General features: G+C 45.2%; 9 protein-coding genes across 16 annotated transcripts; 6 read left to right on the plus strand and 3 right to left on the minus strand.

Annotated features, from left to right (window-relative positions):
- Positions 1-24,293: 24,293 nt before the first annotated feature.
- LOC137428144 (uncharacterized) lies at positions 24,294-46,642 on the plus strand. Its single transcript, XM_078777461.1, has 8 exons — positions 24,294-24,342; positions 25,019-25,149; positions 25,283-25,480; positions 33,661-33,855; positions 34,086-35,710; positions 39,141-39,564; positions 43,858-43,995; positions 44,171-46,642. The coding sequence occupies exons 1-8, from the start codon at positions 24,294-24,296 to the stop codon at positions 44,192-44,194; spliced, it is 2,784 nt and encodes a 927-aa protein (XP_078633587.1). The 3' UTR covers positions 44,195-46,642.
- Positions 46,643-61,146: 14,504 nt separating this feature from the next.
- On the minus strand, positions 61,147-117,805 carry GNPNAT1 (glucosamine-phosphate N-acetyltransferase 1). Of its 2 annotated transcripts, none has more exons than XM_068115017.2 (6): positions 117,583-117,805; positions 92,660-92,810; positions 91,848-91,910; positions 61,872-61,999; positions 61,584-61,645; positions 61,147-61,457 (listed from the first exon to the last, which is right to left on the minus strand). In XM_068115017.2, exons 2-6 carry the CDS (start codon positions 92,790-92,792, stop codon positions 61,310-61,312), a joined length of 534 nt encoding a protein of 177 aa, XP_067971118.2. In that variant the 5' UTR covers positions 92,793-92,810; positions 117,583-117,805; the 3' UTR covers positions 61,147-61,309. The 2 variants fall into 2 exon arrangements, with proteins under 2 accessions (XP_067971118.2, XP_078635529.1); XM_078779403.1 differs by having other exon boundaries at positions 61,859-61,999; positions 117,583-117,783.
- Positions 117,806-187,162: 69,357 nt separating this feature from the next.
- On the plus strand, positions 187,163-263,522 carry LOC137426462 (protein phosphatase 1B). Its single transcript, XM_078779404.1, has 8 exons — positions 187,163-187,372; positions 205,355-205,486; positions 216,371-216,799; positions 223,158-223,295; positions 228,745-228,951; positions 241,779-241,887; positions 259,904-259,956; positions 263,231-263,522. The coding sequence occupies exons 2-7, from the start codon at positions 205,397-205,399 to the stop codon at positions 259,915-259,917; spliced, it is 987 nt and encodes a 328-aa protein (XP_078635530.1). The 5' UTR covers positions 187,163-187,372; positions 205,355-205,396; the 3' UTR covers positions 259,918-259,956; positions 263,231-263,522.
- Positions 263,523-267,385: 3,863 nt separating this feature from the next.
- Positions 267,386-283,010, plus strand: SLC3A2 (solute carrier family 3 member 2). The gene is made up of 9 exons (XM_068115013.2): positions 267,386-268,353; positions 276,004-276,177; positions 277,663-277,754; positions 277,873-277,950; positions 278,091-278,158; positions 281,454-281,643; positions 281,751-281,888; positions 281,992-282,111; positions 282,260-283,010. The coding sequence occupies exons 1-9, from the start codon at positions 267,930-267,932 to the stop codon at positions 282,605-282,607; spliced, it is 1,632 nt and encodes a 543-aa protein (XP_067971114.2). The 5' UTR covers positions 267,386-267,929; the 3' UTR covers positions 282,608-283,010.
- Positions 281,335-323,154, minus strand: PREPL (prolyl endopeptidase like). 5 transcript variants are annotated; one of them, XR_013623688.1, is made up of 16 exons: positions 322,973-323,121; positions 322,375-322,554; positions 315,283-315,414; positions 312,730-312,793; positions 310,501-310,743; positions 310,149-310,284; positions 309,818-310,040; positions 301,720-301,929; positions 301,281-301,511; positions 300,793-300,971; positions 300,489-300,705; positions 299,801-299,947; positions 289,627-289,753; positions 287,050-287,213; positions 283,269-283,354; positions 281,335-283,152 (listed from the first exon to the last, which is right to left on the minus strand). XR_013623688.1 is itself a non-coding variant. In XM_078779405.1 (15 exons), the coding sequence occupies exons 2-15, from the start codon at positions 322,495-322,497 to the stop codon at positions 283,105-283,107; spliced, it is 2,166 nt and encodes a 721-aa protein (XP_078635531.1). In that variant the 5' UTR covers positions 322,498-322,554; positions 322,985-323,154; the 3' UTR covers positions 281,335-283,104. The 5 variants fall into 5 exon arrangements, 2 of the variants coding, with proteins under 2 accessions (XP_078635531.1, XP_067971112.2); XR_013623687.1 differs by having other exon boundaries at positions 322,985-323,067; XM_078779405.1 differs by lacking the exon at positions 287,050-287,213 and having other exon boundaries at positions 322,985-323,154.
- Positions 323,155-323,643: 489 nt separating this feature from the next.
- Positions 323,644-395,057, plus strand: ABCC10 (ATP binding cassette subfamily C member 10). 2 transcript variants are annotated; one of them, XM_078779406.1, is made up of 23 exons: positions 323,644-323,671; positions 323,934-324,078; positions 326,086-326,252; positions 330,574-331,954; positions 335,312-335,539; positions 340,097-340,253; positions 343,931-344,076; positions 344,581-344,660; positions 349,954-350,125; positions 350,405-350,503; positions 351,255-351,444; positions 358,515-358,580; positions 359,082-359,519; positions 359,619-359,736; positions 381,223-381,376; positions 384,647-384,990; positions 385,284-385,453; positions 386,276-386,436; positions 387,180-387,433; positions 389,923-390,068; positions 391,809-391,906; positions 393,406-393,518; positions 394,294-395,057. In XM_078779406.1, the coding sequence occupies exons 3-23, from the start codon at positions 326,092-326,094 to the stop codon at positions 394,424-394,426; spliced, it is 4,809 nt and encodes a 1,602-aa protein (XP_078635532.1). In that variant the 5' UTR covers positions 323,644-323,671; positions 323,934-324,078; positions 326,086-326,091; the 3' UTR covers positions 394,427-395,057. The 2 variants fall into 2 exon arrangements, with proteins under 2 accessions (XP_078635532.1, XP_067971107.2); XM_068115006.2 differs by having other exon boundaries at positions 323,646-323,793.
- NVL (nuclear VCP like) lies at positions 394,075-448,339 on the minus strand. 2 transcript variants are annotated; one of them, XM_068115007.2, is made up of 23 exons: positions 448,160-448,339; positions 444,069-444,139; positions 432,906-432,958; positions 431,584-431,674; positions 420,177-420,252; positions 416,889-417,065; positions 414,728-414,848; positions 414,545-414,618; positions 414,299-414,433; positions 412,630-412,731; positions 410,615-410,732; positions 410,247-410,391; positions 409,999-410,167; positions 405,410-405,631; positions 402,444-402,548; positions 401,785-401,847; positions 400,166-400,285; positions 397,893-397,992; positions 397,508-397,614; positions 397,248-397,324; positions 395,264-395,340; positions 394,804-394,892; positions 394,075-394,623 (listed from the first exon to the last, which is right to left on the minus strand). In XM_068115007.2, exons 1-23 carry the CDS (start codon positions 448,328-448,330, stop codon positions 394,579-394,581), a joined length of 2,508 nt encoding a protein of 835 aa, XP_067971108.2. In that variant the 5' UTR covers positions 448,331-448,339; the 3' UTR covers positions 394,075-394,578. The 2 variants fall into 2 exon arrangements, with proteins under 2 accessions (XP_067971108.2, XP_067971109.2); XM_068115008.2 differs by lacking the exon at positions 400,166-400,285.
- A 160-nt stretch (positions 448,340-448,499) lies between these two features.
- Positions 448,500-487,315, plus strand: VPS51 (VPS51 subunit of GARP complex). Its single transcript, XM_068115004.2, has 10 exons — positions 448,500-449,037; positions 452,550-452,679; positions 455,150-455,296; positions 458,839-459,058; positions 462,572-463,307; positions 465,106-465,318; positions 465,421-465,639; positions 469,916-470,037; positions 485,963-486,050; positions 486,687-487,315. The coding sequence occupies exons 1-10, from the start codon at positions 448,888-448,890 to the stop codon at positions 486,945-486,947; spliced, it is 2,286 nt and encodes a 761-aa protein (XP_067971105.1). The 5' UTR covers positions 448,500-448,887; the 3' UTR covers positions 486,948-487,315.
- Positions 487,316-492,035: 4,720 nt separating this feature from the next.
- On the plus strand, positions 492,036-527,636 carry C5H6orf120 (chromosome 5 C6orf120 homolog). The gene is made up of 5 exons (XM_068118074.1): positions 492,036-492,042; positions 497,914-498,026; positions 513,495-513,555; positions 513,874-513,929; positions 526,279-527,636. Exons 1-5 carry the CDS (start codon positions 492,036-492,038, stop codon positions 526,723-526,725), a joined length of 684 nt encoding a protein of 227 aa, XP_067974175.1. The 3' UTR covers positions 526,726-527,636.
- Positions 527,637-555,121: the final 27,485 nt, after the last annotated feature.

Here is a 555,121-nt window from a genome sequence, read left to right on the forward strand (position 1 = left end):
ATATATATATAATATATATATATATATATTTATATATATTTAATTTTAAAGCAAAAACTATAGCACTTAGATGGAATTTGTTTCGAAAGCCATTAACTAGACCTATTGGCCGATGTATATTCCAAGTTTCAGCTAGTTTCAATGTATAGCCCTTGAGATATGAGCGCCAACACATTTTGGGTGGACAGACGGACGTACGGACAGACACCAACGTGATTTCGAGGGTGTTTCTAAATAAAACTCAAGAATGCATAAACGGACTTTGCTGAAATTTGGAACATATTACGTCAACATACCAAGCGTTTACTTCTGAAATTTGCAGCTGATTTCATCCAGTAGAAGCAGACAAACGTATTTTCAGTGCCCATGTAAAAGCTGAATACAGAGAAAAGATCCCTTATATAAATGGAGGGTGCTTTGCGCCTCCCTTTGATTATGAATAACAAAGGCACAAAGACGCTACCTTGTAGAACCCCAGACGAAAAGGAAAGTTCATGGTAAAGGACACCATCAAGGGCCACCCACTCTTACTGCTCATACAGAAAATTAGACAACCAAAAGAAAAGAAGGCCCTGAGTGCCAAAGGCAATGCAGAAATCAAGGTTGGATGCCAGACAGTATCAACGGCTCAATAGATATCCAGTGAAATGGCCCTCATCTCTTTCTTGTGGTTCAAGGTATCCATCCACTGATGTGCCTGAAAGAATATCGTATCCAAGGTGGAATGGCCAGGTCAGAATCTAAACTAGATGACAAAGTCTCCCCAGATTCGTAAGAGTTGAACAGAGAGCAAAGTATCAATGTTTGTGGAGAGAGCCTCTTATATGGAGTTCTCAGAGGTAGGGGACGGTAAACCACAAAAATAAATAATACATTATTACAGTAAGGTGCATAAAGCCAAATGAACTCCATAAGGTTGGGGACCAGCAGTGAAGGGCAGGTTTTGTGGGGAAGGGAGGAATAAACATACAAAGCAATACCATCACCAATGCAGAAGAGACAATAACCTGGGAGACAGGCAAAAGGGTCTGGGACATCCTGTTACTAAAATAGTGTTTTCCGTAAGACATGCAATAACTGGGTTAGCTGGAGCCTGGATGGGATAGATCTGTGAAGTTCAAGAGCAGACCCTGATAGTGAAGAAGAGGGTGAGAAAGGAGGAAGTGACCAGCAGGGACGGAGTGTTTTTGGACGCAAGGTGGCACTCACTACTGGTCTAATCATATACGTACACCCAGTTCAAGTTGTTGCAGAGTGTAGCATCTCGTCTGCGAACAACGATTTATTGAATGTGTGGAGTTAGCGAGGACGACATGTGCAGGTTGGGAGACGCGATTGAGTTGGGAGCAGAGAGGGAAAGTGTTGGAGAAGGTGAAATGGAAAGAGGACATGACAAAGAATTGTGTGATAAGACCATATTGAGGAGGTTGGATAGAAGGAGAGGAGTTACGGAATGAGTCTGCACAAGAAGGTAGTACAGAAGAACAGCATAAGTTTGCTTTTTACCCCCGCCACCAAAGGTGGATGTAGGTTATGTTTTCACCCCTGTCTGTCTGTTTGCGAACAAAACATCTCAAAAAGTTGTGGACGGATTCGGACGAAATTTGGCAGAGAGGTAGCGTATGTGACAAGGACGAAATGATTCGATTTTTGGTGAAGATCCAGATTCGGATCCGGCTACTAGAATTTTTTACGTGATTCTTCACCATTGGGGTGAAGTTATAGACGGATTTGGATGAAACGTTGTGGACAGGTTGTGTGTGGGACAATGAAGAATTGAATTGATTTTTGTGAAGATCTGATTATGGATTCGGATATGAGAATTATTTAATTTTTTCAGTGCTTCTTCACCATTGAGTGATATTGCTAAAATCAACATATAGCAGGATATCTCAAAAAGTTATGGATGGATTTAGACGAAACTTGGTGGACCGGTTGTGTGTGTGACAAGGAAGAATCGATTCAATTTCGGTGAAGATTCGGATCCGGCTAGTAGAATTTTTAAGTGATTCTTCACCATTGGGAGGTAGGGCCAAAAACGATAAATAGCAGGATATCTCAAAAAGGTATGGACGGATGATTTTGATTAAATGTGATTGTGTATTGTGATTTTCTGGTCTACTCTGGAATACAAAACGTAAACTGTTCACCTGGCGAGGTATGTTCTCTACTGAGTGCCGGCCTAGTTTTGTCTTTGTTCTTAAAGAGAGATAGATGCATGGAATTGTTGATTTGATGTTTGATGAATTGTTGATGAACGAATGGACAAGACAATTCCAAACAGTTTCCTTATCTTTGGGAGTCGTTGATGTGCACAGCAATATTCCCCGACGTAGGACCAGAACCGGAAGTGTTCTAAACGTCATTCGCCATTGCTTTCGATAAGAATGCTAAACAGACTAAATGAAAGAAAATATACGGTAAATCACGGTTAAATATGCGTCGTAGAATTAACTCGTGGTCTTACTTAGCAGCTTTTGTCCTGGAGGCTTCAAGAGTTCTTGGCCTGGCTGGATATTGCACAAACCTGGGCGAGATCGGCTCACTGCCCAGCAACACCAGAACCCCATTTCAAGAAGGTGAGATGGTGTTCATTTTGTCACCATGATGTGTCTTGTGTTTCACACACAACGGTTGTGTTAAGGTCATGAACTCAATTCATGATGATAAACCTTGTGTATTGCTTTGATCGCAGTATTGGGTGTGCCAATGTGACAACATCTTTCCTGGAGATCCGCAGGGCATGATGAACGATTGAGTTCTTAAATCTGCGCTCAAAGTTCCGCCATAGTGCTGTGCAGGAAAGAGGTTGTGCCGGATATTTCATCTCATCCATCTACTTGTTAAGTCGGATATCTCATCTACTTGCATTATATTTTGAGCGAAAAATGCCTCTTAGTACCTACCCATGCGGAGACGTTTAGCGGTTGCCGAAGACGATAAGAAGAGGCCATTTCGTTGGGTACAAAAGGTTGTTTATTGTACAGAAATCTCCAGCAACTGCTCGCGAACGGAAGTCGTAACGGCTTATATAAAAGCAAGAACCCGCTTCGGAGGGCGTGGCTCCAACAGCCGCGCGTGCGTCACGACGACACAACCAAAAGCCCGTGTGCGTGGGTTAGAACAAACCCATCGTAATGGTAACCGTCACATGCGGATAAGTTAACCGCGACAAGTGAATAAGGTAACCGCGACATGTGAATAAGGTAACCACTACATGCGCCCCCCCCAGAAGGCACGCCACGGGCGTGTACGTAGTTCGCGGGTGGAACAGAGCCGGGCCGCGGGTGGAACAGAGCCGGGCCGCGGGTGGAACAGAGCCGGGCCGCGGGTGGAACAGAGCCGGGCCGCGGGTGCTGAGCAGCGGTAGCCGTTGTAGTTGCAGCAGTAGGAATTGCAGGAGCGGCGAGCAGCAGTGCGCGCGAAGACAACGAGGTGCCAGTGCGCGCGAAGGTAACGAAGCTGCCGTGCGTGCGCAAGAGATGAGCAGCGGTAGCCGTTGTAGTTGCTGGAGCATCAGCCTCGGGATCCGCCGTAGGAGCAGTAGTAGGAGTGGCGAGCAGCAGCGCGTGCGAAGGTAACGAAGCAGCCGTGCGCAAGAGATGAGCAGCGGTAGTAGCTGTAGTTACAGGAGCATCAGCCTCGGGATCCGCCGTAGGAGCAGTAGTAGGAGTGGCGAGCAGCAGTACTCGGCCTGTGTGCGCGGAGGCGATGAAGTAGCCGTGCCCGGCCTGTGTGCGCGGAGGCGACGAGCAGCAGTACTCGGCCTGTGTGCGCGAAGGCGACGAAGTAGCCGTGCCGCCAACGCCCCGTAACGGCGTTCCTTCGGAGTGTCCCGGAGCTGGTTCGCCCCTCTAGTCGTAGAGGAGGAACCGAGCACGATGCGCGAACCACATGGCCGCTCGACGTTGCTAAAACTCCGGCAGTTCGAGTTTAGGTCTTGTGGAAGAAATTGCGGTCGCAATCCTGCCGTGTTCATTCGGCCCCCGAATACGTTCGGGGACAACGGGGTCACCAGTTTAGCGGTTGCCGAAGACGATAAGAAGAGGCCATTTCGTTGGGTACAAAAGGTTGTTTATTGTACAGAAATCTCCAGCAACTGCTCGCGAACGGAAGTCGTAACGGCTTATATAAAAGCAAGAACCCTCTTCGGAGGGCGTGGCTCCAACAGCCGCGCGTGCGTCATGACGACACAACCAAAAGCCCGTGTGCGTGGGTTAGAACAAACCCATCGTAATGGTAACCGTCACATGCGGATAAGTTAACCGCGACAAGTGAATAAGGTAACCGCGACATGTGAATAAGGTAACCACTACAACAACATCTTTCCTGGAGATCCACAGGGCATGATGAACGATTGAGTTCTAAAATCTGCGCTCAAAGTTCCGCCATAGTGCTGTGCAGGAAAGAGGTTGTGCCGGATATTTCATCTCATCCATCTACTTGTTAAGTCGGATATCTCATCTACTTGCATTATATTTTGAGCGAAAAATGCCTCTTAGTACCTACCCATGCGGAGACAAAGTTCCATACACAGAGGGTCGGTACAGAGGATCAAAACGTTTCTCTTCCAATCATGAACCACGGGTTTTGCATCAGCGAACCTCGGCCCAGATAGTCCTTTTCTGTGTACTTTCTAGCCAATGTCTCACATTATTTCCAGCAATGGCGGTGGGTGTGCCGATGTGTTGTTGGAAAACAAGTTGCGTCTTTGGTTCCAAAACTTTTTGAAAATGGGAAAAACCTTTTGGCTCTCCCTCGTAATTTCACAGAGATGGAGCGATTTATGGATGCCTGGGAAATACTGTACTCGTCGTCACGACATTTAATCACTGATAAATCCATTGGGAGAGCTGCGACATTAAGTCAATCGAACTATTCATTTGCAATTAGTCACTGACTTTAACACCAATACAATTTTTTTTGTAAACGTAGTCAAGCCTCGTGTAAGAGCTAACACCTAAAACATATTACAAAAGGAGCGGGGTACAAGAGGGGAGAGAGAGGGAAGCGCAAGGGCAGTAGGGAACAGGGACATTAGGAAATCTGTGGAAGAGAGATGGCTGGGCAGGGTACACGAGATAAACAAGATGTACACTACTAGGACTTTCAGGAAAGAACACATGGAATTTGAAGGAGGTAGATTTGGGGTGTATTAACGGGGATAGAAAAGATCAAGGTTTTGGATGGGGGAAAATAAGAGATGGTGGTGAACAAAGGTTTTGGATGGGAGAAGATAAGAAATGGTGGTGAACAGCTGCTTTAAAGACGTGGAGGGAGGAGTGGGATTGAAGAGAGTGAGGGAGTTTTTGCAGAGGTGGGAGAAAAGAGGAATGAATGAGTGAAGGTGAGCAGAGAGTTTTGATTTTGCAGGAATATTTGGAGGACAGAGCACAGACAGAGCAGGGGGAGCTAAGCCGGAGAGGAGCCGGTAGAAGACAGAAAGACCACCAACCTGCCTGCGGTGAGTGAGTGAAAGGCCATTGGAGTTAGCGTCATCGCGGGAGATTCCAATGATTCTGAACGCTTTGGTTTCAACAGCGTGAAGGCTGGCTAGGTGTGAGGCAGGAGCACCGGCCCAGAGGGGAGAGCAGTATTCCATTGAGCTGCGGATGAAAGCCTTGTATGTGGTGAGGAGCTCAGGTGTGCCAAGGAAGGACTTCGCACGACGGAGGATGCACAGTCGGCGACTAACTTTGGAGGCCAGCTTGGAAATGTGGTTTTCCCAGGAAAGATCATGGCACATAGTGAAACCCAAAAGTTTGAGTGACAGAACTTCTTGGAGAGGATTGTTGAGAAAGTAGATGGGAGGGTTTTCCAGACGGTCTTTTCGGAGAGACAAAGTGAGAGTGTGAGATTTGTCAGGATTGAAAGACATGTTCCACTTGTTTTCCCAGTCTGTGATTTTGTCCAGGTCTGCAGAGAGTGAAGAGGCTGCAGACTGCCGATCTGAGGGATGAGGAATCGAGCGGCAGAGAGTAGAGTCATCAGAAAAGAGATAGAGAGGTGTTTCCAGAGAGTCGGAGAGATCATTGATGAAGACCAGAAAAAGCACAGGACCCAGAACACTGCCTTGGGGAACTCCAGCCTGAACAGGAAGGGGAGATGAGGGAATTCCATTTAGAGCCACACGTTAACTACGACAGGAGAGGAAGTCTGTGATCCATGCGTGGAGATTTCCATAGATACCATACGAGTAGAGTTTGGTGAGCATGGCGGAGTGTCAGACCGTATCGAAGGCAAGAGGTATGTCAAGGGAATATGCCAATATTTTGTCAGAGACCCTGTAAGGGATCGAAAAGCGATATATATCGAACAAACCGTTTCAAATTGAGTACCTCGCCACCATTAGAGCATTTTAATTGCATCAGATGTGGCAATAAATGCGAATTGTTGCTCCCAGCTTGCCCGAACACCCCTATGAGGGTGCAAAAACGTTTTAGAGCTTGCATTTTATTCTGGGGAAAATACTGATTTTATAATCTGGATTTATTGAAATATTTTGCATTTCACTTCATAATAAGCCTTCATTCAAAACTGCCCCAAAACTTTACTGGTTGAGGACAAACGGAGCCCCAGCTTTGAAACTCACAAACACCACTTGTTTAATAAGAAGGACGAATAATGACTGAGGACATTTACATACATGGTTGTCAACTTTAACACTCCTCATTATCCGCAGAGTTTCAGAGATACGGTGGCAGGCCGGGAACTCCTTAAGGAACTACTCACTGAGGAAGGACAAAAGCTCATTGTGCTTCCTACCAAAAAGAACACTGGCAAGTGTTGTCTTTGCATATTGTTATTATCCGTATACCTTCACCTCCCTCACCCCCTTGACTGTGTGTGTGTGTGTGTGTGTGGGTTATAAAATCGTTATAAATGACAGTTTGAACATTCGAAGTGCAGTTTGATCGAAAGGTAGGTGGTGTGGTCATGTTGTTTGGTCGATTGATGTGTTTCAGGGTAAGATGTGAATGATTTAATGATATTATCATATTATAGAGTGTGTAAGCAAAGTTATAAATATATGATAACACATTAAATCCTATTGCAAGTAAAGTTGGGATAAGTGATGTTGCATTGATGGGTTGACTGACTGCCTGGACGCAACTGAGGTTGTGGATCTACTGATGTACCATCTATCGATGTGGATCCATGATCGAGGTTGTGGATCCGCCGTTTGGAGAGCTCCTGGGCTGAAAGGATCGAAACCTCGAGGAGGAACGGTGCCCAGCTGATGATCCATGCAGTCGGGAAACTAGTCAATTGCTTACGGGTTAACGTTCTTGCTTTAGGTGGAGAAACTATGTTTGAGGTTTACAATTTAAATAAAGTTGAATATGGGATGTTGTGAAATTAACATCATTTACAACAATCCTTTAAATTATTTAAGTTTAGGAACAACCGATACCGTACAATTGATTGTGTGTGTGTGTGTGTGTGTGTGTGTGTGTGTGTGTGTGTGTGTGTGTGTGTGTGTGTGTGTGTGTGTGTGTGTGTGTGTGTAAATGAATGAAAGAGAGGGATGGAATTGTAAGGAACAGAAATGAAAAAACGAGATGTGTGTGTGTGTGTGTGTGTGTGCGCGTGCATTGCGTGTGTGCGGTGTGTGTGTGTGTGTGTGTGTGTGTGCGCGCGCGTGCGTTGCGTGTGTGCGGTGTGTGTGTGTGTGTGTGTGTGTGTGTGTGTGTGTGTGTGTGTGTGTGTGTGTAAGATATATACAGTGGAACCTTGACTTACGAGTTTAATTCGTTCTGTGACCGAGCTCGTAACTCAAATTGCTCGTTTCTCAAATCAAATTTCCCCATTGAAATGCATTGAAATGCTATTAATCCGTTCCAGCCCGCCAAAAACCACACCAATTTTTTTAAAAATATACAGTATATATAAAAATATCTCGCGCTTTATATTTCACCTGTATGCAGCATACAAGTTGGCAGGATGGCCTGGACTGGAGGTACGCACACTTGACTCTAAAGTCTAAACTGTCCAGCCTGGGTTTGAATCCCGACCCAGCTATAACCTGTCATGTCGGTGTTTCACAGGCAGGGTGATTCATCAATGTGTGTACCGCTAAACTGGGCGCCCCGTTTGCGTCCCATTAGTTGTTGGATGTTAAGGATCTCACCGTGTTTTCCACAAAGAGAAGGCGAGCTATCGCCGGCACTCTGAACAAGTTGTGGCCTGGCATGCTCTTCTCCTCTGCCGTTATATACGTCCTCCTCGGCACCTCGCTCATGTTTTTCGACGATTGCGTGTTTTATATCCAAGCACAAGTTTTATATAAAACACGACGATTGCGTGTTTTATATCCACAAGTTGTGGCCTGGCATGCTCTTCTCCTCTGCCGTTATATACGTCCTCCTCGACACCTCGCTCATGTTTTTCGACGATTGCGTGTTTTATATCCAAGCACATCATCCTCTTCTTCTTCTCAGTACCGTGTTTTCCACAAAGAGAAGGCGAGCGATCGCCGGCACTCTGAACAAGTTGACGGCAGAGATACTGTACTTGCACGGCAAGATAACCACGTGACCGGAACCCACCTGGTGGCGTAAACTCAAAATAACCAACATGCGAAAACAAAAATGCAGCGCTATACGGCAGAGATACTGTACTTGCACGGCAAGATAACCACGTGACCGGGTGGCGAAAGCTCGTAACTCAGATCTCGGCTCGCATCTCAAAGCAATAAACCGCCCGAGCGACGGCTCGTATCTCGAAAAACTCGTAAGTTGGGGCACTCGTAAGTCAAGGTTCCACTGTACATATAATTTGGAAATGGGCCACTGGTTCCCGAGTGTGTTGACGTCGCACACCAAAAGCCCACCTGCAGACCCACAATTGCACGAGGCGCGCACTATTTAAAAAATAGAAGGGGGAAGAGAGGAAGTGAAAGTACATGCAATCCAACTATATAAAATATAGCAATTCTCTGTACCGGTACCTCTGATAATTATAGAATCTCTCCCCCTTTCCCTGGCGAGAATGGGGAGGCCACTTGGGGTTTTTGTCTGCACACGGAGATTCATGCAAGTGGTTTAACCACTGAACCCTGCTGGATGGAGTGGGTATTGACACCTTTTTCACTCCCGGAGGGAAATGGTTAACCATTACTAAAAGGAGACTCGTCCATCCATCAGTAAAGTGAAGAAGAAGCAGGACCTGAAGCTTTAATATAATGGTTCCTCCTGTCGTACCATAAAAAATGTACCATTGGAAAGCTAATAATCGATTTACTTGCAACAAAAACTTGTATCCCTTGAATCATAAAGATGCCTCTTTTAAAAGCCCATCTTTTGATGATTGAAGAAGAAGAAGCAGTATTCCAGCTAAATATGTACTGCGCTTCCAACAGCAGCATTGATTACTCTGCAACAGCAGGAATCCTTTAGAACGACATGGAAGGATCACACAAACAACAACCACAGTCACAACGACAGCATCAACAACAATAATTACGTGTTATAAAACAAGACCGAAAGTCTAACAGCAGCGTAGCCGGGCTTGTAAAATATTATACACCACAAACACACATGATTCGCTTTATTAACAGTAGCTAATGCTGTTCATAACATTAAACAAATAAATTTGGAGGAATCCAGACATCCATGGGGTAAGTTTTACTTTCAGAACTGAGGGAAGATCTACTGTAATCTATATTATACCCCACAAGGGGTGGGTACGTACCGTTTTGTTGGAAGAGCCGTAACGCCGATGTTTTCGATATTTGATGGTCATTTTAACAATCGGTTTGTTTGTGTTTCACACTGAATGGAAAACGTAAAGATAGAGAATGGTGATTGTGATATCTGACAGGTTCGATGATATGTTCGGCATGAACGGCATGTAAATCAAAATGGCCGTGTGTGGAGAGTCAGCCGCCATACCGCCGTAATGGCATCAGACGTAATCACATCACCCTGTCATGTGACCAGATCCTCAGCTCTGATTGGTATACGTTTGAGGGGACATACATACATACATACATACATACATACAGACGGACAAACACTGTTCCAAACGGCTTTGCCCGATTGGCTACGCTGTAAAAATCATTTTTATATGTATTTCACTTCATGTATGTATGTATGTACAGTCGTGGCCAAAAATATTGGCACCCTCGCACTTTTTTCAAATAACACACAATTTTCTCCAAAAATAAGTTGAAATTGACAAAAGTATTTCGTCTCCACAATTCTTTATTTCACTGTTGATATTACAGAACCTTTGTTTTTGATTCAGAACTTAATAAATCCTTTTAAATCAGAAAATAAAAAGAGATGGCATTTACAAAATTATTGACACCTTCGACTTAATATTTTGTAGCACGGTATTTGGACAAAATAACTGCAGTAAAGCACTTCCTATAGCCATGAATGAGCTTCCTACACATCTCTACTGGCAGTTTGGCCCACTCCTCTTGTGCAAACTGCTCCAGTTCTCCCAGATTTGAAGGGTGCCTTCTCCCAACTGCTGTTTTCAGATCTCCCCACAGGTGTTCAATGGGATTTAGATCTGGACTCATTGCTGCCACTTCAGAACAGTCCAGCGTTTTGTCTTGAACCATTACTGAGTGCTTTTTGAAGTGTGTTTTGGGTCATTCTCCTGCTGCGAGACCCATGACCTTCGAAGGAGACCCAGCTTTCTGACACTGGGTTGAACATTGCGTCCAAAATGCCTTGATAATCTCCTGATTTCATGATTCCATGCACACATTCAAGGCACCCAGTGCCAGAGGCAGCACAGCAACCCGAAAACATCACTGAACCTCCTCCATGTTTGACTGTAGGGAAGGTGTTCTTTTCTTTGAAGGCTTCATTTTGTTTTCTCTAAACATAGAGATGATGTGCTTTACCAAAACGCTCTAATTGCTCTCATCTGTCCACAGGACATTCTCCCAGAAGGATTTTGGCTTGTTCAGATGCGTTTTGGAAAACTCCAGTTGCGCGTTCTTAGCAGTGGGTTCCTCTTGGGTCTTGTACCATAGAATCCCCTTTCATTGAGTTTACGACAGATGGTGTGAGTTGAAACTGTCGTACCTTGTGTCTGAAGGTCAGCTTGAATCTGTTTGGCAGTTGATCGACGTGCTTTCTCCACCATTCAAACAATCCTTCGCTGCAATTTTCGAGTTTTCTCTTGCGGCCACGTCCAGGGAGGTTGGCTACAGTGCCATGGGCCTTAAACTTCCTGATAACATTGCGTACGGTGGACACAGGGACATCAAGGTCTCTGGAGATGGACTTGAGATTGTCCATGCTTGCCTACAATCTTGTGTATGACCTCCTCAAGATAATTCCCTGGTTTTCTTTTTTTTCTCCATGCTCATTGCGGTACACACAGTGACACAAAACAGCAGAATGACTCCTTTTCTCGATTCAAACTGGTTTAATGAGTGATTTTCATATTGCAGGCACCTGCAACACACCACAGGGGAGTTCAATTCCAAAGTAAAGGAGAATCACTTTCTTGAAATCTAATGATTTCTAACAACGTCTGAAAGGTACTGTGGAAGAATTTTGTGTATGACTCACAGGACTCCAATGACCGGACACAGGTTACAAAAGGTCTAGTTTATTAAACTGTATTCACTTCATCCAATTACCAAAATGATACCGCATAATATAATGGATCAGGTTAACTCTTTTCGCTGGTCCTTCTCGTTCATCCGACACTCCCGTTCGGTCAGCGCTTCACGTAGCAAGTACTCGTTCATTCCATCGTTCCGTCGGGCAGGGCTTCTGAGGACAAGTCTACTTTACTCAACGTTTGCTCTCGTTATATCGCCAAACTGGACTTAATCTCCTCTCCGCTAATGTCCCGAGGTCATGCATCGCACCGAGTCCTGGCATCAGCTCGCTCCCCTCCTGCTGTGATTTCCATTTACACAGCAGGGGGGGGTGCTCTAGCCTGGGGCCTTGACCAGGTGTTTCCAAAGGATTATCATGTTCATGCACATTCTGCTTCGTTACCAGATTTAATCAATGAGTTACCAGGGCCAATCAATACGTTACACTGAGTTACACTTCCACAATTGCCTCATCTTTTTGTTTTTGTTTATATTAACCATTAATCTAAACATCAATATAAGTAAACAATCAATCACTACTAGTAAACATCATTACAAGTATAAGTAAATAATCAATCACTTTGGTAATCAAATTCCCTTAGGCATACACCGTCATCCTGCAAGAATCACAAAACATTTCGTTGGTCATTGACTCCTTCCATATTGTTCAATCTATTGCATTTGCATCACAAATATATTTTCAAAACAACACTTCACCATCACCAAGATACAACAATTTCACTTCATTTTCAAGTTTTGTAAAGCATCTGCACCATCTGGCAAAAACGTTTGCCTCCACACAAATGTTAACTTTGTTTGAAAGGAAGGGCTGATCACTTGTGTTTGAATCCAGGTATGAAACATTTTCTCCTAATGTCTTCATAGCTCCTGCACTACTTCGTGTAGGATTTCGCTGTTGTGGTAACACTGCGGAGTCATAGACTGACCCTTCTCTCCATGTAGCATTCTTGCCACTTTTTTTTTGCTGTGAACCATAATGATTCCTTGAACAAGGCCTTCACCCAGTTGTAGTCGACTTGCCTCTTCCCTCATTGTGAGTGGGCAGCAAGTATTGGTGTGACGTTGATTGGCCAGCAAGATGTGGAACAGGGATGCCGGATGCATCCACACTGATGTTGGGACCATGGTGTTCAGGTCATTCATGGTCCTTACCAGGAGCAACCAGCAGAATCGTGCACAGCTGTTGTGACAAGGGCACAGCCGTTTTTTTGCAGCTCCATGCTGGTTCCCCGGACGTTGGTGAAGTAATAACATATGTCCCCGCATTTCACAGAGGTTGCAGGTAAAATGTCGTTGTCCTGCAACTTCTGATGTGGTGAATGTTCGAAGTCTTCGAACAAGAGTAAGTGATCGCCTTTCTTTCATATGTTGCAGTGTGATCCAGGCAAATGGTCACATAAATTTCCTTGGTGAAGGTAAGCATTCATCTCCAAGTTACACGGGAGAATGTCTTCATCATTCTTTGAGAAAGAGGGTGTATGCCACGATTAACTTCATTTTTTAGCCACAAATTTTCTTTCTTTCTTCTTCCCAATTCCGTTAGCAATCCCTCCAAAATGTGATCTCGTCTTATCCTTATGCTCAGTCATATCTGAATCTGCTTTCCGCACACACTGAATCAGATAGGGTACATCTTACCATGAAATCAGCATAATCATGTATATCTTCCGACAGTTTCACATTCAACAATTTGTTGTTTTTCCTTAACACAAAAAGTTATATTCATTTATATGCGTCACACAAATAATATTCAATCAGGTATGTATTTTATTACTAAACTAAGAATAGCATTGTATATGATTACAATCACAAACGGGAATACCTAATTCCCAACAACAATTTTCCCAAACCAACAAATTAAGCATAATGTATTATTACCATAATTCCTCTCCACTTTTTCTTTTCCCTCTTTTTTTTTTTTTTTTTTTCTAACAGTGTGTCACTCGTGGTGATATGAGTTCATTGATATTGTAATTGACACAACTCATAACATTGTCGTTATGCCATTATCTTAATTCTACTGTTTATGTCGCCATAAAAGTCTTCCTTTTCTGGTTCCACATTTCTTTCCTCATTTGTCACTTCATGTGTTATCATCGTGTTGTTGGTTACCTTATTCAAACACACCGTCACTAAGGCTTTCAAGCAAGCCACCACTAAAACAATTGCCAATATAACTACTAAACCAACAAACAAGTCTGCTACTCCTTGTATATATTCATATCTATGACATAGTTATATGTCGATGACATTTAACATTATATACCAAACTAACAAGCTTCCTAAAAGGTAAATAAAGAAAATCCCTTAATATGTAACATAATCAGATTATTTGTCTTACCCTGATCCCCCTATCTCCCGGGGTTGAACTCAATCCCCTGATCATGAGTGTAGTTGTGATACATTTTTTCACTCATGCTGTATTAATATCAGCAGGTAATTGTATGTCATGTAGGCAAATAAATGTCACTATTCCAAGTAGGAATATCACATGTTGAAAATGTAATGTTTATCAATGCAAGGGGTGTTAAAATGTAATTCAAATGACTGTAAATCATGACTATCATTTTTCTACCACTGAATGTTCTGCTGGGCTGCTAGGTGCAGCCTCATTTTCTGTGGGATCGTCCACCTTAGCCCCATGTGCTTGCTTGCAATGAGAGGCATGAATCCAACTTTCTATTTTGGGTCCATATTTGTTTCTATTCTTATCAATCTCCTATGGTTTATCAATTCGTTCCAAGATACCGCAACCAAAGGTTTTAACCAAAGCTCTACCAAACTATTTCCAATTTGAACAAAAATGCCAGTGAAACAATGATTCGAAGGATTAACTTCAAGGGGTCAATAAATTTATTCTATAGCCAGATCTAATTTTCCCATCCAATAGTTTGCCTTGCCACATGTCATATTATAACACCTTAATAAACCTTCGAAAAAATGTTTCCCATCTCAACAAATTTCCTTTTTTACAAATAGCCATGTGTAACTTACGTATTTAACTACAATTTCCTCTCAATTTGTTTGGCCTAACTGGCCGCAAAAGTGGCTGCCAGCATGCAGTACCGTTTTTATCTACCAAGGAAGTGTTCCACACAAGACCTCTACCAAAATGTTGTTTGTAAAAACAAATCTGGGATTTCTGATTACATGGATGCACACTCTCAGGACATTTTCAGGCTGCTGTTAACAATCCACTACGATGACTTAATTCCTTTACCCACAATCAAATAATTAGTACAAATTGAGGATATTATCCCTATCACATTCTTTTATACATTCATTATGTTGGATCTAATTTTTTCCAATAATTTTCCACTGCTGTAAGGCGGAACAATAGCTCTCATAAGTCTTAGTAATATCGTACTTAATTTGCCCAGCAGAGAATAATTTATTTACTATCCTTTCTCATCTGTTAACCAGTGACTTTGTTTAAACTCCAGAACTGAAAAACCCACAATAGTTCAAACCAGCAAAATTTTCTTTACTCTTTTCCCATATCATCTATGCCTAAAACACATCCATACATACAGCACAATTTATATGCTGATAAAATTCAAGTTTATATATATAAAATCCATGAGCAGAGTATTCTGGGAAGTCAGTGTAAGACCTCTCCCAAATTTGGATGATTTTGTACTTCCTCATTTCCTTTTATGAAGCTCATATCCATAAATAGATGTTATTCTCATATACATTCTATCAAAAATGGAATCCCAAAATTACTCACAATTTTACTATTAATTAATGGCTGCTCATAACCCAGCACATCAAATTTTTTTATATTCCATTTCCCTTGACAAAAGAGATAATGTTCATAATCAAATTATATTTCTATTTTATTTTACGGATTCTCTGGATATTCAATCCCATCCACATATCCCAATCCCATCCACATATAACTATCCATTTCCAGACAGGCACACTGTCGGTGTCAACAATCTTGTAAGATTGATACACAAAAACACACACACACATGCATTATGCATATTTGTTTGCGTTGGAACCATTATTTACAGATCAGATGGGTGTCAATTTTATTTCAATTTCATAAAATTTGTCAATCAAATTCAAAATGCTTATAGACAAATAAACCAAAAGTCCATTCTTAGAAAACCCTTATGATGTCACATTGAAATTACCCTTTCTGCCTTCACAATAATCTATCCAAATTTTGACTACACACCCATTTGCATGTCAGTCGACCATTGACCTATCAATCGTGCGGAACAATAGTCCGAAATTCCCACCTGATCATCATGTGACTCTTGTTACTTGGTTTGCCAACAATTGCAACGCAATTGTTCCAAACTTTGTAAATTTCAAATTGCTGTGCCCAAAATAGAAGATCCAATTTTGGCATTTGATCAATTAATTATTAATTTGTTAACAAGCAAAAAGAAAAATGAATCATTCTTGCTCTGAAAACTTTTCAGACACAAGAATCATTGACAGTTGTTCATGTTTGTCCAGTAATCGAATCTGTTGAGGCCAATCATCATTTGGGATTTGCAGCAATGAAGGCCTAATCATTGTCTGAGGTACCGGTAAGCACTGGTACCCTTGATCTTGGTTTGCCCCATGACCTTGTCTTCCTGTTGACATACGGACATCTTCTTCTCCAATGTCCCATCTTTCCACACTCGAAACACCGGTTTCTGTCGTTGTCTGATCTGTGCGCCTGTGCACTTGTATTGCTGGGCTGCATCTCTACATCCCTGAGTTGCCACTGCAATCTCTCGTTATCTCCTGAAACACGAAAAAATTCTCTGTACCGTCCTTTTTGGGGAGACAACTGGAAATCAGATGGGACAACTGTGACTTTCATTCCTAATTTCGAGGGCAGTTGTGCATTTGTCTCCTCCACTGTATCCTGTATCCTTTTTATTTTAAGTTCTAGTTCCGTTATCCGTTCTTGCTGTTCCCGTTGTCTGGATTCACCATCCCAAAGATGGAATGCAAGCCAGTCTACCGTTAGATTCTGTCTCTTCCTGGCTTTCAATCTTTGTTCCAATCTTTCCAATCGACTTCGCTCAAATGTACCATCTCTTGGAAACTCCTCATCATGTCCCTTTGTCCACAAATACCAATTCTCGACCTGCCTTATAGCTTCGGCACCATAACGGTCGTACATATGATGTGTACAAGTACCTTTTTGTGGAATCTCTGGTTGTCCTTGTGTGTTCTTGCAGGCTCCATTTCCCATTCTGCCTTTTATCAAAGTAGCGTTGGATGTGTTGTAGCTTGTTCCAGGTTCCTCTAAAGCTTCACTCGTACCTCCAGGAAGGATCTCTCCACCTGTTCGCACGGTGATTTCCAGAGAATCTCCCTCAGCTGTGGCTTTTGCACAATCCAATCTCACAGATCAGTATTTGCAGATGAGCCGGAGGGTCAGTATGAAGTGGGTGAATCCTCAGGTGTCCGCTCTGTTTGACGGGGAAATCACACAATGGTAACCGCACATATATATCTGTATATAAACTCACCACCTTGCTCAATTTTCCCAGGTTGTCTCCACATTGATAATATCTCGCAAAGATATCAAAGCTTCTTTCTTGAGACCGCATTTTCATCAATCAAACAATCAATATATTCAATTCAATTTATTCAGTTCAATTTATGCAATTAAATTCAATCAATTAGATTCAATCAATTAACAATTCAATCAATTATTCAATTTCAATTAATTCATCAATATTCATCAATAAATCAAATTAATCATTTTGAATGACTCCTTGCATAAGCCCTTTCCCCAATGATGTCAGGACAGGTCCATCCATTGACTGAGATCGACTCATCGGTCGTCACCTCTGGTTCGTACCTCATGTCAATTGATGAATCACCGTCCTGTCCTAGGGTCATATCTGACATATTTCCCCATTTTGCCTGGTCTCCACAAATTTTCTTTGCAACCACTAAAGGCAACTCATCCTTCATTCGTGAGACAGCCAAAATGGATGGCAGATATTAAAGTTCATTGGGAAAAATATCTCATCATTTTTCTTTTAATAGTATCCAAAATCTCTTGGCAATATAAATTTCGTAAAACTCCTGAAATAAGACTGTAAAATTTCTTCAATCATGCTAAATTTTGAAACTCCATCGCTTGTAATACCCAATTTATCCCATAGGGCTTGAAAGTTCTTTCCCAAGTTCATGCAGCATTCTGCATTTGAACCCTATGATATCATTCATAATAATCATCATGATTTTATAGTCATGGTCCTTTCATAATCATCTATTTAAAACGAACATTTCCTTTATCACCACAGCTATGTGGTATAATCAACAATAGAATAAAACTGTACATAGCAACAGGCTACCTCATGGCCACTTAGTATACCTATTGACAATAAGTCATAACAATATCGAATAATCCCTGAACAATTCAAAAATCGCTTCCCCTGCTCCAGCCGCAGCATCCGTGATATTTGTTTGCTCATTCACTATTCCTGATTCGTCATCAAGGATCTCCATCATCACACAGCGTACTTAATTCCGCATTCTAATGAGAATTCAACAGGATTTTACGACTCAAAGGAAAAGAACGAGCAGACCTTTTGCAGGATGATCGTTACAAAAATCGTTACATATATTAAAGTATTTATGATGTCGACAAATCATATCTTAATTCTTACAAGATTTTGGTTCTTTGAATAAATCACAGCACCGGGAGAACCAGCTCCAAAAATGGATCTTTGTGTTTATTCAGCACCCTAGTAATTGGTTCTTTGTGTACTAATTACACAGCACCCAGGCCCCGCTCATATGGATCTTTGTGCAGCGCTACACAGCACCTGAGCAAAAGGGGTTTCATCTACATTTTCCCTATCTGGTGTACCATCCGTGATATTTGTCTGCTCATTCACTATTCCTGATTCGTCATCAAGGATCTCCATCATCACACAGCGTACTTAATTCCGCTTTTTAATGAGAATTCAACAGGAATTTACGACTCAAAGGAAAAGAACGAGCAGACCTTTTGCAGGACGATAACTGGAATTAGTCGTGAAAATATATCCAAAATACTCAAAAATAGACACCCACAAAAATAAACAACAAACCCAAACAAACCCAAGGTCGACCATATTACACAATAAATTACATCATTTCAGCATCGTATTGATTGCTGAAATATTCCAGGGTTTATACACACCTCAAAAGAGGTATGCGTGGTGTTGCCCCCTCCCACGTTTATTCCAGGGTTTATACACACCTTAAAAGAGGTATGCGTGGTGTTGCCCCCTCCCACTTTTAATTCCTCATTAAATCGTTTCCATTTAAAAAACATCGCCTTTACTGCTCCAGTCGCAGCATTTGTCACTTTGTTTGCTCATCCGCATGACCAAAACGAAATAAAGGGAGCTCAACCATTACACAGCGCTTTTAATGGCGCATGCCATAGAAACTCAACGCAATTTCGACTCGGCCAGCAAACGAGCAAATTGTGCAGGATGTTAACTGGAATTAGTCGTGAAAAATATATCCAAATACACAAAAATACACACCCACACAAATAAACAACATTTATTCCGTTTAACAGAACAAACATTTCCTCTATCATGACATGCATGTCTTCAAAATTATATGCCCAAGAGAAAAAGTAAAATTAATTAAAACTGCGGGCAGTGATGATCCGGGGACCATACCGCTCCATCCTGATTGGACGAGTGCGTGCTAGAGTCGTTAACAACGACAGTCCAGATCCGATTGTTCAAAATTTCAACTCAATCGATCGAAAAATGAACGCAGGGATGCATTTTAAAGGTGCAGTGGCACTAACTGAGTTGCCACGAATATGGCCATGAAATTGCCAATATGGCCATCACAAAATATTTTCTTTAATCAATTGGCTCATAGCATAACCAATCTGCAAGTATTTCATCCGAAGATGTGTCTCTGAGGACTTTTAATTAAATAAGTCATTTATAAATCAACGAGTTAATTTATTAAATGATTAATCAATAAATCAAATTTTTCCTTGACAGCCATATCACTCGGTCAGTGTCATGTCCAAATATCAGCTTCCTTACTCAAAAGGTGCCTGAGTTAATGTAATGTAATTACTGTAATAAGATTACTGCAATTACTGTAATGATTACTGTAATTACTGTAATTACCGGAACTGTAATTACTGTAATTACCTCAGGTAATTACTGTAATGTAATTACTGTAATGTAATAAGAAATGTAATTAATTAAATAAGTACTTCATTAATCGTTAATAATGAAATAATTCCTGAATTCTCATTCGATTCACTTGACATTCGAATGTCCCCAAAACGTTGGAGCAAAACGTTGCAACAACGAAAGTGAAACGTTGTAGCGATGTTGTGGAAACGTCAGCAAAACCCAACATTTAAATGTTCACAAAACGTTGGAGCAAAACGTTGCAACAACGAAAGTGAAACGTTGTGGCGACGTTGTGGAAACGTTAGCAAAACCCAACATTTGAATGTTCCCAGAACATTCCAACAACAAGTTCCAACAACAAGTTCCAACAGCAAGTTCCAACAACAAGTTCCAACAACAAGTTCCAACAACAAGTTCCAACAAGTTCCAACAACAAGTTCCAACAGCAAGTTCCAACAACAAGTTCCAACAACAAGTTCCAACAACAAGTTCCAACAAGTTCCAACAGCAAGTTCCAACAACAAGTTCCAACAAGTTCCAACAACAAGTTCCAACAGCAAGTTCCAACAACAAGTTCCAACAACAAGTTCCAACAACAAGTTCCAACAACAAGTTCCAACAAGTTCCAACAACAAGTTCCAACAGCAAGTTCCAACAACAAGTTCCAACAACAAGTTCCAACAACAAGTTCCAACAAGTTCCAACAGCAAGTTCCAACAGCAAGTTCCAACAACAAGTTCCAACAACAAGTTCCAACAACAAGTTCCAACAGCAAGTTCCAACAACAAGTTCCAACAGCAAGTTCCAACAGCAAGTTCCAACAACAAGTTCCAACAACAAGTTCCAACAGCAAGTTCCAACAACAAGTTCCAACAGCAAGTTCCAACAGCAAGTTCCAACAACAAGTTCCAACAGCAAGTTCCAACAACAAGTTCCAACAGCAAGTTCCAACAACAAGTTCCAACAACAAGTTCCAACAACAAGTTCCAACAGCAAGTTCCAACAACAAGTTCCAACAACAAGTTCCAACAACAAGTTCCAACAACAAGTTCCAACAGCAAGTTCCAACAACAAGTTCCAACAACAAGTTCCAACAACAAGTTCCAACAAGTTCCAACAACAAGTTCCAACAGCAAGTTCCAACAACAAGTTCCAACAACAAGTTCCAACAACAAGTTCCAACAACAAGTTCCAACAGCAAGTTCCAACAACAAGTTCCAACAACAAGTTCCAACAACAAGTTCCAACAACAAGTTCCAACAGCAAGTTCCAACAACAAGTTCCAACAACAAGTTCCAACAACAAGTTCCAACAAGTTCCAACAACAAGTTCCAACAGCAAGTTCCAACAACAAGTTCCAACAACAAGTTCCAACAACAAGTTCCAACAAGTTCCAACAGCAAGTTCCAACAGCAAGTTCCAACAACAAGTTCCAACAACAAGTTCCAACAACAAGTTCCAACAGCAAGTTCCAACAACAAGTTCCAACAACAAGTTCCAACAGCAAGTTCCAACAGCAAGTTCCAACAACAAGTTCCAACAGCAAGTTCCAACAACAAGTTCCAACAGCAAGTTCCAACAACAAGTTCCAACAACAAGTTCCAACAACAAGTTCCAACAACAAGTTCCAACAACAAGTTCCAACAACAAGTTCCAACAACAAGTTCCAACAACAAGTTCCAACAACAAGTTCCAACAGCAAGTTCCAACAACAAGTTCCAACAGCAAATTGTCACAAGTCATTATCACATTGCAATGACCTCTAAACATTCCTAAACCAATATCCCATTAAAAAAATCCCATTAAAATCCCATATTTTGTCACCCTTTGCATTGTTGAAAGCAATTAATTCCATAACTTAATATTACCTCAATTTATATATACTAGCGCGTGCCCGCACGTACGTGCTCGCCCGTACGTGCTTGCAAAAAAACATGCGTGCAAACAACAACAACAAAACTTTGAAACCACGTGGCAGTAACGACCACAGAACCCCCCCTTCTATTTACATGCAATGGTTTGGTCCATTCGCAAAGCCAAAGCGAACGACCACAGAACCCCCCTTCTATTTACATGCAATGGTTCGGTCCATCCGCAGAGCCAAAGCGAACGGCTTGCGAGTACGGTGACCATACCTTGGGACCCCCTTGTCCGATTAATTTCAAACCTTGACAAATTTTCCATTCCTTCCCTTCCTGATCTTTCGATGTAGGGCTGGGTTCTTTTTTTAGGATCATGTTGCATCGAGCATTATTTTCCAAAACAGTGTGAACATTAACCCACACCAAAACCTCTGACATCCCACCATTAACACCTATTGTAAGCGTGCCGAATCAGTAAGCATCACCCCTTCTATGAGCCTCGACCAGAGGGTGGTTGTCACCCACAAACACTCGTCGCGAGCTGTTCCATTGTCTGTTGATTCCCATTCTGCTGTTTTTTGTCTCATAATCAAGATAAATTTGGAACAGCCCTTAAACTAACACCAAGCAGATCAATTTTTATATTTAAATATAAAATCATTTCCTCATTAATTCATAATCATAAAATCATTTAATCCGTGTCACCCATGCTATTTATCTAGCAAATTTCGTCAAAAAAAAACAGCACTGGTTCCGTGGAAGCGTCCTACAAAACGCTTTGCTTCTCGCAAAACGTCCGCCAACGGGAAGTAAAGGGAGGGAAAAAGAGCGGGAGGAAGAGACAGGGTGCCGGAATGGACATGAGGGACAATGAGGGACAGTGAGGGAGTGTTGGTATGCAATTTTTTTTCCCAATCGCCATCTTTCACAGTAATTCTGGACCGGCATGAGGTGGGATTGTCTGTCATGAATTTATTTGTTGGTCGAACGAGTTTTAGTTATGGCGGGAAAACTGAAAAAAAAATTCTCTATTTAAAACGGGTGTACACGATTGTACACGTGTACGGACCTTACCGAACCGGCAAACAAGTCGCTTCATGCACATCAGTGGTGCGTTTCTTCGTGGCGCGTGTCAGAAGAATTACACAGCGCAGGAAAAATACGTATTTACAGAAATCGTTAAAAAAAAACTCGGATAATCGCTAAAATCGTTGTGGCCGGTGTACCATATTGGAAATATATATATATATAAATATAATTCCGTTTCCCGGTTCCCTGTCGCTCGCCGAGCGCCGAGCAAGTCAAGTGCTTCGAACAAGTGCAAAAAAAAAAGTAGTACTTTATCCGTGTGCGGGTGGGTAAACGAGTGTACCGGCCTTACACGTCCTGGAAGCAAGCGGTCGCAAGGTGCACACTTGCTCCGTTTGCTTCCAGGTCACAGCAAGGCCCTTTAATAACCAGCGCAAAAATACGTATTTACAGAAATCATTTAGAAAAAAAAACGAATAAATTGCTACAGTCGTTTATCGAAATCCCATTCGTGATGGCTCACGCCACCTATATCGCGGCATCGGTGCGCAAAGAAGCCCCAGACCACCTGCTCCCCCATGTATGTACACATAACTTCCAAGTTCGTAAATCATATTGGACTAAACAAGACACACTCACCTTTTACTTGCTTGTACAATTGATTTCAGCGGTGCCTCCATATTGTGGAAGAATTTTGTGTATGACTCACAGGACTCCAATGACCGGACACAGGTTACAAAAGGTCTAGTTTATTAAACTGTATTCACTTCATCCAATTACCAAAATGATACCGCATAATATAATGGATCAGGTTAACTCTTTTCGCTGGTCCTTCTCGTTCATCCGACACTCCCGTTCGGTCAGCGCTTCACGTAGCAAGTACTCGTTCATTCCATCGTTCCGTCGGGCAGGGCTTCTGAGGACAAGTCTACTTTACTCAACGTTTGCTCTCGTTATATCGCCAAACTGGACTTAATCTCCTCTCCGCTAATGTCCCGAGGTCATGCATCGCACCGAGTCCTGGCATCAGCTCGCTCCCCTCCTGCTGTGATTTCCATTTACACAGCAGGGGGGGGTGCTCTAGCCTGGGGCCTTGACCAGGTGTTTCCAAAGGATTATCATGTTCATGCACATTCTGCTTCGTTACCAGATTTAATCAATGAGTTACCAGGGCCAATCAATACGTTACACTGAGTTACACTTCCACAGTACCAATAATATTGTCTGGGCCATTTTAGGATTTCTGTGTGGAATAAGCTAAGATTTAGTCATTTTTTCATCTTTTTTTGTTGCTGTTTTTCCACTGCAAACCAAAGAAATACAAATGTGGATCCTAAAATATTTTTTAATTTCAAGAATTTTCTGGAAGAAATGGTGCATTATTTGAAAAAAGTGAATGGTTGCCAATATTTTTGGCCATAACTGTAGGTATGTATGTATGTATGTATTATGTATGTCCGAATCTTTTTGAATCGAAAAAGACTTGGCCGATCTACATGGAATATTTCATACATTCTTGCGGTACCCAGGGTCAGGTCATGGGCACAAAATACCAACCCCTCAATCTCTCTCCCCATGAGGATGGGGAGACGACTTGCAATTTTCACCTGTACATGTGGAAACGTGCAAGTGGTTTAACCACTGATCCCTGCCTTAGGGAGGGGGTATTGACATGAAATGTCGCTCCTGGAGGGAGTGGCAATTACTAGTCGATGTAAATACGGAGGTATGGCTGGAAGACGAGGAACGACTAGACGATGGATCCCGGCAGCTCTTATTAGGGTAATTACGGGACGACTATTCAAGCATAGATTAGGAATCGAATTAATCCCTTTACCCTCTGTGGAATTTTTCTCTCAACATCTTGTCTTAACGACCACAATTATTCCCACGTTTTTGTGTGGTTGGCCGGGGGAAGCTTGGTCCAAGTCTTTCACAAACTGGCTGGCGAAGCCTGACCTTCGTTTAAGGTTAGGGCAGGAATTTATGAATTGTTCAGGGTGCCAGAGATAGACAGCCTACTCTTCACGAAGGACACCATGGGATCTTTAACATCCACCAATAAATGCCAGCGGATGGGATGCCCAGTTTAACATCTATCTGAGGGACGCCATACACATGGATGAATCACCCTGCTTGCCTGTGAAACACCAGGATGACAGTTTATAGCTCGGACAAGATTCAAACCCAGGCTAGACAGCCTAGAGGTGAGTGTGCATACCTCTGGGAGTCTAGGCCATCCTGAAAGTGGTTTCTCAGTGGAATTTCATAGCCTCAGTCCAACAACGCGTTCTTTGCCGATTTCTCATTCTTAACCATATTGATTTGATCCAAACATTTTGGCAGCATGAAGCAACTTTTATTTTATAACTGGAATGTTCATGACGATTGTTTGTGTGCAGAACTTCAAGAGGCCTTGTGTAACGTCAAAGATCAATGGGAAAGTCTGCGGCAGCTGATGAACAGCAGCGTCGCCGCAGACGCTGCGGAGCAGATCGAAATGTCTCCTTCACGGGTTGTGTTCCCCAAAGAGGTAAAATCAATGCTTTTGCACCTCTCTTCAACGGTTTGCTAAAACAAGGATGATGATATCCACAAAGGGAGCTCTGCAAATTGAATATCGCGTTATATTTCATTGTGTGGCACTTGCACCTACTCTGGCGCAGGCCCCAGCATCGGAAGTGACCGTCCAGGTGGCTGTAGACCAGGAATCGTTAACACTTCCCACATCTGAAAGTCTGTCGCGAAAGGTGGGCAAACTGCGTACCTGGCTGCGAGATGCAGACCTACTTTCTCTGAGAGCCTGCTTGGCAGACCATTCTGAGCTCGAGCAAGACCTTAAAGCACAGATCTCAAAACTAGAGGTGAGACTGTTGGTGACTTGAAACGTATTCATTGGAGACTGCAAATAGCTCGTGACTTTAACCTTAACTCAATTCTTAAAACCATGACTTGAACAATCCACTTCCAAGTCACGATATTTAACTTTGGAGTAAAAATAATTAAAATCTCCCTTTTCCCCTATCCCACGTACACCTCCATCATTATTATTATTTTGTATACAGAATCGAGGCTCATGTAAGAGTTAACACATTGAACATGAAAACATGCACAGACACATAAAACATACAATGAAGGGAGCGGGAGACAAGAGGGGGAGAGAGGAAAGCACACAAGCACAACAACAGAAGAGAACAGGGACATTGGTAGATCTGTGGAAGGGGGAGGGCTGTGGAGAGGGAGGAGGGGTACACGGTATAAAGCAAATAAACACTACTAGGAATTTCACTACTAGGAATTTCAGGAAAGAAGTTGGGGATTGAAAGAGGCGGATTTGGGGTGTTTTAACGGGGGTAGAAAAGATCAAGGTTTTGGATGGGGGAAGATGAGAGATGGTGGTGAACAGCTGTTTTGAAGACCTGGAGGGAGGAGAGAGATTGAAGAGAGTGTGGGAGTTTGTTCCAGAGGCGGGAGAAAAGCGGAATAAAAGAGTGAAGGTGAGCAGAGAGTCTTGATTTTGGCAGTTTCACCAGAAGAGGGTTGCTGGCAGATCTTGTGCATCCTGCAGGAATATTTGGGGGACATCCTAAGTTGGAGAGGAGTTGATAGAAGACGGAAAGACCACCAACCTGCCTGCGGTGAGAGAGAGAGAAAGGCCCTCGGAGTTAGCTTCATCGCGGGAGATTCCAATGATTCTGAAAGCTTTGGTTTCAACAGCGTGAAGACGAGCTAGTTGTGAGGCAGGAGCACCAGCCCGGAGGGGAGAGCAGTATTCCATTGAGCTGCGGATGAAAGCCTTGTATGTGGTGAGGAGCTCAGAGGTGCCCAGAAAGGACTTCACATGACGGAGGATGCCCTGTCCCTTCCTTCTTTGTGTTCCCCAAACTGGTACTTCTCTTTCCTCTCGACCTTCTTTACCTTTTCTTCCCATTCCTATCACACTCTCATATCCTGGGGGGGTTTTTTTCCATACCCTCCATTCCTTTCTTCCAAATGTATTTTTGTACCCTGCCCTCCGACAAGGTTGGAGACGACAGACAATAAAATGAGCTCCGACCAACCGATGATCTGTCCATTTCTTTTATGTACACAATATTTCAAAAACCGTTGAACATTTAGCTTCTATATTCCTCATGGCATTATCTCAACCTGATTACATCGCGGCGGTGATTGGCTGATTATGTTTCCATGGCAACCATCTCAGTAACTTGGCTTGTGTATGGATATTTCAAAAACCGTTCAACATTTAGCTTTCATATTGCAGATAACCATTCCTCATGACTTTATCTCAACCTGATTATATTGTGGTGGTGATTGGCTTATCCATGTTGCCATAGCAACCATCTCAGTAACTTGGCGTGTGTACGCGATATTTTAAAAAACCGTTGAATATTTAGCTTTCATATTACACAGATCTATTCCTCATACCATCCAAAAGGTGTGGGGCCTCGAGTATCAGGTCATTGCTCTCAATTAAATTCCCCTTTTGTAAATGTATTAGTTGTCCTTCAGATTCAAAGATGTTTTGCAGCTATTAATTGATATATGTTTAATTAAGAGTTCATTACACATGTATCACTTTAATTATGAGCTATCTGATTAATGAGGCAATATTTGCTCAGAATCTCCACTTACACTCTGGACACGTGTGCTTCGCGGGTGTCTCTGAGATAATGCTGCGCTGTGTGGCCTTCCTAGCCTGGTGTTGGCTTAGCAGTTAGGGTGCTGGCTTGGGATCCTAGGATCCTGAGTTCTGAATCCCAGTTGATCGTTGAATTAACGCCAGGGGGCCTGTCATCCTTCTGAGTTCGGCAAATTGAGTACCAGCTTGCTGGGATGAATGTGCCGGTGTATGCCCCGGCTTAGAATAGGTACACTGTATACCTGCATGTCGTAAGAGGCGACTAAAGGGTTGGCGTCAGGAAGGGCATCCGGCCATAAAAACATTTCCTCAAAAAGGGAACCATAATGATTGTCATGGGGCCCGCAAGGCCAACCCCCACTCTAGCAGGGAAAATGGCCTTAAAATGACTGTTTTTGTTTGTTTTGTATATATATACTAGTGAGGTCACCCGTGGGAATCCCACGGGCATGGACGTGTGTGACATTTGGGCGTCTTGATTTAGATGCTGCACATTAAATTTTACAAAATGGTTACTGGTAATTCATCAGATCCAGAAATGGTGTAATGAACACAATTTATTTATTTCACATAATATGTGACCCCTCACTCCTCTCCACCTGACACTCACCTCTCTCCACCCTCACGCCTCTCCAATCCCACTCCTCCGCACACTCCCCTCCAATACCTCCTCACACTCCTCTCCAATACCTCCTCACACTCCTCTCCAATACTTCCTCACACTCCTCTCCAATCCCTCACACTCCTCTCCAATCCCTCACACTCCTCTCCAATCCCTCACACTCCTCTCCAATCCCTCACACTCCTCTCCAATACCTCACACTCCCCTCCAATCGCTCCTCACTCTCCTCTCCAATCGCTCCTCACTCTCCGCTCCAATCGGCCCTCACTCTCCGCTCCAATCGGCCCTCACTATCCAACTCCTTGCTCTTCACTCTCCAACCCCTCGCTCCTCACTCTCCAACCCCTCACTCCTCACTCTCCAACCCCTCGCTCCTCACTCTCCAACCCCTCACTCCTCACTCTCCAACTCCTCGCTCCTCACTCTCCAACCCCTCGCGCCTCACTCTCCAACCCCTCGCTCCTCACTCTCCAACACCTAGCTCCTCGCTCTCCAACCCCTAGCTCTCCAACCCCTCGCTCCTCGCTCTCCAACCCCTCGCTCCTCACCCCTCGCTCCTCGCTCTTCACCCCTCGCTCCTCGCTCTTCACCCCTGCGCTCCTCGCTCTCCACCCCCTCGCTCCTCGCTCTCCAACCCCTAGCTCCTCGCTCTCCAACCCCTCGCTCCTCGCTCGCCAACGCCTAGCTCCTCGCTCTCCAACCCCTAGCTCCTCGCTCTCCAACCCCTAGCTCCTCGCTCTCCAACCCCTAGCTCCTCGCTCTCCAACCCATCGCCCCTCGCCCCTCGCTCTACAACCCTTCGCCCCTCGCTCTACAACCCCTCGATCCTCACTCTCCAACCCCTCTCCCCTCACTCTCCAACCCCTTGCCCCTCACTCTCCAACCCCTCATCCCTCACTCTCCAACCCCTCGCCCCTCACTCTCCAACCCCTCACCTCTCACTCTCCAACTCCTCGCTCCTCACTCTCCAACACCTCTCTCCTCACTCTCCAACACCTCTCTCCTCACTCTCCAACCCCTCGCTCCTCACTCTCCAACTCCTCGCTCCTCACTCTCCAACCCCTCGCTCCTCTCCAATTTCTCGCTCCTCTCCAACCCCTAGCTCATCACTCTCCAACCCCTGGCTCCTCACTCTCCAACCCCTAGCTCCTCACTCTCCAACCCCTAGCCCCTCACTCTCCAACCCCTAGCCCCTCACTCTCCAACCCCTAGCCCCTCACTCTCCAACCCCTAGCTCCTCACTCTCCAACCCCTAGCTCCTCACTCTCCAACTCCTCGCTCTCCAACCCCTCACTCCTCACTCTCCAACCCCTAACTCCTCTCCAATTTCTCGCTCCTCCCCAACCCCTAGCTCCTCACTCTCCAACCCCTAGCCCCTCACTCTCCAACCCCTAGCCCCTCACTCTCCAACCCCTAGCCCCTCACTCTCCAACCCCTAGCTCCTCACTCTCCAACCCCTAGCCCCTCACTCTCCAACCCCTAGACCCTCACTCTCCAACCCCTAGCCCCTCACTCTCCAACCCCTAGCTCCTCACTCTCCAACCCCTAGCTCCTCACTCTCCAACCCCTAGCTCCTCACTCTCCAACTCCTCGCTCTCCAACCCCTCACTCCTCACTCTCCAACCCCTCACTCCTCTCCAATTTCTCGCTCCTCCCCAACCCCTAGCTCCTCACTCTCCAACCCCTAGCCCCTCACTCTCCAACCCCTAGCCCCTCACTCTCCAACCCCTAGCCCCTCACTCTCCAACCCCTAGCCCCTCACTCTCCAACCCCTAGCCCCTCACTCTCCAACCTCTAGCTACTCACTCTCCAACCCCTAGCTCCTCACTCTCCAACCCCTAGCTCCTCACTCTCCAACTCCTCGCTCTCCAACCCCTCACTCCTCACTCTCCAACCCCTCACTCCTCACTCTCCAACCCCTCACTCCTCTCCAATTTCTCGCTCCTCTCCAACCCCTAGCTCATCACTCTCCAACCCCTAGCTCCTCACTCTCCAACCCCTAGCCCCTCACTCTCCAACCCCTAGCCCCTCACTCTCCAACCCCTAGCCCCTCACTCTCCAACCCCTAGCTCCTCACTCTCCAACTCCTCGCTCTCCAACCCCTAGCTCCTCACTCTCCAACCCCTAGCTCCTCACTCTCCAACTCCAACACTCCAACACATTTCATTCCAAACAGCACAACTCCTCTCCAACCCCTCACTCCTCAGTCCTCTCCAACCCTCCGCATCGTTGTTGCAGCAGCATCCTGTGCGGTTCTCCCGTCTCGTTCTTTTTCTCGCTGCATGATGTTCACGTTTGCATTGACGTTCGTCGACGGACTCGTTCGCCCGTCTCATTCGTTTTCTTGCTGCATCCTGTTCAAGTCTGCGTTCTTCATCGACCGTCTCATTCATTTTGGAAATGGAAATTTCCACGCAGCGCATGAATTGTCACGATCCTCAAGAGGAAGTGTCTCGTAATCATCAAATGATAAATGGAAAGTAAATTATTGTGAAAATTAAAGATTTCAAATAAACCTATTTAAAGTGTATGCGCACATAACTAATAAAAAAAAAACGAAGAAATATCTCTCGGTAATTTCCTGAAACATATTTTACTTCCGGATAATAATGTTGAATGAAATAAGAACGAAGAAATATATGTCGTTTTTGTGACGACTGTCATCAAAAGTAAAAGTAATATATCTTAATGGAAAAGAAAAAGCGAAGTTTTAATATATGTCAACATTTTCCCCGAATGTTATTTTAGGCGGTGTATTTTCGAGTATCATCATGGGGTCATGGCGCGATTTTTATAAATATATATATCTCTGTATTTTCCCGTGTGTGCGTGAATGCTCAATTATTTCTGACACCGAGTCGAAAACCATCGATAAAAATTAAATCAGATGGTGAATTCGAGATAAAATCGTGAGGGTGACTCAATGAATGTGCGTTATGTTACAGGCCTTTGAGAAATCATTTCGTTCTATAAACGGAAACTTTCATGGGATTCTCTTCCCGTTTTTTTTCAACCGAGTCTGAAACTATGTTAGCGACTGTTAAAAATGAAATGATATATCGAATTAGAATTGAAATAAACCTGTGTGAGAGAGAAAGACAGCACGGGCCTAACAAAACAGGCCTCAAAGCTATTCGAGGTAATAAAATGGTGGATATTTGTTTACATGAAGCCTCTCCAAGAATTGGTGGAGCTACTCTGTAAACGGAGTAAGACACACCCCCGGACAGACAGACAGACAGACAGAATCACCGTAGCCTATTATAATATAGATATATATACTAGCGAGGTACCCTTGTTACGCATGGGTGGGGAGCCGACAGCAAACAAGCAATGCTGAAATTGCAATTTTGTGAATGCTAAACCATTGAACAAATAAATTCTACATTCCTGTGCCGCCTCCAGTCATACATTAGACATGGACAGATGGTTCGTGAAAGACTTAGGTAAAAAAACGGCGAATGGGAAACCATGAACCAATAAATTCCCCAATCCTGTGCCACCTATAGTCGAACATCAAGCATGGAGAGCAGGTTCGTGAAGGATTTGTACGAAAAACGTACCCGTTTGAATGGTTCTATCCCCAGTCAATGGGGAATCTACATATGACGATCTGCGAATGTCATGGTTAAAAGTAGAAACCCTCACATCATTTCCTCATTCACTTGAACTCAATATTTCCATTTTCATTCCAAACAGCATAACTCTAATAATCACAAAGTAAATATCATTAATATAAACTAGGACGGCACTCTTCGACGTCACGATGTACATATACATATCTGTACCAAGTTTGAATTAGATCACTTCAGCCGTTCTCAAGTTACAGACCTATTACAGATTTGACCTTTGACCTTTGACCCCAAAATATAATCACTTCATCTTTACAATGTTATACAGCCTGTACCAAGTTTGAATTAAATCACTTCAGCCGTTCTCAAGTTATAGACCTATTACAGACTTTGACCTTTAACCTTTGACCTCTTGAACCCAAAATCTAATCACTTAATCTTTACAATATTATACATACCTGTAGCAAGTTTGAATTAGATCACTTCAGCCGTTCTCAAATTATAGACCTATTACAGATTTGACCTTTGACCTTTGACCCCAAAATCTAATCACTTCATCTTTACAATATTATACAACCTGTACCAAGTTTGAATTAGATCACTTCAGGCGTTCTCAAGTTATAGATATAATACAGATTTGACCTTTGACCCCAAAATCTAATCACTTAATCTTTACCTCATTATACATGCCTGTACTCTGTTTGAATTAGATCACTTCAGCCGTTCTCAAGTTATAGACCTATTACAGACTTTGACCTTTGACCTCTTGACTCCAAAATCTAATCAGTTCATCTTTACATCATTCTACATAATTGTACCAAATTTTGTCAGAATCCCATTACTGGTTCACAATTTATCAGGATAACAGCATTTTTTTTTTGTTGTTTTTTTGTTTTTTTGTATACAAGATCGAGGCTCGTGAAAGAGCGAACATTAATCATTTTAAGTAAGTATTTTTAACTAACATGACCTCTGACCTTTGCCCTTTGCCCTTGTGCCCCCAAAATCTAAACAGTTCATCTTTACCTCCTTATACATACCTGTGCCAAGTTTGACGAAGATCTCTTCAGCCGTTCTCAAGTTATTGCAAGTAACGAAAACCTATCACAGATGGACGGACGGACAGCCGGACGGAACAACCTGGAAACATAATGCCTCCGTTGACTTCATCTTCGTCGCCAGAGGCATAAAAATTAACTTTTACCAACATTTAAATCCGTGCTGATGTTACATCCGAATATGGAGCAGTTCCGTATGGTTGGAAATTCAAAATCATAATTGTATTCACTCAATTCCAAACATCCTCATTCCAATCATAAATTGATACTTTAACAAAATAATGTTAAATGATGATTGTATTGAGATATTCTATCAAACCAGCTCATTGTCGTCATGTGTTCACTTCTGGATTTGGAGCAGGTCCGTATGGAGTCAATTTCAAAATCATCATTTTAATGAGGAATTTTTGAAACCTCCTAACTACCTTACAACATCCGCTGGGACCCCAAAACGTTCCACAGGAGGTTTGGCGGGGTAGCCCTAAAACTGAGGGAGTAGTTTGGGGACGGACGGACAGACAGACAGACTGTTTTACAATATAGATATAGACTTGGTCGGTCTCAGAAAGGGGCGATGCAAGACCGAAGATGAACTACCAAGGAGGTGTTTCGTCCACACGACTGGTTCGTTATGTGGTGTGGGATTAATTAGTCTATCCGCATGGTAGTCTCAAAGACTGCAGAGATGCCACTGGTGCTTGGCAGCAGGTTTCAGATCCCTTTTCACCTTGCAGACCCTTCTCCACCTGTCCGGCGTGCCAGGTGTCTCTCTCCTTCTGCTGCATCTCTTCACCGCATCATCTCTCTGGTTCTCTGGTTCATGTGCTCACTGTGGCATCTCTCTGCGTCTCATGCGCGCGAGCATCACTGCCGTTTATAGCCAGACTCCTCGTGATGGCACACTATTTGCCTTGTTCCTACTATAAAGTTACCTTTCCTATATTCCCCAATGGAAGTTCAGCCCAAGCAGATGATTTTAAGTATTATGCTGTAGTGATGAGCTCAAATAAGGGCAAAACAAGTCTGTAGCTATGCTATTGTGGCTCTGCTTGTGGCTTTTGGAACCATTGTATATAAGGCCCGATGGATGAAACTCGTACCTTTTGATTTTGAAGTGCCTATTTTTTTGCCTATTTTTCTTGCCAACCAGGTCCTGCGTACAGAAATAAGCCGACGGCGAAGGGGCGTAGCTGCTTTGCTCCGGCTTATTGGGCATCTCCACGGTGCCCCAGGCCTGCTGGGCCTAGCTGAGAGGGCCTCGCAAAGTTTGCAGCGATCTTGGGAGGCTGTTGTGCTTCAAGCAGCCTTTTGGGAGCATCAGCTACGTCGCTGGCAAGCCTACAGGGCAAGTGCATTTGATTGTTAACTGAACATTCATATCATTGCATAACTTGGCCTTCATTCTCAATTGTACCCTCCTTCTGCAGTACTATTATTACCAAAGCTACTTTAACCACACAAAAATGTCCTATAATTTAATGAGACGGTATTCCCAGATAGATGAGCCTGGAATTCACACTGACCCCCATGGATACTTTGCAACACTCTTTGTTTCTCTCTCTCTCTCTCCACCAGAATGGAGCTGTATATTCATTGAAAATACAGACTTTGACTGACGAATATCTCGAGTGGGATGAGACCGACTTTGGTCAGGCTTTTGAAATGACTTTTCGAGATAAAAGCAAAATGCCTGATGAGGATGCACTTTCTTCAGCATCTGATTTGGACATTCCATCACCATCTGCAGGTCGGGAACTTTGTGCCATCCTCCAGTTAAGCACTCCTCTGTCAACGCCACTTCCTGGGCTGTGGCTCGTGGAAGAAGAAAACTTGGTGAAAGACACGAGTCATTCAGAAGGACTACCTCTGCACTTGAAAAAGTTTGAAGACGAAATGATGCATGAAGACGCATGCTGCAACAGTAACAACGACATGTTTTCGAAACCAGAGGGGGATCTACAAATTGAGGATTCTGGTGCAATGTCACCAATAAGTGAATGTACAGCTGGTCGGTCTACGTGCTCCTCGTCCGAAATAGCTTTCATGGAAGATGAGGCTCATTGCTTGTCGCCATCTCAATCAGCAATAGCTAGCCAAAGAGTTGATAGTGGGGTGGCTCAGGATCGCTGCCATGGTGACTTGAGCCAAGCAACACTGCAGCTTATACGACGGCTGGAACAAGCTTCAGATGGTGAAAGAGGATGTAATGATGAGAAAGATGAGGTTGATGCTCAGAATTCACTGTCAGGTGACTCCTCCTGGTACGATGATATTAAATGTAACGGAGGAGAAGAATTGGCTTGTAGCATTGCAGCAAGAGCGCCAAAAAAAGGAGGTCTTCCAACATCCTGCTCACTTGCCGATGATGTGAGCATCAGCATGATTGTCAATACTTCAGCTGCGTCCATCCTCTCCGAAGACGATGAGGAGGGTGGAGAAAGGCCGAGAGAGAGAACGGCGGCAATGGCGGCTTTGGAGGAGGATGCCACCGACGTTGACACGGGTTCAGATTCACTCAGCATTGATGACCCTGATTTAGATGGCAGCATCAGCTCGGAATCAGAAAGCTGGGATGATGATTATGATGACGAAGAGGAAGAGAGTGGTGGCTCTGGTTTTGAACTCCACACGGGCCATCGCTGGGATCATCAATGCCAGGGGAATCTTTTGACGAGTCAAGCTGCTCGAGGAACTCCATGTGTAACGTGCTCTCCTGCAAGGACTAGCTGGGCCGACGACATGGAAAATGGAAATGTTATAGATACAACAGATTCTGAGATAACGCAAAAATGTGAACGTTCAGAGAGGGAGCCACAAATTGTTTTGAAACGTGACGGACCTCAAACTTACATCGATGAGTACAGCAGCAGCAATGTTGGAGGAGATTCTGCTCTAATGCAGCAACATGATGACATTCATGCATCTCAAGTCCTCCAAAGTCTCTACAGCAATGTTGGCAACCATTCTTCCTCAAATGAACCCAAATTTAACCCAAAAAGTAATTCAGGATGTAAAATAAACTTGGCTGCGTGTGGTGAATCTGCAACTTCAAAGACCGTCAACAGCCAAAGAACGGTTGGGTATTTTGGAGAATTGGGGGTGAGCACACTGGGACTCTATTGCGCACTGTCATCGGGAGATGGCAGCAGCTGTGACGACCTGAGCACCACTCCGCTGCTTGGGTGGGAGGAAGAGGGCAGGTAAGATGAAGTTTGCATGGAGGCAAATTAGTAATTAACTTCATACATTTCTTTAAGAACATTATCGAGTTTCTTATTTACTATGAATAAAGGGCTACCTAAAGTTCCACAGATTCAGATTGGATGAAGACCAGCTCCTTTTGTTCAGTGCGAGCATGGAGGAGCGGCAATGATAAGATTTAGTTATGAATTACGTAACAATCACGAGCTAAAACTTGTTTTTCTATACGTTAAAATTTGAAAAACAAACAAACAAAAAAAAAACATCAGATTTGTTAACTCTTAGATGCAGGCGTCAAAAATCCTACATAAACGCAGCCATTGGGCCTCGGAGACTCAACGCGGATGTATTCGTGTAATGCTTTTTTTTTTCTTTTTTTAAAATCGATTGTTTTTCTTTCATATCCTTTTTCAATCCAAGTCGATGCTCATGGATGTGTATTTGCTCAGAAAATGTGAATCATTGATCCTATTAGTTGGAAGAATCCCATACAAGTAATGAATGTTTTATTTCATTACTTGTATGGGATTGTATTGGTTTTTCAACTTTTTTTTCTCTAAAATGTTGAGGCTCATGGAGAAGTATTTGCTCCAAAAATATGATTCACTAATCCTTTTATTTAGAATGTATATTTCCACAACTGTCAAAAATCCTACACCTATGCAGCCATTGGGCCTCGGAGGCCCCACGAATGTATTCGTGTAAAGTTTTTAAATTTTCATATTTTTGTCACTGAATTATTTGTAACCAAGTTATAGGAGCATATAATGAGGCTCATATCAAGAAAATAATGATATAACATTTATTTTATTTTATTTTATTTATGGTACAACAACATTTATGCGGGACCTCGAAGGCCCCAGGCCTGCATTCGTGTCAGATTTTCGGGTTATAAGTGAAGAATGAAGATTTTCCCACGAGCCTGAATGAAATTTTATTTTTTTATGTCACTGAATTTTGTGTAACAACATGAAAGTTGGTGAAAATTAGGCTCATTCCAAAAAAAAATTGTACAGCACAGTTTTTGCAACAAAACAACCTTGTGGGCCTCTGAGGCCCAATCACTGCATCCAAGGGTTAAATTCGATCCAGTGTGGAACTCCATAAATAATTCCTCCGATTTTGTATATATCACTGCAGTAATAGATGCTTGGCCTTCGAGAGAACAGCAACGTCAGGATTGACGAAGGTCTGGAAAGACAAGCTTTCTGACGTGCGTTCTGACCTACCATGCATTATCACGGACTTAATAAAATCTTACTATTATCCGACATATGATTAGCTTTTTCAGGGTCCTTCATCCTGAGTAACACTCGACCCAAACAAAGTCAATGGAAATCTGAAGTGCAACAAACCCGGGCAGTGTATAATCAGCAGAGGCCTACAGGTTAGGCCCACGAGAAAAACAAGATGGCGGCCATATAATTTCGTCTCCTGCCATGGTGGGTGGAGTCGAGCAACAGATGTGGGTGTGGTCCGGTAACTGTCCAACCAATGAGTGCACATTTCAAAAATCGACCCTCAACAAGAACCCCAACAACAACAGCAACGCAAAGCTCTTGTAGATCTACCTGTGTGTCTGTAACATGTCACAGGGAAAAAAGCTGGACTTGCTATTCGGTAAAGCCGATGTTTCAGCGAGTGTCCACTCGCCTTGGTCACGGCAGCTCTCAACCTTCTTCTTCACTTAAACATCTCCCATGACCAATGCGAGTGAATACGCGCCAAAGCGTCAGCTTTTCCGACGAGAAGTCGAGCTTTTTTCAATTATAAACTTTTAGTGCATCTTCTTGTGTGTTTCCTTGAAATCTCTGTTTCTCCAAATTCAATAGAACATATCATTGTGTCTGATGAAGTGTTCTTCAGCATGTTTGTGAAGAGATAGCGATCATAGATAGATAGCCATCGAAGCGGATTTCTCTCATCGCCTCTTCCTGTTCAGGCTGGAGTTCCCCAAGGCAGTGTTCTGGGCCCAGTGCTTTTTCTGGTCTTCATCAATGATCTCTCCGACTCTCTGGAAAATCCTCTCTATCTCTTTGCTGATGACTCCACTCTCTGGCGCTCCAATTCCTCATCCCTCAGATCGGCAGTCTGCAGCCTCCTCACTCTCTGCAGACCTGGACAAAATCACAGACTTGTCAAACAAGTGGAACATGTCTTTCAATCCTGACAAATCTCACACTCTTACGATGTCTCTCCGAAAAGCCCGACTGGAAAACCCTCCCATCTACTTTCTCAACAATCCTCTCCAAGAAGTTCTGTCGCTCAAGCTTTTGGGTCTCACTATCTGCCATGATATTTCCTGGGAAAACCACATTTCCAAGCTGGCCTCCAAAGCCAGTCGCCGACTGGGCATCCTCCGTCGTGCGAAGTCCTTCCTTGGCACACCTGAGCTCCTCACCACATACAAGGCTTTCATCCGCAGCTCAATGGAATACTGTTCCCCACTCTGGGCCGGTGCTGCTGCCTCACACCTAGCTCGGCTTTACGCTGTTGAAACCAAAGCTTTCAGAATCATTGGAATCTCCCGCGATGAAGCTGATTCTGAGGGCCTTTCACTCATTCACCACAGGCAGGTTGGTGGTCTTTCTGTCTTCTACCGACTCCTCTCCGACCTTGCTGCCCTTGCTCTGTACATCCCCTGATCTATCTCGTCTCACCTCCCCAAATATTCCTACAGGACACACAAGATCTGCCAGCAACCCTCTTCTGGTAAAACTTCCAAAATCAAGACTCTACTCACCTTCACTCTTTCTTTCCTCTTTTTGTCCCACCTCTGGAACAAACTCCCACACTCTTTTCGCAAGACTTCACACTCCTCCCTCCAGGTCTTCAAAACAGCTGTTCACCACCATCTCATGTCTTCCTCCATCCAAAACCTTGATCTTTTCTACCCTCGTTAATCCATCCCAAACCCACCTCTTTCAAATACCCTGTTTTCTTTCCCGAAAGCCCTTGTGGTGTCCATCTTGTTTATCCTGTGCTTCTCTATCTTGCCCTCTCTCGTCTCCCGCTCCCATTATTGTATGTTCGATGTGTTCGCTCTTATATGAGCCTCGACTAAGTATACAAAATATATAAAAATAATTAAAAAGAAGAGATAATTTTGCAGTGTGCTGTGTTGCACTCAGTCCCTTTCTGGTGTTACGGGGTCCCCCCCCCCCCCCCCCCGCCTTACCCCTGGTCTCGGTGGACCTCCGGACCCCGAGAGGGTCCCCGGCAGAAAGATGTTTTTATCCCTCACTGGAACCACAACAAGCATCATCTGGAATCAACCATCAACAAGAACCACCATAATTAGGGCCGGTATCCGTAACACTGGCAAGCAAATGCGAAGTAAAATTAACTTTAAATCCATATGGGAAATTATTTTGCTTTTGTAAACTCTCAGCTTTGTGTGCATATAATTCATATGTGTTTGTTTTACAGATGTGAGGAACTATCTACTTCAGCACCATGCGGTCAGCCAACAGGGATCATGGAAAATGACAAAGAAAAAGACCTCGATGACACCTCAAGATCATCAATAACTATATGCCACTTGGTAGTGAGAGAGGGTGGGACAGCATCAAAAACTGGACTCTCTCATCGAAAACCACCACCACCACCCCACCCCCGACTGCCTCCTCCCACCCCGCCAAGACCAAACATGACCGGCATTCCGGAAAGACACGCAAAACGAAGGGAGGTGTCCCTTGCCAAGGAAATTCTCCGGCCTATAGACCACAGGCCTCAGCCAAGCCGGGCAACATCAACACCCGAGGTGTTCAGTGGCAGCAAGACAGGACGCAGCTATTTGCCGCGTCCGCTGAACACGTCTCGTCTCACTTCACGCCCAACCATGGACATTGAGGTAACGTAGGAAGGATTAATGAAGGATTTGGACATTTTCTCTTGGTCATGGAGTGGTGGGATATTTCGATTAAAAATCGCTTATTAAACTGTGGTGATTAATTTTCAAGCTGCCATTCTCTAAAATAGCAGATTCCTTATGTACATGTTGAAGTTAAGATGGTGCTATGAGCATGGTGTGTTCCACTAGCAAGCAGCTTGCTATCGCTTGCCAAGCCAGCCGTTCCGCACCAACCGCTTGGCAAGCGATAGCAAGCTGCTTGCTAATGGAACACACCCCATGGTGTGATCCTTGTTCAGCATATAATATTACAACAACCCAATGTGTCTCCTTTTCAGCACCTTTCCAACTTACTCGTGCATTTTTTTCTTTTTGTTTTGTTTCTATTGTCTAAAGCTCATGTTCAAGCCATTTACCAGTCAGTGTCCCCTATTACCAGTCATATGGTACTCATTTTTGCCGACCTCGGAAGGATAACAGGCCGAGTGAACCCACCTGGTGTTCAAACTCAGGACCCTAAGATCTCAAGTCAGCCACCTTAACCGCTAAACCAATACCAGGGCTGTGCTCACTTACCACATTTCTGTCGAGCACTCGCCAAATGGCTTTGGCACTCGAGCAAGGACTCCATTCAAAACTGCTGATAATGAATGTCTGGCTTGAGAAGCGCTAGCGAGCTGCTGGTAACTAAACACACCCCCAACCTATGCCATGCAGTGTTCCAGTATAATACTGTTGCGGATCTCAGGTTATGGTGCTCCCCTTACCGAAGGGGGGTTAATCCCCTCGTCTATTAAGCTGGCCGTCCGAGTCCTTAGAAGATATCGCGCTCCTTCCGTTCGGAAGCAGGGCGATACTCCTGCCCGAGCCACGGACAAGATGGAATATTGCCGAGCGGTTTAGCAATCCGAAGCTCGAGCCGTTAGCGGCAGTCTAAACCCGATTCGAAGCGGTTCCTATATCGTGCCACAGGTATTCAATTGGGGACAGGACGGAAGCGATCGGATGAGAAGAAATCAGGTAAAGAAAGAACATAGGATTTATTATACAATAATGAAGAGGAAACAAAAGGGGCAAGAATATACAAAAGAAGGAAATAAAAGGACATAGGGCAAGCTTAGACACTCTTAAATATCACACCCAGGACAGAACAAACACACTTACATGAAAAGGTGGTGGTGGTGGGAAGGAAGAGAAGGGTCCAGGCAGCTGGTAGGCATCGAGGTCCGGCTCCGACCTCGTGCTCCGGTCCACGCTCCGGGTTCGAGGCGAAACCCGGCAAACAGCTCCGCATATCGTTGAACGCGACCGGACAATTATATCGCGGGGGGGGGGGCGGTGGGGGGGGGGGGGGGGGGGGAGACTGGGATGCTGCGTACGTAATAGATTGACTCCTTTGCCTTCAACCAGTGTGCACGCCTCCAACAGTTCGTGAAAACGGCAAGCAAGGACTCCTTCACCACTTTCTGTCGCACGACTCGTCTCTCATCTGCTGAAGTCGTTCTCCCGGGCACATCTCTTGATGTTCAACTCCTTCTCTCTCCCTGGCTCATCCGGGCACATCTCCTCAAGTAGTCCCACGTGGCCGCTTATATTGGCCAATCGCGTATTAAGCCGCTTGCCTTTTTGGATATGCCCATCGGTGAGCTGCCTCGGCCCTGATTGGTCGTGAGGGCTCACCGGTCTGCCCCTTGATGGTGCGTTGAGGGGCCACGCCTTCGTTCCTGGTGCTCCTCCCCCTTCTCCTCCAACTTGGTCGCGTGGCTTATGGCGGCTGGCAGCGAACAACCAAAAGGCAGCGAACGCTGAGGCGGCTGCGGCTGGCAGAGGCGCGTAATACAATTTGGAGAGGGTAAAGCCGCAAAATGAATAGGATGGGAATTTGAGAAGGGACCTAGGTTATTTGATTAATGCAACGCAGAGTCAAACTATTGGGAACAGATCCTTACCTGAAACACATACTAATGAAATAACTAAAGAAGTTTCTATGGTGTTCTACGTGTTGCAATATGACCTAACTAGGGTGCGACATTTGACCTTTACACAAAAGTGGGAATATTTACAGGGGATTATTTATAAGGGATTATTACAAATATTTACAGAGTGGAGGGTTCTAAAAACCACAACAATACTGTACTTCAATTTTAATGAATGAATGATAATTTTAAGGCCATTTTCCCTGCTACAGCAGGGGTTAGCCAAGCAGGCCCCATGACCTCATGGTTCCCTTTTTGAGGCAATGTTTTTATGGCCAGATGCCCTTCCTGACGTCAACCCTTAGTCGCCTCTTAAGATGCAAAGTACACACCAGGATCATTCATCCCAGCAAGCTGGTACTCAATTTGCCGACTTCAGAAGGATGACAGGCTGAGTCAACCCCCTTGGCGTTAATTCAGCGATCGACCAGGATTCAAACTCAGGATCCTAGGATCCCAAGCCAGCACCCTAACCACTAAGCCAACACCACGCTATAATACTTCAATTTTAATAAAATAATAATTTTAAAGATCGTTTTTTAAAATCCGGAAATTTCTAATTTATTTATTTATCACTATCGAACACAGCGTCAATCAACATCTTCTTCACGCCGACCCTCTCACATGTCATGCCCTCTTGATATATTGCATGATTTGTTGAAGTATTGAAGTGTTGAAGTATTATGACTGCGATTTGTGTTCTACAATCTACAGTATTCAAGTATATAATTCAATTTAAATAGAGGTTTAAAGGTGTATAAATAAATTCATTCCGAGTCTTACCACCGTTTTACCCAATATATATTACACCACCCTATCTGATACGTTACATTAGTTATTCGTACCTGGTGTTTGTGTCCCTTTATTACATCCCTAAAAACAGTAAATCTCCTGTTTGGAATGAATTTTAATTGTATGATTGCCAGGCAGGCTGAGTAAAAATATTGTCAAGTCCGTGGCCGATGAACACCAGCCTTGGACAAATAGCCAGACGGTCTTTAATTCTGAGGCGATCTCTGAATAATGGCGGTTGTTCCGTCGCGCGTGGGTGAAGGAACAAAGTGCTTACCTCAGTCGGCCACCACACGGGTTTATTCTCAAAACCACAAAACATGCAAACACGACCAAGAAATTCAACAATACAACAAATAAAATGCCACAATAATGAATTTAATGAAATAAAGCATGGCGATTAAATGAATGTTGAGGTAAAATTAAATCCTAATTTGAGACGTCTCCATTCAGTCACAAATACAACACACGGGGGAAAGATAGTAAAAAATAAAAGGTTTTCTTTTATTCGGCCAGTACTCAGATCAGGTTCAAAATGCGCCTGGGGCCTTGATGGTCACGGCAGTCCGTGCAGCCACCCGTGCGGGAAACGCTCCAACAATGGTGCCGAAACTACGTGTCGAAAACACCCAGGCACGAAGCAAGCAGCCAATACGGCCACCTTTCGTTCTCCACTGTCACGTGCCATGCAGACCCCAGCTCCTTGATGAGCCCACAGTCCAACAATACCTCCTCCTTCAACGTGGCAAAGGCTCCACAAAGCTCCGAAAAGTTCTCTTCCAGGCACACACGGGGCAAAGTGACCGCCCGAGCCGAAAGCCAAACCGAGAGAGAGAGAGTGAGCGATTCCTCTTCTTCTCCTGCTCGAACCTTCCCTGTGACGTCACCCCGACCAATTGCCGAGTTCCACTGAATCGTCCCATGGTCGGGCTTGACCAATGACGAACCTTGGGGCGTGGCCTTTTTCCTTACTCGGTTGGTGGGCGGGGTTTAGCCATCGATTGAGAATGTTCGGTGTATGTGGGCAATTCTGACGGTTTTGCATGGCCGGCCTTGTAAATGTAAAAAAAAAACGTACGGAAAAGCCACAGGAAGCAATCAGAAACTGGGGCAAAACTAACTTAACCCCTATCTAGTTAACTTAGCTCCACCTCCCATGTGAAGACACATAGACAATCCTGAGCTCCAGTTTCCATACTTAATACATCGAGATGTCTCCTATGCGTCCAGGGTCCATGTTACATTATACAATCCTACCTGTACTATGGCATTTCATCCTCTACCCCCACAAACGTAACAATATTATCTCACTCCTTTCTGCGCACGTGCGATCGGGATGAATTCAGAGACAAAATATGGTAAAATGGCAAACTTGGCTTCCTATTCATGTTCCGATTCGTGTTCAAAATACAACATTCAATTTAAATAAACTATTCCTCAATCATAAACTGATAAGACGGACAGATAGACGGATGAACATGAACCAATTGCTTAGCCACACAGCTGATGATGTCTTCTTCTCCAGGTCTGCTCAGCTTTGCTCAGCTCCAGGCCTTCTCAGTCCTTGGCTGAAAGGCCTCAGCTTCACCAAACACGGAATCAGAATGCTCTACCTTGCCCTGCGCCTCGACAACAATCACTTATGCGTAAGCCAACAACAAAGGTACGTACAGGTCATATGTCCCCCGATTTACGTACAAGATTCGGTTCTAAAACTAACATTTTCCCAACCGATCGAGCATTACATTTGTTCTCCAAAAAAATGACTAGAAAAAAATGCAACTTGTCAGTTGTCAAAAGAGAGATATTTGTATAATAACGTTAACATTTTGTTGCAGAAACCCTCATTTCTTCCTGCTTGAACTACGACTCTTTCTGACCTTTGGGTGTCTGGCGGAGGTGAAGCCAATCGGCTTTGGCCATTTATAACCAGGAAATGGAAAGTTCCATCTCAGGCCATGAGCTGTGCAGGCGTAAGCTAGCACTTAATTGGTCAAACAGCTATCTTCTGTGCCTTCTCCTGTTTCTGCTGTCGTTATTCAGTAGTATCGCACGCTCCGTCCGTCGACCATCGTCTACAACGGGAAATGTACATTTTCTTTCTTGGTTAATTTTATAATTCATCAATCGCTTTCGAAATAATTCACGCACTGCTTTCTCCAACACAGTTTCTTTTGGTACTCAGGAGTTTTTGCGACCAGGTTATTTACGTTTACCTTATTCATGTTATATGCAAGTGTAAATTTGGAGTGCAGCGTATAATTTGTACAGAATGTCTATGAACATGTGCAGGTGATGAATATTTCAGTGTCCGGGGATTCATGATGGGACAATGGTAAAAGGAAGTAATTTTAGCAAACAAGTGGAGAAACTAGAACATGCTTTGAAACCCATATAGCAGATCCGTTAGAACTGAAATAAACCAATTGGAGCACATCGCTGGAAAGCAATCAGAAAAACTTAAGCGTATGTTCATTTTTCTATCCTCAATAACAATATTATTATAATTAATAATAATAGCAAAAGTAAAGAAACTTAGGGCAACGAATTCGGTTTAACATATCGAGATGGTTTTGACAAAGGTTTTACAATGATTTTTACCTCCACCACCTTCGCCACTGTCTGTCCGTTTGTCTTTTTCTATTTGACTGTGAACAGGATGCCTCAAAAAGTTGGGGACAGATTCGGACAAAATTTGGTAGATAGATTGGGTGTGTGACAAGGACGGAATGATTCGATTTTGGTGAAGATCCTATAATTTTTAAGCGATTCTTCACCATTGAGTGATAGGGAGCGGCTAAAAACGATATATAGCATGGTATTTCAAAAAGATTTGGACAGATTCGGACAAAATTTGGTAGATAGATTGGGTGTGTGACAAGGACGGAATGATTCGATTTTGGTGAAGATCCAGATCCTATAATTTTTAAGCGATTCTTCACCATTGAGTGACAGGGAGGGGCTAAAAACGATATATAGCATGGTATTTCAAAAAGATTTGGACAGATTCGGACAAAACCTGGTGGACAGGTTGGGTGTGTGACAAGGACGGAATGATTCGATTTTGGTGAAGATCCAGATCCGATAATTTTAAAGTGATTCTTCACCATTGAGTGATCGGGGCTAAAAGCAATCAATATACAGCAGGATATCTCAAAGAGTTGTGGATGATTTATGACAAAACTTGGTGGACGAGTTGGTCAGGCGACAAGATACAAGCCGATTCGATTTTGGTTCAGGTTCGAATCCAGACCCGGTCTATCAGTGGGACACAAAACGTAAATTGTTCTGTCTGGTGGAGGTATGTTAGTCCCTGCCTTGTCTCTATCACCTTCCAAGTAATTAATTTTAATTATAACTATTTATTTAATTGTTATCCAAAAGAATATTGCTCATGGAGAAACAGACGAGGTTTCATGTTTCTCATTCTTTTCTCATTCTCACGTGTGATCATCAACATTTCCAAACTTGACAGACGGCCATTCTCTCGAAGCAGTTTCTTGGCAAGGCTTGTCCTGGGTGGTTTGCCATTGACTTCCGAGCAGGTGAATCAAGGCAGGGATGTGCAATTTGTTCAGGGTACCGGCGATAAATCGCATCTTCTTCGCAGAAGACACTGGGAGATCTTTAACATCCATCCGACAGGATGTCCGGCTTAACGTCCGATAAAGAGCCACGTCAATGCCTCGTCCTGCCTGCGAAACACAAGGATGAGTTTATAGTCATATGGAGATTCAAACCAAGGCCTGAGAGCTCACAGGTGAGCATGCGTACCCACAATAGCTTGATTTTTGGGTTTTGTGGACAAGAGCAAATTGCAGTTATATTCTTTGCTTTTATCCAAGAACCAAGATCCGAGCCGTTTAACTCGAGGTGAGCGAAGGTTGTGCAATGAATTTTCTGATTCGACAGGGTTTTCAGAATTAACTTTTTTGTTCTCGCACAAGATGTTTTTGACCAAGAACATATTCTTATAGTCTTAACAAATCACAATTACCCAATGCGTTGCTGCCGCAGCAATTTGTCTTGACTTTGATGAAATGTGCGCTTTACATGAAATGTGCACTTTACATGAAATGTGCGCTTTACATGAAATGTGCGAAAAATTCTCAATTATCACTACAAGGCAACCACGAGTCGGATTGTTTTTCCAGCTTCATCTAACATACAAGTCTGTCTATCTGTGTGCATTGTGACCGACTGTTTGACATCATTGGTTCAATTATGGTCGACTAAGTGCCAAGGTTTCAACAAGTTAAATAAAAGGTGAAATTTCAAAAATAAAGGAGATTACCGGAATCGGTCTTCCCATTCAGTTTCATTTGACATTGATGGAATAATTCCATATGCGTCGGCCATCCAAGTAACTTGCACGTTTTGAATCGTATTGCACAAAGAGAAACCAATTTGAAATGTGCGATTGATGCAAGAGTTGCAAAACATTCCTTATTACCCAGAAAAACGACAATGCTTGATGAAGCTACTTGATGCGTTTTTTCTTTAAATATACTGGCATAACCATGCTAACGGGCTGGCAGGATGGCCCACAGGTACGCACACTCTTACTTGGAGGTCTAAGCTATCTTAGAGGACTTGGAGGTCTAAGCACAGACTTAGAGGTCTAAGCTGTCTAGCTTAGAGGTCTAAGCTGTCTTAGAGGACTTGGAGGTCTAAGCTGTCTAGCTTAGAGGTCTAAGCTGTCTTAGAGGACTTGGAGGTCTAAGCACAGACTTAGAGGTCTAAGCTGTCTACCTTAGAGGTCCAAGCTGTCTTAGAGAACTTGGAGGTCTAAGCACAGACTTAGAGGTCGAAGCTGTCTTAGAGGACTTAGAGGTCTAAGCACAGACTTAGAGGTCGAAGCTGTCTTAGAGGACTTAGAGGTCTAAGCACAGACTTGGAGGTCTAAGCTGTCTTAGAGGACTTGGAGGTCTAAGCTGTCTTAGAGGACTTGGAGGTCTAAGCTGTCTTAGAGGACTTGGAGGTCTAAGCTGTCTTAGAGGACTTGGAGGTCGAAGCTGTCTTAGAGGACTTGGAGGTCTAAGCTGTCTTAGAGGACTTGGAGGTCTAAGCTGTCTTAGAGGACTTGGAGGTCTAAGCTGTCTTAGAGGACTTGGAGGTCGAAGCTGTCTTAGAGGACTTAGAGGTCTAAACTGTCTTAGAGGACTTGGAGGTCTAAACTGTCTTAGAGGACTTGGAGGTCGAAGCTGTCTTAGAGGACTTAGAGGTCGAAGCTGTCTTAGAGGACTTGGAGGTCTAAGCTGTCTTAGAGGACTTGGAGGTCTAAGCTGTCTAGCTTAGAGGTCGAAGCTGTCTTAGAGGACTTGGAGGTCCAAGCACAGACTTAGAGGTCGAAGCTGTCTTAGAGGACTTGGAGGTCTAAGCACAGACTTAGAGGTCGAAGCTGTCTTAGAGGACTTAGAGGTCTAAGCACAGACTTGGAGGTCTAAGCTGTCCAGCCTGGGTTCACATCCCGACCGAGCTAGAAACTGTCATTATAGTGTTTCACAGGCAAGGTGATTCATCATCGTGTGCGTGTCGTCCCTCAGATGGACGTTAAACAGGCATTCCTTGTGCTGGCATTAGTCAGTCGACATTAAATATCCCACAGTGTCCTTCACGAAGAGTAGGCGAGCCATCGCCGGCACCATGAGCAAGTTACAAAATTCCTGCCCGAACCAGCAGAGGGCGCTGCATCAGCGACACAGCCCTCAGCCAATGATGCTACCCCGCAGCCTTGTGCTGCATATTAACGATAACGAAGAATCATGCTAACATGTAGACAAAGGTCCACCAGGTAAGTGCTGTTTGAACCCGACTGCTGTGTCTGCAACATTCGCTGTCTTGTGCAAAAGTAATCTATATATTATGTAAAAGGAGCCGAGTCGACCACTTCCATCATGCTTCATTGTAAAGGGATCCTGCTGTCTTGCTTTAATTTTAAAAAATGGCACCGTTTGTGGGAATAAATCATCCATTTACTTGCTTGGAATAGTTGCAAACCTGAAAATCGATTTACTAGGAATTTTTTTCCCTTCGTTCCTGTGTGTTTCGTTCGCTACATAACGAAAAAGAAGAAAACTAGATGGTATTCATAGAATACTTACCCTGCGTAGTCAACTTGGTGTGAGCCAACTCTTCTGTTTTTGAACGTTTCTTTTTTTTTTATCCAATATGGCTGCCATACCACGTGAGCGATGACATCATAAATTTATATTCTCTAAATAATTGTTGCATAGATCACGCTCAATACATTTCAAACTGATCAGACTGTGTTATCCCTGTCGAATTATGACGTTATAATTATGTCACCAATGACGTCATCGTTAACAGCACCTATTCCCCATATGGAGTTATTTACAATGAGCCACGTTTAAAGTTTTAAAATGCTGACATGACACACACTTTACTTTACTGAAATGCAGACACAAATGTTATATTTTCGTCAAAAATCGTCGGAATTTCGCCAAATCTGTTTTGGTCGTGTGTTAATATTCCTCAGCGATTAACAAATCTGAAATCAGAATTTTATTTGAGGTCAAAATGACCCCGTGAGGTCGCTCCATACTTTGCCTGCTCATCATGTGCAGTGTGATAATTAATTCCATGCCCACGCTAGAAGACTCTTCTTCTTCATGCAATAACAACTTCTAGCTTCCAGACCGTACATCCAATCATCTTGAAATTTTGCACATATGTTACACTTCATTACATCTACTATAATATAAAGTTTCACATCGATCAATGAAGCGGTTCAAGAGTTATAATTTTTAAAATATTTTCGTTTAATTATTTTTTATCTACCAAACCACGTGACCTATCGCAAATTCCAAAAGGTGATTTTAGTAGACTGATAATATGCTGAACACATCTGTGAAGTTTCCCCTCGATAGGATCACAAATGAGGGAGGAGCTTGGTTTAAAAACTTTATGCTTAAAAACGTCATAACTCCAAAACCATGTGATGCATGACGTCATTCTCGCTGACTTTTTTTGTTCGTCATGGGTATGCGATTCTGCCTGCAAAGTTTGGCCTCGATCTGTTCAGTCGTTTAGGAGAAAATTGGATTTTAGTGGTTTTTCACTCAAAACAATATGGCGTCCGAACCACGTGACCTACGATGTCATTATAATTTTATTTCTGCATCAATTTATAAGAGATGCTCAAGAAATTTCATCCTGATGGGATAAAGTTTTTTACTTGTCGAATTATGACGGCGGCACCTATGACGTCATCATTCACATAGGTTATTCCGCATGGAGAGTACTTTGCAATGAGACCTGTCTCAATTATTTCTGTGCAGCGGTTTTTGAGATATAGAGGTGCAAAGTTTTTTGGTTTTTCCAAGATGGCGCCCATACCACGTGACCTGTGACGTCATAATCACTAAAATATTCTACAGGAGGAGTCCCTCCTATGGTGAAAATTTCATGTCAATCGGACCAACGGTTGCTGAGAATATGAATTTTTAAAATGCAGACACGCACGTACGTACGGACGGGCTCGAATGCTTAACCCTGCCTTTCGCTTCGTGAGCGCAGGGTAACAAGAAGCACATATAGCTATAGCCAATCTCATCAGCAGCTGAGTTTCTCTGTATAGCTATGCGGCTAACGCAAAAAAAACGTTTAAGCATGAAACTTGGCAGGGATGTTCTTATATGGATACTCTACGTGCAATTGATTATCCAACTCAAAATTAAACATGGCGGCCATCTTTTTCAAAATGGCTGCCAAAATTGCTAAAATGTGCCATAAACTTTTTCATATTGAATTTAGGACGTACGAGTGTCATTGCAAAAATCACAAGTTATTATCTATAAAAGTTTGTGAAAACTTTTCAATTTATCTTGGTAAAAGGAACATTTTAACTACCTCTTATAGATATGTTGTTCTATGATTTGTATTGATACTCCATATAAGAACATCACTACCAAATGTCATGCTTGTATCACAATATGAATGATTTGCCCTAATAATGGGTGTTAGCCGTCTAGCTAGTAATGCTTTGGGTTTGAAGAAGATCTGGGCGGGGTATTTCACCAAACAACCACAGGGAATAATAAAATGTTCGCTTCTTTTGATGTTTTGCCAAACTTATCAGTAGTAACAACCGGGAAGAAGGACCTTGTTCAGGAAGGTGACCACGAACCCAATAACCACTCTGACAGAACTACAGAGTTCCTGAGAAACTCCTCACTCCTGAGAAAGACGCACATGATAGCACGCATGGAGTTTTCAAAAAGGCACGTGAAAGATTCAGAGCATGAGGCAAAATATTCTGTGCTCTGATGAGACAAACATTGTACTGTTTGGCCTGAATGCAAAGTGCAACGTCTAGCGGAAACCGATTACAGCTCATCACCCGTCTAACAACATCCCTACTGTGGAGCATGGTTGTGGCAGCATCATGCTATGGGGATGATTTTCAGCAGCAGGGACTGGGAGACTTGTAAGGATAGAGGGAACAATGAATGGATCCATATACAGGCAAATCCTTGAGGAGAACCTAATTCAGACTGCAAAGGACTTTAGACTGCAGCGAAGATTTGCATTCCAACAGGCTAATGACCCCAAGCATACAGCCAAAGCAAAACTGGAATGGCTTCAGACCAAGAACGTGAAGGTCCTTGAGTGGCCCAGGCAAAACCCAGACTTCAATCCCATTGAGAATCTGTGGAAACACTTGAAGATTGACGTTCACAGACACTCCACATCCAACTTGATAGTGCATTTTTTTTTTTTTTTTTTTATACAAGATCGAGGCTCGTGAAAGAGCGAACATTAATCACACAGAAAGACAAACCGACACATAAAACATATAACATAGGGAGCGGTAGACAAGATGGGGAGAGAGGGGGAAGGACACAAACACAACATTTGAGAGCAGGGACCGAGAGACATGGAGACATCGAGAGATCTGAGAGAGGGCGAGGGCTTTGGTGGGGGGGGGGGGGGCATGGGAAGGGGGTGGTGGGAGAGGTATAAAACATATGGACACTGCCAGGACTTCCAGGAAAGAAGTTGGAATTTCAAACAAGGTGGATCTGGGGTGAATTAGCGGGGGTAGAAAAGATCAAGGTTTTGGATGGGGGAAGATAAGAGATGGTGGTGAACAGCTGTTTTAAAGACCTGGAGGGAGGAGTGGGATTGAAGGGAGTGAGGGAGTTTGTTCCAGAGGCGGGAGAAAAGAGGAATGAAAGAGTGAAGGTGAGCAGAGAGCCGAGATTTCGGCAGTTTAACCATCAGAGGGTTGCTGGCAGATCTTGTGCGACCTGTAGGAATATTTGGGGGACAGAGCACAGAGAGAGCTGGGGGTGCAAGGCCGGAGAGGAGTCGGTAGAAGACAGAAAGACCACCTACCTGCCTGCGGTGAGTGAGTGAAAGGCCCTCAGAGATAGCTTCATCGCGGGAGATTCCAATAATTCTGAAAGCTTTGGTTTCAACAGCGTGAAGCCGAGCTAGGTGTGAGGCAGGAGCACCGGCCCATAGGGGAGAACAGTATTCCATTGAGCTGCGGATGAAAGCCTTGTATGTGGTGAGGAGCTCAGGTGTGCCGAGGAAGGACTTCGCACGACGGAGGATGCCCAGTCGGCGACTGGCTTTGGAGGCCAGCTTGGAAATGTGGTTTTCCCAAGAAAGATCATGGCAGATAGTGAGACCCAAAATCTTGAGCGACAGAACTTCTTGGAGAGGATTGTTGAGAAAGTAGATGGGAGGGTTGTCCAGTCGATCTTTTCGGAGAGACATAGTAAGAGTGTGAGATTTGTCAGGATTGAAAGACATGTTCCACTTGTTTGACCAGTCTGTGATTTTGTCCAGGTCTTCAGAGAGTGAGGAGGCAGCAGACTGCCGATCTGAGGGAAGAGGAATGGAGCGGCAGAGAGTGGAGTCATCAGCAAAGAGATAGAGAGGATTTTCGAGAGAGTCAGCGAGATCATTGATGAAGACCAGAAAAAGCACGGGGCCCAGAACACTGCCTTGGGGAACTCCAGCCTGAACAGGAAGAGGAGATGAGAGAAACCCATTCAGGGCCACACGTTGACGACGACTAGAGAGGAAGTCCGCCAGCCATGCGTGGAGATTTCCATGGATACCAAAGGAGGAGAGTTTGGTGAGCAGAGCGGGGTGCCAGACCGTGTCGAAGGCACGTGATATGTCGAGGGAGACAGCTCTAATTTCCTGTTTGGCATTGAGGACCTCCATCCATTGTTGAGACAGCAGAAGCAGCATGTCCAGAGTAGAGTGACCTGGTCTGAAACCAAATTGATGATCAGAGATCAAGCCATTGGAGAAGAGGAAAGATTTCATATCCGAAGCAATGATGGATTCCATGACTTTGCTGATAATTGGGAGAAGGCTGATTGGTCTGTAGTTGCTAGGATCTGTTTTTGCACCTTTTTTGTGCAAAGCGGTGATGTTGGCTGATTTCCAAGCAGATGGCAGTTGACCTTGAGCAAAAGAGAGGGTGAAGAGAACAGCGAGAGGGTGAGATAGAGCAGCAGAGCAGGATTTTAGGACCCGTGGGCTGATGCCGTCGGGTCCAGTTGCAGAATCAGAGTCGAGGGTTGACAGAAACTTTTCCACCTTGTCAGGAGGAAAGGACACGGAGTCCAGGAGCAGCAGGGTACGACTGGGTATGGTGGGTACAGAGAGGGATGGGTTTGGGACACAAGATTTAGAGGCAAACACAGAGTTGAGGCATTCAGCTTTTTCACGTGCGGAGTCAGCTGTGTAGCCGTTTGAGGTAAGGGAGGGGATGGAGGGGGAACAAACACCAGAAACGGATTTGACCAGTCGCCACCAGGATTTGGAAGAGGGAGACAGATAAGAGAGTTCGGTCTTGAGAACAGAGAGATATTGTTTCCTGGCTCTCCTGAGGGTGGACACACACTTGTTTCGGGCTTTGTGAAAGGAAATGAGATTTCCTTCCGTTGGATTTGCTTTCCAGGAGACGAAGGCAAGTTGTTTCTGGGCAACAGCCTCACCACAAGATTCCGTGTACCATGGACGGGAGGAAGGGTATGACAACTGAAGACGAGATGGGATAAATCTGTGCATGAGAGAGAGCAATTTACTTTGGAAGAATTCCCAGGATGAGTTGATGTCAGAGGTGGTAGAGATGGGAGACCAGTCCAGATGATTGATGGCTGCTTGAAGACCGTGCCAGTTGGCCTGAGTGAAATGCCAGACTCGTCGACGCTGAGCAGGCTCCCTGAGGATGGTCAGAGAGATGTCCACTTTAACAAGGACATGATCAGATGATCCGATCGGAGCAGAAGAAGAGCAGCAGACATTTTCAGGGAAGTTAGTCATAACCAAGTCCAGAAGAGAAGATGTTCCGTTGACTGAGATCCGGGTCGGGAAATTGACAGATTGTGTCAGTCCCAGTGAGTCGCAGAAGTCTTTTGCTGAGGAGCCATGGCTGGTGAGAGAGGTACCCACACCCAGCCAACTGGCATGATGACAGTTGAAATCACCACATATGAGGAAGAGAGAGTTGGGATGAGTAGATAGAAGTTGGTCCATATCATCAGACAGCGAGATGTAGATGGAGTCATCACTGTTTGGTGGACGGTACAACACACATATGAACAAGAGGTGGGAGCGAAGGGGAAGCCGTAGCCAGAGGTATTCCTGGGGGTGAGGTGGAGAGAGTGCAGTGCAGGGCGAGTGAGGAAGAGAGTTTTTGATAAAGATAGCAACCCCGCCTCCAGGACGAGGCTCAAGTCTATCATACCGGAGGAGGGAGTAGCCCGGGAGAGATACTATGGAATCAGAGACATCATAAAGGAGGAAAGTTTCTGTTAAGCAGATCACGTCTGGTTTGACAGAAGCAACCTGTATGGAGAGATCAGTTAAGTTTGAACGAAGGCCCCGGATGTTTGAGGTCCATACCGTTAATGAAGAGGCAGGGGGAGCATCAGATACAGAACAGGGGGGAGGAGGGGTAGGGTAAGATGTGGAGGAGGTGGAAGAGGTAGGGAGAGCTGTTGAAGGTGTGTCAGAGATTTCAGAATAGCTCGGAGAAAGGGAAGGATGGGGCGGACAAAAGGTTTGATGGTGATTGGGTGAGCCACAATGAGGTGTTATTTGAGGAGGGGGAAGAGCGAGGCAGAAGGTTGGGGGAGATGGAGGTGAGAGTTTGAAGGGGGAAGAAGCGGGGAGGACGCTTTGAGGAGGGGGAGTGAGGGGGGAAATTGAGAAGCAATGAGGGTGGGGAGATTTGAAGGGGAGGGGGGAGTTTGGGAGGGAAGGGACAAGGGGAGGGATTTGAAAGGGATGGGATATGGGGGAGATTTGGAGGGGAGGGGTGAGGCAGGAGTCTGGGAGGGCGAGGGGGCGTCTTGGCGGGGAGGGGTGAGGGGGTAGTTTAGGAGGGAGGGGGCAAGGGGGGAGATTTGAAAGGGATGGGTGATGGGGAAGATTTGGAGGGGAGGGGTGATGGGGAAGATTTGGAGGGGAGGGGTTATGGGGAAGATTTGGAGGGGAGGGGTGAGATTGGATTTTTGAAAGTGTACGATTTATGGGAAACGAACATTTATTGCAAAATGAGTTTCTTGTGACCTTCGAGTTAAAAATACGTTTAAGGACGCTGGATGGAGGATGGAGTGCAGGAGAGTTTAGGGAATGTAGAAAAAAGGCACTATAGGAGATGGATATTTTTTTTGGGATGAATTGATTTGGTGAGCAAGTCGAAAGCAGCCTTTTAAAGAAGAAGAAGAAAAAGGTGTTATAAAATATGACGGAATACATAACTTGAGGGGAAAGTGTAAACATTGATGGTTAATGAGTGAAAACTATCTGGGGAAATGGGGGAGAAACACGTGGTCGAAGAACGAACGAACGAATAAGAATGAATAAACGAATGAGAACAGAGAAGGAAATGTTTTTTTTGTTTGTTTTGTTTTTTTTTGAGTTGAGATTTACACAAGGAAGTAGGCTATGGGTGAAAAGCCTGGGAATACAGAGAACGAAAGTTATTGGATCACAAACGACGGACCGCTGAGAAAAACAAAGCCTCAAGGTTGTACAGTGCACACTGTACAAGGCCTCAAGACACGACACGAATTAACACGATTTTCAATACAGGTATGAAAGATTTGCACCGAAAAATCTTCGTCGGGACACAATATACGTACAACACCATAAATAAATACAGTTTTAACGAAAATACAAATGGGAACAATCACTTAACTTCGATTTCAAATCGTTCGCGACGCGGCAAAGGCCTTGCTCGCGACAGGGCAAACAGACGATCAATTTATGAAAGATAAACACCGAGAAACAACCAAAGTTGCACACAATAACTTCACACACCGAAAGATAAATACAGTTTCGACAAAATACAATTGTGAACAGACTTAACTTCGAAAAACGTGGAGACCGTGTGGAGCTTCGAAAATCCCTGCCGCCGTCTCCAAGATCTCGCGAGATCGCATTAGCAAATCTTCAAGGAAGAATGGGAGAAGCTCCCCTAATCAAGATGTGCAAAGCTGATGCAGACACACCCAGGAAGACTCAAAGCTGTAATTGCTGCCAAAGGCACTTCTACAAAGTATTGACTCAGGGGGTTGAATACTTACGTAAGTTAGATATTTCTTTATTTCATTGTGAATTATTTTGTAAACATTCCTAAAAAAAAATTCCACTTTGACTTTATGGGGTATTATGTGTAGATTAGTGAAAGAAATCTCAATTTAATCCATTTCATATTCAGGCTGGAACACAACAAAATGTGAAAAAGTCAAGGGGTGTGATTACTTTCTGAAGGCACAGCACATGTGGGGTGTGAATACTTTCTGAAGGCACTGCACATGTAACCCCTGGTCATCGTGACATTGGGAACGCAGTTTCAAATCCCATACACCATGTGTTTGTCCATTGTATACCAATGTTCTTGTACTCGTAATTGATGTTAAAGTAAAGGTTGGCAACATATCTTACAGTTGTCTAACCTGGGTTTGAATCTCGATCCAACTGTAAACTATCATCTTGGTGTTTCACATGCAGGGCGATTCAATGTAAAGTTTGCCTGCAATGGATGTTGGTCCAAGTTAAAGATCCCACGGTGACTTTCTTGAAGAGTATGTGGGTCATCGCCGGAACTCTGAATAAATTAAAAATTCCTGCCAGGCAAATATCAGGCGTGACCAGTGGGTTCATGAAAGATTAGGGCAAAAAGCATTAACCAGCCAATCCACGAGGTTGGGAATAGTTGGAGCCATTAAAGAATAGTACTTTGTGTTAATGTCCACCAACTAATGCTTTTTACCTGTGATGTGTGTCTACAAGAGCTCCGTGTGGTTGTTGTGGTTCTTGTTGGGGCTCGATTTTTGAAATGTGCACCCATTGGTCTGACAACTGCCGGACCCCACCGACATTTGTCGCTTGACTCCACCCACCATGGCACCCAGAAGAAATAATATGGCTACCATCTTGGTTTTCTGGCCGGCCTAAGGCATCAGGCCCAAAGGCCTCTGCTGATTATACACAGACCGGGTTTGTTGCATTAGACGTCTTCAGGTGTTACGTAATATCTTCGAGGTGTGTGATCTTGCATTATAGGGGCTTTGCTACCTTCCAGAAGACCCAGTTGGGTCCAGATGGACGGATACAGGCCTGACAGAGGAGGGAATTTTTTTTTTTTGTGCTGTAGGTTGTGACCACACTCTGGTCATTCTTGTTTTTTAATGTCCATAAACTTTAAAAAAACAAAATTTTTATACTAAAAGCAACTGTATCAATTTCCTGGGGAGTATGTTTGAAACAAACTGCTATGTAGCAAATGCAAGTTCCTGACGACAGTTACTGCTGCTCTGAAAGGTTATCTCTACCTGCTTGGTCTCATCCAAGGCAAAAGGTGTTTGCTTTTGCTTAGATCTACAGAGATCACGGCTCAATTCATGTCGATATGAAACTCCCAAAAATCCAAGCTCACTGCTCCTCTCCGCTCTGACTCCCCTTGCATTTACAGAACCTCCTTCCTCCGTCTGTTCAATTCCACTCTTCCCAATTCCAACTGCCTTCCTGTTGGTAGTACACCACCATCTAGGTCATCCATACCTGTTCAAGGCCTACATACACTACTGGTCAAATGTTTTAGAACACCTCAATTTTTCCAGTTTTTATTGAAATTTAAGCAATTCAAGCAATTCAAGTCCAGTGAATAACCTGAAATGGTACACAGGTAAGCAGTAAACTGCTCGAGGTTTAAAAAAAGTTTAGGTTAGCAAAAACAGGAAAATAATGTAAATTGCAGTTATATTGTAAAAAAAAAAGGCCTTCTTCAAGGAACAAGTAATGGGTTAACAACTTACAGCTGTTCTGCAGCAATGTAAGTAAATTAAGCCTTGAAAGTTGATGCAAACAATTCCTACAGGTGTCCCAACCTCTGCTGATTACTTGATTACAAACCCCCTGTCTGTATAAAAGCAGTATTGGAACAGACTGTTATTACACCCTCTGAAGCATTATTTGGACAATATTGCACTGCAGGAAGTAGTATATTGGAAACTGGAGGAAACTCTGACAGGAAGACATCTGGCAGACCCAAAGCCACAACAGAATCTGAAGACAAGTTTCTGAGAGTCAACAGCTTGCGTGATAGGCGGCTCACAGGAAAACAGCTTCAAGCACAGCTTAACACTGGTCGAAGTAAGCAAGTTGCAGTTTCAACTGTGAAGAGAAGACTTCGTGCTGCAGGTTTGACAGGTCGAGTGGCAGTAAGAAAGCCATTACGAAGATGGCAAAATAAGAAAAAGAGGCTTGCTTGGGTCATGGAGCACCGCCAGTGGACTACTGAAGACTGGAAGAAGGTCTTATGGACCGATGAATCAAAATTTGAAATCTTTGGTTCATCACGCGGGGTTTTTGTACACCGTCGAGTAGGCGAAAGGATGGTTCCTCAGTGTGTGACACCAACTGTCAAACATGGAGGAGGAAGCGTGATGGTCTGGGGCTCTTTTGCTGCATCCAGAGTCGGCGACTTGCACAGAGTGACTGGCACCCTGAACCAGAAGGGCTACCACAGCATTTTGCAGCGCCATGCAATACCCTCTGGTATACGCCTAGTTGGTCACGGGTTCATCCTACAGCAAGATAATGACCCTAAACACACCTCCAGGCTATGTGAAAACTACCTTTTAGAACAAGACGGTAGGCTTCAAATCATGGAATGGCCAGCACAGTCTCCAGACTTAAACCCCATCGAGCTGGTTTGGGATGAATTGGACAGAAGGGTGAAAGCAAAGCAACCTACAAGTGCAACACATTTGTGGGAACTTCTGCAACAGTGTTGGGCAGGGGAGGGGAGGAGTAGGGTAAGATGAAGGATGAGAGGGGGAGGTAGGGAGAGCAGTTGTTAGTGTGTCAGCGATTGCAGAAGAGTTCCAAGAAAGGGAAGGATGAGGAGGATGAAAGGTTTGAAGGTGAAGGGATGAGGCACAGTGAGGGGTTGTTTGAGGGGGGCAGAGGAAAGAAGAAGGTTGGGGGGGGGTGGAGGTATGAGATAGAAGGGAGACGAAGTGGGGAGGAGGCAGCTTTGAGGAGGAGGGGGGAGGAGGGAGAATTGGAGAGGAATGGTATGGGGGGAGATTTGAATGGGAGGGGTTGGGGGGGAGTTTTGAAGGGGAGGAGTGAGGGGGGAGTTTAGGAGGGGAAGGGCAAGGGGGGAGTTCAGGAGTGGAAGGGCAAGGGGGGAGTTCAGGAGTGGAGGGGCAGGGGGGGAGTTTAAGAGTGGCGGGGCAAGGGGGGAGTTTAGGAGCGTAGGTGCAAGGGGAGGGATTTGGATGGGAGGGGCAAGAGGGGAGTTTAGAAAGTGGATGATTAATGAAAGACGAACATTGAAAACAAATTGGGTTTGTTGTGATTTTCAAGTTAGCAATCCGGTTCAGAATGATGGAGGAGGGATGGAATGAATGTGAATTTAGACCATGTAGTGAGGGAGACGTATAAGATATTGAATTTCTTTTTTTTGAGGTGGAATGAGTTGGAGAGGAAATTGAGAAAAGCCTTTTAAATAGGAAGAAAAACAGCGTGTTGTAAAATACCACTGAGTAAAACACTGAAGGGGAAAGGTTATACATATTTAAATAATATTTAAACAGAACCGTGAACAATCTTATGTGCACAAAAATACCAACGGGGGGAGAGCCGAGAGGGACCACCACGAGTCACGTGAAGGGCAAACGGTGGATGGCAAGGAGTTAATGGGGGCGGGGCGAACAGCACACCTGGACAGAAAATACAGGATGAGTCAACAGTACACGTGGAGAAAGGAAAATAAATGTTTTTGGTTTTTTTTTTTTTGTGTGGTTTTTGGGGGTGGGGGGGGGGAGGTGGGGATTTAGAACGTTAGACAGAGTATTATGTTCGGGGTAGAAGGGAAAAACTAAGAGCCAAGCAAAACACGATTAAGATAACAAACACCGACGGGGGTACAACTACAAGGCCGCACACGAGGAGCAGAACACGATTAAATAATTACAAGTTACAGGAAATTCAAACCAAAAGTAACTATAATCAAAACAATAACGCATGGATGATAAAATAACGAGTTGAAATTTGACAATCTATCTGGGGAAATGGGGGAGAAACACGTGGTCGAAGAACGAACGAACGAACGAATAAGAATGAATAAACGAATGAGAACAGAGAAGGAAATGTTTTTTTTTTGGATTTTTTTGAGTTGTGATTTACACAAGGAAGAGGGCTATGGGGTGAAAAGATTGGGAAAACAGAGAACGAAAGTTATTGGATCACAAAAACACGGACCGCTGAGAGAAAAACAAAGCCTCAAGGTTGTACAGTACTGTACAACTACAAGGCCTCAAAACACGACCCGAATTAACACGATTTTCAATACAGGTATGAAAGATTTGCACCGAAAATCTTCGTCGGGAGACAATATATACACCATAAAATAAATAGTTATAACGAAAATACAAATGGGAACAATTACTTAACTTCGATTTCGATGGATAGCATGGAGAGCTGAGAATAAACGAACCCTCGCCAGCAAGACCGGAAACGGAAGCTCTGGAAGAGGATTATTTTTTACCTGCTATTACATTTTACCTGCTGTAAATCTCTTACATTTGCAAGTTTGAGGTAGATTTTAAAAATAAATCTTACGGTTCATTCAAAAAGCGAATTCAAATAATATTCCATGGACGTCCACAAGGTTATTCAAGTTGTGCTCCTGCTCCACTGCACAGAGTCGGTAAGAATACAATTAAGAGCTAGTGTTGCTGGTGAAGGTTAGTGTCGACCTGCGTCGGATCGATGGACGAAATCAACAGGACGTTGCCATCCGCCGTGGGAAGCGAGGAGAAGCTGATGTTGAAGGTTTTCGCTCCGATGAAGCGTTAACGCCCGAAACGTCAACTTCTTGCTTCCCACGGCGGTTGGCCTACCTCGATCAACGTCCTGTCCATTTAATCCTCGGTAAGAATGGTTTAGTCTTGGTCTACATCCAAAAGTGCTGCTCACACATGTCGTTGGCATTGTCGGTATCAGAATACAGCATCCTTACAACTGGGATGCAGAACCGACTCAGCCATTTTGCTTCCCAGAATCCCCGATGCACATTCCCTCTTCCGCTCCGCCACCATTTACTCGATTGCTATTTGTTAAGCTACGGGTGTGCTTTAAAAGCAACAGCCGCATCAGAACTGAAACTTAGATATTTGGGAAAAAGGAAAAACAGAAAATAAAATCCCCCAAAAAACCAGACAATGTCCCAAAAATGAAATCCGGCTGTAGGATTTTACATCTAAAGCAACAACCGAGCCCCTTGCTCTTGCTTTGAAGACCATTTTGAGAGCACACAGTTTAATTCGCCCCACAATCCCCATTATAATCTCATTCATGAGATTTCCTTCAAAGCAACCGAGATACTAAAAACAGAAACTGGTGGCTTTTGCTTCGAGGAAACAGAAACGACAGATAAAGGGGGCAGAGAGGTGCCGCCATGGACGTCAATGGCCGAATCTACGCTGCATGTACAATTCCTCGGATACGGTGTAGCCCAACCTCTCGTAGAAAGACGAGATCGCAGGTTTGCATTCGAGGGTAACTTTGTAACATCCCAGTCTCTCTGCTAGGAGGGTGAGCGTTGAGACAAGCCTGAAAAAGAAGAGAACAGGAAGGAGAGTGGAAAACCTGGCCTGGTCTAGCACCGGCATCCTTTGCTCTTTCAAAGCAAGGTGTGTGCAGATTTACCAGCCAAATCCTAAGGTATCGGAAACTTACAATTTGCCCAGTCCCTTGCCACGTACTGAGCTGCACACCACCACGTCCTCGACTCGACCACGCTGGGCAAAGCATGCACGCACACCGAGTCAGATGATAGTTCAAAATAGTCTATGGACAATTATTGCCAACACACACAGGAGGTATGGACATGCAGGAGTTGGAAATGCAAGGATTCACCCCCAACGTTTATAAGTAGCGAATCATGAGCTTGGTACAGAATGTCTATGAAAAAAACTCATATTATTCCCCCAAAAGAACAAGGATCCCCGTACCGGATATTCTCACCGTTGTGCAGGCGTGAATAAACTTCCGCTCAAGTATCAGCAATGCAGTGGCCACCACACTCCCATTATCCGTGTCTTCTACAACAACCACGTAGTGGTTCCCCAACCGTTTCATTTCCTCAAACCTGTCTGCAATCATTCAAAATAGATTCTTCTGAACTTGAGTAAGAAAAGGAAACAAACAAACAAACAACAACTGCATGAGGAACGACTACAGGACAAACGAACAATTCAAACTGAAAGGGAGAAAGTTAAAAACAAAGGGCAAATCCCGATTTCACAAAGTCATATGTTTTCACCCGTGTCCGTCTGTCTGTCTGTCTGTCTGTCTGTCTGCGAGCAGGATGTCGCGAAAAGTTGTAGACGGATTCAGCCAAAATTTGGTGGACATTTTGGGTGTGTGATAAGGACGAATTGATTAGATTTTAGTGAAGATCTGGATCCGGATACTAGAATTTATAAATTGGTTCTTCAACAATGAGAGTTCGGGCCAAAAACGACATACAGCAGGATATCTGAAATAGAAATCGCACCAGTGTCCGAAGTAAGTGGAGCAATTTGGCAGTGCGTGTGCAATCCATGCAAGTTACAAGACATCTAGATGTTTACAACTTTAGAACCCTTTAGAAATTACCCTTTAGAACCCAATACCATTTACCCATTAGAACCCTTTAGAATTACCCTTTAGAATCACCCTTTAGAACCCATTACCATTTACGCATTAGAACCCTTTAGAATTACCCTTTAGAACCCATTACCATTTACTCATTAGAACCCTTTCAAATTACCCTTTAGAACCTATTACCATTTATCCATTAGAACCCTTTAGAATAATCCTTTAGAACCTATTACCATTTACCCATTATAACCCTTTAGAATTATCCTTTCGAACCCATTACCATTTACCCATAAGAACCCTTTAGAATTATCCTTTAGAACCCATTAGAACTACCCTTTAGAACCCTCTAGAATTACACTTTAGAACCCTTTAGATTGAAACACGGTGGGTTAGAAAGGTTCTTCTTCTTCATTATTGTCAGACGGATGGAAGGACATAGCGAAATAGTGAAGCGGCTTCACAGCTTAAAAAATATGGGCAGATTCGGACGAAACCTGGTGGACAGGTCTGCTATGTGACGAGGACGAATATGATTCGATGTTGGTGGTGAAGATCCAGATCCGGATGGCATTTCCTAACAAGGAATTTCCACCCTCCCCTTTTACTCAATGTTGAAGAATCACGAAAAAATTCTCTGATCCAGATCCGGATTCATATCTTCAGCAAAACGGAATCAGTTCTTCCTTGTCACACACCAAACCTGTCCACCAATTTCTGTCCAAATTCAGACAACTTTTTGAGATATCGTGCTATATATCGTTTCTTTTTATCTCTCAATGGTGAAGAATCATTTAAATTCTCACATTCAGACCCGGATCCGGATCTTCACCGAAATCGAATCAATTCGTCCTCGTCGCACACCCAACCTCCACACCAAATTTTGTCCGAATCCGTCCACAATTTTTTGTTAGATATCCTGTTCACAAAAAAAAAGACAGACAGGGGTGAAAACACAACCTCCATCTACCTTCGGTGGTGGAGGTAAACAAACCATTATTGTGAAAATAAGGAGAACACAAATAAATAAATAAATAAATAATTTTTAGCTGTTTTTATTTATTTATTTTTTGTAAAGTTTAGTTTGCAAAGCGGATACGTACACGCATTGCATTTTGGGAAGCTTTCTAGTTATCTATTGTTATATAATCGATTTCAAAGGATTCCTACATGTTGCGTTGCTCAATTCTGCGAAAACAGCAACTTCATGGGGAACATATTGTTACAGATCGCGGTTAGATGTTATTTCGACCGAGCGGTGGTGTATTACCGCGACCTAACAGTTATTCCCCGACTAGACCCCGATTCCACCCAGACGTTGACCAAATCGCGCTATGCTAAATCAATGATGGAAAGGACACAACGACTGGGATAGATGAAACGACGCAAGGGGTACAGTTCTCAAGACCTCCGGAGGAGGATATAATTACAGTGGTGGAGAAAAGGGGTAGCTTACAAGGTAGTGAGGTAAAGGCACAGAAGAGATAGGCACTTAAATACAATCTTATCTTAGCCCAGACAGACCACAGACAAACGGAACAAGGCTGACTTACACAGGGATTGATGGCAGGGAAGGACAGGTAGTTCGATAGCACAAGGTGCACCTTGGCTCGGGGACAGGATCAAGCACGGTCCAAGAGATGCAGGGAGGCCTCACAGCGCTCGGAGGTGGCGTCTTTCTTTCTCCAAGCTCAGCGCGCATCTGACGTCACCTCCCTCTTCCTGCGCATGCTCAGCGGGGAGTGACACACCCTCGGCTGGTTGGCTCCGCCCCAGATGGGACCGGTCCGCCGCTTCCATTGGGTGCGGGGGTTACCGGGCTCCGCCCTTGACGAGGAGCTGACAGGGAGCCCCTATTTGGTAACCCCGTCGAGCACATGTTCGATGGCGGCTCGCTGGGAAGGCCTCATGCCCTCCCAACACCCCCTACCAACCAAGCCGGAGTGAGGACGCGCACTCCCTGTGCACGCCGCCGCCGTTGCTGTTGTAGTTGTTGCTGAACCGTGAGGAAGAGCTGCGGGGAGGTATTGGGAGGTCCTAAACTTCCTAACGGTGCCATACAATCACATTCTGGTGCAACGAAGGGTCAGAATTAATGGAAACGAGTCCTTAACTGACATAGACTAAGAATAACTAGCAAGATGTCCTATAGTTGTCTTACATGAGATGCGGTGAACCTGGGCACGACATTTAATGGGGGAAATAGGGGGAGGTCGGGTCTACAGAGTGTTGTTTACAGAAAATGGGACTAGGGAATGGGGGATTGGGGATAGTTGGGAAGTATTGAGGAAATAGGTGAATATTTACAAGCGGATATGGATGGATGCAAATCCCATATCCGCAACATTGCACCCTTCTCTACCTCGGGGCGTCCCGACCCGATAAATTTTTACCTACTTTAGTGTGGCACTCAGATGTAGTTCCCTCTACTATTAACTCAACCCTGAGTGCGACAGTTTTACAGATGTTCACAAATGAGTAAATATGTCCCCCTGCGACGTTGCACCCTTCTCCTAACAGAAACACACCCACAGGATAACCGAATCGCGGAAAGCATCCTCCAACTAAACATACAGCCGGTAGGGAGCATCATTTATACAAGACTGATATTTACACTACGATCCAGGACCTGTTCTTTGAGGAACACATGCAGATGTTATGCATAGAGAGAGCACGCATGCCAGCATCGATACACCAACCCACAAGTGCCCTGTGGCCCTACGGCCTTTAATAATGTGCAGAGCACCCCGTCCAAGCACCAAAAGCACCACCCCATTATGCACAGTCAGCACCATCCGGTGCACCAATAAAGTGTTCAATAATAAATGCACAATCAAGTGTCCATGGTCACCGGTGGTGTCGCAGCCGGCCGATGTTCTGCTGCTGGTCTTGCCTTCATGGAGTGCACTTGGCCTTCTGGCTTCTTTAGAAATAAAGAAAGGCGCCAACCGCGTCCATTTCTAAATTGTGGCCGTCAGGGGGGCCAACTAAAAGTGGTTCACCTGTATGGCATAGGTGCCACGTTGACCCAGGTCCATCAACGGGTGGTGCTTGCCCGCAAAAGAACTGCGGTCCATATGGTGTATCGATCCAGGCAGCAAGCAGCGGAAGTACAGGCCCACAACTGCAGAGCCAGCACCTCTCTCTCCTCTCTCTCTGCCCCAAAGCCAGATCCTTGGAGGTGGGAGACAAAAGAAGACAAGTGAGTAAGGTGGTAAGGGCGCAAAAGTGCACGCAATACTAGGTAATGCACACTGGGGGCACATGGGAACCAGGTGAGACAGGTACGTTCCTACCGTACGCCCCCCCCCCCCCACCAGGTAACCTACATTGCCCCTCCCTTACCCCTTACTGTATCCACAAAACACAACACTACCCATAAACATCTACTTTACACATCAACAAACGTCCCTACTGTCTTCCCCGTTCCTCCCATAAACCAAATTCGTCTTCTCTCCCTCCTAACCAATCAAATTTGCCATTTCCAACTCTCATCAAAATTTGCCATCTCCAACTCAACATCAAAATTTGCCATCACCAATTCATCATCAGTCCCTCCCAAGGAGGGAGAGATGGAATCACCCCAATGTCTCATCCACGTCGTGATGCGTCTCACAAATCCACACAGCAATTCTCCCTTCCTGCAACACAGAACAAAGGAACACAGGTGTGGAGACATCATCATCTCAGGTAAGTGGCTGCGTATGGTGCGACAGGTTCATCAATCCTAACTATTTCCTAAATGACTTTAACAACTTTACATTACCCGGGGTCTTTCCCTGCCAATCCATTGGCCAACTTACACTATGGGTTCTAAAAACCAATTCCCATTGACCAAACTGTGGTGCTTCTCAAGTTGGGGTCTCACTCCCCCGATTCATCACTCGGTGCCCCCGCACAATTTCGGTGGCTGGGTCGTGTGACGCTCCCAGCTGGTCCGCCCACCTGCACACCTCCACCACTGTTGTTGCCTACCGAGCTCACCTGCTCCTCACCCTAACCTAACTAACTGGGGAAGGCCCTCTCGCACTCTCACCCCCTCAGTGCCCTCTCTGGCACGGGCTGCCCGATCCACACCCGGGATCCTCAGGCACCCACTGACACTAACGGCTCCCAGAGCCCACCTGCGGCCTCACCTGGCCGACATCTAACAGTGGCGGAGTGCCAAACCATTCACACTCATACTAACAGGCCACACGACCAGCCAATTTCACCACACCAATGCACCCATCCACAATACCATCCTGCAACCGCACCACAAATGCCAATATCCAACCACAATTTACCTATACCTTCCAACTATTCTTTAAACTACCCTCCCCGGGTACTCGTGAAAAGGGGTCCACTCTTCCCCCATCCACACCTTCGCACCATGCACACCACTCCGTACCACTTACTCCAACTCTCTCCACACCACTCATTCTCTGCTCCATATATTCCACACACCTGCACTTGCACACCTGTGCTCTCATACTTGGTGCCGCCTGCACCCTTCTCTCCCCCAAGCGCATTCGCGCTGATCCACAACACTCACTACTCATACACTGCTCCACACACCTGTCCAGTTCTCACACAGCATCATCTCATCTAACTACTCCCCTCTGAAACTTGCGCTTCCCAGTCGTCCCTTTAAGCTATTGCGCTCCCTCGTCATTATCATCCACTCTAATCTACCTGCGTCCCCTCTACAGGTATCCTTGTCACTAACTAACCTTAACGTTACCTAATGTCATCTTCGCTAGATCCCTACACACAATATCCTAACCCACCCGGGCTAGTTTTCACTGCCATACACCCCATAATCTATAGCGCATTTGCCCCCATATCATGGGAAGGGTGGCAGGGATGCCACCCTTACCCACCGTCATACGGCGCGAGTGGGACCTTGTGGGACCACCTCGTATGTGAGTCGTTGCCCGCCTGCCGGACCCCGTGCGTCGCCCCTTGCGGGGTCAGCGCGGGGCCGAACCGGCCGGGCCCCCACAGTACATTACCCCCAAGGGGCTCCCGTGCCTCCCCTGTCCCTCTAAAAACTACCCCTGTTGGTGTCGATGCATGGGTCACACTTCCGCAACCCGCTACCCATTCCATACCACCACAACCTTGCTCACTCACACCTCGCACCTCTCCCATCACCGGACCCTCTCGCTAGCACCCTCGTTCCATACCCTCCGGACCAGCCATACACCTCACTCTTGGCCTCTCACGAACATCCGGGTCCATCTCGACCCCCAAGCTTATTAAATCACCTGGCGCATCATACGCACGACCATATTGGTCACCACTTACACCGGGTCCTCTTTCTCTTCGCTTCTCCTCCATCACCTGCGAATCCCTCATCCGGTTAATGAGCACATCATCACGATCCGAACACAGACTTTGGACCAATTCTTTTACTTCCTCCTTTATCTCTTTCTTATCCTCTCTCCGTCGCTTCTTAATTTCGCTCACCCCTTCTTCCACTTCTTCTAATTTCTGCTTCACCTCCTTCATCTCCTCGTGCGCCCCCTTAAGTTCTTCCTCTAACTCCACCTTATTTTTTTCTATGTGCTCCCGCACCTCCCGCTCTTTAACCTCCATCACCTCTACCACCTTGTTCATTTTCCTCGTCAGGTCCTCATGTACCGTCTGACACTCTTTTTTAATTACCCCTACGTCCTTTTTCATCTCCTTCTGTGTCGATTTTAAACCCTCTATTACCGCTGTGTTCTTCTTTACCTGGTCCCCCAACTCCTTTTGTCCCACTGTCAGTTGTTCTACTCCCAGCGTCAACTCCTCTATACCACCTTGCAATTTTACAGTCCCCTTTCTCACCTCCTTCTCCATGCGCTCCTTACAGTGCCTCACCTCCTCGTGCACTCCTCCGACCTCCTCACTCACACCTCTTCTGATCTCCTCTCCCATCACTTGCATCTCCTGCCCAGATGCCACCCTCATCTGCTCCATTTCCTCCCTGTGAGCATCCAATTTAGTTTCTACCCCCATTCTGACCCCCTCTATCTGCTGCCCCATTTTTTTAACTTCCCTTTCCGCTTGGTCCCTCAATTTGCCTTCCATACTGTTTTCTAACCCCTCTAACCCATTTTTCACTCCCTCTATCTGATTCTCCTGGGCAGCCATTCTATTTTCCACCCCCGTTAACCCATGTTTCATCCCTTCTATCCCATTGTCTAATCCCTCAAATTTATTTCCCATATTGTTTAACCCGTCTCTTAATTGCTCACTCTGAGCATCCATCTGGTTCCCCAATTGCTGACTATTAGCCCTCATCTCGTCCTTCTGCAGGTTGAGGGACGCCTGCATTTGTACCATAAATTGCTCCATGAGGGCCTGCATTTGGGCCATCCCTCCCACTTGTGCAGCGGGTGCGGCCGCCGTAGCCATGTGCGAGGCGCCATTTTGCGCGCCCGCAACCTCGTGCGCGAGAGCGCCATCTTGCGAACCTGCTGCCCTCACTGCTTCGCTCTCCTCATGTCCCTCAATTTGGTCCTGGATCGACCCTGCCTCACTCTCCTCTACCGGAACCCAGCCGTCTTGATCTGCCATAGCGCGACTTTCAAAATTCGGTTTTTTTGTAAAACAAAATCAAATTTCGGTGTCTTTATAATTTTGACCAAATTTTTTCCTAGATGTTTTTTAAAAAAATTTGGTTCGGGCCTCGAATCTCACTCCTCGACACCAATTGTTACAGATCGCGGTTAGATGTTATTTCGACCGAGCGGTGGTGTATTACCGCGACCTAACAGTTATTCCCCGACTAGACCCCGATTCCACCCAGACGTTGACCAAATCGCGCTATGCTAAATCAATGATGGAAAGGACACAACGACTGGGATAGATGAAACGACGCAAGGGGTACAGTTCTCAAGACCTCCGGAGGAGGATATAATTACAGTGGTGGAGAAAAGGGGTAGCTTACAAGGTAGTGAGGTAAAGGCACAGAAGAGATAGGCACTTAAATACAATCTTATCTTATCCCAGACAGACCACAGACAAACGGAACAAGGCTGACTTACACAGGGATTGATGGCAGGGAAGGACAGGTAGTTCGATAGCACAAGGTGCACCTTGGCTCGGGGACAGGATCAAGCACGGTCCTAGAGATGCAGGGAGGCCTCACAGCGCTCGGAGGTGGCGTCTTTCTTTCTCCAAGCTCAGCGCGCATCTGACGTCACCTCCCTCTTCCTGCGCATGCTCAGCGGGGAGTGACACGCCCTCGGCTGGTTGGCTCCGCCCCAGATGGGACCGGTCCGCCGCTTCCATTGGGTGCGGGGGTTACCGGGCTCCGCCCTTGACGAGGAGCTGACAGGGAGCCCCTATTTGGTAACCCCGTCGAGCACATGTTCGATGGCGGCTCGCTGGGAAGGCCTCATGCCCTCCCAACACCCCCTACCAACCAAGCCGGAGTGAGGACGCGCACTCCCTGTGCACGCCGCCGCCGTTGCTGTTGTTGTTGTTGTTGTTGTTGCTGAACCGTGAGGAAGAGCTGCGGGGAGGTATTGGGAGGTCCTAAACTTCCTAACGGTGCCATACAATCACATTCTGGTGCAACGAAGGGTCAGAATTAATGGAAACGAGTCCTTAACTGACATAGACTAAGAATAACTAGCAAGATGTCCTATAGTTGTCTTACATGAGATGCGGTGAACCTGGGCACGACATTTAATGGGGGAAATAGGGGGAGGTCGGGTCTACAGAGTGTTGTTTACAGAAAATGGGACTAGGGAATGGGGGATAGTTGGGAAGTATTGAGGAAATAGGTGAATATTTACAAGCGGATATGGATGGATGCAAATCCCATATCCGCAACATTGCACCCTTCTCTACCTCGGGGCGGCCCGACCCGATAAATTTTTACCTACTTTAGTGTGGCACTCAGATGTAGTTCCCTCTACTATTAACTCAACCCTGAGTGCGACAGTTTTACAGATGTTCACAAATGAGTAAATATGTCCCCCTGCGACGTTGCACCCTTCTCCTAACAGAAACACACCCACAGGATAACCGAATCGCGGAAAGCATCCTCCAACTAAACATACAGCCGGTAGGGAGCATCATTTATACAAGACTGATATTTACACTACGATCCAGGACCTGTTCTTTGAGGAACACATGCAGATGTTATGCATAGAGAGAGCACACATGCCAGCATCGATACACCAACCCACGAGTGCCCTGTGGCCCTACGGCCTTTAATAATGTGCAGAGCACCCCGTCCAAGCACCAAAAGCACCACCCCATTATGCACAGTCAGCACCATCCGGTGCACCAATAAAGTGTTCAATAATAAATGCACAATCAAGTGTCCATGGTCACCGGTGGTGTCGCAGCCGGCCGATGTTCTGCTGCTGGTCTTGCCTTCATGGAGTGCACTTGGCCTTCTGGCTTCTTTAGAAATAAAGAAAGGCGCCAACCGCGTCCATTTCTAAATTGTGGCCGTCAGGGGGGCCAACTAAAAGTGGTTCACCTGTATGGCATAGGTGCCACGTTGACCCAGGTCCATCAACGGGTGGTGCTTGCCCGCAAAAGAACTGCGGTCCATTGTGGGCGGCCACCAAAATTGCGGTCCATATGGTGTATCGATCCAGGCAGCAAGCAGCGGAAGTACAGGCCCACAACTGCAGAGCCAGCACCTCTCTCTCCTCTCTCTCTGCCCCAAAGCCAGATCCTTGGAGGTGGGAGACAAAAGAAGACAAGTGAGTAAGGTGGTAAGGGCGCAAAAGTGCACGCAATACTAGGTAATGCACACTGGGGGCACATGGGAACCAGGTGAGACAGGTATGTTCCTACCGTACGCCCCCCCCCCCCCCCACCAGGTAACCTACATTGCCCCTCCCTTACCCCTTACTGTATCCACAAAACACAACACTACCCATAAACATCTACTTTACACATCAACAAACGTCCCTACTGTCTTCCCCGTTCCTCCCATAAACCAAATTCGTCTTCTCTCCCTCCTAACCAATCAAATTTGCCATTTCCAACTCTCATCAAAATTTGCCATCTCCAACTCAACATCAAAATTTGCCATCACCAATTCATCATCAGTCCCTCCCAAGGAGGGAGAGATGGAATCACCCCAATGTCTCATCCACGTCGTGATGCGTCTCACAAATCCACACAGCAATTCTCCCTTCCTGCAACACAGAACAAAGGAACACAGGTGTGGAGACATCATCATCTCAGGTAAGTGGCTGCGTATGGTGCGACAGGTTCATCAATCCTAACTATTTCCTAAATGACTTTAACAACTTTACATTACCCGGGGTCTTTCCCTGCCAATCCATTGGCCAACTTACACTATGGGTTCTAAAAACCAATTCCCATTGACCAAACTGTGGTGCTTCTCAAGTTGGGGTCTCACTCCCCCGATTCATCACTCGGTGCCCCCGCACAATTTCGGTGGCTGGGTCGTGTGACGCTCCCAGCTGGTCCGCCCACCTGCACACCTCCACCACTGTTGTTGCCTACCGAGCTCACCTGCTCCTCACCCTAACCTAACTAACTGGGGAAGGCCCTCTCGCACTCTCACCCCCTCAGTGCCCTCTCTGGCACGGGCTGCCCGATCCACACCCGGGATCCTCAGGCACCCACTGACACTAACGGCTCCCAGAGCCCACCTGCGGCCTCGCCTGGCCGACATCTAACAGTGGCGGAGTGCCAAACCATTCACACTCATACTAACAGGCCACACGACCAGCCAATTTCACCACACCAATGCACCCATCCACAATACCATCCTGCAACCGCACCACAAATGCCAATATCCAACCACAATTTACCTATACCTTCCAACTATTCTTTAAACTACCCTCCCCGGGTACTCGTGAAAAGGGGTCCACTCTTCCCCCATCCACACCTTCGCACCATGCACACCACTCCGTACCACTTACTCCAACTCTCTCCACACCACTCATTCTCTGCTCCATATATTCCACACACCTGCACTTGCACACCTGTGCTCTCATACTTGGTGCCGCCTGCACCCTTCTCTCCCCCAAGCGCATTCGCGCTGATCCACAACACTCACTACTCATACACTGCTCCACACACCTGTCCAGTTCTCACACAGCATCATCTCATCTAACTACTCCCCTCTGAAACTTGCGCTTCCCAGTCGTCCCTTTAAGCTATTGCGCTCCCTCGTCATTATCATCCACTCTAATCTACCTGCGTCCCCTCTACAGGTATCCTTGTCACTAACTAACCTTAACGTTACCTAATGTCATCTTCGCTAGATCCCTACACACAATATCCTAACCCACCCGGGCTAGTTTTCACTGCCATACACCCCATAATCTATAGCGCATTTGCCCCCATATCATGGGAAGGGTGGCAGGGATGCCACCCTTACCCACCGTCATACGGCGCGAGTGGGACCTTGTGGGACCACCTCGTATGTGAGTCGTTGCCCGCCTGCCGGACCCCGTGCGTCGCCCCTTGCGGGGTCAGCGCGGGGCCAAACCGGCCGGGCCCCCACAGTACATTACCCCCAAGGGGCTCCCGTGCCTCCACTGTCCCTCTAAAAACTACCCCTGTTGGTGTCGATGCATGGGTCACACTTCCGCAACCCGCTACCCATTCCATACCACCACAACCTTGCTCACTCACACCTCGCACCTCTCCCATCACCGGACCCTCTCGCTAGCACCCTCGTTCCATACCCTCCGGACCAGCCATACACCTCACTCTTGGCCTCTCACGAACATCCGGGTCCATCTCGACCCCCAAGCTTATTAAATCACCTGGCGCATCATACGCACGACCATATTGGTCACCACTTACACCGGGTCCTCTTTCTCTTCGCTTCTCCTCCATCACCTGCGAATCCCTCATCCGGTTAATGAGCACATCATCACGATCCGAACACAGACTTTGGACCAATTCTTTTACTTCCTCCTTTATCTCTTTCTTATCCTCTCTCCGTCGCTTCTTAATTTCGCTCACCCCTTCTTCCACTTCTTCTAATTTCTGCTTCACCTCCTTCATCTCCTCGTGCGCCCCCTTAAGTTCTTCCTCTAACTCCACCTTATTTTTTTCTATGTGCTCCCGCACCTCCCGCTCTTTAACCTCCATCACCTCTACCACCTTGTTCATTTTCCTCGTCAGGTCCTCATGTACCGTCTGACACTCTTTTTTAATTACCCCTACGTCCTTTTTCATCTCCTTCTGTGTCGATTTTAAACCCTCTATTACCGCTGTGTTCTTCTTTACCTGGTCCCCCAACTCCTTTTGTCCCACTGTCAGTTGTTCTACTCCCAGCGTCAACTCCTCTATACCACCTTGCAATTTTACAGTCCCCTTTCTCACCTCCTTCTCCATGCGCTCCTTACAGTGCCTCACCTCCTCGCGCACTCCTCCGACCTCCTCACTCACACCTCTTCTGATCTCCTCTCCCATCACTTGCATCTCCTGCCCAGATGCCACCCTCATCTGCTCCATTTCCTCCCTGTGAGCATCCAATTTAGTTTCTACCCCCATTCTGACCCCCTCTATCTGCTGCCCCATTTTTTTAACTTCCCTTTCCGCTTGGTCCCTCATGTCCCTCAATTTGCCTTCCATACTGTTTTCTAACCCCTCTAACCCATTTTTCACTCCCTCTATCTGATTCTCCTGGGCAGCCATTCTATTTTCCACCCCCGTTAACCCATGTTTCATCCCTTCTATCCCATTGTCTAATCCCTCAAATTTATTTCCCATATTGTTTAACCCGTCTCTTAATTGCTCACTCTGAGCATCCATCTGGTTCCCTAATTGCTGACTATTAGCCCTCATCTCGTCCTTCTGCAGGTTGAGGGACGCCTGCATTTGTACCATAAATTGCTCCATGAGGGCCTGCATTTGGGCCATCCCTCCCACTTGTGCAGCGGGTGCGGCCGCCGTAGCCATGTGCGAGGCGCCATTTTGCGCGCCCGCAACCTCGTGCGCGAGAGCGCCATCTTGCGAACCTGCCGCCCTCACTGCTTCGCTCTCCTCATGTCCCTCAATTTGGTCCTGGATCGACCCTGCCTCACTCTCCTCTACCGGAACCCAGCCGTCTTGATCTGCCATAGCGCGACTTTCAAAATTCGGGTTTTTTGTAAAACAAAATCAAATTTCGGTGTCTTTATAATTTTGACCAAATTTTTTCCTAGATGTTTTAAAAAAAAATTTGGTTCGGGCCTCGAATCTCACTCCTCGACACCAATTGTTACAGATCGCGGTTAGATGTTATTTCGACCGAGCGGTGGTGTATTACCGCGACCTAACAGTTATTCCCCGACTAGACCCCGATTCCACCCAGACGTTGACCAAATCGCGCTATGCTAAATCAATGATGGAAAGGACACAACGACTGGGATAGATGAAACGACGCAAGGGGTACAGTTCTCAAGACCTCCGGAGGAGGATATAATTACAGTGGTGGAGAAAAGGGGTAGCTTACAAGGTAGTGAGGTAAAGGCACAGAAGAGCTGGCACTTAAATACAATCTTATCTTATCCCAGACAGACCACAGACAAACGGAACAAGGCTGACTTACACAGGGATTGATGGCAGGGAAGGACAGGTAGTTCGATAGCACAAGGTGCACCTTGGCTCGGGGACAGGATCAAGCACGGTCCAAGAGATGCAGGGAGGCCTCACAGCGCTCGGAGGTGGCGTCTTTCTTTCTCCAAGCTCAGCGCGCATCTGACGTCACCTCCCTCTTCCTGCGCATGCTCAGCGGGGAGTGACACGCCCTCGGCTGGTTGGCTCCGCCCCAGATGGGACCGGTCCGCCGCTTCCATTGGGTGCGGGGGTTACCGGGCTCCGCCCTTGACGAGGAGCTGACAGGGAGCCCCTATTTGGTAACCCCGTCGAGCACATGTTCGATGGCGGCTCGCTGGGAAGGCCTCATGCCCTCCCAACACCCCCTACCAACCAAGCCGGAGTGAGGACGCGCACTCCCTGTGCACGCCGCCGCCGTTGCTGTTGTTGTTGTTGTTGTTGCTGAACCGTGAGGAAGAGCTGCGGGGAGGTATTGGGAGGTCCTAAACTTCCTAACGGTGCCATACAATCACATTCTGGTGCAACGAAGGGTCAGAATTAATGGAAACGAGTCCTTAACTGACATAGACTAAGAATAACTAGCAAGATGTCCTATCGTTGTCTTACATGAGATGCGGTGAACCTGGGCACGACATTTAATGGGGGAAATAGGGGGAGGTCGGGTCTACAGAGTGTTGTTTACAGAAAATGGGACTAGGGAATGGGGGATTGGGGATAGTTGGGAAGTATTGAGGAAATAGGGGAATATTTACAAGCGGATATGGATGGATGCAAATCCCATATCCGCAACAATGTCAATAACAAACAGACGGCAGCAGACATTTAAGCACAGGTGGTTGCCGATCCCACTCGTACAGTACTTGGTTACGTGAAAGACGACACTGTCTCGTAGGTGTGTTGCTTGGAGGTTGTCTCCATAACAAAGAAACAGACTCTCGGCAGGTAATCTACCTACACCTGTGGTGTCAAAGCGATAAGGGATTTGTGAGCGGCGGGATGGAAATTGTGTGGCTTTCATAATTACACAGGAAATGGGGTCACTTGTCGCAATAAAAGAAACAATTGTGCAGTAGTGTGCAGCCAATTCAACATTGTACAGTAGTGTGCAGCCAATTCAACATTGTGCAGTAGTGTGCAGCCAATTCAGCATTGTGCAGTTGTGTGCAGCCAATTCAACATTGTGCAGTAGTGTGTAGCCAATTCGACATTGTGCAGTAGTATGCAGCCAATTCAACTTTGTGCAGTAGTGTGCAGCCAATTCAACTTTGTGCAGTAGTGTGCAGCCAATTCAACATGTGCCGTGGTGTGCAGCCAATTCAGCATGTGTAGTAGTGTGCAGCCAATTCAGCATTGTGCAGTAGTGTGAAGCCAATTCAGCATTGTGCAGTTATGTGCAGCCAATTCAACATTGTGCAGTAGTGTGCAGCCAATTCAACATTGTACAGTAGTGTGCAGCCAATTCAACATGTGTAGTAGTGTGCAGCCAATTCAACATTGTACAGTAGTGTACAGCCAATTCAACATGTGTAGTAGTGTGTAGCCAATTCAACATTGTGCAGTAGTGTGCATCCAATTCAACAATGTGCAGTAGTGTGCATCCAATTCAAAATTGTGCAGTAGTGTGCATCCAATTCAACATTGTGCAGTAGTGTGCAGCCAATTCAACATTGTGCAGTAGTGTGCAGCCCGTTCAACATTGTACAGTAATGTGCAGCCAATTCAACATTGTGCAGTAGTGTGCAGCCAATTCAACATTGTACAGTAGTGTGCAGCCAATTCAGCATTGTGCAGTAGTGTGCAGCCAATTCAGCATTGCGCCGTAGTGTGCAGCCAATTCAGCATTGTGCAGTAGTGTGCAGCCAATTCAGCATTGTGCAGTAGTGTGTAGCCAATTCAGTATTGTGCAGTAGTGTGCAGCCAATTCAGCATTTTGCAGTAGTGTGTAGCCAATTCAACATTGTGCAGTAGTGTGCAGCCAATTCAACATGTGCAGTAGTGTGCAGCCAATTCAGCATTGTGCAGTAGTGTGCAGCCAATTCAGCATTGTGCAGTTGTGTGCAGCCAATTCAGCATTGTGCAGTAGTGTGTAGCCAATTCAACATTGTGCAGTAGTGTGCAGCCAATTCAACATTGTACAGTAGTGTGCAGCCAATTCAACATGTGTAGTAGTGTGCAGCCAATTCAACATTGTACAGTAGTGTGCAGCCAATTCAACATGTGTAGTAGTGTGTAGCCAATTCAGCATTGTGCAGTAGTGTGTAGCCAATTCAACATTGTGCAGTAGTGTGCAGCCAATTCAACATTGTACAGTAGTGTGCAGCCAATTCAACATGTGTAGTAGTGTGCAGCCAATTCAACATTGTACAGTAGTGTGCAGCCAATTCAACTCTGTGCAGTAGTGTGCAGCCAATTCAACATTGTGCAGTAGTGTGCAGCCCGTTCAACATTGTACAGTATTGTGCAGCCAAGTCAACATTGTGCAGTAGTGTGCAGCCCGTTCAACATTGTACAGTAGTGTGCAGCCAATTCAACACTGTACAGTAGTGTGCAGCCAATTCAACATTGTGCAGTAGTGTGCAGCCCATTCAACATTGTACAGTAGTGTGCAGCCAATTCAACATTGTGCAGTAGTGTGCAGCCCGTTCAACATTGTGCAGTAGTGTGCAGCCAATTCAAACATGGTTGGGATAATCTTTGCAAGGTACCAAAAATAACAGGTAAATAGAGGCCTGCTATTCTACAACTGGATGATTTTACAATCACTAAATTCACTCCATCATTGCCAGTGACTGCAATAACATGCAGTTTATGAAAGTTAGTTAAAGGTGTCCACACAGGTTGTTTTTCTTTTTTTGTATACAAGATCGAGGCTCGTGTAAGAGCTAAACGCTCTTTGACCCCGATAACCCCCACCCCCCCCCCCCCCTTAGACCCTGATTTTTTTTAAATGTCCTGAACAAACTTTAGTCACAACTGTAGGGGAAGTGGTGGGGTGAGACTCAAGACGCCAATGGCCGGAAACAGGTTTTACAAAAGGTCATGACTTTATTATTAACTGGTTATTCACTTCATTCCATTACCAAATAATATCGTTTAACTCAATGGACCAGGTTAACTCTATCCGCATAGTCCTTCTTGTTCGGCTGCAGCGCCGAACTCGTGGTACGCGTTCATTCCGTCGTGCAGGGCTTCTGAGGATGAGTGCTCTCTCTCAGCGCTGTTCACAGGGTTCCGTTCCGTTCCGTAGGTCAGAGCTTCTGGTGACAAGTCCCTTGACTCATAGTTTGCTCTGGTTTTTATGGGCCTTGTCGCGCTAATCCCTTCTCCGCTAATGCCCCGAGGTCATGCATGCACCGAGTCCTGGCACCAGCTCGCTCCACTCCTGCTGCGAGTTCCATTTACGAAACGATAGGGGGGTGCTCCAGCCTGGGGCTGTGACCAGGTGGACAAGAGATTACCATGTTCGTGCACATTCTTGGCATTCATTTACGAAATCGTCTATCTGCTTCGTTACCAGTCTTAATCAATGAGTTACCAGTGCCAATCAATAAGTTACACTGAGTTACACTTCCACAATTCCCTCATCTTTTTGTTTTTGTTTATATTAACCATTAATCTAAACATCAATATAAGTAAACAATCAATCACTACAAGTAAACATCATTACAAGTATAAGTAAATAATCAATCACTGCAAGTAAACATCATTACAAGTATAAGTAAATAATCAATCACTACAAGTAAACATCATTACAAGTATAAGTAAATAATCAATCACTGCAAGTAAACATCATTACAAGTATAAGTAAATAATCATAACTTTGGTAATCAAATTCCCTTAGGCATACACCGTCATCCTGCAAGAATCACAAAACATTTCGTTGGTCATTGACTCCTTCCATATTGTTCAATCTATTGCATTTGCATCACAAATATATTTTCAAAACAACACTTCACCATCACCAAGATACAACAATTTCACTTCATTTTCAAGTTTTGTAAAGCATCTGCACCATCTGGCAAAAACGTTTGCCTCCACACAAATGTTGACTTTGTTTGAAAGGAAGGGCTGATCACTTGTGTTTGAATCCAGGTATGAAACATTTTCTCCTAATGTCTTCATAGCTCCTGCACTACTTCGTGTAGGATTTCGCTGTTGTGGTAACATTGCGGAGTCATAGACTGACCCTCCTCTCCTTGTAGCATTCTTGCCACTTTTTGCTGTAAACCATAGTAATTCCTGAACAAGGCCTTCACCCAGTTGTAGTCGACTTGCCTCCTCCCTCATTGTGAGTGGGCAGCAAGTATTGGTGTGACGTTGATTGGCCAGCAAGATGTGGAACAGGGATGCCGGATGCATCCACAATGATGTTGGGACCATGGTGTTCAGGTCATCCATGGTCCATACCAGGAGTGGCCCGCAGAATCGCGCACAGCTGTTGTGAAAAGGCACAGCCATTGGTTTGCAGCTCCATGCTGGCTCCCCGGAAGTTGGTGAAGTAATAACATATGTCCCCGCATTTCACAGAGGTTGCGGGTAAAATGTCGTTGTCCTGCAACTTCTGATGTGATGAATGTTCGAAGCCTTCGAACAAGAGTAAGTGATCGCCTTTCTTTCATATGTTGCAGTGTGATCCAGGCAAATGGTCACATAAATTTCCTTGGTGAAGGTAAGCATCCATCTCCAAGTTACACGGGAGAATGTCTTCATCATTCTTTGAGAAAGAGGGTGTATGCCACGTTTAACTTCATTTTTTAGCCACAAATTTTCTTTCTCGAACTTCTTCCCAATTCCGTTAGCACCCCCTTCAAATGTGATCTCGTCTTATCCTTATGCTCAGTCACATCTGAATCTGCTTTCCACACACACTGAATCAGATAGGGTACATCTTACCATGAAATCAGCATAATCATGTATATCTTCCGACAGTTTCACATTCAACAATTTGTTGTTTTCCCTTACAACATTCAAAAAGTTATATTCATTTATATGCGTCACACAAATAATATTCAATCAGGTATGTATTTCACTACTAAACTAAGAATAGCATCCACAATTGCTTTCAGGTTAATATAGTTCAAAAATTAACTCATGCAGGTATTTTAGCACTACTCTAAGAAAATTAATTGTATACTAGAACGGGCACTCGGTAGAGCGCATACCTTCGCCGCAGCTACTGTTCTGTACTTGGCATGGGAGTGTAGGGAACAGAACAGTGAACAGTTTGGTGCTGATTTCATGCAAATCGGATAAGAATTGACCAAGTTATGACAAAAAACGCACATTTTGCAAGGTCGTGACCCCCCTGACCTTTGACCCCCAACCGCTAACAAGGGTAATGTCTTCACTGGGTCATGTCGTATATCACAAGATCGGGCATTGAATTCTGAACATTTTGGCATTAGTTGCATGCCAATTGGATAAAAATTGACCGCGCTATGGTAAAAATACGATTTTGACCTTTTCGTGACCTTGACCTTGACCTTTGACCCGATTGCTCCCAAAATCTAATCAAATGTGTCCCGTATAATAACCAATCATCCCACCAAATTTCATGCAATTCGGTTGAATACTTTTTAAGTTATGCGAATAACATACACACACACACACACACAGACATACAAATAAATACACAGCGATCAAAACATAACCTTCCGCTTTTGCGAAGGTAATGATTACAATCACAAACGGGAATATCTAATTCCCAACAACAATTTTCCCAAACCAACAAATTAAGCATAATGTATTATTACCATAATTCCTCTCCACTTTTTCTTTTCCCTCCTTTTTTTTTTTTTTTCTAACAGTGTGTCACTCGTGGTGATATGAGTTCACTGATATTGTAATTTACACAACTCATAACATTGTCGTTATGCCATTATCTTAATTCTACTGTATTCATTTGCAACATCACTTGATTTAATCTTTTAATCTCAGTAATTATGTCGCCATAAAAGTCTTCCTTTTCTGGTTCCACATTTCTTTCCTCATTTGTCACTTCATGCGTTATCATCGTGTTGTTGGTTACCTTATTCAAACACACCGTCGCTAAGGCTTTCAAGCAAGCCACCACTAAAACAATTGCCAATATAACTACTAACCCAACAAACAAGTTTGCTACTCCTTGTATATATTCATACCTATGACATAATTATATGTCGATGACATTCAACATTATATACCAAACTAACAAGCTTCCTAAAAGGTAAATAAAGAAAATCCCTTAATATGTAACATAAATCAGATTATTTGTCTTACCCTTATCCCCCTATCTCCCGGGGTTGAACTCAATCCCCTGATCATGAGTGTAGTTGTGATACATTTTTCACTCATGTTGTATTAATATCAGCAGGTAATTGTATGTCATGTAGGCAAATAAATGTCACTATCCCAAGTAGGAATATCACATGTTGAAAATGTAATGTTTATCAATGCAAGGGGTGTTAAAATGTAATTCAAATGACTGTAAATCACGACTATCATTTATCTGCCACTGAATGTTCTGCTGGGCTGCTAGGTGTAGCCTCATTTTCTGTGGGATCGTCCACCTTAGCCCCATGTATTTGCTTGCAATGAGAGGCATGAATCCAACTTTCTATTTTGGGTCCATATTTGTTTCTATTCTTATCAATCTCCTATGGTTTATCATTTCGTTCCAAGATACCGCAACCAAAGGTTTTAACCAAAGCTCTACCAAACTATTTCCAATTTGAACAAAAAATGCCAGTGAAACAATGATTTGAAGAATTAACTTCAAGGGGTCAATAAATTTATTCTATAGCCAGATCTAATTTTCCCATCCAATAGTTTGCCTTGCCACATGTCATATTATAACACTTTAATAAACCTTCGAAAAATGTTTCCCATCTCAACAAATTTCCTTTTTACAAATAGCCATGTGTAACTTACGTATTTAACTACAATTTCCTCTCAATTTGTTTGGCCTAGCTGGCCGCAAAAGTGGCTGCCAGCATGCAGTACCGTTCTTTATCTACCAAGGAAGTGCTCGTCCACACAAGACCTCTACCAAAATGTTGTTTGTAAAAACAAATCTGGGATTTCTGATTACATGGATGCACACTCTCAGGACATTTTCAGGCTGCTGTTAACAATCCACTACGATAAATTAATTCCTTTACCCACAATCAAATAATTAGTACAAATTGAGGATATTATCCCTATCACATTCTTTTATAGATTCATTATGTTGGATCTAATTTTTTCCAATAATTTTCCACTGCTGTAAGGAAGAACAATAGCTCTCATAAGTCTTAGTAATATCGTACTTAATTTGCCCAGCATCGAATAATTTAATTACTATCCTTTCTCATCTGTTAACCAGTGACTTTGTTTGAACTCCAGAACTGAAAACCCACAATAGTTCAAACCAGCAAAATTTTCTTTACTATTTTCCCATATCATCTATGCCTAAACCACATCCATACATACAGCACAATTTATATGCTGATAAAATTCAAGTTTATATATATAAAAATCCATGAGCAGAGTACTCTGGGAAGTCAGTGTAAGACCTCTCCAAAATGTGGCTAATTTTGTACTCCCACATTTTTATGAAGCTCATATCCATAAATAGCTTTGATTCTCATATAAATTCGATCACAATGGAATCCCAAGATTACTTCCAATTTTTTTACTATTAATGAATAGCTGCTCATAACTCAGCAAATCAAATCTTTATTCTCCATCTCCCTTGACAAAAGTGATAATTTTCATAATCAAATTATATTTCTATTTTTTATTTTTATTTTTATGAATTCTCTCGATATGCGATCCCTTCCCCATGGAACTATCTATTTTTTTTTTTTTCAGACAAGGCACACTGTCGGTGTCAACAATCTTGTAAGATCGATACACAAAAACAAAAACAACAAACACAAACATTGATACACAAAACACACACACACGCATGCATTATGCATATTTGTTTGCGTTGGAACCATTATTTACAGATCAGGTTGGGTGTCAGTTTTATTTCATTTTCATAAAATTTGTCCTTCAATTTTATAAATGCTAATACGCAAATGGACCAAAAAGTTTATTTTTTAGAAAACCCCTATGATGTCACATTGAAATTACCCTTTCAGTTCCCACCATAATTTATCCAAATTTGACTACACACCCATTTGCATGTCAGTCGACCACTGACCTATCAATCATGCGGAACACTAGTCCGAAATTCCCACCTGATCATCATGTGACTCTTGTCACTTGGTTTCAAAAATTTGCAAAGCAATTGTTCCAACTTTGTAAATTTAAAATTTTGTGCCCAACATAAAAGATCCAATTTCGGCATTTGATCAATTAATTACTAATTTGCTTACAAGCAAAAGAAAAAATGAATAATTCTTGCTCCGAAAACCTTTTCAGACACAAGAATCATCGACAGTTATTCATGTTTGTCCAGTAATCTAATCTGTTGAGGTCAATCGTCATTTGGGACCTGCCGCAATGAAGGCCTAATCATTGTCTGAGGTATCGGTCAGCACTGGTACCCTTGATCTTAGTTTACCCTATGAACTTGTCTTCCTTTTGGTATACGGACATCCTCTTTTCCAATGTCCCATCCGTCCACACTTGAAACACCGGTTTCTGTCGTTGCCTGGTCTGTGCACCTGTGCACTTGTATTGCTGGGCTGCATCTCTACATCCCTGAGTTGCCACTGCAATCTCTCGTTATCTCCCGAAACACGAAAAAATTCTCTGTACCGTCCTTTTTGGGGAGACAACTGGAAATCAGATGGGACAACTGTCCCTTTCATTCCTAATTTCGAGGGCAGTTGTGCATTTGTCTCCTCCACTGTATCCTGTATCCTTTTTATTTTAAGTTCTAGATCCGTTATCCGTTCTTGCTGTTCCCGTTGTCTGGATTCACCGTCCCAAAGATGGAATGCAAGCCAGTCTACCGTTAGATTCTGTCTCTTCCTGGCTTTCAATCTTTGTTCCAATCTTTCCAATCGACTTCGCTCAAATGTACCATCTCTTGGAAACTCCTCATCATGTCCCTTTGTCCACAAATACCAATTCTCGACCTGCCTTATAGCTTCGGCACCATAACGGTCGTACATATGATGTGTACAAGTACCTTTTTGTGGAATATCTGGTTGTCCTTGTGTATTCTTGCAGGCTCCATTTCCCATTCTGCCTTTTATCAAAGTAGCGTTGGATGTGTTGTAGTTTGTTCCTCTAAAGCTTCACTCGTACCTCCAGGAAGGATCTCTCCACCTGTTCAAACGGTGATTTCCAGAGAATCTCTCTCACCTGTGGCTTTTGCACAATCCAATCTCATAGATCAGTATTTGCAGATGAGCCAGAGGGTCAGTATGAAATGGGTGAATCCTCAGGTGTCCGCTCTGTTGAAGGGGAAATCACACAATGGTAACCGCACATATATATCTATATATATAAACTCACCACCTTGCTCAATTTTCCAAGGTTGTCTTCACATTGATAATATCTCACAAAGATATCAAAGCTTCTTTCTTGAGACCGCATTTTCATCAATCAAACAATCAATATATTCAATTCAATTTATTCAGTTCAATTTATTCAGTTAAATTTATTCAATTAAATTTATTCAATTAGATTCAATCAATCAACAATTCAATCAATTATTCAATTTCAATTAATTCATCAATATTTATAAATAAATCAAATTAATCATTTTGGATGACTCCTTGCATAAGCCCTTTCCCCAATGATGTCAGGACAGGTCCATCCATTGACTGAGATCGAATCTCATCGGTCGTCACCTCTGGTTCATACCTCATGTCAATTGATGAATCACCGTCCTGTCCTAGGGTCATATCTGACATATTTCCCCATTTTGCCTGGTCTCCACAAATTTTCTTTGCAACCACTAAAGGCAACTCATCCTTCATTCGTGAGACAGCCAAAATGGATGGCAGATATTAAAGTTCATTGGGAAAAATATCTCATCATTTTTCTTTTAATAGTACCCAAAATCTCTTGGCAATATAAATTTCGTAAAACTCCTGAAATAAGACTGTAAAATTCCTTCAATCATGCTAAATTTTGAAACTCCATCGCTTGTAACACCCAATTTATCCCATAGGGCTTGAAAGTTCTTTCCCAAGTTCATGCAATCATTCTGCATTTGAACCCTATGATATCATTCATAATAATCATCATGATTTTATAGTCATGGTCCTATCATAATCATCTATTTAAAACGAACATTTCCTTTATCACCACAGCTATGTGGTATAATCAACAATAGAATAAAACTGTACATAGCAACAGGCTACCTCATGGCCACTTAGTATACCTATTGACAATAAGTCATAACAATATCGAATAATCATTGAACAATTATAAAATCGCTTCCACTGCTCCAGCCGCAGCATTCGTCATTTTGTCTGCTCATCCGCGTGACCAAAACGAAATAAAGGGAGCTCAACCATTACACAGCGCTTTTAATGGCGCATGCCATAGGAACTCAACGCAATTTCGACTCGGCCAGAAAACGAGCAAATTTTGCAGGATGTTAACTGGAATTAGTCGTGAAAATATATCCAAAATACACAAAAATACACACCCACAAAAATAAACAACAAAACCCAAACAAACCCAAGGTCGACCATCTTACACAGTAAATTACATCATTTCAGCATCGTATCGATTGCTGAAATATTCCAGGGTTTATACACACCTTAAAAGAGGTATGCGTGGTGTTGCCCCCTCCCACGTTTATTCCAGGGTTTATACACACCTTAAAAGAGGTATGCGTGGTGTTGCCCCCTCCCACTTTTAATTCCTCATTAAATTCCTCATTAGATTACTCATTAAATTACTCATTAAATTACTCATTAAATTACTCATTAAATTACTCATTAAATTACTTATTAAATTACTCATTAAATTACTCATTAAATTACTCATTAAATTACTCATTAAATTACTCATTAAATTACTCATTAAATTACTCATTAAATTACTTATTAAATTACTCATTAAATTACTCATTAAATTACTCATTAAATTACTCATTAAATTACTCATTAAATTACTCATTAAATTACTCATTAAATTACTTATTAAATTACTCATTAAATTACTCATTAAATTACTTATTAAATTACTCATTAAATTACTCATTAAATTACTCATTAAATTACTCATTATCTTAACTTACATAGTTTCAGCATTGTATTGATTGCTGAAATATTCCAGGGTTTATACACACCTTAAAAGAGGTATGCGTGGTGTTGCCCCCTCCCACGTTTATTCCTCATTAAATTCCTCATTAGATTACTCATTAAATTACTCATTAAATTACTCATTAAATTACTCATTAAATTACTCATTATCTTAACTTACATAGTTTCAGCATTGTATTGATTGCTGAAATATTCCAGGGTTTATACACACCTTAAAAGAGGTATGCATGGTGTTGCCCCCTCCCACGTTTATTCCAGGGTTTATACACACCTTAAAAGAGGTATGCGTGGTGTTGCCCCCTCCCACTTTTAATTACTCATTACATCGTTTCAATTAAAAACATCGCTTCTACTGCTCCAGCCGCAGCATTCGTCACTTTGTCTGCTCATCCGCATGACCAAAACGAAATAAAGGGAGCTCAACCATTACACAGCGCTTTTAATGGCGCATGCCATAGGAACTCAACGCAATTTCGACTCGGCCAGCAAACGAGCAAATTTTGCAGGATGTTAACTGGAATTAGTCGTGAAAATATATCCAAAATACACAAAAAATACACACCCACACAAATAAACAACATTTATTCCGTTCAACAGAACAAACATTTCCTATATCATGACATGCATGTCTTCAAAATTATATGACCAAGAGAAAAAGTAAAACTAATTAAAACTGCGGGCAGTGATAATCCGGGGACCATACCGCTCCATCCTGATTGGACGGGTGCGTGCTAGAGTCGTTAATAACGACAGTCCAGATCCGATTGTTCAAAATTTCAACTCAATCGATCGAAAAATGAACGCAGGGATGCATTTTAAAGGTGCAGTGGCACTAACTGAGTTGCCACGAATATGGCCACGAAATTGCCAATATGGCCATCACAAAATATTTTCCTTAATCAATTGGCTCATAGCATAACCAATCTGCAAGTATTTCATCCGAAGATGTATCTCTGAGGACTTTTAATTAAATAAGTCATTTATAAATCAACGAGTTAATTTATTAAATGATTAATCAATAAATCAAAATTTTCCTTGACAGCCACATCACTTGGTCAGTGTCATGTCCAAATATCAGCTTCCTTACTCAAAAGGTGCCTGAGTTAATGTAATGTAATTACTGTAATAAGATTACTGCAATTACTGTAATGATTACTGTAATTACTGTAATTACCAGAACTGTAATTACTGTAATTACCTCAGGTAATTACTGTAATGTAATTACTGTAATTTAATAAGAAATGTAATTAATTAAATAAGTACTTCATTAATCGCTAATAATTAAATAACTCGTGAATTCTTATCCGATTTACTTAACATTTGAGTGTCCCCAAAACGTTGGAGCAAAACGTTGCAACAACGAAAGTGAAACGTTGTAGCGACGTTGTGGAAACGCCAGCAAAACACAACATTTGAATGTTCCCAAAACGTTGGAGCAAAACGTTGCAACAACGAAAGTGAAACGTTGTAGTGACGTTGTGGAAACGTTAGCAAAACCCAACATTTGAATGTTCCCAAAACGTTGGAGCACAACGTTGCAACAACGAAAGTGAAACGTTGTAGTGACGTTGTGGAAACGTTAGCAAAACCCAACATTTGAATGTTCCCAAAACATTGGAGCACAACGTTGCAACAACGAACAAAAATCCTTAATTTTCATTCGATTTACTTGAAATTTGAAATTGGATTTACATATCAGTCAATTAGTTCAATTGAATTCCCAATGATCATGTCCGGCCTTGTACATTCCACGAATCCCGCACCAAATTTTCTCATACTCACTCAAATTACATCCATTTCACATATCTGTTCATGAAATTTCACAAATGATCACAAGTAATTATCACATTGCAATGACCTCTAAACATTCCTAAACCAATAAGCTAGTCTGGCGATGCCAAATACCTCACACGTCTGTCATCTTAGAAGTCGCTGTTTGCTTTAGACAAATACTTATCAAAGCCTTCAGACAAACTATTAGCAATATTATTCCTAGGATTAAAATTATTAGGATTATTATCAAATATTTATCAAAATATTAGGATTATCATCAAACCAATGAATGACTCAATTTTTTAATGACTACATCCAAACCTAGATATTTTGAGTTCCGTAACTTTAATACTTCAAATTTTCCATTCCTTCCCTTCCTGATCCTTAGATGTAGGGATGGGTTCTTTTTAGGATCATGTTGCATCGAGCATTATTTTCCAAAACAGTGTGAACATTAAACTACACCATTACCTCTGACATCCCACAATTAACATTAGCTTTCCCATGTCGTCGCGATATGACCTTATAATCCCATAAAACTCTTCGTTGCTTTAACATCCAATATGAAAATTCTCATTTAATAGCAATTCTAATAATTCCGACCATAATTGAAATAAACAACGTCAGAACATCAACAAAGATATGCAACATCTTGGTTGGTCAACGTCTTTATACTCATTTTGCTTGTCTGTCTACTTTTGTTTCCTGGTAACACCTGAATACTTTTGTTTCCTAGTAACACCTAGTTTCCTTGTTACCTCTACCTATGATTTAATAACACTTTCCACAGTTAGACCCATCAAAATTTTTCTAATAATCCTAAATTATTCACCTTCATCCGTTTTTCAACAAAACTACATGTGAAAAATGGAGATTTCATCAGTACTTGAAGGTGTAAAAATTTGACTTTGAAATTTTAAATCAACAAGCATTCTGATATGTGCCTAAACTATCAACAACTATTCTGCCATATTTTGCCTAAATTATGTCCGTAAGTCTTCAGATATATTTTTCTAGGTAATTAGTATCACACCAACACCGAAAATATAATTTCATCTCATAGCAATTTTATATTAAAATAAATAGTATGTCATTTCTCTTGAAACAATCCAGCCATAAATATTATTTGGAAGTCTTCTGCTGTCAGAACACAATTTCTCTGCCGTCAAAGGTTAAAGTTTGGCCTCGGTGACTCCTCAGCTAATTGTCACTTTTTCTTGACAAAAACAAATATCTTTTATATTTATCCCATTAAAATCCCATTACAATCCCATATCTTGTCACCCTTTGCATTGTTGAAAGCAATTAATTCCATAACTCAATTTTACCTTACATCCTTACATTACATTACACCCTTACATCCTTACACCCACTTTTGTCCAAAATTTTTTTATTAGAAGTGAAACAAAATTTGTCTGTACTTTGTCTCATAGAATCCACAGTACCAGCATCGCAACCTCCCATCTGTCTACACCTTGTCACAACTCCAATTCATTCTTCAAGGCACAACCCAGAGTGATTTGAGAACTATACCCAGAGTTCTATACAATACCCAGTTTCAGAGAGTAAACAATTATATACTTTTTCATTATTTTTTTTAAAATCCCATTAAACCTGTTCAAAGAACGTTCATTTCGCAAAATCGAACCAACCACAACCTTCGCCATTAATATCTATTGTAAGCGTGCCGAATCAATAAGTATCACTTTTCCTATGAGCCTCGACCAGAGGGTGGTTGTTACTCACAAACACTCGTCGCTAGCTGTTCCATTGTCTGTTGATTTTCATTCTGCTGCCGATTTCCATTGAGCCATCAGAGTGGAATTTGGAAGTATTATTTCTCTGAGCTCATGAAAGTGGTGACATTGGGTGGTCTGCCATTGCTTTTCCACAAAAGCACTTAATTATTGTCTTTCATTCAACCGTGAAGCATGTCTCAAAGGCTTAGTGATGGACCTGTAAAAATTTGATGCAATTTTCATCCAATCGCCATCTTTCATAATAATTCTGGGCCGGTATGAGATGGGGTTGTCTGTCATGAATTTATTTGTTGATCGAACGAGTTTTAGACATGGCGGGAAAACTGAAAAAAATTATTTATTTAAAACGGGTGTACACGATTGTACACGTGTACGGACCTTACCGAACCTTACCGAACCGGCAAACAAATCGCCTCATGGTGCACTTCATGAGCCGATTTGCCTGCAGACCAGAGTAAGGCTTTTAATACCCAGCGTATAATGTACATATCCTCGCAAGCTCACGAATAATTGAATCATTTAAAACGTTCCATCCTTGGATTACCTATGGACAATCACAAGTCCCACACACCAAATCCTCCATGTATATACACATAACTATTCCCAAGTTCGTAAATCATACTGGACAAAAACAAGACACACTCACCTTTAAAGGTCTTGTATGTGTCCAATTGATCTCAGCGGTGCCTCCATATTGTAGGGGAAGTGGTGGGGTGAGACTCAAGACGCCAATGGTCGGAAACAGGTTTTACAAAAGGTCATGACTTTATTATTAACTGGTTATTCACTTCATTCCATTACCAAATAATATCGTTTAACTCAATGGACCAGGTTAACTCTATCCGCATAGTCCTTCTTGTTCGGCTGCAGCGCCGAACTCGTGGTACGCGTTCATTCCGTCGTGCAGGGCTTCTGAGGATGAGTGCTCTCTCTCAGCGCTGTTCACAGGGTTCCGTTCCGTTCCGTAGGTCAGAGCTTCTGGTGACAAGTCCCTTGACTCATAGTTTGCTCTGGTTTTTATGGGCCTTGTCGCGCTAATCCCTTCTCCGCTAATGCCCCGAGGTCATGCATGCACCGAGTCCTGGCACCAGCTCGCTCCCCTCCTGCTGCGAGTTCCATTTACCAAACGATAGGGGGGTGCTCCAGCCTGGGGCTGTGACCAGGTGGACAAGAGATTACCATGTTCGTGCACATTCTTGGCATTCATTTACGAAATCGTCTATCTGCTTCGTTACCAGTCTTAATCAATGAGTTACCAGTGCCAATCAATAAGTTACACTGAGTTACACTTCCACACAACACAACAATGATCATTTGTGCCAAATTTGGTCGCAATCACATCAGCGGTTTCGGAGAAGTTGCAAGTGTTTACAGACTGAGGGACGGACGATGCGCCATCGCTTAAGTTCACCTGAACTTCATTCCAGGTGAGCTAAAAAGGAGTCGATGTTCATCTTCTTCCTTTAATGTCCAACTTTGTGACCCATACATCAAGATTGTGAGAACCAGGACTCTGTACGGTTCAGCTTTGGTGTCAATTTATGAAAACAAATGTAAAATTCCTTGTCGAGGTTTAGTTTTTATTACCTCACCTGGAACAAAGTTCAGGTGAGCTTATGCGATGGCGCATCGTCCGTCCGTCAGCTCGTCTGTCCGTCCGTCCGTAAACACTTGAAACTTCTTCTCCGAAACCGCTGATGGGATTGCGACCAAATTTGGCACAAATGATCATTGTTGTGTTTCGACTAAAGTTTGTTCAGGACATTAAAAAAAATTGGGGTCTAAGGGGGTTTACCGGGGTCAAAGTGGGTCCAGGTTTGACCCCCCCAAAATAGGAATTTGCTTTTTCCTCAGAAACTACACACACTATTTCGATGAAACTTGACCACAACCTTCACCACCCTTGAGGTACCAAAGTTCGTTCACGGCATTAAAAGAAATTTGCCCCTTTGGGGGTATATGTGTGGGCGGTGCGGGGGGAAGGCCGGGGGGTTGGGAGCGTGGAGGCCGCTACGTCAGGGTTATTGCCCCTACGTTTTGTACTCATAGCTTTCAAATGCAACAAATGTACCAACGCACCAATCGCAAGACCGGGGACTTACCAATGAACGTTTCAGGCGACACGTCCCCAACATCGGTCAGCTGAGCCAAGGTTTTCATGAATCCTGTTGGGACGGAACACGGTTTTATAAGAAAAATGAGAACATCGGCCCTGAGCCTTTGCTCTCGTCAAAGACCCAGTTGGTTATGGTTTTCAGACGTTTTTTTTTACTTCATACAATCTAAAGAGGCTGGCAGGACAGCACTGACCAATGAGCACTGGCTATTCGAGCCAATGAGCACTGGAAAATCAGTGCACCGGCCATGGAGCTGTCTAGCCTGGGATTGAATCTCGACCCAGCTAAAAACTGCCATCCTGGCGTTTCACGTTCAGGGTGATGCACCGATGTGGGTGCCGTCCATTGGCAGGACGACGAGCCGGAGGACCGATCCGTTAGCAAAGACCATTGGTGGACGTGAAAGATCCTACGGTGAATCCCAGGGCGAGTCATCGCCGGCACCCTGGAACAAATTACAAATTCCCGCCACACTCATTCAGAAGTAAAGCCAGACCGGCCGGTTCGTGAAACACTTGGACCAAAACGAGGTGGGCCCTCAAGAAGCTGGGATTTATTTGGGCCGTCAAATACTCGTACGTACTTCATACCATTTAGAGGTAACTGAACACAATCCAAAAGCAAGATATTTTGTTATTACGAGATTAATGTAAACAAATCAGCAACAATTCATTAGATTGTAATCAGAGATAAATAAAAATCAACAACAAACAAGGCATAGGTTTTCAATACAGCATTCTGTGTGTTCCGTCGGTCAGACATAAGTCTTTGTCTGGGTGGATAAAATCAAAGAGCACCTCTGTCGAAGTCTCGAGTGCAGAGTGGCCGCAGACGTAGGCCGTCCATGTTTGGCTCACTGATAACCTGGTTGTCCACGGGCAGGTTCCGGAGCAGCACCTCGTCGAAGAGGGGAATGTCGTTCAGCGCCATGTTGCCTTGAGAATAAAACTAGGTACAAGGGTGAGAATAGCCAGGCTCAGGTGCAATCGTGGTAATGGAATGACAGCAAATAAAAAACTAATGAGAATAATAAAATAACACATTCGCCATAAAACCACGAACATCACCTTTCTTCCACATTCCACATTTATTAATAATCTATATAATAACACGCTTGTTCGTCCCTCCGTGTGCATGTCACGCTCCTTTCCAGCCATTGGCTGGACAGCTGGCCTAACCCACCCGCAAATGTACCCGGAAAAATCATACGGCCTCCATTTTGGTGCTGTGTGAGGCCAAAGACATCTTCAGAGCTGTCATATTCACAATCACCAGGCCCTCCCTATGGTTTTACCCTTCAGTGTAAAACGACCACAGTGACAGTTAAAAGGATCATCTAATATCGAAAGGTTGGAACTGATAGGTGTCACGGACCTTGTTTAGGCAACAGCAGTTATAGGCCTCAGCCTTCAGTACTTAAACTTCAGGCCTCTGGGCCAGTGCAATTGAATCTGTCTTAGCTATATAACCACGATATATTCACACTAGCTGAAGTCGGCCATCTTGGATCTGATCTCGAAACAAAATGTCACACATGTGTAAACCATCATTCTTTATATGTGTGCCAAGTTTGAACAAAATCGGACCATACATGTTCAATAAATGCTTGGGGACACGTTTATATAACAAAATGGCTGCCGGTCGGCCATCTTTGATCGCACCGTGAAACGAAATGATGTGCATATGTACACCATCGTGCATTGTCTATGTCCCAAGAATGAAGAAAATCGGTCCCATCGGTCCATCCCCGAGCACATACATGTCCAAGATACGATTGCGAACGGACGCATGCATGGACGGATGGACAGACGTAGGGGCAGATGGACGAGACACAATCAATAAGCCCCCGTTTCGGACTAAGTCCAATGGGGGCTAATAATTATTTTAGTTACGGGTGGTGGGGAGAGCAAGGGGGATCTCAGTTGTGTGGCTCGATGGTCCCAGTTGAGTGGTTCACTCTCTGGAGACCCGAGCTGTAATTTACCGATGGCTGACACTGGGCTGTGCACGAGATGGCGGCGTCCGGTCTCTTGGGCGGTGTCCGGTCTCTTGGGCGGTGTCCGGTCTCTTGGGCGGTGTCCGGTCTCTTGGGCGGTGTCCGGTCTCTTGGGCGGTGTCCGCTCTCTTGGGGTCCTGGGCTGTGAGGGACGGATAGGCACCATCATTGCCGTGTTATCTAGGCAGCCCTCTGGCCTCCTGCTGCACGGGTTGCACATGCGCTCTCAAGTGCGAGGTAGCACATGGGGCTACACCATGTTTGTAAGACCAATGTTCAAGTCTTCACTTAGCACAAGTGTGCCCTCAATGTCGCGGTGCAATGGAAGGAGAACATGGCTGATTAAAGATGCGAGTGGATCGGAGATGGGGAAAGAGAGACACAAGGCCGAGAGTGACAAGGAATCTAACTAGGCATCCGATTCTGGTTAATAATAAATTATTGGGGTTTACAAACACTTATACTGACACTCATTAAGATATAACTACTGAATAATTAACTCCTCGTTAATCCCCAAGTCATTTTCATAACAATTCCACATCCTTCCCCACAGACTCGTATCGAGACTCAACCGCAGATAGACCAGGACAGGACAGAAATGACAATGCAACAACAATTCTGTCCTATTCCAATACCAAAAGCATTCAAAGTACTGTGTAGTGAACGCGTTCGTGTTCCTAGTCTGTCGGCCAGAATCCTTTGCCGTCAGATGCATCCATCCCCAAGCTCTTACATTATCATTTCTAAATGGAATTTCAATATCCATTAAAAAGTAAACGTCGCTCTGAGAATGAGCATTTCCTTAAAGTGTTGCATAGCAACCAATAAACGATTGTTTTCAAAGTTAATGGAAGAGTGAGGCAACAGTTCCTGGCAGCTGTGCATTGGCCATGGTGCAGCGTGTATAAGGTCAGAGACCAGGCAATGTTTATTTTTGAAATGACAGCAGGCCGGTCTTGGAGCTTGGCAGAGACGCTTGGCAGCGGGCAAGCAGTTTGACGTTATTGACCGGCTGGAGATGCTGGCGGGAGGTCTGGCCAACTCTAACCCAATTTATTATGTCCTTTGGGGAGGAACCCAATGTCTAACCCAATTTATTATGTCCTTTGGGGAGGAATCCCTGGTGTTGGGCTAGCGGCTAGGGTGCCGGCTTAGGATCCTAGGATCCTGGGTTCGAATCTCGGTCGATCGCCGAATTAATGCCAGGGGGGTTGACTCAGCCTGTCATCCTTCCGAGGTCGGCTAATTGAGTACCAGTTCACTGGTAATTCCCTGTTTGTCGTTGAAGGCGGCAAAAAGGGTTGGCGTCAGGAAGGGCATCCGGCCGTAAAACATTGCTTCAAAAAGGGGACCGAAAAACAACAACTACCACGGTCCCCGAAAAGGCCAACCCCCGCTTTGCGGGGAAAAATGGCCTCTAAACGGTGGTTGGTTGGTTGGTTGGTTTGGGGAGGAAACTTTGGATGGTGCGGAGGAGAGAATCGAATCTAAACCCGAGTGCATATAACTACAATAAGGCAATTCTGTGTGGGGGCATCTGATAATTATAGAATTGAAAACGGCTGGGCAAATCCCCACCACCAAATTTTGCATATGGGGCACCCAAGGTCAGATCATGGGCACAGAATAATTCTCACCGCTTCTCCCCGGGGGAATGTGGGGAGACGACTTGCGATTTTCATCTGTACACGGAGAATAGTGCAAGTAGCTTAACTACTCAGCCATATCAGAGGGAGCCGGTATTGACACAACAACCCCCACCCCGCCTTCCGCACCACCACCACCTAAACAAGACCCGATCGCAAAATTCCCTAAAATGCCAATTGGTCCCATGCAATTTGGACGTTAAATTTCGTTTGGTCCTGTGCCCCCTCTGCTCTCTTAGACCTGTCAATCTGTTGCTGCTACTACCAATGTCAACTGCTTGGGATCAATAGCCCTGATCCTTCTGGTACTCCTGCTGCTCCCCGCTGATCTGAACTGGACTCCGTGTGAGGGCACCCGAATTGGCCTCCATGTGATGGCACCTGGCCTCCTTGGTGTCTGTGCCGGCCTCCTTGGTGTCTGTGCTGGCCTCCTTCCCAGCCACCATTCTGTTTATCTCCACATTCAAGTCCTCCATGGCCATTATTTGTCTTATCTCGTGTGCCTTAAGAGACACCATCTCACTCCTGCATGAAGCTGAGCTGCTGGGTGGCATCTTCACTGCACACCTTACCAGCCACTCTATCTCGATCGATGTCACTCTGACAAATAAATGCCCGTCCTCTTTTGGGCTAAATTCGACCTCCACATCGTTTTATTTTATTTTGAAAAAGAACACAATTAACCCCTAAAGTCCAAAATGTAAAACGAATTTCCCGACACCAACAAATTGACATTTTAGTGAGGGTAACGATCCCACTCGCTGACGATCAATTTGTAATGGGCTAGCTAGATCAATTTGACGATCAATTTCTCTAGCAAGTCACGTTAGACCACTGTAAAACTAACTAAAAAGATGTGGAGCGGAGGCAAAACAGCGCATATTCCACCAAAATCCGGTTGCATTTCATTCAGTTGTACCACATAGATGTTTCAGCACGTGTGGAAGGATTTACTTACGCCGAAGGACAAAATCGCACATCAAAATGCACAGAACTTTGTCATTAAAGTAACAGGTTTAACTAGGACGGCACTCCCTAGAGCGCATACCTCCGGCAGGCTGAACAGTTTATGTTTTCTATCCCACTGTTAGGCCGGATCTGGATTCGGAGCTGAACCAAAATATAATCGGCTTGTTCTCGTCACCAAACCAATTCATCCACCAAGTTTTTTCCTAATCCGTCCACACTTTTCTAAAATCCCACCAAGTTTTTTCCGAATCCGTCCACACATTTCTGAAATCCCACCAAGTTTTTTCCGAATCCGTCCACACTTTTTTGAAATCCCACCAAGTTTTTTCCGAATCCGTCTGCACTTTTCTGAAATCCCACCAAGTTTTTTACGAATCCGTCCACTTTATTGAAATCCCACCAAGTTTTTTCCGAATCCGTCCGCACTTTTCTGAAATCCCACCAGGTTTTTTCCGAATCCGTCCACACATTTCTGAAATCCCACCAAGTTTTTTCCGAATCCGTCCACACTTTTTTGAAATCCCACCAAGTTTTTTCCGAATCCGTCCACACTTTTCTGAAATCCCACCAAGTTTTTTCCGAATCCGTCCACACTTTTCTGAAATCCCACCAAGTTTTTTCCAAATCCGTCCACACTTTTTTGAAATCCCACCAAGTTTTTCCGAATCGGTCCACACTTTTTTGAAATCCCACCAAGTTTTTTTCCGAATGTCATCATTTGGTCCTTGTCGCACATCCAAACTCTCCATCAAATTTCATGTCCCCCCCTCACTCACTACTGTTCCTTTTGTCTCACTACTGTTGCGTCCTGATCTGTTCAGTGTGCTAGCTCTTCCATGAGCCTCAACTCTGTATACACAAAAACTACTGAATAATTAACCCTTTATTAACCCCCAAGTCATTTTCATAATAATATGTTCAAATAACTCTCGCATCAGTGGTACGACCCGGAATTATTTGGCTTGAAAATAAACAAAAGGCTCGGTGTTTGTAAGGCCTGGCACGATGTCCCAAAGGTATGTGCACTTAACTTTGAGATGTCTAGCCTGGGATTGATCCTCGACGTAGCTAAAAGCTGCCATCGCGATGTTTTGTACGCAGGGCCTTCCCTCGGATGAAAGTGAAAGGTGCGAGGAGAGCTCGGCGGGTGAAGTACCAACCGAGAATGAAGGTGTGGAGGTTGAAAGAGGTGACAGTAAGGGAGGCATTAAAAGAGAGGCTGAGTAGGGTCGAGGATGATGTGGTTGAGCTTAAAAGTGGTTGGATGTCAATGAAAGCTAGTCTGTTGGGAGCCGTTGGTGAGGTATGTGCATGGACAAAAGGACCACCGAGGCACTCGGAAACATTGTGGTGGGATGATGAAGTTGGAAAGAGGATTGACGAGAAGAGGAAGAAGTTCAAGGAGTGGCAGAAGGCGAAGGGTCCGGGAGCAGAAACAGCAGAGCATGAAAGTTATAAGGCATCCAGGAAGGCTGCAAAGAAAGAGGTAGCAAAGGCGCAGGAGGCATGAAGGAAAATGTTTGGAGAACGCTTGGATTCCGAAGAGGGTCAGAGAGCGGTATTCAGGATTGCAAAGCAGATAGCGAAAGAGAGGTGTGATGTGATGGGGGTGAGTTGCTTGAAGGATGAAGTGGGACAAATCGTTGTCGACCAGATGGAATTAAAGGAAGATGGAAAAGATATATGGAAATGCTGTTGAATACAGAGAATGAATGGGACGGCAACATCGAGAGTAACCCAGTTTTAGGACCGGCAGAGAAGATAACTGAGAAGGAAGTTGAGGAAGCGATAAAAGCAATGAAAGGTAGAAAAGCGGGAGGGCCGACGGGAGTTGTGGGAGATATGTTGAAGGCAGCAGGAAGTTGGGGTGTGAAGAGAATGACAGAGATCTGTAATCTGGGGGTGAAAGAAGGCCGCATTCCAGTGGATTGGGAACTGAGTACCCTCGTCCCTCTATACAAGGGGAAAGGTGACCCTCTGGAGTGTGGCTCGTACCGAGCGATAAAGTTATTGGAGCATGGAATGAAGGTATTGGAAAGGGTGTTGGAGAGGAGGATAAGGAAGAAAGTGAAGATCGACGAAATGCAGTTTGGATTTATGCCAGGAAGAGGAACGACAGACGCGCTTTTCATTGTGAGGCAGTTGCAGGAGAAGTACATGGAGAAGAGGAAGAAGTTGTTTCTTGGGTTTGTTGATCTGGAGAAAACATTCGATCGGGTTCCACGCAAAGTATTGACATGGGCAATGAGGAAGTTAGGAGTAGAGGAATGGTTGATCAGAGTAGTGATGGCAATGTACAAAAGAGCGCGCACAGCTGTAAGGACGGGAACAGTGGTGAGTTTGAGGTGAAGGTGGAAGTGCATCAGGGGTCGGTACTAAGTCCACTACTATTTGTAGCTGTGATGGAGGTGCTGGCTCAGAACGTAAAGGAGGGTTTACCGTGGGAGTTGTTGTATGCAGATGATCTGGTGTTGATTGCGGAAAGTATGGATGGACTGAAGGAAAAGATGAACAAGTGGAAGGAATGTATGGAGACAAAAGGTCTGAAGGTGAATATCGGAAAGGCGAAGGTGATGGCAAGTGGTGAAGCATGTGGTGAGGTGGAAAGAACTGGGAAGTGGCCGTGTGCTGTGTGTAGGAAGGGTGTCGGAGTGAACTCCATTCAATGTACAATGTACGCTGAGTGGGTTCATCAAAAATGTAGTGGTCTGAGAGGGTCATTAACCAGTGTGGCAGCTACATTCAAATGCAAGGTGTGCACAGAGGGAGCTGCAGATGGAGGAAATGATGAGTTGGATCTTGGAGACGGCGTGAAGCTGGAAGGTGTGAAAACATTTTGCTACCTCGGAGACATGCTGAATGGAGAAGGTGGATCAGACTCGGCAACGGTTGCTCGAGTGAGATGTGCATGGAAGAAGTTTCGGGAACTGAGTGGCATGCTGACGAGGAGGGGAGTGTCGTTGAAGCTGAAGGGAAAGGTGTATGCTGCATGTGTGAGAAGTGTTATGATTTATGGGAGCGAGACATGGGTAATGAACGTAGAGCAGCAACGAAGATTGGAAAGGGTGGAAATGCAAATGGTTCGACGGATGTGCAGAGTATCTTTGAGAGAGAGGAAGACAAATGATGAATTGCGAAAGATGATGGGAATAGAGCCTGTGATTGATGCTGTGAAGAGGAACAGGTTGAGATGGTTTGGTCATGTGTTGAGGAAGTATGAAAGTGACTGGTTGAGAAGAGTGATGGAAATGAATGTGGAAGGAAGTAGAGGACGGGGAAGACCGAGAAAGACTTGGCTAAAGATGGTGGAAGAAGAAATGCGGGCAAGGGGGTTAACAAGGAGAGATGCAGAAAATAGGGCAAAATGGAGAAGATTGTCATGGGGACCGCAAGGCTAACCCCCGCTCTAGCAGGGAAAATGGCCTTAAAATGCATGTTGTTGTTGTTGTTGTTGGCCTTCCCTCGGATGGACGTTAAACCGGAGGAGGTGTGCACCGGTTGTTGATGGATGTTAAAATCCTTTCGTGAAAAGGAGGCAGGCGAGTTATCTCCAATATCCTGAAAAAATACGACAAATTCCTGCCCTGACTGAACGACTGCCGACAAGGTAATGGCAAACCACCTAGCACACCTGTGTACCAAACGACGTACCCAAACCACCGATTACTGTTCCTGGGAGGACAAAAAGGTGATCTGTATCAAAACGAGACAATTAAAAGAAATCTCAAATTAAAGATCAACAGGTTGAGGATAAATATATCAGAGATCTTGAGACAATTATAAAAGGAGACGATTTGAAGAGAAAAATATTTGCGATTTTATTGCTTCACAAAAGTTATAGCAACGTCTTCAATCGAAGGAGTCAAAACGAAGGTTGAACGGTTAACGTATCCGACAGTTTGCTGGGTTTGTTTTGAGGGAACGTTGGGCGAGGAATGCAGCAATTGTAATGCTCTTCAATGATGCCAAACACCTGAATCAGAAAGTGACGTTCGATATGACAGCTCAGGTTGGTATGACGTACGTGGCACGGTCGGCCAGGAAACTACCTCGTTTCTGTACTATTACATACAGGTCCATTAAAGAGCAGAGCAAAGCAGGGGTACAGCACCAGCGGTTAAGGGTGCTCGATATGAAGGGGGGAGGGGGGAGGGGGGGGGAGGGGTGAGGCCCGATGGAGTCAGGGGAAAATTTCCCCTAAAAATTTGTGCGGGGTTTTCCCCACACCCCAAAAGAGCGAGGGGAATGAATGGGCAGAAGAGGAATGAATGGTGAGGAGAGGAATGAATGGCGAGAAGAGGAATGAATGGGGAGAAGCGGATGGATGGGGAGAGGCGGAATGAATGGGGAGAAGAGGAATGAATGGGGAGAAGAGGAATGAATGGGGAGAAGAGGAATGAATGGGGAGAAGAGGAATGAATGGGGAGAAGTGGAATGAATGGGGAGAAGAGGCATGAATGGGGAGAAGAGGATTGAATCAGAGAGGAATGAATGGGGAGAAGCGGAATGAATGGGGAGAAGAGGAATGAATGGGGAGAAGAGGAATGAATGGGGAGAAGAGGCATGAATGGGGAGAAGAGGATTGAATCAGAGAGGAATGAATGGGAGAAGAGGAATGAATGGGGAGAAGAGGATTGAATGGGGAAAAGAGGATTGAATGGGGAGAAGAGGATTGAATGGGGAAAAGAGGATTGAATGGGGAAAAGAGGATTGAATGGGGAGAAGAGGATTGAATGGGGAGAAGAGGATTGAATGGGGAGAAGAGGATTGAATGGGGAGTAGAGGATTGAATGGGGAGTAGAGGATTGAATGGGGAGAAGAGGATTGAATGGGGAGAAGAGGAATGAATGGGGAGAAGAGGATTGAATGGGGAGAAGAGGCTTGAATGGGGAGAAGAGGATTGAATGGGGAGAAGAGGATTGAATGGGGAGAAGAGGATTGAATGGGGAGAAGAGGCTTGAATGGGGAGAAGAGGATTGAATGGGGAGCAGAGGATTGAATCAGAGAGGAATTAATGGGGAGAAGAGGCTTGAATGGGGAGAAGAGGATTGAATGGGGAGTAGAGAATTGAATGGGGAGAAGAGAATTGAATGGGGAGAAGAGAATTGAATGGGGAGAAGAGGATTGAATGGGGAAAAGAGGATTGAATGGGGAAAAGAGGATTGAATGGGGAGTAGAGAATTGAATGGGGAGAAGAGAATTGAATGGGGAGAAGAGAATTGAATGGGGAGAAGAGGATTGAATGGGGAGAAGAGGATTGAATGGGGAAAAGAGGATTGAATGGGGAGTAGAGAATTGAATGGGGAGAAGAGAATTGAATGGGGAGAAGAGAATTGAATGGGGAGAAGAGGATTGAATGGGGAAAAGAGGATTGAATGGGGAGAAGAGAATTGAATGGGGAAAAGAGGATTGAATGGGGAGTAGAGGATTGAATGGGGAGAAGAGGAATGAATGGGGAGAAGAGGATTGAATGGGGAGAAGAGGATTGAATGGGGAGAAGAGGATTGAATGGGGAAAAGAGGATTGAATGGGGAGTAGAGGATTGAATGGGGAGAAGAGGAATGAATGGGGAGAAGAGGATTGAATGGGGAGAAGAGGATTGAATGGGGAGTAGTGGATTGAATGGGGAGAAGAGGAATGAATGGGGAGAAGAGGAATGAATGGGGAGAAGAGGAATGAATGGGGAAAAGAGGATTGAATGGGGAGAAGAGGAATGAATGGGGAGAAGAGGATTGAATGGGGAGAAGAGGATTGAATGGGGAGTAGTGGATTGAATGGGGAGAAGAGGAATGAATGGGGAGAAGAGGATTGAATGGGGAGAAGAGGATTGAATGGGGAGAAGAGGATTGAATGGGGTAAAGAGGATTGAATGGGGAGTAGAGGATTGAATGGGGAGAAGAGGATTGAATGGGGAGTAGAGGATTGAATGGGGAAAAGAGGATTGAATGGGGAGTAGAGGATTGAATGGGGAGAAGAGGATTGAATGGGGAGTAGAGGATTGAATGGGGAGAAGAGGATTGAATGGGGAAAAGAGGATTGAATGGGGAAAAGAGGATTGAATGGGGAGTAGAGAATTGAATGGGGAGAAGAGGAATGAATGGGGAGAAGAGGATTGAATCAGAGAGGAAGTAATGGGAGAAGAGGATTGAATGGGGAGTAGAGGAATGAATGGGGAGTAGAGGATTGAATGGGGAGAAGAGGAATGAATGGGGAGAAGAGGATTGAATCAGAGAGGAAGTAATGGGAGAAGAGGATTGAATGGGGAGAAGAGGATTGAATGTGGAAAAGAGGATTGAATGGGGAAAAGAGGATTGAATGGGGAGAAGAGAATTGAATGGGGAAAAGAGGATTGAATGGGGAAAAGAGGATTGAATGGGGAGAAGAGGATTGAATGGGGAAAAGAGGATTGAATGGGGAAAAGAGGATTGAATGGGGAGAAGAGGATTGAATGGGGAGAAGAGGATTGAATGGGGAGAAGAGGATTGAATGGGGAGTAGAGGATTGAATGGGGAGTAGAGGATTGAATGGGGAGAAGAGGATTGAATGGGGAGAAGAGGAATGAATGGGGAGAAGAGGATTGAATGGGGAGAAGAGGCTTGAATGGGGAGAAGAGGATTGAATGGGGAGAAGAGGATTGAATGGGGAGAAGAGGATTGAATGGGGAGAAGAGGCTTGAATGGGGAGAAGAGGATTGAATGGGGAGCAGAGGATTGAATCAGAGAGGAATTAATGGGGAGAAGAGGCTTGAATGGGGAGAAGAGGATTGAATGGGGAGTAGAGAATTGAATGGGGAGAAGAGAATTGAATGGGGAGAAGAGAATTGAATGGGGAGAAGAGGATTGAATGGGGAAAAGAGGATTGAATGGGGAAAAGAGGATTGAATGGGGAGTAGAGAATTGAATGGGGAGAAGAGAATTGAATGGGGAGAAGAGAATTGAATGGGGAGAAGAGGATTGAATGGGGAGAAGAGGATTGAATGGGGAAAAGAGGATTGAATGGGGAGTAGAGAATTGAATGGGGAGAAGAGAATTGAATGGGGAGAAGAGAATTGAATGGGGAGAAGAGGATTGAATGGGGAAAAGAGGATTGAATGGGGAGAAGAGAATTGAATGGGGAAAAGAGGATTGAATGGGGAGTAGAGGATTGAATGGGGAGAAGAGGAATGAATGGGGAGAAGAGGATTGAATGGGGAGAAGAGGATTGAATGGGGAGAAGAGGATTGAATGGGGAAAAGAGGATTGAATGGGGAGTAGAGGATTGAATGGGGAGAAGAGGAATGAATGGGGAGAAGAGGATTGAATGGGGAGAAGAGGATTGAATGGGGAGTAGTGGATTGAATGGGGAGAAGAGGAATGAATGGGGAGAAGAGGAATGAATGGGGAGAAGAGGAATGAATGGGGAAAAGAGGATTGAATGGGGAGAAGAGGAATGAATGGGGAGAAGAGGATTGAATGGGGAGAAGAGGATTGAATGGGGAGTAGTGGATTGAATGGGGAGAAGAGGAATGAATGGGGAGAAGAGGATTGAATGGGGAGAAGAGGATTGAATGGGGAGAAGAGGATTGAATGGGGTAAAGAGGATTGAATGGGGAGTAGAGGATTGAATGGGGAGAAGAGGATTGAATGGGGAGTAGAGGATTGAATGGGGAAAAGAGGATTGAATGGGGAGTAGAGGATTGAATGGGGAGAAGAGGATTGAATGGGGAGTAGAGGATTGAATGGGGAGAAGAGGATTGAATGGGGAAAAGAGGATTGAATGGGGAAAAGAGGATTGAATGGGGAGTAGAGAATTGAATGGGGAGAAGAGGAATGAATGGGGAGAAGAGGATTGAATCAGAGAGGAAGTAATGGGAGAAGAGGATTGAATGGGGAGTAGAGGAATGAATGGGGAGTAGAGGATTGAATGGGGAGAAGAGGAATGAATGGGGAGAAGAGGATTGAATCAGAGAGGAAGTAATGGGAGAAGAGGATTGAATGGGGAGAAGAGGATTGAATGTGGAAAAGAGGATTGAATGGGGAAAAGAGGATTGAATGGGGAGAAGAGAATTGAATGGGGAAAAGAGGATTGAATGGGGAAAAGAGGATTGAATGGGGAGAAGAGGAATGAATGGGGAAAAGAGAATTGAATGGGGAGAAGAGGATTGAATGGGGAAAAGAGGATTGAATGGGGAAAAGAGGATTGAATGGGGAAAAGAGGATTGAATGGGGAAAAGAGGATTGAATGGGGAGAAGAGAATTGAATGGGGAAAAGAGGATTGAATGGGGAAAAGAGGATTGAATGGGGAGAAGAGGATTGAATGGGGAAAAGAGGATTGAATGGGGAGTAGAGGATTGAATGGGGAGAAGAGGAATGAATGGGGAGAAGAGGATTGAATGGGGAGAAGAGGATTGAATGGGGAAAAGAGGATTGAATGGGGAGAAGAGGATTGAATGGGGTAAAGAGGATTGAATGGGGAGAAGAGGATTGAATGGGGAAAAGAGGATTGAATGGGGTAAAGAGGATTGAATGGGGTAAAGAGGATTGAATGGGGTAAAGAGGATTGAATGGGGAGAAGAGGATTGAATGGGGTAAAGAGGATTGAATGGGGAGAAGAGGATTGAATGGGGTAAAGAGGATTGAATGGGGAGAAGAGGATTGAATGGGGAAAAGAGGATTGAATGGGGAGAAGAGGATTGAATGGGGAGAAGAGGATTGAATGGGGAAAAGAGGATTGAATGGGGAGAAGAGGTTTGAATGGGGAGTAGAGGATTGAATGGGGAGAAGAGGATTGAATGGGGAAAAGAGGATTGAATGGGGAAAAGAGGATTGAATGGGGTAAAGAGGATTGAATGGGGAGAAGAGGATTGAATGGGGTAAAGAGGATTGAATGGGGAGAAGAGGATTGAATGGGGTAAAGAGGATTGAATGGGGAGAAGAGGATTGAATGGGGTAAAGAGGATTGAATGGGGAGAAGAGGATTGAATGGGGAAAAGAGGATTGAATGGGGTAAAGAGGATTGAATGGGGTAAAGAGGATTGAATGGGGTAAAGAGGATTGAATGGGGAAAAGAGGATTGAATGGGGTAAAGAGGATTGAATGGGGAGAAGAGGATTGAATGGGGAAAAGAGGATTGAATGGGGAAAAGAGGATTGAATGGGGAGAAGAGGATTGAATGGGGTAAAGAGGATTGAATGGGGAGAAGAGGATTGAATGGGGAAAAGAGGATTGAATGGGGAGAAGAGGATTGAATGGGGAGAAGAGGATTGAATGGGGAAAAGAGGATTGAATGGGGAGAAGAGGTTTGAATGGGGAGTAGAGGATTGAATGGGGAGAAGAGGATTGAATGGGGAAAAGAGGATTGAATGGGGAAAAGAGGATTGAATGGGGAGTAGAGGATTGAATGGGGAGAAGAGGATTGAATGGGGAAAAGAGGATTGAATGGGGAAAAGAGGATTGAATGGGGAGTAGAGGATTGAATGGGGAGAAGAGGATTGAATGGGGAGAAGAGGATTGAATGGGGAAAAGAGGATTGAATGGGGAAAAGAGGATTGAATGGGGAGAAGAGGATTGAATGGGGGAAAAGAGGATTGAATGGGGAAAAGAGGATTGAATGGGGAAAAGAGGATTGAATGGGTAGTAGAGGATTGAATGGGGAGAAGAGGATTGAATGGGGAAAAGAGGATTGAATGGGGAGAAGAGGATTGAATGGGGAAAAGAGGATTGAATGGGGAAAAGAGGATTGAATGGGGAGTAGAGGATTGAATGGGGAGAAGAGGATTGAATGGGGAGAAGAGGATTGAATGGGGAAAAGAGGATTGAATGGGGAGAAGAGGATTGAATGGGGAAAAGAGGATTGAATGGGGAGTAGAGGATTGAATGGGGAGAAGAGGATTTAATGGGGAGAAGAGGATTTAATGGGGAGAAGAGGATTGAATCAGAGAGGAATTAATGGGGAGAAGAGGATTGAATGGGGAAAAGAGGATTGAATGGGGAGTAGAGGATTGAATGGGGAGAAGAGGATTGAATGGGGAGAAGAGGATTGAATGGGGAAAAGAGGATTGAATGGGGAGTAGAGGATTGAATGGGGAGAAGAGGATTGAATGGGGAGAAGAGGATTGAATCAGAGAGGAATTAATGGGGAGAAGAGGATTGAATGGGGAAAAGAGGATTGAATCAGAGAGGAATGAATGGGGAGAGGAGGAATGAATGGGGAAAAGAGGATTGAAATAGAGAGGAATTAATGGGGGAGAAGAGGATTGAATGGGGGAGAAGAGGATTGAATGGGGAGTAGACGATTGAATGGGGAGAAGAGGATTTAATGGGGAGAAGATGATTGAATGGGGAAAAGAGGATTGAATGGGGAGAAGAGGATTGAATCAGAGAGGAATTAATGGGGAGAAGAGGATTGAATCAGAGAGGAATTAATGGGGAGAAGAGGATTGAATGGGGAAAAGAGGATTGAATCAGAGAGGAATGAATGGGGAGAAGAGGATTGAATGGGGAGAAGAGAATTGAATGGGGAGAAGAGGATTGAATGGGGAGAAGAGGATTGAATGGGGAGAAGAGGATTGAATGGGGAGAAGAGGATTGAATGGGGAGTAGACGATTGAATGGGGAGAAGAGGATTGAATGGGGAGTAGAGGATTGAATGGGGAGAAGAGGATTGAATGGGGAGAAGAGGATTGAATGGGGAGAAGAGGATTGAATGGGGAGAAGAGGATTGAATGGGGAGTAGAGGATTGAATGGGGAGTAGAGGATTGAATGGGGAGAAGAGGATTGAATGGGGAGAAGAGGAATGAATGGGGAGAAGAGGATTGAATGGGGAGAAGAGGATTGAATGGGGAGAAGAGGCTTGAATGGGGAGAAGAGGATTGAATGGGGAGTAGAGAATTGAATGGGGAGAAGAGAATTGAATGGGGAGAAGAGAATTGAATGGGGAGAAGAGGATTGAATGGGGAGAAGAGGATTGAATGGGGAGAAGAGGATTGAATGGGGAGTAGACGATTGAATGGGGAGAAGAGGATTGAATGGGGAGAAGTGGATTGAATGGGGAGTAGACGATTGAATGGGGAGAAGAGGCTTTAATGGGGAGAAGAGGATTGAATCAGAGAGGAATTAATGGGGAGAAGAGGATTGAATGGGGAAAAGAGGATTGAATCAGAGAGGAATTAATGGGGGAGAAGAGGATTGAATGGGGAGAAGAGGATTGAATCAGAGAGGAATGAATGGGAGAAGAGGATTGAATTAAAGAGGAGGAATGTGCGCGATGGGAGTGAAGATGCCTGTTGTACCATAACACTGTTATTAACACGGATTGACACGTTAATGTTACAAACACCGTGCTCGTTCCGATTACAACGCTTTGATCCGCTTCGTGGTATATATAGAGTCGTGAGAGGGTAGTTTGATCCGCTTTGTGGTATATATAGAGTCGTGAGAGGGTAGTTTGATCCGCTTCGTGGTATATATAGGGTCGTGAGAGGGTAGTTTGATCCGCTTCGTGGTATATATAGGCTATGCCGCTATAGGGTCGTGAGGGTAGTTTGATCCGCTTCCTGGTATTTATGGAGTAGTGAGAGGGTAGTTTGATCCGCTTCGTGGTATATATATATAGAGTAGTGAGAGGGTAGTTTGATCCGCTTCGTGGTATATATATATAGAGTAGTGAGAGGGAAGTTTGATCCGCTTCGTGGTATATATAGAGGAGTGAGAGAGAAGTTTGATCCGCTTCGTGGTATATATAGAGTCGTGAGAGGGTAGTTTGATCCGCTTCGTGGTATATATAGAGTCGTGAGAGGGTAGTTTGATCCGCTTCGTGGTATATATATAGTCGTGAGAGAGTAGTTTGATCCGCTTCGTGGTATATATAGAGTAGTGAGAGGGTAGTTTGATCCGCTTCGTGGTATATATAGAGTAGTGAGAGGGTAGTTTGCTCCGCTTCGTGGTATATATAGAGTAGTGAGAGGGTAGTTTGATCCGCTTCGTGGTATATATAGAGTAGTGAGAGGGTAGTTTGATCCGCTTCGTGGTATATATGGAGGAGTGAGAGGGTAGTTTGATCCGCTTCATGGTATATATAGAGTCGTGAGAGGGTAGTTTGATCCGCTTCGTGGTATATATAGGGTCGTGAGAGGGTAGTTTGATCCGCTTCGTGGTATATATAGGGTCGTGAGAGGGTAGTTTGATCCGCTTCGTGGTATATATAGAGTAGTGAGAGGGTAGTTTGATCCGCTTCGTGGTATATATATAGAGTAGTGAGAGGGTAGTTTGATCCGCTTCGTGGTATATATATAGAGTAGTGAGAGGGTAGTTTGATCCGCTTCGTGGTATATATATAGAGTAGTGAGAGGGTAGTTTGATCCGCTTTGTGGTACATATATATAGAGTCGTGAGAGGGTAGTTTGATCCACTTCGTGGTATATATAGGGTCGTGAGAGGTTAGTTTGATCCGCTTCGTGGTATATATAGGGTCGTGAGAGGGTAGTTTGATCCGCTTCGTGGTATATATAGAGTAGTGAGAGGGTAGTTTGATCCGCTTCGTGGTATATATAGGGTCGTGAGAGGGTAGTTTGATCCGCTTCGTGGTATATATAGAGTAGTGAGAGGGTAGTTTGATCCGCTTCGTGGTATATATAGGGTCGTGAGAGGGTAGTTTGATCCGCTTCGTGGTATATATAGGGTCGTGAGAGGGTAGTTTGATCCGCTTCGTGGTATATATAGAGTAGTTTGATCCGCTTCGTGGTATATATATATAGAGTCGTGAGAGGGTAGTTTGATCCGCTTCGTGGTATATATAGAGTCATGAGAGGGTAGTTTTTTTGTTTTTTTTTGTATACAAGATCGAGGCTCGTGAAAGAGCGAACATTAATCACACAGAAAGACAAACAGACACATAAAACAAATAACATCGGGAGCGGTAGACAAGATGGGGAGAGAGGGGGAAGGACACAAACACAACATTTGAGAGCAGGGACCGAGAGACATGGAGACATCGAGAGATCTGTGGGAGGGAGAGGGCTTTGGGGGGAGGCATGTGAAGGGGGGGGGGGGGTGTGGGAGAGGTATAAACATATGGACACTGCCAGGACTTCCAGGAAAGAAGTTGGAATTTCAAACAAGGTGGATCTGGGGTGAATTAGTGGGGGTAGAAAAGATCAAGGTTTTGGATGGGGGAAGATAAGAGATGGTGGTGAACAGCTGTTTTAAAGACCTGGAGGGAGGAGTGGGATTGAAGGGAGTGTGGGAGTTTGTTCCAGAGGCGGGAGAAAAGAGGAATGAAAGAGTGAAGGTGAGCAGAGAGCCGAGATTTCGGCAGTTTAACCATCAGAGGGTTGCTGGCAGATCTTGTGCGACCTGTAGGAATATTTGGGGGACAGAGCACAGAGAGAGCTGGGGGAGCAAGGCCGGAGAGGAGTCGGTAGAAGACAGAAAGACCACCTACCCTGCCTGCGGTGAGTGAGTGAAAGGCCCTCAGAGATAGCTTCATCGCGGGAGATTCCATTGATTTTGAAAGCTTTGGATTCAACAGCGTGAAGCCGAGCCAGGTGTGAGGCAGGAGCACCAGCCCATAGGGGAGAACAGTATTCCATTGAGCTGCGGATGAAAGCCTTGTATGTGGTGAGGACTGAGGAGCTCAGGTGTGCCGAGGAAGGACTTCGCACGACGGAGGATGCCCAGTCGGCGACTGGCTTTGGAGGCCAGCTTGGAAATGTGGTTTTCCCAAGAAAGATCATGGCAGATAGTGAGACCCAAAAGCTTGAGCGACAGAACTTCTTGGAGAGGATTGTTGAGAAAGTAGATGGGAGGGTTGTCCAGTCGATCTTTTCGGAGAGACATAGTAAGAGAGTGAGATTTGTCAGGATTGAAAGACATGTTCCACTTGTTTGACCAGTCTGTGATTTTGTCCAGGTCTTCAGAGAGTGAGGAGGCTGCAGACTGCCGATCTGAGGGAAGAGGAATGGAGCGGCAGAGAGTGGAGTCATCAGCAAAGAGATAGAGAGGATTTTCCAGAGAGTCGGAGAGATCATTGATAAAGACCAGAAAAAGCACAGGGCCCAGCACACTGCCTTGGGGAACTCCAGGCTGAACAGGAAGGGGAGATGAGAGAAATCCATTCAGGGCCACACGTTGACTACGACCAGAGAGGAAGTCCGCAAGCCATGCATGGAGATTTCCATGGATACCATAGGAGGAGAGTTTGGTGAGCAGAGCTGGGTGCCAGACCGTATCGAGGGCACGTGATATGTCAAGGGAGACAGCTCTGATTTCCTGTATGGCATTGAGGACCTCCATCCATTGTTGAGACAGCAGAAGCAGCATGTCCAGAGTAGAGTGACCTGGTCTGAAACCAAATTGATGATCAGAGATCAAGCCATTGGAGAAGAGGAAAGATTTCATATCCGAAGCAATGATGGATTCCATGACTTTGCTGATAATTGGGAGCAGGCTGATTGGTCTGTAGTTGCAAGGATCTGTTTTTGCACCTTTTTGTGTAAAGCGGTAATGTTAGCTGATTTCCAGGATGCTGGCAGATGACCTTGAGCAAAAGATAGGGTGAAAAGAACAGAGAGAGGGTGAGATAGAGCGGCAGAGCAGGATTTTAGGACCCGTGGGCTGATGCCGTCTGGTCCAGTTGCAGAATCAGAGTCGAGGTTTGACAAAAACTCCTCCACCTTGTCAGGAGAGAAGGACACAGAGTTCAGGAGCAGTTGGGTTCGACTGGGAAAGGTGGGAACAGAGAGAGATGGGTTTGGGACTAAGGATTTTGAGGCAAACACAGAGTTGAGGCATTCGGCTTTGTCACGTGCGATGTCAACTGTGTGGCCATTTGAGGTAAGGGAGGGGATGGAGGGGGAACAAACACCAGAAACGGATTTGACCAGACGCCACCAGGATTTGGAGGAAGGAGACAGGTTTGAGAGTTTATTCTTGAGTGAGGAGAGATAGTGCTTCCTGGCACTCCTGAGGGTAGACACACACTTGTTCTGAGCTTGGTGGAAGGAACTGAAATTGCCTTCAGTTGGATTAGCCTTCCAAGAGGCAAAGGCAAGTTGTTTCAGGGCAACTGCCTCACCACAAGATTCAGTGTACCATGGACGGGAGGAAGGGTAAGACAACTGAAGGCGAGATGGGATAAATCTGTGCATGAGAGAGATCAGTTTGCTTTGGAAGAATTCCCAGGAAGAATTGATGTCAGAGGCCGTGGAGATGGGAGACCAATCCAGACGATTGATGGCTGCTTGAAGACCATCCCAGTCGGCCTGAGTGAAATGCCAGACTCGTCGACGCTGAGGAGGCTCTCTGAGAATGGCCAGAGAGATGTCCACTTTGACAAGCACATGATCAGAAGAACCGATTGGAGCAGAAGAAGAGCAGCAGACATTAGCAGGGAAGTTTGTCATAACCAAGTCTAGAAGAGAAGATACTCCATTGGCTGAGATCCGGGTCGGGAAATTGACAGATTGTGTCAATCCCAGTGAGTCACAGAAGTCCTTTGCTGAGGTGCCATGACTGGTGAGAGAGGTACCCACACCCAACCAGGTGGCATGATGACAGTTGAAGTCACCACATATGAGGAAGAGAGAGTTGGGATGAGTGGATAGAAGTTGGTCCATGTTGTCAGACAGTGAAATGTAGATCGAGTCATCACTGTTTGGGAGACGGTACAGAACACATATGAACAAAAGGTGGGAGCGGAGAGGAAGCCGTAGCCAGAGGTACTCCTGGGGGTGAGGAGGAAAGAGGGCAGTGCAAGGAGAGTGAGGAAGAGAGTTTTTGATAAAGATAGCCACCCCACCACCAGGCCGAGGCTCAGGTCTATCATACCGGAGGAGGGAGTAACCAGGAAGAGATATTAAGGAATCAGAGACATCTTGAGGGAGGAAAGTCTCTGTTAAGCAGATTAAGTCTGGATTGTCAGAAGCAACCTGTATGGAGAGATCAGTCAGGTTTGAGCGAAGGCCCCGGATGTTTTTTTTTTTTTTTTTTTTTTTTTTTTTTTTTTTGTATACAAGATCGAGGCTCGTGAAAGAGCTAACAATAATCACAAAAAAGACAAACCGACACACAAAACACAAAAAAACAAGGGGAGCGGCAGACAAGATGGGGAGAGAGGGGGAAGGACACAAACACAACATTTGAGAGCAGGGACATCGGGAGGACTTGGGGGGAAGTGGGAGAGGAATAAAACATATGAACGCTGCAAGGACTCTGGGGTGAATTACCGGGGGTAGAAAAGATCAAGGTTTTCGATGGGGGAAGATAAGAGATGGTGGTGAACAGCTGTTTTAAAGACCTGGAGGGAGGAGTGGGATTGAATGGAGTGGGGGAGTTTGTTCCAGAGGCGGGAGAAAAGGGGAATGAAAGAGTGAAGGTGAGCAGAGAGCCTAGACTTTGGCAGTTTAACCATAAGAGGGTTGCAGGCAGATCTTGTGCGACCTGAAGGAATATTTGGGGGACAGAGCACAGAGAGAGCTGGGGGAGCAAGGCCAGAGAGGAGTCGGTAGAAGACAGAAAGACCACCAACCTGCCTGCGGTGAGTGAGTGAAAGGCCCTCGGAGTTGACTACATCGCAGGAGATTCCAATGATTCTGAAAGCTTTGGCCTCAACAGCGTGAAGCCGAGCAAGGTGTGAGGCAGGAGCACCAGCCCAGAGGGGGGAACAGTATTCCATTGAGCTGCGGATGAAAGCCTTGTATGTGGTGAGGAGCTCAGGTGTGCCAAGGAAGGACTTCGCACGACGGAGGATGCCCAGTCGGCGACTGGCTTTGGAGGCCAGCTTGGAAATGTGGTTTTCCCAAGAAAGATCATGGCAGATAGTGAGACCCAAAAGCTTGAGCGACAGAACTTCTTGGAGAGGATTGTTGAGAAAGTAGATGGGAGGGTTGTCCAGTCGGTCCTTTCGGAGAGACATTGTAAGAGTGTGAGATTTGTCAGGATTGAAAGACATGTTCCACTTGTTTGACCAGTCTGTGATTTTGTCCAGGTCTGCAGAGAGTGAGGAGGCTGCAGACTGCCGATCTGAGGGATGAGGAATGGAGCGGCAGATAGTGGAGTCATCAGCAAAGAGATAGAGAGGATTTTCCAGAGAGTCGGAGAGGTCATTGATGAAGACCAGAAATAGCACAGGACAGGTCCATACCGTTAATGAAGAGAGAGGGGGAGCATCAGGTACAGGACAGGGGAGGGGAGGAGTAGGGTAAGATGAAGGATGAGAGGGGGAGGTAGGGAGAGCAGTTGATAGTGTGTCAGATATTGCAGAAGAGTTCCAAGAAAGGGAAGGATGAGGAGGCTGAAAGGTTTGATGGTGAAGGGATGAGGCACAGTGAGGGGTTGTTTGAGGGGGGGCAGAGGAAAGTAGAAGGTTTGGGGGGGTGGAGGTATGAGATAGAAGGGAGACGAAGTGGGGAGGAGGCAGCTTGGAGGAGGAGGGGGGAGGAGGGAGAATTGGAGAGGAATGGTATGGGGGGAGTATTGAATGGGAGGGGTTGGGGGGGAGTTTTGAAGGGGAGGAGTGAGGGGGGAGTTTAGGAGGGGAGGTGCAAGGGGGGGGGGGGGATTTGGATGGGAGGGGCAAGAGGGGAGTTTAGAAAGTGGATGATTAATGAAAGACGAACATTGATAACAAATTGGGTTTGTTGTGATTTTCAAGTTAGCAATCCGATTCAGAACGATGGAGGAGGGATGGAATGAATGTGAATTTAGACCATGTAGTGAGGGAGACGTATAAGATATTGAATTTCTTTTTTTTGAAGTGGAATGAGTTGGAGAGGAAATTGAGAAAAGCCTTTTAAATAGGAAGAAAAACAGCGTGTTGTAATATACCACTGAATAAAACACAGAAGGGGAAAGGTTAAACATATTTAAATAATATTTAAACAGAACTGTGAACCATCTTATATGCACAAAATACCAACGGGGGGAGAGCCGAGAGGGACCACCACGAGTCACGTGAACAGGGCAAACGGTGGATGGCAAGGAGATAATGGGGGCGGGGCGAACAGCACACCTGGACAGAAAATACAGGATGAGACAACAGTACACGTGGAGAAAGGAAAATAAATGTTTTTTTTTTTTTTTTTTTTTTTTTTTTTTTTTTTTTTTTTTTTTTTTTTTTTTTTTTTTTTTTTTTTTTTTTTTTTTTTTTTTTTTGTTTGTTTGTTTTTGGGGGGGGGGGTTTAGAACGTTAGACAGAGTATTATGTTCGGGGTAGAAGAGAAAAAACTAAGCCAAGCAAAACACGCTTAAGTTAACAAAACACCGACGGGGGTACAACTACAAGGCCACATACGAGGAGCAGAACACGATTAATTAATTACGAGTTACAGGAAATTCAAACCAAAACTAACTATAATCAAACAATAACGCATGGACGATAAAATAACGAGTTGAAATTTGACAATCTATCTGGGGAAATGGGGGAGAAACACGTGGTCGGAACGAATAAGAATGAATAAACGAATGAGTACAGAGAAGGTAATGTCTTATTTTTTTTGTTTTTTTGAGTTGAGATTTACATAAGGAAGTCGGCTATGGGGTGAAAAGACTGGGAAAACAGAGAACGAAAGTTATTGGATCACAAATGACGGACCGCTGAGAGAAAAACAAAGCCTCAAGGTTATACAGTGTTCACTGTACAAGGCCTCAAGACACGACACGAATTAACACGATTTTCAAAACAGGTATGAAAGATTTGCACCGAAAATCTTCGTCGGGACAATATACGTACATACACCATAAAATAAATACAGTTATAACGAAAATACAAATGGAAACAATTACTTAACTTCGATTTCGATGGAGAGCGTGTGGAGCTGCGAATAAACGAACCCTCGCCAGCAAGACCGGAAACGAAAGTGAGAGGGTAGTTCCGCTTCGTGGTTTGATCCGCTTCGTGGTATATATAGAGTAGTGAGAGGGTAGTTTGATCCGCTTTGTGGTATATATAGAGTAGTGAGAAGGTAGTTTGATCCACTTCGTGGTATATATAGAGTAGTGAGAAGGTAGTTTGATCCGCTTCGTGGTATATATAGAGTAGTGAGAAGATAGTTTGATCCGCTTCGTGGTATATATAGAGTAGTGAGAAGGTAGTTTGATCCACTTCGTGGTATATATAGAGTAGTGAGAGGGTAGTTTGACCCGCTTCGTGGTATATATAGAGTCATGAGAGGGTAGTTTGATCCGCTTCGTGGTATATATAGCGTAGTGAGAGGGTAGTTTGATCCGCTTCGTGGTATATATAGAGTCGTGAGGGTAGTTTGATCCGCTTCGTGGTATATATAGAGTCGTGAGAGGGTAGTTTGATCCGCTTCGTGGTATATATAGAGTAGTGAGAGGGTAGTTTGATCCGCTTCGTGGTATATATATAGAGTAGTGAGAGGGTAGTTTGATCCGCTTCGTGGTATATATAGAGTAGTGAGAGGGTAGTTTGATCCGCTTCGTGGTATATATAGAGTAGTGAGAGGGTAGTTTGATCCGCTTCGTGGTATATATTGAGTAGTGAGAAGGTAGTTTGATCCGCTTCGTGGTATATATATATAGAGTAGTGAGAGGGTAGTTTGATCCACTTCGTGGTATATATAGAGAAGTGAGAGGTTAGTTTGATCCGCTTCGTGGTATATATAGAGTAGTGAGAGGGTAGTTTGATCCGCTTCATGGTATATATAGAGTAGTGAGAGGGTAGTTTGATCCGCTTCGTGGTATATATAGAGTAGTGAGAGGGTAGTTTGATCCGCTTCGTGGTATATATATAGAGTAGTGAGAGGGTAGTTTGATCCACTTCGTGGTATATATAGAGTAGTGAGAGGGTAGTTTGATCCGCTTCGTGGTATATATAGAGTAGTGAGAGGGTAGTTTGATCCACTTCGTGGTATATATAGAGTAGTGAGAGGGTAGTTTGATCCGCTTCGTGGTATATATATAGTGAGAGGGTAGTTTGATCCGCTTCGTGGTATATATATATATAGAGTAGTGAGAGGGTAGTTTGATCTGCTTCGTGGTATATATAGAGTAGTGAGAGGGTAGTTTGATCCGCTTCGTGGTATATATAGAGTAGTGAGAGGGTAGTTTGATCCACTTCGTGGTATATATAGAGTAGTGAGAGGGTAGTTTGATCCGCTTCGTGGTATATATAGAGTAGTGAGAGGGTAGTTTGATCCGCTTCGTGGTATATATAGAGTAGTGAGAGGGTAGTTTGATCCGCTTCGTGGTATATATATAGTGAGAGGGTAGTTTGATCCGCTTCGTGGTATATATATATAGAGTAGTGAGAGGGTAGTTTGATCTGCTTCGTGGTATATATAGAGTAGTGAGAGGGTAGTTTGATCCGCTTCGTGGTATATATAGAGTAGTGAGAGGGTAGTTTGATCCGCTTCGTGGTATATATAAAGTAGTGAGAGGGTAGTTTGATCCGCTTCGTGGTATATATATATAGAGTAGTGAGAGGGTAGTTTGATCTGCTTCGTGGTATATATAGAGTCGTGAGAGGGTAGTTTGATCCGCTTCGTGGTATATATATAGAGTAGTGAGAGGGTAGTTTGATCCGCTTCGTGGTATATATATAGAGTAGTGAGAGGGTAGTTTGATCCGCTTCGTGGTATATATAGAGTCGTGAGAGGGTAGTTTGATCCACTTCGTGGTGTATATATAGAGTAGTGAGCGGGTAGTTTGATCCGCTTCGTGGTATATATAGAGTAGTGAGAGGGTAGTTTGATCCGCTTCGTGGTATATATAGAGTAGTGAGAGGGTAGTTTGATCCACTTCGTGGTATATATAGAGTAGTGAGAAGGTAGTTTGATCCGCTTCGTGGTATATATAGAGTAGTGAGAGGGTAGTTTGATCCGCTTCGTGGTATATATAGAGTAGTGAGAGGGTAGTTTGATCCGCTTCGTGGTATATATAGAGTAGTGAGAGGGTAGTTTGATCCACTTCGTGGTATATATAGAGTAGTGAGAGGGTAGTTTGATCCGCTTCGTGGTATATATATAGTGAGAGGGTAGTTTGATCCGCTTCGTGGTATATATATATATATAGAGTAGTGAGAGGTAGTTTGATCCGCTTCGTGGTATATATAGAGTAGTGAGAGAGTAGTTTTTAGTGCGTTGTGTGAGTCACGAAACGAGCTCAACTCACTGCGGGGTCAAAGCGTTGACGATTCTCGTGTTGAACTCCAGTCAAACCGAGAAACCTCCTTTGATTCCAATATGGGAGCCGTGGAAGGAAGAAAGGGAGGGGGGAAGGGAGGAAGGAAGCCGCTTCGCTGTTTCGCAAACCTCCGCCTGCCTGATGAACCTCCTTGCCATTTGCTTCCGGGATTCACTTTCACTCAGACTCAGCACTTCCAGGACACGTCCCTAGAGACAGTAACGCTGCGTTCGATTGGAGGAAAAAGGAACGACCGGCTTGGCAAGCTTATTACCTCCACGACCAAAGGTGGACGGAGGTTGATTTCACTCGTTTGTCTGCATGTCTCATGTCTGTGTACACTGTACACGATATATCAAAACGTTATGTACGAATTCGGACAAAACTTGGTACACAGGTTGGGAATGTGACAAGGAAGAATTGACCCGATTTTGTTGAAGATCTGGATAATTTTATTTAAGTGATCCTTAAACAACCACAACCAACCACCAACAAAAATCACATCCAACAACCACAAAAACCAAACAACACCAAAACCAACAACAACAACGTAAAGCACACCTAACAAAAAACAATAAACCACAACAACAAACAAGAATCATAACCAACAACTAAAAACAACAACCAACAACAACACAACCAATAACCACAAATAACCACAACCAATGACCACAAACAACAACACCAAACCCATCAACAACAACGTAAAGTACACCTAACAAAAAGCAACAACAAACCACAACAACAAACAACAACAAAAAATAATCATAACCAACAACAACTAAAAACAACAACCAACAACAACAACACTAAAACCAACAACAACAACGTAAAGCACACCTAACAAAAAACAACAAACCACAACAACAAACAACAACAAACAATCATAACCAACAACAACAATTAAAAACAATAACCAACAAAAACGAACAACCAGCAACAGCCAAAAACCATAACCAACAACAACGGACAACAATAACCAATAACAACAACAACCAATAAAACCAACAACAACCAACCAACAACAAACAAAAACAAACAACAAACAATGACAACCAACAACAAATAACAACCAACAACAACCAATAAAACCAATAACAACAACAGCCAACAACAACAACCAACAACAAACAACAAACAAACCAAACAACAACAAACAAAACCAATAACAATGAACAACAAACAAAATCAATAACTATCAACAACAAACAGAAACCAATAACAACCAACAACAAACAAAACCAATAACAATCAACAACAAGAACAAACAGAAACCAATAACAATCAACAACAAACAAAACCAATAACAATCAACAACAAGAACAAACAAAATCAATAACAATCAACAACAAACAAAACCAATAACAACCAACAATAACAAACAAAATCAATAACAATCAACAACAACAAACAAAACCAATAACAACCAACAATAACAAACAAAATCAATAACAATCAACAACAACAAACAAAACGAATACCAATCAACAACAACAAACAATACCAATAATAACCAACAATAACAATGACACAAATAAACTACAACTGTTTGACATCATTGAATGTTCGACATAACAATTGTGGATGATAAACTTTCTCACTTTCACTTTCTGGTGTTTTACATGTTTTAGATGAGCTTGACCTTTCACTATGAATTCTTATTCCTAATTTTCCTTTTCCTAATAAAACAATATTGTAACGGTTTTGAGAAGTGTAACGAATTTGAGAAGTGTAACGGTTTTTGAGAAGTGTAACAATTTTGGAGGAAGTGTAACGAATGTGAAAAGTATGGTTTTGTTGTGTGTAACACCCTCGTAATGTAAATAATGGTCGCAGCCGTCCTCCTAGTTAATTCCATGAAACTTACACACAGGCCACGATATATCTTTTTAAATAGTTTATTTCCTTTTTCCATGTAGGTTAAATATGTGTTTCCCACTAGATTGACTTTGCATTGTATCAAACAAAATAAGCGTAGGCCCTTTCAATTTCCCCAAACATCTCCGCTCTCCAAAGTTCCTTTCAAAAGGGGTGCGAGTGGTGTTCAATCCCGCAAGCCGCCATTGCCCATGTGCTCATCTCGGAGAAGAGGGGGGTAGGAGCCGCCAACTCACAGGCGTGGCACGCCGTCATGAGCAAAGGAGGAATCGGAAAGCCCTAACAGCCAACCAGCACCGCGGTTAGCGACCCGGTAGGCGTGCCCTCGCAGCCGGCGGCTTGATTCCGCCCCGAGTGATAAAAGCGACTGGAAGGGACTGCTTCACCAGATGGGAGATGAGCGAAGAGGTGACATACGAGAGGAGCTGTGAGCTGAGCTGTGAGCGGTGAGATGCGAGACGCTCCAAGCCAAAGAGGAGAGGTACTCGGAGAGGAAACCAGCTTTGGAGAGACGCGCTGAGAGGAGGGAGACGGCTCCACCAGAAGGAGAGGAGCAGGTGTGACCGAGCCAGCGCGTGACGTCTACAGCATCGGCAGCGGATACGCGACCGAGGGTTTTCCCGCCAAAAAACGCGAGGAATTGAGAGCTGCTACCTCCGACCCTGCCTCCCTCTCCAGCAACCCACCTCCGCCATCCCTGCCTGCAATTTCCCCCGTGTAAGTGTGAACGTCGTCTGTCCTAATCGTTGTCCTGGGGTTAAGTAAATTGAATAGTATAAGTTAACGATTCGCTGTGTGACTGCTTCTTCCATCCATTGCTTGTGTGTGTATAATAAATCTGTTCTTCCTCCGTACTCTGTCTTCTTCTCTTTTTCCTTCTCTTTCGGTCGCTTTAGAGGTTTCCCGATTGAATATCTGTGGTGCGATCTGGTCAACGTCGGGTGGAATCGGGCCAATTGGGGATCCTGTAACGGTCGCGGTTGGACCATCCGCTCGGCCCATCATAACATCTAAACCGCGTCTGTAACAATTGGTAGTCAGGAGTTGGGATTCGAACCTGGGACTAAATTTATTTAGCCCAAATTTTGGACACCAATTGTACTATTGGCTGTAACAATTGGTGTCGAGGAGTGAGATCGGACCCGAAGCGCGCTTAACGCGCTCAAAATTACAAGCTGCCGAAATTTATTTTGTTTTATAAAACCCGAATTTTGAGATCGCGCCATGGACAATCAAGACGATCGGATGTCGGTGGGGGAGATAGACGGGTTAGGGGTAACCCAGGGCCTCGGGGAAATGTATGTGGATGAAAGAGAGGAGGAGAACATTGGCAATGTGGTTGAGGGGGTATCAGGCGCACAAAATGGCGCTCTCGCGCACGAGGTTTCAGGCGCGCAAAAAGGCGCCTCGCACGAGCGCGCGGTAGCCAAGCCCGCTGTATCAGCGGGCTTTAACATGCAGCCGTTTGACATGCAGCAGTTCATGGCACGGTTTAGCGAATACATGGCAGAGTCGAAGTGCGACAACGAAAAAAGAGCCAGGGAAATGGAGGAAATGGAAGACAGAAGGAGGGCTGATAGTGAGAAAATGGAAAACAGAATGGGGGAGCGACTAGGAAATCAAATCGGGGAATTAGACAAGAAATTTGAGGGGTTAGACAATGGGATAGAAGGGATGAAACATGGGTTAACGGGGGTGGAAAATAGAATGGCTGCCCAGGAGAATCAGATAGAGGGGATGAAAAATGGGTTAATGGGGCTAGAAAATAGGATGGAAGGCAAATTGCGGGAGATAGGGGAGCAATCCGCCCGAGAAATTAAACAAATGGGAGAGCAGATAGAGGAGGTAAAAATCGGGTTAGAAAGTAAACTGGATGCTCAGAGGGATGAATTGGGACAGATGAGGGTGGCATCTACAAAAGAGATGGAGGAGATACGACGAGGTGTAAGTGAGGAGGTTTCGGGGCTACGCGAGGAGGTAAAGCGAGGTGAGAAGCGTATGGAGAAAGAGGTGAGGAATAATACGGCTAGGTTACAGGGGGGAATAGAAGATCTGACGGAGGAGATGGAACAGCTGACAGAGGGACAGACGGAGTTAGTGGAGCAGGTTCAAAGGAACACTGCGGTACTAGGAGGGTTAAAGGCGACACAAAAAGAAATTAAAAACGAATTGATAGCGACACAGAGGCAATGTCAGATGGTGCGTGAGGAACTGACAATGAGGGTGGACGAGGTGACAGAGATAATGGAGACAAAGGACCGGCAGGTGAGGATGCACATAGAGACGGTCACGGTAGCCTTAGAGGACGAACTTGAGGAGACGCACCGATAAATAAAAGAGGTTAAACAAAAATTAGAGGAAGTGGAAGAAGAGGTGAGTGAAATTAAGAAGAGACGGAGAGAAACTAAGAGAGAAATCCAGGAGGAGGTAATGGAATTGGTACAAGGTCGGTGCTCAACTCATAATGTGATGCTCACTAACCAAATAAAGAGTTTGCAGGTGGCAAAAGAGGTGCGGAGACGAGGTGCCAAGGTGAGTGGCGAAATATTCGGCAATGTATATGATGTGAGGAAAGCTTCAGTCGGCTTGGGGGTCGATTTAGACCCGGGTGTTCGTAAAAGGCCGTTGGTGAAGTGTGCGACAGGTCTGGTGTGCGAAAAAAGAGGTGTGCGAGAATGTCCGACCATGGGGTGTGTGAGGAAAAAGTGCACGCCAAGGAGTGAGTGTGCCGTCAAGAGTGAGTTGGTCGAAGCGCGTGTGCGAGGGGGTACATGGAAGCGCGGTGTGGTGAGTGTTACGGAGGAAGTAACGAGAGAGTGTACACCTGTGGTGAGTGTTACAGAGGATGTAACGAGAAAATGCACGCCTGTGGTGAGTGTTACAGAGGATGTAACGGGAGAGTGTGCGCAAGAGTGTGAGCGAGAAAGGTGTGTAACGGACAGGTGCATGAGGAAAGAGTGCGCTGTCGAGAGTAAGGGTGAGTGCGTTGTCAAGAGTGGTGGTGAGAGTAGTGAGAGTGGCACGGAGCATGAGTTGGTTGTGACAGGTGAGCGAGGATGTACACCTGGAATGGAAGGATGCACACCTGGAATGGTAGAGCGTGTGTGGGAATGCACACTTGATTTGGTCGTGAGGCACGTGGTTGGGTGTGCGGGTGAAAGCACACCTGTGATTGTCACAGAGGAGGTGACCGAGGAAGGGGCGCGAAGAGGTGTGTTGGTGAGGTGTGCGAGCGACGAATGTGTGCCAAGGTGTTCGGTGGTCAGGTGTGTGACCAAGTCGGTGAGCGGAATGAGTGTACCGAGGTGTGTAAGGAAAGGTACGAGGAGCATGGGAACAGCTGGAGGTATGAGCAAGAAAGGGGTAGCGTATGCATGTAAGCATGCAGGTGAGGCATCGACGGTAACCGGGTTAGAGGTTAGAGCGACTTATAGCCGAATCGGGCCCTCGGTGCGTGCCGGGCTTCGCGTGCCGCGAGAACCAGCGGGGATCCGAGCCACGGCGGGTTCGAAAGGACCGCCGTACGCGATCCACGCTGGGCCTCGCTTGGAACGGCCGCGTCCGGGCTCCACTAGGCGGAGCGGGCAGCCCGATAGGAAGGGTCGTCATGGCGACCACTTTCTATTGAGACGTTCCGGCAGGTCGAGATCGGGCAATTGGATGGCTCCTCGCCGAGGTGGTGCGTGGGATCTCGGCACGGGTAAGCCCCCGTCCCTGCACCGAGTGCCGGACGCATCCAGCCGCCGGCACCAAAGAACCCGCGTTCATTGCTCGGCTGTACGAAGCCGAGCTTTAGAAGGGACTTGGCGCCCCGAGGGGATCTAATAAGTAGACGGGTGATGAGGTTAGTGTTTTGGACCCAAAATTAGAAAAAAGCAAAATTTGATGATTGGTACGGTGATTGGCAGATGATTGGCAGAATTTTTGATTGGTTGGATTTAGGTGTGCGAAATTGATAGTAGGACCTCCCCAATGTGGTGGGATGGCAAATCCACCATCCCTCACAGGTGGGGCAAATGCGCTATAGTTTATGGGGTTGATGGCAGTGAAAACTAGCCCGGGTGGGTTAGGATATCGTGTGTAGGGACCTAGAAGATGACATTAGGTAACGTTAAGAGTAGTTAGTGACTGATACCTGTAGTGGGGACGCAGGTAGTTTAGTGTGGATGATAATGACGTGGGAGCGCAATAGTTTAAAGGGACGACTGGGAAGCGCAAGTTTCAGAGGGGAGTAGTTAGATGAGATGATGCCGTGTGTGTGAGGATTGAACAGGTGTGATTGCACAGGTGTGCAACTGAATGGAGCTCGGGAGTATTGGAATGGAGCAGTGTATGAGTGAGTGATGATGATGGGTATTGTGATGACCAAATGGTCCAGGAAGAAAGGAGGGTGCAGGTGGCACCAGGTGTGATTGCACAGGTGTGCAACAACAGGTGTATGTGGCTATGTGGAATAAATGGTAGTGTGGAATATCTGGAGTATTGGAATGGATGGTCGTGGAGTGAGTATGGTGGAAATTGTGGAGTGGAGTGGATGGTGCGAAGGTGTGAATGGGGGAAGAGTGGACCCCCATCACGGATACCCGGGGCGGGTAGTGTAAGTGTTAGGTAGAGGGTATAGGTAAATTGTGGTTGGATATTGGCATCTGTGGTGCGGGTGAAAGAATGGTCTTTGGATGGGTGCATTAGTGTTGTGGAAATGGCTGGGCGTGTAGCCTGTTAGTGTGTGTAGTTGGTTGGGCACTCCACCACTGTGAGGATGTCGGCCAGGTGAGGCCGCAGGTGGGCTCTGGGAGCCGGTAGTTGTTGTGGATGGGGCCCGAGGATCCGGAGGACGGACCCGGGTAGCCCAGTGCCAGAGGGCACCAAGGGGTGACAGAACCAGGAGGGGTCTTCCCCAGTTAGTTAGGTTAGGGTGAGGAGCTAGGTAAGCTCGGGTGGCAACTACAGTGGTGGAGGTGTGCAGGTGGGTAGACCTGCTGGGAGAGCTACACGTCACAGCCCAGAAATTGTGCAAGGGCACCGGGAGATGAATCGGGGGAGTGAGACCCCAAATTGAGAAGCACCACAGTTTGGTCAATGGGAATTGGTTGTTAGAACCCATAGTGTAAGTGGCCAATGGATTGGCAGGGAAAGACCCCGGGTCGTGTAAAGTGTGTTAATGTCATTTAGAAAGTAGTTAGGATGAAGTCTCCTCGCACCATCCGCATCCACTCACCTGAGGTGACAGGTACTCCACACCATGCCATGGTTTGATTATTTTTTTGATGCAAATGTTTGGATTGTGAGACGCATCATGACGTGGGTGTGACATTGTGCTTTGTTGTTCCATCTCTTCCTCCTTATGAGGATTGATGATGAATTGGGTGATGGCAAATTTTGGTTAGAGGGATTGTGGAGACGAATTTGGTATAGGAGAAATATGGGGAAGACGTGACAGTAGTGACGAATTTGTAAATGGGTAGATTTTTGTACACATGGGGTAAGGGCAAGGGTAGTGTAGGTGACAGGGGGGTGACGTACGGTAGGGACGAGCTTTCTCACTTCGCCCTCCGTACGCATTTCGCCTTGCATTGCCTTATTGATGTGTACCCTTGTGACCTTACCCCTCGCTCAATTGTCTCTTTTGTCTCCCACATGACCTGTGCGCCATTGGGGGCCGAGGGGAGCGTGCGTGAGGTGGCCATTGTGCGCACGAGATTCCCAGAACCAGCATGCATTGCGTTGATGTACCACTTTATGGACCGCTGTTCTGCGGCCAAGTACCACTTGATGGACCCCAGGTTCTGGGGCAGGGCACCTCTGTTGGAGACCGGCCATAGTGGCCAGGGAATCTTGCTTGCGGACCTCGGTAAGGTGGCACCTATGCCAAACAGGTGGACCACCCTTAGTTGGCCCTTGTTGCCCTAAATAAAAATGGACACGGTTTGTGCTTTTTATATTTCCAAGTAGGCCGCATGAAGCCAGAAGACGTCGGGAAGAACATCGGCCCAGCAGAGAAAGAGAAGACCACCACCAGTTGTTTTGTTGTGTTTATTATGAACCATGGTGACTGCGCACCGAGTGGTGCTTTTGGTGCTTTGTGGTGCTTTTGGTGCTTTTGGGTGCTTTGGTGGTATTGGTACTGGTGCATCGATGCAATGCGTGCTGTCTCCTCCCTCCCAACAGGAATTTCTTTTTTCTTGTTCCCTAAAAAGAAAAAGAAAAAAACACAGGTCCTGGGTTGCGTTGTAAATAAGAAATAACGTCATTGTAAATAATGCTCCCCACCGTAAATGTATAGTTTGAGAATAATTCCATAATTCGGTTAGCTGTGGGCTTGAGTCTGTTAGACAGGGTGCAATGCAATAGGGGGACATACTTATTTGTGTTTTAAGATTGTCACACTCAGGGTCAGGTTAAAAGTAGAGGGAATTACACCTACGTGTCACACTAAGTTAAAGTTTTGTAGGCCCGGAAAGGAGGGTGCAGTGTAACGGTTTTGAGAAGTGTAACGAATTTGAGAAGTGTAACGGTTTTTGAGAAGTGTAACAATTTTGGAGGAAGTGTAACGAATGTGAAAAGTATGGTTTTGTTGTGTGTAACACCCTCGTAATGTAAATAATGGTCGCAGCCGTCCTCCTAGTTAATTCCATGAAACTTACACACAGGCCACGATATATCTTTTTAAATAGTTTATTTCCTAATTCCATGTAGGCTAAATATGTGTTTCCCACTAGATTGACTTTGCATTGTATCAAACGAAATAAGCGTAGGCCCTTTCAATTTCCCCAAACATCTCCGCTCTCCAAAGTTCCTTTCAAAAGGGGTGCGAGTGGTGTTCAATCCCGCAAGCTGCCATTGCCCATGTGCTCATCTCGGAGAAGAGGGGGGTAGGAGCCGCCAACTCACAGGCGTGGCACGCCGTCATGAGCAAAGGAGGAATCGGAAAGCCCTAACAGTAACAGCCAACCAGCACCGCGGTTAGCGACCCGGTAGGCGTGCCCTCGCAGCCGGCGGCTTGATTCCGCCCCGAGTGATAAAAGCGACTGGAAGGGACTGCTTCACCAGATGGGAGATGAGCGAAGAGGTGACATACGAGAGGAGCTGTGAGCGGTGAGATGCGAGACACTCCAAGCCAAAGAGGAGAGGTACTCGGAGAGGAAACCAGCTTTGGAGAGACGCGCTGAGAGGAGGGAGACGGCTCCACCAGAAGGAGAGGAGCAGGTGTGACCGAGCCAGCGCGTGACGTCTACAGCATCGGCAGCGGATACGCGACCGAGGGTTTTCCCGCCAAAAAACGCGAGGAATTGAGAGCTGCTACCTCCGACCCTGCCTCCCTCTCCAGCAACCCACCTCCGCCATCCCTGCCTGCAATTTCCCCCGTGTAAGTGTGAACGTCGTCTGTCCTAATCGTTGTCCTGGGGTTAAGTAAATTGAATAGTATAAGTTAACGATTCGCTGTGTGACTGCTTCTTCCATCCATTGCTTGTGTGTGTATAATAAATCTGTTCTTCCTCCGTACTCTGTCTTCTTCTCTTTTTCCTTCTCTTTCGGTCGCTTTAGAGGTTTCCCGATTGAATATCTGTGGTGCGATCTGGTCAACGTCGGGTGGAATCGGGCCAATTGGGGATCCTGTAACGGTCGCGGTTGGACCATCCGCTCGGCCCATCATAACATCTAAACCGCGTCTGTAACAATATTGTATGTCCTGTGTATTTCACAGCGTGTGCTCTTCATGTTTACAATGGGGCTGCAAGGATTGGTGGCCCGGAAAGCCCACACGGCTCTTTGTGAATGCGAAGCACGGGTGGGTGGAGCAGCCCCTGGGTGGGTGGTGCAGCCCCTGGGTGGGTGGAGCAGCCCCTGGGTGGGTGGTGCAGCCCCTGGGTGGGTGGTGCAGCCCCTGGGTGGGTGGTGCAGCCCCTGGGTGGGTGGAGCAGCCCCTGGGTGGGTGGTGCAGCCCCTGGGTGGGTGGAGCAGCCCCTGGGTGGGTGGTGCATCCCCTGGGTGGGTGGAGCAGCCCCTGGGTGGGTGGAGCAGCCCCTGGGTGGATGGTGCAGCCCCTGGGTGGGTGGAGCAGCCCCTGGGTGGGTAGTGCAGCCCCTGGGTGGGTAGTGCAGCCCCTGGGTGGGTGGAGCAGCCCCTGGGTGGGTGGAGCAGCCCCTGGGTGGGTGGAGCTTGCGCATTGATGTAGAAGAAGAAGACGATCACTCGTTTTTTGCATTTTCAGATCCATAGGGCTGGCGATGCAGTTTTTGGACTAACCAGTCTAGCCACAGGAGTTCATTTGTCCCATGCTGCCCCAAGTGCCTGGCAGAGTAATGGCAGACACTTCCTCCATTTTCTGTTGATTAGAATATAATCAACCTGATTTATATGCTGCACATCAGGTGACGTCCACGGGTAGTCTACACCTGGGTTGATTGAACCGTGTGTTTGTAATTACGAGCTCATTGTCCACACGGAACTCCAGCAACTCACCTGGCTCATTACGGATACCAAGTCCATGCTTTCCATAGTAATTCACAATGTCCGCACCCATTAGTTGTCACATCCTGAATCAGTGCAACTTGGCGTCGTTGAAAAGCACTCGAAACCAAACTTACCTGCAATTTTATCCCTTTATATTGAAAAGACAGGGATGCGAGGACAGCTCGATGTACGCACACTCACCTTCAAACTGTCTAACCTGAGTTAGAATCTCAGCCCACCTGTAACCTGTCCACCCCTCACCCTTGCGGACAGACCATGTACGTACAGGCCCGAGCAATCCCCCAACCACTTGTGAAAGAGATATTGATCCCCACAACCCTTGAAAGATTCCCAAAATCACGTAACGTCTGCAGGTTGTTCCAATCCATATCGGCTTTTTCCACGAGCCACGGAAGGCCCGAAACGATTGGCACTTCCAGTGTAGTAGCCTCAATCTTCTTTCCCTTCAGGGTAGGTAGATGGCACCTTCTCATCCAAACAAACCGACTCCCTCCATGGTAGGTAGATGGCACCTTCTCATCCAAACAAACAGACTCCCTCCATGGTAGGTAGATGGCACCTTCTCATCCAAACAAACTGACTCCCTCCATGGTAGGTAGATGGCACCTTCTCATCCAAACAAACCAACTCCCTCCATGGTAGGTATATGGCACCTTCTCATCCAAACAAACCGACTCCCCCCATGGTAGGTAGATGACACCTTCTCATCCAAACAAACAGACTCCCTCCATGGTAGGTAGATGGCACCTTCTCATCCAAACAAACCGACTCCCTCCAGGGTAGGTATATGGCACCTTCTCATCCAAACAAACTGACACACTCCAGGGTAGATAGATGGCACCTTCTCATCCAAACAAACTGACTCCCTCCAGGGTAGGTAGATGGCACCTTCTAATCCAAACAAACCGACTCCCTCCAGGGTAGGTAGATGACACCTTCTCATCCAAACAAACTGACTCCCTCCACGGTAGATAGATGGCACCTTCTCATCCAAACAAACTGACTCCCTCCAGGGTAGGTAGATGGCACCTTCTCATCCAAACAAATGGACTCCCTCCAGGGTAGGTAGATGGCACCTTCTCATCCAAACAAACGGACTCCCTCCAGGGTAGGTAGATGGCACCTTCTCATCCAAACAAACTCAGGGTAGGTAGATGGCACCCTCTCATCCAAACAAACTGACTCCCTCCAGGGTAGGTAGATGGCACCTTCTCATCCAAACAAACTGACTCCCTCCAGGGTAGGTAGATGGCATCTTCTCATCCAAACAAACAGACTCCCTCCATGGTAGATAGATGGCACCTTCTCATCCAAACAAACTGACTCCCTCCAGGGTAGGTAGATGGCATCTTCTCATCCAAACAAACGGACTCCCTCCAGGGTAGGTAGATGGCATCTTCTCATCCAAACAAACAGACTCCCTCCATGGTAGATAGATGGCACCTTCTCATCCAAACAAACTGACTCCCTCCAGGGTAGGTAGATGGCATCTTCTCATCCAAACAAACTGACTCCCTCCAGGGTAGATAGATGGCACCTTCTCATCCAAACAAACTGACTCCCTCCAGGGTAGGTAGATGGCACCTTCTAATCCAAACAAACCGAATCCCTCCAGGGTAGGTAGATGGCACCTTCTCATCCAAACAAACGGACTCCCTCCAGGGTAGGTCGATGGCACCTTCCCATCCAAACAAACGGACTCCCTCCAGGGTAGATATATGGCACCTTCTCATCCAAACAAACTGACTCCCTCCAGGGTAGGTAGATGGCACCTTCCCATCCAAACAAATGGACTCCCTCTGGGGTAGGTAGATGGCACCTTCTCATCCAAACAAACGGACTCCCTCCAGGGTAGGTAGATGGCATCTTCTCATCCAAACAAACCGACTCCCTCCAGGGTAGGTAGATGGCACCTTCTCATCCAAACAAACAGACTTCCTCCAGGGTAGGTAGATGGCACCTTCTCATCCAAACAAACTCAGGGTAGGTAGATGGCACCCTCTCATCCAAACAAACTGACTCCCTCCAGGGTAGGTGGATGGCACCTTCTCATCCAAACAAACTGACTCCCTCCAGGGTAGGTGGATGGCACCTTCTCATCCAAACAGACTCCCTCCAGGGTAGGTAGATGGCACCTTCTCATCCAAACAAACCGACTCCCTCCATGGTAGGTAGATGGCACCTTCTCATCCAAACAAACCGACTCCCTCCAGGGTAGGTAGATGGCACCTTCTCATCCAAACAAACTGAGCAAATAGATTACAATTGACGTCAACGACACCGATTGTTCAAAGGCCCCGTTGAGTTCTTGTTTTTCAGCAGATTGTTCTGTTTTTAGCTCACCTGGTTAAAGGTTGCTGCATGTACGTAAGTGGCTCTGAACACCTGCTGCTCCCCCTTTGATGACTTCCAGGCCCTCATTTCATTTGCTGGCTTTGTAACCTCTTTTGTGACCATTCCAATCATTCAATTGAACGTTGCCAAAAATAAGTACATAAACTGGGATGAATCGGGAATAGTTTGGAAGTTTTTGGATTGCAGTTATTTTTTCTTTCGGGACACTTTAAGCGAGCAAATAGGAATGTCGGCGTATTATTCAAAATTAACAGTGTTCGTGAGTTCTTATTTACCATCCGAGCAAATACCATGTGCGTCAACCCGTGGATTTACTTGATGTTCAGTTTTTAATGTTTGTTTTTGAATACAGAGTCCAGACTCAAGGAACAGCGAGAACATGGAAGAGCGGATCAGGACGCAACAGAGAGAGGAGGGTGGGGACAGCGATAGCAGAGCTGAAGGACAAAATAGAGGGAGATTAGGACAAACAATGGGTTTGGGGAGGAATGGGGCCTGGAAAGGATGAATAGGCTGGACAAGATGGACACAAGGAGGAAACTCTCAGGAAGGAAAACCCGGAAATTTGGAAGGAGGAGGGATTGGGGTGGGGTGGTGGGGGATTAACGAGGGCAGAAAAGATTATTGTTTTGGACGATCTGAGATGGTGGAGAACAGCTGTCTTGAAGACCTGGAGGGAAGAATGAGATTGAAGAGGATGAGGAAGTTGATTCCACAGGTCGGGAAAAAGAGGAACGAATGAGTGGAGGTGAGCAGTGATCCTCTATTGAGGTAGTTTCACAAGAAGGGGGTTGATGGTGGAGCGAGTCCGCCCTGCAGAAACCTGGGGGACAAAGCAAGGAAAAAGCAGAGGGTACAATAGTGTAGCAGCATAGCAAACCTGTTGTGCATTTTGTGATACAAGCACCAAATTTGGCACAAATGTACATTAATATGTTGCGAACATTTTCAGATATTGGGCCACTTGAAATTCCGTAATTTTTTTTTTTAAATTTTTTCAAATTTCGTAATTTCAAATTTTTCGGGTGACACCGTCACAATTTCGGTCTTCGAGGCCGGCCGATATAGTGGGGCGGCTTAGCCCAAATATTCAAAAGAATTGTGCATTTTGTGATACAAGCACCAAATTTGGCACAAATGTACATTAATATGTTGCGAACATTGTGTGGTCAGCAATGAAGACGAGAGTCTGAATTACATGTATGCAAAAGACCTTGTGAACCAGTGAAGCAAATACACGGGTAAGCATGAATTAAATCTAGGGCATGATATAATTTCCATGATGTTTACCTCTACACTCAATGGTGGAAGGAGGTAATGTTTTGATCCCAGCTTGTCTGTATGTCTGTTTGTCTGTTAGTCCACAAAATTCCAGACAAAGCTTGTAGTAGTGGTAGTTGTAGTGGTAGTGGTGATAACAGAAATTGTTATATAGAACTGAACTTATATTATTATTATATGCAGAAAATAACTTCATTTCTATATGCCCTGCAGTGGACAGGTTAATTGGTTTATGCACTGAAGGGGTCACCCTGGTGTGCACTGCTGTGTTCTGCCTCACTGAGTTGTTCAGGTATGATGTACTCAGCACAAGCTTCCGGTCGGCCCGGAGGTGGGGGTGCGGGGCCTGTCACGGAACGTCAAAACAAACGGCCTGCCGGGGCCGCCCAAAAGTCGGGCGTGAGGGGCGCGTCCACTAATGGAACGCCTCTCGCTTCCCAGATCGAGGGCCACGTGGTCAGGAGAACCTCGTCCCTTCCGGTCACACTTTGCCTATCGGCCGGCCTCGAAGACCGAAATTGTGACGGTGTCACCCGAAAAATTTAAAATTACGAAATTTGAAAAAATTTGAAAAAAAAAATTACGGAATTTCAAGTGGCCCAATATCTGAAAATGTTCGCAACATATTAATGTACATTTGTGCCAAATTTGGTGCTTGTTTCACAAAATGCACAATTCTTTTGAGTATTTGGGCTAAGCCGCCCCACTACAAGACCAGAAAGGAGGTGGTGGAATATGGAGAGACAACCATCCTGTCTGCGATGGGAAAGTGATCGTCTTTGTAGCTTCAGAAAACAATTATTTCGAACACAGAAATTTTAACAATAAGCAAATCTTAAACAATTGTCCAATTCAAAGTTATAAATTTCCTATCGCATGGTTAACCTGGTTCTTTGTGAATGTTTATCCAGGTAGTTCTTCACAATATACCTTATCTCAAGTGCGTCATAAACCCGATTCGGGTCGTCCGAAACAGGTATGGATCCTCTGATTCGCTGCTTCACCGCTCCCCATCCCTCAAAAACGTCTTTCCGCCTTGAAGTTTGCTCTCTGGATTATTTTGATATCTGTACAATTTTTTGGGATGGCATATTCCTCGCTGCTTTCTTTACTCCTCAGTCACATTTGCTCTACGGCTAGGATACGGCGGCCGTACCCCCCCTAAATTGACAGAAACGTGCGGCGGCCGCAGAGTTTCTGAGGTGGCCTCAGGTTGGCCCTGGGGCGTATGGCTATCTTTTACAGGCCGTAGGGGTCGCCGTGGAATTATAGCGCGGAGTTATAACTTTTTTCATTTATAGGTTGGCCGTAGGAATTCGACAAGCCGTAGCCATGACGATATGAGATATGATATACATATGCAACAGAACTGGTATATATACCCACTCGTTACCGTCCGTCTGGCCGCACGTTCGCCTTAGGGCCCCCCTGCGGTCGCCTTGCGGGCACCTTGAGGCTACCTTGCGTCTGCCTTGAAAATTATATGGCCGCCGCAGGGACGCCCTAAGGTCACCGTGCGACATCAAATCAAAGACCGTACGGCACCCCCACGTTTTCGGTCTCCACAATTTCTAAATACCCCGTGCGGCTACCCGAAAAATAAAAACATATGTGACTGCTACATTGTGTGACCGTGGAAATACTGCGGCCGCCCTATAATTGCTAGTGGCCATAGATTTTTCAGACCCTACGGCCACCGAGCCAAATGTGACTGAAGCATTACTCTCCATCATAGATTTTCAGCTCATATGGCCTTTTTCACATCATCTTCACTGAATTTTTAAGCCCCAGAGTGGCCGGAGGCATTATGTTTTCTGGTTGTCCGTCAGTATGGGCTAAACCTCGTTTTTCTCAGCAACCACATGTCCGATTGAGACGAAACTTTCAGAATAGGAGCGACACCCATGCAGAATATTTTTAGGATAATTGTGACGTCATAGGTCAAGTGGTATGACAGCCATCTTGGATTAAATGCAAATAATTAAAAAACTATTTCTCGGCAAACGCTGAATGGAAAAATTTGAAACTTGGCACATTGTGAAGTACTCTCAATGGGGAACAAAAGCATGATAATGATGACATCATCGGTGAAGCGGTATATCAGCCATAAATGTTTTAATTGAATGCCTTATCCTAAAAACCTGAAATTGCATGCACATGATTTATCACCCATTTATATTGAAATATTAAATTTATAACATCATAGGTCACATGGTTTGGCAGCCATATTGGATTTAACCTAAAACCCTAAATAAACATCTTCTCCCAAACCACTGAAGCGATCAACTCAAAACTTTACATGTGGCATTGATTAGGCATGGCGATTAAAAGTTGATCACAAAAACGTCATCCGTCACATGGTGTGGCAGCCATATTGGATTGAAGGAAAATATTAAATAATTATATCTCTGAAATCGCTTACCCTATCAATGTGAACTTTACAAATGTCATCTAACACCATTGCTGCATATAGTTTGAAAATGATGATGTCATTGGTCACGTGGTTTGGCAGCCATATTGGTTAGAAAAACGAGCCTTATCTGGACAACACGAAACTTCACAAACGTGACCCCCTACCCATACATATGCACAGTGTACATTTTTGATGCCTTATGTCACGTCACGTGGTTTGGCAGCCATATTAGTTGATAGTCGATATTTTTTAAAAACCCTTTCTCCGAAACCGCTTCACCTATCGATGTGAAACCTGCCGTGTGGGGGAAAAAAAAAATTTAATTTAAAACTTTTTAAAAAGTTTTTTTTAACGTTTTGTGATTCAGCTTTGGTTTTGGAAGTTCACGGCATCTTGTCCATGTTGACCCCAGCCGTTTTGTCTTTTCATTTCTCTTTTCTCGTTTGGTCTTTTCTTTTGACACCAGATGACGGGTACTTTTCTGAAATGTATTTTTATTTTTATTTCTGTTAGCCTAAAGAAATCATCACTGAAACCACTCCAGAACGACACACGAAAGGCTAGGTCCACATCATTTCCTCCAATAGTTGTAGTTGTGCAGTTAAAGTTAAGGCCACAATATATTTTTGATTTTTCGAAGGAAAATGTACATTTCTGCATCCAAGGCACCTAGTTTGTTGTTCCAACTCTGCTGAACCCTCTTTTAAACACTGGAGGTTTGCTGTTTAAACCTGAGAAAAACAAAATACATAGATCAGTGTTTGTTAAAGTCAGGAAATTGAAGTTTCAAAATTATTTCACGTTTTTTCTCCATATTCATTTCTCCATATGTGCGGTATTGAGATTTCGTTCAAAGAGTCCATGAGAACTCTCGATTTATTCTTTTGCGAGATGTGATGCTTGATACAAATTAAATTTTCTATTTTGAACTCCTTTTAAAGCCTACATGCTCCTTCTTCCTGATGGTCAACTCCATGTCTAGCTCTCTTCCCTTTGAAAACTATCTAGGACTATCCTTTGATCCTTTAACGTTCCCATGGTTGTTAATTCCTTGGGAGGGCTGGCATGGTTGTTAACATTGTTGTTAACCACGCTCTCCACCAAGTTTCGTCCAAATCCCTCCTCATCATTTTGAGATATCTAACTGACAACCAAACAGACAGACAGGGGTGAAAAAATAACTTTCGTCCACCTTTAGTTGTGCAGGTAACTAGAAACAAGAATTTGACGTGATGTGTCTATGGATATGACTCCACCTGCATTCGATGTGAACCGAGGGTTATATGTTTAAACTCAATGAAAGGTCACATGACAATAGGTATTTGACCTTTTGAACCCAAAATATAATCAGTTTATCCTTGTATCAAAGTTCATACTTTTGTCAAATTTGGTTGGAATCTTTTCAGTAGTTCACAAGTTATCATGGTAACGATTTTTTTTTACAATAGCTTGTTCGAGATTCCAACCAAGGCAAGACAGTTCACAGGTGAGTGTCCATACCTATAAGGCCTAAGCTATCCTTTAAACCCATATGCAGGTATTATTTATAAATTATGACTGTACAGTGGATGAAGAGCACTCAATGTTTGAACTGTTTGTCCTGAGCCTTGACAACTAGAAATCTATACTCCATGGAGGTGCCTTCATTTTTATATTTGGGATCTTCCAAACAACAAGCTCTTGCAATTAAATGAATGAACATTTGCAGAAAAAATAAATGGCAATCTATATATTATATAAAACACAGTTTGTGTGTGTGTGTGTGTGTGTAATGTTACCGATAGACTCCTAAACGGAGAGGCTTACGTGCTTGATATTTGGCACAGACATGGCCATTGAGCGTGGGACGAACATGGCCGAACTCAAAATATTTGACGATCCATATTTTTTATTCATATTTACCTCAGCGCATTTCAGCGCACGGAATCAACGGAATCAGAGCAGGTGGGCGCTGATTCGCTCAGAGCGATCACGTGATGACGCTATGAACGCTATGACGCTAAGACGCTATGAACGATATGACGCTATGAACGATATGACGCTATGACGCTATGAAAAAAAAAATCGCTATGACGCTATGAAACGCTATGACCGCTATGACGCTATGACGCTATGACGCTATGAAAAAAAAAATCGCTATGACGCTATGAAACGCTATGACGCTATGAACGATATGACGCTATGACGCTATGAAAAAAAAAATCGCTATGACGCTATGAAACGCTATGACCGCTATGACGCTATGACGCTATGACGCTATGAAAAAAAAAATCGCTATGACGCTATGAAACGTTATGACCGCTATGACGCTATGACGCTATGACGCTATGACGCTATGAAAAAAAAAATCGCTATGACGCTATGAAACGCTATGACGCTATGAACGATATGACGCTATGAACGCTATGAACGCTATGACGCTATGACGCTATGAAAAAAAAATCGCTATGACGCTATGAAACGCTATGACGCTATGAACGCTATGACGCTATGACGCTATGAAAAAAGAAATCGCTCGCTTTGCCAAGGGGCTCGTTCCCCTCCCCTCCCCCTCCCCTCCCCCGCCCGGCAATGCCGGGTACTTCTGCTAGTATGTACTAAATGTAAGGTCGTTGAATTGCAAATGTAATGTCTAAATGGTCTAGTTGTAAATGTGTAACGGTCAAACATCTAAAAAATTTGTAAAGGTCAAAAAATGGTCTGAAGGTCTAAATGGGTCGAATAGTCCATGAGCCAGACCCCATATTTGGGCTATTTTCTGGAATAAAACTAAGAACTCTTGCAATAAATGAGGCTTTATTGAACTATTTCTCATACCATTCCTACAACACAAGAATACAGATTATTAGTTCCATAAAAAGCAGTCAAGGCCATGAGAACTCTTTCTAGTTCCTTGCAAGCAAGCATTACGTACCTGTTAATCTCAGTAGTCTACGGCACTAGGATACAGTATGCCACCTGATCGCGCACCGAATGGACACCCCTTATATAAGCTCCCTCAAGGTCGTACCTTCGCTCGAATCGTCGCTTCACTCAGATCGAGATGCTACAACATATTGTTGCGGATCTGTCGCCGGCCTTCTCTCCTTACCAAGGGGGATTAGTCCCCTTGTCTTTGACTGACCAGGCGCGACCCGAGACCTATGACGTCCCTTCCGGACAGCGTGAAATAGGGTATCAGGACCAAATTCGCCCTAAATACTCGCGCTGCCCTGAAGCGAGGAGACAAGCCTCGCACAAACCACGTGTGTTGATACGCCGAGCGGTTGCGTACACGCGATCCGCGCCGTTTAGATGGTGGAACCCGATTCAAGCGGTTTTCATTCGTACCACGCTTAGTCAATGGCGAAATCACAAAGACAATCGAATTGGAAGGAAGAACAGAATTTATTTACACTATACACAATGATTCAAGAGCAGAGACACAGAGCAAATCCTTAAAAACAGTCTTACTTAATACCCAAGGACACGGGCCCATCTCACACACACATTCATACGGGGCTTGCTGATGAGCAGGTTGATGTTCACCAGCGCGTCCAGGGATGGCTTCCGTGCAGCTCTCTCTCCGGTCCCCGACACGTCCCTTGAAGATGGAAGTAGGTTAAGGCAGGAGCTCTCCGCGTGTCGTCTGCACGGAGCGAGTTATCATGGGGCGAATTGGTAGGGAGCGGACTTTGACGCGTATTTCACTGGCAGTATTTCACTTGCAGCTATGGCGGCACTTACTCGCGTGGGTGAAAAGCGCAATATGCGTTACCAGCGCGTCTGGCTGCGACCGCGTACTTTGTACAGTTCAACGCCTCTTCTTCTCTCTCTCTGTGCAAGTCCTCAAACCACGCGCGTATCCCCAAAAAGTCCTTTGCAACGCTCTCCACTTGCGAGTCCGAATCCTTTCGCCACCACCGTTCAAGTCCTCGTCCTGCTGGTAAGCCCTATCGCGCCACTGGTGCAAGTCAAGTCCTCTCCCAACAAGTCCTGTTCAAGGGCTTTGCGCAGCGACTTATATAGGAACACCCCGCGAACCTTCTCAAACTCACCAGACGCGCCTCACCACGCCCTCTCATGCCATGCCGCTAGAGCCCTGATTGGCTGGTGGCTCTTACCGTCATCGCCTTCTGCCACTCCCGATCTCAACGCCGCCCCCACCCTTTTTAGGCCTACCTCGTGTTACTCGACTAGTGGGCAGCCAACGCTTAACAAACTGGATCGAGGCTAGGGTGGCTGGGAAATCGGTGGCAAGTAGAGCCTATTTTCCTGTCTTTACACAATGCAGGTACTAAGTGGGGAAATGGCCTATTCTTACACATACTAAGAAATAACTATACTACAAATGGGCCTATATGTTGCTCATGTGACTAACTATGGGGGGCAAACCTTTAACCTTTAATGACTTCAATGTGCCGATCTCAAAACCGCAGCAATATTTCACCACAGGCTAATTTATATCATCTCTACAGGCAAAGGGGAAACTATTTGTTTCTGAAAGCCCAATTCATATAGAGCTCACAAAAATGATGGGGGAATCTATGAGAATTCTGGGAAATTCAAGTTTATGCTATTTTCACGTTGCCATAGCAACCGATATTGTGACAAAAGGTAAAAATCTATGGTAATACAAAAAGCATCATATTTCACTAACCAGATGAAGCTATCAACATGATTTTATGGCGTAGCCCGTAGGGTGATGCCTCTAGAACAGCGTTTGTCTGTCTGTATGTCCCCACAAACGTCCACCAATCAGAGCTGAGGATATGGTCACGGGGGACAGTGTTTAGTAACCATCACAGTTGCATATTTTACTAAAAGGAAATATAATAACCTTCTGTAGAACGTTTTGAGGTCCCAGCGAGTGCCGTAAGGTAGGTAGGAGGTTTCAGAAATTCCTCAATACAATTATGATTTTGAAATGTGACCGACACGGATCTTGCTTCCGAATCCGGAAGTGAACAGATTATGCTGGTTCGCTGGTTTGATGATATATCTGAATGCAATCGTGATTTAACATCATATTTTGGTTTATGCTGATATTCATAGCTTTTGTCATAGTTCATCTGCTCTCAGGGCATGATAAAGTTCATGTTGATTCTCTTGTGGGTGCTGCGCACACACTACTCGATTGCCACATTGCCAGGTAGGCCACAACGCGTTTGTATAACAAAGAGTCTTTATTCCAAAGCTCGTACTGCAGCACTGGGCGGGCTCGAGCTTAGAGCCTGCATATATGTGCCGAGGCCACGCCTAGTCCCCGGGCGTGGCCGATCGGTCGAAGGGCGGGGCATGTGCCTTCGATCCCCGCCTGGGCGCTCGCGCCACCCACTGGTGCATGGAATTATTGCCCCTTGTGCCCGCCACACGCACCCCCCCCCCAGAATTCCCGCGCACCTGAAGGGTGAGTTTGCGGGGAAGCCGGATGACCCGGCCGAAACGCCCCCTGGCGATGGGTGCAGGGCTGGGGGGTAGCGGGCCGGCGGGGCTGGAGGGTGCCGGGGGTCCGACCGCCGGGGGCGGCCTCGACGCGGAGGCAGAGCTGCTGGCGGGGGGTGGTCCGGATCGAGGTGGGCCGGCTTGAGGCGGTCCACGGAAATGCGATCCGGGGCACCGCCGATGTCGATGGTGAAAAAATTGTCCCCGGTCTCCAGCACGCGGAAGGGCCCGTCGTACGGGGGCCGGAGCGGTGCCCGGCGGGCGTCGTGCTGGATGAAGACGTACTTTGCCGTGCGAAGCTCCGGGGCGACGTGGGAAGGTGGGTAACCGTGGTGTGCCTTTGGCACCGGGGCGAACCTCCGGGCAGTCTCCTGAAGGGCGGAGCGCTGTTGCGCCGCGGACCAAGGAGCCGTGGAGTCGGGGATAAATTCACCCGGTACCCGCAGTGGTTGCCCGAAGACCAGCTCCGCCGAAGACGCGCAGGTCGTCCTTGGGCGCCGTCCTGAGCCCAGCAGGACCCAGGGGAGTCTGTCGACCCAGCCGCCGTCGCGGAGGCTGGCCCGGAGCGCGGCCTTCATTGAGCGATGAAAGCGCTCGCACAAGCCATTGGCCTGGGGGTGGTAGGCCGTGGTGCGGTGTAGTTTCACCCCGAGCCCTTGCGCCACCGCGGCCCAGAGCTCCGAGGTGAACTGGGGGCCGCGGTCGGACGAGATGTCTGAGGGGGCACGGAACCGGGCAACCCAAGTGGCGATAAAGGCTTGCACCACCTCAGCCGCAGACGTCGCCGCCAATGGGATGGCCTCCGGCCACCGTGTGGTGCGGTCGACCATGGTGAGGAGGTGGGTGAACCCCCGCGAGGGGGGCAGAGGTCCCACCAAGTTGACGTGCACGTGGTCGAACCGACGCTCGGGCACCGCAAACGGGGCCAACGGGGCCTGGGTGTGGCGGTGGACCTTTGCACGCTGGCACGTGAGGCACGTCCTGGCCCAGTCGCGGATGTCCTTCCGGAGGCCATGCCAGACGAACATTGCCGCGACGAGCTTCTGGGATGCGTTCGTGCCCGGGTGGGACAGGCCGTGGATGGCGTCGAAAACGGGGCGCCGCCAGCCAGCGGGCACAATGGGGCGAGGCCGGTCGAGGGAGACGTCGCATCGGAGGGCTGCGCCCGCGGCGTCGAACGGCACCTCGGTGACGCGGAGGCCCGTGACGGCAGTCCGCAAGGCCTGGATGCCGGGGTCAGCAGTCTGGTCCTCCGCCATCCGGGCATAGTCGACCCCGAGGTGGACCGCGTGCACGACGGACCGGGAAAGGCAATCTGCCACCGGGTTGTCCTTACCCGCCACGTGACGGATGTCCGTCGTGTACTCGGACACGGCAGATAGGTGACGCTGCTGCCGTGCCGACCATGGCTCGGCGACCTTGGCCATCGCGAACACAAGGGGCTTGTGGTCGATGAAAGCCGTGAACGGGCGGCCCTCCAGCAGATGGCGGAAGTGTCGGACCGCCAGGTGGAGCCCGAGCAGCTCGCGGTCGAAGGTGCTATAGCGGCGTTCGTGCGGGCGAAGCTGCCGGCTTAAAAACGCCAGCGGTTGCCAAGCACCACGCACCCATTGCTCGTGCACCGCGCCCACCGCGTAGTCCGACGCGTCGGTGGTGAGGGCGATCGGTGCATCGGGCACCGGGTGCGCCAGCATGGTGGCGTCGGCCAGAGCCAGCTTTGCGCCCGCAAACGCCGCGGCCATCGGCTCCGACCAGGCGATGTCACCTTTGCCCGGCTTGCCCCGGAGGGCCTCGTGCAAGGGGCGGAGGAGCTGGGCGACGTGGGGCACGAAGCGGTGGTAAACATTTACGATGCCCAGGAACTCCTGGAGCCCCTTGATCATGCAGGGGCGTGGGAAATCCCTGACCGCCTCCACCTTGGCCGGTAAAGGGACGGCCCCGTGCCTGGTGATGCGGTGCCCCAAGAAGTAGATAGTGGCGATGCCGAAACGGCACTTGGCGGGGTTGATGATTAGGCCATGCTGGCCCAGGCGTTCGAAAAGCGTGCGGAGGTGGAGCAGGTGCTCCTCCCGGGATGCGCTCGCGACTAGGATGTCATCCAGGTAGACAAACAGGAAAGGTAAGTCGCGCAAGACGCTGTCCATAAGCCGCTGGAACGCCTGGGCCGCATTCTTCAACCCGAAAGGCATTCTTAGGAACTCGAAGAGGCCGAAAGGGGTGATGACGGCCGTCTTCGGGACGTCGTCCGGTTGGACGGGGACCTGGTGGTAGCCCCGGATGAGGTCCACCTTAGAAAACACGGTCGTGTCCTGAATATGCGGAAAAGTCCTGAATATGTGGGACCGGGTAGCGGTCGGGGGTGGTGGCATCATTGAGCCGGCGGTAGTCCCCGCAAGGCCGCCATCCCCGGCCGGGCTTCGGCACAATGTGCAGAGGAGAAGCCCAAGCGCTGTTGGAGCTCCGTACGATCCCCAGCCGCTCCAGCGTGGCGAACGCCACTTTCGCCACGGCGAGCTTCATAGGCTCGAGTCGTCGTGCCCGGGCATAGACCGGCAGCCCGACCGTGGCGATATGGTGCTCCACCCCGTGTTTAACGGCCACCGCTGAGAAGGTGGGCCGCGTGAGGGCCGGGAAACTGGCGAGGAGGCGGGTAAAGCCGTCCACTGCTGGAAGCGTGCAAACTAAACTCGCCGGGACGGAACCTTCCAGCAAGCCGCTTGGCAAGCCGCTCAGTGAGCCGCTCAGTGAGCCGCTCAACGAGCCGCTCAGCGAACAAGTGAGCGAGCTAAAGGTTTCGGCCTGGACGAGCCATCTGCGTTTCACGTCGACCAACAACCCATTCGCACATAGGAAGTCCGCACCAAGCAGTGCCATTGGCATGCTGGCGGTCACGAACGACCATTGAAAGCGCTGCCCTCCGAACCGCAGGGAGAGGCAATGCTTACCGAATGTGCGGATGGGTGTAATGTTGGCGGCAAGCAAAGCGGGGCCCCGGCCCGCGGTTTGCTTGTCCGACATGGAGGCGGGGAGGACGCTTACCTGTGCTCCTGTATCGCAAAGGCAACGGCGCCCGGACAAGGTGTCCGTGATCCGTACGATCCCCAGCCGCTCCAGCGTGGCGAACGCCACTTTCGCCACGGCGAGCTTCATAGGCTCGTGTCGTCGTGCCCGGGCATAGACCGGCGGCCCGACCGTGGCGATATGGTGCTCCACCCCGTGTTTAACGGCCACCGCTGAGAAGGTGGGCCGCGTGAGGGCCGGGAAACTGGCGAGGAGGCGGGTAAAGCCGTCCACTGCTGGAAGCGTGCAAACTAAACTCGCCGGGACGGAACCTTCCAGCAAGCCGCTTGGCAAGCCGCTCAGTGAGCCGCTCAGTGAGCATTTGGTTTTTGCAAGCTGCCGATGCGACATGGCCGACGCTCATGGCCGCAAGTGAGCCATGTTTGCAAGCTGCCGATGCGATGTGATGAAAAGGAGGCTGCCGGAATGGCCGACGCTCATGGCCGCAAGTGAGCGCCGGTCGTTTCCCGACCCGTCAAAAGAGCACGGCGGGCGACACGTTTTAGCCTGGCGGCCGAACCTGGCATGGTAGTAGCACCAGGTTTGCGGCGGTGGCGGCCGCGGCGGCCGTGCCGGCGGCGGTGGTGGTGGTGGTGGCGGTAGTGGACGGGGCGTAGCAGCGGCCATGAGGGAAGTCGGGAGCGCTGGAACCTCTGCGCCGGGATCCACTACGGCAGCACCGTACACCGACCGCGTGTCGTAGGCCGCGAAATACTTGTCGGCCTCTACGACCAGGGCGCTGGGTTCCTTTATTTTGGAACCGGCCAGCGTGAGGCGTACCCGTGCAGGTAACTGGCATAGAAAAAGCACCCGGAATAAGAAATCCGGGGGCTGGTCTCCGAGTAGGGATAGCATGGAATCCATCCGGACGGATGGTCATGTGTCGCCGAGGGCGGGAAGGTCCAGGAGGCGGTTGGCCCGTTCGATCTCCGTGAGGCCGAACGTGGCGATGAGGAGACGTTTGAGCGCCTCGTACTTGTTGTCGCCCGGCGGGCGCCGAAGGATGGACACGACTCGGGCGGCAGTGCTGGGCCCGAGGGCGGCGACCACGTGGTAGTACCGGGTCTCGTCCGCCGTTATGCCTCGGAGGTGGAATTGAGCTTCGGCTTGCAAAAACCAAATGTCGGCGTGCGCTTCCCAAAACTCGGGGAGTTTGACTGCGACGGCGTTGGTAGCCATGGCGCGTTCGGTGGTCAGCAACGGCTGAACCAATCGGGGTCACCAGTGTGGGTGCTGCGCACACACTACTCGATTGCCAGAGAGGTAGGCCACAACGCGTTTGTATAACAAAGAGTCTTTATTCCAAATCTTGTCGGAGGTCGGAGATCTCGCGAGATCTTGGAGACGGCGGCAGGGATTTTCGAAGCTCCACACGGTCTCCACGTTTTTCGAAGTTAAGTCTGTTCACAATTGTATTTTGTCGAAACTGTATTTATCTTTCGGTGTGTGAAGTTATTGTGTGCAACTTTGGTTGTTTCTCGGTGTTTATCTTTCATAAATTGATCGTCTGTTTGCCGTGTCGCGAGCAAGGCCTTGTACAGTGTGCACTGTACAACCTTGAGGCTTTGTTTTTCTCTCAGTGGTCCGTCGTTTGTGATCCAATAACTTTCGTTCTCTGTATTCCCAGGCTTTTCACCCATAGCCTACTTCCTTGTGTAAATCTCAACTCAAAAAAAAAAAAAAAAAAAAAAAAAAAAAAACATTTCCTTCTCTGTTCTCATTCGTTTATTCATTCTTATTCGTTCGTTCGTTCTTCGACCACGTGTTTCTCCCCCATTTCCCCAGATAGTTTTCGCTCATTAACCTTCAATGTTTACACTTTCCCCTCAAGTTATGTATTCCGTCATATTTTATAACACCTTTTTCTTCTTCTTCTTTAAAAGGCTGCTTTCGACTTGCTCACCAAATCAATTCATCCCAAAAAAAATATCCATCTCCTATAGTGCCTTTGTTCTACATTCCCTAAACTCTCCTGCACTCCATCCTCCATCCAGCGTCCTTAAACGTATTTTTAACTCGAAGGTCACAAGAAACTCATTTTGCAATAAATGTTTGTTTCCCATAAATCGTACTCTTTCAAAAATCCAATCTCACCCCTCCCCTCCAAATCTTCCCCATAACCCCTCCCCTCCAAATCTTACCCATCACCCCTCCCCTCCAAATCTTCCCCATCACCCATCCCTTTCAAATCTCCCCCCTTGCCCCCTCCCTCCTAAACTACTCCCTCACCCCTCCCCGCCAAGACGCCCCCTCGCCCCTCCCCTCCTAGACTCCTGCCTCACCCCTCCCCTCCAAATCTCCCCCATATCCCATCCCTTTCAAATCCCTCCCCTTGTCCCTTCCCTCCCAAACTCCCCCCTCACCCCTCCCCTTCAAATCTCCCCACCCTCATTGCTTCTCAATTTCCCCCCGCTCACTCCCCCTCCTCAAAGCGTCCTCCCCGCTTCTTCCCCCTTCAAACTCTCACCTCCATCTCCCCCAACCTTCTGCCTCGCTCTTCCCCCTCCTCAAATAACACCTCATTGTGGCTCACCCAATCACCATCAAACCTTTTGTCCACCCCATCCTTCCCTTTCTCCGAGCTATTCTGAAATCTCTGACACACCTTCAACAGCTCTCCCTACCTCTTCCACCTCTTCCACATCTTACCCTACCCCTCCTCCCCCCTGTTCTGTATCTGATGCTCCCCCTTCCTCTTCATTAACGGTATGGACCTCAAACATCCGGGGCCTTCGTTCAAACTTAACTGATCTCTCCATACAGGTTGCTTCTGTCAAACCAGACGTGATCTGCTTAACAGAAACTTTCCTCCTTTATGATGTCTCTGATTCCATAGTATCTCTCCCGGGCTACTCCCTCCTCCGGTATGATAGACCTGAGCCTCGTCCTGGAGGCGGGGTTGCTATCTTTATCAAAAACTCTCTTCCTCACTCGCCCTGCACTGCACTCTCTCCACCTCACCCCCAGGAATACCTCTGGCTACGGCTTCCCCTTCGCTCCCACCTCTTGTTCATATGTGTGTTGTACCGTCCACCAAACAGTGATGACTCCATCTACATCTCGCTGTCTGATGATATGGACCAACTTCTATCTACTCATCCCAACTCTCTCTTCCTCATATGTGGTGATTTCAACTGTCATCATGCCAGTTGGCTGGGTGTGGGTACCTCTCTCACCAGCCATGGCTCCTCAGCAAAGGACTTCTGCGACTCACTGGGACTGACACAATCTGTCAATTTCCCGACCCGGATCTCAGTCAACGGAACATCTTCTCTTCTGGACTTGGTTATGACTAACTTCCCTGAAAATGTCTGCTGCTCTTCTTCTGCTCCGATCGGATCATCTGATCATGTCCTTGTTAAAGTGGACATCTCTCTGACCATCCTCAGGGAGCCTGCTCAGCGTCGACGAGTCTGGCATTTCACTCAGGCCAACTGGCACGGTCTTCAAGCAGCCATCAATCATCTGGACTGGTCTCCCATCTCTACCACCTCTGACATCAACTCATCCTGGGAATTCTTCCAAAGTAAATTGCTCTCTCTCATGCACAGATTTATCCCATCTCGTCTTCAGTTGTCATACCCTTCCTCCCGTCCATGGTACACGGAATCTTGTGGTGAGGCTGTTGCCCAGAAACAACTTGCCTTCGTCTCCTGGAAAGCAAATCCAACGGAAGGAAATCTCATTTCCTTTCACAAAGCCCGAAACAAGTGTGTGTCCACCCTCAGGAGAGCCAGGAAACAATATCTCTCCGTTCTCAAGACCGAACTCTCTTATCTGTCTCCCTCTTCCAAATCCTGGTGGCGTCTGGTCAAATCCGTTTCTGGTGTTTGTTCCCCCTCCATCCCCTCCCTTACCTCAAACGGCTATACAGCTGACTCCGCACGTGAAAAAGCTGAATGCCTCAACTCTGTGTTTGCCTCTAAATCTTGTGTCCCAAACCCATCCCTCTCTGTACCCACCATACCCAGTCGTACCCTGCTGCTCCTGGACTCCGTGTCCTTTCCTCCTGACAAGGTGGAAAAGTTTCTGTCAACCCTCGACTCTGATTCTGCAACTGGACCCGACGGCATCAGCCCACGGGTCCTAAAATCCTGCTCTGCTGCTCTATCTCACCCTCTCGCTGTTCTCTTCACCCTCTCTTTTGCTCAAGGTCAACTGCCATCTGCTTGGAAATCAGCCAACATCACCGCTTTGCACAAAAAAGGTGCAAAAACAGATCCTAGCAACTACAGACCAATCAGCCTTCTCCCAATTATCAGCAAAGTCATGGAATCCATCATTGCTTCTGATATGAAATCTTTCCTCTTCTCCAATGGCTTGATCTCTGATCATCAATTTGGTTTCAGACCAGGTCACTCTACTCTGGACATGCTGCTTCTGCTGTCTCAACAATGGATGGAGGTCCTCAATGCCAAACAGGAAATTAGAGCTGTCTCCCTCGACATATCACGTGCCTTCGACACGGTCTGGCACCCCGCTCTGCTCACCAAACTCTCCTCCTTTGGTATCCATGGAAATCTCCACGCATGGCTGGCGGACTTCCTCTCTAGTCGTCGTCAACGTGTGGCCCTGAATGGGTTTCTCTCATCTCCTCTTCCTGTTCAGGCTGGAGTTCCCCAAGGCAGTGTTCTGGGCCCCGTGCTTTTTCTGGTCTTCATCAATGATCTCTCTGACTCTCTCGAAAATCCTCTCTATCTCTTTGCTGATGACTCCACTCTCTGCCGCTCCATTCCTCTTCCCTCAGATCGGCAGTCTGCTGCCTCCTCACTCTCTGAAGACCTGGACAAAATCACAGACTGGTCAAACAAGTGGAACATGTCTTTCAATCCTGACAAATCTCACACTCTTACTATGTCTCTCCGAAAAGATCGACTGGACAACCCTCCCATCTACTTTCTCAACAATCCTCTCCAAGAAGTTCTGTCGCTCAAGATTTTGGGTCTCACTATCTGCCATGATCTTTCTTGGGAAAACCACATTTCCAAGCTGGCCTCCAAAGCCAGTCGCCGACTGGGCATCCTCCGTCGTGCGAAGTCCTTCCTCGGCACACCTGAGCTCCTCACCACATACAAGGCTTTCATCCGCAGCTCAATGGAATACTGTTCTCCCCTATGGGCCGGTGCTCCTGCCTCACACCTAGCTCGGCTTCACGCTGTTGAAACCAAAGCTTTCAGAATTATTGGAATCTCCCGCGATGAAGCTATCTCTGAGGGCTTTTCACTCACTCACCGCAGGCAGGTAGGTGGTCTTTCTGTCTTCTACCGACTCCTCTCCGGCCTTGCACCCCCAGCTCTCTCTGTGCTCTGTCCCCCAAATATTCCTACAGGTCGCACAAGATCTGCCAGCAACCCTCTGATGGTTAAACTGCCGAAATCTCGGCTCTCCGCTCACCTTCACTCTTTCATTCCTCTTTTCTCCCGCCTCTGGAACAAACTCCCTCACTCCCTTCAATCCCACTCCTCCCTCCAGGTCTTTAAAACAGCTGTTCACCACCATCTCTTATCTTCCCCCATCCAAAACCTTGATCTTTTCTACCCCCGCTAATTCACCCCAGATCCACCTTGTTTGAAATTCCAACTTCTTTCCTGGAAGTCCTGGCAGTGTCCATATGTTTTATACCTCTCCCACTGCCCCCTTCCCACGCCCCCCCCCCCCAAAGCCCTCGCCCTCTCTCAGATCTCTCGATGTCTCCATGTCTCTCGGTCCCTGCTCTCAAATGTTGTGTTTGTGTCCTTCCCCCTCTCTCCCCATCTTGTCTACCGCTCCCTATGTTATATGTTTTATGTGTCGGTTTGTCTTTCTGTGTGATTAATGTTCGCTCTTTCACGAGCCTCGATATTGTATACAAAAAAAAAAAAAAAAAAAAAAAAAAAAAAAAAGCTCGTACCGCAGCACTGGGTGGGCTCGAGCTTAGAGCCAGCATATATGTGCCGAGGCCACGCCTAGTCCCAGGGCGTTGCCGATCGGTCGAAGGGCGGGGCATGTGCCTTCGATCCCCGCCTTGGCGCTCGCGCCACCCACTGGTGCGCGGAATTATTGCCCCTTGTGCCCGCCACGCTCTCATAGTTACTCTGCTCTCAGGGCATGAAAGAGTTTATGCTGTAATTTTCATAGATTTTCTCATAACTAGGGCATGCCCGTACTATATATAAGCTAGGACGTGCCCGTACGTGGGTGCCCGTTCCTTGCCAAAAAAAAAAAAAAAAAAAAATTTGTGTAGGGGTGTGTGTGTGTAAACATCCTAGGGCGTGCCCGTACGTGGGTGCAAAAAAACATGCGTGCAAACAACAACAACAAAAAAAAACTTTGAAACCACGTGGCAGTAACGACCACAGAACCCCCCCCCCCCTCTATTTACATGAATGGTTTGGTCCATTCGCAACGACCACAGAACCCCCCCCCTCTATTTACATGCAATGGTTTGGTCCAAAGCGAACGGCTTGCGGAGTTTGGTAAAGAAATCGCCATAGCTCGCTAACTACTTGTCCGATTAATATGAAACCTTGAAAAGGCACATCCTCGGGTCCCCAGCAATATACCTGGCAAGTTGCAAGTATATCGGACCGGTAGTTGTCGCGAAACAGCGGTCACAGACAAACATACATACATACATACATACAAACATACAAACATACAAACATACACACAGAGATTACTGGAATTATAGATAGATAATTACTATACTCTAAGGGCAAGACAGAGTTCATGGTGATTAATGAGTTCAGAGAACGGGAAGAAGAGAAGGACAGTAGAGTAGTGTAAACTGGAAGGGTGGCGAAGGGGGTGGGAAGTCGGTGAAGGTCAAATATTTGCCATTTCTCGTAACTAATATGTAAATGACCTAATCTACCAATAGGTATTGATAGATTCTATACATAGTGTTACATTTATGACAATAGGACAACTCGAGAGTTAAATACACTGGCATAGAAAAGCTTCTTCTTCTTCTTTCGTATGCAACACACGGCTGTAAGTTGCACCATTGGCTGGCGGGGGGGGGGGGGGGATTGGGGGCACACATGTGCCGCTGATACAACGCTCTCTCTAGGTTAGGATTGCACTGGGCTGAACTCTCTACAGTTTAACCGTTGCCATCCCAGTGTTAGTCATGGCAGGAAATTTTGATTTTGTTCAAGATGTGGAGGATAGCTCGTCAACTCCTCACGAAGGACAGTGGGATCTATAAGGTCCACCAGCTTATGCTGGCAGACAGGACTCCTAGTCTAACATCCATGGAAGGAAGACAGAAATTGATGGCTCTCCCTACCTGCTATTTACCAGAATGGCAGTTTATAGCTGGCTCAGGTTTCGAACCCAGGCTAGACAGCTCAAAAGTGAGTGTGCGTACCTCCATGCTGTCCTGCTTGCCCATATGGGGTCGGCCCAACACTTTGCAATGTCAGAATCCCCCAAACTCTGAAGGCCCCGTTACAAGAAGGGATTTTTGGCTTCATTTCATTGGTTATGGAAACATTTGTAAAAATGACAGTAACTGGTTAATTTTCATTTGTCGTTTCGGTTTGTTGATTCCTGCTAAAATGCACTTCAGCTGTATATAATCATTGCTGGGTTGTGGTGTATAACTGTGTGTCCTTGTTTTACCCTACATTTTGTGTTTGTCCCTTTTATTCTTGGGAACACATCACCATATGATTGCATTTTCTATTTCAGATTTCCAAGAGTTCATCCAAAGGTTATGAAACGATGGTGGTGAACATGTGGAGAGCCAAATGCTTGCCCTTCAAATCTGCTGCCCCCTGTTCGACCATTTGAGGCATCATGCTGTGAAAAAGAAACACAACACAAACGACAAGTCTAAAAGAGAGCACGACAACGTTTATATGCAAGTTTTACCAACAATCAATCATCAAAGTTTAACAATATGATCAATTCCATTTTATTCCTACACCACACATTATACTAGTTTCTCTCCAAGGCTGATTCATCAATACGTGCACCGTGCCCCATAATTACACCATAAACGAGAACGGCACTCAGTAGAGAGCATACCTCCACCTGGTTGGCCATATCACTCGATGGTGAAGAATCACTTAAAAAATTAAATAATTATCATATCCGAATCCATATTAAGATCTTCACCAAAATCGAATCTATTTGTTCTTGTCAGACACCCAACCGGTCCACCAAGTTTCGTCCAAATCCGTCCATAACTTTTTAAGATATCCCGCAATGTATAGTTTTTGACCCCATCTCCTAATGGTGAAGAATCACTTAAAAAATTATTGTAGCCAGATCCGGATCTTCATCAAAATCTAATCATTTAGTCCTTGTGAAATACGCTACCTCTCTGCCAAATTTCGTCCGAATCCATCAATAACTTTTTGAGATATTTTGTTCACAAACAAACAGACAGACAAACAGACAGACAAAAAGACAGACAAACAGACAGACAAACACACAGACAGACAAACAGACAGACAAACAGACAGACAAACAGACAGACAAACACACAGACATACAAACAAAGAGACAAAAAAACAGACAGACAGACAGACAGACAGACAGAGACAGAGAAACAGACAGACATACAGACAAACAAACAGACAGACAGACATACATACAAACAAAGACAGACAGACAGACAGATAAACAGACAGACAAACAAACAGACAGACATACAAACAGACAAACAGAGAGACAGACAGACAAACAAACAGACAGACAGACATACAAACAAACAAACAGACAAACAGATAGACAAACAAACAAACAGACAGACATACAAACAAACAAACAAACAGACAGACATACAAACAAACAGGGGTGAAAACATAACCTCCATCCACATTTAGGAGCGGAGGTAATTACACCATAAACCTACCCCTAACCCTAACAACCCTAACCCTAACCCTAACAACCCTAACCCTAATCCTAACAACCCTAACCCTAACCCTAACCCTAACACTAACAACAACCCTAACAAGCCTATGACAAAACTTGGTGGATGAGTTGGTTAGGTGACAATAACAAGCCGATTCGATTTTGGTTCAGGTCCGAATCCAGATCCGGCCTATCAGTGGGATACAAAATGTTAACTGATCAGCCTGGCGGAGGTTTGTGCTCTACCGGAGCCATGCTCGTAGTTGATGTTTTGCTTCTTTAAAATAGGACAGCAAAGGAGAAGGGGAATAAGAAGAAGACCAATTTTTTTCCACCTTTTAGCGACTTAGGTTTGAAAATGAATAACTTTCATTTGTCTACCTTTTCAATGATGATATGAGAGTGTCTCAGTGAGTAAAATAATTCCAGCAGAATATCATTGATCCACTATAATAGTCATGGAATAACCCCAATGTTGCCGTTGGCACAATTCCTGGAGAGAGTCGACCCTCTCCAATCGGAACAAGAGGATATAAAAGGAACTTGGACACCTCAGAAGGCCATTTGTCCCAACATGTCTGTGCTTTATGAACACCGAATTGATTTAACTAGGGAGATACCCGTGCTATGCACGGGTGGGAGGCCAGAAGCAAACAGGCAATGCAGATACGGCAAATGCTAAAGCATGAAACCAATAAATTCCACATTCCTGTAGCACCTTCAGTCACACGTCAGACATGGACAGCAAGTTCGTGAAGGACTTCCATGAAAAACGTACCCGTTCGCAAACAAACGGGTACGTTCACGTATAGAAACACCGATAGTGGGTCCGTGGCGAATCTGCATATGGTGATCTGCGAAGTTCACGTTTAGAAGGTAGAGACCATCATGGCATGTCGTCATTTACTTGAACTCGATATCTCTTTTTTCATTCCAAACAACATAACTCCAATCACAAATTAATCACAAAATAAACTTTTAACAACATTGTTAATGTTTCCTTCATTGTAAAAACTACCAAGTCAACAGTTAAAAGTATTTTGAGCCGATAGGTGTTACGGCCTCGGCAACATCGATGGAGACAGCGATCTGTTAGCTTATACACCCCCCAAATAGCTATGTGGAAATCTCTCATGTAGAGATTAAACTCACATCGTTTGAACTTTGGCCGAGGTCATTATTTACTTTTAATGATGTTTATATACGAATCAAAAAGAATATAATTGGTTTTGGGTCGTCCTTTCCGCATATCTCGTGTGATTGTGAGTTGGAGAGACGGCTGTGATGGCGGGGAGGGGGTTGGCATTCTCTCAAGGAGGGATGCAACCGATGTCTTCATAAAAGGTTTTTGTCCGAGGTCACCGAGTCCGATCGGTGCAGCCGTGCAGCGATCGGTGCAGCCGTTTGTGCGGCACCCGGGAAAATAACGTTATGCGGGAGTCCAAACCTGAAAATGCTGGAGGCCAAAGATGAAATTGGAAAAACTATACAGCCTATTTTACTCCAGGAGATCCCAGGATTACCCACCCAAAATATCGTTGCGATCAGTACAGCCGTTTTTGCGGTACCTTCGAATGGACGGACAGACGGACGGACATTTGGTGAATGATAGTAAGATGTATGAGTTTACTTATTAATTTCACGAGGGGTGGGGTGGAGAGGAGTGAGGGAGAAGAAGAGTGCGGCAGGCCCAAGAACATCACCAAGGTGTTTTTTTCCTTTATTATTTCTTGGAAATGGGTGGGTGAGCATTGTTAGGTGAGGGTGTTGTGGTGTGAGAAATGAACAAACACCGACAGAACATTCACCTTAGGACGAGAGCCTCTCACTGCTATCACAATCACAACATACATATGCAAACACCTCTCCATTCCAAAACTATCTCACAGTCCTGCTAATAGGCCTCTCCATGTATGCGTCTATCCCCAAAGCTTCATGATACCAATCTACTGCTTCAGCTGCCATTACCTTTCCAGGGAGACTTTTCCATGCATTAACTACTCTGAGTGAAAGACCCCTGCCAGTTTCACCCATCCTTACTCAGTGCTCTTCTTTATATTCCAAGACTGTGGGCCCCATGTCCTGTCACTGCCCATTCTACTGATAAAATTATTCCACATTTATTTTGTCCACACCCTTCATTATCATAAACATATCGATCAGATCCCTTCGTAATCGTCTTCTTTCTAAAGTGTACAGACTCATCTCTTTCAGCCGCTTCTCATAGCTTAGACTTGCTAGTTTTTTTCTTCATCCTCCTCCAAGTCCTCCACCAAACAATTCTGAATATATATTGAGAAAATACAAATTTTGCGCACACGTGATACCGCAAACCTGCACTTTTCAAATTCATTACCCCCGCAGGAGAGGTTCGTTTGTGATAAGGAAGAATCGATTCAATATTGGTGAAGATTCGAATCCGGATCCGGATCAGAGAAGGTTCAAAGTGATTCTGCACCATTTAGCGATAGGGCTAAAACTGACATATAGCAGGATGTCTCAAAAAGGTATGTGCGGATTTGGACGAAACTTGGTGGACAGGTTGGTCTTTGTGACAAGAACTAATCGATTCGATTTTGGTGAAGATCTGAATATGGATTCGGATATGTTCATTATTTAATTTTTAGGTGATTCTTCACCATTGAGAGATCAGGCGAAAAGCGATATATAGCAGGCTATCTCAAAAAGTTATGGACAAGTTATGACTAAACTTGGGGAATGAGTTGGTTAGGTGAATGAAACCAAATCCAGATCCGGCCTATCAGTGGATACAAAACATATACTGTTCATCCTGGCGGAGGTATGTGCTCTACCGAGTGCCGTTCTAGTTAAAATTGAAGCATATACTTGTACTTCATGGGGTATCATGTTCTATGAACCCTCTAGTTACATAAGGTTTTGGTGTACCATGGAAATAAAGTTAATATATCAGGGATTTATTTTATGTTCTGTGATGCTATTTCCTATTACTCGTACAGGATGTAAATAAAGAAAGTATATTGAAGTTGCATGGGAATGGAAGCACGTTTAACAACTTCGGCATTTAAGCACTTAAAATACCAAACAATATTCTATTTTTAGTGTTTTTTCAGTCGTCTGTGGAAGGTGAATCATCATGGCAACAAGACCAACAAGACCAACAAGTCTGATGAAAAGCCACTCAAATTAAATCGACCTCAAAGCGAAGAGTGAAATGTTCCACAAAACCCCAGTTGTTATGCATCATTCATTAATCTGACTAATAAATCAGGGAACAAAAACAACCACTTACATTTGTAAGCTTCTATACACCATTCAATATAACAAATAAATCAAACAGAAAAGAGGGAAACCAAATGAGAGACTGGATGAATGAAATCTGTGATGACATACCAACCACGTTTTGCAAACAATTAGATGAAATCTAGGTGTTCTCAGAACTTTACCGATGTTTCAAAGAATCTGAAAAAACAAACACGAGACGTGAGAGATGGAGCCTTCAACCCATGGAGATAAAGCAAAAAGGATGAAAAAGGCAAACATTGCAGAAGATTCCGCGACACTCTTTTGCGTTCCACTGTTTTTCTTGTCCATAATAATTAATGTCAGTGTGGGTGTGTCTTCTCCATAATTAAAAAACCATGAAATCTAGCGGCCCAAAATGTTGCGTGCCTACTAAGGGAACTCCAGAGGAGTGCGTGAATGAAAACTGGGTATTTGGGTAAATTTAAACAGCCCTTCTGAAGATAATTAATGGGGTGCTCATCATGAAAAACCCCAAAAAGGCTTACCCTTGGTCAGCCTGCTTTCACCTCAAAGGGGTCTTAAGTCGCCATTTTGTTTCGGCTTGCTCCAAAAAGCCTCACCTTGGAACCAGTAACCATGATGTACTCTCACAGATTAATGTATATAATCAAAATTTGGCTTCAGATTTTAGGATCGGAGCTTGTGGACTAAATAAGTAGTGAAATATTGAGTAAAATCTCAAATTTTAAAGAAATTACTCTTCCACCTCAGCTTCTTCCCAAACCCCAACTTCTTTACTTTAAGCAAGCAAGGCTATGATCCTCCTTCCCCATATTTACACAAGAAAAAAATACACCACATGTGACAAAGCTGCATGCCTAAACTCTGTGTTTGCCTCAAAATCTTGTGTCCCAAACCCATCTCTCTCTGTTCCCACCTTTCCCAGTCGAACCCAACTGCTCCTGGACTCTGTGTCCTTTCCTCCTGACAAGGTGGAGAAGTTTGTCAAACGTCGACTCTGATTCTGTAACTGGACAAGACGGCATCAGCCCACGGGTCCTAAAATCCTGCACTGCCGCTCTATCTCACCCTCTCTCTGTTCTTTTCACCCTATCCTTTGCTCAAGGTCATCTGCCATCATCTTGAAAATCAGCACACATTAACGCTTTACACAAAAAAGGTGCAAAAACAGATCCTTGCAACTACAGACCAATCAGCCTGCTCCAAATTATCAGCGAAGTCATGGAATCCATCATTGCTTCGGATATCAAATCCTTCCTCTTCTCCAATGGCTTGATCTCCGATCATCAATTGAGATTCAGACCAGGTCATTCTACTCTGGACATGCTGCTTCTGCTGTCTCAACAATGGATGGAGGTACTCAATGCCAAACAGGAAATCAGAGCTGTCTCCCTTGACATATCACGTGCCTTCGATACGGTCTGGCACCCTGCTCTGCTCACCAAACTGTCCTCCTGTGTTATCCATGGAAACCCCCATGCATGGCTTGCGGACTTCCTCTCTGGTCGTAGTCAACGTGTGGCCCTGAATGGGTTTCTCTCATCTCCTCTTCCTGTTCAGGCTGGAGTTCCCCAAGGTAGTGTTCTGGGCCCTGTGCTTTTTCTGGTCTTCATCAATGATCTCTCCGACTCTCTGGAAAATCCTTTCTATTTCTTTGCTAATGACTCTACTCTCTGTCGCTCCATTCCTCATCCCTCAGATCGGCAGTCTGCAGCCTCCTCACTCTCTGCAGACCTGGACAAAATCACAGACTGGTCAAACAAGTGGAACATGTCTTTCAATCCTGACAAATCTCACACTCACTATGTCTCTCCGAAAAGACCGACTGGACAACCCTCCCATCTACTTTCTCAACAATCCTCTTCAAGAAGTTCAGTCACTCAAGCTTTTGGGTCTCACTATCTGCCATGATCTTTCCTGGGAAAACCACATTTCGAAGCTGGCCCCCAAAGCCAGTCGCCGACTGGTCATCCTCTGTCGTGCGAAGTCCTTCCTCGGCACACCTGAGCTCCTCACCACATACAAGGCTTTCATCCACAGCTCAATGGAATACTGCTCTCCCCTCTGGGCTGGTGCTCCTGCCTCACTCCTAGCTCGTCTTCACGCTGTTGAAACCAAAGCGTTCAGAATCATTGGAATCTCCCGCGATGAAGCTAAATCCGAGGGCCTTTCACTCACTCACCGCAGGCAGGTTGGTGGTCTTTCCGTCTTCTACGGACTCCTCTCCGGCCTTGCCCCCTCCCCCACCTCCCAGCTCTCTCTGGGCTGTGTCCCCCAACCATTCCTACAGGTCGCACAAGATCTGCCTGCAACCCTCTTATGGTTAAACTGCCAAAATCAAGACTCTCTGCTCACCTTCACTCCTTCATTCCTCTTTTCTCTGGCCTCTGGAACAAACTCCCACACTCTCTTCAATCCCACTCCTCCCTCCAGGTCTTTAAAACAGCTGTTCACCACCATCTCTTATCTTCCCCCATGCAAAACCTTGATCTTTTCTACCCCCGCTAATTTCACCCCAAATCCACTTTTTTGAAATACCAACTTCTTTCCTGGAAGTCCTTGGTGTCCTTGTGTCTTATACTTCTCCCACTCCCCCCCCCCCCCCCACCCCTTCCCACGCCTCCTGCCCCCAAGCCCTCTCCCTCCCACACATCTCCCGATGTCCCTGCTCTCAAATGTTGTGTTTATGTGCTTCCCCTTCTCTCCCCATCTTGTCTACTGCTCCCTCTTTTTATATATTTTGTTTGTATGTTTGATTTGTTTGTGTGATAAATGTTAGCTCCTTCACGAGCCTCGATTATGTATACAGAAAAAAGAAAAGAAAAGGAAATTTAAAATTAAATTAAAATGGGAATGTGATTTGGAGCAGCGGTGGTTGGATTTGGTCCCCGGGCTGTGGAATGTGGACCAGGGGAGGTCATTCGGGATGGCCTTGGGGGAAATTTGCCCCTTTGTAAATTTGGGGATGCCAGCCAGCTGGGGGGCTGAGCTGGCGAGATTTGGACGTGGGGTCCAGCCATGGGTGCCATGGTACGACCTGGGCCCCACACAGGGTATGGTGGAGTATGGCGTCCCTTGTCCATCGGGGCGCCGTCCGGGCTGGTGGCTCGGGCCGGCAGGGTCACCGGACCCTGGTGGGGGTTAAGACCTCTAGGGGGTCCGAGGTGGTTTCTCAAGCCTGGGATGGCATATATTGAGGACCACCAGGGGGAGGTGTTGTGGGTCGCGCTTTGGTGGTGGCACCGCGGACGGCCAACTTGGTCCTGATGTGGTGACCACCCGGGCATGCGGCCTGACACCCTCTCCCTGAGACTCTGGGACAGCCGGCATGTGATGACCTGCCATGCCGTGGTGGGCTATGGACGCGGGTCGAACCGAATGGACAGGAATGAGATACCATTGGGGCATCCCACCGGACAACCATTGGGGCATCTGTGGAACGTGATGGGGTGAGAGTGACCTTCCACAGATGTTCCGTTATGATTTATGGACTCTCGGTTTGGGAAGAGAGCCATGGGAGTGTTGAATCGGGAGATGTGTAACGAGCCGAGTATATGGGCCATGCTCGGCTGGCATGTGTATGGCAAAGCATCTTTCTTTGGTGAGATTAGTGAAAAGTGGAAAATGTTTGGCATGGGTAATCTGTGGGTTAGATGCAAATTTAAGGGTGAATTTTGTGAAGATAAATGGTGGACACTGTATAGTGGCATCATTATTGATCCAGGTGTGCTAGACCAAAGTGTTGGAGGCTGTGATAAAAGTGACAGGGTAGCAGGACAGCTTTCAACTGGTTGCGTGGGCGACTGTGCCGATATTTGGGACGCGGGGTTATGGGCATGTAGTTGTGTAGCCTGAGGGTCAACGTGGTGTTGTGCGTGTCCGAGGTGTGTGGACCATGTCTTCTGGGTGGGTTTCCTGGTGGAGCATGGCTGTCGACTGGACCTTGGTGTGGTCAAGTGTGGGTGAGCACTGGGGGGGCTGCAGTTCTGTGGTCGGACTGGGGGATGATGTGGAGGTGCAGGGGACGTGGCTGTAGGGATGCCACGCACTGCGACCGTGCCCCCCAGGGCCGAGGTTGTGCGTGCGGTAGTGTGTTTTTGGCAGCAGGTGCTCACCACATTGGCCAGCTGGGGCTGGTGCAGCTGTGTTCCTTGCAGGGGGGCCGAAGGATGGATGGTGGGTCGCACCCTTATGGACACTCATGGGCGATGTTGGCGTTTTGACTGCTCACCTTGTCCCGATGACCCTTGCACGGTAGAGGTGCAGAGCTGTCGTGGCCACAGGTAGTTGTGTAGTGATAATCACCGTTGGATGCGGATCCACATACCTGCCAGTATAGTGGGACAAAAGAGAAATTTGGAAGAATTTGGTAGGCCCAATGAGAAATTTTGGGATTTTGAAGGGTGGATGGCACCTTTGGACTTGACCAACAGGAAGTTACCTGTACATCAAGGTAGAGGGAAGGCCTTGATGGTTACTGTCCCAGGCTTCAAGACTTGCTTATAGAAATTTGGGGACATGTACTTTGGAGTTGGGAGGCAGGTGAGAGTGATGACATGGTCGGTGAGGGGGATGGAATGGGGGCCACACAGAGCCTTGTGGGTGGGGTGGCGTTTGTGTTAGTGTTGTGGTTATGTGTTTTGATGTGGTCGTGAGAGTGAAAATTGAGGATGAGTGGTGATTATTGGAAATGTGCTTTTGGAAATGTGTAATGGCAAATGTGAATTGGGGATTTCACATGTGGCAGGCCATTTTAGCTCGTTCACGAGCCTCGATTCAGTATACAAAAAAAAAAAAAAAAAAAAAAAGTTGCAAAACTTTTGTAACATCTTTTTGCAACATCTGCTTGGAATTGTGCTGAATTGTGTTGAGAATTGAATGGCAGCGGGGGAGGAAGTGTATTTTGGGATATTGTGGGTGGGGAAGGTGTGTGTGTCCGCAGGTACGGATCAAGCTCTGAGGAGCGTTGCCTGCGGCCCCCCTCTGCGGCAATTACCCCTGGCAGCTGGTGGTATCTGGAAATTGGAGCTCGTCGGTGGAGGGTCTGGTTGGGCGCCGTGGGGTAACGGAGATCCCCGGTGACCCATGTAGCTGCACGGAAGCATGAGGCCACGGAGGAGCCTGGTGTGTGGAGACCCTCACCGGCGAGGTAATGGCAGAAAGGGGCTGTTGGGCTGCCACGGGACCAAGACGTAAAGGGGGGGGGGGGGCAATGAACTTGTGAGTCGGTTGACTTGTGTTTGGGACTGCGGGCACCACAGCCTGAAGCACCCCCACCATCTTTTTGTGCGGTACCTCCCCGCTGCCTAGTAGTAGAAATGACATGCACACACGAATGACATCAATGCCTTGGTCCTGCCGGGGGGGGGGGGGGGAGGGGGTGGGGGAGGGGGTGAAATATGTGCTTTGAAATGATTTTTATGTGCAAGGAGTGACGGAATGAGTGAGTGGTTCAGGGGTTTGTGTTGCGTGAATGTGGGCGAAATCCACCGAGCCATGTCACTCACCTGTAACACCTGGACAGGGCCCACGAAAATTTAGGGGCGCATTGGGGATGGCCCCGCAGGTAAGGTTGTGTCTTGTGGCATCCACCGGGGGACGCGGTCTGTAGACTGTGGTTGTACAAATGTTTATAGTTGTGAATTTTTGTAAGGTTAAGTTTTGTTGTTAAGTAGATTTTGGTGTGTTGTTTGTTTCCTCCCTCCGCAGGAACAACGAATCAAAATGATTGTAAATATTTGATTGCATGATTGTTAAGGGGATTAGCATGTTAAGAAGCACAGGTAGGAAGTCGGACTCACTTCCCACAGCCCTCCTGATTTATTTCATCAGTTAATTAAGTGTGAGACAGTAAGTGTTAAGGCTGGGATGGTAGCGCCTGCAGTGAACCTAGCAGGAGCTACGGTTCCAGGTGGGGGGCTGTGTTATGTCGGTGGGGTAGCAATATGTAGAGCCAGATAGATCTGTGTAGGTAACGTGCTTCGTCTGTCACGGTAAGGAATCTGACCTTGTAATAAGTTTCATGTGTAGGCGTTTTGTCGGGTAAGATGTATACCTGTGAGCATACCAGGATGTTCGAGTGATAAGTAGCATAGGGATTAAAGAGTAGCGCCCCTGTGTGTCCACACCTGGTAGCCAAACCTTTGTCCCTTTTGGCACTGCACCCATTTAGACACTTAGGTAGGATCTTTATTACAACACTAAGTAATTCCCTTCCCTGACGAAGACTTAGGAAGAAAACGGAAAGGAAGCCAGTTCAGGGCACCGCCACATGGGCCGCAGCCAGCTACACCTCCGGCAGGCCTCGGGTAGCACGAGGTATGACCACGCTACAGGCCTGTGAGTTGGTGGAGGGCACTGATTGGGTGGCGCGCCGAGGATGACGTCACCAACGCAAGGTTATTTAAGGGCACACCGAACGAGAGCGAGAGTTCGAGAGAGAGCGCATCCAGTTCTTGTTTGTGCAGATAGCCCTTTTTGGACATCCGGCACTTCGTCTTGCGCAGCCCGAGTTGAGTTGAGTCATAGCCCGAGTGAGTTCACTTGCTTCTTGCACGTTTGCTTCGGGAGAGCTGACTGGGATGTGGCAGGCCGATCGTGTGTGAAGATCGACCTCGCTTGGAGCCGCTAGCCTGCGTTGGACGCACGGTGCTTTTCCTGCTGTGGGACCTTGCGGTGCTTGGAGCGGTGCTCGGTGCTGTGGTGCGGGAGCGAGGGGCCTCGTGGGTGCTTTAGAATTTGGAGCAAGGCCTGGTGGCGCGCGAGCACGAGCGGAGCTTGGAGCCGTGTGGTGGACGATACCAAGACAAGAGGAGGGACAGATAAGGCCAATCCCCATTACATTTTACACAATGTGTTCTCCTTTAATTCATATTCCTGTGTCTCGTTTCTGATATCTGTGTGTGGGGACGTCCCGATTTAGGACATTTTATTACCGGCGCGTGCTTTTTCCTGTCCTTGCCTTTTTACTTTAAGAAACCCTTGTAGTGTAGCAGCATAGCAAACCTGTTGTGCATTTTGTGATACAAGCACCAAATTTGGCACAAATGTACATTAATATGTTGCGAACATTGTGTGGTCAGCAATGAAGACGAGAGTCTGAATTACATGTATGCAAAAGACCTTGTGAACCAGTGAAGCAAATACACGGGTAAGCATGAATTAAATCTAGGGCATGATATAATTTCCATGATGTTTACCTCTACACTCAATGGTGGAAGGAGGTAATGTTTTGATCCCAGCTTGTCTGTATGTCTGTTTGTCTGTTAGTCCACAAAATTCCAGACAAAGCTTGTAGTAGTGGTAGTTGTAGTGGTAGTGGTGATAACAGAAATTGTTATATAGAACTGAACTTATATTATTATTATATGCAGAAAATAACTTCATTTCTATATGCCCTGCAGTGGACAGGTTAATTGGTTTATGCACTGAAGGGGTCACCCTGGTGTGCACTGCTGTGTTCTGCCTCACTGAGTTGTTCAGGTATGATGTACTCAGCACAAGCTTCCGGTCGGCCCGGAGGTGGGGGTGCGGGGCCTGTCACGGAACGTCAAAACAAACGGCCTGCCGGGGCCGCCCAAAAGTCGGGCGTGAGGGGCGCGTCCACTAATGGAACGCCTCTCGCTTCCCGGATCGAGGGCCACGTGGTCAGGAGAACCTCGTCCCTTCCGGTCATACTTTGCCTATCGGCCGGCCTCGAAGACCGAAATTGTGACGGTGTCACCCAAAAAATTTGAAATTACGAAATTTGAAAAAATTTGAAAAAGAAAATTACGGAATTTCAAGTGGCCCAATATCTGAAAATGTTCGCAACATATTAATGTACATTTGTGCCAAATTTGGTGCTTGTATCACAAAATGCACAATTCTTTTGAATATTTGGGCTAAGCCGCCCCACTATTGTATTATTTTCCATCCCCTGTTAAACCTGTGCCCGCTTGAGTTAATTGCCTCTACAGGATCGGAGTGTCCGCAGTTAAGCGCTTGCGCAGCTGCCATTTTCCTCCTTCCTCCCGCGCGACATATAGCCGAATCCGTGTTTTGTTATTGCCTCAATTAAAGCCTTCCGGTCTTCCGCGGTCTCTGGTGTTAACCGGAGTCGCACGACAATATTGCCAAATCATTAAGCTTAACTTCTCATACTGTTCCATCAATGAAATTGAGTGAAGAAAATAATAAGGAATGTGCCAAAAGTGTAAATTTATTGGGTGCAACAAAAATAATGAACCAGCAGGATCGTCGAGAAGGCTCCCGCGTTCACACCTCGGTTCTCCCTGGGGAAATCTCTGGAGTTAGGAAGGAAATATGCATTAAATTAAAGATGAAATTAAAAGAATGATTAACATAACGGGAGGATTAGAATGAGTAAAGCAACAGGACAAGTGAACTATGAGTTCAAGAGAGAATTGGAAAATTTACTGTTTGAAAAATTTCCACTCATTTTTTTTTTCTGTTTGGAAAACATTCTCCCTTTAATACGTTTTAAAAGTCAATGGGATTTTGAAGTTTGATCGACATTATTTTGATTTAAACCATGATTTCCAGGAATGCAACTATGATGTAATTAGGGAAGTGTGTGTGTGTGTGTGTGTGTGTGTGTGTGTGTGTGTGTGTGTGTGTGTGTGTGTGTGTGTGTGTGTGTGTGTGTGTGTGTGTGTTCGTGTTTGCTAATTCCTGCTCCCCCCTCAACTTTTTTTCCATTTTTATCATCCTCCACAATCCCCCTCTTAATAAAGTGTAGCACTCTCCTACCACACCTCTTTCTCTCCTCTAACTCTCTCTTCCTCCCACCCCTCTCTCTCTCTCCCACCCCTCTCTTCCTCCCACCCCTCTCTCTCCCTCTCTTCCACCCTTCTCTTTCTCCCACCCCTCTCTTTCTCCCACCCCTCTCTCTCTCCCACCCCTCTCTCTCTCCCACCCCTCTCTCTCTCCCACCCCTCTCTCTCCCTCTCTTCCACCCTTCTCTCTCTCCCTCTCTTCCACCCTTCTCTTTCTCCCTCTCTTCCACCCTTATCTCTCTCCCACCCCTCTCTCTCTCCCACCCCTCTCTCCCACACCTCTCTCTCTCTCCCACACCTCTCTTCCTCCCACCCCTCTCTCTCCCTCTCTCCCACCCCTCTCTTCCTCCCACCCCTCTCTCTCCCTCTCTTCCACCCTTCTCTTTCTCCCACCCCTCTCTTTCTCCCACCCCTCTCTCTCCCACCCATCTCTCTCTCCCACCCCTCTCTCTCCCTCTCTTCCACCCTTCTCTTTCTCCCTCTCTTCCACCCTTCTCTTTCTCCCACCCCTCTCTTTCTCCCACCCCTCTCTCTCTCCCACCCCTCTCTCTCTGCCACCCCTCTCTCTCTCCCACACCTCTCTCTCTCCCACCCCTCTCTTCCTCCCACCCCTCTCTCTCCCTCTCTTCCACCCTTCTCTTTCTCCCACCCCTCTCTCTCCCACCACTCTCTCTCTCCTCTCCATATCTCCCACCTCTCTCAGACCCTCTCTCCCTCTCTCTCTCTCTCTCCCCTCTCTCCCCCTCTCTCCTCTCTCTCTCTCCCCTCTCTCTTCTCTCTCTCCCCTCTCTCTCTCTCTCCCCCTCTCTTGGTATTCCCGTTAGGAAAGCGACCGGTGGTGTTTGCTTGTGCCGTATCCAACAAGTGCAGAAAGAAGGTAAAGGGTCAAACAAAAATCCTCATCAAATGTCAAGCTCTTGCTGCAGAAGATTCAATGAAAGCCGCTCCGGAGAGGAAGAAAGACCACAAAATGTCGCTACAGGTTACAGATTATGGCGTGAAGGCCAGAGAAACACATTACCAGTACCACACTTATATAAATCACTTTTGTCACCCTGGAACAATTCACATGATGCTAATACAAGAGTTCTGCTGAAATATCTAACAACAAACTTCGGTATGATGTGTTTATGCAAAGGTTCAGCCCCAAGTCGGGATAGTTCTTTCCAATTGCGATGTTGTTGATATTGGCCTGTTGCCACCATGTCAAATGTCATGTCATGTCATGTAAGGGATCACATCAATGGAGCAAACTGCCAGGCACTAATATGGAGTAAGGCAGACCACGTGAGTCCAGAGGTGCCATTTCCAGATGGTCATAGTTGGCGTGTGCTGGATAGACACCTATAATAGATGGTACAGTGGAGCACCAATATGTCACAATAACTTGTGGTGCTGGATAGACACCTATAATAGATGGTACAGTGGAGCACCAATATGTCACAATAACTTGTGGTGCTGGATAGACACCTATAATAGATGGTACAGTGGAGCACCAATATGTCACAATAACTTGTGGTGCTGGATGGACACCTCGAATGAATGGTACAGTGGAGCACCAATATGTCACAATAACTTGTGGTGCTGGATGGACACCTATAATAGATGGTACAGTGGAGCACCAATATGTCACAATAACTTGTGGTGCTGGATAGACACCTATAATAGATGGTACAGTGGAGCACCAATATGTCACAATAACTTGTGGTGCTGGATGGACACCTATAATAGATGGTACAGTGGAGCACCAATATGTCACAATAACTTGTGGTGCTGGATGGACACCTCGAATGAATGGTACAGTGGAACACCAATATGTCACAATAACTTGTGGTGCTGGATGGACACCTAGAACGAATGGTACAGTGGAACACCAATATGTCACAATAACTTGTGGTGGTGGTGGATGGACACCTAGAACGAATGGTACAGTGGAGCACCAATATGTCACAATAACTTGTGGTGCTGGATGGACACCTATAATAGATGGTACAGTGGAGCACCAATATGTCACAATAACTTGTGGTGCTGGATGGACACCTATAATAGATGGTACAGTGGAGCACCAATATGTCACAATAACTTGTGGTGCTGGATGGACACCTATAATAGATGGTACAGTGGAGCACCAATATGTCACAATAACTTGTGGTGCTGGATAGACACCTATAATAGATGGTACAGTGGAGCACCAATATGTCACAATAACTTGTGGTGCTGGATGGACACCTAGAACGAATGGTACAGTGGAACACCAATATGTCACAATAACTTGTGGTGGTGGTGGATGGACACCTAGAACGAATGGTACAGTGGAGCACCAATATGTCACAATAACTTGTGGTGCTGGATGGACACCTATAATAGATGGTACAGTGGAGCACCAATATGTCACAATAACTTGTGGTGCTGGATAGACACCTATAATAGATGGTACAGTGGAGCACCAATATGTCACAATAACTTGTGGTGCTGGATAGACACCTATAATAGATGGTACAGTGGAGCACCAATATGTCACAATAACTTGTGGTGCTGGATGGACACCTCGAATGAATGGTACAGTGGAACACCAATACGTCACAATAACTTGTGGTGCTGGATGATCACCTATATAATAGATGGTACAGTGGAGCACCAATATGTCACAATAACTTGTGGTGCTGGATGGACACCTATAATGAATGGTATAGTGGAGCACCAATACGTCACAATAACTTGTGGTGCTGGATGGACACCTATAATGAGTGGTACAGTGGAACACCAATATGTCACAATAACTTGTGGTGCTGGATGGACACCTATATAATAGATGGTACAGTGGATCACCAATATGTCACAATAACTTGTGGTGCTGGATGGACACCTATAATAGATGGTACAGTGGAGCACCAATACGTCACAATAACTTGTGGTGCTGGATGGACACCTATATTATAGATGGTACAGTGGAGCACCAATATGTCACAATAACTTGTGGTGCTGGATGGACACCTATATAATAGATGGTACAGTGGAGCACCAATATGTCACAATAACCTGTGGTGCTGGATGGACACCTATAATTATAGATGGTACAGTGGAGCACCAATATGTCACAATAACTTGTGGTGCTGGATGGACACCTATAATAGATGGTACAGTGGAGCACCAATATGTCACAATAACTTGTGGTGCTGGATGGACACCTATAATATTATAGATGGTACAGTGGAGCACCAATATGTCACAATAACTTGTGGTGCTGGATAGACACCTATAATTATAGATGGTACAGTGGAGCACCAATATGTCACAATAACTTGTGGTGCTGGATGGACACCTATAATAGATGGTACAGTGGAGCACCAATATGTCACAATAACTTGTGGTGCTGGATGGACACCTATAATAGATGGTACAGTGGAGCACCAATATGTCACAATAACTTGTGGTGCTGGATGGACACCTATAATAGATGGTACAGTGGAGCACCAATATGTCACAATACCTTGTGGTGCTGGATGGACACCTAGAACGAATGGTACTGTGGAGTACCAATATGTCACAATAACTTGTGGTGCTGTATGGAAACCTAGAACGAATGGTACAGTGGAGCACCAATATGTCACAGTGGAGCACCAATATGTCACAATAACTTGTGGTGCTGGATGGACACCTAGAACGAATGGTACAGTGGAGCACCAATATGTCACAATATCTTGTGGTGCTGGATGGACACCTAGAACGAATGGTTCAGTGGAGCACCAATATGTCACAGTGGAGCACCAATATGTCACAGTGGAGCACCAATATGTCACAATACCTTGTGGTGCTGGATGGACACCTAGAACGAATGGTACAGTGGAGCACCAATATGTCACAATAACTTGTGGATGTGCTGGTGCAAACGGACAGCAGTGAGTTGGAGAAGGTGCAAGAGGAGGAAGAGGAAGAAGCACAAAAATGTAATCAATTCGTCCTTGTCACACACACAACCTGTCCATCAATTTTCGGCCGAATCTGTCCATAACTTTTTGTGATATCCTGTTCACAGACAGAGACAGACAGACAGACAGACAGACAGACAGACAGACAGACAGGGGTGGAAACATAACCTCCATCCACCTTCGGTGGCACAGGTACAAATGGTACGTGCTGCTTCCTTGCTTGACTCTCATCATTTAAAAGAAATAGAGCACGGATAAACAACCATAGGTTGGCAATCATTGCACAGGCCTTTGATGGGCCTTCATGACGTCCTCCACCATTGAAGTTCCTTGCAAAGGAACTCGTATCATGATTTTACTAAATATCTGCCCTGCGTGTGTGAAGCACCAAATGTACCCTTTCCACAAATAGATCTTTATAAACAAATTATCTTCACGAAAGTTACATGGAGAATTTACCCCTTTTCATGAGTCATCGTTGCGGAACGTTACCCTAAAATGAGCGTTTAATCGCCAAACGGGATGCAGGACAATGGGGGCTTTGTCTAGGACCTGTGTGACGTCACCGCATGACTCCGCCACCATCTTTAGCTCGTTATTTGGGGCCTCGGCGCCTGCCAAACAATAAGTGTGTATCCCGTGCGTGCTCCGCTGTTAATATGTCGAGTATGATTTAGGAAAGGGGTGGGTTGACGACGGCCATTGTTTAGCGCTGTGATGTGTGTTCCGTTTTGGGCCCCGAGCCTCCCAATAATTGTGCCCTTTTGCCCGACAGGTGTTCCGTCTCCAGACTTATGGACTGAGCGATTGTGCTCGTTAACTCGACCGTTTAAGCCTCTGGCTGAGCCGCGTTTAAAAAAAACGTTTATGTGCCGTTTTAAATTGCATAGATATTGATGGAGGAATATCATGGGATCAATAGCCATATAAGGCTTTCCATAATGGGTTTTGCAAGTACTTCTGTTGAAAGATGTAAACATGCTACATCAATCATTACGTGGATTACATCACAGGTACCATGCCCTGTTTATTGCAGATTTGCCATCCCTCTCCCAGCAGTAGTTAGGGCAGTAATTTGGTCATGACGCCGGTGATGACTCGCCTACTCTTCATGAAGGACACGGTGGGATCTGTAACATCCACCAACTAATCGTCCATCCGAGGGATAGTAGACACGTTGATGAATCACACTGGCTGTGAATCACCAGGATGGTCGTTTATACCTGGATCGACATTCTAACCCAGGCTAGACAGCTTAGAGGTGAGTGTGCGTAACTCGAGGCCCTGTCTTTTGATTATAAAGGGGTAAAAATGCATTTAAGTTGTATTTACGTTTGGTTTCAAGTGCCTTTCAATGAGGTGAGAGGGGGGGAGAGCAAGGGGACAGAGAGGAGGAGGACGGGACGGAGGAAAGCAGGAGGGAGCAGGAGGTTGGGGATGGGGGAGCAGGAGAAGAGGGGAGAAGGAGGGAGCAGGAGGAGAGGGGATAAGGAGGGAGCAGGAGGTTGGAGACGGGGGAGCAGGAGGAGAGGGGAGAAGGAGGGAGCAGGAGGATGGGGAGTGGGATGCAGGAGGAAGGGGACAGAGGAAAGCAGGAGGGAGCAGGGGGACAGGGAGCAGGGAGTGCAGGAGGTTTGGGAAGGGGAAGCAGGAGGTTGGGGAAGGCAGAGCAGGACGAGGGGGGTGGGGAGGAGAAGGAGGGAGCAGGAGGACAGTGAGGAAGGAGCAGGGGGAAGGGGAGAACAAACCCCCAGCCTGTGCTCCTCAGGCACCATTGTTAATCCCGTGAGTGTGAACACCATCAGGCCAGCACTGCAGGTCTTTCTCAAAATACCACCCGTCGCTATCAAATACCACCCGTCGCTTCACTGAATATGGAGGAGGGATTTTCTTCATCTTCTTTTTAAGTTTCATGGAGTTTTCAGAGCCACGAGGCTATATCTGGGCAGTGTCTGTGTTGTCACTTAACGACTCCCTCAAACTTTTGTTTCCGTGGTTGTGAGGTGTTTTTAATAACGTGGTGGTGGTTTTGAATCATGTGGTGGTGAGGTATTTTGAATTATGTGATAGTGAGGTGTTTTTAAATGACGTGGTGGTGAGGTGTTTTTAAATCACGTGGTGGAGGTGTTTTGAATTACGTGGTGGTGAGGTGTTTTGAATTACATGGTGGTGAGGTGTTTTGAATTACGTGGTGGTGAGGTGTTTTTAAATCACGTGGTGGAGGTGTTTTGAATTACGTGGTGGTGAGGTGTTTTGAATTACGTGGTGGTGAGGTGTTTTGAATTACGTGGTGGTGAGGTGTTTTGAATTACGTGATGGTGAGGTGTTTTGAATTACGTGGAGGTGAGGTGTTTTGAATTACGTGGTGGTGAGGTGTTTTGAATTACGTGGTGGTGAGGTGTTTTAAATCACGTGGTGGAGGTGTTTTGAATTACGTGGTGGTGAGGTGTTTTGAATTACGTGGTGGTGAGGTGTTTTGAATTACGTGGTGGTGAGGTGTTTTGAATTACGTGGTGGTGAGGTGTTTTTAATTATGTGGTGGTGAGGTGTTTTGAATTAGTTGGTGATGAAGTGTTTTGAATTACGTGGAGGTGAGGTGTTTTGAATTACGTGGTGGTGAGGTGTTTTGAATTACGTGGTGGTGAGGTGTTTTAAATCACGTGGTGGAGGTGTTTTGAATTACGTGGTGGTGAGGTGTTTTGAATTACGTGGTGGTGAGGTGTTTTTAATTTCGTGGCTGTGAGGTGTTTTTAATTTCGTGGCTGTGATGTGTTTTTAATTTCATGGCTGTGAGGTGTTTTTAATTTCGAGGCTGTGAGGTGTTTTTGATTTCGTGGCTGTGATGTGTTTTTAATTTCGTGGCTGTGAGGTGTTTTTAATTTTGTGGCTGTGAGGTGTTTTTAATTTCGTGTTTCATGGCTGTGAGGTGTTTTTAATTTCGTGTTTCGTGGCTGTGAGGTGTTTTTAATTACGTGTTTCATGGCTGTGAGGTGTTTTTAATTACGTGTTTCGTGGCTGTGAGGTGTTTTTTATTTCGTGTTTCGTGGCTGTGAGGTGTTTTTAATTTTGTGGCTGTGAGGTGTTTTTAATTTCGTGGCTGTGAGGTGTTTTTAATTTCGTGGCTGTGAGGTGTTTTTAATTTCGTGGCTGTGAGGTGTTTTAAATTTCGTGGCTGTGATGTGTTTTAAATTTCGTGGCTGTGAGATGTTTTAAATTTCGTGGCTGTGAGATGTTTTTAATTTCGTGGCTGTGAGATGTTTTTAATTTCGTGGCTGTGAGGTGTTTTTAATTTCGTGGCTGTGAGGTGTTTTAAATTTCGTGGCTGTGAGATGTTTTAAATTTCGTGGCTGTGAGATGTTTTTAATTTCGTGGCTGTGAGGTGTTTTAAATTTCGTGGCTGTGATGTGTTTTAAATTTCGTGGCTGTGAGGTGTTTTTAATTTCGTGGCTGTGAGGTGTTTTTAATTTCGTGGATGTTAGGTGTTTTTAATTTCATGGCTGTGAGGTGTTTTTAATTTCGTGGATGTTAGGTGTTTTTAATTTCGTGGCTGTGACGTGTTTTTAATTTCATGTTTCGTGGCTGTGAGGTGTTTTTAATTACGTGTTTCGTAGCTGTGAGGTGTTTTTAATTACGTGTTTCGTGGCTGTGAGGTGTTTTTAATTTAGTGTTTCGTGGCTGTGAGGTGTTTTTAATTTCGTGTTTCGTGGCTGTGAGGTGTTTTTAATTTCGTGTTTCGTGGCTGTGAGGTGTTTTTAATAACGTGTTTCGTGCGTGTGAGGTGTTTTTAATTACGTGTTTCGTGGCTGTGAGGTGTTTTTTATTTCGTGTTTCGTGGCTGTGAGGTGTTTTTAATTTCGTGGCTGTGAGGTGTTTTTAATTTCGTGGCTGTGAGGTGTTTTTAATTTCGTGGCTGTGAGGTGTTTTAAATTTCGTGGCTGTGAGGTGTTTTTAATTTCGTGGATGTTAGGTGTTTTTAATTTCGTGGCTGTGAGGTGTTTTTAATTTCATGTTTTGTGGCTGTGCGGTGTTTTTAATTTCATGTTTTGTGGCTGTGAGGTGTTTTTAATTACGTGTTTCGTAGCTGTGAGGTGTTTTTAATTACGTGTTTCGTGGCTGTGAGGTGTTTTTAATTTCGTGTTTCGTGGCTGTGAGGTGTTTTTAATTACGTGTTTCGTAGCTGTGAGGTGTTTTTAGTTTCGTGGCTGTGAGCTGTTTTTAATTTCATGTTTTGTGGCTGTGCGGTGTTTTTAATTTCGTGTTTTGTGGCTGTGAGGTGTTTTTAATTTCATGTTTTGTGGCTGTGAGCTGTTTTTAATTTCGTGTTTCGTGGCTGTGAGGTGTTTTTAATTTCGTGTTTCGTAGCTGTGAGGTGTTTTTAATTTCATGTTTTGTGGCTGTGAGGTGTTTTTAATTTCATGTTTTGTGGCTGTGAGGTGTTTTTAATTTCGTGTTTTGTAGCTGTGAGGTGTTTTTAATTTCATGTTTTGTGGCTGTGAGGTGTTTTTTATTTCATGTTTTGTGGCTGTGCGGTGTTTTTAATTTCGTGTTTTGTAGCTGTGAGGTGTTTTTAATTTCATGTTTTGTGGCTGTGCGGTGTTTTTAATTTCGTGTTTCGTGGCTGTGAGGTGTTTTTAATTACGTGTTTCGTAGCTGTGAGGTGTTTTTAATTACGTGTTTCGTGGCTGTGAGGTGTTTTTAATTTCGTGTTTCGTGGCTGTGAGGTGTTTTTAATTACGTGTTTCGTAGCTGTGAGGTGTTTTTAATTACGTGTTTCGTGGCTGTGAGGTGTTTTTAATTACGTGTTTCGTGGCTGTGAGGTGTTTTTAATTTCGTGTTTCGTAGCTGTGAGGTGTTTTTAATTACGTGTTTCGTGGCTGTGAGGTGTTTTTAGTTTCGTGGCTGTGAGCTGTTTTTAATTTCATGTTTTGTGGCTGTGCGGTGTTTTTAATTTCGTGTTTTGTGGCTGTGAGGTGTTTTTAATTTCATGTTTTGTGGCTGTGAGCTGTTTTTAATTTCGTGTTTCGTGGCTGTGAGGTGTTTTTAATTTCGTGTTTCGTAGCTGTGAGGTGTTTTTTATTTCATGTTTTGTGGCTGTGAGGTGTTTTTTATTTCATGTTTTGTGGCTGTGAGGTGTTTTTAATTTCGTGTTTTGTAGCTGTGAGGTGTTTTTAATTTCATGTTTTGTGGCTGTGAGGTGTTTTTTATTTCATGTTTTGTGGCTGTGCGGTGTTTTTAATTTCGTGTTTTGTAGCTGTGAGGTGTTTTTAATTTCATGTTTTGTGGCTGTGCGGTGTTTTTAATTTCGTGTTTTGTAGCTGTGAGGTGTTTTTAATTTCGTGTTTGGTGGCTGTGAGGTGTTTTTAATTTCGTGTTTTGTAGCTGTGAGGTGTTTTTAATTTCATGTTTTGTGGCTGTGAGGTGTTTTTTATTTCATGTTTTGTGGCTGTGAGGTGTTTTTAATTTCGTGTTTCGTGGCTGTAAGGTGTTTTTAATTACGTGTTTCGTGGCTGAGGTGTTTTTAATTTCGTGTTTCGTGGCTGTGAAGTGTTTTTAATTACGTGTTTCGTAGCTGTGAGGTGTTTTTAATTTCGTGTTTCGTGGCTGTGAGCTGTTTTTTATTTCGTGTTTCGTGGCTGTGAGGTGTTTTTTATTTCGTGTTTCGTGGCTGAGGTGTTTTTAATTTCGTGGCTGAGGTGTTTTTAATTTTGTGTTTCGTGGCTGTGAGGTGTTTTTAATTTTGTGGCTGTGAGGTGTTTTTAATTTTGTGTTTCGTGGCTATGAGGTGTTTTTAATTTCGTGGTTGTGAGGTGTTTTTAATTTCGTGGCTGTGAGGTGTTTTTAATTTCGTGGCTGTGAGGTGTTTTTAATTTCGTGGCTGTGAGGTGTTTTTTATTTCGTGGCTGTGAGGTGTTTTTAATTTTGTGGCTGTGAGGTGTTTTTAATTTTGTGGCAGTGAGGTGTTTTTAATTTCATGGCTGTGAGGTGTTTTTAATTTCGTGGCTATGAGGTGTTTTTAATTTCATGACTGTGAGGTGTTTTTAATTTCGTGGCTGTGAGGTGTTTTTAATTTCATGTTTCGTGGCTGTGAGGTGTTTTTAATTTCGTGGCTGTGAGGTGTTTTTAATTTCGTGGCTGTGAGGTGTTTTTAATTTCATGGCTGTGAGGTGTTTTTAATTTCATGGCTGTGAGGTGTTTTTAATTTCGTGGCTGTGAGGTGTTTTTAATTTCATGGCTGTGAGGTGTTTTTAATTTCATGGCTGTGAGGTGTTTTTAATTTCGTGTTTCGTGGCTGTGAGGTGTTTTTAATTTCGTGGCTGAGGTGTTTTTAATTTTGTGTTTCGTGGCTGTGAGGTGTTTTTAATTTTGTGGCTGTGAGGTGTTTTTAATTTTGTGTTTCGTGGCTGTGAGGTGTTTTTAATTTCGTGGTTGTGAGGTGTTTTTAATTTCGTGGCTGTGAGGTGTTTTTAATTTCGTGGCTATGAGGTGTTTTTAATTTCATGACTGTGAGGTGTTTTTAATTTCATGGCTGTGAGGTGTTTTTAATTTCGTGGCTATGAGGTGTTTTTAATTTCATGACTGTGAGGTGTTTTTAATTTCATGGCTGTGAGGTGTTTTTAATTTCATGGCTGTGAGGTGTTTTTAATTTCGTGGCTGTGAGGTGTTTTTAATTTTGTGGCTATGAGGTGTTTTTAATTTCATGACTGTGAGGTGTTTTTAATTTCATGGCTGTGAGGTGTTTTTAATTTCGTGGCTATGAGGTGTTTTTAATTTCATGACTGTGAGGTGTTTTTAATTTCATGACTGTGAGATGTTTTTAATTTCATGACTGTGAGGTGTTTTTAATTTCATGACTGTGAGGTGTTTTTAATTTCATGACTGTGAGATGTTTTTAATTTCATGACTGTGAGGTGTTTTTAATTTCATGACTGTGAGGTGTTTTTAATTTCGTGGCTATGAGGTGTTTTTAATTTCATGACTGTGAGGTGTTTTTAATTTCGTGGCTGTGAGGTGTTTTTAATTTCATGGCTGTGAGGTGTTTTTAATTTCGTGTTTCGTGGCTGTGAGGTGTTTTTAATTTCATGGCTGTGAGGTGTTTTTAATTTTGTGGCTGTGAGGTGTTTTTAATTTCGTGGCTGTGAGGTGTTTTTAATTTCGTGTTTCGTGGCTGAGGTGTTTTTAATTTCATGGACGTGAGGTGTTTTTAATTTTGTGGCTGTGAGGTGTTTTTCATTTTGTGGCTGTGAGGTGTTTTTAATTTTGTGGCTGTGAGGTGTTTTTAATTTCGTGTTTTGTGGCTGTGAGGTGTTTTTAATTTCGTGGCTGTGAGGTGTTTTTAACTTCGTGTTTCATGGCTGTGAGGTGTTTTTCATTTGGTGTTTCATGTCTGTGAGGTGTTTTTTATTTAGTGTTTCATGGCTGTGAGGTGTTTTTAATGTCGTGTTTTCTGGCTGTGAGGTGTTTTTTATTTAGTGTTTCGTGGCTGTGAGGTGTTTTTAATGTCGTGTTTTCTGGCTGTGAGGTGTTTTCAATTACATGTTTCGTGGCTGTGAGATGTTTTTAATGTCGTGTTTTCTGGCTGTGAGGTGTTTTTAATTACATGTTTCGTGGCTGTGAGGTGTTTTTAATTACATGTTTCGTGGCTGTGAGGTGTTTTTAATTACGTGTTTCGTGGCTGTGAGGTGTTTTTAATTACGTGTTTTCTGGCTGTGAGGTGTTTTTAATTTCGTGACTGTGAGGTGTTTTTAATTACATGTTTCGTGGCTGTGAGGTGTTTTTAATTACATGTTTCGTGGCTGTGAGGTGTTTTTAATTACGTGTTTTCTGGCTGTGAGGTGTTTTTAATTTCGTGACTGTGAGGTGTTTTTAATTACATGTTTCGTGGCTGTGAGGTGTTTTTAATTACATGTTTCGTGGCTGTGAGGTGTTTTTTATTTCGTGTTTCGTGGCTGTGAGGTGTTTTTAATGTTGTGTTTCGTGGCTGTGAGGTGTTTTTTATTTCGTGTTTCGTGGCTGTGAGGTGTTTTTAATTACGTGTTTCGTGGCTGTGAGGTGTTTTTAATGTTGTGTTTCGTGGCTGTGACGTGTTTTTAATGTTGTGTTTCGTGGCTGTGAGGTGTTTTTAATTACGTGTTTCGTGGCTGTGAGGTGTTTTTAATTACGTGTTTCGTGGCTGTGAGGTGTTTTTAATTTAGTGGCTGTGAGGTGTTTTTAATTTTGTGGTGGTGAGGTGTTTTGAATTACTTGGTGGTGAGGTACAACACAACACAACAACTCAGGTACAGTCATTATCCTCAGCTAAAATAAGCCCGCTCCTCAGTAACGACGTGTATATATATATACTGAAGATTTATTTGGATTGGTTGCTCCCGGCTGCATCCAGGGGATTTTTTTTTTTTTTTTTTTTTTTTGTATACAAGATCGAGGCTCGTGAAAGAGCGAACATTAATCACACAGAAAGACAAACAGACACACAAAACAAATAACATCGGGAGCGGTAGACAAGATGGGGAGAGAGAGGGGGAAGGACACAAACACAACATTTGAGAGCAGGGACCGAGAGACATGGAGACATCGAGAGAACTGTGGGAGGGAGAGGGCTTTGGGGGGGAGGCATGGGAAGGGGGGGGGGGGGTGGGAGAGGTATAAAACATATGGACACTGCCAAGACTTCCAGGAAAGAAGTTGGAATTTCAAACAAGGTGGATCTGGGGTGAATTAGTGGGGGTAGAAAAGATCAAGGTTTTGGATGGGGGAAGATAAGAGATGGTGGTGAACAGCTGTTTTAAAGACCTGGAGGGAGGAGTGGGATTGAAGGGAGTGAGGGAGTTTGTTCCAGAGGCGGGAGAAAAGAGGAATGAAAGAGTGAAGGTGAGCAGAGAGCCGAGATTTCGGCAGTTTAACCATCAGAGGGTGGCTGGCAGATCTTGTGCGACCTGTAGGAATATATGGGGGACAGAGCACAGAGAGAGCTGGGGGAGCAAGGCCGGAGAGGAGTCGGTAGAAGACAGAAAGACCACCTACCTGCCTGCGGTGAGTGAGTGAAAGGCCCTCAGAGATAGCTTCATCGCGGGAGATTCCAATGATTCTGAAAGCTTTGGATTCAACAGCGTGAAGCCGAGCCAGGTGTGAGGCAGGAGCACCAGCCCATAGGGGAGAACAGTATTCCATTGAGCTGCGGATGAAAGCCTTGTATGTGGTGAGGAGTTCAGGTGTGCCAAGGAAGGACTTCGCATGACGGAGGATGCCCAATCGGCGACTGGCTTTGGAGGCCAGCTTGGAAATGTGGTTTTCCCAAGAAAGATCATGGCAGATGGTGAGACCCAAAAGCTTGAGCGACAGAACTTCTTGGAGAGGATTGTTGAGAAAGTAGATGGGAGGGTTGTCCAGTCGATCTTTTCGGAGAGTTCCATATAATGAGTGGATACCAGAGATAATGTGCCATGTGGCAGATGGTACTTATCGCTCCCATTAAGGTACAGCATAGCTGGATGGGATACCTTAATGGCGGTTCACCTCTGATGGTATGAAATCGCATAGTGACTGATATATATCAGTATATACACACACACACACACACACACACACACACACACACACACACACACACACACACACATACACACACACACACATACACACACAGACACACACAGACACACACACACACAGCCTTTTATTATTATAGATTTATTTGGGTGGGGGAGGGTGGAACGGTGATTTCATACCATCGCGGTGGGGGAGGGTTGGGTGCATACAGGGTGTGCCAAAATTACCACCATGTTTGCAAAAGAAACAAGTACACATACATTCAAAGTACACCGCCCCATGCCAAATAATTAAATATGCTGCAGCGCGGCATTGCCGGGGCGCCTCCGGCGCCCGGCAATACCGCAGTGCAGCTCATTGAGGCTGCATTGGGAGGGAGAGGTGTACACTAATTGATTGATTAATTGTGTAATTAAAATCAATAAAAGATTATCACAAAATATTTTCTTAATCAATTGGCTAATAGCATAACGAAACCACTAGTGCTTCATCCGAAGATGTATCTTTTAGAAATTTAATTAAATAAGTCATTAATAAAAAATTAAATAATTAATTGATTAATCAATAAATATTTAATCAATTAATCAATAAATAATTAATCGATTAAATGATTAATCAATAAATCAAAAATATCCTTGATAGCCACATCACTTGGTCACTGTCATGTTCAAATATTAGCTTCCCAGCTCAAAAGGTGGGAATGTTCAAATGTTCAAAAGGACTTGGTCACTGTCATGTTCAAATATTAGCTTCCCAGCTCAAAAGGTGCCTGAGATATTGGCCAAATGAGAAAGAAAATAAATTAATGATTAATAATGAAAATAAATAAATAATAATCATTAAAAATTTTAATTATTAATCAATTCGGTCAGAGAACACATAAACTACCACTATTTCATCAGAATCTGTAACTGATTATTATTATTTTCTTAGTAATTAATCAAATAATTAAATAATTAATCGATTAATTGATTAATCAATAAATCAAAAATATCCTTGATATCCACATCACTTGGTCACTGTCATGTCCAAATATTAGCTTCTGAGCTCAAAAGGTGCCTGAGATATTGGACAAATGAGAAAGAAAATAAATAAATGATTAATAATGAAAAGAAATAAATAATAATCATTATAAAATTAAATTATTAATCAATTCGGTCAGAGAACACATAAACCACCACCATTTCATCAGAATCTGTAACTTAAAAAAAAAATTTTTTTGGTCATTAATCGAATAATTAAATAATTAATCGATTAATTGATTAATTAATAAATCAAAAATAGCCTTTGCAGCCAAATCACCTGGTCATTGGCATGTCCAAATATCAGCTTCCTAACTCAAAAGGTGCCTGAGTTAGTGGTCAGAAGAGAAAGTAAATTTGATTAATTAAATAAGTACTTAATTAATAAATAAAATAAATAACCACCTTTGGAGGCCATTTTTCCCGCAAGCGGGGGTTGGCCTTTTTCGGGAACCGTGGTTGTTGTTGTTTTTCGGTCCCCTTTTTGAAGCAATGTTTTAAGGCGGGATGCCCTTCCTGACGCCAACCCTTTTTGCCGCCTATTTACGACAAACAGGGAATTACCAGTGAACTTGTCCTCAATTAACCGACCTCGGAAGGATGACAGGCTGAGTCAAGTCCCCTGGCGTTAATTCAGCGATCGACCGGGATTACGAACCCAGGATCCTAGGAATCCTAAGCTGGCACCCTAGCCGCTAGCCCAACAACTTAATTAATCGCTAATAATTAAATAACTCCTCAATTAATTGATTATTCAAAAAACAAAAAATAGCGTTTTTGAAAAAGGACTTGCTCACTACTGTGCCGAAATTTCAGCTTCCTAACTCAAAAGGTGCCTGAGTTAATGGTCAGAAGAGAAAGGAAATTTGATTAATTAAATAAGTACTTAATTAATCGCTAATAATTAAATAACTCCTCAATTAATTGATTATTCAAAAAACAAAAAATACCGTTTGTGACAAAAGACTTGCTCACTATTGAGCCGAAATTTCAGCTTCCTAGCTCAAAGGATGGCTGAGATATCGTCCGGACAAGAAAACAAGAAAGAAACAAACAAACAAACAAGACAAGTACACATACATTCAAGGTACACCGCCCCCATGCCAAATAATTAAATATCCTATAGCGCGGCATTGCCGGGGTGCCTCCGGCGCCCGGCAATACCGCAGTGCACCTCATAGAGGCTGCATTGGGAGGGAGAGGTGTACGCTAATTGATTGATTAATTGTAGAATTAAAATCAATAAAAGATTATCACAAAATATTTTCTTAATCAATTGGCTAATAGCATAACTAAACCACTCGTGCTTCATCCGAAGATGTATCTTTTAGAAATTTAATTAAATAAGTCATAAATAAAAAATTAAATAATTAATTGATTCACCAATAAATAATTAATCGATTAAATGATTAATCAATAAATCAAAAATATCCTTGATAGCCACATCACTTGGTCACTGTCATGTCCAAATATTAGCTTCCCAGCTCAAAAGGTGCCTGAGATATTGGCCAAATGAGAAAGAAAATAAATAAGTGATTAATAATGAAAATAAATAAATAATAATCATGAAAAAATTGCATTATCAATCAATTCGGTCACAGAATACATAAACCACCACCATTTCATCAGAATCTGTAACTGGGGAAAAAAATAAAAAATAAATCATTAATCAAATAATTAAATAATTAATCGATTAATTGATTAATTGATTAATTAATAATTGATTAATCAATAAATCAAAAATATCCTTGATAGCCACATCACTTGGTCACTCATGTCCAAATATTAGCTTCCCAGCTCAAAAGGTGCCTGAGATATTGGCCAAATGAGAAAGAAGATAAATAAATGATTAATAATGAAAATAAATAAATAATAATCATAAAAAAATTAAATTATTAATCAATTCGGTCAGAGAACAAATAAACCACCACCATTTCATCAGAATCTGTAACTTAAAAAAAAATTTTTTTTGGTCATTAATCAAATAATTAATTAATTAAATAAAGAATAAATAAATAAATAAATTATAATCATAAAAAAATTAAATTATTAATCAATTCGGTCAGAGAACACATAAACCACCACCATTTCATCAGAATCTGTAACTTAAAAAAAAAAAATTCGTCATTAATCGAATAATTAAATAATTAATCGATTAATTGATTAATTAATAAATCAAAAATAGCCTTTGCAGCCAAATCACCTGGTCATTGGCACGTCCAAATATCAGCTTCCTAACTCAAAAGGTGCCTGAGTTAATGGTCAGAAGAGAAAGGAAATTTAATTAATTAAATAAGTACTTAATAAATCGCTAATAATTAAATAACTCCTCAATTTATTGATTAATCAAAAAACAAAAAATACTGTTTTTGACAAAGGACTTGCTCACTATTGTGCCGAAATTTCAGCTTCCTAGCTCAAAGGATGGCTGAGATATCGTCCGGACAAACAAACAAACAAACAAACAAGAAAGCAAGAAAACAAACAACCAGAGTGAAAACTGAGTACTCTGCCAGCGTGCGTCACTGCCGAGCCCCCTTCGGTGCCCAGCAATGACGATTTGGAATGCCTGTAGACGGAATAGGAAAGGTGCGGTGTACAACAACCAGAGTGAAAACTGAGTACTCCCTTTCAGCGTGCGTTACTGCCGAGCCCCCTTCGGTGCCCGGCAATGACGATTTGCAATGCCTGGAGATGGCATAGGAAAGGTGCGGTGTACAACAAACAAACAAACAACCAGAGTGAAAACTGAGTACTCCCTTTCAGCGTGCGTCACTGCCGAGCCCCCTTTGGTGCCCGGTAATGACGATTTGCAATGCCTGGAGATGGCATAGGAAAGGTGCGGTGTAAAACAAACAAACAAACAACCAGAGTGAAAACTGAGTACTCCCTTTCAGCGTGCGTCACTGCCGAGCCCCCTTGCCCAGTAATGACGATTTGCAATGCCTGGAGATGGCATAGGAAAGGTGCGGTGTACAATAAGAAAACAAAACCAGAGTGAAAACTGAGTACTCCCTTTCAGCGTGCGTCACTGCCGAGCCCCCTTCGGTGCCCAGCAATGACGATTTGGAATGCCTGTAGACGGCATAGGAAAGGTGCGGTGTACAACAAACAAACAAACAACCAGAGTGAAAACTGAGTACTCCCCTTCAGCGTGCGTCACTGCCGAGCCCCCTTTGGTGCCCGGCAATGACGATTTGCAATGCCTGGAGATGGCATAGGAAAAGTGCGGTGTAAAACAAACAAACAAACAACCAGAGTGAAAACTGAGTACTCCCTTTCAGCGTGCGTCACTGCCAAGCCCCCTTGCCCAGTAATGACGATTTGCAATGCCTGGAGATGGCATAGGAAAGGTGCGGTGTACAATAAATACATGAGGTTTTCAGCCAACATTATATATTGTGGTCATCTTCATGTTATGTAAACTGAGAGCTATATGTTTGCATACAAATGGTAGGAGAAAATGGAGAGGAAGTGGAGGTTGGAAGAGCCAGAAGTTGGAACTTGGAGGAAGCGAGGAAATAAAAATTACAATACATGATACAGTACATTGATACTGCACTGTATTAAAAATATCCTCTAACCTCCCTCTGGATGATTGGAAATTGGAGGAGGAAGAAATTTGGCTGTGATGAGAATGGGTAGTGAAAGATTAGAAGGGGACAAATATGGCAGTTTTTTGACTCCCTCCTCTCTGCTCCGTCTCTCCCTCCTGTCGTCCTCCCCCACCCCTCATATCCCCTATGCTCCATGTGTGATCACCCCTCAAGAGATTAAAGTATATTTTTAATATTCTGCATGTGACACTTTTAATTTCCAGTCTCAACTCTCAATCCACTCATCTGGATTTTTTCCCACACTACTCCCACTCTACTTTTCTCCCACACTACTCCAACTTATTTACTCTTCCTTTAATTTCCTTCCTTGTTCCTATCATCCTGATTTATCTAGTATGGTACACGACACACGAGTGACCCTTTTTGGTGATGGTCCCATGGAAAGACCACTGCATAGTCGTAGACATCTCTCCTTGCTTTGATGATCCATTTTGCTTGAAGTTTTCCTCTGTCTGAAAGCACACCCTCCTTATGAGTGGTTAATCCACTCATTATGCTAATGTTATGCAATAGTGGTATCGAGCAATTTTTTTTTCTTTATCTGCAAGAAATGGGGGTGACAGGATGGACGGCCTAGAGGTAGGCACACTCGCCTCTAAGCTATATATAACCTGGGTTTGAATCCAGACCCAACTATACACTGCCATCCTGGAGTTTCACAGGCAGGGTCATTCATCAATGTGTGTGCTGTCCCTCGGATGGACGTTAGAGATCCCATGATGTCCTCCGCGAAGAGCTATCGAGCGAAGAGTAGGCGAGCTTTCACCGGCACCTTGAACAAATTCAAAACTCCTGCCCTGACTACTTAGTCGAACGTCAGGCCTGGACAGCTGGTTCGTGAAAGACTTGGGCCAAAAATTCCCCCCTGGCCAACCCCACAAGAACATGGGAATCATTGTGGCTGTTAAAGAAGAAGAAGTAGAACCTCTATGTGAGAAATCTTAACATACATAATACTGTAGTAATGTGGTGTTTACTATATACATACATATTAGCAAGGATTTAGGGTTCGGGGTTCATCACAAGGGGGACTTCTCGGACTCCTCTCGACTCTGGCCCTACAAGCTGCTGTGCCACGGATAAGTCCATGGGGCTTCGGGTTGGCAAGGAACTACGGACAACAGACAATGATTGATAGCGCCAAATCTCGCAGGGTCCTCGCTCTTTTACAAGCGCGTTACCTATCCGGTGAGTTGACGATGTCAATTGGGGCACGTACCCTCAGTGTGCACGCGTCTATTTATTATGTACAGCTGAGCAGAACCCTTAAGTATGCACCGACTAATTACGGAACCAATCTGGGGTGCAGAACTTTCTGTCTATCTTTTTTTTATTTTAATTACTTGGGCGAAGGCTCGTAATAGAGCTGACACACACGCAAACACACACACACACACACACACACACACACACACACACACACACTGATGAAACAAACACTTAAAACAGCCACTGAGCTTGGAGGAAGTGCCGTCATCTAATCGTACAAACTAAGTCAAGCCAATATAGAGAATAAGACAAAATGGTCAGGATGAGAACAAACCTTTTTACAAATAAAGCACATGTATTTTACAAGCACCGTGATCAATTATGAAAGGGACATATAGCTACACACGGGACATGGGGCCAGCAGAATCATACCCAGGAAATGTAGATAGGAAAAGAAGAAGATAGAAGTAGAGCAAGGCATTGGTTCGGCTCTTGACTCACTGTGGCACATGTCGACGGACATGTGTCAATCCCAAAATGGGAAGCAAATGAGGAATAAGGAGGGGTAAGTATAGCAGAAAGTTGTGAATACAAGTGAGATAGAGTGAGTGATGTATGCTTCGAGGAAAAATATGAGGTGCGTACAGAAAAATATGTCAATCCTCACCCGGAAGTCATCGATGAGTTCTTTATAATCTTATGCTCTTTCTAAGTATAGGTAGACAAATTAGGAATTATGAGAGGAAAGCAAGAGATAGAAGTGTCCATCAGTAGTGGAGCTATCTCCCCACCTGGCCCGTTCGCTGTCACGCCTCTGCTTCATACTCAACTTGTCGTTGCACCGTTCTCCCAGTGCCATCTGGTGCAGCTTGTCCTGGCTTCAGCGCAACCGGTCCTGGCTCCAGCACAGTCTCCAACAATGGTCTCCCCTTTCTCGGCACAACAGGCACAATCCCCAGTGCGTTCCAACAGCATGATCCCGAACGTGTTCCAATGGTACGATCCCTAGCGTGTTCCAACAGCACGATCCATAGTACATTTCAACGGTCTGGCGTTCCGCCTTTTAAGCTGCTTGAGCGGGGCGAAGACTTGGGGGATCAAAGTTCATGGAAGGTGGAGTTCCTGGGAGCAAAGGTCGCAGCTTGTCCTTTGATGCGTGATAGCACATTCTGATTGGTGCACTCACCAGCCAACACCTCCTTTGTAGTCAATCATCCCCGAGTCGGAGTATTCCCCGAGTCGAGTCTGTTTCTTTCTTAAGAGATTATGAAAGAAAATGTTTGTGTGTCTTATAAGGTGGTTGTGTGTGGTGCAGTACGAGAGGGTTAATAAAAGAAAGAAAAGGGAATTTACAAATAGTGGGCTGTACCCGATATATACTCGATGAATATTAAATAGTAATTTGGGGAAGAGAGAGAACCAAATTTGTACTGTGTGGTGCATGACATGACAATCCTCATATATGAGCCATCAATGAAAGATGATTTAAAGGAGGATAAATGAAGAACCTTGCGTTTTATACCTATCCTGCCTCCCCCCAGGCCCTCTCCCTCCAAAAACATCTCCCGATGTCCCTGCTCTCAAATGTTGTGTTTGTGTGCTTCCTCCCCTTCTCTCCCCATCTTGTCGACCGCTCCCCTTTTTATATACTTTGTTTGCTTGTTTGTTTGATTTGTTTGTTTGATAAATGTTAGCTCTTTCACAAGCCTCGACTCTGTATACAAAAAAAAAAAATCCCAAAAAAAAAACAGGAGCGGTAGAGAAGAGGAATACTATAGCACACACAACGCATGTACCCTGTTTCCCTAAAACAACAGGAGAGGCCTATCTGGGCACATATACCAACGGTATAACTGACTAGGGAACTTGAACTTATGCAAGTCATGGATGTTCGTTCTCCCAGGGGCCATTCCATAAGCTTATATATATATATAGTAAAACTTCCTCCAACGCGGGGGATACGTTCTGGGATAACCTCGTGTTGAAGGAATTCGCGTTGGAGGAATCATTAAGCGTATGGGGAAATTGGGGATATGTTCCAGGCTCCCAACTGACCCTAAAACAGCCTTTCTTGCTTTTTTTACATGTTTCTTTGTATGGGATAGTGCAGCATTATTACATATACATTAAAATAAGTGTTAGTATCATAATAGTACTGTATTATTGCAAAATAACTCACATTATTGTGAGGTGGTTGTTGGAGGTTTGGGTGATGATTTGCTGGTGGAAGGGGTTGAATTGCTGTGAAGTTCTGTGTACGGATTTAAAGCTGACTCTATGGCCCACTTGAACTTCAGGCTTCATTCGCGATTCATTCATGTCAGGCTTCATTCACTTCAAATGATTCATTCACGCCATATTGCCTAGCCAAAGATTAAGCAGAAACTGATGATAAGTTATTCAGGATATCAAGTTTGACCTCCATGGTCATTGTTTTCCTCCTCTTCTTGCCTGGTTGGTACAAATTGGGTCTTTTGGGAGCCATAATGATCGACGTAAGCTCACTTGATGGCAGCAGGTTCGGAGGTGGTGACAGGTGGCAGCTCGTGCCGCGCGTGTATATAAATTAAATAAGGGTTAAGTAAAGTACAGTACAGTAACAGGGAATAAGAATAATACAAATCTTTGGGAGAACACCAGCCACGATCGTGGAAATGCGAAACACACCCTTGCGTTGGGGAGGTTTTGACGCATTGAATTCAGCGCGTAAATTGGAAACCGCGTTCGAGGAAGTTTTACTGTGTATATATATATATATATATACTAGCCGAAAGCACCCGGCGTTGCCCGGGTTCTTTTTGAATGAATTTACGACTATAATTCAGCTTTTACTCGCGGCCGTAGAAGATTAACTACTATAATTCAGCTCAGCTTTTAATTGCGAAATGGGCCGAGCCTGGCCGACGCGGTCTCGACCGGCCTCGCCACCTAGCCTATAACCTTTCCGGGGCCCGTCCCGACATTTTTTGTTTCAGAGGTTTCCTCCTATCTTTCACCGTTCAGGAGATTAGCACGTGCAGATAAACAAACAAATACTTTCTTTTATATATATATAATAAATATAGATAGAAGATAGAAGATATAGCTCTTTCTAACCACTGACTCACTGATTGACTGATATTAATGTTCAGTACTTTCCGGGTGTCGTAGAAAGCTGAAATTTGGCGTGCTGCCAGACATCGAAGGCGGTACACCGGGAAAAATCACAGAACCGTCAGAAAGCATCAGTGAATGGAAATGTACATTTAAAAAAACGTAAATGCGCCGTTAAAAAAAACCTTAATCACATGTAGCATTTTAAAGTTGTAATTTCTGCAAGTCTAATTCGTGAAATAAACACGAAAATTGATAACTAATAACCGAAATATAATAAATAACGAATAATAATAAATAACGAAAACTAATAACCTCAATTAAAATTTACATAAAAAACCATAAACACGTCCGTAAAAAAACAAAACAAAAAAAACAAAACAAGAAAAACAATATCTAGCAGGGGGTTGTTGATGCTTGCCTATAATCATAAAGCTTCTATTTACTATGTACTCACGTACTTGTTGCCCTACAAGGTGTAACATATTACACCAGTATATGTATATGTATTACGTACGCACTTTTACAAGGTGGCTCCAACGAATGTTGGCCATGCATAGCCTTCTCCATTTGACTTGTATTCTAATTTCTTTCTTTTCTACTTTTTAATTTCCTTTGGTCTGCTTCCTTTTCCTTCCAGCGAAGGGGTTTTGCGTTCCCATCATTCTTGTATATAATTTATGCGGTGTTCTAATTATTTGGCTGAAGTCCCCCTGCACCGTCACTCCTCCTGTTCTCCACAACAGGTACGGTATTGATTGTACTGTCCAGGAGATTACGACCGCAGTAGTGTTGTCGATGTGAATGATACAAATGCTTATGATTATTGAAATGACCGTTTTGCGTGGTTGTCTTTATCAACACCCTGTTGATATCAGTACCTTTTCTGAATTTTAATGAACTTGCTCGACAACCTCCTCCGTCCAACTCGTACTTTAGTGCGTACGTAATAAATAGATATTAATCGTTTGCAGTCAGCATTCGTGAAATGAACCCACGAAAACAGCACGAAATGGTAAATAAGCACAGGAGGGGATGGGAAAGGATTGCCCAATTCTTCGCACTCGGAGGGAGGGAGGAGTCAGGCCACGCCCACCATCCATCCAATGGGCGGTGCTTGAGTAGTCCTGAGCGTCTTCGCGCCAGATCTGCTGGCCTCACCACGCCCAGCATCCATCCAATGGGCGGTGCTTGAGTAGTCCCGAGCGTCTGCGCGCCAGATATGCTGGCCTCGCCACGCCCACCGACCTCGCCACGCCCACCAACCATCCAATGGGCGGTGCCTGAGTAGTCCCGAACGTCCGCGCGCCAGATCTGCTGGCCTCGCCACGCCCACCAACCATCCAATGGGCGGTGCCTGAGTAGTCCCGAACGTTCGCGCGCCAGATCTGCTGGCCTCACCACGCCCAGCATCCATCCAATGGGCGGTGCTTGAGTAGTCCCGAGCGTCCGCGCGCCAGATCTGCTGGCCTCGCCACGCCCACCAACCATCCAATGGGCGGTGCTTGAGTATGTCCCGAGCGTCCGCGCGCCAGATCTCTTGGCCGGGCTGGAGATGATCTCAGAGAGACCGTTAGTGAAGCCGCGCAAGGAAAGTTCGCTGGAATCGGTACGTGTGGACGCGACGGGACGCGCAATCGTTGTTTTAAGATCACCATGATGACGAGAATGATCATGTCAAGATGCTTTTATAGTTTTAAAACGCGTGAATGAGGCATGGATTAATTATTTTATTCCAATGGTGGTGGCACGGTTAAAGTTTAAACGCCTTTGGGGAAAGTAAACTGAGGGAGAGTTCAGTTCATGTTTATACCATAATGGCGCGACCGCTTCGATCACCGTTAAACACGTTTATTCCAAGGTTCGTAAAAACCGCACGGTTGCGGTTTCAAATAAAATGACGGAGTGACGGGTTTGATAAACTTTTTGTGTTCTCGCATCGGGGTCTGCGCACCCGCTCGTGACAGTTAGATACCGCTTTGGAAGTGACGTCATCGCTTAACGGATGAACGAAGATGATATTAAGCTGGGAAACCCGATCTGCTGCGAGCGCATCGAAACCGAGGCCATGAAGCTGTTCTGGTTATAATGATAAGTATAAATCAGCTGAATAATGTTGTATCGTTGTCAGAGCGTCTTGGGGGGGGAAGGCCGAGGATGTGCAGTTCAAGTGAAGACAATTGAGAGGGACTTTGCCTCTCTTCCTCTTCCTACATCCTCCTTACAACCTTCTCTCCATCCTCCCATCTTGATCCGGAATCCTTAGAACCTTCTCTCCATCCTCCCATCTTGATCCGGAATCCTTACAACCTTCTCTCCATCCTCCCATCTTGATCCGGAATCCTTACAACCTTCTCTCCATCCTCCCATCTTGATCCGGAATCCTTACAACCTTCTCTCCATCCTCCCATCTTGATCCGGAATCCTTACAACCTGCTCTCCATCCTCCCATCTTGATCCAGAATCCTTACAACCTGCTCTCCATCCTCCCATCTTGATCCGGAATCCTTACAACCTTCTCTCCATCCTCCCATCTTGATCCAGAATCCTTACAACCTGCTCTCCATCCTCCCATCTTGATCCGGAATCCTTACAACCTTCTCTCCATCCTCCCATCTTGATCCGGAATCCTTACAACCTTCTCTCCATCCTCCCATCTTGATCCGGAATCCTTACAACCTTCTCTCCATCCTCCCATCTTGATCCGGAATCCTTACAACCTTCTCTCCATCCTCCCATCTTGATCCCTCGAAATCAACAGGACATTGGCTTAACGGTTAACGTGGCTGCCTTGACATCTCAGGGTCCTGAGTTTGAGCCCCTGTCGTGTCGTTGAATTAACACCCGGTGGGTTGACTCGGCCTGTCGTCCTTCCGAGGAAGGCAAAATGAGCACCGGCTGATTGCTAATGGGGGGGCACTACATCAGCGGCACGGCGGTGCCCCCCAGAAAACGATGCAGCCGCAGGATACGTACGAAGCCACCAGCGGTCCATGTCGCCTTGCCTCGTGCGTTCGATGGACGATGCAATCATCACCTGATGGAGCAATGCGAACAAGAAAAACACACTGATCAAATTCAGCGTTACTGAGACGGGTTCTGTTTTTAATAACTCCAATGAAAGGCGATAACAAGGGGTTCGTTCTCTCTCCGAGTTCGTACACCTTTGACGTTCTACATTTCATGGCATTCTTCAAGGATTCCTTGTTATTGAAAGTTCCAAGCAACAAGTGAAAAGGAAATGGCAACTGATCCTGAGGGAGCGTGTGCACCGGAATCCTGTCACGAACGAGCTCAAGGTGGTGACCCTGCCACAACCAGGTCACCTAGCTGGCTATTTCTAACCTGACCTACATAGAAGCGGATGTCCGTCATCATTGTTCCATGTTTCCATACTGTCCGAGCTGGAGATTTAATCTATGGATCCATTTGTCATTTTCTGAGTTTTTCCAGACATTTTTTTTATTCCCATCTGGATGAGCTTAAAACAACAACAGAATGAAGAAGTAGGTCTTGCAGTCTTCCAATAACAGATAGAACAGCATGAATGAAATCGACGAGACGTTGATTGAGTTACTGCCAACAAATGTGGGAAGCGAGGAGAAGCTGACGTTTCGGGCATTAACCCTTCATTGGAGCAAATGAGAGCCGGCGCCTGAAACGTCGACCTCTCCTTACTTCCTTCCCATAGTGGTTACCATACTTCCTGCATTTCATATCCATTCGTACACATTTGACTTGGTCAATTATTTTTTATTTCGAGGGTGTGTTGAAAGGTAATGCCTCCTATTCTTTTTCTCCAAAACAGGTAAATATATTTGAATGAAACAAAGTGCAGTCCACACATTAGTTCTTCTGCCACTGGGTGTGAAGTTTTGTGATCCTGATATTAGATGTCTCAAAGCTACTTTAGTCAAGATGGCAGACGGCAGTGCAACGTTGTCAGTGCTGTGAAGCGTGAAGACCTGGGGATGAGAGTTGGAATGACTGACTGGAGATGAGATGACTGAAGATGAGAATGGGGGCTGTCTGACTGGAGATGAGAATTGGGATGACTGACTGGAGATGAGATCACTGAAGATGAGAATGGGGGCTGTCTGACTTGAGATGAGAATTGGGATGACTGACTGGAGATGAGATCACTGGATATGAGAGTTGGGATGACTGACTGGGGATGAGATGACTGGAGATGAGAATGGGGGCTGTCTGACTGGAGATGAGAATTGGGCTGTCTGACTGGAGATGAGAATTGGGATGACTGACTAGACATGAGATGACTGAAGATGAGAATGGGGGCTGTCTGACTTGAGATGAGAATTGGGATGACTGACTGGAGATGAGATCACTGGATATGAGAGTTGGGATGACTGACTGGGGATGAGATGACTGGAGATGAGAGTTGGGATCACTGACTGGAGATGAGACGATGGGAGATGAGAGGTGGGATGACTGACTGAAGATGAGAATTGGGATTACTGACCTGGAGATGAGAATTGGGATTACTGACTAGAGATGAGATGACTGGAGATGAGAATGGGGGCTGTGACTGGAGATGATAATTGGGATGACTGACTGGAGATGAGATCACTGGATATGAGAGTTGGGATGACTGACTGGAGATGAGATGATAGGAGATGAGAGTTGGGATGACTGACTGGAAATGAGATGATAGGAGATGAGAGTTTGGATGACTGACTGGAGATGAGATGATGGGAGATGAGAGTTGGGATGACTGACTGGAGATGAGATCACTGGATATGAGAGTTGGGATGACTGACTGGGGAATGGCATGACTGGAGATGAGAGTTGGGATCACTGAGTGGAGATGAGATGATGGGAGATGAGAGGTGGGATGACTGACAGAAGATGAGAATTGGGATGACTGACCTGGAGATGAGATGACTGGAGATGAGAATGGGGGCTGTCTGACTGTGGATGAGAATTGGGATGACTAATTGGAGAATAAATGACTGGAGATGGGAATGGGACTGTCTGACTGGAGATGAGAATTGGGATGACTTACTATAGAGTTGATATGACTGGAGATGAGAATGGGGGCTGTCTGCCTGGAGATGAGACTTGGGATGACTGACTGGAAATGAGATGACTGGAAATGAGAATTGGGGTGACTGACTGGAGATGAGATCACTGGATATGAGAGTTGGGATGACTGACTGGAGATGAGATGATAGGAGATGAGAGTTGGGATGACTGACTGGAGATGAGATGATGGGAGATGAGAGTTAGGATGACTGACTAGAGATGAGATGACTGGAAATGAGAGGTGGGATGACTGACTGGAGATGAGATTATGGAAGATCAGAGGTGGGACGACTGACCAAAGATGAGATGACAGGAGATGAGAGTTGGGTGCATCATTACGATCCCGATAGTAAGAGACGATCAATGGAGCACCATCACAAAGGATCACCAGTCCAGACTTGGCTCCGTCAAAATCCGTGAATGTCGGGACATTGTTTCATTGGAGAAAAAGGGAGACAGCTAATTGCACTAATATATATGGTGGAGTGTTTTCATTCTGTACAGTAACTCGCAGGGATGACATGTTATGCATCTGGTGGAATATCCTGCGAAGCAATGTATACCGTATGAATGGTGGAATATCCGCGAAGCAATGTGTACCTTGTGAATGGGGGAATATCCCGCGAAGCAATGTGCACTGTGTGAATGGTGGATTATCCAGCGAAGCAATGTGTACCGTGTGAATGGGGGAATATCCTGCGAAGCAATGTATACCGTATGAATGGTGGAATATCCCGCGAAGCAATGTGTACCTTGTGAATGGGGGAATATCCCGCGAAGCAATGTGCACTGTGTGAATGGTGGATTATCCAGCGAAGCAATGTGTACCGTGTGAATGGGGGAATATCCTGCGAAGCAATGTGTACCGTGTGAATGGGGGAATATCCTGCGAAGCAATGTGTACCGTGTGAATGATGGATTATCCTGCGAAGCAATGTGTACCGTGTGAATGGGGGAATATCCTGCGAAGCAATGTGTACCGTGTGAATGGGGGAATATCCTGCGAAGCAATGTGTACCGTGTGAATGGGGGAATATCCTGCGAAGCAATGTGTACCGTGTGAATGGGGGAATATCCTGCGAAGCAATGTGTACCGTGTGAATGGGGGAATATCCTGCGAAGCAATGTGTACCGTGTGAATGGGGGAATATCCTGCGAAGCAATGTGTACCGTGTGAATGGGGGAATATCCTGCGAAGCAATGTGTACCGTGTGAATGGGGGAATATCCTGCGAAGCAATGTGTACCGTATGAATGGTGGAATATCCCGCAAAGCAATGTGTACCTTGTGAATGGGGGAATATCCCGCGAAGCAATGTGCACTGTGTGAATGGTGGATTATCCAGCGAAGCAATGTGTACCGTGTGAATGGGGGAATATCCTGCGAAGCAATGTGTACCGTGTGAATGGCGGATTATCCTGCGAAGCAATGTGGACTGTGTGAATGGGGGAATATCCTGTGAAGCAATGTGGACCGTGTGAATGCTGGACTTTCGTGCGAAGCAATGTGGACTGTGTGAATGGGGGAATATCCTGTGAAGCAATGTGGACCGTGTGAATGCTGGACTTTCGTGCGAAGCTCGCTTACAGCGCAGCTAAAATATTTTTATGTGGCCGCTAAAAGCCATGAAAATACGAAGCGCAGGGTCAGGAATGTAGAAGCCAGTCATGCTCATGGCTCGTTTATTATTTTTTTTGCGCCCGCGAAAAACTGCAAATTCACTGGACACACGGCTGCGAATGTAGAAGCAGGTCACAATCAACCACGAATATGCGGGGTCTGCAAATGTTGGGAACGCGAATGTCGGGGTCGAGGTGTGTGTATGTGTATATTGTTGTTGTATCATTTTTCTGGAAGCACGTTTGTGCCGCTGATGCAGTGCCCCAATTACCAGTGAGCTGGTACTCAATTTGCCAACCTCAGAAGGATGACAGGCTGAGTCAACCCCCTGGCGTCAATTCAACGATCGACCGGGATTCGAGCCCAGGATCCTAGGATCCCAAGCCTGCACTCTAATCGTTAAGCCAACACCAGGCTTACGATATAGAGTAAATGAGATAAAAGAAAAAGCAAGAATTAGAATGAATAAAGAGCAATGTGAAAAAGTAGAAAGAAATGTAAAATGAGCAAAGAACAACGATGTCGGTAAAGGAATAAAGAACAAATAAAACATTCTCGGATCAGAATCAAAATCTTCACCAAAATCTAATCAATTCGTCCTTGTCACACACACAACCTGTCCAGCAAATGAAGTTTAAATTCATCCATATCTGAGAAATCCTGGTTCCACAGGTGGGGAAAAAGAGGTACAAATGAGTGGACATGAGCAGTGATTCGGGATTTTGGGAGTTTTACCAGAGGCGTTTGATGGTGGACCCACGTACGCTCTGCAGATACCTGGGGGTGGGGGCAAAGCACAAACAAGCAGAAGGTGCAAGACCAGAAAGGAGGCGGTAGAGGACAGAGAACCTCTCCACATTGTTGTTTACCAACTCTCCTCATTTCCAGCTCTTTTTGCTTGGTCTGCCCTTCAACTTTCTCAAGCTCCTCCGGGATGGATGCATGTTCCAGAAACCCCACTTAGTTAAACTCCCAAAGTCCAGGTTGACTGCACACCTCCATTTGTTGGTTCCTCTTTGGTACAATTTTGTAACTGCCTTTCTGAGATGTCCTTGTGGAAAAGCGATCAATGGATACACGTTGTAAGCTTACCTATGTGCTTTAAAGGTATTGTTTAACCCCCCAGGGATCTTTGCCTGGCTGAGGGTTAACTTACGAGTCATCACCGCCATACCTCAGCACAGAGTGCCATTTCATGTGTGTTTTGTTTTTAATGGCATGGCGATGGCCCCGCTTCACACAGGAGCTGCACAGGCTTCTTCAGCTAGAAGGGAGCTTACTGCTCTGTAGTTGAGATTGTCTGTTTTTTTACATTTTATGTGGACGGAAGTGAGTTTTGCTGATTTTCATGCAGAAGGCGCCATTTCCTGTGTGCTTATCAGAGTCTGTGCACATTGTATGTTGGAATAGTCAGGTTCACTATGTCAATAAATTATATTTCGTTCAAAATCATGGTAGATTAGCAAACCTATACATTTTTGGAAAGGTTATAGCATAAGGAAACTAAAAATCAATGTTTACATTTGGAGAGATACCTGTATGGCAGCCATTTTGGATTTTCAAAATGGCCACTGTAAAATACATATTTTGTTCTATTTCTGCCTCTAATTACCCTAAAAACTTTTAAAAATATACTAAACCTATATTTTCAGGGACAAGGAATCCAATGAAAGTATCAAATTAGTGCTATGGGGAATGGTAAGACAAGAATCAAAGGTTTTGAATTGCAAAATACTGTCTTTATATTCGCGATAAGTTGCATAATCAAATACATGTTATCATTTTGTACAGGCAGTTAATAACATCAAAATGTGTCACAATAATTCATATCACCAAACATACACAGGCAGTCAGCAAAATCATATATACACATGCAGTCAGTACAACTTCACATCTACACAGGCAGTCAATGACAAAATATACACAGGCAGTCAATGGCATCAAACATACACGATTACAGAATATGCCATTTAGAGTTCGTCATCACCGTCCTGTGTGTCGTATCCGACAAGACAATATAGTCCGCATCGTTTTCACAGTCCGTTCCACACAAGCAAAGGTCGGTCAAATTGATTGGCAAATCGAATTGGTCGAATGGTCGATCGAATCGAATTCAATGAATCGAATCGAATCGAATCGGTCGAATGGTCGATCGAAGCGATTGGTCGAATGGTCGAATTGGTCGAATGGAATTGGTCGATTGGTCGAATTGGTCGAATCGAATTGGTCGGAATTGGCAAATGTAAACATTGATTTTCAGATTTTCCATGTAATAATGTTTCCAAAAATGTATAGGTTTGCTAATCTACCATGATTTTGAACGAAAAAACATAGTGAACCTGACTAGAACGTGCAATTCCCCCTTCAAGGTCATCAAAGTTATGTTTTGTGGACCACTTTTGTTTTGTATTTCTGTTATATTTTCATCCCTGTGTTGCTGTTTGTGTTTTCGTCCAATTTTCTGGAAACCCTAGACTCTGCTTCTGCAATTAGACCATGCAGACAGCATCAGCATCACTTGTCCTAAAGAGCTGCTCTGCTGCTCTTGCGCATCCTCTTTCTGCACTGTTCACCCTATAATTTCCCCTAGGTCATCTTACATCTGCTCAGAAGTCAGCAAACGTCAACACATCTTACTATAGTTCACAAAATGTCTATCCGTCTGTCTGTCCGTCCGTCTGTCTGCCCGTCCGTCCGTTCGAAGGTACCGCAAAAACGGCTGAACCGATCGCAACGATATTTTGGATGGGTAATCCTGGGATCTCCTGGAGTAAAATAGGCTATATTGTTTTTCCAATTTCAGCTTTGGCCTCCAGCATTTTCAGATTTGGACTCCCGCATAACGTTATTTTCCCAGGTGCTGCAACAAATGGCTGCACCAATCGCTGCACAGCTGCACCGATTGGACTCCAACAACCGAATCGAATCGAATCGGATAAGCTAACAGATCACGGTCTCCATCGATCTTGCCAAGGCCGTAACACCTATCGGCTCAAAATCCTTTTAACTGTTGACTTGGTAGTTTTTACAATGAAGGAAACACGTACGGGGAGTACATACGACATAGCGATTGTGAATGTGACAGCTCTGAGGCATCTTTCGCTTCGCATTGCAGTGACGGCAAGCACCAACATGGCGGCTGTAAGATTAAAATCTGGCTTCAAGCCCCCTCACCGCCCAAAGCCTTCAACCAGACATATTAACACGCTCCTCCCCCTTCATTCCCTTTCTTCAAAACAAAGCGGTAAAACTTGTTGTATCGCCATTATATATTACTAGCAACGGTACCCGCCCTACAGGTGGGGCTTCAATTGGGAGGCGCGATTTATATAAACATTCGTTAAATATGACACGCAAATCATCAAAATCTAAGCAATATTTTTAGAATTTCAATTTTTGAAAAAACCACATCACTGTTCATGTCTGTCAATATTCTACAGTGTTTAAGTATATAATTCAATTTGAAATAAAATAAAAATTTTGAAAGTTAAAAAAAACAAAAACTTTTTTCAGAAGTTTACCGTTGTTGATGCAGCGTCTTTTACACCACCTTGTTTAACACATTACATTAGTTATTTGTGCCAGTTTTTTTGTGTCGTTTAAGACGTCACTAAAAAGTAAGTTTCCTGTTTGGAATTATTTTCAATTTTGTTTAACTGCTAGTCAGACAGACAAACTTAAAATAAATTATCTCACTCCTCTGTGGGCACGTGCGATTGAGATGAGATTCCATGCAATTTGCCAAAAAGTCATTTCTCGATCAAAAACTGACGTTTGTGGACAGACAAAGTGAACCAATGGTTTATCATGGGGTATTTATGTCAACTAGGGCATTGCCCGTACTATATCTATATCTAAAATTATATCCCCCCCCTCTATTTACATGAAATGGTTTGGTCCAAAGCGAACGGCTTGCGAGTACGGTGACAATCCCCCCCCTCTATTTACATGCAATGGTTTGGTCCAAAGCGAACGGCTTCCGGAGTTTGGTAAAGAAATCGCCATCGCGTGCACAAACGCGCAGGAAAGCGAATGAATCGCAAATTCGGTTTTATTAGTTTTAAAACATAGTTTAACGCCAACATAGTTTGCAAACGTGAAATAAATGAATACGCTGTCAAATGTGCCATCCGAGGCAGAGTGTGTCCTCCACGTTCGGCACACGCGATCGTTCGCTGCTCTCTGATTGGTTGAATCGTTTTTTGGACATAGCTCGGTAAGTAATTGTCCGATTAATATGAAACCTTGAAAAGGCACATCCTCGGGTCCCCAGCAATATACCTGGCAAGTTAAAAGTATATCGGACCCGTGGTTGTCGAGAAACAGCGGTCACAGACAAACGTACAGACGTACAGACGTACAGAGATTACTGGAATTATAGATAGATGTCACCTACATACGGCAACGGCTTCATACTTCCTTTTTAGGTGAGCATACCTGGACTATGTAATCAATATTAATTTCGCTTAAAGTGCCACATCCCATGGTTCTGTTTTCCACATTTTTCCTTCCTGTCATTTATTATTTTATTAGTTCCCTAACGGTTTCACCAGAGGGGACTATAAGTTTGCTCTCCATCTGTCTGTCCGTCCGTCCAGTGCACCTGTGGTTTTTCAGACTTTTTTCCCCATTCCCCTTAACATATACAATTGAAACTTGGTACATGGCTTTATTATGATAAGTTACAAACAAGTTCATGTTTCAGGGCGTTTCGTCGATTTTTCACAGTTATGCCATTTTTAGACTTAGAAAATATCACTTTGGTAGGGGACTTGTTTTGCAAAGCATTTCTCTCTCTTGTTTTATTGTATTATTCCCTGTGTTTCTGTTTTACCCTGATGATAAAATACACTGCCCATTGGTGCTGTGGAGGATTTTAGCTGCAGAGACTTGAGGAAAATTCCGATGCAAGTGCACAGATAAATGCTTCTTTTTTCCATTGATAACACAAAACGGAATTTGTTTTTTGAAAACGAAAAAGACACGTTTTTGAAACGCAAATCACTGGTTCTACATTCCCTGTTGGTGGAAGCTGTTCTTTGAGTCTCGGCCTATGTTTTTCACAACACTCTGTCAATGCCAGTTTCTGCACATCCAACTACTTTGGAGGTCAAGTGCTTCCTGGTCTCTTTTTTGGTTGAGATGATGAACTTCATCTTGCAGCACAGCATTTTCTGTTCAAATTGGAGCACTCAGCACCTCTCATGACCCTGGTGATCATATAACATCTTTAATAGCGCTCTGGTGGGTGATCGTAAAGTCAATATTGTGCTAGTGTTTAGATATTGGGTGCATCAATTCATGCCTGTACTTCCTCTTCTGTTAAGCTATGGTGTTTGTAATAATCATATTGCAATGGGTGCAGAGGCTCAGGAAAAACATAACATTACTATTGCATTCGCCAACACCTTGCTTCCCTATTGGGCCATCCCATGCCTGGTAGTCAGCACCTACTCTTGCATTGAAGTCACCCATCACAATGAGCTTGCCATCTCTTTGGAGTGTTTGCTCCATCAAAGTCTCATATATTTTGTTCTTGATATCCTCAGGGTTTGTCATTGTTGGGGCATCTGGTGCTTGATCCACATGTGTCAGAATTGTCACAGACTTTCTATTCCCAAGTGGCAGATATAGGGTCACGAGACGGTCGTTGATGCCCCTGGGTAGAGCATCCAGGTTTCCTGCAATGTCTGTCTTGATAGCGAAGCCGACACCTATCTCCAAGTTTTCATTTCTTGGTTTTCCTATCCAAAATAATACATCTAGCCAACGGAGATCTCAGTTATCTGCCTTTATCGGCCAGAAGAGTTCTGCTAAGATCCGCAACGTCGACATTGTATCATAACAGCTCCCTGCCAATCAGAGCAGCTCTGCATTGAGGCCGGTAGGTGTTGCCTTTGTCAAGTAGAGGTCATATTTTCCAAGAAGTCAGGTAAAGTTGCTGTTTCTTCATCTTTTTATCTCGCCCACTAAAAAAGAAAGTCTTTAGGTATACAAGAAACACCTGCACATGAGTTTGATTATAGCGTCTATGGTTTGCACTGAGCCAACCCCGCTGTCTCGGTCTCACACATCTGCTCCCAGTGGCTTGACGAGCGAAGATGACTGGAGACGTATTCAACTGCAGTGGATTAGCTGCGGCATTTTTAGAGCCTGTGTCGATGAACTTTACACCTGTCCACACAGCCGTGCTGCAATGCCTTTAATACTAGTCAGGGGAAGCACCTGCTTCTTCTGTTCTTTCTACTATAGCAGCTATTCATGCACTGAAGAGGGATGAAAGGAGATGGGGTTTTTTACCCTCACATGTGGGTACCATCCCACATGCTACCTACATGGTTTAGCCTGTGAACTGACACAGGTACTGGGATGTGGTTGCTGTCATGTAAAGTTAGCTACATGGAGCCACAGGTGAGAGTTTGGTGATTGTTGAGGACCAGATGTAGTAATCCATCCCAATAGATAAGGAAGGATGCAGGTGACTCCTGCCAAAGGGACTACCTCTGACACACTACCGTCGCTCGGTTTAGCTTGCGGACCGACACAATTACTGAGCTGAGACCACTGCTGTATACAGGCAGCTACATGGAGCCACATATGAGAGTTGGATGATTGTTGACGACCAGGTGCAGTTATCCATGTCATTATAAATGGAAGGATGCAGTTGACTCCTCCCAAATGGACTACCTTTGACGCACTTTAACATGAAATGCAAGGACATGAGGAGACGACACGGTATAGGGAATTTGAAAATGGGTTTGCAGCATCACGGGCAACGTGCTCACATAGCAACACCAAACAGGCCACAATTTTTTTTTATCAACAAGGACATTCCTCATTTATATTCGAATTTGCATTTCACTTTCATCAAAAATACTTTTGATTTTTAATTTATCTGTGACCACGTTCGGGGAAAGACAAAAAGAACATCGTTTATTTTAGCGCAACCTTGATGGGCCCATTAACCTCGTCCTGCATCAAGGTTCCTTGTGTATTTGTCTTATCTGGAACCTGAATGTCAGAACAGAGCAAGCGGTTTCAGAAAGATTCGTGCCAGAATTGTTCCCTCTAGTCAACCCCACGAGGTAGGAATATTTGGGCCATTAAGGAATAAGACGAGGAAGGAATTCATTGCACGACCTTAAGTTTAAATCGGTAAAGGACTGGCTTCAATATTCCTCAGTAAAATTCAAAGTTGCCCTGATGTTCGGAGTAGTCCCAGTTGACAAGGATCCTGGTCGATGATAAATCAAATAGGCAAATATAAATTAATTAAATCAACAGGCCGTTAATCGAAGTTTTCTAACCGCAAGAATGAAGGAAAAGTTGACACTTTGTGTAACAAAAGCGCTCTGATGAAGGGTCAATGCCCGAAACATCAGCTTCTACTTCCTTCCCACTGCGTTCTGTGAATTCCGGATGTTTTACCTCCAATGCCGAACAACACTAGCCTTCACAAGCAAGACTCGTTCTCCATGATGCAATAATTAGACCGATTTCATTCCTACGACCGATGTTAATATTCCTGGAAGCTCTAACACTGACCTCTTAATAACACATCATTCATTTTCCAGTGTTCCTGTGAGTGAATTTCATTAGTTCCAAATTTGATTTCCTTACCCCCAAGGTTTTTTATTTCCTTTTAAAATGCTGCTCACTCCTCTTGGGATGCGTATCCCAATTTAAATTTCTAACTGGAATTCCACATGCTTCTTCACCATTGCATTATCACTGATTTTCCTGGTTTGTGTTTTTAACACATCGGTGTATGAAATTATTCAGATCATCCTTCTGTCTCTAGCACTTTCTTTTTTCGTTTTTATATACAAAGTCGAGGCTCGTGGAAGAGCTGGAAAACTGGATGGATCAGGACGCAACATAGCAAAAGGAACAGTAGAGAGAAAGAGAGAGAAAGAAAGAGAGAGAGAAAGAAAGTAAGAGAGAGAGAAAGAAAGATAAAGAGAAAGAAAGAGAGAGAAAGAAAGATAAAGAGAAAGAAAGAGAGAGAAAGAAAGATAAAGAGAAAGAAAGTAAGAGAGAGAGAAAGAAAGATAAAGAGAAAGAAAGAGAGAGAAAGAATGAGAGAGAGAGAGAGAAAGAAAGAAAGAGAGAGCGAGAGAAAGAAAGACAGAGAGAAAGAAAGAGAAAGATAGAAAGATGAAGAGAGAGAGAGAAAGACAGAGAGAAAGAAAAAGATAAAGATAGAAAGAAAGATAAAGAGAGAGAGAAAGATAGAAAGAAAGATAAAGAGAGAGAGAAAGATAGAAAGAAAGATAAAGAGAGAGAAAGATAGAAAGAAAGATAAAGAGAGAGAAAGATAGAAAGAAAGATAAAGAGAGAAAGAAAGATAAAGAGAGAGAGAAAGATAGAAAGAAAGATAAAGAGAGAGAGAAAGTAAGAGAGAGAGAAAGATAGAAAGAGAGAGAGAAAGAAAGAGAGAGAAAGAAAGAGAGAGAGAAAGAAAGAAAGAGAGAGAAAGAAAGAAAGAGAGAGAAAGATAGAAAGAAAGAGAAAGATGAAGAGAGATAGAAAGAAAGAGAAAGATAGAAAGAAAGAGAAAGATAGAAAGAAAGAGAAAGATGAAGAGAGAAAGAAAGAAAGAGAAAGATAGAAAGAAAGAGAAAGATGAAGAGAGAGAAAGAAAGATAGAAAGAAAGAGAAAGATAGAAAGAAAGAGAAAGATGAAGAGAGAGAGAAAGAAAGATAGAAAGAAAGATAAAGAGAGAGAGAAAGTAAGAGAGAGAGAAAGAGAGAAAGAAAGAGAGAGAGAAAAAGATAGAAAGAAAGATAAAGAGAGAGAGAAAGATAGAAAGAAAGATAAAGAGAGAGAGAAAGAAAGATAAAGAGAGAGAGAAAGATAGAAAGAAAGATAAAGAGAGAGAGAAAGATAGAAAGAAAGATAAAGAGAGAGAGAAAGAAAGATAAAGAGAGAGAGAAAGATAGAAAGAAAGATAAAGAGAGAGAGAAAGATAGAAAGAAAGATAAAGAGAGAGAGAAAGAAAGATAAAGAGAGAGAGAAAGATAGAAAGAAAGATAAAAAGATAGAAAGAAAGATAAAGAGAGAGAGAAAGATAGAAAGAAAGATAAAGAGAGAGAGAAAGAAAGATAAAGAGAGAGAGAAAGATAGAAAGAAAGATAAAGATAGAGAGAAAGATAGAAAGAAAGATAAAGAGAGAGAGAAAGAAAGATAAAGAGAGAGAGAAAGATAGAAAGAAAGATAAAGAGAGAGAGAAAGATAGAAAGAAAGATAAAGAGAGAGAGAAAGAAAGATAAAGAGAGAGAGAAAGATAGAAAGAAAGATAAAGAGAGAGAGAAAGATAGAAAGAAAGATAAAGAGAGAGAGAAAGATAGAAAGAAAGATAAAGAGAGAGAGAAAGATAGAAAGAAAGATAAAGAGAGAGAGAAAGATAGAAAGAAAGATAAAGAGAGAGAGAAAGATAGAAAGAAAGATAAAGAGAGAGAGAAAGATAGAAAGAAAGATAAAGAGAGAGAGAAAGAAAGATAAAGAGAGAGAGAAAGATAGAAAGAAAGATAAAGAGAGAGAGAAAGAAAGATAAAGAGAGAGAGAAAGGTAGAAAGAAAGATAAAGAGAGAGAGAAAGAAAGAAAGAAAGATAAAGAGAGAGAGAAAGAAAGATAAAGAGAGAGAGAAAGATAGAAAGAAAGATAAAGAGAGAGAGAAAGATAGAAAGAAAGATAAAGAGAGAGAGAAAGAAAGAAAGATAAAGAGAGAGAGAAAGTAAGAGAGAGAGAAAGAAAGATAAAGAGAGAGAGAAAGATAGAAAGAAAGATAAAGAGAGAGAGAAAGTAAGAGAGAGAGAAAGAAAGATAAAGAGAGAGAGAAAGATAGAAAGAAAGATAAAGAGAGAGAGAAAGAAAGATAAAGAGAGAGAGAAAGTAAGAGAGAGAGAAAGAAAGAAAGAGAGAGAGAAAGAAAGAGAGAGAAAGAAAGAGAGAGAGAAAGAAAGAAAGAGAGAGAAAGATAGAAAGAAAGAGAAAGATGAAGAGAGAGAGAAAGAAAGATAGAAAGAAAGAGAAAGATAGAAAGAAAGAGAAAGATGAAGAGAGAGAGAAAGAAAGATAGAAAGAAAGAGAAAGATAAGAGAGAGATAAAGTAAGAGAGAGAGAGAAAGAAAGATAAAGAGAAAGAGAGAGAGAAAGATAAAGAGAGAGAGAAAGAAAGAGAAAGATAGAAAGAAAGAGAAAGATGAAGAGAGAGAGAAAGAAAGATAGAAAGAAAGAGAAAGATAGAAAGAAAGAGAAAGATGAAGAGAGAGAGAAAGAAAGATAGAAAGAAAGAGAAAGATAAGAGAGAGATAAAGTAAGAGAGAGAGAGAGAAAGAAAGATAAAGAGAAAGAGAGAGAGAAAAGCAACAAAAGAGAGAATGTGGATTCGGACCTGAACCAAAATCGAATCGGTTTGTTCTCGTCACCAACTCGTCCCCCAAGTTTAGTCATAACTCGTCCATAACTCTAAACCTACATGTTGTATATCGCTTTTCGCCCGATCTCTCAATGGTGAAGAATCACTTTAGTATTAAATAATTCTCATATCCGAATCCATTTTCAGATCTTCACCAAAATCGAATCTATTTGTCCTTTCCATCCACCCAACCTGTCCACCAAGTTTCGTCCGAATCCGTCCGTAACGTTTTGAGATATCCTGCTATGTATCGGTTTTGTCCCTATCTCTCAATGATGAAGAATCGCTTCAAACATTCCACTAGCCGGATCCGAATCCGGATCTTCACCAACATCGAATCATTTCGTCCTTGTCACATGCGCCAAATCTTTGCCGAATTTCGTCCGAATCCGTCCACAACTTTTTGAGATATCTTGTTCACAGACAATCAGACAGACAGGGGTGAAAACACAACCTCCATCCACCTTTGGTGGTGGAGGTAACAATGGGTGTGGGGATGGATAAGGGGTAGGAGAGGACACATGAGGTGGACACGTGGATACGGAAGGAAAAACTGGAAATTTGGAAGAACTTTACCTGTATAATTTTGCATAACATGTAGATGGCTCTTTTGTTTGGGCTTGCTGGATACCTTTGAGACATGCGTACTCTACTCACCTGTGATTTGTATAGCATGGGTGTGAATCTTGACCCAGATATAAAATGTCGCAATGGTGTATCACATGCAAGGCGATGCATCAATGTGTCCATCACAAGGATGTTCACCTGGGAGAGCCGTCTGCCAGCACCGATTATATTAGTGGACGTTAAAAATCCCACGGTGTCTTTCTCGAAGAGTAGGTGAGTTATCACCTGTACCCCGAACAAATTTCAAATTCCTTGCACCTCCAGTCTAACATCAGACCTGGACAGCCGGTCCATATAAGGCTTGTGCCGAAAATGTTCCTTGGCCGACCCCACAAAAGGTGGGAATAAATTGAGGCTGTTGTGGTTGCCAGGATAGCCTAAAGGTATGCACACTCACCTCTGAGCTGTCCGACCTTTGTTTATCCTGGCACCAGTAACCCAGGTGCTTTTCAGGCAGTAGTCAGGTTCACGATGTCAATACATTATATTTCGTTCAAAATCATGGTAGATTCGCAAACCTATACATTTTTGGAAAGGTTATAGCATAAGGAAACTAAAAATCAATGTTTACATTTGGAGAGATACCTGTATGGCGGCCATTTTGGATTTTCAAAATGGCCACTGTAAAATACATATTTTGTTCTATTTCTGCCTCTAATTACCCTAAAAACTTTTTAAAATATACTAAACTTATATTTTCAGGGACAAGGAATCCAATGAAAGTATCAAATTAGTGCTATGGGGAATGGTAAGACACGAATCAAAGGTTTTGAATTGCAAAATACCGTCTTTATATTCGCGATAAGTTGCATAATCAAATACATGTTATCATTTTGTACAGGCAGTTAATAACATCAAAATGTGTCACAATAATTCATATCACCAAACATACACAGGCAGTCAGCAAAATCATATATACACATGCAGTCAGTACAACTTCACATCTACACAGGCAGTCAATGACAAAATATACACAGGCAGTCAATGGCATCAAACATACACGATTACAGAATATGCCATTTAGAGTTCGTCATCACCGTCCTGTGTGTCGTATCCGACAATATAGTCCGCATCGTTTTCACAGTCCGTTCCACACAAGCAAAGGTCGGTCAAATTGATTGGCAAATCGAATTGGTCGAATGGTCGATCGAATCGAATTCGATGAATCGAATCGAATCGATCGAATTGGTCGAATGGTCGAATGGTCGATCGAAGCGATTGGTCGAATTGGTCGAATGGTCGAATTGGTCGAATGGAATTGGTCGAATTGGTCGAATCGAATTGGTCGGAATTGGCAAATGTAAACATTGATTTTCAGATTTTCCATGTAATAACGTTTCCAAAAATGTATAGGTTTGCTAATCTACCATGATTTTGAACGAAAAAACATAGTGAACCTGACTACAGGGCAATTTGTCAATATGTGTGCCGTCCCTCGGATGTACATGAAACTGGGCGTTCCGTCTGCCAGCATTAGTTGGTGAACGTTAAACAACTCACCCTGTCTTTCACAAAGAGCAGGCAAGTTATTGCCAGCACCCTGGCAAAATTACAAATTCCTGCCCTTAGTACTGCTGGGAAGACAATGGCAAACCACTCAGCAAAACTCTTCCCAAGGGGCTGTTAAAGTAGCAGCAGTAGTAGTAGTAGTAGCAGCAGCAGCAGCAGCAGCAGCAGCAGTAGTAGTAGTAGTAGTAGTAGTAGTGGTAGTAGTAGTAGCAGTAGTAGTAGTGGTAGTAGTGGTAGTAGTAGTAGTAGTAGTGGTAGTGCAGCATTACTCCTTGGAGCAAAAAAAAAAAAAAAAATGAAGCTGAAAATGTTTTGCTGGTGATACAAATTACTATAATTATTCTTGAACCTTCCCTCATTCCCATCTCAGGTTTCATGTCACTAGATTGAAAACCAACAGACCTGTTCTGCAATGGGGGCCTTTTTGGACAAGCCCCAAACAGAGAAGCAAAGCTCGAGTGGTTCTGGCAACGGGCTTCATTTTGCTGTGAGCACCATGCAGGTAAAGTCCAAGCAAGCGATCTTCCCGGAAAGTTATATGTCAAGAGTTATAAATAAGACAATGTGACTGAAACTTTTCGAATGAACTCGTCTCTGCATGAATACAAACTATTCCGCACAATCAGTTTCCTAATTTCTGAGGCATTCAAGCGCACTTTCCTTATGATGGAGTGCATACATTCCACCTCATTTAATCATCTGCACGGTATCCGTGTCCGTTATAAATCGCAGAAATTATTTTATTTCACTTGATGAAATATTTAAAAGGGCATCTCATTTGGAATCCAGGATGCCGTAGTGGTGGAGCTATCATCAGGAGGGCCACGGTTTGTAACCTGGTCACTGCGCTCCCTTAATAATGCTGCTGCACGGCAAGCTCCACTCATAATTTACGATGACGTTAAAATATCAACCTATGGTTCACTGCCAGGCTTTCTATTTTTAGTCCTGCCTTGGAAATAGTTATACACCTTCAAAACAGGGTCCGACTACTGCCAAGGCAGATGCCAATTGAAGGCAGCGATGACACATTTTGGGAAATGGCTATTGTGGGAGGCACGTCACATGGAATAGTGGTGGAAGGATAACAAAGTAAATATTTCGACAAATAAAGCGTCTCAACATGGAGCAGACAGAGCTCATGCTCCCTCCATGGATTGCGGGTAAGGCCTCTGGGCCGGCTGGCCTGTCTGGGCGTACTGTGTTCCTAAAGAATGTTATAAGAAATGGGTTTTCGTTTTTCATTCACTGTTTCAGTGGCCACTGAACTCTCAAGTGGTTCCAAAGTTGTAGAATTCTTCTGTCATGGTACCTGTACCTAAGATGCCCAAACCGGTTGGTTTTAACGATTATATCGACCAGTAGCATTAACGGCTGTACCCGGGAAATGTTTGGAAAGGATAGCGAGAAACATTCTTGTGGAGCAAACGAAGGAATGTATGGAACCTTTTCAATTCACTTCTGGGGAAATGAGAGGTGCTGAAGGTGCATTTATAACCTTGTTACGCAAAATGTATATACGCCAAAAAAATATCTTCTGGCACCTCCGAATCAAGACAGACACAGATAAAGTTGTGAATGCAGAGGACCACTAAAATGGTTCTAGAAATCAAGAAGTTTCCCTATCAAGATAGGCTGATGTTCTTGAATCTACACTTCCTCTACTACAGAAGGAGGAGAGGGTGATGTGATTATTGTGCACCAGATTCTTAATGGGCTGATCAGGATCGACCCCAATCATTTCTTCAATCCAACTAGACGTACTTCAACTAGAGGTCACTCAAGGAAGTTATTTAAGGAGGAGAGCAGTCTCGACGTCAGGGGTGCTTTTTTTTTTTTAGCAGTCGAGCGGTTTACCGTGAGCACTGGAGGAAAACACTGGAGCAGTCTTCCACCGTAAATAATTGAAACCAAGACGACGAATGAGTTCAAGTCTAAATTTGACAAGCACTGGTGGAAGGACCGTTTCCACCTTACACATGTCTCTCAGCAATTCTGCTACTCTCTCAGCAATGGTTGGAAGTCCTCAATCTCAAACAAAAGGTTAGGAGTTAGGACCATCTCCTTCAACATATATCAGGTATTCAACACAGTCTCTGCATCGTTGCCAAGCTCTCCGTCTGTGGCATAGAAGGCCGCCTTTGTTCCTGGGGTTCTGACTCCCATCACTCACGCTGTCAATATGTTGCCATCAATGGAAGCTTTCCTTCCCTCTCCCAGTAGAGATTGGACCTTACACATGTCTACTCTTCTCAAGCATGTGCACACACTAAGCTTCAGTATCACCACAATGAAGATAACAGGGTACTACAGGATCACCTTCTTCTAACAGAAGGAAATTAGATAGAATATTGAGGACAGCTGGTAAATAATTTTAGCTCTTACATGAGTCTCGATCTTGTATACAAAAAAAAAAATAATAATAATAAGGTGATTGGCAAGGATATTAAATATTTAAAGTTTTATGTAAGACTAGTTCAAAGACCGTCAAAAATGACGGGTTGGAAAAGTTTATTTGAGGGTACAGCCTCGTGAGTGTGCCAAAGAATGAAGCCTCGGCCCAGCGTCAGGTGTGCTAGTATGTTCTTTATTTATTAGACATCCTACCGATGTAAACAACAACAACAACATGCATTTTAAGGCCATTTTCCCTGCTAGAGCGGGGGTTAGCCTTGCGGTCCCCATGACAATCTTCTCCATTTTGCCCTATTTTCTGCATCTCTCCTTGTTAACCCCCTTGCCCGCATTTCTTCTTCCACCATCTTTAGCCAAGTCTTTCTCAGTCTTCCCCGTCCTCTACTTCCTTCTACATTCATTTCCATCACTCTTCTCAACCAGTCACTTTCATCCTTCCTCAACACATGACCAAACCATCTCAACCTGTTCCTCTTCACAGCATCAATCACAGGCTCTATTCCCATCATCTTTCGCAATTCATCATTTGTCTTCCTCTCTCTCAACGATACTCCGCACATCCACCGAACGATTCGCATTTCCACCCTTTCCAGCCTTCGTTGCTGCTCTACGTTCATTACCCATGTCTCGCTCCCATAAATCATAACACTTCTCACACATGCAGCATACACCCTTCCCTTCAGCTTCAACGACACTCCCCTCCTCGTCAGCACGCCACTCAGTCCCCGAAACTTCTTCCATGCACATCTCACTCCAGCAACCGTTGCCGAGTCTGATCCACCTTCTCCATTCAGCATGACTCCGAGGTAGCAAAATGTTTTCACACCTTCCAGCTTCACGCCATCTCCAAGATCCAACTCAACATTTCCTCCATCTGCAGCTCCCTCTGTGCACACCTTACATTTGAATGTAGCTACCACACTGGTTAATGACCCTCTCAGACCACTACATTTTTGATGAACCCACTCAGCGCACATTGTACATTGAATGGAGTTCACTCCGACACCCTTCCTACACACAGCACATGGCCACTTCCCAGTTCTTTCCACCTCACCACATGCTTTACCACTCGCCATCACCTTCGTCTTTCCTATATTCACCTTCAGACCTTTTGTCTCCATACATTCCTTCCACTTGTTCATATTTTCCTTCAGTCCATCCATACTTTCCGCAATCAACACCAGATCATCTGCATACAACAAATCCCACGGTAAACCCTCCTTTACGTTCTGAGCCAGCACCTCCATCACAGCGACAAATAGTAGTGGACTTAGTACCGATCCCTGATGCACTCCCACCTTCACCTCAAACTCACCACTGTTCCCGTCCTTCGTCCTTACAGCTGTGCGCGCTCTTTTGTACATTGCCATCACTACTCTGATCAACCATTCCTCCACTCCTATCTTCCTCAATGCCCATGTCAATACTTCGCGTGGAACCCTATCGAATGCTTTCTCCAGATCAACAAACCCAAGAAACAACTTTTTCCTCTTCTCCATGTACTTCTCCTGAAACTGCCTCACAATAAAGAGCGCGTCTGTCGTTCCTCTTCCTGGTATAAATCCAAACTGCATTTCGTCGATCTTCACCTTCTTCCTTATACTCCTCTCCAACACCCTTTCCAATACCTTCATTCCATGCTCCAATAACTTTATCGCTCGGTACGAGTCACACTCCAGAGGGTCACCTTTCCCCTTGTATAGAGGGACGAGGGTACTCAGTTCCCAATCCACTGGAATGCGGCCTTCTTTCACCACCAGATTACAGATCTCTGTCATTCTCTTCACACCCCAACTTCCTGCTGCCTTCAACATATCTCCCACAACTCCCGTCGGCCCTCCCGCTTTTCTACTCTTCATTGCTTTTATCGCTTCCTCAACTTCCTTCTCAGTTATCTTCTCTGCCGGTCCTAAAACTGGGTTACTCTCTATGTTGCCATCCCATTCATTCTCTGTATTCACCAGCATTTCGATATATCTTTTCCATCTTCCTTTAATTCCATCTGGGTCCACAACGATTTGTCCCACTTCATCCTTCAAGCAACTCACCCCCATCACATCACACCTCTCTTTCGCTATCTGCTTTGCAATCCTGAATACCGCTCTCTGACCCTCTTCTGAATCCAAGCGTTCTCCGAACATTTTCCTACATGCCTCCTGCGCCTTTGCTACCTCTTTCTTTGCAGCCTTCTTGGCTGCCTTATAACTTTCATGCTCTGCTTTCTCTGCTCCCGTACCCTTTGCCTTCTGCCACTCATTGAACTTCTTCCTCTTCTCGTCAATCCTCTTTCCAACTTCCTCATCCCACCACCATGTTTCCGAGTGCATCGGTGGTCCTTTTGTCCATCCACATACCTCACCAACGGCTCCCAACAGACTATCTTTCATTGACATCCAACCACGTTCAAGCTCAACCACATCATCCTCTACCCTACTCAGCCTCTCTTTTAATGCCTCCCTTACTGTCACCTCTTTCAAGCTCCACACCTTCATTCTCGGTTAGTACTTCACCCGGCGAGCTCTCCTCGCACCTTTCACCTTTATGTTGCAGCCAACCAAGTGGTGCTGTGAAACAGCCGCCTCCCCCGGGATCACCTTTGTGTCCCGGAGGTGCCCCCTATCGCGCCTACGCACCATCAGGTAGTCAACGGTTGTCGTCGACCCACCTGACGTGTATGTAACAAGCTCAGGTGGGTCGACGACAACCGTTGACTACCTGATGGTGCGTAGGTGAGATAGGGGGCACCTCCGGGACACAAAGGTGATCCTACGGTCGTAAACGAACACTCGTTTTACTCTGCGCACGTTGCACATCACGTGCGGCGAATTTCACATTCCTGCGTCTTTTATTTATTGTTGTTAAAAAAAAAACAACTTCTGCACACTGCCCTTGAGGCTCGGTTTGGAAGCCACCGTCTACATTTCCAATGGAAGAGACATAATTACTCTTTTATGGAAAATGTTTTTCGAGTTTGTTTTATCCTCAAAAATAGATGGTGGTGAACACACGTTCGTGTTAAAAGATAGGCCTTTAAAACCTACCCGTATGAAGGGGGACCGACATCTGTACAAACACACAAACTGACATTGTGTTTTATATGGTAGATTCTACAGATAGGAAATTTTAGACTATTATTGACGATGTAAATCAGTCTCTCTATTGTTGTGTAGTTTTTTCATTGCTCAGGAAGAATTTCACTTCCATGTGAGTACATTTTGAACTTTTTCTTGCTTTGTGCTGTGGGACAATACAATGACTCATCTTCTAGATGAGTTTAATAAAGTTATTTCTGTTGGAGATCTGCTGTGTTTAAATTATTAATTTGGGATTTTCAATGAATATACATGTAAAGTTGTTTATGTTGACATTTATATTGTTTTATGTGACAGATGTTTTATAGAAAGTTCGTGGAGGTGGATTGAGCATTTTAAATAAGAAGGATTAATTGAAGAACAGCTAACGAAAGGGATCAGGTCTGAAGGATGAATGCTCGGAGTCTGAGGAAATGGGCAGCAAAAATCGGTAAAGAGCAATTTAAGGGAGAGGTGACCATTGTATTCAAGACTGCCTGAATCCATCACTGCTTCTGAAGTAATTTTTCCTGTTTTCAAGCATAATGATCTCTGACCATAAATTTGGATTCTGTCAGTCACTTAACTCTGGACATGCTTCTGCTACTCTCTCAGCAATGGTTGGAAGTTCTCAATCTCAAACAAGAGGTTAGGAGTTAGGACCATCTCCCTCAACATACGTATATCGGGTATTCAACACGGTCTCTGCATCGTTGCCAAGCTCTCCGTCTGTGGCATAGAAGGCCGCCTTTGTTCCTGGGTTTCTGACTGCCTTCACTCATGCTGTCAATATGTTGCCATCAATGGAAGCTTTCCTTCCCTCTCCCAGTAGAGATTGGACTTCACTAAGACAGTGTTGTGGGCCCATTCTTGTTCCTCATCTATATCAATGACCTACTTTGCACACTAGAAACCCCTCTCTTCCTTTCAGCACTGGAAAACCCCTCTGTTCTCCTTTGCACTGGAAAACACTCTCTTCTTTTTTTGTAGATGACTCCACATTGTGTGTTACAGTACCCTACCCCTCTGCTAGGCAGATAGCAGCTGTGTCTCTCTTTCTCTCTCTGCTGATATGGAAATGACTGCTCCCTTATGATAGCCAGAGAGATTCAGTGTACCCATGTCGAGAGAGACATGGGCCTTGACAAGAAAGTGATCAGAAAGGCCAATAGGGGCAGAAGAAGAACAGGAGCAATTGGATGTTGGTCATTCCTTGGACCAGGAGGGAGGATGTGCTGGTAGTAGAAATCTTGGTTGGGAAGTTTATAGTTTAGCTAAATCCCAGAGTTCGAAAAGGCCTTTGCTGTAATGCCATGCCTGGTTGTTGCCAAGCATGGCGACAGTTGAAATAGCCACAGTTGGAGAAATATGTTAATATTTCTGTTCATAGTAAGGGGAAAGTTAATAGTAAGGGGGAAAAGAAGACAAGAGGCAATTAGACCAAGAGGATGGCATGGATTACAGATTGGGTCGTAAGGTGGTGGTAGTGAGTTTCTGTCTGCCCTTTTCAGAGCGATAGTGGGTTCTTGAGAAGTCGTGTGAATTATTCCATGGCTAAGAGCCAATTTTGGCCAGGTCACCACTCCATCGCAAGGTGTATAAATTTTCACTGAATAACCATGGAAATCTGATTAAGGTGGTGAAGGTCTTAGGTCTTAGCTTAGGGTCCTGAGTTCAAGCCCTGTCATGCCATAAATAACACCAAGTGTGTCAACTCACCACGTTGTCCTCCCGGGGTTGGCAAAACGAGTAGCATCTCAACGAAAAATGAGCCATTTCAATAGAGTATCCTACGTCGGAGTGGCGACCCGGCCATGATTGTGTCCCTTAGCAAATGAAACTGCTTCGGCAGCCCGATGTACCTGATAGCCTGAAAGGAATGTTTTGTTTTTTTAACCATGGGAATCCAACCCAAATAATTTAGGGCAATACAGGGCTTTACCCACCCCACAAAAGAGCAATTCGATCATGAGGTCAGGTCAGGTCAGGTCAGGTGTGGGAGCATGCGCCGGAGCAGTGCGTTGCCGCATCCAGTTTCCGACGGTACTCCAGGGTCCTCCGCCTGGCCATCCCCCAGGCTGATGCCTGGCCCATCCCTATCTCCTTGAGATGCCGATCAACCTGCTGCATAAGGTACTGTTGAACTAACACTTTGAATAAGTGGGAGGAAGAGTGTAAGAAGACTGACAATTCCATAGAAAGAAAAGAAAGGTGGACTGGAAGTGAATAGACATATTTTTGTCTTCTACCGACCCCTCTCCGGCCTAGCTCCCCCAGCTCTATCTGTGCTCTGTCCCCCGAATATTCCTTCAGGATGCACAAGATCTGCCAGAAACCCTCTTCTGGTGAAACTGCCAAAATCAAGACTCTCCGCTCACCTTCACTCTTTCATTTCTCTTTTTTCCCTCCTCTGGAACAAACTCCCTCACTCCCTTCAATCCCACTCCTCCCTCCAGGTCTTTAAAACAGCTGTTCACCAACATCTCTTATCTTCCCCCATCCAAATCCTTGATCTTTTCTACCCCTGTTAAAACACCCAAAATCCACCTCTTTCAATCTCCGACTTCATTCCTGAAATTCCTAGTCGTGTTCATTTGCTTTATACTGTGTACCCCTCTCCCCCTCCCCCCAGCCCTCTCCCTTCCACAGATCTCCCAATGTCCCTGTTCTCTATTGTTGTTGTGCTTGTATGCTTTCCTCTCTCTCCCCTTCTTGTGTCCCGCTACCTTTATTGTATGTTTCATGTGTCTGTGCATGTTTTCGTGTTGAATGTGTTACCTCTTAGTCTTACATGAGCCTCGACTCTGTATAAAAAAAAAAAAAAAATTTAACCTGAGGATTGGAATGGTCAAGGAATGCATTTGTACCTGTGGGGTAAGGTGGCAGCAAAAGCAAGAAGTGTATGGAGTCAGAAGAAAAGGTGACATATTGAGAGGCAATCTAGCTGACTGTAGTCAGAAAGCACGGAAAACCTTGTTTCTCATCCTCCTACTGGAATATGCTATAGATACCAAGGGATTTAGACTCCATTGCCGACCGAGGTATAAAATGGAACACACCTGCACCAGCCGTCAGTGGGGATCTATATTCCACGACAATGTGTTAAATGCCTTGTATGCCCCGAGGAACTGAAAATGTGCCAATAAAGGATGTAACTCCACGGAGTATTCTCAAATGACGACCGGCTTCCGGAGCTGCTTTGGATATATGATACATCGTTGGTGATGTCTCAAAGTACTTAACAAACAACAAAGATGTAAGCAAATTAAAAATTGAGAAAAAGCAACGATTAACATGAACAGCATATTAAGACTGTTCGAGCACCAAAAGTTATAAATGAGTTTTAAAACATCTGCAATTCTGCCAGATGTTTATCAGAGAATGGGATTTAAAGCTTATCAAGCCCAAGGCATGTTCCACGTGGGTTGACCATACCTCCATAATTTTTCACATTTGTTGGCAGGGATGCATTAGCAAGTGTGAGCAATTCCAGGTTTTTAATATCGGCTTATTCAAGCTCAAGCTGGGTATTTGAATCCAGTTCAGAATCGGAGAGATTATGACCTCGGATAACTTTTCAATGTCAACCTCACTTTGAATCCACAATTTTTTTTAGTGTAAGACAGAGTTACAAGAAATGTTTCTTATTTATTAAGGCTTTCAATTAGACCCAAAATTAATCTTATCTGGTCTATAATCGCTGTGCAACACGAGAATCTTATCTTAGAGATCACAGGTTCAAATGCTACTGAGGGCAACACTAAACATATGATTTGGGAACAAAGGCTGACAGGATGGCCTAGGCACGTACACCTGCGTCTAAGCGGTATAACCTGGGTTCGAATCCCGACCCAGCAACTGTCATTGCGGTGTTTCACAGGCAGGGTGATTCTTCTAGTTGGTGATGTCCTTGGCGAAGAGTACGTTAGTTATCACCGGCACCTTGAACAAATTCCAAATTCCTGTCCTAATTACTGCTCGCAAGGCAATACAGTACATCAGATCAGTACATTGGATCAGACTAAACTTGTGAAAAACCAAGATAGTCTTAGAATTGCATGAACCAGCATCGGCCCACCATCGGTGGGCAATTTAAAGTGTTGATATTTCCACGATGTGATGTTTTCTGGGACACAATGTACACCTAAATTTATTTATTTATTTTTCGGACATACTTGTAACCATATTTTGCCTTGCTGGTCCACATTGTAAAGCTTTCGTGATGTAAAACACCAAGTGATAAATTTTGAAGTTTTCTTGCCACGTACAGTGCCCTTTATAAGTAATGGAACAGTGAAGTCAAATTTGTTATTACTAGTGGGGTCACCCGTGGGAATCTCGCGGGCATGGAGGTGTATCATTGCGATCGGTGCAGCCGTTTTTGCGGTACTCGAGACAATAACGTTAGGCGGGAGTCCAAACCTGAAAATGCTGGAGACCAAAGCTGAAAGTGGAAAAACAATATAGCCTATTTTACTCTAGGGGGTCCCAGGATTACCCACCCAAAATTTCGTTGCGATCGGTTCAGCCTTTTTTGCGGTACCTGGGAACGGACGGACGGACAGACAGACAGACAGACAGACGGACATTTGGTGAATTATAGTAAGATTGCTATATACTCAAGAAATTTGGATTTGAGATCAAAAGATGAATATAAGGCAAGAGTACAAAAAGTCAGCTTTTATTTATTGGTATTTCTATGTATGCATGCTTTACCATTGTAGAACAATAGCACTTTTTATGTTCAGTCCCCCATTTTCGGTAAGCATAAGTGTTGGGACAAATGACTGACAGGTGTTTATTGTTGCATTGATTGTTTAAGCATAAAAGAGATGTGAATGTCTTTGTTGGTAAATGGTTTTAGCCTTTGCTTTTGCCTTGAAAGTTTGCTTTTTGAGACAGGAGACATAAACCAACATGAAGACCAGAGAATTGTCTATGAAAGAAAAGCAACCAATTTGGAAGCTGAAGAACAGAATAATTCAATTGGATCCACAGCACAAAAATTTGGCATAGCAAATACAACAATTTCGAATATCTTGAAAAATAAATAAACCACTTGTGTACTTAGCAATAGGCAATGGCCAGGTCGGCCAAGGTAAACAACTGCTGTTGATGACAGAAAAATCATTAGAACTGTGAAGAAAACCCTAAAACAACTTGTCAGTGACATCACCAACAACCTCCAGTGAGCAGGGGTGAAAGTATCACAATCTACCGTTCGTGGAAGACTTCGACAGCAGAATTACAAAGGCTAAACCGCAAGATGAAAACCTCTCATCAGCACCAAAAATAGAAAGGCCAGATTAGAATTTGCCAAGAAGTAGAGGTGAGCGAGTAGAGTTCTGGAACAAAGTTTTATGGACAGGTGAGACCAATATAAAACTTTACTAAAGTGATAGAAAGGCAAAAGTGTGGGGAAAGGAAGGAACTGCATATGATCCAAAGCACATAAACGACCTCATCTGTGAAGCATGGTGGAGGTAGTGTCATGGTTTGGGCTTGCATGTTTCTTCTAAATCGTGTCTAGTTTCAGAGAAGACAGCAAATACTTTTTTGGGGGTGGGGGGGGGGGGTGAGGGTGGGGGTGGATGGTCAAACCTGGACCTACTTTGACCCCCGTAAATCCCCTTAGATCCTGATTTTTTTTTTCACGATGTCAACAAACTTTGGTACATCAATGGTGATGAAAGTTGTGGTCAACTTTCTTCAAAATTGTGTGTGTAGTTTCAGCGAAGAAGATCCAAGTGTTTACATAATGACTGATTGACGGACACCGCACGATGCTAATACCTCACCTGAACTATGTTCCATATGAGCTAAAAATGAGTGAGAGTAAAACAATGACATATAATCAAAATAAGTTATTGTTGGCACATTCTGTTGTGGGTTGTTTGCAGGGCTGGCGAGTAGATATGGAAGATGCTCACGTTACTTTGCCCTGCCTTTCTGGAATCATGAAAACCTGGTCCTTCTTTGCCGTCTTTGATGGACATGCTGGACCTAGGGCTTCCAAGTACTGTGCGAGCCACCTTCTCACTCAAATCATCTCAGTGCCTCCCTTCTCCGCCTCACGGTCACGTCAGGAGCTGCGGTCTGGAGAGCTGTCGTCTGAAGCAGTGGTGCGGGGCATACAAAGGGGTTTCCTTCAAGTTGATGCAGATCTACGTGCAGCTCTGACAGATGGTGGGAAGAGCTCTGCCTGGATGGATCACAGTGGCACAACTGCTGTGACACTACTGGTCTCACCGAGACACTTGTACTTCGTTAACTGTGGAGACTCTCGAGCTGTGCTGTATCGCGAGGGTGAACCCTATTTAGTCACAGAGGTGTGTGAAAATTTTACCATATCTTCATTTTATGTTTGTTGGCATTTCACATGTGATAATCGTGTTGCTTTTGTGGCTTTGGGAGGAGACCTTTATGGATTGTCGGAACCCGAGTGCACAGCAATACAGTCACGTGAAAAAGTAAGTACACCCCATGTAAAGATTTGACTTTTTCAACATATTTCAACATACAGCTATTTGATCTTCATTTCAACAAAATTGAAAGATAAAGGTGATATAATATAACAAATATCATCAAACCTTTACATTTTGTAGTCCATTGTATAATTTAAATAAACATGAATGCAAATTTCGCATGTGGAAAAAGTGAGTACACCCCTACATTTATCACTACTTCAAATACCTAAAATTAGAATCAGGTGCACCAGCTCAGGTGCAAACGATTAGAACATCGTAAGAGAGGATCTTGGAGGAACCTGTCTTATTTAAACCTCAGACATTTAGTTTTGTTTGCTCTTTGTTGTTGAAGTGTGCGGCGTCACCATGCCTAGATCAAAAGAGCTCTCTGAGGCCTTCAGAAAGAAGGTTATAGATGCCTACGAGTCTCGGAAGGGATTTAAATAGATCTCCAAACAATTTGAAATCAATCATTCGACTGTCCGGAAGATCATCTACAAGTGGAGAAGATTCCAAACAACTGCCAACTTGTTCAGGCCAGGCTGCCCCACTGCCCCAGCAAGTTCAGCCTGAGAGCAGACCGCAAGATGCTGAAAGAAGTCTCTAAGAACCCCAGAATGTCATCATGGGATCTACAGGTAGCTCTTGCCACTGTTGATGTCAAAGTGCATGAGTCTACCATTAGAAAGAGGCTGCACAAATTTGATTTACATGGGAGGTGTGCCAGGAGGAAATCTTTGCTGTCCAGAAAGAACATCAGGGCAAGACTAAAGTTTGCCAATGAACACCGAGGCAAAGACCAGCACTTCTGGAACAATGTGCTCTGGACAGATGAGTCAAAGGTAGAGCTATTTGGCCACAGTACCAGAAGACATGTTTGGCGAAAACCAAAGACAGCATTTGACCACAAGAACCTGATACCAACTGTAAAGCATGGTGGTGGAAATATTATGGTTTGGGGCAGCTTTGCTGCATCAGGGCCTGGGCAGCTCACCATCATAGAATGCACTATGAATTCTTCATTGTACCAGAGGGTGCTTGAGGATAATGTGAGGCCATCTGTCGGAAAGTTGAAGCTCAACCGAAGGTGGACCTTGCAACATGACAATGGCCCTAAACATACCAGTAAATCCACCAAGGAATGGCTGAAAAGAAAGAAATGGAGGGTTCTGGAATGGCCAAGTCAAAGCCCGGGTCTAAATCCCATCGAGATGTTATGGGGGGATTTGAAACGAGCTGTGCATGCAAGAAACCCCTCAAACATCGCACAGCTGAAAGAATTCTGCACGGAGGAGTGGGCAAAAATTTCTCCCAGTCGATGTCAGAGAATTGAAGACAGTTATAAGGAACGTCTACTTGAGGTTGTTTCTGCCAAAGGGGACAACACCACCTATTAGAGCCAAGGGTGTACTTACTTTTTCCACATGCGAAATTTGCATTTATGTTCATTTAAATTATATAATGGACGACAAAATGTAAATGTTTCATGATATTTGTTGTATTGTATCACCTTTATCTATCAATATTGTTGAAATGAAGATCAAATAGTTGTATGTTGAAATATGTTGAGAAAGTCAAAACTTTACATGGGGTGTACTTACTTTTTCACGTGACTGTATAATGACCTCAAAATACTGCTTCAGCAACACCATTAGTTATGTCTTGTTGTAAGTTTTTGATTTTCAGCAAAGCACCTAATTGATTTCCAGCAACAGAATGTATTGTGTGTGCTTTCGGTAAGCCTTCACCTATATACCTTTCGGATAGAGGAAGGCTTATTACCCTTGCCAGAGGAGAAGGTATTGCGTTTGGGGCCGTTTGTTTGTCTGGCTGTTTGTCCGCACAGAATGAGTATGCTTTTCTCTGCAACCGTTGGTCCGATTGTCAAGAAACTTTCACCATAGGAGCGCGCCTCATCCTGTATAATTTTTTAAATGATAATTATGACGTCATAGGTCACGTGGCAGGGCGACATCTTGGAAAAACCGAAAAACCTTGCACCTCTATATCTCCGAAACCACTCCATGGGAAAAAATTGAAACATGTCTCATTGTAATTAGATTAATGAACAGGATTAAATAACTAAATTGATATATGTAGGAAAATTGCATGCCCAGACCTGGAATTGAACCCACGTCGTCTGGAAAACCATACCAGTGCTCTGCCATCTGATCTATCTGGGCAACCCTGACAAAGCATGCAATTTCCCCACACATATGATTGCTTCTCTGCCTCTCTGCCTCTGTCTCTCTGTCTCTGTCTCTCTTTCTCTCTTTCTCTCTTTCTGCCTTTCTCTCTCTCTCCCCTGGAAGCATTGACGGAAAGAGAGTGGCAATCATATGTATGGGAAAATTGCATGCTCAGTCAGGGTTGCCCAGGTAGCTCAGATGGCAGAGCACTTGTATGGTTCACCAGAGGACCTGGGTTCGATTCCTGGTCTGGGCATGTAATTTTCCCACATATATTAAATTAATGTCTCATTATCAAGTACTCCCCATGGGGAACAACATATATTCATAATGATGTCATCGGTGTCTTCATTATGACGTTATAATTAGACAAGTAGAACACTTGATCTGATCGGTTTTAAATTTCTTGAGCATGATTTACACAAAAATGATGTAGGAGAATTTAATTGATGATGTCATCGGTCACTTGTTTTGGCCGCCATATTGGTTTGAACATCAATCTATATCATCAATAAATCACACAAACACAGCAGCTAACTAGAACGGCACTCAGTAAGCATACCTCCGCCTGGATGGCCATATCATTCAATGGTGAAGAATTACTTAAAATTTTTAATAATTCTCATATCCGAATCCATATTCAGATCTTCACCAAAATCAAATCTATTTGTCCTTGTCAGACACCCAACCTGCCCACCAAGTTTGTCCAAATCCGCCCGCAACTTTCTGAGATATCCTGCTATGTATCGTTTTTGGCCCTATCTCCCAATGGTGAAGAATCACGTAAAAATTCGAGTACCCGGATCCAAATCCTAATCTTCACCAAAATCTAATCATTTCGTCCTTGTGACATGTGCTACATCTCTGCCAAGTTTTGTCTGAATCCATCCACAACATTTTGAAATATTTTGTTTACAAACAAACAAACAAACAGACAGGGGTGAAAACATAACCTCTATCCACCTTTGGTGGCGGAGGTAATAAACACCCCACAAAATACACCACACAAACACGTCCTGGCGAGGGTCTGCAATCTCTGATTGCTCTTTGTTGTTTATACGTGTTGTAGGGTTTGTTTCTACAATTAATGCCCCAGTTTTTTATGGTACTGAAGAGTTTCTTACCCCTCTCGGAGTACCAAACCACCATTTGGGTTTATTTTTAATTTTTTCTGCCCTTTTCTTCTGCCAATGACCGAGCTGTATCTCGGAGCAGGCTCGGACTTTCAGAATGAAATTTTGCATCAACTATGGGAATAAAAATAAAATATACGGGGTTGATATCAATTGTTTGACCTTGACCAAATTTTAAGGCCATAACCTAATTTTATCGACATTTTAACATTTTTCACCATAACTTTATTGAGGTTTGTCCAATCAGAACAAAATTGCCCTTTATATATAGCTTAGAGGAAGGCACATTTATGCTTAATTTACATCATGAAAAGTAATGTGTTTTTGTCATTGCTCAATTTTTCTAATATTGCAAAGTCTTAGACTGTTTGGTTTTCGAAGATGTTATGGCATCATAATAGTGGATATGCACTGAAGTTGATATTTGTGTCGTGTCATTGACCTACCTTTTTCGGATTGTGACCTAATTAACAAAAAACACCTTTTTGGTCACAAGTTGAATAACTTTCCTCTGATTTTCATTATGTTGATGAGCTTTACAGATATATTGTAGATGGGGACACATTTTATTAATTTGTACTCTATCCCTAAATGTTTAAGGTGAAGGTCACATGGCGATCCAAAAAATATATAGGATAGGGGAGGCTTACCCTTGGCGATCGATTTGTGATTGCAGATATCTATTTTATTCGTTGCGAAAATCGAAGATTTTTCAAGTATATTGGTTGGTCTTGTGCGTTATTCTGTCTGTTTGTCTGTATGTCAGTCGCCTACAGGTCACAATTTTCAACCGATCATCAAACTTCACCAAATGGTAGAGTTGGTCATAAGCAAGAAGCCTATTGTTCAACATAGGCCAACATAGGTCAAACGTCACCAGCTTTTCTAAAATCCTCAATTTTCATCCGATTGACTTGAAATTTCAGAGGATTTGCATATCTGGACAGTAAATTGAACCACCAAGTATTTTTGAGGTCAACATAGGCGAAAAGGTATAGGATAGGGGACGCTTACCGACACAGGTATAGGATAGGCCAAATTTCTAAAATCCTCAATTTTCATCCGATTGACTTGAAATTTCAGAGGATTTGCATATCTGGACAGTAAATTGAACCACCAAGTATTTTTGAGGTCAACATAGGCGAAAAGGTATAGGATAGGGGACGCTTACCGACACAGGTATAGGATAGGCCAGATTTCTAAAGTCCTCAATATTCATCCGATTGACTTGAAATTTTAAGAGGATTAACATATCTGGACACTGAATGCAACCACCAAGTATTTTTGAGGTCAACATAGGCCAAAAGGTCCACATAGGCCAGATTTATAAAATCCTCAATTTTCATCCAATTAACTTGAAATTTGAAGAGGATTTGCATACAACCTCACTGAATTCAACCACCAATTATTTTTGAGGTCATCATAGGCCAACAACTTATTTTATGGATTTCGCAAATATCGTGCTATGCATGACATATTTCTTGTTTTACCTTTGCTTTGGATCGAGCAGGAACTGAAACTCTTTCTTAGTATTGCTTATAGTTTTCTTTTTTTGACACTAATAATTTTACTTTTTGAGAACATAAGGACAATGCTGTTGATTTGTTCCTCATACCTCTCACTCACAAAGATAGGTATAGGCAACAACACTAAAGTTACCAAATTGATTCCAAAATATACTGGAAATGATTACTGAGAGAACCTTACAATACTTTAATGTAGAAATAACAGCGTGCGAGAAGATGACATTTGGATCAATGGACATCAATACTTTAACCACAGAGCATATTAGTTTCCTGTGGATTAAAACTTCCAAATAGGGTCAATAAAGCTGTACTTTGCACCATGTTTAAGTGGGGCCTTTGAAGATCTCTATTTAGGAGATATAATTTATTATTATTATTACTTTGGCTACTTTTTTATCCTCTGATAAAACTTGTTTTCACCTCCATAAATTGTAGGCAAACCTTACAGTTTGATTAATTATTACATTATTAACCCTAAGTTATTTGTAAGTGATAAGAATCTTTTTTTTCTCTTTTTGGAATATTCTGGGGGTTAGATTCTCTCAAATTTCAAAGAACACATCATTTGTTGGTTATAAGACTTTATAAAGTTTTTATTTTTATTTTCTTTATTATTTTCAAGGAAAGTACTGTATTACTATTATAATACAAGCAGGTAAAACTTGTTCTTTTTCTTCCATCAACACCCCCTCCCCTGATGCCCCCGGCCCCGAATCTTTTTCTCTTTCAAAGACAAGTTAAATAAATACAACATCAACTGCAATATCTTTGTCATCTCACAATCAGTGATCTATCAACCTTAATTCATACTAACTGGATTTCAGGATGACCCAGTTGAAAACTCTGGGATAATAATATTAAGTACAAAAATGATAGGAGTTTCCTTACATTGAATATCAATGCAAGAGGATACCATTGGGCCCATCAAGCTTGCACTATGATGACCAACCTATGGTTGTCTGTCTGTCTGTCTGTCATGCTATCTCCTAAACGGTTGTGCAGAGCTTCACCAAACTGGTGGAACCTTTTGCCATCTTTAAACTTTGCTTTAGGTGTGAATCATGGGGATATGCGATGGCACACCATCGATCTGCTCAAGTTGATTATTTTACTGGCAATTCCTTTTTTTCACTTTTGTCTTGTTTCACTTAAATGGTGGAAGGCAAATGTGAATACACATCTGAATGTTTTGTGGGAGAACATTCACTCTTCCCTTGTGGCACAGCACCTTGCTTCATAAAGCTAAAATTTTGGCAGTTGTTTGTACATGCATTATCCTATCTCTTGTTATTGAGATGCCATCTTGTAGTTACAACACAACTTGGTTAATATAATAACTAATATGACTAACTTGGAGCCCAATGTCACCTAGGATCACAAGCCGAGCAACCCCCAAGAACGACAACGCATCGAGAGTGCGGGAAGCAGTGTACTCATCCATCGTGTGAATGGGGCCCTGGCTGTATCCCGAGCACTTGGAGACTTCGACTACAAGAACGTCGACGGCAAGGCACAGCACCCTTCCTGAACGTCCTCTGTGCAGCCTGACACATTAGGCCCCATAACAACAGTATCACAAAGTTCACTTCTGCAGGTGTTTTCGTACCCGGTGGTGTATGGGATGTGAGAAGACGGTGAAGGCAAAAAGAAGGGGAGAATAAAATCCCTCAATATTTGACAATTGTCATTCACAATATCGTCCACAAGATATTGTAGATATTGTGGATGACTATTGTGGATGACTTGATGATGGTTTTGCTGCGTTCCTCGAGAGTGCGGAGATTATTTTTCCCACAAATAATAAATTCCACTAAGAACGTCCTTGCTTCGAGAGTCGGAGCCATTTTCATCTGCGACTTGGTCAATCCTGTGAGAATGGAAAAAACATTAATTAATATTTGCAGGTGTGCAGGGACTTTTTGATCACCTTGTACAAGCTTATTAACTGTTCTTCAACCTGTATCAAGTGTGCGGATTCACGCTGCCCTTTGAGAGTATCAACTGGGTATGTCACCATGAATGAATAATGGATGGAATCAACAGAATGTTGATGGAGGCACGCCATGGGAAGCAAGGAGAAACTGACATGCCAGGCATGATCCCTTCGTGAGAACAGAAGAGAGAGGTGGGATAGGGGAGAGGCACGGCATAGGTTGGGAGTGAGTCGAAAGTGTGTGTGTCGCAGTTTGGTTAGATTCAGGGAGCACATTGGAGTAAGAATGATTTTGAACGAGAGGGTTAGGGTTTAGGGGGTTAAGAGTCAAGTGGACTGGGAATGGGAGAAAAGTTTAAAATAATAGGGAAACAAACAATAAGCAAAAACAGAGTAAAGAAATAAACGAAAGCAATTTACATGATGTAAAATCGAAAGAAAAAAAGAGTGCTTCAAATTAAAACAGGAAATAACTAGAACGGCACTCCGTAGAGCGCATAACCTCCGCCAGGCTGAGCAGTTTACTTTTTGTGTCCCTGACCTGAACCAAAATCGAATCAGTTTGTTTTTGTCACCTATCCAACTCACCCACAAAGTTTTGTCATAATCCATCCACAATTTTTTGAAATATCATGACACACAGTACTGTATATCGTTTTTGGCCACATCTATCAATGGTGAAGAATCACTTAAAAAAGCAAAATCCGATCGGGATCCAGATCTTCACCAAAATTGAATACATTCGTCCGTGGCAGCCTGCTATAGCTAAAAGAGCCTCCCATCACCTTGGCTGCTGATTTCGTGCTCGGCGATACCTTTATCAAGCTGCTATGTTCCATCTATACAAGGCCACTATACATCCTGTCAAGGAGTATGATTGCCATATTTGGGCTGGTGCTCCTGCCTGTCACCTATCTCTTCTTGACAGATTCCAGCGATGTGCTGCGATTCTGGTGGGACAGGAGTTGGCATCATTCCTGGAACCTCTCTCAGTGTGCTGCACTGTTGCTTCCTTGAGCCTTTTCTACAGATATTACCACGGAATGTGCTCTGAGGTTCTATCACAGGTTGTTCCACCTGAGTATACTACTCGACACATTTTGCAGTTTCTTCCCATCCATACATTGTATCTGTCCCAAGGAGTAAGACTATGAGGTATTCTTCTAGTTTCTTTTTCCCCACACGGCATCCTGATAGAAGCAATCGCTTAGTTTCTCTGATATAGATGTTCTTGCAGAGCGTGCACGTGATTCCGTAGATCAGATCCGTGAAGGTGCAGTTGAAGTGGGCTGTGACTTTAATAATAATAATAATAATACATTTATTTTATATCGCGCTTTTCAAGAAGCCCAAAGGCGCTTTGACAGAGTACAAAAAAACAAGTGCAAAAAGACAAAAATCAATAGGTAAATAATCAAAGCAAAAGAAGGGGAGAAGGAGAAGAGATAGTCAGGGGTTAAATGCTGTGGGTTAAATGTTGAACAGGTGGGTCTTGAGTGATGTTTTGAATGTGGTGAGTGAGGAGGAGTCTCTGATGGTGTGAGGTAGTGAGTTCCAGAGGGTGGGAGCAGCGATGGAGAAGGCCCTACTGCCTTTGGGTCCTGAGAGCAAAGCGATTGTCTTTTGATGAAAGGGCAGGTGTTATTGTGACTCCGTGTACACTGAAACTTTTGTGGTGGGAGGCCAGAGGGCATTGGTCCTTTAAGCACGGAGTTTTGCAAATTTCTGGCCCGATTGAAAGAAATGGAGGCAGTTTTATGATCGTTCTGCAACAGCTTGAAGTTCTTCTGGATGATGTTCTTGATTTGCAGGTTGATGGGTTGGTAGATCAATGTGAGTGAGATCCTTTCCTCGGTTTTTTTTTTTTTCCCCTCTGAAGGTTGTAAAACCATCTGTTAGTGTTGCGGGGTGTTCCAGTGCACCGGCCACAATGGAGATGTGAAAGGCACATTGGGTGAAGAACTTGAACATCTCATTTGATATCGATTTTAAGTCTAAATCATCACTGCACCGACGGCGAAGCCTGAAGAATTGCGAATAATATTCTCACTTTTCTCCCATTCCCAATCTCCTTGACTTTAAACCCCTGAACCATGTCATTTTTACCTGCACATACTGCCTGAACCCTGAACCTGCCGTGACGCATACCCCTATACCCAATATCAACCCTTGTCCCTATCCTGTCTCTCTCTCTTTTGCTCTGATGAATGGTTAACACCTGAAAACATCGACTTCTCCTTATTTCCCATGGCAGTTAGCAAGGCCACAATCAGCTTTCTGTTGATTTCATCCATTGTTCTGCCTGTCTGCCAACACAGATCAACTCTGGCCTTCATCGGTAAGACTAGTTCATGTCATGTCACTGTGAATGTGGTGTAACTTCAGGAGCAATGAGATACTTGGGAGGACTTTAACCAAGGTACCCACTTCTGAATGTGTTCTGGTGGTTACTGAGTTTTGTCAAAAGGTCATATTGACAAGTGAAAGATAAATGCCGAAAGATTAACTTTGAATTTTATTGTATGCCCATTTCAGATAGAACAGTCAAACTGTCATTGAAACGGGTTACCGGTAATTACGGTATTTATATTAGTGATTTGATAAGGTTGTTCGTGGAGAGGATTAGTGAGTTTTCTTTCTTTTCTTTTAAGATAAGTGTGGGATTCGGAAGCAGTTGTACATTATTTATTTATTTTCAACATTGTGACAGCAATGTTTCAAATGATTGGAAGAAGTTATTTGCTGCCGTTGGTTTTGCGACCCATAAGCTAATTATTATTAATCATAGGAATGTGTTTACATATGCATGTACATATATATATATATATATATATATATTGTTGCGGATCTCAGGTTACGGCGCTCCCCTTACCGAGGGGGGTTTAATCCCCTCATCTATTAAGCTGGCCGTCCGAGTCCTGGAGCTATGACGTCACTTCCGGTCAGCGCTGAATAGGGTGGTAGGCCAATTGCTCCTATTACCTAATTACCAGCGCCTTCCGGTAAGCGAGGAAATGAGCCCCGCCCCAGCCGCGGCTGTAATGGACACGCCGAGCGAAGTGAGCCATGACTCAGGCCGTTAACAAAGACTAGACCCGATTATAGCGGTTCCCATATCGTGCCACCGATATTCAATTGGGGACAGGACGAAAGCGATCGGATGAGAAGAAATCAGATAAAGGAAGAACACAGAATTTATTGTACATTAATGAAGAGGAAACGAAAGAGGAAGAATATACAAAAGGAGGAAATAAAAGGACACAGGGCAACCTTATACACTCTTATATATCACTCCCAGGACAGAACAAACACACTTACACGAAAAGGGTGGTGGTGGTGGTGGGAAGGAAGAGAAGGGTCCGGGCAGGTGGTAGGCGTCGAGGTCCCGCTCCATGTTCGCGCTCCGGTCCACGCTCCGGGTGTTCACTCGTACCGCAGCACGAGCCGCCGGCAGCTTCGCGTGGCGTTTAACGTGAGCGGACAATTATATCGCGGGGGGAAAGGCTGGATGCGGCATACGCAACAAATTGTCCCTCAGCCTTCGCCAGTTGTGCGCCTCCAATAGTTCATAAACGGCAAGCAAGGACTCCTTTCGCATCGGTTCAAATCGTTCTCCCGGGCACCTCTCTTCTCTCACTCATCTCTCTGGCTCATCCCCTGCGCATCTCTTTAGGTTTGACTCCTTCTCTCTCCCTGGCGCATCTCTCGCGCATCTCTTGAAGTAGTCCCACGCAGCCGCTTATATCGCCCACTCGCGTATCAAGCCGCTTGCCTTTTGGATCCGCCTACCGGTGAGCTGGCCTCGGCTCTGAGTGGTCGCGAGCGCTCACCGGTCCGCCCCTTGATGGGGCGTTGAGGGGCCACGCCTTAGTTCTTGGCGCTCCGCCCTTCCTCTCCAGCTTGACCGCGTGCGTAATGGCGGCTGAGCCAGGCAGCGAACGCTACTGGCAAGCAAGGGAGCCACATTTGGAGGAAGGCTACGCCGCAATATGAATAGGATTGGCAAAAGGGGCCTAGGTTATTTGATTAATGCAACGCAGAGTCAAACTGTTGGGAACAAATCCTTACCTGAAACACATACTAATGAAATAACTAAAGAAGATCCTATGGTGTGCTACGTGTTGCTCTTGGCCTAACTAGGGTGCGACCTTTGACCTTTTACACCAAAAATGGGAGTATTTACAGGGGATTATTTATAAGGGATTATTACAAATATTTACAAAGTGGAGGGTTCTAAAAACCACAATAATATATATATATATATATATATATATATATATATATATATATATATATATATATATATATATATACATATATATATATATATATATATATATATATGTATACATACATACATTTATATATTCATATCTGCGAAATTTGCATTTATGTTTATTTAAATTATACAATGGACTACAAAATGTAAATGTTTCATGACATTTGTTATATTATATCACCTTTATCTATCAATATTGTGGAAATGAAGATCAAATAGCTGTATGTTGAAATATGTTGAAAAAGTCAAAACTTTACATGGGGTGTACTTACTTTTTCACGTGACTGTATATATATATATATATATATATATTTACGTATATATATATATATATATATATATATATATACAGTATATATATATATATATATATATATATATATATATATATATATATATATATATATATATATATATATACTGTATATATATATATATATATACATATATACTGTATATATATATATATATATATATATATATATATACATATATATATATATATATATATATATATATATATATATATATATATATATATATATATATATATATATATATATATATATAATCGTATATGTATAAAATTGTGAACCAGAGAGTCACAAGACATCAAATCAAGATGCTTTGTTTACCTCTTTATTTGATTGTTTTTATTCAAAATCACTGAGTTTTTTTTTTTTACTCCACTCTAAAAAAATTCGAGTGCTACCACAGTTGAGTTAATTTTATTCAATGCCACCGCAGGCACCGACAGAGCAGCCCGTTTCTCCGGAACCTGAGGTGTATGCACTGGAGCGAGGTCCGGTTGACGACTTTGCCATACTGGCTTGCGATGGCATCTGGGATGTAATGTCCAATGAGGAGCTGGGGGCCTTTGTGCACACCCGCCTCCAAAGCCAGTCGAATCTCGAGAGCATATGTGAGCAGCTGCTTGACACTTGTCTCCAAAAGGTTGGTTCCAAAAAGCTTATTTAAAAAAAGAAATCCTCTGTTAGCCATTGCTGAAGAGTAGCAGTGTCTGTTCACATGTTTTTCATTTTTCTCTGAAAACTCTCTGGTCCTTGATTTGACCCCTTACTCAAACATTCATGGGGGCATTGTGGGAAAGAGACACTCATCCTTTTAAGAAGGAAACAGAAGCATCTCATCCTTTTAAGAAGTTAAGCTATCTCTCCTATCTCCAACCAATCTATCGTTTTCAGCTATCGTATCTTACAGATCAGAGCTATTTTACAAATGCGTATATGACTGGGATTCATTCATGAAAGTTGTGAGGCAAGGCTATGTCAATGATGCAGCTTCCTTATTATTTATCAGAGCAGGAATTTAGAATTTGGCCACAATATGGGCACACAATTGTCCACTAGTTTTGAAAGGTACAGTCCTGTAAAATCTTCCTCGTCTGTGAAAAAAATGCTCATGTCTCTTCTGAAGGCAGGACAATCAACTTAAAGTCCTTTTGGAAAGGATTGGATACTCATTGATGCAACGATATCACTACTAAGTCCCAATTTGACATTTTATAGTCAAATGGGGAAAGAAACCCAAACTAGACAACTCAGTTGAGTAAACGACCTCGGAATTATCCTCCCTGCTCACTATGAAGGTTTAAACTCTGCCAATATATTTCATAGAGTATGAACTTTAAGTACAATGTGGTGTGGATAATTAAATAGAATGTAAATATTTGGTTTGTTTAAGAAAAATATTTGGATGTCCCTGTTCTCTACTGTTGTTGTACTTGTGTGCTTCCCTCTCTCTCCCCATCTTGTCTCCCGCTCCCTTTATTATATGTTTTGTGTCCGTTTATGTTGTTTCTTTTGTGATTAATGTGTTCTCGCTCTTACATGAGTCACGATGTTGTATACAAAAAAATAAAAACGTTTGTAAAAAAGAAATAAAAATAAAAATAATTGGACAGGTTGAATTTTTAAAAAACAACAAAAGAAAACAACCTTTAGAGGCCATTTTTCCCCGCAAAGCGGGGGTTGGCCTTTTTCGGGCACCGTGGTTGTTGGTGTTTTTGTTGGTCCCCTTTTTGAAGCAATGTTTTACGGCCGGATGCCATTCCTGCCACCAACCCTGTTTGTCGCCTTTTTACGACAAACAGGGAATTACCAGTGAACTGGTACTCAATTAGCCGACCTCGGAAGGATGACAGGCTGAGTCAACCCCCCTGGCGTTAATTCAGCGATCGACCGGGATTCAAACCCAGGATCCTAGGATCCTAAGCTGACACCCTAGCCGCTACACCAACACCAGGCTGATAAATTGAATTTAAAGGATAAATTATTTAAATTATTAGGAAGGTGTGTACCCCGGTTTAGAATAGGTACACCGTATACCTGCGCATCGTAAGAGGCGACTAAGCGTTGGCGTCAATTAGGGCATCCGGCTGTAAAAACATTGCCTCAAACAGGGAACCATGATTGTCATGGGGCCCGCAAGGCTAACCCCCGCTCCAGCGGGGAGAAATGGCCTTAAAAAAACCGATCATTCATTCATTCATTCATTAGGAAAGAATTTAAAGGATTTAAAGGATTAAACAGTGAATTTTTTTTTTTTTTTTTTTGTTTTGTATACAAGATCGAGGCTCGTGAAAGAGCTAACATTAATCACACAAAAAGACAAACCGACACACAAAACACAAAAAACAAGGGGAGCGGCAGACAAGATGGGGAGAGAGGGGGAAGGACACAAAAGAGAGGGGGAAGAGGGGGAAGGACACAAACACAACATTTGAGAGCAGGGACATCGGGAGGACTTGGGGGGAGGTGGGAGAGGAATAAAACATATGAACACTGCAAGGACTCTGGAGTGAATTACCGGGGGTAGAAAAGATCAAGGTTTTCGATGGGGGAAGATAAGAGATGGTGGTGAACAGCTGTTTTAAAGACCTGGAGGGAGGAGTGGGATTGAAGGGAGTGGGGGAGTTTGTTCCAGAGGCGGGAGAAAAGGGGAATGAAAGAGTGAAGGTGAGCAGAGAGCCTAGACTTTGGCAGTTTAACCATAAGAGGGTTGCAGGCAGATCTTGTGCGACCTGAAGGAATATTGGGGGGACAGAGCACAGAGAGAGCTGGGGGAGCAAGGCCGGAGAGGAGTCGGTAGAAGACAGAAAGACCACCAACCTGCCTGCGGTGAGTGAGTGAAAGGCCCTCGGTGTTGACTACATCGCAGGAGATTCCAATGATTCTGAAAGCTTTGGCCTCAACAGCGTGAAGCCGAGCAAGGTGTGAGGCAGGAGCACCAGCCCAGAGGGGGGAACAGTATTCCATTGAGCTGCGGATGAAAGCCTTGTATGTGGTGAGGAGCTCAGGTGTGCCAAGGAAGGACTTCGCACGACGGAGGATGCCCAGTCGGCGACTGGCTTTGGAGGCCAGCTTGGAAATGTGGTTTTCCCAAGAAAGATCATGGCAGATAGTGAGACCCAAAAGCTTGAGCGACAGAACTTCTTGGAGAGGATTGCTGAGAAATTAGATGGGAGGGTTGTCCAGTCGGTCCTTTCGGAGAGATATTGTAAGAGTGTGAGATTTGTCAGGATTGAAAGACATGTTCCACTTGTTTGACCAGTCTGTGATTTTGTCCAGGTCTGCAGAGAGTGAGGAGGCTGCAGACTGCCGATCTGAGGGATGAGGAATGGAGCGACAGAGAGTAGAGTCGTCAGCAAAGAGATAGAGAGGATTTTCAAGAGAGTCAGAGAGATCATTGATGAAGACCAGAAAAAGCACAGGGCCCAGAACACTACCTTGGGGAACTCCAGCCTGAACAGGAAGAGGAGATGAGAGAAACCCATTCAGGGCCACACGTTGACTACGACCAGAGAGGAAGTCCGCCAGCCATGCGTGGAGATTTCCATGGATACCAAAGGAGGAGAGTTTGGTGAGCAGAGCAGGGTGCCAGACCGTATCGAAGGCACGTGAAATGTCAAGGGAGACGGCTCTAATTTCCTGTTTGGCATTGAGGACCTCCATCCATTGTTGAGAAAGCAGAAGCAGCATGTCCAGAGTAGAGTGACCAGGTCTGAAACCAAATTGATGATCAGAGATGAAGCCATTGGAGAAGAGGAAAGATTTAATATCTGAAGCAATGATGGATTCCATGACTTTGCTGATAATTGGGAGAAGGCTGATTGGTCTGTAGTTGCTGGGATCTGTTTTTGCACCTTTTTTGTGCAAACCGGTGATGTTGGCTGATTTCCAAGCAGATGGCAGGTGACCTTGAGCAAAAGAGAGGGTGAAGAGAACAGAAAGAGGGAGTGAAAGAGCAGAAGAACATGATTTTAGGACCCGTGGGCTGATGCCGTCAGGACCAGTTGCAGAATCAGAGTCGAGGGTTGACAGAAACTTTTCCACCTTGTCAGGAGGAAAGGACACAGAGTCCAGGAGCAGCTGGGTACGACTGGGTACGGTGGGTACAGAGAGGGATGGGTTTGGGACACAAGATTTAGAGGCAAACACAGAGTTGAGGCATTCAGCTTTTTCACGTGCGGAGTCAGCCGTTAAGCCGTTTGAGGTGAGCGAGGGGATGGAGGGGGAACAAACACCAGAAACAGATTTGACCAGACGCCACCAGGATTTGGAAGAGGGAGACAGATAAGAGAGTTTGGTCTTGAGAATGGTGAGATATTGTTTCCTGGCTCTCCTGAGGGTGGACACACACTTGTTTCAGGCTTTGTGAAAGGAAATGAGATTTCCTTCCGTTGGATTTGCTTTCCAGGAGACTAAAGCAAGTTGTTTCAGGGCAACAGCCTCACCACAAGATTCCGTGTACCATGGACGGGAGGAAGGGTATGACAACTGAAGACGAGATGGTATAAATCTGTGCATGAGAGAGAGCAATTTACTTTGAAAGAATTCCCAGGATGAGTTGATGTCAGAGGCGGTAGAGATGGGAGACCAGTCCAGATGATTGATGGCTGCTTGAAGACCGTGCCAGTTGGCCTGAGTGAAATGCCAGAGTCGTCGACGCTGAGGAGGCTCTCTGAGAATGGTCAGAGAGATGTCCACTTTGACAAGCACATGATCAGATGAGCCGATTGGAGCAGAAGAAGAGCAGCAGACATTTTCAGGGAAGTTTGTCATAACCAAATCCAGAAGAGAAGATGCTCCGTTGACTGAGATCCGGGTCGGGAAATTGACAGATTGTGTCAGTCCCAGTGAGTCGCAGAAGTCCTTTGCTGAAGAGCCATGGCTGGTGAGAGAGGTACCCACACCCAGCCAACTGGCATGGTGACAATTGAAATCACCACATATGAGGAAGAGAGAGTTGGGATGGGTAGATAGAAGTTGGTCCATATTATCAGACAGTGAGATGTAGATGGAGTCATCGCTGTTTGGTGGACGGTACAACACACATATGAACAAAAGGTGGGAGCGAAGGGGAAGCCGTAGCCAAAGGTATTCCTGGGGGTGAGGTGGAGAGAGGGCAGTGGAGGGCGAGTGAGGAAGAGAGTTTTTTATAAAGATAGCAACCCCACCTCCAGGACGAGGCTCAGGTCTATCATACCGGAGGAGGGAGTAACCTGGGAGAGATACCAAGGCATCAGAGACATCATGAAGGAGGAAAGTTTCTGTTAAGCAGATCACATCTGGTTTGTCAGAAGCAACCTGTATGGAGAGGTCAGTCAAGTTTGAGTGAAGGCCCCGGATGTTTGAGGTCCATACCGTCAATGAAGAGGAAGGGGGAGCATCGGGTCCAGAACAGGGGGGGGGGGGAGGGGTAGGTTAAGATGTGGAAGAGGAGGAAGAGGTAGGGAGAGCTGTTGAAGGTGTGTCAGAGATTTCAGAGATTTCAGAATAGCTTGGAGAAAGGGAAGAATGGGGCGGATAAAAGGTTTGATGGAGATTGGGTGAGGCACAGTGAGGTGTTATTTGAGGAGGGGAAGAGCGAGGCAGAAGGTTTGGGGAGATGAAGGTGAAAGTTGGAAGGGGGAAGAAGCAGGGAGGATGCTTTGAGGAGGAGGGGTGAGAGGGGAGTCTAGGAGGGGAGGAGCGAGGGAGAGTCTCGGAGGGGAGGGGTGTGGGGGGAGTTTAGGAGGGAGGGGAGGGAAGGGGCAAGGGGGGAGATTTGAAAGGGATGGGTGATGGGGAGGATTTGGAGGGGAGGGGTGAGATTGGATTTTGAAAAGTGTACGATTCATGGGAAACGAACATTTTTTGCAAAATGAGTTTGAGACCTTCGAGTCAAAAATACGTTTGAGGACACTGGAGGAGGGGTGGAGTTCTGGATAGTTTAGGGAATGTAGAAAGGAGGAACTGTAAGAGATGGTATTATATATATTTTTTGGAATGAATAGATTTGGTGAGCAAGACGAAAGCATCCTTTTGTAGGAAAAGAAGAAAAGGGTGTTATAATATATGAGAGAAAATAGTTGTTCAGGGGAGAGATTATACATTTCTAACCGCGTGATCGCGAACGAAGAACGAACGAACAAAAAGAACAACAAAGAAACGAATAAGACCTGGGAAGGAAATATTTTTTTTGGGGGTTTTTTTTTTTTTTTTTGGGAGTACAGATATTAAACAAGGAGGTACGGGGTGAACGACTGGTACGAAACAGAGAACGAAAAATAATTTCAGCGCATTCGACGAATCGCTGAGAGAAAAACGAAACCACAAGGTCGGAGACAGTACGGTAGTCTAAGCCTACGAGTACTAGGCCGCAGAATACTCGATACCATTAACCGACGATTGTGTATACATGTACGAAAAATTAGCACCGAAAATTTTCCAAAAGATACGCTATAGGTACACACACCGAAAGATAGATACAGTCTCGACAAAAACACGATTGTGATAGATCACTTAGCTTCAAGAGCGTGAGCGCATGGAACAGCTTCGAAAAGACGTGACCTCGCCGTGATCTCGCGAGATCTCCAATAAAATAGATGAATAAAATAGATGTGGATATAATACAAGCATGATGGGCCAAATGGTCCTCCCCATCTCTGAGTTTCAACATCAGCAGTACATCCACATCAAGAGCACACACACAAACACATACACATGCACACCTAGTTTTTATGTCTGTTCCTCACAAGTTTATTTATTTCTTGTACAGTATGTAACGCTTATTCCGAACACATGACATTACAATTTAAAGGACTGCTGGAAATGATGTTAATTTCACATCACCCCATCTATATTCAACTTAATTACCTCCGCTGCCGAAGGTGGACGGAGGTTATGTTTTCACCCCTGTCGGTCTTTGTTTGTTTGTCTGTGAGCAAGAGATCTCAAAAGGTTATGGACAAATTCGGACGAAACATGGTGGACAGATTGGGTGTATGATGAGGACGAATTTTTTCGAATTTGGTTCGAGTCCAAATTCAGATCCAACCAATCAGTGGGATACAAAACGTAAACTGTTCATCCTGGCAGAGGTATGCTCTCTAACGAATGCGGTTCTAGATTAAAATGTAAACCTCTAAATAATTCCTTTATCCAAAGTATGAACCTGAACCCGTAAGCAATTGACCGATTTCCCAACCACCCGAGTGAAAATTTTAATCTCGAAACAATTACAGGTTGAAGTACATTTTTTGCTTTTTGTCGAAATACAGAATACCATACTTGACAATAATTTTCAGGAATTTACTAAAAGTTGGAAAAATGTTTTTAGTTCATCTTACAAATTTAGCTGAGAAAATGAGAATTAGAACACAGGTGAAAAGGTAAATAATTAGCAAGTTTTCTTTCTAATCTTTATTATCCCTATCTTTTCTGCCTCTGAATAATCGTTTACCATGAAGAATGCTTTTATCTCTTGGCTTTTTGTGGTTGTTATCAGTTTATCCATGTACACGCTTTCTGCAGCATACTGCTTCACGTCGGAGAAGCCGCCGTGTGAAATGGAGAAACACTGCAGGCATAAAAACCACCGTTTAGAGGCCATTTTTCCCCGCAAAGCGGGGGTTGGCCTTTTCGGGGACCGTGGTAGTTGTTGTTTTTCGGTCCCCTTTTTGAAGCAATGTTTTACGGCCGGATGCCCTTCCTGCCGCCAACCCTTTTTGCCGCCTTCAACGACAAACAGGGAATTACCAGTGAACTGGTACTCAATTAGCCGACCTCGGAAGGATGACAGGCTGAGTCAACCCCCCTGGCATTAATTCGGCGATCGACCGGGATTCGAACCCAGGATCCTAGGATCCTAAGCCGGCACCCTAGCCGCTAGCCCAACACCAGGGATTTGGTGTTGTTTTATAAATATTTATCATTTTTATAAATTTATAAATTTATTTATAAATTTATAATTTCACATTTTATAAATAAATATTTATCCCCGGGTGCAAACACTGCAAGCATACCGTGCAGTTAAACACGCACGCACGCACGCACGCACACACACACACACACATACACACACACACACACACACACGCACACACACACACTTAATGCATGGAATGGCTTCCCTGGGAAGGTGACAACAGCAGAGACAGTGGATGGTTTTAAACTAGAGGTAGACAGAGGTACCCAGAAGCAGTGCAAATAGAGGGGTACATGAGTGCCGGCAGGATTGCATCGGCTTATGGGCCCCAATGGTCTCCTCCTGCGTTGAAATCCTTTGTTTATCATTCCTTGTGCGAACTTGTGGACAGGTTTCATTATCTTGAGAAAGGCAGATATTTCTAAAAGTAAAATTAACAAAATGTCCTATTTCAGGTTAACTTTTTTGTTTCAATGAGAATTTCATTGAAATTATATCACAGGTGTGATATAATTATATCACAAATTATGTGATATTGTGATATAAAATTATCAATTATGTGATATAGCATCAATTATGTATCATCACATCATGATATATTATGTCATTATGTATTTATGTATTTGTTATTATGTATGTATTTTGTATTTTATGTACTTTATTTATTATGCATTATGTATTTATGTATTTGTTATTATGTATGTATTTTGTATTTTATGTACTTTATTTATTATGCATTATGTATTTATGTATTTGTTATTATGTATGTATTTTGTATTTTATGTACTTTATTTATTATGCATTATGTATTTATGTATTTGTTATTATGTATGTATTTTGTATTTTATGTACTTTATTTATTATGCATTATGTATTTATGTATTTGTTATTATGTATGTATTTTGTATTTTATGTACTTTATTTATTATGCATTATGTATTTATGTATTTGTTATTATGTATGTATTTTGTATTTTATGTACTTTATTTATTATGCATTATGTATTTATGTATTTATGTAATTATGTCATTATGTATCATCATCACATAATCATCAATTATGTGATATAAAATTATATCACAAATCAACAACAGGATTATATCACAGGTGGCGTGGCAAAATGTACGGACAGGCAAAATGTAGGCCATCCACCGTTTGCCCTTCACGTGACTCGTGGTGGTCCCTCTCGGCTCTCCCCCCGTTGGTATTTTTGTGCACATAAGATTGTTCACGGTTCTGTTTAAATAGTATTTAAATATGTATAACCTTTCCCCTTCAGTGTTTTACTCAGTGGTATTTTACAACACGCTGTTTTTCTTCCTATTTAAAAGGCTTTTCTCAATTTCCTCTCCAACTCATTCCACCTCAAAAAAAAGAAATTCAATATCTTATACGTCTCCCTCACTACATGGTCTAAATTCACATTCATTCCATCCCTCCTCCATCATTCTGAACCGGATTGCTAACTTGAAAATCACAACAAACCCAATTTGTTTTCAATGTTCGTCTTTCATTAATCATCCACTTTCTAAACTCCCCTCTTGCCCCTCCCATCCAAATCCCTCCCCTTGCACCTACACTCCTAAACTCCCCCCTTGCCCCGCCACTCTTAAACTCCCCCCCTACCCCTCCACTCCTGAACTCCCCCCTTGCCCTTCCACTCCTGAACTCCCCCCTTGCCCTTCCCCTCCTAAACTCCCCCCTCACTCCTCCCCTTCAAAACTCCCCCCCAACCCCTCCCATTCAAATCTCCCCCCATACCATTCCTCTCCAATTCTCCCTCCTCCCCCCTCCTCCTCAAAGCTGCCTCCTCCCCACTTCGTCTCCCTTCTATCTCATACCTCCACCCCCCCCAACCTTCTTCTTTCCTCTGCCCCCCCTCAAACAACCCCTCTCTGTGCCTCATCCCTTCACCTTCAAACCTTTCATCCTCCTCATCCTTCCCTTTCTTGGAACTCTTCTGCAATCGCTGACACACTAACAACTGCTCTCCCTACCTCCCCCTCTCATCCTTCATCTTACCCTACTCCTCCCCTCCCCTGTCCTGTACCCGATGCTCCCCCTCTCTCTTCATTAACGGTATGGACCTCAAACATCCGGGGCCTTCGCTCAAACCTGACTGATCTCTCCATACAGGTTGCTTCTGACAATCCAGACTTGATCTGCTTAACAGAGACTTTCCTCCTTCAAGATGTCTCTGATTCCTTAATATCTCTTCCTGGTTACTCCCTCCTCCGGTATGATAGACCTGAGCCTCGGCCTGGTGGTGGGGTGGCTATCTTTATCAAAAACTCTCTTCCTCACTCTCCTTGCACTGCCCTCTCTCCTCCTCACCCCCAGGAGTACCTCTGGCTACGGCTTCCTCTCCGCTCCCACCTTTTGTTCATATGTGTTCTGTACCGTCCCCCAAACAGTGATGACTCCATCTACATTTCACTGTCTGACAACATGGACCAACTTCTATCCACTCATCCCAACTCTCTCTTCCTCATATGTGGTGACTTCAATTGTCATCATGCCACCTGGTTGGGTGTGGGTTCCTCTCTCACCAGTCATGGCACCTCAGCAAAGGACTTCTGTGACTCACTGGGATTGACACAATCTGTCAATTTCCCGACCCGGATCTCAGCCAATGGAGTATCTCCTCTTCTAGACTTGGTTATGACTAACTTCCCTGCTAATGTCTGCTGCTCTTCTTCTGCTCCAATCGGTTCTTCTGATCATGTGCTTGTCAAAGTGGACATCTCTCTGGCCATTCTCAGAGAGCCTCCTCAGCGTCGACGAGTCTGGCATTTCACTCAGGCCGACTGGGACGGTCTTCAAGCAGCCATCAATCGTCTGGATTGGTCTCCCATCTCCACTGCCTCTGACATCAATTCTTCCTGGGAATTCTTCCAAAGCAAACTGATCTCTCTCATGCACAGATTTATCCCATCTCGCCTTCAGTTGTCTTACCCTTCCTCCCGTCCATGGTACACTGAATCTTGTGGTGAGGCAGTTGCCCTGAAACAACTTGCCTTTGCCTCTTGGAAGGCTAATCCAACTGAAGGAAATCTCAGTTCCTTCCACCAAGCTCGGAACAAGTGTGTGTCTACCCTCAGGAGTGCCAGGAAGCACTATCCCTCCTCACTCAAGAATGAACTCTCAAACCTGTCTCCTTCCTCCAAATCCTGGGGGCGTCTGGTCAAATCCGTTTCTGGTGTTTGTTCCCCCTCCATCCCCTCCCTTACCTCAAATGGCCACACAGTTGACATCGCACGTGACAAAGCCGAATGCCTCAACTCTGTGTTTGCCTCAAAATCCTTAGTCCCAAACCCATCTCTCTCTGTTCCCACCTTTCCCAGTCGAACCAAACTGCTCCTGGACTCTGTGACCTTCTCTCCTGACAAGGTGGAGGAGTTTTTGTCAAACCTCGACTCTGATTCTGCAACTGGACCAGATGGCATCAGCCCACGGGTCCTAAAATCCTGCTCTGCCGCTCTATCTCACCCTCTCTCTGTTCTTTTCACCCTATCCTTTGCTCAAGGTCATCTGCCAGCATCCTGGAAATCAGCAAACATTACCGCTTTACACAAAAAAGGTGCAAAAACAGATCCTTGCAACTACAGACCAATCAGCCTGCTCCCAATTATCAGCAAAGTCATGGAATCCATCATTGCTTCGGATATGAAATCTTTCCTCTTCTCCAATGGCTTGATCTCTGATCATCAATTTGGTTTCAGACCAGGTCACTCTACTCTGGACATGCTGCTTCTGCTGTCTCAACAATGGATGGAGGTCCTCAATGCCAAACAGGAAATCAGAGCTGTCTCCCTTGACATATCACGTGCCTTTGATACGGTCTGGCACCCAGCTCTGCTCACCAAACTCTCCTCCTATGGTATGCATGGAAATCTCCATGCATGTCTTGTGGACTTCCTCTCTGGTCGTAGTCAACGTGTGGCCCTGAATGGATTTCTCTCATCTCCCCTTCCCGTTCAGGCTGGAGTTCCCCAAGGCAGTGTGCTGGGCCCTGTGCTTTTTCTGGTCTTCATCAATGATCTCTCCGACTCTCTGGAAAATCCTCTGTATCTCTTTGCTGATGACTCCACTCTCTGCCGCTCCATTCCTCTTCCCTCAGATCGGCAGTCTGCAGCCTCCTCACTCTCTGAAGACCTGGACAAAATCACAGACTGGTCAAACATGTGGAACATGTCTTTCAATCCTGACAAATCTCACACTCTTACTATGTCTCTCCGAAAAGATCGACTGGACAACCCTCCCATCTACTTTCTCAACAATCCTCTCCAAGAAGTTCTGTCGCTCAAGCTTTTGGGCCTCACCATCTGCCATGATGTTTCTTGGGAAAACCACATTTCCAAGCTGGCCTGCAAAGCCAGTCGCCGACTGGGCATCCTCCGTCGTGCGAAGTCCTTCCTAGGCACACCTGAGCTCCTCACCACATACAAGGCTTTCATCCGCAGCTCAATGGAATACTGTTCTCCCCTATGGGCCGGTGCTCCTGCCTCACACCTGGCTCGGCTTCACGCTGTTGAATCCAAAGCTTTCAGAATCATTGGAATCTCCCGCGATGAAGCTATCTCTGAGGGCCTTTCACTCACTCACCGCAGGCAGGTAGGTGGTCTTTCTGTCTTCTACCGACTCCTCTCCGGCCTTGCTCCCCCAGCTCTCTCTGTGCTCTGTCCCCCAAATATTCCTACAGGTCGCACAAGATCTGCCAGCCACCCTCTGATGGTTAAACTGCCGAAATCTCGGCTCTGTGCTCACCTTCACTCTTTCATTCCTCTTTTCTCCCGCCTCTGGAACAAACTCTCACACTCACTTCAATCACACTCCTCCCTCCAGGTCTTCAAAACAGCTGTTCACCACCATCTCTTATCTTCCCCCATCCAAAACCTTGATCTTTTCTACCCCCACTAATTCACCCCAGATCCACCTTGTTTGAAATTCCAACTTCTTTCCTGGAAGTCTTGGCAGTGTCCATATGTTTATACCTCTCCCACCCCCCCCCCCCCTTCCCATGCCTCCCCCCTAAAGCCCTCTCCCTCCCACAGTTCTCTCGATGTCTCCATGTCTCTCGGTCCCTGCTCTCAAATGTTGTGTTTGTGTCCTTCCCCCTCTCTCCCCATCTTGTCTACCGCTCCCTATGTTATTTGTTTTGTGTGTCTGTTTGTCTTTCTGTGTGATTAATGTTCGCTCTTTCACGAGCCTCGATCTTGTATACAAAAAAAAAAGAAAAAAAAAAAGGTGCATTTGATGATTGGCTTCACAGTCGGGTATTTTACTTCGCAACATAATAAACACAACAAATAGCTTTTTACGATCTTTAATCACATCGTGAAACGTGTGTTACCAGTTCGAGTCTGCAATGTTTCATGGACTAACAGAAACTTAAAGCTGATGCTCAAGAGTGATTTCCGGTCAAATTTGATGTGAACGACCGTGGCTGTTGGCTTCTAAAATTAGACGGATGCCTTTTGTGCAAGCAGCGTTAACGAGTGCCCGTTGAGTCCATAGAGGACAGCGTGACATGGATTTGCCTTACGGATTTGCCTTACGTGTCCCCACAGGGAAGTCGAGACAACATGACGGCTCTGCTGATCTGCTTTTCCAACCCCGAACTCCCTGATGTCCCCGGGTGCAAACAGGACGACGCAGGTGTGCGGAGCAAGCCAGGAGGTAACATAAAAATCATTGTATTTGTTTTCACACTAATATTATCAAAAAGGACCGGTATCAGTTGAGTCACATGGACGAAGATTTGTGAACTAATTGTTATTTGTAAACACAGAAAATTTTACAGACTGATGAATAACAGTGGAAACTCTTGATTTCTAAAAGGCCTTGCAGATGCATCGCATCGCATTGCATTACCAGAGCGTTCATAGAACGTGATACTCCGGGCAGTGTTACTTCGATGTTAATAAATTGATGACTGAAACGATCGTTAAAAAAAATCCTGAAGTTTAGTGCAATTGAAGCAGTCATGAATACCTCAGTTATACACCACCCTGTTGAACCTTCATTTAAATTGAAGCACAGCACTGAAAAACCGGAGATTCTTGAAGTATTGTGAAGGTGATTTGTGTTCTGCAGTGTTGAAGTATACAATTCAATTTAAATATGGGTTTAAAGGTGTACATACAAATTACTTCCGCATTTTACCGTGTCTATTATATCGCACCCTATTCAACACACTTTTTTTTTCTTTTTTTTTTTTTCTATACAAGATCGAGGCTTGTGTAAAAGCTAACATTAATCACAAACAAAACCCCGACACACAAAACATACAACAAAGGGAGTGCGAGACAAGATGGGGAGAGAGAGGGAAGCACAGAAGTACAACATTTGAGAGCAGGGATATCGGGAGATCTGTGGGAAGTAGGGGGCTTGAAGGGAGGAAGCATGGGGAGGGGAAGGGGGAGTGGGAGAGGTATAAAACACATGGACACTGCTAGAACTTCCAGGAAAGAAGTTGGTATTTCAAAAAAGTGCATCTGGGGTGAATTAGCGGGGGTAGAAAAGATCAAGGTTTTGGATGGGGGAAGATAAGACATGGTGGTGAACAGCTGTTTTAAAGACCTGGAGGGAGGAGTGGGATTGAAGGGAGTGGGGGAGTTTGTTCCAGAGGTGGGAGAAAAGAGGAATGAAGGAGTGAAGGTGAGCACAGAGCCGAGATTTTGGCAGTTTCACCAGAAAAAGGTTGCTGGCAGATCTTGTGCGACCTGTAGGAATATTTGGGGGACAGATATTTGGGGGACAGAGCCCAGATAGAGCTGGGGGAGCTAGGCCGGATAGGAGTCGTTAGAAGACAGAAAGATGAGAGAATTCCATTCAGGGCCACACGTCGACTGTGACCAGAAAGGAAGTCTGCAAGCCATGCGTGAAGGTTGCCATGGATACCATAGGAGGAGAGTTTTTTGAGCAGGGCAGGGCACCAGACCGTATCGAAGGCACGTGGTATATCAAGGGAGACAGCTCTGATTTCCTGTTTGGCATTGAAGACCTCCATCCATTGTTGAGACAGCAACATGTCCAGAGTAGAGTGACCTGGTCTGAAACCAAATTGATGAGAGATCAAGCCATTGGAGAAGAGGAAAGATTTCATATCCGAAGCAATGATGGATTCCATGACTTTGCTAATAATTGGGAGCAGGCTGATTGGTCTGTTTTTGCACATTTTTTGTGTAAAGGGGTAATGTTGGCTGATTTCCAAGCGGATGGAAGATGACCTTGAGCAAAAGAGAGGGTGAAGAGAAGAGAGAGAGGGAGTGAAAGAGCGGCAGAGCAGGATTTTAGGACCCGTGGGCTGACCCCACCCCCCTCCTCCCCCCCCCCAGAATTTCCATGTTTTAAACGTTTCTCGGTGTGTACCCTGGTTTAGAATAGGTACACCGTATCCCTGCGTGTCGTAAGAGGCGACTAAGATGGTTGGCGTCAGGAAGGGCATCCGGCCATTAAAAACATTGCCTCAAAAAGAGAACCATGACAATTACAACTACATATGAGCAGGGTACAGCCCGAAGTGGAGATCGGTTTCTGAGGTTTGGGACATGGAATGTAGGGACAATGACAGGGAGATCAGGAGAAGTGGTGGAAGTATTGGTCAGAAGAAGAGTGGAAATATGTTGTGTGCAAGAGACGAGATGGAAGGGAAGTGGTGTGAGAATGGTGAAGGGTAGGCAGGGACAGAAATACAAGTTTGTGTGGCAAGGGTGCCTGGAGGGCGTGAATGGTGTTGGTGTCCTTTTTTCTGAGGGGTTTGTAGACAGTGTGGTGAGTGTGACTAGAGTGAGTGATAGGTTGATGATGGCGAAAATGATGATTTGAAAGCTCTTGGTGTACGTCATCTCGCAGGTTCGTGCTCCGCAGGTTGGTCGGAGCGATGAAGAGAAGGCCAAGTTCTGGTGTGCGATAGAGAAGCTGATGGAAAACATGAAAGATGAGGAAGTTGTTGTGGTAGGAGGAGACCTAAATGGACATGTGGGAAGGAGTATGGACGGTTTTGAGGGAGTTCATGGGGGTTACGGATATGGTGTGAGAAATGGAGAAGATGAAAGGATTTTGGAGTTTGCTGATGGAGTTGATTTGTAATACTCAGTTCCAGAAAGAGGATAATAAGCTTGTTACATACACGTCAGGTTGGTCGACGACAACGGTTGACTACCTGATGTTGCGTAGGCGAGATAGCGGGCACCTCCGGGACACAAAGGTGATCCCGGGGGAGGAGGCTGTTTCACAGCACCACTTGGTTGTCTGCGACATAAGGGTGAAAGGTGCGAGGAGAGTTCGGCGGGTGAAGTACCAACCGAGAATGAAGGTGTGGAGGTTGAAAGAGGTGACAGTAAGGGAGGCATTAAAAGAGAGGCTGAGTAGGGTCGAGGATGATGTGGTTGAGCTTGAAAGTGGTTGGATGTCAATGAAAGATAGTCTGTTGGAAGCCGTTGGTGAGGTATGTGGATGGACAAAAGGACCACCGAGGCACCTCGGAAACATGGTGGTGGGATGATGAAGTTGGAAAGAGGATTGACGAGAAGAGGAAGAAGTTCAAGGAGTGGCTGAAGGCGAAGGGTACGGGAGCAGAAAAAGCAGAGCATGAAAGTTATAAGGCAGCCAAAAGGCTAAAAAGAGAGAGGTAGCAAAGGCGCAGGAGGCATGCAGGAAAATGTTGGGAGAACGCTTGGATTCGGAAGAGGGTCAGAGAGCGTTATTCAGGATTGCAAAGCAGATTATTCAGGCACCTCTCATGCACAGATTTATACCATCTCGTCTTCAGTTGTCATACCCTTCCTCCCGTCCATGGTACACGGAATCTTGTGGTGAGGCTGTTGCCCTGAAACAACTTGCTTTCGTCTCCTGGAAAGCAAATCCAACGGAAGGAAATCTCATTTCCTTTCACAAAGCCCGAAACAAGTGTGTGTCCACCCTCAGGAGAGCCAGGAAACAATATCTCACCATTCTCAAGACCGAACTCTCTTATCTGTCTCCCTCTTCCAAATCCTGGTGGCGTCTGGTCAAATCTGTTTCTGGTGTTTGTTCCCCCTCCATCCCCTCCCTCACCTCAAACGGCTTAACGGCTGACTCCGCACGTGAAAAAGCTGAATGCCTCAACTCTGTGTTTGCCTCTAAATCTTGTGTCCCAAACCCATCCCTCTCTGTACCCACCGTACCCAGTCGTACCCAGCTGCTCCTGGACTCTGTGTCCTTTCCTCCTGACAAGGTGGAAAAGTTTCTGGCAACCCTCGACTCTGATTCTGCAACTGGTCCTGACGGCATCAGCCCACGGGTCCTAAAATCATGTTCTTCTGCACTTTCACTCCCTCTTTCTGTTCTCTTCACCCTCTCTTTTGCTCAAGGTCATCTGCCATCTGTTTGGAAATCAGCCAACATCACCGCTTTGCACAAAAAAGGTGCAAAAACAGATCCCAGCAACTACAGACCAATCAGCCTTCTCCCAATTATCAGCAAAGTCATGGAATCCATCATTGCTTCAGATATTAAATCTTTCCTCTTCTCCAATGGCTTGATCTCTGATCATCAATTTGGTTTCAGACCTGGTCACTCTACTCTGGACATGCTGCTTCTGCTTTCTCAACAATGGATGGAGGTCCTCAACGCCAAACAGGAAATTAGAGCTGTCTCCCTTGACATTTCACGTGCCTTCGATACGGTCTGGCACCCTGCTCTGCTCTCCAAACTCTCCTCCTTTGGTATCCATGGAAATCTCCATGCATGGCTGGCGGACTTCCTCTCTGGTCGTAGTCAACGTGTGGCCCTGAATGGGTTTCTCTCATCTCCTCTTCCTGTTCAGGCTGGAGTTCCCCAAGGTAGTGTTCTGGGCCCTGTGCTTTTTCTGGTCTTCATCAATGATCTCTCTGACTCTCTTGAAAATCGTCTCTATCTCTTTGCTGACGACTCTACTCTCTGTCGCTCCATTCCTCATCCCTCAGATCGGCAGTCTGCAGCCTCCTCACTCTCTGCAGACCTGGACAAAATCACAGACTGGTCAAACAAGTGGAACATGTCTTTCAATCCTGACAAATCTCACACTCTTACAATGTCTCTCCGAAAGGACCGACTGGACAACCCTCCCATCTACTTTCTCAACAATCCTCTCCAAGAAGTTCTGTCGCTCAAGCTTTTGGGTCTCACTATCTGCCATGATCTTTCTTGGGAAAACCACATTTCCAAGCTGGCCTCCAAAGCCAGTCGCCGACTGGGCATCCTCCGTCGTGCGAAGTCCTTCCTTGGCACACCTGAGCTCCTCACCACATACAAGGCTTTCATCCGCAGCTCAATGGAATACTGTTCCCCCCTCTGGGCTGGTGCTCCTGCCTCACACCTTGCTCGGCTTCACGCTGTTGAGGCCAAAGCTTTCAGAATCATTGGAATCTCCTGCGATGTAGTCAATGCCGAGGGCCTTTCACTCACTCACCGCAGGCAGGTTGGTGGTCTTTCTGTCTTCTACCGACTCCTCTCCGGCCTTGCTCCCCCAGCTCTCTCTGTGCTCTGTCCCCCCAATATTCCTTCAGGTCGCACAAGATCTGCCTGCAACCCTCTTCTGGTTAAACTGCCAAAGTCTAGGCTCTCTGCTCACCTTCACTCTTTCATTCCCCTTTTCTCCCGCCTCTGGAACAAACTCCCCCACTCCCTTCAATCCCACTCCTCCCTCCAGGTCTTTAAAACAGCTGTTCACCAACATCTCTTATCTTCCCCCATCGAAAACCTTGATCTTTTCTACCCCCGGTAATTCACCCCAGAGTCCTTGCAGTGTTCATATGTTTTAATCCTCTCCCACCTCCCCCCAAGTCCTCCCGATGTCCCTGCTCTCAAATGTTGTGTTTGTGTCCTTCCCCCTCTCTTTTGTGTCCTTCCCCCTCTCTTTTGTGTCCTTCCCCCTCTCTCCCCATCTTGTCTACCGCTCCCCTTGTTTTTTGTGTTTTGTGTGTCGGTTTGTCTTTTTGTGTGATTAATGTTAGCTCTTTCACGAGCCTCGATCTTGTATACAAAAAAAAAAAAAAAAAAAAAAAAAGATAGCGAAAGAGAGGTGTGATGTGATGGGGGTGAGTTGCTTGAAGGATGAAGTGGGACAAATCGTTGTGGACCCAGATGGAATTAAAGGAAGATGGAAAAGATATATGGAAATGCTATTGAATACAGAGAATGAATGGGATGGCAACACAGAGAGTAACCCAGTTTTAGGATCGGCAGAGAAGATAACTGAGAAGGAAGTTGAGGAAGCGATCAAAGCAATGAAGAGTAGAAAAGCGGGAGGGCCGACGGGAGTTGTGGGAGATATGTTGAAGGCAGCAGGAAGTTGGGGTGTGAAGAGAATGACAGAGATCTGTAATCTGGCGGTGAAAGAAGGCCGCATTCCAGTGGATTGGGAACTGAGTACCCTAGTCCCTCTATACAAGGGGAAAGGTGACCCCCTGGAGTGTGGCTCGTACCGAGCGATAAAGTTATTGGAGCATGGAATGAAGGTATTGGAAAGGGTGTTGGAGAGGAGGATAAGGAAGAAGGTGAAGATCGACGAAATGCAGTTTGGATTTATGCCAGGAAGAGGAACGACAGACGCGCTCTTTATTGTGAGGCAGTTGTAGGAGAAGTACATGGAGAAGAGGAAGAAGTTGTTTCTTGGGTTTGTTGATCTCGAGAAAGCATTCGATAGGGTTCCACGTGAAGTATTGGCATGGGCATTGAGGAAGTTAGGAGTGGAGGAATGGTTGATCAGAGTAGTGATGGCAATGTATGAGAGCGCGCACAGCTGTAAGGACGAAGGATGGGAACAGTGGTGAGTTTGAGGTGAAGGTGGGAGTGCATCAAGGGTCGGTACTAAGTCCACTACTATTTGTAGCTGTGATGGAGGTGCTGGCTCAGACGTAAAGGAGGGTTTACCGTGGGAGTTGTTGTATGCAGATGATCTGGTGTTGATTGCGGAAAGTATGGATGGACTGAAGGAAAAGATGAACAAGTGGAAGGAATGTATGGAGACAAAAGGTCTGAAGGTGAATATCGGAAAGACGAAGGTGATGGCCAGTGGTAAAGCATGTGGTGAGGTGGAAAGAATTGGGAAGTGGCCATGTGCTGTGTGCAGGAAGGGTGTCGGAGTGAACTCCATTCAATGTACAATGTGCGCTGAGTGGGTTCATCAAAAATGTAGTGGTCTGAGGGGGGTCATTAACCAGTGTCGCAGCTACATTCAAATGTAAGATGTGCACAGAGGGAGCTGCAGATGGAGGAAATGTTGAGTTGGATCTTGGAGACGGCGTGAAGCTGGAAGGTGTGAAAACATTTTGCTACCTCGGAGACATGCTGAATGGAGAAGGTGGATCAGACTCGGCAACGGTTGCTCGAGTGAGATGTGCATGGAAGAAGTTTCAGGTAGTGAGTGGCGTGCTGATGAGGAGGGGAGCGTCGTTGAAGCTGAAGGGAAAGTTGTATGCTGCATGTGTGAGAAGTCTTATGATTTACGGGAGCGAGACATGGGTAATGAACGTAGAGCAGCAACGAAGGTGGGAAAGGGTGGAAATGCGAATGGTTCAGTGGATGTGCGGAGTATCGTTGAGAGAGAGAGAGGAAGACAAATGATGAATTGCGAAAGATGATGGGAATAGAGCCTGTGATTGATGCTGTGAGGAGGAACAGGTTGAGATGGTTTGGTCATGTGTTGAGGAAGGATGAAAGTGACTGGTTGAGAAGAGTGATGGAATTGAATGTAGAAGGAAGTAGAGGACGGGGAAGACCGAGAAAGACTTGGCTAAAGATGGTGGAAGAAGAAATGCGGGCAAGGGGGTTAACAAGGAGAGATGCAGAAAATAGGGCAAAATGGAGAAGATTGTCATGTTACATACACGTCAGGTGGGTCGACGACAACCGTTGACTACCTGATGGTGCGTAGGCAAGATAGCGGGCTAACCCCCGCTCTAGCAGGGAAAATGGCCTTAAAATGCATGTTGTTGTTGTTGTTGGGCTGATGCCGTCTGGTCCAGTTGCAGAATCAGAGTTGAGGTCTGACATAAACTTCTCCACCTTGTCAGGAGAGAAGGACACAGAGTCCAGGAGCAGCTGGGTTCGACTGGGTATGGTGGGTACAGAGAGAGATGGGTTTGGGACACAAGATTTTGAGGCAAACACAGAGTTGAGGCATTCGGCTTTGTCACCTGCGGTGTCAACTGTGTAGCCATTTGAGGTAAGGGAGGGGATGGAAGGGGAACAAACACCAGAAACAGATTTGACCAGACGCCACCAGGATTTAGAGGAAGGTGACAGGTTTGAGAGTGGAGAGATAGTACTTCCTGGCTCTCCTGTGGTTAGACACACACTTGTTCCGAGCTTGGTGGAAGGAACTGAGATTGCCTTCAGTTGGATTAACCTTCGAAGAGGCAAAGGCAAGTTATTTCAGGGCAACAGCCTCACCACAAGATTCAGTGTACCATGGACGGGAGGAAGGGTATGACATCTGAAGATGAGATGGGATAAATCTGTGGATGAGAGAGAGCAGTTTACTTTGAAGGAATTCCAAGAAAGAGTTGATGTCAGAGGCAGTAGAGATGGGAGACCAGTCCAGATGATTGATGGCTGCTTGAAGACCATGCCAGTCGGCCTGAGTGAAATGTGTGTCTTGTCGACGTCGAAAATCGAAAATGTCCGACTCGTCGACGCTGAGGAGGCTCTCCGAGAATGGCCAAAGAGATATCCACTTTAACAAGGAAATGATCAGATGAACCGATTGGAGCAGAAGAAGAGCAGCAGACATTTGCAGGGAAGTTTGCCATAATCAAGTCTAGAAGAGCAGATGCTCTGTTGACTGAGATCCGGGTCGGGAAATTGAAAGATTGAGTCAGTCCCAGTTGGTCACAGAAGTCCTTTGCTGAGGTGCCATGGCTGGTGAGAGAGGAACTCACACTCAGCCAGCAGGCATGATGACAGTTGAAGTCGCCACATATGAGGAAGAGAGAGTTTGGATGAGTTGATAGAAGTTGGTCCATGTTGTCATACAGTGAAATGAAAATGGAGTCATCACTGTTTGGAGGACGGTACAGAACACATATGAACAAAAGGTGGGAGTGGAGAGGAAGCCGTAGCCAGAGGTACTCCTGGGGTTGGGGTGGAGAGAGGGCAGTGCAAGGAGAGTGAGGAAGAGAGTTTTTGATAAAGATAGCAACCCCACCACCATGCTCAGGTATATCATACCAGAAAGAGATATTAAGGAATCAAAGACATGTTGAAGGAGGAAGGTTTCTGTTTATTTCGTCTGTTTTGTCAGAAGCAACCTGCATTGAGAGATCAATCAGGTTTGAGCGAAGGCCCCGGATGTTTGAGGTTCATACCGTTAAGGAAGAGGGAGGGGGAGCATCGGTTGCAGGACAAGACAGGGGAGGGGACGGGTAGGGTAAAATGATGGGCGAGAGGGGGAGGTCGGGAGAGCTGCTGATAGTGTGGCAGAGATTGAAGAAGAGTTAGGAGAAAGGGAAGGGTGAGGAGGACAAAAGGTTTCATGGTGATGGGATGAGGCACAGTGAGGGGTTGTTTGGGGGAGGGCAGAGCAAAGTAGAAGGTTGGAGGAGGTAGAGGTATGTGATAGAAAGGAGACGAAGTGGGGAGGAGGCAGCTTTGAGGAGGGGTGGGGGGGGGGGGGGCGAGAATTGGAGAAAGATGGTAGGGGGGGAGATTTTAAGGGGAGGGGTTTGGGGGAGTTTTGCAGGGGAGGAGGCAGTTTTGAAGGGAAGGGGGGAGATTTGAAGGGGAGGGGTTTGTGGGAGTTTTGCAGGGGAGGGGTGAGGAGGGAGTTTTGAAGGGGAGGGGGGAGATTTGAAGGGGAGGGCAAAGGGGGGAGATTTGGAGGGGAGGGGGGAGTTTAGGAGGGGAGGGGTGAGGGAGGAGAATTGAAAGGGAAGGTAAGGGGGGAGTTTTGGAGTGGAGAGGTGAAGGGGGAGATTTGGAGGGGGGCGGGGGAGTTTAGGAGGGGAGGGGGGAGAATTGAAAGGGAGGGGTGAGGGTGGAGTTTAGGAGGGGAGGTGTGAGGGGGGAGTTTAGAAAGTGGATGATTAATGAAAACGGAAATCACAATAAACCCAGTTTGTAATAAATGTTCAAGTCAGAGATCCGTTTAAAAACGATAGAGGAGGGGTAGAATGAAGGTGAGTTTCGAGAATGTAGAAAGGAAGCACTGTAAGAGATTGAAATTTTTTTTTGAAGTGGGATGAATTGAAGAGGAAATTGAAAAAAGCCTTTTCCATCAGAAGAAAAACAGCATGTTGTAATAAACCACTGAATAAAACACTGCAGGGGAAAGTTTAAACATATTTAAATAATATTTAAACAAAACCGTTTAAAACAATCTGGGAAAAGTCCCGAAGTGAGGACTTCGATTTGAGAAAGAAGGAGAAAGGGTTGAATGAGTATGTAGCAAACTAGAGTTGGAAAGGCTGGAGAGGTGGAAGAAAAACGAGATAAAGGGGGCGGGGCACAATGCGAGAGCGAGAGAACAAGCATGTGTCCGCGAGGAGAGAAAGAATTAATAAAGTAATTTATATTTTTTATTTTTTTGTATTTAAAACGTTAGACAAAGGGTAAGATGTTAGGGGGAGAAAAGGGAGTTAGGGGGAGAAAAGAAAACCAAAGAAACAAGCAAATACAGCAAAGGAAATAACTTATATTCACAAAATACCGACAGGGGGAGGGAGCGTAGAGAGACCAGGCCGTGCGCGAGGTGCGAACAAAAAACCACGAATTACACACAAGCTTGCAATATTTACAAAACCAAAACTAACTATAAACACACAATAACACATATGCAATACAATAACCAGTGGAAATTTGACAAAGACACGAATGGGAAAATACTCAAACTTCGATGCCGTGGATCTATGTCATCCTTAAAAACAGTAAGTTTCCTGTTTGGAATGATTTTCAATCTTGTTTGACTGCCAGGTAGACCGAGTAAAACTATATTATCTCACTCCTCTGCGTGCATGTGCATTCGGGACAAATTCAGAGCCAAAGTACATTAAAACTAAAGACTTCCTATTCATGTTCCGATTTGTGTTCAAAATATAACACTCAATTACATAAGTTTTTCCTCGATCATAAACCGACGATCAAAAACCGATCAAAAACCGATGGATGGACATGAACCAATTGCTTAACCCCGCTATTCGCTTCGTGTGCGCGCGGTAATTACTATAATTGAGTCACGGCAGCCACAGTCCGAGTCCAAATTCTGAGACTTTAAAGTCGGAATTTTGGAAAATTCAGACATCCTTGTTGCTTTTCTCAGTGAGTGTGCTCTGACCATTTGCTTGAGATTCAGAGGGTCTATCCTTAGTTGATTTAGCAGAAGGATCGTTTCGGGGTTAGGGTGGCCAGGATGAAAGCCAAGTTTGCTGTGTAAGTTTGAAGAGAATTGGACAAGGTGTAGGACTTGAGGTTTTCTGTGAGTATTGAGTCCATAGAGAGGAAACACATTTGTTTGTGGTTCAGAGTGTTAGTCATGGTAGCACCAACCTCGGATAGGAGTGAAGCAAAGCAAGCAACTCTCTAAGATAAATCAGAAGAAGATCATAGAAACTGCCATTTCAGATTTTTTTTTTTTTTTGTTAAATACAAAGGCCTAGGCTTATGAAGGAGCAGAATGACAAAGGGTAGCAGTTCACAAAGTTACAACATGTATGGCGGGAAGGGTGGGGTTTGCCATACATAACAAGAAAGAGCAATCGGAGATTGCAGACCCTCGCCAGGACGTGTTTTTAGTGGTTTTTAAGGCTTTTATGTTAAAACAAATTTGGCGGCCAAACCACGTGACCGATGACGTCATCATTATTATTTTTTTACTCCACAAATTTATCCATAGATGACACTCAATAAATTTCATCTTGATCGGATGAAGTTTTGTACTTGTCGAATTATGACATCATAATGGAGGAACCTATGACATCATCATGAACATATGTTATTCTCCATGGAGAGTTCTTTGCAATGAGATATGTCTCATTTTTTTCAATGCAGCACTTTCGGAGATATAGAGGTGCAAAGTTTTCTGATATTTCCAATTTGGCGCCCGTACCACGTGACCTATGATGTCATAATTATCATAAAAATTTTCAGGAGGAGGCGCAGCTATGGTGAAAATTTCCTGTCAATCGGATCAACGGTTGCAGAAAAAAATCATATTTATTCTATGTGGACAAACAGACAGACAGACCAACAAACAGACAAACAAGTGGACTCAAATGCAATACCCTTTCCTCTGGTGAGGGTAGAAAAGAGAAAAAAAATACAAAAACGAGGAAGAATGACCTGGAGAGGAATATAATGGGAAAATATCCGTGGGTGTGGAAGCAGGAGAGGCATTAGTCATTTGGAGGCCCCATGCAGAACACAATAATGGCCTTGTGGGATCCCTGTGAACCCTGCCAATCTGTCATCACTCTAAAATACGCAATTTGGTGTCCGTCTGTCTGACGTCTTTATATTTGGTCGTTACTTGTGCAATCTACGAGTCATATGGAAAAGGTTTCCGCGACTTCATTGCCCCCCTCATCAGGAGTTCCGAGGTGGGGTGATGCAAATTATCTATCTATAATTCCAGTAATCTCTGTGTGTTTGTTTGTTTGTACGTTTGTTTGTTTGTACGTTTGTTTGTTTGTCTGTGACCGCTGTTTCTCGACAACCACGGGTCCGATATACTTTAAACTTGCCAGGTATATTGCTGGGGACCCGAGGATGTGCCTTTTCAAGGTTTCATATTAATCGGACAATTACTTACCGAGCTATGTCCAAAAAACGATTCAACCAATCAGAGAGCAGCGAGCTATCGCGTGTGCCGAACGTGGCGAACACACTCTGCCTCGGATGGCACATTTGAGAGCGTATTCATTTATTTCCCGTCGGCAAACTATGTTGGCGCTATGTTGGCGTTAAACGATGTTTTAAAACTAATTAAAACCCCGGGGGGATTGTCACTGTACTCGCAAGCCGTTCGCCGTTCGCTTTGGCGTTGCGAATGGACCAAAACATTTCATGGACCAAACCATTTCATGTAAAGCGTTCGCCGTTCGCTTTGGCGTTGCGAATGGACCAAAACATTTCATGGACCAAACCATTTCATGTAAATAGAGGGGGGGATATAATTTTAGATATAGATATAGTACGGGCATGCCCTAGTCTTTGTAAATGTGTACTATGTACCGTCGCTGCCGGTGGTGGTGGTGGTGGTAGAGGGTATTACGAGTGATGCTTCAGAACGCTCAGTTGTATCACGATTGAGGACTCACTCCCTCCGTGTTATTTTCACACTTACTTAGCCTATGTTGCTTTAGACTTGACTCCAAAAACTCTGGAGAAATTCCCATGTTTCATGGCCGTTTTACACCTTGGAAAGGTGTATATATTACAGGTTGGGTGTCGTTCCACCTTATCGTGGTATTTTACCAAGGCCACGGCCACTTCAAATCTCAAAAGATTGTGGGGCACCTTGTTGTCTCGGAGGGGCCCCCATGCAATTGCATGGTTTGCATGCACCTACCACCGCCGCCGGGTCGAAGAGATCATGGATATGCATGGGTGAGCGCAAAAGGTAGTGATTAGCAGCACATTTGAAAGACTGAAGTGAGGATGATGAAACAAAGGACACAGGCAGACAATTCCACAATCAGGAGAATAAGGGGACAGATGAATGCAAATGGACAACCAGTCTGGACTGGGAAGGTAAGAATATGAGAGTTATTGGAGGAATGCATGTGCCCTGGGGTGGATTAAGGGAGGGCATGGGTAAGAGAGGGCAGAAGGAGCAAGGCCAGAAATTGTGTAAAATAGTACCCACCCACCTGTCGCTGGTGGAAGAGTGACACTGCTTGGGAATGGTATCAAGAATGGCAAGGTGTTGAGGCAGGGGCGCCAGCCCAAAAGGTAGTGCCCCAGCTGTGAATGAAGGCCTTTTGGTTGTTTAAAGTCCCGATAGGCCAAGGAAAGACCTTGAACGACGAAGGGTGTCTTGTTGGCAGCTGGTTTTGTAGGCCACCTTGGAAACATGGTCTGCTCAAGAAAGATCATGGCTGATGATGAAAGTTGGGGTGATCTGTGAAGCTGGAGTGCAGACACCTGATAGTGTTGGAACAGAAGGTTAGAGCGGGAGATGCACACACAGGAGAACACTGGTGGATGGGAACAGGGACTGGGTGTGCAAGGAGAGTGATACGAGCTGTCCCTCGCTGCTGGTCTGATCACATTTCTTTAAAGATCACGTTTCAGCAATGCAGAGTCCAACATGTCGTGCAACTGTGAGCAAGGGTTAATTGAATATGTGGAGTTGGCATGGATTGAATGTGTAAGTTGAAAGGTTGCGTTTGATGTTATTTGGGAGGATCGGATACACGGCTCGATCTGCTACTGAGCTGTGAGCAGGGAGAGCGATGGAAGTGCTGGGAGGTGATTGGAAAAGCCAACACGACAAATAATTTCATGGTAGAAAATGGGGCAGAGGTTGGAGAGAAGGAGAGGCATTACACAATGCTTCGGTAACAGAAGAAGAGGGTGACGAAGAGGCCGAATTGCCCTTTTGTCCCCTTAGGTTTTGTGAATGATGTAAGGTTTTGGGTACTGAAGGCATCAGGGCTGGGTGCTGATGAGATTTTTTAGATTCCTGGCTACCTTTCCGACTTTGCGGGTAAGAAACTCACTTAAGATACGAAGGAAAGGAACGAGAATTCCGAGGTTTTCCAGCAAAGACAGCGTTTAAGTATTCCACATGATCATGAACAGTGTCCACGTGTCCAGTGTGACTCCTTGCTTAATGAGCCAAGGGACAGAAGAAGGTCCGAAGATCACCTGTCCAATTGCCACGATAGTTTGTAAGACGGAAGAAGGTTCTGAAAGTTCGATTTTCAGGCAAGCTGATCATGGGGTTTTAGCTTTTCTAAGTGCAGATATGCACCGATTATTCTTGCAACATGAATCCGGCTTCCTGCCATGAGCAGTGACCTTTCACATGAGCAAAGTGAGATTATTGCTGCATATTGCATACGAGGGATGGGACATTGTACATGAGAGTTGGAGGCATGATGGAATGTGTTTATACACGCCGGAGAGCATGGGTCCTTGACAAAGTGTTTCTCGGCACTATTATTATCTGTAGTTAACGAAACAAGATCGGTCTTTGAGAGAGACGAGTGAAGCCAATTTTTTCTCGACCTAGCACGACACTGCCATGCTGTGGCAGCTCCTGGAAGATGTTTTTGTTTTTGTTTTTAACAATGTAGGCTCATTCATTCATTCATCAATTCATTCATTTTTCATTCAATGTAGGCTCATATAAGAATGAAGAACTAGTCTTGCTAGTGAAAGTTGGGATGATCAGCGGACCACCAGATAATTCACCCTCCTTCGCTCAGATGAAGAGTTAATGCCGAGACGTCAGCTTCCTCTTCCTTTCCACGGTGGTTAGCACACCTCAATCGGTGTCCTGGGAGAGGTGTCCTGATTTGAAATTTTTTTGATTTCCAATTTGATTTGATTGGTTTTCGGATCCAGAACCTCTCAAACTTTTGAAAAATGGAAATGGTTACAAATCTCGACAAAATCCGAACAAACCTTAAAATCTGGGCATATGGATCCTGACTATAAAGGGTTCTGAGGAGTAATTCTAAAGAGTTTCGTTCGTTTCTAGGCTTTCCTTATTTCATCTTACTATAATTCACCAAATGTCCGTCCGTCTGTTTGTCCGTCTGTCCGTTCCCAGGTACCGCAAAAACGGCTGAAACGATCGCAACGAAATTTTGGGTGGGTAATCCTGGGACCCCCTGGAGTAAAATAGGCTATATTGTTTTTCCAATTTCAGCTTTGGTCTTCAGCATTTTCAGGTTTGGACTCCCGCCTAACGTTATTGTCCCGGGTACCGCAAAAACGGCTGCACCGATCGCAACGATACACCTCCATGCCCGATACACCTCCATGCCCGATACACCTCCATGCCCGATACACCTCCATGCCCGATACACCTCCATGCCCGATACACCTCCATGCCCGATACACCTCCATGCCCGATACACCTCCATGCCCGATACACCTCCATGCCCGATACACCTCCATGCCCGATACACCTCCATGCCCGATACACCTCCATGCCCATGGGATTCCCACGGGTGTCCCCACTGGTATTAAAAATGCCAGACTGAACCGCTTCCTTCGGACATGGGTGCGGTTTTTTTTTTTTTTTACACTGCCCGCCTGCCTGGTAGTCAAATAAAATTGAAAATCATTCCAAACAGGAAACTTACTATTTTAAGGACGTCATAAAGGACACAAACAACAGACAAGTAGAACGAATGTAACGTGTTGGATCAGGATGGTGTAATCGACACTGCACCAACGGTGGTAAAATGGCGGTAAACTTACGGAATTAATAAATATTTATTTACACGACTTTTACAATATTGTCGTGTTCACAGCCGGTTAACACCGAGTCCTGTGAACTGATGGGCCGAAACAGGCTCCATCTCCGAGGCGTTTTGAATTATGGCGATGTAAGCTCGCGCGCGTGGCTGAGGAGAATCACGTGGGCCTTGTAGCTTTTAGAAAAAAAACAAACGGGCTTATTGCCGAACAAATAACAGGGGGAAATGAATTCAATAATAACTATATACAATGAGGTAAACAAGGGTAAAATAAATCCTATAAAAACTAAGGCGTCTCACTCCCAGTCACAAGCACAGACGGGGTGGGGTGAGGGACACAAAACTGGGTGACTTATCTCTGGTGGCAGCGGAGGATGAGCACAGAGCTGGTGTTAAGGAGATGGGCAGGACGATGGGCAAGGTGATGGGACAGCAGGACGATCCACAGGGGGAGGACGAAGAAAGCATAAGGACCAAGGCATGCGGGCAGGATGGCCTCCTTTAAGCTCTCCACCTCTTAATTCTGCTCAGAACTCCTTCAGTTCTCTTCAAAATGCAGTTAGCACCACCATTTTACTCACACAAACTGCCTTTTTCTCCTCACAATCTGAGAGCTCCCCTTACACTGTTCCCGGTTGTCCTGGCTCCTCCCCCTTCTCCTCAGTCTCTCCACAGACACAGCGAGCTCCACAGCACCCTGTTCCCATCTAATTCTCCTCACAGAACTCACTGCCCTGGCTCCTCCCTCATCTCCCTTGGGCTCCACCCCCATCAAGGGGATGATTATAGCTCCTCCCCCTTTTCCTCAGCCTCTCCACAGACACAGCGAGCTCCACAGCACCCTGTTCCCACCGAATTCTCCTCACAGAACTCACTGTCCTGGCTCCTCCCTCATCTCCCTTGGCTCCACCCCCATCAAGGGGATGATTATGGCTCCTCCCCCTTCTCCTCAGTCTCTCCACAGACACAGCGAGCTCCACAGCACCCTGTTCCCATCTAATTCTCCTCACAGAACTCACTGCCCTGGCACCTCCCTCGTCTCCCTTGGGCTCCACCCCCATCAAAGGGATGGTTATAGCTCCACCCCCTCTCTCCTTCTGCCCAGCAGAATGCCACGGCTTTCTGCTTCGATTTTCTGGGCTTGTTGTGAACATCGTTCGACATAGATGTCACGTGGCATGCCCGGTGGAAGTTTACATGAGGGTTTACACACGTTTTCTTAACCTTAATCTCTCTCTATCTTATCACAAGCACAACCCTCGCATCGTGCACATTTAAACACAACCTTAAGCTAACAAATCCCTACTTCCTTTATATTGAGATTGGCTTTCTACTCATCAATCTCAATTTGGTCCATGCTATTCCGACACAGTTCTATCTCTTCTAAGGTAATCTCTATCCTCCCCCATAAACGTAACAATATTTATTTAATTTAAATGGAATTATATACTTGAACACTGAGAAACACAAATCGCCTTCATAAGACTTCCAAGAACCAAATGCGCATGTTATATAGTGTGACGTATAAGCGCTAAACTTCAACAGCGCTAAACTTACAGAATTTTTTTAAACGATCTTTAAAATCATTATTTTATTAAAATTGAAGTGTATATTCTTGTAACACTGCATTGTTTGTTTTTTTGTATACAGAATCGAGGCTTGTGTAAGAGTTAACACATTGAACATGAAAACATGCACAGACACATGAAACATACAATGAAGGGAGCGGGAGACAAGAGGGGGAGAGAGAGAGGGAAGCACACAAACACAACAACAGTAGAGAACAGGGAAGTTGGTAGATCTGTGGAAGGGGGAGGGCTGGGGACGAGGGAGGGGTACACGGTATAAAGCAAATGAACACTACTAGTAATATCAGGAAAGAAGTTGGTATTTCAGAAAAGTGGATCTGGGGTGAATTAATAGGGGTAGAAAAGATCAAGGTTTTGGATGGGGGAAGATAAGAGAAGGTGGTGAACAGCCGTTTTAAAGACCTGGAGGGAGGAGTGGGATTGAAGAGAGGGAGGGAGTTTGTTCCAGAGGCGGGAGAAAAGAGGAATGAAGGAGTGAAGGTGAGCAGAGAGTCTTGATTTTGGCAGTTTAACCATAAGAGGGTTGCAGGCAGCTCTTCCTGTTCTGTTCTGTTCTGCAGGTAACATGTTCTATAAACTCTGTAGCTATTATATTGAATGCCCATGAAAGCCGTGCACGTACTGTACTGTACTGTATATACTGTATATAAGTAAACAATGAAATGTTTTTAATGCTGATAACATTTGCATCCATTGTCCGTTTCGTTTCAGATGGTGAAACGTAGGAATGTTTTGTCAATAGCGCTTCGGGCTGTCTCATCAAGGTTTGTCCATTTTGCAACATCCAGAACACTAATTTAAAATGTGACAGTAACATGACACCCGTACAGTCTCTGTGCATAAAATTACATATACTGTACTGCTATATTTTGTAGATATTGTAAATATTGCATTTTTACAGTAAGTACAACTGCAGTTCAGGTGTTTTGTGAATTGAGATGCATCCAAAATTAGATGTGTGTAAGTAGGTGCCCCACTTGTGAATACCATCCATTTTTTGACAAGGGTAAGCAGAAATATTTAAGTGACTTCATAATGGGGCCTGACATCAGGAGCCCCTCCAGCTCGTTCTTCCCACCCTGGCTCAGCTGGTGAGAGTGTCCATCAACTGGAACTCTCAGGGCTACCTGTAATAGAAAAATTGGGGAAGAAATTCCAGATGCGAGCAGAACTCTGCACGTTGCAAAAGGAGCATCATGAAAAGAGATCACTCGACACATCGTGAGAAGCCACAGACGTTCAGGTTACAGAAGTCGTGGTAACTAGCCGTGCCGACCCGTTGCCTCGCTCACAGGTGTACTCAAAAGGCCGAATGTTGAGGATGTAAAATTAAGTGAAAAGACGTGAAAAAATGATATTTTACTCATGTTGCTGTTGTTGTTGTCATTGTGGCTGTGGTTGTTGTTAGTTTCACCGCGAAAGGGATTTGAGATGATTGCAATGCCCCTATCTGTGTCTGTCTTGTCTGTCTGTTTCTGCGTCCATATATTTTCACTTTTAAAATGGTTTTCTCAGCAACCGCTTGCCCGATCAATGCAAAACTTTGAACATGGAGGAGGGACTCCCTATGGAGAATATGTCATTGCTAACTTGTACGTCATAGGTCACATGGTATGGCAGCCATATTGAATTAAAGGAAAACATTTGGACATCATTTTCTCCGTAAGTGCTCAACGAAAAAAAAATGAAACTGGACATGTGTCATCAACTCTTCATGAAAAAAAAAGCTTTAAAAAAAAACAACAATGGGGTATATTGGGTGATAACGATGATGTCATCAGTGAAGTGCTATTCCAGCCATAATTGGTTGTATTTAAATCCTCATCAGAAAAATCTGAAACTTCACATATCTGATCTATGAGTCGAAGTGAGTGAATAATTAAATTTATAATGTCATCGGTTACATGGTACGGCTGTCTTTTACGATTAAAGGAAAAAAAAATTGACATCATTTTATCCAAAACTGCTCAGCGAAAAAAAAAATGAAACTTAGAATATGTCATCAACTCCCCATGGGGTATACAGGGTGATAAGGATGACATCATGGGAGAAGTGGTATTCCAGCCATAATTAGTTGAATTGAAATTATTGTCTGAAAATTTAAGAAACTTCATATATCTGATAATATACCCGATGTGAGTGAAGAATTAAATTTATGATGTTAATAACCCATGCCAATAAACGGTGATGTAAGGGGGTGCAAGGATGATATGGGAATATGGGCCATAAGAGCAGCATGTTCAGTTGAATGAATGAATGAATGAACGTTTTAAGGCCATTTTCCCCGCTAGAGCGGGGGTTAGCCTTGCGGGCCCCATGACAATCATGGTTCCCTGTTTGAGGCAATCTTTTTATGGCCGGATGCCCTTCCTGACGCCAACCCTTGGTCGCCTCTTACGATGCGCATGGATACGGTGTACCTATTCTAACCGGGGTACACACCGGGATCATTCATCCCAGCAAGCTGGTACTCAATTTGCCGACCTCGGAAGGATGACAGGCTGAGTCAACCCCCCTGGTGTTAATTCAGCGATCGACCGGGATTCGAACCCAGGATCCTAGAATCCCAAGCCGGCACCCTAACCGCTGCCAACACCAGTTAACGATGGTATTTTTGTTGAGAGGCGAGACAATGTGCTCTACTCTACGAGTGTCGTTCTAGTTGTTGTTGTTTGTGTGCTCTTACATATACTTTTATATAGGTCTCTATCGTTTTGAGAAGTATTACTAGATTAAATTTTGTATGCTCCTTCCGTGTCCTTCAAGCTTTATTCTAAAGGGTTCCTGCTGTCGTACCGTTGGAACCGCTACATTAAAGCTCCAAATCGTGATTCTTCCTCTTCCCTCCTGGAAAGACGGGCATTTAAATGATTTCAAACAGGGAATTAGGTTATGGTTAAACGGACACAAATAAATGCTTGTTCAAAGTAAGTCGATTATTAGCTTTCCAACCAAGTAATTTGGTTATTAGCTTTGTAACCATTTTTATTGTTCGACAACAGCAGGAAATCTTTATTGAGTAAAGTGTGACAGACACACAGACGGATGCTTGTCCTTTTAGTAATCGACATTTCCCAATTTTTTTTTTTTTTTTTGTATACAAGATCGAGGCTCGTGTAAGAGCTAACATTGATCACAAAAAGACAAACTGACACATAAAACATAAAACCTATGATAAAGGGAGCGGGAGAACAATTCAAAATATCATAATAGTTTTCCAAGAACAGTCTTGCTAGGTTTTGCCAATTATACATTTGCTAGAATGGAAAACGACCCTTCATGAAGGGTGGTGTTAGTGAACAAGTAGAACAGTGGATACTTTAATTAACAGAACGTTCATCGAAGTATGCTAACTGCCATGTTAAGCCATGAGAAGCTGATGTTTTGGGCATGAACCCTTCTCTTGTTCCAATGAAGGGGTAATGCCTGAAACATCCGCTTCCCCTTGCTTCTCATGGTGGTTATCGTACTTCGATTAAACGTTCTCTTGATTCAAGCATTATAAAGTTGGTAGTGTGAAACTAAATTGTACATCGTTTGAACATTATGAATCAAGTTTCACGTCCATCCAAGGGCCGGTGCACCCAATGATAAATCACCCTGCCTGTGAAACACCGGGATGACCGTTTATAGCCGGGGCAGGATTTAAACCCAGGCGGAGTGTCAAGTGAGGAGGAAGCTCACACCAGCTTTAGTCTGTGCCTCTGTGGTGTAATTCGGTCAGGGTTAGGATCAAACCACCGACTTCCTTGACTTAGAGCAGACACTCCATCCATAATGCCACCGAGTCTCGTTAAATTGGAATTCAGCCAAGCAGACCCTGGCTTTTACATGATATGGAATTTAAGACGCCATGTTGCTGCCATCATTCATCAGAGGTGGGGAAGCAGTCTCAGTTGGCTTCAGTATTTAGAACAAAACGAATGGTTTTGGCCGTCGGCTTTAAAATTCCCGTTTAAGTGGGAAATCAATGGTGCGATTCTCTGTGGTGTCACCCAATGGGCAGGATGTCATCGCGATGCCAATTTCTGTTTTCAGGGAACGGACGACCTGTGGCCAGGTATACGTCGCTCAAGATTCTGAAGGCATTTCGATTCGTCATCAAACTACATTTCACTTTCAACAGATACAATTTCTTTTCAAATACTCCTTTGCGGTGTACGTGTTAACGAATGTAAATCACAATATTGCTTTGCTGTACATTGTTCTTCTTGCATTTACGTAAATTAATGCAAAATGTTTTCTTCTGTTCGTTTGTGGAATTCTTCGTTTGTCTAAGATTGCGGTTTGAATTGATTGAACTTGATGAAATAAATTGGAAAAGGTTCAACTGTCAGGGCACATTTCCTTGTATTCTCAGTTATCTTCTCAGTTTATTTTATTTTATTTATTTATCAAAATGCATCACATTCAATTCTTTGCATTGTAACTCTTTGTTTCTTTTTATTTATTTATTTATGCAAGGTTGAGGATCGTGGAGCAGCTGGAACAGAATGGATCAGGACGTGACAATAAAATGGAGCAGTAGGAAGTGAGGGAGGGGAGGGGGACGGATACACCAACAGAAGGGTCGAAAGACAAAATAGAGGGATACAATTGAAAGACACTTTGACAAATAAGGGATTTGGGGAAGAATGAGGAGAAAGAGAGAATGCATGGGGTGGATGAGATGGATACAGAAGTAATCTCTCAGGAAGGAAAAAGTGGATATGTGGAAAGAGGTGGGCTTGGGGTTTGGGGATTGGGGGTGTTAGCGAGGGTGGAAAAGACCATGGTTTTGAATGGGGGATGATCTGAGATGGTGGCGAAGAACCGTTTTGAAGACCTAGAGGTTAGTTCCGCAGGTGGGGGAAAAGAGGAACGAATGAGTGGAGGTGAGAAGTGATTCTGGATTTTTGGAGTTTCACCAGATGAGGGTTGCTGGTGGACTGTGTACATCTTGCAGAAATTTGATGGGGAAACATGGAAGGAGCAGAAGGTGCAAGACCAGAAAGTCGGTGGTAGAAAGTAGACAAAGAGACCACAGACCTGTCTGCCATGTGAAAGTGATAGGCCCATAGACTCAGCTTCAACATAGGAGATTGCATTGATAATGAAGGCCTTGATTTCAATGGCATCGTGCTGAGTAAAGTGTGAGGCAGGGGAGATCAATCCTCAATGTGCAGATGTGGGCCTTGTTGACGGATACGAGTTCAGGTGTGCGAAGGAATGACTTTGCCCAATGGAGATTGCCTCGTCGGCAACTGGCTTTCATCGCACATTTTGTCTTTTCAAAGGGACACAAACAAGCTTAAATTATGAATACTGTGAAATAATGTCTGTTACAACGTTTTGTATCAGGGGTTCAGCTGGATAGCCTATAGGTGTGTGCGTTCACCTTTGAGCTGTCTTAACCTGATTTGAATCTCGACCCAGCTATAAACTGTCACCCTGACATTTTGCATGCAGGGTAATGTATCAAAGTCCCTTTTATACACATTAAACCGGAAGATCCATTTGTCAGCACTTGCTGTTGGATGTTAAAGATTCCTTTCATGAAGAGTATTGCTGGCATCCCGAACAAGTTACAAACTCCCACCCAAGTTAATTTCAGTTGAAAGTTCGGCCTGGCTCACCTGGATTGTGAAAGACTTCAACGTTCCCTGGCTAACCCCAAAATAAGGTCGGAATGATTGAGGCTATTATAGTGGTAGTAGTAATGGTGGTGGTAGGTGGCTCGTGTGCAGTCACCTGGCTGCTGGTTGCGTCATTTATCAGTGGGTGCGTCTGCCGCTGATGCAATGCCTCTCTATAACCAGTTATCTGGTACTCATTTTGCCAACCTCAGAAAGATGACAGGCTGAGTCAACCCCACCTGGCTTTAATTCAATGGGATTCGAACTCAGGACCTTAGGATCCCAAGCCCACCACCCTAACCATTTGGCAAACACTAGGTGATGTAACAGTGGTAAGCCTGGTATTTTGGCAAAATTAACTATGGGTATGCGGGTGTCTTCTGATACCTTAGAAAGATGGATGCCCCTGCCTTGCATAACCCCAGGTCACCTGTGGTGACCTCGACTTGAGTTAGGGGGGAGTGGGAGGGAGGGGGGGGAGGTACAACCACTGTGAATATAGGCGTCCACAATAGTGTATACAACAACAACAACAACAACAACATGCATTTTAAGGCCATTTTCCCTGCTAGAGCGGGGGTTAGCCTTGTGGTCCCCATGACAATGTTCTCCATTTTGCCTGATTTTCTGCATCTCTCCTTGTTAACCCCCTTGCCCGCATTTCTTCTTCCACCATCTTTAGCCAAGTCTTTCTCGGTCTTCCCCGTCCTCTATTTCCTTCTACATTCATTTCCATCACTCTTCTCAACCAGTCACTTTCATCCTTCCTCAACACATGACCAAACCATCTCGACCTGTTCCTCTTCACAGCATCAATCACAGGCAATATTCCCATCATCTTTCGCAATTCATCATTTGTCTTCCTCTCTCTCAATGATGCTCCGCACATCCATCGAACCATTCGCATTTCCACCCTTTCCAGCCTTCGTTGCTGCTCTATGTTCATTACCCATGTCTCGCTCCCATAAATCATAACACTTCTCACACATGCAGCATACACCTTTCCCTTCAGCTTCAGCGACACTCTCCTCCTCATCAGCACGCCACTCAGTTCCCGAAACTTCTTCCATGCACATCTCACTCGAGCAACCGTTGCCGAGTCTGATCCACCTTCTCCATTCAGCATGTCTCCGAGGTAGCAAAATGTTTTCACACCTTCCAGCTTCACGCCGTCTCCAAGATCCAACTCAACATTTCCTCCATGTGCAGCTCCCTCTGTGCACACCTTACATTTGAATGGAGCTGCCACACTGGTTAATGACCCTCTCAGACCACTACATTTTTGATGAACCCACTCAGCGCACATTGTACATTGAATGGAGTTCACTCCGACACCCTTCCTACACACAGCACAGGGCCACTTCCCAGTTCTTTCCACCTCACCACATGCTTTACCACTTGCCATCACCTTCGTCTTTCCGATATTCACCTTCAGACCTTTTGTCTCCATACATTCCTTCCACTTGTTCATCTCGGACGGTGGATTAAATTTCATCACTGGACATCACTGGACGGAATAGTGTGTGAGGCATGTTTTTTGTGGAGTTCAACTGGAGCTTTCTGATGTAGAATGTGATAAACCAAAATGATCGTCATGATATCCCGAGTTGATTCGGCAAATTAACTACAAATAATCCAGAAGAATTCCCATATTTTAAATGCACACCATGTTAAGGTGTGTAGCGCAGCTTAATACTCATAGTCCTCCCATGGCATGGCATTCAAATTACCAAATAAATAACAAAATCAATAACATTGTAACAAAGCATATATTAATTAATCTTATTATAATAGAGCAAACGTATATGGTTTGGTATGTATGTATGTATGTATGTATGTATGTATGTATGTTTATATGTGACAAAATCGTCTTCTTCTTCTTCAAATAAAATTACCACCCTCTTAATTAACCCTCTTAATTGCGTGAAGACTGCTAAGACCCCTCAGACCTTTGACGACCCTTTAATTCCCCGAAGACCCTTCAGACCACCAAGACCCCCAAAGACCCAACATACCCTGAAGACCCCCAAAGACCCAAAATACCCTTCAAGGCCCTGAGGCTCAAAAAGACCCTGAATACCCAAAAACTCAAAACACCCCGAAGACCCAAAAGACCCTGAAGACCAAAAATACCCCGAAGACCCCAAAAGACCCCGAAGACCAAAAATACCCCGAAGACCCAAAAGACGCCGAAGACCAAAAATACCCCGAAGACCCAAAAGACCCCGCAGACCCAAAACCCTCTGAAGACACCAAAGGCCCTGAAGACCCAAAAACACCTCAAAGACCCAAAATACCCTTCAAGGCCCAGCGGATCCAAAAGACCCTGAAGACCAAATGGCCCTGAAGACCCAAAACACCATGAAGACCCAAAAGACATCGAAATGGTCAAAGATGCCTACCCCTCTGAAACGACGCGTTGTGAGGCGCCGTCACGCGACTTATGCTAGTATATTATTAGGATCATGTACATCCACGGTTCCTCATGAGCTGCAGATGAAAGACCTCGCTCGACATTGCGACCAAGGGGGCGGTGCTACACGTAGTGACGCCCCTACCTGAGGCTGTCGAGCAATCCGACACAAAGTTCGTCGAGATGCGAATCGAAGCCAAATTCGAAGTTTCTGAGGCGAGGATCCTACAAACCCCAATTAATACGTAGTTACGGCCATGGAAATCGAACCAAATGGCCGTTTCCTTTGCCTACCCTTGGAATACATCGAGGTGTATAATCACTAAAATATTGGAAACTTGAAATCAACTGAAAATGTTTTACACTTGTTTTTTTGGAATTGAGCGGTTGTTTACACTCCATTGCGGTGGAAGAAGAAGAAGAAGGAGAGGAAGAGGAGGAAGAAGAATAGCGGTGGAAGGAGAACATGGTTCCGTATTAGGATGACGACACGTCGGTGAAGAAGAAGATTACGTTTACGAAGCGTGCATGCGATCAAGAGTGAGGAGGAAGAAGTGTCACGTGGGTTCGTAAGTCGTGTCACGTGGGTTCATTCCTCGTGGTCGTGGGCGTGGTTAGACGACCCAGATCGAAGGAGTGAAGACTGAAGAGTGAAGAGTCGCCATTTTCTGCTAGTTGTTTGTGGGAAGTGGTCGGTTTGACATCAGCAATGGGAGACAAAGTCGACATGAAAGACGTTCAACTCCACGACGACGTGGACGTCGAAGCCGGGGAAAAGCAAGCCATGACGGGCGTTTACAACGGCCTAGACGTGCCCGGGGACGAGTCGGCGCAGCCTCCGTCGACCACAGCGGGACCCGGGACCGTGAGCCCGACACGATTCACGGGCCTCACCAAGGAGCAGCTGCTGAAACAGGCGAACGAGCCATTTTGGAAGCGGACCCGGTACGCGTTGCTGGCTCTGTTCTGGCTCGCCTGGCTCGCTATGCTGGTCGGCGCCATCATGATCATCGTGACCGCCCCGCGCTGCCAGGCTCCCCCGGAGCTCACCTGGTACGAGGAGACCGCCGTGTACCACGTCGACGTGCGCTCCTTCCTCGATTCGGATACCGACGGCGTTGGCGACTTCAAAGGTGTGTGGGGCTCGGTACTCGTGAATTACCCGGGGACCATTTCTTCATCGGGTCACGCACGTACCACGTGTCACGTGACCACCACTAAATAGATCTTGTTATGTGGGTGTTTTGTTTGTACGAAACATTATAAATGCTTGAAAGGAATTGTCTCAATTGGAGACTGGACTGAATCTGAGGGAAGATTGGGATTTGACGATCGGACGAGACCCGGGAAGAAGCGCGTCCATTGCGTGCACGGACATGTTTCCACACACTTCTCTGTGCTGCTGAGTCAGGCGAAACGATCCGATTGTTGCATCACGTGACTAGCGAGCTTGGCGTGCTCGCGATCCGATTGTTGCATCACGTGACTAGCTAGCTTGGCGTGCTCGCGATCCGATTGTTGCATCACCTGACTAGCTAGCTTGGCGTGCTCGCGATCCGATTGTTGCATCACGTGACTAGCTATCTTGGCGTGCTCGCGATCCGATTGTTGCATCACGTGACTAGCTAGCTTGGCGTGCTCGCGATCCGATTGTTGCATCACGTGACTAGCTAGCTTGGCGTGCTCGCGATCCGATTGTTGCATCACGTGACTAGCTAGCTTGGTGTGCTCATTCCGATTGTTGCATCACGTGACTAGCTAGGCGTGCTCGCGCTCCGATTGTTGCATCACGTGAGTAGCTAGCTTGGCGTGCTCGCGATCCGATTGTTGCATCACGTGACTAGCTAGCTTGGTGTGCTCATTCCGATTGTTGCATCACGTGACTAGCTAGGCGTGCGCGCGATCCGATTGTTGCATCACGTGACTAGCTTGGCGTGCTCATTCCGATTGTTGCATCACGTGACTAGCCAGCTTGGCGTGCTCGCGATCCGATTGTTGCATCACGTGACTAGCTAGCTTGGCGTGCTCGCGATCCAATTGTTGCATCACGTGACTAGCTAGCTTGGCGTGCTCGCGATCCGATTGTTGCATCACGTGACTCGCTAGCTTGGTGTGCTCATTCTGATTTTTGCATCACGTGACTAGCTACGTGTGCTCGCGCTCCGATTGTTACATCACCTGACTAGCTAGCTTGGCGTGCTCGCGATCCGATTGTTGCATCACGTGACGAGCTAGCTTGGCGTGCTCGCGATCCGATTGTTGCATCACGTGACTAGCTAGCTTGGCGTGCTCGCGATCCAATTGTTGCATCACGTGACTAGCTAGCTTGGCGTGCTGATCCGATTGTTGCATCACGTGACTCGCTAGCTTGGTGTGCTCGCGATCCGATTGTTGCATCACGTGACTCGCTAGCTTGGTGTGCTCATTCTGATTTTTGCATCACGTGACTAGCTACGTGTGATCGCGCTCCGATTGTTGCATCACGTGACTAGCTAGCTTGGTGTGCTCATTCCGATTGTTGCATCACGTGACTAGCTAGGCGTGCTCGCGATCCGATTGTTGCATCACGTGACTAGCTTGGCGTGCTCATTCCGATTGTTGCATCACGTGACTAGCTTGGCGTGCTCATTCCGATTGTTGCATCACGTGACTAGCTAGCTTGGTGTGCTCATTCCGATTGTTGCATCACGTGACTAGCCAGCTTGGCGTGCTCGCGATCCGATTGTTGCATCACGTGACTACCTAGCTTGGCGTGCTCATTCCGATTGTTACATCATGTGACTAGCTAGCTTGGCGTGCTCATTCCGATTGTTGCATCACGTGACTAGCTTGGCATGCTCGCGCTCCGATTGTTGCATCACGTGACTAGCTTGGCGTGCTCGCGATCCGATTGTTACATCACGTGACTAGCTAGCTTGGCGTGCTCATTCCAATTGTTACATCACGTGACTAGCTAGCTTGGTGTGCTCATTCCGATTGTTACATCACGTGACTAGCTAGCTTGGCGTGCTCGCGATCCGATTGTTGCATCACGTGACTAGCTAGCTTGGTGTGCTCGCGCTCCGATTGTTGCATCACGTGACTAGCTAGCTTGGCGTGCTCGCGATCCGATTGTTGCATCACGTGACTAGCTAGCTTGGCGTGCTCGCGATCCGATTGTTGCATCACGTGACTAGCCAGCTTGGCGTGCTCTCGCCCCGATTGTTGCGTCACGTGACTAGCTAGCTTGACGTGCTCGCGCTCCGATTGTTGCATCACGTGGGCGTGCTCACGCTCCGATTGTTGCATCACGTGACTAGCCAGCTTGGCGTGCTCTCGCCCCGATTGTTGCATCACGTGACTAGCTAGCTTGGCGTGCTCGCGATCCGATTGTTGCATCACGTGACTAGCTAGCTTGGCGTGCTCGCGATCCGATTGTTGCATCACGTGACTAGCCAGCTTGGCGTGCTCTCGCCCCGATTGTTGCGTCACGTGACTAGCTAGCTTGACGTGCTCGCGCTCCGATTGTTGCATCACGTGGGCGTGCTCACGCTCCGATTGTTGCATCACGTGACTAGCCAGCTTGGCGTGCTCTCGCCCCGATTGTTGCATCACGTGACTAGCTAGCTTGGCGTGCTCGCGATCCGATTGTTGCATCACGTGACTAGCCAGCTTGGCGTGCTCTCGCCCCGATTGTTGCATCACGTGACTAGCTAGCTTGACGTGCTCGTGCTCCGATTGTTGCATCACGTGGGCGTGCTCACGCTCCGATTGTTGCATCACGTGACTAGCCAGCTTGGCGTGCTCTCGCCCCGATTGTTGCGTCACGTGACTAGCTAGCTTGACGTGCTCGCGCTCCGATTGTTGCATCACGTGGGCGTGCTCACGCTCCGATTGTTGCATCACGTGACTAGCCAGCTAGGCGTGCTCGCGCTCCGATTGTTGCATCACGTGGCTCGGCGTGCACTCTACGAATCCGGATCAAACTGGTTTCCTTGCATTATTGATGTTCTAGCCTGCACACAGGCTCCCGGTCAACTAAACCCCATTGCACGTGGCGGCGGACGTGGCAAGGGGTCGTTTCATCACAGTGGCTGTATCCATGGTCCCAAGTCTAGCAATTATATGTATAGATATGTATATCTATATTATATTCTCAGTAGGTGATTCTGTGTCTGTGAAACGTCTGGCCGGGGGAGTGGCTACTCCCGGTCTGGGAGGGGCTTCAAAACAAATATCCACCATTTTGTTTCCTCGCATAGCTTTGAGGCCTCTTTTCTTAGGCCAGCGGTGTCTTGCTTTCTCTGTTTTATTTCAACTCTAATTCAATATCTCACTTCATGTTTCACAGTAGCTCACATGGTTTTAGACCAGGTTGAAAAAAAAACAAAAACGGGAAGAAAATCAGATGAAAGTTTCCGTTTATAGAACACAATGAATTTTCAAAGGCCTATAACATAGAAGGCCATTGACACTATCTCAAGCCTTTATCACCACACTAACTCACCATCTGGTTTCATTTTTGTCGATGGTTTCAGACTCGGTGTCAGCAATAATTGAGAAAATTCACGCACACACGGGAAATCGCCGAGACATTTTAGAAATTTAATTTGTGGCACGGTCTGTCATACACCGCCTAAAATAACAGACAGGAAAATGCCGAGACATATTAAAAATTTGTGGTGGACTTTTCCATTTTGATGACAGTAGTCACGATGAAATATTTAATTCATACGTCATCACAATAATGTGGGGAGGGGCACAGCTTCGTTCACGTATCGCCACAGATGGGAAATTGCCGACAGATATTTCTTCGTTCTAATTTCATTCATCATTATACGGAAGTAGAGGTAATCCTGTTTAAACACACCATTCATTCCATCGTTTTTTTTTGTTTTTTTTTTGCATGAGTTTTCAAGGCTGAATCGTGTTCTCACAGCCAGGATTGATAAACGAACTCCATTTCACGTGTGCATGGACATGTAATTCACAAGTGTAAAATAAATAAACAGACAGGAGATTGCAGAGATATTTTTTCGTTCTTATTTTATATGTTATGTCCATTAACACTTTAAATAAGTTTATTTGAAATCTTTAATTTATAAAAATGTCATTTTGTATGCTGTAACTAAAAGAGTAAGTTTGGTTTTCATGGGACACAAAGTGCAATGTTATGTTCTTATACACCGCACAAAAGACTTTTTTTTCCAAGGGGCTGGACTTTTTTCCCCATTTGAGCTGTATTCTTTATATTAGTCAGGTTCACGATGTCAATAAATTATATTTCGTTCAAAATCATGGTAGATTAGCAAACCTATACATTTTTGGAAAGGTTATAGCATAAGGAAACTAAAAATCAATGTTTACATTTGGAGAGATACCTGTATGGCGGCCATTTTGGGTTTTCAAAATGGCCACTAAAATACATATTTTGTTCTATTTCTGCCTCTAATTACCCTAAAAACTTTTTAAAATATACTAAACCTATATTTTCAGGGACAAGGAATCCAATGAAAGTATCAAATTAGTGCTATGGGGAATGGTAAGCCACGAATCAAAGGTTTTGAATTGCAAAATACTGTCTTTATATTCGCGATAAGTTGCATAATCAAATACATGTTATCATTTTGTACAGGCAGTTAATAACATCAAAATGTGTCACAATAATTCATATCACCAAACATACACAGGCAGTCAGCAAAATCATATATACACATGCAGTCAGTATAACTTCACATCTACACAGGCAGTCAATGACAAAATATACACAGGCAGTCAATGGCATCAAACATACACGATTACAGAATATGCCATTTAGAGTTCGTCATCACTGTCCTGTGTGTCGTATCCGACAAGACAATATAGTCCGCATCGTTTTCACAGTCCGTTCCACACAAGCAAAGGTCGGTCAAATTGATTGGCAAATCGAATTGGTCGAATGGTCGATCGAATCGAATTCGATGAATCGAATTGGTCGAATTGGTCGATTGGTCGAATCCAATTGGTCGGAATTGGCAAATGTAAACATTGATTTTCAGATTTTCCATGTAATAACGTTTCCAAAAATGTGTAGGTTTGCTAATCTACCATGATTTTGAACGAAAAAACAGTGAACCTGACTATATCGTCGGAATGCTTCATTCTTTCGACGTACGTAGTCACAATAAAAAGTTACAATTCGGTACTCTGCACGTGGGGAGAAGGGCGGAGCATCTTTTACGTGTCGCCACTCGCGTTTGTAAATGCTCTAAATGATGAGAGAACAGAAATAGACTGCCAATGAACGTTACACAGACTTGCACGGGATACTGAGCAACAAAGACATTGCAAGGTAATGTGTGCTCAGCAAACATGCAAGAGCTGCTGCAATGAATCTGGATGAAGTATTGGATAATGTGTGTGTCTGAATAAGAGAGACACAGAATTGTGAGGAACAGAAATGAAAAAACTGTGTGTGTGTGTGTGTGTGACCCACTCACCCCCCCCCCCCCCCCCCACGTGTGTGTGATCCACTCCCCAGTGTGTGTCTGTGTGAATAAGAGAGGCACAGAATTGTGAGGAACAGAAATGAAAAAACGACGTGTGTGTGACTGAGTGCCTGAGACCCACTCCCCTGTGGATGATCCGCTCCCTGGTGCAGTGTGCGTGATGGGGCGGGGAGGGAGAGGATTTGAGCTCTTGAAGTCACATTTTACATGAGATGTAATCACACATTTCAAACTATTTGCCATGTGCGCACACATGCATTCACATGTTATCAGATGTAAATACATTGTGTAGATTACTTTATTTGTGGATCTGATAAATTGGAGGACCCATTTTGTGAAACTGAATGTGCAGGTGCAACATCTAACTCAATATGTCAATGTCACACACGTCGATGCCCGTGGGATTCCCACTGGTGACCCCACTAGTATGTATGTATGTATATGGAGTGTGGGTTATTTTGTCCATCGTAGCATTTGTCGCCTTGTTTCTCTTCATGCTGTGAAGTGGAACAGGTCGAGATGGTTTGGTCATGTGTTGAGGAAGGATGAAAGTGACGAGTTGAGAAGGGTGATGGAAATGAATGTAGAAGGAAGTAGAGGACGGGGAAGACCGAGAAAGACTTGGCTAAAGATGGTGGAAGAAGAAATGCGGGCAAGGGGGTTAACAAGGAGAGATGCAGAAAATAGGGCAAAATGGAGAAGATTGTCATGGGGACCGCAAGGCTAACCCCCGCTCTAGCAGGGAACATGGCCTTAAAATGCATGTTGTTGTTGTAGCATTTATAGCCTTGGTCCCCACTATGATGTAAGCACTGGGCTATGATTCCCTGATTTGAACTCGTGCCCGGCTGGCATGACACCCAGCCGCTGAGTGGGGACCGGCCACCAAAGGGGTCACCACCGGGTTTGTGATGGTGAAACTGACCATCCTTGTTTTCCACTTCGGTAGAGTTTACATACCAAGCCTGTGTTGTGCAAGGATGTTGAGTTTGGAAAAGTTATTTATTTATTTAAATCACTTAACTATTGACCACAACATGTCAGTGATTTGCGAAAGTGAACAGATGTTTTTTTTTTACACCTACACCACCAAAGGTGGATGGAGGTTATGTTTTCACCCATGTCTGTCTGTCTGCTTGTTCGTTTGTTTGTCTGTTTGTGAACAAAATATCTCAAAGTTGTGGATGGATTTGGACGAAACTTGGTGGACCGGTTGGGTGTTTGACAAGGAGGAATTGATTCGATGTTGAAGATCTGAATATGGATTTGGATATGCGGATTATTTAATTTTTGAAGTGATTCTTCACCATTGGGAGATAGGGCCAAAACGATACATATCAGGATATCTCAAAGTTATGGATGGATTTGGACGAAACTTGTTGGACAGGATGTTTGTGTGACAAGGAAAAGTCGATTCAATTCTGGTGAAGATCCAGATCCGGATTCAGCTAGTATAATTTTTTAAGTGATTCTTCACCATTGAGTGATATGGCCAAATCAGGCGGAGGTTGCTCTCTACTAAGTGCCGTTCTAGTTAAGCTCTGGATTTGGTGCTTGCTTTGCTCGTTGGTGCCAGAACCAACTTGAATTAGAGCGATGAAACGGGTATTAAAGAAAATTTATTAGATTAATGAAGGATAGGTAACAATTACATAACAGTCAATAACAAAGAAATAGCAAAGTAAATAGTAAAATTCAAGAAAGGTAACACTAGAAAGGCACCTGGTTACGAGCATACCTCCACCAGGCTGAACAGTTTACGGTTTGTATCTCACCGAGTGAGATCTGGATTCGGACCTGAACCAAAATCGAATCGATTCATCCTTGTCAAACACCCAACCTCCACCAAATTTTGTCCGAATCAGTCCAACTTTTTGAGAAATCCTGTTCACAGACAAACGGTTCGGGTTGAAAACGTAACCTTCGGTGGCGGATGTAATAACTATGTAACCTCATTTTTAAGATCCATTTGTATCGTCGTTAACACAGTGGTCCTGGTGTCTTGCACACCCCATTGTATTTAATTATCTTATCCTATACATCTGCACTATTTATGATTTTGTTAGCAAAGTACAAGACATATGGGCCATGCTGAACTGTGGATTATTCCCTCCCTTTTTGTAAAAATAAATAAATAAATATTTAAACACCTTAAAAACAAATCATGGGTGTGATTCTGGTCCTGAGTATAAATGTATTTGTTGTTGTTTTTGTGGGTGTAAATGATGTGACCTCGTATCGTGTGGCAACGTAACGTCAGCCGGTCGATCCAAAGGAGATCTGAAGCGTGTCCGTTTTGTGACCTTTTCTCCGCAGGTTTGCTCAGCAAGTTGGAGTACGTGAAGCAGCTACAGGTGCACGCCCTGCTGTTGAGTCCCGTTCACAGCACCGAGCTCGACGATGCAGACAGGACGTACTTCGGGACAGTCGACGGTGATGTTGGAAGCATGGAAGACTTTGGGGATGTGCTCGCAGGTGCTACCAACAAAGGTGAGGTCCTCTGTGGTCATGCTTTCACAAGCCTCAAGAGTATATTGATCCACAAACACCTAAGCCCCCTGCCAAGTGGATGTTCCTTTCAGGGTTTTGTTTTCTCCGACCTGCAGAATCAACTTCCTGAGTGTGATCTCATTCTTCTCTCCAGGGTGTAAAGATGGCTGTTCACCTCCTCAGGTCACCCCTCTCCCCCTTCCACCCACACACGCCCATGATCTTTGTACCGTAATTCACGATCCCAGGCCCATCCCTTCATTTCCACGTTATTGTTTCTTCCCTTTCTCTTTCCACCCACCTTTCCGTTTATTTGTTCCGTTGCCCTTTAATCTTCATTTTATTTAATATTCTGCTTCCTGTTCTTGCAGCTTGTGCTTGTGGTGCTTGTACTTGTGTCCAGCTTTTCACTTTTGTCTCTCTTGCACTGCGTTCTCGGTCTGCGTTCTCGGTCTTCCATGAGCTTTGACTGCGTATCCAAAACCCCCCAAGCCTGGATACAAATGTGTTACCTTCCACAACAGGTGCTGTCTTTCTCTCACAACCAGTGTTGATGACCCCCCTCCCTTATTTAATGTCTAGCATGTGGAAAGACTGCTGGAATATCCTGTCCACATGTGCCAATCATCAGGTCTGCTTTTGCCAATTGAATACCATTACAGATCGTTGGTTCTGGTCCATCGTGTGCGTCTGTTTTGGAATTTCCTGCTCTCGTTTGTTATTTGCTTAAAGAAATACCTCTGTGCCTCCGCAGCAAAGACTAGAGGTGCTGTTTTCGGGTTTTGTGTCCGTGCGTCCGATTAAAGGGTTGATCATCGTCTATAGTGTGGATTGATACAAAGATGAACTGATGAAACCCTTGGTTCAACAAATCAAAGGTCATGTGCCTTAATTTTACAAACCACAACTCTAATTGAATGCATCTGATGTCTCGATCTACATTTTCTGTCTGTCTCTGTCTCTTTGTCTGTGTGTGTCTGTCTCTGTAGATCTGTGTGTACATTTGTGTGGAACTCTATTTTCTAGTTTAAGAAAGATATGTTATAAAAACAATATTTGGGCACAGATAACTATTATGATTTTTTTTTTTTAATGACAAGGCCGTGCAAGTGAATATATAACTATTGTACATGAGTGCACGCGCTCTTGATAGAGGCAACGGTGGTTGTCATGTGCTCTACGGACGTAAAATGCCCATCGAGTCCCACGTTTAAGGTTGCCAACGCAGTCTGTATTCGGGTCGTCTGGTGATTATTTGGGATTTGAAGAACGTTTCTTCTTCCCCACAATGATGTCAGCACTGGGCTCTGATTGACTCGTGACGTGCATTTGTGCCTGGCCGGTGTGACACCCGACCACTGAGTGGGGGAGGAGCGACCGTTGATTGATGGAAAACGGCATTATTGCATTTGTCAGGTCGGCTAATGTTTTTGCCATACACGTGTGTGTGTAGTATTTGTGGTTGAGGTATTTTTGTTTTTGCAGACATCAACATTATCTTGGATCTCACGCAGAACTACAAGTCGTCTGGAACCAAGTGGCTTCCTGGCAGCAGGAATTTGGAAAATGACGTGGCGGTGAATAGTGCGGATTGGCACATTTTGTTTTTTTGATCTGCTCTGTGCACGGAATAGCTCATTGGCTGGAAATGAGATATGGTGTTTATGGATTTGACATTTGGTGCATGTTTTTCAGGTGGCGATGGAATTCTGGATGGGTAAAGGTGTGTATGGTTTTCTAATCACACACCTTGAAGATTTTAACTCCACAGAGGTATGGCACCACCTCCCCATGAACATCAATCGATCGGGAATTTTTGGGCTGAAAGTTTGGGGCTGACCTTTGCACTACTCTTAATATTTCTGATGGGTGAACCTTTTCAATCCGAGTGATTTCTGTCGTACTGCATTCAGATGGCGAAAGAAATGCTGAGCTTGTGGCACAACAAGACGAAGGATTACGCCTCGGGCCAAAAACAGAGGTTTGTAACCGCTTTTTGGAATTCAGCCTTCAGCTTGTTTCTCCATTCGAGTCCAACCTTGATGCTCACCTCCTTGCCTTCATCACTGCCCTCTTGCATGTCACACGCACACACACACCTGCACACGCCTGCACACACACACACCGTTTAGCGCTCATGATGCGGTCCTGGAAAAAAGCACAAATTGAAAAATGCTTTAAAAGGGGTTATTTTACCCTTGTTTATATAGCACAGCCACGTTTCCAGAAATGATGCAACCAGCAGCCACAGACTGCATACGAAACAACACAAGTATTAACAAAAAAAATGAAAAATTGCCTTCACTCCTACTATTGTACATGAGTGCATGTGCTCTTGATTAGAGGCAACGAAGGTTGTCATGTGGTCTACGGACGTAAAATGCCCATCGAGTCCCACGTTTAAGGTTGCCAACGCAGTCTGTATTCGGGTCGTCTGGTGATTATTTCGGATTTGAAGAACGTTTCTTCTTCCCCACAATGATGTCAGCACTGGGCTCTGATTGACTCGTGACGTGCAATTGTGCCTGGCCGGTGTGACACCCGACCACTGAGTGGGGGAGGAGAGACCGTTGATTGATGGAAAACGGCATTATTGCATTTGTCAGGTCGGCTAATATTTTTTGCCATACACGTGTGTGTGTAGTATTTGTGGTTGAGGTATTTGGTATGCTCCTACTCCTCCAATATGGCAGAGGTGGGAGCAGCTACTGCTGGGAGTTGGGCAAAAGTGGTCGGTCGACTGGGCAGATGCTTTTGTCTTGGCTGCATTGTTAATAATGGTTCTAATGGGGTTGACGTAGCCTTAACACTTACATTTTCACGTCCAAAGCGATACTTTTCCTTGACACTTTTGGCACGTTTCCAGCATTAACACTTTCAGGCCTTTTTCCAAACATGCTCTGACAAAAATGCTCACAAAACAGACCAAATGTGGCAGAATGAGAGTGACCAAGGTGGAGTAAACAGCACTGATTGGCTCAGAGAGTGTGTATCCAAACAATGGTGGTAGGTGCGTTTACTCAGTGAGCGCTGTTATGGGTTTAATGTTTGTTTTTTTTGTTTGTTTTTTTAGAAAGACTTTCTTTTAATCTTCATTCTACGGGGTAGCGCTAACCAAGCTAATAGTGTATACACAAATTCAATTTTATCGTACAGGATGTCGGTCTCGGTTTGTGGGCTTTAATGAATGGAGTCTTGGCACTTCATGTAAAGATGCAGTTATTGTCAGTAACTTTGATCTTTGTTTTATCACTGGGATTTCAACAAGAGATGGCTGTCAGAGAAAAATAAATGAGAAAGACTTACAATCTGAGAATTAAAAAAATATTTTGCCATCAAAGCTCTCCCCTTTCCCAATAAAGGTGGTGAATGGGGGATTTTGCCTCAACTATTGGTATTTCATTCAAAAAAATATTCTCAGAAACCGCCAGACATCCAGACCAAACTCGCCACGAGGCATTTCATCTCAAATTCAGGTAATTTATTTTCAAAAAATATTCTCAAACCGTGGGGAAAATAACCATCAGTCCCCCATTGTTGTTTATTTTATTACCTCCATCACCGAAGGTGGGCAGACATTATGATTTCAACCCTGTCTGTCTCACTTTACACTATATCAAAAAATTATGGCCGGATTCAGACAAAACTTGGTGGACAGGTTTGGGTGTGTGACAAGGACCAATTTATTCAATTTTTATGGAAATCTGGACCGGGTTTTTTTTTTTTTGGTGATGTTTCACCATTGAGTGACAATGCTAAAACGATATAAGGTATAGCATGATATCTCAAAATATTGTGGCTGGATTCAGACAAAACTTGGTGGACAGGTTTGGGTGTGACGAGGACCAATTTTGATGGAAATCTTGACCGGCTTTTTTTTTTTTTTTTTTTTTGTGATGTTTCACCATTGAGTGACAATGCTAAAACGATATTACGGTATAGCATATCTCAAAAAATTGTGGCCGGATTCAGACAAAACCTGGTGGATGAGTTGGGTCGATCACAAAAACAAGCTGATTATAATTAGGTTCAGGTTCGGATCCAGATCCAGCCTATCGGTGGAATACAAGACTTGAACTGTTCAGCCTGGCAGAGGTATGTGCTCTACTGAGGCCGCTCTAAATTTTTTTTAAATGCAGTAAAAGGAGGAACAAAACCAAACTAGTAACAAAGAGCAGTCAGAGTTTGCAGATCCTCGCCAGGACATGTTTGTGTGGTTTACTTTTTGTGGTGTTTATTAGCTGCTGTGTTTGTGTGGTTTATTGACGGTGTAGATTTATGTTCAGCCCAACCACCTGACCGATGACGTCATCAATTTAATTCTCCCACAATTTTTGTGTAGATCATCCTCAAATTTCAAACTGATCGGATCAAGCGTTCTACTTGTCTAATTGTGATGTCATCATGAATATGTTCCCCACTTGGCAGTGAGCCATGTTTCAATCTTTTCTATGGAGGGGTTTCGGAGAAAGAGGTGCAACGTTTTTCGTTTTTTCCAAGATGGTGCCCATAACACTTGGCCTATGATGTCATAATTATCATTAAAAAAAGAATCGACAGGGGGTTCTCCTATGGTGAATCGGACCAATGGAACCACCTTTAGAAGCCATTTTTCCCTGCAGAGCAGGGGTTGGCCGTTTTCAGGCACCGTGGTCCCCTTTTTGAAGCATGTTTTATGGCCGGATGCCCTTCCTGCCGCCAACCCTGTTAGTCGCCTTTTGCGGCACACAGGGAATTACCAGTGTGAACAGGTACTCAATTTGCCTATCTCGGAAGGATCGGAACCTCGGAACTCAGCCTCGGAAGGCTGAGTCAACCCCCCTGGTGTTAATTCAACGATCGACCGGGATTCCAACCCAGGATCCCAAGCTGGCTGATTCGGACCAATGGTTGCAGGGAAAAGCATACTCACATTCTGTGCAGACAAACGGACCCAAATGCAATACCTTCTCGTCTGGTGAGGGTAATAAAATTCAGTTGTAGTTTTTGGAAATAAATATTTCGTGATCCTGAAGATTTTTCAGGTTATTCGCATGTAATTGTGGTGAAAGGTGAAGTGAATGCCAAAGGTAGTTTAAAATTGCTGCAACGCAACCACCATATGTCGTAAATTAAGGTAGCAATATATAAATAAATAAACGATTCTAAAGACATGGCCGAGAGTGCATTGCTTTAATGGCCGAAACATTGACACAGCTGAACTTGTTACATTTTCTCAAAACCAAATTCTGTATAATGGTGCATGAAAGGTACACCTGTTTGGTTTAATCACGCAGAGTGCTGATGGTGAGCTCCGCTGACGGCACGCTCGCAGACGAGATGGTTCGCGAAGGCCTGGCTGATATGGCAATCCCTCGAGATTTAACACAAGCCCTAAAAGCCTCCGGCAATATTGGTCCAGGCCTCCTGACTGACGTGCTGCAGAACCTGGTACCTCACGGTGATTCTGGACTTCGGGGATGGCTGGTAAGAAAGTGTCGTACTCGTTTGAATTTCACTTGGTGTTGAATGGAAATACTGGATGCCCTGACCTTTGCTTGAATAACATGCTGAATTACCTGGCCTTGTGATAGATTGGTGGACCTGGGTATGGTCACCTGGCTTCTGTTGTGCCAGACCACCTGAGTGGTGTTTTGAGCATTTTCCTACTGACGCTACCCGGCACACCATTCATCAGCTACGGTGATGAGATTGGCCTGCAGGAGATTGAGGTAAAGTGGTGATTGGAAGGGTCTGAGTGAACAGCTCAAGCGTTAAATAAATTGCTCACGCTCATAAAGGCTCACTGCTTTGGTGGATATTGTTTTCTGGCAGAATGTCACGTGGTCGGATGTAGGCATGGCCATGCAATGGTCCAACTCGGAAAATGCCGGCTTCACCAATGGAAAAAGCGGAATTCCAGTGAACCCTGAGTACGCCACTCGGAATGTGCAGGTACGTGGATCAAGTGACGCTCTTAACTTTAACGCAAATGTTTGTGCAGACCTTGTCCTGGGTATGCGATAGGCAACCCAAGGTGTGGTACTGTAAGACATCACATGATTGCCTTGAAACCCTTCCTAAAAAACATTTCCTTCCACAGCGCTTCAGTGGCCTGAAATCGAACTCTTCACTGCTCATGTACCAGAAGTTAAACAAACTCAAGTGGAACGACTGGTCTGTGAAGTATGGTAACCTAACCATTGTGAAAGACACCAGCATGCTGCTGTCCTACAAGCTTGTGTGGGATCGGAGTCCTCGCTTCCTCGTCTGTCTCAACTTTGGTGACATGCCCTCACGTTACAACATGGTTGGTTTCGACATGGATTTGCCTGAGACTGCTGTCGTGGTGACGGGCACGCACGAGCTTGCAGGGAAGAATATCCTCCTCACAGAGCTTGACTTGGGGCCTTACGAAGGTCTTGTACTGAAGTATAAATTTGAGGAGTAATTGTCGTTTCCACTTCTATCTTTCATCTCTTTATTTTTTGGCAGTGGCAAGAGATCATTAGTGCACATCGGCTTGAACCCCCAACGATCGCAAAAACTTTACAAAACAGGTGGTTGAATGGCTCGTAAAAAAAAAAAAAAATTTTGGGAGAGTATAAACTATAAACGATTCCAAAGGTGGAAAATGGTAGCTGTTTATGCTAAGTATCTCCCATCATCCAATTTTTTTTTTTTTTTTTTTTTAACAGTCATTTTTCCCAAGATATTTGGGATTTTTTTTCCCTCCCCAATGAATTGCTTTTGAAAATTTATTGTCTTGATTTGCCATTCTGCAAGAGCTTGCAAATAACATTTTGCTCTTTGAAATCGTCTTGATATTTAAAAAAAATAAACAGAACATTCTTCCCTGTGGTCCGCGTTTGATGCTTGCTCGTACGTTTGCTTCGCTCGAGATCTCGCCCCGGTAAACGGCAGCTTTCGGGAGAAGTAATACCGTTGTCAGATCAGACCGAGTTCGCGCCATAGGAAAGCCAGCTGCTTGGAAAGCTATAGCCACATGGAAGAAAAAACAGTTTTTATCTCCTGCACCTCTATCAATGAACAGACCAAACAAGCCTGATTTAAACGTTACATCACAAAAAGCAATGTTTGTCGAACCTTACCTGTTCCAAATATTGCTCTCCATCGACTGGTCCGCAGTGGCCTCCCGACTGAACATCCACTATGACTGAAGAGAAGTGTGACTGTCCTGTAAAAATGGGAAATGGGCATCCATGGTTTCTTTCTGAAGGCTGTCATGTGATTTTCATAAATGACAATGTACCATATTTACCTCCGCCACCAAAGGTGGATGGAGGGTATGTTTTCACCCCTGTCTGTCTGTCTGTCTCTATCTATGAACAAGATATATCAAAAATTTGTGGACAGATTCGGACGAAATGTGGCAGAGAGGTAGCGTATGTGACAAGGACGAAATTATTACATTTTGGTGAAGATTCGGATCCGGCTAGTAGAATTTTTAAGCGATTCTTCACCATTGAGAAATCGGGTGAAAAACGATCCAACATATTTTAAAAAGTTATGGACGGGTTATGATTAAACATGGACGAGTTGGTTTGGTGAAAAGAACAAGCCGATTAGATTTTGGTTCAGGTCTGAATCCAGATCCGGCCTATCTGTGGGATACTAAACAAACTGTTCAGCCTGACGGAGGTATGCGCTCTACTGAGTGCCGTTCTAGTTCTTAGAGCATTGGTGCTACTGAAGCAGTCTCTGAGGATTATTCTAATAATAATAATAATAATTCATTTATTTTGTATAGCGCTTTTCAAGAAGCCCAAAGGCGCTTTGACAGAGTGCAAAACATAATGCATAACAATACATGAAAACAACAATTGCAAAAAGACAAGAATCAATAGGGAAATATTTAAAGCAAAAGGAGGGAGAAGGAGAAGAGATAGTCAGGGGTTAAATGCTGTGGGTTGAATGTTGAATGCAGTGTTGAACAGGTGGGTCTTTCGTGATGTTTTGAATGTGGTGAGTGAGGAGGAGTCTCTGATGGTGAGCAGCGATGGAGAAGGCCCTGTCCCCCCAGGATCTGAATTTGGTCCGGATGGGGGGGGGGTCAGGAGGTTGGTACCAGCAGAGCGGAGGTTGCGGGTGGGAGTGTGTGTGGAGAGGTCAGCCAGGTAGGATGGGGCCAGGTTATGGAGGGCTTTGTAGGTCAAGAGAAGGATTTTGTACTGGATTCTCTGGGGGATGGGGAGCCAGTGAAGCTTGTAAAGGACGGGGGTGATGTGGTCACGGGTCCGGGAATGGGTGAGTAGACGGGCAGCGGAGTTCTGAATGTATTGGAGTTTATTGGTGATTGTTGAGGGTGAACCATAGAGGAGGCTATTGCAGTAGTCCAGACGGGAGGTGATGAAGGCGTGGATGAGGGTTTCTGCAGCTGTGGAGGAGAGGGATGGACGGAGACGGGCAATGTTTTTCAGGTGAAAGAAGGCTGACTTTGTGATCTGTTTAGTGTATTTGTCGAAGGAGAGGGTTTGGTCAAAGATGACGCCAAGATTCCGGATGTGAGGGGAGGTGGATACTGGGATACCGTCGATGTTGAGGGCAAAGTTATGGGTGGATTTTGTGAGTGTTTTTGGGCCAATGATGATTATTTCAGATTTATCACAGTTAAGTTTGAGGAAGTTAATTTGAAGCCAGGATTTTATTTCAGTGATGCAGTTTGTCAGGATAGAGTGGGTGTCGGTGGAGACGGACTTGGTGGAGATGAAAAGCTGGATGTCATCGGCGAAGCAGTGGAATTGGAGACCATGACGGCGGATTAAGTGACCGAGGTGGGGACAGGTAAAGGATGAAGAGGAGGGGGCCAAGAACTGAACCTTGGGGGAGGGGAACAGTGGGGGATTTGCAGTTATTGATGGAGATGAACTGGCGTCTGTCAGAGAGGTATGATTTAATCCAAGAGAGGGCAGTGCCGGTAACGTTAAAGGTGGATTCAAGTCGGGTGAGGAGGATGGTGTGATCGATGGTGTCAAAGGCGGCGCTGTGGTCGAGGAGGACGAGAATGTTGAGGTTGTCAGAGGAGAGGAGAAGGTCGTTGGTGATTTTGAGGAGAGCAGTTTCAGTACTGTGGTTGGAGCAGAAGCCGGATTGGAATGTTTCATGCAGGTTATTGGCAGAGAGGTGATGTTTGAGTTGAGCGGCTACAGCGCGTTCCAAAACTTTTGACAGAAAGGGTAGGTTGGAGATGGGTCTGAAGTTGTTTAGGGTGTCAGGGTTTAGACCAGGTTTTTTTAGAATGGGGGTAACAGCAGAAATTTTGAGGGAAGGTGGGACGATGCCTGCAGACAGGGAGGAGTTTATTGTTGCAATGATAAGTGGAGAGAGAGCAGGGAGGGAGGCCTTGACAAAGCTGGAGGGGATGGGGTCAAGAGTGCAGGTGGCAGTTTTCATTCCTATGAGGAGTTCAGAGAGGTCAGTAGGGGAGATTGGGGAGAATTGAGACAGGGGATGGCAGGATAAGGGGGGCAGGTGGTTGGAGGGGGGCGGGTGTGGCGGTGGTCAAGCTGTTGTAGATGTCAATTTTGCGTTGGAAGAAAGAGAGGAAGGAGATGCAGTTGTCTACTGTGAATGACTGGGTGGTGGTGTTCAGGGGGCGGAGGAGTTTGTTTATTGTCGAGAAGAGTGCTTTTGGGTTTCCGGAGCCAGAGTGGATAATTTGAGAGTAGTAGGCTGAGCGGCCGTGGGAGAGGGCATCTTTGTAGTGTTGTAGGTGGTCCTTGTAGGCTTGGGAGTGAACTGTGAGACCTGTTTTATTGCGGAGTCTTTCAAGTTGGCGAGCACGAGTTTTCATCAGGTGGAGTTCAGGGGTAAACCAGGGAGCAGAATGGGTGAAAGAAACCGTTTTGGTTTTTACAGGCACAAGCTTGTCAAGGCAGGAGGAGAGAGTGTGGTTGTAGTAGTCAGTGAGGTCAGAAGGGGTGTGGAGGTCAACGAAGGGAGAAGTGGACATTTTTTCAGAGAGGGTGGATGAGAATGAGGTAGGTGAAAGAGCGTTTAGCTTACGGAAGTTGATAGTGCGATAATGTCTTGGTGTTGGGGTGGGGATGTTGATGGTTAGTGATGGCTAAGTGGTCAGAGAGGGTGAGGTCGGAGACAGAGAGATGGTGCAAAATTAATCCAGTGGAGCAGACAAGGTCCAAAATGTGACCACGGATATGGGTAGGAAAGTCGACATGTTGAGTGAGGTTAAAGCAGGTGAGTAAATCAGTGAAGTCAGTGGTTATTGTGGAGTCAGTGGAGTCCATGTGGATATTGAAATCACCAAGGAGGAGGATTGAGGGGGAGAGGGAACATAGCTGGGTCAGAAAGTAGGAGAAGTCAGACAGGAATGATGGGTGTGGTTTGGGAGGGCGGTAGACGACAGCCATGACTGACTGCATGCGACCAGAGAGCTTAAAAGCCAGGTGTTCAAATGATGAGGATGAGGCGATGGGGATGAGGCTGGTCCTGATGTCTTGACGGTGGATAACGGCAATTCCACCACCTCGGCCCTCCGAGCGTGGTTTATTGACGTAGGAATATCCATTGGGTGTGGTGAGGTTGAGTGTGTAGTTGTCCAGAGGTTGTTGCCAGGTTTCGGTGAGACAGAGAAAGTCCAGTTTGTTATCCAGGATGTATTCGTTCAGGATGAGGCATTTGTTGTTGAGGGACCGGGTGTTGAACAGGGTGAGCTTGATGTTGTTTTGAACAGCAGGGATGAATTCAGGTGATTTAGCCAGGGTTCGTAGGCAGGAGGTGCGATCGTGTGCGTTGCTGTGACCAGGTGCGCTGGGACGAAGAGTGAGAGTGCGCTGAGCCGACCAGAGGACGGGGATGGAGTTACCTGATTGCAAATATACAAACTTACGACCGGAGCCACGGTGAATGTACCTGGGTCGTCGGAGGAGTCCATTTGATTTGATGGCAGAGATGCATGATGGGGTGGAGCGGGTATTGAGCAGAAGGAGCCTTGCGGCGGAGTACCGCAGAGCCATGCCAGGCAGGAGCGGAGAGACGAGCACGAGGCCAAGGTTGAGGAGGTGAAACAATGGTCCCTAGTTGAAACATGGTTTGAAACAAATTGAAATTGAAACAATGGTTCTAGATGGTTTTCCATTGCCATTACCTTCCCTGTAGGACTAGGTAAGCAGCACACAGTGATTACTCCATGTGTGAAGCGAAAAGAGGGGTTAAAAGCAATTGGGTCACTGTCTGCAGACGTTGGTCTATGATCGAGGAACTATCTGATTTCATTTGAATTTTATATTTTGAAGATTGGAACACAAACCTGCAGTTTAGCAGTGATTTTGCTCTGAATTGGGCAAATTGTACGGAATTTCATTGTACGGAAATCGATCAAAATTGAAAGACTGGAAAGGGTGGAAATGCGAATGGTTCGGTGGATGTGCGGAGTATCGTTGAGAGAGAGGAAGACAAATGATGAATTGCGAAAGATGATGGGAATAGAGCCTGTGATTGATGCTGTGAAGAGGAACAGGTTGAGATGGTTTGGTCATGTGTTGAGGAAGGATGAAAGTGACTGGTTGAGAAGAGTGATGGAAATGAATGTGGAAGGAAGAAGAAGACGGGGAAGACCGAGAAAGACTGCTAAAGATGGTGGAAGAAGAAATGCGGGCAAGGGGGTTAACAAGGAGAGATGCAGAAAATAGGGCAAAATGGAGAAGATTGTCATGGGGACCGCAAGGCTAACCCCCACTCTAGCAGGGAACATGGCCTTAAAATGCTTGTTGTTGTTTGTACGGAATCTCATTCAGATTGTGCATGCGGAGGAGTAAGGTAATTTTTTTTTTGTCTGCTTGCATTTCTGGCAGGCATACAATTGAAAATCATTCCCGATAGGAAACTTTGGCCGTGGCATAAATCATCCTTGAGGAAAGATTTTGAGGATTTCCTCAAGTTTCCCCGATATCCTAAATTTGGGGATCGTTGCAGATTCGCAGTCCTTGTTTTTCCTTTAAAACGTTTCTTGAACTCAAGGGAGCCCCCTTCCCCCTCCCCCGTCCTTAAACACCAACTTCTGGCTTTCAAAATGGCGCTCTTCATGGAAATTGGTCACGAAGAGGACGATCATCGTGAACGCCAAAGGCTGGCAGAACAATACTTCCGCAATTGAGGAATGATTGTACATTGCGGAACACGCTCTGAGCGACGGCACAGTGACGTGGATAACATTTCCACTCTTTCATGACATCCAGAATATTTGGCTTGTTGTTTGGCACCCATATTTCACTTTCATAAGTTTGCACTTTCATCATTCTCAGTTTCCAAACATTTACTGCACAAACTAACGCATTTGCAATGAAATGCCCGATGAAAGTCGAATTAATTTTATACAAGAATCATTTTGTGACTCCTTCATCCGGAAGCATGTGTTCCCCATGCGGCAATATAACGAGCGTCATTTAAAATTGAGTGTTAAGTGCATGTTGTTGCTTTTGAATACCTCCTCCTCCCTCTAATCCGATTGGTTGCCTGGCAAAGCAACGGCTCCTAAGGATTTCCTCAACCTCAAGGAAATCCTTAATTAGAGGATTTCCTCAGGGTTGTTTATGCACCAGCCCTTAAAGAAATCCTTCGCTAAGGAATCGATATACCTTCAGGTCGATCTTTCCGTATGGAGGTAATTTTATGCAATTGGGCCTTAGTTTTTAAGGACGGCCTGAATAACTAATGAAACGTGTTCGATGAGGTGGTGTAAAAGACAGTGCATCAATGGCGGTAAATTGGCAAAAGTTTATTGTTAATTTTTTTTGTTTTAACAGCCTTAAAAACCCTTTTTTTAATTACAATTCCATGATGTATTGGAAGACGAGAAAATAAATCACCTTGGAGTTTTCAAAAACCTCCAGTGTTGCTGACAGTACTTGAACAAATTTTTATACCACCTCGACCAATCAAATTTGCCGCTCACTCACAAGTAGTAGAAGCCGATCGGTTTGAAATTTGAGCGTGATCTACGCAATTATATTGGAGAATGTAAATTTATGATGTCATTGGTCACGTGGTCTGGCAGCCATATTGGATCAAAAAAAAGAAAAGAACATCCTTGGTGCGTACTAAGTCCACTTGATGTAATGCTGCCGTGTAAATGCTGCTTCATCAGAATGAAGATCATCAATCTCCATCAAGTATTGTATTCATAGCACAGTTTTCATCACGAGGTAGAATTGCAAGTGCTACCAATTGGCTAATATTACGAGTTTGCTTTACTGAGAACCATCAGTGATCTCCAATCGCAGCCTTCTAGTTGTCAGTAAAAACCTGGCTGGGTCGTCAATTATTTCAGGGTGGGACAATTGGATGCCCCACGTAGTCTGGTCTATAGGTGATGCTAATCCACTCCTAGTCGACTCTTCTTCCCTTCCCTTATTATAGGAAGTCATTCTGAATGACTGGTTACTCCTGTACTTAGGAATTTCAAATAAAAAGGCTGTTTATCAACATTACCTGCGCCATCAGCTCCACGTGCATGTTCTGAATTTGCATCTCGTAGTTTCATCGCATAATGCAGGGTACCTTCCAGGGGCACGTGCTCATCATCCCGATTGCAAGCAATGTAGGTCGATGGATAGTGCTGTTTGTGAGATCACCAGAGTACAACAGTGGAGTTAAGACCGCAGAGATCATCTCCAGCCAAGGTATCATTGGCATACACGACCAGAACACCAACAGGGGTAGAGTTTGTGCATTACTTGCTGAAAAACGTTATAGTCTGTTTTGCAATAAGATTATATAGATGTTTGTGTGTTGTGTGCATAAAAGGTTATATATGGTCTAAAGAGTACGTTGCAATAGTAGTTAGTCTAAAGGGTCTAATCTCAAAGTCAAAAGGATGTAAATGTCGAAGGGATCTAAAGTGTCAATAATCTCCAGGGTGTCCACAAAGTCGCGCATCATAGGAAATCAAATTATTTAATTCAACAATTAGCCCGGATATGTTGAAGAACATTCAGAGAAACCTGCTTTTCCGTTTACAAACATATTTTGAGATTGGTGGGACACATTTCGAACACCTGATGCAGCTAACCTTACAAATAAATGTTTTGCCTATGATGCGTGACTTTGTGGGCACCCTGTATGTATATGTATATGTATTGTTACGGTCCGCGGTTAAGGATGTTGGTTTGCCGAGCGGATGGCACCGCGACCTAACAGTTTCCCCGATTCACCCGATCCCCGAACGTTGGCCGGATCGCGCCACAGATATTCAATATGGAAAAGACAAAAGCGACACGGATGTGAAGAAGAAGACGAAAAGGTTGGAAATACGAATATAATTTATTTCTATTTACAGGCTCAAAGAAACCAAGGAGAAGGAAAGATAATAAAATAAAATAGACAGAGGGACGGACCAGAAGGACACAGTGAAAATCGCTAGCTTACCTATGCAGTCTTAATTAACCCAGGACAGAACAAACAGAACAAACTCACATACACAAGAAGGATGGAATGGCAGGAATGAATGCTGGAAGGAGGAATGGGAAGGTTCAGCTGGGGCAGATGGTTCGGGCTTGATCACGTCCGGGACGTCGGCTGGACCTCGACGGCCACCGATGCCACCGCTATCTGGTTCCCACGGGGTAACGGGTTGAATCTGCCTGGTGGAGTCAACGCTGCTTGTGGAGCCAAAGCTGCTTCTCTGGCTCACCTCAGGATGCGTCTGCCGTCTCTGGCGCAACTGCTTGTCATTGACCTTGAACCTTCTCTCTCTCTCGCAGGACCTTGCGCGCGCGCTTTTATAACGCCTCCGGCGATCAAGCCGCCGGCCTTCAGGACGCGCCCATCGGGGTGCTTACCTCGGCCCTGGTTGGTCGCGCGACCCTCTGGCTTCGCCCTTGATGCCGACGGGTGGGCACGCCTTTCTTCCCCGACCCGAGCACATGTTCAATGGTGGTTTTGGAGGGGATGTAATATTGGCAATCGAGGCTTGGCCATGACGAAAGGGGAAATGGAGGTTTTGGGAATGGGAATGAAGAATGAAGGGAATCTATCTTATTTCACTTGGTGCAATGGAGTGTCATTTTAATGGAAGACAAAGCCTTAACCTAATACACAGAATAAGGAAATAAACTACTGAACAAGGGTATTATAGTGTCCTTCAATGTATGCTTTATGGAATTAACTACCGGAACGCCCTTTGACCTTTATACACACTGGAGCAAGGAGGGCTCAGACTAAACCAATAATTCACAACCATTTACTATACAATACAACACAATCAAAAAAACTCAATCCTCATATCCGCAACAGTATGTATATGTATATGTATGTATATATATATCTATATATATATATATATATATATATTGTTGCGGATATGAGGATTGCATTTTTTTGATTGTGTGTATTGTATTGTGGTAAATTGATGAACATTGTTTGGATATAGCCCCTCCTGCCTCCGGAGTTGTGTAAAGATAAAAAGGGCGTCTCGGTAGTTAATTCCATAAACACCACATTGCAGGACACGATAAAACCCTTGTTCAGTAGCTTATATCTTATTATGTGTTTTAGAGTAAGGCCTTGTCTTCCATTAGAATGACACTCCATTGCACCGAATCAATTAAGAATAGCTCCCCTTCAATAATTCCATTTCCCAGCCAAACTCTCCATCTGTGGGTAAAGCAGTTCACAAGCGTGGGGTGCACGCCCTCTCAATTCGCTGCTATAGTGAATATGTGCTCCGTGCTCTGTTTGAACAGGAGGGGCGGGGTTGCCAGGGAGAGGCAAGCCCAGGGCGTGCCACGAAGGGCGGGGCTGTGCAGCCCCATGCCCAAATAAGGAAACAAGCCCGTGGCTCGCCGCGAGGGGCGTGCCGTCGGCGCGATGCCCAAATAAGGAGACAAGCCCGTGGGATTACCATACAAGGTCACGAAACAGAGCACGGGGGGGGGGGGGGGGGGGGAGAGGGCGTGTCAGTCCCGCGCTGGAGAGAAGTGAGAGGAAGGGAATACGAGCTGAGCTGCGTGGAGAGGGACACGACAAAGAAAGGGTCCAAGAGAAAGCAGAGGAACTTTTACGAACGAGTTGCAAAGAGATACGGCAGATGAGTCCAGCCCCGTGAAGCCCTGACGGGGCAGCGAGTGACCCTGCCGGCGTGCGCTGTAAAGCGGATTACAAGGAGCTGCCGGCTCCCCGCTTCCCGCCCGGAGTGGACCTGCTCGCTGTGCCCTGTGATCCCACCTGCTCATCCTTTCCAGCCATTCCTGCCTGCAAGTTCCCCATTTGCGTACGTGAGTTTGTTTTGTTCGTGCTGTCCTGGGTAGTAACTAAGTCTGTATAAGCTAGTATTTTCCCTGTGTCTCTAAAAGCTTCTGTATATTATTTTATTATCTTTCCTTCTCCTTGGTTATTTTGAGCCTGTAAATAGTAAATAAATTTAGTAGTATGTTCAACCCTTTTCTCGTCTTCTTATTCCTTTTCTTCACATTCGTCGTCTTGGTCTTTTCCACATTGAGTATCTGTGGCGCAATACGGCCAACGTTTGGGTGAATCGGGTTTAGTCGGGGAACAACTGTTCGGCCGCGGTTACCTCCGCTCGGTAAAAATAACATCTAACCCACGGACCGTAACAATTGGTGTCGGGGAGTGAGATACGGACCCGAAGTGCGCTTAACGCGCTCAAAATTACGAGCTGCTGGAAATTTGTGTTGTTTTAAAGCAAAACCCGAATTTTGAAATCGCGCCATGGCTGGTCAAGGCGACGGGATGTCGGTGGGAGAGATAGACGGGGTAGAATCGACCCAGGACCTCGGGGAAATGTATGTGGAGGAAAGGGTGGAGGAGAGTAAAGAAGGTGTGGTTGAGGGGGTATCAGGTGCACAAAATGGCGCTCTCGCGCACGTGGTTGAAGAGGCACAAAATGACGGCGCTGCGGCAGTCGAGACCGCAGCGCTGGGGAAATTGGACCTCTTTGCGGCGCAAATGGGGGCCCTTATAGAAGAAATGGGAAACAGAATAATAAACGGAATGAGGGCCGATTGGGAGGAAAGGGAGCAGAGGGACAGAGACCGCAGGTTGGGCGAGCAGGTCCCACGGGTGCACGAGGAGGTAAAGCGGGTCGAGAAGCGGTGGTTGAGCGAAGCGGAGGAAAGCACGGGTACAATGACGGGGGTAGAAATCGCGACACGGGGTTTGGAAAAGCCGGCGACCGATGAGGTAGAGGGAATTTTATTAAAGCCAACGGTCGTCGAGGTGAGTAAAGAAAAAGTGGAAGTGGGCATTGAAATTGAAGAGACCGGGGACTTAGAAAACCACTCGCGGCGGGAGGAAAAGATGGAATATGTACAAAGTCCCTGCTCAAATCATAATGGTGTGCTCACTAACCAAATAAAGAATTTACAGGTTTTGGTGCAGGGAGGAAGAAGAACCCTGAAGGTGAGAAGGTGAGACGTGCTGTGTATTGTGCGGGGAGATTTTGTAAGAGGATGTTTGGCGACAAAAGAATTTTCGCGCGCTTGGGATCGAGGAGGCATCCGGGCGTTGGTGAAGGGTCCCGTGTGAGTAAAAATGGCACGCGTGTGAGGAAAAAGTGTGCGTCAAAGGGTGAGCGTGTTACGAAGCGCGAGTGTGAAACCGAGTGCGAGCGAGAATGCACGTCGGGGTGTACGGAGTGTGACACGGGGAGTGAGTTGGTGGTGGAGCGGATGCGAGAATGCACGCTTGGAATGGTCGAGGGTGTGCGAGGAAGCACACCTGAGTTAGTGGTAGCGCGAGTGTGGGAGAGCCCATGTGAGCGCGTTAGTGGGTGGATGCCAGAGTGCACGCCCATGGTGAGTGTTACGGAGGACGTAACGGAGGAGAGGTGCGGACCGAGGTGTGCGAACGGCGAGTGTGCGCGAGAGGTGTGGTGTGTAACAGGGAGAGCGTTGGTAGAATGTACGGACGGCGTTGGAACGCCAGGTTTTGTGAGGGTGAAAGGGGTAGCGTATGCGTGTGAGCATGCAGGTGAAGCATCGACGGTAACCGGGTTAGCGTTTAGGGCGACGGCTAGCCGATGCGAGCACTCGGGGCGCGGTGTGTTTTGTTGGATGCGAGGCCCGGCACGGATCGATACTGCGTCGCTTCTCTTCGAAGAGTCGTTGCCGATTCGGGCTTGGCCCCACCCCGCACGGTCGAGTCCGGGCCTTGTCGGGCGAGGCGACCGGTCCGGTTCAAGGGCGAGTGGGAGGAAGCGGAACGGTGCCCCCTCGCGGGGACGGGGTTCCGACCGGGGGAGATCGAGTCATCGGGCCCGGGACCGCAAGGTGCCGCGCCGAGATGGTGCGTGGAATCTCGGCCCGACCAAACCACCTCCCTTGAACCGAAAGCCGGATGGATTCAACCTGCAGGCGACCAAACCACCCGAATTCATTGCTCGGCTTTACGAAGCCGAGTTTAATGACGTCATGACGCACCGAGGCTAGGATATAGTGGACTGTGATGATGGTGATAGTGATAGTGTTTTGATCCGAAATTTAGAAAAGTGAATAGAATTGGCGGTAATTGGAAAATTTTTGATTTGTGGAAATTGGACGAGCAAAATTTATAGTAAGAGATGTCCCATATGATGGGATGGCCAATCCACCACCCCTCACAGCGGGGGGCAAAGGAGCACTAGTTTTATGGGGTTGATGGCAGTGACAACTAGCCCGGGAGGGTTAGGATATATCGTGTGTAGGGATCTAGAGATGACCTTAGGTAACGTTAAGATTAGTTAGTGACAACGATACCTGTAGTGGGGACGCAGGTAGATTAGTGTGGATGATAATGACGTGGGAGCGCAATAGTTTAAAGGGGCGACTGGGAAGCGCAAGTTTCAGAGGGGAGTAGTTAGATGAGATGATGCCGTGTGTTTGAGGATTGGAAGTGTATGGTGAACAGGTGTGATTGAACAGGTGTGATTGCACAGGTGTGCAACTGAACAGGTGAATGGAGCAGTGTATGAGTGAGTGAAGATGATGGGTGTTGTGTTGACCAAATGGTCCAGGAAGGAAGGAGGGTGCAGGTGGCACCAGGTGTGAGTGCACAGGTGTGCACCAACAGGTGTATGGAGAATGGTTGTATGGAATAGATGGTAGTGTGGAATATCTGGAGTATTGGAATGGATGGTCGTGGAGTGAGTATGGTGGAAATTGTGGAGTGGAGTGGATGGTGCGAAGGTGTGAATGGGGGAAGAGTGGACCCCCATCACGAATACCCGGGGCGGGTAGTGTAAGTGTTAGGTAGAGGGTATAGGTAAATTGTGGTTGGATATTGGCATCTGTGGTGTGGGTGGAAGAATGATGTATGGATGGGTGCATTAGTGTTGTGGAAATGGCTGGGCGTGTAGCCTGTTAGTGTGTGTAGTTGGTTTGGGCACTCCACCACTGTGAGGATGTCGGCCAGGTGAGGCCGCAGGTGGGCTCTGGGAGCCGGTAGAGTTGTTGTGGATGGGGCCCGAGGATCCGGAGGACGGACCCGGGTAGCCCAGTGCCAGAGGGCACCAAGGGGTGACAGAGCCAGGAGGGGCCTTCCCCAATTAGATAGGTTAGGGTGAGGAGCTAGGTAAGCTCGGGTGGCAACTACAGTGGTGGAGGTGTGCAGGTGGGTAGACCTGCTGGGAGAGCTACACGTCACAGCCCAGAAATTGTGCAAGGGCACCGGGAGATGAATCGGGGGAGTGAGACCCCAAATTGAGAAGCACCACAGTTTGGTCAATGGGAATTGGTTTTTAGAACCCATAGTGTAAGTTGGCCAATGGATTGGCAGGGAGAGACCCCGGGTAGTGTAAAGTGTGTTAATGTCATTTAGAGGATAGTTAGGATTGAAGTCTCCTCGCACCATCTACATCCACTCACCTGAGGTGACAGGTACCTCCACACCATGCCATGTTTGATTATTTTTTATGTGCAAATATTTTGGATTGTGAGACGCATCATGACGTGGGTGTGACATTGTGCTTGATGTTCCATCTCTTCCTCCTTATGAGGATTGATGATGAATTTGGGTGATGGCAAATTTTGGCTAGAGGGATTGTGGAGACGAATTTGGTATAGGGGAAATATGGGGAGACGTGACGGTAGCGACGGATTTGTAAATGTGTAGATTTTTGTACATATGGGGTAAGGGCAAGGGTAGTGTAGGTGACAGGGGGGTGACGTACGGTAGGGACGAGCTTTCTCACTTCGCTCTCCGTACGCATTTCGCCCTGCATTGCCTTGTTTGATGTGTACCCTTGTGACCTTACCCCTCGCTCATCTGTCTCTCCCCCCTTTTGTCTCCCACATGACCTGTGCGCCATTGGGCGCCGAGGGGAGCGTGCGTGAGTCCTCCATTGTGCGCCCGGAACTCCCAGAACCAGCTGTCTGCATCGATGCACCACATTATGGACCACATGTCAGTGGCCGAGCACCACTTATGGACCCCATGGGTTGGGGCATGGCCCCTCTGCTGGAACCGGCCATGAGGGCCCGAAATCTTGCTGGCGGACCTTGGCCACAGGGCACCGATGCCCCACAGGTGAACCACACTAGTCGGCCCTGTGGGCCATAAATAAAGAAAATAAAAGGGATACGTTGGGTGCAAGTTTTAATACAAATAGGCTGCCAGCAAAGGAAAAAGACAACATCTGGAAGAAAATAATAATAACCAGCAGGGGGAGCCGAAGAGCAAGAGATCACCTGCAGGGTTAGGGGTTGTTGGTTTATTTTGATTATTCATGAACATTGATGAACTATGGTGACTGCACCGATTGGTACTTGAAGGTGTTTTGGTGCGTTTTGGGTGCTTTCATGGTGCATTGATGCAGAGCAGACTGTCTCCCCCCCCAGAAAGAACGATCACAGGTCCTGGGTTAGTTTTGTAAATAAAAGTAGCGTCAATTGTAAATAATGCTCCCCACCGTCAGTGTGTAGTTTGAAGACCATTCCGCAATTCGGTTAACTGTGGGCATGAGTCTGTTAGGCAGGGTGCAATGGAGCAGCGGGACACATTTATTTATGTTTTAAAACTGTCGCACTCAGGGTCAGGTTAAAAGTAGAGGGAACTACAACTACGTGTCACACTAAATTAAAGTTATAGGCCCGGGACGTGCCTAAGAGGAGGAGGGTGCAGTGTTGCGGATATGAGGATTGCATTTTTTTGATTGTGTGTATTGTATTGTGGTAAATTGATGAACATTGTTTGGATATAGCCCCTCCTGCCTCCGGAGTTGTGTAAAGATAAAAAGGGCGTCTCGGTAGTTAATTCCATAAACACCACATTGCAGGACACGATAAAACCCTTGTTCAGTAGCTTATATCTTATTATGTGTTTTAGAGTAAGGCCTTGTCTTCCATTAGAATGACACTCCATTGCACCGAATCAATTAAGAATAGCTCCCCTTCAATAATTCCATTTCCCAGCCAAACTCTCCATCTGTGGGTAAAGCAGTTCACAAGCGTGGGGTGCACGCCCTCTCAATTAGCTGCTATAGTGAATATGTGCTCCGTGCTCTGTTTGAACAGGAGGGGCGGGGTCGCCAGGGAGAGGTAAGCCCAGGGCGTGCCACGAAGGGCGGGGCTGTGCAGCCCCATGCCCAAATAAGGAAACAAGCCCGTGGCTCGCCACGAGGGGTGTGCCGTCGGCGCGATGCCCAAATAAGGAGACAAGCCCGTGGGATTACCATACAAGGTCACAAAACAGAGCACGGGGGAGAGGGCGTGTCAGTCCCGCCCTGGAGAGAAGTGAGAGGCAGGGAATACGAGCTGAGCTGCGTGGAGAGGGACACGACAAAGAAAGGGTCCAAGAGAAAGCAGAGGAACTTTTACGAACGAGTTGCAAAGAGATACGGCAGATGAGTCCAGCCCCGTTTCAACCAGCCGCGTGAAGCCCTGACGGGGCAGCGAGTGACCCTGCCGGCATGCGCTGTAAAGTGGATTACAAGGAGCTGCCAGCTCCCCGCTTCCCGCCCGGAGTGGACCTGCTCGCTGTGCCCTGTGATCCCACCTGCTCATCCTTTCCAGCCATTCCTGCCTGCAAGTTCCCCATTTGCGTACGTGAGTTTGTTTTGTTCATGCTGTCCTGGGTAGTAACTAAGTCTGTATAAGCTAGTATTTTCCCTGTGTCTCTAAAAGCTTCTGTATATTATTTTATTATCTTTCCTTCTCCTTGGTTATTTTGAGCCTGTAAATAGTAAATAAATTTAGTAGTATTTTCAACCCTTTTCTCGTCTTCTTATTCCTTTTCTTCACATTCGTCGTCTTAGTCTTTTCCACATTGAGTATCTGTGGCGCGATATGGCCAACGTTTGGGTGAATCGGGTTTAGTCGGGGAACAACTGTTCGGTCGCGGAGCCTCCGCTCGGCAAATATAACATCCTTAACCGCGTACCATAACAATATATATACATATACATACATACATACATACATACATACATACATACATACATGCATATATATATATATATATATATATATATATATATATATATATATATATATATATATATATATATATACATATACACACACACACATATACACATACACTACTCACAATAAGTTAGGGATATTGGCAGGTTCTTCGGTGTGGTTGATTTTGTGTATTATGTTGAAAAAAGTTGTTGGTCCTAATTCTATGGTTATTAATGAGTGTGGAAAAAACACAGCATTCTTCATTTCAATACCCTAACCTTAAGCCCTATAAAAAAAATTAACTCACTCCCACAATATCCCTAACTTATTGTGAGTAGTGTATATTACAGATGAAGTACTTGAAAAAAAAAAAGTACAGTTGGAACACCTGTCGCTTTACAATATATACAGCATGTGTATATATATATATATAGTAAAGCAGGTGTCTGTCCGTCCCCAATCTACTCCCTTAGTTTTGGGGCTAGCCGCACCAAACCTTCTGTGGAATGTTTTGAGGTCACAGCGGATGCCGTAAGTTCGGTCGGAGGTTTCATAAATTCCTCAATAAAATTATGATTTTGAAATTGACTCTGAACATCCGAATCGGGAAGTGAACACATGACAATGAGCTGGTTTGATATAATATCTCAGTACAATCGTGATTTAACACAGTATTTTGTTATCGTATAAATTTATGATTGGAATGATGCTGTTTGGAATTGAGTGAATACAATTATGATTTTGAATTTCCAACCGTACAGAACTGCTCCATATTCAGATGTAACATCAGCATGGATTTAAATCTTTGTTTATGTCATGAGTGTTGGTAAAAGTTTATTTTTTTTAATATTAATGCTATTTAATTTGTGATTGGAGTTATGCTGTTTGGAATGAAAATAGAGATATTGACTTCAAGTGAATGACAATGACGTGTGAGGGTTTCTACTTTCTAACCGTGACATTCGCGGATTCGCCATTGACTGGGTATGGAACCATTCAAACGGGTACGTTTTTCGTGCAAGTCTTTCACGAACCTGCTGTCCATGTCTGACATGCGACTGAAGGTGGCACAGGAATGTGGAATTTATTGCTTCCATGGTTTAGCATTCACCATTTCCACATTGTTTGCTTTTGTTACGGGTACCTCGCTAATATGTACGTGTGTGTGTGTGTGTGTGTGTGTGTGTGTGTGTGTGTGTGTGTGTGTGTGTGTGTGTGTATGTATATATATATATATATATATGTCATGGTCTGGCTCTTTGTATCACCTGAGGTTGCAAGTTGTGGAGTGGACAGTAGATGCTGATTACTTCACCTATATCTTGATCATTACATGCTCCGCTCCATTCATCTCGGTCTTGCACACCCCCTGTGGTTGGATGGAGCATCGATTCCAGTACATTGAGGAAAGGGGCCTGAAAAGACGAAAGGAAAAGAATAATCAAAATAATTTTATTCAACATCATATGTGCTTATAGAGAACTAGCAGCAGCACCCAGCGTTGCTGGAGGGGGGGGGGGGGGGGGGGGAGGGGAGCAGGGGAGGAAGGGGGTTCATCACCTTTTCGTTAAATATATGCTGATGAATGTGGCGTTCATACCGTTTCTGCGTTAAGTGTGATGCTGAACAGGAAGAAGAAGAAGCCGTACTACTAACTTCGTACACTTCCGGAATTGTTTGATTTATTTGTATTCAAATGTCTGGTGATTGTTTTGTATTTATTTATGCGAATGTGTACTTGTGTATAACTGTCATTAATTTTAAAAGGCTTAGGCACTATTGAGCGATAATTTTTTTTTAACTCCAAAAAAACGATTTTTTTTTCTTTTCTTTTTTTCTTAAAACATTCCCAGGCACTCACTGATGAACCTCAAAGTTTGACGAAGATCCGTTCAGCCATCTGTGAAGAAAATGGTGACAGACAGACACATCTCATATATAGTCGATGTGACTTACTCTGAAGACCATGGCAGCGACAAGGTTTGGCACTTTGTTAACCATGGATGCTGCTGTCACTGCCCCTGCACTTGCAGTTATAAGTGAGGTCCAACTTGGTCGGCTTAGCCCAGCAGAATGTAGCATTTGTAGGCAAGCGGCCAGGTCTTCGGCAGCTTTGACCCGACCAGCTCCACGCCCGGCCAAGGCCCACGCCCGACCTCCTTCACCTCCACCCCTGATACCATAAACACATCATGGCTTTTAAAATGTGGTGAAAAATCAGAGGGTGTGTTCAGAGGATTGGAAAGGAGGACTTTCTCACCTGACGTGACAAAATGCGAGTCGCCAACCACTGTGCAACAACACTGCCCACTCAGGCTTATAGGCGAGACTCAATGGAATGCCGTAAGCTCCGTATACTATGGCAAGCAGGGGGCGCTCAGATGGCAGTTCCATCGCTCTTGGCTCCGCAATCAAAGTCAGTGGGACGTTTGCACCATCCTGCAAAATCGTCAAGTGAACATTCGAACGTCTTGGAATTTGGTGTTTTAGTAAGTGACAGGTTGAGAAGTGATGGAAATGAATGTAGGAGGAAGTAGAGGACGGGGAAGACCGAGAAAGACTTGGCTAAAGATGGTGGAAGAAGAAATGCGGGCAAGGGGGTTAACAAGGGGAGATGCAGAAAATAGGGCAAAATGGAGAAGATTGTTATGGGGACCGCAAGGCTAACCCCCGCTCTAGTAGGGAAAATGGCCTTAAAATGCATGTTGTTGTTGTTGTTGTAAGTGTGGCAATTTTGCAAAGGCAAACCACGCTTTGTGCTTTCAACTGATGAACAGTACACCACCCACTGCGTTTCACTTCCTGATGCCTCCCCTTACGAGCTCCCGTCGAACAATGCATCGTCTGAAGCCGTCCACTTGTCAGGTCACAGCGGAGCCGTGTAGGATGACAGCCAGGTGAGGAAAGCTCAAAGGTGAAGAAGGAAGTCAGGGGGTCGGGGTTAGGCCCGGCTCTGATGTGACATGCCCATTGTGGGAGCTGAATGGCAGATTCACAAAATCAGGAAATGGAAATCATTCAACTTTACAAAAAGAAGACAGCAACAGCAGGCTTAATAATAGGAACTATCAATGACTAAATCATATATATATATACATGTATGTGTACAGTATATATATTGATGAGGTCAGCATCAGGATCAATGTTACAGTAGAAAGATCATCAAAATAAAATGACCGTTGAGTACCTCCACAATGTGCACTTGTGCAGGATCATCATATGAAATTATCTCAAGCAGTAGACCTCCCTTTCCAGGAAGCTCCTTTGGTGCTGCAGCCAAACAGGCCACACTTGCATCCTGAAAAAAGTCCATGTCAAGCAGACGGGAATTGTCACGGGGTCTCCACAGCTCCAGCCAATCATGGCGGCCCAGAGAACCGGGCCCCACACGCTGCATCTGTAAAGGTAAGGGCCACACAAATATACAAATCGGGCATAGAAATTACACCACAAATAATTACACGATTCACCATCAAAATAATCGGACTAATTACAAATCCAAACAGACAAGCACCTGCTCAAACCCAACTGAAGTTCAGGCTCTTCTTTAACGTTATCAAAAATTGTCTTCATGAAGACGAGACCAAAATGGCCATGAACGGTTTGAAGCTGGACTGTCCAAAAGGTGTGACAAAAAAATGAAATCTAATATTCTTTCCAGAGTATGGCACAGCGTCCGAAAGCATGGCACAGAGTCCCAAGGCATGGCACAGAGTCCCAAGACATGACACAGAGTCCCAAGACATGGCACAGAGTCCCAAAGCATGGCACAGAGTCCCAAAGCATGGCACAGAGTCCGAAAGCATGGCACAGAGTCCGAAAGCATGGCAAAGAGTCCAAAAGCATGGCACAGAGTCCCAAAGCATGGCACAGAGTCCGAAAGCATGGCATAGAGTCCCAAAGCATGGCATAGAGTCCCAAAGCATGGCACAGAGTCCCAAAGCATGACACAGAGTCCCAAAGCATGACACAGAGTCCCAAAGCATGACACAGAGTCCCAAAGCATGACACAGAGTCCCAAAGCATGACACAGAGTCCCAAAGCATGGCAAAGAGTCCAAAAGCATGGCACATAGTCCCAAAGCATGGCACAGAGTCCCAAAGCATGGCACAGAGTCCCAAGACATGGCACAGAGTCCGAAAGCATGGCACAGAGTCCCAAAGCATGGCACAGAGTCCGAAAGCATGGCACAGAGTCCCAAAGCATGGCACAGAGTCCCAAAGCATGGCACAGCGTCCCAAAGCATGGCATGGAGTCCAGAAGCGTGGCATAGAGTCCTGAAGTATGGCACAGCGTCCGAAAGCATGGCATATAGTCCCAAAGCATGGCACAGAGTCCCAAGACATGGCACAGAGTCCCAAGACATGGCACAGAGTCCCAAAGCATGGCACAGAGTCCCAAAGCATGGCACAGAGTCCGAAAGCATGGCACAGAGTCCCAAAGCATGGCACAGCGTCCCAAAGCATGGCATGGAGTCCAGAAGCGTGGCATAGAGTCCTGAAGCATGGCACAGCGTCCGAAAACATGGCACAGAGTCCGAAAGCATGGCATATAGTCCCAAAGCATGGCACAGAGTCCCAAGACATGGCACAGAGTCCCAAAGCATGGCACAGAGTCCCAAAGCATGGCACAGAGTCCGAAAGCATGGCACAGAGTCTGAAAGCATGGCACAGAGTCCGAAAGCATGGCACAGAGTCCGAAAGCATGGCACAGAGTCCGAAAGCATGGCAAAGAGTCCAAAAGCATGGCACAGAGTCCCAAAGCATGACACATAGTCCCAAAGCATGGCACAGAGTCCCAAAGCATGGCACAGAGTCCCAAAGCATGGCATAGAGTCCCAAAGCATGGCATAGAGTCCCAAAGCATGGCATGGAGTCCAGAAGCGTGGCATAGATTCCTGAAGTATGGTACAGCGTCCGCAAGCATGGCACATCGTCCAAAAGCATGGCACATAGTCCCAAAGCATGGCACAGAGTCCCAAAGCAAGACACAGAGTCCCAAAGCATGACACAGAGTCCCAAAGCATGGCACAGAGTCCCAAAGCATGGCACAGAGTCCCAAAGCATGGCACAGAGTCCCAAAGCATGGCATAGAGTCCCAAAGCATGGCATGGAGTCCAGAAGCGTGGCATAGATTCCTGAAGTATGGTACAGCGTCCGCAAGCATGGCTCAGCGTCCAAAAGCATGGCAAAGAGTCAAAAAGCATGGCAAAGAGTCCAAAAGCATGGCACAGAGTCCCAATGCATGGCACTGAGTCCGAAAGCATGGCATAGAGTCCCAAAGCATGGCATAGAGTCCCAAAGCATGGCACAGAGTCCCAAAGCATGACACAGAGTCTCAAAGCATGGCGAAGAGTCCAAAAGCATGGCACATAGTCCCAAAGCATGGCACAGAGTCCCAAAGCATGGCACATAGTCCCAAAGCATGACACAGAGTCCCAAAACATGGCACAGAGTCCCAAATCATGGCATGGAGTCCAGAAGCGTGGCATAGAGTCCTGAAGTATGGCACAGCGTCCGAAAGCATGGCACAGAGTCCCAAATCATGGCATGGAGTCCAGAAGCGTGGCATAGAGTCCTGAAGTATGGCACAGCGTCCGAAAGCATGGCACAGAGTCCGAAAGCATGACACAGAGTCCCAAAGCATGGCATGGAGTCCAGAAGCGTGGCATAGAGTCCTGAAGTATGGCACAGCGTCCGAAAGCATGGCACAGAGTCCCAAAGCATGGCATGGAGTCCAGAAGCGTGGCATAGAGTCCTGAAGTATGGCACAGCGTCCGAAAGCATGGCACAGAGTCCCAAAGCATGGCATGGAGTCCAGAAGCGTGGCATAGAGTCCTGAAGTATGGCACAGCGTCCGAAAGCATGGCACAGAGTCCCAAGACATGGCACAGAGTCCCAAGACATGGCACAGAGTCCCAAAGCATGGCATGGAGTCCAGAAGCGTGGCATAGAGTCCTGAAGTATGGCACAGCGTCCGAAAGCATGGCATATAGTCCCAAAGCATGGCACAGAGTCCCAAGACATGGCACAGAGTCCCAAGTCATGGCACAGAGTCCCAAAGCATGGCACAGAGTCCCAAAGCATGGCACAGAGTCCGAAAGCATGGCACAGAGTCCCAAAGCATGGCACAGAGTCCCAAGACATGGCACAGAGTCGCAAAGCATGGCACAGAGTCCCAAAGCATGGCACAGAGTCCGAAAGCATGGCACAGAGTCCGAAAGCATGGCACAGCGTCCGAAAGCATGGCACAGAGTCCGAAAGCATGGCATATAGTCCCAAAGCATGGCACAGAGTCCCAAGACATGGCACAGAGTCCCAAAGCATGGCACAGAGTCCCAAAGCATGGCACAGAGTCCCAAAGCATGGCACAGAGTCCGAAAGCATGGCACAGAGTCCGAAAGCATGGCACAGAGTCCGAAAGCATGGCACAGAGTCCGAAAGCATGGCACAGAGTCCGAAAGCATGGCACAGAGTCCGAAAGCATGGCAAAGAGTCCAAAAGCATGGCACAGAGTCCCAAAGCATGACACAGAGTCCCAAAGCATGACACAGAGTCCCAAAGCATGGCACAGAGTCCCAAAGCATGGCAGTGTCCAGAATGGAGTCCAGAAGCGTGGCATAAAGTCCTGAAGTATGGCACAGCGTCCCAAAGGAGAAAAGGAAAAATCAGCCATTGAAAGTGACATTGTTGATTACCAAGAGTCTTGACAGGATGGTGCAGAGGTGTAGTGCACATACCTTTGAGCTGTCAAGTCCGTGTTCCATTCTCATACCAGGTATATATAAACTGTGCGATTTGTGTTTGACAAGCAGAAAATTGGATCACAACGTGTGACACTCATTGGATGGATTTTAAGCTTGGTGCCCCCATCTACTAACATTAGCTGATGAACGTTAAAGATCGCACGGCGTCTTTCGATGAAGAGTTGGTGAGTTATTGCCGGCACCCTGGCCAGATTCCAGATATTCCTCCACTAACCTACAGCGAGCGCTGCAGCAATTGCACAGCCGCACGCCTGAGCCATGATGCAAACCCGCAGCCACGTACAGGTAATGATCAGTTCAAGTCATATAAGTTTACATAATATTTAACGTCGTTGGCAAATAGGTGACCTTATCAGTTTAAGTACGTCATTGACAAAGAATGTGTTGGAAGAATATTGAGAAAGCAAATAATTATGGAGGAAAGCCCTTATGAGGCCTGCCGCAGAGCATCAAGTGGGTTTTTATTTTTATTTTTAAAATTTCTTCTGTGTTAATTTATTTACCATTGAAATTCAGTGTGTCTGTCCAAGCCATAACAGTTTTACCATTTGAGCTTTTGTCCTCAAATCTTCAACAAACCTTTATTATGAGAATATCTTGCCTTAACGACTTAACAGCTGATCAATAGAATGAAGAACTGGTCTTGCCGGTGAAGATTAGTGTTGCTCTGCATCGGTGGACAGGTAGAATAACTGACAAAATCAACAGGATGTTGATCTAGGTATGCTAACTGCCACGGGAAGTGAGAAGAAGCTGACGTTTTGGGGGTTTTTTCCCCCTCCAACGAAGGGTTAATATCCGAAACCTCAGCTTCACCTCGTTTCTCCATGTCAGTTAGTGTATACCTCACTCATGAATCGTTTGTTTCACTCCCCCACCCACCCCTTCCTGTACCTCCTCCCCCCAAGCCCTCTCCCTCCCACAGATCTCCCGATGTCCCTGTTCTCTACTGTTGTACCTGTGTGCTTCCCGCGCTCTCCCCATCTTGTCTCCCGCTCCCTTCATTGTATGCTTTATGTGTCTGTGCATGTTTTCATGTTAAATGTGTTCGCTCTTACATGAGCCTAGATCTTGTATACAAAAAACAAACAAACAAAAAAAACGTTCCGTTGATGTCATGCATTATGGCTTGGTACGAAGCATTTTTGTACACAGAGTCCGTAGGATCTTTTAATATCCACCAACTAATCCTAGCAGATGGGACGCCTGGTTTAACATCTTTTGATGGACGGCACACAAGATGAAGAGAAGGACACGTTCTGGTGTGCGATAGAGAAGCTGATGGAAAACGTGAAAGATGAGGAAGTTGTTGTGGTAGGAGGAGACCTAAATGATGGACATGTGGGAAGGAGTATGGACGGTTTTGAGGGAGTTCATGGGGGTTACGGATATGGTGTGAGAAATGGAGAAGGTGAAAGGATTTTGGAGTTTGCTGATGGAGCTGATTTGTTGATTTGTAATACTCACTTCCAGAAAGAGGATAATAAGCTTGTTACATACACGTCAGGTGGGTCGACGACAACCGTTGACTACCTGATGGTGCGTAGGCGAGATAGGGGGCACCTCCGGGACACAAAGGTGATCCCGAGGGAGGAGGCTGTTTCACAGCACCACTTGGTTGTCTGCGACATAAGGGTGAAAGGTGCGAGGAGAGCTCGGCGGGTGAAGTACCAACCGAGAATGAAGGTGTGGAGGTTGAAAGAGGTGACAGTAAGGGAGGCATTAAAAGAGAGGCTGAGTAGGGTAGAGGATGATGTGGTTGAGCTTGAAAGTGGTTGGATGTCAATGAAAGATAGTCTGATGCAGCCGTTGGTGAGGTATGTGGATGGACAAAAGGACCACCGAGGCACTCGGAAACATGGTGGTGGGATGATGAAGTTGGAAAGAGGATTGACGAGAAGAGGAAGAAGTTCAAAGAGTGGCAGAAGGCGAAGGGTATGGGAGCAGAAACAGCAGAGCATGAAAGTTATAAGGCAGCCAAGAAGGCTGCAAAGAAAGAGGGAGCAAAGGCGCAGGAGGCATGTAGGACAATGTTCGGAGAACGCTTGGATTCGGAAGAGGGTCAGAAAGCAGTATTCAGGATTGCAAAGCAGATAGCGAAAGAGAGGTGCGATGTGATGGGGGTGAGTTGCTTGAAGGATGAAGTGGGACAAATCGTTGTAGACCCAGATGGAATTAAAGGAAGATGGAAAAGATATATGGAAATGCTGTTGAATACAGAGAATGAATGGGATGACAACATCGAGAGTAACCCAGTTTTAGGACCGGCAGAGAAGATAACTGAAAAGGAAGTTGAGGAAGCGATAAACGCAATGAAGAGTAGAAAAGCGGGAGGGCCGACGGGAGTTGTGGGAGATATGTTGAAGGCAGCAGGAAGTTGGGGTGTGAAGAGAATGACAGAGATCTGTAATCTAGCGGTGAAAGAAGGCCGCATTCCAGTGGATTGGGAACTGAGTACCCTCGTCCCTCTATACAAGGGGAAAGGTGACCCTCGAGAGTGTGGCTCGTACCGAGCGATAGTTATTGGAGCATGGAATAAAGGTATTGGAAAGGGTGTTGGAGAGGAGGATAAGGAAAAAAGTGAAGATTGACGAAATGCAGTTTGGATTTATGCCAGGAAGAGGAACGACAGACGCGCTTTTTATTGTGAGGCAGTTGCAGGAGAAGTACATGGAGAAGAGGAAGAAGTTGTTTCTTGGGTTTGTTGATCTGGAGAAAGCATTCGATCGGGTTCCACGCAAAGTATTGACATGGGCAATGAGGAAGTTAGGAGTGGAGGAATGGTTGATCAGAGTAGTGATGGCAATGTACAAAAGAGCACGCACAGCTGTAAGGACGAAGGACGGGAACAGTGGCGAGTTTGAGGTGAAGGTGGGAGTGCATCAGGGGTCGGTACTAAGTCCACTACTATTTGTAGCTGTGATGGAGGTGCTGGCTCAGAGCGTAAAGGAGGGTTTACCGTGGGAGTTGTTGTATGCAGATGATCTGGTGTTGATTGCGGAAAGTATGGATGGACTGAAGGAAAAGATGAACAAGTGGAAGGAATGTATGGAGACAAAAGGTCTGAAGGTGAATATCGGAAAGACGAAGGTGATGGCAAGTGGTAAAGCATGGGTGAGGTGGAAAGAACTGGGAAGTGGCCCTGTGCTGTGTGCAGGAAGGGTGTCGGAGTGCACTCCATTCAATGTACAATGTGCGCTGAGTGGGTTCATCAAAAATGTAGTGGTCTGAGAGGGTCATTAACCAGTGTGGCAGCTACATTCAAATGTAAGGTGTGCACAGAGGGAGCTGCAGATGGAGGAAATGTTGAGTTGGATCTTGGAGACGGTGTGAAGCTGGAAGGTGTGAAAGCATTTTGCTACCTCGGAGACATGCTGAATGGAGAAGGTGGATCAGACTCGGCAACGGTTGCTAGAATGAGATGTGCATGGAAGAAGTTTCGGGAACTGAGAGGCGTGCTGATGAGGAGGGGAGTGTCGTTGAAGCTGAAGGGAAAGGTGTATGCTGCATGTGTGAGAAGTGTTATGATTTATGGGAGCGAGACATGGATAATGAACGTAGAGCAGCAACGAAGGCTGGAAAGGGTGGAAATGCGAATGGTTCGATGGATGTGCGGAGTATCGTTGAGAGAGAGGAAGACAAATGATGAATTGCGAAAAATGATGGGAATAGAGCCTGTGATGGATGCTGTGAAGAGGAACAGGTTGAGATGGTTTGGTCATGTGTTGAGGAAGGATGAAAGTGACTGGTTGAGAAGAGTGATGGAAATGAATGTGGAAGGAAGTAGAGGACGGGGACGACCGAGAAAGACTTGGCTCAAGATGGTGGAAGAAGAAATGCGAGCAAGGGGGTTAACAAGGAGAGATGCAGAAAATAGGGCAAGATGGAGAAGATTGTCATGGGGACCGCAAGGCTAACCCCCGCTCTAGCAGGGAAAATGGCCTTAAAATGCATGTTGTTGTTGTTGTTGTTGTTGTTGATGGACGGCACACACATTCATGAATCGCCATGCTTGTCAAACTCCGAGATGATAGTTTACAGCAAGATGTTTTTAGCGAGATGATAGTTGTGTTTTATACCCCTCCTCCCCCCATTTCCCGTGCCTCCTTCCCCCAAGCCCTCTCCTTCCCACAGATCTCCCGATTTCCCTGCTCTCAAATGTTGTACTTGTGTGCTTCCCCCTCTCTCCCCATCTTGTCTCCCGCTCCCTTTATCATGTTTTATGTGTCGGTTTGTCTTTTTGTGATTAATGTTAGCTCTTACACAAGCTTCGATCTTGTATACAAAAAAAAAAGATAACGATTCAAACCCAGGCTACAACGCTTAGAGGTGAGTGTGCGTACTTCTCTACTATCCTGCCAGGCCATAACAATAATAATTTCGGAGAGGATGGGTCTGTTTAAATGAAAATTGCACCACTTGACTGCACTGAGCTGCTTGCATAGACACAACAGCATACATTATTCTTGTACCAAACATACTTCTGGAGGAAGAGGATTCCAGAAGAGCTGAAGCATACCCTATAACCTCCGTCGGAGGCATCCGTTGCTAGCACGAAGAGGCGACCCTCGATGCTCTCAACATGATATAGCAACCCGTGGGTTCTTGGTTCCATCAAGAGGGGTCCAACGGCTGCACCTTTGCTTCTGCACTCGAACAGGTGAACCTCGGCCGCATCACGTGAGATGCTGTTGAGGGTGACGTAACGGCGGTCTCGTGTGCGGGCCAATTCCACGTGGAACCTTCGAAAACAAAAACAAACGATTGGTGGGTGCTTAAATGTGTAAACCAGCGTTTCCGCGAAACAAATCCAAAATGTCGAACCAAGCAAAGAAATCCAACAACAAAACCTGTGATCGTGCTCCATGTAAACATTTTCCATGAACGGGTCCACCCCCGGCATCTCGCTCAGAACAAGGCGGAAGGTCTGCCGAGTGCTCAGTTTCTCAGAGAGTGTGAAGAGCAGAACTTCTTCCGTGACCCACTCTGGTCATTCGGACAAGACAACAGAAATAACAGCCGTCCTCCCTTTCCCCACACCCCAAAATGATGTGCTCAGAGATGCTGCAATGCACATTGAAACATTATCAGACTATGAATCTCTCTGAATAAAACTCACAAAACACCCTCGACTGAAACATAGTCATGAAAACAACTAAGAAATTGCCAACTACTACCTAAAAAGGAATGAAAATAGCAGACCAAAAGACTGGACGTTGTTCAAGCTCCAAATTATCTGTGGTTGTGATCCAAGCCTCAGCAGCAGGCCTTTAGTCATTCCCTCAAAACTTCCGGTTACGAGTGCCAAGTGCTGCCCGCTTGACGAGGGACGAATGCGCACGGGAAAAAAAGGTCCGTTGAGGCGAGCCACGGGAAGGTCTTGAAAATCCACGAGAAGTTCCGCTTGTGGGGAATCCAGGGCTTTGTACCATGGGACAAGCCGATCTGGAAGGAAAGTCACAAGTTACTGTCGGACAAAAATGCAACAGAAAAGACACTACAGCGTTTGTCAAGCAGGAATGATCGTAACTAAGCATGTTCGGACGCTTTCAATATGTAGAGCTCAACATATGCCGAGAATTGGAAATGTTTCCACAGTAGTGATCCATAGGCCTAAACTTGGGATTTTAATGACCACAACAAATGTCCAAAATCCTCTGTATCTCTTTGCTGATGACTCTACTCTCTGTCGCTCCATTCTTCATCCCTCAGATCGGCAGTCTGCAGCCTCCTCACTCTCTGCAGACCTGGACAAAATCACAGACTGGTCAAACAAGTGGAACATGTTTTTCAATCCTGACAAATCTCACACTCTTACGATGTGTCTCCGAAAAGACCGACTGGACAACCCTCCCATCCACTTTCTGAATAATCCTCTCCAAGAAGTTCTGTCACTCAAGCTTTTGGGTCTCACTATCTGCCATGATCTTTCCTGGGAAAACCACATTTCAAATCTGGCCTCCAAAGCCAGTCACCGACTGGGCATCCTCCGTCGTGCGAAGTCCTTCCTCGGCACACCTGAGCTCCTCACCACATACAAGGCTTTCATCCGCAGCTCAATGGAATACTGCTCTCCCCTCTGGGCTGGTGCTCCTGCCTCACACCTAGCTCGTCTTCACGCTGTTGAAACCAAAGCGTTCAGAATCATTGGAATCTCCCACGATGAAGCTAACTCCAAGGGCCTCTCACTCACTCACCGCAGGCAGGTTGGTGGTCTTTCCATCTTCTACCGACTCCTCTCTGGCCTTGTCCCCCCAGCTCTCTCTGGGCTCTGTCCCGTAAATATTCCTACAGGTCACACAAGATCTGCCTGCAACCCTCTTATGGTCAAACTGCCAAAATCAAGACTCTCTGCTCACCTTCACTCCTTCATTCCTCTTTTCTCCCGCCTCTGGAACAAACTCCCTCACTCTCTTCAATCCCACTCCACCCTCCAGGTCTTTAAAACAGCTGTTCACTACCATCTCTTATCTTCCCCCATCCAAAACCTTGATCTTTTCTACCCCCGCTAATTTCACCCCAATTCCACTTTTTTGAAATACCAACTTCTGTCCTGGAAGTCCTTGGTGTCCTTGTGTTTTATACTTCTCCCCCTCCCCCCCCCCCCCCTTCCCACGCCTCCTCCCCCCAAGCCCTCTCCCCTCCACACATCTCCCTGCTCTCAAATGTTGTGTTTGTGTGCTTCCCCTTCTCTCCCCATCTTGTCTTCCGCTCCCTCTTTTTATATATTTTGTTTGTCTGGTTGATTTGTTTGTGAAGTAAATGTTAGCTCTTTCACGAGCCTCGATTCAGTATACAAAAAAAACAAAAAAAACTGAGTCATGACCTGACTGACTGAGTCAACTGAGTTAATGACCACAATGACCACAGCCACAACGAATGACCACAATGACCACATCCAAAGCAGAGGAGACAGCCTGATTAAAGTCCCTGAGTGATGAGTGTGTTTTAAGGCCTCCTCCTGATAAAATGTCTCGTTTCAACCCATCTTTATTTAAATGAATTGTGTATTCCACCGATAGGCCGGATTTGCCTCCGGACCTCAACCCAAATCGAATCAGCTTGTTCTTGTCACGCACCCAACTCATTCACGAAGTTTTGTCATAATCCGTCCACATTTTGAAACATCATGCTATATGTACTGTTTATCGTGTTTGGCCCAATCTCTCAATAGTGAAGAATCACTTAAAAAATTATCAGATCCGAATCTTCACCAAAATCGAATCAATCCGTCCTTGTCACACACCCAGCCTGTCCACCAAGTTTCATCTGAATCCGTACATAACCTTTTGATATATCCTGCTCAGAGACAGGTACACAGAGACAGAAGTTAAAAGATAACCTCCATCCACCTTTGGTGGTGGAGGTAATGAAGACTCAGCAAAGAATGAAATTCAAATCATGAAATATAAGATTTGAGAGTTTATGCACCTGGAGGGAGTGTGCATCTGAAGTAGCGGTTATCCATTTCATAGTACACGTAACCTTCAGAAACCTGTGGAAAGCCATCGTAAGTTACGGCCACCCACAAACAAACTGAGAGAATTGTTACAATTACATGCAGTGCAGCTCTGATGAGCGTATGTGTACCCAAAATGGCTACCTATATGTGAGCGTCTGCCCAAAATGGCTACCGATATGTGAGCATTTGCCCAAAATGGCTACCTACAGTCACGAGAAAAAGTAAGTACACCCCATGTAGAGTTTTGACTTTTTCAACATATTTCAACATACAGCTATTTGATCTTCATTTCAACAATATTGATAGATAAAGGTGATATAATATAACAAATATCATGAAACATTTACATTTTGTAGTCCATTGTATAATTTAAATAAACATAAATGCAAATTTCGCATGTGGAAAAATAAGTACACCCTTGGCTCTAATAGGTGGTATTGCCCCCTTTGGCAGAAACAACCTCAAGTAAGCGTTTCTTATAACTGTCGACCAATCTCTGACATCGACTGGGTGAAATTTTTGCCCACTCCTCCATGCAGAATTCTTTCAGCTGTGCGATGTTTGAGGGGTTTCTTGCATGCACAGCTCCTTTCAAATCCCCCCACAACATCTCGATGGGATTTAGATCCGGGCTTTGACTTGGCCATTCCAGAACCCTCCATTTCTTTCTTTTCAGCCATTCCTTGGTGGATTTACTGGTATGTTTAGGGTCATTGTCATGTTGCAAGGTCTACCTTCGGTTGAGCTGGTTTGTCAGATGGCCTCACATTATCCTCAAGCACCCTCTGGTACAATGAAGAATTCATAGTGGATTATATGATGGTGAGCTGCCCAGGCCCTGATGCAGCAAAGCTGCCCCAAACCATAATATTTCCACCACCATGCTTTACTGTTGGTATCAGGTTATTGTGGTCAAATGCTTTGGTTTTCGCCAAACATATCTTCTGGTACTGTGGCCAAATAGCTCTACCTTTGACTCATCTGTCCAGAGCACATTGTTCCAGAAGTGCAGGTCTTTGCCTCGGTGTTCATTGGCAAACTTTAGTCTTGCCCTGATGTTCTTTCTGGACAGCAAAGGTTTCCTCCTGGCGCACCTCCCGTGTAGATCAAATTTGTGCAGCCTCTTTCTAATGGTAGACTCGTGCACTTTGACATCAACAGTGGTAAGAGCTACCTGTAAGTCCCATGATGACATTCTGAGGTTCTTACAGACTTCTTTCAGCATCTTGCGGTCTGCTCTCGGGCTGAACTTGCTGGGGCGGCCTGGCCTGAACAAGTTGGCAGTTGTTTGGAATCTTCTCCACTTGTAGATGATCTTCCGGACAGTCGAATGATTGATTTCAAATTGTTTGGAGATCTTTTTAAATCTCCTCCCAGACTCGTAGGCATCTATAACCTTCTTTCTGAAGGCCTCCGAGAGCTCTTTTGATCTAGGCGTGGTGACGCTGCACACTTCAATAACAAAGAGCAAACCAAACTAAATGTCTGAGGTTTAAATAAAACAGGTTCCTTCAACATCCTCTCTAATGATGTTCTAATCATTTGCACCTGAGCTGGTGCACCTGATTCTAATTTTAGGTATTTGAAGTAGTCATAAATGTAGGGGTGTACTTACTTTTTCCACATGCGAAATTTGCATTTATGTTTATTTAAATTATACAATGGACTACAAAATGTAAATGTTTCATGATATTTGTTGTATTATATCACCTTTATCGATCAATATTGTTGAAATGAAGATCAAATAGCTGTATGTTGAAATATGTTGAAAAAGTCAAAACTTTCCATGGGGTGTACTTACTTTTTCACGTGACTGTATGTGCAAGTGTATGCTCAAAATGGCTACCTATATGCGAGTGTATGCTCAAAATGGCAACCTATATGTGAGCGTATGCCCAAAATGGCAGCCTATATGTGAGTGTATGCTCAAAATGGCTACCTATATGCAAGCGTATGCCCAAAATGGCTACCTATATGCGAGTGTATGCTAAAAATGGCTACCTATATGGGAGTGTATGCTCAAAATGGCTACCTATATGCGAGTGTATGCTCAAAATGGCTACCTATATGTAAGCGTATGCCCAAAATGGCTACCTATATGCGAGTGTATGCTCAAAATGGCTACCTATATGCAAGCGTATGCCCAAAATGGCTACCTATATGTGAGCGTATGCCCAAAATGGCTACCTATATGTAAGCGTATGCCCAAAATGGCTACCTATAGTCCTATATGTAAGCGTATGCCCAAAATGGCAACCTATATGTAAGCGTATGCCCAAAATGGCGACCTATATGTAAGCGTATGCCCAAAATGGCTCACTATATGTGAGCGTATGCCCAAAATGGCGACCTATATGTAAGCGTATGCCCAAAATGGCTCTTACATGTGAGGGGGTGGGGATCGGTGACGAGAGAGGGGAGGGTTCCCCATAATCTCACTTTACAATTTAAAATATAGTTTAAAAAAGGTAACATCTACTTAACATCTTTGTATTCTCAAACGATATATGATATGGACCTGCCTCAATGTGTTCGGGCATGCGGTCTGTTTGGACCTGGTTGCAGGCTCGCAGGCGCTTGCGCAGGTGATCGAGCAGTGGTGCCGAGCGTGCAAAATATTCCTGACAGCTCACCGATTCCTGAGCTATGATGTCCTGCACACGGCACTCAAACATGCTTAGTGAACCTCTTCACTCTATCTTTGCAATATTTTGAGGGTTTCCATATGACACACATTGAATGGATTGTAAATACAGGGCACAAGATGAGGGCATTGAACCAAGATAGATAGAACATCGGGTTACATCTTCAGGAGGGAGCCACTCAGAGTGCGACACTAACCAGGTGATTGTACCAAATAATCTTGTGAAAATTGAATTTCCAGTCCAAGTACAATTTCTACATTCATTTACATACATACATACATACATACATACATTTACATACATTAGGACCGTCAGAGAAGATAACCGAGAAGGAAGTTGAGGAAGCGATAAAAGCAATGAAGAGTAGAAAAGCGGGAGGGCCGACGGGAGTTGTGGGAGATATGTTGAAGGCAGCGGGGAATTGGGGTGTGAAGAGAATGACAGAGATCTGAAATCTGGTGGTGAAAGAAGGCCGCATTCCAGTGGATTGGGAACTGAGTACCCTCGTCCCTCTATACAAGGGGAAAGGTGACCCTCTGGACTGTGGCTCATATCGAGCGATAAAGTTATTAGAGCATGGAATGAAGGTATTGGAAAGGGTGTTGGAGAGGAGGATAAGGAAGAAAGTGAAGATTGACGAAATGCAGTTTGGATTTATGCCAGGAAGAGGACTGACAGACGCACTTTTTATTGTGAGGTAGTTGCAGGAGAAGTAGATGGAGAAGAGGAAGAAGTTGTTTCTTGGGTTTGTTGATCTGGAGAAAGCATTCGATAGGGTTCCACATGAAGTAGTGACATGGGCATTGAGGAAGTTAGGAGTGGAGGAATGGTTGATCAGAGTAGTGATGGCAAAGAGCGCGCACAGCTGTAAGGACGAAGGACGGGAACAGTGGTGAGTTTGAGGTGAAGGTGGGAGTGCATCAGGGGTCGGTACTAAGTCCACTACTATTTGTAGATGTGATGGAGATGCTGGCTCGGAACGTAAGGAGGGTTTACCGTGGGAGTTGTATGCAGATGATCTGGTGTTGATTGCGGAAAGTATGGATGGACTGAAGGAGAAGATGAACAAGTGGAAGGAATGTATGGAGACAAAAGGTCTGAAGGTGAATATCGGAAAAACGAAGGTGATGGCAAGTGGTAAAGCATGTGGTGAGGAGGAAAGAACTGGGAAGTGGCCGTGTGCTGTGTGCAGGAAGGGTGTCGGAGTGAATTCCATTCAATGTACAATGTGCGCTGAGTGGGTTCATCAAAAATGTAGTGGTCTGAGAGGGTCATTAACCAGTGTGGCAGCTACATTCAAGTGTAAGGTGTGCACAGAAGGAGCTGCAGATGGAGGAAATGTTGAGTTGGATCTTGGAGACGGCGTGAAGCTGGAAGGTGTGAAAACATTTTGTTACCTAGGAGACATGCTGAATGGAGAAGGTGGATCAGACTCGGCAACGGTTGCTCGAGTGAGATGTGCATGGAAGAAGTTTCGGGAACTGAGTGGCGTGCTGACGAAGAGGAGAGTGTCGTTGAAGCTGAAGAGAAAGGTGTATGCTGCATGTGTGAGAAGTGTTATGATTTATGGGAGCGAGACATGTGTTACGGATTCGTCACTTCCGTTGTTGTGGTTTTCATCCACTGTAAACATTTTCGATTCCATGTACTATTATTGTTTTCAAAAGGTTTATTGGTTATGAACTGTTTTCAAAAGGTGAAAAAGTTAGTGTTAAAAAGAAACAGGAAACCGGATCGGGAACCGGATGACGAAGAGGAAGAAGAGAAAAAGAAGGCGGAGTGAGTGGAGTCGGACAAGAAGCATAGTTGCTTTGCGGTCTGGAGCGAACATTGGCGAGCAAGAGTCACGAGTGAACTTTGGGTTTCCCAGGAAAGGGATTCCTGCGACAGAGTTGTTATCGCTGTGACAGATCAACCTGCGTGTCAGGTTTTGCGGTGGATTCTGAAGAGAATCATCATCACCATCGTCGTGCCGTTGCGCCACGAGACCGGGCCGTCGGCCATTTTGACTTGCGCTTCGCTCAAGGTTTCATCTCCCTTCGACCATTTTCACCGCATTCAGACGTGGATCTGGCGTGTGTGTGTGACGTGGCTTTTTGAAGGTTAATTCGTCCATACCCGAGGGTGTGATTTCCCAGTCGCCTGGAGGGCGCCTTTGCACAGCTTTGGCAGCCGGACTGTACCTGCCAACCCAACGGGATTCTGGTCTCGATTGGACATTGATCTGACGATCGCTGGAGTGGATCGACTCTGGCTTGAAGCCGGGGATTAGATACATTGGGGATGTTCTTGTTTCACTCACGTGGAGCACAGTGAGTTATATATTATAAAACTGATGGTACCATCATAGGATATTGATTGTACTTTTGATTCATATTATTGTTGTACTGTTATTCTTGTGTGATCTTAATACAATATTTGTTTGTGAGTAACAATTGGTGTGGCTTCACCATTGATCTTTGACATACAGAATAACACATTTTTCTGCTGTGACTCCTCTCGGGGCTCGGAGGTACACCGTGACCAGGGGGTCGGGGAGGAGCACGTAACACATGGGTAATGAACGTAGAGCAGCAATGAAGGATGGAAAGGGTGGAAATGTTAATGGTTCGGTGGATGTGTGGAGTATCGTTGAGAGGGAGGAAGACAAATCATGAATTGCGAAAGATGATGGGAATAGAGCCTGTGATGGATGCTGTGAAGAGAAACAGGTTGAGATGGTTTGGTCATGTGTTGAGGAAGGATGAAAGTGGCTGGTTGAGAAGAGTCATGGAAATGAATGTAGAAGGAAGTAGAGGACGGGGAAGACCGAGAAAGACTTGGCTAAAGATGGTCGAAGAAGAAATGCGGGCAAGGGGGTTAACAAGGAGAGATGCAGAAAATAGGGCAAAATGGAGAAGATTGTCATGGGGATCGCAAGGCTAACCCCCGCTCAAGCAGGGAAAATGGCCTTAAAATGCCTGTTGTTGTTTGTTGTTGTATATACATACATACATACAGTGCATTCAGAAAGTATTCAGACCCCTTAACTTTATTCACATTTTATTATGTTGCAGCCTTATGCTGAAATCGTTTAAATTCATTTTTTCCCTCATCAATCTACACTCAATACCCCATAATGACAAAGAGAAAACAGGATTTTAGAAAGTTTTGCAACTTTATTAAAAAGAAAAAAATGAAATATTACATTGACATAAGTATTCAGACCCTTTGCTATGACACTTGAAATTTAGCTCAGGTGCCTCCCATTTCTCTTGATCATCTTTGAGATGTTTCCACATCTTGATTGGAGTCCACCTGTGGTAAATTCAATTGATTGGACATGATTTGGAAAGGCACAAACCTGTGTATATAAGGCCTCACAGCTGACAATGCATATCAGAGCAAATACCAAGCCATGAGGTCGAAGGAACTGCCTGCAGAGCTCAGAGACAGGATTGTGTCGAGGCACAGATCTGGGGAAGCCGACAAAAAAATTTCTGCTGCATTGAAGGTTCCCAAGAGCACAGTGGCCTCCATAATTCTTAAATTGAAGAAGTTTGAAACCAGGACTCTTCCTAGAGCTGGCCGAGCTGGCCACCCGGCCAAACTGAGCAATCGGGGGAGAAGGGCCATGGTAAGAGAGGTGACCAAGAACCCGATGGTCACTCTGGCTGAGCTCCAGAGATCCTGTGTGGAAGTGGGATAAACTTCCAGAAGGACAACCATGACTGCAATGCTCCACCGATCTGGGCTTTATGACAGAGTGGCCAGACGGAAGCCTCTCCTGAGTTAAAGACACATGAAAGCCCGCTTGGAGTTTGCAAAAAATCACCTAAAGGACTCTGACTGTGAGGAACAAGAATCTGTGGTCTGATGAAACCAAGGTTGAACTGTTTGGCCTCAATTCTAAGCGTCATGTCTGGAGGAAACCAGGCACCGCTCATCACCTGCCCAATATCACCCCAACGGTGAAGCATGGTGGTGGCAGCATCATGCTGTGGGGGTGTTTTTCAGCAGCAGGGACTGGGGGACTGGTCAGGGTTGAGGGAACAATGAACGGAGCAAAGTACAGAGATATCTTTAATGAAAACCTGAAACAGAGCGCTCAGGACCTCAGACTGGGCCGAAGGTTCACCTTCCGTCATCGGTTTGACGGAAGGTGACGGACGGACAATGACCCTAAGCACACAGCCAAGACAACGCAGGAGTGGCTTCGGGACAACTCTGTGAAGGTCCTTGAGTGGCCCAGCCAGAGCCCTGACTTGAACCCAATCAAACATCTCTGGAGAGACCTGAAAATGGCTGTCCACCGATGGTCCCCATCCAACCTGACAGAGCTTGAGAGGATCTGCAGAGAAGAATGGCAGAAAATCCCCCAAATCCAGGTGTGCAAAGCTTGTCGCGTCATACCCAAGAAGACTCGAGGCTGTAATCGCTGCCAAAGGTGCTTCAACTAAGTACTGGGTTAAGGGTCTGAATACTTATGTCAATGTGATATTTCAGTTTTTTCTTTTTAATAAATTTGCAAAACTTTCTAAAATCCTGTTTTCTCTTTGTCATTATGGGGTATTGAGTGCAGATTGATGAGGGAAAAAATGAATTTAAACGATTTCAGCATAAGGCCGCAACATAGCAAAATGTGAAAAAAGTGAAGGGGTCTCAATACTTTCTGAATGCACTGTACATAAGCAGAGTCGGGATTATAAAATCCTCAGCCATCAATGCCGTAAAGCAAATCCGATTCATGATAATGATCCCGATGAATAAATAGGTCAACCGGTGGGTTGACCATGCCTTTCGCTCATTCTGGCCTGTGCCGATTTATAAGCACATTGTATTCTCAAGGGACGGAATGACACAGACCTCCAACAATATTTTCAGCCCTGTCTGTGAACAGGGTTTGTCAAAAGGTTTTTGCCGGATTCAGACGAAATTTGGCAGACAGGTAGTGTATGTGACAAGGAAGAATTGCTTCAATTTTGGTGAAGATCCAGATCCGGATCCTGCTAGTAGAATTTTTTAAGTGATTCTTCACCATTGAGTGGTTGTGCCAACACCTATATATTGCACGATATCTCAAAAAGTTATGGACAGATTCGCATGGAAATTGGTGGACATGTTTTTTTTTTTGTTTTTTTTTGGATACAACATCGAGGCTCGTGTAAGAGCTAACATTAATGACAAAAATCATAAACGGGCATATAAAACATAAAATACGCATTGCGTAGAGTGAGAGCTTCGTCGACAATGGTCAGTCGATCGAGTACGCAGCCCTCGCAAACACCTGTAGGCCGAGGTATTCTTTGTATGTCTGGGCAGCATGGCCCAGTACGAAGTGGGGGAAAAGAACAAACATTGAAATTACCTCAGAAGTAATTAACTTATCATGTTTCTTACTAAGTAAATGCAAATGTCAGTGATGAAAGGTGTATCGTTAGCGCGGTTGACTCTAATAAGGATCACTTTTTCATATTGTTTAGTTGAGAGATGTGAGCTATGTGGTGGTGTCGACTCTAAAGGTAGTTAAAGCGTATTCAGGATTGTTTCATGTCATTGCGTAATGGAAATTAAGCCTTAATTTGAAGAAAGCCGGAAGTAGAAACATAAAACGGAAATACGTCACGTTCTTCGTGTGGCCTTCGTTTAACGCTCGAGAGATCGGCCAGCAAAGCAAGATCACGTGAGCAAGATGGCGGATCATGGAAGGGACATTTGAAATGACAACATGAAATATTGTTCCCAAGGGAATGGGGAATGACAGTGAAATTTTGAATGGATTTACATATACATGCAATTGCCATAGAGGTTCGCTTACGAAGCCCTCTAATAACGGGAGCGGGACACAAGATGGGGAGAGAGAGGGAATCACACAAGTACAACAATAGAGAACAGGGACATCAGGATATCTGTGGGAGGGAAAGGGCTTGGGGGGGGGCATGGGAAGGGGTGGGGGGGGGGGGGGTTGGGAGAAGTATAAAACACATGGACACGTCAAGGACTTCCAGGAAAGAAGTCGGAATTTTAAAAAAGTGGATATAGAGTGAATTAACGGGGGTAGAAAAGATCAAGGTTTTGGATGGGGGAAGATAAGAGATGGTGGTGAACAGCTGTTTTAAAGACCTGGAGGGAGGAGTGGGATTGAAGAGAGTGAGGGAGTTTGTTCCAGAGGCGGGAGAAAAGAGGAATGAAGGAGCGAAGGTGAGCAGAGAGTCTTGATTTTGGCAGTTTCACCAAAGAGGGTTGCAGGCAGATCTTGTGCTACCTCAAGGAATATTTGGGGGACAGAGCACAGGTTGGGTGTGTGACAAGGAAGAATTAACCTGATTTTGCTGAAGATCCGAATACGATAATTTTTTTTAATTTTTGATGTGATTCTTCAACATTGAGAAAACTATATAGCATGATATTTCAAAAAGTTGTGGATGTATTCTGACCAAACTTGTTGGATGAGTTAGGTGTCAAGAACAAGCCGACTCGATTTTGGTTCGGGTCCGAATCCAGATCCGACCTATCAGTGGGATACAAAAGGTAAACGGTTCAGCCTGGCAAAGGTGCGTTCTAGTTTTGTAATTAGAATGTTGTCATGGAAGGACATATTATTATTAAGCTGCTCTATATCCATATTAACATGGTGTGCGCTTAAAATATGGGAATTCTTCTGGATTCTTTGTAGTTAATTTGTTTATCAACTCAGGAGATGATGACGATCATTTTGGTGTTTCACATTCCACATCAGAAAGATTCCGTAGAACTCCTCAAAAGCATGACACACACACACACACACACACACACACACACACACACACACACACACACACACACACACACACACACACACACACACACACACACACACACACACACACACACACACACACACACACACACACCTCGTCCATTTACAGTAGATTAATTTAACGTTGGGAAACAAAGTAAGAAAACAAATTTAAAAGCTTTAAAAATTTTTAAAACAAGCTTCATCTTTACCTTCAATAACTCATTGTTCACATTCTGCCGAAGGCCTCCAGGTGTGCAGGTTAGCCTCCTGGTGAGAGCCAAAACCAGAAGTTTGGAGAGACCAAGAGTTCTGAGAGGGAAGCCCATTGGCATGATGATGCCCCCCTTTTTCTCAGTCTCCGTTGAGCTCGTCAGATCATGGTGGAATCACTGAAAGGGAAATCAGTTACATCACATGGATAAACAAATTAAACAACAAAATTATTCATTTTCCTAAAAATGATCCAATTTAAGACTTTCCTCAAGTGCAAAAGGGTCATCCTGCCTTCTCAAGATCTGAGCAGGTGAGCTTGTTGCAAGGTTGCTCACCTGCAAGATGCAAGACATTTGCTCTTTTTCATGTTAAATTAATAAATTCAGATTGTCTGGCAGGCATTTGAAAGTCATCCATGAATTATGAAGTCTACTGGCACTGAATGTACATTATTCATTCATTCATTCACTCGCTGAAGGTCAGGAGTAAGCCACCTGGGTTTTAATAAACAATCCAATGCGGACACGGTAATTCACATGAATAGCTGTTTTTTGGGGCCGAAGAATCAAAATCATTTAATAATGCTGCTTTCACCTGGATTCTAACCTGCTACCTTCTCGATGTCAGCCTAGAGCCTTCCATCGGTGCTCGGCGACGGTAGACGACTCCACGTTGAAGAAGATATCGCGTAATCGCGGTGAGTTGTTTGGTCAGCTGGTTGGTCGGTCGGTCGTTTGGTTGGCAAGGACTTTTACAAATAAACCGAAATCTGACTCATCGAGACAGTTTGGCTGTAAAGAAGCATTGGGACTGGTTTAATTAAGGTAAAAATAAAGAAATAAATCCTGTACCATCTCAAAAGTTCTACAATCTTGCACAAGCGGAAGTGACGTTTTCTTTCCTGGGTTGATTCACCAGACGTGCTTCTACATCGGGACACTCATATAGATATAATTATTCTGTGAGACTTTTATTTTAGACAAGTATTATGAATTGAAGAGATAGTGTGATATTCGTTTGTGAATTTAATAGCTCGCAAATCCGAGTGTATACATAATTTTCTTTAAACGTATCCAGTGCGATTCGAAATATACATTTAATACGCGCGTATCATTCACCGCTCGAAACTCTCGAACTTACAGTTCATGCTACTTTCAACGTAGAATAAAACTAAAGTTAAAAAACGAAATTATATATAAAATGAAGTAAAAAAAATAAAAAGTAAAGGGATATTCAAAGAGAGAAATAACGTAACGAAACCCGAAGCCTCTGACGTCACGTTAATGGATAATGGTGCATTTGAGACGGGAATTCCGGGTCAATTTTTTACCCTAATCGTTGTTTCCTCTTTTATTCCTTCGTATCATTTAACGCGATTATTTATTTATTTATTATCTCAAAGGCGTATTGTCATTGTGAGTGCTGCGTTACGTTTATGTAAAGTAATATTTATGTAACGTAGCGCATTTTTGGATAAATATTTTAAAACATAATTATTAACACTAACATAATGCTAATGGTCTTCCTGGTTTTAACGAGACCTTCCCGTTCACAGAGTTGTCTCATGCAGTCGGTTCGAGCTTGTATTTTATAGTCCGACACGGAAACGAGGGGAAGACGAAGTGTCTAAACGTAAACGTGCATCACCTGTGCCAGGCTACCTGGGAAACGCTGGAGCTTTTTAACTTCATTTAACAATCGTAAGTCCTAATTCTAATTATTGACAAATACCGAGATGCGTCTACCGTCTAGTCACCAAAATGAACTAGGGTACATAATGTACCTACTGTACATACTGTACATACTGTACATACTGTATGCCGGTACAGTTCCTTTGGATAGCGTTCGCCATGTGCGATCTGTCTACTGAATACGTCACTGAAATGCACCGGAAACACTATTTTGTATTTGTTTACTCTTCTCTATTGATACGCTGGGCATCCATTAACTTGATTAGTAGAGTACCCGCCCGACGGGCGATCCTGTTCCAAGTGTGCAACACATTTTTCTGCCATCGGATATTTTGTGCTGATACAACTTTGACTTTAATTTCTTGCTGATTTCCTTTGGTAATATTGCTCTTGCTGATTTCTGTTCAACTTTGGTGTCCTTGGTTTTTGAGGAATCTCAATTTTCCAGAAAAAAACAAAAACTATCAAACGTCACCCGAGCTAACAATAACCACAACCAACCCACACCCCCCTCTTTCCCCTCCCCTCCACCATTCCCTCACAATCCCCCACCAAGCATCACCCTACCTAACAATACCCATAATAACCCCACACCCCTCTCCACTTTTCACAATCACCCATCAACCGTCACCCTAGCTAAAAAATACCCATTTTGGGTCCTCTAGGTCTTTGGGGTCTTTAAGGGTCTTTGGGGTATTTTGGGTCTTTGGGTTGTTAAGGGTCTTTGGAATATTTTCAGGCTTTTAGGTCGTTTGGGTCTTTGGGGTTCATTTGGTATTCGGGGTCTTTTCAGTCTTTTTAGTCATTGTGGTCTTTTATTTGCTCTGGGTCCTTTTGGTCCTCGGAGTATTAACCTCGGGGTAGAGCTCCCTCTGTGCACACCTTACATTTGAATGTAGCTGCCACACTGGTTAATGACCCTCTCAGACCACTACATTTTTGATTAACCCACTCAGCGCACATTGTACATTGAATGGAGTTCACTCCGACACCCTTCCTGCACACCACTTGCCATCACCAAAGTCTTTCCGATATTCACCTTCAGACCTTTTAGCGAAATCAGAGGTGTCGTGCTAAATTTTGAGGTACCGGAGACCTGCAAGGCCGTGACGTCATCGCCAGATCTTGTCTGCCGTCACATCAAGTTTTAACATGACACTAGATCTATGAAATGATCTATGAGCTTCCTAGTAACATTTGAGTTCCCACAAGGAGTGACAAATGAAATTTGCACATTTTGCCATGATAAACAAAAAATTAACACACGCACACACACACACACAATATCAACAGATATACACTGACAACTGGGGAAACTATAAAAGAGCAGGAAGGTATTTTTTTTAAAGAAGGAGTTGGACAGAAGCAGGAAGGAGTTGGACAGATTGGGAATAGACGAAGAAGGCTCTTTGGAATGGCTAAGAAGAGGTCAGCTCAACTGGGATAGAGAACGCATCATTATACATGGATAACACCAAGGACACCACACCAATGGATTTACGAAAATGGTGGGACTGAGTCAATCACACGAGTGTAGGTTCTGCAACGTAGACACAAAGTATGAGGCACTTCCTATTAGGATGAAAAAAAACTCATTTCAGAGCAGTTATACACACAAAGGCACACTAAACTTTTCTTTTGGTGATGTATAGGAGACCACTGCCGGTGCCTCGATCGCTCCCGAAAAAACATCCATTACCTCATTTCCTCTGCATGGGTTGTAAACAAAACATACATTTCTTTCCTCAAAACATACCTTTATGTCATGATAGATGCGTTGTTAAGTCTTTAAAGAACACCAGAGGCCTGAGCCTATAAGTCGTGACCAAAATGATGGTAATTCGATTTTTTTTTGAGCTTGTAATTGTGGGTGGAGTCAGGCTAGCGAAGCTCCGCCCTGGACTGACAGAGTGACAGTGACAGACAGACAGACGGACACAGACTGGAGGAGAATATATTTGTGTGATTGCCCCAGAAAGATGGTAATGTTGTGTTCACATCCTGTGTTTGATCCAGGGGACAATGTGGACCGATGACATTGCGGAATTTTGTCGTAGCAACGTGACCAACCCTTTCCCACTGTGGTACGAAGGTCGTCCAGGTCATTGTTTCACACAGCTTGTGTTGTGCAGTGCCCCACACTTGCTCTTGGCTACAGGCAGCGCTGCTTTCTTGGGACGAAGGTGGGACATGTGATAGTAGTAGCCATTTTTATACACAGCACATGCAAAGCAAAGAGCGGGGTTTAAAGCAATTGGTTTGTGTGTGCCCATCTTATCAGTTTAGGATGAACAGTTTATGATCGAGAAACAACTTGTTTCGATTGGACGTTATATTTTGAACGCGAGTCGGAACATCCTCTCATTTTACCATGCCTTGGCTCTGAATTCATCCCGATCGCACATGCACAGAGAAAAACCACCTTTAGAGGCCATTTTTCCCCGCAAAGCGGGGGTTGGCCTTTTTCGGGAACCGTGGTTGTTGTTGTTTTTCGGTCCCCTTTTTGAAGCAATGTTTTACGGCCGGATGCCCTTCCTGACGCCAACCCTTTTTGCCGCCTTTAACGACAAACAGGGAATTACCAGTGAACTGGTAGTCTGGTATTCAATTAGCCGACCACGGAAGGATGAACAGGCTGAGTCAACCCCCCTGGCGTTAATTCAGCTAATCGACCGGGATTTGAACCCAGGATCCTTGGATCCTAAGCCGGCACCCTAGCCGCTAGCCCAACACCAGGGTTCCAAAAGCACATGCACATGCACAGAGAGGAGCCAGATAATATTTTTACTCTGTCTGCTTGGCAGTCAAACAAAATAGAAAATCATTCCAAACAGGAAACTTGCCGTTTTTAAGGATGTCATAAAGGACACAAACAACTTGCACGAATAACTAATAAAACACTTCTTGAAATCTTCAAATTGAATTTTATACGTGAACACTGTAGAACACAAATCACCTTCATAATACTTCTAAAACCATGATATACATCAATATATAACACGAGAGGGTGTGATCTGTGAGGGTTGGGGTGAAGATGATGCTGATCGACGCTGCGTTTGATGGTGATCAATAAAGCTTCCATATCCTAAACGGAGACTCAATGTCATGGTATTTACAGTGTACAGTATAAGGGTGAGGTATACAAGACTGATTCAGTTACATTAAGCTTCCGGATTTAAAAAAAATGATCTTTAAGTTAATTATCATACTAAAATACGCAATTTGGTGTTTGTTTGTCTGAGGATTTTTGACAGTGATACATTCGGTTGTTACTTATCCAATCTCAACCAAACTTAACAGGAGGACTAAGGGCCACAAAATGAAGGTTGTAGCGTTTTCATCCTCCCTCCCCAAGAGGGTTTTCCCTGCCAATGGGGATGCATGTTGAGGTGTATATCCATGCTCCATGTTAAGATAGCTTTATTGTGGCGTTTTTCCAAGGACGCTTCTCATAACAAAACAAACAATAATCGCATAATATTAATGGTATTACAAAACAATATTAATACCAACAATATTAATACCAATAACTAATTCCCCCCCTGGGGGAATGTTGGTGTTGGCTTAGCGGTTAGGGTGCCGGCTGGGTCCTGGGTCCTGGGTTCGAATCCCGGTCGATCGCTGAATTAACGCCAGGGGGGTTGACTCAGCCTGTCATCCTTCCGAGGTCAGCAAATTGAGTACCAGCTTGCTGGGATGAATGATCACGGTGTGTACCCCGGTTTGGAATAGGTACACCGTATCCCTGCGCATCGTAAGAGGCGACTAAGGGATGGCGTCAAGAAGGGCATCCGGCCATAAAAACATTGCCTCAAACAGGGAACCATGATTGTCATGGGGCCCGCAAGGCTAACCCCCGCTCTAGCGGGGAAAATGGCCTTAAAACGACCATTCATTCACTCATTCAACTAAACCCCGCCCCCCCCCACCCCCCCCCCACCCCCCCCACCCTCTACCTCGATGATGATCTCCCGATGTCCCTGTGTTCTCTACTGTTGTGCTGGTGTGCTTCCCTCACTCTCCCCATCTTTTCTCCCCCTCCCCTTATTGTTTTACATGTTTGTTTATGTTTTTTTGTGTGTTTTATGTGCTAATATGTGTAGCCTGGTGTTGGCTTAGCGGTTAGGGTGCCGACTTGGGATCCTAGGATCCTGGGTTTGAATCCCGGTCGATCGCTAAATTAACGCCAGGGGGGTTGACTCAGCCTGTCATCCTTCCGAGGTCGGCAAATTGAGTACCTGTTCAAACTGGTAATTCCCTGTGTGTCGCAAAAGGCGACTAACAGGGTTGGCGGCAGGAAGGGCATCCGGCCATAAAACATTGCTTCAAAAAGGGGACCAAGGTGCCCAAAAAAGGCCAACCCCCGCTCTGCGGGGAAAAATGGTCTCTAAAGGTGGTTATGTGCTAATATATGTTTGATGTGCTAGCTCTTAAACGAGCCTCTCTTGCATACAAAAAAAAAAAAAAATCCCGTCTCCCAAAGGGGTGTTTCCTCCCTGGCCAAACGCCGTGTAAACGTGTATAAATAGGTTATCGCGCCATTTTTATGGGAGCAATGACCCCTACCAGAAGTAAAAATTATATAAACCACAAACACGTATGATTACCTTTTGAAACAGTTGCTAATGCTGTTTAACACGAAACTGAAATAAATTTGGAGGAATCCGGACATCAGTCTATGCTTATAACGTCGACGAACGCACCTGATCTTGGATCTACTGCAGTCTATATAACGCACAAGGGTTAATAATAATAATAATAATAATTCATTTATTTTGTATAGCGCTTTTCCAGAAGCCCAAAGGCGCTTTGACAGAGTGGCAAACATAATGCATAACAATACATGAAAACAACAATTGCAAAAAGACAAGAATCAATAGGGAAATATTTAAAGCAAAAGGAGGGAGAAGGAGAAGAGATAGTCAGGGGTTAAATGCTGTGGGTTGAATGTTGAATGCAGCGTTGAACAGGTGGGTCTTTAGTGATGTTTTGAATGTGGTGAGTGAGGAGGAGTCTCTGATGGTGTGAGGTAGTGAGTTCCAGAGGGTGGGAGCAGCGATGGAGAAGGCCCTGTCCCCCCAGGATCTGAATTTGGTCCGGATGGAGGGGGTCAGGAGGTTGGTACCAGCAGAGCGGAGGTTGCGGGTGGGAGTGTGTCTGGAGAGGAGGTCAGCCAGGTAGGATGGGGCCAGGTTATGGAGGGCTTTGTATGTCAAGAGGAGGATTTTGTACTGGATTCTCTGGGGGATGGGGAGCCAGTGAAGCTTGTAAAGGACGGGGGTGATGTGGTCACGGGTCCGGGAATGAGTGAGTAGACGGCCTTACTGCCTTAATAACATGACCCTTACTGCCGCTAACGTGGAGTTCTTCCAAGACGTTTTTCGTGTCATTTTTCCAAAGCCGCTTCTCATTACAAAAGTAATAACACTTATGATAAGAGCATACACAACAACAACAGGCATTTTAAGGCCATTTTCCCTGCTAGAGCGGGGGTTAGCCTTGCGGTCCCCATGACAATCTTCTCCATTTTGCCCTATTTTCTGCATCTCTCCTTGTTAACCCCCTTGCCCGCATTTCTTCTTCCACCATCTTTAGCCAAGTCTTTCTTGGTCTTCCCCGTCCTCTACTTCCTTCTACATTCATTTCCATCACTCTTCTCAACCAGTCACTTTCATCCTTCCTCAACACATGACCAAACCATCTCAACCTGTTTCATTTTGTTGCAAAGTATTTTTGGAATGATGTTTTACAACACAACAACAGGGAGAGCGAGAGACAAGTTGTTGTTGTAATGTTTTAATGAAAAATAATCGAATAATGTGGGTGTCAATTTATTTATTTATTTATTTATTTATTTTTCCATGACATTGGAAAAATTTGTTTTGGGGAGTTGTTTTGTAGCCCCAATTTGTTTTGTAGTTCAATTCTCGTCTCCACAGGACTCAGGCTTGCATTTGAAGGTAGAGGTTTAACAATCAAATTCCATTAAGTTCTCATGAAGCCTTCTATGGAATAGGGGAGAGGTGGAGGGTTTGTTTCTACAATTAGCGACCCTAATTTAATGGTACCTCAGAGTTTCTTAGATACTGAGACGTACTAAACCACCATTGAGGTCTGTTTTTTTTCTTTTTTCTTCCTTGTTTTTATGCCAATTTCCAAGCTGCACCTTGGAGCCGGCAGGAACTTTCAGAATGAAAATTTGCATCAATAATGGGAAATTTACAAATAATTTACATCATACCCCTCCCGGTTAAAGGTCAAGGTGAAATGTCAGTCTGAAAAATGAATACTTTTCCTCTGATTTTCATGATGTTGGGTTTTATGGATGGATTGTAGATGGCACACATTTTCGAAATTTCCACTCTATGCCAAAATGTTGAAGGTCAAGGTCATTTATAATTCAATGCTGGGAACATTAAGTTTTTTTGGAGGGATAATGTTTACAAACGCACAAGCTGCTTGGATTCAACGAGGAGAGTAAACTTTTGGTGTTGTGATTAACAGGACTTTTGAGAGAAGGTGCTGCTGTGGCTGGTTGTTAAGAACTGCAACATCTGCTCTGGTGACTCTCTGCTTCTTCTTCTCCCTGGTGGTGACGTTGCTGGGAGTGGTGGACGGAGCCTGGGTGGACATACAGACATATGCTGTTGCTGGACTAGCCTGGATCACTCATACAGCTGCTCTGCTTTTCAGAAGGCCCTTACCAGGAGAAAGTCCCTGCGGGCCTGTTTGGCTGGTCATTGTTTGGATATTCACGATACCCGCATTCATTATCAATGCCGTTACAGCATTTGAAGATGTATTTTTCACATTGGATATTAAAATATTGCTAAACCACATTGCAGTGGCTCTTAGCTGCTTTTTGATGGGCCCTTATCTGCTTTCGTTGTTGCTCCTATTTTGCTCCCAAGCTCATGGTCCCCAAGATCTTGGGACCACGAGTGAGCAGACACCTTTGCTCATGGCTGGTGACAGGCCGAGAGAGAGCGCGGAAATTCAGGAAACCGGCCAGGGCTGCGTCTCGCGGTTGTGGTTTGCCTGGTTGAATCCGCTCATGGCACGGGCTTATGACGGCCGCCTTTGTTCCCCACATGACACCTGCACACTACCTCAGACGCTCCTTGTTGCCAACCTGTGGCAGCTCTTCTCAAAATGCCATGATAAACGTAAGCAAGCGACCATGGCAAAAAGAAGTCAAAGAAGTGACGGTCAGAGAGGAGTTGTTGAAACCCCCTCGAGACTCTTTCAAAAACAGCACAGCAGTGATGACTCCATGTTGTTTTCAAAGGGACAGCAGCGTGTCCAAAAGACGCTCCTCTCAACATTGCATTCTGCATTTGGCTTTCGCTATTATTTAATTGGGATTCTGCGTCTGTGTGGAAATATCTTGGGTTTCATGGGTCCATTGCTTCTCAATTACCTTGTTAGCTTCATGGAGAACAGAAGAGAGCCAATAGCGCACGGTTATTATTATGCTCTGGGGATGTTCCTGACGGCTTTCTTTGGCGCCATCTTCAATAACCAGTTCACATATCTCATTAACAAAGTGGCTTTGTCTGTCCGTGTGGTGCTTGTGATGTCCATATACCATAAAGCTCTCTGTGTCAGCTCATGCAATCTCCAGAGAAGCAGCACCGGTGTGATTGTCAACCACATGAGCGTAGACACGGACCGTGTGGTCAACTTCTGTCCAAGTTTTCACGAGTTCTGGAGCCTCCCGCTGCAGGTGGCCGTGTCGCTATTCCTCATCTACAGGGAGGTCGGGCTGTCCTTCCTGCCTGGAGTTGCTGTTGCACTGTTGCTCATTCCGTTGAACAAGGTCATTGCCAACTGGATTGGGCGGTACAGTAAGCGCATGATGGGACACAAGGACACAAGGGCTCAGGTAGGAATTTTATTGTTGGTACTCGTGTAAACTACTACAATCACACCTTTGGTTTTGTATTGTTTTTTACGTTTTGGATTTTAAATTTTAACACTGCATTCGTACCTGGTGTTGGGCTAGCGGCTAGGGTGCCAGCTTAGGATCCTAGGATCCTGGGTTCGAATCCCGGTCGATCGCTGAATTAACGCCAGGGGGGTTGACTCAGCCTGTCATCCTTCCGAGGTCGGCTAATTGAGTACCAGTTCACTGGTAATACCCTGCTTGTCGTAAAAGGCGACAAAAAGGGTTGGCGGCAGGAAGGGCATCCGGCCGTAAAACATTGCTTCAAAAAGGGGACCGAAAAACAACAACAACCACGGCTCCCGAAAAAGGCCAACCCCCGCTAGCGGGGGGAAAAAATGGCCTCTAAAGGTTGTTGTTGTTTTTTTTTGTTTTTTTTCGTACAACACACCTTTTCATTCCGAGAGGTGTTTCCCATTCTAAGATGCCTGTCAAAAAACGGAGGTGAACAGTTGGGTGCATCAAACGCCCTGTTAAAAAAAAAAATTCTCATATTGATCTAGTCGTACTTTTTTTGTTGTTGTTGCACAAGCTCTATATAGCATTTCTGTAAAATATTTCGGATTCCAAAATATTTTAAATTCAAATTCAAATATTAAATTCCAATATTGATCAAAAAAAATTTCGGATTCTAAACAAAATCGAAAATCCAAAATATTTTATAGAAATGGAGGCAGAAGTATAAGAAACAAGTACTCGTGTAAGGGCTCGTGTAAGGGCAAATACCTATTTCTTACAGAAATAGGGCTCATGTCAGCAACAAAAAGTATGACTAGATCATTTGATGCACACTAGTGAGCAGTTTATTTATTTATCTCGTCAATGTAATTAAGGACACCTGCTTACGCAAGCACATGTGATGTGGTAGGTGAACTATTCACGTGTGCAGATTGTATGTGAGGTCGACTGTGATGAAGATTGTATGTGGCGAAGGGGTGGGTTGGTACCTGTAGCAAAGTGGTGGGTTGGTATCTGTAGCGAATAGTCAGGCAGATAGGTGTAACAATTGTGGGTTTATACGTACAAGCATGAAATTTGGCACAGTCATAGATAATAGTCCAATGAATAATTCCAGATATGGACCCACCGCGAAAACGTCCTATGGTAGCCGTGGCGGCCATTTTACAAAATGGCCGCTTTTAGCGGCCATTTTACAAAAACAACAGCCTGAAATCTCAAGCCAGGGACAAACGTGGGAAAGGCATTCGAAGGAGAGTTGACGGATCCACTGTTCTTCCAGGAAATTGGCAGCAGTTCCTGAGAATTGATACAAACAAAACAGAACTGTTTGCCTTCTTGACAAAACACATCACACATCTTGTATCAGATAAGCAGATAGTCACCACGGATGGTTCAGATGTGACGTGCATTCCCGCACGTGACACCAGTCATCTTGCCCCATGTGACCATGAGGAGGCTGATACACGAATGATGATACATCTCGCGGATGCAGTCCGTGATGGATTTCAGAAAATTCTTCTGCGTACGGTGGATACAGATATAGTGGTATTGGCTGTGGCAGCAACAACCAAACTCAAAATCCAGGAGCTTTGGGTGGCCTTTGGGACAGGCCAGCACTTCAGGTATATTCCAGCACATGAAATTGCAGCATTCCTCGGACCAGATAAGTCACAGGCCCTCCCGATGTTCCATGCATACACAGGGTGTGACACAGTCTCGTCATTTAATACACGGGGCAAGAATACAGCCTGGGATACCTGGAAAGTATTTGACGAATTGACGCCAGCGTTAGTTCATCTCTCCACGGGGACAGCAGACATCTCTGATGACGTTGTGGCAGTGCTCGAGCGGTTCACCATTCTTCTCTACGATCACACCAGCAATCTTGTCAACATAGACGAAGCTCGACAGGCACTCTTCACGAAGAAAGGACGAGCCATGCAAGCTATTCCCCCTACCAGAGGAGCCCTGGTACAACAAATCAAGAGGGCTGTGTACACGGGTGGCCACTGCTGGGGAAACATGCTCGAGGTTGTTATGGATCTGCCCTCACCTGGGGATTGGGGATGGATCGATCCCCACAACTGGAAACCCCTGTGGTCCATGCTTCCTGAAGCCAGCATTTCATCAAGGGAGCTGATTTGTTGTAAATGCAAAAAGGGTCGCAAGGGACGATGCAAGTGCAAACAAGCTAGTTTGAAATGTACCGCTTTGTGCCAGTGTGGTGGAGAAAATTGTGACGTATAAACAAGATCAAACTGGAACTATCTAGTAATATAAGTTACCGTTACAGTGCTTGGTGGGTTAATTGACATTGCTGGCAACACAAATGCAAATTGTGGTCATTTGGAGAATACAATTATGGCATATATGTGTATCTAGAGTCATTTCATTAGAACATAAAGAAGCATTTGTGTCGTCCGGTAAAAAATAATCGCGGTCAAAACGGCCATTTTGTAAAATGGCCGCCATGGCTACCATAGGATGTTTTCGCGGTGGGTCCATATCTGGAATTATTCATTAGATTATTATCTATGACTGTGCCAAATTTCATGCTTGTACGTCTAAACCCACAATTCTTATGATGGATACACCTATCTGCCTGACTAGAAGGGGTGGTATGATACCTATGATAAAGTGGTTGTATGGTACCTGTGGTAAAGTGGTGGGTTAGTATCTGTAGCAAAGTGGTGGTATGATACCTATGGTAAAGTGGTTGTATGGTACCTGTGGTAAAGTGGTGGGTTGGTATCTGTAGCAAAGTGGTGGTATGATACCTATGGTAAAGTGGTTGTATGGTACCTGTGGTAAAGTGGTGGGTTGGTATCTGTAGCAAAGTGGTGGGTGTGTATCTGTAGCGAAGGGGTGGTATGATACCTATGGTAAAGTGGTTGTATGGTACCTATGGTAAAGTGGTGGGTTGGTATCTGTAGCAAAGTGGTGGGTGTGTATCTGTAGCGAAGGGGTGGTATGATACCTATGGTAAAGTGGTTGTATGGTACCTATGGTAAAGTGGTGGGTTGGTATCTGTAGCAAAGTGGTGGGTGTGTATCTGTAGCGAAGGGGTGGTATGATACCTATGATAAAGTGGTTGTATGGTACCTATGGTAAAGGGGTGGGTTGGTATCTATAGCAAAGGTATCTAATGCTTCGCCCTGAATTGCACAATACATTAGTGGCCTGGTCCTTTGGTGGTAACTTGTTGCCCACCTCAGGTCAAGGTATTTCAGGAGATAGCAGAAGGATTAGTAATGCAATGTGGGGAGATTGGGAAGAGGAAAGGTGGGTTGGTGTTGCATTTTCATGACATGACTTGTTTGTCCCATGAACTTTTAGATAGTTTCTGAGCTCCTACACGGTGTCCGGAGTATTAAGCTCCACGCCTGGGAGACACACTTCCAGCGCAGCGTTCAACAGTGCCGGATCGATGAGCTTAAGGCTCTCAAAGGCATGAAATATCTTGATGCCCTCTGTGTCTACTTCTGGGCCACGACACCTGTGATGATCTCCATCCTGACCTTTGTCACGTACTCCAGCTTGGGGCATGACCTCACAGCAGCAAAGGTACCTCTGTTACCCAAACAGTGAGCATTTTTTGTAGTTTGTTTACCAAAACCTGCTGTGAGATTTTAGAAGAACTGAGCATGTTTATGCTAATATGTTAAAATGATGTGAACAACATCACAGTCAACTGGATCATTTGTTTGATAACAAGCACTTTTGACTTAAAATTGGCTTTCAACTGACAAATTTACCGAGGATCAATAAATTATTGGAAGGAGGTGTAAGAAGGAGGTTGGAACTGTGGAGAACATTATTTCAGAAGGAGGTTGGAACTGAAGGGGAAGGAAGAGCAGGCGAGGTAGTTGAAGATGCAGTGGCCTGCAAAAGTATTCATCCCCTTACTAATAATGCCACATTTGGATGAATTCCGAATTATGTGGAAACAATTTTTCCAAATGAACTTTTTTATTCATAACTGAGGAGATCAAACTAAACACTTATTGTTGAAGGAGGTTACATGCCAGGAATACCTGCAAAAGACATGTACAAATCAAAATTCACTGGTTGTAAAAGTATTCAGCCCCTTATATCAGTACTTGGTGGAAGCACCTTGTGCAGCAATGACTGCTATGAGTATTTTTAGGTAGTATCTACTAGCTAGATCTCTACCAGCTTTGAACAGTGAGATTGTGAAATATTTGTCCATTCTTCACTTGAAAATTGTACTAGTTCTGGCAAGTTTGATGGGGATCATCAATGGACTGCAATCTTCAAGTCTCATCGTAAATGTTCAATTGGGATCAAGTCAGGACTTTGACCGGGCCACTCAAGACATTTATTTTATTTTTATTCAGCCACTCCATTGTGGCTTTAGCTTTGTGCTTCGGATCATTGTGCTGCAAAACCAGCCCCATAACATGATGCTGCCACCACCATGCTTGACAGTAGAGATGGTGCTGACTCAGTGATGTGCAGTGTTCGGCTTGCACCTGGCGTAACACTGAATTTAGACCAGAAAGTTCAATTTTTGTCTTGTCTGACCACGAAACATTTCTCCACATGCCTGCAGTATCATTCAGATGCTTTTTTTTTTTTACAAACTCCAAAGAAGCCTCCATAAGGCTTCCAGATGTACCTTTATCAGTAATTGCTTCTTTCTTGCCACCTGTCCATAGAGGCCGGCTTTGTGAAGGGAACGGGATATCTTTGATTGATGAACGCTGACCCCCATCTCGGACATAGAACCTTGTCGATCTTTCAAAATCATTGTTGGATTTACAGTGACATTGTGAACCAGTTTGCTGCTAAATAATTTTATAATTATTTTGTTGAATTTAATGAAATAATTTGCTCCTGAAGTAATTTTGGGTTAATTGGGCAAAGAGTTTGAATACTTATGTAACTGAGAATCATCTGATTTTCTTTTGATCTAACATATTCACATTTTATCTGCATTTTTAAGCTTTATTATATTGGAGTAGTTTGCGAAGACTTTGTTAAGTTTGATTTGAAAGCATCATGAAATAAGCTCAGGTGGTAACAAAATATGAAAACGTTGGAGGGAAGGGGGAGGGGGAATAGGTTTGCAGGGCACTGTAAATGATGATTGTGGGTATAGGTTTGCAGGTGCCCTGATTTTTAATATTTCCCCAGAATTTCTTAGACCCCTTGGAGTACTAAACCACTGTTTGGATTTTAATTTTTTTACCTCCACCACAAAAGATGGATGGAGTTTATGTTTTCACCCCTGTCTGTCTGTCTATTTGTTTGTTTGTGAACAGGATATCTCAAAAAGTTATGGACGGATTCGGGAAAAAATTGGTGGAGAGGTTGCATTTGTGACAATGACGAAATGATTAGATTTTTGTGAAGATCTGAATCCGGATATGGATCTGAGGATTTTTAAAAAGTGATTCTTCACCATTAAAAGATAGGGACAAAAATGATATAAAATCTAAAAAACCCTTTTTAAGGCCATTTTCCCTGCTATAGCGGGGGTTAGCCTTGCGGGCCCCATGGCAATCATCATGGTTCCCTTTTTGAGGCAATGGTTTTATGGCCGGTGCCCTTCCTGACGCCAACCCTTTAGTCGACTCTTACGACATGCAGGGATACGGTGTACCTATTCTAAACCTGGGCACACACCGACACATTCATTGCATCGGCTGGTACTCAATTTTCCGACCTCGGAAGGATCACAGGCTGAGTCAGCTCCCCTGGCGTTAATTCAACGATCAACCGGGATTCAAACTCAGGATTCAACAATAAACAACGGCTTCAAAAATGATATATAACATGTTATTTCAAAAGTTATGAACGGATTATGCCAAAACTTAGTGGATGAGTTAGTTAAGTGACAAGAACAAGCCGATTTGATTTTGGTTCAGGTCTGAATCCAGATCCGGCCTATCAGTGGGATACAAAACATAAACTGTTCAATGTTCAGCCTGGCGGAGCTTTGCACTCTACCGAGTGCCTTTCTAGTTTTCCCTTTTTTATGTCAATGTCCGAGCTGCATCTTGGAGCCGGCAGGGACTTATGGATTTACATTTTGCATTAATAATTGGAATGCGAAGTATATGAGGTTGGCTTAATTTTTTTTTTGACCTTAACCTGTTTTTAAGGTCATGACCTCATTTTGACTGAAATATTTTTCACCATAACTTGCTAAAGGTTTATCTGATTGGAACGAAATTGCCCTCTTCGATAGGCTAGAGTAAGGTGGATTTATTCTTAATTTACATAATATCCCTCTGGGTTAAAGGTCAAGGTCAAATGGCAGTCTGAGAAAAGAACCGTGTTTTTTGTTATCGCTCAATTTTGCCAATGCGGAATCTCAAAGACCGCTTGGCCTTTCAAGATGTTCTTGCATCATAATAGCATGCCTATACTAAAGTTGTGCACCTGATATTTGTTTTATGTCCTTGGTTTACTTTTTCTGATTGTGACGTAAACACCTTTTTGATCATAACTTAAATAATTTTCCTCTGATTTTCATGATGATGAGTTTTATGGATAGATTGTAGATGGGGACACATCTTACTATAATTCACCAAATGTCTGTCTGTCTGTTCGAAGGTACCGTAAAAACTGCTGAACCGATCGCAAAGATATTTTGGGTGGGTAATCCTGGGACCCCTGGGAGTAAAATAGGCAATTTAGTTTTTCCAATTTCAGCTTTGGCCTCCAGCATTCTCTGGTTTGGACTCCCGCATAACATTCGCGTTCGCATAACGTTCATTGTGATGATGTTCTCATTGTGACAATGTTGTGACGCTGTTGTGACGATGTATGTGTTCACGGTAGTGTTTGACGTGACGGTGTGAACGTAATTTCGTAATGTTTTTCGTTTCGTAATCCTTTAATGAACGTTTAATGTTTAATGAACGTTTAATGCTCTTCGATGTCCGGGGCCGCACGCGCGCTACACTGGACGGGCCAGCGTGTACCTTGCCCTTCGCTGTCAGGCTCGGGTAAACCGCTGAGTCCCATCCGTGATGGGGACTGGGGCTTGAGACAGTGTCCCACGAATGAGGAATTCCCAGTAAGCGTGAGTCATCAGCTCGCGTTGATTAAGTCCCTGCCCTTTGTTCACACCGCCCGTCGCTACTACCGATCGGACGGTTTGATGAGATTCTCGGATCAGCCCCTGCACGGGCCGTTCTGGGGTCGTGCCGGTGCACCGAAAAGATGAGCGAACTTGACTGTCTAGAGGAAGTAAAAGTCGTAACAAGGTTTCCGTCGGTGAACCTGTGGAAGGATCATTATCGGGACAACATGAGAGCGAGCTAGACGCGAGACGTATGTGGTACGTGATCGTCCATGTGCTGTTTAGCCATGTGCTGTTTAGATTTTGATGATTTGCATGTGATATGATTCAACGGATGTTTATGTGAATCGTTTAAAATAAAAAAGGCTTCAATTTCTGATATTTTACCTTTTCATTTGGGCTTCCCAACTGAAGCCCCGCCTGTAAGGTGGGTTCTGTTGCTAGTTTTCTTAATTCACACTCTGTTCCTAAATGTTGAATGTCAAGGTTATATGGCGGTCAAAAAATAATATTGCCATCATTAGATCGTGGGTCCTGGGGGACACTTACCCTTGGCAATCGCTTTGTGATCACAGTCATCTAGTTGGTTGTGCTTTTTAAAATTTCTTTTTCACCATTTTGTGATTTCCCCGTCATTGTGAAGAGGGAGAAGAAGAGGATGAAGAAGGAGAACCATTCCTTTTGTGTTTTCAGACGTATAGGACTGCCAAGGCAGTTTTTTTTCTATTGGCTAGGAGGTACAATCCCGGACGGGTTTCCATTCCGACGCAGGATACTCAAATGGCTCGTTCTTCCGAGTCGGCGATACTCATTTTGCCGACCTCGGGAGGTTGACGGGCTGAGTCGACCCACCTGGTGTTGTGTTTAACTGGACGACAGGAGCTCAAACTCAGGACCCTAACATCTTAAGCCAGCTACCTTAACTCTTAAGCCAACACCAGGCCCTAATTATTGTGATGTTTATTATTAATTGTTTTAGGGGTTTTTTTTACTGTGGAATAACATTCCAGGAAATTAAATTGACATCACTTTTGTCTTGAGAGAGCTTTGCTTGTATTTTCTTTCAGGTCTTCACAGTATTGGCTTTAATCAACATGCTCATCACGCCACTCAATGCCTTCCCCTGGATACTGAATGGCTTGGTCGAGGCCTGGATATCGCTCAGCAGGATTGAGGAGTTTCTCTCACTGCCTGAATTTGACATGTCTTCATATTACACCAAAGGTGAATGGGAGAGGCACATGTTTGACACTGTATCCTCCAGCAACTCTGGCCCAGTCGGTCAGTTCAGCATAGCTTGGGACACACTGTGGTTTGGTGACGAGGTGAAACCTTGAATGGTCATCACGTGCAAGGCATCACTTAATGTAAATATGACTTTATTTGCTGGATCACAGTGACTAGGGAGAGTATTTAGACTGGTGATCTCACGATCATCAAACACCACAATTATCCCAATAATGATTGCAGAATCTTTTTCCATTCTGTGTAGCTCTTGTGGGTGGGTGTGATGGGGCGGTGGTTAATGGTGGGAGTTTTGGTCCAGGAAACTGTGTGGTGTACTCAGAAGAAGCCTAACCCCTCTCGGATGAATCAACTGCCATGCAGTCATAGTGCACTTGGCAAACTTGTTGTGGATCTTTCACTTTCTTCCTACCTGCTCTTGAATGGTTTAAATCTTATCTTACAGATTGTGTATCTACTATCAATTATCCAGTTCATCAGGCCCTTTTATTACCCCCACGCTTTTTCAAAGGAAATGTGGGGATATTCGATATGGCAATCGGCTCCGTTTGTCAGTTTGTCCGTCACGTTATCTCCTAAACAGTTGTGCAGAAATTCACTAAGCTTGGTAGTTATGATCACCACGTTTTGTTTTGTTTTCGAAGAAAATCTCATAAAAGATGGAGAAAATCCCTATTTTCTAAAAGAACGACTTGATTTACACTGAATGTTGTATTTTGACCATTGTAGAACATGAATCGGGAACACAAATCTGCAGTGTAGCAGCAGTACATACTTTGAGTTCGTCAAATTGTACGGAATCTCGTCCTGATTGAACATGCACACGGAAGAGTAATTGATGAATCGTTTACTCTGTCTGCTTGTCTGGCAGTCAACCAAAAGTAAAAATCATTCCAACCAGGAAACTTAGTGTTTTTAGGGACGTCACAAAGGATACAAACAAGAGGCACGAATAACTAATTTAACATGTTAAATAAGGCGGTGTAAAACACTGTGCATCAACGCTGGTAAATTTCTGAATTTCTATTTTCTACAGCCTTTAAAGCTTTTGCTTAATTTCAATTGAATTATATACTTGAACAATGTGGAACACAAATCCTTGCCTTCTTGTTCCGATCCTCATTCCGAATCCCTCTTTATCGCACCTCATAGCTCAAAGTCGAGCCTCCATATCCAAATCGTTATATTGTTGCTTGTCGGTAGTCTATGATACGACAACCAATCCACCCTCTCGGCATGATTACCACAACATAATACGGCGCAAAAATTCAACATTTAACTCCTGTTTTAACAAATGTAAATGCATGATGTAGTCCTCGTGTGGTTTTGCTTTGTCCGCTTCGACTTCCGCAGAGCACAATGTGCAAGTCTTGCTCACAGAATTCGCCAGTAATCGGATGTATTTTCTAGGTTATCATTGCCAAAGTTCTCAAGTTTTTTAAAATCTTTTCGCAATACTCACAAAGAATGAAGGAATAATGAATGATCGTTTTAAGGCCATTTTTCCCCGCTGGAGCGGGGGTTAGTCTTGCGGGCCCCATGACAATCATGGTTCCCTGTTTGAGGCAATGTTTTTATGGCCGGATGCCCTTCCTGACGCCACCCCTTAGTCGCCTCTTACGATGCGCAGGGATACGGTGTACCTATTCTAAACCGGGGTACACACCGTGATCATTCATCCCAGCAAGCTGGTACTCAATTTGCCGACCTCGGGAGGATGACAGGCTGAGTCAACCCCCCAGGCGTTAATTCAGCGATCAACCGGGATTCGAACGAAGGATCCTAGGATCCCAAGCCAGCACCCTAACCGCTAAGCCAACACCAGGCTTCACAACAACACTCACAAAGATTTTTCTGAAATTGATGGAGAAGAAAGGAGGTTCAATCAATCAGAGTTGGGAGCATCACACAAGTCCTTAAAGAGCTCTGAAGCCATGGGTTGCTGACCCCCACTATAGTCCGTCCTGCTAGACCATTATCACCTATCTATGCAGAATTTATGGTATCACTGCTAACAAACTGAATTCCTTCAGGTATCATGACCGAATTCCTTCAGAAATCCCACCCATCAGATGTTCATATTCCAGCAAATCCCCAGTCGAAAATGTCACTACAATAGCACTATAGTAACTTTAGTAGTTCACGCAGTACATGGTGATCCCGATGCCCCCGCTCTCTACTGTTGTACTTGTGTGCTTCCCTCTCTCTCCCCATCTTGTCTCCCGCTCCCTTTATTATATGTTTTATGTGTCCGTTTATGTTTTTTGTGTTTAATGTGCTAGCTCTTACACGAGCCTCGATCTTCGATCTTGACAACAAACGTGATTAGCTGATCATTTTGATGGAAGACCACCGGAAGGAACACTTTCTATCATGGTTTGTTTGTTCTGCATAAATTTCCGATCTGAACATTATTTTAGTTTTTTTGTGCTTGTAGCGGAACTGAGGTCACCTGGTGACCAAGCAACTTGGCTGAATTGCAGACAGCAGCACAGGACATGAGGAACAATATTTCTCATGCATCGATGCATTGTTTGGAAACATGAAAACGAGGAACTATACTCCGTGTAAAGCAAAGGCTGCACATGTACAATACGTCTAATGGAAAACTATGTGGGCGAACTATCTATTGTACATTCAAACACCCGGATACACATATTATGTTTTTAAATGACAAAGTAAACACACAGACGATACAAATACTGGAGCCACAAATTAGAGGGTGAATGCATTATTGGTACAAAAGATAATGTTACAAAATAAAAGTGAATGATCACACTTGTATACAACTGAAGTGTTTGTTTGTTTGACATCTACAGTACGTACCCCTGAACTGCTGGGAAGAATGAGTTGAAAACTTGTGGTTGTACTCTGGGTGATGGCTTTAGGCGGTTAAAAATGGAATCGTAGCCACCTGGGTTCAGGGAGGAGGGACGACCCTGATTCTCTCCAGGTAAATGTGTATCATAAGCTTCACCTGGTGGAAGTGGGTATTACAAATACCTACTCGGTAGAGCGCGTACCTCCACCAGGCTGAGCAGTTTACGTTTTGTATCCCACTGATAGGCCGGATCTGGATGCGAACTCCAACCAAAATCTAATAAATTCGTCCTTGTCCCGTACCCAATCTGTCCACCAAGTTTTAGCCGAATCCGTCCATAACTTTGAGATATCCTGCTCACAAACAGACAAACAGCTGTGAAAACGTTAACGTCCACCTTCGATGGCGGTGGTAATGAAATGCACCATAGAGACGTCATAAAATTGGTGGAATTAACCCGTTCCGTATGCTTGGGGTTTTTTTTTTGTTTTTTTTGTGGTGGTGGCTTGGTGGCTTGGTTTTCTCTCGGGGAGGAAGATCCCTCAGGCCACTAGGGGCCCTGCTGCCTGCTGCAGATGCGACGGTGGGCCAGGTCAGCCGTAGCCGACTCTATAACACCAAAATCCATACAGGGCGGACTGGAGACACCCGCCGCGACACGGCTGTATGGGAGAGTCTTCGAAGGGACGGGTGGCTAGGCTGTGTTCTTTGCTCATTTGTAAAATTCACTATTATGTGGGTAGCTCTTGGTATGTAAAAGCATCATTCAAGTTCCTAAAGTTGTGCACTCCATTGTTATACGGATAGCGATTGAAAAAAGAAAATGTGTGTGCAGATAGTTCTTGGATTGAGAGCGGTGCCCAAGTGCAACTGAGAGATGCAACTTTCTCCTGGTCTTCTATACCGGCCACTGAAAAAATAGCTGGGGATGGACCAGACCAGTCACCCGTACTACAAGGCCTCAGCTTGTGTGTGCTTGAGGTTTGTGAACACCAGACTCTGGGGTCATTCCAGGTCTAGTGTGCAAGGTGTTTTTCACATACCTTGCTGGGACTTGCCTTTTATTATCACTCTTTTATCTTTCTTGTTTAATTGATTCAAACTTTAACTTCTATCCAATACCCCCCCCCCCCCCCCCCCGAATTAGTTTGTCTGCCTGCCTGTCTGTTTGTGTGTGAACGGGGTAGCTCAAAAAGTTGTGGACGGATTCGGATGAAATTTGGTGTAGAGATTGGGTGTGTGACGAGGACAAAGTTTACATTTTGGTGAAGATCCAGATCCAGATCCGGCCTATCAGTGGGATACAAAACATAAACTGTTAAGCCTGGCGTATGTACACACTCTCGATATACCGAGTGCCGTTCTCGTTAATTTTGTTTTTATTGTGCACTTTTATATTTGTATTTGCATAAAATTTTCATCCTTTTTGTAGAAACAGCTTTTTTCCTTTCTAGAGACATTTGAGGGAGTTTTTGTTTTACGCAGGGCGAACTTGTTGGTGTGGTGGGCAAGGTTGGAAGTGGAAAGACATCTGTGATATCAGCGATTATTGGAGAACTCCACAGGTAATTTGTTAATCCCACCTTTAGCGCAATTATAAGATGTTTGTGGTATAAAGCCGATCGAACCGCATCACGTAAAGACGCCTAGAAACGAGATGCAACTCCTCAATCTTCCGATTACACGAAGCGGTCGTTGTTTTTCCCCATTTTACCCCACTCAGCACTTCGTCACACCAGCGGTGCTGTCCAATCATGGCTCTCCCTGCAGAAGCATTGCCTCGGAGATGCCGGGACACTGGGGGAAAAAAAAAATGGCCGCTCGTATGCGGATTCTGTACAATTTTCCTTTCACATTTTCCAATGTCTTAACATTGATACCGATTTTACCTCTTTCGTTTCTGATTTCATTCTTTACATTCTTTAGATTTCATTCCTCGACCAGTACGTGGCCACGCAGTTAAAAACGACTGATTTCAGGTTTACCGAAAAAGAAAGTCACCTGGTGTTAAACCTGGACTATGTGGGTGCCATCCTTTCGTTCCTCGATGTCCTGTCCACCTCAGAGATATTTCGCACGATTGTGGTGTTGCCGCATCCTGTTGACAGAACATTTTTCTCAATCGCTGAATTGGGATGCCATCTAAATAAGGAACACACTTTTCTTGCAAAATCGCGAGATGTCAGGCACCTGTAACATTCTCTTCACCCCACGAATTGCACATCGCACCAAAAATATTTCCTATGATTCCAGACTTTGAAACACACTATACATTGAATGCAGAATATAATGATATAACGGTCCGTTAAATGTAAAAATTGAGTGAACTGAAAGCGCTTGGACCCTTGCAACGTGGACTATATGGTCTTGATGAAAACCTGCAATCCTAGTATTGCAGCGGTTGCCGCTGAGCATACACAATCGCCTTACACCTGCCGAAGACGCAACCAGGGAGCGATCACTGTACCGGGCTCGCCCAGACCGCCCGGAGACGCTCAGTCTCGCCTTTCCCGGGCATGTCCAGACTCGCCTTTCCCGGGCTCGCCCAGACCGCCCGGAGACGCCCGGTCTCACCTTTCCCGGGCATGTCCAGACTTGCCTTTCCCGGGCTCGCCCAGGCCGCCCGGGCACGCCCACTCTCGCCGTGTTTGATTGCATATATATATTGCTGCCCGATAAACGGGCTTTTCAGAGTACCCGAGTTTGGTTTTGCTGAATAAAGAAACTCGGATGAATTCCCGTCTTTTGTCGCGTCAATCCTTTCAACTCGCGTAGGAGCACAGCTCCTTCATTGGTGGCCCCCGACATGGACAGGGCAGTTGCCCTTAAACTGCCTACCTTCTGGGAGGCTCACGCGGCGGTTTGGTTCGCCCAGGCGGACTCCCAGTTTGCCCTGCGAGGCATTACCGCCGACGACACCCGCTTCCACCATGTGGTAGCGGCACTCGGCTCAGCCACCGCGGCCCGCGCCCTGGGCCTCCTCCAGCACCCGCCAGCCGCTGACAAGTATGGCGCGATCAAGACGCTCCTCCTCGACACATTCGCCCTCTCACCGGCGGAACGCGCACGACGCCTGCTCGACCTGCCCGAGCTCGGCGACACGTGCCCGTCCGAGCGAATGGACTACATGCTCTCGCTGCTCTGTGAGCACTCCCCGGATTTTCTTTTCCGAGAGCTGTTCCTCCGCCAGCTGCCTAGCCAGGTACGCTTCGCCCTGGCAGGCACGCAGATCACGGATCCCCGCGCCCTCGCCAGGGAAGCCGACAAGGTCTCCTCGGCAGGCCAGCACATCGGGGCAGTGGCGCCCAACTGAGCGTCATCGCCGCCTCCGAGCAGGACAGGCAGACCGCCGTTTGCGGCCCCTCCTTGGTCGCTGCCAACGGATCGGCCATCCGCACCTTCGGCCCGCGCAACGTCACCCTCTGCTTCGGCAACCAGCGCTTTAATTGGACCTTTGTGACGGCGAGCGTGCCCATGGCTTTGCTAGGCGCCGACTTCCTCTGCGCACACGGGCTGCTGGTCGACGTCAAACGGCGTCGCCTTGTCAACGCCGAGATTTTCAGCTCCCTGGCATGCACGATGAGCAGCTCCGCGCCGACCGAACTAGCATGCGCCCTCCCAGCGGCAAACGAGTTCGCTCGCCTGCTCGCAGAGTTCCCGGCCCTCACGCGGCCGACGTTTTCGGCCGTCGCAGTGAGACATGGTATCGAGCACCACATACAAACTACGGGCCCGCCGGTCTATGCCAGAGCCCGCCGCCTCGACCCGGCCAAGCTTGCCGTGGCAAAAGCCGAGTTCGACGCGTTGGAGCACCTCGGCATCGTGCGGCGCTCCGATAGCGCGTGGGCCTCGCCACTGCACATCGTGCCGAAGCCGGGGGGCGGCTGGCGCCCATGTGGCGACTACCGCCGCCTCAACGATGTTACCACCCCCGACAGGTATCCGGTCCCGCACATCCAGGTCTTTTCCGCCCGTTTGGCGGGGCGGGTTATTTTCTCGAAAGTTGACCTAATACGGGGGGGGATACCACCAGGTACCTGTCAGGCCGGCCGACGTCCCAGAAACGGCCGTCATCACGCCGTTCGACCTGTTCGAATTCCAGAGAATGCCGTTTGGCCTCAAGAACGCGGCCCAGGCGTTCCAACGCTTGATGGACGGCGTGCTGCGCGACCTGCCGTTCCTCTTCATCTACCTGGACGACATCCTCGTCGCCAGCATGGCCCGGGCCGAGCACCTCCTCCACCTCCGAACACTGTTCGGGCGCCTCAGCGAGCACGGCTTAATCGTCAACCCGGCCAAATGCCACTTCGGCACGACGGCCGTTGACTTTTTGGGCCACCACATCACCAGAAACGGGGCCGTGCCGCTGCCAACCAAGGTCGAGGCCATCACCGAGTTCCCGCGTCCCCGCTCCATCAAGGCCCTGCAGGAGTTCCTCGGCATGGTGAATTTCTACCACCGTTTCGTGCCCCGCACTGCTCAGCTCATGCGGCCCCTTTACGAAGCCCTCCGGGGCAAGCCGGCCAAGCATGACGTCGTCTGGTCCGCAGCCATGGACGCTGCATTCACAGGCGCAAAGCTGGCCCTCGCCGACGCAACGCTGCTGGCTCACCCGGTGCTCGACGCTCCCATCGCCCTCACTGCGGACGCCTCCGACTACGCGGTGGGCGCCGTACACGAACAATGGGTGAACGGGGTTTGGCAGCCACTCGCTTTTTTTAGACGGGCAACTCCGGCCGAACGAGCTAAAATATAGCACATTTGACCACGAGCTCCCCGGTCTATACCTGGCCGTTCGCCATTTCCGCCACCTCCTGGAGGGCCGCCCGTTCACGGCTTTCGTCGACCACAAGCCGTTGGTTTACGCGATGGCCAAAGTCACGGAGCCGTGGTCGGCCCGCCAGCAGCGCCACCTCTCCGCCGTGTCGGAATTTACCACGGACATCCGGCACGTCGCCGGAAAAGACAACGCCGTGGCCGACTGTCTTTCTCGGGCCAGCGCGAACGCGGTCCACCTCGGCGTGGACTTCGCGCTTATGGCGGCCGACCAGACCACCGACACCACGGTGCAAGCCCTCCGGGCGGCGGACACGGGCCTCCGCCTGGCCGACGTCCCCTTCGCGGACACTGTCCTGCTCTGCGACGTCTCCCAAGGCCAGCCTCGCCCCATCGTGCCCGTTACCTGGCAGCGCCGCGTTTTCGCCTCCCTCCACGGCCTTTTCCACCCAGGCCGGAAAGCTTCCCAGAAGCTGGTGTTGGCGCGTTTCGTCTGGCACGGACTTCAACGGGACGTCCGCGATTGGGCCAATGCCTGCACGGCCTGCCAGCGGGCCAAGGTCCACCGCCACACCCAGGCCCCGCTGGCACCTTTCACCGTGCCCGAACGGCGTTTCGACCACGTCAGCGTGGACCTGGTGGGCCCCCTTCCCCCATCACGAGGTTTCACACACCTGCTCACCATGGTGGACAGGACCACCAGGTGGCCGGAGGCCGTTCCCCTCGCTTCCACCACCACCGCCGACGTGGCGCAGGCTTTCATCGCCACCTGGGTCGCCCGCTTCGGCGCACCGGCGGACATCTCTTCGGACCGCGGTCCGCAGTTCACCTCCAAGCTGTGGGGCGCGGTCGCTCGCAACCTGGGGGTCAAGCTCCACCGTACCACGGCCTACCACCCCCAAGCCAATGGGTTGTGCGAGCGTTTTCACCGCTCCATGAAGGCCGCGCTCATGGCCGGCCTTCAGGACGGCGGTTGGGCCGACCGGCTGCCGTGGGTCCTTTTGGGCCTCTGCACGGCCCCCAAGGAGGACCTCCAGGCGTCCACCGCCGAGCTCGTCTACGGCCAGCCGCTACGCATCCCGTGCGAGTTCGTGCCCGATGCTACCAGTCCCTGGTCCGCAGCTCGCCAGCGCTCGGACCTCCAGGAGGCCGCCCGACGGTTTTCCCCCGTGCCAACGTCCCGCCACGGTGGCCCCCAGTCCCACGTCCCCCCAGCGCTTCGCACAGCGGAGTACGTTTTTGTGCGTCATGACGCACATCGGGGGCCACTCCGGCCGCCGTACAACGGACCCTTCCGGGTCCTGCGACGGGACGACAAGTCTTTCGTCATCGACGTCGGCGGCAGGTCGGACCGGAGTTCGGTGGACCGCCTCAAGCCGGCGCACGTGGACGTCGACCAACCACCACGGTTGGCCCTTCCTCCGCGGCGAGGCCGCCCCCTGTCCACGGTTCCCCCCGCTCGACCACCCACCACCACACCGGACCCCCCCCCCCCCCACGACCCTCCAGGGGTCGCTTCGGCCGGGTCATCAGGACCCCCCCTTAAATTGACCCTGCCGGTGCAAGTCGATTCTGGGGGGACGCGTGTAGCGGTTGCCGCTGAGCATACATAATCGCCTTACACCTGCCGAAGACGCAACCAGGGAGTGATCACTGTACCGGGCTCGCCCAGACCGCCCGGAGACGCTCAGTCTCGCTTTTCCTGGGCATGTCCAGACTCGCCTTTCCCGGGCTCGCCCAGACCGCCCGGAGACGCCCAGTCTCGCCTTTCCCGGGCATGTCCAGACTTGCCTTTCCCGGGCTCGCCCAGACCGCCCGGAGACGCTCAGTCTCGCCTTTCCCGGGCATGTCCAGACTTGCCTTTCCCGGGCTCGCCCAGGCCGCCAGGGCACGCCCACTCTCGCCGTGTTTGATTGCATATATATATTGCTGCCCGATAAACGGGCTTTTCAGAGTACCCGAGTTTGGTTTTGCTGAATAAAGAAACTCGGATGAATTCCCGTCTTTTGTCGCGTCAATCCTTTCAACTCGCGTAGGAGCACAGCTCCTTCAATATCATGCGCTTGGATGTTTTTTGTGCAGGCACGGAGGGGACGTGTTCGTCAGGAACCTACACGATGGATTTGGTTTACTAAGTGAAGAGTCATGGCTGCAACACTGCAGCGTGCGGGATAACCTCCTATTTGGAAAGCCTTTTGATGCAAAGCGCTACTGGGAGGTTGTCGAAGCATGTGCACTGACCGATGACCTTAAGGTTTGTAGATTTTAGTTGTTGTGATTTAAGCCTTTTTTTTTACATCGAGATTGGATTTTTATATGGCTGTTGATCAACCCTAACCCCCCCCCCCCCACCCCCACCATTTTTACGCCCTCCTTTTATTTATTTATATATTTCTTCGATAATTTACCTCCCAGAACTAAAGAGGAGCTAATAGATTCTTTACAAATAAACATAATATAATTCGTGGCTAACATCTTTTTCATGGGCCTCTTATCGTACGCCAAGTGTGGCTCTGTTGTGTATTGTGAACAGGCGTTGCAGCATGGAGATCTCACCGAGGTTGGCGAGAGCGGTTTGACCCTCAGTGGTGGACAGAAGGCTCGACTTGCTCTTGCACGAGCCGTTTATAGCGTAAGGCCTAGCTCTCGCTCCACATTGCTTACCTCTCGTTGCTGACCGCAAATTCCTTACACATACCGCATTTCGGTCTCACGTGTGACAAGCATCTGCCATTTGCCTGATTTACAATTTATGGCGTAAGTTGTTGTTGTGGATTAGTCCCGGGCAGTTCTGCATGGAATAGCCGATCGATCTCCCGGGAGCGACCTGGCAGCGCCCCTCACATATAAGACGTTGTTGGTGTAAGTTGGTCAAATTGGTTGAAGTTGGTCAAATTTGCACCTCAAAGTTGGTCAATTTAAAAGTTTGACTCCCCCCCCCCCCCCTCCACCCTCTTTTCCCCAATTGCTGCAGATAGGCCCCTCCCTTTCCTTGCTGTCTCGTTGCAAATTCTGTCGTGCACTCATTGTTTATGATGCAATGAGGAATTTGTGACATGATTAATGACCTGATTGCATGTTTAAACATGCCAGCCCTACATTTATTTAATTGTCGATGAACGTTTGAGGGAAAGCAATTTGAACTTTGAAACGGGGATATTTTTTTCTGTAACCCGACGCCGTGCTCTCATAATTCTGGATGTATTTGTACCAAAGTGAGTGCAGCCATCGTTACAGCTTTCGGGTTCTAATATTTTCTCGATATTCTCATGAATGATTGGACTGGATGCAGATCTGGCCTATCGGTGGAATACAAAACAAACTGTGAAGCCTGCCAGAGATATGCGCTCTACGGGTTCTTTGTATCTGCATTCACCTTGTAGGACAAGCCCCTGTACTTATTGGATGACCCCCTTGCAGCGGTGGACCACGATGTTGCACAACACCTCTTCCAGCATTGCATCATGGGCCTGCTTGCCAACCGCACCCGCATTGTTTGCACGCACCAAACGCAGTTTCTCGCTGCAGCAAACCATGTGCTTTTGCTTCATGAGGGGAAAGGTATAAAATTTGGTAAGTGGCAGGAGGTTCATCTCTCATCTCGTGATTATATCCATGCAACTAAAACTACAACGCATTGGAATTTCTTTATTAATTACCTCAGGCATTTGTTTCACTTTCTTGGAGGGGGTGGGTTGGGGGAATTGGGGAAGGGGGTGTAGGGTCTAGTTGGTTTTGGGAGGGGGTTAATTATTTAATTTTGTACCCTCGTAATCAACATTTTAATCCACAACTATATGGGTCGGCTCTTTACCGTGGTCGTACCATTCCAAAGCAAGTCGTGGGCCAAATCTTCCCCATTTTTCCCTACTGCCTGGATTCATCAGGGCAGCACGATCACTGTCAGAGTGCCAATTGGTCCCCATGGACTGGCCCTTTCCCTCTTGTCTCTGTCTCTCTCGCTCTTTCTAACTCCGCCGTGGCTCTAACTTCGTAAAGGCGGGGGTACACCATCCCGGATGTGCGGAATTGCTGGGTGGCTGCTGGGAGATTGATCGGCTGTCTCCGTGCTCGGGCCTGTTCACCAACAACAACAACATTTGCAGCCATTTGGTTAAGAATCCATGCAAATGAATGTATTTTTACAGGAGCAAGGTTCATGAAAAAGCAAGGTAGATCTGACAGTGGGACGAACATCGATGGAAGGATCAAACAGGAGAAGGTGGAAAGGGAGGAGGGGAGGAAACACTGAAACTAGCAAGTACGAGAGTTGGGTTAGGACACGTTAAACTAGGTAAGAAAGATCATGAGTCATGATTGGGGATGACAAAAAATGGGGGTGCACTGCTTGCTTGAAATCTTGGAGGGAAGAGTGAAACAGAACAGCCTCTGGAATGTGGGTCCATTGACAGTAGAATCAAGGAATATGAGTTGAGGTGTCCAGACAGCCTGCATTTTGGGAGTTTAACCAGGAGGGGGCTACTGGAAGCACCTGTACATCCTGGAGTGCATTTTGGAGAGAGAGAGAGAGAGAGAGAGAGAGAGAGAGAGAGAGAGAGAGAAAGAGAGAAAGAAAGAAAGAAAGAAAGAAAGAAAGAAAGAGAAAGAAAGAAAGAGAAAGAGAAAGAAAGAAAGAAAGAGACAGTTTAAAAACAAAAAAAACATCACCGATATGCCTGCAAATGTGAGATCCCCATGCTTCAGCCTCATCATGGGAGATTTCAATAATGGTGAGAGCTTTAGATTCCACAAAATCCAGGAGAGCCGTGATGCTGGGGTGCCAGCCCATATGGGAGAGCAGTACTCTATTGAACTATACACAAGGACTTTGTAGACTGTGACTATCGCTGATTTTCGAAATAAAGACTTGGATCGATGGAGAATGTCCAGTCTGCAGCTGGCGTTGGAGGCTAACTTTGCTACGTGGTCAGCCCAGGAAAGGTCATGGCTGATGGTGAGGCCGAAATGTTCAAGAGATTGAACCTCTTGCAGTGGATGACCAAGGAAGGAGGTGGGTTTATTTGATGATCCATCTGTTATGATGGGGTGACACTGAGAGATTTTCCAGTGGCTAAACTGACACCAGTGGCTAAACATTCGCAGATCAGCAGAGAGGAGAGTTCTGTTTGCCTAACAGGGAGTTGGGGGTAATGTATGACATAATGTCGAGTCATCTGCGAAAAGGAAGGGATGGTTTTCTAGAGCATCAGAGAGGTAATTTACATAGATCAGGCACAAGACTAGGCCTAACACACTGCATCGGTTCACTCCAGCCTTCACTGGGAGAGGGGAGGAGAGGATTCCATTGATGGTGACATGTCTGGGTAAGTGAACAAAGTCAGAAATCCAGGAATGAGGGCAGCCTTCTATACCACAGGCAGAGCGCTTGGCAAGCAAAGCAGGAGGTCAGACTATAGTGAATGCCCGACATATGTCCAAGGAGATACTTCTAACCTATTGTTTGAGATTCTGGGCCTCCAACCATTGTTGATAGTGGAGCAGAAGCATGCGGAGTGGTGAGTGACCGGGAAGGAAGCCAAACATATGTTCTTGGATCAAGCTGTTTGAAAACAGGAAAGACTTGACATCACAAACGATAATGGATTCCATGACTTTGTTTGTACGTACTTGGAAGCAAACATCCTGGCGTATCGTTAGTAGGATCTGATTTTGCACCCTTTTTGGAGATGGGAATGGTGTTTTCTGACTTCCATGAAAAGGGGAGGTGGCAAAATGGATGAGGACAGACTGAATAGGGCAGGGCAGATAGTGGGGGAGCAAGAATGGCAGAGCAGGATTTCAGAACATGGGCACTGATATGCCACCTAGGCCCATCGCCAAAGCTGAGTCGAGGCCGGACAGACCGTTCTCGACCTTCTTCGGTGAGGACACGTAGTCCAGTGGGTAGGATGGGGACTAAACGAGATTGAGATGGATTGGGTACGTGAGATTTGCAGGCAAAGACAGAGTTTAGACATTCTTCCTTGCAAATAAACCACTTATATTATTATATTATTTACGTGTTGTTTAACGTTTGGTTAAACACGTATTCTGCATCGCGCAATTATTGCCTTTGTTAGGTGCATTGTATTTTGCATTGTCCCCTATAAGAGGCTGAAAAGGCGGTTATAGCTCAAATTCAGGTAATTTGTTTTAAAATCTTCTCTGTACGTGCTGCTTCCTTGCTTGACACTCAAAATTTAAAAATAGAGTACGGACAAACAACCATAGGTTGGTAATGACAGTGCAGGCTTCGATGGGCCTAATGACAAATATCCTCCTACATTGAAGTTCCTTGGGGTGTTGGGCTAGCGGCTAGGGTGTCAGCTTAGGATCCTAGGATCCTGGGTTCGAAACCCGGTCGATCGCTGAATTAACGCCAGGGGGGTTGACTCAGCCTGTCATCCTTCCGAGGTCGGCTAATTGAGTACCAGTTCACTGGTAATTCCCTGTTTGTCGTTAAAAGGCGGCAATAAAGGGTTGGCGTCAGGAAGGGCATCCGGCCGTAAAACATTGCTTCAAAAAGGGGACCGAAAAACAACAACTACCACGGTTCCCGAAAAAGGCCAACCCCCGCTTGCGGGGAAAAATGGCCTCTAAAGGTGGTTTTTTATTGAAGTTCCTTGGGGGAAGGAGGGTTTGGGGTTTGTGCCTGTGATCTGATCCTGTGTACTACCACCACTTATGCAATTAATTTTATTATGCTCTAACAAGGACACAAACAACATGGATAAACGCTGTTTATTTATTATGTCATAAAAGGTGCCATTAGAGGCTGGCCATAGATGCACTTGATCCATTATTAGGTTATTCCTTGGTATTTCTCCAGTATAACCTCAGCGTGGGTCCCACTGTCCATACATACCTCCATTAACGTTTGACGAAAACATTTTCTCACGAACTATATGACTGACATGGACCAAATTTGGTATGATACATCAGAACAGGAAGGTCTCGTGGAGGTGTGCTCCCAATCTGGATCCACCCATTTAAAGGGAGTGAAAGGGGGGTTTGCCCCAAATATTGGTGGTTTCATTCCAAAATCTCCTCAGAAACCAACAACCAGATCCAGACCAAAATGGCCATTCGGCATAGTGACCACGGCAGACCAAAATACCACGATAACACCACCAAACCTTGAAAAGTAAAATGGTACAAGTCAAAAAACAAAGAAATGGCAGGAAGTCAAAGTTGTATCAGTCTTTTTGAAACACCCTGTATATATATACATATATATATATATCTTTTTGAAACACCCTTTTCAGGGTTTGGTGGTGTTATCGTGGTATTTGTTCCCGAGGATTTCTCGCTCCGTAGCTCAACTATGTCATTGACAGTGGAGCAGAAGACAAATGTGGTGGCTCTGTGGTATGAGACGAAATCATATGGAGACACCCGCCGGAGGTTCTGTCGAGAATACGACCTCAGGACACGTGATGGACCCACAAATTGTGCCATTCAACGTATTGTGAAACATTTTGAGCACATGGGTACAGTGCACAACCAGAGCAAGGGAAACAGTGGCAGGCCAGCATCAGTAACCAAGAGCTAAGCCAACATCGTCGCCGTGCGGGATTCTGGAGCGGACAATCCCAAGAAGTCCCACTGCCGGTGCTCCCAGGATATGGGCATCAAACCAACATCAGTCTGGCGTCTTCACAAAGGAACTGAAGCTTTCCCCATACATCATCTCTATTAGGCATAAACTGAGTCAAGATGACATGAGAAGGAGACTTGATATGTGCACTTGGCTCAGGGACAGGATGGAGCGGTACCCAAACTGGATCAACCTGATGTGGTTCAGTGATGAAGCCCATTACCACCTGAACGGTGCCATCAACAACCACAACAACATTTTCTGGGGGGCAGAACCACCTGAGACCGACAGGAAAGTTGGACAGAACTTTGGAGTCAGGATCAATGCCTGTCTGAACAGGAGCTGGAAGGGGCACACATCGAGAACGTAAATTACAAGGATTTTGCGTAAATGCCAATTTCAGACCTTGGCCTCTCACTAACTCTGGCAGTGATTTACTGCAATCACAATGAGTGATGGAAAATACCATGTCATAAGCTTTCAAGAAATGTTTGGTTCACGTTCCTGAAGTCTCTGTTTCTTTGTAAATAAACGTTTAAAGTTGTATCACTCTTTTTGAAACAACCTGTATATAATATACTGTATATACAGTCACGTGGAAAAGTAAGTACACCCCATGTAAAGTTTTGACTTTTTCAACATATTTCAACATACAGCTATTTGATCTTCATTTCAACAATATTGACAGATAAAGGTGATATAATATAACAAATATCATGAAACATTTACATTTTGTAGTCCATTGTATAATTTAAAGAAACATAAATGCAAATTTCGCATGTGGAAAAAGTAAGTACACCCCTACCTTTATAACTACTTCAAATACCTAAAATTTGAATCAGGTGCACCAGCTCAGGTGCAAATGATTAGAACATCGTTAGAGAGGATCTTGGAGGAACCTGTCTTATTTAAACGTCAGACATTTCGTTTGGTTTGCTCTTTGTTGTTGAAGTGTGCGGCGTCACCATGCCTAGATCAAAAGAGCTGTCTGAGGCCTTCAGAAAGAAGGTTATAGATGCCTGCGAGTCTGGGAAGGGATTTAAAAAGATCTCCAAACAATTTGAAATCAATCATTCGACTGTCCGGAAGATCATCTACAAGTGGAGAACATTCCAAACACCTGCCAACTTGTTCAGGCCAGGCCACCCCAGCAAGTTCAGCCCGAGAGCAGACCGCAAGATGCTGAAAGAAGTCTCTAAGAACCCCAGAATGTAATCACGGGACCTACAGGTAGCTCTTACCACTGTTGATGTCAAAGTGCACGAGTCTACCATTAGAAAGAGGCTGCACAAATTTGATCTACATGGGAGGTGATGAGTGGCGTGCTGATGAGGAGGGGAGTGTCGTTGAAGCTGAAGGGAAAGGTGTATGCTGCATGTGTGAGAAATGTTATGATTTATGGGAGCGAGACATGGGTAATGAACGTAGAGCAGCAACGAAGGCTGGAAAGGGTGGAAATGCGAATGGTTCGGTGGATGTGCGGAGTATCGTTGAGAGAGAGGAAGACAAATGATGAATTGCGAAAGATGATGGGAATTGAGCCTGTGATGGATGCTGTGAAGAGGAACAGGCTGAGATGGTTTTGTCATGTGTTGAGGAAGGATGAAAGTGACTGGTTGAGAAGAGTGATGGAAATGAATGTAGAAGGAAGTAGAGGATGGGGAAGACCGAGAAAGACTTGGCTAAAGATGGTGAAAGAAGAAATGCGGGCAAGGGGTTTAACAAGGAGAGATGCAGAAAATAGGGCAAAATGGAGAAGATTGTCATGTGGACCGCAAGGCTAACCCCCGCTCTTGCAGGGAAAATGGCCTCAAAATGCATGTTGTGTTGTGTTGTATGGGAGGTGTGCCAGGAGGAAACCTTTGCTGTCCAGAAAGAACAAAGAAATGGCCAAGTCAAAGCCCGGATCTAAATAATGATAATAATAATAATGCATTTATTTTATATAGCGCTTTTCAGGGAGCCCAAAGACGCTTTGACAGAGTGCAAAACATAATGCATAGCAAAACATAAAAACAATTGCAAAAAACAAGAATCAATAGGGAAATATTCAAAGCAAAAGGAGGGAGAAGGAGAAGAGATAGTCAGGGGTTAAATGCTGTGGGTTAAATGTTGAATGCAGTGTTGAACAGGTGGGTGTTGAGTGATGTTTTGAATGTGGTGAGTGAGGAGGAGTCTCTGATGGTGTGAGGTAGTGAGTTCCAGAGGGTGAGAGCAGCGATGGAGAAGGCCCTGTCCCCTAAATCCCATCGAGATGTTGCGGGGGGATTTGAAACGAGCTGTGCATGCAAGAAACCCCTCAAACATCGCACAGCTGAAAGAATTCTGCATGGAGGAGTGGGCAAAAATTTCTCCCAGTCGATGTCAGAGACTGGTAGACAGTTATAAGAAACGCCTACTTGAGGTTGTTTCTACCAAAGGGGGCAATACCACCTATTAGAGCCAAGGGTGTACTTACTTTTTCCACATGCGAAATTTGCATTTATGTTTATTTAAATTATACAATGGACTACAAAATGTAAATGTTTCATGATATTTGTTATATTATATCACCTTTATCTGTCAATATTGTTGAAATGAAGATCAAATAGCTGTATGTTGAAATATGTTGAAAAAGTCAAAACTTTACATGGGGTGTACTTACTTTTTCATGTGACTGTAGATGTATTGTTAGGGTTCTGAAGAGAATGGATCATTTGGCAGAGGTTGACCTAATCGAGGCAGAAGCTAATTAACCGATACTGTTGCTTTCATTGTCCTGTCAAACATAAGCCATTGAAAAACGTAGTGGTTGTTTGTGTGTTTAGTCATTTTCTTCTCAAATATTCCTTCAGACTACAGGATAGCAAATCCTTGGCAACCTTGAGAATCAGGAACACTTGTATCCTGATCTGTTGTGTTCCTCTACCACTTTCACAGATGAAATACCAAGACATTTTTAACCAGACATTGAATTCTCGGTTTTCTGTAATGCATTGAAACCCAAACTCTCCATTGGATTTATTGAGGGAGATTACATTGTTTGGCATTGCTCTTCTCGTTCAAGGTTCCCCTCAAGACGTACTCCCTCTTGCTGAGCATTGGGATGCTGAGCTCCAAAATAAAAAGCCAGGTAGCTATTAATGAACTGTGTGGATGCTCTACCAGCACTTTGCCACTGATTTTCCACACTCAACTCTATGGACACTGTGCCTTCTCCTCGCCCCACTCTAAACACATCGTTTCTCACCTCCTCAGTCCTCTTGTACTGTACCACCCACCCTACCCTTTTCCTGACAATTCTATGCCTAATAGCTCTTCCCCTGCACAGCGAGACGAGGGTCCTCTGTGTGTGGGTGCGTGCGTGCATGCATGCGTGTGTCCAGTTCATAACGTTTTTGCCATTTGAGCTTTTGTCATCAAATTTAAAACAAACCCTTATTATCAGACAATTGAGAAGACCGATTGATAATTGAGTCAAAATGTCAAAGAGCAAAGTCACAGTAAATACGAATAGGCCTTTATCAGCCCGTCTGCTGCACTTCAAGCGCGAGACGGCCGGGTTATTTATTTATTTATTTTAATTGCTTGCATGTCTTTTGATATTCTTTCTCGTCTTTCTTTTGTTTTTCAGATGACAAACCTGGAGAAGATGATATTGGTAACAACTCTCAACAAATGGAACCGAAGGGCTCGAATAAAAGGCAGAAGAAGCTCGTGGAGGAGGTGGGAGAGGGTCCTTGCATGGAGACCGGAAGTAGCGATCAAAGACGGAAGTTGGTAGGAAGAGGTTTAATAAGTGAAAATGTTGACAAAGAAGATGAGGGCAAGGATTGCGTAATGGAAAGTGTAGATTTAGAGGTGAAAGAGAGAGCAGAATTGCTGAACAATAGGGCTGACATGCAGAGTGACAATGAGGATGAGGCGGAGGAAGATCGGAGTGGGGTACAGCTGGTGGGTGCGGAGTGGCGAGAGGTCGGCAGTGTGAAATTGACTGTGTACGCAGCCTACTGGCGTGCAGTGGGAACCCCTTTAGTGCTTCTTGTGCTCTGCTCACTGCTGCTTATGCAAGGTGTGTTAAAAATTTCAAATCTCTCTATATGTACTGCTGTTGCTTCAAAAACACGAGTGATTCACCTTTTGGATTACTGTTTAAATCTTTCATTTACAGCATCAAGAAACATCACTGACTGGTGGTTGTCTTACTGGATATCAAACACAAAAGGGAATGAAACACCTTCCGTGGGTCACGAGGAAGTGCCATTCTACACTGCTCAATATCGCCACAAGTATGACATGATCTAGTAGTAGGGAAATGGGGGTTCTAAAACACACCCAATTTTACATTGAAGTGAATGGGGGAAATGTCTTGGAACTTATGGACCAACCACCCAAAAATCCAAGAAACATCCGTCTATTTCTCCCTTCCCCATCTAAACCATTAACAAAGGTTAAATCCTCAATAGACCCCCTAACCTTTTGTTGATTCTGAAACACACCCAATTTTACATTGAAGTGAATGGGAAAAAGTATTTCTAAAACACCCCCTTAACCCTTAAAAAATTCCTCCTATTTCTCCCTCTTCCCCTGGCATACCAACGAATATTTATTCACAAGCCACCATTCCCATTATTATCTTCTAAATTCATAATAATATTCTTTGTATTTCTAGACAACTTTGTTAATTCATCTCTCATACAAATAACCATATCATCAATTTTTAAGTTTTTTACAATATTTAGCAAGTTCTATATTTCATGTTTTATTATTTCCATATTCTTTACACCCTTTATCCATTTATTTATGAGAAAGATATAATCCATTACCCCTTTTAGTTAGTTTTACACCTACCTCTGCAATAGAAGAAAGCACATCTCCAACCAACAATCTAGCTTTGTCAGGTAGGCTTCCAAGCTTTTCAGCAAAATCTACAATATTACACCACTTCCACTCATTTGTTTCTCCAAATCCTTGTTATGTCTTTCCAATTCTTTTTGAACATGTATTTGAGCCTTCCTTTCATTAGCAGTTTTTACTGCCGCTGAAATACCACCCGTCAATGCTCCCGCTGCACTTAAACCAGCAAATAAAGGAATTAGAAATGGGAGAAATCCTCCACTCGTTTCCCTTGTTAAATATTTATTCAACATAGGTTTTGTCATTTTAATTTTAAGTGAGCCAGCATCATTCAAGGTTTTCACCTGCTCTCTTGTGAGTAAAACATCAATTCTTACTGCTCCTTTTCTTTGAATTGTATTAACATTAATAATACAAGGCTTTTGATTTGGAATACAAGATAATAGTTTATTAAGATTGATTTGATAAATACATACCACAGTTGGTTCTTTACTTCATTTATTTATGAGAAAATTTTGTGATATTAATCATAACACCATTATCTATATTAATCTGCAATTCTGTTTCTTCCAAAAGCAAACAATATGTATCGACTTCTTCACTCTCCCCTCTTTCAATGTATAGGGATGTATCCACTATATTAGACTTTATAGTTTCCTTTTGAGAGCTCAGGTCAATTGTGTAGATGGTATAGTTTTTTTTGTTTTGTTTTAACGCAACCATATCCAAAATGGGCTCTTGATTACAATTGCTTTCACACACCTTTTGGTAAGACTTGTATGCTTCAGCATAATATATATATATTTTTTTCCCTCCAATCAATTTCCAATCTATCTCATGGGTAAAATGTTCCATTCAGAGAAACCCGAAGTTGTTTCACCTTAGCATTATCACTCGACGCATTATTCTTATCAGTACCATCATCTCCATCTGGTTTCCTAAAAATGAGCCATAGGTATCGCGGCTTTCCTTCCAGAACACCAAAATTCCATGTGTAGGTAGTTTCATTCAATTTAACGTGTTGGCATCTTCTTTTAAGGTATGATACATTTCGCGGTTTCTTTGAGTAAAGTCTTTTATTCAACATCTCTTCAGTTTTAAGATTAGGAGTATATTTGCTAATATACCGACACATTTCATCAATAACAAATTTATTATTATCACCGAAAGCATTGGCAACACCAAAAAGCAATCTTATTCACATTATTATTCCTTTGTAGTTGAAATCTAATTTTAAGTCTACAAGCAACGGTACCCACCCTATGGGCAGGGCTTCAATTGGGAGGCCTAAATGAAAAGGCTAGATATCAGAAATTGAAGGCTTTTTTCTTTTAAACGATTTATATAAACATCCGTTAAATCTCGATCGGTGCGGCCATTTGTGCGGCACCCGGGAAAACAACATCGTTGCAATGAGAACATCGTCACAATGAACGTTCTGCGAACGCGAATGTTAGCAATGGTACCCACCCTGTGGGCGGGGCTTCAATTGTGAGGCCCAAATGAAAAGGTAAAATATCAGAAATTGAAGGCTTTTTTTATTTTAAACGATTCATATAAACATCCGTGGAATCATCTCACACGTAAATCATCAAAATCTAAACAGTATCTTACTATAATTCACCAAATGTCCCACAGTGATCGATACACTATGATCGTGATGATCGTGATCATGAATCATGATCGATAATCGTGTTCACAATTGCTATGTCGTATGTACTCCCGATAAGTGTTTCCTTCAGTTGAAATGGGTTAGAATTCTCTCAAGCAAGGATTCAACCCGTGTCCTGATCGTGGCAGGTGCAGCTGTGCAGCGATCGGTGCAGCCGTTTGTGCGCGCACCCAGGAAAACAACATCGTCACAATGAGAACAATGAACGTTATGCAAACGCGAATGTTATGCGGGAGTCCAAACCTGAGAATGCTGGAGACCAAAGCTGAAATTGGGAAAACGAAATAGCCTATTTTACTCCTGGAGATCCCAGGATTATCCACCCAAAATATCTTTGCAATCGGTTCAGCAGTTTTTACGGTACTTTCGAACAGACAGACAGACAGACAGACAGATGGACGGACGGACATTTGGTGAATTCATTATAGTAAGATACAGAACTTTATCATAATCACAAAATCCAAATATACCCTTAAGGGGAACTGCTATGGGAAAACTATCTTCTGCTTTTTTTATCATCGTTATACATTGCCTTTCTTTGATTGTAACCGGGGTCTGCGTTTGTTCCCATTGCCATATCAGGAATAAAACCTTCGGCAGAACCCTTACCCATTCTATCATTATTCGAATATAGTGTAAATTTCATCATTTCAGATGTAGCATAGACATAATCAATCGCTTCAACCTCTTGTGTTCCAATATACAAACAAACACTATCAAACATTTTCCAGAATAAATAATTTACGAGTGTAGCATTCATTTTATTCGCAGCCTTGGTGAATTTAAATTTACACAACAAGAAACTATCAGCTAGATTCAAGTAAGTTTGTTGATTTATTTCAAAACTTTTTGTTCCGTTTGTATTCCAGTCTGTTCCTGTTGTAGCAATTACCTTTCTTTTTTTTTTTTTTGTGTACAGAGTCGAGGCTCGTGAAAGAGCTAACATTTATCAAACAAACAAATCAAAGAAACAAGCAAACAAAGTATATAAAAAGGGGAGCGGTCGACAAGATGGGGAGAGAAGGGGAGGAAGCACACAAACACAACATTTGAGAGCAGGGACATCGGGAGATGTTTTTGGAGGGAGAGGGCCTAGGGGGAGGCAGGATAGGTATAAAACGCAAGGACACCAAGGACTTCCAGGAAAAAAGTCAAAAGTCACCTCAAAAAAGTGGATTTGGGGTGAAATTAGCGGGGGTAGAAAAGATCAAGGTTTTGGATTGGGGAAGATAAGAGATGGTGGTGAACAGCCGTTTTAAAGACCTGGAGGGAGGAGTGGGATTGAAGAGAGTGAGGGAGTTTGTTCCAGAGGCGGGAGAAAGAGGAATGAAGGAGTGAAGGTGAGCAGAGAGTCTTGATTTTGGCAGTTTAACCATAAGAGGGTTGCAGGCAGATCTTGTGCGACCTGCAGGAATATTTGGGGGACAGAGCCCAGAGAGAGCTGGGGGAGCAAGGCCGGAGAGGAGTCGGTAGAAGACGGAAAGACCACCAACCTGCCTGCGGTGATTAAGTGAAAGGCCCTCGGAGATAGCGTCATCGCGGGAGATTCCAATGATTCTGAACGCTTTGGTTTCAACAGCGTGAAGACGAGCTAGGTGTGAGGCAGGAGCACCAGCCCAGAGGGGAGAGCAGTACTCCATTGAGCTGCGGATGAAAGCCTTGTATGTGGTGAGGAGCTCAGGTGTGCCAAGGAAGGACTTCACACGACGGAGGATGCCCAGTCGGCGAGCTTGGAAATGGAGGCCAGCTTGGAAATGTGGTTTTCCCAGGAAAGATCATGGCAGATAGTGAGACCCAAAAGCTTGAGTGACAGAACTTCTTGGAGAGGATTTTTCAGAAAGTAGATGGGAGGGTTGTCCAGTCGGTCTTTTCGGAGAGACATCGTAAGAGTGTGAGATTTGTCAGGATTGAAAGACATGTTCCACTTGTTTGCCCAGTCTGTGATTTTGTCCAGGTCTGCAGAGAGTGAGGAAGCTGCAGACTGCCGATCTGAGGGATGAGGAATGGAGCGGCAGAGAGTGGAGTCATCAGCAAAGAAATAGAGAGGATTTTCAAGAGAATCAGAGAGATCATTGATGAAGACCAGAAAAAGCACAGGGCCCAGAACACTGCCTTGGGGAACTCCAGCCTGAACAGGAAGAGGAGATGAGAGAAACCCATTCAGGGCCACACGTTGACGACGACTAGAGAGGAAGTCCGCCAGCCATGCGTGGAGATTTCCATGGATACCAAAGGAGGAGAGTTTGGTGAGCAGAACGGGGTGCCAGACCGTATCGAAGGCACGTGATATGTCGAGGGAGACAGCTCTAATTTCCTGTTTGGCATTGAGGACCTCCATCCATTATTGAGACAGCAGAAGCAGCATGTCCAGAGTCGAGTGACCTGGTCTGAAACCAAATTGATGATCAGAGATCAAGCCATTGGAGAAGAGGAAAGATTTCATATCTGAAGCAATGATGGATTCCATGACTTTGCTGATAATTGGGAGAAGGCTGATTGGTCTGTAGTTGCTAGGATCTGTTTTTGCACCTTTTTTGTGCAAAGCGGTGATGGTGGCTGATTTCCAAGCAGATGGCAGTTGACCTTGAGCAAAAGAGAGGGTGAAGAGAACAGAGAGAGGGAGTGAAAGAGCGGAAGAACAGGATTTTAGGACCCTTGGGCTGATGCCGTCAGGTCCAGTTGCAGAATCAGAGTCGAGGGTTGACAGAAACTTTTCCACCTTGTCAGGAGGAAAGGACGTCGGAAAGGACGAGGAAAGGACGGAGTCCAGGAGCAGCTGGGTACGACTGGGTATGGTGGGTACAGAGAGGGATGGGTTTGGGACACAAGATTTAGAGGCAAACACAGAGTTGAGGCATCAGCTTTTTCACGTGCGGAGTCAGCTGTGTAGCCGTTTGAGGTAAGGGAGGGGATGGAGGGGGAACAAACACCAGAAACAGATTTGACCAGACGCCACCAGGATTTGGAAGAGGGAGACAGATAAGAGAGTTCGGTCTTGAGAACGGAGAGATATTGTTTCCTGGCTCTCCTGAGGGTGGACACACACTTGTTTCGGGCTTTGTGAAAGGAAATGAGATTTCCTTCTGTTGGATTTGCTTTCCAGGAGAGGAAGGCAAGTTGTTTCTGGGCAACAGCCTCACCACAAGATTCCGTGTACCATGGACGGGAGGAAGGGTATGACAACTGAAGACGAGATGGGATAAATCTGTGCATGAGAGAGAGCAATTTACTTTGGAAGAATTCCCAGGATGAGTTGATGTCAGAGGTGGTAGAGATGGGAGACCAGTCCAGATGATTGATGGCTGCTTGAAGACCGTGCCAGTTGGCCCGAGTGAAATGCCAGACTCGTCGACGCTGAGCAGGCTCCCTGAGAATGGTCAGAGAGATGTCCACTTTAACAAGGACATGATCAGATGATCCGATTGGAGCAGAAGAAGAGCAGCAGACATTTTCAGGGAAGTTAGTCATAACCAAGTCCAGAAGAGAAGATGCTCCGTTGACTGAGATCCGGGTCGGGAAATTGACAGATTGTGTCAGTCCCAGTGAGTCGCAGAAATCCTTTGCTGAGGAGCCATGGCTGGTGAGAGAGGTACCCACACCCAGCCAACTGGCATGGTGACAATTGAAATCACCACATATGAGGAAGAGAGAGTTGGGATGAGTAGATAGAAGTTGGTCCATATTATCAGACAGTGAGATGTAGATGGAGTCATCACTGTTTGGTGGACGGTACAACACACATATGAACAAGAGGTGGGAGCGAAGGGGAAGCCGTAGCCAGACGTATTCCTGGGGGTGAGGTGGAGAGAGTGCAGTGCAGGGTGCGTGAGGAAGAGAGTTTTTGATAAAGATAGCAACCCCACCTCCAGGACGAGGCTCAGGTCTATCATACCGGAGGAGGGAGTAACCCGGGAGAGATACTAAGGAATCAGAGACATCATGAAGGAGGAAAGTTTCTGTTAAGCAGATCACGTCTGGTTTGACAGAAGCAACCTGTATGGAGAGATCAGTTAAGTTTGAACGAAGGCCCCGGATGTTTGAGGTCCATACCGTTAATGAAGAGGAAGGGGGAGCATCGGATACAGAACAGGGGGAGGAGGGGTAGGGTAAGATGTGGAAGAGGTGGAAGAGGTAGGGAGAGCTGTTGAAGGTGTGTCAGAGATTTCAGAATAGCTCGGAGAAAGGGATGGATGGGGCGGACAAAAGGTTTGATGATGATTGGGTGAGGCACAATGAGGTGTTATTTGAGGAGGGGGAAGAGCGAGGCAGAAGGTTGTGGGAGATGGAGGTGAGAGTTGGAAGGGGGAAGAAGCGGGGAGGACGCTTTGAGGAGGGGGAGTGAGAGGGGGGAAATTGAGAAGAAATGAGGGTGGGGAGATTTGAAGGGGAGGGGTGAGGGGGGAGTTTGGGAGGGAAGGGACAAGGGGAGGGATTTGAAAGGGATGGGATATGGGGGAGATTTGGAGGGGAGGGGTGAGGGAGGAGTCTAGGAGGGGAGGGGCAAGGGGGAGTCTTGGAGGGGAGGGGTGAGGGGGTAGTTTAGGAGGGAGGGGGCAAGGGGGGAGATTTGAAAGGGATGGGTGATGGGGAGGATTAGGAGGGGAGGGGAAAGGGGGAAGATTTGAAAGGGATGGGTGATGGGGAAGATTTGGAGGGGAGGGTTTATGGGGAAGATTTGGAGGGGAGGGGTGAGATTGGATTTTAGAAAGTGTACGATTAATGGGAAACGAACATTTATTGCAAAATGAGTTTCTTGTGACCTTCGAGTTAAAAATACGTTTAAGGACGCTGGATGGAGGATGGAGTGCAGGAGAGTTTAGGGAATGTAGAAAAAAGGCACTATCGGAGATGGAATTTTTTTTTGGGATGAATAGATTTGGTGAGCAAGTCGAAAGCAGCCTTTTAAAGAAGAAGAAGGAAAAGGTGTTATAATATATGATGGAATACAGAACTTGAGGGGAAAGTGTAAACATTGAAGGTTAATCACAGTGAAAACTATCTGGGGAAATGGGGGAGAAACACGTGGTCGAAGAACGAACGAACGAATACGAATGAATCAACGAATGAGAACAAAGAATAAGAACAGAGAAGGAAATGTTTTTTTTTTGTTCTTTTGAGTTGAGATTTACACAATGAAGTAGGCTATGGGGTGAAAAGACTGGGAAAACAGAGAACGAAAGTTATTGGATCACCAACGACGGACCGCTGGGAGAAAAACAAAGCCTCAAGGTTGTACACTGTACAAGGCCTCAAGACACGACACGAATTAACATGATTTTCAATACAGGTATGAAAGATTTGCACCGAAAATCTTTCTCGGGACACAATATACGTACACACACCATAAAATAAATACAGTTATAACAAAATACAAATGGGAACAATTACTTAACTTCGATTTCAAATCGCTCGCGACGCGGCAAAGGCCTTGCTCGCGACGCGGCAAACAGACGATTAATTTATGAAAGATAAACACCAAGAAACTTCCAAGGTGCACACTATAACTTCACACACCGAAAGATAAATACAGTTTCGACAAAATACAATTGTGAACAGACTTAACTTTGAAAACGTGGAGACCGTGTGGAGCTTCGAGAATCCCTAATGCCGTCTCCAAGATCTCGCGAGATGCCTTAAAATAGTCTTCCTTTTTAGTAGAGTTTGAGATGATAATCGTATCATCCAAATCAAAGATACGATCAATTGCTTCCATACTTGTATTTATTTAGTAAAAAAAAAGAAAAAAAAGATGTTAAAACTTTTGAAACCCTGACCCAATAATTTGAAGTATTTTTTGCCGTTCTTGTGGAGATAGTTGAGTTTTGCCATTTTTTAATTTCTTTGATTGCTTGTAATTTATGAGACTCCTTTTGAGCATCTTTTATACTCTTTATAGCACCTGCTACATTTCCCACGGCAGAAGCAGTTGAACCAATTCGGTCTTTATGTTTAAGAATGGTTGAACTAATACCCATAAGAGTATCAATTATTCCATCTCCTTTATTTCTAAATTGATGTCTTACACCCCGTTGTCTCTTAGGTTTATAGTATCCTCTACCGAGAAATATACCTTCACCCTTATAGTACGGTGAAAGGAACATCCCATCCCCATCTTTCATAATTATTTAATATTTTCCAAATTGGGAAAATTTTCCCAATTTTCCCAATATACTCAATGGAAAACTGTTCCCCCCTCTGGGCTGGTGCTCCTGCCTCACACCTTGCTCGGCTTCACGCTGTTGAGGCCAAAGCTTTCAGAATCATTGGAATCTCCTGCGATGTAGTCAACACCGAGGGCCTTTCACTCACTCACCGCAGGCAGGTTGGTGGTCTTTCTGTCTTCTACCGACTCCTCTCCGGCCTTGCTCCCCCAGCTCTCTCTGTGCTCTGTCCCCCCAATATTCCTTCAGGTCGCACAAGATCTGCCTGCAACCCTCTTATGGTTAAACTGCCAAAGTCTAGGCTCTCTGCTCACCTTCACTCTTTCATTCCCCTTTTCTCCCGCCTCTGGAACAAACTCCCCCACTCCCTTCAATCCCACTCCTCCCTCCAGGTCTTTAAAACAGCTGTTCACCACCATCTCTTATCTTCCCCCATCGAAAACCTTGATCTTTTCTACCCCCGGTAATTCACCCCAGAGTCCTTGCAGTGTTCATATGTTTTATTCCTTTCCCACCTCCCCCCAAGTCCTCCCGATGTCCCTGCTCTCAAATGTTGTGTTTGTGTCCTTCCCCCTCTTCCCCCTCTCTTTTGTGTCCTTCCCCCTCTCTCCCCATCTTGTCTGCCGCTCCCCTTGTTTTTTGTGTTTTGTGTGTCGGTTTGTCTTTTTGTGTGATTAATGTTAGCTCTTTCACGAGCCTCGATCTTGTATACAAAAAAAAACAAAAAAAAAAAAAAACTTGTGTTTCCTCACAATAACCATCATATTTATTTATTGGAAATCTTCACGTCGGTGAATTCTGATGGATATAATTTCTCCATTAAAGGAAATCATACGATTATCTTGGTCGGTTATCGTAAAATTTACTTTATAAATGGTTTTCCTGACACGGGTCGGTAGACAAGATTTTTCGGTTCTATATTGAATTTGTAACCAATCGGGGTGGAGTATGCGCTGAAAGAAAATATTGTATTTGTTTTTGTTCCATCATTATAAGCACCATCAATCAAATCACAATGAATTAAAACCGAATTTATACCGGAGGATATTTGAATAACATTATCACTGTAAAACGTCCCATTAGTTTCAATCTTTTTTGAGGAGAAACCCAATAACTTTCTAAATGAATTATCAATCGTGAAATCAACTTTATAATTATATTTAAGCCTAATAGTCAATTTTGAAGTGTTTTTGAACATCTATAACAATATTTTTTGGTCCATCACCTTGTTCTTTCATAAGGTGAGAAATTTCAGAAGATATTTGGGAAATCTCGTATGCTCTGGGTGAAACTGTTATAGTTTTATATCAGCTTCCTGAATTATAACAACTTATTTTTCGCCGTGATATTAAAAAGGGTATTGTAAGTTTCCATAGACGATAACGATGCCTCATATTCTTTGGTGGAGTCGAGTTGTAGTGGGTATGGGAATGAAAACGTGTGATCACTTGTTGTGAAATTAAAACAAAGGATTGTGCTTCTCATCCTACTTAATGGCAAAAAATATCTTTGTATTGACATTTAGTAATTATTTTCATCTTCATCAACTGGTCTAAAATGGCTGAGGCTTCATTAAAAAAATTGTTGTTTCCAGCCTTCTTACTACCTAACAGCAATAATAGTCTATTAACTAATTGTGATGGGTCATTAACACATTTTATGATGTCAATTCAATTTGTCAATTATTATGAAGAAAACTAACACCTGAACCAAGCCTACTTAAAGCCTCAATAATATGTTTTTCCTTCTCATTCTTCCTTTTTTACCAACAACAGAAACTCAATAATCAAGTGAGTTTAGCAAATTAATATATGCTCTGTCATCCTCATTTTTTATATTTAATGGATTGTCATAATATGTTGATTTTAGTAGATGAAGACCAAATTTAGTAAGAAGAAACATTCATCTTGGGGTTAATTTTCAGAGATGGTCAGGCAGAACCTAAGAATATCAATTCATTATTATGTATTAATACCTTTTCTTTAACATGATCGAACATTGCTGGTTCTCCTCTTGGAATGAGACTTGCTATGGTTCTTTAATCTGCTGAATATTCATTGTTTTGAATAGCCTTCAAAATATAATCAGGAGGTTGTTTTACCTTTTCCAGTTGTTGGAATAATCCTTCATCATCACATTCTAATTCTCCTATATCCTCTAATTCTTGCTCCGTCATTTGACTAAAATCATCTAACATTTGAAGTTTTTTAGGAGTATATTCTATTACAGGAATTGTAGAAACATCCATCATTTTTGTTGGTTAGTTTTTAAAAGTGGTTTTAAAATTTTCACTTGTTTTCTTTCAAATGCTTCTTCAACCATTAATTTCTGGCTGCATTTCTTCTTCATGTTTTCCTGTTGCTTTACAACTTTTGAAACTAACTCCTGATACACCTTAAACCTTCTTGCTCTTTCTTGTGCAGGCATTGTTTGTATTTATTTATTGAAAAATATCATTTAGTATCTCATTGTGTTTCACAACAATATATTTATATCTTCCGGTCGTGTGCTTCATATAATCGTCAAATTCCTTTTTACTACAAAATGTAGAACAATTGTCTCCCCAAAAATTATTTACATCTATTGAATTTAACTTAATTAAAATAAAAGTGTTGGCATTGTTTCTTATTGAACGACGGATTGAGTTGAAAGTATGATTGACTGAGATAAATACAATTACAAGAAGAATGCCTCCCTCTTGTGTAGTCGCTATCCATAACCGTTTGGTTTCTCTCATTAACACAATCATCAAAGATGACGAGATTCTTTTTTGATTTATCTAAATCTTGGGGTGAAGGTATATCATCCATATTATCACTGAGAATACAAGTTATGGGTTTTGATTTATTTTTACATTTCTATGTATCACAAAATAGTTGTATTATATCTTCAATGCTGTAATCATTTAGTTCGTTTTGAAATTTAAAGAAACCGATTATATCTTCTTTTTGAAGACCCCCATGTTGATACTCGGGTTGAAAACTTGACTTTGTGAAAATTATTAAATTATCATAATCTAAAAAGTTAGGAGTAAGGAGCATCTTTAAAAGCAAACAGGTTTTCCCACATCCACTTGAACCAACTATTAGACATCTTAATGAATTTGGAAGATTTTTATGGTTGTAAAATTTTATCTTATTTTCCCAAATGGGTAAAAAAATCATTCATTAATATATTTGGAAAACAAGTCATCTAATTTTTCAGGCTTTTTTTAGAAACTCTGTTTTATCGTGAGTTCAGGTTTAATTTTAAGGTAATCCATTATTTTATTTCTCTAATGTCTTGTGTTGATATTTCCCGAAAAATGACAATCGTGAATAGCAAATAACATCAAACAATTAAACATTACCCTAATTTTTATCAATCTCTTCCGTTGTAAGGAAAGGAGCATCCTCAACATCATAAAGACCAATAGCCGTGTGAAAGTCTTCTTTAAATAAATGTTTGACTTCATCACAAAAATAAATGTTCATTTATATTATTAATCTTGTAAAGTAACCTCTCTGCAAATGCGCAAGATTGGAGGTCACGTCTCTTCAAAGCTGTCCATGCGCGCACGCTTTCGAAGTTGAGTAATTTTTCCACAATTGTGTTTTTGTCGAAACTGTATCTTTCTTTCGGTGTGTGTAACGATTGGTGTGTCTTTAATAGGATTCTCGGTGTTGGTTTTTCATACCTGTGTACAGAATCGTCGGTTAGTTCGTGTCCCGTATTCTGAGGCCAAGTGTAGTAGGCTACCGTGTCCGACCTTGGCTTGAGGCTTTGTTTTTGTCTCAGCGGTTCTTCGATTGCGCTGCAATTACTTTCGGTCTCTGTTTTTCACGGTCTTTTCACCCCATACTTCCTTGTTTTAAAATCTCAACTCAAAAAAAAAAAAACCATAAAAATATTTCCTTCTCTGTTCTTATCCGTTTGTTCGTTCTTATTTGTTCGTTCATTCTTCGACCACGTTGTTCGTGATCACGTGATCAAGTTGTTAAAAAATGTTTAAACTGTCCCCTGAAGAACTGTATTCTGTCGTATACGATAACACCTTTTTCTTCTTATATTAAAGGATGATTTTGACTTGCTCACCAAATCTATTCATTCCAAAAAAAAATTCCATCTCTTTCAGTGCCTCTTTCATACATTCCCTAAACTCTCCAGCACTCCACCCATCCTTCAGCATCCTCAAACGTATTTTTGACTCGAAGGTCTCAAGAAACTCATTTTGCAATAAATGTTCGTTTCCCATTAATCGTACACTTTTCAAAATCCAATCTCACCCCTCCCCTCCAAATCTTCCCATCACCCCTTCCCTCCAAAATTCCCCATCACCCCTCCCCTTCAAAATTTCCCCATCACCCCTCCCCTCCAAATCGACCCCCTTGCCCCTCCCCTCCAAATCTTCCCCATCACCCATCTCTTTCAAATATTCCCCCTTGCCCCTCCCCTCCAAATCTTCCCCATCACCCCTTCCCTCCAAAACTTCCCCGTCACCCCTCCCCTCCAAAACTTCCCCATCACCCCTCCCCTCTAAATCTACCCCCTTGCCCCTCCCCTCCAAATCATCCCCATCACCCATCGCTTTCAAATCTTCCCCCTTGCCCCTCCCCTCCAAATCTTCCCCATCCCCCATCCCTTTCAAATCTCCCCCCTTGCCCCTTCCCTCCTAAACTCCCCCCACACCCCTCCCCTCCGAGACCCTCTCTCACTCCTCCCCTCCTAGACTCCCCTCTCACCCCTCCTCCTCAAAGCGTCCTCCCCACTTCTTCCCCCTTTCAACTTTCACCTTCATCTCCCTCAACCTTCTGCCTCACTCTTCCCCCTCCTAAAATAACACCTCACTGTGCCTCACCCAATCACCATCAAATCTTTTGTGCACCCCATTCTTCCCTTTCTCCAAGCTATTCTGAAATCTCTGACACACCTTCAACAGCTCTCCCTACCTCTTCCTCCTCTTCCACATCTTACCCTACCGCTCCCCCCCCCCCTGTTCTGTATCCGATGCTCCCCCTTCCTCTTCTTTAACAGTATGGACCTCAAACATCCGGGGCCTTCGCTCAAACTTGACTGATCTCTCCATACAGGTTGCTTCTGACAAACCAGACGTGATCTGCTTAACAGAAACTTTCCTCCTTCATGATGTCTCTCGTTCCTTGTTATCTCTCCCAGGTTACTCCCTCCTCCGGTATGATAGGCCTGAGCCTCGTCCTGGAGGTGGGGTTGCTATCTTTATAAAAAAACTCTCTTCCTCACTCGCCCTGCACTGCCCTCTCTCCACCTCACCCCCAGGAATACCTTTGGCTACAGCTTCCCCTTCGCTCCCACCTTTTGTTCATAAGTGTGTTGTACTGTCCACCAAACAGTGATGACTCCATCCACATCTTGCTGTCTGATAATATGGACCAACTTCTATCTACCCATCCCAACTCTCTCTTCCTCATATGTGGTGATTTCAATTGTCACCATGCCAGTTGGCTGGGTGTGGGTACCTCTCTCACCAACCATGGCTCTTCAGCAAAGGACTTCTGTGACTCACTGGGACTGACACAATCTGTCAATTTCCCGACCTGGATCTCAGTCAACGGAGCATCTTCTCTTCTGGACCTGGTTATGACTAACTTCCCTGAAAATGTCTGCTGCTCTTCTTCTGCTCCAATCGGCTCATCTGATCATTTGCTTGTTAAAGTGGACATCTCCCTGACCATTCTCAAAGAGCCTCCTCAGCGTAGACGAGTCTGGCATTTCAATCAGGCCAACTGGCACGGTCTTCAAGCAGCCATCAATCATCTGGACTGGTCTCCCATCTCGACCGCCTCTGACATCAACTCATCCTGGGAATTCTTCCAAAGTAAATTGCTCTCTCTCATGCACAGATTTATCCCATCTCGTCTTCAGTTGTCATACCCTTCCTCCCATCCATGGTACACGGAATCTTGTGGTGAGGCTATTGCCCAAAAACAACTTGCTTTCGTCTCCTGGAAAGCAAATCCAACGGAAGGAAATCTCATTTCCTTTCACAAAGCCCGAAACAAGTGTGTGTCCACTCTGAGGAGAGCCAGGAAACAATATCTCTCGGTTCTCAGGACCGAACTCTCTTATCTGTCTCCCTCTTCCAAATCCTAGTGGCGTCTAGTCAAATCTGTTTCTGGTGTTTGTTCCTCCTCCATCCCCTCCCTCACCTCAAACGGCCACACGGCTGACTCCGCACGTGAAAAAGCTGAATGCCTCAACTCTGTGTTTGCCTCTAAATCTTGTGTCCCAAACCCATCCATCTCTGTACCCACCGTACCCAGTCGTACCCAGCTGCTCCTGGACTCTGTGTCCTTTCCTTCTGACAAGGTGGAAAAGTTTCTGTCAACCCTCGACTCTGATTCTGCAACTGGACCTGACGGCATCAGCCCACGGGTCCTAAAATCCTGTTCTTCCGCTCTTTCACTCCCTCTCTCTGTTCTCTTCACCCTCTCTTTTGCTCAAGGTCATCTGCCATCTGCTTGGAAATCTGCCAACATCACCGCTTTGCACAAAAAAGGTGCAAAAACAGATCCCAGCAACTACAGACCGATCAGCCTTCTCCCAATTATCAGAAAAGTCATGGAATCTATCATTGCTTCAGATATGAAATCTTTCCTCTTCTCCAATGGCTTGATCTCTGATCATCAATTTGGTTTCAGACCTGGTCACTCTACTCTGGACATGCTGCTTCTGCTTTCTCAACAATGGATGGAGGTCCTCAATGCCAAACAGGAAATTAGAGCTGTCTCCCTTGACATATCACGTGCCTTCGATACGGTCTGGCACCGCGCTCTGCTCACCAAACTCTCCTCTTTTGGTATCCATGGAAATCTCCACGCATGGCTGGCGGACGTCCTCTCCAGTCGTAGTCAACGTGTGGCCCTGAATGGGTTTCTCTCATCTCCTCTTCCTGTTCAGGCTGGAGTTCCCCAAGGCAGTGTTCTGGGCCCTGTGCTTTTTCTGGTCTTCATCAATGATCTCTCTGACTCTCTTGAAAATCCTCTCTATCTCTTTGCTGATGACTCTACTCTCTGTCGCTCCATTCTTCATCCCTCAGATCGGCAGTCTGCAGCCTCCTCACTCTCTGCAGACCTGGACAAAATCACAGACTGGGAAAACAAGTGGAACATGTCTTTCAATCCTGACAAATCTCACACTCATACGATGTCTCTCCGAAAAGACCGACTGGACAACCCTCCCATCCACTTTCTGAATAATCCTCTCCAAGTTCTGTCACTCAAGCTTTTGGGTCTCACTATCTGCCATGATCTTTCCTGGGAAAACCACATTTCAAATCTGGCCTCCAAAGCCAGTCGCCGACTGGGCATCCTCCGTCGTGCGAAGTCCTTCCTTGGCACACCTAAGCTCCTCACCACATACAAGGCTTTCATCCGCAGCTCAATGGAATACTGCTCTCCCCTCTGGGCTGGTGCTCCTGCCTCACACCTAGCTCGTCTTCACGCTGTTGAAACCCAAGCATTCAGAATCATTGGAATCTCCCGCGATGAAGCTAACTCCAAGGGCCTTTCACTCACTCACCGCAGGCAGGTTGGTGGTCTTTCCGTCTTCTACCGACTCCTCTCTGGCCTTGCCCCCCCAGCTCTCTCTGGGCTCTGTCCACAAATATTCCGACAGGTCGCACAAGATCTGCCTGCAACCCTCTTATGGTTAAACTGCCAAAATCAAGACTCTCTGCTCACCTTCGCTCCTTCATTCCTCTTTTCTCCCGCCTCTTGAACAAACTCCCTCACTCTCTTCAATCCCACTCCACCCTCCAGGTCTTTAAAACAGCTGTTCACCACCATCTCTTATCTTCCCCCATCCAAAACCATGATGTTTTCTCCCCCCGCTAATTTCACCCCAAATCCACTTTTTTGAAATACCAACTTCTGTCCTGGAAGTCCTTGGTGTCCTTGTGTTTTATACTTCTCCCCCCCCCCCCCCCCCCCACCCTTCCCACGCCTCCTCCCCCCAAGCCCTCTCCCTCCCACACTTCTCCCTGCTCTCAAATGTTATGTTTGTGTGCTTCCCCTTCTCTCCCCATCTTGTCTTCCGCTCCCTCTTTTTATATATTTTGTTTGTCTGGTTGATTTGTTTGTGAAGTAAATGTTAGCTCTTTCACGAGCCTCGATTCAGTATACAAAAAAAATAAAAATAAAAATACCATTTTTGGTGTAATTTTAAAAGTTATGTTCCTTTTCATATATATTTTTCATCATTAATTAGAAGATAATCACAAAATATACATTGTTTGTAGGCTTTTGTCTCTGTGTTTAATCCCACTCTATTGCAACAAACAACAACTGGCATTTTAAGGCCATTTTCCCTGCTAGAGCGGGGGTTAGCCTTGCGGTCCCCATGACAATCTTCTCCATTTTGCCCTATTTTCTGCATCTCTCTGTGCCTTTCTGTCTTCTACAGACAAGGTGGTCTAAAGGTGGTCTTTCTGTCTTCTACCGACTCCTCTCCGGCCTTGCTCCCCCAGCTCTCTCTCTCTCTGTGCTTTGTCCCCCAAATATTCCTACAGGTCGCACAAGATCTGCCAGCAACCCTCTGATGGTTAAACTGCCGAAATCTCGGCTCTCTGCTCACCTTCACTCTTTCATTCCTCTTTTCTCCCGCCTCTGGAACAAACTCCCACACTCCCTTCAATCCCACTCCTCCCTCCAGGTCTTTAAAACAGCTGTTCACGACCATCTCTCATCTTTCCCCATCCAAAACATTGATCTTTTCTACCCCCACTAATTCACCCCAGATCCACCTTGTTTGAAATTCCAACTTCTTTCCTGGAAGTCCCGGCAGTGTCCATATGTTTTATACCTCTCCCACCCCCCCCCCCCCCCCCCCCTTCCCATGCCTCACCCCCCAAAGCCCTCTCCCTCCCACAGATGCTCTCTATGTCCCTGCTCTCAGATGTTGTGTTTGTGTTCCTCCCCCTCTCGCCCCATCTTGTCTGCCGCTCCCCATGTTATATGTTTTATGTGTCGGTTTGTCTTTCTGTGTGATTAATGTTAGCTCTTTCACGAGCCTCGATCTTGTATACAAAAAAAAAAAAAAATCTCCCCTTGTTAACCCCCTTCCCCACATTTCTTCTTCCACCACTCTATTACAAGAGTTTTACTCTAAACTCATAATCTAATTTACATCTGAAATCATAATCCCACACCATTACACGCAGGACAATCCTCTAATTTATCGCAGGGAGTGTCGGGGGATTCAAGAGGTTCAACATCTGGTATATCATTTAGATTCATCATACTTGTATAGTAAAACTTTACTTGAAATAAATTTCATCTTCACTATAATCGGTGCTTTCATAATCATCATCATCTGCAGACTTGGCATTTAATATGGAATATTTTTTTGTAGGGGTGAACTTACTTTTCAAGATGGCTTAGAACCAAAAGTTCATTAGAATTATGTTGAAATTATTCTAGATTTTGTTAATGTGACCTTTAAAAGAAACAAAAACCGCATTTGACATTTTGAAGTAAATAAATTGATCCTTGAAAGTGATGTAAACTGATTTCGAACTCGATTCACGGACAGTACTGTGTTAAACTTCTGTACGTTTTCCAGACGTATCTCTTTATTTTGCACATTAGCCAAAAAAAAATTCAACAAAAACAAAAGTTAAATTATGACTGGGATTACGGACAGTAAAATTACAGTTCAGTACTTCGTGTAACCCCCACGAGCATTCAGGAGAGCACGTACACGTCGAGGCATGCTGTTCACGAGATTTGCCAAGGTTTGGACAGGAATCGCTTGCCATGCAGTGACAATAGCCTGCTGCAATTCACGCACAGAGGCAGGCTGCTGGTCCAAGTTGTCGATTTTGACGCGTTAATTCTGCCCACAAGTTCTCTATCGGATTCATATCCGGGGACATGGCAGGCCACTCCATATGCTCGACACCACGGTCAGCAAGAAAATGTTGGATCATGCGAGCACGATGAGGCCGTGCATTGTCATCTTGGAAGACAAAGTTTCCTCGAAAGGCTGCACGAGCAAATGGAAGCAATGTTTCTTCCAGAATGGCCCTGTACTTGAACTGGTTCAGGTTTCCATTCAGAACAACCAGGTCAGTTTTGCCCCCTGCATGAAAAGCAGCCCAAACGGTCACCCCACCACCTCCAGCTTGGACTCTTGGCACAATACAATCTTCGTTGTAGGCTTCATGCACTTGTCTGTGCACTCGGTTGCGGCCATCTTGACGATAGACCAGAAATCTAGACTCGTCACTGAAGGTCACGTGATTCCAGTGTCCTGGCTGCCATTGACGGTGCTCTCTGGCCCACTGCAATCGACGCTGGCGGTGTTGTCTGGTCAGGCGTGGCTTTCTCAGGGGACGCCTGGCACGATAGCCTGCTTGAACCAGTCGTTGGTTGACTAGCCTTCTGGATACAGGCACATTTGTCAGTTGCTGCCACTCAGCCCGAAGCCGATTAGCTGACTTGGTACGGCCATTGCGGACTAACCGGTGCAGCTGGCGATCATCTCTCCTTGTGGTTCTGCGGGGACGTCCTGGCCTCGGTATTGGAGTAGGGACACCCCTCTGAGCCTGTCGTTTCAGGATCTTTGACACCTGACCTTGAGTTTTTTTTTTTTTTTTTTTTTTTTTTTTTTTTTTTTTTTGTATACAATATCGAGGCTCGTGAAAGAGCGAACATTAATCACATGAACACACAGAAAGACAAACCGACACATAAAACATATAACATAGGGAGCGGTAGACAAGATGGGGAGAGAGGGGGAAGGACACAAACACAACATTTGAGAGCAGGGACCGAGAGACATGGAGACATCGAGAGATCTGAGAGAGGGCGAGGGCTTTGGGGGGGGGGGGGCGTGGGAAGGGGGCAGTGGGAGAGGTATAAAACATATGGACACTGCCAGGACTTCCAGGAAAGAAGTTGGAATTTCAAACAAGGTGGATCTGGGGTGAATTAGCGGGGGTAGAAAAGATCAAGGTTTTGGATGGGGGAAGATAAGAGATGGTGGTGAACAGCTGTTTTAAAGACCTGGAGGGAGGAGTGGGATTGAAGGGAGTGAGGGAGTTTGTTCCAGAGGCGGGAGAAAAGAGGAATGAAAGAGTGAAGGTGAGCGGAGAGCCGAGATTTCGGCAGTTTAACCATCAGAGGGTTGCTGGCAGATCTTGTGCGACCTGTAGGAATATTTGGGGGACAGAGCACAGAGAGAGCTGGGGGTGCAAGGCCGGAGAGGAGTCGGTAGAAGACAGAAAGACCACCTACCTGCCTGCGGTGAGTGAGTGAAAGGCCCTCAGAGATAGCTTCATCGCGGGAGATTCCAATAATTCTGAAAGCTTTGGTTTCAACAGCGTGAAGCCGAGCTAGGTGTGAGGCAGGAGCAACGGCCCATAGGGGAGAACAGCCCATAGGGGTGATGCCATACTGCCGAGCAATAGCACGCTGTTTCATGCCAGAATTTCGTAAAGCCACCACTCCATGACAAACAGCATTGTCGAGTTGACGGACCATCTCCAGAGGAAACGGCAATAACTTTTGTAGACGTGCAGCAGTTGTTTTCCACTAATACAGAATGCAACAACCCTTATATACACGATTGTGAAGCCAATCGTCAAATGTACCTGTCCTTACATTTTGTCACGCCACCTGTGATATTATCCTGTTATTGACTTCTTGCTGCGAAAGACAATCAGTGACATGGTTCTTTTAACAAATAAATCACCAAAGTGTAAAAGAAACTCACCAGATTGATATACTGAGTTAAGAAAGTAAACCCAAGTCAAGAAAAAAAAATATTCCATATTAAATGCCAAGTCTGTATAAAACTACTTTCATAACTATTGTTTGAACACAAACTCTCAGTATCATAGCTGTCTTCTGTTCCAATAGAGATACGATCATCACTATCATGATCCCCAAAATCTTCAACTGAATAATGACTCATTTATTAAGGGAAAAATATTGAACTCTAATCAAAGATACTTGAACCAAGAACCAAGTTCAAACGTACTATTTATCAATATACTCGATGGTGATGAGTTTAAGAAGAAAATTAAGTTATTCCCTAAAATAGAGCATAGTCAAATATTAATTGGCTCTTTAAATGAGTTAAAAGAAAATATAAGAGAAAATGGAGTGGTACGAGTGTTTTCGAATCGACAAATATTCATTGGCGCTTTATACGAGTTCAAAGAAAATATGGGAGAAATAGGAGGGTTATGGGTGTTTTAGAACCAACAAAGGGCTTGGAGGAAGTGGGAGAAATAGGAGGATTTTTAGGGTATGATCAATGGAATTCGGTATTTGGATGTTTTGAAAATAGTGGGCGTGGTTTATCAAAAAGTGGGTGTGGTTTGTAATAGTTGGTTTATTGAGGATTTAATATTTAATAATTGGCTTATTTGAAAGTGGAATAAATAGATGGATTTTTATTGTATGATCAATGGAATAATGGAAGAAGTGGGCGTGGCTTGTGAATAAATATTCGTTGGTATACTAGGGGAAGAGGGAGAAATAGGAGGAATTTTTAAGAGTTATGGGGGTGTTTTTTCCATTCACCTTTTTCCTTTTTCCCATTCACTTCAATGTAAAATTGGGTGTGTTTTAGAAACCCCATTCCCTACTACTTGAACCCCTCCATAACTGTGCACAGTAAACTGTGCACAACACAGGCCCTACTCGAGCAACGTATCATACACAGTATTGGGTCTGCACTGTGCATCACGTAATTACACTGTACACTTCACATCCGTACCTGGAGTAAATGTACATTGTGTACCTTTTAAGTGAAAATGTGTGTACATTTCGTGTTGGGGAGGATGGCGACAAGCTTGCTCGTGCGGAGCTCTTTTTGACTCTTTGGGTAATTCTCATTACGATGATATCTCTATATATAATCCTAGTCCCAGCTGGGGCAGTTGATGCTGAGAGATGATCGATTGATTTATTCTGCCGGTTACAGGTGAGATATAATTTGATGATGTATAAACATTGTTAAGTTGTTGTCTTTTTAAAACAAGATCGCACTCTCTTCCTCTTTGTATTGCGACCAATGTTCTCTTCATTCTTTCCCTCCCTCATATTTTCTCCTCTACACAGTCATACAGTGGACGTGCAGTTTTATCTGGCTATTTACTGTGGCCTAGCTGGAGCTAACAGCTGCCTTACCTTGCTGCGTGCATTCTCCTTTGCATACGGTGGTGTATGTGCCGCGTCAGTTATCCACAACGAACTTATGTTCAGCATTCTTCAGGTATGTGACGGGGCCTTTATTGGGCCCCCAGTCTTGAGGATTTCCTTGAGTCAAATGGCACCTTTTGTTCTCGTTTCTTTTTATTCATATCTTTTGGCTCCATTTATATATATATTTATATACATGGTTTAGGCTCATGGAAGAGCTAGGATACCGAACAGATCACAACATAACAACGGGAACAGCAGGAGAAAAGGGAAACACCAATAGCATGGTGGAGGGAGAAGGTAGACAGAGACGGACAAACACTAGATGCAGTGAACAATGAGGGTAGGGGAGAACGGTGAGGCGGACAACATGGATACATAAGCAAAGTTTTCGGAGGGTGGGGGGTGGTTTAACAGGTGTAGAAAAGATCATGACTTTGGATGGGGAACTTGATGGACAATTTTTGAAATGTGCACCTATTGGTCAGCCAACTGGAGGACCACACCCACACCTGTCGTAGATCATTGGAATCTCTCACCATGGGGCTATCACTTCACCATCGCGACAGATCACTGGTCTCTGTCTTCTTCTGCATCATCTTTGGTCTTGTATCCTCTGCCCTCTGCATGCTCTGTCCCCCCCAATTACAGCCGTGGCCAAAAATATTGGCACCCTTGCACTTAAAAAAAAAAAACTCACAATTTTATCTAAAAAGAAATTGAAATTGACAAAAGTATTTGGTCTCCACAATTCTTTATTTCACTGTTAATATTACAGAACCTTTATTTTTGATTCAGAACTTAATATATCCTTTTAAATCAGGAAAAATAAAAAGAAATGGCATTGACAAAATTATTGACATCCTCGACTTAATATTTTGTAGCACGGCCTTTGGACAAAATAACTGCAGTCAAGCGCTTCCTATAGCCATGAATGAGCTTCCGACACCTCTCCACTGGCAGTTTGGCCCACACTCTTCTTGTGCAAACTGCTCCAGTTCTCCCAGATTTGAAGGGTGCCTTCTCCCAACTGCTGTTTTCAGATCTCCCCACAGGTGTTCAATGGGATTTAGATCTGGACTCATTGCTGGCCAGTCAGAACAGTCCAGCGTTTATCTTGAACCATTTCTGGGTGCTTTTCACCCCTCAGCCCAAATTGGGCTAAGGGGTATTGTCGTCACGGACGTCCGTCAACTTTTGGTTTCCGTCAATTTCAAGGAGAACGGCTCGTCCGATTAAATCCATTTTTGCAGTGTGTGTTGGGGTTGAGTCGAGGAAGGTTCCTTTCGAAAATGGGCGTGCTGCGATTTTCAATATGGCCGCCACGACAGCCATCTTGAAATTGGTTTCCACCATGCATGGGCTGAGGGGTTACGCCCGCTTTGCGGTGCTATTTATTAAAGTGTTTTTATCCTGCTGCAAGACCCATGACCTTTGACGGAGACCCAGCTTTCTGACACTGGGTTGAACATTGCACTCCAAAATACCTGGGTAATCTCCTGATTTCATGCCATGCACACATTCAAGGTACCCAGTGCCAGAGGCAGCACAGCAACCCCAAAACATCACTGAACCTTCTCCATGTTTGACTGTAGGGAAGGTGTTCTTTTCTTTGAAGGCTTCATTTTGTTTTCTGTAAACATAGAGATGATGTGCTTTACCAAAAAGCTCTAATTTGGTCTCATCTGGCCACAGGACATTCTCCCAGAAGGATTTTGGCTTGTCCGGTGTGTTTTGGCAAACTCCAGTCGGGCTTTATTTTGTCTCTGCCTCAGCAGCAGTGGGGTCCTCCTGGGTCTCCTTTCATTGAGTTGACCTTTTGACCTCAAATAGTTGGTTTCCCAATTTAGTGACTCAATATACAAATGCTGTTAAATTTTCAAGTCTATCGGATGAAAAATGGCGATTTTAGAATTTTAATCTCCAGATGACCTTGGACCTCAAAACCAATAGGCTTCAAATTGTGACGACCTCTACAATTTGGTGAAGTTTCATGACTATCGGTTTAGAATTGTGACCTGTAGGTGAGTGACAGACAAACAGACAGAATAATGAAAAATCACTCATAGAGCGACACTTGGCAAAACAGAACAAAGTAGAATGGCACTCAGTAGCGCATCCTTTAGACCTCAAAAGTAATTAGTGATTGAATTCAGTGACCTGATATGCAAATGGTCTTCAAAGTTTAACTTGATCCGATTAAAATTGACAATTTTTGAAATTTGGCCTACGTTGACCTTTTAGCCGATGTTGACCTCAAAAATAGTTGGTGGTTGGTTTCAGTAAGCTGATATGAAAATCCTATTCAGTTTTCAAGTCGATCAGATGAAAATTGAGGATTTTAGAAATTTGAAATAGTTGACCTTTGGCCTATGTTGACGTTTTGGCCTAAGCTGAACTCAAAAATAGTTGGTGGTTGAATTCAGTTCGCTGATATGAAAATCCCATTCAAATTCCAAGTCAATGAAATGAAAATTTAAGATTTTAGAAATTTGAAGTGGTTGCTGACCTTTGGCCAAAAAAACTGTTCTGCCCTATTTTTATTGTTGACCAGCTTCACACAAATTACAACAACCATTAAGGTTGAGCTTTCCTCAATTCATTCCACCTGATTTATTTATTTATTAAAATACGGTTTTGATGTTGCCCTGTGAACTCTTTGGATTCACTTGAGCAATGCACTTGTTGATATTACATCCACATCCACAACCAGGAAAAGGATGTAATACCAGACATACCAGACATACCAAACACCAGACAAATGAAAATTCAAGCTCCACATCTGTGCAAAGCTCGGTGATGTAATGGTTAGTGCCCACCGCGAGTGAGCGGTCGGTGGTGCAAACCCTGACCGAGTAATACCAAAGGCTTTAAAAACGGCACATGATGCTTCCTTGCTTTGGTGTTCACCATTTTAAAAGGCTAAGAGCATGGACAATCGCCATAGGTTGTCATTTATGGGGAGGAGGAAATTCCTCCTCATGAAATACCCCCACTGAGTGCAGTGAGAAAGGCGGGAGCCATTGTTGTGACGTCGTTGGTACCCAGAGTACCCTGGGAAGTGACCAAGGGGTGTGTGTGTGTGTGTGTGTGTGTGTGTGTGTGTGTGTGTGTGTGTGTGTGTGTGTGTGTGTGTGTGTGTGTGTGTGTGTGTGTGTGTGTGTGTGTGTGTGTGTCACAGCCAGCTCCACTGCGAGTCTTGAATGTTGTAAAAAAAAAAAAAAAGACAAACATTGTGATTTCACCAATGTAACGAATATGCATATTTTGAGGTGCATTGTCGTTTCCGCTGTGGCGTGAGCTCACCTTGCTCACAACCACCGTTGTTCTACCAACTGTCTAGGCTCCCGTGTCTTTCCACGACGTCACACCGAGGGGCCGCATCCTCAATCGCTTGTGCTCGGATCTATTCACCGTGGATGACGCTCTGCCCTTCATCTTGAACATTTTCCTGGCCCAACTGTACGGCCTGCTCGGCTCTGTCATCATCATGTGCGTCGGCCTGCCTTGGATGAGCCTCGTTCTGCTCCCGCTGGCCGGAGCATACCTGTACACGCAGCGGTTGTACCGCTTTGCCTCTCGTGAGCTCAAACGTCTATGCAGCGTGACGCTCTCTCCTCTCTACTCGCACTTCTCCGAGTCGATCATGGGCCTGGCCGTTATCCGTGCCCTAAGAGCACAACGGCGGTGAGTGAATACCTGCGCTCGTGACTCGGTATGAATCGGAAGGGAGTTATTTACTTTCCCGACTAGGGACAACAAATTTAGACCTTCAAACGAGGTTGAATAAATGTAGGTGATGTTTTGTGAGATACCCCATGGTGGAGAACACCTTGAGCGGCAAGACTGACTTTGAATGTCTGAACCGTTTTGATCTCGACAACAACCCGAGCACAAAAAGTTGGTGCAATAAGGGTGGGGGATTCTCTGCTCATTTTAAACTTGACAAACTGCTAAGAAATGAATTTTAAAAACCACAGGTTCATGGAGGAGAATGAAGGCCTGCTGGAGGTGAATCAGCGGTGCCGCTTCGCCGCATTGGCAGCTGCCCAATGGTTGGACATAAGACTCCAAATGATCGGGGTTTCTATGTTGACGGCCGTGTCCCTTCTCGCCATCGTGCAGCATCAAGTCCGCGTTGCGAACCCAGGTGAAGCTCGTGGGCAACCCCACTTTGATACAACCCCCCTTTGATGTAACACCACATTGATACAACCCCACATTGATACAACCCCGCTTTGATACAACCCCGCTTTGATACAACCCCGCTTTGATACAACCCCACATTGATACAACCCCACTTTGATACAACCCCGCTTTGATGTAACCCCACATTTGAACTTTGTAGTGTAGCATATTCCTATTTTATGAGGAAGCCTTGATACCTTTAAAGTTATGTCCAGCAAATTGTGTTTGTTAAGCTTTGCTCTTCCATGAATCTGGAATTTGTACGAAAAACCCCAAAAACAAAGCTAAAATATGGAAAAACAATAGAGACGGAGGGAGTCGCATTGCACGGATGTTAGGACAACAAAGGTTGCAATTATGTGATGAATGACCGAAGAGGGAAGGAAATAGCAACCTGCAGAGATGGGGAGTGGAGGGGGCAGGGTTATAAAATATAGTGGGTTTTCCAGAGCATGAGAGCTTATCAATGTATCCTAGGAACAGGACCAGGCCCAAGATGATTTTCTGGGATGCCACAACCTCGACTGGGAGATGACGGGATTCTGTCGAGAGCTACGCTGACTGCGCGCGTGGAAGAAGGCGCCAACTGGGAAAGATTATGGATTGCTGTCCTCCAAGCAGATTGGAGGAGACAGAAGGTGAAGGACAGGCCGAAGGGAGCAAAGGATAAGTTAGGGAGGATAAGCTAAGGATAGGGAGGAAAGGTTAGGATAAGGTGATTATAGGCTCGGCTTTTTACCTTCCTTCCATACACGATCCCCATCTCCTCTCCCTACACCACCAGGCCTCGTCGGCCTCTCGATCTCATATGCACTGAGCATTACCTCACTGCTTTCGGGCCTCGTGTCGAGCTTCACGCAGACCGAGATGCAGATGGTGAGCGTGGAGCGTACGGAGGAGTACACCACAAAGATCCCCCAGGAACCACGAGGGGCCCTCGTTCAGGTCAGTGCTATCACCAATGGTGTCTGCCTTTACTAAAAACTGCTGCTTTGGTGCGTTCCTCAGGGCGTGGCATCTGGGAGCAGTCAAGGTACGAGGCTGTAAATTCGGACATCCAATGTGGTGTTGCCTTGTGGACGTTAAATACCCCATGGTGTGTTTTTACCGAGTAGGTAATTGTGTGTCACCAATTCCTACTGTAAAATGTTCCTTGGCCTAAGTTGTATTGTAAAATCACCAATGGATTACGGAGGGTAGATGTGGCTTAGACATAACGGATCAAATTTCTCCCGCCTCTGGAACAAACTCCCTCACGCTCTTCAATCCCACTCCTCCCTCCAGGTCTTTAAAACAGCTGTTCACCACCATCTCTTATCTTCTATTCCCCCATCCAAAACCTTGATCTTTTCTAGCCCCGTTAATTCAGCCCAGATCCACTTTTTTGAAATTCCGACTTCTTTCCTTCAAGCCCTCTCCCTCCCACAGATCTCCCGATGTCTTTGCTCTCAAATGTTGTACTTGTGTGCTTCCCTCTCTCTCCCCATCTTGTCTCCCGCTCCCTTTATCTTATGTTGTGTGTGGCAGTTTGTCGTTTTGTGATTAATGTTAGCTCTTACATGAGCCTCGATCTTGCATACAAAAAAACAATAGTGTGGTATTTTTTCTTTGTATAGTATTTCCTTGCATCTCTTCCTCTTTCCTGACTTTGTAATCTTTAAAACCCCCTGTTTCCACTTTTCATATAGGTGGACCTTGGATGGCCCACTCGAGGATCTTTAGAGTTTCGGGACGTTTCTTTCCAATACCGCCCTGGTCTCCCTTACGCCCTGGCTGGGGTTTCATTCTCCGTCCGACCAAGGGAAAAGATTGGTATCGTCGGCAGGACAGGATCTGGGAAGTCGAGCCTTTTCCTGCTGCTCTTCCGAATAGTGGAGTCACACATTGGAAGCATCTACGTCGATGGAATTGATATTGCGACAATGGACGTATCCGAGTTAAGGTTGGTTGTAATTGTGTAAACTAAGTTTTAAAGTTGTATGAAAGATGTACCTATTGGGCCTTCAAATAATTTGATGGATACACGGAGCTTATCTGTAAAATGGCGGATGTTACTTCCCACTGGAATTATTTATTTCTTCCTATAATTCTGATTTCATCAGTGTTTTTGTCTTCACACGTTTACCAAATGCATTGTTTAGTGTTTGGCAACATTCGGCATTAAGTGATGCAAGCTAACAGCTCTGTATAATGAACATTGTATACAACAACAACACAACATGCATTTTAAGGCCATTTTCCCTGCCAGAGCGGGGGTTAGCCTTGCGGTCCCCATGACAATCTTCTCCATCTTGCCCTATTTTCTGCATCTCTCCTTGTTAACCCCCTTGCCCGCATTTCTTCTTGCACCATCTTTAGCCAAGTCTTTCTCGGTCTTCCCCGTCCTCTACTTCCTTCTACATTCATTTCCATCACTCTTCTCAACCAGTCACTCTCATCCTTCCTCAACACATGACCAAACCATCTCAACCTGTTCCTCTTCACAGCATCAATCACAGGCTCTATTCCCATCATTTTTCGCAATTCATCATTTGTCTTCCTCTCTCTCAACGATACTCCGCACATCCACCGAACCATTCGCATTTCCACCCTTTCCAGCCTTCGTTACTGCTCTACGTTCATGACCCATTTCTCGCTCCCATAAATCATAACACTTCTCACACATGCAGCATACACCTTTCCCTTCAGCTTCAACGACACTCCGCACATCCACCGAACCATTCGCATTTCCACCCTTTCCAGCCTTCGTTGCTGCTCTACGTTCATGACCCATTTCTCGCTCCCATAAATCATAACACTTCTCACACATGCAGCATACACCTTTCCCTTCAGCTTCAACGACACTCCCCTCATCAGCACGCCACTCAGTTCCCAAAACTTCTTCCATGCACATCTCTCTAGCAACCGTTGCCGAGTCTGATCCACCTTCTCCATTCAGCATGTCTCCGAGGCAGCAAAATGTTTTCACACCTTCCAGTTTTTAGCCATCTTGGCTGCCTTATAACTTTCATGCTCTGCTGTTTCTGCTCCCGTACCCTTCGCCTTCTGCCACTCCTTGAACTTCTTCCTCTTCTCGTCAATCCTCTTTCCAACTTCATCATCCCACCACCATGTTTCTAAGTGCCTCGGTGGTCCTTTTGTCCATCCACATACCTCACCAACGGCTCCCATAATGAACATTGTATACGAGACCATAATGGTGATCGTCCACGGGTTAGGGCTCACAGAATTCCAAATGCCAAGACAGGTATGCTTTTGAGGTGCTGGTGTTGAAGTACCGTAGATAATTACATGACTCACAATAAGTTAGGGATATTGTGGGAGTGAGTATTTTTTTATAGGGGTTAGGGTTAGGGTATTGAAATGAAGAATGCTGTGTTTTTTCACACTCATTAATAACCATAGAATTAGGACCAACAACTTTTTTCTACATAATTAATACACAAAATCAACCACACCGAAGAACCTGCCAATATCCCTAACTTATTGTGAGTAGTGTATTTGAGCCTGAAGCTTAATTTTTTACACTGCGCTCACGAAGCGAAAAGCAGAGTAAGGCATTCTTGTACGAATGCGTACGCGCTTGTCTACAACAACAACAACAACAACAACAACAACATGCATTTTAAAGGCCATTTTCCCTGCTAGAGTGGGGGTTAGCCAAATGCTTGTCTGCATTTTAAAAATCATTTTCTCAGCAACCCTTGGTCCGATTGACACACTTTTACCATAGAAACACCCCTGCCTGTATAATTGTTTTATTCATAATCATGTCACAGGTCACGTGGTATGGAATCCATCTTGGAAAAACGTTACACCTCCATCTCTGAAACTGCTCTGGAAAAAATTGAAACGTGGCTCATTGTAAAGAACTCCACATGGGGAATAAGTGTTGTTAACGATGACGTCATTGGTGTCTTAATTATGACATCATAATGTGAAAAGTACATCGTTTAGTCTGATCAGTTTGGAATTTATTGAGCGTGATCTACGCAACAATTATTACATTAGAGAATATAAATTTATGACGTCATCGCTCACATGGTCTGGCAGCCATATTGGATCATTTTTTAAAACCCTTCAAAGACAGAAGAGTTGGCTCGCACCAAGTTGACTGTGCAGGGCAAGTATTCGATTCAACAATAAAATGGCTGACTATTTTGCATCAAGAAAGGTGAAATGAAAATGCAAGATAACCAATCGGCAGCTTTTCAAACGCGGCGCGGGAAGCGGCTGTCGTAAAGGGAAGACAGACAAACGCATGGACAGACACCACAGTTTTCAATATATAATAGATCAAGAGGTTTTCTTTGTTGTACAACGGTATTTCTCCATGTGGATGATTATATAGCACATACTACTGCTACTCCTTCCCCCAAACAAGTTAGAGTGAATCACTTTGGATGTGAAAGGTTTGTATGTTTTACACAGATCGCACCTGGCAATCATCCCGCAAGACTCCTTTCTATTTAAGGACACATTCCGCAGTAACCTTGACCCTTCAGGAACATGCTCCGATGATGAACTCTGGGCAGCCTTGCACAAGTGTCACTTGGCCGACATTGTGGAAAATCTAGGTAAGTGCATCCAGCATGGCGTTTAACTCGTCAAAACCTTGATGTACACCGCTCCTTTCATATTCCATCTCCAGGCGCTGCATGACGTCATCACAGGGCACCCGTGTGGGCTCGGCGATGACGTGCACCAAAACCGAGTACTCAGTTTGTACTCCGTTTGTTTGTTTGTCCACGTGATATCTCAGTCATCCTTTGAGCGAGGAAGCTGAAATTTCGGCACAATAGTGAGCACGTGCTTTGGCAAAAATGGTATTTTAAATGTTCTGGTTAAACAATTAATTGATTAGTTGCTTAATTATTATCGATTTATTAAGTTGGGCTAGCGTTGGTGTTGGGCTAGCGGCTAGGGTGCCGGCTTAGGATCCTAGGATCCTGGGTTCGAATCCCGGTCAATCGCTGAATTAACGCCAGGGGGGTTGACTCAGCCTGTCATCCTTCCGAGGTCGGCAAATTGAGTACCAGTTCACTGGTAATTCCCTGCTTGTCGTTAAAGGCGGCAAAAAGGGTTGGCGTCAGGAAGGGCATCCGGCCGTAAAACATTGCTTCAAAAAGGGGACCGAAAAACAACAACAACCACAGTTCCTGAAAAAGGCCAACCCCCGCTTGCGGGGAAAAATGGCCTCTAAAGGTGGTTTTATTAAGTACTCAATTCCTTTCTCATCTGGGCAATATCTCGGTTATCCTTTGAGCTGGGAAGCTGATATTTGGACACGATAATAACCAAGTGATTTGGCTGTAAAAGGTATTTTTGATTTATCAATTAATCATTCAATTTTATCGATTTGTTAATTTTCAAAAAGTTACTGATTTGGATGAAACAGTGGTGATTTAGTTATGCTATTAGCCGATTGATTAGGAAATTAATTATTTTACAATTATGAGTTATTTATTTAATGAATTACTTATTTATTTTCTTTCTCATCTGGGCAATATCTCAGGCCCCTGTTGAGCTTGGAAACTGATATTTGGACATGACAATGACCAAGTGATTTGGCTGTAGAGTATTTTTGATTTATTGATTAATCAATTAATTGATGCACAATTAATAAATTGTTTAATTTTTCGATTTGTTAATTTTCAAAAATTTACTGATTCAGATGAAGCGGTGGTGGTTTAGGTATGCTATCAGCTAATTGATTAAGAAATTAATTATTTTACGATCATTTATTTAATTACGCGATTAATATATCAATTATTGTAAATCTCTCCCTCCCAATACTGTCTCTGTGCTGCATGGTGGCATTAGGTGCCCCGGCAATGCCACACGCTGGAGGATATGTTATTTATTTGGCATGGGGGTGGTGTACTTTGAATGTATCTGTACTTGTTTTGTCATGACATTAATATTATGCTGTTATCATTAGTGTTGTTACTTTTGTGATTAGAAGCAGCCATGGAAAAAAAATGTCACCATGATCATGACTTGACCATGAGAAGATCTTGACATTAACACCTTACCATGGAATTTGCCCAAGGCCTTGGGGAGAGGGAGAAATGAAGTCTCCATTCCAACCTCCATTCTGTGACCCTCGGTCCCCCCCAATCGAATGTATCGCAGTAAAAATATAGATAGATAGACAGACAGACACTCACCAAATTGCATATTTTAGTACGATGATGTCTCTCGTGCCTTCGGCTGCGGAAGCATTTAAGAAAAGTTTTGAATCCGATGAGCAGCAGGAGAATAACAAGCCAATTTACAACTTAAGCATTAAAGCTAAATTGTTGCATGCTGTGCAGGAGGTCTGGATACCATGTTGGCGGAGAGGGGACAAGACCTGTCCATGGGGCAGAGAAAGCTGGTGTGCCTGGCTCGGGCTCTGCTCAGGAAAACGAAGGTATCAAGACAGCATGCTGTTACTGTTGACTCATTGATAATATTGGGAGGGGGCTGGGAGGTAGTGGATTGAACAGTCAAACCAGAAAAGGTTCAGCACTAGCCTTTTTTGGGAGGAAGAATAATGAATGACCCTATTCGGTCACTCCCTGTATACATCTGATGCTTGAAACATGGATTTAGGTCCCACAATATATCTGGTATCTTGGCACACAAGTAGAAATGGATCACCATGTTTGTTAATTAGTGTTTAATGCTTCTTTATGTATGTAATAATAATAATAATAATAATAATACATTTTTTTTGTATAGCGCTTTTCAAGAAACCCAAAGACGCTTTGACATAGTACGTAAAACAAAGACAAAAAAGACAAAAATACATAATTAAATAACCAAACAGAAAGGAAGGAGAAGGAGAAGAGACGGTCAGGGGTTGAATGCGGTGTTGAACAGGTGGGTCTTGAGTGATGATTTGAATGTGGTGAGTGAGGACGAGTCTCTGATGGTTTGAGGTGGTGAGTTCCAGAGTGTGGGAGCAGCGATGGAGAAGGCCCTGTCCCCCCAGGATCTGAGTTTGGTCTGGATGGGGGGGGGGGGGGGGGGGGACAGGAGGTTGGCAGCAGCAGAGCGGAGGGTGCGGGTGGGAGTGTGTCTGGGGAGAAGGTCAGTCAGGTAGGATGGGGCCAGGTTATGGAGGGCTTTGTAGGTCAGGAGGAGGATTTTGTACTGGATTCTCTGGGAGATGGGGAGCTTGTGAAGGACGGGGGTGATGTGGTCCCGGGCCCGGGAGTGGGCGAGTAGATGGGCAGCGGAGTTCTGAATGTATTGAAATTTATTGATGATATTTGAGGGTGAACCATAGAGGAGGCTATTGCAGTAGTCCAGACGGGAGGTGATGAAGGCGTGGATGAGGGTTTCTGCAGCTGTGGAGGAGAGGGATGGACGGAGACGGGCGATGTTTTTCAGATGAAAGAAGGCTGTCTTGGTGATCTGTTTAGTGTGTTTGTCGAAGGAGAGGGTTTGGTCAGACGATGCCAAGATTCTGGATGTGAGGGGAGGTGGATACTGGGAAACAGTCGATGTTGAGGGTGAAGTTGTGGGTGGATTTGGTGAGCGTTTTTGGTCCAATAATGATTATTTCGGATTTATCACAGTTTAGTTTGAGGAAGTTGATTTGAAGCCAGGATTTTATTTCAGTGTTGCAGTTTGTCAGGATAGAGTGGGTGACGGTGGAAATTGACTTGGCGGAAATGAAAAGCTGGATGTCATCGGCAAAGCAGTGGAATTGGAGACCATGACGATGGATTAAGTGACCAAGGGGGAACAGATACAGGATGAAGAGGAGGGGACCGAGAACTGAACCTTGGGGGACACCTTGGGGGAGGGGAGCGGTGGGGGATTTGCAGTTATTGATGGAGATGAACTGGTGCCTGTCGGAGAGGTATGTATGTATATATTATATTATTACATACACGATCTTGTTCAATCAAACCCTATCAGATTCTGTGCATTGATGAAGCAACTGCCAGCATGGATCACAACACCGATCGTCTACTTCAGGACACCATCAGAAGGGAATTCGATGACAGCACCGTGCTTACCATCGCTCACAGGTACGCATAAACCTAGTGCTTAGTATCGCTCACAGGTACCCTAACAACCAACAATACAGTGCTAACCATCACTCACAGGTACCTTTACATTAACCTTGTTTACAACACTTAATTGTTAGTGCAAACAAATGATGAATGGGAAATCATCACCACCTCGTGTTGTCCTTGTGCATTTGAAGACCGAGGGACGCTGCAAGTGTTATCTCATGCGTGCTCATGTTTCACTTTCTATCAAACCAGCATGGGAAGTATAAGCTAACTGATCACTGTGAGCATCTCGCCATTGGTTCAGAATGGAACTAGAACGACACTCGGTAGGGCACATACCTCCGCCAGTTTAAGTTTTGTATCGCACCGATAGGCCGAATCTGAATCCTAACCTTAAGCAACATCTAATCGGCTTGTTCTGCTCACCTACCCAACTCATCCACCAAGTTTAATCATAATCCATCGATAACGTGTTGAGATATGCTGCTTACAGCCAGACAAACAGACAGAGGTGAAAACAACCTCTGTCCACCTTCGGTGTTGGAGGTATCAAAATCAGACAAATACCTGTGCTGCATGATGCATTTAATCACGTGATGATTTCATTTTTAACCTTTGCTTTACTCGACCTCACTTTGTAAAATCAAAAAAATTAATTTTTCTAGACTTGGGGGAAAACAGTTTCCTTTTCATTTTCACAGCATTACCCTCTCAGTACGTTCGATTATAGTCCACATTCTCGAAACGTAAAGGTACTACCCACCCCGTCTGGATCCGTGTGTTGCAGGGTGCATACGTTGTGCTGCTGCGACCGGATCCTGGTGATGGGTGCCGGCAGAGTGCTTGCCTTTGCTCCACCCAGCGAGGTTTTCGACGACCCGAAGTCCTCCATGTACTTCCCCCAAATAAACGACTCTTGACATCAATAAATATTTGGAATGGGGCTGATTCTGGCCTTTATTCTTATATGGGTTTAAGGCGGTGTATAAAAGCAGCAGCATCTTTGGGTTTCTTCCTTTTTAGTCCAATAAAGCTGGAAATAACAAAAACTTCCACGTGTGGAGAAAGGAGGTCAACCTTCCAGGGATAGTCGAAGGTTGTTGTAATGGGCACGGTCCTGGAAAGCAAACAAGTTTGAGCTTAAATATTTGTCAATGAATAATCTATCAGCAGCTGAACATCACAAACTCCGAGACAAATGGTTGTGCCGCTTTTTTCGCCAACAACGAGGTTCCACCGAATCATGGAAACGCGTCTTTTGGTGGTGCTTTTACACAAGGTAGGATTGACGTGGTACCTGCTTGGACACGGAAGGCTTAACCTTCCCAAATGCTTCTTCAAAATGTTGCTTCCCAATGAAGATGTCACATGTGGTGTCAGCTGGTACTGTGGGAAGAGGATATTCAGTGATTTGCTGTTCCAGTCGTTGGTACTGTAGAACGAGGCATCCACTACCAAACTCAACTTATGAAGAAATGGATTTTGTAATAATTGCTTCAATCAACGTCTATGTGAGCTTTGGTCTTCAAATAAATGAAAACCCAGAATGTCCTTGGTTTATGAACAAATTCATTCGATGCTGCTGCCCTCCTACTCCAACTCCCTCAGCCCACTTCCTTCTGCCACCCCCTTATCAACAATCCCGTAAAGCTTCTACCAACTTCGTTTCTGTCAATCACCGAATTAAGGAGGTGAATATAAGGTGAGGAAGGGTGTATGGAATAACTCCGTGAAGGTGTTGTGTGCTGTTTAATTACCCCCAATGGTGAAACTCAGCTTCTGCCTCAGAACCGCAAGCGCAGCTTCACGTACGAGGGCCGCCAGGTCTGCCCCCCTGCACGCAGACAGCGACGAGTTTGGTGAGGATTTCGACCACTTTCCATCATCTGTCGCTTTGAGCACCGCACTGCTTCATGCTCCAGGGTGTGTTTATGGCACCGCAGAATTCCAAAACTCAATGTTAAGCATTATCAATGCCATTTGGTTTGGGCTTAGTGCTTCTGCCTCATCTTAGTTTGGGAAAGCACTGACATGATCAAATCAAACTATTACAAAAGTTGTGTTTTACTGCTGTTAGAAACAAACAGAAATATACAATGAAGTAATGCACAGCGAGAGTCCAACGGAGTGCGAATGCCAACACCATGTCTCTTAGGCTTTTCCTATTTGACATTTCACTTCCCCTCCTCAAACTTTAAACGTGCTCCTCCTCCTCCTCAAACTTTAAACATGCTCCTCCTCCTCCCCAAACTTTAAACATGCTCTTCCTCCTCCTCAAACTTTAAACATGCTCCTCCTCCTCCTCAAACTTTAAACATGCTCTTCCTCCTCCTCAAACTTTAAACATGCTCCTCCTCCTCCTCAAACTTTAAACATGCTCTTCCTCCTCCTCCTCAAACTTTAAACATGCTCCTCATCCTCCTCAAACTTTAAACATGCTCTTCCTCCTCCTCAAACTTTAAACATGCTCCTCCTCCTCCTCAAACTTTAAACATGCTCTTCCTCCTCCTCAAACTTTAAACATGCCCCTCCTCCTCCTCAAACTTTAAACATGCTCCTCCTCCTCCTCAAACTTTAAACATGCTCTTCCTCCTCCTCAAACTTTAAACATGCTCCTCCTCCTCCTCAAACTTTAAACATGCTCTTCCTCCTCCTCCTCAAACTTTAAACATGCTCCTCATCCTCCTCAAACTTTAAACATGCTCCTCCTCCTCCTCCTCCTCAAACTTTAAACATGCTCCTCCTCCACCTCCTCCTCAAACTTTAAACATGCTCCTCCTCCACCTCCTCCTCAAACTTTAAACATGCCCCTCCTCCTCCTCAAACTTTAAACAGGAGTACCTCTTCTTTTCAATACCCCCAAACAATCTCCAGTGAATAAAAAAAACGTTTCTCTTGCTATAAAAGCTCTTAATAACAAAAACACTTCCAAAATGTATTTTAAAGTGCCTCACTCTTCTTCTGTCAAAATCTCTTCCTTTCTCTTCCACAAGGCTTATTTCACAAAACCTCCTATTTACCCCAAACCCCACTTCTAAATGCTTCTAAAATCCTCTTTCACCTACAGCCAAATTTTCCTCCATGCCTTCAACCAAAAACATTCTCACCACCCCCACTCTGAGCTTTTGTCACATTCTCTGTCTCTCTGTTTCTGTCTCTTTCTCTGTCTCACTCTCTGGACCATACCACGCAAACCCTCCTATCTACTTTCTCAACAATTACAATATTGTCCAGAAGAAGTTCCGTCATTCGAACTCTTGGGTGTTGCTCTCAGCCATGACCTCTCTTGGGCAAGCGACATTACAAACTTGGCCTCCAAACCCAGACGTGGACTGGGCATTCTCTGTTGTGAAAAGTCCTTCCTTCGCACATCTGAACTCCTGTCCACCTACAAGGCCCTCATCTGCAGCTTGATGGAGTACTCCTGGTCTCCCAGCTGGCCTGTTGCACCTGCCTCCCACCTTGTTTGGCTTGTCGCCTTGGAAACGAACCAAGGTTTTCAAGATCATTGGAATCTCTCGCAATGAAGCCTCCATGACTTCCTCCGTCCTGCTGTTGGCATTTTCCCCTTCTCCTCCTGCTGTTCCTTTTGTGATGTTACGTTCTGATCTGTTCCGTGTTCCAACTCTTCCACGAGCCTCGATTTTGTATATAAATAAAAAGAAGAATGCCACAGTAAAGGATGTCATTGATGAAGTCAAAACCGAGATAAATGCACAGCATAGTCGTGCATCCACTCACGTGAAACCCTCAGTGCGAATGTCCTGCCCCAAGCTCTGCAGGTCCACATCCAGAAGCAATGGGGGCTTGGTTCCGTCCTTAAGAGACAATTTAAAGATCACACTTGACCCTCACAGTCCTTGTCCATGATGATACATGGCGATATAGGAAGATGACCCACCTTTCACATAAATATGAATACTGAATGCCCTCATCAGCAACATTAAACCGGTTCATTACGAGAATGCAAAAGCAGAAAGAAAGAACAAAGAGAAAATCACCTTTGTTAAAGTTTTCAAAATGGCAACCCGTTCATCAGGCCCTGGAAATCCAAGGTACATCGTTCGGTCAAGGCGACCAGGCCGCATGACAGCAGGATCCAGGATATCTACAGTCGCCAACAAGACAAGTCAGTGTGTTTTTTGAAAACGCATTTCAGTTATTGAAATGGAAAAAAAAAACGTCAAACACGAGTAAAGAGACAAAGTATTTCACTCGTTTCCATGTTAGGGACATTTACTTCACCAAATAATAACACGAGTATCAACGTCTCTAATAACATCCAGGACAAACCAGGACAAGAATCAATGAAACCTTTACCGGACACCTTTCCAACCAGCGATACAAAAAGTACAACACGTACAGGGCCCCGATTGCAATTATTACCTGGTCTGTTGGTAGCTGCCATGACAAACACGTGGCGCCGATCCAGCAAACCGTCCATCTCTGTGAGCAGCTGGTTCACCACGCGGGCAGTTGCACCAGACTGGGATGGGGAATGGTACGAGGTACGTACACACAGCTCAGTGCAAGCACATTAGTCAACACGAGTAATGTGTATATATATATATATATATATATATATAAAATATACTTTTCTGATTTAGTTCAGAAAATGATGCTCTGATGCTCATTCATGTACATTATAGTATTGTCGTGCATGCTTTATTAGCTACCAACCGGTCATAGGCCTGGCTCGGGCCTTGTGTTTGGAGCCTCGACTCGAAAATGACTGGATACAACTTTTGCCTGAAATAACGGCTTCATATTCATAGACGTTTTACCCTTGGCTTTTGTTTCCTTTACGACACCAAATTTAGTGAAGTATTTGCCAAGGTAGTTGTTTTGGAGGTGCACGTGCACATCAATGACTGTGGCCCGGTAGCACGTGTGTATGTACAAGTCGTAGAACAGTGAGGGGGTTAAAGCTCAAAGCAGATTTTAGCTCACCTGGAACGAAGATCAGGTGAGCTTATGCGATGGCGCGTCGTCCGTCAGTAAACACTTGGAACTTCTTCTCCGAAAACCGCTGATGTGATTGCGACCGAATTCGGCACAAATGATATTTGTTGTGTTGAGACTAAAGTTTGTTCACGGCATTAAAAACATCGCGGTCTACTGGGGGTCAAAGTGGGTCTATGTTTGACCCCCAAAATAGGAATTTGCTTTCTTCTCTGAAACCTGACCACAACCTTCATCACCCATGATGTACAAATTGTTGTTCACGGCATAAAAGAAAAAAAAAAATCGGGCGCTGAGGGGTCTACTGGGCGGTTGCCCTCCCCCCTTCCCCCCAAATCGATATTTGCTTTCTTCTAAAAAAATCTGCACAAACAGTTCCGATGAAACTTGACCACAACATTCCGTTCATCGGCCGTGATGCACCAACGTTTGTTGCCGGCATGTTGTCCCCCTCCCAAAGTAGGTATTTGCTCTTTTCTCTGAAACTACGAGTCCAGACACAATTTCGATGAAACTTTACCACAACCATAATCACCCATGATGTACCAATGTTTGTTAAAAGCATTATAAAAATTGGGGTCTGAGGAGGTGTATGGGATGTGGGGGGGGGGGTCAGGTGGTTGCCCCCCAAAACAGGTATTTTTTTTGTTCGTGTGTTTAAAGTCTTATGATTATGTTCGTATGATTCTACGTGCTGCCCTGTTTTCAAGCAAACATTGAAATTGGTTTAAAATCCCTTTAATCAGTGCAGTATACTGTTTATTCTACCAGGTGAGCACCGGGGGTATCGCCCCTATGTTTCAATTTGTTTTTTTTGGAGGGATTTAAACTGCCTTAAATACTCCATGTTTGAAATGCTAATTTAGTGAAACATTGGAGTAACGCCATGCAGTCACGGTCAAAGACACAGGAAACAAGGTACAAAGAATTCTCATTTTATGTTGAGACTTTGGGGTGTAACAGCATTAGTCAAAATCACAATGGCAAATTACTACTCATGTGGTGACGTCATATATACCGACAAGCCGGCAGGATGGCCTATAGGTATGCACACTCGCCTCCAAGATGTCTAGCCTGGGTCTGAATCCCGAACCGGCTACCCACAGTCATCCTGACATCTTGAAGGCAAGATGGGGCATCAATCTGTGTGCCGTCCCTCGAAAGGACATTAAACAGGTGTCCTGTCTGCAAACAGGTGTCAACACCAAGCCTGGTGTTGGCTTAGCGGTTAGGGTGCAGGCTTGGGATCCTAGGATCCTGGGTTCGAATCCCGGTCGATCGCTGAATTAACGCCCGGGGGGTTAACTCAGCCTGTCATCCTTCCGAGGTCGGCAAATTGAGTACCAGCTTGCTGGGATGAATGATTCCGGTGTGTACCCCGATTTAGAATAGGTACACTGTATCCCTGCGCATCGTAAGAGCGTGACCAAGGGTTGGCGTCAGGAAGGGCATCCGGCCATAAAAACATTGCCTCAAAACAGGGAACCATGATTGTCATGGGGCCCGCAAGGTTAAACCCCGCTCTAGTGGGGAAAATGGCCTTAAAACGATCATTCATTCATTCATTCCTGTCTGCCAGTATTAGTTGGTTGATGCTAAAGATCCCACGGTGTTCTCCGTGAAGTGTAAATGAGCCATAACCTACAGGGGGCACTGTGTCAGCTGCACAGCCATTTCAAATAATTAAATAAACCAACCTCATGCTCTGACCTTCGAGGACAAAGAGCGTCAACTTCATCAAAGAAGATGACGCATGGAGCGGAATTCCTGGCTCGCTGGAAAACTTGCCGAACAGCCCTCTCACTCTCACCGACATACTGCAAGACACAAACTCGGGTTAAACCCGACGTGGCACAAACAGTGGTGTGGTGGCACCGCTTACACAAAAACTAAGGTACGAATGTGTACACGTTAATGCGGATTAGGGCGGGGAAGTCTCACACGTGATCTAATACTTGAGGAGCAGGTTGTACGAGGGTGGTTAAAAATTGACCTGGACTTGTATTTTTATAAACGACCATCCCGGTGTTTCCCAGGCAGGGTGATTCATCAATGTGTGCCCCATCCCTCATCCCAGTTACACTGCGCGTCCCGTTTGCCGTTTTTAGTTGGAGGACGTTAAGGATCCCACTGTGTCCTTCGCGAATAGTAGGCGCGCTATTGCTGGCAACCTGAAGAAATTCCAAATTCCTGCCCTGACTTCCTGAGCCGGAGTAGCGACCCAACAAGGACTGAACCACCTTTAGAGGCCATTTTTCCCCGTGCCTTTTTCGGGCACCATGGTGGCCTTTTTTTTTTGGAGCAATGTTTTACGGCCGGATGCTCTACCTGCCGCCAACCCTGTTAGTCGCCTCTTGCGACACACAGGGAATTACCAGTGAACTGGTACTCAATTTGCCGACCTCGGAAGGATGACAGGCCGAGTCAACCGCCCTGGCATTAATTCAGCGATCGACTGGGATTCGACCCCAGGATCCTTGGATCCCAAGCCAGCACCCTAACCGCTAATCCAACACCAGGCTAACCGACAAGGACTGTTGCTTAATAACTGCTTCGGCTGCACCATCACTCTGGATGGAGTACGAGACATGATGATAAATTCGAGTTAAGTAAAGAGTAGTGTAATACAACAACAACAACAACATGCATTTTAAATACGACCTAGTGTAATACGACCTTCGTAATACAACATACAAGTGTAATACAACTTCATAATACAAGTGTAATACAACATAGTGTAATACGACCTTCGTTAATCGCATTGAATAATGGCCTGTAACTTGCCAGGCAGGTTTATGTGCCTTAGAATCGGTTCCACTTTTGTTGGTAATGCAGAGGACTCCATTTACTCGAACGATTCCATAGGAGGTCCAACATTTTAGAGCCGGTTTATAGGTTCTCCCTGTTCGGTATTCTCAACTTTGTGGCTGTCCGTCCAAATCCAGCTCCATCACCATTCCACGTCATTATGGTTTGTGGAAGGCAAATATTTCTTTCTTTTTTCTTCTTGTTGCATGAGGGTCTTCCCAGATGTTTGTGCCATCTTTTGCGTTTACCGTTATTCCTGCGACACCTTTTAAGCTGCATTACATAATCCTTTCTTAGTTTTTGAATCTCTGGAATCAAACAGCGCTCTGTTGATGGAATTCACTCGAGGTTATATTGCATTTGAAAGGAGACAGATCCTCGGCCGCTCTGGCACATGATCTAATGCGGTTGACTGTACCGGTGCATTTCTCTTCCCAGGTGTTTGTGTGTGCATTTAGCAGTCAACCAACCACTTATTTGGCACCGACCAGGTCAAGGTGTTTCATACCATGTTCAGAAGCTCCGGACCTTTCACCGAGATGAAGTTCAGACCAGACTCGTTTGCAATGGCCTACCAAAGAGAGATGGGGTGAGCATCAACACCAAGGATAGTTCGTCAGACAGAAATATAGCAAACTGCATTATGTACACGGTTTATTATGGGCCAAAAAAACAAGACAATATTAGAACGGCACCAAGTATAACGCACACCTTCACCAGGCTGAACAGTTTACATTTTGTATCCCACCGATAGGCCGGATGTGCATCCGGACCTGAACCAAAATCGAATCGCTTGTTCTTAACTACCCATCTCGTCCACATAGTTTTGTCATAATCTGACCACGCTTTTTGAAACACCGTGCTATGTATCGTTTTTTCCCCATCTCTCAATGGTGAAAACTCGCTTAAAAATTATTGTATCCGGATCCAGATCCACATCTTTACTAAAATCTACTCGATCGGCCTGAGCATACACCCAACCTGTCCACCAAATTTCATCTGAAATTGTCCATAACTTTTTCCGATATCCTGATCACAGACAGACAAAAAAACAATCAAGGGCGAAAACAACCTCCGTCCACCTTTGGTGGTGGAGATATAAAAAAAATGGTTAAAGTTATTGACGCCACTGAAGACCGGTAGTTTCTTGCTGGAATTGGGCCCCACCTTTGCCACCAAGGTTTTCCCACAACCAGGAGGTCCAGCAAGCAACACTCCAGCCGGCTTGGATAGTCCCAGAGCCTGGAAGCATTTGGGATGTCGCACGGGAGCCTACAAACGGATGCACGTAAACACACACCACAGTTAGGTCCATCAGACGTGTTTCAATCATTATAAAATACAAAATTGATGATCAACTCTGCCCATAAAAAGCAACTTTTAAAATTATCATTTGGCCATCCTTAAGCATGTATTTGTAGATTTGATAAACTTGCTGCATTTAGAAATATTTTACATTTCTCTATTTGTCGAAACAATTTTAATGCCCGTAAGACTTCAATTTTTGCAAGATGTCCAAGTTATAGGAACTATGCCGATGTAATTAGCGACAGCATCTTCGCATGGAGGTCAGTTCATCTTGTTCTCTTGTATTTTGCCAGAACTGCATTCCCCCTTTGTTCCTGCATAATCGCTTAACATTTTAAAACTACAGTTTGACACGAATGTATAACTGGATATCTTAGATGGCAATCAATTTTTATCTCAATTAAAAGTCTTGTGAAAAATTAAAGATCACGTGAGAATGCGTGAGACAGAAAAGAGAGAAGTAGGAGAGAGACATCAGATGCTTCTAAACTTGAGTTATGATCTACAAAATGATTCAAGGCGCACATGACTTTTGACATTTTAAACTCAAAATCTAATGAGTTCATCTTTGTATCATATTCCATACTTGTGCCAAAGTATGTCTGAAATCCCTACAATAGTGCACAAGTTATTCAGTAGTTCACGTGATAAGGAAAACCTGCTACGCACATAATACCTCCGGGTGCCTTTGGCCTTGGAGGCATAAAATTAATTAATTGGCAGAGAGAGAGGAGTGTTACTTGATGTACTTAACAAATGGCGTCAACGCGTGACAGAATGATTGCATGCCATCAGTCAGCTGTTAGCCAGAAGGCAGTGCAGAATGGCAAGAGAATGTAGTTTTCGATACATGTATGTGTGTGTATATACAGACTTGGCATTTAATATGGAATATTTTTTTTGTGGGGGTGAACTTACTTTTCAAGACGACTTAGAACCAAAAGTTCATTGGAATTATGTTGAAATTATTCTAGATTTTGTTAATGTGACCTTTAAAGGAAACAAAAACCACATTTGACATTTCGAAGCAAATAAATTGATCCTTGAAAGTGATGTAAACTGATATCGAACTCAATTCACGGACAGTACTGTGTTAAACTTCTGTACGTTTTCCAGAAGTATCTCTTTATTTTGCACATTAGCCAAAAAAAATTTCAACAAAAACAAAAGCTAAATTATGACTGGGATTACGGACAGTAAAATTACAGTTCAGTACTTCGTGTAACCCCCACGAGCATTCAGGAGAGCACGTACACGTCGAGGCATGCTGTTCACGAGATTTGCCAAGGTTTGGACAGGAATCGCTTGCCATGCAGTTACAATAGCCTGCTGCAATTCACGCACAGAGGCAGGCTGCTGGTCCAAGTTGTCGATTTGACGCGTTAATTCTACCCACAAGTTCTCTATCGGATTCATATCCGGGGACATGGCAGGCCACTCCATATGCTCTACACCACGGTCAGCAAGAAAGTGTTGGATCATGCGAGCACGATGAGGCCGTGCATTGTCATCTTGGAAGACAAAGTTTCCTCGAAAGGCTGCACGAGCAAATGGAAGCAATGTTTCTTCCAGAATGACCCTGTACTTGAACTGGTTCAGGTTCCATTCAGAACAACCAGGTCAGTTTTGCCCCCTGCATGAAAAGCAGCCCAAACGGTCACCCCACCACCTCCAGCTTGGACTCTTGGCACTATACAATCTTCGTTGTGGGCTTCATGCACTTGTCTGCGTACTCAGACGCGGCTATCTTGACGATAGACCAGAAATCTAGACTCGTCACTGAAGGTCACGTGATTCCAGTTTCCTGGCTGCCATTGACGGTGCTCTCTGGCCCACTGCAATCGGCGCTGGCTGTGTTGTCTGGTCAGGCGTGGCTTTCTCAGGGGATGCCTGGCACGATAGCCTGCTTGGACCAGTCGCTGGTTGACTAGCCTTCTGGATAGGCACATTTGTCAGTTGCTGCCCCTCTGCCCTAAGCCGATTAGCTGTCTTGGTACGGCCATTGCAGACTAACCGGTGCAGCTGGCGATCATCTCTCCTTGTGGTTCTGCGTGGATGTCCTGGCCTCGGTTTTGGAGTAGAGACACCCCTCTGAGCATTTCGTTTCAGGATCTTTGACACCTGACCTTGAGTGATGCCATACTGCCGAGCAATAGCTCGCTGTTTCATGCCAGAATTTCGTAAAGCCACCACTCCATGACAAACAGCATTGTCAAGTTGACGGACCATCTCCAGAGGAAGCGGCAATAACTTTTGTAGACGTGCAGCAGTTGTTTTCCACTAATACAGAACGCAACAACCCTTATATACCCGATTGTGAAGCCAATCGTCAAATGTACCTGTCCTTACATTTTGTCACGCCACCTGTGATATAATCCTGTTATTGACTTCTTGCTGCGAAAGACAATCAGTGACATGGTTCTTTCAACAAAGACATCACCGAAGCGTAAAAGAAACTCACCAGATTGATATACTGAGTTCAGAAAGTAAACCTAAGTCAAGGAAAAAAACATATTCCATATTAAATGCCAAGTCTGTATATATATACCATGGAGTCATTTGGATTTACTCCCAACCGCAAATCTTTGCATATATATATATATATACATATATACATTGACATTTTATTGAATGTATAATTTAATATTGAATGTATAATTTAATATTTAATGATATTAAATTGATAATTGATATTTAATGTATTTATACATTTATATATTTATATATATATTTTATTTATAGTTACCCTGTCTGTTAAGTAAACATCTCCTTAGTATACGGAACATTTGTTTGTGCAAAAGAACACAGGTACAACAAGGTCTTACTAGAATGGCCAACGAAAGCTCATTCCGAACATAATCCAGGGCACCGATATCGTCCCAAGTGGTGTCGGGTACGGTGGCGAAGCCCTCTCGCTTGGCAGATGGCTGCACGCGGGACAAAGCAACTTGGAAGTCCGTCAACTGCACACACAGTCCATCGAGTGCGGTTGGAGAGAGCAGTTGAGGAGATCGCAGCCAGCACAGCGCTTTCTCCAACTCCCCATGCTTAAACAGACAGGAAGAATTGGAAATAAATAAATGCATTCCACACGCACAAACAATAATTTTACAATTTAAATTTTCCAATTGATCAAGGAGAATTTTTTTTTTTTTTTTAATAGTCAACATTTTCAAAAATAAAGGAATTTTGAAAATCGGTGGAACGTGGCATTATTGTGGGAACTATTTGAACCTCAAACAACAGGAAGACATTAAACAAAGCTTCTTTTACAACAATGACCCAATTAAGTTGTTTATCGATTTTCTTTTCGGTCTTCGCACCTTTATTTACATCCTCTCTGACATTACGGACAACGGAGGATTACAGAAGTTGGCGGCAGGATATTTTGGCCTGGGATTCCTTGATAATCGATGCTTTCAGTCACGACCCGGAAATTATTTTGATCGTTCATTGTATTTTAAACCCATGGACAGGAGGATAATTTCTGGCACATTTTTGGACTTTTAGTTCATAAAACCATTGTATTTAAAACTGATTTTTAACAAGCGACCAAAGATTCATTGCATGTACTTCTCACCTCAAAGCTGTCTAGTTTGGGTTAAAATCCAGACCCAGCTATAAACTGTCAACCTGGTGTTTCACAGGCAGGGTAATCTATAAATACCTCATCGTGTCCTTCACGAAGAGTAGGCGAGCTATTGCCGGCACCATGAACAAATTACAAATTCCTGCCCTAACCAGCAGAGGGCGCTGCGTCAGCGACATAGTCACACCCTCCGCCAATGATGCAACCCCACAGCCTCATGCTGCATATGATCGAAGAATATTGCATGTACTCGGTTGGATTCCGTTATAATGAAACGGCAAACCAAATACTACATTGGAGTCATCAGAAGGAACCCAAATAAGCAAAGAGCAAAGATTGAGTCATCAGGAGGAACCTGGATAGGATTCGGGTTTCAGCTGCGACTCCACAACCCTCGAAACCATCCAGGCGCAGCCAAGTGAACCTTCCAGAAAAATCTCTGCAAGAATTCACTTCTCCTTGGACAGATAGATGAAGAAAGAGAAAAAGAAAGAACAAGCAAGAATTAGAATGAATAAGGAGAAATGTGAAAAAGCAGAAAGTAATGTGAAAGAAACAAAGATCCTTAACTCCTAGCCCTAGCTCCTTCCCTTAACTCCTAGCCCTAGCTCCTTCCCTTAACTCCTAGCCCTCACTCCGAGCTCCAATGCCTAGCCATAACGCCTTGCCCTAACGCCTAGCCCTAATGCATAGCTCCTAGCCCTAATGCCCAACTCCTAGCCCCAACTCTTAGCCCGAACACCTAGCCCTAGCTCCTAGCCTAGCTCCTAGCCCTAGAAAGATGTTGGGAAGAACCCAGATAGATTTCAGCATTACTTCCTAGATTTCAGATAGAGTATTGAGATATTGTTACGTTTGTGGGGGGTAAACAATACTATACCTTTGTCGAGATAGAATCGTGTAGATTAGAATGCACCGAGTGTCGCGTAGAGGAATCTCTATGGATCTAATTAGGCCGTCTGTCCGGGTAAGAGCATTTGCATGTCGCCATAAGGGGCGTGGCTTTGTGTTAAGTACTTTTATGGCTTAAAGATGAATTCCCCAGTGTGTAGTTTGCCTCTGTTATCTTCCCTCCGACTTTATTACAGTTAAAAAGCCCGCCAAACAACAACTATAACAAATGACTCCATTCGCTCACAACGCCACCAAGGCTAACCAACACCCAGCACATTTGCCGATTGTGCCAGTCAAGCCCCACCTCACGGCCTTTGACATTATGCAAACAGAGATAGATTGGACTCCACCCCCCGACGACTCATGGTGGGGAAGCCGCGCCCTGGCTTTTGTGATTGGTGGAGGCACGATGGAGTGATTGAGTGGCGCTCGATGATTGGACAGAGTATGATATCATTGTGGATCATTTGAGAGCTGAAAGAAAAAAAAGACCAACTCCTAGCATCTAAGACTAACTCCAGGCGTCTCGCCATCTTGCTCTCTCTCTCTCTCTCTCTCTCTCTCTCTCTCTCTCTCTCTCTCGTTCTGGCTCTCGTCTTGAGTGGACTCTGTTGTCTTAGATGCGCTGGTGAGGAGACGTGTCGGGGCTTTGGGACTTTTGCAACGTGGAAGGAGGAGATGTTGGTTGACAGTGGTGCTCTGCGGAGAAGGAGGGGGTCACGAGCGAAACAAAGAGAGATCCTGCCTGCTTGCCTCACGCCGGTGGATGGCTATGGGTGCGGTTCCGCGGCATGTTGTGCGCTTCCCGTGCGGTGACTCTCGTTCGACGACCAGCAAGCCCTACCAGCCATTTCGGGATGCAAAGCTAAGTGCCGGCCGGTTTGAAACGAAATATCATTTATTTTTACTTTCGTTTTCCCCTTGTTTGTATGCGAGTCTGATGGAGACGTCTCAAATTAGGAAATAGGTTTTTACCTCACATTCATTTTAATGGCTTGCATTATTTTCATTAAATCATTATTTGTGACTTTCATTTCTTGTCTTGTTTGGTTTCTTTGTTTGTAGATTCGGATTAACCCAGTGTGTTCCCGATTGGATAAGGATCGGGCCTTCCCGTGCACGCCAAAGATAACCCCGCCAGGGTTCGGAGTACGCCTCAGAGTTGAAGCTCGTTATGGCTATCCGTCAGCTCAGGGATCTTAATCCCGGGTGACGCGACAATATTTATATGACGATCATGAATTGGGCAAATGCATTACAAGGTAAAATTTCTAGCTATGCCACTGACAATCTGTAGACAAATCGGTATTCCTGAGAATAATTTAGAGATATTTTCCATCCTTATAAACAGCAGATAGGATAGCCATCTCCATACACCGAACTACATACTCATGGATCACTTGCTTTCAAAGCACAATGGCAACTTTGTAATCTGAATGCATTTCTTTGGAAACGCAATAGCTGAATGGCAACACGATAACTCAGATTAACCCATCCCAAGGAGCCCAAAGGCATTCGAGAGTTAACAAATAAATGTGCATTGGCACTAAATGGAAGCCCGACTGGACGGGGCAGGCGTATTATCCTTTCAATAATGGTTATTACTAAGCCGGATGGTCTTTTATTGGCATTCTAATAGTGACCCAACAATTCTCTTGGAACAAATTCAGCTTGCAGAAGCTTAGGAATACAAAACCTCATTCTTATGACATCCACTTAATGTTGTGACATGATGCGATCCTTCCTTCCAGTGTCCTCAATTTCTCATAGCGTTGACTAAATAAACGCCACTCTGGCTGATATCCTTCCCAATGACGTCGTAAAGGGTTGCGAGAGGACGCCCCTTTCTCTGAGGTTCCTTGAGCCTCCAAAGTAGGACTTTCTTCGCTGGTTCTTCATGGTGCAACACATGATCAGGAAGGCGAAGTTGGCATTTCCTCACAATAGCAGAGATAAATCTCTGTTGGTGATATGGTCTTGCCAAGAAACGTTCAAGACTTTGCAAAGCAATCGGGTGTTGGTATAGTATCCAATTATTTATCTCGTGCTTGGCTCATGGTCCAGGATTCACACCCAGAGAGAAGGATGGACTCAACAGTAATTCTGAACAACCCTAGATCTCCAAACTTTGGTGAGGGCGTCAACTGCTGTCCCAAGCCTGAGCTTTTCTGCATTCTTAGTCATGCTACGTGTTGGAGCCAAGGCCTATAAATTCATTCACTTTCTCTATCAAACTTCCTTATTACTCACAGTACATCTACTAGGAACCCCAAATCCTTGGGATTCCGAGTCTAGCATCTTTGTCATGAGATTGTCATACACCCAACACTTTTTTTAAGGCTCCCCCTATGGCCTGTAGGATGGGTGTGGACTTATAGCTGTTGTAGGATTTGTTACAATTATTACCCTCAATTTTAATGGTACCCCAGAGTTTCTCTCCGACCCCGAGGAGTACGCTTTTTCTTTTTCTTACTTTTTCATGCCAATTTCCAAGCTGTATATCAGAGCCGGCTGGGACTTTCGGAATCAAAAATTGATCATTAATGGGAATACAACATATGCGGGGTAGAAAAATTGTTTGACCATGACCTAATTTTAAGGTCATGACCTAATTATAGACATTTTAACATTTTTCACCAAAACTGGACTAAAGTCTGTCTAATCAGAACAACATTGCTCCCTCGAGATAGCCTAGAGCAAGGAGCATTTCCACATAATTTACATCATACCCCTCCTGGTTAAAGGTCAAGGTCAAATGGTGATCTGAAAAAAATAACGCACTTTTTTTTTAATCATCGCTCAATTTTTCCAATGCGGAATCTTAGACCGCTTGGCCTTCCAAGATGTTCTTGCGTCATAATAGTGGATCTGCACGGAAGTTGTGCACCTGATATTTGTTTTGTGTCCTTGACCTGCATTCGCCAAACCCACCTCTGCAGGTCCATCTTGCTCTTGCAGGGCCCGCTCCACAGCACACATGGCAGCCTCTCGGCAAAAAGCTTGTAGGTCTGCACCGACGTAGCCCGGGGTTAATTGAGCCAGGGTTTTAAAGCAGATGTCATCCGGAAGCCTTACGGTACGACACAGCACAGACAGTATCCTGCACAAGAAAATGGGTACAGGCGTTCATCGATGGTGTAGAGAAGATTGTGTCATGCGATGTTGCTGTGTGCACAGACCTCTCTCTGGCTCCCTCATCTGGGATCCCGAGGCAGATTTCACGATCGAAGCGCCCAGCACGCCGTAGCGCAGGGTCAATAACGTCAGGCCGGTTCGTCGCCCCCAACACCATCACCGGTGAACTTACTGGCAAACTCACGAGACCTACAAAAGACAACACAAAGGATTGAGTTTGGGAACTGGCCACAATGACAGCGACAACCTTTTCTATCTCTGCTGCAAATCATGAGCCGGCAACACATTAACTTCAGATTACCTACAGTTAACATGTTAACGCAATTGTTACAAACTTGATGCATGATGATGAAACAGTGCAACGGTGTTCTGACAACCAACTTGACTTCTACTCCGAAACGATGTCACGTACCATCCATACAGGACAGGATTTGTGCCACAATCCTTCGTTCCATCTCCTTTGAAGCGCCATCCCTGCGTGGCGTAACGACGTCAATCTCGTCGAGGAAAAGCACGCAGGGTGCACTGCTCTGGAAATGGCGAAGGAACGCAGAGAGTGGTTTGTGAGAAAACTCTGTCAAAGTATCCGATTCAAGTTACAAAAGCACTTGGGAACAGGGGTTCTCTTTTTTGTATACATAGTCGAGGCTCGTGGAAGAATTAGCACACTGAACGGATCAGGACGTAACAGACAAACAGGACGCAAAACACGCATGCTTGGAGAAGGAAACTCCGAGGAGGATAACCCGGAAAATTTCAGTGGGGTTAAAGAGGGTAGAAAAAATTGTGGTTTTAGATTGGGGACGATCTGACAACTGTCCTGTTCTCATCTGTTGGGACAGATAGATCACTGACCAGTCTGCGATGGCAACGCGATAAGCCCATAGAGTCAGCTTCAGCGCACGAGATTCCAATGATTTTGAAGGCCTTGCTTTCCACAGCATCAAGATGAGCAACATGTGAGACAGGGGAGCCAGTTCCGAGAGCAGTTCTAGTTTTTGATTGTACCCAAATATTTCTTCATTTCATGTTGCTTTAACACCTGTGCTGTGTTCCTTCAGTTTACAATATTGGCTTGGTGCTACATGAAAAAAAAACCACCTTTAGAGGCCATTTTTCCCCGCAAGCGGGGGTTGGCCTTTTTCGGGAACTGTGGTTGTTGTTGTTTTTCGGTCCCCTTTTTGAAGCAATGTTTTACGGCCGGATGCCCTTCCTGACGCCAACCCTTTTTGCCGCCTTTAACGACAAGCAGGGAATTACCAGTGAACTGGTACTCAATTTGCCGACCTCGGAAGGATGACAGGCTGAGTCAACCCCCCTGGCGTTAATTCAGCGATTGACCGGGATTCGAACCCAGGATCCTCGGATCCTAAGCCGGCACCCTAGCCGCTAGCCCAACACCAGGGCCAGGGACGCTAGCCCAACACCAGGGACTACATAGAAGAAACCTATTTCCTATCCTGTATGAATCTATATTTCCTGTGCTGTCCAACAAATTTATGAGATGCAGTATTATTTCACTGCATTCGGAAGGAGGCATCTCGGCTTGCTTGCTCAGGCTTAGTTGCACGACATAGATTTAACATTCATTTTCTACCACTCATTGCGTTTTGTGGACATTTATAAACAGTGTTTAGCAAAACATACTATGTTTGTGATGCCTTAATCCCTTAAAATTTTTCGTACGACAATAGAAGAACAGGAACAGCATTAGGTGGAGCGCATACCTCTGCCAGGCTGAACCAGTTTACATTTTGTATCCCACTGTTTTGATAGGCCAGATCTGCATTCGGACATGAACCAAAATATAATCAGCTTGTTCTTGTCACCTAACCAACTCATCCACCAAGTTTTGTCTGAATCTGGCCACAACTTTTTGAAGTTTCGTTTTTGGCCTCTCTCTCAATTCTGGTGTTGGGCTAGCGGCTAGGGTGCCAGCTTAGGATCCTAGGATCCTGGGTTCGAATCCCGGTCGATCGCTGAATTAACGCCAGGGGGGTTGACTCAGCCTGTCATCCTTCCGAGGTCGGCAAATTGAGTACCAGTTCACTGGTAATTCCCTGCTTGTCGTTAAAGGCGGCAAAAAGGGTTGGCGTCAGGAAGGGCATCCGGCCGTAAAACATTGCTTCAAAAAGGGGACCGAAAAACAACAACAACCACAGTTCCCGAAAAAGGCCAACCCCCGCTTGCGGGGAAAAATGGCCTCTAAAGGTGTTTTTTTTTTTTTTTTTCTCAATTCTGAAGAATCATTTAAAAGATTAATTATAGTATCCGGATCTTCACCAAAATCAAATCCACAAAGTTTCATCCGAATACGTCAATAACTATTCGAGATATCCTGCTCAGACAAACAGGAGTAAATATATAACCTCCGTCGACCTTCAGTGGCAGAGGTAACAGGAAACTACCTCGTCTGGAGGAGCTTACCACAGCCAAGTCGAACAGCTCCCGCACCTTCTTCTCCGACTCGCCCGATACGCCTGAGACGACCTCAGGACCTGCAACTTGCACCAATGGTAGCTCCAGTTCCTGTGGAGCCCCAGCAAAAAAAGTTATATTATAACGATCCTTGATAAAATGATTGATGCAAACTGCTTTTTGACCCAAGCACAGCAGACTATTGACCTGAGATTCCAGCGAAGAACTGAAGCATAAAATACAGGTGTGTGAAAACATTTGAGAGAATAACAATGTGCATACCTGTACACTTATGTTTTCTACTGAACTGGCAAACGCTGATTCTAAAGTCGCTAAGCAAACATTTGTGCTTAGCAAGTTTAGGGTCAGCGTTTGAGGGTTGACATCCCCAGGCAATTCATTTGTCCTCACAGTTGTTATCCATTCCCATCTGAGATAGCGAGACAAAAATACGTGACTTTCGAAATGACGTATCCACCATAAATGGATGAGTTGTGCATGTGTGAGGCATGTTTTTTGTGGAGTTATTCTCGAGCTTTCTGATGTGGAAGGTGATACACCAAAATGATCATCCTGATCTTACGAGTTGATTAGGCTAGTTAACGACACAGAAACTGGAAGAATTCCCATGTTTTAAACGCGCGCCACGTTGAGATGTATAGAGAAGCTCAATACATCCTTTTACGGCATGGCATTCTAATTACAAAACTAGAACGGCACTCAGTAGAGAGCATACCTCTGCCTGATTTGGCCATATCACTCAATGGTGAAGAATCACATAAAAAATTATATCGCCGGATCCGGATCTTCACCAAAATTGCATCGATTCTTCCTTATCACACACACAACCTGTCCAACAAGTATCGTACAAATCCATCCATAACTTTTTGAGATATCCCGCTATGTATCGTTTTTGGCCCTATTTCCCAATGGTGAAGAATCACTGAAAAAATGAAATAATTCTCATATCCGAATCCATATTCAGATCTTCACTAAAATCGAATCTGTTTCTCCTTGTCACACACACACAACCGGTCCACCAAGTTTCGTCCAAATCCGTCCACAACTTTTGAGATATCCTGTTATGTATCGTTTTTGGCCCCATCTCCCAATGGTGAAGAATCACTTTAAAAGTTCTAGTAGCCGGATCCGAATCCGGATCTTCACCAAAATCTAATCATTTAGTCCTTGTCACATACGCTACATCCTTGCCAAATTTCGTCCGAATCCGTTCACAACTTTTTGAGATATTTTGTTCACAAACGGACAGACAGGGGTGTAAACATAACCTCCACCCACCTTGGGTGGCAGAGGCAATAAATGACAAGAAAAATGATAACAAAGCATATATTCATTAATACTAATAATATTAACAATAACAATAGTGGTAGCATTTGGCAATAATAATAACGCGTATAATCCCCTTCCTGGCCAAGCATATCTGGTACTTGGTGAAAGGTAAGCTAATGCTCAACTTGTATTTAATGGCCTTGAAAGTCATCCCACAACCAAGTTGGAAACAAAGGGAGTGTGCAATGGTAAAAGTTACATGATGATCGGATGGAAAATGCGGCTGGCATTCCAAAAAGTCTGTTTTCTGCAGGCATGGGTTACAGTGTTTCACATAGCAGGAATAAATGGAATATAATATCAGGAATATAATTAATAACAGACTTACCCCAGCAATGGCACGAGCCAACAGGGTTTTTCCACACCCCGGGGGACCATGGAGAAGCAGGCCACGTGGGGGCAGGACACCCAGCTTCTGGTAGACTTCTGGGTGTCTCATATGAAGCAACAGTCTGCACAGCTCCTGCGCTCATAAACATCACTCAATTCAACTGGATGCCAATCTCAATTTGGATTACCCGATTAAGTAAATAAATACAGTGTACACTAAGTAGTGACCCAACCAACAACTCACCCTCAATGTATCATCATTGCCTCCAACATCGACAAAGCGCTCCAATGGCCACTGCGGTTTTGGCCAAACATTCTCTAGGGAATAAGATTACCAAGGCTCAGTTATTGATCAAACAACAACAACAACAACAACAACAAAAAGGCCACAATGGCAAAAACCAAAAACAAACAAAAAAACAAGCACCTGATTTGTCCAACTCAATCATCTCCACATTTTTCCCCTTGGTTCTTGCTCTTTTTCTATTTGTTTTTTGCCTTTTCTTCAAATCGCCATCCTTCTGGTCTTCCCGCTTCTGGTCTTCAGCCTTAAAAAAAACAAAAAACACAGAAAACGATATAATAGCAATTAAAATTGGGCCAAAAGGTTACCGTGACACTCGCTTCTCTTGCCGCCTGACTGAGCCTGGTGGCAAAGAGGATGCCCCATCTCAAAGCATGGTTGTTGTTGTAGTTGGATTTCCAGCGACAAGATTTGATAAATGCATTTGGGTAGTGGTTTTCTCTTAGAAGTTGAGTGACGTGCAGCATTTTCATCCGGCATTGTTCATGGTCACTGCAGTGTTTTTGCAACGACATCAAGTCTTGTCGCCAGCAATCCAACGACAACAACAACCATCAAACCACACCTCCACACACGGTGGCACTTCCATACATACAACACACTTACGAAACCACAAGCCGCATTCTCCGTGAATACAACATCAACATCACCCACAAACCACAAACGTCCTGACGAGCACAGCTGTCAAAACCAAAAGACCAGATGAACAAATTTGACAGAAAGAATGTCATCTACAACATACAATGTGAAGATTGCGAAGCCAATTATGTGGACCAAACGTCCAAACGCTTAACCACAAGGCTAACTGAACACCAACGTGCTGGAAGACAAGACAGGTTGTCATTGGTTGTGACACACACACCAACACACATTCTCATGGAATCAGACCACGATCCTTGGCACAGGATCTTTGAGAGTGAACCGCGAGATTGTCGAGGCCTGGTATTCTGATAGAAACTCCATCAACCGACACATCGACTTACATCCCACATACAAAGCACTACGCAATCAATTACAACGTCAAAAACGGCAGAGTCATTTGAATGCAAGGAAGCCCTGTGATTGGCAAGGATTTGGACCAATCCATCACATGAACCGTCCCCAACGGAACTTAATGGTTAACACCACACTGAACGCCTCTGAGGAAGAGAACTAGTTTGTTCTCGAAACATCAGGCTGTTAATAAAGATTTTTAAAAATTATTTTACTGCTCAGTGTGCTATCATTTACCAATATACATATTATATATAAATAGCATTAGAGGGCGTGACATGTGTATGGGAGTAAAGAAGAGGCTGCTCTTCTCCATTTCTGCATGAATTAAATCTCACCTGGGAGTTCGAGGTCGGTGGTTGGGGGCGTATATTTACCAATACGTCAGTCAATAGGCAATGAAGGTACACATGTAAACAATTGCGATATTTGACGCTTACCCATTACACAGTAGTTGTATGTCGTGGTAGAATCTTGAACTATATTTCTGCCTTTGTTTGCACAAACGTTTAATTATTTTTAAAATTCACGTTAAGAGAGAAAACAGGATGCCTCCAAAGTTGATATGCATTCGCATTGGCCTGCTCAGCACATTAACATAATTTATCGTGTCTGAGGCGGTTCGCCACGCCCACTTACCGCCAACTTCCTGTGCAATGTGAGGGTGGCTTCGGTATATTTCATTCTTCATGGCTCGTTGTGTTTGTGGGTGTGCGCTCGCAAACCAAACTGTTTCTTTTGATTGCAATCTTTCATGTCGTAGTGAGTGTGATGGACGTGCTGAAATCCATAGGCAGGGCCAACATCCACACACCCAGCAAGGAAAACAGTGGATGACCCCGCTAACCTTGAAATCTCACGATGTGTGAGAACAGGATTTGACAATGTATGAAAGATCTTTGTAGATGCTGATTGGCACTGCATTCTATGGTGATCAATAAAGCCTCCATCTCCTAAACTGTGACACAATATTGTCTTATTACAGTGTATACAGGTGATACACTACTTCAGTAGCGCTAAACTTCCGGGTTTTATTTTAAACGATCTTTTAGATAATTATATATTAAATCGGAAGCCAGGTGAAGCTGCCGTTTCAGGTGTTTGCCCTTTGTCAGAGTAAAAGGAAACACACTTCAATCAACGTTCTGTTGATCATCGTTCTACCTGTGCGTTGACGTAGAATGACACTCCTTCACGATCACAACTAATTTTCTATTGCACTTTTTGTTAAAGGTCTAGACTCGTGAAAGATTTTGATAAATGGGGGCTGAAGGTCAGATGATCGTCATACCTCCGGTTTGTGGGGATGTCCAAGACGTCGTGGTAAGCGAGACGAATGGCTCGCCGAGGAATCCAAGAACCAGCCACCTGGGCTTGACTTGCTCTGATCCACAACACTTTGACCAGCATCATCTTTCTGTATATCCTTGTACATGGCAACCAACGACTCATTTACCTGGTTTCGATCCTAGAACACAAACATTGCAAAATATTACGAAACAAGAGCAATGCGACTGTGTCGCCAATATGCGTCCGCGCAGTCCCTGCCCGTGACCCGTGACAATGGATAGAGGCCCTCTTTCACTGTCCAAAAAATAAACTACAATTTCAGAAACGTTATAAGGTCGATTTAAACCCATTCAGTTGTTTTCAAGTATCACATTTTCGCCAGACAGGACAGGTTTCACATCGATCGGTGAAGCGGTTTCAGAGAAGCGATTTTTTTTTACATATCGGCTTTCAAGCCAATATGGGCCCCACACCACGTGACATTTAAAAAAAAAGTACACTCTGCATATACAATCGTGGCCAAAAATATTGGCACTTGCAGTTTTTTCAAATAACTCACAATTTTCTCGAAAAATAAGTTGAAATGAACAAAAGTATTTGGTCTCCACAAGTCTTAATTTCACTGTTAACATTACAGAACCTTTGTTTTTGATTCAGAACTTAATATATCCTTTTAAATCAGAAAATAAAAAGAAATGGAATTGACAAAATTATTGACACCCTAGATTTAATATTTGGTAGCACAGCCTTGGACAAAATAACTGCAGTCAAGCGCTTCCTAAAGCCATGAATGAGCTTCCTACACCTCTCTACTGGCAGTTTGACCCACTCTTCTTTTGCAAACTGCTCCAGTTCTCCCAGATTTGAAGGGTATCTTCTCCCAACTGCTGTTATCAGATCTCCCCACAGGTGTTCAATGGGATTTAGATCTGGACTCATTGCTGGCCACTGCAGAACAGTCCTGTAAACATAGAGATGATATGCTTTACGAAAATGCTCTAATTTAGTCTCATCTGTCCACAGGACATTCTCCCAGAAAATTTTTGGCTTCTTCAGGTGTGTTTTGGAAAACTCCAGTCGGGCTTTCTCAGCAGTGGGGTCCTCCTGGGTCTTCCACCATAGAACCCCATTTCATTGACTTGGTGATGGATGGTGCGAGGTGAAACTGTCGTACCTTGTGTCTGAAGGTCGGCTTGAATATGTTTGGCAGTTGATCGAGGTGCTTTCTCCACCATTCGAACAATCCTTCGCTGTAATCTTCGATCAAGTTCTCTCTTGCGGCCACGTCCACTCGTCCAGGGAGGTTGGCTACTGTGCCATGGGCTTTAAACTTCCTGATAGCATTGCGTACGGTGGACACGGGAACATCAAGGTCTCTGGAGATGGACTTGTAGCCTTGAGATTGTCCATGCTTGGCTACAATCTTGTGTCTGACCTACTCAGACAATTCTCGGGTTTTCATTCTTTTCTCCATGCTCATTGCGGTACACACAGTGACACAAAACAGCAGAATGACTCCTTTTCTCTATTCAAACTGGTTGAATGAGTGTTTTTTATATTGCAGGCACCTGCAACCCACCAAAGTTCAATTGAGTGAGGTCTTCAGTGAGGTTCAAGTTCAAAGTGAGTTCAATTCCAAAGTAAAGGAGAATCACCTGCTTGAAATCTAATTATTTCTAACAACTTCTAAAAGGTGCCAATAATATTGTCCGGGCCATTTTAGGATTTCTGTGTGGAATAACCTAAGATTTAATAATTTTTTCAGCTTTTTTGTTTTGTTCCACTGCAAACCAAAGAAATACAAATGTGGATCCCAAAATATTTTATAATTTCAACAATTTTCTGGAAGAAATGGTGCATTATTTGAAAAAAGTGAATAGTGCCAATATTTTTGGCCACAACTGTGTATGGGTAGGGGATCACATATTTTACTTAAAGCATTGACTCACCATCACTTTCATTCCAACATCTCTCGATATTTGCCGAATTATCCTTCTATAACCCACCCCTCGCTCCCCACTCCCCAACCACCCTCTCCAATGCCTTGTCAGTTTTCTCCCTCCCAAACAGAGAAATAAACTGAATGGCATTATAAAACAAAGATTTCTCAAAACAGAGAAATTTCTATATAATAGAAATATATACAATGTTTTCGTGTATTTAAGTCTGAACTAAAAACCTGTTGCTCGTATTTTTTCTTAATTTCATTTATTCAATTTTGTTTTTGCATTGCAGTCCAAATATAACAAGTACAAAAAGTTTTAATTAAAACAAAAGCCGCGTCGATGTTACACAATGCCTAGATGCAGCTGTGCCTATAACGTCGATGTTATAGGCACAGGACATTCCTATTGATTCGATTACTTGATGTTATTTTTGTGCAAAGTGAAAATACATCTCGGCAATTTCCCGTGTGTGGCGACGAATTTTTAATATATCTCGGCATTTTCCCGTCTGTTATTTCAGGCGGTGTATGACTGACCATGCCGTGATTGTAAAAAAATATATCTCGGCAATTTCTCGTGTGTAGCGACACGTGAACGAAGCTATGCTCCTCTCTCCACATTATTGTGACGACGTATAAATGAAATATTTCATCGTGACGATTGTCATCAAATGGACGAATTTTTAATATATCTCGGCATTTTCCCGTCTGTTATTTCGGGCGGTGTATGACTGAGCATGCCGCGATTTAAACAAAATATATATATCTCGGCATTTTCCCGTCTGTTATTTCGGGCGGTGTATGACTGAGCATGCCGCGATTTAAAAAAAATATATCTCAATGGACTTGAAGTTACAGGCCTTTGAGAATTCATTTCGTTCTATAAAGGGCAACTTTCATCGGATTTTCTTCCTGTTTTTTTTCAACCGAGTCTAAAACTATGTTAGCGATTGTGAAAAATGAAATGATATATCGAATTTGATTTGAAATAAAACTGTGTGAGAGAGGAAGACACCACGGGCCTACAAAACAGGCCTCAAAGCTATGCGAGTTAATAAAATGGTGGATATTTGTTTATATGAAGGCTCTCCCAGAATGGGTGGAGCTATGGTTCCCAGAATGGGTGGAGCTTTGAGGTTTTGTCTTCTCTGCAAGAACAAGAAGAAGAAGAAGAGGAAGAGGAAGAAGAAGAACAACAACAACAGCAGAGGGCACTCTATGAGCAGCGTCTGCGACGCGGCTAAAAAGGGCAACCTTCAAATCGTTAAAAATGTTCAAAAATATTTCCTTTTTGAAGTTTACCTGTGCGAGCACTTCAATGCATTCACCACACAATCCACTCACCCCTTGGTCACCAAAATCCTCATCATCCAGAATCTCCACATCAGTGGACTCGGCCTCGGAGCTCGACATGTCTGTCCTGAAAAAGCAACAGAACAAACCACTCTGAGCAAACGTATGATGGTTACATATACACATAGTGGTTTGCATATACAGTGTATATATATATATTATATACACTGTATATGTATATATATATATAATATATTTATATATATTATATATATTGTTGCGGTTTTGAGAACCCACACTTGTAAATATGACATTAAAGGGTTAAAGCAAACTGGACTTCTGCGCATGCGCAAGATTGGAGGTCTCGTCTCTTCATAGCTGTCCATGTGCGCTCGCTTTCGAAGTTAAGTAACTTTTCACAATTGTGTTTTTGTCGAAACTGTATCTTTCTCTCGGTGTATGTACCTATTGGGGTGTCTTTAATAGTATTCTTGGCGTTGGTTTTTCATACCTGCATACAGAATCGTCGGTCTTTCTTATCGCGTTTTCTGAGGCCTAAGTGTAGTACTAGGCTACCGTGTCCGACCTTGGCTTGAGGCTTTGTTTTTGTCTCAGCGGTTCTCCGATCGCGCTGCAATTACTTTCCGGTCTCTGTTTTTCACGGTCTTTTCACCCCATACTTCCTTGTTTTAAAATCTCAAAAAAAAAAAAAAAAAAAAAAAAAAAAAAAAAATTTCCTTCTGTTCTTATTAGTTTATTCGTTCTTATTTATTCGTTCTTATTTATTCGTTCGTTCTTCGACCACGTTGTTTGTGATCACGTGATCATGTTGTTAAAAAATGTCTCATCTGACCCCTGAAGACCTGTATTCTGTCATATTCTATAACACCTTTTTCTTCTTCTTCTATAAAAGGATGCTTTCGACTTGCTCACCAAATCTATTCATTCCAAAAAAAAATTCCATCTCTTATAGTGCATCTTTCATTCATTCCCTAAACTCTCCAGCACTCCATCCTCCCTCCAGCGTCCTCAAACGTATTTTTGACTCGAATGTCTCAAGAAACTCATTTTGCAATAAATGTTCGTTTCCCATTAATCGTACATTTTTCAAAATCCCATTTCCCATCACCCCTCCCCTCTAAATCTACCCCCTTGCCCCTCCCCTCCAAATCATCCCCATCACCCATCTCTTTCAAATCTTCCCCCTTGCCCCTCCCTTCCAAATCTTCCCAATCACCCATTCCTTTCAAATCTCGCCCCACACCCCTCCCCTCCGAGACTCTCCCTCGCTCCTCCCCTCCTAGACTCCCCTCTCACCCCTCCTCCTCAAAGCGTCCTCCCCGCTTCTTCCCCCTTCCAACTTTCACCTTCATCTCCCTCAACCTTCTGCCTCACTCTTCCCCCTCGTCAAATAACACCTCACTGCGCCTCTCCCAATCACCATCAAACCTTTTGTCTGCCCCATTCTTCCCTTTCTCCAAGCTATTCTGTAATCTCCGACACACCTTCAACAGCTCTCCCTACCTCTTCCTCCTCTTCCACATCTTACCCTACCGCTCCCCCCCCCTGTTCTGTATCCGATGCTCCCCCTTCCTCTTCCTTAACAGTATGGACCTCAAACATCTGGGGCCTTCGCTCAAACTTGTCTGATCTCTCCATACAGGTTGCTTCTGACAAACCCGACGTGATCTGCTTAACAGAAACTTTCCTCCTTCATGATGTCTCTGATTCCTTGGTATCTCTCCCAGGTTACTCCCTCCTCCGGTATGATAGACCTGAGCCTCGTCCTGGAGGTGGGGTTGCTATCTTTATAAAAAAACTCTTCCTCACTCGCCCTGCACTGCCCTCTCTCCACCTCACCCCCAGGAATACCTTTGGCTACGGCGTCCCCTTCGCTCCTACCTTTTGTTCATATGTGTGTTGTACCGTCCACCAAACAGTGATGACTCCATCTACATCTCGCTGTCTGATAATATGGACCAACTTCTATCTACCCATCCCAACTCTCTCTTCCTCATATGTGGTGATTTCAATTGTCACCATGCCAGTTGGCTGGGTGTGGGTACCTCTCTCACCAGCCATGGCTCTTCAGCAAAGGACTTCTGTGACTCACTGGGACTGACACAATCTGTCAATTTCCCGACCCGGATCTCAGTCAATGGAGCATCTTCTCTTCTGGACTTGGTTATGACTAACTTCCCTGAAAATGTCTGCTGCTCTTCTTCTGCTCCAATTGGCTCATCTGATCATGTGCTTGTTAAAGTGGACATCTCTCTGACCATTCTCAGAGAGACTCCTCAGCGTCGACGAGTCTGGCATTTCACTCAGGCCAACTGGCACGGTCTTCAAGCAGCCATCAATCATCTGGACTGGTCTCCCATCTCTACTGCCTCTGATATAAATTCTTCCTGGGAATTCTTCCAAAGCAAACTGCTCTCTCTCATGCACAGATTTATCCCATCTCGTCTTCTGTTGTCATACCCTTCCTCCCGTCCATGGTACACGGAATCTTGTGGTGAGGCTATTGCCCAGAAACAACTTGCTTTCGTCTCCTGGAAAGCAAATCCAACGGAAGGAAATCTCATTTCCTTTCACAAAGCCCGAAACAAGTGTGTGTCCACCCTCAGGAGCCAGGAAACAATATCTCTCCGTTCTCAGGACCGAACTCTCTCATCTGTCTCCCTCTTCCAAATCCTGGTGGCGTCTGGTCAAATCTGTTTCTGGTGTTTGTTCCCCCTCCATCCCCTCCCTCACCTCAAATGGCCACACGGCTGAATCCGCACGTGAAAAAGCTGAATGCCTCAACTCTGTGTTTGCCTCTAAATCTTGTGTCCCAAACCCATCGCTCTCTGTACCCACCGTACCCAGTCGTACCCAGCTGCTCCTGGACTCTGTGTCCTTTCCTCCTGACAAGGTGGAAAAGTTTCTGTCAACCCTCGACTCGGATTCTGCAACTGGACCTGACGGCATCAGCCCACGGGTCCTAAAATCCTGTTCTTCCGCTCTTTCACTCCCTCTCTCTGTTCTCTTCTCCCTCTCTTTTGCTCAAGGTCATCTTCCATCTGCTTGGAAATCTGCCAACATCACCGCTTTGCACAAAAAAGGTGCAAAAACAGATCCCAGCAACTACAGACCAATCAGCCTTCTCCCAATTATCAGCAACGTCATGGAATCCATCATTGCTTCAGATATGAAATCTTTCCTCTTCTCCAATGGCTTGATCTCTGATCATCAATTTGGTTTCAGACCTGGACACTCTACTCTGGACATGCTGCTTCTGCTTTCTCAACAATGGATGGAGGTCCTCAATGCCAAACAGGAAATTAGAGCAGTCTCCCTTGACATATCACGTGCCTTCGATACGGTCTGGCACCCCGCTCTGCTCACCAAACTCTCCTCTTTTGGTATCCATGGAAATCTCCACGCATGGCTGGCGGACTTCCTCTCTAGTCGTAGTCAACGTGTGGCCCTGAATGGGTTTCTCTCATCTCCTCTTCCTGTTCAGGCTGGAGTTCCACAAGGCAGTGTTCTGGGCCCTGTGCTTTTTCTGGTCTTCATCAATGATCTCTCTGACTCTCTTGAAAATCCTCTGTATCTCTTTGCTGATGACTCTACTCTCTGTCGCTCCATTCTTCATCCCTCAGATCGGCAGTCTGCAGCCTCCTCACTCTCTGCAGACCTGGACAAAATCACAGACTGGGAAAACAAGTGGAACATGTCTTTCAATCCTGACAAATCTCACACTCTTACGATGTCTCTCCGAAAAGACCGACTGGACAACCCTCCCATCCACTTTCTGAATAATCCTCTCCAAGAAGTTCTGTCACTCAAGCTTTTGGGTCTCACTATCTGCCATGATCTTTCCTGGGAAAACCACATTTCAAATCTGGCCTCCAAAGCCAGTCGCCGACTGGGCATCCTCCGTCGTGCAAAGTCCTTCCTTGGCACACCTGAGCTCCTCACCACATACAAAGCTTTCATCCGCAGCTCAATGGAATACTGCTCTCCCCTCTGGGCTGGTGCTCCTGCCTCACACCTAGCGCGTCTTCACGCTGTTGAAACCAAAGCATTCAGAATCATTGGAATCTCTCGTGATGAAGCTAACTCCAAGGGCCTCTCACTCACTCACCGCAGGCAGGTTGGTGGTCTTTCCGTCTTCTACCGACTCCTCTCTGGCCTTGCCCCCCCCCCCCCCCCCCAGCTCTCTCTGGGCTCTGTCCCGCAAATATTCCTACAGGTCGTACAAGATCTGCCTGCAACCCTCTTATGGTCAAACTGCCAAAATCAAGACTCTCTGCTCACCTTCACTCCTTCATTCCTCTTTTCTCCCGCCTCTGGAACAAACTCCCTCACTCTCTTCAATCCCACTCCACCCTCCAGGTCTTTAAAACAGCTGTTCACCACCATCTCTTATCTTCCCCCATCCAAAACCTTGATCTTTTCTACCCCCGCTAATTTCACCCCAATTCCACTTTTTTGAAATACCAACTTCTGTCCTGGAAGTCCTTGGTGTCCTTGTGTTTTATACTTCTCCCTCCCCCCCGCCCCCCCTTCCCACGCCTCCTCCCCCCCAAGCCCTCTCCCTTCCACACATCTCCTTGCTCTCAAATGTTGTGTTTGTGTGCTTCCCCTTCTCTCCCCATTGATTTCTGCTCCCTCTTTTTATATATTTTGTTTGTCTGGTTGATTTGTTTGTGAAGTAAATGTTAGCTCTTTCACGAGACTCGATTCAGCATTCAAAAAAAAAAAAAGAAAAAAAAAAAAAGAAAAAAAAAGGTAGCACTCCGTAGATAGGCCACAAGCAACACTTAGGTCACCATAGGACTTCAGTTATTTCATTAGTATGTGTATAGATAGGGCCGTGTTTCCAATAGTTGAATCTGCGTTGTGTCAATCAAATAAGTAGGCCCAATCCATTCATTTTGGCAGCCTCCCTCTCCAAGCGACGCCATTAAGCGCGCCCTCCTGTCTGTGCCCCATGGCCCTCCCAAATTGTTACGCGCCTTGCCAGCAGCGTTCGCAGCCTCGCTGGGCTTCCGCCCAAACGCCGCTATAAGCCACGAGGTGAGGCCCGAGAAAGGCGGCGGAATGCCAGGAAGAAGGTGTGGCCACGTCAACCCACCAACAGGGCGTGGCCGGTAAGCGATGACCAGCCAACCAGGGCTGAAGTGACAGCGCCGACAGGCGTGGCTTTGGGGCTCACAGAGCGATCGCTGCTTGCGTTATAAAAGGGCGAGCGCAAAGCCCTTTTACAGGACTTATACGGCAGCGCTCGTGAAAGAGGACTAATGCGCTTGATTGGTTGTGTCAGGACTTGCCAGAGGACTTGTTGGAAGCGCACTTGGTAAAATAACTCGTGGTTATATGCGCTTTGCGAAAGGACTTACTCGCTGGCGCTGATTAAAGAAGGACTTACTGGGAAACGCGCGTTGCAGGAGGACTAATGCGTTTGATTGGTGGTGACAGGACTGCGCGTAGAGGACTGTCGTGATTGAAAGAGAACTGGTTGGGAGAGCGCTCATAAGGGAGGACTGTGAGGACTGCAAGGAAGCGCGCTGATTAAGAGGACATTGGAGAGGGGGCGTTTGGCGCGAATAGTACGCATATTACGTACGCAGCACACCAGCCTTCCCCCCGTTATAGGCTATGAGCCAAAGGGGTTGGTCGGTACCATACAGATGGAGTAAGGCTCATTGTGATTTTTAGCAAGATATATGTCCCTAGATATGAAAAAAAGTGATAGCAGTGTATAACTCTCGGCCATCTCTGTGTTATCACCCGAAATATTATTATACGCCTGCTTCGCTTCGCCAAAAAATGTGATATTTGCTAAAATTGGAATAAATATGTTTTTAAGGACCACAGAGTGCCAATAATTTGCATACTGGATGCCAACTAATATAGTAATAGAAATATAGAACATTTGTGGGGGTTATTTATCAAAATATTGATATAATGACAAAAAATATGTTAAATTTAGTGAAAAAGTGGTCGAAATCGCTTCGAGTTCAGAATTCACATTGTACATTTTTGTCAATATTTCAAAAATGAAAACTCCCAGAGTAACATTTGACCCCTCAAAATCTTCGCAAGGAACCACTGCATTGGAATATATCATTACTTTGTAATATGGTGGTTGTTTGGGGCACATATTTTGGCAAAGTTCAAAATATGTTCAACCATACCCCCTAATTTTGATATTTTGGAACGAAACATAGCTTTTGAACATTTTAGGTTTATTCGTCTACTACTTTTGGTATCTCAGTGTAATTTTTGGTATTAGCTAGTATCCTAAAGTAGGTTTGTAACATCAGCTACATTATATTTCACAATGCATGCAAACTTGCTCCACACTCTAGGTTTATCATGATCTCTCGAACAAATACGATCTCGATCTCGATCTCGATCTCGGCACTCTGTGGTCCTTAAAAACATATTTATTCCAATTTTAGCAAATATCACATTTTTTGGCGAAGCGAAGTGGGCGTATAATAATATTTCGGGTGATAACACAGAGATGGCCGAGAGTTATACACTGCTATCACTTTTTTTTTCATATCTAGGGACATATATCTTGCTAAAAATCACAATGAGCCTTACTCCATCTGTATGGTACCGACCGGTCAATTTGGGGGGTCTGGCTCATAGCCTATTATATAATATATAATACTAGCTTGGCTCGGCTCGCTACGCTCGCCTCACCAAGCGTCGTTACTGAGGAACGGGCTTATTTTAGCTGAGGCTAATGACTGTACCTGAGTTGCTGTGTTGTCATGGTTTACACCAATCATATTACAAACAATTATTTTGCACAAATGTATTTGTTGTGTTTGTGATATTACATTTTAATAGGCAATTTAGGTTGAAGATTTAGGTTGAATGTTTTTTTTTCTTTCAAGAAAGAACCCCTCAGCACATACATAGGGGGGGGGGGGGGGGGGGTGCAGACTGGAAGTTTGGGATGATTACACCTCACCACCACGTAATTCAAAACACCTCACCACATATAATTTAAAACACCTCACCACACATAATTTAAAACACATCACCACCAAGTAATTTAAAACACCTCACCACCAAGTAATTTAAAACACCTCACCACCAAGTAATTCAACACATCACCAAGTAATTCAACACATCACCAAGTAATTCAACACATCACCACCACGTAATTCAAAACACCTCACCACCACGTAATTCAACACATCACCAAGTAATTCAACACATCACCAAGTAATTCAAAACACCTCACCAGCACGTAATTCAAAACACCTCACCACCACGTAATTCAAAACACCTCACCACCAAGTAATTCAAAACACCTCATCACCAAGTAATTCAAAACACCTCACCACCACGTAATTCAAAACAACTCACCCCCACGTAATTCAAAACACCTCACCACCACGTAATTCAACACATCACCAAGTAATTCAACACATCACCAAGTAATTCAACACATCACCACCACGTAATTCAAAACACCTCACCACCACGTAATTCAACACATCACCAAGTAATTCAAAACACCTCACCACCACGTAATTCAAAACACCACACCACCACGTAATTCAAAACACCTCACCACCACGTAATTCAACACCTCATCACCAAGTAATTCAAAACACCTCACCACCACGTAATTCAAAACACCACACCACCACGTAATTCAAAACAACTCAACCCCACGTAATTCAAAACACCTCACCACCACGTAATTCAAAACACCACACCACCACATAATTCAAAACAACTCAACCCCACATAATTCAAAACACCTCACCACCACGTAATTCAAAACACCTCACCACCACGTAATTCAAAACACCTCACCACCACGTAATTCAAAACACCACACCACCACGTAATTCAAAACACCTCACCACCACGTAATTCAAAACAACTCACCCCCACGTAATTCAAAACACCTCACCACCACGTAATTCAAAACACCTCACCACCATGTAATTCAAAACACCTCACCACCACGTAATTCAACACCTCATCACCAAGTAATTCAAAACACCTCACCACCACGTAATTCAAAACACCTCACCACCACGTAATTCAACACATCACCAAGTAATTCAACACATCACCAAGTAATTCAAAACACCTCACCACCACGTAATTCAAAACACCTCACCACCACGTAATTCAAAACACCTCACCACCACGTAATTCAAAACACCACACCACCACGTAATTCAAAGCACCTCACCACCACGTAATTCAAAACAACTCACCCCCACGTAATTCAAAACACCTCACCACCACGTAATTCAAAACACCTCACCACCACGTAATTCAAAACACCTCACCACCACGTAATTCAAAACACCTCACCACCACGTAATTCAAAACACCTCACCACCACGTAATTCCAAACACCTCACCACCACATAATTTAAAACACAACACAGCCACGAAATTAAACACCTCACCACCACGTAATTCAACACCTCATCACCAAGTAATTCAAAACACCTCACCACCACGTAATTCAAAACACCACACCACCACGTAATTCAAAACAACTCAACCCCACGTAATTCAAAACACCTCACCACCACGTAATTCAAAACACCACACCACCACGTAATTCAAAACAACTCAACCCCACGTAATTCAAAACACCTCACCACCACGTAATTCAAAACACCTCACCACCACGTAATTCAAAACACCTCACCACCACGTAATTCAAAACACCTCACCACCACGTAATTCAAAACAACTCACCCCCATGTAATTCAAAACACCTCACCACCATGTAATTCAAAACACCTCACCACCACATAATTCAAAACATCTCACCACCACGTAATTCAAAACATCTCACCACCACGTAATTCAAAACACCTCACCACCATGTAATTTAAAACACAACAGCCACAAAATTAAACACCTCACCACCACCTAATTCAACACCTCATCACCAAGTAATGAAAAAAACACCTCACCACCACGTAATTCAAAACACCACACCACCACGTAATTCAAAACAACTCACCCCCACGTAATTCAAAACACCTCACCACCACGTAATTCAAAACACCTCACCACCACGTAATTCAAAACACCTCACCACCATGTAATTCAAAACACCTCACCACCACGTAATTCAAAACACCACACCACCACGTAATTGAAAACAACTCACCCCACGTAATTCAAAACACCTCACCACCACGTAATTCAAAACACCTCACCACCACGTAATTCAAAACACCTCACCACCACGTAATTCAAAACACCTCACCACCATGTAATTGAAAACAACTCACCCCACGTAATTCAAAACACCTCACCACCAAGTAATTGAAAACACCTCACCACCACGTAATTCAAAACACCTCACCACCATGTGTTTTAAAAACACCTCACCACCATGTGATTTAAAAACACTACCACCACGTCATTTAAAAACACGTCACCACCACATAATTCAAAATACCTCACCACCATGTAATTCAAAACACCTCACCACCACGTAATTCAAAACACCTCACCACCACGTAATTCCAAACACCTCACCACCACATAATTTAAAACACAACACAGCCACGAAATTAAACACCTCACCACCACGTAATTCAACACCTCATCACCAAGTAATTCAAAACACCTCACCACCACGTAATTCAAAACACCACACCACCACATAATTCAAAACAACTCAACCCCACGTAATTCAAAACACCTCACCACCACGTAATTCAAAACACCACACCACCACGTAATTCAAAACAACTCAACCCCACGTAATTCAAAACACCTCACCACCACGTAATTCAAAACACCTCACCACCACGTAATTCAAAACACCTCACCACCACGTAATTCAAAACACCTCACCACCACGTAATTCAAAACAACTCACCCCCATGTAATTCAAAACACCTCACCACCATGTAATTCAAAACACCTCACCACCACATAATTCAAAACATCTCACCACCACGTAATTCAAAACACCTCACCACCATGTAATTTAAAACACAACAGCCACAAAATTAAACACCTCACCACCACCTAATTCAACACCTCATCACCAAGTAATGAAAAAAACACCTCACCACCACGTAATTCAAAACACCACACCACCACGTAATTCAAAACACCTCACCACCACGTAATTCAAAACACCTCACCACCACGTAATTCAAAACACCTCACCACCATGTAATTCAAAACACCTCACCACCACGTAATTCAAAACACCACACCACCACGTAATTGAAAACAACTCACCCCACGTAATTCAAAACACCTCACCACCACGTAATTCAAAACACCTCACCACCACGTAATTCAAAACACCTCACCACCACGTAATTCAAAACACCTCACCACCATGTAATTGAAAACAACTCACCCCACGTAATTCAAAACACCTCACCACCAAGTAATTGAAAACACCTCACCACCACGTAATTCAAAACACCTCACCACCATGTGTTTTAAAAACACCTCACCACCATGTGATTTAAAAACACCACCACCACGTCATTTAAAAACACGTCACCACCACATAATTCAAAATACCTCACCACCACGTGATTCAAAACCACCACAACGTTATTAAAAACACTTCACAACCACGGAAACAAAAGTTTGAGGGAGTCGTCAAGTGACAACACAGACACTGCCCAGATGTGTCGATATATAGATAAATGACTGTACCCGAGTTGCCGTTTTGTCATGGTTTAAACCAATCATAATTCAAACAATTATTTTGCACAAATGTATTTGTAATATACGTGATATCACATTTTATAAACAATTGAAGTTGGAAAAAAATTAAATTCCTAAAAAAATCCAAAATAAAAATTAAAAAAATAGGAAAATTTTCCAAAAAAGATACCCTTAGGACATACCGACGGGAGAGATATGTGCATACCAGAAGTTTGGTCCGATTTCACAAAAGTTTGAGAAAGTAGTTCAGTGACAACACAGGACAGGACAGACGCTGCACAGATATATGTAGATATATTGCATATAAAGATGGTAAAACAGAAACCGTCATGCTTTGGGCACATCATGCGTGCAGAAAACAAAAGTCTGAAGAAAACAAACCATGCTGGGTGTGGTTGAGGGAAGAAGAGGAAGAGGCAGACCTTGCCTGTGCCTGATTGATGGGTTAAAGGTTGCAACAAGCTGTCTCTCCCAGAGCTTCGGGAAGCAGTGCAGGATAGGGTTGTTTAAAGAACTCTGACCATGAATGCCACTACAAGTTGGACACGACTTGACGGAACTATTTAACTTGATAAGTATGTTATTTGTGCTTAAATGTTTCCGTTAAAACCATTGCAGGTAATGATAAAAATTACAGGCCAAGTACTGATAATCCTTATGTCGTTTTATAATCATCGTACAGAAGTAGTTGGCACCTTAACATATGCCATTTATAACCTGAGTTCTGGGGACTGCTCACATATGTGGCCATCTCACTTACCCGTCGTCACCAAGAACGCGTTTGGCCGAATGTCTTGCCTCCCGCATGGCCAGCTTCGACTCTCTCTCCATCTTACAAACACCCCTGTAAACTGTATACCAGAGTGAGGAGGGAGATAGCATACATACAGGGTGTTTCAAAAAGATTGATACAACTTTGACTTCCTGCCATTTCTTTGGTTTTTTGACCTATACAGTTTTCCTTTTCAGGGTTTGGTGGTGTTATCGTGGTATTTGTTCCCTGGGATTTCTAGCTCCGCAGCTCAACTATGCCATTGACAGTGGAGCAGAATACAAAGGTGGTGGCTCTGTGGTATGAGACAAAATCATATGGAGACACCCGCCGGAGGTTCTGTCGAGAATACGACCTCAGAACACGTGATGGACCCACAAATTGTGCCATTCAACGTATTGTGAAACATTTTGAGCACATGGGTACAGTGCACAACCAGAGCAAGGGAAACAGTGGCAGGCCAGCATCAGTAACCAAGAGCCAAGCCAGCATCAGTAACATCGTCGCCGTGCGGGATTCTGGAGCGGACAATCCCAAGAAGTCCCACTGCCGGTGCTCCCAGGATCTGGGCATCAAACCAACATCAGTCTGGTGTATCCTCGCAAAGGAACTGAAGCTTTCCCCATACATCATCTCTATTAGGCATAAACTGAGTCAATATGACATGAGAAGGAGACTTGATATGTGCACTTGGCTCAGTGACAGGATGGAGCGGTACCCAAACTGGATCACCCTGATGTGGTTCAGTGATGAAGCCCATTTCCACCTGAACGGTGCCATCAACAACCACAAGAACATTTTCTGGGGGGCAGAACCACCTGAGACCTACAGGAAAGTTGGACAGAACTTTGGAGTCAGGATCAATGCCTGTCTGAACAGGAGCTGGAAGGGGCACACATCGAGAACGTCAATTACAAGGATTTTGTGTAAATGCCAATTTCAGACCTTGGGCTCTCACTAACCATAGCAGTGACTTCCTGCAATAGCAATGAGTGATAGAAAATACCATGTCATAAGCTTTCAATAAATGTTTGGTTCCTGTTCCTGAGGTTTCTGTTTCTTTGTAAATAAACGTTTAAAGTGGTATCACTCATTTTGAAACAACCTGTACATACATATATAAACGTTTTTCTTTGCAAATGCTACATCATTACTGCATATAGGTGGGATCAAAATAAATAAAGAAAAGACAGCAACAACAAAAGCAAACTCAAGGAAAGGTATATAGGAACAAGAGCGCAGATAAAGTAATATTTCAGTGGAGATAAAACAAAAGCCGAAAATGTTCACACTTGTATAGCCAAACAAACCTCTCTCAACAAGGATCCGAAAAGCCACCTTTTGTCTTCGCCCATATTCATTCCTTGGGAGAACAAAAGAAGAAGAAGAAGACCTATTTATTGTTTGTTCGTGCATTGCTGTTTATAAAATAAACTAAAGCGAAGTCGATGGCGCGCAAGCGCAAATCACCAGCGCTTCCCAACTAAAGCAAAGTTGAAAGATGACAAAAGGTTGCACCAGGAATGACCAAATATCAAATTTTGGGTTAAATCTTTTTTCCCGTTTTGACCTGTGACCCCAAGTCCCCACCCCATGGGGCATGAACTGGGGGTCAAATCAAAAATATTGTTACACATATCATGCCTCCCCCAATGTTGATTGCATGTAGGTTTTGTTAAGCGTTTAAAAATGTCTCCATCATTGCATTTTCTGGTATTTGACCTTTTTGAGCCCACCCGAAGACTGGTGTTGGCTTAATGGTCAATTGGCTCGCTTGATATATTAGGGTCTTGAGTTTGAGCCCCTGCCATGCAATTGAATTAACACCAGGCCGGTTGACTCAGCCTGTCATCCGTCCGAGGTTGGCACAATGAGAACCAGATGACTGGTTACAGAGCGGCATTGCATCAACGGCAGCTGCGCACCCAGGAAAGGATGCAACGAGCACCCACAGGCTGCATACGAACTACCACCACCTGACCCCAGTGGGCAGGGCAAAAAAACATACTTTGCTTGCACCTTCTTGCCACGTGGTGATCATAACTATCAGGTTTGGTGAATTTCTCCACAGATGTTTCGGAGAAGATAGCATGACGGGCACCATTCAAATAGCTCCCCGATTGTTGTACACCGCTCTTTTCCTTTGCCATCTCCAGGCGCTGCATGACGTCATTGCCGGGCACAGAAGAGGGCCCGGTAATGATGTGCACTGAAAGGGAGTACTGTAAAACTTCGACTACAATGCACCCCTGTGCATAACGCGCACTCCCAACTTGGACTTTTGTCGCGGTGTAAAAATCTATAGACCTATATATAATACGCACCGCCATTTCAGCACTCAAATGAAAAAAAATATCGATGTAAAACATGTTATTACATCTGTCAAAAATATAGATGTCCATCTCAACAACGACTGTCGGCCATGATTGCGTAATAGTTGAACAGAGCGGCGCTAATGAAAGAATATCACGGCAGGTCAAGGAACTACATTTACGACAGTCGTAAATCGTATCAATCACGATGTTCAGTTGTGATTGAGCAAAGTTTAATCATAGCGGCGCATCTATCTATAATTCCAGTAATCTCTGTCTGTCTGTCTGTACGTCTGTACGTTTGTTTGTTTGTCTGTGACCGCTGTTTCTCGACAACTACCGGTCCGATATACTTGAAACTTGCCAGGTATATTGCTGGGGACCCGAGGATGTGCCTTTTCAAGGTTTCATATTAATCGGACAATTACTTACCGAGCTATGTCCAAAAAACGATTCAACCAATCAGAGAGCAGCGAACGATCGCGTGTGCCGAACGTGGAGGACACACTCTGCCTCGGATGGCACATTTGAGAGCGTATTCATTTATTTCACGTTTGCAAACTATGTTGGCGTTAAACTACGTTTTACAACTAATAAAAACGAATTTGCGATTCATTCGCTTTCCTGCGCGTTTGTGCACGCGATGGCGATTTCTTTACCAAACTCCGGAAGCCGTTCGCTTTGGACCAAACCATTGCATGTAAATAGAGGGGGGGGGGGGGGGTTCTGTGGTCGTTGCGAATGGACCAAACCATTCATGTAAATAGAGGGGGGGGGGATTGTCACTGTACTCGCAAGCCGTTCGCCGTTCGCTTTGGCGTTGCGAATGGACCAAACCATTTCATGTAAATAGAGGGGGGGGGATATAATTTTAGATAGATATTGTTACAGATACGACTTTGATGGTATGGTGGGCCGAGCGGGATGGCCGCCGTATCCGTACAAGTTACCCCGATTGCACCCGGGGTTGACTAATCGCGCTATGCTGGCTCAATAAGAAAAAGAAGACACCCGGCTGGATTATAATGACACAATACGACACCAGGGGTTCAGTTCTCAAGTATATTCGTACGGAAAAAGGTTAGATTACAACTACAAGAGGGACAGCATAGGAAGACAGGCACTTAGACACACTCTTATATTAACCCCGGACAGACTACAGACAAACGCGGGACAAGGCTCACTCACACGGGGTTTGATGGCCAGGAAAGCGGCAGTCGATGGCTCAGGTGCACCTGGCTCAGGGACAGAATCACGTACGGTGGTGTCCAGCAGATGCGGGGAGGTCGCTCAGCGCTCGTGGGTCGCGACTTTGGTGGAGATGCCGGGGAGGTCGCTCAGCGCTCGGGAGGGTGGCGTCTTGTCCTTCCAAGCTCGGGGCGCATCTCACGTCACGTCCGGCGCGGGGCCGCGTATATCCGGCGGGGAGTCACGCCCTCGCTCGTTAGCTCCGCCCCATATGGCATCGGCCCATGGCTTCTCATTGGGTGCGGGGGTTACCGGCTCCGCCCTTGACGAGGGGCCGACAGGGAGCCCCCTTCTGGGTAACCCCGTCGAGCACATGTTCAATGGCGGCCAACCGAGCCGGAGTGAGGACGCAAAGCCGCTGTTGTTGTGGTTGTTGTTGGAGCTTGAGATGATGGGAAGAGATGCGGGGAGGTATGGGAAGGTCCTAAACTCCTACTGGTGCCATATCATCACATTCTGGTGCAACGAAGAGTCATAATTAATGGAAACAAGTCCTTAACTGACATAGATTAAGAATAACTAGCAAGATGTCCTATAATTGTCTACGTGTGGTGCGGGGGACCTGGGCACGACATTTAATGGGGGAATGAAGGGGAAGATCGGCTCTAATGGGTGTTGTTTACAGACAATGGGACTAGGGAATGGGGTAAGGGGAGAGTTGGGGAGTATCGGAGAAGATAGGGGAATATTTACAAGCGGATATGGAGGTCAAATTCCATATTCGCAACATTGCACCCTTCTCTACCCTCGGGGCGTCCCGACCCGATAAATTTTTACCTACTTTAGTGTGGCACGCAATGTAGTTCCCTCTACTATTAACTCTACCCTGAGTGCGACAGTTTTATAGATATTCACAAATGAGTAAATATGTCCCCCTGCGACGTTGCACCCTTCTCCTCTCAGAAACACACCCACAGGATAACCGAATCCGGAAAGAATCCTCAAACTAAACATACAGCCGGTAGGGAGCATTATTTACAAGACTACGCTGATATTTACACTACGATCCAGGACCTGTCTTTGGAGGAACACATGCAGATGTTATGCATAGAGAGAGCGCGCTTGCCAACATCGATACACCAACCCACGAGTGCTCTGTGGCCGACGGCCTTTAATAACGTGCAGAGCACCCTTTCCGAGCATCAACAGCACCACCCCACCACCAATCGGTGCAGTCACCATTGTTCATTGGAATAAAAATAACTTCAACAACCCCTAACCCTGCAGGTGTCTCTTGCTCTTCTTGTGGTGCACTTGGTGGTGTTAATTAACAGTGGTTCACCTGTATGGCATAGGTGCCACGTTGACCCATAGGTCCATCCCCGGGTGGTGCTTGGCCGCAAACGAACTGCGGTCCATTGTGGGTGGCCACAAACATTGCGGTCCATATGGTGTATCGATCCCGGCAGCAAACAGCGAAAGTGCAGGCCCACAACTGCGCAGCCAGCACCTCTCTCTCCTCTCTCTCTACCCCAAAGCCAGATCCTCGGAGGTGGGAGACAAAAGAAGAAACAAGTGAGTAAGGTGGTAAGGGCGCAAAAGTGCACGCAATGTAAGGTGATGCACACTGGGGGCACATGGGAACCAGGTGAGACAGGTACGTTCCTATCGTACGCCCCCCCCCCACCAGGTAACCTACATGGCCCCTCCCTTACCCCTTACTGTATCCACACAACACAACACTACCCATAAACATCTACTTTACAAATCAACAAACATCCCTACTGTCTTCCCCGTTCCTCCCATATACCAAATTCGTCTTCTCTCCCTCCTAACCAATCAAATTTGCCATTTTCAACTCTCCTCAAAATTTGCCATCTCCAACTCAACATCAAAATTTGCCATTACCAATTCATCATCAGTCCCTCCTAGGGAGGGAGAGATGGAATCACCCCAATGTCTCATCCACGTCGTGATGCGTCTCACAAATCCAACAGCAATTCTCATTTCTGCAACACAAACAAAGAAAACACAGGTGTGGAGTCATCATCATCACCACAGGTAAGTGGCTGCGTATGGTGCGACAGGTTCTTCAATCCTAACTATCTCCTAAATGACTTTAACAACTTTACACTACCCGGGGTCTTTCTCCGGCCAAACCATTGGCCCTCTTACACTATGGGTTCTAAAAACCAATTCCCATTGGCCAAACTGTGGTGCGCTTCAATTTGGGGTCTCACTCCCCCGATTCATCTCCCGGTGCCCTCGCACAATTTCTGGGCTGTGGCGTGTACCTCTCCCAGTGGGTCTACCCACCTGCACACCTCCACCACTGCAGTTGCCACCCGAGCTTACCTAGCTCCTCACCCTAACCTATCTAACTGGGGCAGGCCCCTCCTGGCTCTGTCACCCCACTCGGTGCCCTCTGGCACTGGGCTACCCGGGTCCGTCCTCCGGATCCTCGGGCCCCATCCACAACAACTACTACCGGCTCCCAGAGCCCACCTGCGGCCTCACCTGGCCGACATCCTCACAGTGGTGGAGCGCCCAACCAACTACACACACTAACAGGCTACACGCCTAGCCATTTCCACAACACCAACGCACCCATCCACATACCATTCTGTCACCCGCACCACAGATGCCAATATCCAACTACAATTTACCTGTACCCTCTACCTAACACTTACACTACCCGCCCCGGGTGCTCGTGAAAGGGGTCCACTCTTCCCCCATCCACACCTTCGCACCATGCACACCACTCCGTACCACTCACTCCAACTCTCTCCACACACCTGTACCTGCACACCTGTGCTCTCACACCTGGTGCCACCTGCACCCTTCTCTCCCCAAGCGCATTCGCGCTGATCCACACACTCACTACTCATACACTGCTCCACACACCTGTCCAGTTGCACACCTGTGCAATCACACCTGTTCAATTCTCACACACACGGCATCATCTCAGCTAACTACTCCCTTCTGAAACTTGCGCTTCCCAGTCGTCCCTTTAAACTATTGCGCTCCCACGTCATTATCATCCATACTAATCTACCTGCGTCCCCACTACAGGTATCAGTCACTAACTAATCTTAACGTCACCTAATGTCAATCTCTTCTAGATCCCTACAATATAACCTAACCCACCCGGGCTAGTTTTCACTGCCATACACCCCATAAGCTATTGCTCCTTTGCCCCCCCATGGGAAGGATGGTGGATTTGCCATCCCACCACATCGGGGGTCTCTCACTACCAATTTTGCACATCAAATTTCAACAAATTAAAAATTTGCCAATCACTGCCCATCATCTGCCAATCACTACTGCCAATCCCTTGCCAATCATCAAATTTTGCTTTTCTCTAATTTTGGGTCCAAAACACTAACCTCATCACCCAGTCTACTCACTAATACCTCTCGGTGCGCCAATCCCTGTCCAAAGCCCGGCTTCGTAAAGCCAAGCAATGGATGCTGGTTGTTTTGTGCCAGCGGCTGGATGCGTCCGGCACTCGGTGCAGGGACGGGGGCTTACCCGGGCCGAGATCCCACGCATCACCTCGGCGTGGAGCCATCCAATGTCCCGATCTCGACCTGCCGGAATGCCTCAACAAAAGGTGGTCGCCATGACGACCCTTCCTATCGGGCTGCCAGCTCCGCCTAGTGGAGCCTGGACGCGGCCGTTCAAAGCGAGGCCCGGCACGCACCGAGGGCCTGCTTCGGCTAAAAGTCGCTCTAACCTCTAACCCGTGTAACGTCGATGCTTCACCTGGACGCTTACACCCCGCAGCCCGTTCCTTGCTCACACATCCAGCTGTGCCCATGCTCCTCGTACCCTTCCTTACACACCCAGGTACACTCATTCCACTCACAGCCTTGGTCACACACCTGACCACCGAACATTTTGGCACACATTCGTTCGTAGCACACCTCACCAATACACCTCTTCGCGCCCCCTCCTCGGTCACCTCCTCTGTGACAATCACAGGTGTGCTCTCATTCGCACACCCAACCACGTGCCTCACCACCAACTCCAGCGTGCATTCCCACTCACGCTCTACCATTCCAGGTGTGCATCCTTCCATCCCAGGTGTACATCCTCGCTCACCTGTCACAACTAACTCACGCTCCATGTCACTCTCACTACTTTCACCTCCATTCCTGACAGCGCACTCACCCTTACTCTTGACAGCACACTCTTTCCCCATGCACCTGTCCGTCACACACCTTTCTCGCGCACACTCCTGCGCACACTCTCCCGTCACACCCTCTGTAACACTTACCACACCGCGCTTCCATGTGCTCCCTCGCACACGCGCTACGACCGACTCACTCTCGCCAGCACCCTCACTACTCCTTGGCACGCACTTTTTCCTCACACACCCCAGAGTCGGACTTTCTCGCACACCTCCTCTTTCGCACACCAGACCTGTCGCACACTTCACCAACGGCCTCTCACGAACACCCGGGTCTATCTCGACCCCCAAGCTTCTTAAATCCCCTGGCGCATCATACGCACGACCATATTGGTCACCACTTACACCGGGTCCTCTTCCTCTTCGCTTCTCCTCCATCACCTGCGAATCCCTCATCCGGTTAATGAGCACATCATCACGATCCAAACACAGACTTTGGACCAATTCTTTTATCTCCTCTTTTATCTCTTTCTTATCCCCTCTCCGTCGCTTCTTAATTTCGCTCATCCCTTCTTCCACTTCTTCTAATTTCTGCTTCACCTCTTTTATTCCCCGGTACGTATCCTCAAGCTCATCCTCTAAGGCTACCTTGACCGTTTCCAGGTGCGTCCTCACCTGCCGGTCCTTCGTCTCCATTACCTCTATCACCTCGTCCAACCTCGTTGTCAGTCCCTCACGTACCATCTGACATTCCCTCTTTGTCGCTATTAAGTCGTTTTTTATGTCGTTTTGTGTCGCTTTTAAACCTCCTAATACCGCAGTGTTCCTTTGAACCTGCTCCACTAACTCCGTCTGTCCCACCGTCAGCTGCTCCACCTCCTGCGTCAGGTCCTCTATGCCCCCTTGTAACTTTACAGTCCCCTTTCTCACCTCCTTCTCCATGTGCTCCTTACAGTGCCTCACCTCCTCGCGCACTCCTCCGACCTCCTCACTCACTCCTCTTCTGATCTCCTCTCCCATCACTTGCATCTCCTGCCCAGATGCCACCCTCATCTGCTCCATTTCCTCCCTGTGAGCATCCAGTTTGGTTTCTACCCCCATTCTGACCCCCTCTATCTGCTGCTCCATTTGTTTAACTTCCCTTTCCGCTTGGTCCCTCATGTCCCTCAATTTGCCTTCCATACTGTTTTCTAACCCCTCTAACCCCTTTTGCATCCCTTCCATTTGATTCTCTTGAGCGGCCATTCTGTTTTCTACCCCCGTTAACCCATTTTTCACTTCTTTTATCCCGTTGTCTAACCCCTCAAAATTATTGTCTAACTTCCCAATTTTCTTGTCTAACTCCTCAAAATTATTGTCTAACTTCTCACCGGTACCCCTCGCTTCGTCCCTCATTACCCCCATTTGGTTTCCCATTACCCCCATTTGGCCCTCCAATCGCTCACCCTGAGCATCCATCCGGTTCCCCATTTGTCCCATTTTGGCTTCTAGCCTGTCCATAAGGGCCCCCATTTGCAGGAGGAAAAGGTTCGGATCCACCAGGGGCGCTGTCACGGTCGCCGGCGCGGTGACCAGCGAGGCGCCATTTTGCGCGCCTGCTACCCTCGCTGTTTCGCTCTCCTCACGTCCCTCATTTTGGTCCTGGATCGACCCTACCTCACTCTCCCCTACCGGACCCCAGCCGTCTTGATCCGCCATAGCGCGACTTGCAAAATTCGAGTTTCGTAAAACAAAACAAATTTCGGCCGCTCTAAATTTTGACCAAATTTTTTTTTTTTTCCTCTATTCGTTTTTTTTTTTTCTTCAAAATTTGGTCGGGCCTCGAATCTCACTCCCGACACCAATTGTTACAGATACGACTTTGATGGTATGGTGGGCCGAGCGGGATGGCCGCCGTATCCGTACAAGTTACCCCGATTGCACCCGGGGTTGACTAATCGCGCTATGCTGGCTCAATAAGAAAAAGAAGACACCCGGCTGGATTATAATGACACAATACGACACCAGGGGTTCAGTTCTCAAGTATATTCGTACGGAAAAAGGTTAGATTACAACTACAAGAGGGACAGCATAGGAAGACAGGCACTTAGACACACTCTTATATTAACCCCGGACAGACTACAGACAAACGCGGGACAAGGCTCACTCACACGGGGTTTGATGGCCAGGAAAGCGGCAGTCGATGGCTCAGGTGCACCTGGCTCAGGGACAGAATCACGTACGGTGGTGTCCAGCAGATGCGGGGAGGTCGCTCAGCGCTCGTGGGTCGCGACTTTGGTGGAGATGCCGGGGAGGTCGCTCAGCGCTCGGGAGGGTGGCGTCTTGTCCTTCCAAGCTCGGGGCGCATCTCACGTCACGTCCGGCGCGGGGCCGCGTATATCCGGCGGGGAGTCACGCCCTCGCTCGTTAGCTCCGCCCCATATGGCATCGGCCCATGGCTTCTCATTGGGTGCGGGGGTTACCGGCTCCGCCCTTGACGAGGGGCCGACAGGGAGCCCCCTTCTGGGTAACCCCGTCGAGCACATGTTCAATGGCGGCCAACCGAGCCGGAGTGAGGACGCAAAGCCGCTGTTGTTGTGGTTGTTGTTGGAGCTTGAGATGATGGGAAGAGATGCGGGGAGGTATGGGAAGGTCCTAAACTCCTACTGGTGCCATATCATCACATTCTGGTGCAACGAAGAGTCATAATTAATGGAAACAAGTCCTTAACTGACATAGATTAAGAATAACTAGCAAGATGTCCTATAATTGTCTACGTGTGGTGCGGGGGACCTGGGCACGACATTTAATGGGGGAATGAAGGGGAAGATCGGCTCTAATGGGTGTTGTTTACAGACAATGGGACTAGGGAATGGGGTAAGGGGAGAGTTGGGGAGTATCGGAGAAGATAGGGGAATATTTACAAGCGGATATGGAGGTCAAATTCCATATTCGCAACAATATATAGTACGGGCATATATATAGTACGGGCATGCCCTAGTATTAAATAAACGGCGGAAGTCGGATGACAATCCAACGAGGCAAACCGTAGCCTATTGTCGGACGACAATCACGTGGTACTCAAGTTGCTGATTAATTGTCTATATTTTATTATAAAAACCAAGTGTTCTTTAACAGCTTCATTCAGTTGTTCAGAATATTTACCACCGACTTCTATTTCCACTAGTTTTCTTACCCTAATTAACCATGAGTTCTCGACGACGATCACACACCATCGTTCAAAAACGAAACATTGTTCGATACGCTGAAGATCGCGGAAACGGAGGTGCTGGGCGGGAATTCGACGGAATATCTGAGGTGAACATCAGACTTGTGAAGAAGCGCTGGCTTGTCCTCGACGCCTTCCGCTGCCACCGCATGCAGTCCATCAAGACAAAGCTCGTCACCGATAAGACAGACCTCGCCATCATGCCTGGTGGAATGACAAAGATGCTGCAGCCACTCGACGTCACCGTCAACAAACCAGTGAAAGACGCGCTCGCATTTGGAACACATGGCTGCTTGAAGGCCAGCGCACCTTCACCACAGGTGGGTGTATGCGCACACCGACGCTCCAAGACATCACAGAATGGATCGTCAAAGTCTGGAACGAGCTTGATCCTGCCATCATCCAGAAGGGCTTCATCAAGTGCTCTATTTCGAACGCAATGGACGGCAGCCAATACGGTGCTCTCTGGACGGATGGCGACACCAACGCACCAGACGGCGGTGAATCCGACCGCGACGAAAATGATTTTCACTACCTGAACAATGACAGAGAAGGTGCAAATCTGGAGCCGCTTCTTCATCTATTCAATGAGACGGACTAATCGGAGACTGAATACTTTGCTTCATGATTGTGAACTTACAGATTATATATTCTATATTAAACATTTAGCTATTCTTTGTTGTTGTTCTTTGAGTATTGCCACTTCCGTTTTCGAAGACGTCCTCGAAGATCCTTTCAATCTGGAAAAAAAACTTACAAAAAAATTAGACCTATGTATGTGCACCTCTAACTTTAAAAAAAATTGGGTTAAAAATGTGCACGTTATCGGTGAAGTTTTACGGTACTCAGTTTTCACTCCGGTTTCTATCTTGTTTTCTTGTTTGTTTGTCCGGGCAATATCTCAGCCATCCTTTGAGCTAGGAAGCTGAAATTTCGGCACAATAGTGAGCAAGTCCTTTGGCAAAAAAAAGTATTTTTTGTTTTTTGATTAATCAATAAATTTATTAGTTACTTAATTATTATAAATTAATTAAGTACTTATTTATTTCCTTTCTCTTCTGGGCAATATCTCAATCACCTTTTGAGCTAGGAAGCTGATATTTGGACACGACAGTGACCAAGTGATTTGGCTGTAAAGGATATTTTTGATTTGTTGATTTATTGATTAATCAATCATTTTTTTTTTTTTCAATTCATGACAAATTTATTTCATTTTCAAAAAGTTAGTTTCGCATGAAGTACTGGTGGTTTAGGTATGCTATTAGCCAATTGACTAAGAAAATATTGTATGATCATTATTTGTTGATTTTAATTATGCAATTAATCAATCAATTATTGTACACCTCTCCCTCCCAATACATCTCTATGAGTTGCACGGAGGTATCGCCAGGTGCCAAAGGCGCCCCGGCATTGCCGTGCTGGAGGATATTTATTTATTTGGCATGGGGGCGGTGTACTTTAAATGTATCTGTACTTGTTTTTTTTTTTGTTTTTTTTTTATAGCATGGGGATAATTAATGAGGGACAACACTGTTCTTGACCAAAATCAAAAAGTCTTATCAAAATTTGTGTAAATATTGAAAACTGAAGTTGTAAAATGTGTATTGGTACAAACATGATGCAAACAGGATACCTGTATGTGTGCTGCAAATCTGCGGCCATAGAAGCAACGTCCACATATTTCTCTCCTGAGTTGTGCAGGTACTGTAGATAAGAAGCAAGAGATTGGGTTACTTTTGCTATCGGAAAATGCACATCCCTTACTGGCACACCTCGTGCCTTAAGTTTCATAGCTTACCACAGCTCCTCAAGGGTACGTATGGTCAAACACTGTGGAAATGGTAATACTCTCCAGAGCGGTATGTAAAGGGGTGCGACGACGTCACAATGAGGCAGATGGTGGTGGGCAGATACAGGATGGAGTCTAGTGATAAATTACAACCCAAGCTTAATCTATGGCGCGTCATCGCATATCCCCGACGCTTCCCACCGAAATGAAAGTTGAAAGATGGCGAAAGGACCCACCAGGATTGACCCAATATTAAATTTTGAGTTTACATTTTTTGTCCCATTTTGACCCCATGACTCCAAGTCTCCACCATCAGGGGTATGAACCCCTGATATATAATATATATATATATATAATTCAACCTGATATATAATATCAGGATAGAACCTGATATATATATAATTCATCAGGGGTTGAATTCAAAAAATGTTATATATTTCATGCGCATCCCAAAGTTGATTGCGTATACAGTACAAAGTTTTATTATAAAATGTGCCCGTAATTGCAATTTTCAGTAGTTGACCGTTTGAGCCGGCCCCAGTGGGCGGGGCCAAAAAGGACACTGATTTTACACCCTCGTGCCATGTGGTTATCAGAACTACCAAGTTTGGTGAATTTCTGCATAACCATTTAGAAGGAGATAGCTCATTATTCTCAAAATTATCCAATGTGTGATGGAGCAATGTACACTTGATGACTTGAGAGATGCATTACATAAACGGACATTTATAGAGCATGCTCATCATGTCAGGCAAGCGTGCCCATCGTGAAGATGCCTTATGGTCAACTCGGGCAGTCCGAGACACCTGCTAACATGAAAAGTGCCAATAGGATTTTGTTCCAGTTCGTCGGGGCTGCGTGTAAGACCTCACAGCAGCGGGTTTTCAAGATTTCCTTTTCTCAACTGATGCCAGTGGACAAGCAACCTCAACTTGCATGAGATTTATGTAATACTCCAGGCAACATTATGATACTGAGGAAAACTGTGTGGGGAATGGATCGCGGTGCCCAATCGAAGATGGGAGCAATTGCACCCAATCGAAGATGTTCCCTTGCACAAGGACGTTACCTTGTGACCCAAGGTGAGCGGAGCCACAGAGAAAATTACCTCGAGAATCCCAGCAAAAATGCACCATCCCAGTGCCTCCTCGCTCCCTATTTCCAACTCGGTGGACCTCAAACATCCGAGGTCTCCGCTCCAACCTGACAGATCTCTCAATCCAGGCCACTGCCGGTAAACCAGACATAATCCGTTCAAGAGAATCCTTCCTCCCACAGGATGTCCCTGACTCCTTAGATTCTCTCCCTGGTTATAGTCTTCTGAGATTTGATAGGCCTGAACCATACCCCAGTGGCAGAGTTATATTATACTTCAATATCTCAATTTCTCACTGCCCAATTGCACTGATCTTACACCTCCCAACACCCAGGAGTACCACCTGTGGCTGCAACTTATCCTCCATTCCTACGTCTTGCCCACATGTGTGTTGTACCATCTTCCCAACAGTGACGACTCTATCTAAATCTCTCTCTTAGACAACATGGACAAACTTTCAACCACTCTTCCCAACTCTCTCTTCCTCATATGTGACAATTTCAATCGTCACTATGCCACTTGGCTACATGTTGGTATCTCTCTCACCAGTCATGGAACTTCAGCAAAGGACTTCTGTGACTCCATGGGATTGATTCAATCTGTCAAATTTCCCACCCGGATTTCTCCCAATAGCAAATTCTATCTTCTGTACTTGGTGATGACTAACTTTCTGGCAAATCTCTCCTGTTCTTCCTCTGCTCCAATTGGTTCATCTGATCATATACTGACATCTCTGGCCATTCTCAGAGAGCTGCCTCAGCACCGGCAAGTCTGGCAGATTTTCGCACCTGCAAAAAAACCCACCGAAAAACCAAAGTTTGCATGAAAAAAACATCACAAGATGGTCAAACACTTGGAATATGACTTTCAATCCTCACAAATCTCACACTCTCATTATCTCTCTCCAAAAGGACCATATAGCATAGCAAGCCCTCCTATCTACGTTCTTAACAATCATCTTGAGGAAGTTCAGTCATTCAAACTCCTGGGTCTCACTATCGGTCATGATCTCCCTTGGGCAAACCACATTTCAAAATTGGCCTCCAAAAAGCCAGCCACCGACTAGGCATCCTCCATCGTAAAAGGTCCTCCTTGGCACATCTGAACACCTATCCCCTACAAGGCCTTCATTCGCAGCTTGATGGTGTACTTACATCCTCTCTGGGCTTGCTCCCCTGTCGCACATCTTGCTCAGCTTGACGCTGTGGAAACCAAGGCTTTCAAGATGAATGGAATCTCCCGTGCTGAAGCTGAGTATATGGGTCTATCACTTTGCCATCACAGATAGGTCGGTGGTCTCTGTCTTCTACCGCCTCTTTTATGGTGCTGCACCCCCTGCTCTTAACCGTGCTTCCCCCCCCCCCCCCCCCTTTCCTCCCAGGTTTCTGCAGGGCTCACAGGGTCCACCATCAACCCCCTTCTGGTGAAACTACCTATATCAAGGATCACTGCTCACGTGCATTCATTTGTTCTCCTTTTCCCACCTATGGAACAAACTTGCACATTCTCTTCAATCTCATTCTTCCCACCAGGTCCTTCAGGTTCAGATTCTTCCTTCCAGGTTCACCATCATCTCAGATCACTCCAAATTCAAAACAATCATCTTTTCTACCCTCATTAAACCCCACCCCCCTTCCCCTCCCCTACCCCCTTCCTCCTTTCAAATTTGCAGTCTCCCACCTGAGTTTCCTTCTGTATCCATCTGTTTACCTCTGCCACCAAAGGTGGATGGAGGTTATGTTTTCACCCGTCTGTCTGTTTGTTTGTCTGTCCGTTTGTGAACAAAATATCTCAAAAAGTTGTGGACGGATTCGGACGAAATTTGGCAGAGAGGTAGCGTATTTCACAAGGACGAAATGTTTAGATTTTGGTGAAGATCCGGATTCGGATCCGGCTACTAGAATTTCTTAAGTGATTCTTCACCATTGGGAGATCTGGCCAAAAACGATACATAGCAGGATATCTCAAAAAGTTATGGACGGATTTGGACGAAACTTGGTGGACAGGTTGGGTGTCTGACAAGGAAGAATCGATTCAATTTTGCTGAAGATCCTGATCCGGATCCAGCTAGTATAATTTTTTCAGTGATTCTTCACCATCGAGTGATATGGCCAACCAGGTGGAGGTATATGCTCTCTACTGAGTGCCGTTCTAGTTTTTTCATATTTTTGTATACTTAGTCGAGGCTCGTATAAGAGCTAACACATAGAACACATGATAAAAGGAGTGGGGGACAAGAGGGGGGAGTGGGGGACAAGAGGGGGGAGTGGGGGACAAGAGGGGGGAGAGAGAGAGCGGGAAGCACAACAGTAGGGAACAGGGACATCGGGAGATCTGTGGAAGGGAGAGGGCTGGGGCGGGGTACACGGGATAAACAAGATGAACACTACAGGGGATTTCAGGAAAGAAAACAGGGAATTTGAAGGAGGTGGATTTGGGGTGTATTAAGTAAAAGATGGGGGTAGAAAATATCAAGGTTTTGGATGGGGGAAGTTAAGAGATGGTGGTGAACAGCTGTTTTGAAGACCTGGAGGGAGGAGAGGGATTGAAGAGAGTGAGGGAGTTTGTTCTAGAGGCGGGAAAAGAGGAATGAAAGCGTGAAGGTGAGCAGCGAGTCTTGATTTTGGTAGTTTCACCAGAAGAGGGTTTCTGGCAGAGTTGACTTGACCACATTGGGCGTGTGTTCAGTTACCAAGCAGCGCTTGCCAAGCCAGCCGTTCCTTTTCGGTTTCGAATCGACTGCTTAAGCAACTTGGCGAGCGGTATACAAGAAACTCGAAAAGTGAACACAGCCGTGGCCGGACCACGCGAAATGAGTAAACGACCCGGGACCACGAACCTGTCTCACGCGCTCGAAAAGCCTCTGATCCCTCATTGGTTGCGCCCGAGCAAAAGAGCGCACCATCCCAGAGAGGCTCCTCTCCTCGCTCCCGATGAAGCCAGACCCGTACAGCAAAGCAATAACCCTTAACCGGAACCAGGTAAAAGCGCCGGCAAGACACGTGATCATTCCCGAATCATGTCCCTGAGCAAATTAAACGAAATCTGCGCTCCTTGTGGTTTGATAAATAATGTGCGAGGAGAAATACTCGCTAAAAATGTAAAACTAAATTTCACTTATAATACTCATATTATACTCCCGAGAAGGAAGGTGGAACAACGCACCGGCTGAACAAATCGTTACGATACACCGTAACAAGAAGCAATGGTTAAGCTGGTTTCGGGGTCGAGGGGGCGAATTCGTGTCCTAGTCGCTAGTCCCAACAACGTCCTTATCGGACTTCGGGAGAATCTGAGTTTGTCTCGATCTTCACCATTACATCCGACGTGTGTTAAGTCACCAAGTTTCTCGTGGACTGCTCGCCAAGTGGTCTCCACTATTAAGTGATTGAAAAAGAAGAAGAAGAAGAAAAAAACACCGTCCGGCACAGGAAGACGAAAAAAAAACGTCTGGCAGGAGAAGGAGAAGAAGAAGAGGAAGAAGAGTTCACTCTGGTGGGTTGGGCAGCGTGTGCTGTGGATGTACCGATCGAAAACCGATCTGTGCCTACATATCCAAGGCTGACGATGGCGGCGTCGGACCGAGGACCTGCCGAGGAGGCTCCACCTGGACGGCGTCCTCACGGGAGGCTGAAGGAGTTCTACGGGGTCGCTGAAAAGGACGACCCGTGTGATATCGACGGCGCAAAGTTCGACCCGGACGTCTTCATGACGAAGGTAATCGAGGTTAATGTTAATGGGTGAGCCGTGGGTTTGTAGACCAGGTTATGGTCTGGACAGAACCTGAAGCGAAAATGATAACGAAACGCGGAAGTGATTAAAAACACGGCCGTCTCATGTCGATGTCATGCTGCCCAGCGATGGACAGGCTAATGTAATGATTTAATAACTGCGCGGCTCTTCAACTATTTTCTAAACGATTTAATAACAGCAAGTCTTCTCTCATTTGTAGCACAAGGATTTGGGGGTAGTGTCATTGCCATTGGCTGAGGGCGCAGCTATACCTAGAGTGCACTGAGGGCCCTCTGTAGGTTAGGGTAGGAGTTAATAATTTGTTTATGGTGCCAGAGATGGCTCGCCTACTCTTCGCCGAGGACACAGTCAGATCTTTAACGTCCACCAACTACTGCTGGCAGACGGGACACCCAGTTTAACATCTATCCAAGAGACGAGACAGCAAACACCTTGATGAATCACCCTGCCTGAGAAATGCTGGATCCATATTAAAATCCAGGATAGACGGCTTTGAGGCAAGTGTGCATACCTCTAGGCCTGGCTGTCAAAAGGTGGACCGAGGTCCACATCCGGACCGCGGAGCTAATCCTGACCCCCCAAGGTCCTCAACAGGCGGACAGCGCTTCATATCCAGACCGCAGCCGGGCATCATCAGACAGATCCGCGGAGCTAATCCTGACCCCCCAAGGTCCTCAACAGGCGGACAGCGCTTCATATCTAGACCGCAGCCGGGCATCATCAGACAGATCCGCGGAGCTAATCCTGACCCCCCAAGGTCCTCACCAGGGGGACAGCGCTTCATATCCAGACCGCAGCCGGGCATCATCAGACAGATCCACGGAGCTAATCCTGACTCCCCAAGGTCCTCAACAGGCGGACAGCGCTTCATATCTAGACCGCAGCCGGGCATCATCAGACAGATCCGCGGAGCTAATCCTGACCCCCCAAGGTCCTCAACAGGGGGACAGCGCTTCATATCCAGACCGCAGCCGGGCATCATCAGACAGATCCGTGGAGCTAATCCTGACCCCCCAAGGTCCTCAACAGGTGGACAGCGCTTCATATCCAGACCGCAGCCGGGCATCATCAGACAGATCTACGGAGCTAATCCTGACCCCCCAAGGTCCTCAACAGGGGGACAGCGCTTCATATCCAGACCGCAGCCGGGCATCATCAGACAGATCCGCGGAGCTAATCCTGACCCCCCAAGGTCCTCAACAGGCGGACAGCGCTTCATATCCAGACCGCACCTGGGCATCATCGGACAGATCCGTGGAGCTAATATAAAATACAACGATGCAAAAAATGATTGTGTGCCACCTAAAATAGATGTACAATAAGCTTACAGTAAGGCCTCGACATTCATGGGGATATATTCGCATTATTTTAAATGTCCTGGCGTCACAGTCCTTGTGTTAGAATTCTATTTTATTTTAAATCCAAACTAAAAATTATTTTTTCCTTTCACGTTCTTGTTCGGAAAGCCATTCCAATGTTGCTTTGGCTGTATGCTTGGGGTCATTGTCCTGTTGGAACGTAAATCTTTACCACAGTCGATGGTCTTTTCTAAGCCTCCTCACAATTCTATCTCGGAGTTCTATGGCCAGTTCCTTGGACTTCATGGTAGAGTTTCTGCTCTGACATTCAATGTCAACTGTAGGACCTTGTATAGAAAGGTGTGTTTCTTTCTAAATCATGTCCAATCAATTGAATTGGCCACAGGTGGACCTCCAATCAAGCTGTAGAGGCATCTCAAAGATGATCAAAGGGAACTGGATGTACCTGAGCTCAATTTGGAGTGTTGTAGCAAAGGGGATGAATACTTATTGACTCAAGATATTTCAGCTTTTCATTTTTAATAATTTTGTAAAAATTTCTAAAAAATAAATTCCACTTTGACATTATGGGGTATTAGGTGTAAATGGGTAGGTGGGGATTGTCTGTGCCCGTAAAAGCCGCGAATCCGGGAAGAACAGGTCTGCGGATGGTGAAGCAGGTCACATTTGATGAACTGGGAATACATGGGGTCCACAAATATCGGGATTTCATGGTATACACTTTCAAATAGTTTAATTTTTAAAAGTAGCATATTTATAGCTGGCGAAGCCGGTGTTGTGAATGAACGCGTATTATGTTGGAAAGCCAGATTTTGCTGGATCCTTTGAGAATTTCGAAGCTTTGACGCACCAAATCGCTCCATGGAGGCCGCCATCTTGAGGATGCGGAAGTATGCATTTCACTATGCAGAAGTATGCAAACAATTGCGAAAAAGTTCAATACGAGTTTGTTTCACCCGTCTTTTTTTGATTCACAATCTTATGCACCTCTAATTTGTAATTAAAATACTTTGAGACATGATGGAGTGACTTTGTTGAGTGAATTTGTAAAATATTTTGGAGAAATTAAGTGCAAAACCAACCTCGTTCCCCCCGCATGGGCCCTGGTTATCTTCAACGAAAATCGTCACCAAACACCGGAACCAATCAGATTCGGGCATTTGAAAAAATATTTTTAAAAAGCTTATTACCGTGTTTCGGAGGCTGAAAACGGCGTCAAATATTCTAAAATTGACGAAGAATTGTTTTTTAGAAATCTCGCGGCCGTAGGGGATAGTTTTTCACGGCCGGAAATATCCGAAGTTGAGACGGAATTCACCGAATTAATCAAGAAGTAAATTTTATAAATTTTAATCTCATCCAGAATGCAAATGGTGTCATTTTAGGTCTGAATAATTACATTAGGCCCAGTTAAAATTTCTTAAAATATGCCCTGAGCTAGCACATCGTATAGTTACTTCCTTAAGCTTCTTGTGACATTTATTGTATGTAGGTATTGGGGAGGACTGTCTGCTCTTCTCTTTTACCAAGTCTTACCAGGTACGGTACCTACTACACCTACCTACTACCAACTACCTAACCTACTGATGCCATAGTGATGGGTAAAATAGTGGCAAGAGGCTTTGGCTTCGCCGGCTCATTGCGGCTTTGCAGTCGGGTCATATTATACAGTATTTATTTATTGAAATGTATTGCAATGTGTGCACTTAAAAAAAACAATTTTAACACCAGTTGGGTTGACAATTAAATAACACCAGGCCAGCCATTAAATATATACCAGGTGGGTTAACTCAGCCTGTCATCCTTCCGAGGTCGGAAAAATGAGTACAGTATCAGCTTACTGGAAACGGACACTGCATTGGCGGCACAGCCGTGCTTCCAAAAAATGCAGCCTCAAGCTGTATACGAAACGGCAACAAGTACCTATGCTTTTAGGGTTAGAGCTAGTGTGATGCTGTGCTGTAGTTATGTATGGACCTGTGCTGTATTTTATTTTGAGGGAAAACCGGTACCTGTGATATAGTCTGTTTGATGCTGAATCAGTACCTCTGCTATGGGTATAGTCCAAGGAGGGTAAGTCGGTACGTGTGCTGTCGTATAATTTGAGTGCGAGTCATTTCCTGTTCTGTCATGTAAGGTAAATTGGTTTCATTGCAGCTTCGCAGAGAGTGTAGCCTGGCCAAACTGATGGACTTTGAGACTGATATGGTAAGGAAGATCCGCCTGCTGGACAGTGACATGCAGACACTTGTGTATGAGAACTACAACAAGTTTATCTCTGCTACAGGTGAGACAGGCCATTGACATTACTGGTTGCCTAGTTTTTGTAAAATATTTTTTACGTCAAATGGTATTGTGATTTCAAAAGAAACTATAACGCCACTCGGGCACATGCCTCTGCCAGGCTGAACAGTTTACGTTTTGTATCCCACTGATAAACTGGATCTGGATCTGGAACTTAACCAAAATCGAATGGACTTATTTTGACCCCTAACCAACTGATCCACCAAGTTTTGTCATATCCCATCCACGACATCTTGAAATATTGTGCTTGTACAGTCACGTGAAAAAGTAAGTACTCCCCATGTAAAGTTTTGACTTTTTCAACATATTTCAACATACAGCTATTTGATCTTCATTTCAACAATATTGATAGATAAAGGTGATATAACATAACAAATATCATGAAACATTTACATTTTGACATCCATTGTATAATTTAAATAAACATAAATGCAAATTTTGCATGTGGAAAAAGTAAGTACACCGCTACATTTATCACTACGTCAAATTCCTAAAATTAGAATCAGGTCCACCAGCTCAGGAGCAAATGATTAGAACATCGTTAGAGAGGATCTTGGAGGAACCCGTCATTTAAACCTCAGACATTTAGTTTGGTTTGCTCTTTGTTGTTGAAGTGTGCGGCGTCACCATGCCTAGTTCAAAAGGGCTCTCTGGGGCCTTCAGAAAGAAGGTTATAGATGCCTACGAGACTGGGAAGGGATTTAAAAAGATTTCCAAACAATTTGAAATCAATCATTCGACTGTCCGGAAGATCATCTGCAAGTGGAGAAGATTCCAAACAACTGCCAACTTGTTCAGGCCAGGCCGCCCCAGCAAGTTCAGCCCGAGAGCACACCGCAAGATGCTGAAATAAGTCTCTAAGAACCCCAGAATGTCATCACGGGACCTACAGGTAGCTCTTGCCACTGTTGATGTCAATGTGCACGAGTCTATCATTAGAAAGAGGCTGCACAAATTTGATCTACATGGGAGGTGTGCCAGAAGGAAACCTTTGCTATCCAGAAAGAACATCCGGGCAAGACTAAAGCTTGCCAATGAACACCGAGGCAAAGACCAGCACTTCTGGAACAATGTGCTCTGGACAGATGAGTCAAAGGTAGAGCTATTTGGCCACAGTACCAGAAGACATGTTTGGCGAAAACCAAAGACAGCATTTGACCACAAGAACCTGATACCAACTGAAAAGCATGGTGGTGGAAATATTATGATTTGGGGCAGCTTTGCTGCATCAGGGCCTGGGCAGATCACCATCATAGAATGCACTATGAATTCTTCATTGTACCAGAGGGTGCTTGAGGATAATGTGAGGCCATCTGTCGGAAAGTTGAAGCTCAACCGAAGGTGGACCTTGCAACATGACAATGACCCTAAACATACCAGTAAATCCACCAAGGAATGGCTGAAAAGAAAGAAATGGAGGGTTCTGGAATGGCCAAGTCAAAGCCTGGATCTAAATCCCATCGAGATGTTGTGGGGGGATTTGAAACGAGCTGTGCATGCAAGAAACCTCTCAAACATCGCACAGCTGAAAGAATTCTGCATGGAGGAGTGGGCAAAAATTTCTCCCAGTCGATGTGAGAGACTGGTAGACAGTTATAAGAAACGCCTACTTGAGGTTGTTTCTGCCAAAGGGGGCAATACCACCTATTAGAGCCAAGGGTGTACTTACTTTTTCCACATGCGAAATTTGCATTTATGTTTATTTAAATTATACAATGGACTACAAAATGTAAATGTTTCATGATATTTGTTATATTATATCACCTTTATCTATAAATATTGTTGAAATGAAGATCAAATAGCTGTATGTTGAAATGTGTTGAAAAAGTCAAAACTTTACATGGGGTGTACTTACTTTTTCACGTGACTGTACATTGTTTATGGCCCTATCTCTCAATGAAGAAGAATCGCTTCAGCTGTTTCTTGAGCAGACTTCAGCATGACTCTCCTTTATGAGAGAAGGACTGGAAGTGGAATGTGTACCAGACAGAGACCTGGCCAGCTTCCACCAGGCTATGCAGGATGGTGAGAGGCTGGAGAATTTGGTTCCCACCTGAGCCTTATGTTTGGCCTTGGCTCTTTGTAACTGTACAGTCACGATGTGATGATGGGTCGGTTTTAACTGGAGAGAATGGATTCTAGGCCAGACAAATTAAATTGCCGTACATGTCTGCGTCCTTGCGGATTCTCTCATAACCTATAATGAAACTCATACGTTTCCCAAGACGTGATCATAAAAGCCTAGAGGTGCTGAGATGGAGCAGGACAAGTTTGAGGAAAGTTTTGACATGACAAGGTTTAGTAATGAATGGTTGCCATTTGTGGAGATGTGTTGCGAATGAAACGTACTCAGAAAGCCCAGTAGTTTAACAGAATGTTTTAGCTGATATGGTTTTATGGGACAGTTTCTTGTCATGTATTCTCTGACGTCCAAATTGACTATCTGTGCACAGATACTATCAGAAAAATGAAGAACGACTTCAAAAAAATGGAGGATGAGATGGAGTCCCTGGCAGCAAACATGGCTTCCATCACGGAGTTTAGTGGTAAGATTGGAGCCACGTTGCAAGACCGACGTCGGCAGATTACCAAACTCTCAGGTACTGTCGACCTTTACACTTGATTCCTCAAACTGTGATATCCACTCTGTCAGTGGAGTGGAGTGGAGTCTCTGCATCTAAATATCATTGCCATTATTTTTTTATTTTTTTTATTTTTCAATCATCACAAATGTAGATGCTTGTGCAACAATGAAGTTTGTACCTTGGTTTGCATTGAAGATGTTCTTGCTAATAATATTTTGGCTGTTAGCAAGTCCAGTAAAATATTGACATTGACTTTAGGATCAGCTCTATTTTTACGGCATAGCCCATAGGTCAATGCCGTCTGGAACACTGTATGTCTGTCTGCATGTCTGTCTGCATGTGTGTATGTGTGTATGTATGTACAATCACGTGAAAAAGTAAGTACACCCCATGTTAAGTTTTGACTTTTTCAACATATTTCAACAGACAGCTATTTGATCTTCATTTCAACAATATTGATAGATAAAGGTGATATAATATAACAAATATCATGAAACATTTACATTTTGTAGTCCATTGTATAATTTAAATAAACATAAATGCAAATTTCGCATGTGGAAAAATTAAGTACACCCCTACATTTATCACTACTTCAAATACCTAAAATTAGAATCAGGTGCACCAGCTCAGGTGCAAATGATTAGAACATCGTTCGAGAGGATCTTGGAGGAACCTGTCTTATTTAAACCTCAGACATTTCGTTTGAGTTGCTCTTTGTTGTTGACGTCTGCGGCGTCACCATGCCTAGATCAAAAGAGCTTTCTGAGTCCTTCAGAAAGAAGGTTATAGATGCCTACGAGTCTGGGAAGGGATTTAAAAAGATCTCCAAACAATTTGAAATCAATAATTCGACTGTCCGGCAGATCATCTACAAGTGGAGAAGATTCCAAACAACTGCCAACTTGTTCAGGCCAGGCCGCCCCAGCAAGTTCAGCCCGAGAGCAGACCGCAAGATGCTGAAAGAAGTCTCTAAGAACCCCAGAATGTCATCACGGGACCTACAGGTAGCTCTTGCCACTGTTGATGTCAAAGTGCACGAGTCCACCATTAGAAAGAGGTTGCACAAATTTGATCTACATGGGAGGTGTGCCAGGAGGAATCTTTGCTGTCCAGAAAGAACATCAGGGCAAGACTAAAGTTTGCCAATGAACACCTCGGCAAAGACCAGCACTTCTGGAACAATGTGCTCTGGACAGATGAGTCAAAGGTAGAGCTATTTGGCCACAGTACCAGAAGACATGTTTGGCGAAAACCAAAGACAGCATTTGACCACAAGAACCTGATACCAACTGTAAAGCATGGTGGTGGAAATATTATGGCTTGGGGCAGCTTTGCTGCATCAGGGCATGGGCAGCTCACCATCATAGAATCCACTATGAATTCTTCATTGTACCAGAGGGTGCTTGAGGATAATGTGAGGCCATCTGTCGGAAAGTTGAAGCTCAACCGAAGGTAGACCTTGCAACATGACAATGACCCTAAACATACCAGTAAATCCACCAAGGAATGGCTGAAAAGAAAGAAATGGAGGGTTCTGGAATGGCCAAGTCAAAGCCCGGATCCAAATCCCATCGAGATGTTATGGGGCGGATTTGAAACGAGCTGTGCATGCAAGAAACCCCTCAAACATCGCACAGCTGAAAGAATTCTGCATGGAGGAGTGGACAAAAATTTCTCCCAGTCGATGTCAGAGACTGGTAGACAGTTATAAGAAACGCCTACTTGAGGTTGTTTCTGCCAAAGGGGGCAATACCACCTATTAGAGCCAAGGGTGTACTTACTTTTTCCACATGCAAAATTTGCATTTATGTTTATTTAAATTATACAATGGACTACAAAATGTAAATGTTTCATGATATTTGTTATATTATATCACCTTTATCTTTCAATATTGTTAAAATGAAGATCAAATAGCTGTTTGTTGAAATATGTTGAAAAAGTCAAAACTTTACATGGGGTGTACTTACTTTTTCACGTGACTGTATGTATGTCCGCCCTTCCGCCAGCATCTTGCAAGTTTATTCCCTTTAAAATTCGTTTTCTCTGCAACCGTTGGTCCAACTGATATGACATTTTCACCATAGGGGCACCTACTCCTGTAGAATTTTAAATATAATTATGACATCATCGGTCACGTGATGGGGCGCCATCTTGGCAAAACTGAAAAAACTTGCACCTCTATAATTTCTGAACCCGCTCCATGGAAAAAAAATTGAAAGGTGGCTCGTTGTAAAGTCCTCCCCATGGGGAATAACATATGTTAATGATGATGTCATAGGTGGCTTGATTATGGCATCAGAAATCGACAAGTTGAACACTTGATTCGATCAGCATGAATCTTTTTTTTTTTTTTTTTTTTTTTTGTATATTGAATCGAGGCTCGTGAAAGAGCTGACATTTACTTCACAAACAAATCAACCAGACAAACAAAATATATAAAAAGAGGGAGCGGAAGACAAGATGGGGAGAGAAGGGGAAGCACACAAACACTTGAGAGCACACAACATTTGAGAGCAGGGAGATGTGTGGGAGGGAGAGGGCTTGGGGGGAGGATGCGTGGGAAGGGGGGGGGGATTCTTGAGCGTGATATAGGGATAAATTGCTCAAGAAAAAAATTGATGACGTCCGTCATCGGTCACGTGGTTCAGCAGCCATATTTTTACGGCATTGCCCTATGGGGACATCACATCCCTACATTCTGGAACAGCGTTTGTCTGTATGTATGTCCCCACAAACGTCCACCATTCAGAGCTGAGGATCTGGGAGGAGCTATAGCATATAACGAACGGATCAGGACACAATAACACTAAAGTTACAGTAGAAAGAGAATAGTGTGGGGAGAGAACACACCAACAGAGCAGGGTTGATGGACAAAATACAGGGAGACTTGGGGGAAACAAAGGATGTGGAGAAGAATGAGGGTGAAGGGAAGACACAGAATGTGAACAAGATAGAAACAGCTGCAAACTCTCAGGATGGAAAAACTGGAAAGTTAGAAAGATATGCGTTTGGGGAGGGTTAACGTGAGTATAAAATATAATGGTTGTGGATTAGGATGGTTCTTCAAAATGAAAGTTAGGAAAGTCATGCTCCTAATACTTAAAAAAAATTTGCTCCAAACACTATGACTAAATTTTAAGCGATTTGGACTAAATTTGAACGGGCCATTTGAACGGGCCATCGTAGCCCATCGTATACCAACGCAGGCTCTATGGGACCGTGGTGTTAGGGGTTGCACACAGAGTTTGTAATTTCACATATTTGGCTCGCATAAATGTTTGGAGTTGATTATTTATTATCCACTGCTATACTTGTGATTTTGACCATTACAGTTGACCTATGACCTTACTATGTACTGCACATTTTGAAGTTGTTTTTAAGTTAATCGAATACAGTACAGCTGTACTCTGGAATATACAGTTGCTCTGGTTGAAGAGTTCTCCTCCTTTTATTTTACCCAGAACCTATTTACTCCAGTATCCATATGGTTGATGTCACAGTGCTTACATCAGCAGGCGTTTTGGTAATGTCGCTGCGCATTGCCATGTTCTCCATAGGTGTGCACACACTGCTGCGAAAGCTTCAGTTCCTATTTGAACTTCCGGCCCTGCTCGCACGCTGTGTGGAGCTGCAGAAGTATGCCCAGGCCGTGCGATATTACATCCGTGCGCAAGATGTTCTGCAACAGTACAAGCACATGCCCTCCTTCCATGGGATCCAGGACGACTGTGAGGTCATTGTGGCGAAGCTTGCACTTAGTTTGCGAAGTAGATTCCAGTAAGTAAAAACTGATAGATTTTCCTCATCTGATCCACCTTATCAGGAATTATTCTGGGTAATTTTCGGATTTGCAGATTGTAATTATAATAAATGGATGTGGTTAGTTCCAGAGAGCTACTGATACATGAAAGTTGCATTGAGATGCATGTGAGTTTGTAAATGTTTTACGAATAATCACAGCAAGACAATTCACATTTATTGCCACTTCTGATGTAATTTAAATGGTCTAATGGTGGCAAGGTGTTCCATTTCAAACTGTTTGTTTAATGTTTGTAGTTTTATTTTATGCCTTGGGTCGTGATAAAAATTTGTATTGGTATCAAAGCCAGTCGCCATTTGCAAAAGTGCGTGTGTGCATTTGTTCGTTCGTTCGTTCGTTCCTTGTACATTTGCAAACTCCTGAGCCATTTTCCCAGAAATTTACTGTACCATATTATTTTGTCACACAAAATGAAGGTCAATGTCACAATAAAACCTTCATCTAGAGTGGCCGCTTATCACTGCGAGTAGTTACGCCGGGTACCAAATGACAATGCCATCCCACGCCACCTGTTGCAATGACGATGCCGTCCCATTTCATCATTTTTATCAAACCATAATTCTCATGGCTGGTCAATCCCAAAAACTGGCACCTATAACTGCAAGCAGTCAATGTATGCGGGGGCTTAAAAATAACTATGAACCACGAGGAATAAAATTTGATGAGTGTGGCGTTGTAATACACTGGGGTTGGCAGCCATATTGGATCGAAGGAAAGTGTTTAAAATACTTTTCTCTGGAACCATTTCACTGATTTTAGTGAAGCTTGAGATATATCATCTGCTACACATGTGGAAAAAGGTGCGATCACAATGACATCATCGTTCACATGGTTTGACAGCCATATTTGATTGAAGGAAAACCTTTAAAAATCACTCTCTCCGTATGCATAAATATTTATATTCCATATGCAGAATTGAAATTAATATACAAAGGCTCTTTGGGACTACACAGAGTCAGTGTAACAAGTGGTCGCACAAACATTAAACAAGAAAATGAGACCTTTTGTATTATTTTTTTTGAGACATGGTATAAGGTTTGTAATGGAGCTGACACACACATGGGCATACTGATGAGGCAAACACTTAACGCAGCCACTGAGCTTAGGGGAAGTGCCGTCACTTCCCGGGATACTCTGGGTAGCAGCAACGTCATAAGAATGGTGCCGCCTTTCTCGCCGCTTTCAGCAGGGCATTTCCTCAGGAGGAATTTACTCCTCCCCATGGATGCCAACCAATAGGGGTTGTCTGTGCTCTACCTTTTCAAGCAAGGAAGCAGCACATACCATTTTAAACGTCTTTGGGTGACTCAAATCAGTCCAATCCGGATAGGTGTTTTTTAGGAGACACCATCTCCTTACCGTATGGCCGTTGGCTCCCCTTCGGGAGCTCATCCACCCTTTGTCAGGTGTTGTTTTAGACCTGGCAAGGTGACAGTCACGCTCCTCACTAGCAAAGCCAGTGAGGGGTGTCAGTTTAGTCGCCGACAACCCGACCATGCAACAGGTAACACTGGGTTATATGTTACAGTGGCAGTCCCAAATGACTGACCTGACCTTAAAGACCCATCGTTGCCATGTTGCACTCTCGAGTTAAGTTTTGCTATAGTTGTAAACAACAATCTTCTTGCTGTTTTCCTTGAGTCTAAATAACCAACTCCTTATCAGGTGACCCAACATGTTCTGCAAGTCCTCGTCTTCGAGATGCAGCATAGACCTAACGTCCTCTATTTGTTGTAGTAATTTTTCAGCTAACTTTTTTTACAGTTATAATTTGCAGTAGAACCTGTTGCACCAAAGTGAAATTGCATCTAATAATTCCTTTAGTTGAGAAATCCATGAGAATAAGCGAAAGCTTTGAAATCTGAAGCCATAATATTTAAGTTTAGTTGTTCGGCATAGTGATTCAGAGGTAGCGCACTTACCTTTGAGCTGTCCAGCCCGAGTTTGATGTTCGACCCAACTATAAATTGTCGCATTGGTGCTTCACAGGCAGGGTGTTGCATCACAAAGTGCGCCATCACTCGGTTGGGCGTTAAGCTTGGGACCTGACTTCTAGTATTATTTGATGGACGTTAAATATCTTGTGTTGATTAGGTGAGTTATTGCTGGCACCAATTTTCTGCCGTGACTCTCAGATGGAATTGGAAGGCAAATGCATACTATCTCGTGCAATTCTTGCTGTAGTGGTGCTTCTGCATCACTCGACCTGACTTTGGGCAGAAGATTGAGATTCAGATTGATATTGACATTGAGGTTAGTCAATTTTCTGGCCTAGATGAGCTACTCCTCATTCATTCTTTTGTTATGGTAAAGGTTGGCTTCTTACATTGTCAGAACCAATGTCAGAACCATTGTCAGAATCACAACAGACTCCCTTGGAACAAACTCCCTCACTCTCTTCAATCCCACTCCACCCTCCAAGTCTTTAAAACAGCTGTTCACCACCATCTCTTATCTTCCCCCATCCAAAACCTTGATCATTTCTACTCCCGCTAATTTCACCCCAACTCCCCTTTTTGAAATACCAACTTCTGTCCTGGAAGTCCTTGGTGTCCTTGTGCTTTATACTTCTCCCTCCCCCCCCCCCCCCTTCCCATGCCTCCTCCCCCCGGGCCCTCTCCCTTCCACACATCTCCCTGCTCTCGGATGTTGTGTTTGTGTGCTTCCCCTTTTCTCCCCATCTTGTCTTCCGCTCCCTCTTTTTGTGTATTTTGTTTGTCTGGTCGATTTGTTTGTGAAGTAAATGTTAGCTCTTTCACGAGCCTCGATTCAGTATACAACACAAAAAAAAAAAAAAAAAAAAAAAAAAAAAAAAAAAAAAAAAAAAAAAAAAAAAAAAAAAAAAAAAAAAAAAAAAAAAAAAAAAAAAAAAAAAAAAAAAAAAAAAAAAAAAACAAAAAAAAAAAAAAAAAAACAACAACAATACTTGCTTTACCTGCTGGTAGAGGTGTTTTTTTGTTTTTTTTAACTCAACTGGACTATGTCCAGCTGAGGTTTTGTCGACACCCAGTGTCTGTCATCTGTCTGTCTGTCTGTCTATCTGTAAACAATTCGACGTCTACGCTCTAAAAGTCACAAATATTGATTAAATTTGATGAAACTTGTTATGCAGCATCTTTAAGACATAAACTAGTTTGGGATTGCATTTGGGCGTTGCACACCCAAAAATGGGCGCGGCAGGGCGGCCATATTGAAAAATCATTTTTTGTCAATCTGGTACTTCCTAATGTAGCTTGAAGGCTGAAACTTGGTGTGTAGACAGTATGTAACAAACCTCAACACATATATTACGGGTTTTGATGATGTCCGAAAAATGACCTCGTCGTGACCTATGACATGACTTGACCCATAAACAACAGTTTGGACGACGTCCAGTTGAGTTCAGGTTCCCTGGAACCTCTAGTTTTTGTGATGCTGTCCTGGTGCATTTAAGGGTGTCTCGTCTGATGCGGTACTATTCTTCTGCACAGAGATCGTGATGTCCAAGCCAGCGAGCTGGCGGAGTGTGTTGATTTGCTTCTTCAATTGGGAGAGCCAGCAGATCAGCTGTGGGAGGAGTTCTTGGCACATGCATCCACTCGAATCCAGCATGATCTACAGCTTCTGCAAGCTGAACTTGGCTCTGACCAGGCGCCTCCTTCCGACATCCTCGACTTTGTGGATAAGGGTTGCAATGGCTTTATTGGGGACTTGTCCTTGGTGATTGCCTCCTATCAGGTGCTATTTGTGGTGAATGCCAACCAACAGCAAGCCACATTGGCACAGGAGAAACTTTTGAACTTTTTAAAAACCCACATGGAAAGTTACTTTGGACTGGTGGAGCACAGGCTGCAGGAGGAGCGAGGGTTGGGGGATAACACATTGTTGGTGAGGGCACTGGACCGCTTCCACCGCCGGCTGCAGGCACTTACACGCCTTTTGCCTGGATCCAATGTGGTCTCTCAGGGTTTGGATATTGTGGAGCGAGCAGCAAAAATGCGGCTAGTGCAGTATGGTATTGCAATGCAAGAGTTCTTTTCTGATTGCATAACTGATGCTCGGCAAGCCCTTGCTGCACCACGCTGTGTAGGCAAGGACTTGCCCAGCTTGGTGGACTTACTCGGACAGCTCTCAACGGCCCTGCTCAACAAGGTGAAGGCTGTACTCGTAGAGGTACAGCTTTTCTGCTCCAAGGACATCACATTTTCGGTGAAATCATATTTTAAGGTATTGTGTTTATATGTATATATATATATATATATATGCTGCGAAAGTGATATTAGAGGTTAAAAAGATACAACAAATAAAGGCAATTATTCCCATCTAGCTTGCTTTGCATTACACAACAAGAAAGAGCAATCAGAGATTGCAGACCCTCACCAGGATGTTTTCAGTGGTTTTTAAGGCTTTTGTGTTAAAACAAATATGGCGGCCGAACCCGGTGACCGATGACGTCATCATTATTATTTTTTTTCCTTTGGCGATGACGCCAACAATTTATCCCGAGATTATGCTCAAGAAATTTCATCTTGATCGGATGAAGTTTTGTACTTGTCGAATTATGACGTCATAATGGAGGCACCTATGACATCATCATTAACAGATGTTATTCCACATGGAGAGGTCTTTACAATGAGCCATGTCTCAATTTTTTCTATTCAGTGCTTTTGGAGATATAGAAGTGCAAATCTTTTCGGTTTTTCCAAGATGGCGGCCAAACCACGTGACCTATGATGCCATGATTATCATAAAAAATGTATACAGATGGAGTTGCACCTATTGTGAAAATTTCCTGTCAATCGGACCAACGGTTGCAGAGAAAATCATATTTACTCGGTGCAGACAAACAAACAGACAGACAAATTAACTAGAAATCGGTCAGAGACCGAGGACTTGCCGGAATTAAAGATATGGCGGCCGAACCACGTGACCGATGACATCATTATTTGTTTTCTAAACTAATTTATTCCTAGATTATGCTCAAGAAATTTCATCTTTATCGGATGAAGTTTTGTACTTGTCAAATTATGACGTCATAAAGGAGGCACCTATGACATCATCATTAACATATTTTATTCCCCATGGAGAGTTCTTTACAATGAGCCATGTCTCAATTTTTTCTATTCAGCACTTTCGGAGACATAGAGGTGCAAGGTTTTTCGGTTTTTCCAAGTTGGCGGCCGAACCACGTGATCGATGACGTCATCATTAATATTTTTTCTCCACCAGTTTATGCCGACATGGCGCTCATGAAATTGCATCTTGATTGGATGAAGTTTTGTACTTGTCGAATTATGACGTCATAATGGAGGCCTAGGGCCTAGAGAGTTTAAAATTGGGCACAGTCTATTCCAGGGCAAGACAAATATGTGTGTAAAGTATGGCGATGCTATGTGCAACGATGTAGACGAAGTACTGCACACAAACAGACAGACAGACAGACAGACAGACAAACCAACCAACCAACCAACATACTTGCCGGAATCTTTTCCGGCAAGTAACAAACGGACTCAAATGCAATACCCTCTTCTCAGGCGAGGGTAATAACAACAAGCCGATTATGTTTTGGTGCAGATCCAGCTTTTCAGCGAGATACAAAAGCAACTAGAATGGCACTCAGTAGAGCGCAAACCTCTGCCAGGCTGAACAGTTTATGTTTTGTATCCCACTGATAGGCCGGATCGGGATTCGGACCTGAACCAAAATCCAATCGACTTGTTCCTGTCACTTGACCAACTCGTCCACCAAGTTTGGAGCAACTTGCACATCTGTGCTCGCTCTTCAAGCTCCCTTTAATACTGAGGAATGTTTTGTTTTGCTGGGAAAAAAATTCTGCATTCAAATGTTCAAAAATACTGGAACACAAACATTTGTGTGGCTTGTAAATCTAGCTGCTACTTTTGCATGATGAAGTAAAATAATGTAATAAATTGTGAAGCAAACCAAATATATTTAATTTTAAAGAGTGGGAATATCGGTTGTTGGGATGTATAATAAGTATTGCCTGGTTGTGATGTCTGTCCAGGGAGATTTCTGCACTCAGGGTGTACGTGAAGGGCTTGTGGTGGGGTTTGTAAAACACATGTGCCAAGTGGCATGCCAGTTTTGTGAGCCCACCAGAGAACGAGCTGCAGCTCCACCTGCACTGCTCCTGCTTCTGTCTCGGCTCTGCCTCGACTATGAGACGTCCACAATCAGCTACATCCTCACCCTCACCGACGAGCAATTCCTTGGACAGGTGACCTGTTTCTATATGGATTGAATGTGAGGTTGTGGCATCGGCTCAAATGTGGCTGGGAGGTTTGTTAAGCTTTCTCGGTATTGGCATGGGTCTTTCCAGAATGGCACTCCAGTGACATCGGTGAGCAGTCTGTGTGGCGAGGTACGGGCCGCAGCACAGAAGCTTCTCAATCACTACGTGAAGCAGCAGGGCCTGAGCATCTCACAGATGCTGCGTAAAAGCGTGGAGACTCGGGATTGGGTGAACACCATCGAGCCGCGTAATGTACGAGCCGTCATGAAGCGTGTGGTGGAGGATGTCACGGCCATTGATATTCAGGTAATATCGCACGGTCCTTGTTTAAAGTAGAATATTGTACCAGAACATTGGTTGTTGTGCAATTAATTTAGTTACAATTCAGAGAAGAGGAACCTTAAAATTTATGTTTTGTTATCCCAAGGACAGCTGAAAACCCTGAATGAAAATGGGTTGCTTATAGGGCCGTGGGTCCTGAAGCTCACCTGGATCAGGATCAAGAGTCACTCAGACTCCCTTGGACCCTGATATTTTTTTAATGCTGTGAACAAACTTTGGTACATCATGGGTGATGAACGTCGTGTTTGGGTCAAGTTTCGCGAAATTGTGTGTCGTATCGGGGAAGAGATCAAATACCTAATTTTTTTGGGGGGGGGGGGGGGGGTTGGGGTCAAACTCTCCCTCCTCCCTGTATATCCCCTTACTGACCTATTACTATTGGTGTAACATGATGAAAAGAGCATAGATGCAAGAATGTTTGCGTGAAATCCACATGTTTGATATCCTGTGAGAATATGTCTCAAAAGTTGCGAGGGATATTGGTGAGGAAAAAGGTTCTGGTGGTGGTGATGATGATTAGGAAAGTGAAAAGGATAATTAAAAAGGAACAGAATATATTACTCATGATGATGGTGTTAGAGACTTGGGGGTGGGAAGAGGACGAGGAGGTTAACAAATTTTATCTATCTTCTACTTCTATCTATATATATATATATAAAAGAAAGTTTTTGTTTGCTTGTTTGTCTGCACGCGCTAATCTCCTGAACGGTGAAAGATAGGAGGAAACCTCTGAAACAAAAAATGTCGGGACGGGCCCCGGGAAGGTTATAGGCAAGGTGGTGAGGCTGGTCGAGGCCGCCTCGGCCGGGCTGGGCCCATTTTGCAATTAAAATCTGAGCTGAATTATAGTAGTCAATCTTCTACGGCTGTGAGTAAAAGCTGAATTATAGTAGTAAACTAGAACGCCACTCAGTAGAGCGCATACTCCCGCCGTGGGTCAAGTTGGAGCCCTATCTTCCAATGGTAAAAAATCCTTCAAAAAATTCCTGGATCCGGAATAATGTCCTGAGCTTCACCAAAAACTAATCAATTCTTCCTTATCCCAAGGGCAATCATCCCACCAACTTTCATCCAAACCCGTTCAGAACTTTTCCAGATATCTTGTTCACAAACACACGAACACACACACGGACGGACACGATCGAATGCATTACTCCCTGTTGGGAGTAATGAACGAAATGCGGCCGCGGCCAGATAGTCAAACTCCGCTGCTTCGCAAGGCCTTGTTTTATTCCTTTTTTAGTACAGAAGATTAAATTCATTCAAAAAGAACCCGGGCATCGCCGGGTGCATTCAGCTAGTCATAAATAAATGAAAGGAGGTGATTATTAAAGTGATTCTTAAATTGATTATGATATTGTTATGTCGGTAGGGTACTAGGGTAGTGATACGTAGAGCAGATAGATCTGAATAGGTAACGTGCTTAGCTTGTCGCGGTAAGGAAACCACCCTGTAATAAGTTCTTCATGTGTAGGCGTTTTGTCGGTTAAGATGTATACCTGTGAGCATACCAGGATGTTCGAGTGATAAGTAGCGTAGGGATTAAAGATAAAGCCCCTGTATGTCTCACCTGGTCACCTTTGGCCCTTTTGGCACTGCACCCATTTAGACACTTAGGTAGGATCTTTATTACAACACTAAATAAATCCCTTCCCTGACATGACTTAGGAAGACGAACAGGCAACGGGGCCGTTCGGGGCGCCGCGCCCGTTTAATCTCCGCTGGGCCCGCGTAGCACGCTACACGCTACGTGCTATACCACGCCCAGGAGGGCTGTGGTCGGTTGGCGCGAATGGATGCGGAAGGCGCGAAGCGGGTCGACAAAACACGGGAGGCTACGAGGCCCTGATTGGGTGCCGTGCAGGGCTGACGTCACCGCCAGAGGTGATAAGAAGGGCGCGCCGAACGACGTGAGCAGAGAAGGTTTTTGAGTTCGCGGTTTGCAGTTCACAGCTTGAGAGAGTCCCGTGCGATCCCGAGTTGGCTTGTGAGCAGAGTCCTGGCCCTGGTTGAGTTGGCTGTCGTGTGGAAGATCGCCGTCGAGGTGGTGGGAGCTCGCTCCTTTTTGCTGGGCGGATTCGCGCCAGCCTGCGTTGGACCTCGTGGTGCTGTGGAATTTGGGGCCAGGCCTTCGCGGTGCTTGTGCGGGAGCGAGGCGCCTCGTGGTGTGCAGCGGAGATTGGAGACAGACAAGACGACAGGACAGATAAGGCCAATCCCCATTGCAAATTACACGACGAGACATTTCTTTTCGTAATTCATTTTCCCCCGTCTGTGTTTGAGATCTGGTGTGTGGGATCCCAATTTAAGAGTTTTAGATTTATTATCGCGTTTTCCTGTCCCTGCGTTTCTTTTTAATAAACCCTTGTATTATTTTCTATTCCCTGTTACACCTGTGCCTGTGTCGAGTTAATTCCCTTACAGGATCGGAGTGTCCATTGGAGTTCGATCGCTGTCCACTGTTAAGCGGTTGCGCAGCTTCCACCTTCCTTCTTCCTCCCGCGCGACCATAGTAAAGTCCGTATTGGTTGTTGCCTCCGAATAAAACCGTTTAGGCCTATCCGCTGTCTCTGGTGTTAACCGGGGTCGCACGACAATATTAAACACTATATTACAAATGGTGATCGATACATGGAATTATTTTTTTCTGCTTGTCTGTTAAAGGTTATAATAAATAAAAAACAATGTGTTGTAAAATTATGTTGTACATTTACTTGTTTATTAAACTTGTAAAAAGAGAAAAAGGAAACTCATACTAAAGAGATCTAGGTTTTTACATTTTACAACATTTTGAAATTTTACAAAAATGTTTTACAACATATTAGTAAATAGTGATAGAAAAGGGATATTTTCAGTGTATGCTAGTAAAAAGAGTCATTCTGTCTTTGTGAAGGTTATTGTTTAAACAAGGGGACCTTAAACTTGGTGCAAGAGGTCGTGATATACAAAAGGTTTTATCAGGAGTTGATGATGGAGAAATGCTGATGGAGAAATGTTGTTTGATTTCTTTGATACAAAATGCAACATGGAAATAAATTGTTGATAAGTTTATTGTTAAAAAAGCTGATAAGTGCGAAATTGAAATTAAGGGTCGGATTACCTACCAAAAAAAACAAAACTTTTAAGCTCTGATGGTGTTATTTGTTAAGACCGAGGTGCAAACAAAAAGAGCATCGCTATTCGATGAATTACAAGTAAATAAACCGATAATCACAAAGTTTAGAAGAAGAGCTTATTCTAAAGCAGTTGATTGTATATGTCAATGCGACTTGATTGAACTTTAAAATAATAGGGATACATGTATACTTTAACTGTTATTGATTTAAGGTCTACATATTCTTGGTGTGTTCCCTTGAAAAATAAGAGTGTTATTCTTGTGGATGCTTTCATGAAGATATTTAAGGAATAAATGCACTGATATTTGCAACATAACATTTATGAAGTCTCTTAAAGATAATGACAATACATTATACAGTACATATAATGAAGAGAAAGACTACAGAAAACCTGCCCACAAGCCATTGTGATTGAGCGATTTAATCGTACTTTGAGAGACTATCAAAAACTTACTGAGTTGAGACATCAGAAATTGATTTCTGTTATTCAATAAATTTTAAGTAGGATATGGAAAAGAGATGAACCTGAGAGAACCTAAATTCAAAGTTGGTGGTTGTTAAAATGTACAGATGGAAATCACATTTTGAAAAAGATTATACCAAAAGATGGACTGAGGAACTGTTTAGAATTACTGTTTTATTTTTTTTTAGACAGTTCCTTGGACTTATAAATGTTATGATTTGAATGGAGAATAAATTTTAGGTTCATTTTATATGCAAGAAATACAGAAAAAGAAATTATTTTGATTAAAGTTTATTCATTCATTCACTCTTAATTTGATATTCTCCTTCCTTTAAATGATGTAACTTGTGTTTGTTTTTGAATTTTCCTTTAACATTCTTTTTCAAATCTCTCCCTTTAAACATTTAATAAAATAGAAAATGGAGGAAAGAATGTGGTGCAAAATACATAATGATTGAGAATGACAAATGGTCTGAATGACAGAGATGTTAAATTTGCCAGAACTGACATGTTATCAGGGGGAAGTCGTGTGAATGGGATCACGCATGTGCAGAGGAGGTAGTGAGCCAGAATTAATTTTGTCCCTGTTATTTATGGACAAACTCATTCATGAGCTTTCGACGCAGTAGAGCAAATGTGCTGTCTGTGTGATTGCTTACAGGTGGGCCTGCTTTATGAAGAGGGAGTTCGTAAGGCGCACAGTAGTGACTCCAGCAAGAGAACATTTTCTGCTTACAGCAGCTCACGTCAACAGTCTCGATATGCACCCAGCTACACAACCAGGTACTTGTATCAAAAGTCTCTTCGGGATCTCGCGAGATCTTTGTCGGCGAGGTCACGTCTTTTCGAAGCTGTCCATGCGCTCACGCTTTCGAACCTAAGTAATTTTTTCACAATTGTGTTTTTGTCGAGACTGTATCTATCTTTCGGTGTGTGTACCTATAGCGTGTCTTTAGGAAAATTTTCGGTGTTAATTTTTCGTACATGTATACACAATCGTCGGTTAATTTGTGTCGCGTATTCTGAGGCCTAGTACTAGTAGGCTCAGGCTACCGTCTCCGACCTTGTGGTTTTGTTTTCTCTCAGCGGTTCGTCGAATGCGCTGCAATTACTTTCGTTCTCTGTTTCGTCCCAGTCGTTCACCCCATACTTCCTTGTTTAATATCTCTACTCAAAAAAAAAAAACCCCCCCCAAAAAATATTTCCTTCTCAGTTCTTATTCGTTTATTTGTTGTTCTTATTTGTTCGTTCGTTCTTTGTTCATGTTGTTCGTGATCACGCGATCACGTGGTTAGAAATGTTTAATCTCTCCCCTGAAGAACTGTATTCTGTCATATTATAACACCTTTTTCTTCTTCTCCTATAAAAGGATGCTTTTGTCTTGCTCACCAAATCTATTCATGCCAAAAAAAAATACCATCTCTTACAGTTCCTTTTTTCTACATTCCCGAAACTCTCCAGCCCCCTCCACCCCTCCTTCAGCGTCCTCAAACGTATTTTTGACTCGAAGGTCTCAAACTCATTTTGCAAAAAATGTTCGTTTCCCATGAATCGTACACTTTTCAAAATCCAATCTCACCCCTCCCCTCCAAATCTTCCCCATCCCCCCTTCCCTCCAAAACTTCCCCATCCCCCCTCCCCTCCAAAACTTCCCCATCACCCCTCCCCTCCAAATCTATCCCCTTACCCCTCCCCTCCAAATCTTCCCCATCACCCATCTCTTTCAAATATTCACCCTTGCCCCTCCCCTCCAAATCTTCCCCATCACCCATCCCTTTCAAATCTTTCCCCCTTGCCCCTCCCCTCCAAATCTTCCCCATCACCCCTTCCCTCCAAAACTTCCCCATCACCCGTCCCCTCCAAAACTTCCCCATCACCCCTCCCCTCCAAATCTACCCCCTTGCCCCTCCCCTCCAAATCTTCCCCATCACCCATCCCTTTCAAATCTCCCCCCTTGCCCCTTCCCTCCCCTCCCTCCTAAACTCCCCCACACCCCTCCCCTTCGAGACTCTCCCTCGCTCCTCCCCTCCTAGACTCTCCTCTCACCCCTCCTCCTCAAAGCATCCTCCCTGCTTCTTCCAACTTTCACCTTCATCTCCCCCAACCTTCTGCCTCGCTCTTCCCCCTCCTCAAATAACACCTCACTGTGCCTCACCCAATCTCCATCAAACCTTTTGTCCGCCCCATCCTTCCCTTTCTCCAAGCTATTCTGAAATCTCTGAAATCTCTGACACACCTTCAACAGCTCTCCCTACCTCTTCCTCCTCTTCCACATTTTACCCTACCCATCGCCCCCCCCCCCCCCTGTTCTGTATCCGATGCTCCCCCTTCCTCTTCATTAACGGTATGGACCTCAAACATCTGGGGCCTTCGCTCAAACTTGACTGATCTCTCCATACAGGTTGCTTCTGACAAACCAGATGTGATCTGCTTAACAGAAACTTTCCTCCTTCATGATGTCTCTGATTCCTTGGTATCTCTCCCAGGTTACTCCCTCCTCCGGTATGATAGACCTGAGCCTCGTCCTGGAGGTGGGGTTGCTATCTTTATAAAAAGCTCTCTTCCTCACTCACCCTCCACTGCCCTCTCTCCACCTCACCCCCAGGAATACCTTTGGCTACGGCTTCCCCTTCGCTCCCACCTTTTGTTCATATGTGTGTTGTACCGTCCACCAAACAGTGATGACTCCATCTACATCTCGCTGTCTGATAATATGGACCAACTTCTATCTACCCATCCCAACTCTCTCTTCCTCATATGTGGTGATTTCAATTGTCACCATGCCAGTTGGCTGGGTGGGGGTACCTCTCTCACCAGCCATGGCTCTTCAGCAAAGGACTTCTGTGACTCACTGGGACTGACACAATCTGTCAATTTCCCGATCCGGATCTCAGTCAACGGAGCATCTTCTCTTCTGGACTTGGTTATGACTAACTTCCCTGAAAATGTCTGCTGCTCTTCTTCTGCTCCAATCGGCTCATCTGATCATGTGCTTGTTAAAGTGGACATCTCTCTGACCATTCTCAGAGAGCCTCCTCAGCGTCGACGAGTCTGGCATTTCACTCAGGCCAACTGGCACGGTCTTCAAGCAGCCATCAATCACCTGGACTGGTCTCCCATCTCTACCGCCTCTGACATCAACTCATCCTGGGAATTCTTTCAAAGTAAATTGCTCTCTCTCATGCACAGATTTATCCCATCTCGTCTTCAGTTGTCATACCCTTCCTCCCGTCCATGGTACACGGAATCTTGTGGTGAGGCTGTTGCTCAGAAACAACTTGCTTTCATCTCCTGGAAAGCAAATCCAACGGAAGGAAATCTCATTTCCTTTCACAAAGCCCGAAACAAGTGTGTGTCCACCCTCAGGAGAGCCAGGAAACAATATCTCTCCGTTCTCAAGACCGAACTCTCTTATCTGTTTCCCTCTTCCAAATCCTGGTGGCATCTGGTCAAATCTGTTTCTGGTGTTTGTTCCCCCTCCATCCCCTCCCTCACCTCAAATGGCTACACGGCTGACTCCGCACGTGAAAAAGCTGAATGCCTCGACTCTGTGTTTGCTTCTAAATCTTGTGCCCCAAACCCATCCCTCTCTGTACCCACCGTACCCAGTCGTACACAGCTGCTCCTGGACTCTGTGTCCTTTCCTCCTGACAAGGTGGAAAAGTTTCTGTCAACCCTCGACTCCGATTCTGCAACTGGTCCTGACAGCATCATCCCACGGGTCCTAAAATCATGTTCTTCCGCTCTTTCACTCCCTCTCTCTGTTCTCTTCACCCTCTCTTTTGCTCAAGGTCATCTGCCATCTGCTTGGAAATCAGCCAACATCACCGCTTTGCACAAAAAAGGTGCAAAAACAGATCCTAGCAACTACAGACCAATCAGCCTTCTCCCAATTATCAGCAAAGTCATGGAATCCATTATTGCTTCAGATATGAAATCTTTCCTCTTCTCCAATGGCTTGATCTATGACCATCAATTTGGTTTCAGACCTGGTCACTCTACTCTGGACATGCTGCTTCTGCTTTCTCAACAATGGATGGAGGTCCTCAACGCCAAACAGGAAGTTATAGCTGTCTCCCTTGACATTTCACGTGCCTTCGATACGGTCTGGCACCCCGCTCTGCTCACCAAACTCTCCTCCTTTGGTGTCCATGGAAATCTCCACGCATGGCTGGCGGACGTCCTCTCTAGTCGTCGTCAATGTGTGGCCCTGAATGGGTTTCTCTCATCTCCTCTTCCTGTTCAGGCTGGAGTTCCCCAAGGCAGTGTTCTGGGCCCTGTGCTTTTTCTGGTCTTCATCAATGATCTCTCTGACTCTCTTGAAAATCCTCTCTATCTCTTTGCTGACGACTCTACTCTCTGTCGCTCCATTCCTCATCCCTCAGATCAGCAGTCTGCAGCCTCCTCACTCTCTGCAGACCTGGACAAAATCAGACTGGGCAAACAAGTGGAACATATCTTTCAATCCTGACAAATCTCACACTCTTACGATGTCTCTCCGAAAAGACCGACTGGACAACCCTCCCATCCACTTTCTGAATAATCCTCTCCAAGAAGTTCTGTCACTCAAGCTTTTCGGTCTCTCTATCTGCCATGATCTTTCCTGGGAAAACCACATTTCAAATCTGGCCTCCAAAGCCAGTCCCCGACTGGGCATCCTCCGTCGTGCGAAGTCCTTCCTTGGTACACCTGAGCTCCTCACCACTTACAAGGCTTTCATCCGCAGCTCTATGGAATACTGCTCTCCCCTCTGGTCTGGTGCTCCTGCCTCACACCTAGCTCGTCTTCACACTGTTGAAACCAAAGCGTTCAGAATCATTGGAATCTCCCGCGATGAAGCTAACTCCAAGGGCCTTTCACTCACTCACCGCAGGCAGGTTGGTGGTCTTTCCATCTTCTACCGACTCCTCTCTGGCCTTGCCCCCCCAGCTCTCTCTGGGCTCTGTCCCCCAAATATTCCTACAGGTCGCACAAGATCTGCCTGCAACTCTCTTATGGTTAAACTGCCAAAATCAAGACTTTCTGCTCACCTTCACTCCTTCATTCCTGTTTTCTCCCACCTCTGGAACAAACTCCCTCACTCTCTTAAATCCCACTCCACCCTCCATGTCTTTAAAACAGCTGTTCACCACCATCTCTTATCTTCCCCCATCCAAAACCTTGATCTTTTCTACCCCCACTAATTTCACCCAAAATCCTACACCTTTTTTTTTTTTTGAAATACCAACTTCTGTCCTGGAAGTCCTTGGTCCCCTTGTGTTTTATACCTCTTCCCCCCCCCCCCCCTTCCCACGCCTCCTCCCCCCAAGCCCTCTCCCTCCCACACTTCTCCCTGCTCTCAAATGTTGTGTTTGTGTGCTTCCCCTTCTCTCCCCATCTTGTCTTCCGCTCCCTCTTTTTATATATTTTGTTTGTCTGGTTGATTTGTTTGTGAAATAAATGTTAGCTCTTTCACGAGCCTCGATTCAGTCTACAAAAAAAGAAGAAAAAAAAGTCTCTCGTGTGATGCACATTGCTTATGTCTGTTTTTATGCCTCCACAGCAGAAGGCCTGGAGGCATTGTGTTTTGGGGTTGTCCATCCATTATCGGTTTTATTTTTACCACGTTTACCATATTTTTCAGCGTAAAAGTCAATACTTTTTCCCAGGAAGTCCGGCCCTCTACTTGTATTGTTAATTTAAAACACTACAGCAAGTTTCCATTTAACGTTGTGGATGCGTTCCTAGACCGTACGTTGTTAAGCAAAATGGTGTTGAGCAGACAAGACATTCCCATAGACATAATGATGTAATGGGGGATGTGGTTCCGGTGCACATTTTCAGTCACCCTAACATAACTTTAACCTCACTTAACTACATATTGGAGAGAAATATTAAACGAATCAATAAAGAACACAAATGAAATAGACAAATGGACAATTGAATGAACAGTTACAGCGGTACTCACTAAAGTGTAAGGCCGAGATTGCTTGTTGGGATGGGGGATGCGTGGGTGTGGAGTGAAGGGGTTGCAGGGAGGGAGAGGCAGTCCTTGGTGTCTTGGACGGACTGTTTGAATAATTTGTGGACTGGGAAGGTAAAGGGGAGGGAAGCCCGGAGCGACACGACGCTGCCCTCTCCCTGATCGGGCTTTCGGGTGAGTGGCGTGTCAAATTTGGAATCGAGGAATCTCCAATCGAGCTACCGGACAGGCCGCATGGCGAATCCAGAGCAGTGAAGTCGTCACCGAGGTGCCGCGAGATGGGGGATTAGAGCGCTGGGGAAGTACAATGTGGAATTTTTATACGGAAGATGAGGAATTTGATGGTTTCTCAGATGTCAAGTGATTATGCGATGTGCTGCAGTCAACTGTGGTCAGATCAAACATGTTGAGACAGTGCTCGGTGATTAAGCTCTTTCATGGATCAAAATGTGCCTTTATTACCTTCGCCGCCGAAGGTGGATGGTGATTGTGTTTTCACCCCAGTTTGTCTGTCTGTTCATTTATCTGTGAGCAGGATATCTCAAAAGGTTGTGGGCAGATTCAGACAAAACTTGGTGGAGAGGTAGGGTATGTGACAAGGCCAAATTGATTAGATTTTGATGAAGATCCGGATCTGGATATTGTAATTTTTAAAGTGAATCTTCACCATTGAGAGATAGGGCCAAAACGATTTATAGCACGATATCTCAACAGTTATGGATAGACTCAGACCAAACTTGGTGGATGAGTTGGGTAGGTGACAGGAACAAGCCGATTAGATTTTGGTTAAGGTCTGGATGCAAATCCGGCCTATCAGCGGGCTACAAAATATAAACTATTGTCGCGCGATCCCTTCGGTTAACACCGTAGGACCGCGGACGATCGAACGGCTTTACTTGAGGCGACGATCAAATACGGATTTGACTAACAAGCATGGGAGGAAGAATGAAGAGGAAGAAGCAGTAGCGCGTACCTGTAGAGGGAATGAACTCAAACGGGAACTCGGGGTAAAATGTACAAAAATAAACAGGTTTTTTTCGGAACCCGGGAACAATGGAACACCACGGAAGAACCTAAATCCTACGTTGGGACGTCCCCACACCAGACCTCAAATACAGGACAAAGGATTGAATGAAATAAAGAAGTCGTCGTATGGTGTTCTGTGAGATGTGGTGCGTGCTTATCTGTCTGCAGCGGTGCGTCCGTCGTCCAACGCGGCCCCGTCGCTCGCACGAAGCAGGCCTCCGTCCGCCTCGCTCCCACTCCGCCAGGCCTCGAGCCCCCCGCTTCGGTCGCACACGAGGTCCCGCGGCTCGTAGCACCAACAAGCCACGCTCCAGCACCAAACTCGCTCGAAGCACCACGAAGAACGCGATCTCCAATCGTCCAGTGCAGAGCCACGTGCGTTCTTCAAGAGTCCAGTGCAAAGAAGAACCAAGGGCAGAGCAAAGCGGAGGCGAAGAGAAGATCCAAGAGCAAAGCGGAGGCGAAGAGAAGATCCAAGAGTCCAGCGCAGAGATAGAGTGCACGAAGAACCACAGGGAAGCACAGAGAGGGAGGGAAGAGCTCCAAAATGCCGGCGAGCCAGCAGTTTTATCACTCGCCCTGTGACATCAGTTCTTTCTCTCCCCAACCAGCGTGGTCACCCCCGTCTTCCAGAATCTTCTCATCGCGCTGGTGTCCTCCCATTGGCCGAGTCTTCCTGCCCTGTGGTGTTGCTCGCCCCTCCCCCTGGCCAATCAACAGTCCTGGGCGTGGCTCCCAGCCTTGCTCGATGCTTGATGCCATGGTAAAGTTGTATGCAGCCGCTTCCCGCTGGTTTTTCCGGTCAGTCATTGTAAGGGAAGGGAATTTAATTACTGTTGCGCACTAAGGGACCTATCTAGTGTCTAAATGAGTGCGTTGCCATAATGGACACAGGTATGATCACCAGGTTTAACACACGAACATCCTTGTATGTTCACAGGTATACACTTACCCCCAACAAACCGCCTAAAACACAGAGCTCATTACAGGTAGATTCGCTATCCCGACAGACGAAGCATGATACCTATTCAGATCTACCTGGTTCTAGATATTCCTCTACCCAGATTCATAACACTATTCAGCCTGGTGTTGGGCTAGCGGCTAGGGTGCCAGCTTAGGATCCTAGAATCCTGGGTTTGAATCCCGGTCGATCGCTGAATTAACGCCAGGGGGGTTGACTCAGCCTGTCATCCTTCCGAGGTCGGCTAATTGAGTACCAGTTCACTGGTAAGTAATTCCCTGTTTGTCGTAAAAGGCGACAAACAGGGTTGGTGGCAGGAAGGGCATCCGGCCATAAAACATTGCTTCAAAAAGGGGACCAACAAAAACACCAACAACCACGGTGCCCGAAAAAGGCCAACCCCCGCTTTGCGGGGAAAAATGGCCTCTAAAGGTGGTTTTTGTTACCTTCGCAAAAGCGGAAGGTTATGTTTTGATCGCTGTGTATTTATTTGTATGTCTGTGTGTGTGTGTGTGTGTGTGTGTGTGTGTGTGTATGTTATTCGCATAACTCAAAAAGTATTCAACCGAATTGCATGAAATTTGGTGGGATGATTGGTTATTATACGGGACACATTTGATTAGATTTTGGGAGCAATCGGGTCAAAGGTCAGGGGGGTCACGACCTTGCAAAATGTGCGTTTTTTGTCATAACTCGGTCAATTCTTATCCGATTTGCATGAAATCAGCACCAAACTGTTCACTGTTCTGTTCCCTACACTCCCATGCCAAGTACAGAACAGTAGCTGCGGCGAAGGTATGCGCTCTACCGAGTGCCCGTTCTAGTTTTGGTTTTTTTCAGCCTGGCAGAGTTATGCGCTCTAACGAGTGGCGTCCTAGTTACAGTAAGTGTCATATGTTCATGTTTATTATGGAGTAGTGAACTGAGACAAAATGTAATGTGCTAAGAGTCAGAGCTGACAATGATTCTGTTGCTTGTTTTAAATACAGTACTGTACCTCTATGATAATATGATAGTAAAGTATTGAAAAACTGTTTGCATTCCTAATTATCCAAAAGGTCATCCCACAATGCAATTCAAGTAATAAGCACAAAACAGCTCATTTATATGCATGACCCTGGAAGGCGAATATGTAGGTGTGTAGGCAGCGATGTGTTGTGACAATGTCAGGGAGGAATTAACACCTCCATTGTTCTGACTGACTGACAGTTTTGCTAACTACCACATTTGCTTTGTCTTATACCCTGGATCGACTTATCTATAAAATAAAATAAAACACCTTTAGAGGCAATTTTTCCCCGCAAAGCGGGGGTTGGCCTTTTTCGGGCACCGTGGTTGTTGTTGTTTTTGTTGGTCCCCTTTTTGAAGCAATGTTTTACGGCCGGATGCCCTTCCTGCCGCCAGCCCTTTTTGTCGCCTTTTACGACAAACAGGGAATTACCAGTGAACTGGTACTCAATTTGCCGACCTCGGAAGGATGACAGGCTGAGTCAACCCCCCTGGCGTTAATTCAGCGATCGACCGGGATTCGAACCCAGGATCCTAGGATCCTAAGCTGGCACCCTAGCCGCTAGCCCAACACCAGGCTTTCGACTTATCTATGAATGAAAGTAAAAGTAAAATGGGAAAATTAGCCAATTTGACTTGTACCCCACGTCGACTTGAATGCCAAAACCTACGGTATATCCAATGCAGGCGAATGTAAATCTATAACAAATTCGCATTGAATTCTTTTTTCTAGTTTTGACCTTAAAAGTGTGGGTCGTGGCTTAACATCGTGGTTATTTTGGCTTAACATCGTTTTGAATCTTCATTGTTTTAAGGGCAAAGTGGACTATTGTGTATATACTGTATATACAATTTGTATTCATAATATATTCATTCCCCTTCCCCCTCCCCTCCCATTTTGATGTGTAATTAATGTATTGTGAAAGTTTTCTTTCATTCATAAACAGCTGGTATTTCATATTATCATTAAACCAAGATTTTTAGACTGAGTGCATCAATTTTGTAATAATTTTCAGGATTGGGGCAATTAGCGCAGGAGACGGGGTTTTGCAATCACTTCTGTGTGTCTATCTGTGCGTGCATGTGTCCAGGCTGTAAATTTTTTACCATTTGAGTTTTGTCATCACATTTTCACCAAAGCTTTATTATGATAATATGGAGAAGGCAAATTAATAATTTTGTCAAAAGGTCAAAGGTCAGCGTCACCTAAAATCATAAATTTTCATCCGATTGACCTGAAATTTAAACTTGCCATTTCAGTTTTGTCATTAAATTTTCAACAAAGATATATTATGATAATATGGAGAAGACAAGTTAATAATTTTGTCCAAAGGTCAGCGTCACCTAAAATCATAAATTTTCACCCGATTGCCCTGAAATTTTAAGAATTAGCATTTTGGGTCACTGAATTTGTTCACCAATCAAAAGCTACAAGCCGATTGTTTTTTTTGTTTGTTTTTTCACATCAAAATGTCAAAGGTCAAGGTTGCATAAAAGCATAAATTTTCATTTTGTATTTTTTTTTCAACTGTTTTTGTTATTTTGAGCAAATGGAAGAAGAAGATTTCAGTTTTTTCGGTTTTCGGTTTATTCTCAGTTTTCGGTTTTTTTATTCTCAGCTCTCCATGCTATCCATCGAAATCGAAGTTAAGTAATTTTTCCCATTTGTATTTTCGTTATAACTATTTATTTTATGGTGTATATATTGTCTCCCGACGAAGATTTTCGGTGCAAATCTTTCATACCTGTATTGAAAATCGTGTTAATTCGGGTCGTGTTTTGAGGCCTTGTAGTTGTACAGTGAACACTGTACAACCTTGAGGCTTTGTTTTTCTCTCAGCGGTCCGTGTTTTTGTGATCCAATAACTTTCGTTCTCTGTTTTCCCAATCTTTTCACCCCATAGCCCTCTTCCTTGTGTAAATCACAACTCAAAAAAATCCAAAAAAAAAACATTTCCTTCTCTGTTCTCATTCGTTTATTCATTCTTATTCGTTCGTTCGTTCGTTCTTCGACCACGTGTTTCTCCCCCATTTCCCCAGATAGATTGTCAAATTTCAACTCGTTATTTTATCGTCCATGCGTTATTGTTTTGATTATAGTTACTTTTGGTTTGAATTTCCTGTAACTTGTAATTTTTTAATCATGTTCTGCTCTTCGTGTGCGGCCTTGTAGTTGTACCCCCGTCGGTGTTTGTTATCTTAATCGTGTTTTGCTTGGCTCTTAGTTTTTTTCCCTTCTACCCCGAACATAATACTCTGTCTAACGTTCTAAATCCCCACCTCCCCCCCCCCCCCCCCCCCACCCCCAAAAACCACAGAGAAAGAAAAAAAACAAAAAACATTTATTTTCCTTTCTCCACGTGTACTGTTGACTCATCCTGTATTTTCTGTCCAGGTGTGCTGTTCGCCCCGCCCCCATTAACTCCTTGCCATCCACCGTTTGCCCTTCACGTGACTCGTGGTGGTCCCTCTCGGCTCTCCCCCCGTTGGTATTTTTGTGCACATAAGATTGTTCACGGTTCTGTTTAAATAGTATTTAAATATGTATAACCTTTCCCCTTCAGTGTTTTACTCAGTGGTATTTTACAACACGCTGTTTTTCTTCCTATTTAAAAGGCTTTTCTCAATTTCCTCTCCAACTCATTCCACCTCAAAAAAAAGAAATTCAATATCTTATACGTCTCCCTCACTACATGGTCTAAATTCACATTCATTCCATCCCTCCTCCATCATTCTGAACCGGATTGCTAACTTGAAAATCACAACAAACCCAATTTGTTTTCAATGTTCGTCTTTCATTAATCATCCACTTTCTAAACTCCCCTCTTGCCCCTCCCATCCAAATCCCTCCCCTTGCACCTACACTCCTAAACTCCCCCCTTGCCCCGTCACTCTTAAACTCCCCCCCTGCCCCTCCACTCCTGAACTCCCCCCTTGCCCTTCCACTCCTGAACTCGCCCCTTGCCCTTCCCCTCCTAAACTCCCCCCTCACCCCTCCCCTTCAAAACTCCCCCCCAACCCCTCCCATTCAAATCTCCCCCCATACCATTCCTCTCCAATTCTCCCTCCTCCCCCCTCCTCCTCAAAGCTGCCTCCTCCCCACTTCATCTCCCTTCTATCTCATACCTCCACCCCCCCCAACCTTCTTCTTTCCTCTGCCCCCCCTCAAACAACCCCTCACTGTGCCTCATCCCTTCACCTTCAAACCTTTCATCCTCCTCATCCTTCCCTTTCTTGGAACTCTTCTGCAATCGCTGACACACTAACAACTGCTCTCCCTACCTCCCCCTCTCATCCTTCATCTTACCCTACTCCTCCCCTCCCCTGTCCTGTACCCGATGCTCCCCCTCTCTCTTCATTAACGGTATGGACCTCAAACATCCGGGGCCTTCGCTCAAACCTGACTGATCTCTCCATACAGGTTGCTTCTGACAATCCAGACTTGATCTGCTTAACAGAGACTTTCCTCCTTCAAGATGTCTCTGATTCCTTAATATCTCTTCCTGGTTACTCCCTCCTCCGGTATGATAGACCTGAGCCTCGGCCTGGTGGTGGGGTGGCTATCTTTATCAAAAACTCTCTTCCTCACTCTCCTTGCACTGCCCTCTCTCCTCCTCACCCCCAGGAGTACCTCTGGCTACGGCTTCCTCTCCGCTCCCACCTTTTGTTCATATGTGTTCTGTACCGTCCCCCAAACAGTGATGACTCCATCTACATTTCACTGTCCGACAACATGGACCAACTTCTATCCACTCATCCCAACTCTCTCTTCCTCATATGTGGTGACTTCAATTGTCATCATGCCACCTGGTTGGGTGTGGGTTCCTCTCTCACCAGTCATGGCACCTCAGCAAAGGACTTCTGTGACTCACTGGGATTGACACAATCTGTCAATTTCCCGACCCGGATCTCAGCCAATGGAGTATCTTCTCTTCTAGACTTGGTTATGACTAACTTCCCTGCTAATGTCTGCTGCTCTTCTTCTGCTCCAATCGGTTCTTCTGATCATGTGCTTGTCAAAGTGGACATCTCTCTGGCCATTCTCAGAGAGCCTCCTCAGCGTCGACGAGTCTGGCATTTCACTCAGGCCGACTGGGACGGTCTTCAAGCAGCCATCAATCGTCTGGATTGGTCTCCCATCTCCACTGCCTCTGACATCAATTCTTCCTGGGAATTCTTCCAAAGCAAACTGATCTCTCTCATGCACAGATTTATCCCATCTCATCTTCAGATGTCATACCCTTCCTCCCGTCCATGGTACACTGAATCTTGTGGTGAGGCAGTTGCCCTGAAACAACTTGCCTTTGCCTCTTGGAAGGCTAATCCAACTGAAGGAAATCTCAGTTCCTTCCACCAAGCTCGGAACAAGTGTGTGTCTACCCTCAGGAGTGCCAGGAAGCACTATCTCTCCTCACTCAAGAATGAACTCTCAAACCTGTCTCCTTCCTCCAAATCCTGGTGGCGTCTGGTCAAATCCGTTTCTGGTGTTTGTTCCCCCTCCATCCCCTCCCTTACCTCAAATGGCCACACAGTTGACATCGCACGTGACAAAGCCGAATGCCTCAACTCTGTGTTTGCCTCAAAATCCTTAGTCCCAAACCCATCTCTCTCTGTTCCCACCTTTCCCAGTCGAACCAAACTGCTCCTGGACTCTGTGACCTTCTCTCCTGACAAGGTGGAGGAGTTTTTGTCAAACCTCGACTCTGATTCTGCAACTGGACCAGATGGCATCAGCCCACGGGTCCTAAAATCCTGCTCTGCCGCTCTATCTCACCCTCTCTCTGTTCTTTTCACCCTATCTTTTGCTCAAGGTCATCTGCCAGCATCCTGGAAATCAGCAAACATTACCGCTTTACACAAAAAAGGTGCAAAAACAGATCCTTGCAACTACAGACCAATCAGCCTGCTCCCAATTATCAGCAAAGTCATGGAATCCATCATTGCTTCGGATATGAAATCTTTCCTCTTCTCCAATGGCTTGATCTCTGATCATCAATTTGGTTTCAGACCAGGTCACTCTACTCTGGACATGCTGCTTCTGCTGTCTCAACAATGGATGGAGGTCCTCAATGCCAAACAGGAAATCAGAGCTGTCTCCCTTGACATATCACGTGCCTTCGATACGGTCTGGCACCCAGCTCTGCTCACCAAACTCTCCTCCTATGGTATCCATGGAAATCTCCATGCATGGCTTGCGGACTTCCTCTCTGGTCGTAGTCAACGTGTGGCCCTGAATGGATTTCTCTCATCTCCCCTTCCCGTTCAGGCTGGAGTTCCCCAAGGCAGTGTGCTGGGCCCTGTGCTTTTTCTGGTCTTTATCAATGATCTCTCCGACTCTCTGGAAAATCCTCTGTATCTCTTTGCTGATGACTCCACTCTCTGCCGCTCCATTCCTCTTCCCTCAGATCGGTAGTCTGCAGCCTCCTCACTCTCTGAAGACCTGGACAAAATCACAGACTGGTCAAACATGTGGAACATGTCTTTCAATCCTGACAAATCTCACACTCTTACTATGTCTCTCCGAAAAGATCGACTGGACAACCCTCCCATCTACTTTCTCAACAATCCTCTCCAAGAAGTTCTGTCGCTCAAGCTTTTGGGTCTCACCATCTGCCATGATCTTTCTTGGGAAAACCACATTTCCAAGCTGGCCTCCAAAGCCAGTCGCCGACTGGGCATCCTCCGTCGTGCGAAGTCCTTCCTAGGTACACCTGAGCTCCTCACCACATACAAGGCTTTCATCCGCAGCTCAATGGAATACTGTTCTCCCCTATGGGCTGGTGCTCCTGCCTCACACCTGGCTCGGCTTCACGCTGTTGAATCCAAAGCTTTCAGAATCATTGGAATCTCCCGCGATGAAGCTATCTCTGAGGGCCTTTCACTCACTCACCGCAGGCAGGTAGGTGGTCTTTCTGTCTTCTACCGTCCTCTCCGGCCTTGCTCCCCCAGCTCTCTCTGTGCTCTGTCCCCCAAATATTCCTACAGGTCGCACAAGATCTGCCAGCCACCCTCTGATGGTTAAACTGCCGAAATTGGCTTGATCTCTGATCTCCAATGGCTTGATGGCTTGATGACGTAAAACTCCAATGGCTTGATCTCTGATCATCAATTTGGTTTCAGACCAGGTCACTCTACTCTGGACATGCTGCTTCTGCTGTCTCAACAATGGATGGAGGTCCTCAATGCCAAACAGGAAATCAGAGCTGTCTCCCTTGACATATCACGTGCCTTCGATACGGTCTGGCACCCAGCTCTGCTCACCAAACTCTCCTCCTATGGTATCCATGGAAATCTCCATGCATGGCTTGCGGACTTCCTCTCTGGTCGTAGTCAACGTGTGGCACTGAATGGATTTCTCTCATCTCCCCTTCCCGTTCAGGCTGGAGTTCCCCAAGGCAGTGTGCTGGGCCCTGTGCTTTTTCTGGTCTTTATCAATGATCTCTCCGACTCTCTGGAAAATCCTCTGTATCTCTTTGCTGATGACTCCACTCTCTGCCGCTCCATTCCTCTTCCCCTCAGATCGGCAGTCTGCAGCCTCCTCACTCTCTGAAGACCTGGACAAAATCACAGACTGGTCAAACATGTGGAACATGTCTTTCAATCCTGACAAATCTCACACTCTTACTATGTCTCTCCGAAAAGATCGACTGGACAACCCTCCCATCTACTTTCTCAACAATCCTCTCCAAGAAGTTCTGTCGCTCAAGCTTTTGGGTCTCACCATCTGCCATGATCTTTCTTGGGAAAACCACATTTCCAAGCTGGCCTCCAAAGCCAGTCGCCGACTGGGCATCCTCCGTCGTGCGAAGTCCTTCCTAGGCACACCTGAGCTCCTCACCACATACAAGGCTTTCATCCGCAGCTCAATGGAATACTGTTCTCCCCTATGGGCTGGTGCTCCTGCCTCACACCTGGCTCGGCTTCACGCTGTTGAATCCAAAGCTTTCAGAATCATTGGAATCTCCCGCGATGAAGCTATCTCTGAGGGCCTTTCACTCACTCACCGCAGGCAGGTAGGTGGTCTTTCTGTCTTCTACCGACTCCTCTCCGGCCTTGCTCCCCCAGCTCTCTCTGTGCTCTGTCCCCCAAATATTCCTACAGGTTGCACAAGATCTGCCAGCCACCCTCTGATGGTTAAACTGCCGAAATCTCGGCTCTCTGCTCACCTTCACTCTTTCATTCCTCTTTTCTCCCGCCTCTGGAACAAACTCCCACACTCACTTCAATCACACTCCTCCCTCCAGGTCTTCAAAACAGCTGTTCACCACCATCTCTTATCTTCCCCCATCCAAAACCTTGATCTTTTCTACCCCCACTAATTCACCCCAGATCCACCTTGTTTGAAATTCCAACTTCTTTCCTGGAAGTCTTGGCAGTGTCCATATGTTTTATACCTCTCCCACCCCCCCCCCCCCCTTCCCATGCCTCCCCCCCAAAGCCCTCTCCCTCCCACAGTTCTCTCGATGTCTCCATGTCTCTCGGTCCCTGCTCTCAAATGTTGTGTTTGTGTCCTTCCCCCTCTCTCCCCATCTTGTCTACCGCTCCCGATGTTATTTGTTTTGTGTGTCTGTTTGTCTTTCTGTGTGATTAATGTTCGCTCTTTCACGAGCCTCGATCTTGTATACAAAAAAAAAAAAAAAAAAAAAAATAATGTCCGAATATAAACGGATGCGGATGGGCTTTGCATTTTCAGATGCTTTCTAGTTGTGCTTTTTTCAATGCCATCAGTCCATCATAATGTTTCTCAACAGTGCACCCATGGACACGAGCCTCCTCAGTAATATACAGAAGCTGTTCTCGGAGCGAGTCGATATCTTCAGCACCGTTGAGTTCTCCAAGGTCGGTTTTATACAAGCACATAATGCTCTTGAGCTTAGCTGAGAATCTCATTCGATGTGTTTTTCATATGGTCAATCTGGGCCAAGCTCACTACTTACCTGAACAGTTTGACTTAAATCATAAACCAGCGATGCAATTCTAAACTTCGTCTTGCATCACAAGTGGAAATATAAGAAGTCAGGTTGAATATATTTTGATTGTACATGCTGATTTCAGCAGGACTTGCATTGATGGTAATCTTATGTACACCTTATGTAACGCACACCCTTTCAATACATTCTGCATTAACTCGTTATACATTCTGCTTTAACTCGTATGACCTGGCAGTGCTTACCCAGTTATGAAATTTGAGGCTACATACAGGAGCACCCATTGTGACTGTCCAAATGACGAGGTAACATAAAAGTCCCAGCATGCAGAATGATAGTGCGTGACAATATTTGGGTTCCCGTGGCCATTAATCAGTTCAAACAATGCTTCTGCCATTTTTCAGCAAGAATGATTGTTAGACTTTGCAAAAGTAAAAAATTTAACTGCATAATTTTATTTAAAGGGAATGGCACAAATTAGGTGTGTTTGGTCATTGCATATTTTCACCATGACTGATCACATTTTCCATGTTCCCTTGGCCCCCAGGTGTCAGTGCTTACCGGTATAATAAAGATCAGTCTGAAGACGTTCCTGGAGTGTGTTCGTTTGCGCACTTTTGGACGGTATGGTTTACAGCAAGTTCAGGTGGACTGTCACTACCTGCAGCTTTACCTGTGGCGCTTTGTGAGTGACGAGCGCCTGTGCAGTGTGCTGCTGGATGAAGTGGTGGGGAGCACGCTGCAGCGTTGTCTAGATTCCGTTTCTATGGAACCTAGTGTGATTGAGGTAATCTGTGAACGGGGTTGATTTGAAAAGTGTAGGGCCAGTGTGGCTCTTTGGAATTTCAATGGTGGAGGATGAGAGTAAACCTGCAGTTGTGGAGCTTTTGGTCAAATGGATGTGCAGTATCTTGAGAGAGGGAATGAAGTATGGAAATAAAAAGAAAGCATGATGGGGGTGGGGGGGGGGCGGTGGTGGAGGTGGGGGAGAGGGGTGAGGTACTTTATTTCATCCAAAACGAACTAGAATAATACAGAGCAGAATAGTTTCTTTTTGTGCTCCTGTTTTGAATGCTAATTTAATAGCTCTGTATAAGATTGTTGGTGAGAATGTTTGTTCAATACAAGATCGAGGAGCTTATCGAATAAAATTGGAATAAATTGCTTCTGACCAAACATTTTGTGGATCATGTTCAAGTAGCTCCTGGACTTGTGGTTTGTAGGTGGTGTGTTTTTTATGCCTCTGCAGATGAAGTCACTGGAAATGTTTTTGGGTTGTCCGTCCGTGATGGGTTTTTATTTCCACGATAACTTGGATACGACTGAAGGGTACAAGTATGTATAATGATGTAAAGATGAGCACATTTGATTATGGGGTCAAGAAGTGAAAGGTCAGAGGTCCCATCAGGTAAACATTCTGTTACTGCACCAACTTGTGAACTAGTAATGGGATTTTCACCAAACTTGGTATTATTATATACTAGCCAAAAGCACCCGGGTTCTTTTTGAATGAATTTACTACTATAATTCAGCTTTTACTCGCGGCCGTAGAAGATTGACTACTATAATTCAGCTCACCTTTTAATTGTGAAATGGGCCCAGCTCGGCCGAGGTGGGCCTCGACCGGCCTCGCCACCTAGCCTATAATCTTCCTGGGGCCCGTCCCGACATTTTTAGTTCTTTTTGAATGAATTTACTACTCGAATTCAGCTTTTACTCGTGACCGTAGAAGATTGACTACTATAATTCAGCTCAGCTTTTAATTGCAAAATGGGCCCAGCCCGGCCGAGGTGGGCCTCAACTGGCCTCGCCACCTGGGCCCGTCCCGACATTTTTTGTTTTAGTGGTTTCCTCCTATCTTTCACCGTTCAGGAGATTAGTGCAGTTTGCAGATTGTTTTGCAGACAAACAAACAAAAACTTTGTTTTATATTTGAGATTAGGGCTTCCGCTTCCGGTCCGGTCTGAAGAGGACGCAGGCGTCACATGCTCGCCGCTTCTTCGACTGGGCCACTGTCTGTGGCTTGCTTTTTTGGTGGTCGTGCGGATTTTTTGGCCATTGAGTCTGCCCTCCGCATAGTCCCGGCTCTGCTCCCTGCTTCGCCTACCCGGCTCCTTCGCCTGCTCGCTGTTTCCTCGGGCACGCTCTCGTGGGTTGTGTCCTTCGCAGCGGTGTGGCGGTGGTTTTCCCACCGTGATCTTGATTTGTCGCGGCGGCGGTTGATTGCCGCTGCATTTCCCGCTTTGCCGTGATCAACCTTGGCCTCGTGATCGTCTCTTTGCTCCTGTCTGCCCTCTGCTTGGTCCCGACTCTGCTCCTGGCTTCACCTACCTGGCTCCTTCGTCTCCTTGGGCCTGCTCCCGTGCGTTGGGACCATTGTTTCGCCTCCTCAACCTTGGCCTCGTGCTCGCCTCTCCGCTCCTGCCTGGCATGGCTCTGCGGTACTCCGCCGCAAGGCTCCTTCTGCTCAATACCCGCTCCACCCCATCATGCATCTCTGCCATCAAATCAAATGGACTCCTCTGACGACCCATGTACATTCACCGTGGCTCCGGTCGTAAGTTTGTATATGTACAATCAGGTCACTCCATCCCCGTCCTCTGGTCGGCTCAGCGCACTCCCACTCATCGTCCCAGCGCACCTAGTCACGGCAACGCACAAAATCGCACCTCCTGCCTGCGAACCCTGGCTAAATCACCTGAATTCATCCCCGCTGTTCAAAACAACATCAAGCTCACCCTGTTCAACACCCGGTCCCTCAACAACAAATGCCTCATCCTCAACGACTACATCCTGGATAACAAACTGGACTTTCTCTGTCTCACCGAAACCTGGCAACAACCACTGGACTACTACACACTCAACCTCACCACACCCAATGGATATTCCTACGTCAATAAACCACGCTCGGAGGGCCAAGGTGGTGGAATTGCCGTTATCCACCGTCAAGACATCAGGACCAGCCTCATCCCCATCGCCTCATCCTCATCCTTTGAACACCTGGCTTTTAAACTCTCTGGTCGCACGCAGTCAGTCATGGCTGTCGTCTACCGCCCTCCCAAACCACACCCATTATTCCTGTCTGACTTCTACTTTCTGACCCAGCTATGTTCCCTCTCCCCCTCAATCCTCCTCCTTGGTGATTTCAATATCCACATGGACTCCACTGACTCCACAATGACCACTGACTTCACTGATATACTCACCTGCTTTAACCTCACTCAACATGTCAACTTTCCTACGCATATCCGTGGTCACATTTTGGACCTTGTCTGCTCCACTGGATTAATTTTGCACCATCTCTCTGGCTCCGACCTCACCCTCTCTGACCACTTAGCCATCACTATGACCATCAACATCCCCACCCCAACACCAAGACATTATCGCACTATCAACTTCCGTAAGCTAAACGCTCTTTCACCTCCCTCATTCTCATCCACCCTCTCTGAAAAAATGTCCACTTCTCCCTTCATTGACCTCCACACCCCTTCCGACCTCACTGACTACTACAACCACACTCTCTCCTCCTGCCTTGACCAGCTTGCGCCTGTAAAAACCAAAACAGTTTCTTTCACCCATTCTGCTCCCTGGTTTACCCCTGAACTCCGCCTGATGAAAACTCGTGCTCGCCAACTTGAAAGACTCCGCAATAAAACAGGTCTCACAGTTCACTCCCAAGCCTACAACACTACAAAGATGCCCTCTCCCACGCCCGCTCCGCCTACTACGCTCAAATTATCCACTCTGGCTCCGGAAACCCAAAAGCACTCTTCTCGACAATAAACAAACTCCTCCGCCCCCTGAACACCACCACCCAGTCATTCACAGTAGACAACTGCATCTCCTTCCTTTCTTTCTTCCAACGCAAAATTGACAACATCTACAACAGCTTGACCACCGCCGCACCCGCTCCCCCTCCAACCACCTGCCCCCCCTTATCTTGCCTTCCCCTGTCTCAATTCTCCCCGGTCTCCCCTACTGACCTCTCTGAACTCCTCATAGGAATGAAAACTGCCACCTGCACTCTTGACCCCATCCCCTCCAGCTTTGTCAAGGCCTCCCTTCCTGCTCTCTCTCCACTTATCATTGCAACAATAAACTCCTCCCTGTCTACAGGCATCGTCCCACCATCCCTCAAAATTGCTGCTGTTACCCCCATTCTAAAAAAACCTGGTCTAAACCCTGACACCCTAAACAACTTCAGACCCATCTCCAACCTACCCTTTCTGTCGAAAGTTTTGGAACGCGCTGTAGCCACTCAACTCAAACATCACCTCTCTGCCAATAACCTGTATGAAACATTCCAATCCGGATTCCGCTCTAACCACAGTACTGAAACTGCTCTCCTCAAAATCACCAACGACCTTCTCCTCTCCTCTGATGCTGGCAACCTCAACATTCTCGTCCTCCTCGACCTCAGCACTGCCTTTGACACCATCGATCACACCATCCTCCTCACCCGACTTGAATCCACCTTTAACGTCACCGGCACTGCCCTCTCTTGGATTAAATCATACCTCTCTGACAGACGCCAGTTCATCTCCATCAATAACTGCAAATCCCCCACTGCTCCCCTCCCCCAAGGTGTCCCCCAAGGTTCAGTTCTTGGCCCCCTCCTCTTCATCCTTTACCTGTCCCCCCTCGGTCACTTAATCCGCCATCATGGTCTCCAATTCCACTGCTTCGCCGATGACATCCAGCTTTTCATCTCCACCAAGTCTGTCTCCACCGACACCCACTCTATCCTGACAAACTGCATCTCTGAAATAAAATCCTGGCTTCAAATCAACTTCCTCAAACTTAACTGTGATAAATCTGAAATAATCATCATTGGCCCAAAAACGCTCACAAAATCCACCCATAACTTTGCCCTCAACATCGACGGTATCCCAGTATCCACCTCCCCTCTCATCCGGAATCTTGGCGTCATCTTTGACCAAACCCTCTCCTTCGACAAATACACTAAACAGATCACAAAGACAGCCTTCTTTCACCTGAAAAACATCGCCCGTCTCCGCTTATCCCTCTCCTCCACGGCTGCAGAAACCCTCATCCACGCCTTCATCACCTCCCGTCTGGACTACTGCAATAGCCTCCTCTATGGTTCACCCTCAACAATCACCAATAAACTCCAATACATTCAGAACTCCGCTGCCCGTCTACTCACCCATTCCCGGACCCGTGACCACATCATCCCCGTCCTTTACAAGCTTCACTGGCTCCCCATCTCCCAGAGAATCCAGTACAAAATCCTCCTCTTGACCTACAAAGCCCTCCATAACCTGGCCCCATCCTACCTGGCTGACCTCCTCTCTAGACACACTCCCACCCGCAATCTCCGCTCTGCTGGTACCAACCTCCTGACCCCCCCCCATCCGGACCAAATTCAGATCCTGGGGGGACAGGGCCTTCTCCATCGCTGCTCCCACCCTCTGGAACTCACTACCTCACACCATCAGAGACTCCTCCTCACTCACCACATTCAAAACATCACTCAAGACCCACCTGTTCAGCACTGCATTCAACATTCAACCCACAGCATTTAACCCCTGACTATCACTTCTCCTTCTCCCTCCTTTTGCTTTAAATATTTCCCTATTGATTCTTGTCTTTTTGCAATTGTTGTTTTCATGTTTTGTTATGCATTATGTTTTGCACTCTGTCAAAGCGCCTTTGGGCTTCTGGAAAAGCGCTATACAAAATAAATGAATTATTATTATTATTATTATATATATATAAATATAGATAGATAGAAGATAGATTATGATGCAAATATAAAATGATTAGATTTTGACATTAAAAGGTCAGTGGGGATAAAACCACCGTTTAGATGGTTTTATCCTCACTGACCACCCCACACACACACACACACACAAAGTCTAAAAGGTCAGTGGGGATGACAGGTAAAAATGGATAAGCTGCAAAGAATACGCATGACCTCAGTTAGTAGTGCATAGGGGTGTTTTATATATTTGCTGGTGGTATTAGGAGGGGTAGGTGGGAGATGCAAATTCTCCACGTAAATGGGTATCGTGTAGCGCCTCCTTTCGGTGGTAAAGGGTATTACAAGTCCCCACCCTTTACAGTACAGTATTCCTGTCTCTACGATTTCCGGTGCAGTGAGGAGTTTTGAATGAAAAGCAGTGGGCCTGTTTTTGCTTCATGCACATAACCCGGGTTATTTTTTTATTTATTTCTGGGAGCGATTGAGGCAGCTGTCAGTTGCGTACACACCACCCATTTAAAGATTCAGAAGAACGTGTTGCATGCTTGCAACAAGATCAGTCATTGGGCGGGTACTCTGCTCGTATAATATAATTTAAAGGATTGCTTTAAATTATGTTAATCTCACACACACACACACACACACACACACACACACACACACACACACACACACACACACACACGGAGCAGTGTTGCAATAATCCTGCATCCCCTTCAGGGCAAGACTAATATAATATTATTTTGGACCAATGATTACGCTTACACAGGGTCACCTTCTGACGTTTGTGAAGAAACTACTTGTATTGGTAAGATGAAATTGAATCGCTTAATCACCTCGAAACACTCCCTTGCAATTGTAATTCATTCGATTTATTCACTCTCAGTGTAGGTGTTCCTCCTTGTAGAAAAGCAAATGGAATATGGTCTAACTAGCAGAACCCCAGAGTAAAAATACCACGACTGACGAAAAAGGAAGCCTTTTATTCATGTGGTGGTTTAAACAGTTCAAAAATGGAAGGTTCAATAAGGAGTGTATGTTGCTGTATGCACATGGTGCTTAAAGGAAGAGAGTAAAATGTTTTTTTGTTTTTTTTGTATACAAGATCGAGACTCGTGTAACAGTGAACAATATTCACAAAAAAAAAACCGTACACACAAAACGTACAATAAAGGGAACGGGGGACAAGATGGGGAGAGAGAGGGAAGCGCACAAGTACAACAGCAGAGAACAGGGACGTCGGGAGATCTGTGGGAGGGGGAGGGCTTGGGGGAGGAGGCATGGGAAGGGGTGGGGGGGTGCGTGGGAGAGATATAAAACATATGGACACTGCTTGGACTTTCAGGAAAGAAGTCGGTATTTCAAAAAAGTGGATCTGGGGTGAATTAGCAGGGGTAGAAAAGATCAAGGTTTTGGAAGGGGGAAGATAAGAGATGGTGGTGAACAGCTGTTTTAAAGACCTGGAGGGAGGAGTGGGATTGAAGAGAATAAGGGAGTTTGTTCCAGAGTCGGGAGTAAAGAGGAATGAAAGAGTGAAGGTGACCAGGGAGTCTTGACTTTGGCAATTTCACCAGAAGAGGGTTGCTCGCAGATCTTGTGCGACCTGTAGGAATATTTGGCGGACAGAGCACAGATAGAGCTGGGGGAGCAAGGCTGTAGAGGAGTCGGTAGAAGACAGAAAGACCACCAACCTGCCTGCAGTGAGTGAGTGAAAGGCCCTCACAATCAGCTTCATCGTGGGAGATTCCAATGATTCTGAAAGCTTTGGTTTCAACAGCGTTGGAAGTCTAAGCGTCTAAGGTCTTAAGCGTCTAAGGGTTTAATAACATTGATTTATTCAAAATTTGATTGGGTAAGCTTACCTTGGATTATATGAAGATCATTTTAGACTTAGCAATGAGGTATAGGCTGTCCACAAAGTCTTGTTGTGGTTTGAAAGTCTTATTCCACCCACACCAAAAGATAATAATGTGGTTTTATTTATTTTTTTCCACATTTTGTCACATAATGAAAAAGTTTTTTGGGTTCTTCAATACACCTGAACATGTGCATCTTAAGTGGCAGGCAGCATATCCAAGGGATAATCAACTTCAATCCACGTGTTGGCTAACATTAACTTCAATTAATGCCTTTATTATCAAATCATCGCAGCCAGAAGCTAAATTGTGAATGATTTACAATATAAAATGAAAATCGAGATAATGAAAAAAAAAAAAATGCAATGACTGCAATGACAGAAAAAAAAAAAAATTTACAAGGACTACTTCTTTAAAAAAATTACAAGTGCATAGGCAGGCACATGCAACATATGGGGAAAATAGGAGCAATACCCCTGGTGCTCACCTGGTCCAATAAACATTATACTGCACTGACTAAAGGTATTTTAAACCAATATCAATGGTGCTAGAAGACAGGGCGGCATGTAGAATCATACCAACATAAATCATAAGACGTTAAACAAACAAAAAAAATACCTATTTTGGGGGACAACTCCCCACCCCTAACCCGTATACCTCCTCAGACCCCACTTTTTATAATGCCTTGGACATACTTTGGTACGTCATGGGTGATGAAAGTTGTGATCAAGTTTCATCCAAATTGTGTATGTTCAGTCAAGTGAAAAAGTAAGTACACCCTTGGCTCTAATAGGTGGTATTGCTCCCTTTGGCAGAAACAACCTCAAGTAGGTGTTTCTTATAACTATCTACCAGTCTCTGACATCAACTGGGAGAAATTTTTGCCCACTCCTCCATGCAGAATTCTTTCAGCTGTGCGATGTTTGAGGGGTTTCTTGCATGCACAGCTCGTTTCAAATCCCCCCACAACATCTCGATGGGATTTAGATCCGGGCTTTGACTTGGCCATTCCAGAACCCTCCATTTCTTTCTTTTCAGCCATTCCTTGGTGGATTTACTGGTATGTTTAGGGTCATTGTCTTGTTGCAAAGTCCACCTTCGGTTGAGCTTCAACTTTCCGACAGATGGCCTCACATTATCCTCAAGCACCCTCTGGTACAATGAAGAATTCATAGTGCATTATATGATGGTGAGCTGCCCAGGCCCTGATGCAGCAAAGCTGCCCCAAACCATAACATTTCCACCACCATGCTTTACAGTTGGTATCAGGTTCTTGTGGTCAAATGCTGTCTTTGGTTTTCGCCAAACATGTCTTCTGGTACTGTGGCCAAATAGCTCTACCTTTGACTCCTCTGTCCAGAGCACATTATTCCAGAAGTGCTGGTCTTTGCCTTGGTGTTCATTGGTAAGCTTTAGTCTTGCCCTGATGTTCTTTCTGGACAGCAAAGGTTTCCTCCTGGCACACCCCCCATGTAGATCAAATTTGTGCAGCCTCTTTCTAATGGTAGACTCGTGCACTTTGACATCAACAGTGGCAACAGCTACCTGTAGGTCCCACGATGACATTCTGGGGTTCTTAGAGACTTCTTTCAGCATCTTGCAGTCTGCTCTCGGACTGAAATTGCCGGGGTGGCCTGGCCTGAACAAGTTGGCAGTTTTTTGGAATCTTCTCCATTTGTAGATGACCTTCCGGACAGTCGAATGATTGATTTCAAATTGTTTGGATATCTTTTTAAATCCCTTCCGAGAATCATAGGCATCTATAGCCTTCTTTCTGAAGGTCTCAGATAGCTCTTTTGATCTCAACATGGTGAGGCCGCACACTTCAACTACAAAGAGCAAACCAAATTAAATGTCTGAGGTTTAAATAAGACAGGTTCCTCCAAGATCCTCTCTAACGATGTTCTCATCATTTGCACCTGAGCTGGTGCACCTGATTCTAATTTTAGGTATTTGAAGTAGTTATAAATGTCGGGGTGTATTTACTTTTTCCACATGCGAAATTTGTATTTATGTTTATTTAAATTATACAATGGACTACAAAATGTAAATGTTTCATGAATGATATTTGTTATATTATATCACCTTTATCTATCAATATTGTTGAAATGAAGATCAAATAGCTGTATGTTGAAATATGTTGAAAAAGTCAAAACTTTACATGGGGTGTACTTACTTTTTCACGTGACTGTAGTTTTGGAGAAGACAGCAAATACCTATTTTGGGGGGTCAAACCTGGATCCACTTTTACCCCCGGTAAACCCCTTTTAAGGCCGTGAACAAACTTTAGTTACAACATAAATATAATTTGTGCCAAGTTTGGTTACAATCCCATCAGCAGTTTCGGAGAAGTTGCAAGTGTTTACGGACAGACAGAAACGTGCCATCGCATAAGCTCCCCTGAACTTCGTTCCAGGTGAGCTAAAAATCAGGATCGATACAATAATATGAGATTATGAGATATAATAATATAATAATAATAAGGATATAATAATATGAGATATCGATACAATAATATAGGTTACAATAATAGTGTAAGTTGCAAGTTTTGAAATGCACCGACCAATTACAAACTTATGTGAACACAAAAAAGCCAAAATAAAATTATGAAAGGCAATATAAAGTACTGCATTCCAATTAAAACTAGAACGGCACTCAGTAGAGAGCATACCTCCACCTGGTTTAGCCATATCACTCAATGGTGAAGAATCACTTTAAAAATTCTCCTCGCCAGATCCGGATCTGGATCTTCACCAGAATTGAATCGATTCTTCCTTGTCAGACACCCAACCTGTCCAACAAGTTTCGTCCAAACCCGTCCATAACGTTTTGAGATATCCCGCTATGTATAATTTTTGGCCCGATCTCCCAATGGTGAAGAATCATTTAAAAAAATTAAATAATTCTCATATCCGAATCCATATTCAGATCTTCACCAAAATTGAATCGATTGTTCCTTGTCAGACACCCAACTGGTCCACCAAGTTTCGTCCAAATCCATCCACAACTTTTGGAGATATCCTGCTATGTATCGTTTTTGGCTCAATCTCCCAATGGTGAAGAATCACGTAAAAAATTATTGTAGCCGGATCCGGATCTTCATCAATATCTAACCATTTCGTCCTTGTCACATACGCTACATCGCTGCCAAATTTCGTCCGAATCGGTCCACAACGTTTTGAGATATTTTGTTCACAAACGGACAGACAAACAGGGGTGAAAACATAACCTCCATCCACCTTTGGTGGCGTACTGTATTACACACCTTTGGTGGCGTACTGTATTACACACCTTTGGTGGCGTACTGTATTACACACCTTTGGTGGCGTACTGTATTACACACCTTTGGTGGCGTACTGTATTACACACCTTTGGTGGCGTACTGTATTACACACCTTTGGTGGCGTACTGTATTACACACCTTTGGTGGCGTACTGGATTACACACCTTTGGTGGCGTACTGTATTACACACCTTTGGTGGCGGAGGTAAATGTCAAAATAATAAAGTAGATCATAGTATTTAGAACAAAGCAATCAGTTGTGATAGGGTAGACCCAGAGTGGTGCACACAGCAAGGCACCGTGAAGTGCAGCGAGGAAAAAAAATTCCCATTGTGTATTGTAAGGTTTTCTTCTTCTTTCTAATCTCTTCCAGTTCTTTCCTGTGTTTCTTGTCAGACTTCCCGCGCTGCATGTGAAAAGCTCAACATTCACTTTTGAAAAGACGTTAATGCCAAATTTTGTTTCGCAAACAGGATATTTTCATTACCCTCCTCAGTTTTTGTGTCACATGTGGCACCGCCATTTCGCGGTGGCCGGTATAAGTATGTCCGACTTTTGGTTCTGAACCGTCACTTGGGATGGGACGGGAACTCTTCCTAGTACCTATAATAAATATCGTGATTTGCTTCTGTACTTTCGTTCTAATTTGGTGTACTCATTTTACCATTATTGCTAAGTCTTAAAAACCCTAAATGCTTCGTCGTAACATAATTGTATTTCATACTATACCATTAAAGACTTTGGGGTGTGTTGGTTCATTTTTCTAGCAAAGCTGTGGTTTACTTTCTCACGATTGCATCTCATGATCATTTTTGTAGAAAAAAACAAGTTTGGAGGTAAAACAAAAATTAACGCCGCATACCTGAAATTCGTAGAATATGGTGGACCTGAGGTATTAAGTTGAGCAACAGATGAGGTAAACGCAGGTGGAGAGAAGATCGGTTTATTTTCGTGTTTTTGTTCGAGGTCAAAGGACGTTAACTGGGCGGCCTGTGGATATCGATGGACAAAACTGTTTGTGCAGGTCTGGCTGATATATACGATGTACAAGGGTGTTTGTGTGTGTGTGTGTGTGTGTATGAAAATTATATATACAGTATATATATACTTATACGAGCTTGGTGAGGCGAGCGCGTCGTTACTGAGGAACCTGGAACGGGCTTATTTTGGCTGAGGATAATGACTGAACCTGAGTTGCTGTGTTGGCATGATTTACACCAATCATAATACAAACAATTACTTGGCACAAATGTATTTGTTGTGTTTGTGATATTACATTTTTATAAGCAATTTCGATTGAAGATTTAGGTTGAATGTTTTTTTTCAAGAAAGAACCCCTCAACACATACAGAGGGAGGGGGGGGGGGTAGGTAGGGGGGGGGTGGGTGGGGGGGTAGGTGCAGCCTGGAAGTTTGGGACGATTACACCTCACCACCAAGTAATTAAAAACACCTCACCACCACGTAATTAAAAACACCTCACCACCACGTAATTCAAAACACCTCACCACCACGTAATTCAAAACACCTCACCACCACGTAATTCAAAACACCTCACCACCACATAATTCAAAACACCTCACCACCACGTAATTCAAAACACCTCACCACCACGTAATTGAAAACACCTCACCACTACGTAATTCAAAACACCTCACCACCACGTAATTCAAAACACCTCACCACCACGTAATTCAAAACACCTCACCACCACGTAATTCAAAACACCTCACCACCACGTAATTAAAAACACCTCACCACCACGTAATTAAAAACACCTCACCACCACGTAATTAAAAACACCTCACCACCACGTAATTCAAAACACCTCACCACCACGTAATTCAAAACACCTCACCACCACGTAATTCAAAACACCTCACCACCAAGTAATTCAAAACACCTCACCACCAAGTAATTCAAAACACCTCACCACCAAGTAATTCAAAACACCTCACCACCACGTAATTCAAAACACCTCACCACCACGTGATTCAAAACACCTCACCACCACGTGATTTAAAACACCTCACCACCACGTAATTCAAAACACCTCACCACCACGTCATTCAAAACACCTCACCACCACGTAATTCAAAACACCTCACCACCAAGTAATTCAAAACACCTCACCACCAAGTAATTCAAAACACCTCACCACCACGTAATTCAAAACACCTCACCACCAAGTAATTCAAAACACCTCACCACCAAGTAATTCAAAACACCTCACCACCAAGTAATTCAAAACACCTCACCACCACGTAATTCAAAATACCTCACCACCAGTAATTCAAAACACCTCACCACCAAGTAATTCAAAACACCTCACCACCACGTAATTCAAAACACCTCACCACCAAGTAATTCAAAACACCTCACCACCACGTAATTCAAAACACCTCACCACCAAGTAATTCAAAACACCTCACCACCACGTAATTCAAAACACCTCACCACCAAGTAATTCAAAACACCTCACCACCACGTAATTCAAAACACCTCACCACCGCGTAATTCAAAACACCTCACCACCAAGTAATTCAAAACACCTCACCACCAAGTAATTCAAAACACCTCACCACCACATAATTCAAAACACCTCACCACCACGTAATTCAAAACACCTCACCACCACGTAATTCAAAACACCTCACCACCACGTAATTCAAAACACCTCACCACCACGTAATTCAAAACACCTCACCACCACGTAATTTAAAACACCTCACCGCCAAGTAATTTAAAACACCTCACCACACATAATATAAAACACCTCACCACCAAGTAATTTAAAACACCTCAGCCATAAAACACGTAATAAAAACACCTCACCACCACGTAATTTAAAACACCTCACCACACATCATTTAAAACACCTCACCACACATCATTTAAAACACCTCACCACACATCATTTAAAACACCTCACCACACATAATATAAAACACCTCACCACCAAGTAATTTAAAACAGCTCACCACAGATAATATAAAACACCTCACCACAAAGTCATTAAAAACACCTCACAGCCAAAAAACACATAATAAAAACGTCTCACAGCCATAAAACACGTAATAAAAACGCCTCACAGCCATAAAACACGTAATAAAAACACCTCACCACCACGAAATTAAAAACACGTAATAAATACACCTCACCACCACAAAATTAAAAACACGTAAGAAAAACACCTCACAGCCATAAAACACGTAATAAAAACACCTCACCACCACGAAATTAAAAACACCTCACCACCACGAAATTGAAAGCACCTCACAGCCATAAAACACGTAATAAAAACACCTCACCACCACGAAATTAAAAACACGTAATAAATACACCTCACCACCACAAAATTAAAAACACGTAAGAAAAACACCTCACAGCCATAAAACACGTAATAAAAACACCTCACCACCACGAAATTAAAAACACGTAATAAATACACCTCACCACCACAAAATTAAAAACACGTAAGAAAAACACCTCACAGCCATAAAACACGTTATAAAAACACCTCACCACCACGAAATTAAAAACACCTCACCACCACGAAATTGAAAGCACCTCACAGCCATAAAACACGTAATAAAAACCCCTCACCACCACGTAATTCAAAACACCTCACCACCACAAAATTCAAAACACCTCACAACCATAAAACACATAATAAAAACACCTCACAGCCACGAAATTAAAAACACCTCACCACCACGAAATTGAAAGCACCTCACAGCCATAAAACACGTAATAAAAACCCCTCACCACCACGTAATTCAAAACACCTCACCACCACAAAATTCAAAACACCTCACAACCATAAAACACATAATAAAAACACCTCACAGCCACGAAATTAAAAACACCTCACCACCACGTAATTCAAAACACCTCACCACCACGTAATTCAAAACACCTCACCACCACGTAATTCAAAACACCTCACCGCCAAGTAATTCAAAACACCTCACCACCACGTAATTTAAAACACCTCACCGCCAAGTAATTTAAAACACCTCACCACACATAATATAAAACACCTCACCACACATAATATAAAACACCTCACCACACATAATATAAAACACCTCACCACCAAGTAATTTAAAACACCTCACAGCCATAAAACACGTAATAAAAACACCTCACCACCACGTAATTTAAAACACCTCACCACACATCATTTAAAACACCTCACCACACATCATTTAAAACACCTCACCACACATCATTTAAAACACCTCACCACACATCATTTAAAACACCTCACCACACATAATATAAAACACCTCACCACCAAGTAATTTAAAACAGCTCACCACAGATAATATAAAACACCTCACCACAAAGTCATTAAAAACACCTCACAGCCAAAAAACACATAATAAAAACGTCTCACAGCCATAAAACACGTAATAAAAACACCTCACAGCCATAAAACACGTAATAAAAACACCTCACCACCACGAAATTAAAAACACGTAATAAATACACCTCACCTCCACAAAATTAAAAACACGTAAGAAAAACACCTCACAGCCATAAAACACGTTATAAAAACACCTCACCACCACGAAATTAAAAACACCTCACCACCACGAAATTGAAAGCACCTCACAGCCATAAAACACGTAATAAAAACACCTCACCACCACGAAATTAAAAACACGTAATAAATACACCTCACCACCACAAAATTAAAAACACGTAAGAAAAACACCTCACAGCCATAAAACACGTAATAAAAACACCTCACCACCACGAAATTAAAAACACGTAATAAATACACCTCACCACCACAAAATTAAAAACACGTAAGAAAAACACCTCACAGCCATAAAACACGTAATAAAAACACCTCACCACCACGAAATTAAAAACACGTAATAAATACACCTCACCACCACAAAATTAAAAACACGTAAGAAAAACACCTCACAGCCATAAAACACGTTATAAAAACACCTCACCACCACGAAATTAAAAACACCTCACCACCACGAAATTGAAAGCACCTCACAGCCATAAAACACGTAATAAAAACCCCTCACCACCACGTAATTCAAAACACCTCACCACCACAAAATTCAAAACACCTCACAACCATAAAACACATAATAAAAACACCTCACAGCCACGAAATTAAAAACACCTCACCACCACGAAATTGAAAGCACCTCACAGCCATAAAACACGTAATAAAAACCCCTCACCACCACGTAATTCAAAACACCTCACCACCACAAAATTCAAAACACCTCACAACCATAAAACACATAATAAAAACACCTCACAGCCACGAAATTAAAAACACCTCACCACCACGTAATTCAAAACACCTCACCACCACGTAATTCAAAACACCTCACCACCACGTAATTCAAAACACCTCACCACCACGTAATTCAAAACACCTCACCACCACGTAATTTAAAACACCTCACCGCCAAGTAATTTAAAACACCTCACCACACATAATATAAAACACCTCACCACACATAATATAAAACACCTCACCACACATAATATAAAACACCTCACCACACATAATATAAAACACCTCACCACCAAGTAATTTAAAACACCTCACAGCCATAAAACACGTAATAAAAACACCTCACCACCACGTAATTTAAAACACCTCACCACACATCATTTAAAACACCTCACCACACATCATTTAAAACACCTCACCACACATAATATAAAACACCTCACCACCAAGTAATTTAAAACAGCTCACCACAGATAATATAAAACACCTCACCACCAAGTCATTAAAAACACCTCACAGCCAAAAAACACATAATAAAAACGTCTCAGCCATAAACACGTAATAAAAACACCTCACAGCCATAAACACGTAATAAAAACACCTCACCACCACGAAATTAAAAACACGTAATAAATACACCTCACCACCACAAAATTAAAAACACGTAAGAAAAACACCTCACAGCCATAAAACACGTTATAAAAACACGTAATAAATACACCTCACCACCACAAAATTAAAAACACGTAAGAAAAACACCTCACAGCCATAAAACACGTTATAAAAACACCTCACCACCACGAAATTAAAAACACCTCACCACCACGAAATTGAAAGCACCTCACAGCCATAAAACACGTAATAAAAACACCACCACAAAATTAAAAACACGTAAGAAAAACACCTCACAGCCATAAAACACGTAATAAAAACCCCTCACCACCACGTAATTCAAAACACCTCACCACCACAAAATTCAAAACACCTCACAACCATAAAACACATAATAAAAACACCTCACAGCCACGAAATTAAAAACACCTCACCACCACGAAATTGAAAGCACCTCACAGCCATAAAACACGTAATAAAAACCCCTCACCACCACGTAATTCAAAACACCTCACCACCACAAAATTCAAAACACCTCACAACCATAAAACACATAATAAAAACACCTCACAGCCACGAAATTAAAAACACCTCACCACCACGAAATTGAAAACACCTCACCACCACGAAATTAAAAACACCTCACCACCACGAAATTAAAAACACCTCACCACCACGAAATTAAAAACACCTCACATCCACGAAATTAAAAACACCTCACCACCACGAAATTAAAAACATCTCACCACCACAAAATTTAAAACGCCTCCCAGCCATAAAACATGTAATAAAAACACCTCACCACCACAAAATTAAAACACCTGACCACCACGAAATTGAAAGCACCTCACAGCCATAAAAACACGTAATAAAAACACCTCACCACCACGAAATTAAAAAGACCTCACAGCCATAAAACACGTAATAAAAACATCTCACCACCACGAAATTAAAAACACCTCACTACCAAGTAATTCAAAACACCTCACAGCCACGAAATTGAAAACACCTCATCACCACGAAATTGAAAACACCTCACCACCACAAAATTGAAAACACCTCACCACCACAAAATTGAAAAGACCTCACAGCCATAAAACACGTAATAAAAACACCTCACCACCACGAAATTAAAAAGACCTCACAGCCATAAAACACGTAATAAAAACACCTCACCACCACAAAATTAAAAACACCTCACTACCAAGTAATTCAAAACACCTCACAGCCACGAAATTGAAAACACCTCATCACCACGAAATTGAAAACACCTCACCACCACAAAATTGAAAACACCTCACAGCCACAAAATTAAAAACACCTCACCTCCACGAAATTGAAAACACCTCATCACCACGAAATTGAAAACACCTCATCACCACGAAATTGAAAACACCTCACCACCACAAAATTGAAAACACCTTACAGCCACAAAATTAAAAACACCTCACCTCCACGAAATTGAAAACACCTCACCACCACGAAATTGAAAACACCTCACCACCACGAAATTGAAAACACCTTACAGCCACAAAATTAAAAACACCTCACCTCCACGAAATTGAAAACACCTCACCACCACGAAATTGAAAACACCTCAACACCACGAAATTGAAAACACCTCACAACCACGAAATTGAAAACACCTCACAACCACGAAATTGAAAACACCTCACCACCCCGAAATTGAAAACACCTCACCACCACGAAATTGAAAACGCCTCACAGCCACGAACGCCTCACAGTGTGCTTTCAACATACAGCTATTTGATCTTCATTTCAACAACATTGATAGATAAAGGTGATATTAGTCAGGTTCACTATGTTTTTTCGTTCAAAATTTTGGTAGCTTAGCAAAACTATACATTTTTGGAATATTCAGAGCATGAGGAATCCAAAAATTAATGTTTACATTTGCGTAGACACCTTTGCGAAAATGACACTCAGGACAGTGATGAAGATCTGTAAAAGCATATTCCTGAACGGTATAGACCTCGTAGATCCTGTGTATAGGACTTATAGTTCAATCTGATACTACCTATAACTTCCTATAACAACCTATAACTTCAAAGGACTTGCAATATCATGTATTATGTAATACAGTTATATCACAAATATAAAGACAATGGTTTTCAATTACCTATGTTTGTTGCTTTTCTATAATCCTGAGCACTATTTTGAGGCCTTTATTGGATTCCTTGACCCAGAAAACATAGGATTAGCATATTTAATTAAGTCTCTAGGTTGACTAGAAGCCGAGATCGCGCAAAATATGTATTTTATGGCGGCCATTTTCAAAATCCAAAATGGCGGCCATGCAGGTGTCTGTGCAAATGCCAACATAGATTTTCAGATTCTCCATGCTCTGAAGATTCCAAAAATGTACAGGTTTGCTAATCCCAAAATTTTGAAAGAAATTATATTTGTTAACATGGTGAACCTGACTATCTTCATCACTGTCCTGAGTGTCATTTTCGCAAAGGTGTCTACGCAAATGTAAACATTAATTTTTGGATTCCTCATGCTCTGAATATCCCAAAAATGTATAGTTTTGCTCATCTACCAAAATTTTGAACGAAATTATATTTGTTAACATAGTGAACCTGACTATATTGTGGAGCTATGCTCGCACGATAAAGCCGGACAAAATGGACGACACCAGGAACGAAGTTTCACTGAGCTATTTATTCTAGCTCAACTCGAAAGAACTCAAAAGCACTGAATAGCCCGTTAACACGGGCGGCAATTTATATCAAAAGTTCACCACACAAAAGCCACGCCTCTCAGGCGGGGCGTGGTATGCAAATAAGTCAGCCACGCCTCTCAACGGGGCGTGATATGCAAATCGAGAGTCCGCCCGGGCAAGGCAAGTCCGGGCGAGTCCGGGCAAGTAACCGCCCGCCGGTTACGTCATCGGCCGGTGCAAGGTGATTGGGTCATGCTTCCGGTAACCGCTACAATGATCTACTTTATTATTTTTGATATTTACCTCCGCCACCAAAGGTGCATAGTGACTTAGTGTGTGTATGTGCCATGTGCTGGAACCGGTTCCACATTGACAATAAGTTCTGGAGGTGACCCACAATTCAATCATTTTGGGGAGCAGGTAAGGGGGACTGGGGGCATAGATCTGGGATTCGCCACGACACTGAAAGGGGTATGGTCATTTGTGAGTTTGACAAAATGCTACCAGGACTGCATCTTCAATGATGCTGCCACTGCTGTGCCATTTGCTCATTTTTACCCCAGAAGAGTCAACCCAGTAAAGGGTATCGGGGCATTCTCAAGGGAAGACTTACATGGCCCTCCAGCAACTCGTCAACAAGCCCATTTTGAGGCTATCAGACTCACTTCAGCCATTTGTTCTTCGGACCGATGCTTCTAATGTAGGTATTGGAGCTCTTTTGTTGCAGTGGCATGAGGGCAGAATTGATGCTCTGAGTTTTGCGAGCAAGAAGCAGATGAACCGTGAGAACTACTACAGGTGTAGAAGGAAGGGCTCGATATTGTGGAGGCACGAAGAGATTTATGCTATATCTTTATGCGAGTGAATTCGCTATGCAAACTGATCGTCGGCCATTGGTATGCAATGATAAGGCAAAGCTCCCAATGATAGCGTCATCAGATGGGCCATGCTTATGCAGAACTATCGGTTTACGATGCAATTACCCTGTGCACCCGAAGCGAAAAGCGGAGTTAAGCAATCGGTTCATGTCTGTCCGGCTATCTATCCGTCAGTCTCATCAATTTTTGATCGTCGATTTAGTTTATGATCGAGGAACAACTTATTTAAATTGAATGTTATATTTTGAACACAAATTGGGAAGACAATAAATGGAAAGACAATTTTCTCATTTTACCGTATATTGGCTCTGAATTCGTCCCGATCGCACATGCGCAGAAAAGAGTGCGGTAATACTTTTTACACTATCTGCCTGGCAGTGCAACAAACTTGAAAATCATTCAAAAGAGGAAACTTACTGCTTCTAAGAATGTTATAAAGGACACATACGACAGGCACGAGGGAGTGATGCGACGTGTTGGATTGAGTGATGTAATAGACGCTCGGTAAAATGGCGGTACAACCCTGAATTAATTTATTTGCACTCCTTTAAGCCTCTTAAAACCTTTTTTCAAATTTAATTACATACTTGAACACTGTAGAACATAAATCACCTTCATGGTACTTCCAAGAACCATGCTATACTGTATATCGGTATATAGCAGGAGAGGACATCGCATGCGAGAGGGTAAAGAAGAGGCCGCCATAATGGCTATACGTTATACGTACGATTCCGATTGACGCTGCATTCTATTTCAGTAACGCTAAACTTCTGGATTTTTTAAAACAATCTTTAAAATCATTATTTTATTTTATTTGAACACTGTGCAGGGTATTGTGTTCTATGAACTCTCTAGTCTGGTTTAATAAGGGGAAGGAAAACATTAGGGTGAAGCGCGGTGCTACGCGCGCTTGCTTGTACAACAAGAAGGAAGCGGACAACGCGGTGAGTTTAAGAGTCTTTATTAAACGACCTGGTGTTGGGCTAGCGGCTAGGGTGCCGGCTTAGGATCCTAGGATCCTGGGTTCGAATCCCGGTCGATCGCTGAATTAACGCCAGGGGGGTTGACTCAGCCTGTCATCCTTCCGAGGTCGGCTAATTGAGTACCAGTTCACTGGTAATTCCCTGTTTGTCGTAAAAGGCGACAAAAAGGGTTGGCGGCAGGAAGGGCATCCGGCCGTAAAACATTGCTTCAAAAAGGGGACTGAAAAACAACAACAACCACGGTCCCCGAAAAAGGCCAACCCCCGCTTTGCGGGGGGAAATGGCCTCTGAAGATGGTTTTTTATTTTTATTTTTTATTAAACGAGCTCAACTGTAGCACTGGCGCGCTCCGGGCTGCGCGCCCGGTGTATATCCCGCGGCCACGCCTACCCCTCGGGCGTGGCCGCCACCCACTTGGTGCGTGGAATGATGCCCTCACGCCAGTGAGCTTTCGTGTCCGCCACACGCGCCCCCCCAGAATTCCCACGCACCTGGAGGGCCAGTTTGCGGGGCAAACGGATGACCCGGCCGAAGCGCTCTCTGGCGACCGGCGGCGTCCGGGGTGCAGGGATGCCAGCTGGGATGCCTCCGGCTGCGCCCGGGATGGGTGCAGGACCGGGGGGCGGCGTGCCAGGCGGGCCTGGGCGGTGCCGGGGGTCCCCCCGCAGGGGGGCGGCCCCGACGCGGGGGCCGAGCCACCAGCGGTGGGTGGTCCACGTCGAGGTGGGCCGGTTGGAGGCGATCCACCGAGACGCGGTCGGGAGTACCGCCGATGTCCAAGGTGAAGTGTTTCACCCCGGTCTCCAGCACGCGGAAAGGCCCGTCGTACGGGGGCCGCAGTGGTGTCCGGTGGGCGTCTCGCCGGACGAAGACGTACTCCGCGGTGCGAAGCTCCGGGGCGACGTGACTTGGCGGGTGTTCGTGGTGCGCTGTCGGCACCGGGGCGAACCTCCGGGCTGTCTCCTGCAGCACGGAGCGCTCCTGCGCCGCGGACCATGGTGCCATGGGGTCGGGGAGGAACTCGCCCGGCACCCGCAGCGGTTGTCCGAAGACCAACTCCGCCGCGGATGCGCGCAGGTCATCCTTGGGCGCCGTCCGGAGGCCCAGCAGGACCTAGGGGAGCCTGTCGACCCAGCCGCCGTCGCGGAGGGTGGCCCGGAGCGCGGCCTTCAACGAGCGGTGGAACCGCTCGCACAGGCCGTTGGCCTGGGGGTGGTAGGCCGTGGTTCGGTGCAGCTGGACCCCGAGCCCCCGCGCGGCCGCCCCCCAGAGCTCCGAGGTGAACTGGGGGCCACCGTCGGACGATATGTCTGAGGGGGCGCCGAACCGGGCGACCCAGGTGGCGATGAACGCCTGTGCGACGTCCGCCGCTGTCGTCGCCGCCAAAGGCACGGCCTCCGGCCACCGGGTGGTGCGGTCCACCATTGTCAGGACATGGGTGAAACCCCGCGAGGGGGGCAGAGGCCCCACCAGGTCCACGTGTACGTGGTCGAACCTTCGTTCCGGCACCGTGAACGGGGCCAATGGGGCCTGGGTGTGCCGGTGCACCTTCGCGCGCTGGCACGCGAGGCACGTCCTGGTCCAGCCGCGGACGGCCTTCCGGAGGCCATGCCAGACAAACTTGTCGGTGACCAACCTCTGGGAGGCCTTCGTGCCCGGGTGGGACAGGCCGTGGATGGTGTCGAACACCTGGCGCTGCCAGCCCGCGGGTACGATGGGGCGAGGCCGCCCGAGGGAGACATCGCACAAGAGGGCCGCGCCGTCGAACGGCACCTCGGTGATGCGGAGGCCCGTGACGGCGGTCCGCAAGGCCTGGACGCCGGGGTCGGCGGCCTGGTCCGCCGCCATCCGGGCATAGTTGATGCCAAGGTGGACTGCGTGGGCGACGGACCGGAAAGGCAATCCGCCACCGGGTTGTCCTTCCCCGCGACGTGCCGGATGTCCGTCGTGTACTCGGACACGGCCGAGAGGTGACGCTGCTGCCGGGCCGACCACGGCTCGGCGACCTTGCCCATCGCGAAGACCAGTGGCTTGTGGTCGACGAAGGCCGTGAACGCACGGCCCTCGAGCAGATGGCGGAAGTGCCTGACCGCCAGGTGAAGCCCGAGCAACTCGTGGTCGAAGGTACTATAGCGGCATTCGGGCGGGCGAAGCTGCCGGCTGAAGAACGCCAGCGGTTGCCAAGCACCACGCACCCATTGCTCGTGCACCGCGCCCACCGCGTAGTCCGAGGCGTCGGTGGTGAGGGCGATCGGTGCATCGGGCGCCGGGTGCGCGAGCATGGTGGCGTTAGCCAAGGCGAGCTTCGCGCCTGCGAACGCCACGTCCATCTGCTCGGTCCAGGTAACGTCACCTTTGCCCGGCTTCCCTCGGAGGGCCTCGTGCAAGGGGCACAGGAGCTGGGCGATGCGGGGCAGGAACCGATGGTAAAAGTTTACCATGCCCAGGAAATCTCCTGGAGCCCCTTGATCGTGCGGGGGCGCGGAAACCCCTTCACCGCCTCCACCTTGGCCGGTAGGGGGACGTCTCCGTGCCTGGTGACGCGGTGCCCCAAAAAATCGATGTCGACGATGCCGAACCGGCACTTGGCGGGGTTCACGATGAGGCCATGCTGGCCCAGACGTTCGAAGAGCGTGCGGAGATGGTGAAGGTGCTCTTCGCGGGACGCGCTTGTGACAAGGATGTCGTCCAGGTATACGTACACAAAATCCAAGTCGCGCAAGACGCTGTCCATGAGTCGCTGGAACGCCTGAGCCGCATTCTTCAAACCGAAGGGCATCCGAAGAAATTCGAACAGTCCGAACGGCGTGATGACCGCCGTCTTCGGGATGTCCTCCGGCCTGACGGGGACCTGATGGTAGCCGCGTATGAGGTCCACCTTCGAAAAGAAGGACATGCCCGCCAACCGGGCGGAGAAGTCCTGGATGTGGGGGACGGGGTAGCGGTTGGGGGTGGTGGCGTCGTTGAGGCGCCGGTAGTCCCCGCACGGTCGCCATCCCCCGCCGGGCTTTGGCACGATATGAAGTGGTGACGCCCAAGCACTCTCGGAGCGCCGCACGATGCCGAGCCGCTCCAGCGTAGCGAACGCCGCTTTAGCCACCGCGAGCTTCGTCGGCTCGAGGCGGCGTGCCCGGGCGTAAACCGGTGGCCCGGCGGTGGGGATGTGGTGTTCCACCCCGTGCTTGACGGCCCTCGCCGAGAAGGTGGGCTGCGTAAGGGCCGGGAAGCAGGCGAGGAGGCGAGTGAAGTCGTCCGCTGCCGGAAGCGTACAAACTAACCTCGTCGGGACCGAACCGCTCATTTAGCCGCTCGGTGAGCTGCTCAATGAGCTGCTCAGCGCACAAGCAAGCGAGCTGAATGTTTCAGCCTGGACGAGACGTCTGTTCTTCACATCTACCAACAACCCGTGTGCACAGAGGAGGTCCGCACCGAGTAGTGCCATGGGGACACTAGCGGTTACGAACGTCCACGCGAAGCGTTGCCTTCCGAACCGCAGGGAGAGGCAGCACTTCCCGAATGTGCGTATGGGTGTTCCGTTCGCGGCAAGCAACGCGGGGCCCCGGCCTGCGGTGTGCTTGTCGGACGTAGAGGCAGGGATAACGCTCACCTGTGCCCCCGTATCGCATAGGAAACGGCGCCCGGACAAGGTGCCGTTATAAAAAGAAGGCTGCCGGAATGGCCGACGCTCAGGGCCGCTACCGAGTGCCGGCTTTGTAGTTTCCCGACTTGCTGAAGGAGCACGGCGGGCAACAAGTCCTCGCCTTGTGGCCAAACCTGGCGTGGAAATGGCACCAGGTTTGCGGCAAAGGCGGAGGCCGCGGTTTTCGTGGTGGGCGTGGCGTGACGGCGGCCACGCGGCGTGCGTCAGCCTCGGGATCCCCGAGGTGTGGTGCATCAGCATCAGGGTCAGCCTCGGGATGCGCGGCGGCCACGCCAAAACCCCCCCATGCGTGTCCATAGCTGCAAAGAACCTGTCGGCCTCGGCAGCGAGCGCTCGGGGTTCCATCGTCACAGAACCGGCCATCGCGAGGCGGACTCGTGCCGGCAGCTGGCGTCGAAATAACGCCCGGAAAAGAGCGTTCGGGGTTTCGTTGCCCATCAATGACAGCATATGGTCCATGCGGACCGACAGTCGCGTGTCACCGAGCTCGGGGAGGTCCAGGAGGCGGTCGGCCCGTGCGTCCACCGTGAGGCCGAACGTGGCGAGGAGGAGACGCTTGATCGCCTCGTACCTGCCGTCGGCCGGTGGGTTCCTCAGGATCGACAGGACGCGGGCAGCTGTGCCGGGCCCGAGGGAAGCGACCACGTGGCAGTACATGGTCTCGTCCACCGTGATGCCTCGAAGTCGGAACTGGGCTTCTGCCTGCAGGAACCAGACTTCGGCTTGCGTCTCCCAGAACTCGGGGAGTTTCATTTGGACCGCGTTGTTTGCCATTGTGATGGCGTATTCGGGTGGTCAGCGACGGCTGACCAGAACGTCGGAGTCACCAATGAAGTGCGGTGCTACGTGTGCTTGCTTGTACAACAAGAAGGAAGCGGACAACGCGGTGAGTTTAAGAGTCTTTATTAAACGAGCTCAACTGTAGCACTGGCGCGCTCCGGGCTGCGCGCCCGGTGTATATCCCGCGGCCACGCCTACCCCTCGGGCGTGGCCGCCGCCCACTTGGTGCGTGGAATGATGCCCTCACGCCAGTGAGCTTTCGTGTCCGCCACAAGGGCACTTTACATGAGCTGGGTTGTTTAACTGGTATTTCCAATTGGGCGATGTTGATTGAATTTCAGTTTATTTTCCCTCGTGTGTGTGGATTGCTGGGGTAAAGAATTTGTGTTGGTTGAAAGAAAAAAAAATGGACCCCACATGGGGAGCAAGGATGGCCTTCGCTTGCTAACACTTGACCTCTATAGTCTTCTATATTGGCCATCTTCTTCTTCTTCATTATGCAGCACAAGGCTGCGGGGTAGCGTTAATGGCTGAAGGCATGCCTGTGCTGCTGGTGTCGTGCCGTCTGTAGGTCAGAACAGGAATTTTTAATTTGTTCAGTGTGCCGGCGATCACTCGGATCGGACACCATGGGATCTTTAACATCCTCCAACTAATTCTGGCAGGCCGGACACCCACTTTAACGTCCATCCGAGGGACGGCACACACATTCATGATTCGCCCTGCCTGGAACGCACCAAGATGACAGTTTATAGCTGGATCGAGATTAGCGCTTAAGATAGACAGTTTAGAGCTTTTAGGGCCTGCTCGAAGGCCTGCCTTTTTTACGATGAAAAAAGGTAAAAAAATCAAACATTTGAACAGCCTTAGACGTGCACCTTGACCCCACGGCCAAGGCACAACGTCTATCAAGGCTGTCCCAATAACATTACACATGCACCTCAGCCAAAAGGCTGAAGCACATGGTCATTCAAACACATGCATCCTGACCCCGAGGGGCCACAATGCATGGTCATACAATCATACAATTGGACCACTCCTCTCAATAGGAGTGAGCCCACTGACGAGGTATTACTCCTGTTTAGACAGTTTAGAGGCGAGTGAGCGTACCTCTAGACTCGAGTCTCGGCCATCCTCTCGATATTCAGTGTAATGCAAGTATCACAACATTACTGTAGTATGGAGTATTTTACGTTTACCCATGAGATGAAATTCTATCATGGTATTTGCATTTTACACCCAGTATTTCTTTGGATTCCATCGTTATTCCGAACTTGTTTTGAGGAATGTCAGCATTTAAGAGTATGTGGCTGTACGTGAGCAACCGCCCACCTTGATGTACAGGGCACGGCACCATTTTTCTCAAATGAGTATGGAGCAGTCGCGATAACATCTCCGACTCTTTTGTGAAATGACGTCATAGCTGTGTAAATATGATTTTGAAGATGGTGGTAAATTTGCATACTGTGGGGATGGCATTGGGCATTGTTCATCGAGGTCTCTTGAATAGAAATGTCAGACCAGTTGAAAAATGCAGGTCGTGCACAAAGGCCTCATGTTACCTGCATTACTGTTGACAAGCTTTCATTAACTTTTCCCATTGCCTTCATTCTAGGATCCTTGGGATGTGAGTGCATCGTACATTGACCCACACAGAGCTTCTTGTAAAGGTGCTGGTAAGTGTCCTTACGACGGCAGATGTATGGTCATCATAACCATGTTAACATTCGGTGAATGGGGGTTCGCCCACCTGCCTCATTGCTTCTTTTTCTCATTTTGAAGTTGGACAGATTTGATTTGCTAATGGGAGTTTTTTGCTATTTTAAAGCACCAAGTTGATTGCATTGTTCTTATATCCTGTTTCAGATGTTTGAAAGTGACTTTGATGTCTTTGGTTAACATTAAGCTTCACCCCATGGAGGGCCAAGGTCTCGAATGAGGGGCCATGTTGATCCCCGTGTCTACTCGTATTGCTATCTGTACTGTGCTCCTAGCAGTGACTTCCACTCAGCATGAGGAGCAATTTCTACACACCTGGAATCTCTTGCAGGTGATGCTTTCACTTCTATTTCCCCATTTATTTGTCATCTTTTCATTCCAAACCGTTTGTTAAGTTTACGTACATTGTTTTTTGACGTCTACTCCTCATTCTTGTATGTTGAGTTGCACCGATCTTCGGGTTGAATGATCTCTGCTTGTATTCCTAATAACCAACATTCGTTCATGGCGATATATGTGTATATACAGAACTATCACCTCCTAAAATATTAAAATTAAATAGAAAAGCGCACTGACCCTATGAGATGACGCTGACGTCATGTGCATAAATTATACCAAAACGTTACGGCTCTTCCAACAATATGGTACGTATTATAGGCCTTAGGCCACTTGCCTCGCCTTCCGACCGCTTCGGACAAATTAAGCCCAGGTTTCTTAATACAGTAGTGTATCGTTTCAGTAGTATCGTTTTCGTAATAATAATAACTAGAACTGCCACTTTAAAACTGCTGGCAGTGATGACCGGTTTACTCGCACCCACTTTTGATGCAACCCCACTGTTGATACAACCCCACTTTTGATACAACCCCACTTGTGATACAACCCCACTTTCATTGGACATGCTTTGACACAACCCCCTTGGATACAACCCCGACACACACACACACACACACACACATCCCCCCTACCCCCTCCCACACACACACCCACACCCCTCCCCCCACACGCACACCCCTCCAAACACACACACACACACCCACACACACACATCCCTCCCCCCCCCCCCCACACACACACACATCCCTCCCCCCACACACACACACACATCCCCCCTACACACACACACACACACACACACACACACACACACACACACACACACACACACATGCACACACACATACACACATCCCCCCTAACCCCACCCACACCCCTCCCCCCAAACACACACACACACACACAACCAACCCCCCCCCCCCACCTACACACACACACACACACACATCCCTCCACCCCTACACACACACACATCCCCCCTACACACACACACGCTTATTTTTCAAGATATGCAGGTTGCAAGGTCAGACATATGTATGGTGGCGGCCATCTTGGATTTTGACCTGGCGACCCAATTTTCGATAGCGTTCTTCCTTGTGCCTAGATACACCCACACACCAAATTAGAAGTTGCTACTTCGCTTATTTTTCAAGATATGCAGGTTGCAAGGTCAGATATATATATGGTGGCGGCCATCTTGGATTTTGACGTGGCGACCCAATTTTCGATAGCGTTCTTCCTTGTGCCTAGATACACCCACACACCAAATTAGAAGTTGCTACTTCGCTTATTTTTCAAGATATGCAGGTTGCAAGGTTCAGACATACATGGTGGCGGCCATCTTGGATTTTGCCGTGGTGACCCAATTTTCAATAGCTGGCGCATGCGCAGATGGGTTGCACTGCGATGCCACTGAAAAGCGGCTGAGAAAACCGCACATGCGCAGATTGCGGACATGATTCATTTCGATTTCCATCTTTATTTAATTTCCGAAAAGACGTCTGCATTCGAAAATCGCGTGATGACGTCACGACGTAAATGCATTTCTTCATATAACTTCAGATCGGCTGGATGGATTTTGACGAAATAAACGGCATCCTGTAGGGCATTTAATTGCGCAAAATTCAAGACCAATTACGACCACGACAGCCATTTCCTTCTCGCACAGCACCAAACATTCTAATGCGTCAATCCCGTCAACCCTGCACATGCGCAGGTGGTGCGACGAAGCACTTAAACGCTGAAAAAATCGCGCATGCGCAAATGGTAGCGCTGAATTGGAAGGTCACATGTGCACGCTTACGTAATATGTGGATGGATGTTTGCGTATGCGCAAATGGGCCACTGTATGTTCGTGTATTACGTACGCGCTGTGATGGGCGGGGCGTATGGTGTTCATGAAATGGTCAAATGCGGAAGTGCTGGAAGCAGTTGCGATGGTGTCGCACGATCTCTTCTCGCGGTCCACAAGATTATCACAGAGAGGTGCAGCTTCCAGCGTTTCTAGATCTGATCCAGGCCTATCCAACGAGACCAGTCCCAGCATTCTAGGCCCAATGGTTGTCTCAGACGGACCCGACAACGGACGTGTTTGTTTTAACTCGAGCCGATTCGATCAGAGACGTGCTGGCGAACATAACCAGTCATATATTTTGAACGCGTGGCTCGATTTTTACAAAATAAACTTTTTCTTGCAGGGCTTAACCGTGCGCGTCCTGGAAGTGAATCTTCTTCTTCAGTCCTCATTACTTTCAGTTCAAAACGTCTTATCAAAATTCTTATTCTTAATTCTTATAATTAATTGGGATCCCAATTTGATAATTCTTATCAAAACGTTCCACCTTTTAAAGGTGGTTTAGTCCTCATTACTTTCAGTGAAATACGATCGAGTTAAAAATAGTCAGAATTTGAGCAAATCTGTTTCATTCGTTTGTTAATATGCCTCATCTATTGACAAATCTGCAATTATAATTTTTTTTGAAGTTCAAATGACCGCGGGAGATCGCGTTATCGTGAGCACGTTCTGGAAAGACAAAATGGTGTGTTTCTTCTTCTTTCAACAATAAAGACTTATAGCTTCGCGACCGTACATCCAATCATCTTGAAAGTTTGCACACTTGTTTCGCTTGATGAGAGCCACATTGCATTAAAAATTCAAGTCGATCCATGCAGTGGTTCAAGAGTTACAAGCTTTTTAAAATTTAAACTTCCATTATTTATTGCGGCCAAACCATGTGACTTATCAAAACGTCTCAAGTAACGATGAAACATCCCCCCATGAGGAACATTTGTGTAAAGTTTCCACTCGATATCTCCACAAATTATGGAGGTGATTCCATTTCTAGTTTGAAATTTTAAAACGTCATAACTCTGATGTTTTTGGCGGTTTGGATGTTTTTGGCGTCATAACTCTGATATATAAAAATATTTTTTTTTTAAATCGCGACATGGTTGGCATGGAAAAATAACATCAAGTAATCGAATCAATAGGAATGTCCTGTGCCTATAACATCGACATCGACGTTGTATTCAACAGCCGCCAAGCTCCTGAAAGTACTCTTTGGGACGCCAAGCTAAGTGCCGGCTGAAGGGGTTTATTTTCATTTTATCTTTCCCTTCACGCCGAGGAGTTCTGGAAATCTCGCAAGATTGTGAAAGAAAACATCTGTCATTATTTACTTTTAACAATGCGTATAAAGCAAGTCGTATAAAGCATCGGGGCCTGGCGAAGCGTGCGGGCGGACGGAGGGCTTCCTCGCGCCGGAGCTTGGAGCCGCGTGCGGACGGTGGACAAGACGACGGACAGATACCACATTTCCCCACACGAGGTTTTGGACAACTGCTGGGCTCTGAAGGCCGCATTGGACTTCACGGTAGAGAATCGAAAGGAGGCCGTCTAATCTGCTCGCCTCACGCTTATTGTGTTTTCGACGCGCGGAGTTCTACACCGCCATTTTGGACCACTTCCCGCATGAGTGGCTACCCCAGTTTCAACAGCCGCCAAGCTCCTGAAAGTACTCTTTGGGACGCCAAGCTAAGTGCCGGCTGAAGGGGTTTATTTTCATTTTATCTTTCTCTTGACACCACCACCACCCCCCCCCCCCCCCTCCCCAGAATTTCCATGTTTTAAACGTTTCCCGGTGTGTACCCTGTATAAGAATAGGTACACCGTATCCCTGCGTGTCGTAAGAGACGACTAAGAGGGTTGGCGTCAGGAAGGGCATCCGGCCATAAAAACATTGCCTCAAAAAGGGAACCATGACAATTACAACTACATATGGGCAGGGTACAGCCCGAAGTGGAGATCGGTTTCTGAGGTTTGGGACATGGAATGTAGGGACAATGACAGGGAGATCAGGAGAAGTGGTGGAAGTATTGGTCAGAAGAAGAGTGGACATATGTTGTGTGCAAGAGAAGAGATGGAAGGGAAGTGGTGTGAGAATGGTGAAGGGTAGGCAGGGACAGAAATACAAGTTTGTGTGGCAAGGGTGCCCGGAGGGCGTGAATGGTGTTGGTGTCCTGTTTTCTGAGGAGTTTGTAGACAGTGTGGTGAGTGTGACTAGAGTGAGCGATAGGTTGATGATGGTGAAAATGATGATTGGAAAGCTCTTGGTGAACGTCATCTCGGGATATGCTCCGCAGGTTGGTCGAAGCGATGAAGAAAAGGACAAGTTCTGGTGTGCGATAGAGAAGCTGATGGAAAACGTGAAAGATGAGGAAGTTGTTGTGGTAGGAGGAGACCTAAATGGACATGTGGGAAGGAGTATGGATGGTTTTGAGGGAGTTCATGGGGTTTACGGACATGGTGTGAGAAATGGAGAAGGTGAAAGGATTTTGGAGTTTGCTGATGGAGCTGATTTGTTGATTTGTAATACTCAGTTCCAGAAAGAGGAAAATAAGCTTGTTACATACACGTCAGGTGGGTCGACGACAACCGTTGACTACCTGATGGTGCGTAGGCGAGATAGGGGGTACCTCCGGGACACAAAGGTGATCCCGGGGGAGGAGGCTGTTTCACAGCACCACTTGGTTGTCTGCGACGTAAGGGTGAAAGGTGCGAGGAGAGCTCGGCGGGTGAAGTACCAACCGAGAATGAAGGTGTGGAGGTTGAAAGAGGTGACAGTAAGGGAGGCATTAAAAGAGAGGCTGAGTAGGGTCGAGGATGATGTGGTTGAGCTTGAAAGTGGTTGGATGTCAATGAAAGCTTGCCTGTTGGGAGCCGTTGGTGAGGTATGTGGATGGACAAAAGGACCACCGAGGCACTCGGAAACATGGTGGTGGGATGATGAAGTTGGAAAGAGGATTGACGAGAAGAGGAAGAAGTTCAAGGAGTGGCAGAAGGCGAAGGGTACGGGAGCAGAAACAGCAGAGCATGAAAGTTATAAGGCAGCCAAGAAGGCTGCAAAGAAAGAGGTAGCAAAGGCGCAGGAGGCATGTAGGAAAATGTTCGGAGAACGCTTGGATTCGGAAGAGGGTCAGAAAGCAGTATTCAGGATTGCAAAGCAGATAGCGAAAGAGAGGTGTGATGTGATGGGGGTGAGTTGCTTGAAGGATGAAGTGGGACAAATCGTTGTCGACCCAGATGGAATTAAAGGAAGATGGAAAAGATATATGGAAATGCTGTTGAATACAGAGAATGAATGGGATGACAACATAGAGAGTAACCCTGTTTTAGGACCGGCAGAGAAGATAACTGAGAAGGAAGTTGAGGAAGCGATAAAAGCAATGAAGGGTAGAAAAGCGGGAGGGCCGACGGGAGTTGTGGGAGATATGTTGAAGGCAGCAGGAAGTTGGGGTGTGAAGAGAATGACAGAGATCTGTAATCTGGTGGTGAAAGAATGCCGCATTCCAGTGGATTGGGAACTGAGTACCCTCATCCCTCTATACAAGGGGAAAGGTGACCCTCTGGAGTGTGGCTCGTACCGAGCGATAAAGTTATTGGACCATGGAATGAAGGTATTGGAAAGGGTGTTGGAGAGGAGGATAAGGAAGAAAGTGAAGATCGACGAAATGCAGTTTGGATTCATGCCAGGAAGAGGAACGACAGATGCAGTTTTCATTGTGAGGCAGTTGCAGGAGAAGTACATGGAGAAGAGGAAGAAGTTGTTTCTTGGGTTTGTTGATCTGGAGAAAGCATTCGATAGGGTACCACGCAAAGTATTGACATGGGCATTGAGGAAGTTAGGAGTGGAGGAATGGTTGATCAGAGTAGTGATGGCAATGTACAAAAGAGCGCGCACAGCTGTAAGGACGAAGGACGGGAACAGTGGTGAGTTTGAGGTGAAGGTGGGAGTGCATCGGGGGTTGGTACTAAGTCCACTACTATTTGTAGCTGCGATGGAGGTGCTGGCTCAGAACGTAAAGGAGGGTTTACCGTGGGAGTTGTTGTATGCAGATGATCTGGTGTTGATTGCGGAAAGTATGGATGGACTGAAGGAAAAGATGAACACGTGGAAGGAATGTATGGAGACAAAAGGTCTGAAGGTGAATATCGGAAAGACGAAGGTGATGGCAAGTGGTAAAGCATGTGGTGAGGTGGAAAGAACTGGGAAGTGGCCCTGTGCTGTGTGTAGGAAGGGTGTCGGAGTGAACTCCATTCAATGTACAATGTGCGCTGAGTGGGTTCATCAAAAATGTAGTGGTCTGAGAGGGTCATTAACCAGTGTGGCAGCTACATTCAAATGTAAGGTGTGCACAGAGAGAGCTGCAGATGGAGGAAATGTTGAGTTGGATCTTGGAGACGGCGTGAAGCTGGAAGGTGTGAAAACATTTTGCTACCTCGGAGACATGCTGAATGGAGAAGGTGGATCAGACTCGGCAACGGTTGCTCGAGTGAGATGTGCATGGAAGAAGTTTCAGGAACTGGGTGGCGTGCTGATGATGAGGGGAGTGTCGTTGAAGCTGAAGGGAAAGGTGTATGCTGCATGTGTGAGAAGTGTTATGATTTATGGGAGCGAGACATGGGTAATGAACGTAGAGCAGCAACGAAGGTTGGAAAGGGTGGAAATGCGAATGGTTCGGTGGATGTGTGGAGTATCGTTGAGAGAGAGGAAGACAAATGATGAATTGCGAAAGATGATGGGAATAGAGCCTGTGATTGATGCTGTGAAGAGGAACAGGTTGAGATGGTTTTGTCATGTGTTGAGGAAGGATGAAAGTGACTGGTTGAGAAGAGTGATGGAAATGAATGTAGAAGGAAGCAGAGGATGGGGAAGACCGAAAAAGACTTGGCTAAAGATGGTGGAAGAAGAAATGCGGGCAAGGGGGTTAACAAGGAGAGATGCAGAAAATAGGGCAAAATGGAGAAGATTGTCATGGGGACCGCAAGGCTAACCCCCGCTCTAGCAGGGAAAATGGCCTTTAAAATGCTTGTTGTTGTGTTGTGTATAACTCTGAAACCACGTGTCGGATGACGTCGTGCTCGCTGACTTTTTTGTTCGTCAGGGGTATGCGAATATGCATGCCAAGTTTGGGCTCGATCCGTTCAGCCGTTGCGGAGAAAAAGGGGTTTTTGTGTTTTTTCACGGAAAACAAGATGGCGGCCGAACCATGTGACGTATGACTTCGAAGATTTTTGCATTCTGAGTTTTTTTTAACTAAGCATCTGGAAAAAAAATCCCATTTTCGGGGGAGAAAAATTGTGTTTGACGAATTCTAACCTCTTAACGTTAGCATTTTTGATATACTCAATAAACATGTTTTTTGTTCCCATTGCAGAGTTCTTTAGAATGAGCCATTCCTCAAATTTTTCCATTGAGCCGTTTCGGAGATACAGAGGGGCAAAGTTGAAGGTGTTTTACAAGATGGCGCCCATACCACGTGACCTATGACGTCATAATTAGCATTAAAAAATTCTACGAGCCTAGCCGATCATTTGATGAAAATTTCCTGTCAATCCGACCAGCGGTTGCTGAGAAACTTAATTATGAAGTTTTCGGAGGTGCAAAATAGGGCGGAAGAATAATAATAATAAGAAAAACTCTAGCAGTAATAATAGGTTACTCTCCATTTATGGAGAGTAAACCTAATAATAAAGTAAATATAACCATAACACGTTAATCCCAATGTCATGAATACAAAGTTAATGGATTGAAGCGGTGTATGGTTCATGAATCAATAATGAGCGGTGTTCGGCACTAATAATAATAACCGCGTAAGTAACAAATTTGCCTCGGTTATTTAATGGTAATGTATCATTTTCGAAATAATGATAACGTAACGTTAATATTATAGTAAATCTAATCGTAACTAATCCCGTCGTAGTGACTGCAAACGTACTGGAAGTTAAAATATATCATTTTCTACATATTAAAGTAGCGGCAGTTTTGTGTCTGTTATGTCATTACATCTATGATGTCATTACAACGGCTGACTCCACCGACCGACATTTTAATTTACTAGTACACCCGATCACTACGGGAGCAGCAACAAGGGTCATTCCTCTATGGGGTATATACAGTGCATTCAGAAAGTATTCAGACCCCTTCACTTTTTTCACATTTTGTTATGTTGCAGCCTTATGCTGAAATCGTTTAAATTCATTTTTCCCTCATCAATCTGCACTCAATACCCCATAATGACAGAGAAAACAGGATTTTAGAAAGTTTTACAAATTTATTAAAAAGAAAAAACTGAAATATCACATTGACATAAGTATTCATACCCTTTGCTATGACACTTGAAATTTAGCTCAGGTGCCTCCCATTTCTCTTGATCATCTTTGAGATGTTTCTACACCTTGATTGGAGTCCACATGTGGTAAATTCAATTGATTGGACATGACTTGGAAAGGCACACACCTGTCTATATAAGGTCTCACAGCTGACAATGCATATCAGAGCAAAAACCAAGCCATGAGGTCAAAGGAACTGCCTGCAGAGCTCAGAGACAGGATTGTGTCGAGGCACAGATCTGGGGAAGCCTACAAAAAAATTTCTGCTGCATTGAAGGTTCCCAAGAGCACAGTGGCCTCCATAATTCTTAAATGGAAGAAGTTTGGAACAACCAGGACTCTCCCTAGAGCTGGCCGTCCGGCCAAACTGAGCAATCGGGGGAGAAGGGCCTTGGTAAGAGAGGTGACCAAGAACCCGATGGTAACTCTGGCTGAGCTCCAGAGATCCTGTGTGGAGATGGGAGAAACTTCCAGAAGGACAACCATCACTGCAACACTCCACCGATCTTGGCTTTATGGCAGAGTGGCCAGACGGAAGCCTCTCCTCAGTGAAAGACGCATGAAAGCCCGCTTGCAGTTTGCCAAAAAGCACCTAAAGGACTTTCAGACTGTGAGAAACAAGATTCTGTGATTACAGTCGATCTATGGTCGGGTCTCAAGAACATTGGGTGTGTGTTAATTTACCAAGGTTCTTATGGAGATAACGCCAAGTGGTTTAAGCATTCGAGCAGCACGCCATTCAAAACCGTTAAGGAACGGCTGGCTTGGCAAGCGCTAGCTAGCTGCTTGGTAAATTGAGCACACCTCCAACCCTTGTGGGGTATATAGATTACAGTAGATCTTCGCTCAGTTTTGTACGTAAAACTTACCTCATGGATGTTGGGATTCCTCCTAAATTCTTTGTTTAATGTTATGAACAGCATTACAACAACAACAACATGCATTTTAAGTCCATTTTCCCTGCCAGAGCGGGGGTTAGCCTTGCGGTCCCCATGACAATCTTCTCCATTTTGCCCTATTTTCTGCATCTCTCCTTGTTAACCCCCTTGCCCGCATTTCTTCTTCCACCATCTTTAGCCAAGTCTTTCTCTGTCTTCCCCGTCCTCTACTTCCTTCTACATTCATTCCCATCACTCTTCTCAACCAGTCAGTTTCATCCTTCCTCAACACATGACCAAACCATCTGAAACTGTTTCTCTTCACAGCATCCATCACAGGCTCTATTCCCATCATCTTTTGCAATTCATCATTTGTGTTGCTCTCTCTCAACGATACTCCACACATCCACCGAACCATTCGTATTTCCACCCTTTCCAGCCTTCGTTGCTGCTCTACGTTCATTACCCATGTCTCACTCCCATAAATCATAACACTTCTCACACATGCAGCATACACCTTTCCCTTCAGCTTCAACGACACTCCCCTCATCATCAGCACGCCACTCAGTTCCCGAAACTTCTTCCATGCACATCTCACTCGAGCAACCGTTGCCGAGTCTGATCCACCTTCTCCATTCAGCATGTCTCCGAGGTAGCAAAATGTTTTCACACCTTCCAGCTTCATGCCGTCTCCAAGATCCAACTCAACATTTCCTCCATCTGCAGCTCTCTCTGTGCACACCTTACATTTGAATGTAGCTGCCACACTCGTTAATGACCCTCTCAGACCACTACATTTTTTATGAACCCACTCAGCACACATTGTACATTGAATGGAGTTCACTCCGACACCCTTCCTGCACACAGCACATGGCTACTTCCCAGTTCTTTCCACCTCACCACATGCTTTACCACTTGCCATCACCTTCGTCTTTCCGATATTCACCTTCAGACCTTTTGTCTCCATACATTCCTTCCACTTGTTCATCTTTTCCTTCAGTCCATCTATACTTTCCGCAATCAACACCAGATCATCTGCATACAACAACTCCCTCTCCCTCTACTCTGCATATGAACAGCGTTAGCGACTGTTTAAAAAGCTAAACATGTGTGTTTGTGGTTTATAATATATTACAAGCCCAGCTACGCCACTGTTAGACTTTCCGTCCTGTTTTATATACACTTTATACTATCTCCACTACCAACACAAACCTCTTAATTATTTATTTGTATGCACTTTACCATCTCCACTGCAGACACAACACCTGTAATTATTTATTTACATACTCTTTAAAAACCTCCACTGCCAACATACCTCCTTGAATTATTTATTTGTATACACTTTACCATCACCACCAATACCCAACTTTATATATTTATTTATTTCAATGTAAAAGCTGCACATCCAGTTTTTTAGGTGCAGTTGGGGGCTGTTGGGGGCTGTTTTCTCGCTGAGGACTTCCATCCTCGTCTTTTTCTCGGCTCATGAAAGAGTGTGGTGACAGAGGTTAAAAGACAACATACTGTTGCAGTTTTGTGAAAAAAGGCAACCCCCCTATAGTTAGTTTACACCACAACATGTAGCCTCCTATAGTTAGTTATTTCTTATTAAATGTAAAGCATAGGCCCATTCCAGTGTTCAGTAATAAAGACCAGATATGCGTTGAGGCAGGCAGGATGATAGTAGGCCTCGTTGAAGCCTAAAGTACCTCGTCATGGGAGTAGACTGGGCCCTGCAGGCCCGAAGTAGGAATAAAACCTTCCCTGAAGGAGGAATGAGACATTCCTGGGAGGAGCAGTGAGCAACCAATAGGAGCTAAAGGGAGTGGCCGAGGGTGGCCAATGGGAGCTAAAGGGAGTGGCCAATGAGGGGCTGTCACGTCACGTGACCCCCGGCGGCCAATTAAGACCCATGGAACATTCGGGTAGGGGTTCGGGAAGTTATAAAAACCCGGCCCAGAACAGACTCTGGCTCTCTCTCTCGCTGGGCTCCTGCATGCTGAACGCTCCTCTGGTTCCTGCTCCTGGTACGTGTACATCATTGATCACCGTCCCTGCTGTGATCATCTCCGGCTGTTGGTGCCTGAGGTTGGAGCGATTCCTGGGGCTTCCGTCCACCCAGCCCATTCGCACGAGCGGTGCGACCGAGCCCATCCCGGCGAGCTGCACGAAGCGGCCACCCTTCCCTGCGCATTACCCTCTTCCCCGAACGAATGAGGGCCCTTGTCTGGGGACGTCGGTAAGGCTGTTAAGATTCTTCGCTTTGTTCTGTATATATCGTGAATAAATCCTGTGTTTGGTTTCCAACCTGGCCGTCATTGTCCTTTCCCATATTGACCTAGAATCGCCCAAATTAAAACCGCTCGATCGGGTTTGATATCCTAAACGGCGCGGGTCACGCGACGCACAACTGCTCGGGCGTCAAGAATCAGCATGACTCGTGCGGGGTTCGGTCCCCGTTCTCACGGCTGCATGTGTCCGAAGGTATTCGGGTTGTGACCGTTAACCCTTCCACGCGCAGCTGCGGGCTCGGCGGCTGGAGTTGCCGAGCAATCCGTCGACCACGAGTTTAGTAGTTGTGGTCGGTGGACCCAGAGTTCGAGGGGGAGCAGGGCCTAAACCCCCCTTAGTATGTCGACGAACCCGGGATCCGCAACAATACCACCACTCCTCCCCACCCCAGGGAATGTTGAGGTGTGGTTGCAGCAAACTCATCAACTATTAACATTCCTAGTTTTCAATCGTTTTTATAAAATGCCGAGTACAACACTGACGCTTACCAAGTGCTTTGTGGATACTCACCATACCGAGCATAGCATTTGCCAAACTTCAGAAGTTTTCTGTATTCAAACCAAGCTTACTACATTTTCGTTTTGGATCCTATATCAGGATCCTGAATTTGTACTGCACTCGCAGAAAGCCCATCCTTACCGATGGGTTAATTCCACTCGAATTGGTGTATTTTTGTATGACTTGTAATTCCCCTCCTACTGCGAGAGACACTATGGCCTATGCCATCCATATTACATACCCAGAATTGGGGTCCTCGGGACTATATTGGGTTGTTTTTTCTTCCCCAATTGGGTAATAGATCTAAAAAAAAAAAAAATTCATTCCTCATTCCTTCCAGGAGGCCAGGATTGTATAAAAGTGAAACGTGTAGCACACGCCCATAAACAGATACTGTGGAATTGTAGTATTTCTGGTGACCTAAGTAATATTTTTTTGGAATACTGTATAAAATCTTAACACCAATCGGTCATGCAAAGTGATGCAATTTTGGTATTCTGCAGGTGGTGGAGGGCCATGTGGGTGGTGGAAACTTAACACACTTACGCACTCAGCAAAAAGGAAGGTTGTTGCTGTGCCTGGAAACCCTGAGCGGTGATGCAGACCTGTACGTGTCTGACCACACGCTGCAACCCACCTACGAAGATTATGCACTGCAAGCAACAACCTGCGGCCTCGACTCGATCATCGTACCCACACATTTTCACCGGCCCCTCGGAATCTCCGTGTATGGGCATCCATCGTACGATGAGAGCGATTTTCTCCTCTCGGTTTTCCTTGACCCCTTTGTTGTCGAAGATCCATTCAGTTATGCCTTAGAGCAAGACGGAAATGAGAAAGAGGGAAGAAGTAATTATGTGAGAGATGAGGTGAGCTCAGATGATGAGGACTCTGTTCTCTGGACATTGTTTGTGAGCCTGCTGAAGATTGTACTTGAAGTTATGGCGTAGCCCACAACACACCGACTATGCATTGCATTTTTTTTTGCCTGGAGATTACAGGCCATTAGAACTCAGGAGACAGTGTATTCCCAGAAGTTATGCAATAACTCAATGCAAAAAGAAACGGATGGGGTGGTGGGTGGGGCAGGTGGGGTAAATACAGATGCTGTAATTGTTCAACTAATCCTCAGAATTTTCTGTCACTTTAGCTGAAATTATTTGAAAATTTAGATTTTCATTCAAAGATTAACGATTCTTAAAACCCAATGGATGCTTCGGTAGAACATTGCCCTATTATAATGGACAGAAGAGGTGTTATCGAGAAGAATGTTGTATATATTAGACTAATTAGAGTGAAATCGCTGTCTGGCCAACAATGGACTCGTGATTTTAAAGAATATAACCCTTCATACATTTGCCATTGAATAAGAAAGTGCCTTGATTGTTTTTTTTTAAGGTCGTCCTAGAAAAATGCCTGGTGTTGGCTTAGCGGTTAGGGTGCCGGCTTGGGATCCTAGGATCCTGAGTTTGAATCCCGGCCGATCGCTGAATTAACGCCAGGGGGGTTGACTCAGCCTGTCATCCTTCCGAGGTCGGCAAATTGAGTACCAGCTTGCTGGGATGAATGATCCCGGTGTGTACCCCGATTTAGAATAGGTACACCGTATCCCTGCGCACCGAAGAGGGTTGGCGTCAGGACTGAGGGTTGGCGTCAGGAAGAGCATCTGGCCATAAAAACTGCCTCAAAAAGGGAACCATGAGGCCCGCAAGGCTAACCCCTGCTTTAGCGGGGAAAAATGGCCTTAAAAACGATCATTCCTTCATTCATTGTCCTAGAAAAATGACCTCAAATGATTTGTTTCATCCAATTGATTCAAAACTTGATGTCTCATAAAGAAATAAAAGTCGAGTGGAAACGCCGTATTGGTGATTACGTTATGGAGGGACGTTTCTGCATCACATTTTTGACATTCCTATTGCAACTCTTTTTTTGTCTTTACACAAGTAAGGCCTTATTTTGGCGTGAGTTTTGTTGCATGTGTTCCCACCTCATTAAAGCATTTGTCCTGAACAACAACGATAACATTGGTTTTGTGGAAAATGGATGGCGATGCAAGTGCATCACCATCCATTTCCACATTTTGCTTTTTTCAGAGAATTTTGGACGACCTGCAACAGATGAAAGAGACAAGCCGTGTATACTCCAAAAGGAAGAATTAACTTTAATAGCAAAGAAACCCCATATTTGTGTTGTAATAAAGCTTCCACCAGGTGGCGCTATACGATGCGCATTTACATATAAATAATTGGGGCGGTCCCCCCACCCCACCCTGAGCTGCGGGGGCTAGCTATGAATTGTCTTTTTTACCATTTAAATGATCCTGGGCATCTCCCGAATACAACCACACGTTTTCAACTTCTTCCATCTAGCAGTATAGAAATTCATAAAAGGCAAACAATACGGTACATATCCACAAAGCACTTCCCAAATTGTATGTATAGCACGATTGTTTTTTTATTTTAATCGATTTAAGTTGAGAATATATACGAATAAGGATTGTAAGTGTGTTCATTTGACCGGATGAAATCAACATGACATTGATTTAACTAAGCTAACAGCCGTGAGAAACTGACGTTTCAGGCGTTAACCCTTTGTGGGAGCAAGAGAGGGTTGCACTCTTTGAAGGAAATCGACTCAGCAGCTATATCGAAGCGGGTTGTTATTTTATTTATTTATTAGACGTGATCGGAAGCAAAGTGGTACTGTGCATGGAATCCTGGAGGGTTGTAACGTGGCCTTTGGTGAGGGAAAGGTCTTGACGTTACACAACTTTGCATATTGTCAGAATAGTTCAAATAATTGGGGTATTAGGAGAACAAATGAATGAAAAATTGGAAACCAGAGTGATACCTTCCATATTGGCTGGAGGTCGCTACAGGTTTAAATAATCTGTTTGTCAATCCTTGCGAGGGAGGGGGGGGGAGATGCAGACGTGGAGTTTGGAGGGGGCAGAGGAAAGGATGCTGAGATTTGCGGAGTTGGAGAGGGGGAGGGAAGCACACTTGTAGTGGGAGGGGTGCACGGATGTGGAATTGCATTTGGGAAGGATGCTTACTTTAAGAAGAAAGGGTTGGAGGACTTGAAGTCACATTTTACATTACAGGTACTTTCTACGGATCCTTTCCATCATGCTGTCAAAAGGCATTCCTGTCAAATTCCTTAAATATTCCACACTCTGTTGGAAACTAATTCCGTTACAACAGCCTGGTGGAAATGGGATATCTGCTCGTAGTGTGTGTGTGTGTGTGTGCGTGCGTGCGCGTGTGTGTGTGTATATATATATATATCAATGCAAGTTTCCTGTTTGTGTCTGAATGGGCTACACATAACCACAGCACATATAATGCTGAACGCCTCTTTTAAGAGCTTTTGGGTCTGGACATTGCATTAGGAGGGGCAAAAATATCGATATTCATGCAAATTTGAGTTTCGAGCATTTTGTTTGCGCACACAGGTGGTATATAGGCTCAGAGTCGCTGGTTCACACACCTATCAAAAGCAAAAAAATGATGACCACAAATTATTTGGTCATTTATATCCAACGTATAATTAACCTTTTGTCGATTTACTTCACTGAGAAATCTTAGCAAGCTTACCAGTTAGTCACTATTACGCTATCAAGGGATATTCCTCACAAACTACATAAACATTCCACACTGTTGGGCACAAGATCCCAAATTACAAATGGTACCTGGGACACATTAGTGATGCTTCCACTATCTTTTTATGCGCATGGGAGGCGTAGAGAAGAACCCAGCAGTGTGAGGCGTACAGAATATCCCACGTGTTTGAGGCATAAAGAAGAACGCGTGTGTTTGAGGCGTAAAGAAGAACGCGCGTGCTTGAGGCGTAAAGCAGAACGCGCGTGTTTGAGGCGTAAAGAAGAACGCATGCTTACTTTAAGAAGAAAGGGTTGGAGGACTTGAAGTCACATTTTACATTACAGGTACTTTCTACGGATCCTTTCCATCATGCTGTCAAAAGGCATTCCTGTCAAATTCCTTAAATATTCCACACTCTGTTGGAAACTAATTCCGTTACAACAGCCTGGTGTAAAGAAGGCGTACGCTTACGCTTGAGGCGTACGCTTGAGGCGTAAAGAAGAACGCGCGTGCTTGAGGCGTGAAGAAGAACACGTGTGTGAGGCGTAAAGAAGAATGCGCGTGTGTGAGGCGTAAAGAAGAACGCGCGTGTGTGAGGCGTAAAGAAGAACGCGCGTGTGTGAGGCGTAAAGAAGAACGCGCGTGTGTGAGGCGTACAGAAGAACCCGCCAGTGTGTGAGGCGTAAAGAAGAACGCGCATGTGTGAGGCGTAAAGAAGAACGCCTGTGTTTGAGGGGTAAAGAAGAACGCGCTTGTTTGAGGCGTAAAGAAGAACGTGCGTGATGCGTAAAGAAGAAAGCTTGTGTGAGGCGTAAAGAAGAACACGCGTGTGTGAGGCGTAAAGAAGAACGCACGTGTGTGAGGCGTAAAGAAGAACGCGCATGTGTGAGACGTAAAGAAGAACGCGTGTGTTTGAGGCGTAAAGAAGAACGCGCGTGTTTGAGGCGTAAAGAAGAACGTGCGTGTTTGAGGCGTAAAGAAGAACGCGCGTGTTTGAGGCGTAAAGAAGAACGCGTGTGTTGGAGGAGTAAAGAAGAACGCGTGTGTGTGAGGCGTAAAGTAGAACGCGCGTGTGTGAGGCGTAAAGAATAACGCGCGTGTGTGAGGCATAAAGAAGAACGCACGTGTGTGAGGCGTAAAGAAGAACGCGCATGTGTGAGGCGTAAAGAAGAACGCGCGTGTTTGAGGGGTAAAGAAGAACGCACGTGTTTGAGGCGTAAAGAAGAACGCGCGTGTTTGAGGCGTAAAGAAGAACGCGCGTGTTTGAGGCGTAAAGAAGAACGCGCATGTGTGAGGCGTAAATAAGAACGCATGTGTGAGGCGTAAATAAGAACGCATGTGTGAGGCGTAAAGAAGAACGCGCGTGTGTGAGGCATAAAGAAGAACGCACGTGTGTGAGGCGTAAAGAGGAACGCGCGTGTTTGAGGCGTAAAGAAGAACGCGTGTGTGAGGCGTAAAGAAGAACGCGTGTGTGTGAGGCGTAAAGAAGAACGCGCGTGTGTGAGGCGTAAAGAAGAACGCGCGTGTTTGAGGCGTAAAGAAGAACGCGCGTGTGAGGCGTAAAGAAGAACGCGTGTGTGTGAGGCGTAAAGAAGAACGCGCGTGTGAGGCGTAAAGAAGAACGCGTGTGTGTGAGGCGTAAAGAAGAACGCGCGTGTGAGGCGTAAAGAAGAACGCGTGTGTGTGCAGCGTAAAGAAGAACGTGCGTGTGTGAGGCGTAAAGAAGAACGCGCGTGTTTGAGGAGTAAAGAAGAACGCGTGTGTGTGAGGCATAAAGAAGAACGTGCATGTTTGAGGTGTAAAGAAGAACGCGTGTGTGTGAGGAATAAAGAAGAACGCGCGTGTTTGAGGTGTAAAGAAGAATGCGCGTGTTTGAGGGGTAAAGAAGGACGCGTGTGTGTGAGGTGTAAAGAAGAAAGCGCGTGTTTGAGGTGTAAAGAAGAACACGCGTGTTTGAGGCGTAAAGAAGAACACACGTGTTTGAGGCGTAAAGAAGAACGCGCGTGTGTGAGGCATAAAGAAGAACGCGCGTGTTTGAGGCGTAAAGAAGAACGCACGTGTGTGAGGCGTAAAGAAGAACGCGCATGTGTGAGGCGTAAAGAAGGACGCGCGTGTGTTAGGCGTAAAGAAGAACGCGCGTGTGTGAGGCGTAAAGAAGAACGCGCGTGTGTGAGGCGTAAAGAAGAACGCGCGTGTGTGAGGCGTAAAGAAGAACGCGCGTGTGTGAGGCGTAAAGAAGAACGCGCGTGTGTGAGGCGTAAAGAAGAACGCGCGTGTGTGAGGCGTAAAGAAGAACGCGCGTGTGTGAGGCGTAAAGAAGAACGCGCGTGTGTGAGGCGTAAAGAAGAACGCGCGTGTGTGAGGCGTAAAGAAGAACGCGCGTGTGTGAGGCGTAAAGAAGAACGCGCGTGTGTGAGGCGTAAAGAAGAACGCGCGTGTGTGAGGCGTAAAGAAGAACGCGCGTGTGTGAGGCGTAAAGAAGAACGCGCGTGTGTGAGGCGTAAAGAAGAACGCGCGTGTGTGAGGCGTAAAGAAGAACGCGCGTGTGTGAGGCGTAAAGAAGAACGCGCGTGTGTGAGGCGTAAAGAAGAACGCGCGTGTGTGAGGCGTAAAGAAGAACGCGCGCGTGTGAGGCGTAAAGAAGAACGCGCGCGTGTGAGGCGTAAAGAAGAACGCGCGCGTGTGAGGCGTAAAGAAGAACGCGCGTGTGTGAGGCGTAAAGAAGAATGGCTTTTTATGCTTGAGGTTGGCACAATGAAAACACCTCAATTGTCCCCTCGCACCGACACGTGACTGGAAATGAATTGAATCCTCAGGAATAAAACACGTGCTGAGGCCGGGGGTCCATTGGCCAGAGGAGTCCTGCTGGGAAGCGGGTGAAATGTTGCTTGACGCGCCAACCAAAGGTGGATGGAGGTTGTGTTTTCACCACTGTTTGTCTGTCTGTCTGTGAGCAGGATATCTCAAAAATGTTGTGGATGGATTCGGACGAAACTTGTGCGAAACTTGCGGGAGGCATTGAAGAGAATGAAGAAGGGAAGAGTGCCAGGCATTGATGAGGTGTGTACAAAGATGATAATTGCAGCGGGAGAAGTCGGAGTCAGTCGGACGACGAGGCTGTTGAATGTATGAGAGAAGTTTCAACTCCGGAGGATTGACCTATAGGAGGAGGACCTATAGGGGCCCGTAATTATTGTTTCAATTTCTTCTTTCATTATGGGAGTATCGTTATCTATCTATAATTCCAGTAATCTCTGTGTGTGTGTGTGTCTGTGTGTGTGTGTGTGTGTCTGTGTGTGTGTGTGTGTGTGTTTGTCTGTGACCGCTGTTTCTCGACAACCACGGGTCCGATCTAATTGAAACTTGCCAGATATATTGCTGGGGACCTGAGGATGTGCCTTTTCAAGGTTTCATATTAATCGGAGAAGTAGTTACCGAGCTATGTCCAAAAAACGATTCAACCAATCAGAGAGCAGCGAGCTATCACGTGTGCCGAACGTGGCGAACAGACTCTGCCTCGGACGGCACATTTGAGAGCGTATTCATTTATTTCACGTTGGCAAACTATGTTGGCGCTATGTTGGCGTTAAACTATGTTTTAAAACTAATTAAAACTAATTTTCGATTCATCGTAACTGCGATATGCGACCTTCCGGACAGTCAAATGAGGACGTCACTTCCGGACTTACGGATAGTCATAGTGACGACGTACTGATGCTGAACGTGGCGAGCAGACGCTGTAAGGTACGATCGATTGTAGTACACGTTTATAATAACTCTGCCGATACAGGCCCGATTAACTGCAGCGCCATCCGAGCTGCGGCGTCGGGACGATACATTCATTGTACGGTCACATCACGCCCTTACGGGCACGCCCATGGGCCCATGGGCACGCCCATGCATGCATGGGCGAAGACATTTTTTTTTTTTTTTTTGGCAAGGAACGGGCACCCACGTACGGGCACGTCCTAGTAAATATAATTACATTTCCATGGCAATTACAATAATCGCAATTGCCATTGCCACAGTATTATAATATGGCCACCCAGCCCACCCTCTCACGTTGAATAAACTACTGTGGGAAGAATTTTTTATAATGATAATCGCGGTATTGATGTAATGACGTAAATGAACACAAGAGGGTTGGCCAAACGCCATCCGGATGAAATGAGTTAAGAAACGAAGTTAAGGTTAACAAATGGCTTATTTGTAAGTATGTGTGTGTGTTTACATGTGTGCAGTGGCGTCGTGATGGTTTGTGGCGCTCGGGGCAAAGGTCAAAAATAACGCCCCCTGCAGGTACTGACATAGTCAGAAATTCCTATTGGGGGGCCATATGGAAGAGCTTAAGCTTCCCCAGCGGGTTCAGCAGCAGAACCCTGGAAGCTGTTCAAAATGAGAATAGATTTAGTTATGATTTCCTGAGATGATTAGACTTATTAACTACAAATAATCCGGAAAAAATTCCTGTTTCTAAACACGCGCCATGTTAAGGTGCATAGAGCAGTTTAATAGGTCCTTCCATGACATGGTATTCCTGTTACCAAATAACTACCAAAAACAATGATAACATTGTAACAAAGCATTTATTAATACTAATAATATTAACAACAACAATAATATCCGAACCATTTGGCAATAATAAAATGAACGTATTGTTGCGGATCTCGAGCCCGTCGATGTACTAAGGGGGGTTAAGCCCTACTCTCCCTCGAGCTCCGAGTCCACGAGGCCGCCACCCACACTACACTCGTGGGGGGCGGATTGCTAAGCAATTCCAGCCGCCGAGCCCACAGCTACGCGCGGAAGGGTTAACGGTCACGACCCGAGTACCTTCAACACACGCAGCCGTGAGAACGGGGACTGAACCTCGCACGAGTCACGCTGGTATTTAACACCCGAGCGGTTTGTGTGTCGCGTAACTCGTGCCGTTAATCACTATTGAACCCGATCGAGCGGTTTTAATTCGTGCAATGCTAGGTCAATGGTGAAAAGACGATGACGGCCAGGTTGGAAATGAACCACAGGATTTATTCACAAATGTTCAGTATTCATAGTGTTACGTGGTCCTCCCGGTAACTACCTGGTCTTGGTGACCCCCGGACCGTGGGAGGACCCCGCCAGAAAGATCTCTGATTTATACGCTTTCGTAGCGCAATCAATATGAAAGACACAATAATTCAAGTCAATAAGAAACCCCACACCAAGGATCCGGATTACTCAATAATATATTCCCCAATCAATCAACAACCATCAACAATCAATCACCAATATTACTAAGATGGCCATCTCATATATTTCCCCCCTTTCCCCACTCACGACCCCTCAATGGTCACTGTCCCTCACAATGTCTCTAGGCCCCTCCAGACCAAGGTGAAGGTCGACTTCACCGCACACGGGCGGTTGAACGAACCCCTGGCTGACGTGCTCCAAACGTGCACGTCGCGTACCGGGAACAGCTGCTGCAGCGCACACCTCCTTGCAAAGCAAAGCGGGCAAAGCAAAGCGCGGCTCGCAAAGCACGCGAGGCCCAAGGTGCGACCCGTACGCGTCCTTGTAGACGTGGAGGCGAACTGTGCCGGACGCTTGGTTCCGTGCACGAACCCACGGCAACTTGACGTGTAACCGGTAATTACCCCGCACAGGTAACTCCTCTCGCCAGACGGGCTTTCAAATGCAGCGTTCCCCACGCTGCTCAATATCGACACCGCTCGCGTCGGAGCTGGGCGATGAGAAGAAGATGGCCGCTTCTCCCGGACCTTGTCTTCTTCTCCTCTTCCGGTTCACCATCCCGTTTGTTATCCAGAGCGCCTCTAACCATTTAACCACAACAACCTTTAATAGAATAAACATTAATAAGCAATGACCTGAATAGTAATTCACATAAATTCACATAAATCCGTAACACTCCCCCCCTTCAAGAAAGAAAGTTTGAACCCAGCGAAAACTTTCTTTGCCGGCCAACTTTGATAAACAAACCCGATAACTCACACCCCCAAATCCTCAGTTCCCCCCGGGCACAATTATCACTTAAAAATAAAGCAACAAAATTTCACAAAAACCCCCAGATTAATTCACTCTGGACAAAGCGTCAACACTTCTAGTTGCTCTTGGATGGAGGCCCAGCTGAGTACTCACTACATGGACGCCTTAAGGAATGTGGGGTTCACGGTTAGTCCGGGGAGGAAAGTTCATTACATGGACGCCTTTAAGAACGTGGAGTTCACGGTTAGCCCGTGTAGGAGCCCAGGCTCGGCGGCTCCGCCGTATATAGAGTGCTTCAACTTCTCCGGACTCCTAACAGTTACGGTGGGACCCCTTGTCCCAGCAGTCACCAGACTGGCGGTCTCCTTCTCGGCCAGTCCTCTGCCAATCATTCTTTCGGGAGATGCCGTAACTCTGGGAGCCTCCATAGTAATATCGGCTGCTGCCAACACCAAAACTACCGCCAAGTGGTCCTCTTCTGTAGACCTCTCGACGCCTACGAAATGCCTTCCCTACTGTTATGGTCCGACCCTCCAAATCCTTACCATTCCAATTCTTCTCTGCCTCCCTGGCGTCTCTTGTGCTTGCAAACGTGACAAAGCCGAACCCTCTTGACCGTTGCGTTTCCCTGTCTTTTACCACCCGCACTTCCACCAGCGGCCCATATCTGTTGAAGACAGAGGTCAGAACTTCTTCCTCTGTGTTGAAGTTCAGTCCCCCTACAAATAACTTGGAACTTTTGTCGCCATCCCGAGCTGGGGTGGTGTTATTTCCCCTGTGGGGCTCTTTACCCACCCTCAGGTTACCATAAATTTGCCCCCCCGGCCAAATCATTCCCGATAATCACAGATACTCCCTCTACAGGAAGCGTGGCTTGTAAACCGACGGTGACCGGTCCGGACACCAAATCGGATTCCAAATGGATGACATGAAGTGGGGCACTAACACAGCCACCGATCCCTTGTAACCGAACACTATCACCAGTTGCGGTACTCTTTGACAATGGCAACATGCCTTCAAGCATTAAGGATTGATGGGCTCCTGTGTCCCTCAATACCCTAACAGGTCTTGGGTTAGTCACGTCTCCCTCGAGTGAGACAAACCCCTCATAAATAAATGGTTGGTAACTCTTCTGTGGGCGATTTCTTACGCTAGCCATCGCATTCGGAGTGGTAATAGTCGGACTCCGCTCTGGGTTGTCCCTTTTCATGAGGTAACAACTGGACATCAAGTGTCCAGGTTTTTTGCAAAAGGCGCAAGTAGGCCCGGAGGAAAAACCCGTGGTCTGCCTCGGGCCCCCCGGGAAATAAGTTTGTCTTGGGCCCGTAGCCCTCTGATTTCGAACAGTTGGGGTATCCGCGTTGTCCCTATAATCCTCTCGAGGCCGCCGCCATGTATTGTCGTTCTCCGCACCGGGTGTTCCATAACTCCCCTGCTGAAGTCTAGGCGAGGAGCTAGGTGTGTGAACCCCTATCCGGTGTGTTAAGGCATAATCATCTGCCATGGTGGCTGCGTCCCACAACTTTGGTACTTTCTTTTCCTGCAGGTACACTTTGATGTCCTCATGGACACACTGTTGAAATTCCTCCACCAGCATCAGGTCACGCAATGCTTCGAAGTCGTTCCCGACTCCTTTCGACTCACACCACCGATCAAACATGTTTTCTTTCACTCTGGCAAACTCCACATGGGTCTCACTCTCCCTCTTCCTGGCATTCCTGAATTTTTGCCGGTAAGCTTCAGGAACCAACTCATAGGCTTTGAGGATGTGCTTCTTCAATACCTCATAATCTGCACATTGGTCCATTGGTAGCGCCGAATAAATCTCTTGAGCTTTACCCACCAGCACACTTTGCACTAGTATGGTCCAGGCCTCCTCCGGCCAGTTTAACTGTCGAGCCACTTTCTCAAAGTGTGGAAAAAATTGAGTGACCTCCTTTTCACTGAAGGGTGGAACCAGCCTCACATGTCTGCCCACATCCCAGGTTTTCTGGCTAGGTGTCGACCCCGTCAGCAAGGGTGGTCCCTCTCCCCGTTCTCTCATTAAATCCAGCTCCTTGAATTTAATTTCTTGCTGAAGCGCCATGTCACGTTCCTTTAATTCCCTTTCGGCTTTTCTCTCCTCTGCTTCGAGTTCCCTTGCAGCTCTCCTCTCCTCTGCTTTTCTCCCTTCTAACCTTTCCTGGAGTTCTCGTTCCACTCTCCTTTCCTCTGTTTGTTTCTCTTCTCTCCTCTCTTCTGCTTTCCTTTCTTCTTCTGCTCTTTCCTTTTCTGCTTTCCTTTCCTCTTCTGATCTTTCCTTTTCTGCTTTCCTTTCTTCTTCTGCTCTTTCCTTTTCTGCTTTCCTTTCTTCTTCTGCTCTTTCCTTTTCTGCTTTCCTTTCTTCTTCTTTGAGCCGTTCCTGGAGTTCTCGTTCCACTCTCCTTTCCTCTGCTTGTTTCTCTTCTCTCCTCTCTTCTGCTTTCCTTTCCTCTTCTGCTCTTTCCTTTTCTGCTTTCCTTTCTTCTTCTTTTAACCTTTCCTGGAGTTCTCGTTCCACTCTCCTTTCCTCTGCTTGTTTCTCTTCTCTCCTCTCTTCTGCTTTCCTTTCCTCTTCTTTGATCCGTTCCTGGCTCCGTAATTGCAACTCCAGTTTCCGGAGCTCAACGTCTTCTGGTTCTTCGGGTAGCCACTGCCAGGCTAACTCGTCCCATGTTCCTAATCCCACCATAGATTGTATCACCATGGTCTGCAACTCTGCCTTCCTCAAATTAGTTCGGACCTCCAAGTTAAAATGTTTGGCCAATTTCAAGAGGTCCGCTTTTAGTAACGCTCGGAACTGTGCCTCACTAGGTGTTACCGCAAAGTTCTGTGCAACAAACGCCATGGTGACTATCGTTAACACCTGTTAACCTTCACCCAAGACTTTACCACAATTTCTCAAAAATATACCAATTAATAATTAATTAATTAATTTTAACTAATAAAAATTATTATTTTATTATGTTATACAATTTTATATCCCAGAATTCAATTGGACGAGCCCCCAATTTCTGTTACGTGGTCCTCCCGGTAACTACCTGGTCTTGGTGACCCTCGGACCGTGGGAGGACCCCGCCAGAAAGATCTCTGATTTATCCGCTTTCGTAGCGCAATCAATATGAAAGACACAATAATTCAAGTCAATAAGAAACCCCACACCAAGGATCCGGATTACTCAATAATATATTCCCCAATCAATCAACAACCATCAACAATCAATCACCAATATTACTAAGATGGCCATCTCATATATTTCCCCCCTTTCCCCACTCACGACCCCTCAATGGTCACTGTCCCTCACAATGTCTCTGGGCCCCTCCAGACCAAGGTGAAGGTCGACTTCTCCGCACACGGGCGGTTGAACGAACCCCTGGCTGACGTGCTCCAAACGTGCACGTCGCGTACCGGGAACAGCTGCTGCAGCGCACACCTCCTTGCAAAGCAAAGCGGGCAAAGCAAAGCGCGGCTCGCAAAGCGCGCGAGGCCCAAGGTGCGACCCGTACGCGTCCTTGTAGACGTGGAGGCGAACTGTGCCGGACGCTTGGTTCCGTGCACGAACCCACGGCAACTTGACGTGTAACCGGTAATTACCCCGCACAGGTAACTCCTCTCGCCAGACGGGCTTTCAAACGCAGCGTTCCCCACGCTGCTCAATATCGACACCACTCGCGTCGGAGCTGTGCGATGAGAAGAAGATGGCCGCTTCTCCCGGACCTTGTCTTCTTCTCCTCTTCCGGTTCACCATCCCGTTTCCGGTCTCCTGTTATCCAGAGCGCCTCTAACCATTTAACCACAACAACCTTTAATAGAATAAACATTAATAAGCAATGACCTGAATAGTAATTCACATAAATTCACATAAATCCGTAACAATAGAAAAGGGACACAGCGAAGAATCTTAACGGCCTTACTTACGTCCCAGACAAGGGCCCTCAGACTCGATCGGGGAAGGGGAGGAAGAGGGGAATGAGCCCAAAGTGCGGCCGCTCGTGCAGTTTGCCCGGACGGGCTCGTTTGGCAGATACCCCCAAGGATCGCTCCAACCCCAGGACACTACAGCCGGGGATGTTCGCGGCAGGGGCATTGACCACGGTCGTGCACATAGCAGGAATCGGAGGAGCGTATCTCAAGGTCAGCGAGGCAAAGCGCATGTATATTCAGGGAGTCCAGGCAGAGAGAGCGTCGGGGCAGAGAGAGCGTTCAGAGTCCCGGGCCAGAGAGAGAGAGAACGGGGGTCCGGGCCGGGTTTTATAGCCCCCCCTCCCCCGAGCCCCTCTCGAATGTTCCACGGGCCTCCGGTCACTCCCTTCAGCCTCCATTGGCTGTAACTTATTGGCCACTCCCTCTAGCTCCCATTGGCTGTTCGCTGCTTACCGGCCACGCCCTCCAGCTACTCCCTCGGGCCTGCTAGACTTGTCCTAGGCCCATGACACGGCACTTAAGGCTGCAATGAGGCCTACCATTACTCTACCTGCCTCAACGCATACTAACACTGGGAAGGAGACTATACTTCACATTTAATAAGAAATAACTAACTCAGCGAGGCTACATGTTGTGGTGTAACTAACTATGAGGGGGTTGCCTTTATTCCCAAAACCGCAACAGTATAATCCCCACCCTGGTCCAAGCATACCTGGGCTTGGTGAAAGGTAAACTAGTGCTAAAGCAGTAGAGCAGGCAGGTATGTTACAAGGCCGTTAATAAAAACTACATCAAACATGCATGCAGCATGGTGTGGTAATTCTATGTAGCATGGTGTGGTATTTCTGTGGCGTAGAGACTGGAGCTGATGAGATAGAGCAGCAGAGGAAGGAAAGGAAGTAAAACAAGTACAGATACATTCAAAGTACACCGCCCCCATGCCAAATAATGAAATATCCTACAGCGCGGCATTGCCGGGGCGCCTCCGGCGCCCGGCAATACCGCAGTGCAGCTCATAAAGGCTGCATTGGGAGGGAGAGGTGTACACTAATTGATCGATTAATTGCATAATTAAAATCAATAAAAGATTATCATAAAATATTTTCTTAATCAATTGGCTAATAGCATAACTAAACCATGAGTGCTTCATCCGAAGATGCATCTTTTAGAAATTTAATTAAATAAGTCATTAATAATAAAAATAAATAATTAATTAATTGATTAATCAATAAATAATTAATCGATTAAATGATTAATCAATAAATCAAAAAAATACTTTATAGTCACATTGCTTGGTCACTGTCCTGTCCAAATATTAGCTTCCGAGCTCAAAAGGTGCCTGAGATATTGCCCAGATGATAAATAAAATAATTAATAATGAAAATAAATAAATAATAATCATAAAAAAATGAAATAACAAGTACAGATACATTCAAAGTACACCGCCCCCTTGCCAAATAATTAAATATCCTACATCGCGGCATTGCCGGGGCGCCTCTGGCGCCCAGCAATACCGCAGTGCAGCTCATAGAGGCTGATTTGGGAGGGAGAGGTGTACGCTAATTCATTTTTTTTTTTTTTTTTTTTTTTTTTTTTGTATACAAGATCGAGGCTCGTGAAAGAGCGAACATTAATCACACAGAAAGACAAACCGACACATAAAACATATAACATCGGGCGCGGTAGACAAGATGGGGAGAGAGGGGGAAGGACACAAACACAACATTTGAGAGCAGGGACCGAGAGACATGGAGACATCGAGAGATCTGAGAGAGGGCGAGGGCTTTGGGGGGGGGGGGGGTCATGGGAAGGGGGCGGTGGGAGAGGTATAAAACATATGGACACTGCCAGGACTTCCAGGAAAGAAGTTGGAATTTCAAACAAGGTGGATCTGGGGTGAATTAGCGGGGGTAGAAAAGATCAAGGTTTTGGATGGGGGAAGATAAGAGATGGTGGTGAACAGCTGTTTTAAAGACCTGGAGGGAGGAGTGGGATTGAAGGGAGTGAGGGAGTTTGTTCCAGAGGCGGGAGAAAAGAGGAATGAAAGAGTGAAGGTGAGCAGAGAGCCGAGATTTCGGCAGTTTAACCATCAGAGGGTTGCTGGCAGATCTTGTGCGACCTGTAGGAATATTTGGGGGACAGAGCACAGAGAGAGCTGGGGGTGCAAGGCCGGAGAGGAGTCGGTAGAAGACAGAAAGACCACCTACCTGCCTGCGGTGAGTGAGTGAAAGGCCCTCAGAGATAGCTTCATCGCGGGAGATTCCAATAATTCTGAAAGCTTTGGTTTCAACAGCGTGAAGCCGAGCTAGGTGTGAGGCAGGAGCACCGGCCCATAGGGGAGAACAGTATTCCATTGAGCTGCGGATGAAAGCCTTGTATGTGGTGAGGAGCTCAGGTGTGCCGAGGAAGGACTTCGCACGACGGAGGATGCCCAGTCGGCGACTGGCTTTGGAGGCCAGCTTGGAAATGTGGTTTTCCCAAGAAAGATCATGGCAGATAGTGAGACCCAAAATCTTGAGCGACAGAACTTCTTGGAGAGGATTGTTGAGAAAGTAGATGGGAGGGTTGTCCAGTCGATCTTTTCGGAGAGACATAGTAAGAGTGTGAGATTTGTCAGGATTGAAAGACATGTTCCACTTGTTTGACCAGTCTGTGATTTTGTCCAGGTCTTCAGAGAGTGAGGAGGCAGCAGACTGCCGATCTGAGGGAAGAGGAATGGAGCGGCAGAGAGTGGAGTCATCAGCAAAGAGATAGAGAGGATTTTCGAGAGAGTCAGAGAGATCATTGATGAAGACCAGAAAAAGCACGGGGCCCAGAACACTGCCTTGGGGAACTCCAGCCTGAACAGGAAGAGGAGATGAGAGAAACCCATTCAGGGCCACACGTTGACGACGACTAGAGAGGAAGTCCGCCAGCCATGCGTGGAGATTTCCATGGATACCAAAGGAGGAGAGTTTGGTGAGCAGAGCGGGGTGCCAGACCGTGTCGAAGGCACGTGATATGTCGAGGGAGACAGCTCTAATTTCCTGTTTGGCATTGAGGACCTCCATCCATTGTTGAGACAGCAGAAGCAGCATGTCCAGAGTAGAGTGACCTGGTCTGAAACCAAATTGATGATCAGAGATCAAGCCATTGGAGAAGAGGAAAGATTTCATATCCGAAGCAATGATGGATTCCATGACTTTGCTGATAATTGGGAGAAGGCTGATTGGTCTGTAGTTGCTAGGATCTGTTTTTGCACCTTTTTTGTGCAAAGCGGTGATGTTGGCTGATTTCCAAGCAGATGGCAGTTGACCTTGAGCAAAAGAGAGGGTGAAGAGAACAGAGAGAGGGTGAGATAGAGCAGCAGAGCAGGATTTTAGGACCCGTGGGCTGATGCCGTCGGGTCCAGTTGCAGAATCAGAGTCGAGGGTTGACAGAAACTTTTCCACCTTGTCAGGAGGAAAGGACACGGAGTCCAGGAGCAGCAGGGTACGACTGGGTATGGTGGGTACAGAGAGGGATGGGTTTGGGACACAAGATTTAGAGGCAAACACAGAGTTGAGGCATTCAGCTTTTTCACGTGCGGAGTCAGCTGTGTAGCCGTTTGAGGTAAGGGAGGGGATGGAGGGGCAACAAACACCAGAAACGGATTTGACCAGACGCCACCAGGATTTGGAAGAGGGAGACAGATAAGAGAGTTCGGTCTTGAGAACGGAGAGATATTGTTTCCTGGCTCTCCTGAGGGTGGACACACACTTGTTTCGGGCTTTGTGAAAGGAAATGAGATTTCCTTCCGTTGGATTTGCTTTCCAGGAGACGAAGGCAAGTTGTTTCTGGGCAACAGCCTCACCACAAGATTCCGTGTACCATGGACGGGAGGAAGGGTATGACAACTGAAGACGAGATGGGATAAATCTGTGCATGAGAGAGAGCAATTTACTTTGGAAGAATTCCCAGGATGAGTTGATGTCAGAGGTGGTAGAGATGGGAGACCAGTCCAGATGATTGATGGCTGCTTGAAGACCGTGCCAGTTGGCCTGAGTGAAATGCCAGACTCGTCGACGCTGAGCAGGCTCCCTGAGGATGGTCAGAGAGATGTCCACTTTAACAAGGACATGATCAGATGATCCGATCGGAGCAGAAGAAGAGCAGCAGACATTTTCAGGGAAGTTAGTCATAACCAAGTCCAGAAGAGAAGATGTTCCGTTGACTGAGATCCGGGTCGGGAAATTGACAGATTGTGTCAGTCCCAGTGAGTCGCAGAAGTCCTTTGCTGAAGAGCCATGGCTGGTGAGAGAGGTACCCACACCCAGCCAACTGGCATGGTGACAATTGAAATCACCACATATGAGGAAGAGAGAGTTGGGATGAGTAGATAGAAGTTGGTCCATATCATCAGACAGCGAGATGTAGATGGAGTCATCACTGTTTGGTGGACGGTACAACACACATATGAACAAGAGGTGGGAGCGAAGGGGAAGCCGTAGCCAGAGGTATTCCTGGGGGTGAGGTGGAGAGAGTGCAGTGCAGGGCGAGTGAGGAAGAGAGTTTTTGATAAAGATAGCAACCCCACCTCCAGGACGAGGCTCAGGTCTATCATACCGGAGGAGGGAGTAGCCCGGGAGAGATACTATGGAATCAGAGACATCATAAAGGAGGAAAGTTTCTGTGAAGCAGATCACGTCTGGTTTGACAGAAGCAACCTGTATGGAGAGATCAGTTAAGTTTGAACGAAGGCCCCGGATGTTTGAGGTCCATACCGTTAATGAAGAGGAAGGGGGAGCATCAGATACAGAACAGGGGGGAGGTGGGGTAGGGTAAGATGTGGAAGAGGTGGAAGAGATAGGGAGAGCTGTTGAAGGTGTGTCAGAGATTTCAGAATAGCTCGGAGAAAGGGAAGGATGGGGCGGACAAAAGGTTTGATGGTGATTGGGTGAGCCACAATGAGGTGTTATTTGAGGAGGGGGAAGAGCGAGGCAGAAGGTTGGGGGAGATGGAGGTGAGAGTTTGAAGGGGGAAGAAGCGGGGAGGACGCTTTGAGGAGGGGGAGTGAGAGGGGGGAAATTGAGAAGCAATGAGGGTGGGGAGATTTGAAGGGGAGGGGTGAGGGGGGAGTTTGGGAGGGAAGGGACAAGGGGAGGGATTTGAAAGGGATGGGATATGGGGGAGATTTGGAGGGGAGGGGTGAGGCAGGAGTCTAGGAGGGGAGGGGCGAGGGGGCGTCTTGGCGGGGAGGGGTGAGGGGGTAGTTTAGGAGGGAGGGGGCAAGGGGGGAGATTTGAAAGGGATGGGTGATGGGGAAGATTTGGAGGGGAGGGGTGATGGGTAAGATTTGGAGGGGAGGGGTTATGGGGAAGATTTGGAGGGGAGGGGTGAGATTGGATTTTTGAAAGTGTACGATTTATGGGAAACGAACATTTATTGCAAAATGAGTTTCTTGTGACCTTCGAGTTAAAAATACGTTTAAGGACGCTGGATGGAGGATGGAGTGCAGGAGAGTTTAGGGAATGTAGAACAAAGGCACTATAGGAGATGGATATTTTTTTTGGGATGAATTGATTTGGTGAGCAAGTCGAAAGCAGCCTTTTAAAGAAGAAGAAGAAAAAGGTGTTATAAAATATGACGGAATACATAACTTGAGGGGAAAGTGTAAACATTGAAGGTTAATGAGCGAAAACTATCTGGGGAAATGGGGGAGAAACACGTGGTCGAAGAACGAACGAACGAATAAGAATGAATAAACGAATGAGAACAGAGAAGGAAATGTTGTTTTTTTTTTTTGTTTTTTTTTTTTTTGGAGTTGAGATTTACACAAGGAAGTAGGCTATGGGTGAAAAGCCTGGGAATGCAGAGAACGAAAGTTATTGGATCACAAACGACGGACCGCTGAGAGAAAAACAAAGCCTCAAGGTTGTACAGTGCACACTGTACAAGGCCTCAAGACACGACACGGCAAACAGACGATCAATTTATGAAAGATAAACACCGAGAAACAACCAAAGTTGCACACAATAACTTCACACACCGAAAGATAAATACAGTTTCGACAAAATACAATTGTGAACAGACTTAACTTCGAAAAACGTGGAGACCGTGTGGAGCTTCGAAAATCCCTCCCACCGTCTCCGAGATCTCGCGAGATCTCCCAAATTCATTGATTAATTGTATAATTAAAATCAATAAAAGATTATCACAAATTATTTTCTTAATCAATTGGCTAATAGCATAACTAAACCACTCGTGCTTCATCCGAAGATGTATCTTTTAGAAATTTAATTAAATAAGTCATTAATAAAAAATTAAATAATTAATTGATTCACCAATAAATAATTAATCGATTAAATGATTAATCAATAAATCAAAAATATCTTTTACAGCCAAATCACTTTGTCATTGGCATGTCCAAACACCATCTTCCTAGCTCAAAAGGTGCCTGAGATCATGGCCAGAAGAGAAAGGAAATAAATAAGTGCTTAATTAATCGCTAATAATTAAATAACTCATCAATTAATTGATTAATCAAAAAACAAAAATACCGTTTTTGACAAAGGACTTGCTCACTATTGTGCCGAAATTTCAGCTTCCTAGCTCAAAGGATGGCTGAGATATCGACCGGACAAACAAACAAACAAGAAAGAAAGCAAGAAAACAACCAACCAGAGAGAAAACTGAGTACTCCCTTTCAGCGTGCGTCACTGCCGAGCCCCCTTCGGTGCCCGGCAATGACGATTTGCAATGCCTGGAGATGGCATAGGAAAGGTGCGGTGTACAATAACTCACTTGACACATGATCCTGACCATCGCTGATTGAGACATAGACCGTGAGATATCTAGATTTGATCGACGTAATTACATAACAAACGTCCAACAGTTACACCCCTCCATCCCTTGGGCCAATGGTCGATCTCCATGTTACCGAGTGCATAGTAAACCTCATTATACAAGATGAGAGATCCACGCAGCAAACACAGTAACACAGATTTATTTACTGTGCGAGGTGATAGAAATAGGAATCAGGGAAAAAGTGAATCTGGATGGAAAGGAGTTTGTAAACATAGACGTGAGACATTGACACGTAGCACGGAGTTTAAACTGTAAAACGTGGTTCTGAAAGTTGCTTTTTGTATTCTCACGAGTTCGTTGTATTATAATTTATATACAATACAAACAAATGGAGCATGAAAACGGTTTTTTGAGGGTGTAATTTGGCGCCCCATCCACTGCGCGCCTGGTGCGGTCCTCCCCCCCGCCCCCAATCACTGCACCAGTGTGTGTGTGTGTGTGTGTGTGTGTGTGTGTGTGTGTGTGTGTCATAGGTGAAAGTTTGAACATTTGAAATACAGTTTGATCCAGAGTTAGGTGGTGTGGTCGTGCTGGTTGGTAGCTATGGATCCATGATCGAGGTTGTGGATCTGCCGTTTGGAGAGCTCCTGGGCTGAAAGGATCGAAACCTCGAGGAGGAACGGTGCCCAGCTGATGATCCATGCAGTCGGGAAACTAGTCAATTGGTTACGGGTTAACGTTCTTGTTTTAGGTAGAGGAACTATGTTTGAGGTTTACAATTTAAATAAAGTTGAATATGGGATGTTGTGAAATTAACTTCATTTACAACAATCCTTTAAATTATTGATATTTAAGTTTAGGAACAACCGATACTGTACAATTTAACCCTTCTCCCCCCCCCCCCCCCGATCCGCCTATGGGATAATCCCAATCGCATCTGCCATGACACCCATTGCAGGATTTTCTCCAAATATCGCTATTATTATTGCGATAATTTTTTTTTTTAATGAAAATCAGACCACCGATGACAATACCAGAAGGTCATTCTGAATTTTAAAGATCCAGGTCAAAATCTCTTTTTCAACCTGTAAACCCACCACTCATTGCAGATAAACAAATAAACAATGGCAGAAAAATTATTAAACTAGTATGGATATGTCAAAACCTCATGAATTGGCATGTGGCCGATTTTCAGTCAGACAACGTTGCCCTTGGGGCCGTGCTTTGCCCTTGGGGCCATGCTGTGCCCTTGGGGCGCTGTTGAGCCGTTGAGGCCATGCTGCGCCCTTGGGGCACTGCTGTGCCCTTGGGGCGCTGTTGAGCCTTTGGGGCCATGCTGTGCCCTTGGGGCGCTGTTGTGCTCTTGGGCACTGCTGTGTCCTTGGGGTGCTGTTGAGCCTTTGGGGCCATGCTGTGCCCTTGGGGGCACTGTTGTGCTCTTGGGGCCATGCTGTGCTCTTAGGGTGCTGTTGTGCCTTTGCGGCCATGCTGTGCCCTTGGGGAATTGTTGTGTTCTTGGGGTTATGCTGTGCTCTTGGGGCTATGCTGTGCCCTTGGGGCGCTGTTGTGCCTTTGCGGCCATGCTGTGCCCTTGGGGAATTGTTGTGTTCTTGGGGCTATGCTGTGCCCTTGTGGCCATGCTGTGCCCTCTGGGCGCTGTTGTGCCTTTGGGGCCATGCTGTGCCCTTGGGGCGCTGCTGTGCCCTTGGGGGCACTGTTGTGCTCTTGGGGCCATGCTGTGCTCTTGGGGTGCTGTTGTGCCTTTGCGGCCATGCTGTGCCCTTGGGGAATTGTTGTGTTCTTGGGGTTATGCTGTGCTCTTGGGGCGCTGTTGTGCCTTTGCGGCCATGCTGTGCCCTTGGGGAATTGTTGTGTTCTTGGGGCTATGCTGTGCCCTTGTGGCCATGCTGTGCCCTCTGGGCGCTGTTGTGCATTTGGGGCCATGCTGTGCCCTTGGGGCGCTGCTGTGCCCTTGGGGGCACTGTTGTGCTCTTGGGGCTATGCTGTGCCCTTGGGGTGCTGTTGAGCCTTTGAGGCCATGTTGCGCCCTTGGGGCTATGCTGTGCTCTTGGGGCTATGCTGTGCCCTTGTGGCCATGCTGCGCCCTTGGGGCACTGCTGTGCCCTTGTGGCTATGCTGTGCCCTTGGGGCGCTGTTGAGCCTTTAGGGCCATGCTGTGCTCTTGGGGCTATGCTGTGACCTTGGGGTGCTGTTGTGCCTTTGCGGCCATGCTGTGCCCTTGGGGGCACTGTTGTGCTCTTTGGGCTATGCTGTGCCCTTGCGGCCATGCTGTGCCCTTGGGGCATTGTTGTGCCCTTGGGGCGTACAAATCCCATAAGAGCAATGGTAAGAAACCAGCACAGCACTCTCTGTAAATTTTGCGCCACCTCTGTCTCTACTCACCGATGCTGAGGCAGCTCGGCTGCATTGGCCCCACTTAACCACGGGCTGTTTGAAACCATTGGGCGTCGTAATGCCGTTGTCACTGCCAGAGTGGGTCGTTTAACCATTTCCAGTCATTTTACAAACGTATATTCAGAGGTCATGCCTGCAGATAAATCACGACAAGCCTCAAACTCCATTAAATCCAACAAAATCGATGCGCACAATCCCTCCGAGAACGCGTTCAAAAATCTGTTGAAGAGAGCGGTCACCCCGCCATTATTGAAGGCCTAGTTTGTCACCCCTGTATAAGTGACTCCTTGGCAGTTTCCAAAGCCACATCTCCGCTGCCGTGTTACTCCAGCTTTCCGGCATCTCCTGGTTAATTAACCACACCCGGACATGCTGAGATCTTTGCGGAATCCCCGCCACCACAAGATGAGCAAGTCATTTTGAAAACCTCACATATTCATTCCGCAGGGCCCGGAGTTGGACGTCCTCTCATGACTTTGGTAAGGTGTATAGCACCTCGATGGAAAACCTGAGGCAGAAATGATTATGGTACCGAAAGAATAGGTCGAAGAACCTGAGTGGGGAAAATGGAGTACCGTGCCCAAATAGGAGGACATGCGCAAGCATAAGTCACAATCTGCAGTAGATTGAAAATGCAGCTCAGGTTGTTGTTGCTCATCGAAACTCCTCACCAATACACCGCTGTGGTGTGTTCCGATGGACTGGCAAAACCTACAGAAAATGCATGCTGTGACCGCTGTCAGTATCAGGTTTAAGCTCGACGTTGAAGTTCTTCTTCTTCGTGTTTCCCTCCATCCTATAGATTATAAAGAGTATAGGTGAGAGTCCCAACTATATATGTAATCCAACAGCTTCAAGAAACCTACTGTCTTGACTGTGTCATTCAACGCGTCCTTCAATGTCAGAGTATCGGTTCCAAACACATCAATTCCTGATTGAGCATTGAGCCCAGATATGACCTTTCCATCAGTTAAGAAACATGAAGGTTTGGGTGGAACGCACCTGCTTACCAACCTTCGGGCCTTTCACATTCCCATGTCCTTGGGAGTTTTTGCAGTTCAGTCTGCAACATATCAACTTTTTGGAAGAGTTACTTTGCAAGAGTTTCCAGGTATTTTCGGCTTATTTAAAACCTTTGTGGGCCGTTTCATGCTAAAATCCTTACCTGGAAAGCTTGCCCGGCCGCCTACACATCCAGGCCGCCCCGAAGGACCTTGTTACTGTGCAAATGCAGAGCAATCTGGGGTGGATTATGTAATTTCGAAAGTTGCGTATTCAGAACGACCTTGCTTTTAGAAGGATTGATGACTTGAAATCACATCTTACATTTTTACCTACATTGCATGGATGTTCCAGTCCTTGAGACCCTGCTAGTTATTTATAATTTGTAATGGTTTGAAAAATGTATGATAATTTTTTAAAGTCTGGATTATTTTACACACTCTGCTGATGATTATTCTCAGATGATTATTCTTCACTAGTACAAAAGCCCGTTAAAAATGACAGGTCGGAACAGTTTATTCGACGGTGCAGCCTCGTGAACGTGCCAAAGTCTGAAGCCTCGGTCTAGTGGCAGGTGTGCTTGTATCTTTTTAATTTATTAGACATCATACGGACATAAATGAACACTGGTTTTACTCTGCATGCGTTGCACATCACGTGCAGCGAATTTCACCTCCCTGCGCCTTGTAGGCCATTTATTGTTACGAGATAAACTAGAAAAAACGTTTCTGTACACCGCCCTTGAGGCTCAGTTTGCAAGCCACCATCTACATTTACAATTAAAGAGATTACTCTTAAAGAGATTTACAATTAAAGAGACATAATTACTCTTTCATGGAAAATTTATTTACAGTAATTTTTATTTTATTTTTTTGTATACAAAGTCGAGGCTTGTGTAAGAGCTAACACATAAAACACCTAAAAACATAAACAGAAACACACATAGAACATAGAATAAAGGGAGTGGGAGACAAAAGGAGGAGCCAGAAGAAAGTCCAACAACAGTGGAGAACAGGGACATCAGGAGATCTGTGGAAGGGAGAGGGGTTGTGGCAGGGTGCACGGTATTAACAAGATGGACACGACAAGGACTTTCAGGGAAAAAACGGGATTTGAAAAGGGTGGATTGGGGTGTATAAAAGATCAAGGTTTTGGATGGGGGAAGATAGGAGATGGTGGTGAACAGCTGTTTTAAAGACCTGGAGGGAGGAGTGGGATTGGAGAGAGTGTGGGAGTTTGTTCCAGAGGCGGGAGAAAAGGGGAATGAAAGAGTGAAGGTGAGTAGAGAGTCTTGATTTTGGCAGTTTCACCAGAAGAGGGTTGCTGACAGATCTTGTGCGTCCTGCAGGAATGTTTGAGGGACAGAGCACAGACAGAACAGGGGGAGCTCGGCTGGAGAAGAGTCAGTAGAAGACAGAAAGACCACCAACCTGCCTGCGGTGAGTGAGTGAAAGGTCCTCTGAATCAGTTTCGTCACGGGAGATTCCAATGATTCTGAATGCTTTGGTTTCAACAGCGTGAAGCCGAGCTAGGTGTGAGGCAGGAGCACCAGCCCACAGGGGAGAGTGGTACTCCATCAAGATGCGGATGAAAGCTTTGTATGTGGTGAGGAGCTCAGGTGTGCCAAGGAAGGACTTCGCACGACGGAGGATGCCCAGTCGGCGACTAGCTTTGGAGGCCAGCTTGGAAATGTGGTTTTTCCCAGGAAAGATCACAGCAGGTAGTGAAATATTCGGGATTTTATCCTCAAAAACAGACCCTCGTGAACATACATTCGTGATAAAGATTTGCCTTTAACACCGGACTCAAATAATCCTTATGAAGGGGGACAGACATCAGTACAAACACACAAACTGACATTGTGTTTTATATGGTCGGTAATGATATTAAAAATCTTGAATAATTAAAAAGTCTGGATTATTTTACACATTCTGTTAATGATTATTATCTGATAATTATCGTTTCTAATGATATTAATAATGTTTAACAATTAAAATATCTGGATTATATGACACACTATGGTAATGATTATTGTCTGATGATTATTATTTATAATGATATAAAAATGTTTAATAAGTAAAAGTCTGGATTATTTTCCACACTCAGCTAATAATTATTGTCTTATGATTATTAATTACTAACAGGGAACAGTGGAACAGAGTTCCACGAAAACCCTCCCTTTGTTTGGGCAGTGTATAGGCAATTAGTATCGTGTCAATACGTCATTGCGGTGCGATTTATTATCTTCAACGATAAAAGTCCTTCTTGGCCATGGGAGATAACATAGTGGGTTCTGAAATAATACACCGCTTTAATAATGAACATTAGTTAGTGCAGTAGTAATGGCCTATACGTACTGTGTCATTGGAACACCCATGACGCATATGCTTTCAATATTGCTTTTACCAATCGCATTGTTTGTGTTTCACCCTGAATGAAAAACGCAAACCACATTTCCGAACTAGAATCCGGGCACTCGGTAGAGCGCATACCTTCGCCGCAGCTACTGTTCTGTACTTGGCATGGGAGTGTATGCGATGTGAAACTTTATGTGAAATGCGATCGATTTTTAAAAATCAGAATTTGAGCAAATCTGTTTCATTCGTCTGTTAATATGCCTCCCCGATTGACAAATCTGCAATTTGAATTTCATTTGAGGTTGAAATGATTGCGGGAGATCGCGTTATAGTGATGACGTCTTGGATGGACATCCTCTTCTTCAGTCGCTCATAACTTTGAGTGAAATACGATCGAGTTAAAAATAGTCAGAATTTGAGCAAATCTGTTTCATTCGTTTGTTAATATGCCTCATCTATTGTCAAATCTGCAATTATAATTTTTTTTTGAGGTTGAAATGATCGCGGGAGATCGCGTTATAGTGATGACGTCTTGGATGGACATCCTCTTCTTCAGTCGCTCATAACTTTGAGTGAAATACGATCGAGTTAAAAATAGTCAGAATTTGAGCAAATCTGTTTCATTCGTTTGTTAATATGCCTCATCTATTGTCAAATCTGCAATTATAATTTTTTTTTGAGGTTGAAATGATCGCGGGAGATCGCGTTATAGTGATGACGTCCTGGATGGACATCTTCTTCTTCAGTCGCTCATAACTTTGAGTGAAATACGATCGAGTTAAAAATAGTCAGAATTTGAGCAAATCTGTTTCCCAAAATCTAATCAAATGTGTCCCGTATAATAACCAATCATCCCACCAAATTTCATGCAATTCGGTTGAATACTTTTTGAGTTATGCGATTAACATACACACACACAGACATACAAATAAATACACAGCGATCAAAACATAACCTTCCGCTTTTGCGAAGGTAATGACACGGTACGTCCTTTTATTCCCAAAACGACAAACAAGTAAACCGGACAAGGAAATTCAACAAATAAGATTTAACGAAAATAAATCAAGAAATAAAATGAAGGCTGAGGTAAAACTAAATCCTATTTTGAGGGACCCTCCACACAGTCTCAAAAACACACAAGGGAAAGATAAAACGAAAATAAAACCCCTTCAGCCCGCAACTTAGCGTGGCGTCCCAACGAGTACTTTTAGGAGCTTGGTGGCTGTTGAAACTGGGGTAGCCACTCAAACGAGAAGCGCTCCAAAATGGTGGCGTAAAATGCCGTGCGTCAAAGGCACTGCAAGCGTGAGGCGAGAAAATTAGACGGCCTCATTTCGATTCTCTACCGTCAAGTGCAACATGGCTTTCAGCTTCCATGAGCTCAGCAGTCGTCCAAAACCTCCTGTAAAACACTGCCGACGCGGCAAAGAGCTCCTCGCTTCCCAAAACACGCCCAACACAATCAGCACACTTTAGCACGCGGTGCTACGCACGTGACTTGCTACCAAGGAGGAAGCGGACAACGCGGTAAGTTTAATGTTCTTTATTCAAAGAGGTCACTGTAGCACTGGCCCGCTCCGGGCTGCGCGCCCGGTGTATATCCTGAGGCCACGCCTACCCCTCGGGCGTGGCCGCCACCCACTTGGTGCGCGGAATGATGTCACCACGCCAGTGGGCTTTCGTGTCCGCCACACGTGCCCCCCCAGAATTCCCGCGCACCTGGAGGGCCAGTTTGCGGGGCAAACGGATGACCCGGCCGAAGCGACCGGCGGCGTCCAGGGTGCAGGGATGCCAGGTGGGATGCCCCCGGCTGTACCCGGGATGGGTGCCGGGCCAGGGGGCGGTGTGCCTGCGGTGCTGGGTGGTGCCGGGGGTCCGCCCGCAGGGGCGACGCGGGGGCCGAGCCACTGGCGGTGGGTGGTCCACGTCGAGGTGGGCCGGCTTGAGGCGGTCTATGGAGACCCGGTCAGGAGTGCCGCCGATGTCCAGGGTGAAATGTTTCACCCCGGTCTCCAGCACGCGGAAAGGCCTGTCGTACGGGGGCCGCAGTGGTGTCCGGTGGGCGTCGTGCCGGATGAAGACGTACTCCGCGGTGCGAAGTTCCGGGACGACGTGTGTAGGAGGGTGCCCGTGGTGCGCCGTCAGCACCTGGGTGAACCTCCGGGCGGTCTCCTGCAGCGCAGAACGCTCCTGCGCCGCGGACCAAGGTGCCGTGGGTTCGGGGAGGAACTCGCCCGGCACCCGCAGCGGTTGTCCAAAGACCAACTCCGCCGCGGATGCGCGCAGGTCCTCCTTGGGCGCCGTCCGGAGGCCCAGCAGGACCCAGGGGAGCCTGTCGACCCAGCCGCCGTCGCGGAGGGTGGCCCGGAGCGCGGCATTCAACGAGCGGTGGAATCGCTCGCACAGGCCGTCGGCCTGGGGGTGGTAGGCCGTGGTTCGGTGCAGCTGGACCCCGAGCCCCCGCGCGACCACGGCCCAGAGCTCCGAGGTGAACTGGGGGCCGCGGTCGGACGTGATATCCGAGGGGGCGCCGAACCGGGCGACCCAGGTGGCGATGAACGCCTGCGCGACGTCTGACGCCGTCGTCGCTGCCAAAGGCACGGCCTCCGGCCACCGGGTGGTGCGGTCCACCATGGTGAGGACATGGGTGAAACCCCGCGAGGGGGGCAGAGGTCCCACCAGGTCCACGTGAACGTGGTCGAACCGACGTTCCGGCACCGTAAACGGGGCCAAGGGGGCCTGGGTATGGCGGTGCACCTTTGCGCGCTGGCACGCGAGGCACGCCCTGGCCCAGCCGCGGACGGCCTTCCGGAGGCCATGCCAGACAAACTTGTCGGCGACCAACCGCTGGGAGGCCCTCGTGCCCGGATGGGACAGGCCGTGGATGGCGTCAAAAACCTGGCGCTGCCAGCCTGCGGGCACGATGGGGCGAGGCCGCCCGAGGGAGACGTCGCAAACGAGGGCCGTGCCCGCGCCGTCGAAGGGCACCTCGGTGACGCGGAGGCCCGTGATGGCGGTCCGCAGGGCCTGGACCCCGGGGTCGGCGGCCTGGTCCGCTGCCATCCGGGCATAGTCGATGCCAAGGTGGACCGCGTGGGCGACGGCCTGGGAAAGGCAATCGGCCACCGGGTTGTCCTTTCCCGCGACGTGCCGGATGTCTGTCATGTACTCGGACACGGCCGCGAGGTGACGCTGTTGCCGGGCCGACCACGGCTCGGCGACCTTGCCCATCGTGAAAACCAGCGGCTTGTGGTCGACGAAGGCCGTGAACGCAC

This window comes from Myxine glutinosa, chromosome 5 (genome assembly GCF_964187855.1).
Source record: "Myxine glutinosa chromosome 5, kmMyxGlut1.1, whole genome shotgun sequence".
NCBI classification, from domain to species: Eukaryota; Metazoa; Chordata; class Myxini; order Myxiniformes; family Myxinidae; genus Myxine; species Myxine glutinosa.

What these genes read in the sequence shown, in the direction of transcription:
- LOC137428144 (XM_078777461.1), top strand. Translation starts at nt 24,294, where the DNA reads ATGTCGCTCCTGGAGGGAGTGGCAATTACTAGTCGATGTAAATACGGA. An exon ending in CACAGATCTCAAAACTAGAG is followed by an intron (nt 25,481 to 33,660) that starts GTGAGACTGTTG and finishes CTTGCCAACCAG; the next exon opens with GTCCTGCGTACAGAAATAAG. An exon ending in GTCGCTGGCAAGCCTACAGG is followed by an intron (nt 33,856 to 34,085) that starts GCAAGTGCATTT and finishes TCTCTCCACCAG; the next exon opens with AATGGAGCTGTATATTCATT.
- GNPNAT1 (XM_068115017.2), bottom strand. Translation starts at nt 92,792, where the DNA reads ATGGCGCTGAACGACATTCCCCTCTTCGACGAGGTGCTGCTCCGGAAC. An exon ending in GTCGCCTGAAACGTTCATTG is followed by an intron (nt 62,000 to 91,847) that starts GTAAGTCCCCGG and finishes GAATGATTGCAG; the next exon opens with ACAGGTTTGAGGAAATGAAA. An exon ending in TTATTCACGCCTGCACAACG is followed by an intron (nt 61,646 to 61,871) that starts GTGAGAATATCC and finishes TGCTTTGCCCAG; the next exon opens with CGTGGTCGAGTCGAGGACGT.
- LOC137426462 (XM_078779404.1), top strand. Translation starts at nt 205,397, where the DNA reads ATGGGGGCCTTTTTGGACAAGCCCCAAACAGAGAAGCAAAGCTCGAGT. An exon ending in TTGCTGTGAGCACCATGCAG is followed by an intron (nt 205,487 to 216,370) that starts GTAAAGTCCAAG and finishes GGTTGTTTGCAG; the next exon opens with GGCTGGCGAGTAGATATGGA. An exon ending in ACAAGAACGTCGACGGCAAG is followed by an intron (nt 223,296 to 228,744) that starts GCACAGCACCCT and finishes ATGCCACCGCAG; the next exon opens with GCACCGACAGAGCAGCCCGT.
- SLC3A2 (XM_068115013.2), top strand. Translation starts at nt 267,930, where the DNA reads ATGGGAGACAAAGTCGACATGAAAGACGTTCAACTCCACGACGACGTG. An exon ending in ATTTGGAAAATGACGTGGCG is followed by an intron (nt 277,755 to 277,872) that starts GTGAATAGTGCG and finishes CATGTTTTTCAG; the next exon opens with GTGGCGATGGAATTCTGGAT. An exon ending in ACGCCACTCGGAATGTGCAG is followed by an intron (nt 282,112 to 282,259) that starts GTACGTGGATCA and finishes TTCCTTCCACAG; the next exon opens with CGCTTCAGTGGCCTGAAATC.
- PREPL (XM_078779405.1), bottom strand. Translation starts at nt 322,497, where the DNA reads ATGCCAATGGGCTTCCCTCTCAGAACTCTTGGTCTCTCCAAACTTCTG. An exon ending in CTCGCATTTTGTCACGTCAG is followed by an intron (nt 300,706 to 300,792) that starts GTGAGAAAGTCC and finishes TTATGGTATCAG; the next exon opens with GGGTGGAGGTGAAGGAGGTC. An exon ending in TCGCTGCCATGGTCTTCAGA is followed by an intron (nt 299,948 to 300,488) that starts GTAAGTCACATC and finishes TCGTCTTTTCAG; the next exon opens with GCCCCTTTCCTCAATGTACT.
- ABCC10 (XM_078779406.1), top strand. Translation starts at nt 326,092, where the DNA reads ATGTGGACCGATGACATTGCGGAATTTTGTCGTAGCAACGTGACCAAC. An exon ending in ACAAGGACACAAGGGCTCAG is followed by an intron (nt 331,955 to 335,311) that starts GTAGGAATTTTA and finishes ATGAACTTTTAG; the next exon opens with ATAGTTTCTGAGCTCCTACA. An exon ending in AGTCCGCGTTGCGAACCCAG is followed by an intron (nt 385,454 to 386,275) that starts GTGAAGCTCGTG and finishes CTACACCACCAG; the next exon opens with GCCTCGTCGGCCTCTCGATC.
- NVL (XM_068115007.2), bottom strand. Translation starts at nt 448,330, where the DNA reads ATGATCACGTGTCTTGCCGGCGCTTTTACCTGGTTCCGGTTAAGGGTT. An exon ending in GATTGAGTTGGACAAATCAG is followed by an intron (nt 414,619 to 414,727) that starts GTGCTTGTTTTT and finishes CTTATTCCCTAG; the next exon opens with AGAATGTTTGGCCAAAACCG. An exon ending in GTCCGGAGCTTCTGAACATG is followed by an intron (nt 400,286 to 401,784) that starts GTATGAAACACC and finishes TGTGTCTTGCAG; the next exon opens with TATGTCGGTGAGAGTGAGAG.
- VPS51 (XM_068115004.2), top strand. Translation starts at nt 448,888, where the DNA reads ATGGCGGCGTCGGACCGAGGACCTGCCGAGGAGGCTCCACCTGGACGG. An exon ending in CAAGTTTATCTCTGCTACAG is followed by an intron (nt 452,680 to 455,149) that starts GTGAGACAGGCC and finishes ATCTGTGCACAG; the next exon opens with ATACTATCAGAAAAATGAAG. An exon ending in GCAGATTACCAAACTCTCAG is followed by an intron (nt 455,297 to 458,838) that starts GTACTGTCGACC and finishes TGTTCTCCATAG; the next exon opens with GTGTGCACACACTGCTGCGA.
- C5H6orf120 (XM_068118074.1), top strand. An exon ending in AGCTTCTTGTAAAGGTGCTG is followed by an intron (nt 513,556 to 513,873) that starts GTAAGTGTCCTT and finishes CTGTGCTCCTAG; the next exon opens with CAGTGACTTCCACTCAGCAT. An exon ending in ACACCTGGAATCTCTTGCAG is followed by an intron (nt 513,930 to 526,278) that starts GTGATGCTTTCA and finishes GGTATTCTGCAG; the next exon opens with GTGGTGGAGGGCCATGTGGG.